Source organism: Talpa europaea, assembly GCF_964194135.1.
Source record: "Talpa europaea genome assembly, chromosome: 12".
Classification (NCBI taxonomy): Eukaryota; Metazoa; Chordata; class Mammalia; order Eulipotyphla; family Talpidae; genus Talpa; species Talpa europaea.
Genome location: NC_140079.1, coordinates 71,901,760 through 72,478,475, shown reverse-complemented (window position 1 = coordinate 72,478,475; position 576,716 = coordinate 71,901,760). Strand labels below are relative to the sequence as shown.

The 576,716-nt window shown below is 48.1% G+C and overlaps 5 protein-coding genes across 5 annotated transcripts; 2 read left to right on the top strand and 3 right to left on the bottom strand.

Moving 5' to 3' along the window:
* Positions 1 to 115,021: 115,021 nt before the first annotated feature.
* Positions 115,022 to 117,490, top strand: ELFN1 (extracellular leucine rich repeat and fibronectin type III domain containing 1; the record flags this gene model as incomplete). The annotated part of the gene is made up of 1 exon (XM_084251529.1): positions 115,022 to 117,490. The coding sequence occupies one exon, from the start codon at positions 115,022 to 115,024 to the stop codon at positions 117,488 to 117,490; it is 2,469 nt and encodes an 822-aa protein (XP_084107655.1).
* Positions 117,491 to 155,492: 38,002 nt separating this feature from the next.
* On the bottom strand, positions 155,493 to 505,198 carry MAD1L1 (mitotic arrest deficient 1 like 1; the record flags this gene model as incomplete). Its single annotated transcript, XM_084250129.1, has 17 exons — positions 155,493 to 155,651; positions 209,786 to 209,976; positions 242,467 to 242,674; positions 263,083 to 263,173; positions 280,817 to 280,905; positions 303,475 to 303,531; positions 314,806 to 314,946; positions 361,230 to 361,374; positions 441,474 to 441,560; positions 490,379 to 490,440; positions 492,786 to 492,900; positions 492,993 to 493,123; positions 494,844 to 494,925; positions 495,817 to 495,941; positions 498,818 to 498,997; positions 501,855 to 501,995; positions 505,049 to 505,198. 17 exons carry the CDS (start codon positions 505,196 to 505,198, stop codon positions 155,493 to 155,495), a joined length of 2,154 nt encoding a protein of 717 aa, XP_084106255.1.
* A 3,374-nt stretch (positions 505,199 to 508,572) lies between these two features.
* On the bottom strand, positions 508,573 to 513,627 carry MRM2 (mitochondrial rRNA methyltransferase 2; the record flags this gene model as incomplete). Its single annotated transcript, XM_084250128.1, has 3 exons — positions 508,573 to 509,015; positions 511,494 to 511,783; positions 513,620 to 513,627. The coding sequence occupies 3 exons, from the start codon at positions 513,625 to 513,627 to the stop codon at positions 508,573 to 508,575; spliced, it is 741 nt and encodes a 246-aa protein (XP_084106254.1).
* A 1,534-nt stretch (positions 513,628 to 515,161) lies between these two features.
* Positions 515,162 to 522,744, top strand: NUDT1 (nudix hydrolase 1; the record flags this gene model as incomplete). The annotated part of the gene is made up of 3 exons (XM_084250617.1): positions 515,162 to 515,313; positions 521,994 to 522,139; positions 522,564 to 522,744. The coding sequence occupies 3 exons, from the start codon at positions 515,162 to 515,164 to the stop codon at positions 522,734 to 522,736; spliced, it is 471 nt and encodes a 156-aa protein (XP_084106743.1). The 3' UTR covers positions 522,737 to 522,744.
* A 2,902-nt stretch (positions 522,745 to 525,646) lies between these two features.
* Positions 525,647 to 568,535, bottom strand: SNX8 (sorting nexin 8; the record flags this gene model as incomplete). The annotated part of the gene is made up of 11 exons (XM_084249607.1): positions 525,647 to 525,757; positions 527,896 to 528,045; positions 528,491 to 528,640; positions 529,774 to 529,842; positions 533,458 to 533,590; positions 534,376 to 534,536; positions 535,873 to 535,953; positions 537,572 to 537,693; positions 540,270 to 540,387; positions 542,774 to 542,964; positions 568,442 to 568,535. The coding sequence occupies 11 exons, from the start codon at positions 568,533 to 568,535 to the stop codon at positions 525,647 to 525,649; spliced, it is 1,380 nt and encodes a 459-aa protein (XP_084105733.1).
* Positions 568,536 to 576,716: the final 8,181 nt, after the last annotated feature.

Below are 576,716 nucleotides of genomic sequence, written 5' to 3'. Positions count from 1 at the left end.
AGGTTTGTTTTTATTTTTATAATTTTAAAAAATGGAGGTGTTTTTTACATGCACTTGTATGAATTTTGACAAACGTCATGGTCCTATAACCAGACTACAGAACAGCATCACCATCCCTCCAGTTCCCTGCTGATGCCTCGTTGTGGTCACTCCTTTCCCCAGCCCCTTCCCCCGAACTCTTTATCTGCTCTGTCTCCTTAGTTTTGCCTTTTCTAGAAGGTCATCTGAATGAAGCTGATACCATAATTTCAGGTTTTCAGGCCTAGTCTCCGAGCCAGGAACGGATCCCTGGCTGCAGCGGCAGCGCTGAGTCCTGGCCACTGGACCCCCATGGGCTGGTGTCTCACGAAGCCACAGCCGGAGCTTGCAGACGCTCAGGCAAGCAAGCGAGAAGAGGCAGATTTGTTGCCAGAGAGAAAAAGTTTATTGAGAGAAAAGGAACAGAAATAATGTGGGACTAGTAGGCCGTGGAACCAGGCCAGGGAGGAGCAAGGAAGCCACGGTGGAGTCGTACCCAGGGAGTATAGACCTTCTTTCCCTGATTGTGCCAAAGCTCCACCAGGCTCTCTCTGATCGGTCAGTTCTCGGTGGTCTCACTCACTGCCTAAATGTCTCTGTGTGCCCAGAGCTAAGTCTCTGTGTCCCAGCCCTTATCTTAGCAGACTTCTCTTTATCATCCTTGTTCCAGAATGTCCTGTTGCCCCTAGTCCTGGGGTGTTGGATTAGTTCCCTTTGGAATTTATTGCCCTTATCTCTGGCGCCTTCCTTAACTCTCCTGAAGTTCCTGCCTGCGCTGTCCCTGATGCTGCCTAATTATCCCTCACTTGCCCTGGGACTCAAAACCACACGGTGTGTGCTGGCAGGGCTTTTGAGGAAGGTGAACTATGCATGTGTGTGCATGCACATGCATGTATTTTGTGTGCACATGCATATGCCTTACATGTTCTGCGCACACATGTATGTGTGTGCATGTTGGTTATGGAGTCAGAGGACACAAAGACGGTTGTGTTTGGTGGTTGTGTTCTACCTCTCCTGTCCCCCTTGCAGTATAGTCACTTCAGGTACCTCCTCCCCACCCCTGCCCTCTGCATCTCCTCCAAGAGTCCTCCTCCCCTCAGCCAGTGATCCTGACACCCACCACTGACCTGTAACAAAATTTTCTGTTTCAAAGTGTACAGTTCAAGTCATTAAGTACATTCTCATTGTGCAGACACTACCACCACCCACCCACACAACTTTTCTGTCTTCCCAAATTGAAACTCTGTCCCCATTAAATAACTTTCTTCTCCAGTCCCCCCCACCACGTGTTCCCCAACCCCTGTCCTGGCAGCACCCACCATCTACTTTCCATCTTGTGGATTTGATTTTTCTGGGAATCTCATATTCAGATTCATCCATTCAGCAAACATTTATGGAGTGTACCCTTCTGGAGGGAGATCTGGATGCACAGGAGATCATCCACAGAGGCAGGAGCCTGGCCAGTGATGTGTAGACAGGCTTGCATTTCTTTTCTGCCTCAGGGCCCCATCCATGCCTGGAGACCTTTCCTGGTCCCTCTTGAGCTGCCTCCTCTGGGAAGCCTTCCCAGCCTGGCTCTCCATGGGCAGTTTGGCTGCTTATCATGTGGCCTGTGACACAGCCCATTCTGAAGAACACTATATTTTGTTTTTACTTTTCTCTGCCCAATAGTGGCCTCTTTCAGTTCCAGCCCAATAGTGGCCTCTTATATTCAGGGATAAGGTGGGGAACATCCCCACATGACCTTGGCACCAGAGTCTGGTGCCTATCAGGTACCTCAAGGGCCCATGAGGTACCTCAAGGGTTTTTTGCTCCATCTCAGGCCCATCTATATCTGCTGGTGACCATGTCCTGCGCTCCATCCATCTTCATCTGACTCACCACCAGCATTAGGGACCAGTGCCCTTGGGAATCATCAAAGGGGGTCAGTCATCAGCTGCTGCTCTGTGAACTCCCCTTTGTCTTCAGGTGGCCCCCTACAACTACCAGAGGTAGCTCCACACCACTCCATACCACTCCCAGGGTGCTGCTGGGCACTTTTCAAAGACTCATGGAGTGACGCCTGGATTTTGTACCAGAGTGACCTTCGCTCTCTGCACTCGAGAGTCAGCTTTTCCCAGGTTAGATGCTGGCATGGTCCGGCGGTGAGCAGAGCGGCACCTCGACCTCCTCCCTGCACTTGGCATGCAGAATGTCATCTCGAGTCTGCGGCACACGTACATCAGACCAGCTAGAAAGCATTCTTTGGCCACCAGCTGATTGGCTGGCATACAGTATGGTCTTGTAAATTCAGCAGCCCTCCTGGCCATTCTACCTCTTCGAGTAAATTCCCCCAAGGCAGCATGGAAAGTACTTGTGTCTCCGTGGGAAGAACCCTGCACAGATGCCTGGGGAGGCCAGTCCCTTAAGTGTCTCAGGGCTGAGCCCAGGAAGCACTGTTTTCGAGTCCTCTTCTTTGAACCAGTTCCAGGGCAGCAATTCAATTAGACTAAAGGCTTCAGAGCACATGGATGAGCTGCCCTCTCTTGCTGCCTGGAGGGTTCCTTTTGCTGGAAGAAGGAAGGAGCTGGCCATAGACCCTGGCAGAGGGGCAGCGCCTTTAGGCACCACAGACAAGCTGTCAGTGCTGCTCTCTGCAGAGGCCAGGGTGTGTTGGTGGCATTTCAGCTGAGGAAGGAGAAAGGCCAGTGCCCTTTCCTGCTTTGACATGGCAGACAGCCTCCAAGTGTTTGTTCTGAAACTGCTGTTGAGGTGGCTGTGGTATGCATCTGGGGAGAGAGCATTCCCCCCCAAGCATGGGCAGGAGACTCTGGTGAGGGGACTGAGGGATGGTCTCTCCATTTGTTGTTATAATAATTGTAACCCTGGGCCTTGCACCAATGCTCCCACCAAGGGGGCTTCTTTGTCTACCACTTGTCTGGAGGATCCTCTAGCGCCCCTCTATATGTGGGAGAGACGTTTCCCTGGGACTTGGCCTTGCAGAGCAGGTCCGCCTGGGCTCTGCTGAAGTCTATATGCAGGTGGGTGGGTGTGAGGTGGTGCTGTTGGGGTCAGTGTGGGGTGTCAGTGCCAGCACTAGCTGGTTGCCTTGGAATCAGGCTTGACTCAGTCACTAGAAACAGCCTGTCAGCAGCCTCTTATATCCTCTCTCCTACCCCGGAAGGCGGGGCCCCTGCTCCCAGATGTGTGTCTGGTTTCCTTCTGTAGCCCCCCAGGGGCCATGCCCCCGAAAGGCCGCACTCTGGGAGCAGAGTGGCCTGAAACCAGAGAAGGAACACCAGGGGATTTGCTTAAACTCGTTAAACCCAATGAACCCTCCCGCTGAATGATCCCAGTCTGCGCCGGGCCTTTTAATCTCGTTCGGGCCTCAGGATAATTTGTTTAACTGTGCTGATCAGTTGAAGGTTAATTCAATTGGACTTGGGTTATTTATTTGTGCCCGGATTTGCTAAGTGTCATTGGAGGTACATGAGGTCTTCATTATGGCGGCACGATGGCTTCATTAGGTGACGGCCACTCCTGCAGACCAGACCCTCCACCTCTGTTCTCCAAGGGTCTGGGTCCCCTCCTGCTCTCCTGCCCATTGGGAGGCAGAGCTCAGTCACCCCGGTCCCTCCATGCAGCCTGACTGGGGATGCATGGACACCATAATGATGACAGCTGTGGGTTCCATTCTTGGCTCTGAGGCTGACTGCCTGCCATTCTACCCGTCAAATTGCAATCTGAAATGAGTTTGGGCGAGCTGTTTTCCTGACTCATCCCCTTGGGAGGACCCTTAGGCAGCCATCTCCTCAGCCTGTTCTCATCCACAAACTAGGGATGGATCTTCCCTCTTGCTTCTCCCTTGTAGCCTTCCCCCTCCAAGCCCTGGAGTGGGCTATGTGGACTGCCTTAACTTATGAGCATGCAGCCCCTATTCCAGGCCATGTGCAGATGGGTGCCAAGGTCACAGGAGGGTAGGACAGGATCAGCAGGCTGGCAGGCTCACTGCCCAGAGCTAGGGTCTCTCTCTCTGGGCAGCTGTGAGGATGGAGGATGCTTTAGTGCCCACCCAGGAGGAGTAGGACCTAGCAGTGTGTCAATTCCCCGCCCTTCGATCAGACACTGATCATGACTCAGGAGTTGAACTCCCAGACATCAACTGGCCCTGGGGGCCACTTCTTACTATCCCTTTTCACGGGTGAGGACATGGTGGCTCAGACAGGCTGAGTGACTTGTCTGAGACTGCACAGCTGCTCTGTCATAGAACCAACACGAGAACCTGAGTCCTTACCCACAGTACTGACTGTGCCTACCTACCTGACAGGCATTGAGGTCATTCTCCACAAGACCCAGGAGCAGCTGGCATCAGCTCTCTTAGACTGTGTCCCCAAGATAGACCCTGAGAGGAGGACCTGAGAAGGAGCGCTGTGTTCAGAAAGCGAATTCTGGAAACTCCAGTGGGTCGGGGGGAGGAGGTGGGGGAGGGAGGCAGGTTTTAGGGTGTGTCTCAGTGCGGGTGGCCTCAAGGACAGCCCGCCTGCTGTGGGGCTCTGGGAGACATAGCCATGCCTCAGCCGCCACTGCAAGTTTTGAAAGCTGTTTATGCCCACCTTCATCAGGCATCGGTGACTATCCATGATCTGGACCATGCTGCCTCTCTCTTGTGATGTCACCTGGTCCTCTTTCCACAGTTGAGAAACTGAAGCCTAGAAAGTTTGATCAGCATACCTCCTAGGAGGTCTAATGGGGTTTTCTCCACCTGGGTCAAGGGCCCCTCACCTGGACTCCCTGCATTTCTACCATTGTTGCCCTAATGGACAATGTTATGTGATAATTGCTTGTGACCTATGGTTCCCACCAGGCTGTGAGCCCACAGGGCAGGACATGCTTCTGATCCCTCCGAATGTCCCCAGTTCCCAGCATGCTCTGTAGACATGTCAGCTATGTTGGCTCTGGGCCACAAGCTCCACTCAGGGCCTCTGCCTGCAGAAGATTGAACCAGCTTCTTCATGTGGCTATTTCAGGGCAAAGGCAGAAGCTGCCGGACTTCTTGAAGTCACAATTGGGAATGTAGCATCTCCCCCACTGCGTTCCCCTGGTGAAAGAGCATCTTGAGCCAGATCAGACCTAAGGGGGGAAGAGACTGCCTTGGGGTGGGGACAGGGGAGGGACAGCTGCTGTGGCCATTGAAGGCAACTTGCTACCCAGAGTGCTGGCCAGCCAGGGCTTGAGGGAAGGCTGGGTAGGAGGCTGTAATCCTGGGAGCAGGGAGGGAGCAGAGGCAGGAGCAGCTCACTTTGCATGTGGTGGGGCCTTGACCTCCAGACTGCTGGTCTGAGAAAACCAGAGAGAGCTGAAGGCACTTACAGAGGGGAGGCTCCACGGGGAGTCACCAGGAGCATTCAGTGATGCTCAGTGCAAGCTCCCTGCAGGACCCTGTGAAGTCCTGCTGGGGCCTGGGCAGGTCTGAGTCCCTGCCTCTGCCCACGCCCTGCCCCCCCCCCCCCGGGGCCCTGTCCAGCCGTCCCTGGGCCAGCGCTGCAGTGGACAGCCGCAGCACCTGTGAGGGTGTGTGACCTCCCCCTGGCATGTGGCTCCCACTCACATCCGCTTCAGGCCGAGCTTCCCTGTCTTCCACCTCCTCTCCCTGCAGGGGCCTCCGCTTCAGCCTGCCTTTTCCTTGCACGTCAGCCAAAAGCTGATTCCCCCAAGACTGCCTCATCAAAGATTCTTTCTTTCTCATCACCATAATTTTTCATTTGTAGGTTAAGCTGCACCTGGGGTTCTGAGAAATCTGCTCACTTTCTGCAACTTGCGGAACTTCTCAAATATCTCGTTCCTCCCCACCCCCTAGGAAGCAGTGGGTGTGGAGAAAGGGTGGCAGGGAAGGGGCCCAAGAACACCCTCCCTGACCATGTGTGGGTGGGTGAGTTTAAGTGTGGGGTATGTAAGGGGTGTGTGTGATGTGTGTGAGTGTGTGTGAGTATGGGGTTGGGTGATGGTGCTCTGTGTGTGTGTGGTGTGTATGTGCTTTGTGAGCGTGTGCAGTATGCGTGAGTGAGTGGGTATGTGTGCTATGTGGGTAAAGGAACTCAGCTTCTCAGTGCAATCTTTAGGACTGATTCTTTCCTACGCTGGAAAAAGCAGTGTGATCTGCCATCTGTCCGTCTGTCTGTCTGTTCATCTGATGTTGTGTCTGTCCTTTCTGGGCTTTGTGAACTAGGTAGGTCAGTCAGATTCAGAGAGTGTCCTTTCAGAAGAAGAAAGCAGCCAAGATTTTCCAGTACCTTCCACAGGCCTCAGTGACATCTCACTGAACGCTGACAATCACCTCTTGGTCCTCCCTTGTGCCCAGAACACCAGGGCTCAGGCAGGCACATGACTGGCCCAGTTACTGGGACAACGATGAGCAGAGGGGCTAGAGCCCCAGCTGGGGTTCCAGTTTGGTTTGGAAGAGAAGGCATGGGACAGGCAGCCAGAGCACAAGGAGGAAATGTCAAGTCTCGTGACTCAGCTCCGGAGACGCGCTGTGCAGGTTCAGAGGAGAGAGACAACTTGCCTGGCGCCAGAGTGGGTTGTGCCATACCTGCTGCGGGCACAGCACAGGCAACGGCAGGAGGGAGGGAAGCCAGTGGAGATGGAGTCCACAGATGTCCAGATGAAGGGGAGCAGCGATGGGCGCAGGGCTGGACTGGGCTTTATGCAGCCAGGCAAGGGTGATGAGAGATTAGGAGCCTGATGAGGAAGCCCTCAGCAGACTGGGGCAAAACCCCAGCCCAGCCCAGACATGGGGGGCCTTGGGAAGCTGATTCCCAGGCAGGGGTGGCAGGAAGCCCCCCGGGGGAAAAGCCTTATCAGCCCGAGATCTCAAGCCCACAAGCAGCTGTTGGTATTCCCCAAGATTCCTGCCTCTTGGAGACAGGTCCTCAGGCTCCCAGCCAGCAAGAGGGCCAGAACCCCAGAGCAGGGTGCTGTTGTTCCCTTCTGTCCTCCTGTCCCTCCTCCCCCCTTCTTCTTCCTCCCTTCTCCCTCCCTCCCTTCCCTCCCTCCCTCCCTCCCTTCCTTCCCTCCTTTCCTTGCATGCTCCCTCCCTCCCTCCTGGGTCTCTTCCCAGGTGGTCCTTGCCTGTCGGGACAGGTAGGTGCTGTCTTGGGCATTAAGGACCCAGTGGTAAACCAGGTGAGGAAGGGCCCTGCCTTCACAGAGCTCACTGCTCAGTGGGAGAGAACACACAGGAAGCAAGATGCTCATGTGCGCCCTGGTGCTGAGCATTGAGAGAACAGGGTCACTGACTTGGGGCTCTGGCTGGTAGTCTCTGGTGAGGAGACACGCAGTCTGGGACTGAAGTGGGAGTGAAGCAGCAGGCTGGGCTGGAGCGGAGGGGCTGAGCCCAGGCCGTGCTTTCAGCAGCTTTCCTTGGCACACAGGTGGAGCTGATGTGGGAGCAGAGGGTGGGCAGGCGGCAGTGTTTATGGTGAGGGCCCCACCCAGCTCTTCATCCAGGCAGGGGTGGGTGGTGGTAGCGGAGGGCACCCATGAAGATAAAGCCAAGCCTCTCCCCAGGTGCTCATCACTCCCCTCACACCCTCACCTCATCACCCCTCTGCAGGAAGCCCTTGTCATTGTACCAGCAGACCCTTAGGGGTAGGCTCTCCCTGAGCACTTTTTAACCCATTATACAGATGAGTGTTCATTAGTGAAGTCACACAGTGGGACCACGGGACTTTCATTTATAAAAGGCCTTGCAAACATAGATCACCAAGAATTAATTAAAGCATTTTAATCTCCAAATGCCTCCAGGCTGCAATATTCCCTTCTGTGTCAGCCTAGAGAAAAACAGCCTTGCTTATGGGAAAGTTCCTGGTGATGTGGGGAGAGGCCAAGTCTCAGATCATATCTCTTGTGCTTTGCATGCGGGGACCAGTCACAATGCACTGTGACAGAGAGCAGATATTTGGGGAGAAGGGGCAATGGTCTGGGATGAGTGGGGATTCAGTGTGTTCCAGGCACCCTGTTCCATCCCCCTGGACTCAGGCAGGAGAGGAGCTGGGAGCCTAATGCATTTATCAGCTTCCTGGGGACTTCAAATCCAATAGTCTCTCTATGCTGTCACAAGGGAGGGGAGGACGAGAAAAGCAAGTGATGGACGTAGGCGGGACACATGACTCCCAGGTGTGGAAGCTGCTGTGTGCCGCAAAGCCCATAGACTGTTTCCTCAAGGGCCTTTAGCTTCGTGTCCTTAATCCACACTTGTTTATGGAGCACAAGATACTGGGCACTGTTAGGCTGTGGGTTCCCTAGGGGGTCAGAGGATGGTAATGTGCCTTCCTTGAAGGGCTTGGATGGTAGTGGGGCAGATGAACGATAAGAATCATTGATAAACTGGCCCATTTTAGATGGCGATCAAGCAGGTGATAGTGTTGAAGATGGTCCAGGGAAGTGGTGACATTTCAGGTGAGACGTCAAACAGAAGTCATTCAGGTGCAGCAGGAACAGCTTTCTGGCAGAGGGAACAGCATGTGCAAATTTCAGAGGCAGGAAAGAATGCTAAATGTTTAAGGAACATGAAGAAGGACAGTGGGTCAATGTCTTAAGATCTGCTGTAACAAGTGATCATAAACTTGGCCTAAAGCAACAGGTATTTGTTGTCTCCAAGTTTTGGGAGTCCAGAAGTCTGAGATCAAGGTTGGTTTTTCAGGAGACTCAGAGGGTTTGTTCTCAGCCCTTCTCCCAATGTCTGGTGGTGCTGGCATCCAGGTGGTGGCCCGATCACTCCCATTGGGCTTCAGTCTTCATGTGGTCATCTTCCCTCTGTGCCTCTATGACTACCTCTTTCCTTATAAAGACACCTGTCATTAGAGTTAGGGCCACTTAAATCCAGGACAACTTTATGTCCAGATGCTTCACTTAATTACATTTGCAAAAACCCTTTTCTGAACAAGATCCCACTCACAGGTTCTGGGGGTCAGGACTTTTGCGGGACACTGTTGATCCCCACAGGCAATGTGTGTAAGGAGATTGACAATACCAGATGGAGGATTGGGGAGGGCAGTGAGGCTTGTGGGCCCAGATGCAGGGTGGATTCATTCATGTACATTGGTGGTCATTGTAAGGACTGGCGAGAGACTCCTTAGAAGAACTGACCTGGCTGCACGGGAGGGGCAGTCTGCAGGGGCTGGAGCAGCAGGGGGCCAGGATGAGGCTAGAGACCTGGGGCAGGGTGACACAGCTCACCAGATTGGGGCTGTAGGGACAAGTGACAGGATTCCAGACTCGGCTTTGTTGTAAAACAGGACAGATTTGCCAAGGCAGAGGATATGATCTAGGGAGAAGGAGGATCGGTTGGCTCTTAAGGCTCCCACAGAGAGTGTGGACAACCAGGGCCTCTTCCCAGCTTATTGATGGGAGAATGGAAGAACCAGACTCCTGTGGTGAGGAAATAGAGCTGTACTGAGAGAAAAGAATGTGCCCTGAGGAGCTGTGAGAAACACAGACTCCATGACCAGATAAGTCACCTTCAGGGGTAACCAGTGAAGACCTCTTCTCATCCATCACCTGGTCTCCAGGACTCCTTCCCACCCTCACACTGCATGATTTTCCCCAAATCCAAGAGAAGCTTCCAGCTTTCTATTGCCTTGCCAGGTTGCTCTCTGGTGTAAACTCTGCTTCAGCTAAAAGGTTGAGCTAATAATGAAGCTTCTCTGGATTCATTATGATCTTGGGTTTCTCTCCTGGTGGGAGGTATTGATAAAGCAGGGCAGAGGGGCCACAAGCCTTCCTCAGGGCTGGCCAGGCAGGCTCAGTGGGTGTTGGATGCAAATAGAGGGTGTATTGGGGAGACACAGGGGCCTCCTGGCTGGGGTCCACATGCATGGTGTGTGTGTGTGTGTGTGTGTGTGTGTGCAGGGGTGGGGTACGGCTACCCCCATCTAAGATCCAGAAATCCAACATTATTTAGGCTTCTAGGGCCAGGAACTGGCGTACACTGACCACATGCCCAAAACACAGGGGTGCAGCCTAGAAGGACTCCTCCCTAAGTTACAGGAAAAGAAGCAATGCTTGGAGCAACTTGAAGGGCATTTCAGTTTTGTGTACACAGGTTGAAGAGAGCCCTTGTGGCCAAGGCTGATTGATCAGAGAGCAGGAAGAAGGGGCTGCTGGGGTGGGAGGTCTGGGAACATTCAGTCAGGCTTCACATTGGCCCAACCTCTGAGTTGGTGGGCCATACAGGAGTTGATTTGTGGTGAGCTGAGGATCGCCTGTGGGAGACCAGGGCAGACTGCTGATTGAAAACTTGGAGATGGATTCTGAGAATGGCCCCACCCTCCAGTAACCAGTTGTTGTTTGTCACAGGAGGTGCTAGTTTGAAAGTTGTGGGTAGGGGGCAGGTGTGAAAGTTGTGGGTAGGGGGCGTGGGTTTCTGGAGAAGGGAGGAAAAGCCCATGGGAAACCAGATCCCAGTAAAAAGAATGCTTGGGAGCTGGTATTCAGAGACACGGTCAGGGCTGCAGTCCAGGCTGAGGATATCCTGGCCTTCAACCTGGCATGGCCTCTAAGGGCTGTGCAACCTTAGCAGATCATTCACCATCTCTGACACCAGTTTCCTTGTTGCCAAGCGCCGTACTCTGGGGGTGCTCTAAGAGTTAGAGTCCTGTGGGTAAAATACCAGCCCAGGGTCTGCCTGGCCTAGGCAGCATTGCAGCCAGTTGGGGAAGCTAGAGTCTAATCGCTGGCATGTTTGTTTGTGTGTACACTGGTCCAGATCCTCTCTTGGGGTTGGGGAACACGAAGTCATCTTCAGGAGCTTGCCACCTAGTTGGAGGGACAGACACTCCAACAAGTAGCTCTATCTTAGTACTCGCTGCTGTGACAGGGAAAGATGGACCAGGACGGGGCTCTCGGGGAAAGCTCCATGAAAGCTCCGTACTTAGAACTAATGATGGGCCAGTTGGGGTCCTGGCCAGCACTTGGGAGGTCTTCAGTGCATTCGGAGGTCCCAAGAGAGCCCTGCAGGAGAACAGAAGCCCTGAGAGGCTGGCTGCTCAGCAGAACTGGACTTTCAGGAGTGAAGAGACCACCGCCTAGGAGGATGTTGTGACCTGGGCAAGTGGCCTTGAGAGAGGGCGATGTGGAACTGTCCTCGTGAATGTGGCAGCAAGGTGGCCGCCAACCCTCCCCGCTGATGTCCCTGCAGAACTTGATAACGCTCATGAGCTTGGCACGCAGCTCCTGGCTTTTAATTTGTGGGAGAAGCGACCTTTTATATTTCAGATCACATGAAGTTAATTTGCACTCCAAGTTCAAGAGAGCTCCTGAGAAGGTACAAATGTGATTTCTTAACAGCTGTTACTGTAGGACTCAACATGACAGAAATGATGAGAAGCAAGGATTCATTTTTAGACAGAAAGAAACACATGCTCTCTCCCTAGAGCCCGCCCAGGATGGCAGCAATCAGAAGGGAGGAGCCGAGGGAGCCTGAGGACCAACCGTTCACCTTGTACCATGTCCCTGGCCACAGCTGTCCTCATTCTGCTTGCATACCACCAGCAACAGAGAGCTCACTACCTCGGGAATAGTCCAATCTAATGCTTTCCAGGCTAGGTAAAACCTGCTTTTGTTGATTCTGTTCTGTCCTCCAAAGACACACAAAATCACCCCTCTTCCTTCTCCTGATATTTGAAGGAGACTAGCTCATCTACCTCTTCTGCTGACCACATCTGGGTCCCACCCTTTCTTGTTCCAGGATTTGCCAATGTCCTTGGGGCCCTTCTCAATTTTGTAGAGTAATCCAAGCCCACCCCAAAGGCCCCAGCCAATTGAGTTCTGCCTTCTCACTGCCTTGGTGGGGTAGGTCACAGGCCAATGAGGACCTGACAGCCCACAGCTAGGGCATCTGTCCATGTTGTTTCTGTGCCCTTCCTAATTTGTTTTCAGCTGCTCCTTGGGGATGCTTATTGGCCCTGTAATTGCCTAGGTGTGAAGCTGGCCAGGTGGGGCCCAGTGATCTCGAATCAGGGGATGAGGGCCCAGCTGCAGCAGCGTGATTAACCTTGGACAGCATGGCTAGAGCCTGTGTAGGTTCAGTCCTGCCTGTGCCCTTCACCAGCCTGAGTGGATGGCCTGCCTATCTCAGCTTCCCTCTGTCCTCTGAAGGATGATGATGGTTGCAATCTACCTCACAAGCCTGCTGTGAATGTTCCAGGAGCAGTGTAGGTAGAGTGCTGAGCACTTGAGTCCCATGGAAGGTACTTGCCAGTGTGTGGGGGTGCCTTTTAATATGGCCTCTCAGATGGCTGAATTGGGGCTGGCTATTGATTTGGAGCTCAGCTGGGGCCTCTGTTGCTCTCCATGGGGCCTCGGCTTCCTCACACATGACCCCTGGGCACCAACAGTTAGCATACCACCTTTTATGACCCTAGTCTTGGAAGTCAGCATCCATTATGGGTTGAAGTGTATACCTTCCAAATTCACATGTTGCAGCTTAAACTCCCGGCACCTCAAAATGTAACTATAATTGGAGATGGGGTCTTTACAGAGGCGATTTAGGTAAAATGAGGTCATTAGAGTGGACCCTAATCCAGCATGACTAGTGTCCTAATAAGAGTTGTTTAGGTCACTGACACACTGAGGACAGCCATGTGAGAACACAAGGAGAAAACCAAGTCTACTCACCAAGGAGACCTCAGGAGAGGCCTCAAGGAGAGCCTCAGCCCTGTGACACCTTACTCCAACCTTCAGAACTGTGAGAAAACAAATGCCTGTGGTTTAAGCCAGCCAGTGCCTTTTTTTCCCCCCAGCAGCTTGAGCTGCCTAATGGATCATGAATCCATTCATTAAGGTGACCACAAAAACCCATTCAGGGTAACAGAGGAACACAGAGACTCCCCTCTCCTGATGGAGAAGATTCCAGAGGAGCATGTAGCATTGGGAACTTTGTGGTGGCCATTTGTGAGAAAGCCCATCTGCTCCTTGGCTGCACAGAGTTGGTGTGGACTCGGGCAGAGGTGGATGGGAACAGGCGACTGGGCTGAGAAGATGGTCCCTGGATGGCGGATAGGGTGGAAAGCCAGAGTGGGGGGCGTGGAGCCTGCTGGTGGTCTAGGCTTCCCAGGCATGACTGCATGGAATTATTAACAAGGTGGTGGCTTTGGGTCAGGGTTGTAACACTTTACAACATGCAATTCTGAGGCCTCTGATGCAGAAGGCACATCCCAGAAGGGCGAAAAGACTGCAGATCCAGCCCCAGAAATGGAAAACAGCCTCCCCATCCCCACCTCTAGGCCACGGTGGACTCCACCAGCTGCTCTCTCCTGATTGACCCTAGGAATAGGAACCCCCACCAGTCACCTGTTCTTCTACTCTGACGTCTTGGTCTCCCTGCAAAGACCCTCTATGCTTCAGCTTCAGGACTGTGTGTTTCTTGGCCCCATCCCAATGAGTTTTATTCTTCTTGTTGTTTTATTTAACAAGCTGTTAGTGCCATCTCAGATGGAGACAACATTTTGGGGAGATGTTAGGAGAGAGACTGGAAGAGAATACCTAAGTGGTGAAGGCAGGAATTCTGAGCTGGGTGTCTCAGAGTGAAGGCCCTGATGTGGGAAAAATGGTTGTCAGAAGGTTCCCTCCTTTGGGGTCCTTATCAGGACTCACTTTCTGGTTGGCTTTAAGACCATAAAAACCAGAACTTCTCTTTTCTCTTTTCTGTGACCTCTTCTTCCAGATCCTTGGGCTCACCTCATTCATTTGTTCATGAAAGGTCCTTTAGGACCAGAGGACATAGAAATGAATTTTTAAAAAGTCCTACAGACATGGTCTGTGCCCTAGGTACTTGCCTTTTGTTTCCTTTCATTTATCTTCAAAATAGATTCCTTTTAAAACTGTCTGGGGTTCAAATGGTTAAACACAGAGTTAGCACGTGACCCAGCAATTCCACTCCTTGGTATATACCCCAGAGAAATAGAAAGATGTTCTCATAAATATCTGCACGTGACTGTGCATAGTAGCATTATGCAATGACCAAAAGATGGAAACAGCCCACATGTCCATTGGCAGATGAATGGATAATAATAGGTGGTTTACCCATCCAGTGGAATGTTACCCAGAATGAAAAAGGACTGAAGTTTTGATTTATTCTTCAGCATGGATGAATCCTGAAAACATGGTGCTCAGCAAAAAGAAGCTTTTGTGACCACAAAAGCCCACAGAGTGTAGGACTCCATTTATGTGCCGTGTTTGGAAGAGGCAGGTCCATAGAGACTGGAAGTGGGGAGGGAGAAGGAAATAGGGGTGACAGCTCAGGGATGCAAGGTTTCTTTGGGGGTGATGAAAATATTTTAAAATGGATTGTCGGTGATGGATGCACATCTCTGAAAAGGTACAAAAAGCCATTGAATTTTGCACTTTAAGTGGGTGAATTATATTGTATGTGAATTATATCTCAATAAAGCTGCTGAAAAAATTACAGTCCCGACTTTCACAGGGTGGTTAAGAGCATTCGTTCTTTTCCATAAAATATTTAACATAGTGCCTGGCACATGCTAAATGCTCAATAAATGTTAACTATTAAAACTAGTATAAAGTCCTTTCAAGCACTTGAAGCCCTGCTCCCCCAAGACGCCTGCTAGGCCTGGATAGTCAGGGCCTCCATGGGCACTGGGGCAAACGCCCGGCCACAGCTGTCTAGTCCACCTTGCCATGCACCTGTTGTTTCTCCTAACATCTGGATTTCAGCCTCTGGCTGTAGTTTGAGCCGTCATCTTGAAGGGGTCCCAAGATTAGCCTCCTTCCCCTCCTCCTCCTTCCCTCCCCCTCTCCTCCTTTCTCTCCCTCTCGTCTCCCTCTTTCCTCTTCCTGCTCTTCCCTCTTTCCTGTCTCCTCTCCTCCCACCTCACTGCCCCACATTCTGGTTGGGAGAGCTCTTTGGAGAATTGCCCCTTCTTACTTCTCCACACTAGCTTATCTCATCCCCCAGCTCCCTTGCTGCCCCCTACTCTTCTAATCCAGGTGAGTCCAGCAGTTAATTGCACACACACACACGTATGCACGCATGCACAACACACTTGAGCACTCCCTGCCGCTCCCCCCTTCCTCCCACGCCCAGCCGTCCTTGCTCCATTAAGAGGTAACTTGGAACAGACATCCTCAGTGGTGACGTTCTGTCCTCAGGGCTGCAGCTGTTGAGCCCTGGGGTCCTGGCTGGGGGCTGCCTCAATGAAGTGAGTTGATTTCTGACCTGGAGGAGAGACTGGCAAATCCATCCACGAACATTTGCAGATACCATTAAACTGACAGAATGGTTAATAATTTAGATGATATTAAAGCTATCCAACTTTGAGTAAATTAGAAGAATAAAATGAGATTTATTAAGGGCAAAGCTAGAGCAACTCAACAAAAGACAAAAACTCAGATAGAGAAAAGGAAGAAATTTGAAACAATGACCACACGGAGAAGGGCTGGGACGTGGTCTCTGGTGAGAAATTCCAGTTCATTGTGAGAACAGGCCTGCCTGGGAGCCTGGAGCAACTTGCAGGCCTTAGCTCAGTCTTCCTGCCTGCTTTTTGGCCCGCATGGCTGTTGGTGGCATGGACTGGCTTGGGGCTTGACGGGAACCTGGTCCAGGTCATAAGAGAGACCCAATCAAATAAGGATGCCCCTGGAAGTGGCACCAGCAGCATCTTCACATTTATTGAGCACCTATTATATGCCAAGCACATTGTTGAGCACTGGGTACCTTCAAGGCATCATCTCAGTAAGTGCTGCAAACGATCTCTGAATCAGCTGTTGACTCCTAAATGAAGAGTGAGTAGCCAGGCTCAGAGAAGTTCAGCAACTTGCCCAAGGTCACACAGTCAGGAACTGGCAGAACCAGGGTTCAGGCCCAGAAGTCTGAATTCTTCTGACTGTTCACCTGTTCTGACTGTTAAGAGCCCACTAGCAAGGGGAGCAGAGTTTATGGATGATTTCTGCCCCCAGTGGAACAGACCTAACAGAGGAAATAAACCAACAGGTGGCCATGCTACAGTGTATAGAACCCTCTGAGGGGCTCTCCAGGGTCCATGAGCCTGCATGGAAGGTGCTTATAACCTACCTTGTGCTGGGCAGTCAAGAACGAATGCCAGTAGTTGGCAGTGCCATGGCATGTGATAGGGTAGAGGTGTTCCAAGCTGACAGAATGGCAAGTTCAAAGGCCAGGAGTCCTTGGAGGGCTGTTAGGATTCCTTCAAGCCTCTGGCTTGAGGCGAGCAGTGGGCAGATGTGGTTGGAGGGGTAGGCAGAGAGAAGGCTGTAAGCCATGCTGGGGAGTTTGGATTATGCCTTGAAGACATTGGGAGCTGGGGAGGAGAGGTCACAGGCAGGATGAGAGGATCAGATTTATGCTTTAGAGGAATCTGGTACCACACAGCTAGAGACCAGACTAAAGGGTTATTTCTTGACCGGGAGGTGAGTCAGGAGGCTGTGACACTTGAAAAGGACTTGAAAGCCCAGAGTCTAGTGGCAAAGGGAATCTAGTAGTCACCCAGCTGGAAATCCAGGACACCGGATGTGCCTTGGCACACCCAAGGGCAGCCTCTGTCTTTCCCTCCCTCTCGAGGTCCTTCTCTCCCTGAGGATGAGTTTCCTCCTTGTGGCTGTGACAATGGCCACCAGAAGATTCCACTTCACATCCTTCAGGCATCATGACCTGACAGGCAAGAGTGAACTTTGTCTCTGGAAGAGAAATCTTAGAAAAGATGGAGTCATGTGCCAGGCTGAAGTGTCACTGTGACAGGAGAACAGACTCTTCAGTGGACAGAGTGGTCACTTGCTGAGGAAGGCCTGAACACCATGAATGAGCCCACATGACCACATGGTTTGGCGGGGGGACTGGAGCCCCAAGAACATGCCAACACCCAATTTATCCTGGCCAAGTTGAAATGGCAGTGGGGTGAAAGGGCAGTGGCATCCAGAGACAGACAGAAATTCAAATTGTCAGGATTTAGTAGGATTGGCAGTGGTAGGAAGAAGATGGGCTCTAGGAATGATTTTTAGGGTTCTGGTTTGATGAACCAATTAGATGGCTCACTGAAGGAGAAGATCAAGTGAGGGGACGTTTTCAGGGAAAGGCGGGGAGTTCCATTCCAGGCATGTGAGTCTGAGGGGCCTACAGGAGGTCTGGGGGAGCTGGTAACCAAATGATCCACAGACCACCCCCCCCCTTTGGGGATCATCTAAAGCTGGAGGTTATTAGAGCTGAGGTCAAGGTGGACTCCCTAGTGACGGAGAACACAGAAGGGTGAGAGGACCTGGGAGTGGGTGCCGAAAGTTCTAGGACTTGCCGGCCAGGTCCTGGGGGTAAAAGAAGGGAGGAGAAGTATGTGTTGATGTCTGATCAACACATGATGTTGTCCCAGAGGTGCTGATGTCCCAGAATCAAGAAGTTTTCCTGATGGCAGAAAATGTTCAATTAGCTGTCTCAGATGTCATGGTAACTTCGTCCCTGGGCTGCGGCCCTTTGCCCACTCATGCCTTCCTGGAAGGGATTGGTGAGAGAAGCAGGCCATGGATCCCTAGAAATAGAGAGGGCCCTGGATTGAGGTGGGCCCCATGTCCAGCAAAACCAGTTGGGTCAGAGCAGGGCTACTGGGCAGGCTTGGAGAACCCCAGTCTGGCATCTGCTGCATGGTGCATGGATCCTATGTTGGAATCAGCTGGACAGTGCTGGTTGCTTTCCCTGGGCTCCCAGCATGCCTTGCATTCCTGTTCTTGGCATATGATCCTGTCAGACAAAGCCTTGTATTTCTTCATGGGGGCTTCATTCCCTCAAGCTGGGCTGTTCCTGGACTCTGGCTGCCCTGGTTGGTCATGGAAGCTTGCTGTGCCTGCCTGGCCAATCTGGACATGAGGCCATGACAGGGCCCAGATCCTCACACACTTCTTTATCTTTATCTTTCTGTGACCCTGGCCAAGCAGTGACTGTTGTTTCCTTCGAGCCCCTGGGGGAAAGACTGAACCAGCGATCTCATTCCCACTTTGTATATGAGGAAACTGAGGTGCAGAAAAGCTTCAGGAGCTGTGCACTGGAAGAACTTAGAAGGGGAAGATGCAGCATCTTGGATGAAGGTGGTGCTGTTGGAGCTCTGCTTGGTTTTCCTCCTTGCCCCGCCCTCCTCCAACACTTAATGGAGCCCCCTTCAGAATAACTGAGCTCACCAGCAAGGCAAACGCTATAATGAGGAAGGTGAGACCCCTCAGCACTGAAGAATTTGACCAGCCTGCAGGGTGAGGGGCAGGCCCGGATCCCCTTCGAACCCAGAAAGAGGCCCAGCTGGTGGAGAAAAGACTGGGGAGGTGGGTGGAGCCAGTCTGCTGGACAATGATGGCTCTGGGCAGGGTAGGGCAGCCCCCAAAGCGGAGTGCTCCCTGAGGCATGCTAATGATGGCTCCGTATCAGAGCCACCCCTGGTTCGCCTACTCGGGCATCTCCAGCGGCCCCATGCCAATTAAAGATGAGTTGAGCATATTGTTAGTTTCCAAATCGTCAGGAATCCAATTAGGGGCATCTTAGATCCACTTGAGCGGCTCTGCCAATTGTCCGTGCTGGAGGAGTTGGGCTGGGTTGGGGGTGCTGTGTGGTGACAAGCTGTAATAGGGCTTTGCCAGGCAGGTGGCTGGATTAAATTGCATGACGACGAAGGCGGGTTTGGAGCAAGGTGGTGTGGAGGGCCTCGTCTCCTGCCGGATCAGAGTATATCACGCTCGTTTTTCCTCTTGGGGGTGGGGGTAACACACCAGACTGATTGAAGTTCAGCAGGGAAGCAATTCCAACTCCTAATTTCCATCAGACTTGGCCCGGAGGGGCCATCTGGTCAACCCCTGAATTTTACAGCGGCGGAAAAGGAGGCCCCTCAAGGCTGACTCCAGAGGACCTAATCCAAATCTTCAAGCAGATTGGAATTCCTTCTATATCATCTTCACCAAGTGGCCATTTATTTTGGGCCCCTTTATGACAGAGGGTGCCTCTCCTCACATGGTAAAGGCAATCCATCCATGTCATCAGGGTTCTTGATTTGCACATAACAGAAACCTGACTCACATTTGAAAGAGACCAGAAAGGAATTTGCTGGAAGGCAGGATTCTGGGATTTTGCACTTAAAAGGAAGGCATGGATGCCACCAGGACTCTGTCGCATCCCTGCTGCTCTCAGAAACTCTGTCTCATTCTGAACAGCCTCTTCTACCTAGGGGTGGGTGGGTGATTGGAGGAACTTGAAAGCCCCAGAGCTTTCCATCTGCCACCAGAAAGGATCTGCCTGTCTTTCTCAGGCTCTAGTTGGAAAAAATCTCAGGGAAGAACTATAACTACTCCAGTTTAGTCAGATGCTAATCGTGAACCAATCATCTGCGTCCCATTGTTGTGGCCAAATTCATGTGTCAGAGCCTCCATGACCACGACCTCAGAATATGACTGCATCTGCAAATAGGGCATTTACAGAGGTGATTAGTTAAAATGAGGCTGTTAGAAATGTGGCCCTGATTCAGTTGGACTGGTGGGTGACTGAGACTTTTATTCTTGCAGAGTTCAGGCTATTAGTGGTCCTGCCCTGTGACTACCTGTGGTGTGAGGTTGTAGGAAGGTGACAGTTTTCCCTAAAACTTTACCATTGGAGTTCATTCATTTGTTTATCAGCATTCACTGAGTCTGTGCTCTGTGCCAGGCATTGTTGTATACCAGTTGGGAGAGACAGGCAATAACCAAAGGAACCAATAACACAGATAGTTCCAGTGATGGGTGCTCTGAAGATGATCCAGAACATTGCAGATAGGAGGTGACTTTAGCGGGATGGTCAGAGTTGGCTTCTTGAAGCCCAAGTATACATGTGAAGGAAGAAGTTTCCAGGCTTAAGAAACAGCAAGTGCAAAGGTCCTGGGGTGGAAACAAATTCAGGTGACTAGTGTGACCACTAGAGGGAGATGACTGAGGTTGGGGAGGAAGAAAGAGTAAGACTTGGAGGTGCCTTATGGGCCAGGCAGTGGAGATCTGAGAAGTGCCAGAGTTTAAGCTGAGGAGTGACATGGCCTAGGTTATCAAAGTCAAGGGGACTTCCCACTGGAGAGTGAAGGCAGGGAAAGGAGTTCAGGCAGGAAGATCTATAAGAGTGACCTGGAGGGGGGAGGGCAGCAGTTACTGGGGGAGGGGGGGCGGGGTCGGACAGGATAAGGGCTACTTTGGAGGTGGAAGCTATTGGTTTTGCTCCTGGATTGGAGAGAGAAGGTTGGGAAGAAGGAACAATCAAAGGGTCTTGGACTGAACCACTGGTGAGTTGGCACTGCTAAGATGGAGAGAACATTGGCTTCTGTCTAGGACACAGTTTGTGTAGATAGAAAGAATGGGCAGTTGATCTGAGAGGCTGGAGAACCAGGAGTTGGGAGAGTGCTGGGGGCACTTGCCCAGGTGCTGGGAGGGTGGGAGGCAGTGGAGAGAACAGAGTGCCAGGTTTGGACCCGAGCTCAGTCCCACACACACACCCCTCAAATGAGCCCGCACCCTCACAGGGTTTCAGTGACCTACTGCCCTGCAGCACTGTGGCAAACAACTGCATCCCGACTTCCATGACGACTGAGTTTCCCATGCCCAGCCTCTGTGGCTCCCCCTGTCTGTAGGTGGCACTGTGGGGCAGATGCCAGAAACTACCTCCCCACTACAAACTCCCAAGTCCCAAATGCACATGTGGGTGCCGTATAGTCTCCCTCTTGTGGACTTGTATTCCTGCTCCTGGCTCAGATGAGCCCTGGATTGTGGCTCCAGCGGCTGTGCTGACATCCAACTCCCCCATTTTGCAGGGACCAACTCCCTGTTTACTGTCTTGAAGGTGACCCTTCTCATTTGACTTACTTTGGGTGAGGTAGGTCTGGGGCTGACCCTGGGCTGGGGCTGCCCTGGTTGGTCATGGGAGCTTGCTCTGCCTGGCTGGCCAGTCTGGACATGAGGCCATGGCAGGGTCCAGGGTCTAGTTGTCTTGAAACAATCAAGAACACTCTGAAGCAGGCTAAGAAGCACAATAACTAGATACCATCACCTAGACTGCACAGATGAAATATTCTAATCACTTCCTTTCAAATTTTGTCTCCATGTGTATCAGCCCCACTCACTTTTCTCCCCACAGTGTTTTCATGTATTTACAACATATGCTTATATCCAAACAACTCACAGCATTCATTTTTTAGCTCTATCTAAGTGGTCTGTGGCTGCCCGTGACATTCAGCAACTAGCCGTTTTGCTCAATATTAACCTTCTGAGATGCCTCCATGTTGAAGAGGGAAGTGGTATCCCATGACTGTGTATTTATGGGGTTTAGTGTTCAGCACACACACGTTCATCATTTCCCTTGAAATGCACTGGATGCTCTTTCCTTTTTTCACTCTCATGGACCACGCAGCACTGAGCTCTCATTAGCTTTCTCCAAGATACATGTGCCAGGGTTTCCTTAGGTGGATGGGCAGGAGTGCAGTTGCTGGGCTCCGGGGAGGCATGTATGTAACTGTGGAAGAAACTGCCAGACAGCTTTCCAGAATGATTGCCCCAATTTGCTCTCCATCAGTGGGAGAGTTCCTGTTGCTTCAGACCCTCACCAATACTCCACTCTATCAGACTTTTTCCCATCTGGCAGTGGTGAAATGGCATCTCAACGAGTTTTTCATTTGCATTTTGCCCATTATGACCTGGTAGAGAGCTCTTCTTATGAGCCACCGCGCTTCCTCTCCCGGGACAAGCTGTTTCTACCCATTGCCAGGGCGCTGATTGTTTATCTTTTTTATTGACTTGCAGGAGTCCTCCACATATTCTGAGTATTAATCCTTCTTTGGTTATGTGGGTTGCAAATATCTTTTCCTGTCTGTGACCCGTCTTATTGCTTTGTTTATGTTGTGCTTTGTCTTACAGCGCTTTCTAATTTTGCGCGAGTTGGATTTATCAATCTCTCCCTTCGTGTTTTGTGCCTTTTGTGTTTGGTTAAGAAATCTTTCTGAGTCCAGAGATCATTAAAAAGTTTGCTTTTCAAATTCAGGTCTCTAACCCATCTGGGATGAATTTGGTAACGCTACAAGGGAGGGATCTCATTTAGTGTTTCCTTCTCGTTTGCTGATCCCCCAGGCCCACTAATGCCACATTCATCTTCCCCCTCTGCTTAGTACTTCCACCCCCCTCCGGATCTTGGTCTGCTCAGCACCTACTGGTCATAAACAGGGAAATCTGAATTTGGGGAAGCCCTTGGGGAGGATGCTGGAGGGAGCAAGGAGCACATATAACTGGAGGTGGCGGGAATGTCTGGTGGGGGTGAGAGGTTGGGGGCAGGATTAGTGGAATACCACACTATTCAAGGCAAAAGGAGACTTTCAGGAGGGCTGAGCAATATTCAGATTCTGTTGTGAGTTCTGCAGAACAAGCTTCCTTCGCCCCACAAACCTTCTCATGACTCTACTATGTTTGCAAAGCCCTCGTTTGAGGAGTGGGCCTTTGGGGAGGGGGAAACAGGCAGAGCAGAGGGCCCCAAATCAGAAGGCCAGTTGCCCTGCCAGCTCAGCCTGCTCTGTCCTTGTGACCTGGGCCTGCATTTTGGCCTCCCTAATTCCTCTCCTAAAAAGTGAGATGGGGGTGGAAACAGCCTTGAAGTCCACCTATAGGGCAAGGGCTGCCCAGCAAGGGGCCACCAAGGGCCTGGGACTCAAAGCCACATGGGAGCTAGAAGAATGAGAACCTGCTTCAGATTGAGCAACCAGTGGGGTCCCTGGAAGGACAATCACCCCAGCACAAGGGGGGGGGGACACTCAGAAACATCCTAAGATACTGTCTCTGGAGTCCCCTCCAGCCCTCACACCATGGGGGTGTGGGACACAGACAAGGTAACCAGTGGGTTGTCCCAGCAGGTTAGATAGAGAATTCTTGGAGCTCTGGGATGGGGGTTGGGGGATGAGTCCTTAGCTCCTGAGGCTGCCTTAACAAAGCACCACCAACCAGGTGACTTACATAAGAGATTTAGTCTGTCACAGTCTGTGTGCTAGCGTGTGACCAAGCAGTACCCTAGGATCCTCATACTTGCACTCTCTAAAAGGGGTGCAGCCATTGGTGCACACAAAGGTAAAGACACACTCTTAGTGTGGAAGATCTTTAATAGGATTAGTGTGTATACAGAGAGAAGAAAGGATACTAGTTTCCCAATAAAATACCCCAAATTACCCATCCCCTTGTGGGTAAATATCCAGCCAACAGGATTGGCCCGAGCGGGGCCCTTGATGCTTGAAAGTTTGCCACAAGTCTAAGGCACCTTATGATTGGAGGCCCATAGGAAAGGGGTTCTGAAGCAGGTCCCAGAAAGCTGGAACAAAGGGAGATACCACATCAAGATCAGGGCTGCCATCATCAGCCTCCCCACGGGTCTCTCAACCACATCTCCTCCAAGTGTCTCTGCAAGTCTCTCCTCCACGAGACTTGGAGGGAGCAAGGAGCCCCATTGTTTTCTTAGTGTTGAATATTTGGAATTCTTTGTATATTCTAGATGTAAATCCTTTACCAGATATATAGTTTACAAACAATTTTTCCTAATCTGTGAGTCCTTTCATTCGCTTTGTAGAGCAGGAAGTTTTTTAGTTTTGATGATGTCTGGTTTATTATGTTTTATGGATCATGTTTCTGATGTCATATTCTTACCTAAGAAAAGGTCACGAAGATCTCCTGTTTTCTTCTAGAAGTTTATAATTCTAGGCTTTATATTTAAATTAATGATCCATTTCAAATTAAATTGTGGAGTGTAGGGGCCTCCCTGATTGTGCAAGGGGTTAAGCACTGCACTATGAAGCAATCCGCAGCCTCTGCAGCATGAGTTTGATCCCTGGCTGGCCAGGGAGCAACCTACATGGTGAGGCAGACCTCTCCTGTCTCGCCCACTGCTCCCCTCAGCATTGTGTTTCAGTCATTCAACCTGTTCTGTTCCCCACTCTGTCTCTGGTGAATCCTCACACCCACCGCATCTCTGGCCTGTGCCCCAGCTCTTGTATGCATAAATAAATAAATAAATCTTTAAATTTTGGAGTGTAAAGTATAGACCAAAGAGCCTTTTTTTTTTACACACATAGATATCCAAATGTTCCATTGAGGGAAAAGACTATCTTTCTCCACTAAATTGCCTTTGTCTCTTCATCAAAAATCACTGTTTGTATATGTATGTGTGCCTCTATTGCTGAACCCTGTTCTCTTCCTTTGTACCGATACCAAAATGTTTGGACCACTTTAGTTTTATAATCTGTCTTGAAACCAAGTTGTTAGTGCTCCAACTTTGGTCTTTTTTCAGCCTTTTTGGCTCTTCTGGGTCCTTTGCATTCCATATGAATTTTAAAAATGACTTGTCAATTTCTAAAATAAAACAAAACCTGGCACAGGCTTGCATTGATCTTTGATAGTTGGCTGTTGTGGTTTATATTCCTTTCTCTCCTGCAGGCTGATCTTTCTAGGAGCTTCTGATTTTCCTGATGTGGTTCCTTCACCACCATGTCCACTCTCTGAATCTACCCACACATTTGTCATTCCTCATACAGAAACATCAGGCCCCTCACATTGCCCGCTGAATGCGTTGTGTCAGGAATCATCACTTTTTCTCTGTAGTTTACAAAGAGTTCAATGGGGTTGTTTCACAGACAGGTTTTCCCTAAGGCTAGTAGGGACGTCTAATGCTGTGAGTTCTCACCCACCCAACCATAGATTTATGCATCCATACATCCATCCTTCCGATCCATCTAGTCACCCATCCATCCACCCATCCCTGCGTCCACCCATGTATCGTGCATCCACCAGTCACTCATCCTTCCACCCACCCTTCACCTAGTCATCTATCCATCAATTTATCCATTCTTTACCCACATGCTTCCATCTTCTACCCATCTTGCCACTACCCAGAGGGGGCAGGACAGGGGCCTCGGGGACCCTCAGCTTCTCTTACCCTAGGGTGGGGTCCAAGCCGACAGTGTCTGAAGTCTTGGAGCTGCTATCATTGCAGTGTGGGATTTGGGAGCCCTGCTCTGACCTCCCTGTCAGTGCTCGGTGCCTACTTCTCCCATGACACCTGTGCACGCCAAGGGCTGTGTCCCTGGCCAGGCTGGATTGGCGGGGCTGCCATCCCAGAGAGTGGCCTCCAGGGTGAGGAGGTGCTGTTGGGGCAGCTGACCCTTTTCCTGTCTGTGCAGGCTCCACCACCACCACCACTACCACCACCACAATTCCTGGGGTTTGCCTTGGTCCCCAAACAGCCTGGGTCTGGTTGTGACACCAGAGAGTTTGGAGTTAATAACAGAGGTTTTTATCTTTTCCACAGCTTTCTTGTTGCTCTGTGGCCTCTGCCCATTAAATTGGGGCCCTGGCTGCCTCAGGGGGAGGGAGACACAGCTAAGGACAAAGAAATCAATTGACTTTCTGGATGAATTTTTAAAAACTCGCAGCAGAGGCAATAAGATTCTGAAAGCGTAGAGGATTTCTTTTGCAAGAGCAGGGCTTTTTGAAAGAGAAAGGATTTGTGAGTGAGAACATAGACTTTATTCGGATAAGCCAGTAAAGGGGGAAACTGCAGGAGGGCCTTTTTCCTGCCTGAAAGGGGGCAATAATTGGGCTGCGGGGGAGGCAGAGTGGGGGCATCTGAGCCCCTCATCTGGCCCCTGCCTGGGTGAAGCTTCATGGAAGTGGCTGATGGAAAGCCCAGCTAAGTTTGGGGAATATCAGTGCACAAAACATATACTTGTTCCTCCTCTTCATAGGAGCTCCCCACCCCCTCCTCTGTGGCCCCCAGAGGAGAGGAGCTCCTAACTAGACAGCTCCTGCTAAGATACTTTATTATTTTATTTTGGTTCAAAAAGTAAATGGTCTCATTGTTTATGGCTTTGTTATAAATTGCCCCCAAGTATAATGAAAAACCAACATATCTCATCTCACATAATTCAGGGGTGAATAGTTTGGATGTGGCTTTGCTGGATGTGGCTTTGCTGGAGGCCCTGGCTCAGGGTCTTGCGCGGCTGCAATTGGGAGTGGGCAGGGTTGGATCATCATAAGGCATGCCTGGGGCAGGCAGGGAACCTGAGATGCAACAAGAAGGGTCATGGAGGGTCTGGGCACTCTGCTGAGATACTTGTCATTGGAATCTGCATCTCCATTGTGCCCTGCTTTTTCCCCCAGCACCTAGCCCAAGGCTCAGCCCCCAGAGGGCACATGCAGTCAGGGGCCATCCAGGTTTGGGCATGTGGGGGCAGGGGTGGGACTGTGGCCAGTCCCTATGGGGAGGCTGGAGGCAGGGAGGCCTATTGGAGGCTGAAACCCTGAGGGTCAGGTGTGCGTGGACCTGAGAAGCCCCCTAGCACTGTGGGTGATGATGGTTTTAGGTTACCTTGATCAAAAACCCCTTGAGGAGGGGGCCTCTTACCTCAGGCCATTCATGGACCAGGGCAGATGATTCCTGAGGGTCTGACTCCCTGTGTCCCAGTCTAACCTTGGTGCTGAGGCAAAAGCCTGTTGACATCCTATGAGGGGCTTGGTGAGTAGCCCTCCATTCTGGTCCCAAAGGTGTGCCAGACGGCTTGTTTCTGGCCAGAGCCCTCTCCTGAGGCTTCTACCTGCTGCTTCATGGGCTGTGCCCCCTCCCTTCTCTTGCTTTCCTGGGATCTCCACCCCCAAGCCTCTGATGTGGGGCCTGGGTGCATACTCACTTTCCAAGCCTCAGAGCCTCCCTGGGCACAGCACCCTGCAGGTGTGTGTCATTGGGCCACTGCGTGGCCTCCCACCTTTCAGCAGCCAATGGGGGCTGATAATCTGATTTGAATCAGCTGCCTTGATGCCAAGAGCTGAGCAGGGAGAGGGAGACACCTGCATAGAATTATCCAGGAGTCATCCAGGAAAAACAAGATGCTTCAGCCCTGAGTCTCACTATTCCTATCTTTCAAATGGCCACAGCAGTGTCTTTTGAAGGGCAAGCATTTAAAAATTTTAAAAGCATTTTAAATTTTGATAAAGTCTACTTTATGGAATTTTCTTTTATAATTTATGCTTTGACAAACTTCAAAAAATGCTTGCCAAACTTAAGGCAAGTCACAGATGGGGAGAAATTACTTGTACAACACATATCTGACAAAGGACTTATATTCAGGTCATGGAGAGGTCTTTTGTAACTTTACAATGAGAGGATGAAGGAACCTGATTTTTAACATGGGCCATACGTTTAAACAGGCACTTCACTAAAGGAGATACGGGCAATTAGCAGACAAAAAGATGATAAGGAAAATGCAAATTAAAACCACAAAGACCACATTTTATCTATTACAATGGCCGCAGTAGAAGGCTGAACGCAGTGAGTGTCGGCGAGGACACAGATCCTGTCTGAGACACACGTCTGCCCTAAGACCCAATGCCCACTCTTAGCTCCTCACCCAAGACAGGTGAGAGGCTGGCCGCATGCAGCCTCATGCCTGACGCTCCCAGCTGCTATTTGTGGACAGGCAGAACTGGGGTCTGCCTCTCTGAGTGTCGGGATGATTCATTTCACCCGTGGATGCCACCTCCATGGGGAACCCCGAATAATTGGCATTTCTGCAATTATGCCCCCTTGTGTTGCCTTCAGTTCACCCAGTCGCTTCAGTGTGCTGATGGGGAAACTGAGGCTGAGGGGGCCAAGTGCTGACAGGGGTAGGCTGCGGGTCAGTGTCACAAGTGGATCCAGTGGCTCAGCTGCTGACTACTGTGGGCACCAAGTCGCCTTTCCCCCTCGCTCTGGGTGGGGTCACATCCTGCTGCTGAGCTTTCGTCTTAGGGGACTGGGGTTGTACCCAAGTTCCTTCTTGGCTGGTAAGGGCAGCATTGCCGGGCAGACTGGCAGCGAATACCCCTCCCTGCACCGCCCAGCCAACAAGCTCACCATTAACCGGTCACTAGGAACACCCGCCTAAGAACCCATGCTGGCTTGGGCTAAATTAATCCAAAAAGAGTCATCTGATGTTGAGGCTACTCTTTTCTGGGCGGCCTGGACAGTGCTGAGGAGAGGAAGAGGAGGAAGGCGGGAGAAAGGGAGGGAGAAAGGAAGGGGGGTTATCTGAAAATTGGATCCCTCAGTTCCGGTGAGGACAGGAACTCCCCCTGGCTTTGAGTAAAGGAGCCTAGTCTCCCTTATCCCCAAGCCACCCAGGCCTGGGGCTGGGACAGAGGGCGGGGCGGGGGTGGAGTGGGGTGCTGGAGCAGAGCTTGTGAGCCAAGCTCCGTCCTGTTCAAAAAGTTTTCCCATTGCTCCACTTGTCTGTTGCTAACAACATACCCAAACTTGGTGGCTTCAAACAACAATCATTTCTTCTACTCTTGAATGTACACCTTGAGAAGTGATGGCCTGGGTCTGGACTGTCTGCTTCCTGAGGCTTTTTCTGGGGCAGCTTATTGGGGCTGAAGGGGCTCCCTCCAGATGGTGCACTCAAGTTGGGCCTGACTCTGCGCCTCTCCATGTGTCCTGGGCTTCTGCAGACTAGGGGGTCTGGGTTCCCAGGTGTCCCCAAGGGAGCCAAGTGGCAGTCATATTGCCACTTGTCACCTAGCTGCAGAAGTCCTCTGGCATCACATCACTAATCCACATGGACAGAGACCTCCAAGGCTGGCCCTCGGCTGCCCCTCTTGACCTGGACATGGCAGCTTCTAGATGGGTATGTGGCACAGGAAAAATGTGTCTCAGCCATTTTTGGAATTGTAGTCTGCTCAGGCATTGACCCCAACCACCACAAGCAGGAAGGACCCTGATTTAGCCTGCATCCAACCAAGCATGCTGGGCTAGATCTGTGGTCTGGTCCAGGGGCCTCTGAGGGTGAAAGTGTTTGAGGACCACTGTATTGGTTTTCCCTGTTCTGGCATGGCCAAGAGCTTGTTCATTTGGAAAGTGTGCAGGGGGAGGAGAAGGGCTGGGGCCTAGGGGAAGTGGTCTGTGGTCCTGAGAGGGCTTTGTCCATTTTTATTAGAGGCTGCAGCACATTTCTGAAAGGAAAACCCTTTTCTTGATCTTCGGTTTCCCCTTTCATTAACAGACTCTCTCCCTCCCTCCCTCCTTCCATGCCTGTCCAATCCCCAGAGGCCTGGGCTGAGAAATGGAATAACATGGGCCATAACCAAGTGATTACTCTTCAAGCAGAGCCACTAATGCTGTGAGTTGGACTAGCCAGGGTGTCCCCATACCTGGGCTTTCCGATAACACCAGGGTCTCCTGGGACCCTGCCTCTTTCAGATATGAGACTGGAAGTGGAAACTGTCTTGCCCGTGCACTCAGCAGTAACTGCAGGGAACAGGGCCCCAAAACACCTCTGTCACCTTTGTCCAGCAGTTTTCCCTGTTGTTACAAACATGAAGCCTTGCTAAAGGAACAAATCTGGGCCTGGGCCTCAGGTAGGAGTCTTGCTAATTGTAATGGGCAGGAAGGGACAGCGCAGGATCTCTATGATCCGAGCAGATGGGTGAAGGAGGAGTCCTGGAGCCCTCGGTGGCTTTTCAGGCTTTTATTGGGATTTTACTGGGTACACAGCAGGCAGGGGTGCTGGGGGGCCGGGAGCCTGGCAGGCCTCCCAGCCCCCAGCAAGTCTTCACCCTATCTGGGCTCTCCGGCGTTCTCTGGTGGTCTCTGCTTCTCTCTCTGGCTCTTCCGTTCGTTCTCCTGGTGTCCCCGTGATGCTGCCCTTAAAAGCACAGCCTTAGCCCAGGTGAATCCCATCTACATACGCCCACAGCCTACTCCAGGTGCCCGCCATCAGGCATGCATTGAGGACCACAAGGATCCATCATCCGTCATCTGTCCTGATGGCGGGAGGGCAGAAAAGCCTGATACTTTTTCACTTACCCTACACTAATCATGTGAGCACTCGGGGGGATCATAGCCTTGCAAAGTCCCAGTGGAGTGTCTGAATGTTCCTGTGGGCTATGGGGAGAGGAGTGGCCCCTGGGCAGAGCAGGAAGGGGTAGGCACAGCCTGATGGACCTGAGGGCAAAACCCCAAATCAGCCTCTGGCCAGAGGGTCAGCTCCAGGCTGGGATCCCCTCGAGGACAGCACTCTCCCGTGGGGCTGGGACAAGGAGTTGCTCCTCTTACTTTCATCCTATAGAAAGGGCATGCCAGAGACCCTGCATCCCGCGGGTGAGAAGATGACAACACCCCCCACAAGCTGGGGTGCAGACCCTGGGTCATCTTCCAGGGGATGAGAGTGGCCCAGCCCCTCTGCATGAGTCTCTAAGTTAACAAGTTCGGGCCTGATGATTAACTAGATTCACAAAGTTGATGAAAAAATCGGGATATAAATAAATATTCCTGGAGATATTCCACCCCCTGCAGGCATGAACTTTGAATAATTGGAGAGAATTATGCTGAGGACTAATCAAAACTTTTTTTCTTTCACTAATTACCTCTGGGTTCATCAGTGTCAGAGTCTAATCAACTCCAGACATCTTAATTGGCCCTCGGGAAATGTTAGGGATGGGGAGGGCTCTGGTGTCACATCGAAGGGGGACAGGAACAGGGGGAGCTAGCTGGGAGGCTGGGGATCCTGAATCCAGAACTATCCTGGTCTGGTGGGGGGGGTAAAGGTTGGGGGAGAAGCTGCTAGGGAAGGAGGGTGAGAGGACCTGATTTTGGGGCTGTCTATGCCTGCCTAGATCTCTGAGCAAGATAACAAAGCCCTTCCCGGTCTCAGGCCAAATTTCCTCCTCCATCCCTATTACTACCTTGGCTCACTGGGGCTTATCTGGGTAGATGAATGAGGGCCAGGCTAGGGACTGGCTAGGGGATTCTGGATTCTGGGCTCGGGTCCTGGGCATCTCCAGGTTTAAAGAGACTGTGCTCCCCCTCTGAATTGCATCTGATGAGAAATTCCTGCAGAAGAACAGGGCTCCAGTGCTTGGGATGAGAGGCCCAGGCCTCCCATAGCTAATGGCTTGATCATAATATTTTGTTGTCAGCAAGGGACTCCCTGGAGCCCCGGCATCCGGGCTTTGTGGCCCTCATAGGTGGCTGCCCCTGGATTCTTTTACTGGTGCTACTGGTCCCTGCGACTGGCTCTGATGTTCTCCCTCCTCCCATTGGCTGTCCCTGAGCCCAGGAAAGCCTTTGACCAGTTTCAGAGGAAAACTCATCCCTGTGGAACCCACCCCAACATTCTCTGTTCAAGAAACCAAAACCCCCACTCAGACTCTCAGCTAGCCACGTGCCCTTTTTCCTGCTCCCCTTCCTTGCAAAACACCTGGGAGATGTACTGGGATAGTCAGGGTCCCAACTCCCCTTTCATCAGGACCAACAGGCTCCTCCCTCCAGGTTCTGTGCTCCCAGTAGCCTCAGACCCTACAGAGTGAAGATTATGGAGCTTCGTGAATACCCGAGCCCCCTTAGGAGCCTGAATTTGGAGTCCCACAACCTGACTGGGGTTGGTGGGGGTTGGGGAGCTGCCCTGCAGCCTTCTTGTCTCCCCAGTCCTGCCCTCACCTATCCAGTTGGAGAGGCACCTCTTTTTGGAAAGGGCCATACCTGCCCAGGACAATTCAAGTGGGAGTGCCTTCTCTGGGGGTGGGGATCCAGATGAGCACAGCTTCCCCCTGCAAGGGAATCTGAGACCAGGGCTCAGCAGGCAGTTCCATCATGTCCTTGTGACCCCCTGAGAAGCTGGTTCTGTTCTCCATTTTCCCAGCAGAGATCCAAGCTGTGGCTCTGGTGAAGCTGTCAGCCAGGCTCCTGCACCTGCCCTTCCACCTTAGCAGGACCCTGGCCCACGCCCTCTTTCCACTGCTGCCATGCAGGGAACCCATAGTGGGGCATCACGCATGCATGCACCCAGGCACACACACATGAAAGTCCAGCCACAGCAGTTTCCCTCCTGTTTGGAGAGCAGCAGGAGCTGCTCCTTGCCCACCATCCCTGCCCCCAGGGACATCAGGGTTCCACCCTCATGCCCAAACTGGCTTGCTGTGTGACTTTGGGGGCCAACTCTATCCTCTCTGGGCCTCAGTTTCCCTTCTGGGATCCTTAGCAGATTCCATGAGCCCCAAAACCTTTTTGGCACAGACACTGAATGACTCCCAGGCCAGCCCCTGCCTCCAGGCGGAGCAGCCCACCCAGCCTTATGGGAAGCAGGCTCCCACTCCGCCTGGCCCGGGCCGCCCGGCCTCCTTGGCTGCAGCAGGAACATCTATCATGGTTCCCTGATAGATTATCTGTCCCTCTTCCTGCCACTGCTCTTGCTATTTCGGTTGCAGAATAATGTTTATCACTTCACACAACAGTGACACCTCCCTCCCTCCTCCCGCTCCCTCCCTCCCGTGGGACTGCGGACTCCCAGCAGATACCACACACCATGGGCCACTTTCATGATTCGAAATTCCCATTCCCCATCCCCTCTTCCCTCTTATTACATTTTGGGCTCTTTTTGGGCTGCTGGAATGAGCATACATTTTCCCAGTGATATATTTTTTAATAAAAGCCATCATTTATGATTATTTTTCTACCTCACTAACTGTCAGCCTTCTCATTTGATTTCTTATCAGGGCAGTTTCTGTCTGCTTTGTCACCCACACAGGCCCTGGGCTTCATCTCAGATTTGCTCCAGGACCACAGGCTCCCTCTGGCCTCCGGACCCTGCTGTCTCTTCCCTGCCCCGCTCAACCCAGCCCTGCCACCCTCAGTTCGCAACCTCTGGTCTTTGGAGCTTTTCTGTTTTCTCCTCAGGTGAGTATCACCTGCACACCTGCTCTCAGAGTAGAGGGGATGGCCAGCCAGACCCCACCCCAGGCCTATGAGGACTGCCGGGCTCCTAATGAGCCCTCGGAATCCCGAACAGACGTTTCCTGACTCCACTAAGATCCCTTTCTAACCTGCAGGCATTAGCAACAAAAGCCACATGCTCAGTTCTGCGACTCAGTTTTTCCACCTTTAAATAGACAAAGATGCGTTGTGGATCATTCATTCATTCAACAAATACTAGCAGAGGACCTATTACCGGGAATTGTCACACCCCTGTCCTAGGGTAGAAACTAGCTCAGCTGTGGTTGCCTTCTTGAGGACCAGAGCCCCTGCCCACATTCACACACACACTGGAGCCCTGGCTTCCCCATGGACAAGCCACTGACCTTCTCTGAGCCTCCTTAGCTTTCATTTTCTGGGCTTCCTCTCACCCTGGCTGAACATTATCTCTACTACAGGGATCTTATTTCTAGCACTGGCAGCTTCTCCCCAGCAAGTCTGAAGTTGCCTGCCTATGACCAGGGAAGCCAGACCCATCTTGAGGCATCCATGAACAGCCAGACTCTGGACCCCTATCCATTGCAGAAAGGGTCTGTCTGTCCCCCTCACCTCTGCCTGTCTTCACTAGCCCCTGCTCACTGGCGATCTGCAGGGGACCCTGCTGGGACCCAGGATCACTATCACAGGGTCTGATCTGAGGTAGGCCCAGGGGTCAGTGACTAGTTCTCTTGCACGGCCCAGCTCCTCTCTTATCAGAGAAAGAGATTGCTATGAATATTCATAGTGCTTCATGAATATTCATGGAAATGACAGCACCTTCTCCCTATCCCCTTGCCCTTGGGTACCTCCATAGTCTTCAAACTCCCTACACCCGCTTCTCTTGGTGACCCCTGTCTGCTGTGGCTTCCCCTCCATTCACTCTCCTGGCTGCCCTTCAGAGTCCCTCTGCTCAAGGAGACCCCCAGATGGGAAAGTTCCCAGGCCAGGGGTTCAGGAAGTCCAGGCTGCCATCTCAGCTCGGGTTCCACTCCCTAAGGGCTAGACCTTCTCTGGGCCTTAGACTGCTTTCTGACCTTTTGGCCAGAGAGGGTTCAGCCAGGCTGATTGGGCCCCAGGAACACACAAACCCTCTCTGATTCCTCTTTCTGACTGTTCCATTGTGCTGGGACAAAGCAGGGCAGCTCAGGTTTCTGAGGGTGCGCCAGGCCAGATTTCAACTACTTAGGATGAGTAACCAGAGAAGCCTAGGGTTAGGTGTCCATATGCCCTCTGGGCCTGTGACCAGGGACTGCTCAGACAGTGGCTCTGGAGACCAGTTAGTTGGAGAGCGGCCCAGGGCACAAACAGGAGGGGGTACAGGGCTTCGGGCACAATGGAAGGAATATTTGGACTTGGAAAGCTCTGTGAAGAGGGACATGGGAAGACCTTGGTCTGTGGGGTCAGGGTGAACTGGGACTGCCAGGGGGAATCAGGCTCCTGTGCTCATGGAAGCCATGACCTTGGGTAGCTGGCTCAGCTCTGAGCCTCAGTGTCCCTCTGTGCTGGCCTTCTCCAGGCACAGGAAGTCCCATTCTGAAAGTATTTGGCTATTATATTGCTGGGACCCAGCTTGGTCACAGTGACACAAATGCTGAGCTTGGTTTTCCAAGATCCCAGGAGGTGAAACCCTGCGCTCCCTTTCCCCAGGCCCCTGTCCACATCCCTAGTGTTCAAGAGAAGCCCTCAATTGGTTCACGGCTGCTGTGGCTGTTCCTCTGCCCTGGGCACTGCTTGTGCAGGACGCCAACTTCTTTGATCCTCCTTTAGTTCATCTGACTCACTGATCTGCAAGCTGTGGGAATTCTGGGCCCCTACCATTTTCCAGGGGTTCACCTCCCACCAGGTGAACCCACCTTTGGGGTAGCCCTGAACCTGCAATCCTTGTGAGGAAGGGTGCCCACTAGGAGCATATGGATTGGCTAGAATCATCAAGGATAAGCTTGAGCTTGCCCAGGACCTTCTGGAGAGTTTCAATGCACTGGGCTTCCCTCGGCAGGCCCCTCCCTCCTGAGTCTTGCTGTCCAGCTGACAGTGCCCTGGGAGCTTTGCCTGGCCCTCCCACTCCAGGGGTTCTATAAGGAGTCACCTCCCTGCTACCTGAGTTCTAGCAGGTGAGCAAAGGAAAGGTCCTGGGTGTCTGACTTCCTCATGCCTACACTCCCAGACTCATACTCTGTCCTTGGGGCTCTGCCCTGGCCACATAGGGGTGTGGGAGTAGAGGCGCAGAGGCTGTTCAGCGCCTGCCCAAGGTCACACAGGGAGCAAGTGAGGGCCAGTCCCATCTTGCTCACAGCCTATGCCAGGTCACCTTCCCATGTGGAGGACAGGCAGAGGTCTCTTGTGTGGTGAGTCTTGCTCTGGCTGACCCCACATGAGCCCCTTAGCTCAGACCCAGCCTGATCCATGCTATTTGCCTAAATTTGTTCAACCCTGTCTTCCCATGGGACCCACATGGCCACCGCCAACATCTGTGGGGACACGGCAGAGGAATGCCTAATGAGGGCTCGGCATGGCCCCACCACGGAACACAGGCTGGGACAGATGGTCTATCATTACCTATTTTTATTAATGACTGGCTCTGCATACTGTGATTGGCTCCCAAGCCTCAGGCTTGTTGGACCAACCTTGGTCCCAGCTATTCTGGAAGGAAGAAGCAGCCCTTCATTTAGCCCAATGTGCCTTTCTTCCTGGCTTCCTTGGAGGCCACAGACATTTCTGGCTCAGTTGGTCCCTGCAGTGCTGGGCTAGGCAAGTGTACAGCTGCCACCTGCCCAAGGAGACTGGGCAGAGGGACTAGGGCAGGGACAGACTTAGAGGGCCTGTCCTGGTTATAAGCAGGCAGCAAGACACCAGGACTCAGTTCAGGACTGAGGCTACTCAGAAGCCCCTCTTGAGTCCCCATGTCTGCTGCCCTCAAGCCTGGGCTCAATCATGTCTTCCTTGTCCAGCCCACAGACCCAGGCCTTTGGCCTTGGAAGGGCCTTGGGTGTCTTCCTTGGGGTACTGTGGCAAGTTGATGCTCATGGGTGATATTCTGTATTGAGGTGCACAGCCTTCTTCATTCACATTTGTAGGTGTTCAGGAAACTTGCTTGATCTGGTGGGGGCTCATGGAGGTTCTGGGGTCCTACAGACCTGGTCCCAGGTCCAGCACTGCCTTCAACTTGCAAGGATGCTGGGTGAGTCTCTTTTTGTCTCTGGGCTTCATAGTTCCATCTGTTAAATGGACTATAAAGTGCCTTGTCACCCAGTGCCTGTGTGGCTTATATGAGCTGCTACCTGGTGGATGACCCAAGAGCATCCCTGCTGCTGTCCCTAGTTGGGCTTTTGTCAAGTCCCTGGGTAGCTGTGGCCTCTGTGAAGTGCCATCATATCTGTAGGACCTCTAACAAGAAGAGAAGAGAAAATGCATGGTGGTGATAGGGACCCACCGAGTCAGACAGGTTCCAGGCGGGGGCACTGATGAGCTGGGAGGCCCCCAGGCTGCATCGTCCCAGAGACCTGGGGATGGGACAGGCTGGTTGAGCTGCTACGTCCCCTGCAGGCCAGGACACTGAGTTCTCTCAACTTTGTGGTGTGCAACGTGTTAGCCAGGGAGATAATGGGACATGAAGCACAAGATTTCTAGTCAATAAAAAGGCGCCTTGGAGGCTTTTTATATCTGGCTTCTGTCACACTGGGTAGGTGGTTTATCTGCTGCCCACTTGACAGTCTGTCATAAAGCTGGGTCCCCGCCCTGCTGGAGTCCATCATAGCCTGTCTGGGGCTGCTGCCTGTGGAACCCAGACACCCGAGAACTCAGCTCCAATAGTGGTGCTCGCTGCTGCATGACCAGGAGAGTGGGGGGACTTTGCAGAGATCCAGGTCAGGCAATGAGGTTGGTGGTAGGAACCATGGGTGTGGGCAGCACTGGGACAAAGACCAAGCATCCCCGCCAGGAGGCCTCAGAGGTGGACTCATCATAGGTTGCCCTGAGACTTGCCAAGGACCAAGAGGGGCTGGCCCGAGGAGACCCCTGTCTGAGGCAGGAAGCAGTTACCCAGACCCTCAGAGCCTGCTGGGACCTGGCAGGGTGCATAAAGTCAGCAGCTTCCATGATTGGACAGTAGTGAGCTCCCTAATTTTGGATGAAATCAGAGTGTCCCGATGCCCCACTGGATGAGGTATGAGTGGCAGAAGTGGGAGGCTAGCACCACAAGGGGGTTAGTTTTGCCAAAAATTATTGGGGATATACAATGTCCTAGAAGGAAATAGTGGAGGAGATGACCTTTGAGGTCTTAGGATGGGCCCCCTACCAGCTGTCCCACCTCCCATACTAATTGGTGTCTTAACTGAGCCCAGGAGACTGGAGAACCTCTGCATTCTGGGGGTGGGGGTGGGGTGGGCTCAAGTCCACAAGCAGCCCCATCGAAGTAATTTCTCTGGACACCCTTGATCTTCCCTCCAAGACTCTGAGGTCTGAACCTTCCCCTTGAGACATTAAAGCCCACCAGAGGAAGTTCCTAGACCAGTGTGCTGGGAGCCAGTGTGGGGGTCAGGGTGACTGTGAATAGAGGCCACAGCCTGACTTACTCCTGTGCATCTGAACCGCAGGATCTGGCCAAATGGAGGGAGCCCAGCCAGAGAGAAGGGAGGCACTGGCCTCCTTCCCGGAGGAAACCCGATCAATTGCTCCCTGCAGCAGAGCCGCCTGGCCCGGATCTCCTACTTATGCTTGCTTCTCCGTCATGATGGAGGGGGTGTTCCATCAGGAGGCAGGGGAGGAGCACGCTGACAGCAAAAGCAGGAGGTGGGACAGTCCAGTTGGTATAGACGTGTTGGCAGCTTGACATTTCTGAATGTCCTTTAGAAAACAGGACCGAAAGATTGAGTTCAGTGCAGCTGAAGTAACCAGGATGGGAATTGTTGTGACTGAATTGTAATCCCTTGCAAAGATATATTGGAGTTCCAACCCCCAGCATCTCAGAACATGACCTTATTTGCAGAGATCAAATGAAAATAAGGTCATTAGGGTGGGTCCTAATCCAATGAGCCTGTGTCCTCATAAAAAGGAGAAGTGTCGAGGGTCCAGCAAGATGACGGCCGAGTGATGATGCCAGGCGTGCTTCCACCATATATTCACTAGATTGCAATAGAACAAAGCCAAAACCCGCAGCAGGAAAAAGCGATGACCACAGCACACACTAAGGGCAAGGGTTGTGGGGGGAGGGGGTAGGAAAAGCTACGTGAACTGTGTTTATAATGACACTGGGTCAGTACAACTCACAGGGGAAGCGGTGGGGGCTGGCAGGGCCCCCACATTTGCTGGCTTACTCAGCACACAGCAGTATCAGGGACGCTTCAGACCCGGCACTGAGCTGGATAAGGGGGCGTATAGACTCAGTGCCCAGGAAGAGGGTGTGCTGTTGGAGAGCTACAGGGGTGCAGAGTGAGGATTACTGGTTTGAACCTGAGGCTGTCAATATAGAACAGCTGGAGCCTGAATCAGCAAGTAGAAACTGCTCAGATCACCTGTGTCTCCTGACAGATGAGGCTGTGACTTGAAGATGAGGCTAGGATATTCGGTAGAAACATTGCAAGTACAAGGGGATCAGGAGGAGATGCTTAAAGTACCTAAAAATCTTGCAGCCACGAAGGGGGAATGTGGACACAGAAAGGCACAGGGGGCAGAGAAATTGCCGAGACATGGGGGCAGACACCATTTGACTGGAGTGACACATCTAAAAGTCACGCATGCCAAGAAGTGCCAGCACCCCTGGGGAGCTGAGAGACCAGGAAGGACCATCCCTTAAGCTACCAAAGGGAGGGTGGCCCTACTGATGCCCTAGTTTCAGAATCTGGTCTCCAGAACTGCAAAAACAACAAGTTTTTATTGTAGGGACTTCACCCCCCTCACCCCACCACCCCAGTCTGTGGCACGTTCATACAGGGACAGATGTGGGTTGGTTGGGGAAACACTCGGAGGCTCTGAGCGCCTGGGGGGTATCACACCAGGATTCCCGCTTGCATCTACCCCCACGGGCCTTGTGTGCCTGGATGTAGTCAAGTGTGGCTCCCGTCACCCCTGCAGCCCACAGCTGGTCTATATTGTTCTAGCTGTTCTGTATTGAAAGCCTCAGGTTCAAACCAGTAATCCTTGCTCTGCACCCCTACAGCTCTCCAACAGTGCACCCTCCCCCTGGGCACCGAGTCTACACAACCCCTTATCCAGTTCAGTGCCAGGTCTCAGGAGTCCTTGATACTGCCATGTGCTGAGGGAGTGCGGGGTAAGTGAAATGGACAGGCTTTTGTGCTGCTGGCCTCTGTGGCTATTACCGCAGCCTTGGTTGTGCTGGTGCAGGGGGTGCTTGGGAGCGTGGGCTTGGCATTTGCATACCTGATTGTGGGCACCTCAAGCATGGTGTGGGCATGTGTGAATGTGTACATATGCGCCTGGAGGCAGAGGCTATAAGGGCAGCCTCACTCAGAGACATGGAGGATGGCTATGGCAGAACAGCTGCAAAAGGAGGGTCATGAGAAAACACCAGAGAAAGCCTAATGAAAGAGTAAAGATTCGCTGGGGGCTGGGAGGCCTACCAGCCTCCTGGCCCCCTACCCCGTCCAGCCTCCCTGACTTGCCAGCCTGGGAGTGGGGACATGCCCCACAACAAAGGCATAGAAAGAGATTAAAGCCTAAAAAGGCACTGAGGGCTCTGGGACTTTCCTTTACCCGTCTGCCCAAATTGATAGAGAACCTGCCCTGCACTTGCTGGCACTACAGACAGCAGCTGTAGGGACCCTGAGGGACAATCCAGGGTTTGCAAGGGCCCTGGAAGAACCCACATGATCTGGGAGCACATGTGGGTGCAAACAGGTGATGGTGGGATGAGATACTGCACTTGTAGACAAGTGTGCTCACATGTACACATACACGTGCCAGAGCACATGTGCACTTGTACACGTATTCCTGGATATGGGCCCTGGTTAGCACCATAGTAGGCCTGGGGTGCCAGTCCCCACCAGACCCACTCCCTGCCCACCTGGCCTCCTGGAGCAGCAGGCCCCTCTGCTCGCTGCAGTGACTCACCTTGGAGGATCCTGGAGCCTCAAGAGAGGGTCCCCACCATGGCGGGCAGAAGGGCCATTTACTGAGGAGGTACCTTTGTGGAAGGGATGTCCAGGGCTCATTTCAAAGCACCTGTGGTAGGCACCTACTATGTGCAAAGGTGACACTGGTGATCAGATCCATCCTGACCCCTGAGGGATCACAGGGATAAGTTGGGGAAAGAGCATGTTGTGCTGTAGCTTCTCTTGTGGCGGCAGAAGGGGTGCACACACAAGTTCATGAACACTTGTGGCCTTTAACTGCCTCCTCCGTCTCAGAGCCTCTGGAGGGACCTGGGGACACCAGGAGCCATAAGGCAGAAAGCTCTCTATCATGTCCTACCACCCCGGGACATCCTTGATCTTTCCCTCCAAGTAGGAAATCCTGGTGGTTAAAATTATTTTTAAGAAATAAAACACTTCTGGGCACAATACACTTAAAAGCTTGCAAAATGTCATTTTTGTTATTTCCTAATTAAGGCCTGTTTTAATTCTTCATTTAGTAGGATGAGTCACAGGAGGGAGCCTGAGGAATGGGGCCTGGATTCTGGGTCACTGGCCTTTAACACCACAGGAAATCAACCCAGCCTTCAAAACTCAAAGGGGTGTGAGCCCCCTTTTGGTCAGTTTTCCCAAACCTGCCCTACCCACTCCACCTCTGCCTTCTAGGGAAAGGTGGCTTCGGGAACCCGAGACTCAATTAGCCAACACAGATGGGAGGGCCTGTCTGTCGGTCCCTCTTGCCTTCATTCAGACTGCAGACATTAGTTGGTCATTGACAGAGGCCCTGTGCCAGGTCTCAGGAGTCTGTCAGGGACACAGACCTGACAACTTGGGATGTCTGAGGGCAGGTGCCCTCAGAGGAAGGTCCCATGCTCAACTGCTCTCTTCAGTGCACCATGTCACCCCACCCTCATAATGCATACTCCTAATAGTAACTTGGACAATTCAGAAAAATAAAAGAAAGCAAAAAATACACATAGCTTGGCCATTTCTTTCTTATACACACCTATGCATTTTTTTTCTTTACAAAACTGAGCTTAGATTATGCTATGCTCTATCCAACACTAACTCACGTGGCTTATCTCAGATATGAATGCCACCAAAGGTGTGCATTACTTCAACCATTGGCTTCCAAGGAGGCAACATCACCTCCACTTTCCTCTGATCATTGTGCAGCTGAAAAGACAGCCTTGAGGTGGGGATCCGGGTACAAAGAGAGGCAAATCCACTTTCGAGGGGTCACACAGGTGAGCACGGCCAGAGCTGGGACCACTGGGAAGCAACATGAGTGTCCAAAGCCTTTAAAAATAGTCTCTCCCTGCTTTGCTCAGCCTGAGAAATCATGTGGTGGGTGGTGCAGTGTGGGATTCTAGATGCCTACCCCCAGAAGGAGAAGCAGGTGCCCAAATATGTCAGAGCACTGCTCAGCAAAGCAGCAACACACAGATACAACACTATGCATACAGCTCGGAAACACCTGGGATCCAGTGTTTGCAAAATTCCAGAACAGATTTAACTAACCTATGGTGGAAAAGTGTCAGAATCAGGGGGCAGTGGCACATGGGGACTTTTGGGGGTGATGACCTGTGTCTCATAGGGGTTTCAGCTGCAGAGAAGTATATATTAGTCAGGACATCCATTGGTCCCTTGAGATTTATACATTTCCTTGTATGTTGCTAAAAAGATTTTAAAAATTGATAACAAATATTGAAGTCTAGTTCATGCCTCGCATGCTGCCTATTTAGAGGTAAGTGTACTGACTATACTGTAACTGGAAAGTGATTGATTTACGCATGGAGAGAAAGGTGATAAAGCAAGTGTCATAAAATGTTAATTGTGGAATGTATGTGATGGGTATTTGGGTTTTGGGTTTTTTTTAAAGATTTATTTATTTATTTATACAAGCACTGGGTACAGTCAGAAGCGCGGGAGGGTGAGAGAATTCACCAGAGCCAGAGCAGAGAGCAGAACAGGCAGACTGACAAAGTACACTGCTGAGGGGAGCAGCGGGTGGCAGGAGAGGTCTGTGTGCCATGTGGGACCCATCGAACTGGTGCTGCAGAGGCTGCGGGCAGCTCCGCAACCCAGCGCTTAACCGCTGCGGCGCTGGGGAGGCCCTATTTGGGTGTTCTTTATGAAATTATTTCAACTTCTCTGTATGTTTGAGAATGTCAAAATGAAATGTGAAAAATAATTAAAAAGAGTCCAAACGCTATAGATAAACAGTTTAAAAGGGTCCCAGCTCCTCAGACAAACTGCTGGAAAGTGGCAGCTGTTTGCTAACCATGTTCTCTGGATGTATTTTTCAGCCTCCTGGTGCCTCAGAGTCCTCATTGTAAAGTGGGGATGGTGATGCCATTGACTCCCATCGCAAGACAGACTTAATGTATGTAAAGTGCTTTTGCACAGTAAGTACTAGCACACAGCAGGTGCTAATGGGTATGCATTTTGTTGGTAGAATTCCTCAGCCCTTGAGTTTTCAGGGGTGCCACATACACAGCAGCTGCTCAAGGAGGCTGAGGGGCAAACCAGGGCTGCATGGGCCCTGGTAGAGCCCACATGATCTTGAAAAAGAACAATTCAGAGGACTGACACAGGGGGCTATCAAAACTTCCAACTGTAATTAAGACAGAGTTGTATGGGCAGAGAGGTAGACATAAAATCAGTAGGGTACCAAGAAAGTGAGTGGAATTTCAACTAATGTACTAGGACAACTGAATAGCCACATGCAAAATAATAGAATTGGACCCCTACCTCATATCATCTTAAAAAATTAACTTAAAAATAGATCATAGAGGGCCTCTCTGGTGGCGCAAGAGGTTAAGACGCAACCTATGAAGCTGTCCGCAGCCACTGCAGTACGAGTTCAATCCCCAGCCAGGGAGCTACCCACATGGTGCAGCAGATCTCTCCTGTCTCGCCTGCTGCTCCCCTCAGCAGTGTATTTCAGTCAATCTGCCTATTGTGTTCCCCACTCTGTCTCTGGTGAATCCTCTCATCCCCCACACCTCTGGCCTGTACCCCAGTTCTTAAAAAAAAATTGATCAAAGACCTAAATATAAGAGCTAAAACTATAGAGCTCTTAGAAGAAAACATAGGCATAAATCTTCATTTTAGGCAAAGATTTTTTATAAATGTGACATCCAAAGTACAAGCAATACAAGAAAAAATTTGGACTTCATCAAAATTAGAAACTTGTGCTGCAAATAATTCCAGAAGAGGGTAAAATAAATCCACAGAAAGGGGGAAATGTTTGCAAATTATATACATAATTAGGGACTTGTTGTCTGGAAAATATATCTCAATAGTCAACAAACCAATTTAAAAATGGGCAAAAGATCCAAAAAGACAATTCTCCAAAAAAGATGCACAAATGGCCAAGAACCACATGAAAAGGCGCACAATATCATTAGCCACCAGAGAAATGCAAATCAAACCACAATGCAATACGACGTCACATTTTAATCAGAAAGACATAATAAAGTTGGAGAGGATGTAGAGAAATTGAAACTCTCATACAGTGCTGGTGGGAATGTGAAATGTTACACCCACTTTGGCAAAGAGTTTGGGATTGCTTGGAAATGTTAAACAGTTACCATGTGACCCAACAATTCCACTCCTATTTATATATCAGAGAGTAATGAAAATATGAAAAAACTTGTTTTTTTTTATAGCAGCATTATAGTTACAATATCCCCAAAGTAGAAATAACCCAACTATCCAACAACTGATGAATGGATAATAAAATGTGGTATATCCATACAATGGGAAATTATTAAGCAATAAAAGGAACATAATGTGATACATGCTACAATGTACATGAATCTCAAAAACATAGTGCTAACTGAAATAAGCCAATCACGAAATACCACATATTGTATGATTCCTTTGACATGTAATATCCAGAATGATCAAATCCACAGAGACAGAAAGTAGATTAGTGGTTGTCTAGGGTTGGGGATGGTTGTAGGGGATGAGGAGTGATGGCTAATGGGCACAGGGGGGTTACTTTTAGGGTGAAAATGTTCCAAGATTAGATTATGGTGATGAGGCCACAACTCTGTGAATATATTAAAAATGATTGAGTTGTACATTTTAAGTGGGAAGATTATATGGTATGTAAATTATACCTCAATAAAACTTTTTTTTTTTAATATAAGTATGGCCTTGGGTCCTGACCTGCCCCTGGGGGACTCATCTGTCAAGACTCTTTCACCCCACGAAGTTCAGTCTTACCCCTGTAGGATGGGGCAGAAAGGTCTGCTTCCCGGGGTTATTGTGAGGATCAGATGAGATGACAGACAAGAAACAGTTTTTTATTTCAGCCTTGTATTTAAATTTATTACAAAAGGAAACATAGGCAACACTACAAAATTCAAATGGCAGGCATGGGTACAGAGTGAAAAAATCTCATTTTGGAGGGTGATGGAAATGTTTAACCTCTTGATTGGGGTGGGGATCACAGGGATGTATGTTTGTCAGAGTTCATAGAATTGTGCCTTTGGGAACTGTGGATTTCACTGTTAATCAAGAATACCTTAAAAATTATTTTTCAGTAAATCCCTATCCCCCCACCCTCCAACCCCCAGCACCTCCATTTCCCTGCAGGAGAGAGTGTTATTTCTAGTTTCAGTTCTCTTCTCAGTTCTGGCAATGCACACACAAGCAAATAAAAGGTTGTGTTTTTTTTTGTTGTTGTTGTTGTTATGCCCTTTTTGTACACAAAAACAAAAAATAAAAAAGGACTATATACACTGTTTGTCCCTTGTTCCTTCTCTCCCCAAGTACTTATCTTGGAGACGGACTTACACCAACATTTATATGGCTGCAAGCATATCAGCATGGATATGCATCTAACTCCTCCACCATCAGTGGGCATTTAAGATGTTTCCAACCTGCTGCTCTTACAAAATGTGCTTCGGTGAATAACCTTGTACACAGTAATATATCATTTTTCACATTTCTGAGCAGTAACTGGAGGACAGGTTTTAAGAAGTAAATCCTGGACCAAAGGATATAGGTATTTGGAATTTTGACATTTTTCAGAGGCTTCTAGATTGTCTGCTTCCCCACACTATTGCAACAGGTTGTGTCATTAAACTTTTCATCTCTGCCCATCTGATGTCTCAGAATAGTTTTAATTTGCATGTCTGCTGTTAAGCATGAGACTGGAAGCTTTTTCATATGTTTAAGCATTCTTTTTCTGTTCATGATCTCTTACCAAATTTTTCCTCTTGGGTATTTTTCTTATTGATTTGTAAGAGCTCTTTATATATGGGGAAATTGGCCCTTTGCTACAGATGTAAGTTGGACATTTTGTTTACTTATGTTCCTCCTCCTCTTTCCATGCACACCGTCAGTTACTCCCAACCAGGTGATCCTTAGAGGGGAGAGGAGCAATTGCAGGGATGCAGAGACATGTAGAAAGTCCTCATTTACTCTGAAACTGTGACATCCTCTGTGGTGGTAGTTCTGGGGCACTGGGACATGGGGATGAAGTACTGTCCTGCTCTCCTGAGCTCAGAGCCTGGTAGAAGACCCACTGTGATGAGAACTTGGCCAGAGAATACCAAGGCATAGAGAGGGACTCCAATGATGCAGGGAAGGAAGGCAGCAGTCAATAGCTCCAGGTTGCCTCTTCCCAAAGAGCACTGGGTGGGTGGTTTGTTTTTAATAAGGAGGACAGTCTTGCTGACCCAGTTCCTTTGGAATCTTAGACTTGTCATGAAATGGGAGGTGCTGCTAGTACTCCTAGAGTGGTTATGAGGACTACCTGAATTGATGATGCAAATTGCACAGGAGGCGAATTTCATATTTCCATACAGCATGCATGGGTGTGAGTTGCAAGGTTTAGGTCTTGGGATATATTTGATTTGGGGGTGTATGAGCAGAATGCCATACAAGTGCACACACCAACTACATTTTAAGCTGCACTTCTGTGAGGGTGGGGTGATGTTGGGGTGTTCTGTGAGGGGATGAATGTGAGGGGCAAGATGAGGGCTGTTTGTAGACATGCAGTGTGTGGGTACAATGTGTGTGCACAACAGAGCTGGCGTTTGGGTACATGTGGTTGTGGGGGAGGGTTCAGGAGGATGTGAGTAGTGTCTGGGGGAGAGAGAGAGAATGTCACAATAGACACCTCCAGAAGGGAGGGAGGGCTCCAGCTGCCTTGCCTCCCTACCACTGCTTTTAGATCTGCCCTGAGTCTTCCCATTCCCACCTTGAGGGGTGTCAGGCCTTTTGGGGGGGGGGTGCTAGAAATTTGGATCTGCCTTCTCAGAGAAAATAAGGACCTATTTCAAGATCTCAAAGGGCTGCAGAAGGAATTATGGGGTGAAAGGCAGGAAGGGGGTCCACAGGAGAACTCCTCTCTGATCTATGGAACCAGGTGAGGGATTTTCAAGATCCTGGCACGTTGGAGAGAAAAGGAACTGCATGCTGTCTGGGCTACAGTAGAGGGGGCAATTCTCTTCCACTAGGGACATAGGAAGGGAGATCCCCAAGGCCAATCACTACCAGCCATCTTTCCCAGGAGGTCTGAGCACCGGGTGCATGGACCATGGGGCTCAAGGACTGGATGGCCTGCAGATAGTGGCTCTGTCCTTTACCGTTATCCTCAGGTCCAAGGGTTTAGGGGAAAGAGGATGGCATCTACTCCCACCCCACCCTCCTTTGGGGTTTCCTTGCCTCCCTTTCCTGCAGGGTCTTGGAATTTGGAGGCCGCAAGGACTTAGGAGAAATGCACAGGGCACCAGGCTGCAGGCTGAATTCATGGGCTGCAGAGGCTGCTGACCAGACCCTGAGCTGGAGCCCCGCCCACCCATCCTCGGCCCTACCAGCCGTAGGTGGGTCTGACTACAGCCTCACACTCCTGTCCCACGCCTGACAGAGGTTTCCTTCCACAGTGGCATCACAAGGAGAACTCCCTCACCCTCCAGCAGCCCCCTCCCCTTTGCCGCGCGCCCTCCAAGGCAGGCAACCTGACCCCGCCGTCTCTGCCTCCGTAAGTTCCACGTGGACAGGACAACCGGGCAGGACAACCGGACAGGGGTGCATGGGGAGCAGCATCTGGAGGGTCGTACCGGGCGGGGGCCTCCCTCCCAGTCCCGCGGCGGGGAACCTTACGACTCGCTAAGTCACGCGCAGGCCGTGGCCGGGCGGGGGCGCTCTTGAGCCTGGTTTGGAATTTTTACCCGCGCCGAGAGCCGCAGGCTGGGGTCGGGGCGGTGGGCGGTGAGAGTTACCCCGGGAAGCGGTGCAGCAGTTCAGCGTGGGCTCGGGGCGACTTGGGTTCTATGGAATTAGAGCTCGGTTTAGAGCCCGGCCGAGAGATTCCGGATCCCAGGGAATTCGGGAGGCGAATGAAGAAGGGGGAAGGGGCCGGATGGAAGGAAAATCCGCTTAAACGAATCTTCCGGGAATCCGAAGGGGCTCGGCTGAGCCCGCGCCCCTGCCTTACACCCAATCCACAGGGGGCCGGGGGCGGGGGCACCTAGCAATGGGGGGGGGGGGTGGGGGTGGGGTCAGCCCTCTCGGCAGGGCCGGTCCGCCAGGGCTAGCCTGTTCTCTCGCCTTTGCCCACACGTGCCCAGCCCTCCTCCTGCCCGACACGCGCGCCCTTGCTGCCTGCGCCTTTGCACTCGCGGACGCGCGCGCCCAGGGGCCGACTTCGGGTCAACTTTCACGCAGTTCCTCGGGCGTGTGTGCACACGCGTGTGCATGTCCGCGCGCCGGCACAGCTCCTCCCCGGGAGTCCCACCTCGCGCCGCCACCCCTTGGTCTGGAGTCCTAAACCTTCGGGGGTTTCTGCCCCCAATAGCGGCCCGGGCGGGAGCAGGGGGCGCGCGGGGCGGGCCCGGAGGAGAGGGCATGGCTACTTCTGGGCTCCCCACGCCGCCCCACCGCGCGCTGTGACTTCTCCTCCCGTGTCACCCGCCGGGCCTCGCCCCTCCCCGTCCACCGACGTGCTGGCCGCCCCTCGGGCCGCCCCCACGCGCGTCCCCCGCCCCTCTCCAGCCCTCCCCGCTCGGGCTGCCACACGAAGCCCTCGATCACGCTCAGAAAGAATGTGCTACAACCTCGGCGCTGCCGCGGCCGCCGCCACCGAGCCCGCGCCGGAGCCGGAGCCGGAGCCGGAGCCGCCCCGCACCGCGGCGTCGCCCGCGCGGCTGCTCCCCCGCCGGCCCCGCCGGCCCCGGGCTCCGGGCGCGCGGTCCCCGCCGCCGCCCCGCGCTCGCCCCGCGCTTGACGCAGTGAGCACCGCATCCCGGCTCCCGCCGGCGCCGCTCGGCTCGCGGGCGCAGGCCGGGCCCCGCCGCGAGGGCGCGGGGAGGGCGGGCGGGGCGCGAGGGGGAGGAGAGTGTCTGGAGCCGGCGAGCCCGGAGGAAGCGGAGCTGGAAGCAGGGGAAGCCGCCGCCGCCGCCCGCCGAGGACCTGGACGCGCGCGCTCTGCCCGCCCGCGGCGGCGCCGCCAGCCCCCGCCCGCGCCCCGGCCCAGGTAGGAGGCGGCTCGCGGGAGGAGGGGGCTGCGCGGGGGCCGCGGCGGGCGGGGGTCCCCCGAGCCGCCGCTGCTAGGCCACGGGGTCCCCGCCCCTGTGGGAGGCGGGCAAGAGGCTCGCCCGCGGCGGCGCTGGGGGCGGGCGCCGGGTCCCCGGAGACTCGCAACCCCGGCCGCCCCGGCCCCGGCCGTCTGCGCTGGGCGTCCGCGCCGGGGCCGGGAACCCCCGGTCCGCGAGGTTTCGGCTACTGTGCGTCGGCCCGCGGTTCCCTGGCGCCCCCCACACCCACCGGGTTCAGAGGCGGGCGCACCTGAAGTTAACGGTGGTGGAGCCCCAGCCGGACAAACTTCCTTCTCTGAAGCCGTGGCCCGAAGAGCTGGGGAGCCGGACCCTTCCGGCTATAAGGTGCCGCGGGGACCCCGAAACTTTCCTGAGCTCTCTAAGAGCGAAAGGCTGGCTGGGCAGGAAGTGGGGGAAGGCGATGGGCTCGGGTGTCAGCGCACGGTGATAGCCACGGCGCCCCAAGTTGACCTGGAGACTTCCCTCCCAATCTGGAACCCCATCTTGTAGTGGAGGGCGGTCAGGGAGTGGACGATGGGCACCCAACCTTCGCTCGGCCGGCGCGGGGTGGGGGTGGGGTGGAGGAAGCAGAGCTTGCCCCGCGCCGCGGGAGGCCTTGGAATGGGTGTTGTAGGAACCCCCCTCCACCACACACACACACACACACACACACACACACACGCACGCACACACACGCACACACACCATCTCCAGGCTCTGCCCGCTCTCGGGAAGGACCCGGCCACCGGCTATTAATAGGCGCCTGTGATCCCAACCTCTCCCCCCAGGGAGGCCGGGAAACTGGGCTTGGCTTTGGGGTGGAGCAGGACCCCGGGTCCAGAACTGACCCCTTCCCCTGTTCTCGTGATCCCTCCCGCTTCTGTTGCTCTTTCCTCCACATTCCCTGCACTCTCGATTCCTCTCGGTTCTCGGGGGTGTCACCCCCCAACTTTTTCTCTTTCCAAACTGCACAGGGCGGCCTGTGGCCACTCTGTCAGTCAGGCGTCCGGTCAGACGGGCCGAATTTGAGCACAGTCCCCAACTGAATACTCCTCCTGTATGGCTGCGGGGGTCCCTGCGACCGGACGGTCCATGGATGAGCGGAATTTCCTTCCATGAGCTTCTCTTCCTCCCAATCTACACATGGACGCTACATAGTCACCTGCCCCTGCGTCCGCCCCATCCCGTCAGAGGGGGCAGTGGGGAACCGGTGGTCGCTGCAGGCAGCTGAGGGAGCTGTGGAGAGCAGAGGGCTCCCCAGAGGGCTTTGGAGTGTAGCCACAGCTGCAAGTGCAGAGAGGAGGCAGTGTTCTGGAGGCCCCCTTCCACCGGCGTTCCTGCACCGGGAAGGCCCCGGAGGATTGCGTTTCCTCCCTCACCCCACCCCACCCCACCCCAACATTCAGATCCGAGCCCGAGTAGATTTGAGAATTTGAGAGTTGGAGGATTGGGGTACTTCTTCCTGTCTCCTCTGCAGAGCCCCGCCCCTAAACAGCTTGGGGGTCTACGTCCCCGGAGCTGACCTCCGGCCCCGCCCCCTCTCGGTTCACTCCGGGACCCCAAGCTCCTCAGCTAGCAGCGCTGGAACAGTCTCCGAGCTTTGGAGGGCGAGGTGTCGCCTCCTTTCCCCTGCTCAGGGTCTGGGGGTGGAGTAGGGGGCGTGGAGCTAGGCACTGGGTGCCTGACAGATGTCCTCGCGGCGGCGCCGATTCTCAATAACAGAATTAATGACTTACGCGCAGGCCGCCAAGCGGCGCGGCCACGGGGGAGGGGCGAGGCTCGGGGGAGGTCGCAGGCTGCTCCCGCAGCCTCTGCTTTGGGTTGGGGTGCAATCAGTAGGACCCCTGTGCTCAGACGCTCCATCCAGCTTCCAATTCCCTGTGCCCCAACTCTCCTAGGTCCCCCTTCGCCTCCCCCCACCCCTCAAACACACACACCTTTTTTCTCAAGGATCCCTCAGTTGCTGGGACCCTTTTGGCTGGAATATTTACTGCATCCCTCCAGGGACCTCTAAGCCCCTCCTCAGAACCCTGACCCTGAGCGCCAACAAACTTCACTGTGCCTGGGGCAGTGCATGTCATCCGGCTCTAAGACAGTCAGCCAGCCAGCCTCGGCTTGCACACCACAGAAGTGGGCTCATAGCCCTGTGCCAGGGGAGTAGCCAGGAGGTGGGTGATGCAATCATAGGCAGCCACATCGCTCAGCCCCTGATACACCAGACGCCAATCAAAGGCCAATCTAGACATTCCAGAGGCTGAGCTGCTCTTGGCCAACATGGAGGGGGGCAGTTGGGAAGGGGAAGTTTGTCACCTCTGGTAGGGGCTTGCCTAGGAAAGGCTGCGCTGGGGTGCCAGTCTCTCCTGTTCATACCCATACAGGCCAGATAAGGCCAGAGGGTGGAAGGTTTTCTTGGATCTTCCAAGATTGAGAGGGACATGGGGGAGGGCTAGTTTCTCCCAGCTAGAGCCCAGTTGGGGAGGCCTTTCATCCAGCAGGAGCCCTCTTGCCACCCCCTCTGCCCTGGCCTGGTGCATGGGCAGCTTACAGTATTTATCTGGCAGATAAACAAGGGCCAGCCCTGGCCTGCAGCCTGCTGTGACAGGGGTCCAGGAAGGGGAAGCTCGAGGTGAAGGCTGCAACTCAGATAGCCCAATGGCCCAACTGAGGCTTCCCTGAACCTCACCTGCTCCTGGAGCTGTGAGAGGTGTCTGGGCATACTGCCCCAGAACTTGTGCACGACCTAGAAGGCAGGAGGGGGGCCACAAAGCACTCACTTCCTAAATTCCAGCCAGACAGGGTGAAGACAGCTCATGCCCATAGTGCCCATGTGCCCTCCTCCGATCCCCCTCCTTCTGAGCCCAGGCCTTGCTGGGGTGTGGGGGCCTTGCCAGACCATATAGGAGTCGCTTGTGCTGTGGGCGTTCATTCACATTCCCTCTCCGGTCCCACACACTATAGGATTTATCTTGATTTGCTGCCTTTGAATTGAGTCAACTCTTTTGTATGCTCGGTGAATTGCCCAGCTGCTGGCGGGGAGCGCAGAGCGTGCCGGGGGTGCTGAGGCCGGGAATCGCAGGCGGGCGGGGGACAGGAAGCAGGGAGGGCTGCGCGGGGACACTAGCGGCACCGAGGCGCGGCCCGAACCCGAACCTGAGCTGGTTAGGGCACTGCCGGCGGGTCCCAAGGGAGGAGTCCAGAGCGCTCCGTCCTGGGGGTAGGGGTTGCGGTTCGGGCTTCCCTCTGGACGGGCTGTGTGGTGTGGGGCAAGTCTCTGGGGCCTGTCTTGACTCAGTTTCCTCACTTGTAACTCAGGAAAGGGACGCTTCCCCGCACGCAGGTTGTGAGCATCACACTGAGCGGGAGTGTCCCCCCCCACCCCCGCCCCGCCTCGCGCTCTCACCCCGGGCGTCCAGAGACAGAAGGAAGTGGGGGGTCCGATCTGGGGAGAGGGGTGCCCGCAGTGCTAGTCCAATCTCCTTCCCTCGCGTTCTCGGCCCCAGGCCCCTGCCCCGCCCCTGCGGGCGCCCTGCCTGGCTCACCAGGGTCTGAGGACCACGGGACGCCTTGGCTTTGCTTAATGTGGTGGGGGTCGCGGGTGCCAAGAGCTGTGGCCACTCTCCACCCACCTAAGTGCCCCCGGGGCTCCCCCCGTTACTTAGAGGGGGTAGAAGTGGCCGGGGAGTATAGTTCGCGAGGAACTCCCCCCCACACCGGCGCTTTCTAGTGTCCCCCCTTCTTTCTGCCCCTACACCCCCCCCCCCCGCCCCCTTAGTGCCCCAGCCCCGCGGCGGTGGAGGAGCGGGGCGCGAGGCGCCGGGGCCGGAGAGCTGAGGGGCCTCGCGGGGAGGAGGGGCGAGCGCGAGAGACGCGAAGCCGGACCCGAGCTGGGCGTGGAGCGGGAGGGCGGGCGCGGAGGGCGGGCGCCCGCGGGCGCGCGAGGGGAGGGCGGGCGGGCGGGCGGGCACGAGCTCCCCAGCCCGCGAGGCGAGGGGCGGGGCCGCGCGCGCGGATCGATGGGCGAAGCTGGGGAGGAATTTCAATCCCTGAAGCGAAGTTAGAGCTTGAAGGACGGCGGCGGCGGCCGGCGCAGCCCGGGAACCGCAGCCGGGCGGCCAGGTAAGCGCGGGGCTCGCGGCCCCCAGTCCCAGCGGGGCTGGCGCCCGGGGCGTGGGACCCGCTGGCCCGAGGCAGCCGCGGGGCTCCCGCCACCTCCGCCCCGGCGCGCGCTCGCTGCGCCCCCAGCCCTAGAGCGCCCGGAGCCGGCACGCCGGGGAGCGCAGCGGGCAAAGTTGGAGGAACTTGGCGGCGGGGCGGGCGCCAGGCCCCGCGGGGCCGGGCCGGGAGGTGGGGCGGGGTTCTGGGTCGGGGTCCTGCGGCCGCCCCCGGGGCTCTGCTGCACGTCGCACAACTGCTCCTGTTTTGGACCCTCCCCTGCCTCAGCACCTCTTCGCCGTCGCACCCCCCACCCCAGAGCTGCTACTCCTGCGCCGGACCCTCCGCAAACCTTTGCCCTTCCCGGAAACGGGGCGCTCCTCTGACCCCTCAGCCCAAAGCCCGTGACCCGCATCGGTGCGGGCAGCACCGTCCCTGCCCTGTGTGCCCCCCCTTCTCACGATGCGCGTCTCCTCCCTGGGCACCCGGATTGCCCAGCCACGCATGGGGGAGAGGCTGCCTTCAGACTGGAATCAAATCTTGGGCACCCCTCCGGGCGCTTGGAGGCCCTTGCTCTGAACTTAGTGGATGTTGCCTGCCCCTCCCCCTGCCTTGGACCGGGTCTCGTCGTCATCTCTTTGGGGGGCTGGGCGCGGTCTGCCCAACCTCCTTACCTCAACTTGCCTTTGAAGACAGGCGTCCCCCTAGTATCCTTTAAAACCCACAGGTCGCCTGCTTGCTGCCTAGGGTGGGGCCCCGCTTCAAGTTTGCCCCCTCCCACACAGACTAACAGCCAGGGACATCAAAATCAGACTCTTCCAGGCGTCTGCTGTGTGACCTTGGGGCCAGTGACCTCCCACAGCCTCAGTTTCCACATCTGTAAAAGGGGGGTATAACGATAACGTGTGCTTTATGGAAGGGACGCCACAGCGAAGTCTTAGCAGAGCTGGGGCCATTGGTGTCCTCTCCTCCCGGACCAAGCCAGGTGTGCGCCTCCCGGCAAAGCCTCAGGTGTTAGGTATTGTCTTCCTGCGTGTGCTTTGCTTAGATGCAGCTGTGTCTGTCTTACATTTTCTGTATTGGGATGGGGGTGGGGGCTATGCAAAAAGTATTCCCAGGATCTGGGAGCTTTGGGGACCAGAGCTTTCAAGGGTGCAGAGGTAGGGGAGATTTAAACAAACACCTCCTTACTGTCTCTCTCAGGGGCTACCTCCAAAGAGCCCCCGTCTCTGCCCAGCCCTGAGAGGAAACAGTGAATAGGACTTGCCACACACTTCATCTTTCCCACCTGGCTAGCTTTCTGGCCTCCTCTGCCTTAGGTCCTTGCAGCTTTCAACTTTTAATTGAGCAACATTGGGGTTGGGGAGGAGAGATTCATAAGCCTTATCCCAGGTTTGTGGCCCATTTCATCATAAGAGGAGAACACCCAGAGATACTGCAACTAAATCCAGCCAGACAGTCTGCACATTAAGGGGAAGACCCACCTTACTATGGATTTAGGGGGTTGGAGCTGGGCCAGGACCCCAGCACTTTGGTCTCTCATTCCTGGGTGTATGGGGAGAGAGGTCTGAATACCCTTTAGTGGGTGGAAGACCTCGGGTACCTGGGTCAGAAAGCTTGGGAGCTCTGCCCGTCTCATCTGCTAGACCCCCTCTTACAGGCAGCCTTGCAGCCCCCAGCCGTGGCAGAAGCTGCTGCCTGTGCTCCATTCAGGATGATACAGCAGGCTGAGAGCAGGCAGTGCCCGACTCTGGGAAAGCCGTGACCTGGCAAATTGGGGTGCAGGGAGGCAAGGAATGTGGTGGGTGACCACACCTGGGGCAGAGGAGGGACTCATCCCTTCCCTTACCCCCACAGGACTCCCTCTGGAAAGCTCAGCAATTCTTCCAAATGCCTTTGGAAGCAGGGGCGAGGGAGGGAGGTATAAGGACAGGGAGAGGCTGCTCCACCCCCTCCCTACCCACCTCCCAAAGAAACAGGTACCCAGGGCCTCCAGGAGAGCCTAGGACCAGAGACCCTCTCTTAGACCTTGGGATTTGCATCTTTCGACCCTAAATGTCTCCTTGTCAGCATTGTCTTCTCCAAGAGAGGAAAATCAGTGGGACTAAAATTATGACAGTGACTTGGATACTAGGGTAAAATGGGCATGTCTGCCTGAGTCCCTCATCTGGGTGTCTCTAGCAGTGCACATACATGTGCACATAGGCAGACACATGTGCACACATACACATAGCAACTCCTCCATATAGATATGCACACATGTGGGCACATACACCTAGCCACACACACATGCTCTAGATTTCAAGGGAATTTTTGAAAAACTCAGGTAATCCTCTCAGAGCCCCCTCAGAAGGGCCAGAGCCTCACCTCCACCAGGCAGTCCCTAGCCTCTTAGGGCCCAGTCCCCACTAGCTGAGGACCCTATTTCTGAGGACACTGTAGCAGCAGGAGAAATTTATGAGCAGAGGTGCTTGGACTTGGGGTGTCCATATATCTTTGCAGGAGACAAACTGGCAGACCCCATAGGTGCTGGGGCGGTGGTGTGTTGCGCATACGGAGGAAGGCGGCAGGATGGAAAATGCCTGTGAGTGACAGGAGGAGATGGATCTCCAGGGCTAGGTGACGGGGCCATAAATTTCCAGGCGTGAACCTGAAGTGGATGGTGGCATTGCCGTGGACATTGGATACATTTGTCATCTCTCCAGTGTTGCCCCCCCACCACCACCCACATCGCCTTTTCCTTTTTGCTTTCTGTCGTGGATCCAATTTCTTCCAACAAAAGCTCCGGTGTCGACTGGCCTTGGGTGGGTCTCTGTCGAGGTAACTGATGCAGCTGATGTGGGGGCCGGGAGCCCTGATGTGAAAGGGACCTCTGTCATTCGTGTCGGCATCCACTGTAAAGATGGGGAGATTGAGGCCCAGAAGGAGCAGGGGTTGTTGGAAGCGGCACAGTGAGTGGGCAGAGGGTGGTGAAAGGCGGACCTGTGCCCGTGTTGATTCAGGTCTGGTGCTTTGAGCCAGGCAGGGACAGCCTCGGCTGCTGGGGGACTCTTGCTCCCTGTGCTCCCCCACCCCATGCATCACATGCCAGCCAGTGGACCTGAGGTGAGCTGGAATTGGATGCCCAGTCCCCCTCTCTCTGCCTGCATGCGAGGCTCTGGGGTGGGGTTGAGGGTGGTAGAGATTACCCTGGAACCCAAAGGCCATTTGGGGGCAGGAACAGAGACTCCTGGTCACTCAAGCTAGACGTGTCCCTGAAGGTTCACTTAGCAGACATTTACCGGGGACCTACTGTGCATTGTCTGGAACCTGGGCATAAGATCGTGACAGGGCTCTGGCCTGTATGGAGTCTGTGTCTGGGGTGGGGAGACAGACCACAAACACAAATGCACAGACGCACGTACCCGGTCCTTACCAGCGGAGGTCAGCCTGCTGGCCCTGTCTTCCAGGTGATCACACAGTCATGGAGCCACTGCTGGAATCCCCCTGGGAGGCAGGACAGACCTACCCCCTCCACTGAGGACTACCCGGGGGCCTTGGGGTGGGGGACAAAACTGGAATAGGGACCTGATAATCTTCTTAGGAGGGTCAAAGAATGAGCCCCACCTTCGCCCCCTGCTTCAGGACCTGAGGGATGAGGAGCAGTGGGGAAACTGAGTCACTCAGATCCAGATCTGAGCCCTGGGGCTGCATCTGCACCCAAACTCTCAGTGGCAACTCCGCTTCCACCCATTTCCCCCAGGCTGTTCCAGTTAGGGGAGCTGAGTCTGTCACCACCTTTTCTGCCTCAATAAAGGGCCTCAGTTCTTCAGGGTTTATGGCCAGTCTCACCCTCAGGGGTTCCCTCCCCAGTGAGGGGGCCCTTGGGCTGCTATGCCTTAAGCGTGGCAGCTCCAGAAGAGGTCTGGCTGACCTTTAGGGGTTGGACAGCATTTAGATGACTCAGAGGAGGGGTATTTCCAGTCTGGGAGCTGGCGGTGAGGGAGGGGTCCTTTGGGGACAGCAAGAGGGGGAGGTTTTTGTTCTAGGCCCCAGCTTCTAGGATGTTTGACCCATGGGACTTGACCTCCTTGTCTATAATACCTCAGAATCCCAAATCAGGGCTGTAGGGAGAACTATTCCAGGTATCCCTGGGAAGGATCAACACAGGGAGTGGGCATAGCTGGGGAGATAGCCAACAGCCTCTGTCGGCTGTCAGTGAGAGCCTGTTAAACTTGATAGAGCCGGTGATTCAGCCCCTCCATTGAACAGATAGGGAAACTGAGGCCCAGACAGGGCAGGGGCAGCTGGCCAGCATCAGAGCCAGCAGCAGCGTCTAGGTTGAGCCTGGCTCCCTTGCTCTGTCCCTTGTCCCAAACCTGTTGCCCCACCTTGGAGGTAACAGAAGGTCTTCAGACCCCGACCCCTTACAGAGCTCTCCCCACAGCTTCCATGTAGGACGGACAGGCCAGGATCTGAGAGTCATAATCTGAGGTGTCCCTGTCCACCTCCCCCTGCCACCCCAAAGCACAGCTCTCTGCCATTTGCCCCTCTAATGGCTGCTTCCATAAAAGGACCAACAAGATAATAATAAGCATTTAGGAAATACTGGCCGTGTTGAGAGCTGTCCACCGGTGCTAGCGACGTGGGTGGTGAGAGAGAGGCCCCATGAGGTGTGTGAAGAGCCCAGGCCCTCATTGTACCCCAGCAGCACTGCCTCTAACTTGGGGCCAGTCCAGCCAAAGTCCTCCCTCAGGGCGGAATCTCAGGAGGTGACTGGCAGCCCGAGTTCCCTCTTGTTTACCCACAGAGCCGAGTTTTATTTTGAGCAGGATCAAACTCAGGCACCTCTTAGTCATTAGCTCCCTTTAGTTTAATAAACACAGAGACACAAACACAGGCAGCCATGTGCCTGCCCCACACACAGGCATGAGGACAGTGCCAGCTGTCTCAGGAGAACCCTTGGTGGCACACAGTAGGCCCTGCAGAGAGGTCTTGCAGAGCACACAATGAGGAGTCCTCAGCAACTGGAGGCTAGAATCCCAGTGTTGGACCTGCTCAGTGCTGGCAGGACAGTCTGGAGGTGCTCCTGAGTTAGGGGCGCCCACTGCACAGACACCCAGTCCTCTGGTCCTCTGCCAAGACCTTGCCAACATCCCAACCTTTGACCACCACCCTGGGGGCCCAAGGGACCAGGACCCTCAGGATGTGTTTCCTGAGCCTACGTCAGGTCTCTGGCAGCCCCATTGAGGGCTCTCCCCTACCTTTGGTAGTCCTACACTGGCAGGACAGACCTACCCCCTCTACTGAGGACTACCCGGGGGCCTTGGGGTGGGGGACAACACTGGAATAGGGACCTGATAATCTTCTTAGGAGGGTCAAAGAATGAGCCCCACCTTCGCCCCCTGCTTCAGGACCTGAGGGATGAGGAGCAGTGGGGAAGGGCCCACAGTTTCTGGAAGGGCCCAACTGCAGGTCAAGGGGTGATCAACCCAGTGTCTGCTCTGCCTCTAGCTGGCGGGCTGAGCTGTGGGAAGACCACCTGCCCCTCATGCCTTGGTCTTTCAAAATGGATCTAAAGCTGCAACCCTTTCCCAGGTGGGGGCTGGGAACAGAGTGGGGACTGGGGCACCAAGATCCTGGGTCAGAGGCCCAGGATGTGGGGTCAATGGGTCCCTTCACCTCCCTGAACTTGGGGACCTGGGGTCGATGGCCAGCCTGGCGAGTTTGAGTTGTTGATAGAAGTTCTGTCAGAGGCAAGATGCAGCTGCTGAATTTGGGGCTTTTGATATTGCCCCGTGGGCCCAAGCCCTGGTTTCCTCTGGTGCCACAACTCTGCACCCTGCTGTGCAAAGAGGCAGGAGAGACAGTGCTGGGGCAGGAACAGCAAGTGCAAAGCCCTTTGATAGACACAGCTGGTGTGTCAGGGGAAGTGCAAAGTCACGTGGCTGACCTCCAAGGGTAAGGGGCCAGTGGGAAAGACTGCAAGGACTCTGGCTTCAGAGGTGCCAGAGTTGGATCTATTTGCCTTGGGAAGCTTTTGGGGAATTCGAGCAGATAAAAGATGAGGTTGACTCAAATGTTTAAAAGATCCCTCTGGCTGAGGTGAAGAAAGGAGTTTTAGGGGCTCAAACTGGAATGAGGCGCACTTTATGAGTCCCTGCTGATGTGTGGGAGTCAGGGTACCAGCACCGGGCTGACGCTGCTGATGGAGAGACAGGGAGGCATGGGACGTCTATTTTGACAATTGCTTAAAAAAAATTGGAGTTGTGTTCCTATAGAGAAAAATATTCTGTAAAGCAAAACCCATTTTCCCATTTATATCCACTCTGGAATGAGGATGCATTCCTGCAGAGAATAGGATGGTGTCAGGCGAGCCCTGTTTTCCCTTTGACATCCATTACCATTTCAGAGATGTCTTTCTGGTGGGGCGGGGAGCTCATCCCCCTGAAAACTGATGGGTATGAAGCAGTGGGTCCATGGGTGCTGCACCCCAGGGGGTGCCGGGTGAGTGGAGCTGGGGCTACCTCCACAGGCAGCTTGCTCATGATTCCAGATCTTTGCATGCATGCTTGTAGGAGCATGTGCTATGCGTGCATGGGTGTGTGTGCATGTGTTCACAGATGTGTGTGTGCATACCCTGCCCCTTCTGCCTCTTGGCTATCAGAGTGGACAGCTACATAGGTCGGGAACTACGTAGCCTGAAAGGGTACCTTCTTGCCTCAGATTCCTCAGCCTGGGAACTTAGGTTCTATAAAATCAATTTGTTGTCTGCTTTTTAAAATATTTGCATATTTGCTCCAGTGAACCCAGGTTCTAAGGTAAAGGTTCGGGTAGTACACTGGTGCTCCAAGTAGCAGGAAGAGGGTGGGGGCTGGAGAGAGGCCACCACAGGAAAGAGATGCAGGCCTCAGGGACATTTGCCGTCTGACAGACATCCGGGCTTATTTTGGTCTCCTCATTATGGTGTCCCCACAGAGCAAGAACATGCTAGATCTGAGGGATGTGCTTCACCAGAGATGGCTTTTTAGAAAAACAACTCACTGGAAATCCAGAGTTGCCACCCAAGTATAATTTCTACAAGTCAGGGATGAGGGGCTGCCCCAGCCCAGAGGGCCATCTCCCCAGGCTCTCATAGGCATGTGCATACATACACTCTACCATGAGGGGTCTTGTGCGCACACAGCCCATCCTGGCCCACACACATGCAAGTGCAGCTCACACCATACATGTGCACACACCGCATAATCTTTTGGGGCTCTATGCAAATAGGCTGGCTGGCATTCGCTTGGCACAGTTATGTCCAGTATACTCTGCCATGACGTACTCCTCACACATGGGCATACACCCTGATGCTCTCTTGTAGAGAGATGTGTGCCGTCATGCACTATGTAATCTGGAGGGCACATATGTGTCATTAAACACAGTGTCTGCACTTTGACGCCTCCCCTGTGTTCACCCTGCTCTGGCAGTGTGTGCCCCTTCAAGGGGTGACACACAGGCAGTGAGGGACTCCCAGAGGCCCACCTGCTTCCCCTCCAACTGAACTGAGGGGCTTCATGGTGGGTTCACCTTCCATGTGCCAGGAGCTGCTCAGAGCCTGGGGCCAAGGCTCCTGGCTGTGCCTGTGTGGGGCCTTGGGAGGCCTGGCGGTGTAGAGCTCACGCCGCCCTTCCTGGGCACAGCTGGACAGGTGGGGCGTTGTGGCAGGCTGAGGCCCAGGTGTTCCATCCATGGATGGAGTAAGAGTCCAGATGGTGGAACTGATGCTGCGGGGCAGGGATTGTAGCCAGACATTGGGGGCACCTCACAGAGGGCCTGGGGTGTCCTCTGTGTTTACTATTGCAGCAGGGAGTGGACTTGGGGAAGCCCAGACCCTTGGTGATGTCTGGGCTGCCCCAAAGTTACAGAGCCAGGAGGTGGATTCAATTCAGGTCCTTGACAACCAGAACTACTGCCCCTTCCTCTTGGGGAAAAAATGTCTGAGAATTTTAGTGTTCTTAGGCAGACAACATGGGTCCTTGGGAGGAAGGAGGAAACTGGGCAGAACTTCCAAATCAGAGCTATAGGGTTAGGGTGCCCCAGCTCCCTCTTTCCAAAAGGGGATACTGGTGCTTGGACTCTCGGCCCTGGTTCTCTGGCTTCCTGAGCCTGGAGGGGAAGGCAAAGAGTCACCGGTAGCACAGTCGTCCTCCCACCCACCAACCACACTCTCCCCCAGGAGGATGCCTGGCACCCACTTGGATAATCTATACCCTGTGTGTAGGGCCCAGCACCATGGGGGAGTCCTTATACTGCAGGGAGAGAGGTACCCTGAGCCTGCTTCACAGATGGGGAGACTGAGGCATAGCAGGTGAAGGAGTTGGCCCAGGCACACAAGTGCCAGTGCTCACATCTACTCTTCCTGATCCCTTGGCCCTGCTGTTCTCCCCACTCCATTAGAAAGCCCCATTCTCTGCTTATACCTAGAATCCCCTGCATTCCTGTGGCCCTACTATCCCCAGCACCCTTCTCCTGCCTCTCTTGTCCTTTCCCCTTACTCCTTGGGCAAGAGCCAGGAAGAAGACAACCGCTGGGTGCTCTCCAACATGCCTGGCTTCATTTCTGCTCATCACAATGCTCCCCTTCCTGTCTCAGACAGGTGACATCTGACATTCCCCATGTCATGTTTCCTTCCTCCCCCACCTCGCCCTCTCCTCCGCTGCTTGGAGTAAGTGTCCTCTGTCCTTGTGTCTTCTGATCCTGTCAGGCCAGTGGTATCACATCCCTTGCATTACTGTGGCCCTACTATCCCCAGCTCTCCACACTGGGTTCCAGCCCCCACACGCTGCTCCCCAATGGTGTTAGACCCTGTCCCTTCAACCTTGAACTGATCTTATGTTTCCTCTGCTCAAACACCTCTCTTTATTCCCAAACTTAAGGAGACCCCTAGCTGCCCCCAGCTGTCTCTAATCTCTTCTTCCTGCCCCAATCTGGGGCCTCAGCCCCTCCCTGACTGTCCTCTATTGGGTGCTGGTCATGTGCCCTCAGTCTGCTGTCCTGCAAAATCCCCTGGGATGTCTGGTCAGCCGTGGGTGCACACACACCAGGGCATGTCCCTCTCTGTCTTGGCAAGCGAGTGGGTGAGGGGGTAGCTGCTCCACAGGGAGCAGCTGTGGAGTAAGATTGTACTCCAGAGTCCTTGGGAGGGTCCTCATGTTTCCGGTGAAATCCTGAATGGGACAGGGTGGCAAAGATGCCTTGGAGGCTTGTAAGTTTGTTTTTTTTAAAATTTATTTATTTATGCATACAAGAGCTAGGATACAGGCCAGAGGTGTGTGTGTGTGTGGGGGGGTGTGTGTGAGAGAGGATTCACCAGAGACATAGTGGGGAACAGAACAGGCAGATTGACTGAAGTGCATTGCTGAGGGGAGCAGATGGTGAGCCAGGAGAGGTCTGCTGTGCCATATGGGTAGCTCCCTGGCCGGCCGGGGGATCGAACTCGTACTGCAGAGGCTGTGGAAGCTTCATAGGTTGTGTCTTAACCCCCTGAGCCACCAGGGAGGCCCATAAGTTTTTTTGAGGCCATTCCCATCACTGGCACAGGACTTGTCTTTTAGGAAGGCAGCTCCCGTGGAGATGCCAAGATGTGTGTGTGTGTGCGCAAAATACACTTGCACACTTATCCCTTCTTAACAGCTTTATGGTGGTACGATTTACACACCATGACACTATGTGTGTTCCTATTGCTCTCTTACGTACTGTGGTGAAGGTGCCATCCAGTGGTTTTGTACATTTGTAGAATTACACACCAGTTTTAAAACATTCCCAACACTCTTCATGTCTGCTTGTAGTCAGTTCCATGCCTACCCTTAGCTCTAATCTGTGGTCTGTCTCTGTGGACTCCCCTTTTGTGGACATTCATCATTGAATTTTACTAGAAGCAGTTTTCTGTATCTGGCTTCTTTCACTTAGTGTAATGTTTTTGAGGCTCATTCATCTTGAGGCAGGTGCCTCTGGCTTGTCTTTTATGTGGCTGAATAGTATTCCATATTTTGCTGTGCCTACTTTCATTTATCCATCTACCAATTATGGGCATTTGGGTGGCTTCCCCTTTGGGGCTATATGAATAGTGCTGCTACGAGGTTAGTGTGGAAGTCTTTATGTGGACACGTGTTTTCATTTCTTTTGGGTAGATTTCTCAGACTGGAATTACTGAGTCATATAATAAGTTCATGTACAAATTTTTAACAAAGTGCCAGTTTTCCAAAGAGGCTGTCCCATTTTACATTCCCACCAGTAACACACGAGGGTTCCAGTTCCTGACGATAAAATTTGTTTTATAAAATTTGTTTTCCTTTGAAGGGTTTACTTCTGGACTCAGCTCTACTGCAATGAAGTGTTTATTCTTATACCAGAACCACACTCTCTTGATTACTGTAGCTTTGTATGTTTTAAGTTTCCAGAGTCAGAAGTGTTAGTCCTTCAAGTTTATCTTACTTCTTAAAATTGCTTTGGTTATTCTAAATCCTTCACATTTCCACTTCAATTTTAGCATCAGCTTGTCAGTTTCTTAAAAAAAAAAAAAAGCCTGCTGGAATTTTGATGGGCTTATGTTTAATTTATAGATCAATTTGGGACTATTAAGTCTTCCCATCCATGAACATGGGAATGTCTCTACATGAATTTAGATGTTTAATCTCTCTTATCAATTGTTGGTCATTAATTTTTTCAGATTTCTTGGGGCTAGTACATAGATATAAAATTAATTTTATATATCAGCCTTTTATCCTATGACTTTGCTAAATTTAATTTTTACCTAGTTCTATTAAGCTTTTGGGATTTCTTAGAATTTTCTACAAACAAGATCATGTTACCTGTAAACAAGGAGAATTTTACATCTTCCTTTTCAAACTGAATGCATTTTATTTATTTTTCTTGCTTTATCGCACTGACTATAATCTCCAGAAAAATGCCAAATGAGAAAGGTGCTTATTTCTTATCTTAGAGGAAAAGCATTCAGCCTTTCACCATTAAGTTAGCTGTGGGTTTTCATAAATGGTTTTTATCAGGTTGAGAAGTTCCCTTGCATTTCTTGTTTGTGAGAGTTAATATCATGAATGGGTGTTGGATTTGGTCAAATACTTTCCTCTTCTACTGAGAAGATTATGTGATTTTTGTCCTTTTATCTGGTAGCATGGTGTATAATATTAGTTGATTTTCTCATTACTAAACTAACTTTGTATTCCTGGGAAAATGCCAGGAAAATGATTATTCTTTCTGTGGCTGGATTTGGTTTGCTAATATTTTGTTATGGATTTTTGCATCTAGTTCATGAGGTATACTGTTTTGCTATATTATCTTATGATATCTTTATCTCATTATGGTCTCATAGAAGAGTGGAGATGTTTTTCTCTTTTTAATTTCTATAGAATTGATAGTAAAGTTTCCTCCTTAGTAACTGATTTCGGTAACTTGTGGTTTTTTTTGCCAGTTTAGCTAAAGCTTTGTCAATTTTATTGATGTCAAATAACTAAATTTTTATTTCATTGATTTTTCTCTTTGTTTTTTATTTCATCAATCTCAATTCTGCTCTTTATTACTTTCTTTATTCTATTCTGGGTTTAGTTTTCTCTAGTTTCTTAAGGTAGAGTCTCAGGTTATTGATTTTTTCTTATTTTTTCTGATGTGAAATGAAAGCTATAAATTCCAATCTAAGTCCTGCTTTAGCTGCATCACAGAGATTTTGATGTATTGTATTTTATTTTTAATTAAAGACATTTTCTAATTGATTTGTGATTTCTTTGACTCATGGCTATGTGAATCTCTGTTTACTTCCCAAATATTTGGGGATTTCTCAAATTTATTTCTTTTGTTGATTTCTAATTCAATTTCACTATGAAATTGAATAGAAAGTAAATAAGCTTTCTATGATTTAACTCATTTTTAATTTATTGAGATTTGCTTTATTGCTTAGCATATGGTCTGTGCTAGAGAATGTATCATATATGTTTGAAAAGAATGTTCTGGGTGGAATGCTTGTTCAATACATGTCAGTTAGGTCAAGTTGGTGATGGTGTTTAAGACTTCTGTAGCTTGCTAATTTTCTGTCTAGTTGTTCTGTATGAGAGTGGTGCATTGAAATATCCAAGTATTGTTGAATTATCTATTCTTTCATATATATTACGTTTTTATGTCATATATATTACATTTTTGCTTAATGTATTTCAAGGCTTTTTTGTTTTGTTTTGGGCATCTTCATGTATAATTGTCTTATATTCCTGAGTTACTGATCTGTTTATCATTATGAAATGTCTCTGTGCCTAAGATAATGTTTCTTACTTTATATCTTTACCTTACAAAATATTTCCATTTGTCTGACTTTTAGTTACCCACTCCCAACTGTGTTGTGATTACTGTTTGCATGTATTTTCCCATTCTTTCAGCATAGTTGTACTTTTGAACCTAACATATGTCATTTTTAGACAATGTATATTTGAATCTATTTCTTTTAATCCAGTATGACAGGCCTCCCCAGTGTGCAGCGGGTTGAGTGCAGCGTTGTGAAGCTGTCAGCAGCCTCTGCAGCGCTGGTTCGATCCTGCCAGCCGGTGAGGATCCCACATGGCACAGCAGACCTCTCCTGTCTTGCCTACTGCTCCCCTCAGCAGTATTTTCCAGTCTGTCTGCCTGTTCTGCTCCCTGCTCTGTCTCTGGTGAATCCTCTTACCCTCCCGCACCTCTGACCTGTACCCCAGTTCTTCTCAGCATATATAAATAAATCTTTAAAAAAAAACCAGTAAGACAGTCTAACTTTTGATTGGACTGTTAATCCATTTACATTAATGTAATTTTTTTATGTGGCTGCCATTTTTATAGTTGTTTTCAACATCTCATATTTTTCTCCCTTTATTTTTCTTTTGCTGTTAGGTAAATACTTCTAGTAACCATTTTTAATGGTATGCTCCATCTTTAATTCCTGTTTTTTAAGCTGTAATTTCTTTGCATTACTTTCTTAGTTGGTTGCTTTGGGGATTATAATAAGCACTTTAACTTACTTCAAGCGATTTCAGATTAACAGTAACTTTATTGTGGTAATATATGGAAACTTTACTCCAATATAGCCCCATTTTCTCTTCTCCCCTTTGTGCTATTATAGACATATATTACATCAATATATGCTAAAATCCTGACAATATAGTGTTAAAATATTACCTTATATCTGCTTATTTTTAAAAATAATTTAAAGGAAGGAAAGTGAAAATAATGCAGTTATAGATTTCTTTATATTGATCCACATATTTATCATTTCTGGTGCTCTTGGTTTCTTTCTGTGGATTTGAATAACCATCAGACATTGTTTCCTTTCAAAATGTAGAACATCCCTTAGTATATCTTCTAAAACAGGTCTGTTAGCACCACATTATTTCTGTCTTTGTGAATGTCTTCAGGTTTACCTTCCTTTTTTTAAAGATCGTATCATGGGCTATGGAATTCTTGGTTGACAGTTTTTCTCAAAGCACTTTGAATATGCTGTTCCACTGTCTTCTCATCTCTAGAGTTGCTGATAAGAAATGAGCCATTGATCACGTTGCCATTACCCCAAGTATGATGACTCACTTTTTTCTTGCTATTTTCTTTCTTTCATCAATTTGACTATGATATGTCTAGATGTGATGTTTTTGTTTTCATCCCTTTTGGGGTTTATTGATCATGTATCTACTAGATTAATGTTTTTCATCAAATATGGGGAGTTTGCAGCCATTTTCTCAAATGGTTTTCCTGCCTCTCTGCTCCTCCTGGGACTTTGGTCACATGTACTTTGGTATGCTAGATATAGTCCTATAGACACAAAAATGTTTCATTTTTTTCCTTTCTGTTCTTTAGTAGATTGGATAATTTCTTTTGCTCTGTCTTCAGGTTCACCCATTCTTTCTTCTGTCATCTCAAATCTAGTGTTGAACACTTCTAATAAATTTTTCACTTCAGTTCTTGTACTTTTGAAATCTGAAACTTCCATTAAAAATAATTTCTATCTCTTCATTGAGGTTTTCTCTTTTTTGAGTCATTGTCATCATACTTTTCTTTAGTTCTTTAAAGTGATTGCCTTTTGTTTTCACAGATTTATGATCACTGTTTTGAAGTCTTTGCTATATGTAACATCTGGTGATATTCAGTGACAATTTTTATTAATTGCTTTTTATTCTGAGTTCCCGTTCCCATTTCTTTGCATGTCTTATACTTTCTATTGAAAATGGACATTTTGTGTAAGACACCCTATATAATATGCTATACATTTTATGTAATATGCCACATTAGGTAATATACCATTTTATATAATATGCCATACAATTTTATATACTATACCATGGGACATTTTGTATAAAATGCCAATATGTATAGTGTACAATATACCCCTCTGACATCTGAATTTCCCCTGGGTATTGTTATTGTTACTTGTTTTGTTTGTATTGAGTAAATTGCCTTCACTAAAACTTTAAAATCCAGTCTTCCCTGATGTGTGACCCTTGATATCTCTGCTTTGTTTTCAATCCATTTTTAATTCTGGTTCTCTAGGCATCATGTCTGTGTCTGCTTAGCATAGTACTTAGTGGTTGTTCAGAGGTTGTAGAAACATACCTCAAGCCAATCAAGTTTCTGCTTTCTGCTGATGGATCTACAGGTGGTTTTTAGGAGTACATTCAAAGACCAGGCAGTTTAAAGTCTGCCTTGGAGTTTACTTTCGGCCTTACCCTTACATGTTTAGGTCCATAGACTCTTTAGTAGGTCTGGGTTATTAAATGTTTTGGGCCCTCTCTGTTTTCCCCTATGCATGTGTGCTGCCTGTTTGTGGGGTGGATGTGGAGAGTTTGTTGTGCCTGTCACATTCCATGTGTCTCTGTCAAATTTCCAGCTTATCCACTGATCTGCTGCTGCCCCAACTGGGATCATAGTCTCAGCCTGGTAGAATTGCTGGCTGTCCCCATTCACTTGCCATTGAGATTGCTGCTTATTATTGACAGTACTGCTGAACTCTGTGCCCTCTGCTCTAAATCAAATCAGCCTCTGGAGGTGAAGCTTCTAGTTTCCAGGCTTGCCCTGTGCTGTTCTGCTAAGATGACCACACTACCTGAGCTACAGTGGGAAAATGGGAGCAGTTAAAACCATAGGTTTTCCCTGTTTTATTAAAATTCTGTAGTGTTTCCATGAATAAATGCCTTTCATCAATTTCTAGGATGCAGAAAATTTTTTAAATGTAAGTCTGACTACTGTAGTAGTCGTTTTAGAGAAAGGATTTGGCAACCATGCTGGAAGTCTCACATCTATGGTACAATCTCCTAAAAACAAAACTTTTTAGAGCTTAACATATACAACTCTGTAAATGATCATGAAGTGAAATTCACCTAAGAAACATCTAGGTCAAGAAATAAACCAATGCCTGCATTGCAGAAGCCCTTTAAGACACCCCCCACCCCGACAGCTAACCATCTTTTCTTCCCAAAACACTTTTTAAAAAGTTTTATATATATATATATATATATATATATATATATATAAAAAACATCATTGTTCATTTTTTGTACAATGTTGATTTCCCCTCTTGGGTGTAATCCCCTTAAAATTACCACCACCAAGTTACCCTTGAGCCGTTCCCTAGTCTCTTGTGCTCTTCCTCCCCTGTTTTGCTCCCTCTCCCTCTCCCGCTGAATGTCTCTGATTTATAGTTTGCCTGCTAGTTTTGTCTTTTTTTTCTGATCCCTTGTATGGTTTTTCTATGTTCCTCCTATAAGTGAAACTGCCTGGTATTTTTCTTTTTTGTTCTGACTTATTTCACTGAGCATAATCCTTCTAGATCCATCCATGTTGCTGTAAATCATATGAGTTTATCTTTTTTGATTGCTGAATAGTATCCCACTATGTGTGTGTATATCTTACATCTATATATATCTCTCTCTATATATAAATATATATATCTGTGTCTATATAGATCTGTATACACACACACACACATCTTTTTGATCCAGTCGTCTGGTTTTGGGCATTTAGATTGTTTCCATATCTTAGCTATTATAAGTAGTGTTGCAGTGACCATAGGAGTGCAATTTTCCTTTAAAATTAATGTTTTTGTGACCTTTGGGTAGATTCCTAGGAGTGGAATTGCTGGGTCATAAGGTAGCTCCATTTTTATTAGTTTGAGGGTTCTCCGTACAGTTCTCCATAGTGATTGGACCATTTTGCATCCCCATCAGCAGTGTAAGAGAGTTTCTTCTCCACATCCTTGCCAGTGTTTGTTGTTGCCAGTTTTTCTTTTAATATGTGCCATTCTCAGGTTAAATGTGAGGTGGTATCTCATTGTGGTTTTGATTTGTGTTTCCCTGATTATAAGTGATGTTGAACATTTTTTCATATACCTGTTGGCCATTTGCATTTTTTCTTTGGAGAAGTGTCTTTTCAGCTCTTCTGCCCATTAGTGAAGTAGCTGTTGAAAGTGTTCACCCTTTTTTTTATTGAGATTTTTTTCTATTGAGATGTCTTTGTTTGTAGAAATTCTTTACATGCATGTAAACTTTCCCTCTTGATTTCCATAAGTTGCATATATATTCTCCCACACCATGCTTGAATTTCACTCTTCCAATTGTGTCCTTTAATGAGAAGTTCTTCATTTAAATGTAATTCAAATTATGCTTTATGTTTAGTGCTTTTTGTTAGTTTGTAACAAAATCTTTTCTTACCTCAAGTTCTTGAAGTTGCTCTTCTGTGTCATCTTGTGAAAGCTTTACTTTTTTTACATTTGATAGTTAGACATTCAATGTATCTGCTACTAAATTTTTTACCCATGATGTGTGATAGGCTGCAAGTTTCAGTTCTGCCCATATAAATTAATCTAGTTGATTTTATACCTTTTATTAAAAATACCATCCATTTTCAATGCCTTTAATTTATCAAAATTAAATTTTGAAATTTGAGATTATTATAGAGTCCCATGCAGTTGTGAGAAAAAATTCAGAGAAATCCCATGTACCCTTTATCCAATTCCCCACTAATGGTGCCATCTTTCAAGCTGTACAATATGGCAACTAGGATTTTAACAATAATAAAGTCCAGATACAGACCACGTCCATATACAAAAAATCTGTTTTTTTCCAGATACAAAACCCTTCTTGTTGCCCCTTTATAGCTACAAGCTGCACCCTACTTGTCCTTTTCCCAACCCCATCTCTGACCTCTAGCAATCACTAATCTTTCCTCTGCTTCTACACGTCTGTCTTTTAAAATACGCTATATAAATTGAATCGCATAGCATATAACGTCTTAGGATTGGATTTGTTTTCATGTAGTAATATTCTTTGGACACCCAACCAAGTTGTTGTGTTTGTCAATAGTTCATTTTTTTTTAAATAACTGAGTAGTGACTTTATTTCTTAACCTGTTTCTACCACATGGCACACTGTATGCATTATTATGCATTGCATGTACACATATGCGCATGCATATGTGCTTATGAGTATGTAAGTACAATTTCAGGGTTGTTTAGCATCCTAGTCACTCTCTAGCCATATAATATATCTGGGGACTGACAGTGCAGATGGACAAGTGAGAGAGCCATAGGATGGGGGGACACATGGGAAAGAGCACAGATTCCCAACTCAGTCCCCACAGTTATAGCTAAGGAACCACAAATATTTCTGAGTGTTTGGTATAATTTGGGATTGAAAATTGATCCTGTTGCCCTGGGTTCTGCAGAGGGTTCATCTCAGTTTGTGTCTGACATCTGGTGTACCCTTGAAAGCTGTGGAATTGGTGGCAAGGACAAAACATCCTGTACCATTATTTTTAATCCCTTAACTATATTGTCCATTATGGTCCTGCCAAGTTCCCGGATTTGAACCAGTTTGAAGCCTCTGTAATCATGTGCCAATATTAGATGGCGAGTTTTAAGATTCTAGACCGGGTTCGAATAATCCTGAAGCAGGTTGCCTGGGAAGGGGCGCTTCTCTATTCCCTTAGCTTTGGTTGTCTTCGTGGTACCTGGCATGGGAAATAGGAACTCTTCCCTGAGCAGGCAGGGATCACAGCTTGTTCCAGTGACAGAATGGACATTCTTGAGCTGTTAAAGTACCTGAAATCCTGGAAAGTGTACCAGATCAGGATTTGAGGACCTCTGCTCCTGGCCATGACTGGCATATTGCGTTCTTGAGATATGCTTCACAAATGAATGCATGGGTAGATGGGTGAAGTGGTGGGTATGTAAATGGATGGAGAGATAAGATGGAGAGCTGCAAGTTGGTGGATGTAAATGATGGGTGAAGGGATGATAGATATCCTACAGGCCCCGGAAAAAGGCAATGTCAGTATGGACAGGGACTTGGAAGAAGTGGAAGTGTGGACAGCCTCCGGCTCAAGAGACTAATGTCCTCAAATGACAGATGGAGACACAGAGCGAGGTCGCAGAAGTGAGGCTTGCACCCAACTTTGCCTGAGTCTGAATTCGGGCTTCCTCCAACCTGTCACACACAGAGAGCAGGGTCTAAACTAGCAGTTAAGTCATCTTACACAAAAGCCAACAGTTGTTCCAGCAGATTGGAGGTCACTGAGGCCTCCAGGGCCAATGTATTAGATCTAGGAGTTTGGGGTCTGGAGCTTCCCATCTCCATGGGGTTGCCTTGGGTAAGATACTCTGGCAGCAAACACTTATTGAGCACCTGCTTGGTGCCTGACGCTGAGCTAGATCCTGAGGGCCCCAGAGTTGGGGAAGACCCTGTGGTCCCTGGCACAGTTTCCCAGGGGCCCTCCCTCAGTTTTCTCATCCATAAAATGTGTGTGTGTGTGTTGGGGTGGGGGTAGGGGTAGGATCAACAACCTGAAGACTATACTGGGCTGGGATTGCTAGCTGGGAACCTGCTCCACCCAGCTCTCCATCCACAAGTTGGCCCACTACGGTGGGTTTTCCATTGGCATCTAGCAGGCAGTGAGAACTGAGGGCGTTGTGGGAAACTAAATCGGCACAGGCCTCCTCAAGTGACTATTTGGGCCCCATACCCAGACTATAACTAGGCTACATCCAAAGGCTGGGCCAGGGAGCCCGGGAAATGTTTAACTTTGAAAAATGGACCTTCACAGCTCATTAGGCCTCAGCGGCGCGGCCCAGCGCCTCAGGCAGCTGGGGAAGAGGGAGATGCCACGGCATGAAATCGCCGAAGTACTTAAAGGCCAATTCTGCATTCCTGACCAGTGCTGTCTGCCTGCCAAGCCTGGCAGTACTGGGCCCCAGGCTGGGCTGGCTGGCTCATGGGTACCCACCACTCCCCGGATGGCTGCGGGGCGGGTGGGGTGGTGCTGGCACCAGGCACTCCTGCCATTTGGCTGTGTGCCATGACCCAGTCCTGGGCAAGTACTCCTGGTGTCTGCAGGTTCCTGGCTGTGTGACCTTGGACAAGCCACTTCTGACTCTGGGCCTCAGTTTCTCCATTTGTATCATGACTCGTGTGTCAAATGGAAGATAGCATGGACATGGAAGCTGGCTTTAAAGTGCCTGAGAGGGGTGTCAAGGGGCAGTAGTGTGGGAGCCTTTCTTATGGAGTGAGGTGGGGGCTGCCAACACCACCTCCCTCATGCTGCAACCACACCCCAAACTCCAGGACTGGCCCTTAGGGCTGAATTGCTTCCTTCAGCCTGTCCAGCCAAAACTGGGCTCTCAAAAGACCGTGGTAGCACTATTGGTGGCTGTGATGACTGACCAGTCTGCTGTGCTGACGTGGGCTGAGGCCCCTCCCTCTGGCTTGGTATCCACACACTACCCCTTTGGATCTGTACTTTTCTCTTAGCCTCTGGCAGGGGGAGGGCCCTGTGGCATGGGAGACAGGACAGAGAGTATGGCTGGAAACTGGGGACAGGGAGCTGGGGTGGAGGTGCATCTGAGTGGACTGGGGAAGAGGCAGCCAAAGAGAAAAATGGGAGCTAACCAGCAATGCGGCCACTGCCATAACACTTTAAACATGGAAAATTGCATTGCATTAGCTTCTGCTCCTCGCTGTATATATTAGATGCAGAGTCATAGACAGGAAGTGTGGGGGCCAATGGCCCACACGCTACAGCTGCCTCTGGCCGAGTGGAGGGTGAGGGACTGGGCAAGGAAGTTTTCTAGATTCAGGAGGTCTTCGGTCCTTACCAGCTCTGGGACTTTCTGAGGGCTCCGTGATCTTGGGCAAGTTACCTCCTTTCTCTGAACCTGTACTTTTTAAATTGGAAACTGGGGAAACTTTCTGAGTTCTACTACACAGAGATACGGAATTAAAGAAGAGAAAGTAAAGAAGGTGCCCACTTCCATCGACATGCCCGTAGCGACAGTGGTCAGGCCTGTCTGGACCACACGTGCCTTGGACAGATGTGTAATCACCACAGCCTGCATGTACATGTCCTGACATGAGGACACACACTGTGTGTGAACAGGCAGCTGCATGTGCAAGCATGCCCGTGTGGATGTGGACTCACGCCTGCCTGTGTGCACTGCTGGTGTGGATGCCTCAGCATTGCCCACGCTCCATGTGAACAGACAGGTATGCCCACACTCGCCATTCGGCTCATCCCCATGGCAACCCCTAGGCATAGAGCAGGTGTCTGGGAGACCCGAATTGGTGCTGACAGGGGGGTGCATGTGATGGGGCTCTCCAGAGGCATCCAGCCCAACCGGGGCCACTGAACCGAGGCTGTAGGAAGCTGTGAAAGTCCTGCCCTCTCCCAGGCAGATGCCTCATGCTCTGTGATGCAGGGTTATGTGGGAACTTTCCAGAGACCCCCATTTAGCTGAGAGTTGGGTAGAATGAGCAGTATGCCCCTCCTGTGCCAGGTATTTGTCAAGTGACCCCATCTGGGCCTGGGCACATGCCTTCCATTTAGAGCTGAATAGCTCCCTGGGGGTGACATGCAGCCAGAAGCCCCCACTTTGTGTTCTTAATCCTACTTTTTGGAAAGGGAAACTGAGGCTTGAGTCAGCTTCAGCTGTGGGCCCTGCAGCCAGCCCCTGCCCACATCTATCTAGGAGTGGGACTCAGCTCACACCCACTTCCCATTCTCAGACTTGGAATGCCACTGCCTTAAATCCGCGTTCTGCCTCTCTGCCAAGTGGCTTCCCTGCTTCCTTTGCCATTTGGCTAATTATCTAAGACCTTTGCTGCAAGACCAGGCGAGCCCAGCTCTTCTCCATCAGCCCCTGAAGTCATCGGCTCAGCTGGCAGCGTTCCCATGGCAACAGCAGCTACGTCAGAAACGGCTGAGGAGGATGACTGGAGGGAGGGGTGGGTGAGGGGATTCCTGGTTTCTCCATTGCCCATGAGTATTAGTCCTGAGTCTCTCCCTTCACCCCCACTCTGAGAACAGGAAACCATGTCCTTGAAGGAGGTGTTCCCCAACCGCCAGATACCCACCTGCCCAGGTGCAGAAACCATTAGAGGAGCGAGGACATGAGATGGGATTCTGGGACCTGAGATGTCACGGTCACCATGCCTGGCTGGCCCAACTGCCCTTTGCCAAAATTAGACTGGCTTTGAGGGTTACTGCTGGCCACACACCTCCCCTGGGTGAGACTACCCTGGCAGCTTTGGGGCTGGGGCACTGGAACCAGAACTTGAGTTTCTTGGTCTAATTGGAACTAGACTGATTCATTCCAGAGAAAAGTCTGCCCTCAGGTAGAGGGTTGTGATGCTGCCCATGGTGTGATTACCCAGGGGCTGGCGCCTCCTGCCTGGTGGGGACAATACAGCCTCCTTGTTCCTACTCCACAGGGACAGAATCCACTCACGTGCCGTGGAAGGGTATTCTGCATCTGTGCCCCTTGCTCGTCCTGCGTCATGAGACAGTTACAGACACACATGCTGTTAAGTCCTTCAGGGTCCTACGTATACACTGGAGATTGGTAGGGAGGGCTTGGCTTCATGCCTTTAGACCTCATGGCAGCCAGGCCAGGGCCGTGATGGTCCTCTCCAGCTCACAAAATCCATGCAGACGCTCCTGCTGGGACTTGCTTCCTTGCTGCCTGGAAGGTAGCAGGGCCTGATGCAATATGTTGAGAACCCCACCTGCCCTGTCCCCCTCCCATTCCCCCAGCACCAGTCTACATCACCTTTCCCTTGGGCTGAACCTTCAGGTCAGGTAGAAGTGGAGGGCAGGAGCAGGACACTGACATAGGTCTAGGCCAGATCCCACCCAGAGGCGGAGGGGTCAATACAGTCCTCCAGTCACTGCCCCTACTCTTAAAAGCTGGCTGGTTTGGTTTAAATGATTCCCATTCATTTGTTCATTCATTCAGCTTTTCCAGTTGGGTTTACACTGTGCTCTGGAGCTGTAAGATCTGGGGTTGCCCTTGTGAAGTGTGTGTTTATTAAATGTCCTCTGTGGGCTAAGCCTTGTGCTGGCGTGGACACTGCTGTGGAGATAGACATAGAATTGACAGTATGATGGAGGGATAGGAACAAGCAAAGAAGTTAGAAAAATGCTGGCATGAGTGGGCTCTCTGGAAACGGTCATGGGCAATCCACTGATAGACTGGAAGCTCCTCTAGGTGGTACAGGCTTGGGAGACTTCTCAGAGGAGATGGTGGCATTGAGCTGACTCATCCAGGTGGGGTCCAAGACCCTGTCCCTTGCCCCTCACTCTGAGGCCTTGAGAAGCCATTGCCCACTCTGATCTGGCCCTCCCTGAGGGGATGGAAACAGCCCAAGAAGTGTTATTGGAGAGTTTGCTGTGGGTGGAGGGGTAGGAGCTGTTCTCCTGAGAAGAGGGGCTGATTCAGCCTCGAGGGCACAGGGGAGGTTCTCATGCCACATTCCTGCTGGTTCCAGCAGGGCAGTCCTAGGATGGCTGCCTCCTCTCTACTTTGGGAGGTGGCATCTGGGCTGCTGGGGTGTGCATCCTCCACTGCCCCTTCTATAAGATGGAAATGAACACCCGGGGGCTGGCCCACCTGCTCCGAGACAGGCCTGGGAATGAAGGAGGTTTAGGGCCCAGCTGCTCTCCCACTGGCCTTGGGCCTCTGAGACTGTTTTCTCAGCCATTCAAGGATGTGTCTCTCCTCCCCTGCCCCCCAACCCCATCCTTCTGGGAATATGTCTTTTTTCCCTTTTATCAGTTTTGGCTGCCTGTGAACACAGTGAGGTATTTATCATTTAGCAAACTCACGACTGGAACAGGGCCCAGAGAGACCACATGGGCCTTCCTGCACGTACCATGGTCCTGCAGGGAAGCTGCCTGCCAGCTGATAAATGAGAACTGTAGCAAATTGTTCCCTGCTGTGCCTCGGTTTCCTCCCCTGTAGAATGGGTGTGAAGGCAGGCTGTACCTCAGCAGGTTGGAGTGAAGATAAATGGAAAATAAGGCCTGACATGTAGACAGTGCCCACAACACTCCTTGCCATTCCCATCCTCCTCCTCATCACTATCACCATCATTGTAGTCACCATCATCACCCCCATTGCCATGGCCAGCAGCATCATCACCATCAGTAGCCGCACCATTAGCAGCAGCAGCAGCAGCAGTGTTAGCAGCACTAGAATAGAGGTCAGCTCCGATGTGGGAAGAGAGGAAAGAGACAAGTACTCAGGATGGTTAAAGTTGGGCTGGGGTCCAGGCTTCCTGGAAACTCTGGAATGGGCGATATTAAGAGAGGAGCAGATTCCTGTTCCTCTGGATAAATGGAGGTGAGTGTGACGGTTCATTCCTGTGTCTACGAGTATTTTCAGACTTGCCTGACACAACTGTTAACAGGCTCTTTTGGATATTTCACATTTGTCAAGATGTCTTTTTTTATGTTGTGTCTACATTGGAACATCTCACCAAATTTTTAGCCAATTAGAGTCCAAGGGAACCTCAAATTTCATTTCAGGCAAACAAGCAAATTTTCTCTCATTTTCATATTTTTAATAAGCACTTATGAAATTTATGATTCTTACATCCAACTCGTCAGGTTAATGCCTTCTGAATATTTCTGCCTCCCTATTGCTGCAATTTTCTTTGCCTGTGTTCCACCCTCTGAGCTCTCCATGAGTTTGCTCAGCAAATTAGCACATTAGCTTCCTGGGGTGGGGAATGACTGGGCTCAGGGGTCCACGCCTTTGTTAGCTTCAGCCGTGAGTTTTCACACAACACGAAAGCATCAGACCATCCTGGATCGCAGAACGCTAATTAGCACAAACACTTTTTATTTGGCTTGACATTTAGAGAGAGATATATAATCACACATTATCCCTTTTTTAATTTCAAAAGATATATATATATATATATATATTTTATTTTTCCCCCCTTAGGAAAATGGTTTAAGGAGGGGAGATAAACTATGGTTCCATCATCCAAAGATGAGTAAGTCAGCACTTCAGAGAATTATCTTTCTGGTCTCTTTTTGAGGATGAGGGTTTATTACCAAATTGGTATCCCCTTTTTTAAAAAAAACTTAGAAAAAAACTGAAGTATAACTTACATGCAGAAAAATTCACAAGTCCTAAGTTGCTGTTTAGTGACTTTTTCACAGAGTGTAGCCAGCACCTAAGTGAAGAGACCAAACAAAACCACTCCTCAAAGCCGCCTCCTGGTCTTTTGGGACATGCCCCTCCCAAGGACAGCCCTAATTTTGCTTTCTGGCAGCACATTTATACCTATTTTTTGCACATTGTGTAAATGCATCTTACAGCCTTTTTGTTTCTGGCTTTTGCTGGTTTCATTTGTCAGATTCACTGGCCCTTGTTATTGGGTATGATGGCAGATCTAATCCTCCATCTTCATCACTATATAGTATTCCAGGTGTGGACATAATTCCAATCTCTCTGTTCCTTCTCCCATTGGACAGATAGGTCATTTCCAGTCTGGGCTGCTCTGAATAGCATTCCTAAGAACACTCTGTACATATGTTTTTGGGGATATATGTTTGTTTCTCTGTCCATCTGGGAATAGAATTGTTTGGTTTGCTCATTCACTAATCTTGAGCAGTTTCCAAGCTGTAAAATATTCATCAGTGTTATTAAAATGATGATGCAATATTCAATACACATGTATGGCAATTGATTTAGTTATTCTCCTGTTATTGAACACTTAGTTGTTTCCATTTTTTTTTTTCTTTTTTGTGTTAAGTAGCAATGGAAGTCTTTGGCCAAACATTTTTTTTCTCCCTTTGGAATTACTTGCTTATGGTAGGTTCTCAGAAGGTTGGCCATTTGCTCCCACACTCTTATGATTTTTTTTTTAATCATGAGATGATATATAGAAAAGTGGAAAAACCATAAATGAAGAATGGAAAGAATAATAACCGTGTGGACATCTGAATAACCACTGTGAAGGGTAAAACATAGAGCATCACAAGCTCTGGCAGCCCACCCGAGTGTCCACCCTGATCACAGCCCTCCTCTCTCTCGTTCCCCAATGCAGTGACCACCATACTCAAACTGTATACTCTAGATTGGTCTGTTTTTGAACTTTACATAAACGAAATTGCAGATGTAGGTCTCTTCTGATCTCATTCCATTATTTGGAGATGTATCCATTCTTTATGGGTGTTGGTGCTAACTCAGTGCCATTGCTGGATTATGGGTTGATCATGGACTTGGGGGTGTGATGAACTTTATTGCATGTCTTCTCTTGCACGTGTGTGAGTCTGAGGTTTGCCATCCTCAGAATGCTGCCCCAACCTCACAGTTTCCCAGTGTGATGGTAAAGTCTTGTGCCCCCAGAGCAAAGGGTTGGAGCTATCTTCTTCATACCTTCTCCAACATGAGATGTCATTCAACTGGAAGCTTGCCTATCTGGGGGCTGTGCACTGGCATTTCATCAGAATTTCCCTAGTAAATTAAACTGAGCATCTTTTCTGGTTTGTGTTTTTCTGACCATTTGGATGGCCTTGCTGGTGATGCCTCTTCAAGACCTCATCCCACTTGATCACTAAAGTATGTTTTTTTCATTAGTTTATTGGTGGTGTTCACAGAGTCTGAATGAGCTAACATTCCCTCAGAATAGATAGAAAATAGCTTTCTCCTTACATCTGTGGCTTGTGCTTTTTTTTTTTTTTTACTTTATAGTATATTGTTAAGAGCAGAAATTCTTCATTTTTCTGTAGTAAAGTTTATCAATATGCTCTTGTATGGGTAGATGTATGGGAAGAAATCCTTTCCTATCCACAGGTCATCAATATATGTTTTCCATATTCTGAAAAGACATAGTTCTTCTTTTCCCACTTAGGTTTGTAATCAACTTGGTTTTATTTATTTATTTTTATTTGTTGTTTTTGGGATCTGTAATCAAATTGGAATTGATTTTACATGTGTGAGGTAGTGGGTTTGATTTAATTTTTCTCCCATATAGACATCTCATTTATTGAAAAGTCCCCCCTTTCACCATTCATTTACCAAATGACTGACTCTTAGGGCCAGCTTCTGAGTTTTCTGTTTTCATCCATGGACTTGTTTGTCTAACATTGTGCCAAGAACACACTATTTCCATTAAATTAATATATAACAAAATACAACTGTCTGATAGAATAAAACCCTCCACACCCAGTCTTCTTACTGAGGGCCATTCTTGATCCTTTTCTTCATATATATTTCAGAGTCAGCTTGTCAAGTTCCACAAAAAGAAGAAAATCTGTTGGGATTTCAGTTGCATTGAATCTAAAGATCAAGTTGGAGTGTTAAAAATGTTTATTTTCTATGTACTGCAGATGTGTAGAAATCCAGTCTGCATTTGTATTTGGATTTTCTATCCAATATCCTCTTAAACTTTCTCTTATCCAATACTGTCATTTATACTTTCTTTGGGATTTTATGTACACAATCTATCACCTGTGAATGGAGTTTTGTTTCTCCCTCTGGAGTGGTGTCATTTCTTTTTCTTGTCTTACTGAAGTGACTAAGATCACTAGTACAATGTTGTGTAGAGGTGATGTTAACAGGCATTCTGGTGGTGTTCTTGTTCCCAAAGGAAAAATTTTGTTCTCACCATTGTCTGCTATAAGCTATCCACAATTTAAGAGCTTTTGAAATGTATTGCTCAATGGCTTTCCAAAAGAATTGTGCCCATTTCACCAAAGCCTTGCCAGGGCTGGGTATTTGTGTTTGTTATTATTTGTTGTTGCTATGTTGTTTTTAGATCACCACTTGTTTGATGAGCCCAAATGGTATCTAATGGTATTTTAAAAAATTTGCATTTCCCTGAGTCTGCGGTTCAGCACTGTTCTACATCATTGTTAACCACCTGTATTTTCTCTTTTGTGTCTCTTCCTTTATTCATTTGTTTATATATTGCTGGCATTTCCCTAATCAATTTGAATGAGTTCTTTACATAATAAAGATATCATTTCTCTGTCACATTTGCCACAAATATTTTTCCTTGTGTGTTGTATATCTTTTACTTTTTGCTATTTTTTTATGTTCCTACTTTATAGTTTTATATGGTCAAACCTGCCTCTCTCTTCTTTTACAATTTATTCTGTTCCTCTGGAGCTTGGAAAGCCTGTCTCCCTCCTGAGGACTGATAAGTATTGAATTCTGTTTTCATCCAGCTTTTTTTTTATGGCTTAATATTTCATATTTAACTGTTTACTCCATCTGGAATTTGTGGGGCTGTGGGGTGTGAAGCGAGGAGTTAATTGCTGCTAGGGTTTATCAGAGGAAGGGGCCTCATTTGCACTTCCAAGTCTCAGGGCTCTGCTCCCCACGTCTAGGCTGAGTGGGAAGAGATTAAAGGAAGGAGGAGATGGTATTGTGTGCAACCAGCTGGGATCTAGGGGTTGTAATTACCATCCCATAGGGACAGTCCCATGCTGTTCTGCCTGACTTTAAGTCAAAAGCAAAGAGCTGTTGGCAGGTTGGCAATAGCCTGTATGTTCTTGGGCAAGTTCCTTAGTGTGTTTGGGACTCAGTTTCTTCATCTGCCGAATGGGGGTACTATGATATCTGCCCTGTTACCAGGGGAAAACATGTGTTGTGGAGTTCACATCCTGGGAAAGGCAAGGGCTCAGCAAATCCTGGCAAATCCTGGTTCATCTGTGTGACCTTGGGCCAGTGATACCATTTGTCTGAGCCTCAGTTTCTCCATCTGGAAACCCAGGATAATAACACAGTAGTTTCTGCCTCATGGGCTTTGGGGAAGAGTATGTGGTGTTTAGGGAGGTGCGGGGTGCATCTCTGTGAATAGGGGTTCCCTATTCGGTGTCTGGGTAGGGCCCTGGCCCAGGTGTGGCGGGGAGGGGGCAAGGGAGTGGTAGGATAGTCTGTGAGGCTCCCACAGGATGGGGAGACTTGTCCCTTCCCCGCCTCACCCCAGACTGCACTGCACTCGTCTCTTGGCTCCTGACTTGGACAAAAGGACCAGCTTTGGCCCAGAGACCTCTGCCACACACACACACACTCCCACACACAGCTTTGTACATGAGTACACAGACATGCATGTGCGCACTCGCAGACATGAACTCTAATGTGCAGTCAACAGAGACATGGAGACAGTAGGCCCACCGCACAAACCATACGCATTCACACTCACACACACCCTCACATACCACACATACACACCACATATACTCCTACACACCACACACTCACACACCACAGGCACTCTCACCACACACCCCCATACACCACACATATGCTACACACACCACATGTGCTCAAACACCACATACACTGACACCACCCTTGCTCATACACCATCCACATACCACACCACACATACTCATTCATACTGCACACATGCCATGTGCACTCACACCACATGGGCGCAAACCACACACACACCCCCCCCCACATATGCTCACATGCCACACAAGCCACTCACACCCCACACTCACTCACGCACACCACACATTACACACACCACACACTCTCACACAGTGTGCACACAGAGCTCTGCCCAGCCACAGCTGGGTTTCAGCTCGCCCACCCCCAGGGGTCTCAGCTCACCCTGGCAACCCTCACGTTTGTCCTTTGTTGGAGCCAGGCCCAGGAGCAGTGGAGGAGGGGCTGGCTCCGTACCACGGCTACCTACCGGAGTGGTGGTGAGCCCATCCGGCCTGCACACAGGGGTCAGCACTTGCCTACCTGTGTCATCCAGGCCTGGGATATGGGACCTGTCCCCTGGGCTGAACCCCCATGGGTGATAAGGGCCCACCTGGAGCCTTCCGGGCCGGGGGAGGAAGGTCTGTCAGCTCTAGTGTGTTGCTCATGCCCGTCACCCCCTCTCACCCCTGTGTGCGGAGGAGTTAAGTGGGACTCTAGAGGGATGAAAACTTTCCACCCAGAGGCCCAGGTGAGCTCAAAAGCCAGTATGGGTCTCCCTGACCCCCAGAAGGCTCCACCTACTGTAATATCAGGGGAAGGGTCCTTTTGAGATTCCAGGCAGTGACGTGGGTGAGCTGGGCACAGGCTAGCCCTCCTGCCCTTCCACCCATTCCCATCCCACTCTACCTACAGTTCCCCTCTGAGCTGGAGGACACCCCTACCAAATCAGCAGGTGTAGGGGGTGCAACTCCCCAGTGCTCACTGAGGTGGAGTGGGAGGGGCACCTACCAAAGTCAGTGCAGGGACCCTGCAGCCTCCCCAACCCTCCAGTGCACAGTAGGTGTAGGCAAATACTGCCTAATGAAAGGCAGGGGACATGAGTGGGAGCACCTCCATTTGTTGAGGGCCCATTGTATGCCATGTAGTGGCTTGTGAGGGTCAGCCCTACCCACCAGGGCTCAAGGCCAACTTGGGCCTGGCAGAGTCCTGGGTCCTGGACCCAGACCAAGTTCATCAGAATGATCAGTAGGGGACGTTGGTACTGGACCTGAATGATGAGAAAGTCAGCAGTGGTAGCTCTGGAAGGAAGCCTTCTAGGACAGGGGTGGGAGGGTGGGGGTGGTATACAGGCAGGTGCAAAGGTCCCGTGGTGACCACATGTTGGGGGGAGGGAAGGGATGTGTTGGAAGATGAGAAAGGATAGGGGGGTGGGGGAGCCAAGATCCAACCCAGAGGAGCCAGTGGCCCAGCCTGAGGTTGGCAGGTCGGGAGTATATCTGAATCACCCGCTTCACAAATTGGTGGGCTAACATTTCATAGGGTGAGGCCAGGCCCGGGTAGTGGGGTATCATCCAGAGAGGAGGCAGACACCTTCTAGCTCCTGGGGTCCCCCTCCACCCCTGGCCTAGGCTGGTGGTGCAGCTGTGTGGGGAGGCTGGGCTGCTGGCATCAGCAGGGGCCCCTCCTCCCCACCTATCTAAACAATCATTGCACAAAATATGCAAATGGTATAATTACTGTTATTTGTTTTGCTGATATAAGTGTTTGAAATGCAAATGTCAACTTTGGGCGCTTTCATTTTCCCACCCCTTTCACCCGGACTTTTGCAAGTTGATGAATTGTTCCCTCCGGGAAGGGAGAGGAAGAGTTGGGTGCCCCTCCCACCTCCACCTCAAAGACCGGGGAGTTGCACCCCCTATACCTGCTGCCTTCCCTTGCCTGAGGCACCTGGAAAGGCTGGGGTGGCATAAGGGTGATGGGATGGAGATGGTGGGGTGAATGGGGTGAATGTGGGTGGAATGAGGGTGGGGTATAGAGCCCCCTTCCGACTATGCACGCAGTGGGTATGTTAGAAGGGGGGCTTCACATCTCCCCACCCCCAGTGATCTGGTCCAGTTTCTTGCCTCTTGGAGTCTCTTTATACCTGTCTTATGATGGAACCCCAGTGTTAGCTGACCCTGTGACATTCCATTGATGTCATTGGACCTCAGTTTCCCATCTTTGAAATTCCTATGTGTTCCATCTGTAAAATGTCCACAAATTCTGTGGGTGGTCTTTGGGGGTCCTGATGATCCCCAAATATCAACAATTAACCGTGTGTGTGCATTTTCCAGGGTAGGGCCTTTTAAGCCTTCCAGGCGCTCAGGTGTCTGGGTTCAGACAAGCCTGGCGGTCACCGTCTCGTTCTATGCAGCGTGAACCTGAGGCATGGCATTCCTGCGTTTATCGAGGTCACACCAGTGAGCTCCTGGTGCCTTGCTGCACCCCTGGGCAGAATAGGACATACCTTGCTTTCAAAGTCTCCTGCCTACCAGTCCTACTGGAGCTGCTCAGCCAAAGCTCATGATCTGTCTGCACCATGCTGCCTCCAGGGCAAGGGGTCCCCATGTTTCACCATGTCTGTGTCACTGGAACACTGTTCCCCACAGATCCGTGAATTCACGGTGAGCCTGGCAGTTCAGATCCATGGATTTCCAGCAGCAGTTCAAGTGTCATCCTACAGTTACTTGATCAGGTTGATTCCTATAAGAAGCACAGCCCAGAGAGGCTCCCCCAGGACCTGTGGGTCAGTGGGGCTGGTGACTTACCAGGTGGCTCCTAAGTGGTGCTCTGGGGAAAGAAAAAGGTATTATCCAGAGGCAGATGGGTCAGAGTGGGCCTCAAACCCCAGGGCTGCATACCATCTGGTAGCCCCTCTGTGGTTGTTACAGGGCAGGGAAAGGGATACCCTAAAAATCCCAAACCTGTCTCTAAATAGGTTCTGCCATCTGCTGCATCAAGACAAAACATATAGACCTTTAATGGAAAGGAACTTTAATACAATTAGTGTGTAATACAGAAAAGACAAAAAATATATAGTTTCCAAGTCAGGCACCCAAAGTTACCCGTCCCCTCATGGGTAAAAATCCACCCAAGCAGGGTTGGCCCAAAGTAAGGCCCAAAAGCCTGTCACAAGTCTAAAGCACCTTCCAGTGGGGACCCACAGAAAAGGGTCAGAAACAGCCAGACAAGTCTGGAAAGAAAACAGCAAAATCAAAATCAAAGCTGCCATTGTTAATCTCCCCACGGGTCTCTCACCCACATCTGTTACAACCAGAACAAGACCAAGAAGCCAGCGCAGCTTCTTCACATGTCTCTCTGCTCCATGTACCTCCTCCAGGTCTCTTCTGGCTCTCCATCCTGCTTCCTTCCTTCCCCAGTATCCTCTCCAGCTTCTTTTCTTCCCTGCTCAGCTCCACCCTGCCTTGGGTGGGCCAGGGAACCTGGAATGTCCCCTTTTTCTGGGGACCACCCTATTACATGATCAGCTGCTCAGGGACAGACACTGTGCTGTGTTCAAGCTCTGATTGGCTGGGGGCAGGCAGGATGTCCATGTCCAATGGGCCTGCGTGGAGGGCAGTGTGTGTCCTTGTGTATGTGGGTGGCTTGCATGCATGTGTTCATCTGTGTTTGTTTCGTGCCTATGTGTGGGCACCTGTGGCTCTTTGTGTGCACATGTATGTGAGTGTATTATGTACTTGTGCACATGCACATTTTGCAGGTCATGCTCGCGGAGAGTGAAAAACTCCGCATTGGGTTCTGTGTCCTTGGTGTGAGAACATAGGCCCTGCTTGCAGCCCCAGAGGGACCACAGAGCTCCCTGGCTTCTGCTCACATGTGTGGTGGCACAGAGCTCGTTTTGGCACTGGACTGCTTTGCTAGAAAGTCTGAGAGCGACTAAACCCCTGTGTGCTGGCTGAGACCACAGCGGGTGGCGCGTGGTCCCGAGCTCTGTTTCCCCATCTGGAACTCTTGGCAAGGCTGGGTGGGTGTGCAGTGGGCACTCAACAAGCGTGAAGTCCCGCTCTCTTCTGGAACTTGGGTAGGAGAAGCATCTGTCCTTGGCTCAGACGGCCTCCTTCCTGACCCAGGCAGCAAGGCTGAAAGGGTTACCAGAAGGGCACCTGGAGCTGGACAGTGAGGGGGAGACAGCACTGACTGGGCAGTGGTGGGGGTGTGGCAATGGCCTGGGGGTGGCAAAGGGTTTGGCTTCCTGGTCCCTAGGCTGCGACTCAGTCCCAAAGCCTCCTTAGGGCCAGACTTGGGAGGGAGCCTCTGAGCTCCCAAGTACCTTTTCATTCCAAGTACCTTTTCTAAGACTGGTTCGGCTTCATTCGCATATTCAAATACAGTCCATTATTATTTCAATTAGCTGTTAAGTAATTAGCTCTAATTGATGAGCATTCCCCCCACTTTCCCACATATTTTTTGGTTATTTACATCCGCTTCTAACCAACAATTTTAGGTAATTACATGCCACTCACTCATCTATTTGCACACACACATACTTCCGTGCACGACAGGTTCCTTTCAATTTCCTCTCCAGGCCTGGTGCCGGGCGGGGGGAAGGGGGCATGCTGTTCAGACAGGGCACAGGCAGCCAGATGGGCGACCCTTCCTGCCACCTACCCAGGCCTCCTGAGAACCACTGCTTGGTCTCCAGGGGTACAAGGTGTACCAGAGAACCTTTCCTCTCCCAGTCTTGCTTCTGGAACTCCTGTAGATCCAGAGACAGGCTCCCCCACACTGAGACACTGCTGCTGCCCTGGGTTGTGGACTGTGACCCTTCAGCCACAGCAGAGGGAGGTGGCTTCATGGTGCCAGGCTTTGTCCAAACATGTCTTAGTTCTGCAGCTCCGCTGTGTGCGCCCTGTTCAGTTTCCTATCTGCAAATTGGGGGTCAAGTGCCTGCTTGCAGTGAATGGGGTGATGGGAGAGGATGATGCATGGACTATCCTTAGCACAGACCCAGTGCCAGGGTTTCTGGGGTAGATCCAGTGAATGAAAGAATGAGTGAATGAATGAATGATAGATTGAACCCTGTGGGCAGATAAGACTTGAGTTGTAAATTGACTTGCCCAAGGTCACACACTCATTACATCAGATCTGTCCTTCCTGATGTGATTTCTGCATGGTCTGGAGTCTTGGCGGGAGGAGAGTACCTGCAGGGAGAAAGCCCTGGCTGGGGGGAACTGCTCTGGTTAACTTGCCCAGGGTCTTGCTTAGCCAGCTGTGCGTGTTTGCTCTGCCTCTCACTGAGGTCCAGGGAACAGAGGGGATGTGGATGCACGGTGCCCTGAATGTTCCCCCCATATGCCTATCCCAGAACTCTGGGGCCCCCACCCTGGGTCACGGCAGAGTGGCTTGAGCTGGACTCGGCAGCAGTGACCATCAGCCCTCCAGGCTCTGCACTTCCGTTGCTGTCCTGCCTCTGCCAGCTCCTGTGCCTGGCTTTGTCCTCACTGCCCACGCTGCCACGTGGATGGAAGACAGGCTCCTCCGGAAGCTGAGACGCACCGCTGCGTGGCCCCAGGCGCCTCACCACCTCCCCTCTCTGTCTCCATGCAGTGGCAGCTGCCTTGGTGTCCGTCTGTCCTACACTCCATCTGGACCTGTGCTCTTCCTCTGTGTCTGGAAGGGAGAGATGTCCATGACCCCTGCGGGGAGGAGCCCACTGGCCTGTGTTTCTCAGATGCGCCCAGTCATCGGCAGACCCTGACCCAAGGTAAGGGGTGCTGTTGCTCATTGGGCTCACTGCTTCATAGCCACTGGCAGGAAGGTGTGCTGGGGTCCCAGGACAGGCTGGGAAGAAGACAAGTCTGATTCAGCTATCCTGCAGAAACAGAAGTCCCATCTGACAGAGTGGGCAAAGGCTGAAGGATCTGAGAAGAGGAACTTGGGGGCCTGGGGACTCAGGGCCTATCCAATATGCTCCCCTGATGAGTCAGGGGCAGCCTTGTGGGTGAAAATGGTTTCATCACCACTTCATGGGAATAGAGCCATCCTGTATATTAGCATGTAAAGCCATCGTATGTATGATGTGGCATGTTAATAGTCATTCACAATATATATATATTTGAAAACAGGAAAAATGATCTAAAATGCTGACTGGAGCGCCTGGGGGGACCAAAGGGTGGAGGTTGCCATCCCAGTGGCATCGGTGTTCCAGTGACCCAGCTGTGCTGTGCTGCCGGGAGCCTCGCCTCCAGCTGATCAGTATCTGTAGCTGGACCAGTTGCTTCCTTCAGCACTTTGAGAAGTTGCAGTTATGCCTCTTTTGTCAACTGTGCCATGGATTTCTCCAGGCCTTTGGTCTTGCACCCAGTTCTGGGGCTCTGAGTCAGCACGCTTAGCTTGACCAGATGCTATTGTCTAGGAGTTTCCTTGTCTCCAGAGCTGGGTTGTAATGTCTCCCGACTTGCAGGAAGTGCTATTGGTCTAATGAATGTCATTCAGAAAGCCTGGATTTTTAGGGTTTGGGTTTTCGCGGTGAAGTACTTGCCAGCTCTGTTCAGGCCTTAGAGAATCTATGTTTTAGATTGTGTTTATCTAAGGGGGCATGCTTATGCTCTGCCAGGTCTGATGGGCTATGAGAGTGAAGCATGTGGGAATTTGTGAGGTGCTTTTCATCACATGGCGGAGAAGCCCCCCCCAGAACATCCAAAGGCCTGTTTTTTCCGTTGGTGACATGGTGCCTCAGCTTCCCCTGGGTGGTGCAGTGGAGGGGAGGCCTGAGGATGGAGAAGAGCCCCATGAGGAAGTGAGGAAGCAAGGGCTCTGGGCAGAGGGACAGCAAGAGCAGAAACCCTGAGGTGGGCAGGCGCACACGTGTCACTGGAATAGCGAGGTGGAACTCGCCTGTGTGATAAGGAAAGCAGGCCGTGGAGCTGGCGCTAGTGGGGGGAAGGATATCTCAGAGGTCTTGGTGGAGCGTGGACTATTGGACATGGCTGGGCTGATTCAGCGGTGATGACCATGGCCATGAGCTTGCAGGGCAGTGCAGGAAAGCTGGACTCGTGGCGACAGCCCTAGGCTGTTCCACCTCTGTGCCATTGCTCACTGTGGCTCCTTTGCCTGGAACCCTCTCTTCTAAGTCCATCTGTCTTTGGAGTGACTTTGGTGTTGGACAGATCATGCTCTGCTGAATTTTGGATGTGAGACACTGGAAAAGTCACCGTGTCTGACCTGACTTTTTATCTGTCAAGTGGAGATAGTAACCTGGGCCTACAGCAGCGCTCAAGAAATTGTGAAGGGTTGGCCCCCCTCTGAGCATGAAGCAAGTGCTTGCAGAGTCTCTGGTACTTTGCTGTTAGATTGGTGTTAGTTCTTCCCTTCCTTCTAGACATTCGTGTCCTGCCCAGCCAATGTTAGGTTCAGGCTCACCTGAGCTTGTCCAGGGTCGCGGCAGCCTAGGGGGTACTCTCTTTGCCCCCATGCCCATCCTGCCTCCAGCTCTCATGTGGCCCATGCAATTTGATTCTTCTCTCTTACTCAATCAAGCCCAGGCTGCGTGTTCCACTCTGACAGCCTCCTGAACCTGACAGGTGACAGATGCTGAATGAAGGTTTGTTGAATGAATGCATGGGATGCTTCCCAGCCCAGGCCTACCTAAGAAGGCAGGTGGCATAGCAGATGGCTCCCACAGGGTCTGGTGCTGGAGCATGTACATTGCAGTAAGCCTTCTTTAGGAACTTGGGGGTTGGGTGCATTGTTTTCAAGATTCCTTCCAAATAGAACATTTTGTCTGTGAGTTGAACTTTATTCACTTCTGTTCCTGCTTCCCTCCTCCTCCTCCTTTTCCTGTTCCTGAGGTCTTGTCCCTAGAAGTTCTTTTGCTGAAGCAATGACTAAGAGTTCAGAGGAGGCTTCTATGTATTTCTATGACCCCAGGTGACCTGCTGGAACAGTCCTTGGCCACAGTGTGTTCAGCACCAGGGACAGAGTCACAGACACCTGACCTGTGGGTGCCATGGGAGGTGTGTTGGATAGAGGCCTGGGAGTTGGCAACCCCAATCTGAGGCTCTTTTAATGGAATTAGAAGCACTATATATAAAATCCAACCCATCCCACATCTGTAAGACCACTCTGCCCCCCACGCCTTAGTTTCTTTCTCTAAGAAACAGGGATGTCACTCTTCCTGGCAGAGTTGGCTTGGCATGCTGCTGACTTGCCCAAGGCCACCCAGTATACCTTCTCAGCGCACCTTTCCCACCCTCAGCTTGCCCAGGCACCCCTCCCCTACCTCTCCAAGGAGCTGGGTTATTTATCTGCTGATGGTGACAGGCTGTGGCTGCAGTTAGAGCTGCTGTCCAGAGATCAGCTGGCGGCTACAGAACCAACAGCCTGAGCTAATTAGCAAAAGGTCACACTGGCTCCTGGAGCCCCCACTTTTGAAGTTGGGCCTCACACAGGCTGGAAGGAACCTGGGACTTTGAGTTAGTGGCTTGGTTACTAGCACAGCTTCAAACCCCTGCCCACAGCTCATTGCTGATTGCTCAGCCCACGACTTTGAGGCCTCACCTTCCAGGAATTTCCAGCACAGGATTCCAGCCATCCACACCATTGCTCTAGGCTAGACAGGTGAGGGAGGCTCAGGTCCCAGTGTGCATGGAAGGCTGGCCTTAATCTCCCAGACCTACCCCCGCCCCCAACCTCCACGCCCAGGGCAGACTACCTAGCAGTAGAAGCGCAGGGTTGGGGCAGTAGCCACCCACATACCCCCACTTTCCCTCTCACTGTGTTCTTATTGTTTTTCCTCTAAGTAAATTCACTAAAAAAACACCTTAAATACATTTATTTAAAAGGGAAGTTTTATGGCACTATTACAAATGGAAAACAAGCCTCCTTTGCCATAAATAGAATTCATAATCATAAAAATAAATTCACTGGAAACAAAGCAATGTTATTAAATTCTAGTTGGATGCTGTAGCCCAGGGGAGATTCGGAGCCCAAGGCCTCTATTGCTTTATTAAAAAGGGAGAACAGCAAGTATAGAGGTGTTCAAGACTTACCAGCCCCGATCTAAGACTTTTGATATAATAAGAAGCACAGAAAAGAATTAAATTGAGAGTAACTTTCTAATAAAATTATTCAGCGTTATTTTATGCTATGTCAGCTAGGGATTGAATTTGGCTGCACAAGCCAGCAACCTGATTACTGTGTGATTGAACCCACATGGGGTAGCAGTGGGAGTGATGGAGGCCCAAGTAAATTGTCAGTGAACCAGCTTTCATATAACTTCAGCTCTGTCATGCTTAGTGTTTGTCCTCATGACCTCAAAATGGCTGCTGTACCTCCAGCCATTGTATCTGCATCTTGGGCAGGAAAATAGGGGTGTGAAGAGAAAGGTTTATGCTGACTGAATCTGTTCCTTGTAATTGGGAAGATAACAATAGGCACCTGACCCTGTTCTCTTGCATGTGGTCTACTACTGCCTCCTGGTTGGTTTCTATATGTCACCTATTTACTTGGTACCTACTGATTTTTCAGGCAGCAGACCCCTGCCCTTGTGGTGTTCACAAACAAGGTCACAGGCTGGCATTTATGAGATGAGTCATGGCCTGGACCCTGGCCATTCTCCAGGAATTCCCTTCCCCTAGCCTGGGTCTACCCCTTTTCCTTCCTCTACTATACACCTGGCTCTTGCTGCCCACAGTGGCCAACTCAGGGTGGCCCCTGCCCCATACCCCCTTTTCTCTCCCCACAGACCCAGGTTGCCCTCTTGCCCTATAGGAGTATCTAAATTCAAGTGCCCAGCTCAGCCAGAACAAAGCTGCCCACTTCTGGGCTCCCCTGGATGGGGAGCAGCCCCTTCTTTCCCCCATAGTCCTCTCTAGACCCCTAGGTCCCGTTCTCCTGTGAATCCCCCCAAATCCCTCCTGGACATTTTTGTCCAGGCAGGATAGCTAGGGCAGTTGCAGGGGTCTTGTTGTAGCTCTGTGGTCTCAATTTGACTTTCCATTTTCTCATGGAATGTGTACCTAGATTAATTAGCAGGGGGATCAGGACCTTGGGGGACCTACTTCCTCTGGCACCTCTCTCCAGCCGGGCAGGCCCTGGGGACCCTTCTCCTTCAGACTAGGGCTCCTGTATTGAGCTTCATGCCTTATTGCATCCATCCTGCCACAGGCTTGACCTGTCAGCCTGACTCCCTCTTAACTCCTCCCCTCATAGACCATCCCCTGCTCCCATCTCTGACATTTGACATCCTTGGCACCTTGGAACCCACCACAGGTCCCAGCATTAAATATGGCTCCATGGCTGATCAGCTGTGCAATTGCTGATCCCTTGACTCTTATGTTCTTCATCAATATGATGGGGTGATGGAAGCTGCTTTGGGATGCTCTGATGAAGAGAATAAGAGGCAGGAAGAGAGCACCCCACTTGTACCTCCTTCCTCCCTCCCTCCCCTCTCCTGCTTCATGGAGCCCAGGTTCATACGTGTGCATAAACACGTATGTCTGTGTGAGCCTGGGGGGTTATATGCATCTCATTGCCCTCCGCTCTGTTTTCTCAGCCCTGCTGACTCCAAGCCAAGGCTGCGGCCCCAGTCTCCAACCCCACTCCGTGAACTGTGAATCCACCAGCCACGTGGGTCAGGAGTCAGGGGAGCAAGGGTCGGGGGAGGGGCACCCATGCCAAGGCTGTGTCCATGGCAGCTGTGGGGGGATGGGATGAAGTAAAGGGGCAACTGGGAGCAAGAGTGGGATTAGAGTAGCAGGAAACATGGGGCTCGGGGCTAGAGGGGGGCCTAGCAGACAGGTTGTTGTTGTGTAGTGATGATTTGATGTGACGGGATGCGGCCCAAAGCTTGGAGCCGCTTCTCTGCCAGGACATTTGGGAGGGAATAGAGGAAGGGCGAGGACAAGTTCTCTGAGCACCCACTGCATGGAGGCCTGGGCTTGTCTGCAGGATGCCCCTGAGTGATGGGATTCACCCATAGGACTGCCGCTGGAAACGGAGGGGGAGGCAGGTTGGGTGCCACACCTAGAGGATCCAACTCACACTTGCCCATTTTGTGGCCTTGGTCTCTGGGTGGTGAGCAGATGTTGGGTACTCCCAGCCACGCATGGAGGTTCCGGCTGCTCCAGGCAGGTCCTCACCCTGAACACGTGAATATCTCCAGCCTGGCTGCCTACAGTTTGGCACTGAAGTTCTGTGCACTCATCAGTGGGTCACGATGTCAGGCCGGCTAGCTGACACTGACACCCCTGGGGAGGCACGGGTGCAGGTAGTATGTGTGTGCTGGGCTCCTTCTGTTACTCCCGGCCGAGCACTGTCCAGGGGAGCTGGGGCCCTGCCCCTCTCCCTGCACTCGCCGAAGGGAGTCCATGCCTGCCTGGGATATGGCTCTGCATGCCCCAGCTGCCCCAGACAGGAACCGGGGGTCTATTTAGAGCTCAGAGGAGGCGGCACAGGTCAGAGCAGCCCTCCCAGGGGGAAGGGTAGCCAGGACTTCTAGATGTAAGTAATGAAAAGAACAGTGGCACAGCCAGGGGCAAGTGCATCGGAAGCACCTGGGGTTGACACTATGGTGAGGGGGAAGGAGGTGAGGGGCATGGCAGGGGTAAGCTTGTGGGGGTGCAGCATCCTCAGATCTTGCTGAGCTCCCTCTCCAGTAGTCTCTCCTGAGTGAGAAGGCCCTTATCTGAATGACTGATGGCAAATGGTTGGAACAAAGCCCTCCCAAAATATGGTAGTCTAAATAAGATACAGGTTATTTGTTCACAAAAAGTCCAGTGGTCAGTGACCCCGGACAGGTCAACTCTGTCATCCTTACCTTTGATTTCTGTGTCTGGGACCAGAGCAGCTGCTCTTGCTCCCACCAGCACGTCTGTTTCCCAACTGGGCAAGAAGCATGCGTGCCTGTTCTTTGGGAGCGAGTGACTCAGCAGAGTGCACTTCAGTTCCACTCGTAGCCCACTGGCTAGAGCTTGGTCGTAAGCCAGAGCCTGGGGTCTTCACATGGCTCCAACGGAGGCGTCGGGGGTTAGGCAGTAAAGGAGGAAGAGGAGAATACGCCCTGGGGAGCAGTAGGCGATCTCGGCATGCATCCTCTTGGGCGTCCTGGGGTCTCAGGCTCTTGTGGGAAGACGGGGGTCTGGGGACGAGCTCAGCCAGCCTGATGGGTGGATGGGAAGTGGAGCCGGGGGCCACTCATGCACTCCCAGGATCTCCCTTGGGTCTGCGCAGAAAGCCTGCTCTTGCTCAAAGCTCGGAAGCAAGAGGAAATCATCCCATTTTGAATGGAAGGGGCCCCTGGAGAGAGGGTGGCTGTACAATTTAGTGTCCAAACCAGAACAGCTTTCAGAGGAAATGAGGTGGTACGAAGAATCACTCTCACACGCGGCGCGATCCTACCTCAGGATCCCCTTGTCCAATTTCGGGTTGGAGACACGGAGGCCCCAGGCCTCATAAAAATTAATGGCACCATCACACCCTTGATAGCACGATCTTGAACTTCTCCTAATTTCTCCTCCTGAGGCCACGGCTTTTGTGAGCTTGGGTTCGGTGGGTCTGAGCACGGGATGTCCCAGGTCCTGGTGCGTGGGCTGCCCCATCTTTGCTTCTAAGAGCACTGACTGCAAGCCTAGGGCTGTCCAGGGTGCTGACCGCCTGCAAAGTCAGTGCTGAAAGCTGCCCCTCCCTCCTCTCCACCAACAGGTCAGGCCAGGCAGCCTGACCTGGTCTAGTGTTCCCGTCCTCATGCAGGGGCCAGTCTGGACACTCCATGACGATGGCCATCACCCAGAGTTGGCTCCCTTCCCCAACCCTGTCAGCTTCTGCTCTGAGCGTTCTGAGCCCATGGCATGAGCACCTGGATGTTCTGCAATGCTTGTCTTGACCCTCCCCACCCCACCCTTATCTGGTGTATTCTGTGCCTCCAAAGTCCAGACCAAGCATCTACGACACTTTCTAGTACAGTGGATCCTCATCTGATACACACTGAGACGACCTCTTTCCCAGGTGCTGTGAATAAGTCAGCGAGGGGTGCAGTGTTGAAGCCCAATCATCTATAAAACCATCTATAAAATAGGGACCACAATGATTCCAGCTCCTCTTATTCCATAGACTTCCCGTGAACCTGGACTCATGACCTGGATCACGCCTGTGTGGAAACTACCCTTCTCTGCTCTTGGTACTGACTGCCTCCATCTGCCTCTGTGCCCGTTGCTTGCTGGGTGTGAGCCACATCTTCCTGCAAGCAGTGCCCAGCCCTCTCCACTGAGTGCAGAGCTCTGCAGCCAGGGGGATCTCCCCGAGTCCTCTGTCCTCCACGCTGAAACTTGGCATGACTCTGGCTGCACAGCTTCTCACTCCCACCACCTTTGGGGTCTCCAAACCTATTTCTGGGCTGTTCCCGTACTTTAGCCCTTTGATTGTTCATCAGTGTTTACTCCTTTCTCTTCCCCATCATCCAGTGTATCACCAGCTTACACTGATCCGATCTCTTTTCTCTCTCCTTTCTGACTCTTCGGCTGGAGTACATCACAGACAGAGAAGTGTACGTACAAATATCTTTAGCTCAACCTGGACATACCCTTGCCTCCAGCAGAAGAAACGGAGCACCACTACTGCCCAAGGGCAGCCCCACACACGCCCCTCGGTCACTGCCCCAAGAGCAGCCACCCGCCTTCCTCTAACCAGAGTTTAACCCACAGTGGAACATTGCGTAAATGGTGTGATCAGCGTTGTGCTCGTGACATTCACCCTATTGTTGCATCACTGCATTCGGCTCAGTGTAACCGTACGCCAAGGTCTTCCTTGCACGGCTTTTCCATAGTGTATTATTGTTGCTGGGCCATTTGGAGCTGTTAGAATCGTGCTGCCCTGAACATTCTAGTCCTTCTGTGTGCATTTGCCTGCATTTCATTGGGTCCATACTATGTCTCTTGGCGTCACCCGTCTCTCTCCCTTTCCTGCCACAACTGGTTCTAGCACAGGGCATCCTCATCCAGTCCAGAATATCCTCATCTCTCCTTCAGTCACTTCAGTGCCTTCATCTCCGTTGTCCTGGAAGATTTCATTCTCCATCAGCCATCAGGGTGATCACACCCCCTCCCTCCTAAACTTTCAGTGACTCCCCATTGCCCTTGAGGTGAGATCCCAAGTTCCCAGGGGGGCCTTTGACAAAGGCTTCCAGCAGGCCCGGCCAGTCCAGGTTCCTTTACCTCCAAAAGCTCCCCCGCCCCCGGTTCTGGTCTCTGGGTCTCCTTAGCTCTCCCACACTCTGTTCTCCCCCTCTCCTCTGCCCCCCCAGCTGCCTGTGTATGGTCACGTTCTCTCCTTTAAGTCCTGGTAGAAATGTTGCCAGGCCGTAGTCAGGATGGCTAATGGTGACCCCTAGACCAAAGGGCATCCCTGGAAGTATGAAGTATGGGGAGGATTTTGGCAAATGTAAGTCAAAAAGAAAGTATGTTATCAGACGGGCCCCTCTAAAGTTGCCAGGAAAACAGAGGAAGAGGCAGATGAGGAGGCAAAAAGAGGAGGATGAATTAAAAAACTGTCAAAAAAGCAATGTGATCCCTTTCGGAAGCCCTCCGGTACCCACCAGAGGAGGTTAAACGCCTGCTTTCCCTCCCTGGCAATCTCTCTTCCCTAACCTCGCACACCCGAGCCAGTTGAAGTGCTGTCTCCCCCTCGCCCCCACCAGCACTGATAAAAGAGGGCCGGGGTCACCCTGTCTTGCCCTCCTCAGTCTCCGCAGTGAGCCAGCACCCAGCGCATGGCAGGGATGCCAACGCCGTTTGTTGGAAGCGAGCAGGCAGGGTGGGAGTTACAACCCTCATTTTGCAGGTGAGAATCAGGTGCTCAGAGAGTGAGGTGTTCAAAGTCACCCTGCAGGCGTGCTGGGGCGGCGCGCGTGGGGCTGGGCGGCTGACGCAGTCTGCAAGGACGCGGTCCTTCCCGGCAGCCCCAGGACGGCCACGCTCCTGGAGACGCACACAGCAGGGCCAGAGGCTCATCGCAGCCGGGGGCCCAGGATTGGCCCCGAATCACCTGTAAAGTCAGGACCACCAGCACTGTGGTCAGGCAAAGCTTAGCCAACCCCTGGGGAGGTGGGGGCTCCTGTGTCCTTGTCCCCCACATGCTCTGGGCCCCTGACTCTTAGCCAGTGGCAGCATCCTGAGCCTGAAGCTGTCCCCAGCAGAACCTCTCCCTCACCTGTCCCCCACCCATTCGCCTCAGCTTGCCCGGACAGCATCGAGGATCTCTACCCGGTGGGGTAGAAGGTGGGATCTCTACTCTGTGGGGAAGAAGGTGGGAGCAGCCAGGGGCAGGGCACCTAGTCTTCAGCTGGGGCCATGGACTTCCTCTGCCACCTTGATTTCCTCCTAATGCTGTGGGCAGGGACCAAGCACTTGGGTTTGTGGCGTGTGGAAAGGAGAAGGCACCTTCTCAGTAGCCAACGCCACCTAGGAGGACGGGCATGGGCCACGCACCATGGCAGGTCGGGGCTCTACCCGAGACCCTGAAAGCCAGCTCTGCCTTCAGCGTCTCATGAGGCTTCATCTCCCATGGGGCCCTTTGCAGGTGCCAGGTAGTGCCTGCCATGCTTAGCCCATCAGGTGTCTCCTCTGTGCCTGTTTGAAGCCCAGGCCTGAGCAGGGCAAGCGCAGGGAGGGACTGCCCCCAGGCCCTGTTGTTCGCCCCATGGCTTGTCCACCAAGAGCTGTGAAGCCTGTGGCATAGGGAAGGCCTGCAAAGGAGATGACCAGGCTCCAGTTCCCCCTCAATCCTGGACTCCCCTGAGTTCTCAGACCGCTCTCTGCTCCCTCCACAGTTCTCGGTGTTTCTGTCTGTGCAGGGGCTTTGTGTCTCACGGTCAGATGTGTGACCTGCACGTAGCTGCAGGGCTCACTTGTGGAGCTGGCAGACATCACCCTTTTCTCAGTGGTAGGAAACCCACAGCCTTATGCCCCCAATCCTGGGCCTGATCCACAGGCCAGAGAAAACCAGGCATAGAGCAAAACGGTGCCCAACGAGGGCAGTGGGCATTTAAACACACGTTGTACCCCCACCCTTGGCTGGCGAGACTAGAGCTGGGTCCTGGACCTGTGAAAGGCTCACCAGTGAGTGGGATGGTTTTCCCGGGTTAGGCACCGCTGCGGTCCACCGCCCACCTCTCTTTGCACACCTCTGGTGACAGGGAGCTCAGCCTTACACGGCAGCCTCTTCCTTTTCAAAACATTTTAAAATTTATTATAAAATATTTAAGGCATCTCAAATATTTAAGAAATCTCTAATAAATATTTCACTAATTATAAATTATTGAATACAGCCAAAGGTACGAAGAATAATACCATGAATACCTGAATGCTCCCCCTGCCAACTTAAAACTAGTCCCAGCCCCCAGCCCGTGCTGTCGGCAGCCCTAGAGAGGCAGTCTTGGGTTCAAGTCTCCCCATCTGAAGCTTCTATGCACCCCTCTAGGGTCCCAGCCCTCCTTTCTTTTTGAATTTTTAATAGTGTAAAAGGACTTCACACAACTCTGAGCATCTTCCTCACACTTAAGTGTGCACTGCAGTAGCGTGCAATACAGTCACATTGTCAACATGTTTCCAGAACTTCCTCGTGCTCCCCTGCCCTCAAGGTTAGTTCTCCCCTAAAGTTTGTGATGGCGATTCTCGCACCTTCTTTCACACTTCCATTGTGTCTGCAGGGACTCCTGTAGCACAGTCTGGCGTGTGTTGAAGCCATAGGTGCAGGCAGGGCATTGGGCGTCTCGCTGTAGTGTCGGCAGCGTGTCTGGAGCACTGGCGGCCTGGTGCTGCAGGGGCCCGCTCAGCCCTGCCCGCCAGTGCCTTCATCTGCTCTCGGCGGCCGTCTCACATCCAGCCATGTGCTTCCTCCAGGCCTCGCCACAGCCCTGGGGGTACTGCTTCCCTTCACCAGATGTTGCCTTTTGTTCCCTAGCAAGGTTGTGCTGGCTTGAACTCTCATTAGTGGACTCTGAGAATTCGCTGGTAAGATGAAGGGGGTTGGCAGGGGTGTCCTTCCAGGGCCTGTGGGAGTCTGGCCTGCCCTTCTGCCATGTGCAAGTACCCAAAGTCCCTTCCCTTGACTGAACACCCCATTCCCTCCAGCCTTTCCTCAGATGACCTGGCCTCATGCAAACACATCCATGCCCACGCATGTGGTCATATGGCATGTGGCTGTACATGGGGGGCTCTGGGGCCAAAGTGCCTAGGTTTGAACTCTGCCCCACCACTAAGCAGAGGTGGAGACTCGGCCACATTTTTAACCTCTCTGTGACTTGTGTAAAATGGATAATAGTACTGGGCCTCCCCTGGTGGCGCAGCGGTTGAGCGCTGGGCTGCGGGGCAACCCACAGCCTCTGCAGCTCCAGTTCGTTCCCCAGCTGCTGGCGAGGGTCCCACAAAAAAAAAAAGATAATAGTACTGACTTCACAGGATCCATGTAATTATAGAATATCTCAATAGATGTAAAACCTGGAGCAGAGCACCTAGTGCATAGTAGGTGCTATGTGAGTGTAAGCTTTAGCATCTGCCTTGAGGTCTGGAACCAAATCCTTGGCTGTGGGCTGAGTAGTGCTGGACAGAGTGGCTTATCACCTCCCATATTCTGCCTGGTAAAACATCTCTATCAAGACGGCCTAAGTCACCTTCCCATTTTTGCCTGTTAAATCTGCTCTTGCCTCTTTCTTTTTCCTGTGGGTGATGTGAATCCAGGCTTCTTTGATGACCCCTCCTGATATGGCTTTGCCCTGTGTAATTCATTGAGATGGATTTAACTATTATTCCAGCTGGAGGAAGTCCTTGGATCCTGGTTCAGACCTTTGGCATCTGCCCCCTTCCTGCAGGCCCTTAGAATTTGTTCAAGCTGCCGCTCACAGGTGAGGAATGAGCCTGTAGGCGCTTGGCCTCTGAGCAGCCTGTTTATGTCTGCGTGGTGCCAGGTCTTGCATGTGCTTGATAAGCCCAGGCTACAGGCTGTCCCCTGGAGCCACGTCCAAGAGGACAGGCACTCCAGCCTGCTTTTCCTTGGTGGACTCTCCAGCTCACAGTATTATTCCCTGAGGTCAGGGTCAAACCTGCAGCCTCCTGCACCTTAAATTCACCTCCCTACCTGCCCCTCAGCACCCTAGGGCCAGTGTTGGTCTCGTTACATATTCTGACAGGTGTCACCATCACCGCCTGCCCTCATCCCCTCTCCTCACACCTGGACAGCGCCCTGTGCTGGCATTTGGCCTGTCCCCTCCCATCCATAGCCAGACGTGACCCAGCTGAGTCCCCCTCTATGAACCACTCAGCCCCAGGAGGCAGAACCACCTGCTAAATGGCAGGGGGCCATCCTGGTGCTGAGGGCAGATTGGGATGGGAGATCTGTAAGAGATCTTGGAGTTCCCTAGAAGGGGGTAGAGGCCAGGATTGGGGGCAGGTTTCCCTGGCACCCCAACACCTACAGGCAGCAGAGCTGCCACTATGCTCAGGGCAAGAATGAGCCCAGGGTACAGACCGTGACCTGAGGCCCTCAGAAACTCTCTAGACCACAAGGGAACTGCCCCTCCTGAGGTCCCCCCCTACCCAGGGCCTTGCAGTGGTGGGACCTGGCCCTGAGGTGTGGTGAGCAGAGCAAGAAGAGGCAGCCCCCACGCCACAGTGACAGGCGTGTTATCTATGAGCCTTGCATCCCACAGACGATAGACAGACGGACAGACGGAGCTGGCATGGGGGAGGAGTGGTGTGAACACAACACAAAACGCCCTTCCGTTCATTTACTCAGCCGGGAGGAGCACCATGAAAGAGAGCGCGTCCTCACACCCCACTTGGGTGGCTTCCAGCGTTGTCAATTACACCGAAATTGAATGTCCTCCAGCTGCTCCGGCTGTCGGCTCCTGCTGCCGAGAAACAATAATTAGACACTTGTGTGCAACGCGTGCGCACGCGTGTGTGTGTGCACACATGTCCAGGATGAAGGAGATGGGCAGGTGGAGACCTCTGGTCCAGGGGTCTGAGTCTGGGAACACTCACACATTTACACAGTCACACACACTCATAGACACTCACAGGTAGTCACACACACATACAGCTGCACCCCCCCACACACACACTCACACAGTCACACATACTCACACCCTTCCCCCAGCAGACCCCAGCCTGTTCAGTGTTGGCTCCCAAGCCCACCCAGACCTGACTCCCTTCCAGCTCTGCAGCCCTCACCTGAAAATGGTTCTGCTCACAGCCTGGGGGTCGAGACCCAGGGCACCATGGCCTCTGGTGAAGCCCCCCCTCTCAATCAGAGGGTGCCTGGCCCCTCCCTCTCTAGCTTTACTCACCTTGGCCCTTTGCAGCCTGAATGAGGAGACCTATTTATAGCAGCCGGCATATGGACCTGCTGAATTCTCACTCAGACATATGCTGGAAAGCTTGGCACAGCCACACGCAGCTCCAGGCCCGCCCAGCCCTGCGCCACACCAGGGGTCTCTAGGACCCTGAATCTTGGGGATTTAGGTGGGGGCTGCTGCAGAAGGAACCCCAGCATTGCCGAGTCAGTCACTTCTGGCCCCCAGGGCTGCCTGGGAAGGTCCCTCAAGCGCCCTCTTCACCCACCTGCTCCTGAAAACAGACCAGTGGGTGGCTGGAGGAGGAGCTTGCTGGGAACCCAGCCCAGGCCCCAGACCAGAGAGGGCAGGCCTGCTGGTCCAGGCTCAGGTGAGGTAGGGGCCCATCCCTGGGAGCAGCTCTGGGGCCTCAGAGCCACTAGAATGCCCCTGACTCGGAGGGCCCTTTGACCCCTGGACGAGGCCTGTGTTTTGACATCTTGTGTCTTCTGGGGACGCCACACATTTGCTGAGTCAGGAACTGTAATTGGTTCTTTCCATGAGCCGTGCACTTCGTTCTCCCAGGGTCATGTTACAGACGGCCAGTGACAGAATCAAGGTACAGATAAGGCTCCTGTGACCCCAGAGTGAGCCCTTGACCTCATCCTCTTCCAACAGGGGAGAGAATAAATAGTGAGAGAATGAAGGCGTGAGAGAATGCAGGGGCCAGTGACCAGGGACAAGGGCTGTGGCCACAGGTTTTTGGGCCAGGGTGGGGGGTGCGAGACTCTGGAGCTGCCTCTGCCTCCCTGACATCTGAATGCCAGAGCAGGCAGCCTGGTCTCCTTCCCAGGGCTAGCTGGAAATAAATGACGGACAAGGCCTTACGCTGGGGGGAAGAGGGGGACCCGAGGGAGTGGGGGCTGCCTCCTTAGGATCTGACTTCCCAAAGACCCCAGAAGTGGGGCTGAATCCTCCCTTTGCTCTTTTCCATTGTGGGGTCAGGGAGAAAACTTCTAGGATGATCCTGGGTGGCCCCCGGCTGGCTCTGCAGCCTCTAACCAGGCCTCTTTCCTCCTGACTCTTATTCAACTCCTGACTCTGATCTCTGCCTGACTCTGGGTCTCACCTGGGTGGAGGCTCCAGCTGTGGCCCCCAGCATGCATTCGTACCCCCTTGGGCTTGGGAGCACTGTGGGTGGGGCTTGTGGGGGGAGGCTATGAAAGGGGCTCAGTGCCTGGTGTCTGGCTGAGTCTCCTCTTCCATGACTGTGATCTTCAGGAGGAAGTACCACCCCCTCAAATGCTCCTTTTTGGGCCTCAGAACTAATGAGAGGCCAGCCCAGATCCCAGGTGCCTCCCCACAACTTCACTTCCTGCCTTCCCCGCCCCCGTGTTGGGAGACAGGCTCACCCTTGGAGCCCCAAGCAGGCATGGAAATAGAAAACCCCAGGACTCCCACATCCAGTTGTCTTCATGGTGTCTGCACCCCTGTCACCATTCCAGCCCCTCCCACCCCCACCCAAAGCATCTCAGTGACTAACAGGAGAGTAGCCTCTTCCAGATCAATCCATTCTTGGCCTTTCGCTATAATTAATGTTTGCTGTGTTATTAGATTGATTTTTTATGGACTCTGAGTGCCAGGGAGGATTTACAGAGCTGGCCAAGTGAGCAGGGGGCAGTGCAGGGGTGGGGGCGGGAGGGCGTGCCGTACTCAAGCCCTCCTAAGTCTAGGTTTAGCTCACAGCCCCTTTGAGAACGATGCCACCCCAATTTTAAGGCTCCCCCAGGTCTGGTCCCACTTCCTGGACTTTGCTTAAAGCCTCCCCCACCTCTGGATCTTAGGACATGGAGAGGCACACACGGCCCTTATTGAGCTGCCACATGGCATTTGTTTTCTCATGGGGGCCCCTCAGTGAGGCTGCAAGAGAAGATGCTCCCATTTTTCAGAAGAGATTGATTTGCCAGTGCTGGGAACCTAACCTAAGTCCAGGATCTGATCCCATCCCGATGCCACCGCCTGTGGGGGAAGTGCTAGTCAGGGCTCCCCACTACCCTATGTGTCCACAAACGCCGTGTTCCTTTCTGTAAGCTGTTAGTGGGTATCACAAGGCCCATCAGTCAAAGCACCTGCCTGGGGCACAGCAGGGCCCAAGCCACATGCAGCTCCAGACCACTGCCCTGTGAGAGAGTGTTGACCCGCCTTCCCTGACCCCAGAACCACAGGCACCCCTTCTCAACTTCCAGCTTTGCTGCAGCATCTCTCAGATCCTGCCCTTGGGGTGGATCCTCTGGACAGGGGCCCTCCCCACCGTCTAGTTCTGCTTGCTCAATGACACTTAATATCCTGTTATCTGTTGCTGGATAATACAAGCCCCCATGGTTTGCTCCCGGTTCTGTGGGGTGGGCTTTGAGATGGGACTCAGTAAGCAGACATCTGTGTGGCCGGGGGCCCCTGGCTGTGGCCCCTTCACTCCCAAGCCAGACAGCTCTTTCTGGATGGAAAATTCCCCCTTGTGGCTTGAGATTCTTCCTACACAGCTTTGCACAGCATGTCTGCTGTGGAGGGCCTGCTCCTCATAAACCAGGAGGTCTCCATCAAAAGTGCTCCTTGTCTGAGTGGTTGCCTCTGCCAGGACAGATCACCCTGGTAGAAGTGAGAATGACCCCAAACCAGCAAAGCCAGCACAGGAAATGAAATGCCAGTGGATTGCACCCAGGAATACAGGATCGAAATTCCTCAATAATACACAAATCCAATTCCACAGAATATTAGAGATAATCTACTATGATTATGTAGGATTTATCCAAAGAATTCAAAGATGGCTTAATATTAGAAAAATCTATTAATATAATACATAGTATCAGCAGGTCAGCCGCAATGCCACATTAATAAATGACGAACAGCATGTGATAAAAGCCAATGCCAGTTTCTGATTTTAAAGTAACTGCTAAAAATAGAACTGGAAAGGCATTTTTCTATCACAAAAATCTGTCTCACTTCAACAGCCAGAATCATTCTAAATAGTGAGATTTTTAATGATTCTGATTCAAAAACTTTATTAAAAAAAAACCCAACAGTGCCCCTTATCATTGTCCAGAACCTCTAGACATAGCAATAAGACACGAAACAGAATTAAATGGGATGACTACAGGAAAAAAAAATTGTAATTATTTGCAGACAATATGATTTGAGACCTTAGAGGCCCAGGAGAACCAACTGAAAAAATAATTTAATATGAGAACTGAGTGAAGGTCGGGGGCTGGATAGAAAACAAACCTCCACAAATCAATAATTTTCATCTGTACCAGCAACTACTAGTTGGAAAACATAATGAAATAAATGGTCCCCACTCACAATGACAACAAAACCCCCCACAGAATACCCAGGAATAAATTTACAAGAAAAATTTAGGATCATTATGAAAAACTCCATAAAGTTTTCCTGAGAGAGAGAAAACAAGAACAGTGATATGGGTTGTGAAGAAATATTACAAAACTGAAAGTTCTGAAATTAATTTGTAGGTTGAATGCAATTCCATCCATACCTGGGTGGTGAGTTTTGAAGATACATAGTCACTCTAAACTGGGAGACTATTCAAACAAAAAGATGGAAGAAATCTGGAAAAAGGAATGACACAGGATGCTTCCACTGGATGTGGAAGCTAATTAGAGAGTTATGAGGGCTTTCAGGGTGCTGCTTTTAGCCTCAGAAGTCAGGGAATGGACTCTCAATGGAGAGTCCAGAGACCACCCACAGGGCCATCGGGTACATAATCACCCAACTTGGGGCACTGCTCATGAAAGGGGAGCTAGTGGCAGTTCTACCTGGACAGCGGCGGGTATAGCCATGCTGCACAGTGCAGCAGTGATTACAGGTGACTGTGGATGGGATATTTTCACCAGTTCAGCCTGCAGACATTTCCTGTTGCTTCCCCTGGATGCAAGTGTGAGACCCAGCTCTGTTTGCCAAGAGCTTTCGTACTGGAATCTGACTGTGATGGAGACAGATGGGGAGTCAAATCTTTGGGGTCACAGTGGGGCAAGCCCGGCAGGTTGGGGTAACAGACATCCCACCCTGTCAGGAGTCTGAACCAACTAGAACACTTGCAGGGGGGTGGCTGAGGAGGTGCAGGGGTTAGTGTTACAGGCAGAGGAAACAGCATCATAGAGAAAACGTAAGAAATGCAGGTTGATTGCTGCCTTATAGGATAAAATGAGGGATGGTGAGGGACAGGAAAGGACCATCATCAAGGCCTGGTTGGCCCTTTGAAGACATGTGGATGCTGGAGGGCCCTGGGGAGGCATGTGAAGTTGCAGGGAGAGGTGAGGGAGAGGCCTGACCAGACCTGCTCTTTGGAAAGCATTCTCCAGGAGGGGCAGGAGATGGAGCCTCACAAATCAACCTGAGGGAACAGATTATTCAATAGACAGTGTCAGGACAATTTGTAGCCTATTTGGGGGAGGGGGATCAATTTTGATCCTTCTTTACACCAGCAAAATACAATACTTTCCAGGAGCACCGAAAGTTAAATGTGAGAATTCAAACCATAAAGACGCTAGCAGATAGAGGTGGATGACTGGTCTCAGGCTGGCTCAGGGTTCCCCAAGCCGCAAAGAAGCGGAAGCCATGTCAGGGGAAAATAAATCTATTGATTTGATGACACACAAATTACAAATGAGATGGCTGGGCCCAGGTCTGGCTGGGGTGATGGCTTCCCTTCCAGAAGCCTCTTTCCTGAGGGGTGAGCTTGAGGCTGTGGTGGAACAGGTACAGAAGGGCAGGGGTGTGTGGTGAGGTCACGCATTGCTGTGCTTTTGTTTCCAGGTGTGGGGGGATTGGTGTACGAGGAGGCTGGTGATGGAGGGGGAGCTTGTGTGGGGGTCAGGGCCTCTTGAGGTCTGAGGGAATCAATTCCTATAGGATGTAGGAATAACAAACCCTCTGGAATGTCTAGAAATGTTAGGACCCTAGGCAGGCAGAGGCAGTCCCCTGGCAGTGTTTTGTCAAATCCCCAGTGTCACAACAGAACCCTCTAGTAACACGAGAAAGGGCCCCATTTCTGATGTGGAAATACCTAGTTGTCCAGGGGCCCATGCTGGGCTGTTTCCCACCCCGTCTTTGAGTCCCCCTCCCCCCAAGCAGTACTGTTTCCCTGCACAGCGGCCACGGGTCCACACCCCAGTCACATTCCCTGCAGACGTGTCCTGACTCCGTCCTAGCCCATTTGGCATTGCTGGCACTCCTTCAACTGGACTTTGCTTTGTATTTTATTTCTCTTATTAATTTAACATTTGAGGGCTAATTGCTAATTTATAACTGTCACTCGAAAACCATGCCCAAAATCTTTAGTACAATTAATAGCAGCCAGGAAATACGCTCTGATTAAATAATCCTAGCAACGATGATGTGAGGCAGGGCCTGCTCAGCAGAGGCCTGACCGGGTGGACCCTGAGTCTGTGTAACAAAGCCTGGGAGGTGGGGTGCAGAAGGAGGGAGCTGCGCCGTGAAGGCCCCTTCCAGCAACCTGACAAGGTCCTGCCCTCTCACAGGCTGGGATTGGCGGTCAGAACAGACAGCTGCCCAGGCTTCAGGGTCATCTAAAGGGGAGTCCCAGAGTTTGGGGTCTCTTGGAGGTCAAAGTTCTATTAGAAAGAGCAGAACCAGCAAATCGCCAGCTTCAGTCTCAAACCAGTCATTCCTCAAACAATTGGAGAGATTCAGGTCAGACTAAAGATAGAACTTTCTGGCTGCCAGGGTTATTAAGGTGGATGGGGACACTGCCAGGGCTCCTAGACCCTTGCCTGGCTTCAGTGACATGCTTCCTAATGGCAGAGGCTGAACCGGTGTTTCTGGAGCGGGTCACGTAGCATCCCTTATTCCCAGAGGCCAGCCACCCACCCTTATCCCCACGTCCCTGCCAGCGCCTGAGCAGCAAACCATTGCAAAGTGATTTCTCCCTCCAACGATGCCATACATCATGTTTTTTAATTTAAAAAGATGCCCAGTGGAAGCATAACAGACCATTAAATGTTTGGGTCCCTAATTAACTCCAGAGCAGCCTGGAGCCTCAGGGCCAGGAGGGAGGCGGGCTGGAGCGTGCCGGCGTCATCCCAGGAGGCAGGACTTCAGCCCTGCCCAGAGCCCTTCCAGCTGTGTTTGCAGGCACCCCCTGCCTCCTGTCCAGGGCCAGACCTTTGAAGGTGCTAGGAGTCTGCCCCAGAGAGCCTTGGGTTCTAGCTTCCTCAGGATATTCAGGGGTGGGTCTGAAACTCGCCTCTGAAGGGCAGGGTGGTGGATGCGATGGTCTTATGACTTGCTTTCTGTGCAAAGCCTTTCCCTGTTTGTTTCCCTGTCCATCTGACTGGGTGACACTGCCTCCTGCTTTCTGGATGTTGGAGACGAGGCTCTGTATATAGTAGGCCCTCGATATGTGGGGGTTCTTGGAGGAATGAGAGGTTACCTCTGCTCACACACTTCCTGCTTGGTCAGCCTCTGGATAGGCAGGCACTCAGCATCCTTCCCAGGTGCCCACCCTTTTTACCTTTCCAGCACCTGCTGAAGCCCTGTGTCAGGCCACGGTCAGGGCCAGCAGAGAGTGGGGCTTGCCAGACCTGACCCTGTGGCCAAGTCCCAAGAAGCCAGCTCTGCTGAGTCAGCATGGCTGGGCCACCTGCCCCAAGAGCCAGTCAACCTCCTTGGATAATCAAGAGGGAAAGGAAGGGGGAGGGCACATTCTAGGTGGCAGTGAGCCCGGGGACAGCCCTTACTCAGCTCCCCTCTGTGGGCACCAGGGCAGGCAGCTAGGCTGAAGCAAAACCCACAAATTGCATTCAGCAGGTCTGCTCAGTCCACCTTAAACTATGTACCCTTTCCCCACCCACACCAAGGGGCAGCTGGAACAGAAAGATGTTTACAGAGCACCCTGTACCAGGCTGCATGCTAGAAAGCTGGTTGCCCACGAGGGAGCAACCAGTTATCTACATTTAACAGAGGAAAAACAGAGCGGTCAAGTGATTTGCACAAAGTCACACAGCCAGAGCAGGGCAGAGCCAACGTTCCCATTCTGGCCCAGCAACCTAAAGCCTATGATGGCTCTGTGCCTCTTGACACAGGCAGAGGGGTAGGCCTGCCCCACACCTGCCCTGGCTGGTCCGTGTTGTGCTGGCCACCCCGACGTGCCCATCACGGCTCCTTGGGCTCTGCGGCAGAGCCACGCTGCAGAGGCAGGCAAACATTAGCAGTAAACATGATCTATCAGCCAAACATTGGAATGGTAAGAAGTTATCGATCTCTTAACTTTCCACTCATCTCCTGTCTGCCCCGTATGCTTGGCCCAAGTTTCCCTCTGGAGGTGGAGCTTCCACTCCATCAGCAAAATCCTCAGATGGGCCCTGGCCTGGCCCCAGACTGGCCCTTGCCACTTTGTCTGGGCTAAGTGATCGAGGAGGGGAACAGTATTTTTAGACAGATGCCCTCCCGTCCCAGCATGGCCGCAGTGATTATGCAAATCCGGTCATAAGAAGTTTAAAAGTCTGGAACCACCATATTTCTTTATTTCATTAGTGGCGACACAGGCTGCAGAGTGATGTGACAGAATGAACTGGGTGCCAGCCCCACGCACACCGTCCCCCTTCCTTCCCTGGGCAACAGACAATGCAGGGAGGAGCAAGAGTACGCATGTGAGCGCTCACTGAGGGCTCTGGCTAGGGAGACCCCACGCTGGACCACTCAGCATCGGGAGAGCCCTGGGAGGCACCTCACTCAGCCCTTTGATGTTACTGGTGGGAAGGCCGAGGCCTGGAGGCAGGAAGTGGGGGGACCCAGAGCTCCACTCGTCTCCTCTGGCTCAGGCCCCGATCGCTCACCCTCTCCCGCTGTCGCCTATTCTGCACACAAGCCCAGAATGAGGTGGGAGGAGGCGCTCTCCCAGGCAAGCAGTCCCTCAGGACAAGGTCACCCCTGCTCCTTCAGCCTCGGGAGCAGGGAGGTCTAGGCAGGGGAAGTGAACCGGATCAAAGACCAGCCTCCTAGCACAGCTCAGACCTCCCTCTTGCCCCACTGGTCTCCCCACTTCCTAGAGCACCACAGGGGCCTCACTGTTCCTAAAGACCCAGCGCCTGGTGTATCTACCTGCTGTGGAAGGAACAAGTACATGGATTAGGGCATGAACACAAAGGGCTCTCCTGCCGCCCTGCCTTAAAAAGCAAGGCAGGTGGTAGACCAGATGGCCCTTTGACTCTATCTCATAAGAAATTCCACCTTGTGTCTAAGTATTTTCTGCAGCTTGTGGGATTTTGTCCCCACTTTCAGGTGCTAAAGACTCGCCCTTGACCTACCCGGGGTGGGGTGGGGGTGGGGAGGGCTGCTTCTTTAGGAAAGTTAAATTTGTTCTGTACCCAGGGTGCTTGGAAATGTTCCCTCCCTCCTGCCCATGAGCCATGTTTAAGTGGTCAGCTGCTTCCTTCTGGGGCACTGCTGCTGCTAATCCATCTCTACGGTGGGGGGCCCACCGTAGCCCCCCACCCCAGCCTGCTAGGGTGCTGCTGGTGGGGAGCTGGCTCACCTCCTCAAGCCCCCCACCAGGAGTCAGCACCTGGGAGCCTGGAGTGCTTCGCTCCAGCACCAGTGACATTTCTGCTCCAGTTTCCACCCTCCTGACAGGGAATCTGGCCTCTAAAACTGACCCTTTCTCTGCTGTGGGGGTTCCACTTCTGCCCCCAGGCCCACATCCCCAGTGATCCGGGCATGCTGTCGCCCCTCCAGTCACCACTACACCCGTTCCTTGAGAGGGAGATTGTCTTGAAATGAGGGCCGCTGAGAGAGTGCACCCTTCCCTGGAGGCTGGGCCAGACACCCCCAGGCTGCCAGGGTGTTCACGTGACTGCTCCTGCCCAGGCACCTAATAGCAGCTCATTGCTGGGCACAGGGCAGACCCTCATCAGGCCGCTGTTGGCTGAGCAAGGCGTGATGGGCCCATCCCCTTGACCAGCTGTGGGACCTGGCCAGTTCTCCTTCACCCGGCCTGGGCCATGCAGGGCATGGTGGCTATCCCAGTCCCTCTCTCTTGCAGACTGTGGTGAGGCTAGATGACGTGGTAGCTGGGAATATAGCCCACCATTCAGGGTCCCCCAGGTCCCCAGTGGCTTCAGGCTAGCCCTTTTGGCCCATGGCACAAAGGCACTTCAGGCCCACACATGCTCGAACAAGCACACACCTTCACACACCAGTGAGTGTACAGACACGCGCACCCGGGCACACACGAACACCAGGCTGGCCAGGTGCAGACACTCCCCAGCCACTTACAGCCCACCTAGATCAAGGGGCTTCTGGTCTATGTTGGGGTACCCTTTTCCTGGCTGCACCCTGCGGTGGCCCTGGCTTACACCAATGCAGGGCAAAGGTGGGGTAGGCAAGGATTAGGCCCTTAGTCCAACCTCCAGGTAGATTAGGAGACCAAGGAGACATGAAGCTAGTTTCTGTCAAGCCAGGGAATCGAACCCAGGACTTTCCTGTGCTGTGACCGGGCAGGGCCCGCCTCAGTTTCTTCCTCTAAGTGAGGTTGTTCTGTGATCCGGCACCGGCGGATCACTGGGTTTCGAGGGTTTGAAGGCCTGGCCTTTCCTGACCAGGCTGTGAGCTGCCGGCTTGGCTGCCCAGGACTGTGTGCTCTGCGGCAACTCTCTGTCTGGGGGCGGAGGTGCGTGGGGAGTGTAAGCCCTAGGCTTTCAAGGTGTGTCTTGCCGAGTGAGGACACAGTCACGCACTTCCAGTCTAGTCACTGTGTTTATGGGTGGAGGAGGCTTGGGGGAGATGTGCTGGTGCTGCGGGGGCATTTTTATCCCGAGGGTGGTGACCCCCATTTTACAGATGAGAAAACAGCTGAACCCTAGTGTGGGCTGCATCAGAACCCAACTCCTGTCTACCCGCCCCCCAGTGCTCGTGTGCGCTGCTTGGGTGGGCTCTCCCCGCAGGGAGCAATACGGGGCTCCTGCAGTATATCCCCGCAGGGAGCGGACAGCACCGGTGCATGGGAAAAAAACAAAGAAATGAGAAAAACATTAGGAAGGTAAATGCAAGCAAGGCTGACAGTGGGGTGATGGCCCGAGAGTGCTGATTCAGATTGGGGGAGCGGGGAAGACACTTGGGGGTAAAGTTGTTGGCTCTAGAATTTGAATAAGATGGAGGAGCTGGCTTTGTTCTGATGTAGACATCAGGTACAGTGTTGGGGCTGGAGGGAACAGTGGAGTGAGGGCAGGTGGCGGACCCCATCTGGCAGGGCCTGGAGGGCCTGTGTGGAGCTGGCTTCCACTCCACTTGTGGAAGAATGGATGCCATCAGGGTAGAAGTAGGGAGGGCAGGGTGCCATGGAAGGTCTCCAGGGCACTTTGCTATGGAGGGGAGAATGGTTTGGGGGTACTGGGAGACAAGGTGGGAGCCTCTGGTAAAGGTGGTGATTTTCATGAGGTGGGAAGTGATGACTCTTGTGCAGTGGCGCTGATGCTAGTGCCATGGGACTGGGAGGTGGGCACTAAGGAGGGCACATTGATCTTTGGCTTGAGGGTGTGGTGGGAGGCAGCCTTATCCGTGCGCCTGAGGCCTGGCAGAGAGAGCATTGAGTCTGCAGGAGTTGCTGTGAGGAGGAGGGCCAAGCCAGAGCCACATGGACGTTTAGAGGTCAGGGTGAGGTAGTGGGTGCAGCCGAGTGATCGGGCAGTGGCCTGAGGAGACAGGAGAAGGTAGTGACTTGGGACCCAAAACAAAGTGCTTCTGGAAGAATGGGCCATTACCTGGGCCAAATGCTGCTGTGAGGCCAAGAACGATAAAAATAGGAGCGTGCCCTTTGGAGCTGGCAAGCAAGAGGTCGCTGGTGACCTTGCTGGGAGCTGGCCCAGAGGCCATAGGGGGGACACCACACTGGGGGGCTGAGCAAAATCGATAAAGGAGGCGGCAGCTCCTCCAAGAAAATGTGCCCTGAAGGGGTGGGGCAGGGACTGGAGGGGATTCAGGATCAGTCGGGGCTGGCGGTGTTTCTGAAAGGTTCTAGAACTACACTGTCCTGTACGAGGACCACCAGCCACACTGCTCAGTAGCCTTGTGACTGCTGGCTGCTCCGACTACCGCAGAAAGTTCCATGGTGCCATCTGCTGGGAGGGGGCCAGGTTTATGACGTAACGGGTGCAGCGGAGGGACTCCAGGGCTGCAGAGGACTGGGGCACATTTGTCGGTGGTGCAGCCTCTGCAGGATAAGGGGGAGCAGCACCCCATGCCTCCTCCACCTGAGACAGCTCTTGAGTGGGATGGCGGGTGGGTGGCCAGTGTCAGCAGGTCTGTGCCCCCTTCCCGGGTGCTGCTCAGGGACAGTGTGTGTGTGAGCACTGGAATAAATGAGGGGTGTTCAGGTGGGGATTACAGGATGAGAGTGAGGTGAGCAAGCACATGAGCCCTGGGAGGAAAGGACGGTCCTGGGGACAGTCCACGGTCCCCTTAGAGCCTCTCGAGGTGATTCTGCCAGTTGCCTGGGCACCTGGGATCTTGGCTGTGCCAGACCTCATGGGGTTTCTGGAACTGTGAGGCCACATCCTGTCCCCCCACCCTGGGACTTAACTCTGATGCAGCCTGCAGTGGCACCAAGGTGAGGGGCAACAGGGCTTCCAGGGGCGAGAAGGCACCCTCTGAAACAGCCACCCAGCACCCACCCGACAGGGAGAGGGGCTCATTCCCTGGGTCACCATTGACAAGGTCTTCTCTCCAGCCTCAGTTTCTCATCTGTAAAGTGAGGTGGTGCAATCAGAGCTTTGGGGTCCCTCCAAGGTTGAGGTTGTGGAGGCTGTAGAGGGGCAGAGGCAGCTCTTCCTGGGGTGCCAACCACAAGGGGCACTCCCAGAAGATCCCTCCATTGGAAGGATTCCTCTCCCCTGCTCAACCCAGAGGGAGCCCCAGGGTGGGGCAAGCCTCATCCCCTGGGCCACACCACAGCCCCGCCTCTCTCATTGCACAGCCAGGCTCAGCCGACTGAGGAGGTTCCAGAGCATGCATGTGGAGCTCAGGGGAGGTAAGACCAGGTCTGGGCACCAGACCACCCAGCCCTCACAAGGTGCCATGCTGGAAGCTTGCATTCCTAGAGTGTCTCACTGGGGGGAGGGCGGTGCCCATGGTGGCAACAGAAAAGGGCAGCACAGGAGCCCGGGCCTCCCAGGTGCCAGCACACCCTCAGGAAGTGCGCACCCACGCTCGGGGCAAATGTAGGTCTCACTAAATGTGTTGAGAATGTAGTCACCCCTATAACCTGGCCTGTGCCCTCGTGCAGACCGACCTGTGTGTTCCCATGGCAGAGTCCAGCACGTGTACGCGTGAGCCCTGTGTGGGCGAGCACATATGCACAAGGCCTCATGTGTGTGCTGCTCTCCAGCCCCAGGCGCCAGTCAGCTCAGCAGACACCTCAGTGCCCAGGGGCCCGGGAGCCCTGTCCCTCCTGCCAGCTCCTGCCCGCGATAAGGGTTCTTTAGGCCCTGTAATCCTCCTTAACTTGACTTTGGGTTATTTTGAGCAAGAGATTAAAGGTGATTACAATCAGCAGGGCCGAGGTGCCACACTCGCTGCAGGGGCCTGCTCCATGCGCCCCCTTCCGGAGGCTCTAGTCGCTCGCCCCTCCCCCACAACACTGGCCTCTGGTAGGGCACCTTGCACATCGGAAGAAAGGCCACCCCCAGCTTGGCCCCTCCAGCCAAGGACTCTCGGCTTCTCAGGAGCCTCAGTGACAGGAATCATGGCTTCCTGCAAGGATGTGCAGACGGGGAGGGAGCCCCCGAGCTCCCCCACCCCCCAGGTGTAGGTGCTGGAGATGAAGACAGTGACAGAGATAAACTTCATATAATAGCCCCACAATTGTAGATTGTATCTCACAAGTCAGGCCCACGCACTCCCCGCCCCACCCTGCAGTCACTTCTGCTTGGGCCGAGAGAGACCCAGTGCTGTGCGGGCGTCACACGGCAGCTCTGAGCCACGGGGGCCCATGCAGCTGGGTGGTGGCCTGGCCCCCAGGCCCTCTCCCCACGCCATCTGATTTCTCCCATCTTGGTAAATCAGAAATAGGCTCTTCCCAGGAACCAGATCAAAAACCATTCTTTATGAAGTTTCCAAAGGGGGAAAAATCCATTTCACATCATTATATATTTTTCTCCTAATTTAAGCCGCTTCAGTGCAGACGAGTTGCAAATGTCAATATCAGTGAAATACACTCTGCTGGCCACCCGCCAGGCCACAGAGCTGTACAGAGGCCGCTGTAAATCCAAATATTAACAAGCAAACACACACCCATTCCTCTGTCCTGCTGGAGAAATATGAGGACCCAGGGGTGAGCCCAGAAGACCAGCAGTCCTGCTGGGAAGGGTGGCTGCGAAGAGCAGAACCCAGTGGTGTGTCCAGCCACATCTGCCCCGATGAGCCCCCATTCCTGTCTGTAGTCCCACACCCCACCCTCCCAGGTCAACAGTCAGAACCTTGATATAAGTGCCAGCACGAGGGGACAGGGGCACAGCCCTGTGCCAGAGAAGTGCATGGTCTGCCAGGGAGGAGCCAAGCAGGTGCTCTGGTGCCTCATATCACAGGGAGGAGGTAGAGTGAGGGATGGGGCAGGCAGAGGTGGGAGGGCTCAGGTGCTCCCAGGGGCTTGTTCCAGAGCCAGGTAGAATGCCACCTAGCGGGCTCATTGGGGAAACTGAGGACCCGAGGGAGCATGATGTGCCCAGGCCATGTAGTAGGAGAGCTCAGGTCCAGAACCCAGCTGTCCTGGGTACCCTTGAGAGAAGCTGAGGACCCTCGTCCAGGGGCTCAGAGTTCTCCCTCTGGGTGCCTGCAAGTGCTGACTGACCCTGCTGGGACAGAAGGCTGCAGTGTCCGACCGACACAGGAGCATCTCTAGCCAGAGCCAGCGGATGAGCACAGCTCCATGCAACACTGGTCTGGCTGGTCTCTGCGCCTCAGTATTCTCATCTGACTAATGGGTCACTGATGAGGTGGCACCTGCTGGCCAGGCAAGGTTTTTGCTTCTCTATAGGCCACCACTCCTATAGGCTTGGCTGAGCAGCTGCTGTTATTTCCACTCTGCAGAGAGGGCACAGGCAACCAGGAGATCAGAGTAGGGCCAGGGCCACCCTCCAGATATGAGCGTAACATGCTAACATACCCACGCATTCCCGTGCCCTTCCTTCTCCTGGGGCCCTTGAACGCACCTCCACTTTCTGCCAGGCAGCCTGGCTGAGCTGGACTCGGCTGTACTTGACCACTTGACCTGGGGGCAGGCCGGCCATCTCCTAACCTGCTCTCTCCTTTTTTGTCTTGCAGCAGGACCGGCTGAGCCGGAAGCACTGGGTGGAACATACAGGACACCCAGGTCAATGGGGAAGGAGGCCTCCGCGGCAGGACGTGGGTGGAAGACTCGAGGCGGCTGGCAGTGAGGGGGCGCTCTGGCACTGTGCACCATGCAGTTTGGGACAGGACACCCCTGAGCAAACAGGCCCCCTTCCCTCCTGCCCCTCTGTCCCTTCGGGGGGGTCTCCGCCCATCTCTCACCGCAGTTCCCGTGGGCAGGCTCCTAGGCAAGGGCCTCTTGCCAGGACTGTCCCAATGGCCAGCTGCCGGTGGGGTGTGCTGTGGGCGTGTGTGGCGGCCACCCTGCTGCACGCGGGCGGGCTGGCCCGCGGCGACTGCTGGCTGATCGAGGGCGACAAGGGCTTCGTGTGGCTGGCCATCTGCAGCCAGAACCAGCCGCCGTACGAGGCCATCCCACAGCAGATCAACAACACCATCGTGGACCTGCGGCTTAATGAGAACCGCATCCGCAGCGTGCAGTACGCCTCTCTCAGCCGCTTCGGGAACCTCACGTACCTCAACCTCACCAAGAACGAGATCGGCTACATCGAGGATGGAGCCTTCTCAGGTCAGTTCAACCTGCAGGTGCTGCAGCTGGGCTACAACCGGCTGCGGAACCTGACGGAGGGCGTGCTGCGCGGCCTGAGCAAGCTCGAGTACCTGTACCTGCAGGCCAACCTCATCGAGGTGGTCACGCCCAGCGCCTTCTGGGAGTGCCCCAACATCCTCAACATCGATCTGTCCATGAACCGCATCCAGCGGCTGCACAGCTCCACCTTCGCCGGCCTGTCCAAGCTCTCCGTGTGTGAGCTCTACAGCAACCCCTTCTACTGCTCCTGCGAGCTGCTGGGCTTCCTGCGCTGGCTGGCAGCCTTCACCAATGCCACACAGACCTACGACCGCATGCAGTGTGAGTCACCGCCGCTCTACTCCGGCTACTTCCTCCTGGGCCAGGGTCGCCACGGCCACCGCAGCATCCTCAGCAAGCTGCAGTCTGTCTGCACAGATGGCTCCTACGTGGCTGAGCCCCACCCAGTGCCGGGGCACTCATCCCCCGGGCGCTCACCGCCACCCCCTGTGCCCCCAGAGCCCAGCGAGGTGCCCTGTGCTGACGAGGAGTGCTTCTCGGGCGATGGCACCACGCCGCTCGTGGCCTTGCCCACGCAGGCCACCCAGGCTGAGGCCCGTCCACTCATTAAGGTCAAGCAGCTGACCCAGAACTCGGCCACCATCACGGTCCAGCTGCCCAGCCCGTTCAACCGCATGTACACGCTGGAGCATTTCAACAACAGCAAGTCGTCCACTGTGTCCAGGCTGACCAAGGCCCAAGAGGAGATCCGCCTGACCAACCTCTACACGCTCACCAACTACACCTACTGCGTGGTGTCCACCAGCTCCGGGCTGCACCACAACCACACGTGCCTCACCATCTACCTGCCCAAGCCGCCCAGCCCGCCCGGCCCCGTGCCCAGCCCCTCCACAGCCACCCACTACATCATGACCATCCTGGGCTGTCTCTTCGGCATGGTGCTGGTGCTGGGCGCCGTCTACTACTGTCTGCGCAAGCGCAGGCGTCAGGAGGAGAAGCACAAGAAGGCGGCCTCGGCGGCGGCGGCCGGCAGCCTCAAGAAGACCATCATCGAGCTCAAGTACGGGCCCGAGATGGAGGCGCCCGGCCTGGCCCCTCTGTCCCAGGGCCCGCTGCTGGGCCCTGAGGCTGTGACCCGCATCCCCTACCTGCCGGCAGCCACTGGCGAGGTAGAGCAGTACAAGCTGGTGGACAGCGGGGAGACGCCCAAGGCCAGCAAGGGCAACTACATGGAGGTGCGCACCGGGGAGCAGACGGAGCGCAGGGACTGTGAACTGGGCCGGCCGGGCCCCGACAGCCAGAGCTCGGTGGCCGAGATCTCCACCATTGCCAAGGAAGTGGACAAGGTCAACCAGATCATCAACAACTGTATTGACGCGCTCAAGTCCGAGTCCACCGCCTTCCAGGGCGGCAAGTCCGGGGCCGTGTCCACAGCTGAGCCGCAGCTCATGCTGCTGTCCGAGCCGCTGGCCGCCAAGCACGGCTTCCTGTCCCCCGTGTACAAGGACGCCTTTGGCCACGGCCTGCAGCGGCACCACAGCGTGGAGGCGGCCGGGCCCGCCCGCACCAGCACCTCGTCGGGCAGCTCCGTGCGCAGCCCGCGGGCTTTCCGCGCCGAGGCCGCCGGCATGCACAAGGCTGCGGCCGCCGAGGCCAAGTACATCGAGAAGGGCTCACCTGCCGCCGACGCCATCCTCACTGTGACACCTGCCGCCGCGGTGCTGCGGGCCGAGGCCGAGAAGGGCCGCCCGTACGGCGAGCACCGGCACTCCTACCCCGGCTCCCACCCGGCCCAGCCGCCCGTGCCGCCCTTGCCCCCGCCCCACGACAGCCTGGGGGGCCGCAAGGCATCCATCCTGGAGCCCCTGACCCGGCCCCGCCCCCGAGACCTGGCCTACTCGCAGCTGTCCCCGCAGTACCACAACCTGAGCTACTCCTCCAGCCCCGAGTACGCCTGCCGGGCCTCCCAGAGCATCTGGGGGCGCTTCAGACTGAGCCGCCGGCGGCACAAGGACGACGAGGAGTTCATGGCGGCCGGCCATGCCCTGCGCAAAAAGGTTCAGTTCGCCAAAGATGAGGATCTGCACGACATCCTGGACTACTGGAAGGGTGTGTCGGCCCAGCACAAGTCCTGAGCCCCAGGCCAGGCGCCCGGTGCCCGCGCCCCCTCCCGCGCTCACCCCGAAACTCGTGACGCCCACTGGACCAAAAAGGACACAAATCCACTGCAGCTATTTGTAACCCAGAGACTCTTACCATGAAATGAAACCACATGCACACCCCACACCCCCACACACCCCCCCACACGCACACACGCACCAGGTGCAGCACTGCTGAAGCCTGGGGCCCGCAGAGAAAGCAGGGCGGGGGGTGCTGACAGTCATGAGAATGAACCCTGAGCTGTGCGTGACCTGCCACGACATTCCCCCCAGTGAGCGGGCTGTCCACACGCTGTTCACGCACACACACGCACACACACACGCACACATGCACACGCGCGCACACACACGAGGGACTTCGGAAAACTGTGTCTTAGGGACGGGGGTGGGGGTGGGGAATTTTTTTTTTTCATTATCTTTCCACTTGATTCTTCTTCTCTGCCTTCTTTTCCTCTCTCTACTTTATTCCTTTTTGAAAAAAATAATTAAAGTTCTCTTAAAATGACAAACACCAGACCTGGGGGCGCGGCCACCTCGCTCTCGCGGGACCTCCCCGCCTGTGGTTTTCCGTGCACTGTCCAGCCGTGTCTTCGTTGCCCCTGAGGTCACCGGAGCGGGCAGGGCGAGGGCCGGCGTGGCCTCTGAGACTGCAGGGAGGGACTGGGCCTGTGGATGGGTGGGGGTGCGGCTGGGAGCGGGTGCTCCCCCACCCACCACACTGTAGTCGTTCTATTGTACAGAAAAAATATTTCTATATTTGCAATGTTTGCTGTAAAATGAGAAAGAAAAAAAGACTATGTCTACTAAAAAAAATTCTGCAAAGGAAAAAAACCCAAATACCTGTTTGTACTGGGCTTTTACTGTGTGATTTAGGGAGAGGTTTGGGGTTTTTTAAATGTTGGTTTAGGGGTGGGACTGGGGGCCCAGGTGGGGCAGCACTGAGCTCTCTTCCCAGGTCAGCAGGTAACCCCGGGGTGGGGGGGAGCAGGAGAGCTGCAGGAACAGGGGCTGCCGAAACAGCGGGGTGAGGCCTGGGGTGTGAATGGGTGTGTGGGGGGTTCCTGTGGCCAAGTGTGTCTGATGTGCGTGTGACCAGGTGTCTGCACCGACACTGAGTGGGTGTAAGTGGGCAGCTGGAGGTGATGGGTGAGTTTTGGATGGGGAGAGTTTGAGTGTGAGTGGGGCGAGCTCACAAGGGGTGGAGGGTGTGTCCTGCAAAGGCCAGGTCCCTGCCTAAAGGGAAGGCGCCCTCAGACCCCAGTACAGCAGGCCCCCAGGGATACAGAGCCCTGGGCCACTCATTGAGATCTGCCTCTTCCACAGGCGTCTTGCCCAATCCCCCTACCTACCCTGGTGTGGCCCCAAATTTGGAGCAGTTTGAGTGCATGTTGAACAGCACTAGCTTGTTCAAGATTTCCAGAGAAGACTGGGTTCTGATGCCCCACCCAGAGGACTTGTTGCTGCCAAGACACAAGTGCCCCCCTTCTGGCCCTGTGGGACCAGGGAAAAGCTTTGCGGGAGAGAGGCCACCTCTAGGCCCTTGTGCCCACCTGCCAGCAGAGTGAGGGCCCTGTGCCCACTCCAGCCCTTAGTCCTGAAGAGGAGGGCCATGCTGGGGGTATCCCTGGGAAGGGGAGCCAGGACTCTGCAGGGAAAGGGCTCCCTCCCACAACAGCCCTGGGCCTCCTGCCAGTGCTAGTCTTCCTACCACACTCTCTGCCAGGCTGGGCAGCCCCATCCCTCTCCTTCCTAAGAGCCTCCACCCCCTCCATTTACCCACTCCCAGTCTAAATGTCTAACAGGGGCTCAGTAAGGTAGGAGCGGGTGGGGAAGGAGGCTGGACCTGGGGCCTGGACGTATCTGGGGTATCTGGGGGGTGCTAGAGAAGACAGCAGAGGTAGATGCAAGTTCTTGGGACCTGGTGGGTCACCACAAAGGGTCATGAGATGGATGGCAGCCAAATCAGCAGGGGCCACGGAGGGTGGGAGGAATGGGTAGGGCTTGAAGCAGCCTGAGATCGGCAGCCTCTGCCTGCACACCCCCAGGGACAGGAAGCTCACCTCTTTCCTCAGCAGCTGTCTCCACCTTTAGGTACTTTCTGAGACTTGAGTGGAAACCAATGGTTTTTCACAGGTCCCAGCCTGAACCCTGGTCCTCCAATGGCCATACAGGGCCAGGCATCCCAGTCCTGGCCTCTGCACCCTGGTGACCCCTGTAAGGTCCCATTTCTGAGGCCTCTGCATGGGCACAAGATGTGTTGGCTACAGCTGGCCCCCAAGTGAGCCCCTCCAAAGTGGGTCAATTCTGAGGACACCACACACTGACTGTTTGACCCAACAGCCTCCAGGCCCACAGCTCTACACAGCTCCTTGCCTTCTGCCATGGAGTCCCTGAAGGACAATGCAGGGGACCCCAAGAGAAAGAGTGGGCTGAAGACACCAAGGTCAGGCTCAGGGCAGTGTGTGCAGTGAGGGGAGCGGGGCCAGCACTGGTGGCTGCAGCCCAGAGGGGGCCTGCCTCACCTAAGGTCACAGCACCTGAGGAGAGTCCAGGGCACAGAAGTCACAGGGCCTCCTCAGCCTGCTGCTCCCTGTCACCAAGGAGATAAAAATTGGCTATTTATAGGGAATCAAAAGGTGATGGATACAAGGTCAGGTGTGGAGGGACACATAACTGCAGAGCTTGCTGACACCAAGCAGGGGCCTCGGGAGACAGATCTGCTAAGTGCACGGGAGAAGGACCACCAGCCAAAACACCCATCCAGGAGCTTGGGCGCCCAGGACACCCAGGCTCGGACAGAGGCAGCACTAACAGTACAAATCCAGGGCCAGTCCTGGGCACTCAGGCCCACAGGTGTCTTGGCTTGAGGGAGGTCACAGGGGAGTTTGACAGGAGTCGAAACTCACAGAAGACATGCACACTTACTAAGCACCTCTGTGTGCTGGATCCCCAGAGAAGGATCCAGCCCCGCCTCCAGCCTCACACAGCCCCCAGGCCAACAGGGTTCTCACATGGAGGCAGGTGCCCCAGCTCAGGGTGGCACAGAGCCCAGGAAGCCCAGGGAAGCATGGAAACGCCTGTCTGGAAAGCGCCTGGAAGGTTTCCCGAAAGAGGTAGTGTTTGGTCTGGATAGGGGAAACCACATGGAGGAAGAGAGGTTGGCAGCCTGTGGGTTCAGAGGCTGAGCTGTGTGTAGGTTGGAGATGGAGGGGGAGCTGTGATGGAGTCTACCTTCCCAGGGCAGGCCCAGAAGCGGCTCGTTGGCCTATGAGGTGGTGGGTATGGAAGCCAAATGCCTGGGCTCAAACCCAGGCTCTGCTTCTCACCACCGTGAGACCAGCAAGTCACTGACCTTGCTGCATCTCACCAGGGATGCAGGCACCTGGCCCTCCTCCAGAGCCCTGGGCACGGGGTCAAATTTCACACGGAACTGGAGGCTGCATGCCAGTTACCTGTTGGAACGGTAACGCTGCACATCGAACAGCCACACACACGTTATCTCAGGGGGGACGGGGCTGGTGGGGACTGAGAGGTGAGAGGACTGAGCTTTGTGCCACACGCCTCTTGGCTTCCAGCCAGCCAGCCCAGGCATGCCTCCATGGGAGGCCTGGAGAGCAGGCCCTGGAGGCACTTCTGCAAAGGTTTCACCAGCCAGACTGAGCTCCAAGTTGAGGTGGGGGACAGGTCACCCCATCAACACTGGATGAGCAAAGGGCACAGACACGGGGTGGCGTGCAATTAGGACCATCAGAGAACAGAGGTCAAATGCACAACTGAGCTCATCAGTCTCTCTCACCAGGCTGACCATAGAGTCTAAAGTACAGAAAATCTAAGACAGATGGTCATCCACCCATCCATCCATCCATCCATCCACCCAACATAAAACCGGAGCACCGCTGTGTAGAAGACACACTGGAGACATCAGTAAACTGCCCCCTCCCCCACACCTTGAGCGCATACCAGTTAGTCCCAATGGAATAATTCAAGGGATTTTGCCTGCAAGGGACCATGTCCAGAGAGAGGGTGTCAGGCACCCAAGTGGATGGCAGCAGTGAAGCTGGCACACACCCACCAGGGAGGAGGAGCCTGGTGGGAGGCAGGAGAGAGATTGTGCAGAAAACCCACCGGGGCCCTGGGGAGGGGATTTCAGTAGAGGTATGTGGTTTGTGGGGGGGGTGTGCCCCATCCTCTTCCCAGCTCGTATAGGCCTCCCCCTTGACTGTGGGACCAGAAAGCCAGGAGGCAGAGGCCCAGTGAGCCCAAACTGTAAGGAGAAAGTGGGGTGAGAAGGATGCACAACTGATGCCGAGAGGCAAGTGGAGAGGCCCAGCCCGGGGCATTTAAGAGCAGCCTCTGACCTGATAATGCAGCATGCATGGGCCAGCACTGGGGGGCCCCCAGGGGGCCATCTTTCCTTACGGAGTACGACTTCTTGAGGCAGTGATTGTTTAAGACCTTGGGGGACACACAAGAACTGGCATGGTAGAGGTGGGAGAAGGCAAGGGATTTCCACCTCTCAAGGAAACCTAGGTCACCCCACCCACCCCTAGCCAGAGAGGCAGGCAGCACAGCTGGCAGATGGATGCCGGGACAGTGGGGAGACCGGGCTGCTGGGGCCGGGCTGGGTGGCCTGCCTTGCGAGCAGAAGAGTTAAACTGTGAGCAGTGGAGAGTCACTAAAGGAGTTTATAAAATAATGACTTCTGATTTTTCTCATCTCAAAACCAATCCTTTCATTACATACACCTTAGAAAACAGTTCAACATATAGAAGAAAACAGAAGTCACTCAAGCTTACCACCCCACGATAACCACGGTTAATATTTTTGATAATCTGTCTTTCTAGCCTTTCTTGCTATAAATGTATCAAGCTTGGAATTTATCCTTTACAACCAGATGTGCAAAGCAGCATCTCTTTCTGTGAAGCACATCTTAGTATGAGCCTCTATTTCCTTCGATGGGCACTGGCTGTTGTGCAGAGATGGAAGTCATGATAATGTGCTTGAGCATTCAGTAAAGAAGACTGTAACGATGCCGGAGAGGGAGAGAGAAGGAGAGAGTGGAACAGAGATGGGGGGAGAGGGAGAAAGGGAAGCAGGAGGGAGGGAGAAGGGAGGTGAGCACAAGAGCAGAAGAGGAGGCGTACCCAGGAGTTTGTTTAAGGAAGGATGAGGTTTGCTGCTCAATGGACCAGGCCTGGCTAGGACCATGGACAGTTCACCCATAATCCAGGAAGAAAACAATATACTGGGCGCTGAGTTGGGTGCTGGGGAGAGTACAATCTTCTCACTCCACTGAGTTACTCTTTGTTCTACTTTCTGGGAGGGTTAAAAAATTTTTTTAATTTGAAGTAATTATAGAGTCACAGGAAGTCACAAAAATAGTACACCGAGTCTCCCATCTTCCTCCATGGTAACATCTTATATAACTGTAGTTCAACATCAAAGCCAGGAGGTTGTTTTGTCCATTGGCACAATTATGTCAACTAGGAAACAGGGCATATTTAGTTTTCATCAGCTTATACTTGCGTGTGTGTGTGTGTGTGTGTGTGTTTGCATATTTATCCAACATGTAGATGTGTGTAATCACCACCATCAAGATACAGAAGCGCTACACCACCACAAAGATCTCCCTCATGCTGCCCCTTTATAGCCAGATCCTGCCCCCTGCTCCACCCCTGCCCCCTGCTCCACCCCTGCCCCCTGCTCCATCCCTGTCCCCTGGCAACACTAATCTGCTCTCCATCTCTATCATTTTAAGAATGTTATAAATGGAATGACAAGCTATGTAACCTTTTGATATTGACTTTTTTCACTAAGCATAACTCCCTTGAAACCCATCCAAGTTGTTACATGTACTGATAGTTTGTTCCTTCTTATTGCTGAATGATAATCCTTTGTGTCTATGGTATAACAGAGTTTGTCTGACCATTCCCTGTTGAAGGACCTTTGGGTTGTTTCCAGTTGGGGGACATTACAAATAAAGCTGCTATGAAAATCCACATACAGGTTTTTGTGTGAATTTAAGTTTCCACTGATCTGGTATAAATGCTCAGGTAAGCGCATAGTTCAAATTGTAAGGAAACTTAACTGTTTTCCAGAACAACTGAGTCATTTTACATTCCCAACAGCCATGGATATGGAGATTTAATTTCCCTGCACCGTCACCAACATTTGGCATTATCACTATTTTTTTCTTTGGTTGTTCTATTAGTACGTAGTGATATTTAATTGTGGTTTTAATTTCTATGTCCCTACTGTCTAATGTTGAAATCTTTCCATGTGCTTACTGGCCATCAGTATCTTGTCAAAGATGAAATGCATCTTTATCTTTAGCCCATTTTCTGAATGTATTGTTTTTACTGTTGGGTTTTGAGAGTCTTTACATTTTCTAGTTGGAAGACCTTTGTCAGATATGTGGCTTGCAAACTTATCCCCCAGTCCATAGTCTGTCTTTTCAGCTTCTTGACAGGGTCTTTCATAATGCAAACGTTTTAGATTTTCTTGAACTCTAGCTTTATATTTTTATTTATAAACTAGGCATTTGGTATCATATTTAAGAATTCTTTGGCCCTCCTGCCTGAAGATATTCTGCTTCATTTTTTTCTAGAAGATTTATAGGTTTACCTTTAAAACTATAGCTAATTTTGAATTAATTTTTGTTTAAGATGTTGTATAGGTCAAAGTTTTTTTTTCTGTTTTGTCTGTCTATGGCTGTGCAATTGCTCTAAAACTATGTGTTGAAAATATCCACCACTGAATGACTTTTGCTCTTTTGTAAAGATTCATGCAGGAGTATTTGTGCAGTTTTCATCCTGGGCCCTGTATTCTATCCCCTTGATCTATGTGTTTGTCCTCCCCACCCCGCTGTCTTGATTACTCAGCTATATAGTAAAGCCCACCATGTCCATGTTAACTACTCTACTTACTTTATAAGCTTTAGAATAAGCTTGTCTATTTCTACAAAACATCTTATTGGGATTTTAATAGGAATTCAGGGAGAAGTAACTACTATGTGTATCTTCCAATCCATGAACATGGTTGTCTCTCCAGTTATTTGAATATACTTTTATTTTTTATCAGCATTTTTTAATTTTCAGGATTTCATAATTTTCAGCTCTATCTGTCTTGTTAGTCATACCTTTTTTCAGGCATTGTGAATGGTGCTATATTTTAAATTTCAGTTTCCATATGATCATTGCCATATAGAAATGTGACTGATTTTTGTGTGTTGATCTTATTCATTCCTAACTTTACGAATACATTTATCTCTTTGTGTCTGATAATTTTTTCTGTGAAGTGTAAATTATCTGTCACTAATATATCCATGCTGACTTAAAAAAATTAGTTTCATGGTATATCTTTTATCATTTACTTTCAACCTACCTATATAGTTACATTTGATATAAATTCCCTATAGGCAGTGTATAGCTGGGTAACGTGGTTATTTTTAAAACACTGGCAATCTCTATATTTTAATTGCTATATTTAGGCTATATTTATATTTAAAGAAATTGATATACTAGGTATATCAATACAATAGGCTGATGCTTTATTGTTTTGTTTGTTCTCCCTGTGTCTTATTCCTGTTTCCTGTTTCATGCCTTCCTATGAATTATTTGAACATTTTTTGTAAATCCATTTTGGTTGTTTTTAAATATATCACATTTATAGTGCTGTTTATAGATATTACAATCTACATATGAAATTTGCCATAGTTACATTTGTATCACCATTTTATCACTTTAAGATTAATTCTCTTACTTCCATTTAGCTCCTTTCTTTCCTTCTTTAAAAATATAATTGTCTTTTTTTGGGCATTTGGGGTGTTTCCAGGTTTTACCTATTGTAAATAGTGCTGCAATAAACATAGGGGTACAGGTGGTCTTTTGAATCAATGTTTTTGTGTCCTTTGGGTAGATCCCTAGGAGTGGAATTGCCGGGTCATATAGTAGCTCCATTTTTAGTAGACTGAGGAAGCTCCAGACAGCTTTCCATAGTGGTTGAACCAGTTTGCACTCCCACCAGCAATGCAGGAGAGTTCCTTGATCAAGAAGATGTGGCATATATACACAATGGAATATTATTCATTAATCAAAAAAGATAAACTCATGCCATTCACAGCAATGTGGATGGAGCTAGAAGGAGTTATGCTCAGTGAAATAAGGCAGAAGGAAAAAGAAAAATATTGGATGGTTTCACTTATAGCAGGAATATAGGAGAACCAAATAAGACATCAGTGTAAAAAAAATAATAACAGTACAAAGCACAACAAAGCAAAAACAGACAATTATAAATCAGAGACATCCTGCAGGGGAGGAGGAGGGAGAGGAATCGGAGGGAGGAGCACAGAGGACTGAGGTGACGGTGCACAGGTGCATTGGTGAAGGAAACTCTATGGGGACTACACCTGCAGGAGTGCAGGGAAACAAATGTTGTTTAAAAATGAACAATGTAAAAAAATTATTAAAAAAAAGAAAGTCATGAAGATGAGAGAAAAAGATAAATAATTGTCTTCCAAATATTTCCTCTATATACATTGAGCACTATATCAGAAGATGGTTATAATTTTTGTATTAACCATGAAACAATTTTAAAAAACACAGTGAAAATATTTACCTCCACTTTTACCCATTCCATTGTTCTTTCTTCCATTCTGAAGTTACAAACCTCCTTCTGTTATAAATTTTGTTCTCTTTTGAGAACTTCCCTTTAGCAACTATTAAAAAGGTAACTCTGTTGGTGATAAATTCTCTTAGTTTTCCTGTATCTAAGAGTGTCTTTATTTCCTCAACTCCTAAAGGATTATTTTTTCTGGACATAGAATTCAAAGTTGACACATTTTCGTTCAACATTTGGAAAACTGCTACCTTCTGTCCTCCCTGGTTTCTGATTAGAAATCTATTATTCAAAGCATTGTTCCTCTGTAGGTAACGTGTCATTTCACTCTAACTGCTTTCAAGATTTGTGACTAGGCTTAGTTTTCAGAAGTTTAATTATGATAGGTCTCAGCATAATTTTTTTCTATTTAGAATTTCTTAGTTTCTTGAATATGTAGGTTTAGTTCTTTCACTAAATTTGGGTATTTATAACCATTTTCAAGCCACTAAAAATAAAGTAGGCTGTTTGGACAATCACAAAGATTTGAGAGGCAACCAAGAACTAAGGTAGGTTGAATAAGAAGGTGACTCCTTCAACAAAATCCAAATTTCATAGAAGAAAATAACCAGATCAAAGTGGAAATACATGAAATAAATGAAATACACACTATGAAAAGACCAATAAAACTAAGAGCTTGTTTTTAAAAAGATAAAGAAAATTGACTAACTTTTAGGTAGACTCTCCAAGAAAAAGAGAGATGACTCAAATAAATAATCTGAAAGAGGAAACATTATGACCAATACTACAGAAATGCAAAAGATCATGAGACTACTATGAAAAATTATACACTGACAAATTGGACAACCTAGAAGATATGAACAGATTCTTAGAAACATATAATTTACCCAGATCAAATTTTGAAGAACTAGAAAAATCTGAACAGACTGCTTACTAGTAAGGAGACTAAGGCAACAAATTGGACAACCTAGAAGATATGAACAGATTCTTAAAAACATATAATCTACCCAGATCGAATTTTGAAGAACTAGAAAAATCTGAACAGACTGCTTACTAGTAAGGAGACTAAGGTAGTAATCAAAAACCACCAAGAAACAAAAGCCCAGACCAGTTTCACTGGTGAATCCTACCAAACACTTAAAGAAGAAAGAGTACCAATCCTTTTCAAATTCTTCCCAAAAATAAAAGAGAAAGAAATACTTCTAAATTCATTTTAACTCAGACCTATATTACCCTAACACCAAAACCAGGCATGGACACAAGAACAGCACAAGTCAGTAACCTCGACTCACAGAGATTCAAAAACCCTCAACAAATAGCCAACTGAGTTGAACAACACATTAAAAGGATCACATTGATGATGAAGTGAGACTTACTCCAGAGATTCAAAGGATGGTTGAAAATCTGTAAATAAATCAATGTGATACACAACAAAATGAAGCATAAAAATGCGATGATCATCTCAATGGATGCAGAAAAATCATTGACATCTTCTTAGGAGAAAAACTTCTCAACAAAGTATGTATATATCTTAACATACATGAATATATCTCAACATAATAAAGGTTATATATGACAAGTCCACATTTGTTGTCTTACTCCATGATGCAAAACTGAAACCTTTCCTGCTAAGATGAGGAACAAGACAAGTGTGCCCACTCTCGCTACTTTTATTCAACATAATATTGGTAGTTCTAGCCAGAGAAGTTAGGCAAGAAAAGTGAATAAAAGCATCTAAATCAGAAAGGAAGAACCAAAGCTCTTATTTGCAGATGACATTATATATAGAAAACCCTAAAGATTCCACCAAAAAAACTGTTAGAATGAAGAAACCTGGAAAAGTTGCAGGATGCAAAGTCAACATATAAAAATCTGTTGCATGAATATATACTAATAATAAATTATCAGAAAGAGAAAAGAAAACAATTCCTTTATAATTGCAACCCCAGGGCCCAGGAAGGAACAGATGAATTGAACAAACCAAGCACAAACATGGAAACTGAAACAGCAATAAAATATCTTTCCAACAAAACAAAAGACAAGAACAAGGTGGGCTTGAAAGAACCAATGCTCATCTTGCTCAAATTCTTTTTAAAAATGCACAGGAAGGGAATGCTCCTCTATTCAATTTAGGATGCCAGCATTACCCTAATACGGAAACCAGATAAAGACAGCACAAGAAAGTTACAGGCCAATATCCCTGATGAACATCCATGCAAAAATCTTCAACAGAATACTAGTAAATTGAATTAAAGAGTCTGTCACAAGGATTACACACCATGATCAAGTGGGATGTATCCCACGGTGGCAAGGATAATTGAATATACAGAAATCAATGTGATACATCATATCAACAGAAGTTAAAAATCATAGGATAATATCAATAGATGCAGAGAAAGCATTTGGTAAGATTCAGCACTCACTTATGATAAAAACTCTGAACAAGATGGGGATAGAAAGAAACTACCTCAATATAATAAAGTCGATACATCACAAACGAACAGCCATTATAATGCTTAATGGTAGAAAACTGAAAGCTTTCCCTGTTAGATCAGGAGCAAGACAAGGATGCCAAAGTCATCACTTCAGTTTAACTCAGCGTTAGAGACTTTGGCCTGAATGATCAGATAAAAACAGGAAAAAGGAGACTCCAAGTTGGAAAAAAGTTGCTGACAGGCTATAGATATAGAAAATCCTAAAGACTCCACCAAAATGTTGGTAGAAGCAATAGATGAATACGGTAAAACTATAGGTTATGAAATCAGTGTACAAAAATTCATAGCCCTTTTATATAAAAACAATGAATACGAAGCAAAAGAATTTAGTAACTCCATTTATAGGGGCTTCCCTGGTGGCACAAGGGGTTGAGCACAGCACTATGAAGCAATCTGCAGTCTCTGCAGCACGAGTTCGACCCCCGGCCGGCCAGGGAGCAACCCACATGGTGCAGCAGACCTCTCCTGTCTCGTCTGCTGCTGCCCTCAGCAGTGTATTTCAGTAGATCTGCCTGTTCTGCTCCCCGCTCTGTATCTGGTGGATCCTCTGAGTGCCCGTAGGTTCAAAGGGAACCTGAAGGTTCAACACTTCCAAGTACTTCTACACAGACATTCCTGCTCCAAGGGGTCTCACTGCATCCCTATCAGAGCTCTGACTTTCATGCGACCCAGGATAAGGCTACAAATGGGAGCTCCTTGATTCTTTCTCCATGTCCTCTACCTGCTCCTCACAAGTCGCCCTCCGGCTTCTCCATGGCCTTATAATCATGTTCCTGTTCTTATCAAACACCAGCGCCATTGCCCTCTGTATTCCACCTGCCTCAGCACACGTGGAAGGTGGCCTCAGCAGCTGCACTTCCACCGCATTCTGCAGAGAACCAGTATTCCACCTGTTTCCAGGGAGGAGTCCTCTCTGTCATCAGCTGGGGATGATCTAGAGTCACATCCCTAGAGTCTGCAGGGCCATTTCTAGTAATCAGTTTCAGGTCAGATTCTGCAGAAGTAGAGCCCGAAACAGGAATTCCTGGTGAGCAATTAGGAGTGTTTCTGGGAGAAGCTTAAGGGCAGCAGGAGAGGAAAGTGGAGGGACCTAGACTAGGGTGTGGTTTCACCCAATGCACAACCTCAGCCTGACCCCACGGGGAGCTCTGAGGTAGAAACTGCATCGTGGGGCTTGTCCTGCCTTATGGCAAAGGAGCAGGAAATTTGAACCCAGAGACAGTCGGGAATCAGCTCTGAGTCACTCTGGGGGTGGGGAGGGTAACTCCCACGGCCTCAGGTGCCTGAGGACACTCCTCCAGAGACAGCTGCAGGTGTGGGCTCCAGCACCAGCACCTGCAGCAGCCTTGGGCCTGCACAGAAGACAGGGAAAGGCACTCTTGGAGATCCTGGGCTGGGGGCACACGTACATCTGCCCAACTCCCGCCAGAAAGCTGCACCAATTTACATGACCATGTCATCGTGTTTATTTTGACTTAAAGGTTTGCATGCTTATTTAGCGATCTATACCCATTATTTTTACAAGAATGTTCACAACAGCCCAAAGTTGGAAACAACCCAAATGTCCATCAAAAAGGGAAGAAAGTGTGATATTATCATAGAACCAAATACTGCTCAGCAAGAAAGAGGAACAGGCCAGCACACAGAGCAGCACAAGTGAAGCTCATAATCACCCGGACAGAAAGCAACCACAAAAGAATACACTCTAGATGATTCCCAGGACTCTATTTTTAATATGCTAAGAATCCTAGCCACCCCCTTAATATAAAACAATATATCCTTTAGTTTTTAATATAACTTTTTATCTTAAATATTTAATTCACTGGAATTTCACTCTGGCCTATGAAGTAGGGATCTTGGAAAATTTCTTCCGAATGGTTGACCATATGTTCAACACTGTTACTGAACAATCCATCCTGTGTCCACTGACTGGAAATACCGCCCCTCCATACACTAAATCCTCATCTCGCTCATGTCTGTTTCAGGACCCTGAGTTCTCCCTCATTGATCTGTCTATTTCTTTCCAGATTTATGCTTTTTTAGTTAGCTTAGCGAGTGATGCATTTTAATATCTGATAGGGTAAGCCCCCTTCATTCTTTTATACTTGCAAATTTTTCTTGGCTATTCTCACACATATATTTCCAGATGAACACCAGAATCACTATATCATGTTCCAGAAGTCGTGCTGGGCTTTTGTATGGAATTGCTTTAAATTTATAGACTAACTTGGAGGAAAATTATATCTTTACAATACAAAGTCTTCCAGTGCAGTGGATTCAGACCTTTTATTCCAAGTCTTTTTATGTCCTGGTGTACGGTGGGGGTGGGGGGGTGGGGGGCGGAGTGTTGGGGTGTGTTTCTGCCCAGCACCCATTTCTCATTCCCTTTCTTCTGGTCTGAGGGCCTGTCTTTCCTGGGAGATTCCCAGTAGGACCATCTCCATCAAAGGGTGGGGTTTGTGAACTAATCTGAACCAGTGAGAAAATACCCCAGGGAAGTGTGCGTGGTTCAGCTCAAGCAAGATCCCTTGTTTCCTCCAGTTCTGCTGCGTGCTGGGAGGAGAGTTTCCTTTTCTCTGGAATTACCAGCTGTCAGGATGAGCAGTGTCTGGGGGAATCTGTCTGAGTGGGAAAGGCAACAAAATAACACTCACCGAGCACCTCTCTTGTGTCAGGTACTGTTCTCTGAGTTTTACATAACTGACAAATGGAAATTCACAGAAACTCTTGGGTGATGGGGGTGATATTCAAGACCTTTTGTTAAAGGACAGGGAGAGAGGCAGCCCAAACCCCGCAAACCTGCCTATTCTTAATGGGTTCTGCCATCCGCCGCATCAACACAAAACATGAGACTTTAATGGGAAGGAACTTTAATAAAACTAGGAAACAATACAGGTAAGGCAAAGAGTCTAGTTTCTAAATGAAGCACCCAAAGTTACCCGTCCCCTCGTGGGTAAAAGTCCATCCATATGGGATTGGCCCAGAACAAGGCCCCAAAGCCTGCCACAAGTCTAAAGCATCTTCCAGTGGGGACCCACAGCAAAGGGTCACAAACAACCAGACAATCCCAGAAGGAAAAGAGCAAAATCAAAATCCAGACAAAAACTGCCATTGTCACCTCCCCACGGGTCTCACCCACATCTGTGTCACCCAGTCCACGACCACAAGACAAGCGCAGTTTCTTCACGTGTCTCTAGGCTCCATGCGCCTCCTCCAGGTCTCCTGGCTCCATCCTGCTTCCTTCCTCAGTCTCTTCTGCAGCTTCTCCTCTTCCTGCTCAGCTCCACCCTCCCTTGGTGGGGCAGGGAACCTCCCCCTTTCCTGGGGACCACCCTGTTACACTTTAAGAACTGGTAGAACCCCAGAGCTGAAAAATCAAACTGGAAGCCCCAAACGGTGTGTACCAGCTGCATTTCAGCTCTGAAAGCAAGAACCATCACCTCCATTTTACACACAAGGAAACTAAAGTACCTTGCAAGTTTCCTTACTTGCCCGAGATCATACAAATGGTCTGTGGTGGAGCCTGGATTCCCCTCCAGTGGGGAGTTACCTCCAAATCTATAGAACAGCGTGAGAGTGGGGAGTTACAGAGGACTGGCCCTGAACACAACCAGCCCCACGAGCAGCTGGGAAGACAGAGATCCTCATCCTGCTAGCAAGGTGGGTGTTCTGTCCCCACTGCCATAGGGACCCATCACATGCCTCGAGAGCCCAGAGTGCAGGGTGGAAAACGTTCTGCCTTTGGAGCAGGGGGCGTGCTGTCCTGGGAAAGACCAGTCTGCTTTCCCAGGCTGCTCTGTCCACCTTTCCAGCTCCGGTGCAGAGACCAAGATGCAAACAGGAGGGGGGTTAGGCGTTGCACAGGGTTGGGGAAGAACAGGGCCAAGGCTCCTTGATGAAAGCAGAAAATGCAAGATGAGATTCCAACTTGCTCTCCCTCCCAGGGGCACGGCACCACCAGGAATGATGCGAAACCCAGATGACCAAGAGAAAATGGCTGGCGATGGGGCCGGAGAGGAATTCTCCTGGTGCTCTGGCGTGGACACAGGCATGTTACTTACCACCAAGGGGGCTTCAGAGGTCGGGCTGAGAGCCAAGGGGGCGTGTCCAGAGCACACAGAGGAAATCACTGACGGTGACCTTCTGGTCTCTCCCTGGTTACTTCTCTTTTGAAATGCCCCTGGTGTTTCAGGAGGCACCAACCAAGGCCTGACCAGCCAGAGCATTCCATCCCTCGGGCAGGGGTATATACCCAGCTTAAATAACACCTGAAAGATCGTTTCAATCTCCCCACCCCTTGGTAACCATGAAATGAAATGAATAGTAATAATGGCAAGGAAAAAAATACAGCTGTGAACTTTTGGGTGTTGTGCTTCATATAGTCACAGGTATAAAAAAAATAATTGAATTCTATAAAGCCAAAATATCTCCAAAAGGTATGATTCAGACACTTCTTTTTTTGACCCATTCTTTAATTTTAAAACAGAAATTAGTCATTAAAAAAAGAATTTTAATTTTAAAAATTGGTTACATTCAATAAAATGGCTCATATATGAAGTAAAGTCTGCATGTTCCAAGCCAAACTACTATACGATTCACACTCTGTGACACTTTTAAATACACAAGTGGTCACAGGAAATGTAGGATGAAGTCACTTGGCCTTTTCTGGCTTTTACAATGAGTACATGCGGTGGACAGAATAACATCCCCTAAAGATGGTCATGTCTTTAGGCCTGGGGCCGGTGACATGTTCCCTCCCATGGCAAATAGGACTTTGCAGATGTACAAGGGGGGAGATTGTTCTGGATTATCCAGGTGGACCCAAGATGATCTTGTGGATCATTCAAGTGAGAACCCTTTCCTGGGTGTGCTCAGGCAAAGAGATGTGACTACCGAAGCAGGGCCAGCCACCTGTAACCAAGGGACCTGGCCCGCAGCTGCTGGCTCTGAAGGTGGAGGGGCCACCAGCCAAGGAATGTGGGTACCTCTTGCAGCTGGAAAAGGTGAGGAAACAAATTCTCTCCTGGACCTCCAGAAGGAATCAGTCCTGCCAACCCATTGACTGTAGCCCAGGAGACTCCATTCAGTCTCTGACTCTATAACAAATCTGTGCTATTTGGAGTCACTCAGTCTGTGGTGACTTGTTACAGCAGCAAAAAATATGAATACACGGGGCTACTATTGCTTATTTTGAATCCATTATTTCAAGAGAGGAAAAAAAATATGAACTGTGAGTCCCAGCGATTCCAAACTTTTATGAACTTGCTCTCAAAGTAAATACCTGTTGTTACATTTGGGTGTGTTGGGGCTGAGAGTTTCCAAAATGACTTACTGGGAGCCAGTTTCCAAAATGACTTCAGGGAGAATAATGTTTATTAAAGTATAAAGAATGAAAATGTGTTCATTGGAATCTTACATGCCGTATTGGTTTGCTTGGATTTCTGTACAAAGTCCTGCACACAGGGAGCCTCTCAGTTCTGGAGCTGAAGTTCAAGTTTGAGGTGTTGGCAAGGCTGGAGGCTCTGGGGGAGCGTCTGCTCCAGGACCCTCTCCAGCTTCTGCTAGTGTGAAGTCAATCTGTTGTAGCTGCATCGCCCCCACTCCCTCCATCTTTCCATGGGGGGCTAACTGTGTATGTCCAAAGTCCTCTTTTTATAAGGACGCTGGTCATATTGGACTAGGGTTCACCCAACGGCCGCATCTTAATACTCTTGCAAAGACCCTTTTTCTGAATCAGGTCACATTCACAAGCTCCGCACAGACACGCACATGCATAAACATAACCGAAATTCAGTAGTGATGGCAGTGACTATTAGACCATGGACCGCCAAAAAGACTTTCTGGGAAGGAGCATGAATCACTGGTGCTGTTAGGAATTGCCAGTGCACAGCGACAAGAGACACAGATGAACCTTAATTAGCTTTATTATTGGTGTTTAAAACGCCACTGATTGCACCTCCCCCACCCCACTGCTGCCCCTGGCACGCCTCTTCCAGCCACAGTGATTGGAACTAGGATGAGCCAGAAGGGCCAGCCGCTTCCTGAGATGTTCTGGGGGAGGAGAGTGCCTACCCTGGCAGCGCCTGGGGCTTGGTGGGGAGCGTAGAGCTAACAGGACACAGCCCCCAAGTGGCAGAGACCAGCCTTGCATCCAGCCCCACCCTGAACCGCCAGCTTGTCTGTTCTTACTGTTGCTACTCTGGTCAAGAACACCAAAAACTCCATCACCACAGACCATTAACTGGGTGGTAGATGCACTAAGTGCATCCGGGCCCTTAAGTGGGTGGTAATGATACCTAATGGGGATACCCCTATGTTACCTCAGTAAAAGTAACACCCATGGGCCTCCCTGGTGGTGTAGGGGATAGTCTCAGTGCTGTTACTGCTGAGGTCTGAGTTCGATCCCCAGCCAGGGAGATGACCCACATGGCGCAGCAGACCTCTCCTGTTTCGTCCGCTGCTCCCCTCAGCAGTGTGTTTCACCTGCTCTGCTCCCTACTCTGTCTCTGGTGAATCCTCTCACCCCCTGCACCTCTGGCCTTATAAGGCCCCAGTTCTTATATGCATAAATAAAAAAATTAATCTTTTTAAAAAACACAAACACCCAAAACAAGTACTCATGAATATTTACTTTCAAGTGGTATATTTATATATATGTATATATGCTTGATATAATATGTATATCAAGTGGTATAAGTTCTAAGACCTTATGCATTTCTACTTTTGGGTCATTATTCTGAATGGGCTCTTCTCCTACATTGTTCTTATGGTCATTGCTAATACCAGAAAAGTGATACATTTTGGCATACAATTTTTCTCGTTCAAACTTATGCTTCAGTTTGTATACAGTATAATTCTGTTTCTCTGGTGTACAGGTCTATGATTTGGCAAATGCATAGTTATGTAACCACCATCAAAATCAAGATATGGTTCCATCCTCTTGGAAATAGCTCTCTGAAATAATATTTTGTAATTTTTGCTGCCCCCTGTAGCAAACCTTCCTCTCCCCTCAAGCCCTGGCTCCACACTGCCCCTGTTCCTAAAGGTAAGTATTGAACATAATGCCCACTTCCCACCCCGAAGGGATAACCCGTTGACCCACTAGCATTTATCGACCTAACCATTTCCCCCAGTGATTTCCAGAAAAGCTTTGCCACGTGTCACGTTTATACAGACATGTGCCTGTGCTTTGCTCACTCTGGACCCTGTTCCTTTGGTCTAATGCTATCTCCCTACATCAGCGCATCACTGTTGATTTATAATGTGTCTTACTAATTGGGAAGCTAAGCACCCAGTTCTTCTGCAAGACGACTGGCTCTTTTTGACCCTTTGCTTTTACACACAAGTTCTAGAATTAGTTAGCCAGGTTCTTTTGTCTATTGAGATTTGATTTATCATAAACGTGTAGGTAACTTTATAAAAAGACAAAAGAATTGGTAGCATAGAAAGAACATTCTTTGAGCACAGCACAAGTAGATTAGAAGCCTTAAACTCTAAAAATCTTAATTTGGAAATATAAAAACATACTTCTAATAACTCATGGGTAAAAAAAAAAGTCTCATAATGGAAATTTTAAAATACGAAGACTAAGTAATAAAAATAACAAAATAATTTTGTGATACTCTGGTTTTTAGAAGGTGATTCATAACCATGAATGCATATATTGGGTTACATCTCTAACGTAAAAGTTAGAAAAAGAACAAAATAAGGTCAAAGCAAATGGAGGAAAATAACGATAAAATCTGAAATTAATGAAACAGAAAATACAGACACGGGGAGCACGGGAGGAATAGCAAAGGTGCTTTTTTGAAAACACTCATATAATTGACAAATCTCTAGCAAGACCGATCGATTGTTCAAAAGGTAGAAAACACAAATAAGGCCATTTGAATTGAATTATTACTGCAGATGACAGCAGAGATGTAAGAGTTAATAAGCGAATATTATGAACCAATAAATTTGGCCAGCAAATTAAAAATGTAGAGGGAATGGATGATTTCCCAGGAAAATATTAAAACACATTCAAAGCTATGACCTGAACGGCATCAGAAAAACAAAAATTTAATCAGTATTTTAGAAATCTTCCCACAGCATGAAAACCAGGCTGAACCTATTTTGTAGGCAAATTCTAGCAAAACATTCAAGGCCCAGGTGAACCCAATCTCATTCAGTTTTCTGGAAAAAGGTGAGAATCTTTCTGGCTAGGTCATTGAGGATTAGAACATCGTTATGCTTAAACTACCTAATTAGGTCTGTTTTCTCACTCATTAATTTTCTAATGCTTTGTTTTTATCCATTATTTAAGCTTGCCAACGATTTAAGTTTTTTCATGATTATATTTGTTCCATTTTGTTCTTTCATTAGTCAGTTTTTAACAGTCTCCACTTAGGCTTTAATTTCCTTATTTTGCATCTTAAAACATACTAAATAAGTTTGTTTTATCCCTGCTTTTTCTAAGTCCAATATCCAAAGTCTTTATGGACCTAGTTCTGTTTGTAATTTGGGGAAATATATGCTGCCTTGCTCTTTTTTATGTTTTGGGATTAAAAATACATATATTTTGTATAAACATACACATCAAGATGCATTTGACCTCGATGATGGAAATTCTATGAGGCCTAGGTTAAGGTGTGTTTCTCCAGGACAAAAAAGACTCGTTTGCTTCAGCAGTTCCCTGGACATGACAGTTTCACTTCAAATCATAATAATTATCTTACCATTTGGGGGATTATGCAAAGAATATAAAATTTAGATTCCAAACCTACATTGTGACCAGTGTCACAAATTCCCATGGGATTTAAAAAAAAATAAACATTTTCCAGGACTAGGACTGAAAAAATTTCCTTGATGGTTAAGGATGTGGATGTCTTCTACTCACTCCTTCCTGGGTCCTGGCTTTAGGCTGGGAGGGCGGGGGTGTCTCTGATCCATACCCACCTGTGTCCCAGAATTGGTTTCCAAACCCCAGGGAAATAGAACAGCTATGTGGGAGCCACATCTTGCCCTAGGTATTTACAGTTCAGCACCTACCCTACCTCTTGGGTTTGTGCTCCTGTTTGGTTTGCCCCAAACTCCCAGAATTGCCCACTCACTTGTAGGTTCTGGCTTCCCAGTTTAGTTTGCAGAAAGTAATCCCAAGATCTCTGTTCTGGCACTTCTCACACTTCCGCTTATACCACCGTCTCCTGGTGGGTTTCTCATACAGGATTCTTGCTGCTCCCCACCCCCCAAATCCTCTCCTGGAGTTTCTGGTTCATTCTGGGGTGCCGCCCCCCAAACTGACATCTCTAGCGAGTTCTTAGGGTAGCCCTTTCTGCTTATGCGGTTACACACTTTGTACTGTTCAGAATACCCGAAGGGCACAGCACTCTCCTGTGTGGATGGGGTTGGGAAACGCTTGCCAACTACACCAGGGGTTTCCAATTAAGCCCACATACTTGCCTTAAAAGGTGCTCCAGGGTGATTTGCAAACAAACGAGGTAGTTTACTCAAATGCATTACACTTGACACCAATGTGTCAATCTGGTTTCAAAGAATCAGCTTTAGAGTTTTCATATTTCACTAACAATGTTTTGAATATACATCCCATTTTTCATTTATTACTTCACCCTGTTTCTGTTTGTGTATTTTTATCTTTAAGGTCTTGGCTTTCGTCATTTCTTGTTAAATAATGAAACATTTAATCCTATACATTTTTTCTTTCCTCGGTCTCAGGGAAATCCCAACCCCATGAGTTTAAATCTCTAACATTCTTTTCTCAGAGTCTAGGCACAATATTTTATGGAGTCCACTTTTGACTCAGGACTTATTTAGGGGACTGCTTTTAAATTAAATTATAAAATACTAATTACACATTACATTGTATTGCAGTTTGAGAGTACAGTTCACATGGTACATATTGATATTTTTCATTGTTTCAAAATATTGTCAATCTTTCTAAATGTTACATGAGACTCAAAAGATGTATTTTCTGCTTGAGTGAGAAATAATTAGAACATATTTATCTTTGAAATAAATCCTATTAATTAGTGTTCAGTTTTCTCTAGCTTGTCTGTTTTGCCTCCTTGAGTGAGTGCTGATTCCCAGCTTACTGCCCCGAGAGTTCCAGACCCACCACAGACAGGACCGCCAGGCTGAAACTGAACAACTTCTGGGTGAGGAAGCTTCTGGCACAGCAGGGTGCGCTCATGGATGCCTCCAACCCCCAGTTCTGGCAGAGCCTGTGTGGGTGTCCAGACCCTCCCTGCTGACTCACTCTGCCTGCCTCCACCTGAAGCCCACCCCATCCCTGCAGCTCTAGGCTTCCTTTCCAGGCACCTGCTACTGCAACTCATTTGCACCAGCTCCCCAAATCCAGCAAAGCATCCAGCGGCCAAAATCACAGCTTCAGAGAACCCCTTTCCGAGTCTGCCACCCGCCTGAGCCTTACATAACCTTGAGACCTCTTTCCATCTTCTTAGATATTTTTCCATCCTAACTTAATGATTTTTATATTCTTTATATTAAACCTCCCCTGCTTAAATGGCTGTTTGATTTCTGTCTGATTGGATCCAGGTCAAAACTTGAAAAATAAGAGGAAAGTAACTCCAAAGCAGGCAGCAGGAAGAAAAACACAAAAAGGAGCAGAAATGAGTGATATTGAAAAGAATAGAAATCAATGAAACCAAAACCCGATTCTTTGAAATGGTCAATAAAATTAATAAATCTTTAGCCAGACGGAAGGAGGAGGAGAAATAATAAATTGCCAATATTATAAATGAAAAAGGGAACATTGTTATGGTGCCTGGAGACATGTAAGGGGTTATCACAGCTGACTGTGCTCATAAATTCTATGACTTTGAAGACCATATTCCTTGAAAGACACAAACCACCAAAGCTCACTTAGGAAAAAAGTATAAACTGGATAGTCCTGCATGTATTTTTAAAAATTCATACTTAAAAATATTAAGCAAAAATAAAATTCCAGGCCCAGATGACTTATCTGGAAAATTCTACCAATATTTAAGGAAGAAATAACACCAAATCTCCACAACTCTCTAAGAGGACATATCAATCCACGCTCATTTTATGAGGCCCCATCACTCTGACGCCAATATCAGACACATACAAAAGAATTTAAGAACATGGCTTATTAATAAAGACCCCCAAATCCTTAAAAAATGAAAAAACCTAGCAAATTAAAGACAGTAATGTCTGAAAATAATCGTGATCAAGTAGGGTTTATCTCAGGAACGAAGGTTGGTTTGGTGTTTAAAAATCAATGTAATTCACCACATCAATCAAGCAGAAAAACAAAATGACGACCTCAATAGATGCAGAAGCGCTTATACTAACCTACCACAACTGTTCATGATAACAACTCCCTGAAAGCCACGAGAACAACAACCTGAAGCCAAGCAAGGACATCAAGATTATTTCCAGCTGGTATCCCACCAATGGCAACACATCACCCCCTGTTTGTGCACAAACACCGACAACCCCCACTTGCACGTGGCCTGATGCTGGGGATCCAAGCCACACCATAAGGTAAGGCAAAGAGAAAACGGTAAACACCAGATTTGAGGAAGTAAAGCGTCTCTGCTTGCAGAAAACAATTACCAAGCATAATCAGTCCAAATGCATCTACAACTACTAGGTATAATAATGAAGTCAGCAAGATTTACTAGATACCTTACTTCAAGACAAAACACAATTGCATTACTTAAAAAGTGTGGATTTGGTTAGCAGTGGACAGAACATAGTGCCTAGAAACAGACCACACAGACAGCATCTGGTTTATGACACAGCTGACCTTCTGGTAAGAAGGAGGCTCTGTAATTGGATATTCATAAGAAACAAAATTTGAGATGAATCCTATATCTAAGCATAAAAGCTAAATGATAAAGCTTCTAGAAGAAAACAGGAATACTTCATGTTCTTGGGCTAGACAGAGATGTCTTAAATAATATACAAAAAGCACTAACCATTAAAAAGTGATAAATTGGGCTTAATTAAAATTAGAAACTTTTGTTCATTAAGAGACATTATTAAGAAAATTAATAGGCAAGTCCACAATCCGGGAGGTTATTTGTAATGCACACGTCAGGCAAAGAATTCATACAAATCAGTAAGAACAAGGAAAACAACCTAATTTAAAAATGCACACAGAGATGACTTCCAGCTCCTGGCCAGGCCTGGAAAGCGCTCAGCGGCGGCATCTCGCTGCCCTAACAACAGGTAAAAAGCTGACCAAACCAAAACCAACAGCTCTTGGATCCACCAGAGAAGCGAGGTCATAGAACAAACCACTGCCGCCAAAGCTGAAACCAAGCAGAAAAAAACAGAAAACCACAACTTACCTGGGCAGAAATCCAGGAGCAGATGCTTCCAAGGACCCCGAGGGGCAGGAAAAGCCGACCAGTTATTGAAAAATTGCTGGAGGCTCGCGCGGACCCAACACTACAGGAGCGCAGGCCCCACACTCATGAGCTCTACCTCCAGAGGCCTACCAGGTTCTCAGAGGGGAGCTGCGAGCTTCCTGCAGGGGGCGGAGCCTCCCTGAAAGCCCGCGGGCCTTGCCCCAGCAGGGCCTGGCGCAGGTGAGCCTTGTCAGAGCAGCCTGGCCTGGCTGGCTGGAGGGGTGGTCTCTGAGCCTCCTGACCAAGGAGAAGAGGCCAAAGATGTAAAGAGCAGTGACTAAAAGCGGAACCCAAATGGTCCACATACCAATGTCAGCCTTTTACTCACCTGGAAGGCGCACATGGAAACCACACCAGGCGCAGTCACTGGAAGGCTGAGATGAAAAGGGAGAGAAATACCAGGGTTGGGGGTGCTGGGGAGCAACCCGGTTTTGCCTTGGGGAAGAGGAGTTAGCTCACAGCTTAGACAGCTGTGTCTCTGGAAGTGGTACCCACCGGTCCCTCCTGGGCACACAGCCCACAGAAGTGCTACTTATATGTTCTCCAGAGGCACAAAGGAGAATGCTTTCAGGGTCCGCTTCTGAACCCCACCTTTAGAAGTGGCCAAATGTCCAACAAGTAGGCTGTTCACACAGTGACAATCCAGAGAGCAGTGACAATGGCTGAAAACACTCATCTCTCAGATGTTCTCACCAGAACAACGATGATGACCGAAGGGTACCTATGAGAACCGAGAGCTGTGCTAGCTTCCCTGATTGTGGTCATCATTTCAGGTGTGTACACCCTAAAGTGACACAATCTTATATGTGAATTATACTCAACGAAGTTGGAAAACACCCAGAAGAGCTGTGCGTCTTGAGATTGACTTAGAAGAGGATCGGGGGAACATTCTGGAGTGTTCTGTGTGATGTGGGGCTTGCGTGATGTACACACAAATGCATACACTTGTCACTTGGAATTTGTAGTTTTCACTCATAGATTTTAATTTAAAAAACAAGAACATCACCCAGTAATGAATCTGCCATAGGCTGAGGTGTCAGGCAAGAAGGGTTTCGATGTCTGTAATGTACTTTGACACACATGACAGAAGGATGGATGAATGTGTGATAAACCAAATCTAGTAAAATATTACTATAGCAGTGAGGTGCTGAGTATACCTGTTTACTGTAAAATTCTTTCATCATTGCTAAGTGTTTTCTGTAACGACAAGCTGGGGGAAAATAACTCCTTGAAGCAATGTGGTTGAATGTCACAACATGAGTGCAAGAAGTTAGACACAGCAGACTGCATGCTGTCTGATTTTGTTTCTATAAAGTTCTAGAAGTGGACAAATGTCCCTCGCTGTGAGAGGTCAGCCCTCAGTGGGCGCTGCGATGAGAAGGGACACGTTCTGATAATAATTTGTGTTGGCTGCTGAGAAACTAGAAAAGCTATTGAGTCGCACTTTCTGATCTGGGCAGCTTTATCATAGTTGTCAGACTGTCATTAGGTTCACATTATGAAAACTCTTAGCAAAGTGGGGATAGATCAGCACTTTTTTACCCTAAACAAAGGTTTTCCCATTGTCCCCTTAATAGCCTAGTGAGATATTTGACATATTCGCTTTTAAGAAAAACACCATTGCAAGAAGCTAGAAGCTCTGCATGTCCCCTCCCAGCTGCTGCCTTTGCTGTGTGTAGTTGGGTAATTAAGATCGTTTGGCATCAATACTGGGATAGACTTAGTGACCACGGAAAGGAATAAAAGACCTGTTCCTTCATGGAAACCTGATTTATGACAGTGCTGGCGGAGGGGACCACTGGGGAAGAGGAGACTCTTTAACAAATGCTGCTGAGACAATTAGCTATTCATGTGGAAAAAATGAAATTGGATTTCTGTCTCACACCATAAATAAAAATCACTTGGAGACGACAATGTGGGAGATTATCTTTATGACCTCACTGTGGTGGGAAGGCTTGCTTAAACAAGACGCAGTGCCGAGCGTAAAACAAGATGGATAAATTTAATGACATTAACATTAAGAATTTTGTTTTTCACAAAAAAAATCACATAATCAAAAAGCAAGTCACAGAGTCGGAGAAGATACTGCTACACATGAGCCGAAGGTAAAGGATTAGTAGCAGAGTATATAAAGAACTCAGGAAAACGCCTATAAGAAGACTCACCACCTATAGAAAAGTGGATAACAGAGAGGGATGGGCATCTCACCAGAGGGAAAGCTGGCAGAGGAGCCTTCCTTGGTGTTCAAGCAAATGCAGGGGAAGACCTGGAGAGTCACTCTCTGTGCCCACGAGATGGCCAGGCCTGGAGAGTCGCTGTCTGTGCCCACGAGATGGCCAGGCCTGGAGAGGCAGACAGCCCAGCGTTGCGGGGAGGCGGGTGCCACGTAGGTGATGATATAAATGGTTCTGGGCACTTTGGAAATACTTAGGCTTGATCTTGCAGACCGTGACGGAGCAATCCTGTCCCTCCTTAAATCCTAAAGAATCCTGTTCCTCATGATCCTGGGCATCTTGCCCTGGGATGGCTGCAGTGCACTGGTTTTAGTAGAAAACACTGGAAACCATCCAAATGTTTGTCTGAGGGGGACGGGTCGATGCAGTTTTGGTAAATTCACGTAATGGAATTTTACGCAGAGGTGACAACGAATGACGACTGTGCAGAACCACCAGGGACAAACCTGGAGGCATCACCATTCAAAAGGCAAATTGTGCGGTTGCATCCATCAAATTCAAAGCAAGCAAAGGGTTGTGTGTGTGACGACCGTGAACAAAGGGACAGGTCTGAGACACACAACTCTGAGTGTGGCTAACTTTGGGGTGGAGGGGGCAGGATGGGATGGAAAGAGGCTCCAGCTGAGTGTGAGGATGGTGGGACAGGCAGCAGCGGGTCCCCCTCGCCATGTCCCGTGGGCACAGCAGATGACAACTCTCCTGTGGGCCACCTATCACAAGGTCGGATCTATTAAAAACAGGAAGGCAATGTTCACGTGCTCACACGTCAGGGAACAATGTGTGCCTGATGCGCATGTTTCCTCTCTCAAGGGTAATGATTAGTGTTTCATCCAGTTTAATAGACAGGTTTATAAAAATATTTAGACTGAATTCTATTTAAGCCTACTCCAGTGCTTAGCACAGAGCTCATTCATTCTGAGTTCCCAATTTTATTCCACCTGTCAGTCAGCAGACAGGCTGCAGGCGGTGCCTTCCCTGAGCTCCTGTCTACCTGCGAGTCTCTCTTCTCACAGGAAGTGCAGCTTATCCGAGGAGGAAGTCCTGGCACTAACTGTCCTCCCATCAAATCTGGTTCTGGCTTAGTGGCGGTGGGCACCGAGCTATGAGGGTAGAACCAGCCCCACCCCCTTTCCTCTGTAGGGTCCTCTTGATGCTCAAGAGATGCTGCTTGGGCTCTGTAGGGTAAAGAAAATGTCAGGCTTTTCTGCCCTTCCGCCATCAGGATAGATGATGGATCCTTGTCCTGAATGCATGCCTGATGGCGGGCACCTGGAATAGGGTGTGGGCATAGGTAGATGGGATTCAGCTGAGTTAAGACTGTGCTTTTAAGGGCGGCGTCACGGGGGGGACGCCAGCAGCCCCAGCCAGCAGCAGCAGCACCAGTAGCAGCAGTAGAAGCCGAAGCAGAAGCCGAGAAGCAGCAGAACGAACGCCAGAGAGTCCAGATAGAGTGAAGACTTGCTGGGGGCTGGGAGGCCTGCCAACCTCCCAGCCCCCCAGCCAGCACCCCTGCCTGCCCTATGCCTGGTGAGCCCCAAATAAAAAACCTGCAAAACTACTGAGGACTCTGACTCCTCCTTTACCCGGTCTGCATGGGATCAGAAAACCTGCACTGTGCCCAGTCCTGCCCTTACAGGCTCCTCCAGGGCGCAGCGGCCCTTCCAAAACACACAGGCTCTCCTCCACTCTGGAAGGTGCCTCTGCCTCTCTCTGTTGTCCTCTTCACCCTCTGGGACGTTCTGGGTGATCCACCTTTTGTCCACTGGCCAGCTGGGATGACAGTAGCACGCTGGTTTTAGTAGAAAATGCTGGAAATCCTCCAAATGTCATGCCTGTTACCGTGTCCTCTGCTTTGGAGAGCACCCCCACCTCTGCCTCCAGACACAGTCTCCCCTGTGGCTGCCTCTGTGCTGCATCTGCTGCCTCCACCAGGCATCGCTATTCTGCGCTTGCCTTTTCATTTCCTGAAATCTGGGCCTCAGCTCCCATTTTCCATCTCATCATGTTTTCTTGGAATAAAGACCTTTGAATGAGATTCCTTGGGATGACCTAGCATTTTCCTTGACCTCTAGTCACCTGACTAGGTGCGAGCCTCCAGGAGCTGCTAGCAGGGCGGGGGGAGTGCTTGGAGGCGCTTGTCTGTGGGTCTGTGTCCTGCCCCTCAGTGCTGGGCCGGGGATGAAGTTGATGTTGGTTGTGGCTCCCCTGGCACCCAAGTCACACTGGGGGGCAGGTTCTTAGGTCCTGTCTATCTGTGTCTCCACACAGCTTCAGAGCAGGAAATCCTGGCTCTGCCTCCCATCACAACTGTGTTTTTGGCTGCTGGCTCCACCGCCACTCCCCCCCCACCCCCGTGAGTCATCTGGACAAGCAGCCCACTCTTTTTGGGGGACCCTTCGTCTCTGAAGTCTCTTATGCATGGAGAGGAGTCTCACTGTTCTTTGAGTAACATCTCATGATCAATTCCCTGATCTAACCCATCTATTAAGCATATTTCCCTAAATATTTAAACACATTTGCACAATTAATGAATCCCAACTAAAAAATTAGCCAATAAAATTTCCTATTGATTATCAGCTTTAATCAAGTGCTTCTAAATGTTTAATTAAAACCACAAGCTAAGTATATCAGATTTGCTTAAATTGCTTCAAATACCTTTACAATTGGGTAAAACACACATGGAATGGGCTGAATGTTTATGTCCCCCAAATTAATATGTTGAAGCCCTAAACCCCACGTGACTATACTTGGAGGTGGCCCTTGCGGGTAGGAGGTGATAAAGCTTAAATGAGGTATTAAGGGGAGACCCTGGCCTGATAGGCCTTAACCTTGAGAGGAGGGACCCTAGATCTCTCCGCCCTGTGAGGACACTGAGCCAGGCAGTCCTCGCCAGAGTACAAACTTGAGCCACCTTAACCTTGGACTTCAGCCTCCAGAATTGTGTTGTCTGGGGTACTTGTTATAGCAGCCTGATTTGACTGGGACACCTCATAAATTACCACAAGGACTTAAAAACAGGGCTTGGGGGGCTAGGGTAGATGGGGTAGTACATGCTTATATGCTTTTGTCACAATATGCTGAACTGTGCTAACAAGAGTGAGCTGTGCTGTCTCTACATTGTACCTCAACCAAACAGAAACCCTGCAGTTTGCTTACATGGAAGCCAGTCACGGATGTGAAGCCACAGCCCCTACATGGTTCATTTCCTTTCTAGTACTTTCCAGGGTTGTTGCCATCTTCCAGAAACAGAGGAGTGAGGATGGGGTCACTCCTAGCCTGTGGGGTCTCTTCCAGCTCTCTCCCATGTGACTGATGTGCCCTGGGGTCAAGCCCTCCTTGCTGGGAAGGAGCTTCCTCCACATCTAGGAACCACTGACCGCCAGGTGCTCTGTGTGGACTTGGGCCGTGAACCCCACAGGGATAGCGCTGGTGCTGACTCTCAGCTGCTCGTAATTATTGTGCACAGGGAAATTGTTTCAGGGGAGCTGACAAGTGTGGCCCTGGTAGGTGCTACTGTGTGGGAGTCTGGCTCATCCATCTCCTGCACCCACAGTGTGGGTCCATCTTCACATGGTTATGCGGGCACTGACTTACGTGGCTAGGTGGGTGAAGCCTGCACACACCTAGAACACCTTTCTCACTGCTTCTAAGCTATGTGTGCTGCTAGCTGTTCTTGCGCTCATGATCCTTGCTGGTGCCACCCACACCTGGCTCAGAGCCCCTTTCCAACCTACACAGGCAGGGCCACCCACCGCAGACCCATCAGAGGATCCATGGTGTGTCCCCCAGTCCTGAAATCTGCTGGCGCAGTGACCGGAGCCTCTGCTGGCCACCGAGGCTTTGATGACAGTGCTCACCTCTTCCTCAGGGTCTTCATGGAGCTGTGGCTTTTCACAGACGAAGTGGTTAAGTCAGTCCCTGTGTCTGGTACCTGAGTGTGTTTGGCAAGAGTCACATCTGGGCACCAGAAGCCCCCTGCAGCTGGCTGCTAGGTCCTGTTGGCACATCCCCAACTCCCCCAAAGCCTCTTGGCCTCTGGAGACATCAGAATCTCAGAATGGCGAGGAGCCAGGAATTCTCTGGACTCCAGACAACCATTAGTGGAGGCCCAGGTGGGGAGGTGACAGTGCATCGCGTCATGCCCGAGACCTCCTGGCCTGATTCCAGGGCTGCTAAAGCCGCGCTGTTTCGTCCTAGCGTAGATACATTCAAAACACCTGCAGGCCCTTTATTCCCTAACTGCAGGCTGTCTCCTTCCTGTCATAACCCTGCCGTCTTGCTGACCCCATGTAGAGGTCATTTTTGGCACCTCACTTGTAGAGTGGGGCGATGCCCTAAGGAGAGCCAACTGGCGAGGGGTCTTTGGGCGCAAGGGCCTCTGAACATCCATGCTCTTTGATCCCAAGATATCCCCAGGGGCACACACCGGTGTGGCTTGGACCCTCACGGCAGCGTTCTTGGTGACTGGTGAAAAATAACCATAGTGAATGGGAAACTGATTCTCTGACAAAAGAGACCCGCGTAATAAAGCACCCAGTGAGAATTCTCAGTAGTTGGCGTCACACTGCTGACTCGACGCCGTGACGCAAGAAGGTGCTGGGTGGAGACTGTTAGTGAGTGAAGTAAGTGACAGCACAGTGGATGCTTAAAGCCATGCGAGAGCTGCAGGTCTGGGTGAGGAGGTGCATGCGAACACACAACACGTGTGACAATAGACACACAATACAAACAACACACAATTTAAATACATGAACACACAATACACAACAGAGACAGCACATACATGGCGCACATGTTACATGCCACACTATAAGCAGCACACTGCACACGACAACACACAATACACTACACATAGCACACACAGCATACAGACACGACAGACACAACACATACTTACGTGCACAATACAGACAACATTACAATATCACATACACACTGGTGCATACAAGCACATACGTGTACAACACACATTTGTGGGCAAAATTCCGGACGCCCCGATAGCCAAGTACATAGTGCTTACCTGGGTGAAGGGGTAACAAGTGATTCTCATTTTCTTCTTAAGATTTCGCTACATTTTCCAAATATTGTATGATGACCCCGGGAAGAATGTTATAAGAAAACAAGTCCAGCTGTGTTTGATTTGAAAGTAAAACAATGCCTCCCTCATCTCTCATCAGGGTTGCTGGGGGAGCAGACCTGAACGCTGTGTGGCAGCGGGAATCCTGGGCTCAGGGGGGCTCCGGCCTGCAGGCGAGGCCAGCAGGAAGGGGAACAGGAGTTGGGGCCCCCACCCACGGCCCTGGGCTGTATTGAGCTCTTCTCTGCTCTGGGCGTCATCCCAGCCTCCGGTCAGCTCAGAAGGGGTTAAGAAGCCCCACCAATGCTGATTAGATTTAATTAATCCTTTTCATCAGTTGCAAATATACCTTCTGAACCCTATTAAAAACATGAATATGCAAATGCAGACCTTTTTTAATTCTCATTTTCAAGGACTTGGTGTTGGGGTTTGATTAGTGAATTCCGTTAACAGCCTGTAAACCTGGTGCAAAATTTAATTTCCATATTAAGTTTGAAAAAAAAAAGGAAAGAGAAAAGGCATGAAGGCTGTTGGTAATTGAGCTAATTATAGTGTTACACTAAGGAGGCACCATGCAGCCAGCAGGTGGAGGTGGCAGAGGCCTGGGCTGAATGAGGTGCCCTCCCGGGGGTGTCTTCTGGGGTTTCAGTGCTCCTGAGACCTCCCAGCAGGTTGTGCTGTCAGCCCTCTTTCTGGATGTGGAGACTGAGGCTCGGGTGGAGACTTGCCTAAGAGCAAATGCTGGCAGGGCAGAGCCAGCAGTGACCCAGGCTACTCGGTGTCCTGGCTGCCAGACAGGGGGGGGTCCCTTGAGCCTCCTGGCTTCGGCGTCCAGGTGACTTCTGGGACAGCCACTTCTCTCTCAGGTCCAATTTTCCTAGTCAAACAGGGAGGTGATAATAGTGTCTTTAAAATTGTACCATGGACGCCCCCATACTTATGCTCCAGAGTGAGCCAGGCACTGCCAGGTGCAGCACCCCATGGTGGACAAGGCTGTCCTGTCCCAGATGGGGGCCTGCGACCACACGCGGCTACTGAGTACCTGAACTGAGGTTGGTCCAAACCAACATAGGCAGTAAGTGTAAAACAAGACGTTGGACCTCTAGACTTCAGAGGCAGGAAAGATGGTAAGGTGAATGTCTCATCAGTTTTTTTTTTAAAACAATTTCTTTTTTTTTAAAGATTTATTTATTTATACAAGCACTGGGTACAGTCAGAAGCACAGGAGGGTGAGAGAATTCACCAGCGCCAGAGCGGGGAACAGAACAGGCAGACTGACGAAATACACTGCTGAGGGGAGCAGCGGGCGGCAGGAGAGGTCTGTGCGCCATGTGGGACCCTCGCCCGGTGGCCGGGAATAGAACTGGTGCTGCAGAGGCTGCGGGCAGCTTCGCAGCCCAGCGCTCAACAGCTGCGCCCCCGGAGGCCCTCATTAGTTTTTATATTGATAACATGTCAAAATAAATTTGGGATCTACTGGATTAAATAAATTTACTAAAATTAATTTCACTTTTTCTTTACTTTTTAAATTTGGCTACCAAAAGTATCAATTACGTATGTTATTCACATATTTCTATTGGACGGTGCTGTTCTACGGGTTCTTGACACCAAACTGATGAAAAAAAATGTGCATTATATATACACCAACTATATGTGCATTATAAATAAAATATGCATAAAAAAATGCCAGGTGGTGGAAGGTGCCATAAGGGAGAAAAAGCCAGGTGGTGAGGGGGCGACACACATGTGAGGACGTTCAGGCGGCCATCTCCAGGTACCACAGATAGGGGCTTGTTAAACGCGGGGATTTCTCACGGTTCTGGAGGCGGGAAGTCAACGATGAAGGTGTCAGCAGGACTGGTTCCTCCTGAGGCCTCTCTCCTTGGCTTGCAGATGTCACCTCCCTGGGTGCTCACACAGTCTCGGGATGCTCTCTTCTTGTGAGGGCTCCAGTCACACGGGCTCAGGCTTCCTTTTACTTTAATCACCTCATCATCACTTACAGGCCCCTCCTCCAACTAGTCACATTCCCAGGTGCTGGGAGTGTGAATTTGGGGGGTACACAATTTTGATCCATCATGGAGGATGAGCCAGGTAAGATCTGGGGGAACAGTGAGCTGGCGCAGGGTGGCACGAGTTCAAGGTGACGGAGAAGTGGTTGTCAGAACTACTGACCCACTGAAAACCAAGCCCAAACTCACCCTCATTCTTGCCAGGGCACGTGAGGACGGGGCCAGAACCATACGCAGAGGCTCATCCGCAAGTCTCCGTTCATTGGAATCTGGAACTTCGATCCATGTTTGTTTGGTCTTGGTTTGGCTTTTGTTTGTTTTTTAAAGTAATGACCAAAATTGCTGAGAACTATGGACGTTCTGAAAGATGCTGTCAATTTTTACTCGAAAATGAGAATCTGGTGTTTCTGCAGGTTATTGTTTTCAATAAAACTTCTTGAGTAGTTTGGAAATAACAACAACAAACCCAGTGAAATGCATCAGTAGATGCTTTTATGGAAAATTTCCAAGACAATTGTTCAATGAGAAAAACCAAGCTGCAGAACAACTCAGTTATTTTAAAAACCATACACACAACCAAGTGAAATCAAACAATGGCTTTTTGTGTGTCCACGTTAGGTGGGTGAACCCAGCTGCAGATGGAAAAGGCTGGGATGGACCCAAACAGAACTTCCTTTTACTCCACATTTCTATTGACATTTTTCTTTTCACACTGATGCCGTATTAAAAGTGTGCAGTTAAAGATAAAGAAAATGTAAACAATGAGGCAGGCAGTAGGCTGGGCGAGATGATGTCTGTACGGCCCTGCTTCCCATCCTTGACTTTCTCTTGCTGTGTGACTTTGGAGAGGGCCTTGTGCCTCTCTGGGCCTGAAGCAACTATTACACCAGTTTGATAAAGTGCTTGTCCTCATTATGCATGCATGCACGTACACTTATGGCAGTTGTGCACACACACAAGACATGTGTGTGCAAATGTAAACAGTGCACATACAGAACACACACACAGCCATGAAGCCACACACACAAAGTCCTGCATGTATACACAGGTGTACACTCCTACACATCGCAGACACAATTTGTCATGCAGACACACTACATGTGGTCCGGAATCCTATGTCCTGGGATAGAGGCCGTCAGCCTCTCTAGGTCCTGGCATCCTGATAACCTTTAGCAACAAGGGAAATGGGTCAAGTTTGCCTCAGAGGCTGAGCCGTGAGTCTGCATCAGGAAGGCTGGGTTTGGGTGCGCGTGACCTGAGGCGCATCCCTGTCCTTTCTGAGCTTCAGTCTTGTCCCCAGCAAGACTCAACTTGCAGGGTCATTATGGAACGGGGAGCTCTGTAAATTGGGGTAGTTCTTTCAAGCAAAAGCTTTACTGGCTTGAACGTGCCTATGACTGCCTGGAGGTCAAGTCTCATGCAGATTCTGATTCACAGGGTTGGCAGGGACCTGAGAACCTGCATTTCTCACAAGTCCCAGGGCTGCGGCTGCTGGGCATGAGGAGCTAGAGAAAACCTGGGCACTTACTCATTCCCAGAACATGAGGCAGAAGTGCGCAGAGGGAGAGAAGCAATAACAACGATGGCAAACCGTGTGCTGGCAGACACAGAGGGAGGTTGGGGTGCCCGGGTGGGAGGTGGGGGTCCTGAGAAGACCCCAGCAGGTGGCACTGTCCCCCCTGGAGCCACCGGGAAGCTGGAAGGAGCCCTGTCACACACCAAATCCTGTTACATTCTGGCAATTATAGTTTATCGCTGCGGCACTAATCCCTTAAAATTAGTCATTAGCGGCTTAAGAACCATTTACCATCAGGCGTTCACTAATGAGCTGGAGGAAGTGGGATCTGCCAGAACCAGAACTTTCTGTGGCTTGCCCACCAGGAGCTGGGTGGGACCCCTGATCCCTGTGAGAAGTCATTTTAATCCCCCCTGGCAGCGCTGGGAAGAGACGTAAGTCAGGCCTGGTGGGGAGGATGTTAGCTGGGCCTTTGCTCCCCTCTCCTAACCCAGACACCTCAGAGAGCGGGTGGCGCCTGCCGCCTCTGTTCAGGAAAGGAAAATTCCATCTTCAAAACATAGGAACCAGTGACCCTCGGGCTGTGTGTCAGCGCTGGGTAGGTGGTTAGGCCTGAGGTGGCTTTCCAGTGAGAAGGCGCCTCTCACTGCAGTGGGAGGGAGGTGGGAGACTGGTGCTGGGATGAGGCTCAAGTTCAATGTTCCTTTGGGATAGAGGCCCTTGTCTGTTGGCCGTTAGCTATCCCAAACTATCTCACAGAAGCGGGGTGTAGGCTCAACCAATCAGAAATCTTGCCAGGCGCTGTGACTCTTAAAAGTGACACTGGGTCCTGGGCAGTTAAGGGATCATGAGGGGGTGTCCTGGTGGAAGCCTGTGGCAGAGAGACCCCAGGGCATGTGTTGGGTGAAGGGGGAGAGAACCTGCAATGAGACCACGTGTCCACCGGTGGGAGACAGTGCTGTGGCACAATGGGGACCACAGTTTTCTGAATCTGGCTGCTCAGCCCTACCCAAGCCCTTCTGGCACATTCCTTTTCTGCCTGGGTTGGCTGGAGTCCAGTTCTGGCCTTGCAATCCAGATACCATTTTTGGTATCTCCTGCCTGGGGATGTAGGCCAGCGGTGACTGGTCCCCTCTGGTGCACACTGGGCAGATGTCAAGGGCTTCTGTCCAGGTCCAAGTTACAGGACAGCCGGCCTTCTGGTTTGTGTGACCCTTTGATGTTTCTCAAGGCCGCATCTGCCACTGAGGCCCAGGTAGAACCCTGACCTCTGCCATCTCAGCAGAACATGCCCTGCTCCCACCTCTCCCAAGGGTATACACACCCGCACACCTGCATACACGGTTACCTGCACATGTACATACTCCCACACACTCATACACACACACACACACACACACACACACACACACACACGGGCTGCTCAGTGCATTTCATGGGCTAAAGACTTTGTGTTGAGTTATGACCTCAGCTAGTCTTACTCTTGGCAGGGTCTGTCTCAGCCTACCCACACACAAGAGGCAGCTGAGCCCAGGCCTGGGGTCCCTGGACACTCACCCGCAGCTGGGCATGCAGCTGTTCCATGGGGCATGTGAGGTGGCTTGGGGCCACATTGGAGCCCCAAGCACGGCTGTGGGGACATTTCCTCCCACAAAGGTGAGATAACTATTGCTGCAGCTTTGGAACTCCTGAGTGGAGACCGCAGACCCCAGCATACACGGGACAAACAGATCCAAAGTCCCGAGCACCTGCCGCTCTGCCCGGGGGTTTCAGGAGGCTCAGAACAAGTTCATACGGATTTTGCTCTGCGCTGGTGGCCCCATCTTCTGGAATGTGACGGGAGCTTCCGCACAGGCACAGCTTTGGGGTGAGTGCTACTGCATCCCACTGACAGCGAAGATGAAGCATGATAAAGGGGCATCCATTCTCCACACTGGCATTGGGGCCCCCAAGCACATGGGACAAGAGAACTGGGGCTCATCTGAGGGGTGAAGGGTGAAGAAAGTCCCAAGGTTGGGCTGCAGTCCCAGTTCTCAAGGGCTCATGGCCCCAGACTGGGGCTCAGTGGCCCTGACCCAGACACATGAGTCTCAAGGCTTCAGCTTTTCTGGGAGGGTAGATGAGGATGGGGTGGGGGTGCAGCCCCAGCCTCCCAGGGCAGTACCTGGAGGTGACACTCAGGGCTCGCTCAGGCCACACTCCCCAGGGCTCTGGCTCTGGGGAGCAGGTGGACGCAGTCCTGTCCCCATGCCGCCTTCCTCCTCTGGCGGTGACCTTGGGCAGTTGTGCCACAGAGCTGCCTGGCAAGACTCTGCCCTGTGGCTGCTCTCACGGCCTCTGTTGGGCTCAGATAGCGGCTTGCTGTGCACACTGCGCTGATGACCAAGCTCGCGGGGAGCTGCCGGCCGTGTACCCGCACGCAGGCAGCTGACGTCACGCCACATTTTCCCCATGACTGGCGACGGCAGAGTGCGAGCTGCATGTGAATGAGGCAGCGCTTTATCTCCATCCCCAGGTAGCAACGGCAGGACCACCAGCCCAGGCCCCTTGAGATTCCCCAGCCCCTGGCCGGCAGCCCTTCATGACCCTCATGTCCGAGCTGACCCATGAGCCTCACCCTCAGCACAAGATGCTGGGGGTGGAGGGGACGAGCTCCTAGGACCCTGAAGCCCACACTCCATACTGTGAAGACAACAGTGGTCCTGAGGTGACAGAACAAAGGAAAAGATGTGATTGTGGAAGCAATGGTTGGGGTTTCAGAAGACCCCCACCACGATGAGGGGCCAGTCAGTGACTTGCTGTCACCCAAGCAGAGGACTTGGAGCCGCCCGCCCAGCCAGCACCTGAGGCTGTTAGGGTGTCTCCTTCCCTCTGCGCAGAGCTGCCCCGGGCCCTCTAGGTGGGTGTGCAGGGAGCATCTTGACCAGCTGCTGGTGCTGCTCCTAGGCTGCCTAGCCCATATTCTCGGTGTCCAGGAGCTGCCCTGGGCTAGACTGAGCATAAGCAGAGGGAGCCTGTCTGCGTGGGGCTCAGACACACACAGCGAGTTGGGTGGTGTGGCTGACGAGGAACCTTTATTTCATAAGGAGCCACAGACCTTGGCTGCCAGTCCTTGGCTGCCAGTCTGGCCAGGCTTCTGGGTACAACTGGGTTTGACTGGCATGTGGGTAGAGATACCTCGGGGAGGGAGCAGGAATAGGGCCCGCAGAGTACTGCCCACAGGGCCACCTGGCCAGTTTTCCAGGATGAAGGGTGAAGAGGCTGGAGGCCCTTTGCTGCAGGGCAGGAGTGAACGCAGGGTCTGGGGGATGAGGGAGCATCATGCCAGGATGTCCCAGAGCAGCTTAACCCCTGCTGACCAGAGGTATGTCCAGAGGTTCTGTGCATGGGGTGCTGCTGCCCAGGCAGGTTGATGGGGTGGAGCTCATGGGTCCCAATCACATAAAGACACTGCCCATTCCGGGCAAGTGGTGGCATGTGGGCAGAGGAGGCTGGGGTGTCCTGCAAATGGGCAGGGTAGGAGGTGCAGGTGGGGCTGGGACGTGTGGGGAAAACCCCAACCTCCTGCCCATGCCTGCTCCCACCTGCAGAAGCTGAGGGCTGGCGATGGTCAGGGACAGTGGCTGCAGGCTAGGTCACAGTCTGGCGGCTGAAGAGGTCAAGGGTGAGAGCACTGAGGAAGGCAGGGATGCTGTCCTGGTGCAAGAGATGCAGCTCGATGAGCTCCTGCACGGTGCGCGAGAACTCTGTCTCCAGCAGCTGCATCTTGGCACTGGAGGGTCCCGCGGCCTGCAGCAAGAGACATGGGAGGGCGGTGTTAGTTCGGTAGGGAGTTTCTGGATGAGCTCTCCACTCCCTTCCCCACTGGCCTCTCGAGCAACAGAACAGTAAGGAGCAGGAGACCTAGGGGCCCAGGAGGGCTGTCCTGGTGGGGGCCTAGGTTCTGCTGTCTCAGTTTCCCTCATCTAGTCAGAGGGACGGGCCTGTCCCTGACCCCCAGCAAGGCTTGCCAACTGCTCGAGGCCAGGTATCTTCCAGCAGGTAATGTCATTTCTTGGGTGTCCTGTGTGTGGCAAGGCCAGTTCCAGTGGGTGGGGGTCTCCCCACGCTCTGGAATCCTGGAAGATGGGACCGGGCGGGTAGATTCCCATTCACAGATTAGCCTACCCAGCCAGTCCCCTCTGTCTAAGCCAATGAAGACCATGGTCTGAACACACCCACAACTCTATCACTCAGGGTATAAAGGGACAAACAACTCAGTGAAAAAGTAGGTAAAGGATGTGAATGGGCTTTCTCTAAGGAAGACATTTCGATGGCCATGGTGCACATGGAAAGATGCGCAACACAAATCAGGCCCACGCTGAGATGCCAGCTCCCAGCTGCGGCCACAGCCATAGTTAGACAGAACCAAGGGCCAGTGAGGATGTGGCGAAGGGACACTTGTGCAGGCTGCTGGGGTGTAAAATGTGCAGCATGGGGGACAAGTCTGGTGACTCCTCAAAAAACTGAACACATGACCCAGCTGTTCCACTCCTAGTGCCCAGGAGAAACATAATGCCTGCCCACACTCAAGTCCTACATGGACACCCACGGCAACAATGTTCACAGTCCAAAAGGAAACAGTCACCACGGGATAGACGGACAAATGGAATGTGCCCCTCCATCAATGGAATCTTTTTCCAGCCTGAAAAAGGAAGTTCAGACAATGCTACGACGTGGATGAATCCCCAAAACATATGCCAAAGACGGCACCTGCGTGATTCCACTTAACAGGAAGTGTCCAGAAGGACAGACGAGTCCATGTAGAGAGAAAGCAGGTGAGTGGTCATTAGGGTCTGGGAGTTCGGGAGGGATTGAGGAGTGACTGCCAGGGGGTAGGGGTCTCTTTGTGGGGTGATGAAAACATTCTAAATTAGGTGGCTACATGGCTCTGAAACTGCTAGAAAGAACTGGGTTGTACACACCAGTGGGTGAATTGCATGATATGTGAGTTATAGCTCAGTACAGCTGTTAAAAAAAAGCTCTCTTCTGTCCAGCAGGCTGGTGGGTGCTACCTGCTCCCCCAAGAGCTGCAGGGTACTGCTGTGCCCCAGCACAGGACTGGCAGTTCACTCTGCCTGTATGCCTGGCTCGCCCTGTACTGGAGTGGCCTGGCCTGGGTGTAGACCCCACAGCTGGCAGCATGCCCCACACAGCCTCTCCCGCACGGACAGGGGCCTAGGAGCCCTACACAGCCAGGTCCCATGTGCCCTCAGGGGTCCTCTCAGAATCCAGGAATGCAGTTCCACATCCACCTTCCCTCTGACTCCTGACCCCAGACCTGCCGCGTGGCCTTTAGAGCCTAGTGCTCGGGCATCTAACCCACTGAGCTGCCACCGATCTTGTTTGCTGCCTCACTTGGCCGGCCCTGCCTCTGAGCAGCCTGTTCCCCTGCCTGTTAATACATTTAGCCTTGTCATAGTTCAAGACAAACCATTTTTAAACAAAAATAAGAGAAACCATTCTGACCTTTTACCAAGAAAATTCTTTCATTTCTGCCTCTGTTCTTGATTCTGATTCCTCCCCCCGCCCCCCTTAAATGTCAGAGGGGCTGATTCTTCTACAGCTGTGGGAAGGGGGGTGAAGTAGATAGTGGGGTCCAGCACTAGCTGGGGGTGGCAGCACAGCAGATCCAAGGCTTATTTTCTTGGCTCAGCGGATCTGGGCTAGCCTGTGCCCCGTCTTCCTCCTTCCAGGCTGCATGGAGCCCAGGTCCTCCTGGCCAGGTCTCCTCTGCTCACCTAAGGGTAGTCTTCAGCCAGTTCTCACTTAAACACAGTGGTTCCCTGATGCCTGAAGGCTGTAGGGCCTTAACCATTGTTGATGTGAATCAGTCTTACTCTCCATGAACTCCAACTGACCCAAAGCCCATCTTTGGCTCCCTCAGCCCACCACCCAGCACTCATAAGGGGCCTACTTGGTGCTTGCTCCATGCTGTGCAGTTCTGGGAACTAAGACCACAAAGACACGCAGGGGCTGGGGGGGCTGGGTGGGAGCAGTGTGCATGTGAGGGGACCAGGGTGACTTTCTCACCCAAATCAAGGTGAGTCCAAGTGTCTGCACATGCCAGCTTCTGCTGCCCAGCTTGAGGAGCCCTGCTGTCCCTCCCCCAGGGTACCTGCTCCCTCCTCTTGGCCACACTTCCCATTGTCTGCTGGGGTGTGTGTCAAGGGGCATCTCTGCGCAGACTCAGCCCAGCAGCTGTGTTATCAGAATGTGCCACTGGATTATGCCGCACCATCCATCTCTGCTCAGTCCTCTGCCATGTTCAAATGCCACCCAGTCCCTAGGTACCTTGTAAATCACTCTAATTAGGGGCTGTTCACTTAAAATTAGACCACAATTTTTTAAAAAGCAAATTGCCTAGTAAGACATGTTGACTGTGGCTGGAAATATTTACGGGACTGACTGCGCTGTCTGTCTCTGCTCCCGCCCGACATCTGGGAGTGACAGGCAGCAGTGTGGCCTGCAGGCGCCCTGTGGGAAGTGAGACTTGCAGCCACAATGAAGACCTCTGCTGCCATAGAGCCCAGCCCAGCTCACCTCAGCTTCCTCCCACCTGAGACAGCAGAGCAGCAAAGCCAAAGTTGGCCATCACAGTCGTGTCCATGTAGCAGCAGTGGGGGAGCATGGACATGTGAGGGGCACTGGGGTATCACATATGGGGAGCAGCACTGATTTCAGGGTCAGGTTGGCTCCTCTCCCAGTTCTGCCTCTGCAGTCAGTCTGAAAAGCACTGCTTGAGATAGCCGCTGGGCTCACATAGGCTCCAAAGGGGTTTATTACTGCAGTCTTAGTACCCCTCAAACTTCTCAGGGTCTCAACCAGCAGAACGGCATGAAGTGATGCTCCTTCAGCAGCAGTGCCCTAAGCAGGGAGCCACTCTAGCCAAGGAAGGGCCCAAGGAGAAGAGATAAGACATGCCTCTCCTTGAGGCGGTTTCTCCTTCCGTGACCCCCAACTGCAGGGGGTGGCTTGCAGACAAGGTGTCAAGTGAGAACAAACTCCTGGTATGTACAAGACTGCCTTTTCCTGAGGGCACTGAAGAAAATTTCAGAAATGAGGAAACAATGAAGGAAGACAGAGATCAAACCCACGTCAAGGTAGGAAACCCCAAACCTGATTCAAAGAAACCCCAAATCTCAAATCCTGATTCAAAGAAACAACACAAGTAATATAATAAAATGATTAAGCAATCAGATAGTATAAATGCTGGTCTCCTAAGACACTGAGTGCTATCTGAATGTTGTTTAATGACGTGGTGGTGCTGTGACCACGTCATCACGTCCCTGCAGCTTCCTGAGGAGTGGCTGTCGCTAGAGTCCAAGCACAGAGATTCTTGTGCTGGCTGAGAGTAAAGAAGAGGTCAAAAAAACAAAAGGTTAGGGTACCTCAGAGGACACAGGAGCCAGAACTCAAGGAGAGGACAACAGGAAAATCATGAAATGTGGAAATTAAACAGCACACTTATCAAAAGAGGGCGTCTCAATGGAAACGAAAACACAGAACTGAGTGAAATGAAACCACACAGAGTCCCAGAGGGTCCACCTGGGATGGGGCAGAAAGGGGTGGTACTGGGCGCCCATGTTTGAACCCAGGGGGACCTCAGGCCAGCGAGCTATGCTCCAGCTCAAGAAATGAGAGAAAAGCAAAAAAAACCTAAAGCACACGGAAGGAAGAAGTGGTGAAGATTAGAGCGGGAATAAAAACTGAAAACAAAGAGAATTATCACAACAAAAGTCTGGTCCTTTGAAAAATAGCAATAGAATTGGCAAACCTCTAGCAAAACTAACATAGATAAAAGAGAAAAGATAGAAGTTACTAATGTCAGAAATGAAATGGGGGAATATTACAATAGATCCTGGAGGTATTAGAAGAATATCAAGAAAATATTAACCAAACCCCTTGATGCTCATACATTTGAAAACTCAGAAGAGCTGGACCAATTGCTTGCAAATCACAAAGTACCAAAACTTAGCTAAGATGAAATAGATAACATGAATAGCCCTATAACCATTAAAGAAATTGAATTTATAATTCAAAAATTCTGCAAAAAGAAATCTCTCTAGTACCAGATGGCCTCTCTGGACAATTTTATCAAACAGTTAAACGAGAATTAATTACTAATTTTACACAATTCCCCCCAGAAAGCAAAATATAAGGAATACTTCCCCCACTAAGTATTAACTTGATTCTTGAAATTATGGAGAAAAAAAGCAAAACCCAGACCAGCATCTCTCATGAACTTCAATCCAAAAAAATCTTCAACAATTATTAGCAAATTTACTCCAGGAATATATGAGAAACATGCACACATATCTTTTAGGTGAAAACCACACCATGAGAGCTTCTAGGTGACGAGTCAAGCAATCACATGGAAAATCAAGGTAATTCAACCTATCAAGAGGCTAAAGAAAAGTCATATGATCCATCAATTGTTGCAGAAAGAGCTTTGGACAAAATTTAACACCCATCTGTGATTAAAAACCTCAGCAAACCAGGACCAGAGCACATGAGGCCACCTCGTGGTACGGATGGTGCGGTACAAGTACTGGCCAACGCCCAGTCACAGATCCATGGAACAGGCTAGAGAACCTCAGCGCCTCGGAGGACACTAAAACACACCCAACTGCAGCCTTTTCCAAAAAAGGTGCTGCAGCAGGTTGATGTCCACATTAAAAAAGAAAAAGATTTCTGGTGGTGCAACGGGTTAAGCACAGTACTATGAAGCAGCCTCTGCGGCACGAGTTCAATCCCCGGCCAGCCAGGGAGCAACCCACATGGCGAAACAGACCTCTCCTGTCTCGCCCGTTGCTCCCCTCAGCAGTGTATTTTGGTCAGTCAGTCTGTCTGTTCTGTTCCCCACTCTGTCTCCGGTGAATCCTCTCACCACCCCGCATCTCTGGCCTGTACCCCAGCTCTTGTATGCATAAATAAATAAATCTTTTTTTTAAAAAAAGGAAAAAGAAAAAGAATTCTGACTTAAATCTGACACCTTATACAAATTTAAGTCAAAAAGTATCATGGATTTAAATGTAAAATACAAAACTTAAACACAGAAGAAAAATTTCAGAGCCTAGGAACAGGTAAAGAATTTAGACTCGACACAATAGCATAACCCATAAAATAAAATGAAAATAGGGCCTCCCCGGTGGTGCAGCAGGTTGAGCGCAGCGCTGTGAAGCTCTCTGAAGCCTCTTCAGTGCAGGTTCGATTCCCGGCCAGCCAGAGATACCCACATGGTGTGGCAGACCTCTCCTGTCTCGCCCACTGTTCCCCTCAGCAGTGTTTTCGGTCTGTCTGCCTGTTCTGCTCCCCACTCTGTCTCTGGTGAATCCTCTCACCCTCCCGCGCCTCTGGCCTATACCCCAGTTATTGTATAAATAAAATAAATCTTAAAAATAAAATGAAAATGGATAACTTGGACCTTGTCAAATGAGCGATATTTGTACTGTGAAAGACCCTTTTATGAGGACAAGACAGCAATAGGCTGGGAGAAAATATCTGCAAGTCACACATCTGAGAGAGGACTGAGGTCTACAAGTCCGGTGCTATCTTCTAGAATTGAGGTCCACAGGTCTGCTGTGTCCATGACTATGTTCCGGCACTTAGAACAGGGTGCAGCACATGGGAGGCTCCACAGACAGAGCTGCCCACAGCCTCCCCTTCACACACTTCCATGAGGCACATCCCACTCACTTCTGGGATTCTCTAATTGCTCTTTATCCCCAACTAGCGCCTTCTCTAGGACAGGACCCTGTCTGCTTGTCTCTGCTCTGTTCTCAGGACAGACCTGCATTCACCGTGGCCACAGGGAGGAGGGAAATGCACACAGAAGCTATGATCAGGACAGAACAGCTAGTGAGTGTGACCTGGCCTGTTTTCTGCACGCTCCCTGGCTTTCCTGAGACGTTCCCTCAGGCTGCTGTGAGGCCTGGGGGAGCCAGGATGACTGGTGATTGTTTTCGCAGTGGCATGAAAATTTCATGTTCAGATCTGTGGCAACAGACACCTAATTGGACACAGCTCCAGGTGGCCCTGTTTCCTGTAAAGCCCAAACATCCTGACTTGGTCTTCTCCAAGGCCCTTTCCTTCCAGGGTGACAAACAGATACACCGAGTGTGGCAAGGAGGGGCTGGGAGGACAGGAGCCCTAGGAGGTTGTCTGGTACCACTTCAGAATAGGATGGGGCAGTGGCCTCAGCACCTTGGAGGACACCAAAGCACAACCAACTGCAGCCTTTTCCAAAAATGGTGCTGTAGCTGGTGGATGTCCCCAGTTAAAGAAAAAGAATTCTAACTTAAATCTGACACCTTATACAAAATTTAAATCAAAATGTATCATGGATTTAAATGTAAAACATAAAACTTAAACACAGAAGAAAAATTTCAGAGTCTAGGAACAGATAAGGAATTTAGACATGACCCCAACAGTGTATCCCACAAAATAAAATGAAAGTGTATAACTCGGGCCTCATCAAATGAGTGATGTTTGCACCATGAAAGTCCCTTTTATGAGGACAAGACAGCCACAGGCTGGGGCCAGCCAGGCCCACTCACCTCTTTGCTCAAGGAGGGGCCGGGGAGCAGAAATGCAGGACCATCAGTACTTGCCAGCCCACACCTTGGCCTGCTGTGTTCCTGGCCTCTGTGAGTCCACAGGCCCTCTGGGGTAAACAGAGTCATCATCATACTTAACCCACCTACCCAATAACTTCTCCTGTTCCCCCATCTAGGCAGGCAGGCAGGCCCCTTGCTGCTGACATAGCAACATCCTGGGATTTGAAGTCAATGAGATCTAGCTGACCCTGGTTTGACACCTAGAAGCTGTGTGACCTGGGCACACCGATGAAGTTGTCTGGGTTGAGGCTGAGGAGACTACATCGAGTCCGTAAAGGCACCTGGCCACAGGAACTGTGCAATAGGTGAGCAAGATTAGCGTCCTCTAGGAAGCAAGGGGTCCAGCCTCAGGCTCTCCTGCTGCACAGGGACTGGTCTTCACCATGACTGAGCAGAGACGGGCCTCATTCTCCCAAGGGACCCCGGGCCTGTGTGACCTGGGATGTGTGCTGACACCACTCTCAGAGTTCAGGGAAGGAGAATCTGTCTTGATTAGGCAGTAAAAAAATCAAAGTGCTTCCATCTTCAAACGACTTGTCTAGGTTTCTCAAGCTGAGAATCTGACACATTCCAAGTGCTTTCATGCGCTCACAGGCTGATCTGGGGAGAGCGGCTTAGCCACGTCAGTCAGGAAATCGCCTTGAACTTTTGTGCTGGAGAAAGCCCTGCGAATATGCACTGTGGTTGTACATACTCACATACTCGCCTACACATTCAATCTACCACACACTCACACTTTTACATACAGAGGAAAAGAAAAGACCACTAGAATATTCATTGTGATGGTAACAGCAGTGAGAGAACAAAAATTAAAAGTGGTTCATTATGAATGTCTGCATTTTCCAGATTTTTTTACTATGACTGCATATTACATTTCTAGTCAGAAGAAGTTACATCTATGTAATCTGTGGTGGCTCCCCTGCCTGGGGCGGCACGTACTGCCTTGCTGGAGCTGACACACAAGAGGGAGAGAGGACTGGGACCATGGCTGGTGTGGGTCTCTTGGTAGACTGGCAGGGGAAGTGACCTCCTGCCCGCTTTGTCTCAAGGGTCTCAGGGTCAATGGGGCACAGCTAGAACTCAGCCTGACTGGAGTCTGATGGGAGTGAAAACTTGTGCTTGGATATTTTCTCTGGTGTTGTCATCTCTGGAAACAAAATTCCAGAGGGGGCGATGGCACTCAGGTCAGGGGGATGATGACACTTCATGAGGTGGAGGTGGGGCTCAGGCTGAGGGGCATGATGGGGCTCAGGCTGTGTGTTTGCTCCTCAGTTAACTGTAAGCCTCTTGAGGGCAGGGTGAGGCCCTTTCCTTGATGCATAGGGCCTAGCCTGAGCCTCCAGGTCACACTGGTCAGGTGATGGGGGGGTGCCTGGCTATGGTCCCTGTCAGCTGGAAGGCTGACTTTTAAAAATTTTCTTGTTTTTTGAAAACTTTTTATTTTAAAATAATTATGAACTCACAGGAAGGTGCAAAAACAGTATAGAGTACTAATATACCCTTCTCCCAGCTTCCCCCGAGTATAGAATTTCAGATACTTAGTATAACATCAAAATGAGAAAATGACAGGGGTCACTGCTGCCCACTAGACGCAGTTTTCACAGGCACTGGTATGAGTGTATGTGCAAGTGCACAAATGTAAGCACTCTGGCATGTACATGTGAACAGCCTATGCAGTTTGCCTGAGCACGCAGCTCTGAGTAACCACCTCCCCAGTCAGCACATAGGTGACCCCACTGCATGAACCCGCTCCTGCAGCCCCTTGGAGCTGCTGTCTCGGGGGCTGTCTTTTCAGTCCTAAAAAATCTCAAAGGCTTAACCATAGAGAAGGGACTCCTCAGGCTGTTTTGTTAGAGTTTGCAGAGAAATGTCAGGGTGACAAGTACCTTAACCCTGACAGATGCTGCCTGGGGTTAGAGGACATGAGTCCAATGACCAGGGGTGATGATGGCTGAGGTGGTACTCTGCAAACTGAGTGCAGGTCTGGGTTTTCCACATGGGCTATACCACCAGTCAGACCACAGTGCTCCAGAGAACACTTTCACTTTCACCAAGCCCTTGAGGCTTTTAGTTCACATCCGGGTGCTACACAGCTCTCCTAAGAGCCTGTGAGATCAACCACTGCACATGCTGAAGGGCTGTGAGGGGAAGGGCACAGGGACAGTGGCCACCACAAGTCCTGAGCACCATGTGAAGTGTCTGTCTAGGGTTCTTCGAGAACTGGCCATGGATTCACTCGCTGCCTTCACAGCCCACACTGGCTGCTCTCTACCAAGCTTGGCCCCATTGGTTCCTGTCATCTTGATGACCTTGTCCCAGGCCACACTGACCACCCAGCACTGCTGTGCCCATCCAGCTCATCCTGGCCACCTCCAGAGGTTGGTCATTTCTGCTCCACAGTCTGTCCCATAGGCCCAGGTGGGATGTGGCTCTCATGAAGCCCTTCCTGATGCCACACTCTGAGGGCCTTTCCAAGGCACCTGCATGTCTCTTGCCAAAGTATTACTCTGTCCATGACCAGTAGCTTTTATTGCTCACCCACTCCTTTTACTCTTTTCTCTGGGTCCTTGGTGCCTAGCACAGGTGAACCCAAAAGAGGGCTAGGCTGCAAGAGAACAGTGGGACATGGTAGCAAGTGGGTCAGGACAACTTGGACAGAAGGCTGAGAACAAATGTCCCGGCATGAAGTTCCAAAGAACGGAAGCTGGCAAAAAAGCATGTCCAGCATGGGGGGAAAATAGCTCACCCAATTATCCCCCGCTTAATTGTACTGAGAAACATCTAAATACTGCATGTTCTAATTATACCAGCATTATTGGAATTTACCGTCCCCGCTAGGGGTGACCTTTTCCCTCACGAGTGATTTGTGGGGAAGGCAAGGCCAGGCCCCTAACAGTTGCAGATAAATCTCAAACCCACAATTATTATTATTATTCTATTTATACAGCTCTCCATCTCTTCTACGGGCGCTCCATTTTAGATCCACACACAGCTGCTCCTATGGCCTCACTAGAGAGGGGAGGAGGGCTCACGTGGGGCGGTGAGGATCAGAGCGGTCACTTCCAGTGATCTCACCCTTCACAGGTGGGTGCTTGAGCCCAACAGCTCACCTGCCAGGGCTTGGCCCAGTTATACCACAGGCTGAGAGGTCCTGGGGAGGGAAAGGAGGCCAGGGGAGGCTGAGAAGGGATGGCATCTAGGATGGGGAAGGCCCTGAGGGCAGTAAACACCAGAGTCCCAGGGACAGAGGATCAGGGAGGAAGATGGGCAAGGCAAGTGGGGTTGGTCAAGAGTCCAGTGGGAGGCTGCTGCTGGGCAGGGCTGCCTCACATCCATACTTATTGGGGGGGGGGTAGAGTGTTAACTGTAAAGACTCACAAAAAGAACTCGAAGGCCCCATTCCTCCTGTGACCCTGGCACCAGTGACCAGGCAAGCCTAAGCTGTCTCATCTGTCACATGGGCCAGTGACTTTTCCCTGCCCAGCCCTCATGTGCAATGACAAGAGAGTAAAAGACACGTAAAGGAAACCTCTTCCCTCCTATCACCCCAACCAGACAACTCACACCATCTTGGAGTGATCTGAGAGCAGAGTGGTTGGTGCAGGGAATGGCAGTCACCAGAGTCATGAGACCTGGGTTCAAAGTCTGGTCCCTTATTCATGTTATGAACATTATACCCTTCCGCTCTGAGCTGAAGTTTCCTTAAGGTAAAGTGGGGACAAGGTGTGTGTTCCCACCACAGATAACAACACATGTCAAATGTTGCGCAGGCGTTCCAACCAAGATGTACTTACAGGGATAGATTTCTCTACCTATCCAAAACAACCAGAAAAAGTAGCTGCAAGAGATGAAATAGGGGTTCCCAGACAGGACATGTGAGGATTAAGGGTAGTGGTATCTGAGAGGGGAAACATGACTTGTGATGGACCATTTATTCTCTTGAGAGATTTTCTGAGGGAGGGGGATCCTGGAAAAGCTGAGAGTTTGGGGAAACCACAGTGGTAGAGGGTACAGGAAGGGAGCCCTAAGAGCCACATATAGAGAAGGCTGAGCAAAGTGCTGATCAGCACATAAGTGTTAACAAACCACCCATGACAGGAGACAACACCTGCTAGGATTAGAAAAAACATCTTCACAGTATGTGAGATTCATATAGAGGTTGAAACAGTCCATGTTACCACCAGCCACATCAGAAATACTTTGTCATGGGGCATGGGACAGAGCACTCAGATGGTCTCACTTCAGGAGCCAGGCAAAAGGATCCCTCAATAGCATGTTGCTCTAGCCCTGCCACAAATCTTCAACCAAGATCTGAAAGGACTGAACTGTTCCCAAGTAACTTCTCCCTGAACAAAGCTTAAAACTAGACACAGGAAAACAAAAATTCCCAGCACCCAACAGAGTAAATTTTACAATGTTTGGCATCCATGAATGATGACTCAGTGTGCAAAAAATCAGGAAAATATGAAGTGAAAAGAAAAATCATAGTGAAGCGAAGAATCAATCAATTGAAACAAATCTAGTACTGATACTGATATTAGAATTAGCACATTGTCTAAAGAGTACAACTTTTTTTCTAACACAAATATGGCAAATATGACAGGGTGCTATTTTGATGTTTCATCACAATATACTGACTTCTTTCTTGCTTGGGCTCTCTGGTTCTTAGAGCACCTGTGGAGCAAGTGACCACACTGTGAACTGATCACAAGGCCAGGAAGTGAACAGGGCCTCTTACCCACTACCCATGAAAAGCTGATGCCACCCCAACCATGTGAGTGAGCATGAGCAGATTCTTTCCCCACCAAACCTGAGATAACTGGAGCTGCAGCTGACAAACTGAAGAGAGGACTTGCGTAAGTCATATCAAATTTCAGGGCTTCAGAAAATGTGAATCACTAATTTTGAGGTAACTGCTTATTTAGTGATGGATAACAGGACAGAAAAAACATAATTGGAAAAAAATGACTTAAAGCTTTTGAAAATTAATGAAAACTATAAACTGACAGATCCAGGAAGTTCAATGAACCCCAAGCACAAAAAATACATGAAGAGAATTACATGAAAACACATCAAAATCAATTACTTAAAGCCAGTAACAACAACAATAATCTTAAAAGCAGTGAGATAAAAACAGACACATTAGCACAATGTAAGAAGACAGGAAGACAGCAGATTTCTTACTGGAAACATTGAAAGTCAGTTGACAATGGAACAACACCTGTAAAGTACTGGAACAACAACATAGATAACTGTTGCCAGTGAAAATATCATTTTAAAAAACAAAGGTTTCTTCAGACATGCAAGGGCTTAAAGAATTCATTACAAGCTGACTGGTACTATAAGAATAGTTGAAGGAAGTTCTTCAGACAGAAGAAAGTTGAAGATGGAAATATGGGCTTCCACAAATGAATGAAGAATTCCTCATTCTTTCAATGAGAGATGAAGAGGCAGCTGCATGAACAGATAGGTGAAATTTTCAGTTATTTTTTGAATATCTGAAAAGAAATATACAATTTAAACAAAAAAATAGTAACAGGTATTATGGGGTTTATTATACGTGCATAAATAAGATGTATAATAAGAACAGGACTAAGGAAGGAAGGAGAGAACTGGGAGGCAGTGTAAGATTTATAGATGGTGCTATATAATCTGAAGGCTGTCTGTGATAAGATGTATACTAAAAGCAATCTGTAAAACAATAAGGCAGAGTTATAGCTAATAAGAAAAAAAAGGGAGATATATGAGTTTATTAAAAAAAATCAATCAGTCCAAAAGAAGAAAAAAAAAAAGAACAAAGGACAAATAGAAAACAAATGATGAGATGAGAAGTTTAAATGTCATCAAAGTTTTGAGCAACTTAAATGTAAATGGTCTGAAGACCCCAGTAAAAAGGTAGATTATTAGATGAGATACAAAAGCAAGGCTCAGCTATGTATTACTTGCAAGAACACATTTTAAATATGAAGACACAAGTAGATTAAAAGATGAAAGATGAAAAGATAAAAAAGTTCAATACTACTAACAAAGCCAAAAGCTGGAATGACTATGTTAATATCAGACAAAGTAGATTTCAGAACACAGAATATTACCAGGGATAAAGGCCATTTCATAATAATAAAGGCATTAATGTATACATGAAATAAAAATCAGTACAGATACAAGAAAGATGAAATAAACTCACAAAGCCAATATTTCAATAACTGTCTCTTCTTAATTGATAGAAAAGATAAAATATCTGCAAAATTTGACAACACTATTAGAAAACTTGACCTAGTTGACACTGAAGCAGAATAAATATTTTCAAGCACACACAGAACATTTACCAAGATAGGCAAGCTTCTGCAGCTGAAAGAAATTTCAATGACTTGAAAAGAATCATGTCATACAAAGTATGTTCTCTGACCACAATGAAATTAAATCAGAAACTAATGACAGAAAGACATCTGGAAAATTTAAAAATATTTGGAGACTAAATAACACACTTCTAAAAAGCCTATAGATCAAAGAAGAAATCAAAAGGGAAATAAGTAATTTTAATTGAAGAGATAAAAACAAAACATCAGAATTTGTAGAATACCACCAAAGCAGAACTGTGCGGAAAATGTATAGCATTTAACATGTGCATTAGAAAAGAAAAAATGTCTTAAATTCAATGACCACAGTTGCTACCTTAAGAAGCCAAAATAAAAAGAACAACCTAGACTCCAAATAATCAGAAGGAAGTAATCAAAGCAAAAATGAGTGAAATAAAAAACCAGAAAAGTAAAAGCAAAAAACCAAACAAACACCAAAACAAATCCAAGCTGTTTCTTTCAAAAGGTTAATAAAATTGATACACCTCTGATTAAGAATAAAAGAGAGAAGACACAAAGTACTAGTATCAGGAATGGAGAGGGAACATCACTACATATTTTACAGATGTTGAAAGGGTAATCAGTTAATACTACGAACAACTTTATGCCAACGTATTTGACAATTTAGATAAAAAGAACAAATTCTTTGAAAGACACAAACTAGTAAACTCACCATGAGAGAAAAAGATAGTATGAGCATCCTCTATAAAGAAATGGAATTTGTAGGGCCTCCCTGGTGGCGCAGCGGTTGAACACTAGGCTGCAAAGCTGCCTGCAGCCTCTACAGCACCAGTTCGATCCCCAGCCACCGGTGAGGGTCCCACATGGCGCACAGACCTCTCCTGCCATGCCCGCTGCTCCCCTCAGCAGTGTACTTCGTCAAGTCTGCCTGTTCTGCTCCCTGCTCTGGCTCTGGTGAATTCTCTTACCCTCCCGCGCTTCTGACTGTACCCAGTGCTTGTATAAATAAATAAATCTTAAAAAAAAAAAAAAGAAATGTAATTTGTAAGGAAAACCTCACAAAGAAATCTTCAAGGCTAGATGACCCCCTTGGTGAATTCTACTATATACCTAAGAAAGAAATAATATCAACTCAACATCAACTCTAAGAGAACTGAATGAGAGGCATACTTTCAAGTCATTCTATTAGACCAATATTACATGTTAACAAAAGAAGACAATAAAATTGTGAGGAAAAACCAAACTACAGAAAATAAACCTAAGAAACAAAGATACAATCATTCTAAACAAAATGGTAAGCCATGTATGCCCAAAATACAAGAAAGATAACACATTATGACCAAGTGGGGTCTACCCTAGGAATGCAAGGCTGGTTTGACATTCAAAAATCAGCCACAGTAATCACATGTCAGCATGTTAACAAAGTATAGAAAAACCACACAATCATCTCAGTAGATGCAGTAAAAGCATCTGACCAAAGCCAGTGTGCACCTCCCCTCTCCCCTCCCCCTAGTTCTGAACAAATTAGGGTTAGAAGAGCAATTCTTCCAATTGAAGGGCATCTGAGGTTAAGGTGAACTCCACTCAGGTCAGAAACAAGAGGATTCTGTGCTCACCATTTCTACTCAACTTTACTCTAGCCAGGAAAGAAAAGTATCACTATATCGAAAAGAAAACAGCAAATTAAGCAGTTACTAGAATTAACGCATAGTGTTAACAAGGTTGCAAAATAAGAACTCAATATATAAAAATGAACTGTTTTTATATACTAGCTAGGAAGAGATTAAAAATAAAATGTACCCTTTTAATGGCATCAAAATATGAAATACTTATAAATTTGACAGAAAATCAAGATACCTATGCCCTGAAGCCAGAGCCAAGAGGAAGTATTCATGTCTGGAAGACTCGATGCTGTTAAAGTGGCAACTCCCTTGAGTGACCTATAGGCTCAGTGTAAGCCATACCAAATCCTAGCAGGCTTTTATTGTAGAAGTTAATAAGCTGAGCCCAAAATTGATATGGATATACAAAAAGTCTAGACAACCAAACAACCTTGTAAAAGAACAAACTGGAGCACTAATACTATCTGATTCAGGACAGTATGGAGACAGTGTGTTACGGGGGTTCCAGAGAGCCTGCCCTCCGTCCCTACCCCATCTTCTACTCCTGGAACTAGCTGCTCACATTCCTCTCATTCCCTGCATGTCTGTGTCCTGAGTATGTCACATTGTCCTGCTGTTGGAAATGCTCTCCTCTCACCCTGTGATCCCCAGCTCTAAGCCACCTCTGGGGAGCCTCCTGTGCCTTGTGGGAGACATCTGCACACGGTCCACATCAGGTTGAACATGCACCTGTTTCTCTGAGCAGCAGCACCACACATCTCCAATAGGGTAACTCAGCAGCCGAGCGCTCCGCAGGCCCAAGGACCTTAAACATGCAGTCTTATTTCTCTGATAAAACCACCTGGGTGGGGGAGCAAGGAAGCCTCTCCCTGCCTGACCCAAGCTGCTTCCTCTGCCACCACTACTGGACAGGATTCCAAGTGCTGTGCTAGATCTGGGTACAGAGACAGCTGTGACCCAGGCCTGGAAGCACAAGTGCAGTGTCTACCGCATGCCAAAGCTAGGTGAGGGGGCTGACAGGGGGAGCCAGGAGGTCTGATGATGTGTTGCAGACTGGTTTGAATCACTGACATAAACCTCTGGCCCATGTGGCAGCCTCTGGCCCTCACCAGCAGCTCTGATGACAGGGATAGACGTTGTAGGTCACTCCCAGACACCTAGCTGCCTGGCTGCCACACTTCACAGGTAGCAGGTGTGATGTGACCAGTGGTCCAAGTGCCTGTCTGCTACTGAAAATGCCACCTGCCAAGTGGATTTTGCCAACGGTGGGTTAAAAGGTATCCCGTGACTGACGCACATCTCTACAAAGTTCAGTTTTGGTGGATGGGCTCTGGTCTGGGCCTGGTACTTCTGAGCAAAATCACCTGAAGTCATGCCCAGCTTGGTATTTGCAGCCACAAGAGTTTACTGTCTAGTGCCCATTTCTTCTTGGGCACATGTGAAGAGCAGTCCGTGCCATCTTGTCTCACCCTCACTCAAAGCACTGAAGAGTAAAGTAGGCTCGTACCACATGACATGAATCCCTTTTTCTCCCATTACCAACTCAATTGCTTGATGGTTGCTTGATTTCTGTCTGTTTCTAGATTCGATCAACAGGTTGGGGTTGTGAGAAATAAGGAGGCTCAGCCTAGGCCATCTACATGGCCCGTCACCTGCAGGTGCACCTCCGAGATGGAGTCCAGGGTGGGGAAGCCCCTGGGTCCAGAGAGACATGTAGATTGGAAGCTAGTGCCCACACAGAAAGTGATTTGATGCCTTGAGTGTTTGGGGAGTGGGTTCTACACCACTCCGTTTCCTTGGGGACCTCCATTTGTATCACCCGCTGCCCCTGTGAGCTGATTCCATCAAGTCAGGATTCTGGGATTTGGGGACTGAAGGTATTCCGGGCTGAAGTCTGATGAAATTCCCACAGTCCCCCATCCTCACATTTCTGCCACCATCTTGGTGCCAACTTCCCCACTCACCCCTTTGGTGCTGGTATCATCTGCAAATTGCCTTGTTTTTCATCTTTGGCAGGACTGAAAATCTGATCATGAAAGGGAATTTTCTTTCTTCTTTTTTAATTAGTACTTGGTAATATCACCAAGCTGTGAGTTTATGGCTTTGTAGATCTTGTATTTTTGACACTAATTACTCACAAAGGCTTTTTAGGCTGCATTTCAAATCTGCAAACTGCCATGCCGGTAATTAAGCAAAAAAGGAAGTGGTAACAGATTTCACATGTCACCTCGGCCTTGACCACCTGTGCCCTGGAGCTCTGTGTGGCCTTGCCCCCCCAGGTCCCCGCTAGCTCCCATGGCTCTGGTCCTGGAGACCTGAGGTAGATTGTCCAGGATTTCAGCCTTGGCCATCTGGGCTCAGGTCTGCTCTCACTCAGAAGCTAAATTATTGACTCTTAACAGTGGGGATGGAGCTAGAAGTGGAGGTTTCACCTGGGAATCCCAATGCTTTGTACTAGAGTGTCTCCTGGAGCCACCGGGAGGGTCTGGCCCTCCTGCCTAGGACACACCTGCCATGCCTCCGGGGTCTCACTTTCCCACTTGGAAATGTGAATGTGAAACAAACAACTGTTTATTGCACATTTGCTGACTCGCCTCCCCTGCCCCCTCCCTCTACAAAAACAGAAGCTGAGAGTCAGGTCACTGGTGAGCAGGTGACTGAATGGCAGAAGGCTGTGTCCATGTTTGCTGACTGGCAGGGATGAGTTTGACCTCTGGGCAGGAAGTCTGGCCTGGCCTCTGCTTTGCTAGGAAATCTGAGTGCAGCTTATGAATTGGCATCTGGGCTTTCCCATCACCCATGGCCCCTGGAGCCTGCTGCAGGGTGGGGGGTTGGAAGGGCAGGTTGGTGCCTCTCAGCATCTCTAACGACACAGAGCAGCATCCCCTGCAGTGAGGGGCCAGCGACCTGTCAGTTGCCTGAGGTCCTTCTGGAGCAGCTGGCTTCACTTTGAACCATGTAGGACAGAGCCCTGGTGGTTCCCTCTGTCTTCCTGGTAGAAGCAAGAGGTTCTCAGGCAATAAATCAACCTAATCGAGTACCAACCTTATTCCTTGTTTTGAAGACCCAGGCAGACCTGCCCTGTACAGCAGGGCTCAACTTGGAAGCTCTCTGGGAGGGCAGGTGGGGCCAGGCATTCTCACCAAGCTCCGGCCAGGAGTAGGCAGATGCTCTCAGCTTGTCCATCCCTGGCTATGCTAAGGGCTTCCTTAAATACAATTGGTTAGTCACAGTTTAATGTTCTTTATTGCAAGTCTATTTTAAGATGCAATTAAAACGTCTCATTGCCAGAGCGCACAGTTCTTACTGGAAGCTTTCACCCAATATGAAGGAGTCAAAAACAAAGAAAGGGGAGGAGATGTGGGCTTGAGATTCATCTCTGAAATGGCAGGTTTTTTCATGGATTGGTCTTCCTGGAGAGAAGGAGGCCAAGGAGACCCCATTTTAGGAGGAAGTCTCTCCTGGGTGAGCCATGGGAAGCTGCTGAGCCATTTCCTGCCCTGAGCAGGCCAGGTTGGCAGACAAGCTTTGACCAAAGCTGACTTTCGTGAAGGGAAAGCTTCCTCTAGCCTGTAAGTTCAGCCACTGCCTCCTACTGCCATAGCAGGGAAGGGACACCGGGAAGTTTGGTTTTCTGTGAGGGGACTGAGCACATGCATCCAGTGGGAATGAGGCACCGCGACAGCAGTCAGCGGACTTGCTGCTGGAATATTCATGCAAATCAGTGCAATTCCACTGTGATTGAAAAGGCAATTAAAAAAAAAATGCTGGCAATTTCGGATGCATCTCGGCTGCTATGGCTGAGTCTGGCGCACACTGCCCCGATCAAGTTCACATCCTGTCTTGGAACTGTGTATCATGTTAGGGGTAGGTAGGCAGTTGGAGCTTGGGGCTGGCAGGCTGGCATGGGGGAGGTGCCCACTAAGGCTGCCTCATAGGGATCTCCCTAAGCCAGGGACACTAGTCTTGCTGGAGCTGATACTGCCTTTCCCCTTAAGCAGAGGGGAGTGTCTGTGTGACATGAGAACCTAGGTTAGGAACAAGTGGTGTGTGCACAAGTGGGCCTGGCTCTCTGAGTGGCAGTCCCTTCTTTGTAAACTGGGTAAGACAATCGCTGCCCTCCAGCTGCTGTCAGGATGCATAGTCAGTAAACTGAGTGAGCAGAGGGCCTCCATCACTGCCACCTTCAAGGAAAGCAAGTGTAGTGGGACAACAGCAGGGCAGGGCCCATGTTGATGCACTGGGCATGGCTGATGCCATGATGGGCACTGCCCAGGTCAAGCCTTGGGGACTGGGTGCAGGGAGATAGTGCAATGGCAGGGGCCCACCCCCCATCAGCCCTCATGTGGCTTCACTGGCTGTTATCCACCTCCTGGGCACTGTGTGCTGGGCTGGGGGTGGGGTGGAAGAGAGGCCCCACTATTTATTCCCTGCAGTCTATAGCTTTTCTGACACCAAGGCAGGGACTTGCGCTCCAAAGTGCAACTGATTCCGCATGGCAATGCACAGAATACTAATTCAAGAGAGGCACTCGGCTATGACCTTGGTCAATTAGACAGCCCTCACCAAGTCCTGCAGTAGTCAACAAACCAAACACAATGGCCCAGAAACCACTGAGCCTATAAGGAGCAGGTCCTGTCTTTTATCTCTGTGTTCTCAAGTTCCTGGTGTTTAGAAAACAGAAAATGAATTCAGGAGATTAGACACCCACCAGATATGAGGAAAGGCTTCCAGAGCCTCAGGCAGATGAGGTTTCAGGTGGTCTGATGATGGAGACCTGTGACCTCAGATATGCACTCAGCCTCCCTGCCAAAGTGATGGGCAGCAAGCCTCTCACTGTGGCTGAACTCAGGAATATATTCTAGAAATCCCTTTCCAGGATGTGGGAGGAGACTAGATAGGGTGTAGTCACAGTGAAGGGAAAGGATAGAGGAGATGGGCACTATACCTTCTGCAGCTTGGAAGGCCCAATGCACTCTGGAACCTTCTCAGAGCAGGTATGTTCTCTGCCACACCTTCCCATGGAACTCACAGCCTCTAAGTGGGCAGCACAAGCCCTCTGGCTGTTGTAGTCAAGACATCTCTTGGTGCTGCCCTGGGCCTCATGCTGCCCCTCCCCCTCCACCAGCACAGACTCAACATGCCTCAGCAAATATAAGCAAAAACAGTCCTTAGCTGAAGGGGCTGCTCAGAATCTGGGGGTGATCCGGTGTCACAGTGTCCAGCACACAAAGAGGATGTAGCCCAGGACATGGCTGCCTAGATCTGGGGTGCTGTCTGAATGAATGGCTCTCCCCCAACAAGGAATTGGCTGGAAGCAAAGGATCCCGGGCTTGCTTGGTCACATGCTCGGCCTTGGGAAGGAGAGGCTGTGTGTGTAGTTCATTACTCAGTGACCTGCAGACCCCCTCACTCACAAGCTCTCTAGAGGGAAGGCAGAGGTGCTAGGAGTGCTTCCCTGCCTCCAAGCCCCCACCCTCAGACAATAAAAGCAAAGGGAGGAAGTGCTTCATTCTTTGCAAAAAATACTCCGACTGATGCAATTTGCGTGTGCAAAATGTGTGAAGTGCATTTTCCATTTCATCAGCACCTCAACCTGTATGAAGCTGCTATTTGCTTTCAGACCCGTTTCATGGGGCTTGAATTATATTATGGGATTTTCCTCATCTTGCAATAGGAGATTTCATGTCCTGCTGATAACTCTGCATTTTCACTGACCACATTCATTTAAAAAAGGAATTTCAAAACATATTCTGTAGTTGATTTGCTCCTTGCCCCAAGAATGGAATACAAATAATCTCCGCACATCCGGCAGGTCTCTTTCTATGATTTAATTTAGAAATGATTTTTTTAAAGGACTCTGATGTTCCTATCTGTCCTAGGAAGGGGAAATGACTCTTCTCTTTTGGGGGTGTTAGAAGACCACATATCTTTCCCAATTTAATCTATGCTTTTCCATTGAGTAAGCACCAATTTCCTTTCAGGACACATTCAAATGTGCTGGAACTGCAGGAGTCATTTTATTGACAGCGCAGCAAACCAGGCATCTGATTGGCAGTGCAGCAGAGGGCGTGCAGTGGGCCAGAGGGCAAGCAAAGTCTGGGATCACCCCATAGGACTAGCAGTTTAGGAAGATCTGGAGAACCCAGCACCTCTACCAGTGACAGGTAGAGACCTGTTGTCATCTGTCCCATGGGACTCAGCAGAGTGGCTGCCACGCTCAGTGCAGCTGAAGTTTCCAGGAGGTTCGCTGATGCTTCCACTCAGGGGCTGTGCTCAGTTTTCCCAGCAGCATTATCATGCCCCATCCCCAAGAGTAGGAGGCCTTGGTTTTAGAATCACCTGCCAGCCCCTTGCCTTTCAGGGCTGCGGTTCCTCTGCCTATACATGAAGGAGAGCAGGGGTCACATATGATCCTTGTGTAAGCCTGGTGCTAGGAACAGGATGTGCACTCCTTAAGGGTTTTTCAAGCAAACGGGTCTATGTGCTCTCCTGGTGACGAGCTTGGTGACTTCCCTGCCCTGATGACGCAGACCTGCCTCTCCTGCTGCGTCAGCAGTCAGGCCGGTCTAGTGTGAACGCAGCCCAGGAAAGGGGCAGGCTGGGGTCTCCACTTTCCTGCAGGCAGCTGACTGTCTCCCAACTGCCAGGGCTGATCCGCTTCCCCAGGATTATCAGTTTAGCCACACACTAACTGGCCCTTCCTAATAAACACTCAGGCAGTCTGGGCCCTGACAGCATTGGCTCTTCTTGGGAGCAGCTGCTCTATATGAGCAGAAAAGGGGTCAGGTGTCCTGGTCTGGGAGGGTGGATGGCTCTTGAGTCATGTTCCCTAAAGACAAAGGGACCCTAGGAGTAACCCCAAACATGAGGGAGGGGTTCCTATAGGCTGTCTCTGTGCTAAAGGACTAGCTAGTGCCCCCTTCAAGGCCACTGTGGCAGATTGCAGTGATCATGACTCCCGTCATGACTTCACTCACACCTGCTATAGCCTGAGTGACGCTTAAGGTAAGTGTGTGAAGGGCTCGTAAATGCAACGAGCAAGTGATTGGTTGACATGGCAGGTGTAAACAGAGAGCTGGGGCCTCAGACTGGTAGCTCGTGGGCTGAACCTTGATCCACGTGTTTTGTTTGACGTTGTTTAAAAACATAAGCCATTGTTTTAAATCAGGGTAATTCACATAAAAATTGGGTGTTTCCAGCTACTTTGAACCCTGATCCCACAGGTCCCTGCTTCCTGCCTCCCAGCCACAGGCTGGCCATTCGTGAGGTCTCTTATGGGTGAGGAAGGTTTCCTCAGGGTGGAGAGCTGGCTGCGTGAGGCACAGGGTGCACGCACATCCTGCTGCACCCGTGCTACAAGCTCTGGGAGACAGCCTGGTCTAGGGAAGGAAGACAATTTCACTTAATTCTTGGTCAAACAAGGACAAGTCCAGGGGCTTGGAGATGACCATACTGCCCAGAGCAGCCGGGAGATGCCCAGGGTAACCACGGGACTGTCTGCTGGCCGGGGCAAGGGATAAGAAAGCACCCTCTTCTCCCCACGCGCCTCAGGGGACAGCTGACTGCTTATACTTATCTTATAACACAAAATAACACTTCTCTTTATAGATAATTTGTCACTCTAGTAAACCACTAAGATGAAAGCAACAATCATCTGTCATCCAATCACTCAGAATCATACCATGACGGCAAGAGCTTAACGGCGCCTGTTCTCCCTCCTATTTACAAGTGCGCAGTGTATGTGTGTACACACGCCTGTGCACACGTGGCACGAGACAGTGTTTACTCAAATAGTAGCATATGTGGGCAAATGTTGCCTTCCAAGAGAGTGAACAAGCACCACCAGTCACTGTGGTGTAAGGGGCACTGCCCTTGTGGCCTGGGATCAGGGGCCTAGACATCACCATGGCCTGGAGGGAGACGGTGAGGGGGAAGCAATCCAGCAGCTATCTCAGGCCACCCAGAGGCCTCAGAGTCAAGGTCCTGTCTGAAAGGTACAGGGTCACAGCTCTTGGTCCCCAAGTTATGGTAAGTGAGCACGGCCCAGAGGCATCAGAGGTTGACAATAGGGTCGTGGTGCGGCCCATCTCTGCCAGGGTTGGAGGGCCTGAGTAGCAGGTGGCCCCATCACATACTTCCCAGTTGTCTACCTAAAGACACCTTGGTTCTAGGCAACACCAGTCAGCCTGCTCTGGAACATCTATGGAGAATGAACCCCTGCCCCTTTACCTCCCAGGACCAGGGCAGCCCCCTGGTGGCTGAAGGCAAATGCCAGGATGTCTAATGCCTGTGTCTGAGTCCAATGCTTGCAATTTTCCATGGAATGCCCAGTGCCCAGGGTGCTCTTTGGAGGCATGCACCCCAGCTCTCTGTTCACTGGCAGGGAGAACATGGACTGGGAGCCTAATTTTCCCTGTGCCTACCTCTAGGCATAAGGGCTGGTGCCTAGCACACACAACTAAACCCCAGCTCTACCGCTGCCTCCAGACCAGACAACTATGCAAGCAAGCGAGCAGGGGACGCTGCCCAAGGGCTCCACCCAGGAACGTGATTTGAAATGTGGAGGAAACAGATGATTTTCTGGCAAATCACAAATTACCAATTGACTTGATCAGTTACAGGGCAGAGACTAAAAAAATGGGCGGAGACCTACAATGAGAAAGGCACTAGAATGCTACCCTGCAATGTAAACGTCCTCCCTTTGAGAACACATGCCACTTCCAGGGTTATCACACTTTGCCCACATCCCAGAAAATAACATAGATGGGGTCTTTTATGCAATTTCAATGCCTATGAGACAGACAGGGCGAGGTCACGCTGCGGGCATGTGGGAACCTCCAAGTTGCTTGGGAAATGGGCTGATGTCACTAGATTTATTCTGGAAAATCTCTCTGGCAGCCATACAGAATGTGACCTAGAGGCTGAGTCTCTGGGGGCGAATTCCACCCCCTCATCTGCCTTTTTGTCCCTCACTCCCTCAAGGGCTGTGGCTGGGCTCTGGCTGGTGTTGAGGGAAATCCTGAGGAGACAGAGAGAAGGCCGGTGCTCCTCCCTTCCCTGTGCTAAGGCCTGGATGTGGCAGGCACTGTGTCCAGGTACCCTGACATCACAATGAACCTGTGATAGCACCTTTCCAGCTGCTTTCTCAGGGGTGGAGACACCCAGGCTCCTACAGTAAGAAGGTGTCCTGGGGTATACCTGGCTGCCAAATAGGGTATGACCACTGGCCTGGGGATGCTGAACACCCAGGCCAAACAAAAACTGCAGAAGGGCTAGCAGGAGAGCCCCACTTGGGGATTCAACTCTCAGGATCCTGGGGCGGAGGCCTGCGGTCCTATAAAGTTTCCTGGGCAGAGACGTGGGGGCAACACAGCAGGCCTCCCCCAGCCTGGTGCAGAGAGCGACATTTGAGAGCAGTCTGGGTGACATTATGTGATTTAAAAGTTAATTAAACTGAGTGGTATAAAGTATAACAGCCCCAGGTGTTTATTTCCAAAGAGCATTTGGAAGGAAAAGGGGGGAAATCTAATAAAAAGCTTTGTGAGGTATTGCATTAAGAAGTAATCATGTCGCTAAATCACCCGGAGTTGGCAGCGGGCCTCTTAATGGCTCCCGACCGTCACCCACCCAACTCTCCTTGCGGGTCCCAGGCTGTCTGGGTAAGGACCAGTGACAAGTGGAGTTGCTGGAGTGGATGGGCTACTAGGGCCACAGGTGTCCAGCTGCTCAGAGTGGTGGTGACCTCCAGGTCGCGCATGCACTCACTCCTTCATTCACGCTCTCACTCACCCACTCACTCATTCTTGAAATTGCTCCTTCAACTCACAACATTGAATACTAAGTACCAGCCAGACCACAGTGTAAGGCAGAGGCAGACAAGCACAGTGATGCAGTGTTGGGTAGGATCAGCCAACAAGGAGACCCGGGTCCTGGGAAAACGGCATAACTAAAACTCCAAGGATGCAAAGCATTAGCTGGGCAAATGGGTGGAGGAAATCCAGGTACTTGCAGGTCCCAAAGCAGAAGGTACCTCAGATGTCATCTTATTCAGACCCCACTAAGCACTGCCTTGAGGGGGAGCCCATCATCTTGTAGGTAGCCTTTGGGTGTCATGAAAACTCCAACAACAAAGTTCTGCTAACTGAGCTGAAGCCCGCCTCTCTACCAACACAGTACAGCGACGGTGGGGTGGTGGACAACTGTGGGCAGTCCTGGGGTTCTGGTGTACAGGCCTGGTGACAATAGTGGGGGACATTCATTCAACAAAGGTCTCCTGCTCTAAGCACGGGGGAAGGCTCCCTTAGGGTGCAGTGGGGGAAAGCCCTGTAGGTGCTCAGTCCTCTGTAGGTGCCCACTGTAGGTGCCCAGTCCTCCCCTGACACACGACAGCCCTTCAGCCTAGGGAAACAGGAAGCTCATCTTCTTTCCCAAGTCAGCCACAGGCAGTTCATTGTCTGTGAACTGGAATTTAGGGTTGCAGAGAGCCTCCAAGTGGCCTTTCACCTGTGTGAGGGAAAGGCATCCCCAGCACTCAGCTCAGCCCCCAGGAAGCTCTGCTATGAGCTGCCCAGAGTCTTCTCCGTAATTTATCTGGTAACAAATGACTTTTCCCCAGGCAGCCCTCCTCACCCGGGCTCCATGCAGTGTGCTAAGGTGCCAGGCACGATTAATGGTGCTCACTGTGAAGTATAATTACCACTCGATCACAGAGCGCTGGGCACATTCAGGCACTCCATCCAGGGAATGCTGGCGCCATGTCACTCACCCATGGGTTGCCTAGCGGGAGGCAGGCACCTTCGTGGGCCCGACACTTCTGAGCTCCTCTTGCAGACAGCAGTGTCCCTTGTGTCCCCCTCCATGTTAGGTTATGAACTCACAGGGTGAGAAGAGGATAGCAGTGCCCACCATACTGCTGCCTCTGATGCACCCCAGAGCTCTCCCTGGCACCTCTACCCTTTATCCCCAGCGGCAAGCCTATGGTACCGAGGGGTGTGGGCCTGCTGCAGGGCCACCATGCCCCGCCCCCCAGAGGATGGTCGGGGCTTCCCTGCAGGGTCCTAGAGGAGCTCCTGTGGCTGCTGCCATTTCCAGAGGCGTCCAGGGGGCACAAGCACGGAGGGTGGGAGAGCACAGCTGAGCCCTGAGGGCATGTCTGGTCCCCATTCCTGGACCCAGGCCCATCACTATGGGGGTGCATCTGGGCTGACTCTGTCACTGGGGGGCCATCCTTAGGGACCAGCTTCTCTGGGGTAAGGGTGGGGGGTATCTCTTGTGTGAGGGGATAGCATTTTCCTGTAAGCCCAGTGTCATCTGCCCAAGTAATTTGTTAATTGCTGGGCAGAAATTTTATTTTGTTGTGGGAAGAGAACAGCATTACTGATCAGGAGGAGTCAAGCCAACACCTAGCTCTCAGGGGACACACAGCACCCACAAGGGTGGAACCCACCAATGGGAGCCCTGTTGACAGAATCACCTCATCAGTCCTTAAGGAAGGTTAATTGTACAACCCTGGGGAGCACAGGGACCACAGGGCAAGCCCCATACCTCCCCTGTACCTGCAAGATGCCTTGGTGGAGTGTGATTCCCATCAGCTTGGATGGATGACTAGAGGCCACCTAGGAGGCTCGCAGTCTGGGAGGGATGGGGATGTCACCTCCCAGCCCCCGGCTCACCTTCCTCTCTGTCTCAAATCTCCTGTCAAATCTCTAGGGTGGCAGGTAGATGGGTGAACACAGTCTTCTGCCACTCAGATGTCCTGACCCTGTGTCTGGCATGTCCTCTGACCACCCTCCATGGTGCACACTTGTCTCCAATGAACACAACAAGGGGGGCACCCTACAAAGATCTGCACTCCCTCGCCCTATGGGGCAGGTGGAAGAGCAGACCTTCTGGGAGGAGGCCCAGTCCCTGGATTCTGAACCCCTGGGCTCCACGATGCCCCAAGCTGCCTCTTCTCTCACAATGGTCTCAGCAGCTCTGCTCAACCCATGTCATTCACAACAGCCATCTCCATTCCCAGAAGAGGGAAACTAAGGCAGGAAGTTCAACTACAAGTTACTCAGCACTCAGTGCTCCTGATTCCTTCTGGTTTGCTGTTCCCTGTGACGGTTCCAAAGGGGGCAGCCCTTTCAGAGAGAGCAGCCCAGGATGGCAGGCACCATGCCCTGAGGGTGTTGGAGTGTCCCTTGCTGCCCCTTGACCAGGGGACACGGCTCTAGTACTAGTGCAACTGATTTTCTAAGTGTAGAGCATCTCTGCCTCCCTGTGGGCTGGTCAGCTGTCTAGGTGGTGCTTGCACACCTGGCCTCAAATCTCTGGCCCAGGGCCCTGCCAGGGAAAGACAGAGAGGGCCAACCCCACCATGGGCTGCTGACTGGGTTGGATCTGGTGGGTTCTGTGACTTCCTAGTCAGCCCTATCTCCCATGCAGTCAGCCTAGAAATGCTGAATCTCCACGTCTGAGGTCAGAGGAGGACCTGGGGCTGGGCTCCAGTCCTGGCCACGCAGACCGTAGTAAGACTCCCTCCTGCTGTTCCGCACCTGCCCAGGGTCAGCCGTCACGGGGTCTGCACTAGCTGGGTTCCCTGTGGAGCCCAAACTTTCTTTGCTGCATATATTAATTATGGCACAGCAAACAACAATGTTTTGAAAAATGCATGTTTCTATGTGATTGCTTTTTTTAATTGGTTGGTTTAACATTTGAAATTTGATTTAATTTCAACTTGATTTTCCTCACCACAGGGTCAGGCTGAGAGCCGGGGAAATCATTACCGGAGCTCCCATCATTAACGGTAGGGAACCTGGAGCACGAGAGGCTCCCCGGGCACCACAGCCGGTGTGTCGGGGCAGCACCTTGGCCCGGTGCCACCCTGGGCAGGAGGGGAGCAGGAGGATGTGGCATGGGCGTCTGGCCTGAAGTTTGCCCTATTCCCTAGAACCAGGCTAGGGGGAAATGGGAGGTGGGCAGATGCAACCACAGGCCATCCCCACATGCTGGCCTGAAGGGGACTCAGCTCAGCCACCTGCTGGCATTGAGCAACCTGGGGCAGGTCTGTTTCCAAGAACTCATCACAGACAGACAGGTGATGTCCAGAGGAGCCAGACTCTTGGGATGTGAGGATGGCATGTGTGAGGTGTCTACCCCTAGAGGTAATACAGAGGACTGGATGGGCGATGACCGAGAGCAGGAAGGTAAAGTGAGCAGTGCCACTAACCCGTTACCCAGGTGAGTGATCCCCCTGTCTGTCCCCTCATCTGCAGAACAGGGATAGCATCCGGCTCAGAGCCCACCAGAACAGAATAAAAGCCTAGCACTCAACTAGTTGGGTATTTGTGCTCAATGCCAAGTTCTGAAACCTCTCTCCACCAGCAACAAGGAGCCCTACTGTCCTCTCTGCAGATTCAAAAGTCCTAGGCCTGGGCCAAAGCCATGTCCTATACCCCAGTCAATACTCCCTAAGTGCACTCCCTACTTTCCTGCTTCTCTTTGTGTGTGCTTGCTCATCTGCCCACATAACCTGCCTCCCACTAAGATTCTTTTCATCCTTGAAAGTTCACCTTGAAAGCTGTTCCTTCTGTGGAGTTTCCTAGAGCTTTCAGATAGAATGAATGGGAGTGATCCTTTCATTTATTCACCTATCCATCATCCATTCATTTTATCCATCTACCTATCTGTCATCTACTCCACTCACCATTCATTCATTCACCCATCCATCCATTTTATAGACCCCCCATCCACCCATCCATCCATCTGCCCTCCCTCCTACCTGCCCGTCGTCTACTCATTTTATCCACCATCCACCTGTCCATTCACCACCACCATTCATCCACCATACCTATCTATCTATCCACCATCCATCCACCTGTCCACTGCCCATTTTGAGAGGAAAGGAAAGCAAAGCTCAGGATGTACTTCCCCTCGCCCCTATACAGGGGTTTTAATGGGACTCCTATCCACCAGAGTCAGGAGGCTGAAGTTTTGCTCCCAATCCTCTGGATTTGCAATAGTACAGGCCCTAGGCTCACTCTGGTTTTGCCACTCACTAACTGAGAGAGTTTCTTAACCTTTCTGAAAGTCAGAAATCTTACCTGATAATATAAATAATGTGGCCTTTGTGCCAAGAGTAAATCAGCAAATCCACATCCATTTTCTAAGCGGTAGTTGTCTGTGTTACCGTTTGCCTGCTGGGTCTGCTAACTACCTAATATGTTTCTTTAGATCAATTAGCCTTATTAACTTAAATAAACTTAGTTTAAAGGGAAACTTTACATCACTATCATAAAGCAAAAACAAACACTGCTTGCTATAAATAGAGTAACTGTGAAGATGAATCCAGTAAAAAAAAAAATACTGACTTGTCCCACGTGCATGGGACAGACCTCTAAAATTTACTTCAGATCTGCAGAGACCAGCAAGGGAGGGTAGGGGAGTGGCCATGCTGAGGGACACGGGAAGAGCAGTGCGGGATACCTCGTGCATGATTCACTGGGGGGCAAAGCCCTGAGTATATGCCATGGGCCCGAGAAGCGCTGTGGCTGCTGTGGTGCTGAGGGGCAGCACTGCCTGGGGGCGTCACCTGGAACTGCCTGGACCTCTAGGCCCTCTCACCACGGCCCCTGCCTGGGCTCCGCCATTTGCTTGATGAGCAGCGACATAAAGGGAGGTATGTGCCCTCCGTAGAGTTCAGCAGGCCCAAATCACCATCTGAGGCAGAGCCAGAGCATGCATCCCTACAGTGGGATAGTTGGCACCAAGCAGTGCCCGGGGCCCTCCCAAACTCTCTGTGGGGGTTCTCCTTGGGGACAAGCAGTGACAGATGGGACCTCTTCCAGGTACCCTTAAAGGGTCCTGGGACACAGGGTTCTGCCAAGCCTCCTGCCCTTTGTATGGAAGCTGATCCCACTATCTGCCGGGGCAGCTGATACCCCCAAGGACAAACCAGAGCCCCATGGCCAACCCCTGAAGCTGTGTGCTGGCAATGGGTCTCAGGGCACTGTCTGCTCACCCCTGTGCTCCCGTCACTTTGGAAAAAAATTGCTTTAATATTATTTACAACAGCGGCACATCAGAGGAGGGGCCAGACAGAATGATGAGTCTTTTAACAACACAGGGAGGAATTGAAAACCTGAGAAGGGGATATTCAATATTAATATCATCACCGTGGTGAGGAATCTGGTCCTCTTGGTAACCAGAGGCTGTTCACACAAGCTCCCCGGAGGAAGGCCTTCCACAAACTTTGATGTGAACTAATTAAGTTTGCACAGTTAATCAGGACTGGCTGCCTTGGAGACTTGGAATCCAGACCCTAAGACCGACTGTGTGGTAATACGTGAAGCGATCGCATGCTCGCTCTCACGTCAGTCCCCTGACTATGCCACCCCCTCTGGCTCCTGCTGAGGTGCTGAGGCCTGGGCCCATGGCAAGAGAAGAAGTCCTGTACCTGGGGCCTTGGTGGCTCCACGAGCTAGAAAATGGCCCCTAGTGGTCTTCTAGGGCCTCAGGATCATGGCCCAGCTCAGCCTGTAACAGGAACCAGGGTGCCCTCAGATGTGGCACTTGAAACAGACATAATAGCTAGATAGCAGGTCCCCAGAGATCCCACCTTCCAAGAGACACCTGCCAGATGGCGACTTCCTTTCAGGACCCACACACAGACTCTTAGCTGATTCTATGATCTTTCCAAGCGCCACTACTTGCCAATCCCTGGACCACACTCTACAAATAGCAGAATGAGGAATGTGAACAGGTACTACCATACTACCACCCAGAAGCTTCTGCTCTGGAAGAGAGGCCTGTGCTAGAGGAGGGTATGCATGCAAGGGGCTGGGGCGGGGGAAGAGTTGTGTCAAGAAGGTAGGGAGGACACAGGTGGCCAGAGAGCTCTGTAGGCCCATCCCAGAACAGCCCAGCTGAGCCAGGGGTGTGAGTGAAAGGCAGGGGACAGCAGGCTGTGAGAATCAAGCGCATCCTGCCCCTGGGGCAGTCCTTGACGGACTGAGCAACAGTGAGAGGAGAGGTAAAGGTGCTGACCTGCTGGGAGCCCAAGGGCTGGGTCCAGGGCCAGGCAGGAACAAGCTGGGAAGAAAAGGGCTCCAGGAAAAGGGGTACACCATCCACGTGGACCCAGGACTGTGCGGCAGCGAGCAGCATTAGATCCCCATAGCAGCAGCCCTGAAGCAGGTGTTGTTGCCATCTGCCAGGAGGACACATGACTGTAGGAGGCAGGAGAGGAGATCAGGGGCAAGCTGGGGTTCACTGCAGGCCTGGGGCCCAGAGTGGGGGTGTGTGTGATGTGAGATGACCACAGTGGTGGAAGAAGGAACCCTGGGCAGGATGCCAGGGCTGGGTGCAGCTGCAGCAGGGCTAAGAGTCACTAGGAGACGCGGAAGGAAGAGGTTCCAGAGACAGGTCTGTGTCAGAGCTGGGGGAAGAGCAAGGCAAGAGGGACTGAGATTCAGTCTCTGGACTCCATGGGAGCTGGGGTCTCTTGGGGCTTAGGTGGGACACCTGAACTGAAGGAGGACCCTGGGGGTTGGCCTCCATTCTGACCCTGGCACTGGAGCACCTTCAGAAGGGGCCCTGGTTGCCATTCCACCTGTGCTCCGGGATGTTCTCATTCCAGGCTCTTCCCTGGAAGGAAGGGGAAGTGAAGGACAGTGGGGGAAGGGCCCCTCATCAGAAGGAGAGGGGTTGAGCATGGACACTAACCAGAGCTGAGAGAGTTCCAATAACTTATTAAAAATAGATCACAATGCATGTGAGAGACTGCCCAGATAAGAATCACATAATTAAAACACTGTCTCCGCGGGCTTCTTCCCCACCTCCTGTAATGAAGAGCGACACCCAGCTCTCAGGAATCCTCTGCGTCCCCATCCTTCATGCGGGGCCCTGTTCTGTTGGGTAGGATGGAGGGCCCTTCTTCAGGTCTTGCAAGTCAGGGTTGATGCTGAGCCGGGCTCAGGCAGGGGCCATAGCCACCTGCTCCGCAGCCCACATTCAAGGTAAGCACTTGACTCCCCAGTAGCCCCAAGGGGGTGGACAGCTTGCTCAAGATCACACAGTGGCAAAAATAAGAACTGAATTATTCAGAATTTTCTGGATCTGTGTGGAATCATCTCTTAGGCTTTCAAGTTGCTCAGTTCTCAACTCTGGCTCTTCTGAGGGCAGCCTAGACTCTGCTAGTCTCTGCTGACTACCCAGCAGGCCAGGCCACCTCCCTCCGTGGGAAGAAGGAGAAGCAGAAGTGAGCCCAGCCATCAGTCATGTCCCCTGCATGTGCTGTGACCATCTGAAGGTGATTCTCCAGGGAGGTGCCCCTTGTATGGTCCCCCAGGGAATCTGAGAATGCACTGCAGAGGGGCCTCCTCTCCAAAACTGTGCAGCATTTCCAGATGCCTGCACTTTGAGAATGCTGAGTGCTGTATTGCAGGAACATAGAGCTTAACTGGCACTTTACAATTTAAGCAGAAGATGCAAGATCGGGCCTGTCATGTGGTGTTCTTGTAACATCCAAGACAGCACCCACCAGCGTACACACTCAGCTTTTCCTGCCCCTCCACCCTAGCTTCTCAGGGTGGGACTCCCATCCGGGTTCCTCAGGCAGGACTAGCATGTGGTGATGGCCACACAGCTCAGGCTACACTTAGTTTCAAACATCCCTCCTGCTCTCCCACCTTCCTCATCCCAGGGACTTAAAGCTGTGACGAGACCAAATGTAGCCATGTTCAAATCTAGGCTGTGCCGAAAATCTTCCAGCAACTGATGTTAATCCCATTAGAGTGAGTTAGAAATGAGCTATAATCATCAGTCTGCACCATTGCAGCTTCCGTGAACTGAAAGGCCAGGACCAGCATCGTCCCATGGGTGATGCCAGGCCCCAGCAGTGAATAACCAAAGAGGGTACTATGCCCCTACATTCCACTCTCTAGGCCATGACATCCCGTGTGCCACATGGCAGTACCTGAGTGCACTTGGCACCCACATGTGGATGGTGAAGAGTTGGAGGCCCAGCTGCTGCCCCCCATGCCACATGTTCAACAGAGCAGAGATGCTTTCCCAGTGTTGCCTCAAATATCAAGCAGCCATCAGACTTGAGCAGGCAGGGCCAGGCCTCGGTTACCTGGCCCAGATGGCACTCAGGGAAGTCCACATCTTCCTCCTTGACCCAGAAACCTGGAGCTTGGCTATCAGGGTCATGGGCTCACCTGGACCTGGCTCCAAGATCCCACCAGGAGGAAACCAGGGACCGCTTGGCCATTTGGCTCAGGGGTTTGTATCGATGCTGCGTGTCTCTCACTGAAACCCCAGAGCCACAAGTGACGATATGCTATGGGTTGTGGGGTGCACCTGCCCCCAACCCAAGGCTGGAACTGGGCAGACTTGCAGGCAGGAGGTTGCTTTTAGGGGCTAACAGCTCCCTGCCCCCAGCCAGTCTGAAAGTGAGGCCAATCGGGCTCCATGACTCACTGTGGAAAGTGGCCCTGGGCCTGGCTGTGGGACGCCTTCATGCAGCTGTGCACATGTGGTCTCTGCTGTGAGGGACTTCTGTCTCCTTGTGTCTCCACAAATCCATCAATGTCACCCAGACTCTCTGAGCCCTAGTGCTCCTTGTCTGGGATTACACAGAGCCTGGAATTTGGAGGAGGGCAGGGCAGATGTGGACTCAGAAAATAATCAAGTTTACTTGTCACCTACCTGGGACTGGCAGTTCCTTTAAGGGGATTGTAATAACCTGTCTGCTTCTGAATTGCTAGCATCTGGCAGGAGGAGGTTGGGGACATATAGACACATAGAGACTGTCGCTTGGGTGCAGACAGCCAGCGTGCAGTCTCTAATCAGTGTCCTGGAGCCAGCACATAGAGTACTGGTAGTTTACCTGGAAGTGCCAGGTGTCAAGTGCTAGAAGATACAGGGAGTCATCGGGGGTGGACATCTCAGGATGCCAGGGCCACTCTGTTCTTTTGGGAAAATCTGAGGCTTCCATCCCTACCAAAAGCCACCTGCTTAGCATTTATGAAAACTCTGTGAGGAAGCACCAGGGGGTTCCCTGTGGCAAGGGTGGAAGCGAAGAGCCCATCCTAGTAATGGGATGGATGTCTCTGGTCAGGCCCCATGAGGGTGGTTTTTAATGGGAGAGACTCCAAGAAAGTGGCATGCAGAGTTTGTTTTGAATTTTCTGATGTTCTTAGGAAATCATTCCTGGAGAGGCTAGTAAGGAAACCAGGAGCAGCTTAGGGAAGGGGCAGTGCCTTTCATGCTCCTGGGGTGGCTCCTGCATGGGCATTTCAAAAATGACAGAGAAAACAGAGGTTCAATAGCCTCGCATTCCAGGGCAGAATAATCTATGTTGCTGGGAAAAGGCTGATGGCCGTGAGTGCAAACGTGTGCGGGGCAGTGCCCAGATGAGCCCAGCACAGACTGGCGAGGGCAGCTGGGTGGGAAGTGCCTCAGCCCCAAGTGTGAACTCTTCTACCACCTAGTGGCAGTGCAGTGGGTGAGCTCCAACACCTGCCCTCTGTGAAACCACCACCGCCCACTGCTCACCACCAGGGCCCAGGAGAGGTGAGGAAGACAGGACATGGGGTCCAGCATGGGGCAGGCACACTGTAACTCTTTCTGGAAAGTGTGGGGTTAGCCAGGTTGGGGGCTTCAGGATCTTAAGCAAAAGATGTGGGTACAGAGTGGGTTGGCATTTCCTTCATGGCTGTCCCAGCACTGGTCACCCCCTCGGTGCTCCCCAACTTTCTTCTCTGTAAAATTAGGTGACATGCTTTAGCTAGAGCTCACTCTGGTTCCAGAGTGGACTGCATGAGAAAGAGTAAGAAAGTTCTTTGTAAACTGCCAAGAGTAAACTGCCATATGTTAGAGAAAAAAACTTAGCGACACTGTGGCAGAACCCTCAGCAGGAGCCACATTTGGACTGCATCCAGAGTGCCCAGACTCTCTCGAGTCTAGAAATGCTATATGCCCTAACTAACCACCTGCTCTGCATGTGGTGGACACATACCCTGGCCTCCCAGGAATCCCACAGGCTAGCCCATTCCAGAGATATGCAGTGGGTTCTGAAGTCCTGCTAGCGGCACGGACTACAGCTCAAAGCTGCCTGTGCAAGTATAAGCATGACGTGTGGAGGCCGTGCGGCCCACTCTGAGTGTGAGGTGTGCTCATGTTTGCCACTAGTGGCCACTGCATAGGGTCCCCATCAAATGGCCCTGCTCAGACAGGCTGGGGACTTAGCACTGTCCCCACTGACTGACAGGCTTAGCTATGCCTTGCCTCCTCCAGTCTGTGGGCTGGCAGATCAGGTCCCTGGGACCTGCCACAGGACCACCTGCCCCCAGTTTCACCTCTTCTCTTCTAGCTAAGACCTGTGTCCCCACCCACAAACCAAAGCTCAGGTAAATCTTGTTCCCATTCATCTTATGTCCTGCCTTTCTCCTCTGTACCAGCCGTGCCAAGCACACATATGGCTTCAATAAGTGCTTTTTGAAGAATAAACAAACAGCATGATCAACAAACCAGCTCCAAAGCTTCCTCCCACCCAGATCTGGCCCTGTGGTAAGGGCCATCCTACTCATTAAGAGAGGACACTTGTGATGAATTCAATAAAATGTCAAAGCTTGCAGTAAATTCCACCACCCAGGGATAGGGTTTGAATCACATGGAATGAAAACCAGCATCCGTCAGGAGCTGATGCAGCAACTCGCCTTGGGACTTTCTCCCCAGATCAGGGTGCAGAGAAGAAAGGCCCCACCACGGAGATGACGTGTCTCAGTAAAAAAACAGGAAAGGGTAAGACATGAGAAGTGAACTGAAATCAGGTGCCTTCAGTCTGGGCTATACTGCCTCCTGCTGGGTGCCTTAATCACCCTTGTATGACAACCCACCTTACACAGTGTCGAGGACAGCCCCACTTTGGCAAGGGGAACACTTCAGACTTCCCAGGGTGGGAATCTAGCTCCTGTCTCTGGCCCATGTCCAATGTCCAGCTTTGCTGTCATGGGGGGAACACTCAGCACCCCGGGCTGGCTGATTTGGGCCCATCACCCAACAAGGGAAGACACAGCCGGTTAGCAGACAGGGCTGGGTGCTGGGGTCACACAGTGTTCATCACTGTACAAAGATGAGTGAGATCTGAAGCCTCCAGAGCTCTCAGCCTGGAGGGTTGGGGTACACAGCAACCACATGATCGTGGCCAGAACAATGGCCTCTGTGCGCAGGACGACAGGACATGCAGGGGATCTACTTGTCCTGGGATGGGCAGGGGTTTGAGGAAGCAGACTTTATAGCTTGCTCCCTGGGCCAAAGGGAACGAAGGCATATTAGGGGTACTGGAAGCCCCCATGCTAGACCTAAGTTCTCTGGAGTTGGCACAGCCTGCTAGGGGAGGGAGAAGCAGAGGTGGTGGAGGAGGCATAATGTCACAGCACTTGAGCATGGGAGGTTGAGTGTGGCTTCCTTAAGCCCAGAGGGGCGCTGAGCTACTGCCCAATCAGCCTGGTGGAGATAAAGATGGAGAGTAGTTCCTCGATTGCCCAGCAGGCTCAGACGTTGACCTGGGAAGGGAAAACATCTCTTAAAAACCACATGCTCCTGCAAGCAGGCAGGGTGGGCTGGGCACAAGGAGGAGGAGAAGGACTCCCGGCAGCTAAGAGAAAGGCCTGTGTTGGGGCAGGGGAGGGGGAAAAAACTGGGGGAGAGGATGGGAATACTCTGACCCCTCTGTCACTGGTGAGATCCATGAAACCCCAGCCAAGCAGCTTGTGTCCTACCAGGGGTTGCTGGGGGACCCAGGGCACCTACACACAGTAGGCAGGCCACGGCCTGGTCTAGGATGCTCTGCAGAGGCTGGAGCAGAGGCTGTCTGAGGAAATCCTGGGCTTCCTTCTCTGCCGAGATGTAGGCACAAGTACTCCAGTTCCCTCGTGTCCGTTCCCTCGTGTCCGGTGACCCAGGCCCCTGTCTGGGGAAGGTCCCTCTTCCTTCCCAGTCAAGATTGCTTAGGAGCGGTCCCCAACCACCCTATGGGAGTAGGACCCTTCCTGCCTCTCCCTCCCTTGCCTGCCATGCCAGCCAGAGCAACTCAGGGAGGCTGGCCTTAGTGGTGAATCAGGACCTGCACTGAAGACCCAGCTCACAGGGAGCAGGAGCTGAGGACCAAGGAGAAAACAACCCTCTGCCTGGATGAAAGCCTGCTCTTCTCTAGGCTGGAAATGCCACTGAGAACTCCAGGTTTCAGGGTGTCTGTGGCTTCAGGCAGATGGGCACAAGGAACGGAATACACAGGTCCACAACTGGTGCCTCCATGGCTAGGGGCGGATAGGAGAAGGTTGCGCAAGTAGAAGAGACTGTTCTAATCTCTCAGGTGTAACAGGATCCTACTGATACACAATCGCACATGTTCTGTTGTGTAGTTCATACACATGCGGGTGTGGAGGAGTATCTGATGCTAGGTGAAAGAGCAAGCTGCAAGTTGTATGAACTGGGTTGTGTTCCCCAAAATTCATGTTGAAGTCTTGCTCAACATGAGGTCATAAGGATGGAGGCTGATCACATAGGACATTCTTTGCAGGACGGAGTTCTGCAGAGGATGGTGCTAAGCAGGGAGAGTGCCATCTGCACAGAGGGTCTGTACCAGGCTCAGCAAAGACAATAGAGCTGCCAGGAGAATACTCCTAAAGCTCCTCTGAGAGTGGGAACCATGAGTTCTAGCAGCCACAGTGTTTGGTGAGCATCCATGGCATTTACTAGAAACCCCAGATAGGTTACATGTTTGTAGGTGAGTTTACCGAGCCCTAGAATAAGCAAATCTAGATAAGCCCTGCAAAGCTTAAAGCTAGTCCTGAAGAGCTCCATCTTACCATAAATAACTTAATCACCTACCAGAAAAAGCCAGCACTCTTCAAAGGAAGAGAATAAAATTCAGACATTCAACATCATCATATTCACAGTGTTCACTATACAACAGAAAATTACTAAGCACACAAAAAGGGAAAACATGACCTATAAACCAAGAGAAAAATCAAGCAACAGAAATAGGTTCAGAAATGATGGAATTAGCAGCCATGGACTTCAAAACAGCAATTATAAATGTGCCCAAGGATTTAAAAGAAAACATGAGCATAATGAGGTGTATGATAGCTTCCAACAATTGGCCTCCTGGTAGTCACATCTGTGGGCAGTCTTCTCCTATAGTATATGGGGTTGGTTTGTATGCTCATTACAAGACAGCAGTAGTAACAGCAGTCACTCACAAGATAAGGTTGTACAAAATAGAGATGATTTTGTCTCCAGCTGGATCTCTCAACACTCACCAGATGTTTTCTTAGGAGGACACTCAAGCAGCCCTATGGAGAGATCCACATGGGGAAGAAGTAGAACTTTCTTCCAGGAGCCACACCAATGAATATGAAAGAACATCCTCTGACCTCATCAAGCCTTCAGAAGACACAACCAGGCCAGCAGTTGAACTGTATCCCGTGGAGAGACCCTGAACCAGAACCACCAGCTGAACTGCTCCGACATTCCTAGCTTTCAACACTGAGATAACACAATGGAGAAGGCAGCAGCGTAAGTGTGCATAACAACCACGCCACTCTGGTTTACTGTGACTTTTCTGATCATCTCCCTAAAATGGTCTTCCCCTTCCTCCCAAATTCCTATGCTTTTAGCTTAAGATACTATTTAAGGAGACTTTGGCCATTTGTGGAGTTACTCAACCTTGCAAGGTTTCTCCCACATATAAAATAGGTATACTGAATACTAAACTTTTATTTGTTTTCTCCTGCTAATCTGTCTTTTATTATGGGGCATCTCTTAGCCAAGAACTTAGAAGGGAAGAGGGATAACTGCTTTGCCTCCCTTACAGTAGCAGAGTATTATTTAAATATAAACTCCCCTTGCCACTCCCCAAAGTATGGGTCTGACCTGTAAAGAAGAGGATTGGCATAATGTCAAAGTTTTTAACATTCATTTATCACATGAGTTTCTCTATATATGTTAATCTCTTAACAATATTATTGTTTACTAGACTTATTTTATCATATGGCACTTATAAATAAAATCAGCAAAATCACAGAGCAGATTTAAAAATAAGGTCCATAATCTTTCTAACTATAATAAATAGGGCAGCAAATATATTGTACAAGAGCATGATGGGAAAATGTGCTACAGTGTCTCCATAAATCAAATTTAGCACTTTGGTAGTTATTTCAGCACATTATTTCAGTAAATTAGAACCAGATACTTTAAAATAGAAACTTGTATAACTTTATGGCTCTGTAAAAGTCAGTATTCATGAAGTTGGCTGCTACTGTAATAGGTATTTAAAAAAGTGAGGGTAGCATCTGGGTACTATTCATCTTTGTTGTTCCCATGGTGCCAGCATTCTGTTGGGCAATTAGTAAATATTGGGGGATGGATGAGTGAAATCTCAGCAGGGATTAACAAGTACAAGTTAATTGGCAAGGAAATGTAATATGAATATTTATATTAACTACAGATAGACAAAGCCCTGCTAGCCCATACTTAGAAGTAAAACTATGCCTTGCCTTTTCTTTTAACTGTTAAATCTATGTATCTAAAATCAATAAATTTGAAGTAAAAAATATAGATCTAAAAAAAACTGTGATGACTAATATTTGTCATTTTTATGATACTAAGTTTTGAAGTAATCTGTTACACACCAACAAATAACTAAAATGGGGGGGGAATTAAGATATATAAAAAGAAGCAAATGGACCTTTTAGATATGAATAACACCTGAAATGAAAAATGTACTGTATGAGGTTAATAGCAGGTAGATACACCAGAAGAAAAGTTAGTGAACTTCAAGATAAAACAACAAAAGCTATCCAAATAAAGCACAGAAAAGATTTTCTCTCTCTGTCCTAGAAAAAAGGGGAGGGGTACAGAAACAATACTTAATGCATGACAGCTTGAAAATTCCAAATTTGATTAACTATAAATTTATAAATCCAAGAAGCATGATGAATGAACTACAAGCAGAATAAACCAATGAATATCTTAAAATCAGCCTAAGGAAAAAGATATTACATACAAATAAACAAAGGTTAAGATTGCTAGGAGACTTTTCCTCAGAACTCAAGAAAGCCAGAAAACAACAAAACAATTATTTTTAGATTGTGAAAGGAAAAAGAGACTGTCAACATACAATTCTGAATCCCATGAAACTATCCTTTAAAAATAAAGGGGGAATAAAGACATTTTTCAGAGAAAGAAAAGCTGAGAAAATGATTTGGTGACAGACTTAAAATACAATATTCACTAAGGAAGTAATTCCCACAAAAGAAAAATGATGGAAATTTGGATTAACACAAAGAAGGGATGAGAGCTAAAAGAGCACTTTTATAAGCATTTTTGATTTATTTTCATTTAAATTATAATACTCTCTAAAATAAAAATAACAACATAAAAGTATAACAACTGCACAAAAAATGTGAAAAATGGAACAATGCTGCTGTCATTGCATTATGCTAAGTAGAATAATAGTTGAAGGTGTACCATGATGCTACTGGCACCTGCTGCGAGCCCTAGAGCAGAGGCTGCCACCACCATGAAGTGACCAACCAGTTCTGCTCACTGTCTGCTTTTGAGAATAAAGGTTCACTGGAATACAGTCCAGCTTTTTTGTTTATGTGATATTGATGGGCTCCTTTTGCCTTATAACAGTACAGAGAGCTAGTATAGTATCCAAAGTCTAAAATATTTGCTATCTGTTTTGTTATAGACAAAGTTTGCTGATTATAGAGAACCAAAAAAACCTAAACAGAAGAAAACAAAACAAGAGGTATATTTAATACACCATGTTGGAGAAAACATGGAGTTCTAAAAATACCCAGTCTAAGCAGCTCTCCTCCTGACTGCCTGTGACTATGCAGGTGTTTCTTTTCACAAACCTTTTCCCTTTGCAAAGCAGCAGTGGCAGCTCTCCTGCCCACCTGTGACTATGCAGGTGCCTTTTTCCCCCTCATTTTACTAACAAACCTATCCTTTTAAAATATAAGAAAAAAAAACCAAAAAAAAAAATCAGTCGAAAAGAACATAGGAAAATGGAAAAAAGATACACAAATGTATGACACAAAAAGGAAAAAAACAAGTCAGAGCAGAGTTAAACCCAAGCATATAAATTATATTGAATATAAGTGGTAGAGATTATCAGGGTGGTATAAAAAAAAAGGATTCAGCTATATCTTATCTACAAAAACACCCATTCAAAGTATAAAGACACATAGGTTAAAAGTAAAAACTGGAACTCAATCAATCAATCTATAGGGTACACAATGAATTGTAAAAAAATTGTAAAAAAGCTGGAGTGGCTCTATTAATGTTATTTAAGCCAGACTTCAGTACAAGAAAATTATTAGAGTAGAAGACATTCATAATTATAATTGCAATTCATGAAAACATAACAATTCTATTGACATATGTATCTAAAGACAGAATTTTAAAATATGGAAAGAAAAAACTGATGGAACTGAAAGGATAGAAAACCCCAACTTAGGGGATTTTAATAAATTAATAGGATGAGTAGTCAGAAAATCTGTAAGGATATAGAAAACCTGAACACTATCAAATAATCTGACCCAATCAACATGGATCAAAAAAAAAAAAATCACAGGGAAATCAGAAAACATTTTAAACTGAATAAAAAAATCACAATGATATATAAAAAATAGTGGGATGCATTTAAAACAGCGTTTAGGGGCTAATATACAGTATTAAGTGCTTATAATAGGAAAGGAAAAAGGTCCCAAATCTGTGATCTATGTTTCCACCTTAAGAAGCTAGAAAAGATAACTCCAAAGTAAGTAGAAATAAAAGATTAATGCAGGAGATAGAAAATGGAACAAGTATTAGAGAAAAATCAACGAACCCTACAGCTGGTACTCTTAAAGATTAACAAGACCGGAGAGTTGGTGGACAGTGGGTGAGGCATGAAGTAGTGCTCCCCAAGTTATATAGGTATGTGAACTAATGGCAAATGAATAAAATCTGAGAAAAAAATCAATATAATTGATAAACTGAGCAAGAAAAAGACAGTGATGAAAACTCAATATTATGAATGAAAGCGGTAAATTACATATTTGTCATATACAAAAAAGAAAAACAGAATATTATGAGCAACTGTATACCAATAAACTCAATGGTATCGATGAATTATATCCCCTCCTCCCACCAAGTCACAAATTACCAAAATTGACTCAACTAGAAATAGGACTTCTGAGCAGTACTATTGCCTATTAAATAATTAAACACATAACTTTAAATACTTCCCCCACACAAAAGAATTTCAGGCCCAGATGACCTGACTTGTGAATTTTATTGGATATTTAAGGAAGAAATAATACCGATCTCACACGAATTCTTCAGAAAGTAGAAAAGGGAACACTTCCCAATTCATATTGAAGCAAGCCTTGCCGTCATACAAAGTCAAACAAAGCATTAACGTGAGAACAACAAAACTACAGACTACTTTTTGCAGATGACATTTTTGCCTGTGTAGAAAATTCTAAAGAAGCTACAAAAAGTTCCCAGAATTAAGGTCACAGTTACGGTCAATATCTAGAAATCAGTTATTTCTATGTATTTGGAATAAAAAAATTGAAAATAAAAATATGAGACCATTTTCAATAGCATAAAAATATGGAATTGAAATAAATATAATAAAATATAGATAAGACTTGTACTTGAAAAAGAAACACTGTTGAGAGAAATTAAAGATGCAATAAGTGAAGAAATTTACCATCCCATGGATTATAAGTTTCAACATTGTTAAAGTGTCAATTGTTTCCAACTGATCAACAGATTAAATGTACGCTCAATTAAAATCCCAGCAGGACTGATATAGAACCTGATTTTAAAAGGCATATGGAACTACATTAAAACAATTTTGGTAAAGAAAAAACAAAACAAGAGGACTCACCTTCCCTGACTTCAAGACCTGCTGTAAAGCTACAGGACCTCAGGACCAGCACATAAAGACACACAGATCCACTGAAGAGCAGACAGTACAGAAACAGAACCACATCAAGCAGGAAAGGATGCTCTTTTAAACAAATGTTGCTGGAACAACTGGACATCTAATTGGAAAATAAAAAAGAACTTTGACCCTGCCCTCATATTATAAGCAAATATTAGCTCGAAATAGACTATGGACATGAATATAAAAGCTGAAACTATTAAGCATCTGGAAGAAAACATAGATAAAAGCTCTTTGACACCTTGGGTAGGCAAAGATTTTTGAGATTAAGAGACACAAAAAGCATGACTCATAAATTTTAAACACTGACAAATTGAATTTCATCAGAATAAAAAAACCTTCTCTTTGTAACACACCATAAAAAAGGTAAGACTCCTTTGTAATAATACTCAAAATTCATCTATTTGACAAAGGACTTTTATTCAGATATACAAAGTACTCTTAAAAATGTTAATAGTAAGACAAACAACCCACTGGAAAACGGGTGGGGACTGTGGTGGCGTTAAACTTGAACAGACACTTCACAAAGGAAGATTCGCAAATGGGAAAAAAGCACAAGGCACTCAACATTGTTATCCAGAAAATGTAAGTGAAACCACATGCAATGCCCTGAACACCTATAAGTGGTCACATTAATGGACACACCACCAATTGCTGAAGGGGATGGATGGACTGAGGTCTTCTTACATGGGGTGGAAAATAGGAAACCACTTTTGAAAACCATTCGGCCGTTTTAAGGAAGTTCAGCATCCACTTTTCATATAACCCTACAATTCCACTCCAAGAAAAAAGAAAGCCAATGTCTACCCAAAGACTTTGCAGTATTGTATTCATTTGCTTTGAACCTGGGAGCAGGCCAAGTGTCCATAACAGGTGAATGGAGAAAGAAACCAGTCCATCCACATGGAGGACACCACTCATCAATAAACAGAACAAACCACACAGAGCCAGAGTCTATTTAAATGAAATTTTAGGAAAGGCAAACCCACAGTGACAGGGAGTGGATGATTGGTTGCCTAAGGTGAGGGGTGAGGAACAGACTGTAAAGTCTGTCGGAATTGCTCTATTGCTGTTCCTGCGTTAATTTAAAGAAGTGACATTTTCAAGACTGGCCCACTGAGAGCTTACTGTGCTGCCCCAACATCTGGGTCACTCAGCCCCAGCCCTCCCTGCTCCTTGTCTCTTCTCCCGCATGCCCAATTTCAGGCACGTAGAGGTCCCCTCTCCCACAGTTAGCCATCTCTCTTCCACCTCTGAGCCAGTGTGCATGTCACCCGGTTTCCACATGTGTGCTCCCTAGGAGCTTGCTATTCTCCAGCTCCATGTGTGCTCTTGTCCCTGGGTGCCTGATGGTCTCTCTAGCCCTCTCTTTAGCCAACCATGGCCAAGGGCAGCCAGGGACCTATGAGATTTGGCTTCCAGGAGGCCAAGGGTTTTCCATGGAAGAGGCAGAGAAGCACGCATTGCTCACACACCGAATGCTGGGAGAGCTTCAGCTAGACTGGCTGGTCCTCAGCCATCCTGAACCATCTCTAGCAGGCTTGGCCCCTGCCCTTGGCCCCCTGGTGCTTCCAGCTGCACTGGCCCCTTGCTTGGGCTCCTGACAGGAGTGGTTGTGGGGAAGGAGCAATGTGCAGGCTGTGGCAAAGGGAGAAAGCTATTTCTCTGGGGAGACTGAGCTGAGAATTGGTGCAGGGGGTGAGTAGACAAGTGTCAGGCCATCTTTCCCCCAGGAAACATGAACCAGTGTGTCCAGGGCCTGGCAGGAGCCACAGCGTGTCTACCTGTTGGACTTCAGGCCACAGTCTGCTGATCTGTAAGACAGGGTGACAGGAACTGCCCACTGCATCACTATGCAATCTGATTAGGATTGTTAATCATAAAGTCAGAGTACTCTAAAGCCCCCCCGCAGACCATAGTATTAGTGTTCCTACTGGATGAGCCAAACTTCATGCCCTGAAGTCTACTTACTGCTTACTGTTCCAAACAAATAAAATATAAGCTTGGAAAAGGTCACACCCCTAAACTAATAATCTAATTGGATTAACTCATAATCCATTAGGAACCTCATCTAGAGAAATAATCGGCGATGAAGAAAAAGATTTGTGTGAATGGGCAAGCGGTGTGATGCTCTTTTATTACAGCAAGTAACTAAATAAAATAAAGGAACTAGGCTGAATGTCCAACCACAAGGAAATATTTGAAATAAATTATGGCACAACCACAAAACAGCACATTATGCAACCATTAAACATCATCACTGTGAGGAGTATTTAATTGAGTGTAAAATGCTCATGATATAGTGTTAAATGAATGATGCAGGAAACAAAACTATATATTATGGTTCCTACTTTACCAGGATATATAAACATCAACATAGAACCTAAGTAGAGAACACAGAAAGGGAACAGACAGGCCACTTTCCTGTCTTCAGGTGATGGATTAAGAGCGACTTAAATATTATTCCATACATTTTCTTATATATTGATAGACCTTCTATACTATAATTACTTTTATAATTAGGAAGCCACAGGTATTAATGAATCTGTGTTTGATTGGCAGCCAGGGAGGTGACTTGAGTACCAGGTCTGCTTTTTCCTTAGGCACCACTGCAGGGCCTCTGCCTATGCCTGGCACTGGGAGACTCCCCAAGGGCCCTGCTGACTTTGACTCCTCACCAGCTTTCCCTGACCCTGTTCTCCTCCTGAATCCCATGGGGTGTGGCCCACAGCCCTGAATTCTGAGGCCTTGATCATGGCATCTTTTCACAGCCCCGGAGTTGAAAATAACTCTTTCCATTGCACTGTGTTGCCTGACACTGGTGGGAGACATTGACGGCTGAAAGGAGATGGTTCATTTTCATAGGAAGAAGCTGTCATCTATTCCAACCCTCATTTCATTCTTATTACTGCCAAGAAGTCACCAGCCTCTTCCTGAGCACCTCCAGTGACTAGAATGCAGCTCTCACTATTCATCAAGTCAGCCAGTTCTGTACGCATCTCTGCAAATTTCCAAGCCCAGGTCGGCAAGCATTTCCTTATCCTGAGCTAGGGGCTATGTCTCACTGCTGTGCAAGCCTAGCTCCAGGACCCAGAACAGCCAAGTCCTCCTCCACAGAATGGCCTAGCAAACACCGAGAAGTGGCAGCTTTGCCTGGAGCCCTCCAGATAAACAAGCTCAGGCCCCTAGTACCTCGTCACTGTGCCAGCATGTTTGGGCAGATGGGCTAGGGCCCACACTTTCTACGTGACCAACAAAGCTTCCGAATCATTCAAATTCCAGGCGGGCTCAGTCTGGCCTCCTCAGTTAAAGAAATGAGAGAGGTTTTGAAGTCAGCATGCATTAAAAGCAACTCCATTTGAAATTCAGGGACCCAAAAAAGGCAAATTCAAATTAAAGTGTCTATCTAGATCTCATTGTTGCAGGAGGAGATTGGAATGCTCCACAAGTCGTCCTTCCACAGCCGCCTGGTGAATGGTCCTGATTGCCTGTCAGGGGAGGACGTGGAGAGAGTGGTGAGTTTGCCCTCCCTGGACTTTGCAGGTGGGAGTCGATCAGTTCTCACTTCCTGCAAGGCTGCTCATGTATGCACAGGCTCACATGTCACCATTCCTCAGCCAGGCCTTGAGACCGAGACCACACGGCTGGGCACAAACAGCAAATATCCCTGCAGAAGAGGGATAAGGCCTCCTCCCAACCCTGGGTGTCAGACCCAGGCCCATCAATGGTGGATGAGCAGTTCTCTTGAAGTCTTGCTGCCAGGCCTGGCAGCCCTGGATTTGGGTCCTGGGTCAGAGTGGAGGTGAGGGGTCACCGGCTGCCTTGTCTGCCTGGGGACCCAGCAGCTGGCATCACACATGGCTAGGTTATGTACTTCCTCCAAAGGAGCCTGTATGCTGATGCCTGGGGATACGGGTTGGGGGCAGAGGGGAACAGCTCTCCAGGTCAACGGAAGCTGGGAACTAGCTCAGCAGCTCCCTGGCTGGCAGCCTGAGGGCCAACCCAGGCAGGGCCTGCTCTCCAGCCCTACCTCCTGGCCCATCAAAGCTCTCTGGGCGAAGTCTCTTGTGGGTCGGGCAAGAAAGGGTGTGACAAGTCAGGTCACAGCTAGGTCTCATTTATAGACAGGCTGAGGCCAGGCTCATGCAGAGAAGACCGAGGAGCCCTCAGGCCAGTATTTCTTCTGCTTTAAAAGCAATAGAAAATGAAGCAAAATCCTTTCTGTGACTCAGACAACTTGAAAACAGACACACTCCAACTTGGGTTCTAGGAATTGACTCAAACGCCTGGACCCCCCTGCATGAACTGATTAGATGTTACTGTCCTCCTGGTCCATAAACTAAGGTGTGAGCTCAGATGAAGACTCGGTGTCCTGGGGTCTCAATTATTCTGTGAAAATCGAGACAGAACCATGGTGTGCGGGGGAGGGTGAAAGGCTCATGGTTTGCTCCGACTTTTAGGTCTGAGCTTGGGGCTTGGGCTGGGAGGTCTGCTGCTTACTTGGCTGGCAAGATGGCACCCACCGGGGCAGTATCAGCCAAAGAGCCGGCAGCTGAGTGTCTTGTACCTGTACTGTTATGGTCTAGCCAGTATGAATCTACATTGTCACAACTGCCCAGTGGGGTAAGAGGCTCTCCTGAGGGTGCTTGGCTAACAAGAGGTAGCACAGGGTTTGTTTAAACTAATCTTGGCCAGACCCTGTGGTCCAGCTACACTTGGGGTGAGCCAGGGGACAAATGGAATTTCTCTACCACCTCCAAGACTCACCTTCAGTGCCGGGAGAAGGTACCCTCTCTCCCCCATATGCTTGATCCCTAGTAGGTAAGTTCTTAGGAGCACCTGCCAGACTTCAGTGCCATTTCCCCTCCTCCCCCACAAACATCTACCTTAGAGGCACAGGGAGGCACACAGGGTTATGGGCCCTGTTAGCACCACAGCCCTGGTAGGGGGCTGGTAAGTCATCTAGCTGGGTGTTCCCAGGTCCACATTTGCATTTCATTTGTAATTCTCACTTTAATCACACAGGGACTTTAATTCCAAAACATCACCAGATCTAAAAGCACAGGAAAGTGGCTGGCACAGCACTGGCACAGGGAATGTCTCAAGTGAGGGGGCAGACAGAGGAGGAAGGGTCACGAGTCTGGCACAGGAGGACTGACGCAGGTGCTGGAGTGGCAGTGGCCCTGTAAGAACAGGACCTTGGGGGCTCCGTGGCTCGCTCTCCCACCGTTTCTGTGAACCCACTCCTCATTTAACCCTTTGTAACCTTGGGTTGTCTCGGTATTAGGATCGGGGGTTACCACACATGGAGACAACAAAGTACAAAACTACCTGGATCAATCACACGTCCATAGCAAACTCCATTAGACCATCACACCAACCATGAGGGTCTTGAAACAGGTGATGGAGTGGGAAGCCCCTCCTGCTGCCTAGCCAGGGTGGTGTTCCTGACATGGGGCCCTAGACTGCGGATAAAGCCCAGACCATGTGTCATCCCACTTCGCCACCTGGAAGTCATGGGCGTACCTTAAAATTCCTCCCTGATGCCCCTCTGTCCCAACTCATGGAGATGAGAAAGAGCTTAATGGGGTCTGAAGTTCAAGCCGTGGCAGAGTGCCAGGTGAAGGAGACCACAGCACATTAGTGTCACTGAGGTCTTGTGTCTTGGGACCCATGGGGCTGGTTTCAGGTCATCTGACAAGGAGAGCTGTCGCATGGAGACAACTCCTGCTTCCAGAATTTGTGGGTTGGAGCTGGGGTTTCAAGATGCCATGAGCGGGTGAGGGGTTCCAGCACAGGGCAGGGCTAGGTCTTCCCGGTCCCTAATTCCTTCCTCCTCTAGCTAAAGCAGTTGCCATGGTAACCTGTGCTGTTTCAGGCTTCGCTGCCCAGCTCTAGTCCAGTGCCACTGGGGATGCTGGGGCTGTAGCTCAAGTGTCTCTTCTCTCAACCTGTCCAAGTCCTTCTCCCAGGTGACTCTGTGCCAGGTGCTGTCCAGTGGAGGTGTGAGAAAGAGGAAAAGAGCATTGGGGTAGCAGAGGACTCCCAGGAGGCCCTCCCCTCCTTGATGGTGGACCCCTTCTGCCTCTGCTGCCCTTGTGGGCTGCCTCCTTGCCTCCTGCCCCATTCAGTGTGCTGCAGGGGTCTGCGGCCTGGACAGCCATCAGACCAGCAGTACCGAGGCGGTTTACCCCAGGTGCTGTGCTGGGGCAGTGAGGGAGGCACGGAAAGGTGCCTGCTCTGAGCATGATGAGCACCCGAGGGTGGTGGGGAAACCTGCTTGTTTATATCCTGTGTTAAGAGAAAAGAATAGGCAGCTCGAAGGTCACACCACACCCACAGAAAGCAAATGGAACACTTCTTCAGGGAGCAATACACCCTGCACAGATCTCAACCTGTGCCAACATGCCCCAGCTGGCCGCCAGGTCCCTGGTTCATGAGTCTATGGTCCTTGGCTGGAGTCACGCTATGTTAGGGGACAGGGCTCTGAGGAAGAGTGGGAAGACCACATCCTGTCAAACACAGACAGGAGAGCCTGTCTGGAAAGCTTTCCAGGGTGAGCAGGCCACTGGCAAGCCTGATATACCTGAAGGGCCTTGGTCTGGGGCTCTATCCCCCTAATACCAAACAACCTTGGGTCAGACCCTGTTCTGCTCATCCCCAGCGCCCAACAACCAGGGGTCATTTGGAAGAGGCAATGAAGGGGCCGGTGGTTTGTTAAAGGACCCTGAGAAAAGCCAGGACAGGGAGGAAAGGGGTACCCACAAAACTGCAGCTGTGTCCCAGGTACCTCAGCCGGTGATTTATCCCCTGTGAGGCCCTGGCCTTGTGTTAAACTACACACTCATACCGCCAGGTCTGCTCTTCCTGTCACAGGGAACTTTCTGCCCTGGGAACTTTAGGATGGAGGAACACCCTTGAGGACCAGAGAAAGAGAAGGGCTTGGAGGAGAGACAGGGCCATGAACATGATCCTGCCCACACGGAGTTTCTAAACCCACCCACCTCCACAGGTTCCCTCACGTGGACCAGGGCAGTATAGACCCTTTCCAAGAACACTCTGGGGGCTGTGAGGAGCATTTCTTGCCTGGGGAGGGATGGGAAGGCGGTAGGCCCTGCTGGGGTGCTGGCTGAGAGCTCCCGCTTCTCCCGAGCAGGCTGGGCCGGCAGCTCTCCACCCCCGCAGCCAGGCCGCCCGTCTCCTCTCCAGTGGAGCTGTGTGGGGCAGCGCAAAACCCTCAATTATCCCCACGCACATCTGCAGCGCCTACCCGACTGGAAGAGCACTTAGCTATTTCTAACTGCCTTCAGCCCCCTTCCTGCCTGAAAATCTTCTTGGGGAAACTAAAGTGGCCAGGAGGTTGTCATTTCATGCAATCCTTCCCAGCCTGATTCACTTGCCCTGTGCTGATCTGTGGTGCAGCCCCCAAGCGCAGTGCCCTGAGGCAGCCCTGGAAATGGCAGGGTGGGCTTGGCAGGTCATTTGGCCCTGCACCCCCTGGGCTGGTCTCTGTTCCTGCAGAATCTCATCAGGGCCACAGTACGCATTAAGAACCTTCCTTGTGGCCCTAATGAAAACTGGGCTGGCTGGGAAGCTGCTGTGAACCCAGAAGGCAGGGTGAGAAGGATCCAGAGCTTCTGGAACAAGCTCCCAATACAGGTGGGGAGAGTGAGCCCCACAAGAGTGCAGTGACCAACCAAGGGCACTCACTTGGGGCCAGGAAACGCAGAGAAGAGAAAGATGCTTAATGGATGGGCAGGCTGGGCCCATGGGAGCTGCCTGGAGCTCTGCCCTGCTATCCCATGAGGAGTTCTGCTGCCAGGGAGAGTTCCTCACTGTCAGGGAGCCTGCAAGCAGCCCTGGAGAGAAGGCAAAACACTAATTCCCTAGAGGGGATTACATAGGAGGGGTGCCAGGCAGGGACAGGCCTTAGCACACATGTGCACACATGGACTCCCAGGCTCTCCGAGTTTAGAAGAAAGCAACAAGGGCCACTCAGTCTGGCTCCCTTGATGGCCTCTTATGCCCTCAGGGCTGAGTTAGTCTCCCTTCTCCTTGTCTTCTCTCCCACAGACACACTGGGGATTGGTGTGACATCTGATTCACTAAAGCCTTGGAGGATTGAGTTTGCTGAAGACAGGAAATCATGACTTTTGCTTTGCCCAACAGTGGTGCCAGCTGTGGCCAGAGCAGGTCCTCTGCCATGTGCCAGGACATTATGGGGAAGTTCCTAGGGAGTATGCCCCCAGGCCAAGAGGACCTGGACTGCCTCTCCTACCTCCCCACTTAAGGTCTCTGTACTCTTTGGAGGCCAGTGAAGCCTAATGACACAGAACTCCCCTTTCAGGCCTTTTACTCACAGTCCTGTCTGTTCCATGGGCAAAAGAGATGGTCTAGAGACCCTAAGGGCAATGGGAGAGGAATAGCATTGGGTTGAGGCTTGCCCAAAATTCCTCCCCTGTTCTCCCCAGGACTTTGTGGTCTCCTGTCAGAGGCTCTGTCTCGGCATCTGATACTGGCAAATAGTTCCTGAGGCAAGCTCTGGTGGAGGACAGGGGGGCCTGAGGCCTGGCCAGGTTCTGGGTTTGAGGGGATGGGGTTCCTATTCCCTTGTTCACATCCATACAAGCACTGAAGGTCTCACTTAGGCAAAGGTGCAAGGCTGGGCCTGCTGAGGACCCAAAGACATGGCGTGGCTCCTGCCCTCCGAGCACACCAAAACTAGCAGAAAAAAGGCCACCCACAAAACCATCAACCAAATGGAAAGTGACCTGTGTCCTGAGAGGGGTTTTAATGGAAGATGGGGTCCCATCACTTGGGCACATAGGACATCTTCCTGGAGAAGGTGTGTGGGACCAGATCTGTGCCTTGCTGTTGGGCTGGTACAAACTCACCAGGGCCCAACTGTAGGATGTACAGAGCGACTCAAGTCAGGGGAGACAGAAATGGGGATCCCATGGGACAAATATGGGTATAGATGAGCTGCTTCTGTCTGCTGAGGGTTCACTTCTCACAAACAAAAGCCCAGAAGATCCCAAAACTCAGCATGGACGCACTTGGGGCATGCCTTGTGTCAGGCATTGTGGTGGGTACTGTACAGACTTGAACTCCTGCTACCCTAACTCACAGATGAAGAGACTGAGGGGAAGGGCAGTGCGAGGGCACTGATCCTCATACTTCAACTCTAAGTTTTATGCCTTTCCTTGGCATCACTATGGCTCCTGGTCCTGGGGCAATGAGACACCCAGGCCCACCAACTGGCTGCCTTTACCAGGTCCAGGAAGGAGCTTTTGGTCCTGCCTCCAAATTGGCAGTTCTTCATGGCCTCATTTAATGACCCCCATAACCCAGTGAGGCCTGAGGGGTGAAAATGCAGCCTGGGGTGCAACGCACCACTCTGCATTGCACATCAGAGTGTGGGGCCAGGAGCACACTTTGCGTCACTGAGCGCCCTGCTGTGTGAGCCACTTCTCCGAGGGGGTCAGCTCTGCCCCTTCACTCCCCATCCCAGGGACTCTCTTCTCTTTTGGAGGCAGGGGGTGGAGGTGGGCACAAAGACTCAAAGGTGGAGGATGAGCAGGTATTCCTGCTAAGCTTGGGGTACTAGAGGGCCACACTGGGATGGCACCCCAGTCTGTTCAACAACATCCTGCCATGCCCGAGCCAAGGGCAGTTAAGAAGCTAGGAGGCTACTGTGTGGTTAGGGCCAGAGATTAAGGTGTTGGAAGTAGCAGTGCCAAGGTCCCTGTGTGGGGAAAGGACTAAAAGTCCAGCTGATCTGAGACTTGTAGGCAGAAAAGGACACACAGCTGGATGGACAGAGTGCATCATGGGTAAAGACAGACAGCAACAAGGCCCCTGCAGACATCATTTTAAAAAGACATGCAATAGCATATAGAGTGGAACCCACGGTCCTGGTTTTGGACACTGAACATACCCGCAACCATACCTTCATGAGCGAGACACGGTGGGAAACACATCGCAAAGGCAGCAGTGGTGGGCTCTTGGTGGTGGGATTATGAATGAGTTGTGTTCTACTTTTGGATATTCACTACTTTCAACTACCTATAGATATTAAATACTTTGGAATGTTATCCTTTGAATAAGATTAATTACTTCCAGAAAAAACTCTTCTCATAACTTATAACGTTGGCTATGAGGAGCAATATGTTAAACAGTGACCATTCATAAAAACTGTACATTCTGCTTATTTACGTAATCTTGGCAAGAAAAAAAAAAAAACATGGGATTTCTGCAACGTGTTAAATTAACACCCACAAGTAACCCTGAATTATTCAAGATGATACAGAATTATCTAAAGTGAAGAAGTATATTTCTGGCAGTTTATTTACTTTAGAGCCTTTGAATGTATGAATATATTACTCATTTGAAAGTTTAAGAGTTTCACAAAGTGTAAGAATGGATGAACATGACCTAAGAAGACCAAGTAATCAAAAAGAAATGCTGTGATCTTTAGGTGTGTGCGGTCCCCCAGCTGAGACACAGCTCTGACTCAAGATGGAGAGACACGGGCTGGAGAAGGTAGGTTGATGACCGGACAGTTGGCACCAGAGCCAGATGAGCACCCTCAGGATCCTGCACCATCCTGAAGCAGCCACCCCATGGTGGTGCCAGGTGTCTCTTCACCCTGATCTCATGTGACATCCAGTGGGACAGCCTCCCCCTTACCCTCCTGCCTGACACTAAAAATCCAGTTCTGCTCTGGAGCCCAGCTCACCGCATGACTGTCCTAGCCCAGAAGCCTGGAAGCCACCGTAGGCCTTGACTCAATGTACAGTTCCACCAGGTTGAGCTTCTTCCAACTCAGAGGGTTCCGCTTGGGGAGCCCACCTCACCCCCACAGGTGTCACACCCTCCTGTCTATCTGTGGTTCAGCCTGACCTCTCCTGTAAATTTGAAGGGCATTCACGCCATTGCTCCTGGTGTACCTGAGAGCCAGGGCTTTTCTCCTCACCCCATGTGCCCAGTGTCACACTGACCATCCCTCTGGCCATGGTCTAACTGCACACTGAGGCAGCCCCGTGGCCTAACAATGATTTCAATGATTTCATCCAAAGACTTCATCCCTCTTGGGGGCACTGCACACACTGTATATCATCAGCCACCTCCACCCATTCCAGGAATGTTGACACCTAGAAGTCAAGACACGAAGACATGGGGACCGAACACCCAGCATGAGACCCCAGCTGCAGGGAGAAGCTGGAGGTGGCCAAGGGTCAGCAGTCAACTTCTGAAATGTGTGCCTTCATCAGGAGGGAAGGGCTTGACTTCCTCCCTGACCAGAGAGAGGGCAGGATCCTACCTTGAAGATGAGACAGTCATTCTTGTGCTCGGCGTACATGGAGGTGAGCCGGTACTGGCTCTCTGTGGTGATATCGATCTGGTAGCCCGTGAGTGTGTAGCAGACCTTGCGGAACTCCTGGATCTTGGTCTGGAAGACCTCCTTAAGTCGCTGGTTTTTCAGTTCAGCGCTTTCCACTTGCTTCTTCAGCTCTGAGGGAGGAGGAAAAAGAGGAGGTGAAATTGCCAGCCTGGCTAGAGATGAAGGGGCAGCTCTGGGGCCAGAAGCCTAAGGAAGGGGCAGCATACAGAAAAGCAGGTTGCAGGGTGGGGCGGACAAGGCCCTAAGGTGACAGCTGCTGGGGACGGGAAGGCTGCACTACACCAACTGGGCTATGCTCCCCGTTACCAAAGGAAAAGAACAAGCTGTAAGCAGCCTGACCTTTGGGTGGTACTAATGGTGACACTATTACATTAAAAGTAGGAACTCCACAGAAAAGTGACTCAAAGAAGATATTGAACAGACATTGAACAGAGAGCCCCGGCTCTGGGCTCCAAATTTTACACCTCACAAGTGGGCTCTCGAGGCAGAAGGATGTCAGGCAACAGTGACAGTCATGAGAGTGGGCTGGTAATGGAGGGCATTTGTTCACTGCCTTGCTCATCAGCAGCGTTCAGGCAAGAATGTTCTGGGGGGGGGGGCACTGACATCATATCATATCATATCATATCATATCATATCATATCATATCACATCACAATGTCTTAGGGGTTCCTCTGCTGGCCCCCTGGAGACATACCACTTCTAGTTTACAAAGCACCAGGAGAAACCGGCTGCGTGCGGCTATCAGGAGGAAATAGCAATTACCATGAATCCTTCACCCAAGGTGCCTTCTGAGTAATTAAACCTCGATTATCCCCCACTAATCTGCAAGACTGGCTCCACTAAAGGTGCATGGGGTTGTCTCCCAGGCCAGGCACTACTTGGCCGGTCTGTCTGAAGCAGACCATGGGACACCCTCTAGGGTCTGGGGCTGTCCCGGGTGGGACAGGAGCTCAGCTGAACGAGGGGGATTGTGGAGAATACCCAGGCCTCAGCGCTGGTCAGCTGGGGTATGAACCCTGCTCTCCTGTAGGCTATGAACCCCAGGAGCCCCAACTATGTCAGAGACAATAGTTCCAGCTCCTCAAGCTACACACAGGAATCAGGCAAGGCTGGCCTGAATTAGAGACTAGAATGAAAACCACAGGGTCACACTCAATAGGCACCCAAAGGTGCTCCCCAGGGGAGGAGTGTGGGAAAAAAGGCTTTCAGGCCAAGTTCTTACGGACAGACACAAGGACAGGAGCAGGAAAGGCGGGTGCAGTCCTTGGTTAGTATGAGTATGTGCACTGTAGGGGCCAGCTGAAGATGCAAGATAGTGTCTCTCCTGGGGGAGGAGGGGGTCAGGACACATGGGAGCCTGTATTCCAGGGGAGAAGGCCAGTGGAGACCAGGGGACATGAGGCCCTGAGAGAGCACTGTTTGGCCATACATAAGTAGCAGAAGCAGGACTATCCAATGCAAGGACCAAACTCTCAACAACATCCCCGTCTCACATGCTCTGGAACAAGCCAGCGTCTGCTTGCATCCTCTGTCTTGTCTACGCAGCCTGCAGCTCTGCAGACAGCTTGATGGGGCTATGTCCTGGTTCTGAATAAGGCATCCTAATCTAGGGCTCAGCTCTCCAGGCTCTCCACTGTCCATGCACTTGGCAAACGTCTTGCCCTCGCCTGCCCCCCATTAATCACTAGCTTTAAGGCCCCGGAGGACATTGTTATTCTGGAGCTGAGAGTCTCTCCATCAGGACGCAGGCTTGGAGACCTTGATTAATCGAGTAATCAGACTATGAAATCAAAAGGGTAGTCGGAGGCTCTGACCCCAAAGCTCTTCCGTGTCCCTCAGCCACCGCACCTAAGATGGATCTACAAGCAGGAGGAAAACCCACTTTACAGAGAAAGTCTCTGGCCATACTGCCCAGGTGATATTTTACCATCACAGACTGAATTGCCTTAATGGATCTCAGATGTCCATTGGGAAAAATTAAATTTTGGTAATAAACTCAGCCTGACCTTGGAGAAGTTACAGAAATGCCGATTATTATGCAGTTCAGATTCCCCATGAGCAGAGAGCTTAGCTGATGAGGCCAGACCTGTGCTGGTCAGTGTGAGGATCCCAGGCAAGCAAGGCGGTGAGCAGGGGGAGTGGTGAGGCATGTTGGCCGCCAGAGCTCACCTGCCACCATGCTTACTGGGCACCTGCTATGAGCCAAGTGCCAGGCACCCAGGGAAGCCATTTCCCACACCGTGCCTGGCACAGAAGGCAGGTCTTCTGTTGTCTGTGATGGGCAGAACATGGGGCTGGTGAGGAGAATGGCTTCCTCAAGCTCTCACGACCTCTCAGAGGTGGAAGGCTCTGACCCCAGCCTGCCTGGTCCAGGAGGAACACAAGGGATCCAACTTTCAGGAGAAGCATACCTGCACACCTGCACACTTCATGTAGGGGGCTGGGGCGGGGAACTGAACTCTCGCTTTGATTTGGGGCACAGAGGAGTCAATGTTTTGACCTCCCCACTATTCTTGTAGTTCAACTACTTACATAAATGTGAATGAATTATTCACATGACGGTCAGATTAAATAAATAAAAGATGTGCCTTCTGCCTTAGAAACATCACTCTCATGCAGACTCTTCCCAGAGGGAGAACAGGTTTCCGGGGGCGAGGGAGGGGGCAGACCTGTGCTGGTCAGTGTGAGGATCCCAGGCAAGCGAGGTGGTGAGCAGGGGGAGTGGTGAGATGTGTTGGCCGCCAGAGCTCACCTGCCACCAAGAGACAAGCTCAGTTGGGTCTGATGGTGCTGTCTGTCCTGTAAGATATAGCTCAGTGAAGGGCTGGCAAGCTCTGAGCTGACGTGTATGCAATTACCCAGCACAGGGCCGTCCAGCTCCCTCAGTGTGCGGTGCCCTTAGCCCAGAGTCCAACTGGCCACAGCCCAGTGGGCCCATGGGAAAAGAGGGAATACCATGTAAGTGGTATTCAGATGTGTCTCTGGGGCCCAGAGATCAGAGCTCCAGAGGTTAAAACCCCTGTAGACCTGGCTTGCACCCACCTTTAGGCCCAAGGGGACAGTTGCCTCATCAAAACCCAGCAGCCATTGTCAGGCCTGACCTGCTGGTGATGACCAGAGTAGGCAGAGCTAGTGGAGTGGAAAGGGCCCTGTTAGGATTGCTGAGAGCTCCAGGGCCTCCCTGGCTGGGGTAAACTGCCCATAAACTCTAGGGCCCAAACACCTCACCTCCCACGTGCTGTACTCTTACTCCTAACACCTCCCCAGCCCTTTACACAGCTGTGACACAGGCCTAGCAGAGGGCTCTCATTGTCTTGGTGAGGCATGAGGGAGAGAAAAGGGAGGATGGTGGGCACATGGGTGTCAAAGGAGAGAGGACATGACTTCTGAGCCCAGGTGAGGAGGGTGGGCAGAGGCTTCGGGATGGTCACTGAGGTCAAGGGCAGCTGAGCCCAGTCGGAGCAATGCCTTCTGCTCTTGGGCCTGTGGGGTGGAGCAAGCCCAGGCTTACTGACTGTCGCCAGTCACGTCCACAGGACATGCTATGTCCACTTAACCACGTCAACCCTCCACTCCCCCTCCACCATCTCAGCCAACACCTGACTCCAGCAGGAATCACCAAGGCAGCTGTGAAAGTTTTGTGGGAAGGGCACAGAATAAAAATAAATTGCATGCTATTATGTAAAGGCTGGCAGGAGAGAGTGGCTTTGCCCCCGAGAGTGCAGATGTCAGGATAAAGGAGCGTTTGCAGGCATATTTCTCTGGAGAGCCCGTTCACAGTCTGAAGTGTGGAGAAGTTTTTTCCTGGGGGTGGGCAGAGCAGGTGAGAAGCAGGCAGAGGTTGGCTGGGTCTCTGCAGGATATCCAGTCAAGGGTTTGGGGGTCCAGCAGAACCCAGTATTGCCTCTATTCCATGGAAAGTGCAAGTATCATGGCAATTCCAGTCCCTTCATAGCACTTTGCAGGCAAAAGGGCAGGAAGACGGGTAGTGGCAGTGGCAAGGGTCTATCCTACCCAGTCACTAGCAGCTCCACTAGCTCCAGATCAGACCCAACCTGCTGCCCCACGGTCAGGGCAAGGCTTTTAGAGGAGGAAGCCCCCAACATCCATCACTCCACCTTTCACTCCTTGGTGCATGGTGGCACAAGTAGACAGGAGGGAGCAGGGATGCTTTTAAAGCTGCAAATTGTTCTTAGGAGAGCAGCCTTCGGGGCTGCTTGTCTATTTCCCTCTTTTCCCGTGGGCCTACTGGGCTGTGGCCAGTTGGACTCTGGGCTAAGGGCACCGCACACTGAGGGAGCTGGAGGGGCCCTGTGCTGGGTAACTGCATACATGTCAGCTCGGAGCTTGCCAGCCCTTCACTGAACTATATCTTACAGGACAGACAGCACCATCAGACCCAACTGAGCTTGTCTCTTGCTTCCATCCCAGGACCTCTCAAGGCACAGCTCCATGTGCCTTGGGCTGGCCAGACCCACTTCTGAGTCTAGAATGATTCTAACTATAAACCTCACTGCTATCTGCAGGCGTGGTTCGGCTCAGCTAATGTGGGGAAGCTAGCACCTTTAGTGTAGACAACTCGTGTGGGAGAGCTGAAGTCCACACTAGAGCTGGGGCTGGAAACCAAGGTCGCTGGATCCCAAAACCAAGCTGCTGCTTTTGAAGTGCTTGCTGTGTGGCCTTCTACTAGGTCACTGAGCTCTGAGCAGCTTCTGCCTGGGCCAGGGTGCAGTCAGGGTAGGTCCTCTGTTGTCTGGACTCATATTCTTCCCTTCTGCATATCCAGTCCCAACCAGGGGTCGTTTGGATAGATTTCTAAGAGAAGATGTGTAGATATCAGCAGAGGAAGCTGGTTCGCCACTCCCCAGTTCTAGCTGCACTGGTATTATTTCATGTCATGTCCCAAAGGCACTGCTCTCCTTCCTACCTCAGGACATTTGCACATGTCTGGAGCAGCCACTCCCACCTCATAGTCCCCGCTTGCACATTCCAGCTTTAAAATCACTTTGTCTTGTTCTTTGTTCTCAGGATGCATCATTTTTTCCTGCACAGTGTTTATTAGCACATGGAGCACATGCTTCTTGCTCGTTTCCTGCTTTAGACTAGGAGCTTAGCAGAGATGAAACCCAGGCCTTTTGTCATTACTGTGACCCCAGAGCATTTCAAGGACCTGGAGTATAGAAAGTGCTTCTGCCATTTCTCCTTAAGCTCTAAATTATAACCCTGGAAAAGCTTTGCAGGTGTAAAAGCTTTGTAGGTGTAAATGAAAGTAAACACCTTTGCACAAGGAACATACCCTTGAATGTTTGTCTATGCAGCTCCCAACAGGACAGTGAGAGGGGAATGCAATGCCAACAGCAGACAAGGGGAATGGATGACATTTTGGGAGATGAAAAGCAGATGGATGAGAGGACAGTGACTTTGAAGGCAGGGATAGGGATTGGGGAGCAGGACTTCACGGTCCCTGGGTCAGCAGGGAGACCAGTAGGGACACAACTGTGACTGTGGCTGAGGACCTGGGGACACTGGTTCAGAGTTGTATAAGAGGCATCACCATTCTCTTGTGGCCCTAGGTGACAGCATGGCCCCTCCCTGAGAGGAGGCTTGAGTTCCCACTGCAGGGACATCAGGGACACTGAGGTCACAGGATGGGACATGAGGATGAGCTGCAGGAAGGGATAAATGGGAAGACAGCTAAGTGCCCCAACCACAAGGAAGAGGATGCAAGGCTCCTATGAGTTGGGGCACTGGCTGGAGCAACTGCCCCACTCAGCAGCTTGCTCTTCGAGAGGCCAACCTGTAAGATATTTACTTGGATAAACAACTCTTCTGAAGGGAAGGGGGCGGGTCTAGGGTCTCTGCAGGAAGAAGTCAAACTGCACCTCCAGCCCAGCTGACCCAGTGGGGTGTGCCCTGCGTGGGCAGCACTCTTCTGTTTCATCACTGACAGGCCTGTCCCAGGAGGGAATGATGTTATGGGGTAGCTCTACACCCTGGGCAGGTCCTGGGGGGCTAGCAGCTGAGCTCCTGCTGATCCACCCTGCAGCTCAACAGTAGTTCTTCCTGGAAGGGGACTTGGGGTACAGAGCTCTGTGTATAGCAGAACTGCCTGAGAGGTGAGGCCCACACAAACAACATCCAGGAATTCCCAGGGAAAGGCCCACTTGCAAACCACCCCTACCCAGAGAATGGCTAAGCAGAGGCTGGGGCAGATCCTAGAAAGAAACAAGCTCAAGGGGCCATCAGATCCTGGAAGAAGTTCCTAATATAAACACAGGAACAGTGAAGGGGAAAAATAAACCACTAAAAGGAAAAGAAACACAACATCAGTAACAACTTATAAGCTTGTTGGAAGGACAGAACAAAGTCTATCCAAAAGATGAAAAAGGACACTGGAGATTGAAAATGTTATCACAGCCAAACATCCAGTGGAAGGGTTAAAAGATAAAAGCAAAGAAATCATCCAGAAATTGCCCTATTCAAACAAAATCAGAGATGGAGAATAGCAAAGAAAAGATAAATGGAGAGATTCTGGGAGCCCCAATGTCCAAGTAATAGAAATCTTACATAAAGAGATTATAGAAAGTGGGAAGAGAGAAATTACCACGGAAATCACACAAGAATGTCTAGAAGTCAAGGAGGCACACTTCCAGGCGGGACAGCCCCCAAGTACCCAGCATGAGGGTGTGGAGTCAGGGTGGTGGTCAGGCCACTGCACGATGGCAGTCAGGACACTGCAGAGAGAAACCCAAAACCACCAGAGGAAACCCACAGGATCCCAAAGAGCAGGGAAGCCAAATGGGTGCACTCGCAGTGGGAAGCAGATCTCTCAATGGAGGGCTGCTTGCAGAACCAGAGGAACCCCAGGACCCAAGCAAGCACCATCAGCGAGAGTAAATGGCTTAATCACAGCCCCTGGAGGTCATGCCACCCTCCAAAACAAATGTGAGTAGAGAAGGAGCAGGAACCCAGGAAGTGGAACCCCAGCGGGAGACTAGTAGCAATAGCTGTGGAGGGCGAGAGATGTTGGGTGATGCTGGACAGGCTATGGTGGGGGCAGTGGTAAGGCCAGAGCTAACGGCTAGGCTTTTGAGCCTCAAAGGGTTGGGGAGAGTGTGCAGTTCTGCTGAGGATTCACAGGGATCAGACATGTCTAGCAGAAAGCAGAGGCGTGAAAGGAGAAGGGCAGGCATGTACGTGTCCAGGTACATCACAGCCCTGCTGACAGGAATTGTAGCTGTGTACCCACAGGACACCATGGCTCCAGCTCTAAAAAATACATACCCAGAATACTGATTTAGCCAAAGATGTGATGGCCATGCAGGGAGCTGGGGCAGGAAGACATGTAGGCATGAGCATGCTCACTGGCATCACAAAGCTGCTGTTGTACTTCACTCCCCCAGGAGCTCCTCTCAGCACAGCCATGACCTTTGTCATAGGCACACATGACCCTCCAGGCCCACATCTCAGGAGAAGCTACCTTGTGGCCGGGGGGGAGGGGATGGGGTGGGAAGCCCTCAGCATCAAGCAAGATAGGAGGCTGTCCTCTGTTCCTGTGCTACACACCATTCTCACTGTGCTGATGAAGGGTGTGGGGCATGTGTGGCCAGCCGGCTACAGCTGGGCTCTCGCCCCTCAGATGGTGGGGAAGAGGCCACAGTAGACTGGAGGTCCCAGGGTAGGTGACTGGAATTGTTACCAAGAGCAGCTGGTTGCTGACAGACCAGGCCCCGCCCCTCTGAGGTGGGTAAATGCCATGGTGGGGGTGCTGGGAAGAGGGGTGAAGAGACAGACCAGGTGGTGGGCATGAGAGGAGTCTGGAGTGGCAGGGGTCGAGCTCCTGAAGCCACTATCTGGGAACTGGAAACAGTGTTTGAAATTTTCCTTTGGGGACAGAGTCATTTTTCTTCCAGAACAGTGAATAAAACACACTTAGCCAATGCTGGGATTTTCTGGCTTTAAAGAAACAACAAAAAGAACTAATATTTCACCATTGGAAAGAATGGCCCTCTGAGCTCTGGTTGAGTCAGGTAGTTATTTCAAAGTGGTGCTGCTGGGCCACTCCAAGGACGCTCATGTGCCAGGCCAGGAGGGAGCTGCAGGATGGGGTCCCAGGTGCCAGGGGGGCTGGAGCATTTCTCACTCCCTGAAGAGCCCAGACAGCTGGTGACCAGCTCTGCTTGGTCCAGGAAGGCAGTCTAAGCACCTTGCACTGCAACCTCTGCCACATCTGCAGGTGACACTGGCTCCTGTGTCATCCTGGGCACCACACCTCTGCAGCCTGGGGGTCTGGGCTCAACCAGGGCTCAACCCTGGGGGTCCGGGCTCAACTCAAACAAAGCAGGTCCACACAAAGGGGTACACGGAAGTGGGATGGCAACAGTAGTAGAAGCCACTGCACACCTCCTTTGATGCTCACAACGCTCATTCTATGTGGTCTGATTTCTCAGCATGTATGCAAGGAGGCTGGACAGGACCCTGTTCCTAGGAGGGGACATCGAGGCTCTGGAGAGGAATGGCTGGCTTCTCCTCCCTCCCCCCAATGGCTACAAGTACTCAGACCAAGGCTGGTCTGTCTCTGCAGGAGCTCAAGGGTCAGGGAAGATGGTGTGGCTCCCCCAGGACATCAGTGCCTATAGCTCCAATAACAGCCTCTTGGCTGTTGAAGACAAGAAGGTCTCTTGTCTTCCCCAGGTCTAGGAGGGCAAAATCAGAACCAAGCCTAAGATTTGGACATGCAGATAAGAGTGAAAGCAAGGGTGGCTGTAGGCTGGGCACCTAAGGGACATGTAGTTTTCTGTCATGGACAGGCCCTGGGGCACAGCAGATGTGGGGATCAAGGTCCTGAGTTGGGTCCTATCCTCCTTGATTGGGTTTGAGGTGCCTGTGACAGACCAATTGAAGTGCCTGTTTGGCTGTACAGAGGGCCCTGAGGAAGGACACACAGTGGGGTCATTGATCACATAGCTAGGACTCAAGCCAAGGGGCCACAGAGCAGGCACTTAACATGGGTCTGAACAAGACTGGGCGGGGGGGGGGGACACACAGAATCTTCCCCAGATCTAAAGGGCAGTGGGGACTGAGAGCAGATGTGTTCTGAGTTGGTTCCTGCAGCTGAACAAAGACCAGGGAGGAGATATGGCTCTGCAAGGGGCGTGTTCCCAGGGGTGGCTGGGTGATGCAAAGGCCCAGCCTCAGATGGAAGAAGGCCAGGCAGCCCAGGCACCAGGCTAAGGTGGCGCTGCAAGCGCCTTGGCCCCCTCCTCCACACAAATGAGTCCAGGTCAGGCAGCTGAGGGCCTGGCGGGTGCATGTGTCCCCATGGGAAGCGCTCCAGCACCCCCGGCAGGCGATAGGGAGTGGCGGCTTTGCTCTGGTCCAAAGCTGGGCCCTACTTCTAGGATGAATTATTCATGTCTAGTAACTTCTAAACTATTTCAGTTTTACATTTTTAAATATTTAATAATTAGGCATAAAATATTTATGCAATTTTATTAGCAACTGTGGGAGCGGCACTGCAGGATTGTGGCTGTGGCTTATGTCCTAGTCCTGGCTGCCATTTGGAGGTAGGAGGAGATGAGCTGTGGCTGGACTGATGCCCCAGGCAGCCTCATGTGAGCGCCAAGCCTCTGGGACATCACGCACAGTAGAGCAGAGCCGCCCAGAGGCCGCCTTCCTGTCCCAAATCCAAATTCCAGGAGAGGAGCCTGGGTGGCTGACAGGTTCTGAGGGGGAAGCGGCTGGTCCGCCAGGAATCATGTGTGCCCGAACTAGTCAGTGACTTCACAGTCCCACAACTCCCCGCTCTCCACTCAGCACTCAGGCAGGGAGGTCATTCTAAGGAGGGGTGTATCAGGGTGCCATGGTCTCCACTACCAGCTCCAGTAATAGGCAGACAGGACCCCACTGTCCACTAGGCAGCCTACTAGCCCCTGTGGGGATGGCTTCACTTGAACTGCCTGAAGTCAGAGGGTCTCGGGGACACAGTCTCCATTATGAGCCTATGTTCCCCTGCTGGGCCGGAAATTGCACGTTTTACACAAGAGAGAAGACACTCGCCCTGGAATTATATGTAGATGAGCAGCGCATGTGCCCAGCGCCAGGCTGCCTGGCAGACGCCCGCCCTGGTAAGCGCAATGCCGGCTTTCAAACAGGGGCATCTCTGTGTGATTAACGGCTCACTCTGGCAAGCAGCTTGTCACCTTGCACAAAAATGATCTGAAAAGACACCAGCAATTACAGCCCACCAGATTATGGGGTGGGAGAGTCCCAGGGTGACAGGCGGGCGCTGACATGATATCATATTCTCAAGAAGACTCCCTCCCCCATTGAGAACAGAGCAGCTGAAGCCCCAGAGGATGGCCCATTCCCCAGCTTAACTGGGCACCAGGCTCTCGGTCTGGTGATCCTTTGGGAGCCAAGGACCAGATGAACTTTGCTAGAAGGCCCCAGTCTGCCCCTCACTGGGGCAGTTTACCATCTAACAGATGTCATACAGGCCCAGAGAAGGTCAACATCTGTCCAACACCACTCAGCCAGGGAGCAGCGGCCTTCAAGGTAAGACAGGTCACCCAAAGGACACCTGAGCAACTCCAGCACTGCTGTGAGGAACCACAGTCACCTGTCAGGTGCCAGGCCTCTGCAGAGCTGGTGTCCACCTTGGTGGGAAAGGATGTTCTCAGCAGGCCACTTCTGAACACCTACCAAAAGGTGGAGGAAGCCCTGTATTTGGTACTTTCATGGAGTTGCTACTCAGACTTTATTTACTTCTTTATCTAGTTGGTGGCTTACCACCCATTTCTTCTAATTAAAGCAAACCCCCACACCAGGCAGGGACCTGGGCTCACTGCTTAAGGCTCATCTGTGTGCTGGTTCCAGAGAGTGCTTGTCTTCAGCTCAGCAACTACCATGAGTATCACGCATTTATTTCCATATCACTGATGGAGAAAACGACAGACAGTCAAGCAAACTGCCTGAGGCATGATCTCACATGCATACACAAATGTATGCTCAAATGCCCCCACACATATACTCATATATGCACACACTCACTCTCACACACATGTGTGCGTGCATATATATGCACACACGTTATCATACATGCTCACACGTGCACAGTGCATTCATGCTTTTAGACATGCACACACAATGTTCTCAAACACATGCACACACACTGACATGCACAAAGAAGGCACTCATACATTTACATACATGCATGCTTCCATGCACACATGGTCTCCCACACATGCACTCATGCATGCATACTCTTACATACACACTCACTCTCACAATGCATTCAAACATGCACACTCAGTACTTTTACATGCATATTCACACACACACACCAACTTATACACTCATACATGCTGTGCTTACATATACCCGCTAGAGCCAGAAACTGCCTAGGAGAGAAACACGCAATAGCTATATCACATCAAAATCCCCTTGAGATGCAAAGCAGAAAACACCACTGCTTAACCAAGTTTTCGGCAACTTCTCCGCTGCACACTCCTGCAGAGGGTCTGTTGAGCTGCCTGGGTAGAGGAGGAGGAGGCCTCTGGTCACTGGGCAGGACAGAGATTTCTGATGGAAGAATAACATGGGGCACCTGGCTCAGGGATAGGAGAACCCTGATGGTGACGAGATGATGCAGCTGGGTCACAGCTACTCTGAGGGGTGTCTAGGGCAGGCTATGGGCCTGCCCTACATCCCATACGGGATGTCAGCACCTGCCTGTCATCCTGTGTCTATGTATAATTAATTTCTGACCGTGCCTTACAGAAACCCAATTCCTTAGAAGGTGAACTCCCATTCAGAAGAGGAAAGCCTTTTTAGAGCTCATCTTTTATTGACTGAGTCATTTTCAAGTCAATCTGTCTGCTTTTGGCAAGACAAGAGTTTTAAATCTTCTTTCTCTTTGCCTCCTTTTGAGATGTGGCAGTCTATTAAAGTCTGCTAATGTATGCAGCAAGGTCTAAGGTTTGAAATGTAATGACTTCTTCAGATAGCGGTACATTAAGGAAGAGGACTATAGAATTGGTTCAGCAGTAGGAGCAGTCCACAGAGAGAAGGCTCTGGAAGGAGGGAAGGCCAAGGAATGACAGAGGTGGGGTGTGTGGCAAGTTAGCTTTTTGGGGGACAAGGAAGACAGCCTGAGAGATCCAGAGCTTCCTAGGCAGAGTCAGGCTGGGAGAGTCTCCCTGGAAGAGGGTTCAAAGTTGAGGAAGGAGTTAATAAAAAGCAGTCTGGCTCGGCTTGTAAGAAGGAATGTACCAAACACATACACACCCAGCCTGGAGAGCTGTGGAAGGACTTCACCTTTATGGACAAATAGCAGTGTCATCCTCTGGCCTGGGAAGCCTCAGTGTTCTAAAGGCCAGCATCTTGGGGCTGCTAATCAGAGCACCAGCAACGCTGTTTCTAACTTTCAATTGCCCAGCGTGGCAGGCAAAGCAGGCTCTGTGACAGCCTCTGATAAGAGGACGAAGTTGGGGTTTAGAGGGGTAAAGTAACTTGGACGAAACTGGGGTTCAGACGGGTGAAGTAACTTATCTGAGGACACATACTGGGTGATGGGAGAAGCAAGGCTTAGAATCCAGGTCCTATGAATTCTACTTATGGAGCAGGGAGTAGGGCTCCCTGACAACCAAAGACGTGCACAGCCTATGGCCCCCAGCTCAGATGTCAGAAGGAAATGGCACTGATGCGCTGGGCCCGCTTCATCTCAAGTGTGGTCATAGGAACTCCCTGCCCCATCCACCAGTCTGTACAGCATTCATGCGCCATAGCATGAGCCACCACCTTGCAAATGTGGAGGCAGGTCAGAAGAGGAGGAAGAAATGGCCCACCATTTCCTGGCAGGCATTCCGAGGTCCATCAGAGCCCTCTGTGTGCTGCTACCCACTGCCTATCTAGGGATGCATCTTTTTCCCAGAGTTAGGTGACATGGGCTTTGCCTGACTATTCCAAGGGCAGCTGCTGCTTCCCCTTCCCCAAGTCCTAATGACCTGGTGTAAACCATAGGAAGGAGGTTATTAGACAATTAATAGAAGAGTGACCTAGACACAGACCAGGGAGTGGTGTCCACCTCTGATGCCCAGAATCGTGGATACTTCCTTACAGCAAAAGGACTTTGTGGATGTGAGAATGAAAGAGTTTGAAATGATCCAAGTGAGATGAATAGCCCCAGGGCTGGGGACTTCAGAAACACTGGTCGTCCATTTATTCACACAACAAATATGTGTTGAGAGCGTCCTGTGTGCCAGCAATCATTCTGAGCTTGGAGAACCCAGTGTAGACAAACAAAACTTCCAGCCCCAATAGAAACAGTATCTGACTAGGGAATACTGACAAATGAAATAAATAAGATTTGTATTCCAGGTAAGTCCATGGACAAGAAAGCAGGGTAAGGGTGCGTAGTGAGGGTGGGGCAAGGAGAAGCCCTAAAAATACGGAGAGGTCCTGCTGAGGTGAAGCCTCAGCAGACTCCTGGGAAGTGAGGGAATCAGTGACTACCAAGGAAAAGCACACTGCAGGCAGGAAACAGTGAGTGCAAAGGTCCTAGGGTGGGTACATCCTTGGACTGCTTAAGAAAACTCAAGGAAGAGACTGGCAAGCCAATACAGGAGTACATATGGTAAAGCAATCTCTAGAAGAATAGGGTGGAGGACTCAAGTTGTTATGACTGTAGGATACAGGGTCCTCCCTGGTGGGGCAAATGGTTAAGACTATGAAGCTATCCATAGCCACTACAGCATGAGTTTGATTCCCAGCCAGGAAGGAGACCCACATGGTGCAGCAGACCTCTCCTGTCTTGTCCACTGCTCCCCTCAGCAGCGTATTTTCAGTCAATTGACCTGTTCTGTTCCCTACTCAGTCTCTGGTGAATCCTCTCACCACCCCCCCCACACCTCTGGCCTGTACTCCAGTTCTTATATGCATAAATAAATAAATCTTTAAAAAATTTTTTTAAAAATTTAAAAAAGACTGTAGGATGCAGACACAGGAAAACAGATCAAAGAATAGAAAAAACCCACACCATCAATGGATTTTCCAAAAAATGAGTGAAAGCAATTCAATGAGGGAAAATCTTTTCAGCAAACAGTACTGAACAACTGGATATCCAAGTAGCAACAAATGAATCTTGACTTCTTCTTTATAGCACATACAAAAACTAATTTGATATGAAGCATAGGTCTACATGTAAATGCTTCTAGAAGAAACAGAAGATTGCAATGTTGGGACAAGCAAAGATTTCTTAGGACAAGGCACTAAACATAGAAGAAAAAATAGATTAGACTTCATCAAAATTAAAAACTTTAACTTAGCTAAAGATACCATTAAGAAAATGACTAGAGAAAAACAATCCAATTTAAAAATGGGTAAAAGATTTGTGTAGATGTTTCACCAAGAAGATGCATGAATGGCAAATAATCACATGGAAATGTGCTCAGCATCGTTAGTCATTAAAGAAATGCCGCCACAGTGAGATGTCACTTCACACCCACCAGCATAGCTCTCATCAAAGCGCCCGAGAATAACAATGCCAGGAAGGACATGCTGCAGCAGCAGCAAGCCTCACATGGGGGGATTAGGGGGGTGTAAACTGGTGCAGCCATTTTGGAAAACAACTTGGCAGTTTTTAAAAAATTAAAATATAAATTTACAAATTTACCATCCAACCCAGCAGTTCTACTCCTGCCAAAAAGATATGTAAACCTATGTCCACATAGACTTTCATTCATTCAAATGTTCAGAGAGCACCAGTCACAGCAGCCCAAAGTGGAAACAACCCAACTGTACATCAACTGAGGAAGGGACAGACAACATGTGGTCTACCCACACAAGGGGGTGTTATTCAGTCATACAAAGAAATGAAGTTCTGACACAAGCTACAATACAGATGGACTAATGAACACATACATTAAGTGGAAGTGAGTCACATGGGCCCACGTGGTCTGTGATCCCATCTATATGTAATGTCCAAAAAAGACAAGTCAACAGCACACAGATGAGAGGTCACTGTGAGTGGAAACAGACATGGACTGTAAATGGGCAGCAGGATTCACTTGGGATGATGGAAATGTTCTAAAATTAGATTGCAGTGATGGCTGCATAACATTGTAGATCTACTGAAAATCACAGTACATCTAAGAAGATGGAGAGCTGTTTTTTTTTTTTGTTTGTTTTGTTTTGTTTTTAAACTATTTGAGCAGTTTTAGCTTACAGCAGAACAGAGCTGAAGGAGCAGAGGACTTCCATATACTCCTTGCCCCGACACAGGCATAGCCTCCCCCATGGTCAACATCCACAGTCAGAGTAGGACATTTGATACCACAGATGAACCCACACTGGCACGTCATCACCACCCAGAGCCCACAGGTCACTCTTGGTGTTGTACATTCTACAGATTCGGACAAATGTATGACATGTACATAAATAGCATCATACTGAGTAATTTCACTGCTCTGAAAATTCTCTGAGCTCTGTTTATTCCTCTCCCCATCACCCCCTGTCGCTTGATCATCTGGCCCCCGAATTTCGCCTTTTCTAGAATGTCATATAGTTGGAATCCTTTTTAGATTGGCATTTTTCACATAGTAAAATGCACTTAAGGTTTCTTCATGTCTTTTTATGACTTGATGGCTCATTTCTTTGTAGTACTGAATAATATTCCATTGTCTGGATGGACTAGTTTATCCATTCATCTACTTAAGGGCATCTCAGCAGCTTCCAAGTTCTAGCAATTATGAATCAAGCTGCTATAAACATCTGTGTGCAGGTTTCTGAGTGGACATACATTTTCAGTTCCTTTGGGTTGCTGGATCCCAAGGGTTTGAGTTCACCCACACCTGGTGTCTGCTTGGTGCAAGGCAGGTCAGATCTATACCCACACATCCACTTTCCCACCACTCTTATTAGTCTGTTGGTTTCCAAATGTGCGTTAGAGACCAGTTCTGGAATCTTCTCCTTGGAAAGCATTCCTTCAATTCCCACCTCCATGCTCCATGAGCATTTTTCAATAATCTACAAAAATCACACCTCACAGCAGATGGTAACTTGGGGTCTGTCTCCCCCAGGGGTCTGAGAGTCCTAGGGCAGGGATTTGACTAAATCCACAGGCCCAGACCTCGGTGTTGCAGAGCACAGGGACAGAGAGGGCCACCTGAAGAAGGTATTTACATGGAGCAGGCCTGGCAGAGCCAGGACTCTGGCAGTTGGGAGAATGAGGGGGAGGCAACCCCTTCCTCTGCCTCATCTGCCTGCAAACCCTGTGATTAAATTACATGACTTCTTTACAACTCCAATTAAACACCTAATTGATGGTGTTGCCCTTTATTACCTGACACTAAGAATAAACAAACAGTGTGGAGAGAGAACAGCCTGGGACACACAGTAATTAAAGTGCCAACCAGTTTCCAACAAAGGCGCCTGTCTGGAGGCAGCGGGTGGTAGGCCTGGGATTCTCCTCACCTGGATGGCACCTGGGCCTGGCCTTTAAAACCTGTCAGGGAGAGCATGTGCTGGAGAACCAGCCTTCTTTTCCCCATATTGTTTCCTCCCTATGTACTTCAGGGACACAGTGAGCTCAGAGGTGGCCTCAAGGACAGAGTAGGCTGACAACACAGGTACAAGTGCTCCTGACCTGGGCATCCCAGACTTTGCAGAAGGTGTAGCTGACGAGGGTACTCCCTCATGTTAATGTGCCCACACTCAGAATCTCCAGCCAGCAAGGACTGTGACCAGAAGCACAGGACCCTGTCCAGAAGTATGGCATGTGCACCCCCAGGAATAGGACCACCCACCTACACTTCTCTTTCCCCACCTTGATGCTCTGGGCCCTCTTGCTATCAAGGAGTGGTTGACCCTCATCATGGGGAAGCTGGGTGATGTATACCTGCCAACCAGGAAGAAGGACAGGCAGATCATCCTTGGGGAGAAGAAGTGGGGGTGATCAAGATACCCAGAGAGACCAAGAGGTCTCTTTATAGTAGGACCCTAGGCCCCATAGCAAAGCTAATAGCAGAGTATTTAACAGCTTGTAAAAAGTAGACTCATGGGGATTCTGGTTTGGACAGAGGGTCTAAATGCTTTTCCTCTCCAAACACCACTCTGAAACCTGGAAATAATACCAGAGCAGTCATTGGGGGCTCTGGGAAGTGGGAAGAAGTGGCAAAGCTTGGCACTGGGCACTGGGGTATAGCATGGCAGCAGGGTAACTCTGACCTCACCAACAGGCAAGGTGATAAGCTGGTTCCTGGCCCACCACCTGCAGCAGGCCCCTCCCAGGCCCCCATGAAGGCTGTGCCTCTTGGAATCAGCACCTGCAGAGGGAGCTTCAGTGGCCAGGCAATGTTCTTTTCCTGCAGTTGAGAAGGTGGGTCTCGCACACAAGTCTGTGCCTGGGACCTCACCTTGTGCCCCAGGCCTGGCACTATTCCCCCTTCCTCAGAAGCAGTGAAGCTGAAAATTCACCTACCAAAGTAATTTGTATCTTTAATGCAATTTCAATAAAAAACAAAATCTCAATGGCTTTTTCTTGAACTTGACAAAGTAATTCTAAAATTCATTTAGAATAATAAACAGGTAAAATAATCTTTATGTGAAGGAAAAAAAAAGCAATGCCTTGCTCTATGCCAGATATTAAAACATATTTTAAAGTTATAATTACTAAGCACATGGTACAGGAAGATGAAATAAAGAAACAGAACATATGAATATAGATCCTATTATGTATAAGAATTTAATAAAGATAAGGACACATGATAAATCCAGAGCAAGATAAGGTTATCTGATAAATGGTACTGGGCAACTGTTTAGTGATCTGGGAAAAGATCAATTTAGATCTTGACCTTACACCACATACCAAAATAAGCTCCTAGTAGATTACATCTCTAAATATAAAAACAAGCCAAAAGTCACAGGAGAAAATAAAGTTATTTACCAAAGTTCCAAAGAACTTACTAAGTATAAAATAATGAAATTAGATGAGAGTCCCCCACAAAGTCAGCTTTCTATACAAAATAACCATAAAGAAAAAACAAAAGTTAAGCTTCCATACAAACTTAACTTTGAGAGAGAGAGAGAGAGAGAGAGAGAGAGAGAGAGAGAGAGAGAGAGAGAGAGAGAGAGAGAGAGAGAGAAAGAGAGAGAGAGAAAGAGAAAGAGAAAGAGAAAGAGAAAGAGAGAGGACAGCACTGGCCATAACAAGACCAATTCCTCAAAACTTGCAAGCTAGGCCTCCCTGGTGGTGCAAGGGGTTGGGACATAGCCTATGAAGCTATCCACAGCCACTGCAGCACGAATTCAATCCCCGGCCAGGGAGGAGCCCACATGGCGCAGCAGACCTCTCCTGGCTCCTTTGCTGCTCCCCTCAGCAGTGCATTTCCACCAATCTGCCTTTTCTGTTCCCCACTCTGTCTCTGGTGAATCCTCTAACTACCCCCCACGCCCCAGCCCCGCGCCTCTGGCCTGTGCCCCAGTTCTTGTATGCATGGATGGATAAATCTTTAAAAAAAAAATTGCAAGCTGTTAAGTCACCCAAGATAAAATATTGTAAATAACCTGATATTTACACCTGGGCTGCTGTAGTAGAATACCACAGCCTAGTTCTGGAGGCTGGAAGTCTAAGATCAAGGCATCAACAGAACCAGTGTTTGGTGAGGACCTGCTCCCTGGTTCAGAGACAGCTGTCTTTTTTCCTGTGTCCTTAGATAGCAGAAGACTAAAGGGAGCTCCGTGGGGTCCCTCTTACAAGGGACTAATCCCAATCATGAGGCAATACCCTCATCACCTAATGATGTCCCAAAGGCCCCTCCTCTCCTCACACCACCACAGTAGGCATTAGGCTTTGATGTATGAATAGAAGGGACACAGACATTTAGTTCATAGCGTTGATGGCTGCTGAAAACCTTCCACAACTGAAATCTACAGCCCAGATGGTTGCATCAGGGAATTCTAGAAAATATTTAAAGAATAACACCATTTTCACATAATAACCTCTGGAAAATAAAAGTGGATGGAACACTTTCCTACTCAGCTCATTTATTATGCTGACTCCTAAATCAGTCAGGCACAGTACAAGAAAACTATAGGCCAATATGAACAACACAGAAATACTGATAAAAGGTTAGCAAGTTCAATTCAGCAATGTATAGAAAGGAGAATATGCCATAATCAAGGGAGATTTATTCCAGGAATACAAGATTGGTTCAATATTGAAAAATTTCACAAATAATCTACTACATTGATAGCCTAAGGAAGAAAATGCACATGTTTATATCTATTGATGCAGAAACAGCACTTTGACAAAATTCAACATCCGACATGATTAACCCTAAGAATAAAGGCGAAACAAAGAGTAGAAGGGAGCTTCCTCATTTGATAAAGGGCATCTATAAATAATCTATAGTGAACACCATACTGAATGATAAAAGACTGAACACACTTCCCTGAGATCAGGAATAGGCCAGGATGCCCTCTCCTATCACTCCTGTTCAACAGCATACTGGCATCTTAGCCTTAGCAAAGAAAATGAAACACAGGCATCAGATTCTAAAGGAATTTTTTTTAAAAAACTCTCTATTTACAAATGACATGATTTCAAAGAATAAAAAACAAAAATAGAACAGCAAATCCCATCCAAGACTAATAAGTGAGTTTAGTGAGGTCACAGGATAGAAGGCCTACATGAAAACTGGTTATTTTTCTAGACACAAGCAATGAACAAATGGAAATAGTAAATAAACACTTAAAATGATTCAAAATAAAAATTAAAAAAAAGCAAAACACTTAGGTATATTTCTAAAAAAACATGTATTTGGTGTATATGTGCTAAAAATCACGAAACAGTAATGGAAGAAACCAAAGAAAACCTCCATCAGTGGAGAGGCACACTGCATTTTAGACTGGAAAGAGCCATCACACTGAAGATGTGGAGTCTCCCCAAACTGATCTGTGGATTTAATGGGCAGCCCATAAAAATCTCAGCAGGATTTTTGTAGACAGACAAGCTGAATTTAAAATTATATATAAAAAGGCAATAGAACTAGAATAGCCAAAATGATCTTTAAAAAGCAGCTTAGAGTTGGATGGATGATGCTATCAATTTTAAGACTTATTACCAAGCTCCAGCATGAAGACAGTGCAGTATCAGCGAAGGGCCAGACTCTGAAATCAATGGAACACAAGGGGCGTGTGTGCACAAACAGCCACACAATGGATCATTGATTTGACAAAGGTGCAAAGGAGAATTTTTTTGGCGGGGTTAGTTTCCTCAACAAATGATGTTAGAACAATTCATATGAAAAGAAATACACGAAAACAAAAAACCCTCAATCTAAGTCTTACATTTTATCAAAAATAAACTCAAAATGGATCACAGATGTAACATAAAACTAACATTAGGCAAAGTTCTTAGATCTGAGCTCTATAAAAGAAAAATTGATTATGAGAGTGCATCAAAATTATGAATGTTTGTAAATGCGTTATCAACTGATGACGGGTAACTACAATGTATTATATTTATAAATGGAAGACTATTCCACAATAAAAAAAAAAATCATATGAATGAAACTCAACAACATTATGTGAAATGAAAGAAGCAGAGGAAAAGACTGTACATTGTGTCATTCTATTTATATGAAATATCTAGTGAAAGGAAATTTATAGACAGAAAGCACAGAGTAGTTGTTGCCTGGGGCAAGATTGGGATTTGATTCCAATGAGGCGTGAGTGATCCTTCTGGACTGATGAAAAGATAGTAGAATTGGATTGTAGTGATGGCTGCAGTCCTCTGTATATTTTCTAAAAATCACTGAACTAACTTATGTGAACTTTATGGTGTGTAAATTATATCTCAATAAAGCTAGTAAGTAAAGTGGTGTAGGGTAAGAGAAAAGGTATCAGGCTTTTCTGCCCTCCGGCCATTAGGATAGATGAGGGAACCCTGTGGTCCTGAATGCATGCCTGATGGCAGATACCTGAAGTGGGTACACCTGGGTTGAGAGACTGGGCGGCATCACGGGGATGCCAGAAGCAGCAGAAGCCGAGAAAGAAGCAGAGGAGCAGCAGAAGCCAAGAAGTAGCAGAACAAACAGAAGAGCAGAGAAGCAGAGAGAATGCCAGACAGCCCAGATAGAGTGAGGATTTGCTGGGGGCTGGGAGGACTGGCATCCAGCACCCCAGCCTGCCATGTACCCGGTAAATTTCAATAAAGGACTTCAAAAGCCAAAAAAAAAAAAAAAAAAAAAAAAAATTATGAATGTTTGTTCTGAGAAAGACAGTTAGAAATGAAAGACCCAGTCACAGAGCAGGAGAAAGTGCCAGTTAGAAATCTGACAGAGGACTTAAATTCAGGATGTATCCTGAACTTCTATGGGGCCTCCCTGGTGGTCTAGGGGTTGTCTCAGTGCTATTACTGCTGCAGCCTGAGTTCAATTCCTGGCCAGGGAGCTAACCCACATGGCCCAGCAGACATCTGTCTCTCCCACTGCTCCCCTCAGCAGTGTATCTCAGTCAATCTACCTGTTCTGTTCCCCACTCTGACTCTGGTGAATCCTCTCACCCCCTGTACCTCTGGCCTATACTCCAGTTCTTGTATGCGTAAGTAAATAAAAATAAATCTTTGGAGAAAAAAAATTTGATAACTCCATGCTAAGAAAACTATTCAATCAAAAATCATGGAAAAACTTGGACACTTCGCCAAGTGGACGTGGGATAGCGAATATGCAACAAAAATGTGCTCGCCATTATCAGACACCAGGGAAATGCAATGAAAATGTGATGAAATAGCATGCGTGTGTGCACACACACACCCCCACCCTCCCTCAGAATGACTAAAATACAAAACAATACAGAACGCTTAAGGACGTGAATCACCTGGACGCACACCTTGCTGGCGGGAACACAGAGGTTGGCAGTCACTCGGAAGAGTGCAGCAGGTTCTTCTACCCTTAACTGCATGCTACCACATGGCCCAGTAACCTCACTCTCAGGTACTTAAAGAAATGCACATAATGCTTAAAAACCTGTATAATCAAAGCCTGTACAATCCTTTCTGTCTTCAGTGGTCAGCAGTGTGATAATGGCGTGTCTGACTTGCCCACTGGCTCGGTCCTGAAGCCTCTGCAGTACTTTGCAGATCTGTCCTACGTGTGCGTCATTCAGTTTCCCTCTGGGCCCACGTCCTGCCTGCGACAGTCTGGCCACTTGATCTTTGTGCCTCCTCTGGCTGCCACCATCTTAAATCTTCCAGAAGCTGTTCTCCCCTCTTCCTTCTGGGAAAGAGACACTGGTGCCCAAACCACCAAAGCCAGCATCTGGGTGCTAGGCCCACCAGGGACAGGTGGTGGCACATGCTGGCTGAGTGAAGGGCTTTGCGGTTCCATGGCTGAGTGGCCTGGACTCCAGACAACAGCTTCTGACTCATGGCACCTCCCTCCGTTACAGAGCTGGCAGGCCAGTGTAGGGAGCACCGAGAAGTCCTACCTCCCCAAACAGGAGGCCTCAGTGCAAACCGTTCTTTCTCTGTGCAGCTGCTGAATGAAAGAATCTCTGCCTTAGTGTACAACCAGCCATCCTTGGCACCCAATTTCTAATCAAAGCTGCTCTGTGATACTTAGGGCTGCTCAGTTGGGGTGGGAGCAGCAGATGGCTTCCCACTACCCCAGCTGGGGGCATTTGCAGAGCTTGGGAACCAAGCGGGCAGACTGTACAACTGAACAATCTCAGTGCTTCACAGACCCAAGGGTGCCCTTCCCCCCAGGTCATTAAGGGCTGATTCTGGACGGCCACTGCTCACGGTGACCTCCCGGTTCCCTCCAGCTCTACAATCCTAGAGCACAGACAAATGCTCAGTCTCCAGGCAAATGAAAAGCAGCCAGCTGGGCCCCAAGGCCCTGCTGGTAACCTATCTGGTTACCTTGGCCCCTAGTCCACCTCTCTTCTCTATCTTGCACTGATATGCTGGCTGACCGCATTGTCCTGGGCATCTTGATCTTCTCTCCCTACCTGGATGTTATGTTCCTTGCTGCCCGGACTTGGGGGAGCACAGCCTGGAAAGGGGTTTAGGCATACGTGGGGGGATCAAACTTATTCAACCCCCACCTGGAATACCAGTCCTACTCCACTCCTACTCACCTACAAAAAGCTCATGAAGCTCCTGACCTGGCTTCCTCCCATGCGCTCGTGCTCTTTGCACACTCACTGCATACCCAGGGGCTGCTCTGATTCCTGTGGCTCTCCCTTGCTGAGGTCTGAAGCACAGGGGACACGTTCTGCTGACAGGCCTGGGTCCAGGGCTGCTGATGTGCTCTGCGATCCACACCAGCCCGCTCATCACCTCACATAGGACTAGTCAGAGGCCTCTTTGGGCTGTGAACCCCCTTGGAACACATGGCGATCTACCTGACGCCAGGACCCCAAAGAGGGGCCAGGCCCACTGCTGTGTCCAGCCCTGATTGAGTGCACTGGCTCTGTGCTGCACACTCTGGGCAATGGCCTGTGCCTGCCAGTGTCACCACTAATTCCTGCAACATCAGGGGCTAGGGTGCTCACAGCACAACTGCCACTCCTGCCACTGCAGACTAGAGCCAGCACTCATGAGGTCAATGTACTGCCACCTTACTCATTCTCAATGCCTTCACTGTGCCTCATTTACACAGCAGCAAATGGAGGCCTGGGGTGGCTGCGATGCTGGGGGCCTGGGGGGGACATCAGTGACTCAGTCTGTGGCAGGCAAAACCTATGTGAGGATTTCCACCACCCAGTGACCTACACCGAGAGAGCCCAGCTGGCCCAACAGGCGGCTTCTGGTGCTTGGCCTGCAGTTCGGGAAATGTGCCATCAGGTCGCGCTCTGGTTTACAACCTGAGGCCCTTCTCTCTGGCCCCTACCAAATGACGCTGGTTGAGGTGAGGAGGTGTCTCCTCCTGGAGACACGCCTGGAGAGGTGGCATGGAGCAGAGAGAAAAGTGGAAATACAAGAGGAAGAGCAGAGGTACTCTTGGGAAGCCAAGCACCCCAGACTTTACTGATCTCAGGTCCCTGGAGTGTTGTCCTCCCCTGGGCAGAGCAGATGGGCTCCAGAGAGGGACCTCAGGACCACACATTCTCCCTTCCTCCTCCAGAGACACCTCAGGATCAGCTGCACCCACACAGTCAGAGAGAGACATTTGATCACCATAAAGCATTGCCCTGACAAGATTAGATTATTTTAATATTAATGCATTACCTAATTAAACTGCAATTAATAATCTCTCTGGCCCAGCCTGGTATGGCAGAGGGGTGATTTGAGTTGAATGAGCTAAAGGAGGCTGAGGTTTTAGGATCTAGCCCGGGGCCCATGCTGTTGGTATGCGTACTGAGCTATTCCTCAGACAGGATTCAAAAAACCCATGTGACATCTCCTGGCCCACCATCAGGGTGTAACCACTGTGTTGGATGATCCCACAAACTATTCAGCACCGAGCAGCTCTCAGGTGTGTTGACACTGATCTGGTATGTCCTTCTGTTTAGCAAGGTGATTTCCTGGGAGCCAGGGGACACCTGTGCTGGTGAGTTAGCCTCTATCTTAGCCACCCTGCCTAGCTTTGTGCCTGCCACCATGCAGCTGCTCCAGTGACAGGTCTCGCTCACCCACAGCCACCCCTAGGTCATTCCACAAGCCCAGCAGACAGGAAAGCCTGTCTGCACTACCACATCTTACATGGTCCAGTGCTACGTTTTGACTCCACATGCCTGAGGGCAGAAGTTGCCATTTGCCATCTCTGTTTTGTCCCTGTTCTTTGACCTGGGTCCCAGACCAGAGCAGGCCCAGGAGGCTCAGAGTAAGCCCAAGAGGCTCTGGCAAAAACAAAGGGGGTATGATCAGCAAGCTGCCTGAGTCAGAGGGCAGGTCTGCATCCTGACCTTCTATTTCACCATCTTCCCTGTCCTTCAGGCTCTCTGTTCTCCAGAGACAGGAGCCTCAGGCTGTCTCAGGTCACCTGGATCTTCATGGTTAGTGCCAAGTCTGTCATAGCCTACCCGATGGCTCCTGACCAAAGACAAACATTGTTTCAAGTGGCCTCAGGCAACCAGAGCTCTCTGCTCAGAGACCCCATGGGATGGCCCCTTTCAGGGACTGAGGGGGCAGACCCACCAGTCACATGAACAGAGGATGAACACCATGGCAGCTAAGGCCAGAGTCAAATCTCTCCCAGTGCCTGTTGGGATGCAGTTCCCATGCAGAGAAGAGTTGCTCCCTCTACCTCCTAGAGTCAGCGAGTAACCTAGAGAAGGGAAGTGGCATACAGCCTGGCCTAGAGGTTCTAGGAGCCTATATGGTGCTTGGCAGTCATGGAGTGGCTGTGGAAAGCCCTCTTGGGTTCGCTTCAAAGTCCTCTAGAACTAAAGCTGTGACTACAATAGCAAAGAGTAGGTGCCTAATAAATGACCAAGAAGGTAAACAAACAGAAATCCTTGCCAAGACAGTCACCCACATAACTGGGAGCCCCACACCTACATGGCTTCCTTTCACCCTGTCCTTCAGCTAAGGCCATATAGAAATGCCACCTCCTTCAGGAAGGCTACCCTGCTTGCCACACAACTGGCTCTCTTTCCTGCCATTTCTTTCTGTGTTAGCCTGTGGGCTGACCCTCAAGAAGTTCAATACGTCCTCAGTGATCAACCCTGACAGAGATGTACACACAGTGCTGGGCACAGAAGCTGGGATGCTGGGTGCTCTTTCTTGGCTTAGTAAGTGAGGAACAGAGCAGGCTGGCCCTACCTTCCTCATACTGTTTTGGCTTTGCTAGCCTGTGACTGTGGACCAGACACTTGGGCTTCCAGAGTCCCTGAGAATCAGGCAGAACCCAGGGATAAGTGTGCAGAGAGGGGTGTTAAAAGTGAGCTGGAGGTGGCAAGGGGCCATGGGAGACCAAGGAAGGATAAAGTTACTTCCAAGGTCACAAAAGCAGAGAGGACTTCCTGAAAGAGAAGACCCTTGACAGCTCCTGAAAGAAGGGGTGGAGGTAGGAGAGGAAGTGCTTTGGGCAGGGGACACTAGGCTGGCAACCATGGTTGTCAGGCACCGTGGTGTGGAACACTAAACAGAACAGGGCGCAGGGCTCTCTTTGAGAAGGACCGGAGTCGGGGAGGGTAATGGCTGGGAGAGAGCAGGCGGTGAGGAAGGAAACACTGAGGGCCAGAAACAAGGAGCCAGTGGGATAGACGGGCTGTTCCCACAGAGACACAAGCTCTTGGCTTTAAGGACTAGAGCTCCTGGGACAAGATGCTCCCCACCTTCCTGTTCTGGTTTTTGGCTCTAGATCTCAGCTGTCAGCAGGCGGGCAGCAGAGGCTGGAAAGCGGACATAGTACCGCAGGGCACAGGCTAGCCGGTTCTGTCCAGGGAATTCCAAGTCCAGCTTTACCTCTCTGCTTAATACAGTCCCGCTGAGTACCGGCCAGGACTGTGGCAAAAATGGCCTTCTCTGCCTTCATCTCTATGTGCTTACAGCTGGACAGCCACCACGGCCTGAGAGTTGGGCTGGCTGCTCTCAGTCATACTTGCCTTCACATTTAGGGCCAGGCAGGAGGAGAGCTACCCATTAGAGGTATAGGGCAGCTGGTCTTTGAGATCAAGCAGAGGTGGGCAGTGTCTGAGGGGTGGGCATCTATCTGTGGCTAAAAGGCCCAAAGCCCTCACCTTCAGGATGTGTCTTTGGATACTCCTAGTCAAGTGCCTAGTGCAACTGGGGAGGTCACAGGTCACACAGCTGCCTGGTCTCAGCTGCAGGCACAGAACCCTAGGCACTGAAGACAGCAGAGGAGCTGCAGAGGAAGGAAGGTTTGCTGAGTCATGACTGTGCTGACAACTCTGAGCCGTGCAAGGCAAAAATAAACAAACACGGCCTCCGCAGTGGCAGGCACCTAATCACTGTGCTCAGTCTGTAAGCCAGTGGTCCATTCAGCAAGGCAGCACGGCTGCCATCTGTCTTTCTACCTGGGGCTTAAGAGCATCAGCAAGACATCTAGCTGTTGTAACACGTTCCCTCTAGGGGTGGGGCTGCTGTCTGGCAGAGGGAGTGACCTTGGTGCCAGTGGGCAGCACAGGGTACCTAAGGGGATGGCCAGGTCAACTGGCCTCCTTTCCTTCAGTTTGCTTCATGTACAATGGAACAAGCATGGAGAGGGCCTAATGGAAGGAATGCATAGATTTTCTGGAATGAGAGGTTGGGGGTGAGTATAGGCTACAAAGCCAGGGGGCTTCTCAGAGCTCCCTCGCAACACAGCACAGTTGTGCTGCAGTTTCCAACTGGGCTGTACCCCCTGGGGGTCAAAGAGAGCTGACCCCACCCCAGCTATTCTGCATATTCCTGACCTCCCTTCTGAATCCCCACCTCGACATGGCAATGCCTGGTACTCGGTGCTTCAGGGAGGGAACTGGGGAACCCAACTCCTTTCCTACCCATTACGTTTGGCCAGCAACCAGGTGCGGAGCCTAGCCCAGCACATGCCAGCCTCGGAAGGCCCTTCCATTCACTGGCCAATTTAGCCCATGTGCCTTCTGAACAATACCCACCTCTGTTGTTCTCGTCCTTCCGCATGAGCCCTCCCTGGGTGCCCCCCAGCTTGAACACCTAAGTGGAGAAAGTCTGGTCAGGGAGGATAGAGTCTCTCATGCTCAGGCCCTTTCCTCTGCGGGAACAAAGATATCAACTCTTAGTCAGTTATCTTGGTCTGAATTAGTTTCTCCCGGAGACAGGTCTGCACTGCCACTTCTGAATGTGAGGCCTGTGGCCCCCCCCCCTTAACACACACATCTCCCCATTGCATCCTCCAGATGGCTCATGCTAGAATTCTGCTCACATCCAGACCCAGCCCTGTATGACGGCAGAAATGCTCACCAGAGTAGGCTGCGTGGCAGACTATCGTTACTTCTTACCCAACTTCCTGTTTTCTCTGGAGCTAATAGCTGTCGTGTGTTTGCATTTGCTTCATTTTCTAAGTGCTCATTACTAACTCAGCCGTACTCTTTGTTCCTTGTCTCTGTCAGAGCACCCAAACTTCTCTGTGGGGCAGCAGATACAACATGAGACATGACTTGGACACACAGAACAGGGAGGCTCTGGTGCCAAGCCTCTACAGCGCCGCGCGTGGCATGCAGACACAGAAAGCTTTGGTTACACAGCATTGTAATAATTTCTCCTGGTCTGGAGAAGCCCTAGACTGGCCAGGTCCAGCTGTGTGCTGCTCTTAGCTGCACCTTGGTGCTCCCTGCCCCCACCCCCCCACGCCAGGTGGCAACCCTGCTGTATTCTATGGCTTCTTTCCTGGCTTTCTCCCTTGTTTCACTGGACCACATCCTCAACCAGCTATAGGAGAAAGGAGATACGGTGGCAAGAAGACCTGAACCTGGGAACCGAACCCACTTCCTCCTGCACATGTGATTTAGTCCCAGTGCCACAGGCTGGGCCACAGGTTCCTTGAGAGAGATGGAGGTTGACCCATGGCTCCACTTCCGGCTGCTGCTGAGAAGAATAAGCTCATATGACAGCAGATCTTTTGACAAAGAAAGAGAAATGATCTATTTCTTTACTCTCTGGAAATTTACAGGGTCTTGTTTTTGTCCCCAGGCTCTGAATTTTCAAGGTAGACAGGGGTGTGGGTCCACGGTCACCCACTGACGGGACCTGGGTGTCCACCACAACCTGGAACACCCCTCTGCCCCATTCCATGAGGTGCCGCCTTCATTCCCTTCTGGAGCCCAGAGTATCAGATGCCGGACCTCCGGGCCATTCCTCTTCTCTTCCTCCTGTTCCCCATCTTATGGTCTGTTTGCTCTACTTTCAGATAAACTTTCTCAATTTTATCTCATACAACTTCTATTTAAACACTAACTTGTGATGTTTTTAACTTCCAAAAGTTTCCTTTTTTTTCTGACAGAATTTTTACAATGTCTTGTTCTTGTTTTGTTTGTTAAGATGTCCTTCCTTCTCCCTCTCCACGGTACAACTTTTTGGAGGCTTTCTTCACTCCAATGGTCTGTTCCATCCAAACTGCAGTTTTCTTTTACATGTTTCCTTTACTCCATCTTCCAGCTATCACATGGTCCTGTTCTCACATTATAACCGGAGTGGGTTCCACAAGGCATGAGGAATCTCTGTGAAGGACAAGTCTGTCAACTGTGGGCTCCACCATGGAGTTACTTGGGTGAGCCGTCTAGCAGGCGATCTCCAATACCAGCACTTTTAGGTCTTCCAGGATTTGTCAGTTGCCCAACAGACTGCCTGTCACTGGCCAGGAGGTCACACCCGACTGTGTGTCTTAGAGATGAATGGAAAGGCGGGGGTCGGGGGTGGTTCTCGGCATCTGTCCACTTCATCCTTCCAACTGTTCAGAGTCCTTGTCCTGAGCTGTGTCCTGTCCAGAGTTCTTCCCCACACCGTTTCCAGAGCAGGGGTTCACAAACACAGCGGGCCCCTCGGACTTCTGACCCAGTGGGTCTAAGATGGAGCCTACGAATGTGCATTTCTAATAAGTTCTGCTGCCAGGCCAGAACCATCCTTTGGGGATCACTGCTCCAAGAAAATGCGATTTTATCTCCCATTTAAAATTTTCACTGATGAGATGTAATCACTCTCTGTACAGTTAGCTGGGCGAGGTGTGCCAACACTCTCTGGTGGATATCGGTGACCTCTTCATCCAGCTCCTCTCCATCCCCAGTACTACTTGCTGCCAAGTCTGGGCTTTGGGGAGCTCTGTGGCATGACTCACATAAGTTCTGTTCTGGGCTCTCCTTGCTGCTAGGTTGGAGTTCTGTTTCCTGAGTCTGCTCACCATTTAACTACACTTCCACCAACTTTCCAGATTTCAAAGTTTGCTGGTGTGTTTTCTCTTTGTGTGCTTAATCCTTAAGAAAGACTGAAACAAAGGCCCACACCACTCTTCCTATGATTTTAGGGGGTCTCAGGGAGGAGGCAGAGTAGATGTCTGTGTCCACTGGGCCATGTTTGTAGATGCCATGGCCATGGTCTTCTCCTTGACATCCTTACCTCCAACCAAGGCAGTTGGCCAAGTGGCCATCCCTCCCTCACAGTGAGACCATCGGGCCTGGGCCTATGTTCATGCTTACCTTCCCTGTCCTCCAGGCAGCCTGGAGGCCTGACTTGTTCTCCAAGGTCCCTTTGGAAGCCTCTCAGTGCGCCTTCTCCCTGGGTGTATGGCCCCGGGTGCAGATGTCTTGGGCAGCTGTCACTGTGCCAATTCAGAACACAGCCTATCAGACAGGTGGTGCTCACTGGAAATGACTGACATGTCAGATGAAGGTAAGGGACCCTCTATGAATCCTTTCACAAAATAAAGGTCATTTACAAACATCGCAGCTTTGTATTTTTAGCTTTTAAATTTTGTTGAGGACTTGTAGGTAGATCAGCGCCAGAGCCGGCGGGATGGATAAGTGGGAAGAGCAAGAATTCGGATCTTTGGATCACAGCACTGGAACCAACGTGCAAGAGGCTTTCCTCTCCTGCTCCCTAGAGGAGGGGAGCACACTGGCTGCTTGGCCACAACATCTCCCCCAGATGTAGGGACAGCCCGAGTGGCACTCTCTGTGACAATGTGGGTTTGGCTTCGGAACCCCAGATGTACTTAGTAACTGACACAGCTGTTTGATGGGCACAGGATCTCTCTTCGCTGCCCCCAGAGTGAATGCTCTGGGAAGGCCTGAGTGTGACACTGAGCAGGCCTGAGCAAACACTGTCTGCTTCCAGGATCTTCTCTCTGTACTTGGCTGCTACCCAGCTCCTGCTGAGAAGCGAAAAGTGAGGGGGTAGAGAGAACATGGAGGGGCAAGAGCTCTCTGATTGGTCAGGAGAGCTATTCGGTCCCTGAAGGGCAGGGAGGGAAGGGGCCCCATGCTGTGGCAGCAATGCTCTCTGCTCCACCCCAGGAAAGAGGGTGAGACAGTTCTGTTCAGGCACCACTGATCACACTTCTCATTGTGTCGTGATGCTCTGATTTGTACAACATGGGACAGAATTTAATAATAGTCACAAAGAATCCCGCTTTTGAAAACCTCAGGCAGGCAAGGCTGGGCACGAGGAAAGAAAGGCTATGTGTGCATACATGTACATGATGGCATGCTCATTGTCCACAAGCCCACATGAGATCTTGGGAAAAGCAACCATTTTAGTGATATCAACTACACAAAATATCAAGAGTTCAGGAGAGGCTGGCCAAATCCCACTAACGTCACAGCCCAGAAACCACTGCATGCTCATGGTCATGGGACCCTGTGTCAAGACTGAGAACAATAAAAAGGACCAATGGTGAGCAGTTCTTGTGTGCCTGGTATGTGCCTCTGCTCAAGCCCATGTCCCTAGCAGCATCATCTGTTTTACATTTGCTATCCTGCAGTTTTGAGATGTGAGAGGCACAAAGTTGGGCCCACAACAGGTATAGCTGACCCAGAGTTCCCAACCTCAGACCAGGCCAGCCCAGCACCCTGGGCATGCAGGCACTGAGCTGAGGGTCTTATGCCACCATTCCACCACTGGGGTGGCCATAGTCATTGGGAGCTTTGAGAAAGACTCATTCACATGAGGATAATGGTGAAAGAAGCAGGAAGGGAGGTGCCTGCATCTGAAATGCCCAACAAAGAACAGCAGAGAACCACCTGTCCTGGCTTGGGCCTAGCCAAGGATGAGAAAATGACAGCAGCTACATGTTCCTTCCAGCTCGAATGCTAGCAGGCAAGAGTGTAGCCTTCACAGGGATGAGACAAGTACATGTAGGAGGCAGAAAAGGGCCCCAAATGAATGGCAATGGGAAATGCAAGAAAACAGTAACTTAACCCCCAAATCTTCTAATTCACCAAAGGGAGCGGCAAACAGTCCTCACTAGACAAGAGCTGGGGACACTGGTGCTGTGCTCCAGGATGCTGAGGAAGGACCAGAAGGGGGCCTTTCCTCCAGGCCCCTGGTCCTGAATGGGCAGCTGAGGGATGCCACAGGCATCCCTCTGATCCAGCCTCTGTGGGGCCCCACTGTGTGGTGACTCTGAGAAAAGTAGGTCCAAAAAAGGGTCCCTCTCCTCTGTGTTGAGGGTCACAAGCAGAGTGCATATTCCTAGGCAGGACTAGGTAATTGTAGAACTCTCTAGTGTAGAGTAAATAGACTCCAATGGCCCCTTGGCTACACAGGAGGTAAGAGGCACACATGCCAGGGACCCACAGAGCTGCATTGTGGGTGGAGTATATGGAAAAGGCAGCTCCCAGGACCTCACTCCTCCAGAAGGCCAGATTCCTCAAGTACTCAGGCCAGTGATAGATGGTCCTGTTCTCCTGGAGCGCAGGGTTTACGCAAGATTAATAGGGAATACACACGCTGATAAATGATATTCATTTGCTTCAGGGGTTGGAGAGTATTTCAGCTACTGTCCCTTCTGCTGCTCCTTGCAGGCCAGCTACTAATCCAGCACAGCCCATGGGGATGCTTGGTCCCAGGCTCTACCAAGGCCCTGCTGTCTGCAGAGTATTGAGGGTGGGATGGTTGAGTTGCCCGGCAGCTGTTGGGCTGGCCTGACACCAGATGTCAAGGACAAGAGTAGACCTACCTGCCACCTCCTTGGACGATGACAGCCCTGCAGCAGCCTCCAGGTCGGTGGGCACGGGGCCGCCTCTCTCCAGGGCGCGCACCAGATCCCGCAGTCGCTCACACTCCTCCTGCAGCCGCGCCCGGTCCTCACTGAGCCGCTGCTTCGCCGTGCTGGTTGGGTTCATGCTCAGGTGCAGTACCTTGGTCCTGCTCCGGTCGTAGTCACCCTGCAGGACCACACAGCAGGTCAGCCCTGGGCTTCCATGACTAAGAGGTGTCAGCCTTGACGCTGAAGACCATGCCCAAGGAAGGATGGAGAAAACTTGGTGCCAGGAGTCATCCAGGATGACTCGGTCCTCCTCTCCCAGGTTGGGGCAGGGCCAGCACACCCTCTAAGCTTCTGTCCCTTCTCAACATGGCGCCAGGCTGCTAGACTTACAGGGAAGGAGTAGCATGTGAAAGCAAAGAACCACCCATTCCCAAAACCTCTGTAGGTACTCAATATACATGCATCCCTCAGGCTCCTGAACATCAAGAGTAAAGCAGATTATGATGAACACCTTTTGAAAGTGCTTCATTTTTAGATTCTAGCAACTCTGGACTCTGCTACCCTGAAATGCAGCCCTTGGCAGGCCTTTTACCAACCTGTCTGTCTCGAGGTCTTTACAAGGAACGCTGCAGATTTTTAAAAATCAACCTTACAGAAAAATTGTGGTGACAGTGCAGGGTTCTCACACTCCCACATCCAGTTCCTATTATTAGGGAACACCTTTTAGCAGGGCTTCAACCCATCCTCTCAGGCTAGTGAAAGGAAGCAGCACCTCAGTGTCCAACCCCAAGTCAGTGCCCTATGGGGATCTGCCAAGAAGCTATGAAATGGAGCAGCAGCTCCATACATAGGCAACACCAGCCTCAAGCATATGAACAAGCAGAGGAGTGAAGGGCTCCCCAGCTAGGCCAGTCCTGCAGGCTCAGGTGTGACTTGTGAGTCTAAAGGTAGAATCTACATCATCTATCAACTCAGCTCTGCTTCTACCTGAGGACTGGCATTGGTTTTAGAGCTCTATTTCCAGACCCAACCCAAGATATGGTGAAAATGCTGCCCAGGAAAAAATTACTTGCTCTCCCTGTACTGGGGCAGCATGAAGGGCAGAGGACAAAGTAGCCCTGTGAGAAAAACTGAGCTGAGGCTCAGCTGCAACAGAAATGTTTTAAACCACAGCTTCAGCCCATTTGGGGAGCTGCCTGCATCCACTGCCCCAGAATCTGCCCCAAAGTGCCCCCACGCTGCTCTAGGTTGGTGCGGTGCATGTGGGGTCTGAGCACCGTACACCAGGTTTCCCTTATGAGATGTGCCGAAATGGCCCACCCAGAAGCCTCCCTGGAAGCAAGGCCACAGGGAGAGAGACTGGTTCTTCCAGCCACCTCTTCCCCTAGGCAGAGTTCTGCTCAGCCAGTCCCTGCTCAGAGTCCAGGCTAGAATCACTCCCTGCCCCACCAGGGAGGGGGATGGCTGCTTTAAATCATTAAGTCAACCGTGTATCTATAAAGAAAGTAGTAGTAACTGATACAGTCCCTTGAGTAGGTTACAAAAGACACAGGATGATAATCCAAGCCTGAGGTCACCAAGAGGACCCTGGTTCCAACTAAGTAGATGGCAGGCTCTTGGGGTGGCCCCAGGCCACTGTCTCTGACATTCTCAAAGGTCAGAAGAGGCTCCCACGTGCTCCTAATGGTAACAGGACCACATTGGGGAACTTCATCTTCTCTTTGTCCTGTTTATGGCTGGGGTAAGAGGTAGATGCCTTCCCATGGATGGGCAGTCCAGGTGCTGCCTGCTGCTGTAGGGGTTGGGGGGATCACCAGGAATAAGGCTCAGAAAGCCCAGGTTTTGGGGCATGCCCTGTTCCAGCACTGACACTTGCCTACACTTGATCCCTAATATAAAAACCTTGTTTAGATGCAATACATTGCAAGGATCAGGGAACACTGGTTTGGGGCCCCAAACCTACGACAAGCAGGCTGGCTCAGTATCTCTGCAACCTCCCTTCCCCCAGGTCACTTGGAGACAAGCAGGCAAAGCCAGACTCCTGTTTTCTGGAGATGGCTAAAGATGGGCCAGCAATCCTTTGCTATAAGTAGATAGAGAGTAAATATTTAGACTTTGTAGACCACAGTCTCTGTAGCAATTAGTCATCTCTGCCATTGTGATGTGGGAACAGCCACAGATAGTACGTAAATGAGTGAGCATTTCTCTGTTCCAACAAAGCTTTATTCACTAGAATAAGCAGCAGGCTGGGTTTGGGCTGGTGGCCCTAGTTTGCTGACTTCTGATGAAAAGAATGAGCAGAAAATAACTGGAAGGAGAATCAAGGTCTCCCTGTTGGGATGGGCTGTGGGGGCAGAGCGGACACCCAGGCAGGCAGAGAGACCAGTTCCGGGGAACTCCAAGAGCCAGAGAAAAAGGAGAAATGGCCTGCATCCCATAGGCAGACAGCCATTCCCGGCCACAGCCTGAGAGTCAAACCAAAGCATACTTCAAAACAAAGGCAGCAAAACATCGCTGAAGAAAACCAAAGACCAAAATAATCAGTAAAACACCCAGCACTTGTGGATTGGAATCTGTATACTGTTACATCACTCCCAAACTCATCCTTGCATTCAATTCAAGCCCATCCAAATCCCAGAGACTTCCTTGTGGAAATGGACAAACTGCTTCTAAAATCTACAATTCACTTGTGGAAGCAGAAGGGGCTCTAAAGAGACAAAATGACTTTGGAAAGGAGAGCAAAGCAGGAGTTCACACCTCTAAACCCCAGAACTTGCTATGAAGCCATGTGGTCAAGGCTCTGTGGTGCTGGCCCAGGCACAGAGCCCCAGGGCACAGAGCCGAGCCCAGAGACCCATGTGTCTATGGTTTCCTTGGTCCAACAAGGGTGCTCAGGAAAACCTAGTCTTGTTTTAAACAAATGGTGCTGAGAGAACTAGACGTCCACAAACAAACGGAGGAAGCTGAATTATTCCCTCAGATCATATACAAACACGAACTCAAAATGGATCACAGGCCCTAAATGTAAAAGCTTTTCAAAACTACAAAACTCTTATGGAGGTATACCTCATGACACTGGATTTGGCCATGGAGTTGAGGATATGACATTAAAAGCTAGGAACAAAAGAAGAAAGAGACAAATTGAATTCTTCAAATGAAAAACCTTGTACTTCAAAGGATACCACTGAGAAAGAGGAAAGACACCCTCCAGAATGGGAGAAGGTGTTTGCACATCACATATCTGGCAAGGAACTTACAACCAGGATACATGATGAACTCTCACAACTCAATAATAAAAAGTAAATAACCTAATTAAACAAAGGAGAAAGGATCTGAGTTAGTATTTCTCTAAGGAAGACAACTATTTCTCCATGGTCAATAAGCTCATGAAAAGATGCTCAATGTCATCAGGGAAAAGGAAATCAAAATCACAGTGAGATAGCACTTTACTCCCACCAGGATGGCTGGAGTGAAAAAGTCAGACAATAACAAGTGCTGGCGAGGTCGAGCTCTGGAGGGGTGGGGGCACAGAGTCGGGTGGCCTCTGTGGATCACTGACTCATGGCTCCTCAGATGATTCAACTCCTATCTCCCGAGATGGCATTTGTCTGAGAGAAACCAAACATGTCCACACAGAAATCATACACAAGTGTCTGCCAATGGATGACTGGGAAACAGTCTTGAAAAGGGGGCTTCCCCTGGTGCCGCAGCGGTTGAGTGCTGGGTTTGCGAGGCTGCCTGCAGCCTCTGCAGTGCCAGTTCGATCTCCGGCCACCGGCGAGGGTCCCACAAAAAAAAAAAAAAAAAAACAACAACAACAAAAAAAATCTTGAAAAGGAACGAAACACCCAGAGGTGCTACAACATGATGAACCCTGAATCCAAGAAGCTCGTTGAAAGGAGTGTCACAGAGGACACTGCAATTCCCTTCACGCAGAACACCCACAACTGGTAGAGTTAGAGTGAGAGAGAAATTAGTTGCTGCTTATGGCCAGAGAGGTGGGGGGACAGCTAAAGGGGACAGGATTTCTTTGAGGTGATACAAACATTCTATTCTAAAACTGAGTATAGTGAGTATACACTAAAAACCACTGAATTAAATACTTCAAATGAGTGGGTTACATGACATGTGAATTACATCGCAATTAAGCTGTTTTTGAAAAAGGAGCAAGGAAAGGAACAAAGGGCAAAACAAATAAAAGGGTTTGTTTGCAGTGTGTGGAGTTGCTCCGAGGCTGGTGCCAGGTGAGCTAAGACCACCCCCTTCTTAATGCACACCATGGCAACTGCCGGTGGACTTTGAAGAATGAGGGGGCTGAGGGAGGTGGGACCTGGAGGAAGCTCTGGATAAAAGCAAAGTGCTGGGGTGAGGGGGCTAGTCTGGAGGAGAGTGCAGAGAGGGAATCACAGGCCTCCAGGATGTGCCAGCTCCCTCCTGTCCTGCCACTGGGATGCTGCTTCCTGACCCCTGTCTAGAACTCCACCTAGGCCTGTCAGTCATCCTACAGTTTCTGCTGCCCAGGACTCACAGTTAAGTCTGGACCCTGGTGGTAATAAGCAGCAGAAGGCTGGCACAGTCTCTATACTCAGGAGTGTGCCCACCTAGCCTGGACAGGCTAAGTTCACTTGAGTCTGAGGTCACCCTTGACCTTATGCACTGCTACCCTTCCCCCTGTGACACTCCCTAAAATTGCCCACCACAGTTTACCCCACTCAGGTTTATTTCACACTGAGCTTTCAAACCAGACCTGAGACTGCAGGGTATAGGCACAGTCCCGTCCAGTGGCCAGCCACACCAGTTCCTCTGGGCAGTGCCTCTGGATGCCTGCCTGGGCAGGCCCTGGAGGGGTCAGAGCAAGGCCCCTCTGCAGGACATACATGGGCAGAAGTGCCTGGGATTATGTTATAGCTATTGAGGCCCCTGTGGGCCTGGGTTTGCCATAGGTGCCTGTCACAAGAACCTTCCGCCCTGTGCTCAGCAAGCCCACTGAAATATCATTTTGGTGAGGCAAGAACTCCCAACAGGAGGAATTAAGGGGAAAATAGGCCAGAAGAGGTAACTCCCAGGACCAGGAATCTGACCTGGCCCAGCAGTAAGCGCAGAGCACACAGCCAGATGCTGCCTTGCCCGGTGCAGGAGGAGACTGGCCCCACGTTCGGCCTCCTTGGGCCCACCTGGACATGGGAAGCAAGGGAGCTCTGCCTTCCACTCTCACACATGCCCAGTGAAGCTGTCACAGGTCAGCAGTGGTTGACGCATGTGCCAGGGCTATGGAGCTAGGCGGTGCGAGGGTCTTGCTTGGGGTTCACAATTCTCTGGGGCCCTGCGATTCTCTTCCCCAACCCCTGTCCACTCCTCAGCAAAGAGGCTGGTCCTTCTCTGTGTGAGCAGCAGGTGACACCAAAGGAGGCAAAGAGAGGAAGGACACACAAAGGTCCATAGTCAGCTTGCTGGGGTGTCTGACTTCCTGGAGTGGGGGTTCCGCAGATGCTTTCAGAAGGGTGAAAGCATCGCCCCATCATGCCAGTCTCGTGAAGGGACACAGCAGCCTGGTGCCGAGCCACAGGTGGGTGCTCCACGAGGACGTTCCGAGGAGCTAGGGAGGATGCAGCAGCAGCAGCAGCAGACCACTGTGTCTCCCTCTCCCCAAACCATTTACCTTTATCTTTAGTCCTCATCATTTTGTAACATCATGTCACCAGCTTCCTCCCCCCACCCAATGGCACAGGACTGCTGTCCATCAGGTTCCCTGTGGCACTGCCAGGATTGTGCCTGGCTCAAAGTACAAGTTGAATAAGCATTTCTTGGATGAATGGATAATAATTACTAATGTTGACTAATCCAGGATTTGTCCGATGGCTTAGAAATCAGAGCACCCAAATGGCTAAGAGAATGTGAGATCTCAGAGCCCGAGGTCCTGAGGCAGGGACCTCCCAAGACCTGAAGAGGCCCAGCTACCACACAGCCTCCCTGCCCCAAAGCATACGCACAAGGACTCCTGCCGGCCGGCAGCATGGGCATAGGGTATGTTCATGCCACTGTGAAGGAGCCCCGTCCAGGGGACTGGCGCCACTGAAGATGAGCAGATGGGAGAGATGGAACAACTTTGCTGAAATCTGCTGCTAGATGACAGCTTTGAGGAAAAAAGGGGAAAAATGGCTATAATCTTCTGCTAAAATTTTGTTGCCTTGTTTGATTCACAGCTGAGAAAACTGTTGAGACACTGACAAGAATCTCAAAAGGAAAAGTTCTGAACCTTCCTCTGATGTGCCGGCGCAATCATGGACCAAACAAACATTTCACTTGCTGAGGGAGGGGGCCAGCTGACGTCTGCTAAGGACCACAGTTGGGCGGGGGTGCTGGCTGCACAGAAACAGGATCAAGCAGGGGCTCCTGGCTGTCCAGAGTGCCCCCAGCCTGTCCTGACCGGGGCTCCGGCAGGGGAGTCACTGAGTACACATGGTCACCACGTGTTCTGCCAGAGCGAGAGGGCTGAGCTCAGGAAGCATCATCCACGTGTTCCTGAGAGGTGGGTGGGGTCTGAAGTCCAGAGACCGTGAGGGGCTCCTTGGGACCACCAGCAAACCCAGGCAGGGCGGAGTCTGTATGCCTGTCTCAGGCTCCCCTAAGCTCCTCTCTGAAGCCTGGAGCTCTTTCTCTTGCCAGGTTCTGTGCACACTCGAGGAATGGCTATGTCCCTCCCCGTCCGGGATGACAATGTTGCCTCCTGAATCTTTCGGGAAGTGCACGGCGGTAAGCAGCATCTCCCTCTCTTCTGTTTGCATTGGAGGGCCTGCCCGAATCTGCTGCTGGCCCTGAGCGGGAGTCTTGTCCTCCTGGGACTTGGTTTCCCATCTGTGGAAGAGTGAGGCTGCTGGACTTGATCTTAAAGGACCTTCTGGGTCTAATGCTCAAAAGATCTGGACAGGGGATGAAACCCCACGACCCCCTGCCTGATCTGTGGATGGGCCCACTGCCCCCAGGGAGGGAGGGCACCTGCTACCCTGGGCCTGATATGCATACTAAGAGACCCTGCTGGAAGAGGCAGCGACGCGAGGAGAATTAAAAAGCACAGTTAAATAACCGCCGATCCTCATGCATATTTATAAATCACCCGGCCTCAAAACTAAATCAATATCTCTCTGGCTGAAGGAAGCACAGCTCAGGGTGGAAAAGCAGGGAGCTCTGAGTATGTCCGCTGGATGTGAAGGGCAGGCTGGATAGCACCGCACTACTAAATGTGGGAGCCCAGTCCTTCCGGGCCCCACTGTGATGACAATGGTTCCACCACACACCCCAACCTGCAAAGCCATCTCAGGACTGTGTGACCTTGGGCCATGTCCCTTGGGGGCCACACTACACTTGTTCCCTGGCTGGGGTGAGCTTGCTGGTTCATTGGGCACTTGGTGGGCATCATGAGATAGGCACTGCCTCCAGCATCCAGATCTCCAATAGCAGTTGGCCACCTCCTTATTCTCCCAGACCAAGAGCCTGCGGCTCAGAGGGGACAAGAGGACCATGAAGTACGCATGACCAGCCACTGGGAGAGATTAGGAAAGGTCCAGGGCTTGAGGCAGGAGTGCAGGGCCCCCTAAAAAGGAGGGAGAACAAGGTTGCTGGGGACAGTCCTTTCACCAGACATTTGAGGCAGGTCCCTTGGGGGCCACATCAGCACATGTGGGAAGAGAGCTTCTCATGCCCCCCCCCCACCTCCTCCCTCAGATGACCATCTTTGCTGACTTCCTGGGTGCCAGAGGAAGTGGCAGGGTCCATTTACCCACCACCAGTCACAAGTCTAAGCACTGTGTGGGCCCAAGCACAATGGTGAGCAAGGCAGGTTTTGTCCTTGGCTGGCGCCAGCCATTCCAGAAAAAGACCACAGTATGTGCGTGGGGGTGTCTAAAGGGAAGTTGGGGGAAGGGGCTCACTCAGGCAGGCCTACTGTTGGTGCTTCCCTTGCCAGCAGACTCTTCAGACAGAATAATTCTGAGGCAGGCCATCCCAGTGTGAATCTCAGTCTGTCCCAGCTGATGCCATTGTGAGGCCCTGACTTGGCTGCTCTGTCAGGTGTGGCATACTAAAGAGGGAGGGCAGAGACAGCAAGGAAGGAAAGGGCTGGTGGCCCTGAGTAGCTGGAGGAGCCTGCCTTCACAGCCCCAAGTAAACTGGGAGGGACAGGGCCAGTCTAGCACACACCAAGACTGGAACAGCTTTAGGCTAACCTCAGAGCCCTAGGTGGTCACTGGAGACAGGAGACAGTTGGCAGCACCCCCAGCTAACCCTCCCCACCTCCATGGCCACAGCAGAGCCCAGTGAGAGTGGGCATCCCTTTACTGCTCCCTACCTCCCTTAGGGTCTGGACAAAGCAAAGAGCTATCATCCCAACATGGTAGGTGGGGCCACTGAGGGCCAGGGCTCAGAAGCCAAAAGAACATCAGAACTGGCAAAGCTTATGGGGTCCTTTCAGAGGCAACATCCTTGACTCTTGCATGGCACTGCATAAGGGCTAAGAACTGGGCTGGGACAGCATTACCTGTCCTGGGGGGCCTAGGTCTGTAGGAGGCTGCCTACCGTGTCAATGTTGGTCAGTAGGGGCAGAACCAGGGGCCCCATCAGACAATTCTGCTTCTTCTCTGGTGCCCTTTCTTCTCTGCCACCATTGTTCACGTGGAAGCAAACTCCAAGAAAACCAAAGTGCCTTCTGGCATCTCCTGCCCAAGTCACCCACGGGCTCAGACAGTCCCCAAGGTGGCAGAGGGACAGCTTGACAGAAGATAGAGTTCTCTGGTAGCTGGTTATCCGATGCCTCTCTATTTGGGGAGGGGCCAGCACAGACTGTTGGGTGAGTTCTACAAGGACATAACAAAGTCCTCACCAGGTAGACATGTACCCTGGAGCTGGACACTGGGCAATACCAGGCCATTGGGCAGGTCAACTCCAGGGCCACCAGCTTGAGTTGGATTTGGCTCTGCCTGCCACAGCTGGGAGATCCTGAGTGGCTCCTCAGACACTGCCCCCGGCAGGCGGGAGACGGGGCGGCGGAGCACAAAGCAGAGCCCTGAGACGGTTCCTGTCTGTCTCCACTCCAGACGAGGTGAAGCTGGAAACCTCATCGCCTCAATTTCTACGCTGCCTCACTGGCCTGTGTGTTCTCATTAACGCTCCCCTGACCTCAGCTCTAATCAGCACTGTGCTTCACACAGCCCAGGAGAGGGCATACCACTGACTTCCACCCAGATTCCCTCAGAGTTGCTGAGAGAGGTGGTAAACAGTGTGATGGGAGGAAAGACAATTCTAGCAGTTAGGAAGGGTAGGATGGTGGTCATTCAGGCAGATGACAGTGGTGGTCTTGGTCCAGGCCCCTACCAGTGCCACTGGTCATTGTCTTCGCTGAGACTGTGACCTATGAAGCCTACCAGCTATCTCCATTGGGCTGCCCACCAGAGCCCTGGTGGTACCTTCAGCAAAACTCCAGACTGGGGATGGCAGATGTAGGTGAGAGGGACAGGTGACCATGGACAACTGGAGACAAACCCTGGCACAGCTGCCCACACTCCTCACCGGCTGACAAGCACAACTACTGCTCTCTCCATAGGCTGGGCCTCTCATGAGGCCCCCATTGCCTCAGGGCAATGTGTGGTGAGAGCCCACGAGGCACCAGCTGCTCATTTGGGCACTGAAAGCCACTTTTATGACTAAAAGTCATGAAAGAGGGGACCTGCTTGCCTGGCCACAGTCTGAAGGGTGTTATTTCTGGAACCTTCCCCTATCCCCATGGCCATTCCACAACAGTCACGGGACTGCTAACTGAGTGAACCCTATCACTGCTTGGCCGGGCGGATGAGCAGAAGCTCTTGAAATTAGGTGGCCTCGGCTGTCATGATCTCCCTATTATAGAGAGCAAACATTCCCCTGAAGCCTAAATCCATCTTTGCTAAGCCGGTATGAGTTGGCACAAAGCCTGAGGTGAAGGATCAGCAGGCAGAAAACAGGTCTGAGCAGTGGCCACCCTGCCACTCACCATAGGCAGAGGGACCATGCTTCTCTTCTCAGGCCAGTCTCACCAGAAGCTGCTCAACACAGTTGCTTAAAAAATTCTTTCATGGAATTGTGGTAAAATATATAACACTTTACATTTACCATTTTAACAAAGGTTAAATGTCCGGTTCAGTGACATGAAGCACCTTCCCACTGTTGTGCGACCATCACCACCCTCCATCCACTGAACTCTCCAATCTTCCCAACATGAAAATAACTCTATCCCCAGTAAATATTAACTCCCCAACCCCCAAAACCCAGCCCCTGGGCCCCACCATCTATTCCCTGTCTCTAAGAGTCTGACTCCTCCAGGGATCTCATGTAAGTGGAATCCACAGTGTTTGTCCTTCTGTGTCTGGCTTATTTCATTCAGCATTAAGTCCTCTGGGCTCACCCACACATCAAAACTCCATTCTTTTTTAAGGCTGAATAACATTCCACTGTCTGGATGGAATACATGTTGTTTATCAGTTCATCTGTGGATGACACTCGGGCTGTTTCCACCTCTTGGCTGCTGTGGATAATGCTGCTGTAAACATGGTGCACAAGTATCTCTTTCAGACCCCGCTTACAGTTCCTTTGGGTGTAGATATAGGGCAGATTAGCAGAGTCGTGTAGCTGAACAAAGGTGCCCTTAACAGCAGTGACGGAACCCGTGGTGGAGCATCAGAGAGCCCCATGAGATGGTTCTTTTAGAATTTAGTGTCTTGTCCATGAAACCTCCTTTCTGTAAGAGGAACTGCGTAATTGATGAGAATTTCCTTTCTTGCTGGGAAACTTCCTTCTGCCAGGAAGCTCAAATTAAAACAGGAGCTCATTTTCACCAAGGTATTGGTCCTCACAGGTAGAACATCTAGGATTTGTTTCTCGTGAACATCATGGCAGTAGTGGCTGGTACTTTTTTGTGGAACAGTGGTTCTTGTCTCAAAGAAGACGATACGATCATGGGAAACAGTCAAATGATACATTCCCTGGGCAGCCTGGGAACACACTCAAGCCCTCTGGGTAACTTCTGCCTACCCTTCCTCAGCCATGGAGGAGACCAAGCATGTCTCCTCATGAGGCTGCTCCCATGGGGCTGCTTCCTGTGGACCCTGACAACTCTTACCACCTCCTTTTCTCTGTCTCTGTCTCTCAGGATAAGACCAAACTCCACAGCAAGGCAGAAGTGCCATGGATAACTATACTCAGCTGAGCCTGTGTTTGCCTCCATGGTCTCAAGGCTGGAGCAGAAGAAACCCCAGAACAGGAGGGCGATGGCCCACCAGCCAGGCTGACACCCAGTGTGTCTGCACAAAGGACTATGAGTGACAACTTTCAGAAGAAATCAGGCAAAGCTAGCAGGAACAGGAGAGTGGCCATTCTCCCACAACAGAGGGGAGCCATGGCAGTCCTCAGATGCCCCATCCAGCGGGCTAAGGCAATACCCTGGCCAGGTCTCAGGAAACAGAAGCAGGCTGATCCACACAAAGGGAGGCTGGAGAGAGAGGAGAGCTGTGCAAGGGCAGATCCAGGGTGCTGGCTTCATGGGAAGGGGAGCCGCCACCCCCCCCCCCCATGGACTGAATTCTAGGCATGAGGTTAGTTAAGTACTAAGATCATCTCTGAGGAATAAGAATCCCAGGGCTCCCTCAGCTGGTTTTATTTCTGCCAATCTCAAGTTTTCTGGTCTTGGAAATTCAATGGTTTGAACAGAAGATGTAGAATAGCTGGGTACAGCAGAAGATCCTGGACCCCAGGATGGGAACAGGTATGTTCCCAGAGGCTTAGGGCATCTGTTCCCAGCGTGAACACAAGCGCTCTGCCAAGGGGTGCCCTGCTGGACTGACTGGACTGTTCTGCTGGACACCTTAGCTTGCACCTGACTGGGGGTTCCCAGTGTGCTGTGCTGTTTCTGAGGATGGACTCTGTGCACTGGACCCACCTCTGCCCTCCCTGCTTCTGTGCTGACTGGCTCAGTGGCTAAGGCATGAGTCTAAGACACATGTTAGTGAGGGCATGTAGCACCCCATGCCTCCTCTCTCCGTGGCTGTAACATTCCATGATCTGCCATAAGAAAAAAAACAAGTTGCTTAAAAGTGACAATTAGATATTACTTTTTAACCATGCTTATTTTCTAGGTTTGTAGAGTGCTGGGTCTCCTACTTTTCCATTTAAAAACCACAAGGACCACATGGAGAGAAAGAAATCACAGTACACAGTTCCAGAAGGTCAAGGTGGAAGCCACTCAGCACTGAGTGCCAGTGTGGACACTGACACCAAGATGCACAGACACCTGTGGCTAGCGATGGCACTGCTTACTGTGTTGGGGACCTTGTGGGTCCAGTGTGTGGCCAGTGGCAGAGAAAGGTCGGACCAGTTTTAAGGATCACAAGGTGAAAAGAGCCTCAGCCAGTCACTCAATAGGATCCTGGGGGGCGTCCTGCAGTCTCATCCCTCATGATGAGGGGTCTGATAATATGCCCACTGGCACCAGCTCCCAGCAAGAAGGTGGGAAGCTGGGGCCCCTGAGGGCTGGCAGACCCAAAGGCCCATGGGGAGATAAGGGCCTTAATATTCAGGATGTGTCATCCTTATCAGAAAAAAAATGAAAAGAAATCAGCGCCTGTGGAAATTTCTCCACACAAATGCACATCAGCGAGCTGGCTTTTTTTAGTCCTGTGTTAATAAACATGAGCAGCCTGCGTGCCACCTAAGTGGGGGTTGGAGCTTTCCCCCCCTTCATTTTGTATTTTGTTTTACATAGAACATTCAAGAAGGCGTGCCTGAGGTAGGAAGGACTGGGGACCAGATGATGAGCCCCAGGCCAGGGAAGCCCGCACAATGCTTACTTCCTCCAAGTATGAAAAAGCAGATAGCCACCAGAAACTAGGTGACAGACCCCACAGGGGGAACCGAGAGTCTGTATCTATGAACGGCAGCAGTGAAGGCAAGGAAAGGAAGGCTCAGTGACAATAAGACAAACACACAATGCAGAGAAGTGAATCCAGTAAGAATTGTATGAGATAAACACATAGTTCCAACATGTTCCAATGGGCTATGGGAGAGGACCCCAGCTAACAAAGACACAAGCAACAAGCTTGTGATCTGTTTCTAGAAGTTCATTTTCATGTTTTACAAAATCCAGTAAAATTCTAAACTGATTAGTAGAGAAGGAGTAAACATACTTATTCTAAAGTCCCAAACAAGAGTCGCTGAGAAGATCCTGATGAAGAAGAGTCACAGAGGGAGCACAAGAAACATCAGATACTGAAATGCTGAACAATAATTAGAACAACCCAGAATTGGCTCTTGATCTCAGTCAAGGACTTAGAAAAACAGACAGACAAGAACAGACTTAAAGACATATGGGAACACAACACACAGGGAGGTGGCATCACAAACCAGAAAGGAAAAGACAGACTTTACAAGGAGTGATTTTGGGGCTACTAGAAACGTTTTTTTTTTTTTAAAGGTTGACATTAGGGCCTCCCTGATGGCACAGCGGGTTGAGGGCAGTGCTATGAAGCTATCTGCAGCCTCTGCAGTGCAGGCTCGATTATCGGCTGGCCAGGGAGACACCCACATGGCCCAGCAGACCTCACCTGTCTCGCCCACTGCTACCCTCAGCAGTGTCTTCGGTCCGTCTGCCTGGTCTACTCCCCACTCTGTCTCTGGTGAATCCTCTCACACTCCCTTGCCTCTGGCCTGTACCCCAGTTCTTGTATAAATAAAAATAAATCTTTAAAATAAAAAGGTTGACATTAAACTCAGATCTTATAAAAAACCAAATGCAAATTCTAAATTTATCAGTTTTAAATATAAAAATTAAGCTATCAGAATTATCAAAAGAAACCATAGAGAATTCTTTTCTAACCTTCACATGAGAAAGGAAATAAAATAAACCAAAACCCAGAGACTAAAAACCAAAAAGGCAGATATATACCTTATATACACAAAAACTGAAATATTAAAAATTCTGCCTGGTTTTGGGAAAAAAAAAAAAAAAAAAAAAAAAAACCTCAAGGGCCTCCCCAGTGGCGTAGTGGGTTGAGCGCAGCGCTGTGAAGCTGTGGACAGCCTTGCAGCCCAGGTTCGATTCCTGGCCGGCCAGGGAGATTCCCACATGGCATGGCAGACCTCTCCTGTCGTGCCTGCTTCTTTTTTTTTTTTTTTTAATTTTTTTTTTTTTAATAGAGGCATGTTTTTATTTGTTTGTTTGTTTGTTTGCTTTGTTTATACATACACTGGGTACAGTCAGAAGCACGGGAGGGTGAGAGAATTCACCAGAGCCACAGCGGGGAACAGAGCAGGCAGAGGGACCGAAGTACACTGCTGAGGGGAGCAGCGGGCAGCAGGAGAGGTCTGCACGCCATGTGGGACCCTCCTCAGGTGGCCGGGGAGCAGCCGGGGATCGAACCTGCGCCGCGGAGGCTGCAGACAGCTTCGCAACCCAGCGCTCAACCTCTGCGCCACCGGGGAGGCCCTGTGCCTGCTTCTTCCCTCAGCAGTGTATTTCGGTTGTCTGCCTGTTCAGCTCCCCACTCTGTCTCTGGTGAATCCCCTCACCCTCCTGCGTCTCTGGCCTGTACCCCAGCTCTTCTTTGAAAATAAATAAATCTTAAAAAACAAAAAACAAAAAACCTCAAGCAAACTCCTTAATACACAAAGAGCTCCAAGAAATAAATAAGAAAATGATCAACATTTCATTAGGAAAATGAACCAAAGATATTAATACTAAAAACATCTTAAAAAATCCTCACTCTCGGGCCTCCCCGGTGGTGCAGCGGTTGAGCGCTGGGTTGAGAAGCTGCCCACAGCCTCTGTAGCACCAGTTCAATCCCCAGCCACCGGGCGAGGGTCCCACATGGCGCGCAGACCTCTCCTGCCGCCCGCTGCTCCCCTCAGCAGTGTATTTCCTCGGTCTGCCTGTTCTGTTCCCCACTCTGTCTCTGGTGAATCCTCTCACACCTCAAACCTTTGGCGAGTACCCCAGCTCTTGTATACATAAATAAATAAATCTTTAAAAAAAAAAAAAAGACAACAAACTATTCCTTCTCACTTTTCACACCAGAAAAATCTAAAAGCCTGATGGGACATTGTTGATGAAGCTATGCAGAAACCAGCACTCTCACAGGATGCTGATATAACACTGTCCTACACCATTACAGTGTATGTTAACAAAACCCAGTGAAGAACTATGTGGTGGCATCTGTCAAAAATATATGCAGGTACCCCTTAATCCATCCTCTCTCTTCTGAAAATTTATTCTACATAGTGACTTAGACACACTGGAAATCCCATATACAGGACACCCTCCACAGCCCTGTTCATGGTGATAGAAAAGGGAAGACTAGTTACATTTCCAGTACTAGCCGAGAGGTTATAAATTACGGCACATATGTGAAATAGCATTGGTTGTGTAAAAATAAACAAGACACCACATACTAAAGGGAGAGATCTCCCAAATGCATTAAGTAGAAAAACCAAGGTGCAGAATAGTTTGCACTTTGAGTGAAAAATGAAAGACAGGAAGAAAAGAATAACTAGCAGTTCAAAGAAGTTTCTCTGAGAGGAGCTACACGAATGCTTTATATGCACAATTTGCTTAATCCTCACAGTTACCCAAGGAAGCAGGCCCTTCATCCTCACTTTTCAAATGAACGGTGGAACTAGGAGGTCAAGTGGCTCACTTGGGATCAAGCTTCCATGCAGTGCCAGACAGAGTGCATACCTAGACCTGCTGCCCCAGAGCCCCCCAGAGCAGTCTATTCTGTTGCCTGCACTGCCCCATGGTGACCTCACAGGTTCATAGCCAGTGAACACTGACTGGTGCTGTCCAGGTGATCCAGGCAAGGTCTCTGCCCTCAGAGCTTATATCCAGTGTAAAGGGCTGACCCACAAGTAGATCCCAGGGTGTGGGCACCACACAGGTCAGCCAAGGCTCAGAGGAAGGGATGGGAGCCCAGAGGGTGCTAGGTGAGATGTGGGAGGGGCAGGGAAGGAAAGGCTGGACTAAAGGTAGCATGCGTTGGCTGTCCTGAAAACTCAACCTGAGCTCCTGTAGCTCTTCCTGCTCCCACAGTGGTGGGTGGAGTGAGGGAAGCAGTGGACTGGGTCTTCTCACAGACATTCCAGGCTTTCAGGGCAAAAATGGAAGCTGAGCAGGGCAGGGATGGGCCTTTACCTCTATCAGGAATGTTGGAGGGGTGGTTGTCACCCTGTTCCCCATACGGCAGCGCATCCTACAGCTTCATTGCACCACTTCCTCAGTGCCTTAAGAGTCAACGAAAACTCCCGGCAGGGTAATTCCTGGATGGTACTTCCACTGGTCTTCCAGTGAGGGGTCGGTATGTGTGTAGTAGAGGTGGGTGCCCCCAGCCAGCGCCATCCTACAGTGCAGCAATGGCCAATGCTACCTTCACCCAGCACCCTGCACTTTGGTAGGTATGCTGACACTGAGCATGCGACCTTCAGAGTGACATCAGGCCTTGAGGGTACCAGACTTCTTTACCTGGGGGACATAACCTATCCAACATGGAACAATCTCTGGCCTCACCCCAAGTCCAGGTATCTCTAGCAGGAAGCAATGCCCAGAGGACATTCCAGAAGTATGAGGAGTAGATGATCAAGAAGAAATCTAACCAGTCAGGGGTGGGACATGCCCAATGAGCTGAGCAGCAGCCAGAGTCCTCACATGCACAACTGAGACAAGAGGAGTCTGTGGAGAGGTCAGGCCTACTCTGGATTCTGGACTCCCTGCTCAGTGTGACCGGGTGGGAATAGTGGGAACAGGGACAGAGGATGCTGCAGGTCCCCAGGGTAACAGGCTGGCAGGACCCTGCAGAGGAGGGAGCCAGTAGGGCTTCAAATGGGGTCTGCCATGTGGAAAGTAGACCAGGGATCTGGGGGTGTCACCACATTGAAAATGAGAGGGCAACGAGGTATGAGACACAGCGAAGGTCCATCCCTGCCCCCTGTATTTGGAAAAAGGAAGCAGGCGGAGGCCGGGGAGTCTATGATTAGACAGCGCTATGAGCCTGGTGACGCAGGGCCGGGAGTGGGGACAGTCTCCACGGACACCGTGAGCTTTCCGCTCACAGGGAACCCAGCAATTTTCTACCCACTCCATTTCCAAAAAAGATACACTTATTTTAAATGTCACTGGGCTGCTAGTCTGGTCGCTTTCCTGAGCAGCAGTGCAGGCTGGCTGTGGGGCAGTCCCACCCTGCCAAGGATGGGGAAGCAGATGGGGCCAGGCCTGGCTCCGGAAGCCCCGAGGGGACTTCTCCAAGTAAGGGGCTCTACCCCCCCAACACCAACCTGCCTGAATGAATAAGCACTGTGATTAGGCAATGCTGAGGGCCAAAGATAAATTCTGCTTAATCATTTTTGAGCTGAAAATAAAATGAATTGCTGACTGGAAGAGGGATGGACAGAGACGTCATCAAGCAACCATAGTAAACGTCGGTGGCAGGATATGGGTGGGAGATACATGGATGTTCACTTAAAATTCTTTCAACTTTCCTATATGTTTAAGAATGTTCATCAAAATGTTGGCAAAACCCAGAAGGGCTGGGTTTGCATGTTGGCATCACCTCTGAGAAGTGGGCTGGGCCCAGGACAAGGGCACAAAGCATGAGAGCTTGACCAGGCTGTGCTTCCTCACCAGAGGAGTGGCTGTCACACTGGCGGTGGCCAGCCCAGGTGAGGGTGTCTGACAGAGAAGCTCTCTAGGCCCCGTACCTCAGGGGTTCATCAGAAACACAGATGTGGAAAACCACATATGCATCCGTGTACATGGGTAGTGGTGGTGTTATTCATTATAATAATGGCAGCAGCAGTGACTATATGCACTAGATGTGTGATGGCTGGGAACCACCCTATAGGGAAGTGGCATCAGTTCCATGTCCCAGATGAGCAGACTGTGTCCTGGGACTCGGCTGGTGAGGGATAAGCCAAGGCACGCCCACCTGCTTGGGTAAAAAGCCATTGGAGATTGGTCAGAACAAATGACATATGGTCCCTTAACCACTGTCTTCCTTTTGGAAAACCTAGGTGGGATGGGGTAAGCCTGAGAGAGTCCAAGGGTAGGAAGAAAGTGAAAGACTATTGGACTTGGGCAGGGGCACTGGGAAAAGCTGGGGAGCCCATGGTTACAGGCCTGGGAATCGGAGGTGTTTCCCACTTGTCCACTAGGGGTCTGGGTTCTGAGCCCTGACTCCTACAGCAATAGCAGGTACCAAGAACTTCCCCTGTTCTTGGCCCAGGCATCCCATGAGTTTGCTCAATTCAGTCTTTACTAAGAACATGGTGACATGTTAACCCCCATTCTGCCTCTAAAACATGGTGTGTCTGCATTCGCCATGCAAGTGCTGGCTACGTAGTCTTGGCCTCCTATCAGAAACTGGGGGCCTATGTGACATGAAAGCAGTTGTAGCTCTAAGCACCGACTTCCTGACAGCTGGCGTGCAGTCCCACGGGCGCTATATGAGAAATAACAGGTCACCCTGCTGAGCCTGGGAAGAGCAAGGACCCCCTCAAGCAGACATGCCAAACACCATGGGGGAGGTGGCACGGGGTCTTGCTCACAGGCCTGCCCCCCAGTCCAGCGCTGAAGGGGCATACACCCAGCTCTTGCACATTAACTGGGGTTTGTTTCCTTGCCGACCAGCTGTGAACTAATTACAAAAAGTTCTAACTAGTCAAGCGCCCTCTCCAAGCATATGTTCCCAATTAAGTCAAACTGCAGCTGATTTTAATCAATCTTCCTTGAAGCAGTCCAACTTGAAGACTCCTCCAGAGGGAAGGAGGCGAGCAGGAGAAGGTGTCTGTCCACGGAGCACTCCAGCAGTCTGCTCCATCAAGGCACGCGGTGGTGCTGGATTCTAAGGGAGCCCTCTTCAGTCTAGGCCAATCTGGATACAGTTCTGAGGTCCATACAGAGAAAGTGCACTGGACAGGGGTGGGAAGGATAATGAGCCATATACTGTTTCCACTAAGGCCTAGGGCCAGGATACCAGAAGCCATCATGGACTCTCCTGCTGCTTCCTGAGACCAGTAGATCCAGATACACAGGTGAAGGGGAGGAGGGTGCAACAGCAAGTGACATGAGCATTCAGGGGGCATCAACTGTGAGCCAGTGTCCTCACCTGACCCCTGACCCCTACCCAAAGTGTGGCTCCAGACTATCTACCTCCAGGAGCAAAAGGAGCAACATGGCTATCGAGATGCCCCTATTCTTCTGTGTCTCCCATTTTTGATGTGGAAACTTAAGAACACCAGGATCTGCTCCACCAGTAGGAAAGAAAGCAGATCCCACATGCAGTGCCCTCTTAGCCACATGTGGGCACTTGCTCACACACACAAAGCTTGAAGGAAAACTTTGGGCTACATGCAGCTGGTGTCAGCTGGTTCCCCACTCCTCATACACACAGTGGATAGGAGACTTGGATGCTGAGAGCAAAGTCACACAGACAAGGACCTGAACCTTCTCCAGGCAACCCCCTTTGGCAGAAGCAAGCTCCAGTACCACACAGGGTCTCCCACTGTGCTCAAGGCCCACTTTGAGCATAGAAATCCAGTCAACATCACTCATGCCACTAGGGATGCAGGCCAGGCTAGGCACTGCCCACCCCATTCCTTACACAGTAATACCTGAGATAGTAACAGCCGCTGGACATAGCACTCACCTAGCACCCTCAACACCCCTCAACACCCTGGCCAGGAGTCACCGCTGGACTCCTTTGAAAGGTCTTAAAGCCCAGAAATAGGGGGAAAAAGGAAGTGAGCCAAGTCATGCAGCCACGATCTCAGACTGTGCTGGGCTAAATCGCCGGGAAGACATTCCCAAGCCCACTTTAACACGGGCATCAGGACTCACCTGCCAGCAGCCCAGCTCTCTATCCAAGAACAACAGTCCAATTAAACCTCACAAGATGACAGGTCCTGAGTTGTGCACAGTCCAGAGTAGCTCACGGCACCACATTTTATCAAAGTTGTCACTTCTCCCATCTCCAGGCATTGGTAATAAAAGAGAGATTTGATTTGCCTCTAATAGGTGTCAAGATAAAATCAATGGTCTGTCCAAAGTTTGGGTAATGGTAAGCCTGCCAGTTTCTTGCCATGGAACAATTTAGACAGGAGGAGATAAACAAATACAAAGCAAAATATAAACAGTGGTCCAACATCAGGACCACAGGTAGGAAGAATTGGGTTTGAACACCTAGACCAGACATAGGTCTCCTTGGGCACCCCACATTCCATACATTCCCATCACATCAGCCCCTGCAAGAGAGATACAAGATGGATAGTGGGCATGTGGCCAGCAGCGGAAGAGGGAACGACACCCATGGATGAAGATGACGACAAGCCTATGGTAGGGCATCCTCTCTGCTGGGCTCTGGGACACTTTCAACAGCCAGGGGTGAGAGAGATTTAGTGTAGTCAGATGAGTCAGAAAACTGGCTATTTATGGGTTGAGGAACCATTTACATTCAAATCAACGAAGAAAACAGGAGGTTGGGGTATGTCTGGTGTGAAACACCAGCACTGCCTGCTAGTGCTCACCTGCAGGGTGAACCTCTCAAGCTGTGCTTCCAGAACCTTCTTCTCTTCTTCCAAACGACTCCTCTCCCCTTCAAGTTCTTCAATCTTCATCCTACAAGGAGAGTAAGACTGTGATAGGGCATCAACAAGAGCCAACAATGGAACTGTCCTACTTTCTGGGTGAAGAAAAGGTGAAAGGTTACAATAAATTGTGTTAACTATGCTGCTGGGAATGACATTAAGAAAAGGCCATAAAAATATGCAAGCACAGGATGCACGCACAAGCAGCATCTGTTCAGATGAAGAAGGTTCTGCCTATCATCCATGCTCAAAGGAAGTATGGAGAATTACCCAGATCCCTCTAGATACATGTGGGACCTGTGTGTGTCCTGTGCCTTTTGTCTACTCTCAGAAGGCAACATATTGTACAGGTATACTGTACAGCCTGAAGCAACCCTAAAATAACAAAACAGAGTTACAGCTAAAAAGCAAAAAAAAAAAAAAGATGGAATCATAAAAAATTATGATCAATTAAATTAATAAGGCAGAAAATCAAGAAGGGAATGAAGAAGAGCTGCAACAAGTAGAAAATATAAGATGATAAGATCAAACATAGTAACATCAGAATCATATTAAATGTAAATGATCTAAACACCCTCAATTAAAAGGTAGAGACACTATAAAAATGAATTAAAAAGCAACTCAATTACATACTGCCAACAGAAAAGGACTTTGTATTAGAAGGCACAGACATAACATGAGAACACTAAGAACAGACAGACCAGATGGAAGAATCTGCTAATTTCAGGGCAAAGAGCAGCATTCAGAACATTTCATAACAAGAGGTCAGATAATTGAGAGAACAGTCCCACACATTTACACAGTAAAAGAGGGACTATAAAAGAGATGAAGCCAAATCTAGAAACAGTTACAGAGATTTCAACGTCACGCGTTCAATAATTGACATAATTAGAAGAAAACCAGAAGGAGAAAGTAGACTTAAACACTAACAACCCACTTGGCTAACTGATGTCTATAAGCATCAGTCCCACTACAATAGCAGAACACACAGGTTTCTAGTGGACACATTATTCACAAAGACAGACCTCACGCATGGCCAAAGGATACTCTATATACTGAAAAGGATTTTAGCAATTCAAAATATGTTCTGTGACCATAATGAAATTAAACTGGAAATCAGTAACAAAGTATCTGGAGGGCCTCCCTTGTGGCATAGGGGTTAGGTCTCAGCGTTATTGCTGCTATGGCATGAATTTGATCACTGGCCAGGGAGCTAAGCCACATATGGCACAGCTCGCCCACTGCTCCCCTTCACAGTGTATTTCAGTAAATCCACCTGCTCTGCTTTCCACTCTGTCTCTGGTGAATCTCTCCCCCTGTACCTCTGGTCTATACTCCAGTTCTTCTATGCATAAATAAATACATAAATTGTTATTTTAAAAAAGTACCTGGAACACATCACTTATAGCAGCACCCAAAACCATGACATCTGTAGTGATAACACTAGGACAGCCACTAAAGGCCTGCAGACTGGTAATGGCAAGGTTGTCAGGTAAGCTGACAGAAATCAAAGGCAAGCTAAATATATGGAGAAATTTATTTGTTTATGGGTGAAAGACTTGATGTTAGGATTTCACTGCTCCCCAAACTATTCTGTAGAATCAAAGCAATCCTAGTGAAAAATCCCACAAGTTTCTTTGTACAAATTGACAAGTGATACCCAACACTGCATACTGCCCTCCTCAGGGTGTCAGCAAGCACCCCCCCCCCCCACTCTTGAGAGTATCCTGCCACTGCCTGATGCGGGTGTTTCTGCAACAATGCAACAAGCTGCCTTTTACAGGGCAGCTCCCTGCACTGCCCTGGGTGACTCCATCTCTCACAAGGCAAAGACTAGCCCTGAGCTGCCAGTTGGGGGAGGTCTGCCATGCATTGTGGGAAGACTGACTGCCAGAAAAGGGATTCTAGTACCCAGTGCAAGCTGACTGTCCTACAGATTACATCCAATCCACTAGAGAAGCATTCCTACACTTATTCTTAAAAGGGGGAAACTGAGGCTTGCAGAGGGTAAATGACAGCTGGAAGGTGGCCTATAGATCCATGCAGTCAGGTTCCAGTGCTGATACAACTCGAGATGCTTGGAGGGAGGGATATGTGGCCACCTCCATGAACCCACCTTATTCGAAAGGTTTTTTGCACCTTATGGAAATACTGGATAGAAGCCTTGCAAGACCCCTTTTAAAACGAAGTATTACAGATTCTGGAGAATTATAAGCACAATGTTCTCGAAGGGTAAATTAAAATAAGTGTATGTGTGCAGCTACAGCCACATTAATAAAATGGCCTCTATAATCCATCCTGGCTGTCAGGGAATAAACCCATAAATAACAGTTGTTTATGCATTTTTAAAACATGATATTTTCCTTTTTTCTCCTCCCCTGCTTTTAAGGTAAACTGTTACCTTTCTAAGAGAAAGGGGAAAAGAGAGAATGAATAAGTATGTGCATGTGTTTGATTAAAAATGCAAAAAATTGTTCAAGAATGCTGATTTGCCTTCAGATGGTTCAATGCAATCAGCTATGGCATAGGGTTTTTTTTTTTTTTTAAACATTGAGGATATACACAGATAGTAAGCTAGATGTTAGATAAGACAGACATACAGGTAGACAGATATGTGGCTAGATGGATAGGTTAATAGATGCATATAAAGATAGATGAGAGACATAGATGGATGGATAAGTAGTTAGATGGACGGATAGATGATAAATAGATGGAGGGATAGCTGATGGACAGACAGACAAGAGATGACGGGTGAATGGACGAACAGATGGGCAGACAGAGAGATGGCAGATAATTAGATGATGATGATAGACAGACAGACAGATAAAGTTGGGCTGATATCTCAGATCATTTACTTGAGAGGACTAAGGCAAAAAAAAGCAGGAGTGCATGTGTATGTCAGGAAAAATCAACCAGAAAGGGGGAGTTGTTATCTACCCTCAAGCATTTATAATAAATATATTACACACTCTGAGAAACTTTTGCAAGAATAATGCACTAGAAAGCAGGGAAATTGAGCAGACTAAGATCTCATAATGATCTGGAGCAAGGACAGCCAATGGAACTGGAGGCACACTGGGAGAAGAGCACCCTGTCTATGATGCCACTTGCCAGGTTGATGCCTTCTGGCCTGAGTCCCCAGCTTTGTCTTGCTGGCCTCATTCTCTGGCAACCCTGACCTCTGTTCAAGGCTATGGTATCATGTCATCACTTTGGTTTCTCCAGACCATTCATCAGACAGGCTGCTTTGTTTCAGAGCTGAGCAGGGCATCTGGTTCACTGTAGGCATGGATGAGCATGTCCCCAAACAAGGAAGTTGGGGTCCTGCAGGGGAGCCTGGTGCATAAAGCGGCTGACAGCATCAGATATGGCATTATTCAAACAAGGAGGTGAATCCTGCTAGGGACTGAATGCTTGTGCCCCCCAAATTTCATATGTTGAAGTTCTATGTAATGGTATTTGCAGGTGGGGCCTTAAAGGATAGGAGGGTTAGCTGAAGTTTAGGGGTTGGGGCCCCATGATGGAATAAGTGCCTTTGTAGGAGAGACACTGGAGCACTTGCTTGTCTCTCACTTCATCATGTTAGGACACAATGAAAAGGTGGCCTTCTGCAAGGCAGAAAGAGGGCCCTTCCTAGAAACCAACGTTCTATTGATTTTAGACTTTTAGCATCCAGAAATATAAAAAAGCACATTTCTGTTTTTATTATTTTTAAAGATTTTATTTATTTTTGTGTTGAAGAACTGGGGTGTAGGCCAGGCGTAGGTGGGGGGGGGTAGTGAGAGGATTCACCAGAGACAGAGTGGAAAGCAGAACAGGCAGATCAACTGAAATACGCTGCTGAGGGGAGCAGTGGGCAAGACAGGAGGGGTCTGCTACGCCATATGTGGGCTAGCTCCCTGGCTAGGGATCAAATTCAGGCTGCTGCAGTGGGCCATCACAGTGATTGCACTGAAACTTAACCCCTAGGCCACCAGGGAGGCCCCACATTTCTGTTTTTAATCACCTAATCAATGGCATTTTGTTATAGAATCCTAAGCAGACTAAAACAGGCCCAGCTCAGCCAGATAACTGCTGTGTGTCTTTAGGCTAATCACTCACTTTCACATACTGTTTTCTCACAAGGAGCATGTGCATTAAAAAGCCTCTCTGGGGGCCTCCTTGGTGGCACAGGAGTTAAAATCTCAGTGCTATCAAGCTACTGACAGCCACTGCAGCATGAGTTTGATTCACAGCTGGGGAGCTAACCCACATGACGCAGCAGACCTCTCCTGTCTCGCCTGCTACTCCCCTCAGCAGTGTATTTCAGTAGATCTGTTTGTTCTGCTCCCCACTCTGTCTCTGGTGACTGTTCTCACCCCCCGCACCTCTGGCCTATACCCCAGTTCATATATACATAAATAAAATCTTAAAAAAAAAAGCCTCTCTGGGGTTCTAGTGGGATGCAGTACACAAGGTACCCTTTCTTTCCCACCAACAGAAAATGTAGACAGCATGTGCATGAGGCATACCCAGCAAAGGTGGATAAGGGGCAGCGCCTGAATTATGGGGAGCTGCTGTTCTCTCCTCCTGCATTCCCTGAGCTTCACACAATGGAAACTAGGCAGCTTGATCATGAAGCACATCAGCCTAATGCTGACTGGCCACATTCTATAGGCCACCTGGCCAGCACTGTTGATCATAAAAACAAAGACTGAGAAACTATCACAGGCCAGAGGAGGCAGGGGAGATAAGACAGCTATGATCAATGAGGTCCCTGGATTGGACATTAAATAGGCAAACTGATGAATTCGAATAAAAGTTGGAGAGTAATTAACAGTAACATACTAATGACAAATGCACTGTGGTAATAAAAGATGTTAATCATGAGACGAAAAAAAGATGAGTAGTATACGGGAACTCTCTGTAGCTTTTTCGTAAATTAAAAATTATTCTTAAATGAATAGCTATCTGTAGAGGAAGAAAGGTAGGAAAGCAGGAAGTAAAGAAGGCAGAAAGAGAAGAAAGGAAGGAGTGGGGAAGGGAGAGAGGAAGGAAAGCTGCACTGGCCACATTACTATCAAATAATTACATTACTATCAAATAATTACTTCAGACAATTAACACAAGACATATGACATAAATGTAAAAGGGTTAATTCAGCAATAAGACACAAAAACCCTAAATATATGTACTTCTAAAGAAGAGTCTCAGAATACATGAAGCAAAAAATGACGGAACTGTGAGGAGAAATAGACAAACCCACAGTATATCTAGAGACGTCAAAGCTCCTTTGTAACTAGCAAATTTTAGACCAAAGATGAGCAAGGCTACAGAAGATACCATCAGCCAATTAGATCTAATTGAAATTTATAGAATATACACCCAATTACTACACAATACACCTTCTTTTAAGTATAGAGAATGTACTCATTAAGATAAACAAATCTTAACGAATTTAATGGAACTGAAATTATATAAACACATTTGCAGACCATAATGGAATTAAACCAGGTATCAATAACAAAAAGGCATCAGGAAAATCTACAAACATTAGAAATGTAACAACACACATCAAAATAACACATTACTTAAAAAATACTAATGTAATTAGAAAGTATTTTTAACTGAATGAAAATGAGAATATATTATCAAAATCTGTGAGATGCAAATGAAGAAGAGCTTAGAGAAAAATCTGTAGCCTTAAATGCTGAGATTAGAAAACAAGACCTTAAATCAATAATCTAAATTTCAACCCTAAGAAACTAAGAAGGATAGAATAAAGAATAGCATTTGATGGAATTGAAAGCAGAAAAACAATAAGGAAAAATCAAAGAAAACACATTCTTTAAAGACCAATTAAATCCTAAACCTCCAGCAAGGCTGACCCCCAAAAGAAACACAAGACACAAAGTAACAGTATCAGGGATGCGCTTTCCTCTGTAGTCGCAACCAAGCCAAAAAGATGTATCTGACAACTTCACAAATACACCTGACAAGTCAGAAAGAAAGCGCAAGTCTATAGAATCTACAATCTACCCATAATCATACAAGGTAAAATGCATAACCTGAATCTTTCCTGACTATTAAAGAAATTGTTAAAAACCTTCCACAGCAGAAATATCCAGAGCTAGATGGTTTACTGGGAACAAAGAAGAAGTAATGCCAATTCCACAATATCTCTTCCAGAAAACAGAAGGAAAAGGAACATTTCCCAACTCATTTTATAAGGTTAGCATTATGCTGCTAGAAAGCCAAAAAAGGACAGTAAAGAAATAAAAACTACAGACCAATATCCACCAGGGATATGAATACAGAAAACATTCCGTTCAGTAGTACATAACAAGAACAATACATTACGCAACCAAGGAGGATTTATCTTGTGATGTCAGGCTGGTTTAAAAATGAAAATCAAATCAATGTAATCTCCCATATTGATAGTCTGAAGAAGAAAAACACATAGTCATATCAATTAACTCAAGGAAAAAAGAATTTGACAAAAGTCAACACCTATTTATGATACGGAAATAACAAGAAGGGAACTTCTATATCCCGATAAAAGACAACTACAAAAAGCCTACAGCTGGAATCATTTAGAATGCAGAAAGCCTGGGTGCTTTCCCTCCAGATGCTCACCCTTGCTGCTCCATTTCAACATCACGCTGAAGTTTTAACCGGTGCAAAACACGAATAAAGGTGACCAAGGCAAACAGCTTGCAGAACATTTAAAATTCACCAAGACTATTACCAACATATTACCTATGCAGAAAATCCCAAGAAATCAATAAAAAATAAGACCAAAACCTAAACAAAAACATGGAATTAGAATTGACAAGAAATTCAGTGAGGTTGCAGGATGCAAGATGAACAATTCAAAAGTCAATCTTCTTTCTAAATAATAGTAATGTAAGTAGTAAACCAAAATAAGACAAAATTTACAACTGATATAAAGAGACACTGAGATATAAATCTATAAAACATACGCACAATCTGTATGCAAGAAAGTACAAAATGCTGATGAAATAAATCAAAGACCTAACTAGAGACATATAACATGGCTCATGGAATAAAAGATCCAAAAATAGTGAAAAAGTCAGTTCTCCCCAAATTGAAGTAAAGATTTAACACAATACAACTCAAAAGTCCAACAGGACTTTTTTTTGTAGATACAAACTGATTGTAAAATTTGGAAATTCAAAAGAACTAGAACAGCTAAAACAATTTTGGAGAAGAATGAAATTAGAGGAATCACATTATTAGATGTTAAGACTTACCATAAGGTTTCAGGATGAAGACAGAGGGGGAAGGCATAAATACAGAATGATACAGAAAAAGCAGAGTCCAGACATAGAAACAGAGAAATATGCCCAACTGACTTCTGATAAAAGCATAAAAGCAATTCAATGAAGGAGGGCAGCCTTTACCATAAATGGTACTTTCAACTCAAAATCTGTAGGGAAAAACATATGTAGATATAAACAACTTAAATATAAAAATAAAATGAACCTTGATCTCAACCTCACTTCTTAGACAAAATTTAACTCAATATGTACCAGAGACTTAAATATTAAATGTGAAACTATAAAAACTTGTAGAGAACAACATAGGAGAACATCTTTGATGGTTAGGGTTAGAAGAAGAGTTTCCAGATGCAACATCAAAAAAGAAGCGCCATAAAAGGAAAAACTGCTAAATTGGATTTTATGAAAATTGAAAACTTCTGTTTTGTTAAAGACATTGGCAAGAGAATGAAAAGACAAGCTACAAACTAAGACAAAATGTTTACAAATCATGTATTTTACAAGTATATATCCCAAATACATACACATATGTATACAAAACACATGTGTTTCGGATAGCAATTTTGAATTGCAAAATTCAACAATAAGTCAACAAAAATTTGAATAAAAGATTTGAACAGACACTTAAGGAGGATGTACAGATGACAATTAAACACATGAAAAGATACTCAACATCAGTAATCATTTGGGAAATACAAGAGATACACTCTATACCTAGGAGAAGCAATAACTGAAAAAGAGAGCACACCCAAATTATTAAATCAGAAATGAGAGGACATTAACTAGTGATTATACAAAATTTTAAAAGGTGCTATGTGAATATTACAAAATACCATACACAAATTAGAAAATGTAGATGAAATGGACAAATTCTTAAGAAACCTACAAATTACCAAAACTGACTCAAGAAGAAACAGAAAGTCTTGAAAAGACCAATAATGAATAATGTCCAGTTTTGCTGTTTATTATTTGGGTTGTTTTTTCTATTGTTGAATTCTGTAAGTTTTTAAATCTATGTTAAAATGTTAACCCCTTATTGGTTATGATATGTGTAAATATCTTCTCATATTCATTAAGATTTTTAGAAATTTACTTCCTACATTTTCATTTGCTGTGTAAAAATTTTTTAATTTGAGAAAATCCCAATTATTTTTGCCTTTCTCTTGTTGTAGGGATCAATTCTCCAAAGATGTCTTTTATCACTGATGTCACAAAACATGTATCACCAGTATTTTCTTCTATATATTTTATTATTGCAGCTCACCTATCTAGATCTTTAATCCATTTGGAATTCATATTTCTGCATGGAGTGAGTGAGAATCCAGCTTCACTCTTTTACATGTGGCCTTCCAGTTTTCCCAGAACCACTCATTAGAGAACCTCCTTTTCCCATTGTACAGCTGTGGGTGTTTTATCATAAATTAACTATTGATATTTATAGATTTCTGGGCTTTCTATTCTGTCCCATTAATCTTTGTGCCTATTTTAATGCTGATACCATATTATTTTTAGTACTGCTGCTGTACAATGTAGTTTAAAGTCAGATAACATGACACCTTTGTTTCTCTCCTTTTCTGTTGGGGTTTCTTTTGCAACTAGAGGCCTTTTGTGGTTCTGTAAAATTTCACTGTTGTTTGTTCAGTTTCTTTGAAAAACATTGGTGGGGTTTTGATGAGGATTGTGTTTAAACTGTGTATCATTTTAGATAGGACAGTCAGTTTGATTACATTGATTCTTCCCATCCCTGAGCTATCTAAGTCTTTTAGTAACCTACTGTAGTTCTTATTGTATAAGTCTCTTCCTTTCTTAGGTTGATTCCAAGGTATTTAATTATTTTTGAAGTAATTATAGAATTATTCTCTTTTCCTTTGTGTTCATTGCTTGTATATAAAATGATCTGGATTTTGTAAACTGCCAGTGAATTCTAAGGACTCAGAATTTGTTTGGAAAACTATCCGACCCTCAGATTTTTGGTTTTGGGGAAAAATTTTTTATTGCTATTCAATTTCTATGTTTGTGATATATTTATTCAACTTGTTTCTTTTTAGCTTAGTCTTTGCCAACTATATTGATCTAAAAATTTGTTAATGTCTTCAAGGGCATGTAATTGTTCATAGTAATCCTTTGTATTTTTATGCCATCTATGGTGATTTCTCTTCTTATATTTCTGATTATGTTTATTAATGTCTGCTCCCTTTCTTTGTTAGCCTAGCTAGTGGTTAATCTTTCTCATTATCTTCTTGAAAAACCAGGGAAATGCAAATCAAAACCATAATGCGATACCCACCTTATACCAGTGAGATTGGCACGTATTAAAAAAACTAGCAACAACAAATGTTGGCAAGGATGTGGAGAAAAAGGAACTCTACTACACTGCTGGTGGGAATGCAAATTGGTCCAACCACCATGGAAAGCTGTGTGGAAGTTCCTCAAACTACTAAAAATGGAGCTTCCATATGATCCAGCAATTCCACTCCTAAGAATCTACCCAAAGGAGGACACAAAAACATTAATTCAAAAGGGCACCTGCAGCCCTATGTTTATTGCATTTTTTACAATAGGTAAGCTATGGAAGCAACCCAAATGCCCAAAAATAGATGACTGGATCAAGAAGATGTGGTATATATGCACAATGGAATATTATTCAGCAATCAAAAAAGATAAACTCATGCCATTTGCAGCAACATGAATGGAGCTGGAAGGGGTTATGCTCAGTGAAATAAGCCAGAAAGGTAAAGAAAAATATAGGATGGTTTTACTTATAGAGGAATGTAGAGGAAACAAATAAGGGATCAGGGGAAAAAATCATACATAATAAACTAAAAATCAAAATCAACAGGCAACTATAAATCAGAGCTATTCTACAGGGGAGGAGGAGGGTGAAGGATCAAAACAGGGGTGAGAGAGCACAAGGGACTATGGTGATGGAACATGGGTGAATTGGTGGTGGGAATTCCACAGGGACTACACCTGAGAGGAGAAAGCACACACATTATACAAGAACGATGTAATACACACACACACACACACACACACACATATATATATTCATATCTGGAAAAAAAGTCCAATTCTTACTTGCACTGATCTTTTGGAGAGTCTTTTGGCTTTCTATGACATTTATTTCCACTCTTATTTTTATTATTTCTTTCCTTTCACTAACTTTGGGTATTGTTTGTTCTTTTTCAATTATTTTAGGGGTAGTATAAAATTGTTTATTTGGTATTTCTCTTGTTTCTTAATGTGGGCCTATATTGCAATTATCTGTCTCAAGACTGTTTGTTCTGCATCTCATAGCTTCTGATAAATTGTATCCACTTTATGTTTTGTTTCATTTCCATTCCCATTATATTACATGTTACTTCCACTCATTTCTCATTGAAGGTTATGCTATGTTAGTATATGAAGGACTATTTGTGTAGCTCATTGGAAAAGTCTCATCCCAAATGCATCCTGCTGGGCCACATTGTTACTCTCCTTCTCTCTCTCTGTATTATATTTGAGGTATCTATTACTTCTACATTTGTTGTTTTTGTTGTTCTATACAGTAATCACTTTAGCACTTCATTCATGGGCACTGTGGTACTGATAAAATCTTTTAGTTTATTTTTTATTTTCAGTGATGCTCCTTACCTTTCATCTTGAGTGTTAATCTGGAAGGATGAAGGATTCTGGGCTAGAAAACTTTTCTTTGATATCTGCCATTCTCTTCTTAATTGTAAGCTTTCTACTGAAAAGTCCACAGTCTAATTGTTCCCTCACAGGGCACCGTTTTTTTCCCCCTCTTTGGTATTTTCAGCATTCTATTCTTGTCATGGGTTTTCAACATAATGTGTCTTGGAGTTGACTGCCTGTTTTTTTTTGTTGTTGTTGTTTGTTTGGTTTTGATTTTGGAACTCTTTGGGTCTCTTGGATCAAGATATCTGGTTCGTTCCCCCAACTGAGATGGTTCTCAGCAATTATTTCCTTAAATAATTTTTCTATGACTTTGTATTTCTTATCTCCTCCTGGAAACCCCACAGTGCAGATGTGATTTATCTTTAGGTTATCCCAAAGGGCTCTTATACTCTTTTCATTTTTTAAATTCCTTTTTCCTTTGTTGTAAAAAACAAAGAGATATTGTGTTCTGACACTGTGTTTTTGAGTTTACTTATTCTATTATTTATGCTTGTCAGTTGCTGAGATCCTCTATCAAATGGTCACCTCCAGTGAACATCAGATATTTAAGCTTCCTACATTGCTACGGGTAACAGAACTGTGTGGTAGGTATTCACAGTAATCCCCTCCTCTACCCCAACTCTTCAGCCTAAATTCCAGGTATAGGCTTGTGTGGCCTAAACCTCTAGGCTATGTATGTTTGAGTACTAGATGCAATGCCACAATTCTCAGGGTCACATGCTGAGAATTGTTCGCTTTGCTTTTGCAGTGCAGCATCATCTCCTGAGGTGCCTTCTCCTGATGTTAAAATCCAGGATTTAGGGCCTCCCTGGTGGTGCAAGGGTTAAAGCCAGTCACTGCAGCATGAGGGCAATCCCCAGCCAGGGAGCTAACCCACATGGCATAGCAGACCTCTCCTGTCTTGCCCACTGCTGATTTCAGTAGATCTACCTGTTCTGCTCCCCACTCTGTCTCTGGTGAATCCGTTCTCTCACCTCACATCTCTGTCCTACACCCAGTTCTTACATGCATCAATAAATAAAAATAAATCTTAAAAAAAAAAATCCAGGAGTTTAAACTCTTGCTTAGTAACAGCATTAGTTTGTTGAGGTTGTTGTCTTGGTTTTGGACTTGGTGGGGAGTGGCAGGTGTTTCAAATACCACAGTCTCAGGTTGCAAATATCCTCATCTATCAGGAGACACAGGTATCCGACCTGGCTTGTCCTGTCAGCTTAGGCTTCAGATATTCTATATTGGGAGCCTTAGGCTCAAGCCAGCTACCATCACTCTCCATCCTGGCTCCTATAGTTCTCCAATAGTGCACCCTCTGTTCTGAACACCAACTCTATCCACCCCCTTATCCAGCACAGAGCCAGGTCTCCAAAGTCCCCAATAGAAGCATGTGCCTCAGTCTACAGCTGTGGAGTGGCTCCCAGCAGCAGCCATGCCTCCGGCTCATGAGCTGTACTGTCCTAGTATACAAATAAATACTGTTCAGTTAGTGTTCCTTCTCCTTTCCATTGAACCATGGCCCCTGCTGTATGCTAGAGTCATCTGTTTATTTTTCAGGAGTTATTAACTTTGTTCTACAGCAGTTCAGCTGTGACTATACGGAAAAGGCAAGCCCAGCATCTTCACTCTGCAGCCATCTTGCTGGATTCTAACCATCTTTATCTTTTAGTTGGTGCATTTAGATCGTTTACATTGTAATTATTGATTTACTAGTGCTTAAATTTACCATTTTATTGTTTGCTCTGTTTCTAAGTTGTTTCTCTTTTGTTGCCTGCTAATGGGTTACTTGAACATTTTTTTTAAATTCCAGTTTATTTATGATTTTGAGTACACTGCATTTTATAGTCTTCTTAGTGGCAGCTTTAGTTACTAAAAAATACAAAGGTAACTAGTGGTCCTGACACTTTACCCACTTCAGTGACAAGTGGGAAAGTTGCTGCCATGTGGCTCCATTTCCCTCCTCCCCTTAATGTTGGACTTGGCAAAGTGTCTCCTCCAGTCCACCAAGCATGTCATCACACCAGGATGCAGCTGTTCATGGCGGGGGTGCGGGGGGTGTAGTTGTGTGTTCTTTACTGCTGGACATGCCAAGCCTCCTCCCATTAGCAAGTCCTTTTATTTGGGAGTTTCATTAACCATTCTTTAAGAGGAAGTCTGTGAGAAACAAATTCTCTTACTTTTATAATGTCTGAGAAATATCTTGATTCTCCTTTCATCCTGACTGATATTTTCACTGGCTGACAGTTCTTTTCTCTCAGAACTTGAAAAATGTTGTGTGCTTCGTTCTGGCTTCTGGTTTCAGATGAGAAATTTGCTGTCACTCAAATCAGTGTTCCCTGTGGATAATATAGTTTCTCTCTAGATTCTTTCAACATTTTACCTTTGCCTTCAATTTTCAGAAGACTAATTAGCATGTGTCATGATGTGAATTTCTCTGGTTTCATACTTTGTGGGGTTCACTCAGCTTCTTAAATCTGTCAGTGTATGGTCTTCACCATTTTTGAGAACTTTTCAGTCATTACTTCTTCAGGTATTTTCCTAGCCCCACATCTTTCTCTTCCCATTCTGGGACTCCAACTAACTGAACACTGTGTCTTGCCTGACTGTGCTGCTGACCCTGAGGTCATTCTTGTTGTTTTCAGTCTATTGTTTGGTTTGGGTGATTTCCACTAACCTCTCAGATTTCAAACCTCTCATCTACAATCTGATGAGCCATTCCAGTGAGGTTTTTATTCAAGTTCTGTATTTTTCAGGTCTATAATTCCCATTTGGTTCTTTTTTTTTTTTTCCAAATAAAACTTTTGTTTGCTGAAGTTTACCATTTCTTTCCTTTGTTTAAAGATTGGTAACCGTTGAATGTTTTAATTACGGTTGCTTTAAACTCCATGTTCAATCATTCTACCATCTGAGTCACCATGTGCTGAAGGCTGTCTTTTTTATTCATGACTGACTGCCCTGATTGTGGATATGATGAGAGGTCTTGCAATCTGCATTCCGGACATTTTGAGCACTACACTTATTAAATATGCATCCCATTTAATCTTCCTTCAGCAGGCTGAAGGAATCCTGTGTAGGTGTAGTGCCAGGTGTCAGGTGGAAATTCTGCTACCCCTTGGGCTCTTCTGACCCAATCCTAGCAAAAGAGCACCCCTCTGCTGCATTCCACTGACATAACAGAAAGGTCACACTGAATGTGAGCCACCTTGCACTGTCTCACTGCTACAGGGTAGAGAAGGAGGCCTTTTTCTGAGCCTTCTGACCTGTGCCAGTGGGAAGAGTGGGGTACCCAGTCTCTCCCATCTTGCTCTGTTTTTTTTGATACCACAAAGTGGGTGTGGGGGTTTAGCTCCACAATTACCCCAAGATCTGTGGCAGGGAAATCAGAGCCTTGCCTATTTTTTGGCTAAGCAGAGATGGAGGCCTGTCTCCCATCCAGCCCTGCCAATATACCTGGTCATGGACATTGGGGTACTGCTTACTTGAAGGCTGAGATGAATGCCAAGTCCATTTGACTGAGGTGACACCACTGGATGGGACAGGAAGTATTGCTGCTTGCTGCCAGGAAGTAGGGGCCAGGAATGGGACAGGATTTTCCTTGACATTTAGCTGAAATAGGGCAGGTATTGTCAGAAAGGAGTTCCAGTCTGTCAGATACCCTATTCCCCTTTGGCGGGGGGACAGGCTTTCCTTGGACCTTTCTGTGTGCATGTGTGTTTAGGCCTCTGTGTGCATGTGTTCACTGGTTCAGATTAGTGCTTTATGTGGTTCCTTTCCCAGATTCATGTGTGGCAGTGAGAAACTGGGGAACTCACCACCACACCTTCTTCAAGTCCTAGGTCCCGTGCACCCCATCCTCCAGGATTTCTCTGCTACGGTATCATGTTCAGAGTTTTGAGTAGTAAGGAGAAGGGCTTGGGAAGAATGCAGCTACTTTGTTTGATCAGAAGTTCAAGTTGAAGATCCTTTTAAAAATAAGCATCTCTACACCCCTTCTTATTATATGCTCTCTCCAAGGATTTTGGGAAGAATGACACTGAGCCTCTATGATCCTGTCCCAAACTCAGCTTCCGGGAGCTGGTGGCACCATACCCTCCATTTGGGAGGGGTCCAAAGATATGAGTCATCCAGAGGAAAGACCAAGACACCAATTTTGCACTCCCAGTCAAACAGCCCAGTCATGTTCAACTACTGATAAGCTACAGAGCAGAGTTCACCCAGGCATACCTGTGTCCAAGGAGCTGCTGTCCCCCACAATTAACATCAGCACACAGACTGTTCAGCATACAAGGGCCAAACAAGCTGACCGAAAGAAAGCAACTTAGAGCAGACAGGAGAAAACTTCAGAATATAATATCATTACCAAGAAGACACTAAATATATTGTATTTCTAAAATATCAACAAAAATTTATGTGTGTGTGTATATATACATAGATACATAAACACATATATATATACCTACATACATGTATATATACACACACACATCCATATATATATAAAAGAACATTCACAGACCACCACCCAAATCTCAGGAAACAAACTGTGTGAGTAGAAATAAAATAAAGTCAGGTTGATACATTTCAGAAAATTTTATAGAAAGTTGAACAAAAAGATTGAAAATAGGATCAAAAAACTTTTTAAACAGAGAACTACATCAGGAAGTTCAACAATCAAGTTATAATAGTTTTAGAAAGACGAAATGAAGAAGAGAGAGAAGAAATAACCAATGAACAATTCACGAGAAGCTGAAGAACTGAAGGAGAGACAGTGCATTAAAGGTCTGAGCTATCAACACATGCAAATGCAGGCCCACGCCACGTCCTTAAGTTCTAGAATCCAGGGAACGGAAGAAGACTCTTTAGTCCCTGGGAGGAAGGAACACAGGCATATAGGAAGGTCTTAGTCCTTTGGTCTGGGATGTGGGGGCCTTTCTCCCGGCACAAGTCCTGGCAAAGAGCAGGTGGAGATATGGTAATTCCACCTGTGCACCATGTCTTCTGCATGGTCACCAGCTCCCAGTTACCAGCAGTTGGGTAGCAGGTTGAAGAAATGCCCAATGCTCTTTACTACTAGGTCTTGCTGACCTTAGGCTTTCCTGCTAAAGCCTCTTGTTGCTGATGGGAAGGGCTGTGAGGCTGAAAGTCTCCTGAAGGGTCGCCCTAGTCCCCATTTAAGCCTGAAGACGCCCGTCCTGGTCAGGAGGCTCATGGCAGACACCTGAAAGTGGCCTCAAGTCCAGAGCATCAAGGATCAAGGGTACCTCATCCTGGCTGTGACAGCCTTCGAGGTGGATCACAGACCAGGCGCACAGACCCAGGCCCAGACAGAGGCTATGCTCAACAGAGGGGGAAGCAGAGGAAGGCTAGCTCCCTTTCCAAGGCCTGGCTTCCAGTGGTGATTCTGCAGCCTTGCCCTCCCCAGGTACGCCCATATCCAAGATCCACCAATGGCTGAGGGGCAAAGGGCCCAGTCTTCCTGACTGCAGATTCACAGGAGACAGAAAGTAGGGGGCATCTGAGAAGTGTTCACTTAAAAGAACAGTAGGAACCTCAAAACCTTGTAGTCTGGAAAGGGCATGGATGGGGACGATGCACACTGCCATCCTCAATGAGGAATGCTGCAAATGTCTCAACAGTCCCCAAAACGCCCTACACCAGGGGTCTCAAGGTGGCAGGAAACGGGCCTTCATGAACATGTTAGCAGGACACAGATGGCAGGGTGTGTGCGCCAGAGGGGACAGGCAGGTATTGGCACAGGCATATGAGTATCTGGAAGGACTGAGAGTCTGTCCAGTTGCTAAATCCACAGACAACATCTAGGATTTGCTGGAGCTGCTATTTGACAGCAGAAAAGAAAGAACCCAGATTTGTTCCAGCTGAAAGGGTTCTTCAGCTGTTGCCACTTAAATCTTTACTGAAGCTTTCCTCATTAAAAGAGCTATGTTTTATAACTGTGGGTATGTGTGTGTATATATCACATACATATTTAGCACATATCATTTACACACAACAAATCTGTGCATGAACGACAAGGGCAGAGCTTCCCCACTGACCGCTGTGTTCACAAGGAAGGGCAGCAGGCGGGGCCATGCGGGGTGATGACTGGCAGGCTATCTGCCGTTCTCTGAACAGACCACTTCAGAAAAGATTTTCTGGAAAAGCATTTTGTGCTCCAGGGAAGCCTATCAAGAAGTGCTGGGGTGTCACAGGGATTGGGAGGAATGGAGAAAATGTTCCCTGGGAAATGCGAATCGTGTTCCCAGCCCTGTCTGAAACACAGACTGAAGGTGGTGTGGTCACACATTGGTGCGGCGGTTGCTTTGGGAGCAATTAGCTTCTGAAATGGGCTTGGTTCTGCATCACCTCTGAACAAACCCATGCTCTCAGACCCCCTGGCAGTCCCCAGAGCACTTGGGGTGTGGGGGCAGAGGGGCTACTCCTATTTGTTTCCTTAATGCTGGCAACAAACACAGGTCCCACCAGAGAGCACCGTGACAGTCTTCTGCTCTCTTTGAGTGCAGGGGACATGAGAGCCCCAGCTGTCAATACCGGTCTGAGAAACAATGCTGAAAAAGCACTCAAGCCATCTGAGGCATGCCTCTACAGATAGGAAGCCAAGGGGATGGAATGTGATGGAAAAAGGAAATAGCTTCCAGGGAGGTGACAGAGAGAAAAGTGACAGAGCACCAGGTGCTGATGGGGAGAGAGGCTGCAGGAACACCTACCTGAGTGAGCTCACTTCCTCCCTGGAGAACAGGAATCCCTGCTCAGCAGAGCTTGATTGAGATTTCAGCATCTTTAGCTCCATTTCCAGCTACAAGAAACACAGAATGAGGGTCTACTAGGTGACTGCTGGAGGTGGCTGCTGAAGCCACCTCTCCCTGGGCCCCAGACATCCAAAAGGCAGCATCCATTGGTCCTGGGAAGGTGAGGGCAGGATCCCACCCCGTGCAGGAAGCGGGTGGGGAGAGACCATATCCTCCTTGCCTCATCTCCTGGGAATCACAGATGCCTGAAGCTACCAGACTTTAAAGCATTCCTGCTTCTCTAGACCGACTTTCTCTTTCTTAGCGCTTGATTCCAGAAGGGGAACACAGTCATTTGAAGTATGATGAGGGGGACACAGCAGTTGGAAAGAACATTGTAAATTTTCCAATACTTTGACCTGTTTTAAAGGCTCTGTTTTTTTTTTTTTTTTTTAGATTTATTTATTTATGCATACAAGATCTGGGGTACAGGCCAGAGGTGTGGAGGGTGAGAGGATTCACCAGAGACAGAGTGGGGAACAGAACAGGCAGACTGACGGAAGTACACTGCTGAGGGGAGCAGCGGACGAGCAAGGAGAGGTCTGCTGCGCCGTATGGGCTGCTCCTTGGCGGGCTGGGGATCGAACTCATGCTGCAGAGGCTGCAGACAGCTTCATAGGTTGCGTCCCAACCCCCTGCGCCACCAGGGAACCTCCCCTGGTATTTTAATTATTTTCTACTTCAAATTCATCTACAGGATGACAGGCAGTGCACAAACAGCAGGTAAGTGAACATGGATTTCAACCTGCTCTATCACACCTGGGACTATGGTGCAGAGGCCAGGAGCCCAAAGGTATTCAAGGCTGAAGACAGTGCAGGGAGTAGATTTCACTTCTGATCTCAGGCTCATGAGGGGCAGAGCAATCAGTGGGATTCCCCCCAGAAGGATCTTCCCAGGAGTGAGCCCTGGCTCAACCAAAGTATGGCCTGGTTGTTCTGGGCTTCAATGGCCCCTCTAAGCAGACATAGATTCCCTAAGGAGACTGGGCAACCTGCTGGCCTCTCATCACTGCCAGCAGCACAGAGGTTCATATTCAAGCCCCATCAGCCTACTGCTAGCTCATCATCACTGTCCCCAGGCTGGGTTTTGACCATTCTTCAGCTCAGTCCTCAGAGGCTTCCCCTCCATGACAGTTTAGTCCCATGGCAAGTTAATCAGTAAGGAGAGAGCAAGGCCAAAAGACCCAGCTCTGCCACTTCCTCGCCTGCACCTATGGCTTTTGAGTACTGCCCCACTGCCAGCATCTGGGTAACTCTTGCTTTTACTGCTGCTCTTGGTAAAATGCTGCCCCCTTCCCTTACCCCAGTTTCCCTCAGGAATGCCCCTGCTGCCAGTGCTGTGTGTCAGGGCACTGTCAGGCGGGTTTGGGCCTTTATCTAATCATGATTTGTCTGCGTGACCAGCTCTTATTTAGGAAACAAGAATCCCTGGGTGTGAACAGGCAGCATTCCCCTGGGTGGAGATGCAGGAATACAGGCCCAGAGGGCAGCCCCCGGCTTGGTCCTCCATGTGCCCAGCGCCCACTCACACACATCCCTCATGGCCTACAGTGATGTCCCACTTGATTCAAGCACAAAGTGACAGAGCACCAGGGCAAGATGGGCATGATGGCTCCAGGACAGGTGATACTGTGTGGTATATGCTACACTTTGAAGATTTATCTAGTGGAATTTTCAAATGAAACATTTTCAGTTTTTTTCTTTTCCCCGGGGTGGGGAGGAGTGGTTAATTTGTGACAACTTTATAATAATTGGTCTGTTTAAAACTCCTATCTCTTCAAGATTCAGTGTTGATAATTTTCCTATGCAACTATTTCATTCAGATGTTTAAACTTATTTAAGTAGAGGTGTGATATAATTCTTCTTTTCATAGAGTTCGTGCAGAACTCATTTTTAGATTTTTATTTTCTTCACTACTGAGGAAAAGCACAGTTAAGCGTGAGGGTACATGAAGTGTGTGGCCCGGGGACTCTGCAATATCCCACACCTGCGGTTGTGATCCAGATCAAGACCCAGAATCCTCAGCATCCCAGAAAGCTCTCCTGGCCCCTCCCGGTCAATAACTCCAAGGTAATGACTCTTGTTCCTTACGTTGGGTGGCGACACTTTCCACGTATAATTCATGTTTTACTGACTATTTAAAAACGCAGGCATTTGGATATATTTGTTATATCTACCACTTTTCACTTTCTTATTAACTTCTGCTTTGATCTTTACAAATTCTTACCTTTTGCTTTACTAAGGTTTATTTTGTTTCCTTTTCTAATTTCTTGAGCTGGATGGTTAAACCATGTATATTCATTCATTCTTGCTCAATAATATAAATATTTAAACCTGTGATTTTTTTCTTCTGAGCAATGTTCTAGCTATTTCCCACAGGCTCTGGTGAGAAGTGTTTTCATGATGATTATTTTCTAGATTTTATGCACTTTTGAACTCTTTTTTATTTATTTATTTATTTTTTAAAACTCAAGCATTGCTTACGATAGTTTCTTGGGCCTCCCTGGTGGTGCAAAGAGGGTAAAACACAGCACTGTGAAGCTGTCCGCAGCCTCTGCAGCACGATTTCAATCCCCAGCCAGGGAGATAACCCTCTTGGCGCAGCAGACTTCTGTCTCGCCCACTGCTCCCCTCAGCAATGTATTTCAGTGGATCTACTGTTCTGCTCTCCTCTCTGTCTAGTGAATCCTCTCACCACCACTCACCCACACCTCTGGTCTGTACCCCAGTTCTTGTATGCATAAATAAAAAATCTTTAAAAAAAAGAAAGTAAGAGTTTCTGTTTCTTTGTTTCCTTTTAAATTTCCAAGGGTTAAGAGTTTTTGCTTATTTTGGATTTATTTTTAATTTCAAATTTCAGCACATGGTGATCAGAAAAAGTTGTATTAGTTCTACCTAGTTAAATTTATATAGGTTTTATTATCAAATATATGGTTAATTTTGATGAATGGCTCCTATGAATGCTTTTTAAAAAGTGTTCTTTTAGTTTGGGGGTTAGAAGTTTAATCTATACATATTAAACAGAACTATTATCTTTTTTATTACTTATTCTTGGCCCATTTGATATATCATGGATTAAAAAGTAAAATAAATGTTTCTACTATAGTTCCTTGATAATTTCCCTCATTTCTGCTTTTGGTTTTTTTTTTTTTTTTTAATATTGACGATATGTTAGTTAACAAAGAGATGTTCACCTGCATCTTTATTGTTGAAAGTACCGATCTTGCAATTCTGTAATGCTCTTTGGTTTGAAATCAAATTTATTTGCAATCAATACTCAATGTTTACAACCGCCTACATTGCCTTTGCAGCCTCCTTTTCCCAGCATTTTATGGTTTTACTTTGTAATCCAATCAGAAAGGTTTTTCCTTTTACTAGGACAATATAGCTGGTTTATATTTTGACATACCAATGTTTGGATTTATTTTTGTACTGTTACTATGTTTTCTGTTTTATAACTTTTAAAACTATTTAATTCTGTTACTTTTTGTGTGTGAAATTTTCTTGATACTTAAAAAGGTTTGTATTTTTGTTCTAGCGGTTGCTGTTATAATGCCTAATTTTATAGTATACCTGTCCTTTTCTATTTCAACAGTTCCTGTTAATTTCCTGCATATAGTACCTGGCTAGTCATAGTCAAATACATCAGCCTTAATGTTTACTTTCTACAGTGAGATATACTTTTCACTACTTGATGCTACATTTACATGGTATGTTTAAGTTTTCTTTCATTAACAATAAGAAAACCAACATTCTTATGGTTTTCCCAAAGCATTTCTATGAAAATTCTAAATACTGGAAAATCAGATACAGCATTTACAGTCTTTGTTACTGACTTACCCATTGGCCTAATCTTGCAATGAGATGAACTCTGCTAGGGTCCATCCCTGTCCTCACTGCCCTGCTGTCCAGCCCTCGCTCTCCCATCGGCTGTGAGCACTCGTATCTTGTTTCAGTAGGGGAGTCTACCTGATTGCTAAGTTTTATTTCTTGACAAAAGATCCAGATACAGTTTTTATCTGCTCACTAACAATATTTTTTTCTGTGATTTTTTTGTTATTTGTTTTTCTCTTACACAATTGTGTGATGTTGCCTTTATTACTTATCATTTATTAAGTTAATTTTGTCTTTCTGGTTGTTGGTGCTTTGGGGTGATTTCCAGGACAGAAGGCAGACATGTTGACTTATGCCAAAGTGTTCAAAGATCAACCCTTTCATTTCAACTTCTAATCCTAGATTCACAACTAATATACTTTCCACTTTGTTCTCCTCCCACTCTGAGCCTCTACCCTACTTGTGCTAACTAAGCCTGCCCTCATTCTGCTCTGCAGACCCCACGTCCTGCAAAGGTACAAAGGGTGCCAAGATACCCTCTGCATCCTCTTTTTTGAGGCCCTGGCTCTTTCACTTCTTGCTTCCTCCATACACACCTCTGCCTAGAACAGCACTTGATTACATCAATTTCCATTTGCACCCCAACTCCCATACACCTTTTATACCCCTCAAATGCCACTGCCCCCATCACACATGGAAGGATCACTCTAGCGCTTGTTCAACTCGGTAATATGAGGTTTATGGACATGACTTTTCTTCCCCACTGGGACACCTGGGAGGCAGATATGGCTATGACTAACTTTCCAGTCCATTCCCAACTCAGAACAGGGCACACAGACCAGGAACAGGGGAACGTGGCAACAGATATGTGGGATGTCTGACACTTTACTGGTGTGTGCTGTACCACCCATGGGGCAGGGTGAAAGCCAGGCCTTTGAGAAAGCGCAGCTGAGCTTCTAAAAGGCTCACATAAATATGCAGGGAATTAAGTGGATCCAGAGAAAAAATAAAAGATCTAGAATGTTTACCTATTATTGACCTAATTTTAGAAATGATTTCAACATACCAATATACAAAAGGAGGAAAGCCCAGCCAGACTTAGGATATGCTAAGTGTGATTCCTACAGGAACCTTGGGGCACAGCTGAGGCTCTGAACCCACAGCCCTCTCCCTGCCTCCCACCGACCCACCACATAGCCACAGCCAGCTAAGGAGGCTTCTGAACTGCTATAATGTCACCTTTCCATAGTTCCTCAATAATAAGTCTGAGGGTGGGAGGACAGGGGACCCCCAATTTAAACATTAGTGAGAAAGTGCTGATACCATGCAGTCAGGAGGACTCTGGGGTCATTCACATGCTGACTGCCCCTCCACTTTCACAGATGAGACCACTGTCCTTGAGGTGTGAGTGTATAGTGAGAAACCTGTATTAAAACTCCTGTCTACATGGCAGAGCCTTGCAGTAAAGACTGGGTTCTCTACCCCTTCCACCATGACCTGCACCCCAATGCACACACTCAGGTACACAGACACACTTACACTCATACACTCACACACAGTTACCCCACATTCACCACACATATTCGGGTACCTTCACATACTTGCTGAGTATACTTGAACCCATCTGTTCCCCTCATGAGGGGAGCTGGGCAGGGTGCCCGGGGAATTTCCTTTCTTTATCCCCTCAGGGTTGGTTAGGGACCTGGTTCAGAGTTAGAGGCACAGGTATTTGTTACCAGCTCCCTGTGGTCAATACAAGCTAATTCTTGTTGCTTTTAGTTTGCACAGAGAGAAGTATAGAAAACATTGGGAATGCATTAATATTGTAGTCTGCAACTACCTATTTCATACTTCACTGAGAAAAATCTGTATTTAGAGTTGGTTAAAAAAAAGAAGAAGAACACAAGGACTAATTGAATTGCACCTTCTGAGAGACCCTGCTAAATGACTTAAAACCATGAAGGTCCCATTCTTCGATCCATTCTCAAAGATATTCACTCTTAGCAAAAAGGATTCTAGAGAAAAGCATTTTCTTAGAAGGCCTTTTGCAACTGAACATGCTGGGCCCAAGGCACATGTGCGGGAACAGGCACACAAACGAGTCCCTGGGGTCTCAGCATGTTCTGAGGTGGGGGCCCCTGCCTGCTGCTGCTTCTGAACAGAGCAATTTTTCAAAGTTACCCTCCCTGTTTCATTTCCACATTTAATCTCCTAGGAAGGGTTTGTTCTGCCCCTTTCCAATATCTGAAGTTAATACGCAAATTTATATTCCTTTCTCTGGCTCGCTCTCCTAAATTAACAGGCATAATTACCGGTACTGCCTGCTCCAAGCAAATCAAGCACCCAAGAAACAGGGCGACAGCTCATGTCGCCCTGGCAGAGCCACCAGACTGTGGGGCCCTGAGTCACTAGCAGGCTGCGCTCACACACTCAGGATGAAGACCTGGGCTTCCTGAGTCCCTTAGGTGCCATACAAGTTAATCCTGCTGCTACTAAAGGCCCTGGTTCAGGAGGAGCTCAAGGTTCTGGGGTGGCCTGGTTTGTCTTCATGGCCTTTCTGAGGTCCCTGCTCCTCATTCGACCATGAGAAAGCTGAGGTCTAGAAAAAATCTTCCAAAGTGAAATGCACACCCTGGGCACCCCCCCGCCCCCAAGGTTTAGCATTCACAGCTCCTCCCAATCAGCTCATCAAGCAAGCTATGGACACCAGTCTTGGTCACAACAGACCTGACCACAGGTCTCACCCACCCCCACTTGTGTGGGATGGAGCAGATCCTGCCCTGGGGGATGAGGGACCCATGCCCATCTTGCTCTGATGGACACAGAAAGGGAGCCAGGAGCTCAGGCTCCTGAGTCAGAGGGAGATGATGGACTCCAGACCACATCACCATGTAAGCACATGACCTGGTGTGCTATGAGCTTCCATGCCCTGACTCTGAAATAGGGGTAGTGCTATCGCCATCACAAGCCCACAGGAAGAAGTTAGATGGCACATTAATGAGCCCGGCAAACAGTCTGCCTATCTGTATGAGAAATCAGCAGCATCAGTACCTCCAGGAGATAAAATTGGTGGCAGAAGTGGCTCATTTGTACTAGTTTGCCTCTTTTTCTGATGATCTTCACTTTGTACCATGTACATATGTCACTTACTCAAATGGCAAGAGAACACTGAAAATAAACCAGCCCAGAGCTAGCCAGTTACTACCAGATGGTGGCCCTCAGTTCAGCCTTCCCTTTACAAAGATGGCTTGTCACATCCCCCACACTCCTGCCCACCACCCCCAGGTCCTTTCCCCCTTTGCAGCACTAATTGCACATTTACTATTCCCTTTGTCTGCCCCATTCATAGCAGCTCAGAAGAGGCGACAGGTCCCAGGCTACCTCCAGGCTCCACTGGACTGATAACCAATTCATACTTGCTCAACTGCTGAGTGAAAGTGGATGTTGTCACTGTTCTGCTCTGTCCTCCTTGTTGGCATCTCCTGGCAGAGCACAGCTCTTGGCCTCCCTCCCACCCTGGGCCCTGCCTCTAGATCACATGAGGGCGCTGTGTGAGGGGACGCCAGGATGCCATCAGCCTGGACTTCTGCTCCAAGGAACGGGACAGGTCTCCCCACCTGGGCAAGGCTGACTCAGCTGTTGCAGATGTGGGGGGACAGCAGGAAGCGGCACAGAACATTGCCCTTCAGGTCCACTGGATGACCCACAATAAGGAGATGGGGGTGCCTAGGCTCCTGGAAAAATCTACTTCCCTCCCAGGGAACTGTCTCCCAGGGCCTAGGCAAGCCTATACCCAAAGGGGGACTGGATCACTAAGAAATCACTCCACCACTGTGGATACAGCTGAGCAGTGGGGCACAGAATGTCTCCCTGCAGAGGGGTAGGTTTAAGGAGGGGTGAGAAGGGCTACAGAGTGAGGGACTGAAAAGGGAGCTGCCAGTCAGAAAAGAAGCACCCCACAGCCAGAACAGAACAGGTAAAAGGACAGAAGGATCTGAGAATCCCAGGAAGAGACTGTGGGAGACAAAAGGAAGAGTCCCTGTGCCAGTCCCAAAGTCCTGGGCCTCAAAGACACTCCTCCAGCTGAAAGCAGGTGAGGCAGGCACTCGGAAGGCTGTGGCTACCCCACTGTCTCTATCTAGAAGCTCTGCAGTTAAGACTCCTCACTGTCACCTGGCTACCAATTCCCATCAGAAGCCAGTGTGGGAGGAAAGGAAGAAACAGGTGGGTCACTGTAGATGGGAAGGGGGAGCAGAGGGTCCCACCAGGAGCCCCTGGTGCACCGCAGACCAGGAGGTAGCACTGCTACTAAAAGTCACTGTTCTCAGTACTGCCGTCTGCAGAGTCAATGGAATTTTTATAAAGAAGTGAAATTCCCTCAACAAACCAGAGACTAATAAGACAAAGGTCAGCCAGCCTCCCAAAAGGGAGGAGAAAACCTACTGATTATTTACCCAACAGCCACAGAACAAGACTCAATCCCAAACACTTGAGGGAAAGTGTTGTCCAGGCTGCCTCGGGCAGAGGACACTCCAGTGAGTCCTTATCCTCACCCAGGCAGGGATCACAGACCAATGGTATGGTCAGTGCAAAAGGCAGCCAGAAAGAAGCCTGGGGCCACAGGCAGGAGAAGGAAGTCCATCAGCACATCAACCTCCCTGGCCAGGCCTGGGAGATGGGGCTATTATCAGGCTACAGCCTACCATAGGCCACCCAAAGTCTCTGGCATCAAGCAAGCACCCAGTGTATGAAATTCAGTTTCATTTATTTGTTCTTGCAAATATGTGTGTAATGGGTGACTTTCAAGCAACAACATACTCCTGACCTTCTGGACTAAATGCCCAAATGCCCAGTGCTCAAGTGCATAATAGGTCTGGAAGAAAAGCAAGGCCAAACCTTTCTGGAAGGGCATGGAAAATGAAAAGGATTCCAAGAGGCTGTGGCTGCCTACCTGTGCCTGAGTGCACGCTCTGGCCAGGCCTGCACCAAGCCTACCTCTGGGGAGCCCTCCTCTCTGCCTAGGTCCCTCGCCTATCATTCACTGGGCACAGGAGACAAATCTGTGCATCTGGCACTGCATCCTTCCTGTGAGGCAATGGCAGCCCTTCGCAAGACAACAGTGATGCCCAGTGTTTGTGCCCTCTCACACCACAGTAAGGCAATGATGAGGAACTAGGATGGGACTGAACCCCCTGTGTGAAACAAGTAAAAATATGTAAGACGATGCTTTCCCAGACACTGGACAGCAGGCAACAAAGAACAGACACCCTGGAAAGATAGGGTAGTGGGCCTGAAAACCACATGCCTCAGCCTCTTGAGAATCCCAGGACAGCACAAGCCAGGAGAACGGGAGACTGAGGCAGCCGCAAATCAGTGAAGGTGGAGATGCAGGGGGCCCCCTCAAGCACACAATTCTGAGTGACATATATGAGAAAGGGAGGTTTCCTAGGCTGCTACTGAACCATGAGACAGGAGGAGAGAGAGGGTGATTGTCCCTCAGTCAAACAGGAAGCCTCCCATTCATGGGGCACTGGCAGAACACTCAGGAAGGCCTGGGCGGGGAAGTGCAACCCTTGGCCCTGGAATAAGCACCACTCCAGGGCAACACAGCATGTCATAAAATGCTATCCGCAAAGAATCAAACCATTTCCAAGTCACTTCACTGCATCCCTGAATGAAGCTGAGGAATCTTTATAGGACGATTCCAACATCCAACAAGGGAAAACCCAAATTGTCTGGCATCAAATCAAAGTACAAGGAGAACAAAAATGAAACAGTCAAAAAAAAAAAAAAAACCCGACCAATTAACCAAAACTAACTTAGAACCAACACACATTAGAATTCGCACAACTTTACAACAGTCAATAAAACTTAATTCTTTATTTTCAAGAGAGATGTAGAAACACTGGGGAAGGGTGGAAGGGACCAAAATCAAATTTACAGAGCTGAAATCTATAATACCTAACATAAAAAAAAAAAAAATACATGGATCACCAAATGGCAAATTAGATATTAGCAAAAGAAAAAAAATCAGGGAATTGAAGATATAGCAGTAGAAATGGTTTAAAATAAAAAACACAGAAAAAGATTTTTTTAAAATGGAAGTGTGTAAGAGAGGCTTGTGACACATCCATGCAATCTACGTGTGGCCAGTTACAGAGCCTTGAAGGAGAGCTCTCTAGAAGGGTGAAAACAGTAAATGTCAGGGGTAAGAAACACACGAAAACCCAAACACATGAAGCATGAAGAAAAACACAAGACACATCACCATCAAATTGCTCAAAATCAGTGGTAAAGGAAACATCTCAAAAGCTATTAAAGCAAACAGACACGCCACGCAGAAGCACCAAGGTACTGACAGCAGCAGATTTGCTGCTATAAATGGCTCAAATAAGAAGAGGAGCACTGTTCAGGTCTCGAAAGGAAAAAAAAAAAGCCATCAGCCACAAAGTGAGGACTCAAGAGAGTGACAGACCTTTCTCCAGACCAACTAAGGAAAAAAAAGAGCAAGTTACTAATGTAAGAAAAGAGAGGGGGGATATTACAACAACCTGCAAGAAATAAAAAGGATAGAAAGAGACTAAGATGAACAACGGCACACGTACAAGGTAAGTTAGACGAGAGGGACAAATTCCTAGACAAAACAAACCACCAAACCTTAATCAAGAAGAAAGAGAAAGTCTGAACAAACTTGTAACAACTAAGGACACAAAACCAACAATTGAAAATCTGCCAACAAATATACAACCAGGACCAGATGGCTACACAGGGGAATTTTACAGAATATTTAAAGAATTAATATGATTTTTACTAATCTTTCCCAGAATTTAGAAAGGGGGGAACACATCATAACTTGTTCTATGAGGTTAGCATTACCCTGTTACAAAAGCCAGATAAGACAAAGGTTAAAGGGCCTCCCCGGTGGCGCAGCGGTTGAGCGCTGGGTTGCGAAGCTGCCCGCAGCCTCTGTGGTGCCGGTTCGATCCCCGGCTGCTCCCCGGCCACAGGAGGAGGGTCCCACATGGCGCGCAGACCTCTCCTGCTGCCCGCTACTCCCCTCAGCAGTGTACTTCGGTCTTTCTGCCTGCTCTGCTCCCCGCTCTGGCTCTGGTGAATTCTCTCACCCTCCCGCGCTTCTGACTGTACCCAGTGCATGTATAAACAAAACAAACAAACAAACAAATAAATAAAATAAAACATGCCTCTATTAAAAAAAATTAAAAAAGAAAAGACAAAGGTTAAAAGGTTAAAAACTAAGATCATATACCTTACGAACATAAGATGTAAAAATCCTCAACAAAGACAAGAGCAGAACATTAGAGGGATAACACACCATGGCCAAGGGAGACTGATACAGGAATGCAAAGAGAGTTCAACACAAGAAAATCAATTAATGTAATACAGCAAATTAACAGAACTAAAGGAAAAACTTCACATGATCATCTCAATGGAGGCAGAAAAAGCACTTGGCAAAAATCCAATGTCCTTTCATGATGAAAAATGTTCAATAACTAAAAATAGAATAGAAGGGAACTTTCACAACATAATAAAGGGCTTTCATGACAAACCCATAACTAACATCATACTCAGTGGCAAAGACTGAGGCTTCCCCTCAGGTCAGGAATAAGACAAGGATGCCTTTTCACACTACTGCTATTTAAACAACAGTGCTAGGAAAGTTCTATTCAGGGCAATTAGGTAAGAATAAGAAGTAAAAGACAGCAAGATTGGAAAGGAAAAACTAAAGCTATCTCTGTTTGCATGATCTCAAGAGTAGAAAATCCTAAAGAAGTAAAAAAAGATTAGAGTTAACAAATGAATTCAGCAAAGCTGCAGTATGTAAGATCAACCCACAAAAATGAGTGGCATGACCATGCACTAGAAATGAACAATGAAAAAGAAAATTAAGAAAATTCCATTTATAATAACATCAAAGAGATAAAATATTTATGAATAAGTTTAACCAAGGAGTTAAGCACTCTTCACTGAAAACCATACACAATGGAAAAAAACGAAGACCCAAATAAATGGAAAAAATACTGTGTTCATGGGTTGGAAGACTTGATATTGTGAAGATGGCAATAATCCTCAAAGCAGACTCAGCCCAACAGATTCAATGCAATTCCTGTCAAATCTCAAGTCTTCTTTTTGCAAAATGGAAAAGCTGATCCTAACATTCATATGGAATTGCAAAGGATTTTGAATAGCCAAGATAATATACAAAAGAAGAAAGCTGGGGGAATCACACTTAGTTACCAGTTTCAAAACTTACTACCATGCTATAGCAATCAAAACAATGTAGTACTGGCATACAAAGGTATAGAGGATACAGAGCAGTAGAACAGAAATAGAATCCAGAAATAAACCCTCATATCTGATTACTGACAAAGGATCAAGACCATTCACTGAGGAAAGAAGTCTCTTCAACAAATGGTACCAAGACAACTGGATAGCCCATGCAGAAGAAGGAGGTTGGATACTGTCCTCATAACTTACTCAAAAATTAACTCAAAAGGGACATAAACCTAGATGTAAGAAGCTAAAGCTATAAAACTTTCAGATGGAAACAGCGTAAATCTTCTTGGCCTTGTATTTGGCAAAGTATTCTTCCATACGGCACGAAAAGCACAAATGTCAAAAGAAAAAAAAATAGGTACCACAACAAGATACCATTTCATACCCACTAAGACAATTCTAATTAAAAACAAAACAGAAAATTACAAGTGTTATTGTCATCTTCCTCATTTTCAATATTGGTAATCTGTGAAATCACAGAAGTCTGTGATTTCTGATTAGTATGGCTAGAGGCTGATTAATTTTATTGATCTCAAAGAAATGGAATTTGATCTCATTTTTAGAGCTCAAGTATATAAGTGTGACTGACATGAAACAACTTAATTTCCATTAGAGACAACAAGGATGTACCTTGGAAAGGAGTAAGAAGCAGACCATGATGGTTCTGAGACCCTGGGGTGGGGTGAGGTGCGGTAGCCCAACACAAAAGAAGGAGCTCTCAAAGCAGCTCATGGATAGAGTAGAAATCCAAACTGGAATAAGACACAGAAGATGTGGCTCCCTGGGGAGCTGCCCCAGAACTGAGCAGGCCCCCTTGGCAATAGCACCAGGCTTGGCATGGACCAGTTTTCTGAAACCACCCTGTGTCCCTCTAGGGCCAAGGTCCCTCTCTCTTCTTGAGGAGACCCAACCTGCCACATTTACTCACAGCACCAGAGTTGTGAAACTTTAATGCTAATGGCACTAGAGGCTAACTGACTGGTACAGCATAACCTTTAAATAGAAAGCACGTAGTTCAGTCTAATTTAAGAGGATACATGGTTGATCCCAGGGGCCTCCCCAACTCTACAAAGGAATCGCCCCAGGAGGAATGGGCACCCTGCCATCCCTCCTCATGGTGACTCTAATGAGCTCGAGAGAGAGCGCACACACAACAACCCTGTCATCATTCACCCACTCAACACAGTGTCCAGTCTGCGCCAGGAGCGACAGGGGGAGGCCAGGATCTACATGCAAGGGATTCAGGCCATGACCTTCTCTCCAGACCCAGTCTGGGCAAGCGTCTCAGAGAAGAGACAGCCCTGAGCTCAGAGGTGGGACTCCTCCTCTGTTCATCACTGGACCGATGAGGCAGCCAAGAAATCTCCACAGTGGTGGAGGGGCGATTCCAGTCTGGAAGTGGACAGTACATGCAACAAGCCAAGGGCAACCATCAGTGACTCATCCAGACACTTCCTGCTGCCACAGCTGGTCACTGAGCTGCAACACACCTGCACCTCAGAGAAAAGGAGTCCCACTGGAGTATATGTGCAGCTGAATCTTCATCCTGGAAGACCAGCTTATTATTTCTTATATTGTCACATTTTCCAAGAAAGAGAACTTTAGCAAAACTCTCAGTTTGTTGATCCCAGGGAAGGGGCCATGGGAGAGTTCTGGGGACATTATCCCCAGGGCTGGAGTGATGGAGCCCAATGGCAGGTGACAGGCATCTAGTGAGCAAGACATACCTTAGTACTAAGACAGCGGAGGGCAGGGAGGCCCCAACTGGCAGACTTATGGAACTCCAGTGTTTCAATAAAAAAGAAGTAAAGCTGAAAGTTGTCCAGATCTGAGAGCAACACAGGCAGCTCATGTCCACCTGGGTACCTGGAAGGGCACCAACCCCAGTCACGGTTTCTGTTGCCCTGAACCCGGCTGTGCAGAGTCAAAGCCCATACCCACTCACGCATGAAAGCAGGTGCGCCTGGGTCCGGAGGGGAGCTGTCTGTGTGCATGTTTCCAGCAGGATCTGCAGGTTGAACCAAATCAATGAGGCCACCGCCTCTAGCAGAACATTTGTTAACATGGGGGAGGGGTGTTGGAAATCTTTCGGAAATCCAATGAAAGCTGAAAACGCTTCTCCAAAAACAGAAGCACACAACAGAAATTTCTCTGCAATTCCAAGGGCGTTCTGGATCCCTTCATTTCTCCATGAATGCTGGTTAGAGACTTCTGCTTAAGCAGTAATGACTATATTGAAAGGTCTCACAAGGAAATAGCCCTCCTCTCCACATTACTGGAGAGAGCTGAAGGTCACTGAAGAACTCAGGTGAAATCTGTCAGGCAGGGCTTGATGAACATTCATTTATTTCCATGTTGCAGTCACAGGCACAAGAAGAGTTCCTATACAAAAGGAAGAGGAAGCTCCAGAGAGCCAGCTAAAGTGGTGAGCAGAAGTCAGATCACACCCAGTCAGCTCCACAATAACACACTGGCTGGGTACAGGCCAATATAGGAAGAGGAATGTCCAAGGAGGCCAGTGAAGAGGCTGCAAGTTTACTAAAGCCGTAAGTAGCAAAATCACTTCATGTAGACACAATAAGGAACAGGAAGCTGAGACAGAGCTATGCCAGAGAGGGTGACAGCAGACACAGGAGGAGACTACATGACGTGCAAACTCACAGGTCAGGGGCGAGGGTGAGGATGTCTGTTAACATAGGAAGTAACCCTTTATGGAATTACTCTCAGAGTTTTTAAGGGTAAGTTGACCAATTTCTGTTTTGTGTTTGTTACACACTAACTCTCACTTTCTATCAGATTTGTGAGATTTCACTTTCCAAGTCTAGAGTGGCCCTTTCTCCTTATATCAATCCCTGACCCCAAAAAGTGGGCTCAGGCCCAGCGGTGAATGTGGAGAGAGCAGCTAGATAGAAAAGCAATGTGCGAGTCTCTAGTTAACTGATAAGGGACTGATCACAAAGATATACAAAGAACTCACAGGACTCAACAAAAACAAAATGAACAATCCAGTCAAGAAATGGGCAGAAGAACTTAAAAGACATTTCTCCAAAGAGGAAATGTAAATGGCAAACAGGCATATGAAAAAATGTTCAACATCCCTTATCATCAGAGAAATGCACATCAAAACCACACTGAGATACCACCTTACACCAGTAAGAATGGCACATATCAAAAAAACAAGCAACAACAAATGTTGGCGAGGATGTGGTGAAAAAGGAACTCTCCTACATTGCTGGTGGGAGTGCAAACTGGTCCAACCCCTATGGAAAGCTGTCTGGAGGTTCCTCGGTCTCCTAAAAATGGAGCTACCATATGACCCGGCAATTCCACTACTAGGTATCTACCCAAAGGACACAAAAACAGTGATTCAAAAGACCACCTGCACACCTATGTTTACTGCAGCACTATTTACAATAGGTAACACCTGGAAACAACCCCAATGCCCCAAAACAGATGACTGGATCAAGAAGATGTGGCATATATACACAATGGAATATTATTCAGCAATCAAAAAAGATAAACTCATGCCATTCATAGCAATGTGGATGGATCTAGAGGGAATAATGCTCAGTGAAATAAGGCAGAAGGAAACAGAAAAATATTGGATGGTTTCACTTATAGCGGGAATATAGGGGAACCAAATAAGACATCAGTGTAAAAAAATTAATAACAGTACAAAACACAACAAAGCAAAAATGGACAATTATAAATCAGAGACACACTGCAGGGGAGGAGGAGGGAGAGGGATCAGAGGGAGGGAGGGAGAAGCACAGGGGACTGAGGTGATGGTGCACACGTGCACTGGTGAAGGAAACTCTATGGGGACTACACCTGAGGGGGTGGGGGGAAGCAAATATTGTTTAAAAATGAACAATGTAAAAAATAAAAAAAATTAATATTAAAAAAAGAATGTCCCCATACCAAAAAAAAAAAAAAAAAAAAGCAATGTGCAAGTCACTCAAATTAGAAAACACTCAGGAGTAAACCTAACAAGAAATGTGCAAGATTTGCTAGAAGAAAATGGCCAAACTTAAGCGCAGGATGTAAGAAAAGACAAACTGTAGAGAGCACCCACACTACGAATGGGAGACTCAACACTGCAAAGTCCCCTTTCCACATTGATCTATATATGCCAGGCAATTCCACTAGAATTTCTACATAAAACATGAGAAGCTAATTCCAAAATTTACCCTGGAGAGAGAATAAAAGAATATCTAAGAAGATTCTGAAAAAGGAAGTCATAAAAAGGCCATGCCATATCAGATATCAAACACATTATGAGGCAATGGTAACTTTTACTATGCTGCAGTAGTACAGAAAAAAGACAAACATAAGTGTTCTCGGAAGGGAATCCAAATATCTTCTGCAATCAAGGTGCCAGAAGTTACAGCCTTAGAAATTCTTTTTCTGGACTAAGAAACCACCTACTCAGGCTACTGTTTCTAAAAATGCAGATGGATCCTTACAAGGTACCAAATTAAATCACTAGCATATTATTATTAGATCTTTGCAAAATGGGTAAAACTAAAGAGACTGGGTGTACAGATTGGGAAAGGGGCCAGTCATTAAAATCTCCACCTGAGGCCTAACACGATGAAGGCCACGGTTACCTCAGACACAGAGGCATCTGAAGCTGCCCCGTCCAGTCTGTGACTCCACACTCCCTGGGAAGGAGTCCCATCCTCAGATATGGGCACTTGCTGGTGGAAGCCCAGGGAGACCACCAGCATCCACTGCAGAGAAACAGCAGGCTGGAGGTCCTGTTCCCCCCATGCTCTGCTGACACTGTGGATCTTCTCAAACACATGAGCACATTCTGTCCTGCAAGGCTTCTGAGAAATTAGTGTTTCTCTCCTCAAGGAGGAGGGACTCAAATGTGAGGGCTTTGCCTATCCAGGATGGAAGAGCTGGAACAGAGGCTCAGAGGTGGAGAGGCCAGGGGAGATGAGACCGTTTTTCAGACTCTGGAGACAGTCATGATCAGGACCCCCACACATGGGCTCAGAGCACAGATATGTGAGTCTCTTAGTGCCCAATTTTCTAGGGCAAAGGGCTGGAAACCAGCTCCACAACCCCTAGCCAGTCAGTCCTCTGTCCTGAAGCAATTCTGGGGACTCAATTTGCTCTCTGAGGCAGCAATTCCAGTTGGGCCAATTTCCTGGCCCAATCCACCCCAGGTAAACGTAACAGTAAGTTCCAAATATGCCTCATTAAACCATTCTCCCTACATCCCTAAAAATGGCTTCTTAGCTGTAGCTGAGCTGCCTCCAGGCACTGGTCTTGCGGGGCCAGCACTCCACAGGGGCTCTGGGCAGCCAAGAAAAGGGCAGGAGGACCAAGACTGTCAGGTTCGAGCTCTGACAGTAGCCTCTCCAGGGACTCGCTGACTCTCCTTGCAGCCTGGAGTCCTCATCTGTAAAGAAGTTCACAGGAGAGTTTTAACACAGTAACAGACAGAGAGGAGAGACCCACACATTCCAGCATCCTGGAGACTCAGGAAGAGTTGTGTGGTGGTGACAGCAAAGTGGCTGGAGCTAGAATTCACTGGAATCCCAGCTGTGACTTTGGGTGCACACCTGGTAGGGTGGCAGATGTCTGCATGGCTTAACGAAGAGCACCGCTGGGAGCCAACGGGGTTTGTGCGTGTTGAACAAACTAGCACATCATCATCATCACCTGGGGCACTTGGCAGCCAAGCCAGCCCACAGAGGGCTGTGCGGAAAGTAATGTTCCTGCTTTGTTCATTCATTTCAGTTCAGGGCCAGGAACTGGACACCTCAAGGTGACCAGGATACATGTGTTGATCTAGATGAGCCATCACAGCCATCTAGCCCAGCCAACCAAGCCGTGGACTGTTCTGTATAAAGGTTAGTCTCCTCCCGGGGCTGCCTCTGAGGAAGCAGGCGGACAGGCTGCAGATGCCATGAGACTACTGGGTAGCACTTAAATATGGAAGAGTGGCCAGGGCAGGGAGGTGGGCAGAAAGAGGTCTAAGATGCACATAGGATGGACCACACCAACTCAATAGGCCTCAGAGGAGAAAACCAGCAAGCATGGGAGAGAAAGCTAAAGATACTGCCTCCTCAAGAGGCAAAGACCCCCAAATCCAGTGCAAACCAAGCCCCATAACACCCTGTTGGGCCACATATGCCCCCACAACCCAACCATTCTGCAATAGTTCCAAGGGGCCTCGCCTGGCTGCCCCCTCTGGTGTCAGGGGTAGAGAACAAGGCACTGAGAACCTGCCTGGCACTCTGGGCCCTGTTGGCCTTCTTGGATCATGATGGCTGCTACACTGAGAAACAGAGTCAGACACTGTACTGTGTGGGCTGCGGGACATATAAGTGAACATGGTGACCACTATCTAAAACTGCCACCATCCTCTGAGGAAGCCACTCCTGTGAATGTGAGGGTTACCTCTTTCTAGGAGTCTGACCAACAAACCCACCAAGGTCCAAGTTCTTCAGTGGTTGGGGCCTTCCAGTCCAGTGCCTAATGCTGGCCAGATGGGTCAGAATACACTAAGAGTTGCAGAACTAGACATTCCTTTAATAATTTGCTGGAAAGCAGCTGGCCACACTGGCAGCCTGTGATAAGAACAGAACACAGGCAGGGGACGCAGATGGATGAGGACCACAGTCCTGAACAAGGAGAGCTCATGACTCTGATGAGTTCCTGGCCCTCAACTCTGCACTAGGAATGGCAGAAATTAGCGTAGCCCCTTGCAGAGTTCACAACTGGCTTTCGCCAGTATCTTGGGATCCACTGCCCACTGAGCCACACCAAGGCTGGGGCCTCCAAATGTGAGAGGCCAGAGGAGGGCCAGGGCCTGCACATTCCAAGAGATTGGCCTCCAGAACTCGTCCTTCTGGGGCAGAACAGGGGACCCTGCTGCATAGTTGAAAGGCAGGCGAGTCAATCTCTGAAGCACTGTCACTGGGCGGCACAAAGCACTGCCTTCCACTCTTGGCTGGTTTCACAGCCCTGTGCCACAGATCCCCACAGACCAGGACAGAAGTAGCAGGAACTCTAAAGGGAAGGTGGGACTCAAGGAAGACCATAGTTTAATTACAGAGTCATGAGGGGTGCAATTCATCTTAAATCAGAAAGTAAGATGTCTCCCTCTCTGAAGCACATAAAATATTAGAGGATTTTTACAGTTATAATAATAATTAAAAAAAAAACCTCCTTCCTCCAGTCACTGCTGGCCATATCTAATTAGGGTGAGGTATGTTAATAATAGAACTATGGCCTGGGACATCTTTCCTTGTGATAGTAATTGCAGTTAAAGAAAAAAATAATGAACTGTACTTATGCTTACTAATTAGAATGGCTTTGCTAATTAATAACATAAAGTCAAACTGTCTTTGTCTTGTCATCTGCAATTAGCTAAAGATGTTTAAATTTCTCTCTCTCCTTTCCTAAACAGTGAGCTAACTTTGGGACAGCAAACAGCAGGAGAGGCAGCTGCAGCTGGGAGCGATGGCCCACGGGCTAGACAGGGAGTTGGGCAGAACCAGGATTGGGATACACTCAGGAGCCAGCTGCCCCATGCTTTGCAGAGGGAGAGGGTCCAGTTCAGGTTGGAAGAGAAAGCCACCCAGTGCCCCTAGATTTCTAGGGCTAGAGGGAGCCACCAAAATGGGTAGGAGGACCACAGAGCCAGACCTGCAGCTGTCAGCAGCACTGCCAGCTCTGGTCCCTCTCTTCCCCCTCAGTCCTCCACCAGTGCGGGTTCACAGCAGAGCAGAAACGACATTTCACCAGCAACCCCAGCGAGAAGGTGAGAAGGAGGGAGTCCACTTCCCTCTGGGCCCTCCTGGGCCATGTCTCCTTGGGATGTAGCACCCCCAGAACTCAAGGAGCATTGGGCGGGGGGAAACCGATTCACTGGCTCTTAACAGAGCCTGGGGCACTGCCACTTCTCACTTCCCCTTTACCTGGGAAGGAGAAGAAAGAAGGGAAATATGCTAATAATTAAACAACCAAAGGCAGAAAGTAAAACTTGTGTGAGACAACTGGAACCAGAACCAGAAATCAGAACCAGAAATCACCTGGAACCAGAAAAAGGTCTGAAGAAGCTTCCACAGCACCCTACCCTGTTTGTGTGCAACCGGGCCATCACTACTGTGGTGGCTGCCGAGAGCCACTCCCTCTGCTCCTACCTGTTTCGTGGGGTCAGTTCCACAGGGATAGCGTACACCACACCCAGAGCTCCATGTGCTCAGGAGTGATGGCCCTGCAACCTCAGAATGGCCTGGGGAACAATGAAACAATACCAGGCCTAGTCCCCAGAATCTAACTGAACTGGTATAGAGGAGGGACCAGCATCAATATCCTGAAATTTCTGGTGCTCCACACAGGAGCAGAATGACAAGGGCCAAACAAGAAAGAACAAAGGTCAACCTTCCTACACTCCTCTCTAAGACAGGGGTTGGCCTCTGCAACCTTAATCAGAGAATTCTGGGGTCTCAGTGCTCCCAAAAAGGCCTAGATTAGCAGTCTCTTCTTTCCACAACCCCCAGGGGCAAGGTGGAGGCTTAGTTCCCCTGCTTCCTGGCTCCCAGGGCCAAAGTGCAGAGTGCGGCTTGGGAAGGCTGCAGGCAGTGTGCATCCCACTCACCTCTAGGGTTGTAGGTTAGGCATGCTCAGCACAATCTCATCTCTAATTCTTCCTGTCTGTGTACATTATGGAAATAAGGCCCTTGGGCATGTTTCAATTCAGGCCAATGCGGAGGAAGTGATGCGTGTTGACACACAGAACATCGGGGTACTCCCAGGGTGTCTTCAGATGAATGCACCAGTTTTCTAAGAAAACCCCAGCCCACTTTGGCTCCTCCAAAGTCAACAAGCAGTATGCCCCTTGTTTTAAAGAGTCTGGACAGCTCAGAAGCAAGACACTCTGTGTCAGGAAGCATTGACACTCTGTGGGTCTGGAAATAGCAGGTAAGCTTGACTGCTGCTCCAGACGGTTGCAGACTAAAGTGATGGCTCCTCACTGCCATGGCATATGTGAGTGCCAGACTTCAAAGCTGACAGAGCTCTTCCAGGTGCATGGGCTCCTGGGCATAGGCATACTACATCTGAGTCTCTCCCTGGAGTACTCCAAACTCTCTGGGCAAGGGCAGAAGGCTCTACTGAGTCTCAGGTGCCCGGTAAACAACATAAAGGTGATCCCACTGGGCAGTAATCAATAATCCAGGGAACTTAGCCCCTTGGGAGAGACACCCACTGGTTGCCCCACATTATATGGCTAGTATACCAGGCACAAACATGAAAACAGTTCGTACTGCACTCACCCCTGGCCTGCTCCCCCTTGCCTCTGGCAAAGTAGCCTGGAACTTACAGGCCCTTCTCTAGCCCAATTAACCACCTGTTCTGTACCCACAGCAGGCATCTGGGCACTGCAGACACAAATTACTGACTAGCTGTGCCTTTAGTTCACAACCATGAACCTCAGTTGGGCACTTGGACAGCACCAGATAACCACCAGCCCCCAGAAGATCCACTTCCTACTATTAAAAAACAAGGTCAAAATAGGAGTCATTCACGCTAAGTTTTGTGTCGCCAAACAGAGACTCTAACTTATTTACTTGAAGTTCTCCCAGAAATGTAACCTTAAAGCGTTCAATGAGGAACCACCTGATCAGCAACAGATAACCCCAGGGTCCCCTAAGGAAGTAAACTTGTAAGAACTGATCTGTCTTTCTGTCTAGTATAACTTTCTTGTTCCCACTCCCTTCTGCCTATAAAAATAGTCTTTCATTCTGTGCAAATCCTCACAGCTCTTTCCTATCTGCTAGATTGGATGTTGCCTGATTTGAAGGGATTTTTGCTCAAATGACTCTCTAAACTGTTCATGTGCCTCAGTTTATCTTTAAAGGTTCTCTCCAGGCTGTAGAACAAACCCTATTCTCTCTCCAGCCCCCAGCCTGCCTGTGTAGTCTCACTCTCCAGCCCCCGTCTCTGTCCAGAAGTGCCCCCTCCAGCAACCATCAGATCCTTCCAATACCACCACTGTTCCTGTCTTTACTGGAACATTCCAGAAGCATAAAAACAAGGTATACATCACTATATGCTTATCACTATGAGGATCACTATGAGCAAAGGCCACTTCTCTGGGTGCCAACCTCTAGCAAAGCAGCCTGGAACTTACAGGCCCTAACACTACCATATAAAATACCTCCCTCTCTGGACTCAGCCAGGACTTTGCTCCCTGGAAAACCACACTCACTGGTGTCCTCTGTGGGCTTAGGAGGTCCCTTTCTATTTCCAACTGCATTTCTGACTGGAAGGACCATGACAATCAAGGGACCTGCACGTTCCCAGCTACAGGGTAAGTCCTTGTCCTGGTGGAGACTAGAACTTCTGCCAGCTGCCCAGAGCTAAGGCATCCCAAATGCTGGCTTCCCTTCATCTGTAAAGGCCACAAAGCCACAGGAACTTACCATGTCCGCTCTTTGCTTCTGTCCTCCCAACTCCTCCAAGGCCTGTGACAGTTGAACCTTTAAGACAAGACAGAAAGCTTGTCAGTGGGTCTTCTCCCTTGGGACCTAAAGGACCATGCCTAGCCCTGCCACTCCACTCCCGCTGAGCAGGGGTCCCTGGGATCTGGAAAGCAGGAGCTGGCAGGGTGAGAGCCCCAGCATCTGCCTGTGGGAAAGGAATCCATCTTTCCACAGTCTGGAGGTACTGAGGGGCAGCCAAAAACAACAGAATGCAAAGTCCCACCCCCAAACCCACCTCTTGGAAGCAACTGTGGAGTTAGGTATAAAGACAGAGAATCAGGGTAGGTTTTAGTGCCCCATATGGGTGATGGTGGCAGAGAAGCAACTGCTGTTAATTCATCACACCTGCACTCTCAGTGTGTCTGTGTGTGTCTGTGTGTGTGTGTGTTATACTGCAATGAAAATGTAGGATACACACACACTCTCTAGTATTCTGGAGGGCAAATTAGGGAGAGACATTTCTGCTACATAAAAGGAAGTTCCTAAGATCTAGAAGCCAACCATCATTGAAAATGATGCACCTGTCACATCGCCCCTAGCAGGAAGTGCAGATGGAAGGTCCATGACAGCCCTCAGGGTCTGAGATAGAGTATAAGAGGGTCCTGGATGGGAAGTCGAAGCCAGCAAGCAAAGTGGGTGGGGTTCCTGGGGGATGTGAACATGACAGGAGAGGAGACAGGAAAAAGGCAGAGGTCTTCTTCATGGGATTCAGGGCGAACCCACACCCCACCCCGCTGCCCAGGCCTGGAAAGGGAAGAACTCAGAGCTACCGAGACCAGGAAGGAAGGACACCTAGAGAACACAGACACGTCTCCTCTCACCTACCCTTCACAACAGACACCAGGGTCAAAAGACACAGGAACACACCTCTACAGCAAAGACACGCCGGGACGCCAGGGCCCTGAGCAGCTCAGGCAATGGTTCCCTAGAGAATTCATCAAGCTCCTACACTTGGAGGGGCATAGGGGCTCCCAGCGGGGCACTGGGGGAGCCTCTCAAGGGAGGAATTCCTGTGAGTCTAGAAACAATCGAACATCTGCTTTTGGACAAGACAGAGCAACAGGCTCATTGCAAGCTGAGGGATTTTACTGTGTATAAATCATATTTCAATAAAGTTGATCATAAAAAATTTATATTTACAGATAAGGAAGAACAAAGCTCTGAGAATGGGCCCTAGCCTCTTCCCATCAACAAAGTAACACCAGGAGAGGTCAGTTCTGTGCCAAGAGGCAGGGGCCTTGATGTCTGTGCCTGGGGTGCAGGTACTATGGCTGGGGGGGTGAGATTGGCTCACTTCAAAGTTAGGACAAAGTGAAATCTCACACACTCACTCTCTCTCTCTCTCTCTCTCTCTCTCTCTCTCTCTCTCTCTCTCTCTCTCTCAGTAAGTTGGGAAAAACAACCAATCTACTTGCCCAAATGCTTCAAATGACCCTCCTATGCCAAAGCTGAAGGCCTGTATGGACTTCAGTTTTTTCAAATATAAAATCAAATATTCTTCATTTTTTTAATCAAGTGAGAATTCTTCCTTGAGAATTTGTGAAAGTTATATAATTTCTACCCAGAAAAATATCCACAGTAGGAAACTGGGCCCACGACTGAGGCAGAGGCTGGTGGGGTTCACGTGTTAATGTGGGGGGTTGATGCATGTTGCAGCTCAGGTCCTAGGCACTATCACTATTCTGCTACTTCTTACCACACTCACTAACAGCACTGCGACTATCACCCCATCTAGACACTGAGCAAAGCCAGATTCACCACAGCAAGGAGCCCTGTTCTGGCTTCTAGAGAGGACTGGGATGTCCCCAAGGGGTCTGGCTTTTGGTTTGTAAGGAATTCTAACTGTAAAGGAATTTGAGTGGGAAACCTGGCTTGCTCAGACTCATGTCACTAGTAATATCATCAAAGGTCAAGGACCCAGACGCCCCCACACAACCGGATCTCTTAGAGTTCATTTAGACCACTTAGGCCCACTGGGACGGCACACAGAACTTGGGGATAAAGAAAAGCAGCAGTCAGAAGATGGTCAGACTGGAGAACCACCCCACAACACCATGTGCGGGCCACACCCACAGCAAGACAGGCGGCAGCACCAGCCAGCGGCTATTTCCAGAACTCTGGCCCATTGTTTTGTTCTTTGCATAGGAACCTTATGCTAGAAGCCAAGCCCCCACTCTGAGCACATTTCTAAACCTTGCCAGACCAGAAAGTGATGGGACAAGATTCCTCGCTACAGAGTGAGGCTCCGTCCAGTCACAGCAGACCTCCTCTACTGCTTTCCCTGACATGACTCTGACCACCAGGGAATCATACCTTCTTCCCTGGATGGGCTGGGTTGAACTGTGTCCCCTAAAGACAGGTGATCTTAATTCCAGAACCTATGAAGGGGACCGTGTTTGGTAATGGGTTCTTTGTAGATGTAATCAAGAATCTCAAGATGGTCTCATCCTGGATTTATACTGGCCCTTCAATTCAATAACAAGTATCCTTATAAGAGACAGGCCAAGGGAAATCTGAGACAGAGACCCAAGGAAAAGGTCATGTGACGACAGAAGCAGGATGGGAGAGCTACAGCCACTAGCCCAGGAATGCCCAGAACTGCTGTGGTGACCAGATACTACCAGGACACCAGGAATAGCCCCCCTCACAGCCTCAGAAGGAAGCTGCACCCTAACCTCACATTTCTGGCCTCCAGAACTTACAGCAAATTTTTGTTGTTCAAATGCCCCTGACTTGTGGTCATTTGTTACAGCAGCCCTAGGAAGCTAATATGCCCTCCAGTTCTGGCTTACCAGGCATGAGAGCTATACAAGGTGCAGGGTCTGTGGACAAGAAGGCATTGCAGAGGATTTCCCAGAGTGCAGTGGTGGGAAGGAAGACCCCATAGCAGCACTAGAATTCCATGCCTTCTGTCACAAAACTAAGGAAAAGGGCAGCACAGAACCCTGCCCACAGGACCAGTCACCTTCATTTGGGTTCATCCAGACATGGCTAGCCACATCCCCACCCATCAAGAAGCACAAGATTGAAGGAGACCTGGGAAAGGAAAGAGCAGACTGGCAGGTCTGTGATCCCACAGGGGCCACATGGGGATAGCAGCAGGGTTCCCATGTTAAAAGGGAGGGAGACATGCACTCCTGTCAGAGCAGTTGGGCTTTCACAGAGGACAGAGACGGAAGAGGAAGGGAGCCACTTTTCCGAAACCCCATGTCCAGTTCAGAGCTAAGCTGGCAGCAATTGCAGTGAAAAGCTGAGCAGTGAAAACCACCAGTGAAAGCTGAGCAGCACAAGCCAGCAATCGCAAACCAGAGCAAGCAGCTCACCTCACTGGGAGTTACTGTAACCAAAAAAACAAGCATGATGCCATTCCACCCACCTGGTCACTGGAGGAAACATCTGGTACACAGCAGATGCCCAAGAAGTTCCCTCCCAAAGGAAACACATTTCATTGATTTCTACCAACTGCAGACAGATGCCCCTTGAGGGCAGTGACCAGAAACAACAAGCCCAAGGGCCATGGGCTGTCAAGGACTCTCATGATTACATCTCAGCCTGGCTGGTCCCTTCAGGGATCTAGACAGGTGGATAAGGGTGGAGCTGACTGGGAAGCGACTCACGGAGGAGACACAAGAGAGAATAGTGGGCCTGTTCCAAAGGGTCTGAAACACAGGGCAAGTGTTCCAGAAAAGGCAGCATGTTCAACACATGAGGGAAACGAGATGTGGAGAGTTGTCACCATCACACAGCCCAGAAAACCTCCACCTGAAAGGAGGACACAGAGTCCAGGTGAAGATGAGAGGAGAGGGTGAAGACCCACAGAGTCCCTGGTGAGGACACACAGTAGACAGCAAAGACATAGTCTTAGATGCAGAGCCCCCAGTGAGTGACCCCAGAGCCCATGGAAAGGAAAAGAGTCCACAATAAGGTCAAGGAGTTGCTGCAGCCACAGAGCAAAACCTCAGCTCTTCTGTCCCAGGTATGCTTGTTTTCCAGCCAGGTCCCTGGGAGGCCCCGTGTGCGCAGACACGAGCCCCGGGCCCATGTGCTATCTTTATCTTTGCAAGATAGAAGCTGCAATGAGACCTCAGTGGGGCTATTTTTATCTTGAAGAAGCTGCTGCCAAAGATCTAGCCCTGAGCCATTGCAGGACTGGCCTGCAGACAGGAACTACTCACAGGGACTCCCCATGTGCCCTACAGTGGAAAGGCTGGAGCCCATGCAAGGACCCTCACCCCCACCAGGGTCTCTGGTCCCTTGCCTCTCTGCTCGCTTTACACGTGGGTTTGTGACAAAGTGTAAAGGAGGAAGCGACATTGCTGGTCAGTCATCTCACAGGCCCTTCCACATGGCAGAAGCAGACCCACTCATGCCTCCTGTCAGCAGTGGCCTGAGGGACAGAGAAGAGCCCTAGCCAGCATGAGCCATTCTTGTCATGGCTACAGAGCACACATGCAGGCAGGCAGCCCACATGGCCAGGCAGCCAACCCAGTATTGGGGGCACTGATAGGCTATCAGGACAAAAGCTCCCACCCACTGATGCAACTGAAGCAGGTGGTACCTCTCCCAGACGAAGTTGCTCAGAGGGCCACAGTGGAGCATCCCGCAGTGGAGATCTGTGCAAGGTAGCGGTCCATCCTACTTGGCAGCCCTGGAATCTGTGGGCAGTGGATCTCAAAGTGTGTGCCTGGCAGCAAGAGCTGCAGCCCTGTCTAAGAACTTGTTGATAGTATACTGTTTGGGGCACTGTCCCTCTCCCTCACCAAGGAGACAGAACTTCTGGAGGAGGGTCCTATAAGATGTGTTTTTCCAAGTGCTCTAAGTGGTTTGGTGTGCACTAGAGTTTGAGACCCATCATTGCAGTGGTTTAATTTGAAACCAGAAAAGCAGATACTAATCCCAAATTTTCCGTATGAGTGACCTAAATGGTGGTGAGCAGGAGCTCTCAGGTTTCATGCCCCCGTAGAACACTGACTTAGACAACCACCCACAGGTGAAAATAGCAAATATCCATGAAAGTAAGAGCTAGGTTTGTTTGTTTGTTTTTTTTTTTTGAAACATAAACAAAATTGACAAACCTCTAGCTAGACTAAGAAAAAAAAGAGATGACTCAAATAAAATCAGAAACGAAAGAGGAGAAATTAGAGCTGACACCACAGAAATAGAAAGGCTCAGAAGAGACTATTATGAACAATTATACACTAACAAACTGGATGACCCAGAAGAAATGGAAAAAATCCTAAATACAACACAACAAGTGAATTACAAAGAAACAAACTCTGAACACACAAAAATAATGATTAAGGAGATTGAAAGTGTAATCAAAAATATCCCAATGGAAAAAAATAACCAGGGTCAGATAGTTTTAAGGATGATTTTTACTAAACACTTAAAGAAGAATTAATTCCAATCCTTTTTAAGCTCGCCAAAAAATTGCAGGGAAGAGAACATTTGCAAAACTCATTTTATGAGGCCAAAGTTTCCCTGATACCAAAGCCAAATAAGGACACTACAGAAAAGAAAGTTACAGGCCAATATCCTTGATGAATACAGATGCAAAAAATCCTCAGCAGAAGGCTAGATGGACTGTTAAAGATGGACTTTAACAGCATGTTAAAAGGATCATACTCCATGACCCAGTGGGACTAATCCATGGGATGCAGGGATGGTTCAACATATGCAAATCAATCAATATGATAGACCACGTTAACAGACTAGAGGATAAAAATACGATCATCTCAATAGATGCAGAAATAACATTTAACAAAATTCAAGATCCCTTCACAAACACTTTCAACAATTAAGTGCCGAAGGAATGTACTTCAACATACTAAGGGCCATATGTGACAAGCCTACAGCTCACATCAGATTAAACAGTGAGAAGCTGAAAGTGCTCCTCTAAGGTCAGGAATAAGACAAAGATGTCCACTTTCACTGTGTTTCTTCAGCATGGTATTACAGTACTAACCAAAACAATTAGGCAAGAAAAAGAAATAAAAGGCATGCAAATCAGAAAGAAGTAAAACTGTCACTATTTGTTGATGACATGATTTGTATATTAGAAAATCCTAAAGACTGCCAAAAAACCATAAAAACGAATCAATGAATTCAGTGAAGTTGCAGAATAGAAATCAACACACAAATATAAGCTGTATTTCTATACACTAAGAGTGAAATAATCTTAAAAAATAGAACTATCATGTGATACAGTAGTTCCACTTCTAGGGGAATCCAAAAGAAATAAAATCGCTAACTTGGAGATAGCTGTGCCCCTATGTTCACTCCACATTATTCATGTTAGCCAAGATATGCAAACAACCTAAGTGACTGTCAATGGATTAAACTGATAAAGGAAGCATTTAGACACAATGAAGACTGGGCCTAAAAAAAAATCAGACCCTGTCATTTGTGACAATATGGATGAACCTGGAAGACATGCTACCTGAAATAGGCCAGACACAGAAAGACAAGTAACATATGGTCTCACTTACGTGTAGACTCTAGTCTCTTAGATCTCAACTCTCTGTTTCAAGACTCTTCACTTTGCTTTTATCTTTTTTTCTTACAGGAATCTAAGAAGTAAAAATCACAGACCAAAAAGTAGAATGGTAGTTATCACAGGGGCTGGGGGTGGGTGGAAATGGAGAGATGTTGGTCAAAGGGCATAAACTTCCAGTTAGAAAGTGAATAGAACGTGGACACCTAAAGCACAGCATGGGGACTGTAGTTAATGACGTATTTTATACTTGAAATCTGCTAAGAGCAGATTTTGTGTTCTCACCAAAATGAATGTTAACTATGTGAGGTGATGTCTGTGTTAATTAGCTGGATTGTGATAATGATTTCACTATGTATACATGTATCAAATCATCACATTGTGTACCTTAAATGTATACAATTTTGTGTTTGTCAATCACACTTCAGTAGGTTGTATCTCTACAAGCTTAATTATTGCACCTTTGAGGCATCATTTACCATCTGTAAAATGGGAATGTCATTCCCACCTCCCAGTGATGTTATGAGAATTAAACAAAATATTGTAAGAGTTGGCACAGCACTACAGCTCAACAGACACCACTGTGGTATGCTGAAAGGCGCCTCTGTCTGGAGTAGAGGTGGGACCACACAGAAGGGCCTCTCTCATGGCTGTCAGCCCTGAGCTCTGGAGCAGGGCTCCCACTGATGCCGAGCAGGTTCTTGCTGCACCCCCTTTGCTCACGCCTGCACACTCAGACGTCATGCTCTTATACAGGGGCCTCCACGTGTCTAGGTTTCTGGTATTTTCTCCCCCTCCTCTCTAACACATTGCTGATCTTTTAACTCTGTTTCAAGACTTCTCACTTTGTTTTATCAGGCTTTTTATAGGAGCATCACCTAGTTCTTCCAATAAAAGCAACAAATAGATACATTTGTAAGAAAAATACCCTGGACTGACTGGTGAACACCCAGGGTTCAAGGCTGCTCCTCCTAAAGCCAAGTCACCCACGCAAGGAAAGGACACTGAAAGTTCTGTTCTGCGTCCCCACAGAAGCCACAGGGGGAAAGTGAGGGTGGAAGCATTAGATCGTCCATCTTTCCCTAAACTGGAAGTCAAAAATTATTTCGGATTCACTGCAATCTGAAATTGGGATTTTCCACAAACCTCCACGCAGCCAGCAGCACCATAATCTGTTTTAATTAAATAAATTGGAAAAACAAATCAGGCTGATATGTTGAATCAAGGTGGCATGTGCTGCATATTTATAGCTCCATCGACAAGAGGATTCATGACATATGCTACCAACTTCTGCAGCCGCTTTATTAACTGGAATAAATAAAATCCAAGCAAAATGGTACTAACTTCACCAGAGAAGGGCTACTGGGATTCTCCCAATCTCAATGCTTCCAGTTTATTTTACTGAAATGTTTTTGCCGGAATCAAAACGTGTTCCACATTAGAAACAACCGATTAAGCTAAATGGGTGAAATGCAAGGACTCTGGAAAGAAGTGAGGAGTTTTTAAATTCCCTGTGTCCTCACTGTGTGCCTCACACTCCCACCCCACCCCTGCCCATCCAGTGAACCAGGGAACAGGTAGGTCCAGTGGAGAGTAGTGTCCCTGCACCCGGAGAGAATGTCTGCCACGTGGTGGCCAAATGCAGGACGTAGGACACTCTTGCCTGAGGTTAAGACTAGGCCCTGGGCAGGCCTGAAGTTTCTCCATTCAGCAGCAGGGTGCTAGGGGTCCTGGGAAGAGGAGCTAGAACAGGGGACTGAAAACTACAACCATACCTAACCTAGCCTTGCCATCTGCTTTTGCAAGTAACACTTTCCTGTGTCCATGGCTGCAGAGCTGAGGAGTTGGGACTAAGTCAGTGTGGCCACACTGTCTCCAGGATTTACTACCTGTCCCTTCAGAGGCAAGTCTGCAAACCCCCCTGAATTTGAAGAAGAGCTGAGGGGTGAGAACTGGGGTGGAATGATGGATCAAAGACTAGAGAGAGGCAGAGACAGGTAAGTGAGAGCAGAGGAGTGAAGACAAGACAGAACAGATAAGACATATAGACAGGCCATAAGGAAAACAAGAAAGAAGGGGAGGCAAGACTGGAAATGAAAGGGGGAATATGTGTAGAGACAGGGAAAGAGGCAGAGAGGAAAGCAAATATTCCACAACCACTAGACCACCCCGAATTCCAACATGCTAATGACAGCTCCTCCCTCCGATCTCCCCTGGGCCTTCCTTTCAGGCCAGATACACTAGTTCAGCAGGCAGGGAAACACTGTTATCTGAGAGCTACTGGCTACACAGTCAACCAGGTGGGCTGCAAGGTGTTTTCCCAGCATGCACAGTGCTCTGTGGCTCTTTAAGACAAACAAGAAGAGTAACTTTGGGAGCTCATCATTAAGTGAGCGGTTCTCGGCTGCTCATCGTGAGCCGCCACAAGCCCCCCAGTCAGTGCTTGCAACTCGGCGAGTGACAGATGAGCTGTCTGGGAGGCACTAAGGAACCATTAGCAAACAAGCTCTATAAAGTTACGTAACTTCTAGTGTGTGTCAATATGTGATGCTCAACTAATAAACTTCTGACAGACAGCTTGAAGCAGCTTATAAAGCTGCTCTCCAAGTAGTTTTCAGAGCTTCTAATATATACAATGCTACTGCTTTACAAAACAGAAGTAGGAAGGCCTGCAGCTTCAGCATTAAGCCACTCTCTCTTGGAAGGTGAGGTCAAGCAGGGAGGACCCCTGGCTGTTCCCTTCCCTGGGGTGGCACAGAGGTCTACTTCTGCCAAACCCCTGCAGGCCCAAAGGATACAGGCCTTCTCCGAAAGTTGCTTGCAGGAGAGCCAAGGCTGGGAGGGTAGAACTGGGAAGGTAGAACTGAGGCCACAGATCCTGGCTGAGCTTAATAGGGCCAAGCAGCAGCAACTAAGGGGGAGGGTATGCCCCCATATCCTGGGCAAGAAGGGGGCCTGGGGCTCCTCTCTGAAATGCAACCCCACAGCTGAGACTGACACCCTTAAACTTTGGGACTGCCTGGAGAGAGCACATGTAAGGAGCAGGGCTGTGCCACAGTAAAGCCAATTCACAGTAGGGCCTGGTGTAGATCATGGCAGTGGACAACCGGGGGAGTAGGGGATGAGGAGGTGCAGGAGAGGATAGAGGGCAGCAGGAGGGAGGGATGCTATCCTTTTCCCAGCATAGGTTCCAAGAGAGGGTGCTGAAGGAGACAAGAGGGGGGTCTGAGAAAGACCCATAAGAAAGAACTAAGCGAGAAGTGGGGGGCTTACTGGGCACTGTCCCCATCCCATCCATCAGGAGCAGTTTGTCTGCTGCCACCTGGTGGAGGCTAGGAGGCACACAGTTCTCTTAAGGGAGTGGACTCAAGCCCTTACTGCAGAACTGGGAAGAAGACCAGGCATGACCCCCAGGGCACTGAAGGCCCAATTTCTACCCCCATTTCCCAAAGGGGAGGAGTTGCTGATTTCCTACACTAGGAGGCACTTAGCCCCTCTTCACCTGACTCCAAAGACTCCAAAAAGGCAGTCTGGCAGGCCTGGCTCAGGAACACCCTAGAGCCAGCCCCTCTGATCTTTGATCCTGCCCTCAGCCCCAAAAGAAGTTCAGGTCCAGGGGAGCTCTATGGAAGTAAAGGGGGTCTATTATGCAGGACATGGGTGTCGACACACAGGGCATGTCCATATAGCCAGAACCACAGTTTCGAAGACCCCAGGCAAGAAAGAGCCACAGCTCCCAGCCCCTTTGGCTCCCCTGGGATGGCCTTGCAGGAAGGGCAGGCCTCAGCTCCAGCAGTAGTGCCAGCATCCAGAGCATAGAGGCTGGGTTCCGGGGTTGCCTCAAGATGGGGGAATCTAGGGAATAGGAGCATGTGGGGGTCTCCAACCAAATACAAATCTAGGGTCAGTAGGACCTGGGTGAGTGGGAGGAAGCCAGCAATGGGCTGGTCTGCTTCTGGAGAGGCCCATCAGCACACATATCCAAGAAACAGTGGGGCAGTGGTGAAAGCCAGGACTGACAGAGCAGCCCTGTCACCCTCCTCTGCCAATGCCTCTCATCTGGAGAGGAAGCTGGTGGTGGACTGCCAAGGTGACTATCATGACAGAGGACAGAAGTCACTGAGCCTATGCTGTTCCCCACCTCTCTTAATTCTCCCCTAACTCCAACAGGTGGACAGGAAAGTCAAGTGACAGCTGCCACCTGCTGACCGCAGAAAGGAGAGAAGGGAGCCGGGGCAGTCCCCGGCACACCGGGCTGATTATCCCCGTGCAGGCAGGCCTCAAGGGGAGGATAAGGAAATGAGAAGAAACGGCTCCTACAGAGGAGGTCATGCTTCAAGCCTCAAGGCTGTGGGCCAGACCTGCAGGCCTTCTAGGTAAAATAGGGTGACACACTAGTCCGTGAGTTTTGAGGTCACCAACAGCTCCTTATCACCCTGACATACAAAACACCAGAACATATGGCACTGGAGTTGCCCAAACTGCCAGCCTCGTAACGAACTGATTAGAGTGCATATGGCACGCAGACAGGAGAGATCTCTCAACGTAAAAAATGCTGGGGACGACGGAAGGTGTCAGAGTCTTCCCTGCAAATCGCTCTTCATTAATGTTTCATACAGAGCCAAATGTGTTATAATAAAATGGCTATTAATGCACTTATATTTATGATGATTTCGCTCAGTGGAGTTGGAGTTAACCTTGCAGGGCAGGACTGCAGGTCCCATACGGCAGCACGAGGCCAGCATGGCTCAGGTCACAGCCCCATCCCGCACACTCACCTCCATCTCCGAGCTGTGGGCGTGCACCTTCTGCACCATGTCCTCGGCCTCACGCATGCGGCGAGTCAGCTGAGGTGAGTATTCTGCTGGGGTCAGCTCGCTGTCGTAGGACCCCAGGATGGCACGCATACCATCCCGCTCCTGTGGGCACAGAGGGCAACGTGATCAGCCTGGGTGGGCAAGGGTGGTGATGTGATGCTGAGGGAACATGTGTGCCATTAAATGTTCTACCACTGAGTGGTACCCACCTGAGAAACACGTAACAGAAGAGATCACACAGAGATAGGAGCAGGAATCAGGATCAAGTTTGGGGGACAGGCCTTCATATGGGCTCTCAAAGAGCCCAAGTGGAACACTCAGCAGTGTTTGGATTCACAGTGGCCTGATAGACTCCTCTGACTCTGTCCAGCAGTCCAAGACTGGGCCTTCTAGCAGCCCAAGCATGGCCTATTCCCAGTGATTTGGGGAGTTCACTCTGACTTCCCAGCATGAGCTGCAGGGGTGCAGACCTGCAGAGCTCAGAGACCCACAGACCAGCAGTGACTGCATGGTCTGCAGTGCATGGGTGTGGGCACCCTTCCCAAAGCTGCTGTATCCCTTAGCTCAGCATAAGATTTCTACACCATTCCAGCCCATGTCCCAGGTCAGTATGACTTTCTGAGACCCATCAATCGGGCCCAGGGAAATAAAAGTGGAAGGGTAATACACCAAGAAGCAGGTTCAAATCCCCATCTTCCCATGATTTCTGACCCGGCCTTTGACCTAGCAGCACTCAGAGCAAGTTTCCCAGCAGCAGATTCAGCAAGTGAGGAGAGATGCCTCTAAGCAAGGAGGTGGCAGACATCCCACGGTACTAAGATGCCAAATGCTTTGACATCTGCCTGGAGTTCTCTACAGGGCCTGGAATCCCCATGAGCTTGTCCTTCTCTCAGGGAGTCCCGCCATGCTCATGGATGCCTGAGGCCACGACCCCAGGCCACAGGCTTGTCACAAAGCACCAGCCCGCCAGCAATCCTCAGTTTCTAAGGCAAAGGATGGGTTCACATAAAGAGGCAGCTTGGGTTGTAGGGACTGACATCAGAATGAACCCCTGGAGCTATACTGAAGTGCCCACTCAGTGTGCCTGCCAGAAATGGTCATTAAGGCCAACAGCCAGGAAGTCAGGGCCCTAGGAAAGACAGGAGACTTCTCTTAAGACACTCAAGAGGCCAGCAGGAAGGTCAGTGGAGGCCAAGGGAGCCCTGAGTTCAGAAACTGAGCTGCTCTGACAGGACTGTGTAAAGGAAGCACATATCCCAGGACAATGGTACACAGTCCCCTGTGGGCTGCCCACTGCCATCTCTCCTTCCTAACTCTGAGGCGGAAACCACAAGGATTAGTTTCTTTTGGCTCTAAATCTCAAGTTTGGATAAAGAAGACCTCGTCCCCAACAGCTCAAGGCACAGCTGAGGGCCAGCGCCCACCCTCCTGATCCCCCTATCACCCACCTCTACCTGCTGTCACCACAGACACTCACAATGGGCTACACAGAGAAAGTCAGAAAGCTGTCTTCAGAAAGCTTATAAGGCACTACTCTTCAAACCTTCCATACTGTATATGTCCTGGGGCTCTGTGACACATCTGCTCAGATTCAGCAGGCCTGGGGTGGGTACTCAGAGATGTTGATGCTGCTGGTGCAGAGGATACACGGGGAAGCAAGATAAAGGGTAGGTCCCATGAACTCAGTTCCCAGGAAGGTTTCTCTGAGACCCAGATGTAAAGCCCAGTCCTGTCCTCCTCAAGTTCGGTAAGCTGATGCCTGTGTCCTGTCCCTTTCTCATGAGCTGGACAGTCAGCCCATTGCAAAGGACAGCTGCGATGATCAATTCCACCAGATGAAAGAGCCAGCGCACCACCCTGTAATGAGATCCACAATGGCAGCAGATGATTTTATCCGTTTTGGCAAAGAGACCTCTACACATTCACGGATCCCAGCAGATATTGGGACAGCTGCTGGAGACAGGCCAGTTCACCTTGGCACTGCCCTGCTCTGTGCACTGGACAGATAGCTCCCTCCCAACCAAGGCAGAGGTGTTTAGGGGAGCTGTAGGGACACCCTCACCAGCCCTGGTTCAAAAGCAAATTCACAGACCTGGGGAGCAAGACCTTGGGGTGAGACCTGGCAAGTAAGACCTGAGCCACCTCCAAGCAGGATCCAATGCCCCCTCCACTGAGCAGTCTCTCCCTGGTGCTTTCCAAGGACCCAGAGCCCAGGGAGAGACTCACCACTGCTCAGCCCCGACCCCTGCCCAAGCCCTACCATCGAGGAGGATGCTGGGGCTGACAGGAGCCCCCGAGTTTTCTCTCAAAAGTTAGCGCTCTCTTGTGCTCACGAGATCAGATATGGTCATCGCCTCAGCAAGGACTTCATAATTAGTTGATGACAAAAAATTCAATAAGTAAGAAATTAAAGTTACAAATCCAACTGGAACTGGTCACATACACATGGAAAATTTGTTTCCACAGGAAAGTTTATCGAGTGTCATAATTTTATTGAAATCCTATATCTTCCCATTGACTTTTATGGTTTGGAGCTGGTTACCAGAGTTATCATTACCAGAACATCGACATCATGCGAGGCGCGGGCAGGGGGATTTCCTTTCATAAACAAGCTGTAATTGTCTCCTTTATTGACCAATAAATCTTCAAAATGCTGCCTTTCACTAGGCTGCTCTTCTATTACACTTCCAGGCTAGCAATAGCTGGCAGAGAGGAAAATATAAAATTGAAAGTTTGTTGTTTGTACCTTTTAAAGAAATTGTTTTGTCATTAGTAGTAAAAGAGCAAGAACTGTTGCTGGTTTGCTTTGATAATGACTTTTTAATGAAGTTGCTTCATTTCCACCTGAGCAAATGCTGGTGATTAATCGCTGAGCAAATAGGCACCCAGTCTGTGCAGAAGGCGCCTCCACAATGCTCAGAGAGGGTCACTGCACAGCACTGTTTCCACTGAGCACCCCCCAAACAGTCCTGTTCTTAAGCAACCACATCGGCTTGTCACGTGACTAACCCAGCTCAGGGTGCAGTAACAGAGAGGACCACATGTGGAGATGGAACTGAGAGGTGGGGCTGGTTATGGAAGGAGTCCTGACCACAGGCCAAGGGGAATAGGGGTACAGGACTCGTCAAGGCCCAAGCCCTGCTGAGATCCTGCTCAGTCTTCACCATCCCAGCCAGTTCTCCAGCCTGCCACAGAGAAGGTTGGACCCCACAGCAAGAGTTTGGGGTACTACTTGTCAGCCCCACTGCAGCCTCAAGGAGAGGGACCGGACTTGCGGGTCTTGCCTTACAGGCAGAGGCTCCCATGTGGGGCCACACAGGACTGGTTGGGCGGAAGGTCTGCACACATCCTGTGAGCCAGTGGCAGGTGTACCCATCACTCCTGGTCTCCAGGTCACCAGCTATAGCCAGGGAGTGCCAGCCAATGCCTAACTTAGCATGAGATGGGGCCATTCACTGAAAGAGGCAGCCGAGATCAAGCCTTGGTCACCTCTGGACTGACCAAAAGGGATGTTGGGAGAGACAGCTGGAGGTCCTCTCTCTGACTATACCCATGTAGGACAACAAAGAGGGCTGGGTAGGGGGGAAAAGAAGCACATTTTGAACCAGGCCACCACAGCCCTAGAGCCCCTACTAGGCTCTGTGAGGCAAAGACCTGCCTGTCTATGCCTCAAAGATGCTGAATCCACCCTCACTTCAAGTCCTTGGCTTTACTGATCTCCAGGCCTGGAAAGTTCTTTCTCCTGAAATACATCTGGCCTCTCTCCTTCAGGTCATAGCTTTCCTCCCACCCCCAGCCACACAATCTAGTGCATTATCATATTATCTCTCCAACACTGCTCAGCTCAGCTCTGATATTATCTGTGGTATTGGTGATACGATCATCTTCTACAACTCAAGCTTCAGAAGGAGGAACCCTGAGCGGCATTCTCACTCCTGTCTCCCAGGGCCAGCAAATTCAGGGTTGATGGGGAGGTTCAAGGGAGGGAGGGTATGATTCCTGCATCAGGTAGAAGTTCTGAAAGACAGCACAGTGACCTACTAGCAGGAGAGATGTTTTCTGCACACTTAGTTTGATGTCAGGCCTTTAACTCCAAGATCCTTGGCTGTGGATGAACAGACAAAGATGTGGGCATGGAGAACAATGTTCTAGAACTACAAGGAAAATAAGAAAATCCCAGACAAGTGATAGAACTGAGTCACAGGCAAGAACACAGAAAGGTAGAGTTGTCTGCTAAGAGGATGTGTGCATGTATGAAATACATGTGTGCCTGCGTAATAAATGATCACTAGGTCACATCTTCTATGTTCCTGCCCCCTGGAATGTGGCAGATGGGGGTCACATTTCTCAGTGCTTCTGAGGCAACAGGCTGGGTTCTACTGCCACAAAGAGCCCCTCTGGCAGCCCCTGTTGGGCGTGGGCCTCCCAGGAAAGGTCAGTGCATCAAGGACTGCCAGAGAGCTCCAGCTACTCTGGAAATCTGCTTCGTTCATTCATTTGTTACTTCATATGCTCACTGAAGCTTTACCCAAACCTGGGTATGAGCATGAAGTCAACCCCAGGCTAAGCTAGGAGGGAGCCAGGGGCCCAAGGATAAAGCCTGTAGCTTCCTATGGGCTGGAGAGATCATGACAGGTACCAGAAATTCTGGAGCGAAGACACAGAGACCTCAGGTGCCAGAAGGCTCCATACCCTATAGGTCCTGGAGGTTTTGGGAAGAGGCTGGGCATCCTGGACAAGCATCACTGGAGTGCGGCAGTGGGGCATTCGAATCACACTAGGCATTGTAAGCACCTAGCCACCCTCGTCAGAGGCAACAGTGGTGATTATCTTCGCATCAGCAGGCCCTCCAAAGAGAGGCAACTAATTGCACTCTGAAGCACCCTCCCAAAGACACTGATGAACCCTATGGGACTAGTCAGAAGGCACCCCAGGCAGAGGCCTAGGAGACACGTGGGGTGGGGAAGATGCTCTCTGGCAATGGGCTGTTTCTGCACATACACTAGGACACCATGAAGACAGGACTGGTCTATTCAATGACAAACAGCGCCCTGAGCAAGTCTGCCCTCCTGTAGGGTCACTGCAGGACACTCTATGAGAGCACAGAGGCTTCCTTCAGCAAAATCCAGAGCTCCAAGCCTTGGGTTTGAGCATGGGATAGGAAGAGCAGAGAAGAGCTGGGGAGTCATGAAGACAGGGATACAGGCCACAGTCCTGAAGGTCAGGATCAGGACTGGTTGGGCCACACCACACCCAGAGAGGGTGAGAAGCCTACCACAAGTGTCCAACTGAGAATTCAGACTTGGAGGGAGACCAGCATTTCCAAAGGGGAGGAGACCTGGCTAGGCCCAAATGCTGGCTTAACACTGATAGCTGTGTGTCTGGGTAATTGGCCTCTTTGAGCCTCAGGATGCTCATGTGTGCAATGGAGAGAGCCAACTACATTAAAAAAAATGTGCAACTATCATAATTTGCAAATGGTATGATACTATATATAGAAAGCCCTAGGACTCAATCAAAAACCTACTAGAGAAAATAAATAGAGGCAGGTCACACTCAAAAAGTGCTGCATTTTTAGATATAAATAATGAACAAGAAGAAATAATTCCATTTATAATCATATCAAAAAAGAATTAATTACATAGGAATTAAGCAAGGAGGTAGAGAATATATACAATGAAAACTATGAGACACCATTAAAAGATATTAAAAGAACAAAACTCTTTAAAGAGACAGAAAGATGTGCATGTTTATGGATAGGGAAAATCAATATAGCTCAAAATGACTATTTACCCAAAGCAATATGTAGATTTAATGCAATTCCCACTAAAATTCCAATGATATTCTTCAAGCTAAATTTATACGGAAGCACAGAAAACCTCAAATAGTTAGAAAAAAGAAGAAAACCGAAGCATCACAGTACCTGGTTTTAAATATTATAAAACAACACTCATCAAAATAATGTAGTATTGAAATAAAAGACATATAAATCAATATAACAGAATCAAAAGCCCAGAAATAAATCTACGCATATACCAATGCCCAATCTGTGACAAAGGGGCCACAACCACATAATGAAGAAAGATTCTCTTTAACAAATGGTGCTGGGAAAATTGGACAGACACGTGGAGAAGAATGGACTTAGATCACTCTAACTCAATACACACAAAAACTCAAAAGGGATGAAATAATTAGATATAAGAGCCACAACAATAAAATACATAGAAGTACAGGGATATGTCTCATGGGATCAATGATAGAGATGTTTTCAGGGATTCCACCCCTACAGCTAGGGAAATAAAACAAAAATAAACAACTGGGGCTACCTCAAATTAAAAAGCTTTTACACAGTGAAAGAAAATAATAGCAGATTAGAAGACATCCTACTGAATGGGAAAAGATATTCACTCACATGTCACATAAACTACCACAGGATTAATATCCAAGGTACACAAAGAACTCATTCAATGCCAGTAACAGCAACAACAAAAGCCCAAACAACTTAATTGAAAAATAGGCAGCAGATCTGAACAGACAATATTCCAAAGAGGATATGCAGAAGGTCAACAGACACATGAAAAAAAATGCTCATCATCACTTCAAATAAGGGAAATGCAAATCAAAATTATAATGAGGTATTATCTCACACCTGTGAGAATGGCATATATCAAAAAGAATCCCATCAAAAATGTTGGTGAAGATTTGGACAAAGAGGAACTCTTAATACACTATTGATGGGAATGTAAATTGAAGTCATTTTTGAAAGCAGTCTAGACTTAAACAATTAAAAATGGAAATACATACAATCAGCAATCCCATTTTGCATATGTATCCAAACAACATGAAATGACCACTGTGAAAAACTGTATGTTCCACAATGTTTACTGCAACATTATTTACAGTAGCTAAGATATGGAAGCAACCTAAGAGTAGATGAAGAAGATGTGGTATATATACACAATGGAGTACTATTCATCTATAAGGAAAGATCAAATAGTACCATTACAGGGAAATGGAACCTGAGGGGATTATACAAAGTAAAGTAAGCCAGAGATAAAGATGAATATTGGACAATTTCACATGTATGAGAAAGGAGACAAAGCAGATGAACTGGAAAAGCAAAATTGTTATAAAAGCAGAAATTTCAATGTTTGCAAGCTTATGAGGGAGGAAGGAGGTAAAAAATATCAAAGACCCTAAACAAACTATGCTAATAAACACTTTAAATGTAAATGAACTTATGCCAATTAAAAGAGACTGTCAAATTGAATTTAAAAATGATCCAATTACATGTTGTCTATAAGAAACCCTCTTTAAATATAGAAACACAGATAAAATTAAAAGTTAAGGAATGGAGAGAGAAATGATATTCTAACCTCAATCAAAAGGAAACAAGGGTCATTTTATTAATTCAGGCAAAGCAGACTTCAGGACAAAGAAAGCTACCAGGGATAAAAAGGGACATTACATAACAATAAAGGGCTCAATACTTCCAGGAAGACATTACAATTCTTAACCTGTATGTACCTAACAATAGAAGATCAAAATGTCTGAAGCAAAACCAATAGTACTATAAAGAGAAACAAGTGTATCACCTAGTACAGTTGGTGACTCCCACACCTCTCTATGAGTAATTGACAGATCCAACAAGCAGAAAATCAGTATGAACAGTTGAACCAAAGAGTATCATCAATCAACTGGATCTAATAGACACTGATAAAATACCTCATCCAACAGCAGCTGGACTCACATTCCCCTCAAGCTCACACTGAACATTTATCCAAAAGACCACATTCCAGACCATATAAAATACCTGAACACATTTAAGAGAACATGAAACATACAAAATGAGCTCTCAGGGCACACTGGAATTACTGGAAATTATATTTAAAAAATAGCTGCAAAATCTCCACATTTGAGGGGACTTTTGAATAACCCATGGATCACAAAAGAAGTCAAGAGAAATTTGGAAAGGTTTTAACAGGATGAAGATGAAAGAACGGGTGAGGGAAGGAATGAAAGCACAATTTGCCAAAATTTGTGGATGTACCACAAGCAGAGCTATAACACTGAATTCAGTTTTAGAAAAGAGGATCTAAAATCAGTGATCTAAGTAAATTTCCATCTTAGGAAACTAAAGAAAGAAGAGTAATACATGTCTAAGAGAGAAGAAAACACAATAAAACTGGTTCTTGGAAAAGCTCAATAAAATAGATAAACCTACAGCAAGTTAACCAAAAAGAGAAGAGAACATACAACTCTAAATAAACAGAGGACAACTAATAGAAGAAATGAGAGAGGGGCCATTACTACTAATCTCTAGAATGTAAAAAAAAATATATATATATATATAAATAACTTTATACCTAGACATTTGATAACTTAGATGAAAAGGATCAATTCCTGGGCCTCCCCGGTGGCGCAGTGGTTGAGCACTGGGTTGCGAAGCTGCCCGCAGCCTCTGCGGCACCGGTTCAATCCCCGGCTGCTCCTCGGCCACAGGAGGAGGGTCCCGCATGGCGCGCAGACCTCTCCTGCCGCCCGCTGCTCCCCTCAGCAGTGTACTTCGGTCCTTCTGCCTGCTCTGCTCCCCGCTCTGGCTCTGGTGAATTCTCTCACCCTCCCGCGCTTCTGACTGTACCCAGTGCATGTATAAACAAACAAACAAACAAATAAATAAATAAATAAATGAAAATACATGCCTCTTTAAAAAAAAAAAAAGAAAAGGATCAATTCCTTAAAAGACACAAGCTATGAAAATTCACAAGAGGAGAAGGAGAAAACCTGACTAGGCCTATATTTTTGAAAGAAATTGAATTAATAATTAATAACCTTCCTAAAAAGAAAGTACCAGACTCAGATGGTTTCACTGGTAAATTCTATCAAATATTTAAGCAGGAAATGATACCCATTCTCTATAATCTCTTCCAGGAAATGCAAGAGTCAAATTATTTCTGTATGTTGCTGTATTACTGGATACAAGACATTATGTATTTCTCAAAACCCATAAAACTAAATAATGCAAAGAGTGAGCCATAATGTAAACAATGGACTTTAAGTAGTGATAATGTAGTAACAACAATTATTACAAATATACCAAACTAATGCAAGACATTAGTGTTAGGCAAAACTGTGGGGTGATTAAATAACATGGGATCTCTATACTGTCTTCTAAACTAAAAACTGTTCCAAAAACAAAACTTAAGCATTAAAAAATAATTTCATATATAAAAGACATTTATATAATCCTCCTCCAAACAAAACAACAACAAAGAAATAGAAAGAACTGGAGGAGAAGAGTGGGAAGAAGAGGAATTAACTTCAAAAATTCCAGAGTAAGACTGACAACTCTTTTTTTTTTTTTAACAGACTCAACAGAAGTCAAAAGACAATAGACTGATAAACTCAAAGATTGTAAGTAGGAAACCAACAGTCCAGAATTCTATACCCAGCAAAAACAGTCTTAAAAAATAAAAACTTAGGGCCTCCACGGTGGCGCAGAGGTTGAGCGCTGGGCTGCAAAGCTGTCCGCAGCCTCTGCAGCGCCGCTTCCATCCCTGGCCGCCAGCGAGGGTCCCACAAGGCGTGCAGATCTCTCCTGCTGCGCCCGCTGCTCCCCTCAGCAGTGTACTTCATCAGTCTGCCTGTTCTGTTCCCCGCTCTGGCTCTGGTGAATTCTCTCACCCTCACATACTTCTGACTGTACCCAGTGCTTGTATAAATAAATAAATAAATCTTTAAAAAATAAAATAAAATAAAATAAAATAAAAGCTTAATAAGTACACTTCACATTAAGACAATTCCTCTGCGGCAGAGCTACAACAAAGTTAATACTGACTTACATTCTGCAAACAGAAGAAAAATGATCACAGGTGGGTGTTTAGATTTCGGGTGGTAATGAAGAGCAATGACAAGGGTAACAAATATATGCAAATATAAATAAACATGAAAGCAACAGTAATAATAATATCTCTTCAATATAAAGATGAATGTGTAAATAAAAATAGCCTCTGAGAGCAAAAGGGCAAAGAAAAGGGCAATGTTTCAAGGCCCTTTAATTATCTAGAAGAAATAGAAGTATTAACTTTTGCTAGACTTTGATAAAGAGTTTATGTTATAATTACCAAAATAGCTACTGAAAGTTACATTAAAACATGCATACCTACAAGATAATGAGGAAGGGAAAATGTTTTATTCTACAACTAAGTATAAAAAGAAAGAACAAAAACAGGTGAAAGGCAAATAGTGAGATGTTTAATTTAAATGTCAACTTAACACTAAATGCACAAAACACAACTATATTAAATGCATGAAGATGCTCAGAGTGAACTGAAAAAATAAAACCCATTTCTAAGCTGTACTTAAGAGCCACAGCTCCAGCAATAAGGTTCAAAGTGAAAGGCAAAAAAGTAAAAGGTGCAAATGCTTATCTATAGTAATATCACACAAAGGGGATATACAGATCAAAAGAATCCACAGAGATGAAGAATATTCACAATAATAAAAGGCTAAATTGAGCAGGAAGACTATAATTTCCAATTTAAATGACCTAATAAAGTGGTCAAAGATAAACTGCAACAAATTGACAAAATTAAAAGGAGAAATAGAAAAGTCTACAATCAAACTGGGAAATTTCAGTACAACTCTCTCAAGAACTCGGAGGAAAGAGAGAAACACCACTACGAATACACAGCCAGTGGACAGTACAACTAACAACACATACAAAGACTGAGACAAAATCCTGTCCAACAACTGCAGAGTACCTGCTACTTCAAGCATGCACAGCCCTTGTACAAAATCAGACTTTCCACGGGGTCAGCAAATTTCAAAGGACTGATGTCATTCAGAGGACAGTCTCTGAACACAATGAAATTGAGCTAGAAATCAGTAATTTGACTAAAAATTGTGAAATGTTTGGAAATTTATCTCTGAATAATCTATTGGTAAAAAATTATAATGGAAATCAATATTTTCAACTGAATGGGAAAAATATATCAAATCTACAGTATGTATCTAATTTTATAGCCTTAAATGCATAGAGGAGAGGGGCCCACCCCCCAAATCACCTAAACCCCTACAACTTGAAAAATGAGAACAAGAACATCAAATCAAATCTAAAGAAGGAAGGAAATAGTAAGTGCAAAAATAGATGTTAATAAAATAAAATACATAAGGTACTGCATCAATAATGGCCAAAGGTGGTTCTAATATAATTGATAAATTTTTGATGAGAGAGATCAAGAAAGGGGGTAAATAAATAACCAAGTAACAATATTGAAAAAGATACACTAGATCATAAAAATAATAAACATAACAGGATAGATATCCTGAATAACTAAACAAATTTAAAAGTTTAGATAACATAGTCTTTAAAAAACAAAGCTTATTATACATAACTGAATGGAAAAGAAAATCTGTATAGTTTCAAAACTATTGATTAATATCAAACCCCTAATTTAAAATCTCCCAACATGAAAACTACTAATGCCTCAATCAGTGAATTCTACCAAATCTTTGCCAAAGATATATTACCAGTTTACACAAACTATTACAGAATAAAAGAAAAAGAGAACTTCCGAACATTTTATTAAGCGAGAAAAACTGTGGTACCAAAACCTGGTAAGGACCTTATAAGAAATGAAAATTACTAGCCAAAGTCACTCTTAAAAATAGATGCAAAATCTCTAAACTACATGTTAGCAACCCCCAAAAAGTGTTACTTACAACAGAGAATCCACAGACAAGTTTGTTTATTCTTGAAATGCAAATTTTGTTTAACATTTGAAAATCAATTGATTTAACTCTCCACATTAACAGAATAAAGAAGAAAAAAAATCATAAGACTATCTCAATATATGCAGAAAAGCATTTGATTAAAATTCAACCTCTACTCATGATTAAAACAATAAAACAGAAAAACCCTTTTATAAATAAGGAATAGGAAGGGAACTTTTGTAATGTGATAAAGATTTTCTTATTTTGTTGTCTTTCTATTATCTTTAACAGTGAAATGTTAAAGATTGAGAAGGAAACAAATACCAGCCATCAATACTACCAATAAACCCTATTGAAATTCTGCCCCAAAAAGTATTGGAGATCCTAATAAGCAGAATAAGGCCAAGGGGAAAAAAAACACATAAAAGTATACCAATTGGGCAGAAACTATTATTAGCAAGTGACACAGCTTTAAATATAGAAAATCTAATCTACAAATAAATTGCTAAAATAATTAAGTTTATAATGTTGCTGAATCAGTCAATAATTAAAGTTCAATTCTATTTCTAAATACCAGCAATACTAGCTAAAATAGAAATTTTGGGGGAAAAAAACAAGATTTCTACTCAGTAAACTTTACAAAACATTATTGAGAGAAAATAATCTAACCCACAGAGGCATGTACCATGTTTGTGGATTAGATTTTAAATTATAAAGATGTTATTGTATTCCCAGTAAGAATCTCAGCGGGGTTACTGGTGGAAATCAATAGACTGAGTTGAAACCTGATATGCAAATACAAAGGGTAGTGATCACCCATGGCAACACTGAAGAGGATGAAGGGGTGCATCCTCTGTCAGGTAACAGCGTTCAGAAACAAATCAATAAGTAGAGGGACAATTAGTTTTAGGATGTGTGCAGTACCTCGGGGCAGTGGGAGAGGACAATTTTTTCATCTGGACATCCACTAGGTAAAAACTGAAGCTTACCACAACACAACAAAGCTTCCCGTTGTGAAGTTAAATGTGAAAAAGCAAAACAATAAAGAAGATAATACTGAATAATACATCAGTGACCTTGGGTAGGTGAAGGTTTCTCAAACAGGATACAAAAGGTAACAGCCATAAAGGAATTTTTAAATGGATGAATTAGATCTCAGTAGAATGAAGAACTTTGATTTAAAGAGAGTGAAAAACAGCGACATTGAGGTAGAAAATACTGGCAATATAAATAGCTAACAAATGGCCCAAATCCAGAATACATAAGGAATTCTTACAAACCAGAAAGAAAAAGACAGAGGAAAGAAAAGTAGGCAGTGATTTGATAGGAGCTTCACCAAAGTGAATCTCCAAATGGCCAATAAAGACATGAAGAGCTGTTCAACCTCACTAGTACTCTGGGAACACACCAAGAGGTAGGATCCACCCACCCCGAACAACACAAAGTTAAACAAAGACATTGAATAAGGATTTGACCCAACAGGCACACTCCCAGTAGGTGTGTAGACTGTCACAAGCACAAGTTGCTGGACACCAAACTATAAGGGTGACACATGACAGATTATGATCCCACAGAATTCCCAGGTGCAGACAGAAATTCATATCATGTGCACTGAAAGACAAGTGAAAAAATGTTCATGGCAACATTACTCACAATCTCCAGAAATAAACTCTTACACAGTCAACAGTGAACAATACAATATGGTATACTCATAAAACAGAAATGAAGTAACTGTGTGGAGCAAGTGTTACTAAGCCAAAAACCACATGCAAAAGATTACATAATGTAGCATTCCATTTATTCAAAGTTCAAAACAGGTAAAACTACAGTGTTAGAACCTTTTAGGTGTTAGAACCTAAAAGGCATTCTATGGGGGCGAATATGGAGAAGAACTTGAGGCGGGCTCTCTGGGCACATGGTCACAGCCCTTGGCCGGTGAGGTGATTATGCCACAGAGTGATATTACAACTCCCTGACTTGCGCTCTTAGCACAGAGTGCTTTCTCTGTGCACGCTATACTCGAAAGATATCCTGTGACTGTTGTGACTGTAAAGTCACACAAACAGCTCATCAGAAAAAAACATTCTGAGCAGAGATCAGCTAACTGTCTACCAATCATGGATCCAATCATGGATCTATGGAAGATCCAATCATGGATCTCCAAGCCCAGAAGCCAGACAGGAATGGACTAGGAGAGGCAGAAGATGTTGGACAGCGACAGGCAGCAGCAAAGCCGGAGGGAGGACTGCGGTTAACCTTAGCTTTCAGCACTTAGATTCAACTGAGCCCCATCACTTAGTAAAAAAGTGGTAGGGGTTCGACTCAGGGAGTGCTGAATGTCATGCTACACAGTCTGGAAAAATGGGGAGCCCTGGATATTTCTGGGCAAGGAGTGATGCACATAGTGATACTAGATTATCTGGGAGTTGTGTTAACAATGAAATCAGACACTGGAAAGGAAGAAGATAGAGCAGAAAAAAATTTTTAAACCCATGGGCAAAAACAAGATCAAGATTATCCCCACAGGTAAGCCCTGGGAAATGATTTTTTACCCAAAGCCCCCAGTTCTTCCTGAGAAAATGCAGTGTCATAGGCCTGGGGTCTTCCAGACAGTTTACCCCAAATTCTCCCCAGAAGCAAACAAATCTCACAAGTGATTCACATGGCTCACTGGAGTGGCCACCGCATGAACCCATCTTACTTCTCCAGGGAACTCTGGCCAGAAGAGAGGGACTGAGAAATGGAGTAAAGTGGAAAGAAACAGCCCATGAGTCATCCTTCACCCTACGTTCTATTAGCAAAAGATACACATTTGAAGAGAAGGGGGAAAGGCTCCCAGATATTGAAGTTTAAACCCAGGTTTGAGGGAAAAAAAGGTTCTATGACAGAAGTTTTCAGAGTAGTCAAAACTCATTAACTCCAGTTAATCAGGTAAAAAGGCCAGTTCAATTGATGAGGAATGAATTAGAGGATAATTTTACCAGAATGCATTTCTATTAGCTCGCATACAGTAATTGGAATCAAGTGTTACCGAGTGCATTCCTTGCTTCGCCCCCTTACTAAGAGGAGGCTAATTTAGAACAGACTTGCCACTTGTCTGCAGCAGTCAGCTGCTTGTTGAACATAGTCCCCCAGGATAGTCTCGGTGCCACAGCTTGGGAGGGGTGGAGCTTCAAGGAAAAGGCAGTGTGACTTTTTAAAAAGTGATGGAAACTATTCATCTGCCTAAAAATGTTTCCATAACAAACCAGACAGGCTCTGGTCAGAGCAAACTGAGGACAAGGAGAAATGTTAACTCTATCTCACAAGCTGGGTCATGGTAACAGGCATTAATGCTCCTGTTGGAACGTGGGTGCCAAGGGACGGGGGGGGGGGGGTGTACAGCTGCCATGAAATGTCCATATTGTCTTCTACTCTCCACCACCTTATCTGGGGCCTCCTGTGCTGCTGGGTGCCTGCTCACCGGGCCTGCCAGCAACATACGATGACGTGGCTTTCCGCCTGAATCTGATTTTCCTTCCTCTTCATTTTCTCAATTTCCACCACCCTCCTTACTAGATAATATTTTCTGACTAACAAAGCAAGTCTACTGTTTGCTGAGCTCTGCTTCTGCTGGATCACCAGACTCAAAAAGACCTGTAAAAGACAGAGCCATAGCCCCAGAAGAGGGTAGGGATGCTGACCCAAAAAGGATCATCTGTCCAGGAAGCAGGAACCCAAGGGCCAGGCCTCAAAATGGTTCCTATTTCAGGGCCTCCCTGGTGGCACAGCGGGTTGAGCGCAGCGCTGCGAAGCTGTCCGCAGCCTCTGCAGTGCTGATTTGATCCCCGCTGGTAGGGGAGATACACACATGGCACGGCAGACCTCTCCTGTCTCTCCTGCCGCTCCCCTCAGCAGTGTATTTCAGTCAATCTGCCTGTTCTGTTCCCCACTCTATCTCTGGAGAATCCTCTCAGGATTCATCCTCTCAGGGTACATCTGGCCTGTACCCTTGTTCTTGTATGCATGAATAAATAAATCTTTAAAAAAAAAATGGTTCCTATTTCATTCACCTGCCCTATACCCACAACACACACCCAAGGGCCGAGGACAGGCCTGTGCCCTCCCTCACAGGACAGCTGTCTTAGCACTGCCTCTGACTCCACGTCACTCCCCCTCTTCCACTTTGCCGTGGAGGAGAACATATTACCTCCTGCTCCTCAGACAGGGGGAGACCATGTCACCCCCACCACCTCACTGTGGGGGCAGGAGGGATGAGCAAGCTGCTCTGTGCTTCGCACCAGCAAGCCATGTTCTTGCAATTTCAACCTCCTGATAAAAAAGCTCTACAACACCTATTGTAGGAAGGAGTGGGAATCAATTGAGATTTCCCGAAGCAATTTCACTTAGACTTCACACTGCTCTATTACAAATTCCATTTCATTTATGTGAGCTGTATAATGCGCTCCCAGCCTCCCATCTAGCCGGCACTGAGCATCCTGACACAGTGCCTCCTCACACTTGCACTGCCAGCGTGGTGCCACCTTAGAGAGCAAGAAGGTGCCAGGACTGCCAGCAATTATCCTCTCTGAAGATGGCCATGTAGTGTGTAGATGCCACACAGGTCTGGAGGGGCCAGAGGCCAGTGCAGCATGGCTCTATGGTGAGAGGAAGAGGAACAGTAGCATAGGGACAGACAGCTAAAAGCGGTCAAGCTGCTCTCCAGTCAGCTGGCCTAGCCCCTCGCTCAGCATCCATTTCCTTGTCTGTAAACCAGAGGTTGAATCAATGGACTTGGTGCAGCATGGTTCACAAACATTGCAATATTGGACAGTCTGATGGCTTCACTGAACCATGATTCAAAGGCAGGTCACATCCCATGTGTAAGGTGTCCGCACCCTGCACAGGACCTACACTAACAACATTCGGTAAATACTTGTTCAGCTGAAAATGAATAAATGAAACACTTAACCTATCAGTCCTCAGAACTACATGTGCGGCAGGCACTGGAGCGTGTGCCTTCCCTCTCTCTCCTTGCCTCCATGCTCTCTCATTCTCTCCTCCTCATTCTCCCTCGCTTGTTCTCTGATGAGAAAATGGAAGATGAGAGGCAGCCTAAGAGCTGAACCCAGGTCTGTGGGCACAAGTGTGAGAAATCAATTGCTGCACCAGCAGGCAGGCTGGACACTCAGAAGGAAAGGCGCTGTATGAAGCTAGGCTCAAGCACGACCATCAGCTCAAGTGCCCACTGGACAGGATGGCAGAAAGAGAACAGGCAGCAGTGGTCAAAGTCTTCAACACTCAAAGATTTAGAGTTCTCCAGACTCCAAATCTCAGGGAATGCATGGCAGGACCCAAGCAGCACTAACTAATTTGAAAGGTGACTCCTCGAATTAGAAGGTCAAGTGCCAGAGGGAGTTCTGTCACCCTCCTACCCCCAGGGAGCTGACCAGAGGTCAGCAGGTGGACTTCCTTTGCCAGGGCCTCCTTCCAAGAATCAAATTGCCGACCAGGCCAGAGATTCACAGGAGGAGGTCTCGAAGCATGACAAGTAACAACTGGGAAGATCTCCCATGCAGCCTGTGCTGCCTCGAGTCACAGGCCAGAGTCCAGCACACCACTTTCAGCTGCAGCCCAGGATCAAAGCCGCCTGTCCTGGATTAGGCTGGATTAGACACTCAAGGAGAGGTCCTGCTCTGTAGGGTCTGTCAATGCATCCTGTGTTCCACTTTCAGGCCAAGCAGCTCTCATTCTTGAGGTGACAACTGGGGCCCAGGATTCTTTATGAGGCACCCATAGCACCTAGAGGACAGGGAGCCCAGGTGCCAGCCATCACCCCCCCCCCACATGCTGCTTCTACCCGCCTGAGCTGAGACTTGAGGAACTTGAGGAACAGAACTACCCCAAACAGAGAAGTGGTGGAAGGACAGAGAAGGCTACTCACATGAGAAGCAAAGGCACTCCAGCTGAACTGATTACACAAGCACATGGTGGAATCGCCAAGTCAGGGAGTAGAGGAGGAAGGAGAGGCTGCCCAAGTTGGCCCTGGTCTCCTGTGTGGAGCATCCATGAAGATGCATCCCATGAAGATGCTGCCACATGGGACAGGGAAGAGGCCCCAGGTCATCCTCATCTTGTACAGCAGATAGGAGATATCGTAGGGCAGTATCCCCCAAGCTCAAGGACCCTCCCTCCTCAATTCTCTCCCGCTATGAAGACAGGCAGCAGGGCAGGTGTGCAATGGGAGGCTGGCCAGGATACAGGCATGGTCTAGGGTGTGCTGCTTTGGAGATCTGACTGAAGGCTCCTTGAGACTACTTCCTCCTACAAGGACAGAACACAGAAGACAAACAGACGCACAGGCCTCCCACACAGGCAGCAGACCACATGGAGGTGAATATACAAAACTTCCGCTAATACCAACTATAATAAATGCAGACTGGGGTGCTGCTGTTCGAGGTGGTACATTGAGTCTGAGTCTGCTCACATAGTGAAGAGCAACCACAAGGGGTCCACTGTGCAAAGTGACTTTGCTAGTACTCTAACTGCCCAACCTGGGGGAAGCTGACCTTCCCTCTTTACATTTTTCCTCCCCTTTGCAGAGGGTCTGGACTCTGGAGTGTAGATCTGGTTCTAGTCTGGCAAGATTTCATGGGCAAGTCACTGAATCCTGGGAACTTCTTCCTTCTTTTTAGGAGCACATTTTCTGAGAAGAGAATGTAGTCAGTGAATGCAAAGAATCTCTGGGCCACACCAACTGCTGTGGGAGTGCCACTGTGACCCACAGTAGCTACATTCACAGAGAGGACTGAGGACTTTTCCAGCAACCACCCAGGAAGTCATGATGAAAGGCAATAGCAAGAATCACACTCACCTCCTCAAAATGCCTCTCCTGCCCTTAACACAAAGGTGGCGCTGAGCCCACTTCAGTGTTAGCTGTTGAAGCTGCTGCCAATCCCATGTGAGAACGGGCCACAGCAAAGCAGCCACTGCAAAAATAGCCCTTGTCAAACACAGCCATCTGTCACAGGTCAGCAAGAGAGGACAAGGAGGGAGGAAGTCTGCATAGGACCAGGACTGCTGGTAAAGTCATAGGAAGGTGCAGTCTTTCCCACACACCAGCTAGCAGGAGAGGCAGGCAACAAGGGCTCCGCATGCAGAGCAGCATCCTGAGAGAGAATACCGTTATGAAGACCCCATGTGCATTTCTCAGAGGGGAGCTCACCTACTCCCCATAACCCCAGAGGCAGGGATGATCACCACCTCGTTTTACAGAAAAGAGGACAGATTCAGGTAGTGAATCACACCAAGAGTGCAGAGTGAGCAAGAGCAGGATGCAAGCCCAGGCGGGAGGAGTTACCAGAGGGAAAGAAAACACAGATACTGTTCTGTGGCTCTCAGGTCAAAAAAGACTTGAAGCACAGAAGCAGCGGAGGAATAAGAGGGAAAGAGCTGCGTACCCTGCCATGCGAAACACATGGCCATGTCCTGGAACAGCACTGGTTAAATCAAGGTGAGAAAAATGGGAAAAGATACATCACTGACAGATAAAAATTTTTACCCATCAGTAAGAAAAATACTAACACCCAAATAGGAAACTGGGCAAAATAAGCACACCACCCACAGAAGAAACGTAACCAACAAATATAGGGAAAATATAAGATTCAATTCTCACCCAAAGCAGCAAGAAATAAAATGCTACTGCTAGGAAGATTCGTGGAGATCCACATGTACATATTGGGGATGCAAGACAGGGACCCTGTCCCTGAATCCAGAAATTATAGGTTCTAAGAAAAGAGTGAGATGTGGTAAAAGGGCCACAGCAAAGGAGTTAGTCACATTGGCAAAACTAATGAAAAATTAGAAGCAGTCTAAATTTCCAATAAACAGTTTAATTTCAGTGCATCTGTACAAAAGAAAAACATAGTCACTAAGGACTTTATCTTCAAAGACTGCTTTAAAATGTTGTTTATGACAGCCACTTGTCATAATAAATGTTAAATGGCAAGTTGAATGACAAACACGGAACACAGACGGGTCTCGTGTACTGTCTTCCTCACACTTCCCACAGCTACTGGGACCTGGCTGGCCTGGCTCATGTGGCCTTCAGCAATAGTTACTTAATGAACCAACGAATGAGTGAACAAATGAATGAGGGAAAAGGAAGAAATGAAAGAAAGATACAAACATGTTTAAGAGCAATCTCTAGATGAAAGGATCAAGGTCTTTTTAAACATCTTCTTTCTATTTTTCAGTGGTTTCCAAACTGATTATAACTATGTTACAATCAAGGAAAGAAAGAAACACTGAATATTTTAAAGGAATCAAAAGACCAAAGAACAAACATTGATTGGAAGAACCTTAGAACACAGAAGTCAACTCTGCCCGTCACTCTGCAGACACCAAACACAGAGGGGTCTTTCCTGACTCCCTTCTCCACAATGCCCAAGGGCCTAGCACTCAGGACAGGGAGAAAGACCACAGGCAAGCCAGCAACCTGTGCCAAGTTTGAGGGTGGAAGTGCACAGGGCCCGTGGGGAAGAGAACACAGCAGACCACCTGGAGGAGGTGGCAGAGGTCAGCTGGCTCCAATCAATTCCGACCCAATGGCTGCACATAGTGTCAGCCCACACAGGGGGGACAGCCAAGTTCTCCCCAGGTTTTGGTCATTCCTTGGATAGCTGCAAGGAGCCATCTTCACAGGTTTTTGTGTGGATGTGTTTTATTTCTTCAGGAATAAATGCCCAGAGAGTAACTGCTAGGTCATATGATCTGTTCAGTTTTTAACACACTATCCTCTTTTCTAGAGGGCTGTGCCATTTCTCACTCAGAGCAGCAGTGCATGAGATCCTGTTTCTCTGCATCCTCGCCAACATGTGGCATTGTTACTATTGTCTCAGTTTATCCTGATAGATGTGTAGTGATGTCTCACTGGGACTTTACAGGCATGTCCCAACTGCTAGTGGCACTGAACAGCTCTCCATGTGTTTATCCGCCATCTGGGCATGCTCTCTGTACATGCTTTTGCCCATTCCCTAAATAGGGTTTTCTACTACTGAATGTTGAGCATTCTTTACTTATTCCAGATAACAGTCTTTTGTCAGGTATGTGGCTTACAGAAATACTCTCAGTCTGTACCTTGTCTTTTCATTTCTTAACAGGATCATTTGCAAAACAAAAGTTTTTAGTTCTTATAAAACCAATCTATCAAATTTGCCTTTTATGTACCTTACTTTCAGTGTCATGACTAAGAACTCATTTCTTATATCCTGTAGATTTTCTCCTACTTTTTAATGAAAGTTTTACATTTTTATGTTCAACATTTAAGTTTATGATAATTTTTGAGGCAATTTTTTTGAGTAAGTATGAGATTTAGATCAAGCCTTATCCTTTTGCCTAGGGATGTGCTTTTTACTCGAGTGTAATTTATTGGAAAGATTGTCTTTTCTTCCATTAAACTGTTTTTGCTTCTTTCTCAAATAAGGTTGACCCAAAGGGAACAAAAGAAGACTATAATAAAAAGTCAAGCAGAAAAAAAAAACAAAAAACAATAGAGAAAATCAGCTAAGCCACAGGTTCTTTGAAAAGATCAATAAAATCAATAAATCTTTGTCTAGGCTGACTGACCAAGGGGAAAAAAAAAGAAGAAATTCATATTACTGAAATGAGGAATGAAACAGGAGACAGTATTACCAAACTTACAGAAATAAAAGAGATTATAAAGAAGTATAATCAACAGTTGTATGCCAACAAATAACCTAGGTGAAATGAACAAATTCCTACCAAAATTGACTCAAGAAGAAATAAAGAGCCTGAACAGATCTATCATAAGTAAGGAGGCTGAGTTGGCCACCAGCCTTCCTTTTATCACTAGGATGCCTTCTCAGTCCCCAAGCCTCCAGAGACCACTAAGGGGTCCCAGATACTGTCATACTTGTAACAGTGTTTTCTCTTTGTGTTGCTCAGACTGGGTCATTTCTATTGTTCCATCTTCAAGTTTACCAATTCCTTCCAGTTCCCCCCAAACCACTGGAGTTCATGCATTACATTTTCATTTCAGTTACTGTATTTTCAGTTATTACCTACAATATTTTTTCTAGGACATGGTTACCCTGTCCTTCAGCTGCAGGGAGTTGTTTTTCACTAACCATGCCCTCTGGCATTTCTGGGTTTCCAAAGTCTTCAGCTCCAAGTCTGGAATAAAAACAGGGGATAAAAAAAGCCCAGGGATTCACCACTATAATGTTCCTAGGGTCCTGGTGTCCCTAGTCTCCACCCTTGAGTCTTTTAATGTTTATTTTACACATAATGGCCAGGGGGATTAGTTGTTCTTGGCAAAAGGAATAGGGAAAAATATGTCTACTCCATCGTCCTAGAAACAGAAGTCTTAGTTGCTCTTTAAATCACTCATTCAGCAGTAACTAACACCGTCGAGGTGCTGGCCACTTATTGATATATAGTTGTTATCCTGAAACACTTGGTTTGGTAACTCAACTAGAGGCCAGCACTGTGGCAGGCTTATAGGTGACACTCAGAGTCTGTTGAAATAACCAGATGAGGCAGAGCTTTTTTAGCAACTGAGTCTCCTAAATCCAAGGAAAGTAGGACTCCATCAAAAATGCTGTAACTTCTAAGTTGCAAAATGCCAGCTATCAGCAAGGCAGCCCAGGGTGGGAAGACAGTGAAGAAGAAACTCACTCTGGTACCTACTCTGCCACCAAAGACCCCATGTACATCCAGCACCCAATAACAGCAAAGGTCTGAGAAAACAAGCACTAGGAAAAGTTGAGAGGGGATGCGTCTATTTCTGAGAAAGACACACATACATACATAACCCCCTATCTAATACCCACTACCCATCTTTTCACGCTTCAAGCACCCCAAATGACTTCTGGATCACTGCAGCTAAAGTAGATCCTGTGATCATGTTAACAGTTACCCCTTATTTATTCGATAAACATTAAGTCCCAGTGTATGCACTATGCTTTTTCTTCCAGACAGTACTATTAAGAGCCAGAAGACAGGCACCAGCTGACCCTCTGAGCTGAAAGTGACCTTCACCAAGAAGACAGGCTTCTGGGGAAGACAGCCCTATAGGTGGGAGGTTTGGGCCCCACCTTTTGCATTCTCCTTATTTATAAAGGTGCTTATGCAAAGATATTGCCATGCATAATGCATTCAATTATGCAGTGTAAGATGTAGCCTTAATGGAGAAAATTCAAGTCAGCCACATAGACACTTCGGGAAATATTAAAAAAAACAAAACCAAAAAACAGCCCATACCACTGACTTTCAAATGTGTTTGAATCTGCACACCTCTCACTATCCATAGGGACACAATATAAATATATAAAATAGTGCTCATCTCATTTCCCCACTGTTTCCTTGCATGATAATATGCCTAGAGCTGACACCTTCCTCACTCTCAGTGGCAGGGCTGCATTAGCATGTAAATAGCTGGCAGATACAAGGAAATGAAAGCAAGGAAGAGCTCTTTAATTAACTTTAATCCCCTGAAAATCCAAGCAGCAATCTGCTCTGACAGTTCTCTCAGGTCCTCACAAGGCGGCCTTGTTCAGCAAAGACCTGCCAAGCCAGTACCAGAAGGTGGCTGGAAAGGGCCCACTTAGGGAAGACACATTGGTGACTTGGCCTACAAAATGCTGGGCTATGCCTGTTATGTGGAATTTCGGGATGTCCCACTGAAGTCCAGCCTGGGAGGAGGCATAAGAAGGTATGCCCACTGGGGGAGGGGGCGAAGGGGACTAGGTGCTGGCTGTGTTCACACTGGCTGAGAGCCATCCTCAGCACAGCTTATCCTCCCAAACAGCCTGCAGATAGGTCCTACCTTCTCCCTGAAGGGGAGAGTCAGCACTGCCCAGGCTGTTGGATGCTCCAGGGCCCACTGTGCAGCACTGCCCACACACAAAAGGTGCTGTGCCCAGACACTGTTGAACTAGGGCAGGTGCTGTGCCCAGACACTGTTGAACTAGGGCAGGAACTAGCCAGGAGGATCTGGCTACTGAAGACAGCGCACACCTCAATCCATAGGCAACAGGAGCTGACAGAGGCTCTGGGGCTAAGCAGGGACTTGAGTACAGACAGGTTGTCATCCATCATAGCACAGGGATTTCAGGGGTGACCCCCAACACCAGTCCCTAAGCAGCAGCAGGGAGGGGAGGAGCCATGCAGGACAGCAGTGTGGGAAGAGGAGGCAACAAAGCCAGCCAGTATGATGGGCCAAGCAGGAAGGTCAAGTGGGAACAAGTTTGAGAAGGCACAGGTCCAGCTTTCACTCACAGACCAGCTACTCTGACTGCCCACAGTGTCCTCAGTGCTCACCTTAACTCAGCTAAGCCCACCGGCGCCCCTACAAAGAGGTGCCATCACCAACACTGTTCCCTCCCAGGATGACAGGGTCGCCAGGCTGGGATTGGGATTTGAATTTATACATTCTGGCTCTGAAGGGACCCTCTAAACACTGTAGGACTTAGGGTTCAGTCACATGGATTTGAGGTACCAAAAAGAAGGATTTGGGGCATAGGCAGGAAGGAGAAGTGGGCATAAAAACACTGGCAAATGGCACTTTACAAATATAAGCACCGAATCTTAGAAGAGACTGCTGCACATGTGGGTTACCACTCACAGTAATGTACAAATACCGTGGAGCAGTGAAAACAGCCTGGGCAGGTAGGCGAGAAGTGTGGGGGCTTGGGTCCCTGGCATGGTGCTACCTCACTAGGTGATGTGGACAAGCTTCCTCCTCTGCTCTGTGCCTCAAATGTCCTCCCTGTACAACCAGGGTTCTAAGTGGTGCCAGGGTTCTAAGTGCTGCTTGACCATATTGGATTCTATCCAAAGAAAAAGGCAGAGCAGTGACTGAAGTGCCTGCCTCAACTAAACAGAAAGTGTCAGGAAACTGCAAGCATTGTCTCTGGCCCCCGTACCCAGGATACTGAGGATAAAACTGAAGGGAATGAATGGCCGTGAACATGCATCAGCGTCCTCCCTAGAGTGGGCACATCGTGGGGCCAGGGCCTTGTTGTCCCTGCATCCAGTGGAGAAGGCAGATCTCTGAGGGAAAGTCAGCTGGAAGAATGTGGACCTAGGTATCTCTGACTGTACACCAGCCCTACCCCCTACTCTACCAGCACCAGCCACCACAGGGAGAGCTGCTCAGCCATGACTAGGCACTCTGCACTACTGTCCAGGCACCGAGCACGCACCCTGGCATGCCTCTGCTATCTGAGAGGGACGGCACTGTCTGCCCATCAGCAGGAATCACAGGAGTCACAGCTGCTGGCAGCCTCGTGCACAGCTAGGTGCTCCTAATAAGTGACACTAGGACATGGTTCCAGCCCACTGGCACTTCATGCACAGGGGAAAAGACCCGTACAATGCCAGATTCATTGCCCTTCTTACCACCAGCATCCTCATATCTGCTCCCCCTCACTAGTCCAGCACGCCGCAGTTACTCAGCTCCAGACCTCTCGGGACTCACAGGTGGCTATGTGAGGAAGGTTTATACAGGAATAAATCACACTTCTGTAACCAGCAATATTTCTTTACTGGAGGTTAATAAAAATCACTGGCGAAGGCTAACCAGTGGATCTAATTTATTTAGAGACTTTCATAAAACTATAGATAAAGCCCTTTATAAAAGCTTATTAGAGAGCCCTGAGGAAACCCCAGAAAAGAAAGTGGCACATACTGGATTCAGAGGCCCCAGTGCAAAGCGAAAGTCTAACAGAACCCTCCAAGGAAGGGGGAGAGTGAAGCAGGGTCAATCTGTCACCTATATCACTCAATCCTTAGCCAGATGATGCTTAGTGGTCTTTCCTGAATGCCTAGATGCTGCTCTGCCCAAGACCTGTCCCAAGGCCCCAATCTCCCAGCTTGGGGAACATACAACGGACACAATGAAATTAAATCCAAACTTTTTCCCCAGGAGTCAAAAAGGAGGCCAAACCACAACTCCTACAAGGGAGAGCACACTTGTCTATAATCCCCTTTCAAACACATGGGGTCGGTGTCCCCGCATCACAGGAAGGAGCTGAGACCCCTCTAGGGAAGGAAGTTTTCAGGAGTGTCCGTTAGCTGGGGCTGGACCTGCTGCCTCCAATGAGCAGTCCCCAAAGCCCAGGCTCCAGCTCTAGACTGTGTCTCTGGACCACTGGCACTGGGAAGTCATCAGCAGACATTTTCTTGCTGACAGCCCTGCCCAGAACAGGTGCTTCCAGACTGGACCAGAGAGCTCACCTTCCACTGGCACAAAAATATTACACAGCCCGCCCCTCGTGGACCAGCCTCTAGGGACATTGGGCCAAGGCTTGCCAGGAAGCCAAGTAAAACAACCACACTTCCTCTCTTCCTCAGAGGCACCATCAAAGCAGACACTACGGACATCTGAGGGCAGCGAGCAGAGATACACTCTAAACACATTCACACTTACTTGAAAAACGTAATCTAGATGAATTAAAAGAACTTTGGGAGGGCAAATTCAGGAACTGCCCAATTTGTACATTTTTTTAGAATCTAGGCTATGCTTGGAGTGCCTTTCAGAGCTCACATCCCCTCAAGAGGACTGCAGCAGAAATGACTCCAGATCCTGCCTTACACATCTGCCTGACACTGAACTCTGAGTTCTTAAGAAGTCATGTTATAATACCTTGGTCAGATGAAAAGCAGGCACTGCTGACCTGTGACCAAGAGGCTGACTTCAAACCAGACCAAAGAAAGATGGAACCCCTTTTGGCACCTTCTGTCGCCCACTCACAAATTCCATAAGTGCCCTCAGAAGAGAGGCAGGAAAGTGCTGCTCTCGTCCGAAGCTGAAACAAGAGGCCCTATTCATCTAAAGGACAGAATACTGCCTAGTCCCACCTCAATCACCTGGGAGGTCCAGCATCTCTGGGAACTACCCATGGTCACAGCTGCTACCTGCCATCATCCTCAGCAACCCAGGTGAAGGAACCCATTGTACAGATGGAGAAGGCGACACTTGATGTTCTACAGACCCCAGGGGTTTCCTCCCAGCCTTTTTCACTGCATCAAGCTCCTGGATGGACAGCCTGTAGTCAGTCCTCTCCCATCACATGCCCCCAGGTTCTGCAGACAAACATCATTTTTATGCTCTTCCCTGTTGTCCAGACACAGTGCAAAGCTGAAAATGACCTGTGGCAAAAGCAAGCAGCCACAATTCTGGAAAAGGTTCCCAAAGACACCTCCTGCTCTGGCCCACAGCCACAGCACAAAGTGCAGCACTGACAGCCCTGCAATGATGCAGGAAACCTACAGAGAACAGGAACAGTGCAGGTCCAATTCCAAGAGTGGGCCGTGACTGCTTTGGTCTGAAAGGATTTCCTCTCTACCTCCTTTTACCGGGTGCAGTTTGGATCTTTATGGGCAAAGTAAACCCAAAGAATATTGACTCCAAACCACACTCCCTGCACTTGACTGTTTTCCTTTTGATGATGGATGACATTTAATACCTTCCAGTCGGAGCTCACTCTAGGTCTGTAAATACAGATCCCTTTTATTGCTATTTAATAACTATTACAATGGCTAGGGCTAGTCCTCTTCTACTGGGCCTAATGTTCCATGAGGGTCTCAGGGGAAAAATAGCCAAACTCCATAAAACAGCTGACTTTCCAGATGAAAGCATGCACACACACACACAGTCTCACATATGCATGTGCATGCTCACATGCATGCAGGCTTGCATAAGCACACATGTACATACACTCACACACGTAGATAGTCATACATTCTCATGCAGATTCACATATGTCCACATGTTTTACATGTGGACTCACACCCACACATGCATACACATGCACATATTAACATTCTATGCACTCACACGTGAACATATGCACTTACAAAATGCATACACCCTCATGTATACATGCACACACTCACACTCATCACTCTCTGATGCCCCCCTCCTGGACCATGTTGCTGGTCACTTCCTACCTTTTCTTTTAGCACACTCCTCACTCCTTCCCTAGGAACAGACTACTCTTCATTAAATGACATTATTGGAAAAATGCTAATAAAAGTAAATTAATGTGATGGCTGTTAGCAGTCACTACTCTTTATTAAGGTCTACTTGTTCGGGGTCCCATACCAGGTATATGACATACACTTACTAGAAAATAAATTGTGTTAATGACAAGTGCTACCTAAGGCCTAGCATGGAGTATGCAGGGAGTAATCAGTAAGTCAGCTTTGCCGTATATCCTTTTGGAAATGTGAATTTGTTCCAAACTACTGATAAATTATGAGGGTCGTTGAGTAAGGTCAAAGTCATACCTAAGTCAGGAACCACCACTTAATGAGCAGAGTCAACTGCACCGGGCCTGGTAGAGCCAGTGGATACACACAATCCACACACATCTCTGATACCTCTCAGCTCAGCACTATGTAGCGTGATGGAAATGTGTCCCTATACATCTGGGTCACAACTTCCCTCTGGGTTCAGGGAACCCACCCTCCCTCCACAATGATTCGTAAGTTGTACTCTTTCCAATGCCCCTCCCCACTACTTCCCCCTGCCAGTCAAGTCTTGTCAAGGTAAAGTAATATATTTTTGTACCTGTGTACTTCTTAACCAGTGAATGCATGTAGAACTGTGCTACCATTTATATTAGGTTCCTACCTTATTTTTAATGTGTTAGAGATGAAGTTTTGAGTGATCTGGCAAAGCAGGGTTACACATGCTGCATTATGGCAGAATTGATTGTAAACATTTGCTGAACTAACTACCCCATCTATGTGAATAGTTTATAATTTTAAAATATTTTCAAAATCCTCACTTCTAGATTTAGTCTTTGATGGGCCTGGCTGGGGCAAGGCATATCTACTTTCTTTCCTGGCAAGGAAGCAAAGGTTGGGAGAGGTGAGGAGTCTGAATTTGAGGTTTAGAATAGAAAATAATAGTTCTGATTCCAACTCAGGGTTTCTGGAAGGGTTCAGACTCCTCTTTCCCAGATCAGAGAGAGCTGAGAGAGCTAGAGAGAGCTGCCTCAAGGAAACCACCTACCCCGCTCCCAGCCCACCAGCCAACTCCTGTCCTTGCACAGTGAAGCCAGCAAATCCCTTTGGTGCCAACCCCTGAGGGCCCACAAAAGATCCAGAGTCTCTCATGACCAGGAGGCCTCTAAGCGCTCAGGAAGTGAATGGGAAACTGGATGTCCAGAGAGTGACCAGGGCCACTCATGCATCAATGTCACCATCTCTTGAAGGACCTGCCAACCACTATACCTCGCCAAATACCTTACCTTACTACTACCTTTGATTTCATAGCTCTCAGTGAGCTGAGTAAGTCAGGAATGACCCCACACAGGAAGTGAATCTGAGGAGCACTAAGGGGCAGGAGGCAAGGAACTCTCACTCCTTGGCCACCTCAGACATGTTTTTATACACAACAGAAAGGGAGACTACAGAGCTGAGGAAGGCAAACCCCAATACTTCTGGGATCCTGGTAAGTTGGCTTGACCTCTATAAGCATCGACCTGGTCCCTCGGAATAAGAGGCAACTCGAACAGCAACTTCAATTGACCTCAGGCCACCACATGGCTGCCAGCATTACACGAAGTATACTCAATAGTGCCCCACCCCACTTCATCCCTTGCAGAGGGGCGACATGTCTTTTGACTCAGGGTTGAAGTCCTCCCACAGAACGAGGGTTGGGAAACTTTGAGAATTCATTCTTTGGGCAGTAAAAACAAGGACAACTCAATGGGGGCAGAGCCCACTGAGAGAGTCGCCCATTAACAGTGAAAATGCTGATTTAGCCATCAACAGGGCTATGAGGCCATGCCACCCCAGGCCAAGGGCAGACACACCTGAGCCAGCAACAACCAGAGGAGGCTGGTGGCATCTTTAATATCTTTGAAATAATCACCAGGAGAGACTTGGAGACAATTCAAACAACAACAGCAAGACGCTGAGGCTATTTTTAGCAGTAACACTCAAGAGGCTGCCTGGCGGGGAACCATGTCTTTGAGCGTGACCATCAATTTTCACCTGCAGCCAACTTCCTTTCCTTTCAGGATGAAGGTTATTCAAAGATTTGGATTTCTTCGAAATTGAGTTAAAAAGAGAACAGGTCTCCACAAAGATGAGAGGGGATTTTAAAGCATAAACAAGGACACTCGTCTGCTAATGCAGTCCAGGGCATGGGTCATTCTAGCATCTTATGGATGACTCTTCCAACACCCCATAACTCCCAATCCCATGTGTCCACCTGCTGGCAGATAAAGACCAACTGTGCAGGAGTGGGCATGCTTATGCAGGTGCTGGAGGCCGCTTCCCACACACCCTTGGCAAGGTCCTACTCCTCCCCATGTCTCAGTCTCTCATCTGTAAAGGCAGAGGTCCTCTCTTTATTGAGGGGCTCCAAGGGCCCCCCCCCTCCTCCCAAAGTCATGCTCCTACTGTAGCTGTTCAGGCTGCAGGAACTCTGGAGCCAGGGGTTTGCCTTGGCCCAATATAAGTGAGGAGGGACTTACATGCCTTAAGATCAACATTTAAGATTGTGTCAAATGGACAAAATTCTAATGCAGCATTTTGGAAATTCAAAATTAATGCCCCCCCAATGAACAAAATATTAAAATTGTAAATGAAGACAAGATCCACCAAGGACCTACACAATTCACTGCACACAGCTCCAAACCACGGGGGTCTTGTGGGGATTTCTCAGAACTGGGAATAAGTTAACTTGTACTACGACCCACCTCATTATAGTATTTGGGGTTTCACAAACATCACTAAAGATACCCTTCTAGAGGTTCCCAAAGGACTAGCAACCTCTGGGAATATTCTCCAGGGGCTGTCGTTTTACAAGCCAGCATAGACGCCATCTAAGAAAGTAAGCCAAAGGAGGTAAACAGGTGGATCTGACACTGAGCACGCCCACATGCACTGGCTAGAACAGGCGCCCCCAGGCTGTGACCTCACTCCACACAGGGCTATCCCACTCAGTGACAGAAGAGCCAAAGTGGGTGAACAAGGATGCAAGCCCCTTCAAGGACAGTCCAAGAAGATGCCCACAGGCTCTGCCCCTCTGCACCCCTACCCTATGAGCAGCACTGAAGCCTACCTGATTACCCTAACCAACTCCTTCACCAACAGAGAGCTGGAGACCCAGGAAGGCGTGGAGAAAAAAAGTGCAATTCCTATTTTTACATATAATTTTTTTCATACAAAATAAATGTACTCATATATGATTATGAAATATTTAATATTGACCATGAACTACTGGCATGCTTTTAAAATGGATATGCACATAGGGGTGCAAGTGGTAAATGTTTTACATACAAAGGAAGCACAATCAACAAAGTCTGGAGAAGACTACTAGGAAGAGTGGGGACAGCCTTGGGTGGCGCAACACCTTCAGGCTGTGGAGTAAGGAGCAGCCTGCAAAGTTCAGGTTCAGGCCGACCCTGCTCACCTTCCTGCCTTTCTGCAATCAGAAGCTGAATGCTCTTAACTTTCATTGTTGGGGAGAAAAGGCAATAAACATCATCGTCCCACTTGCTAATTTTAAGTCACAATGTCAAAAATAGACACATCTGTATCCATTATCTTGCCACAAGCATTTTTGATGTTCCCAAACACCCACTATGGCAGGCAGAGAGACAGCAGCAGGGCTACCTGATTCGGCAGCCATGTGCAGTGACCCCTTCACATGTACCAGCAAGGAAGGCAGTCCCTCTGCACTGGGAACTCCAGACTAGTTACCCTACTGTTCTGGGTCTCCTCCCCTGTCAAGTGAAGTTCAAGACTGAACATTTTCTACTATATGCAAAGTGCTGGTGAACGGAACAGAAAAGGCTCAACCTACTCAGGTGAGTCAAGATGACAGGTGAGCCAGAAGTTATGGAGGGCTGGAGTGGGAAGGAGCCAGGACAGCAGAGACACATGCCAAGGCCCAGAGGTATGCTGATGAACAGCAAGCAGTATGGGTTGGGGGATAAGAGATGGGGCCATCTTCTTCATCCCCGCCCGCTCACCTACTACAGCATTTCCAGTTGGAACACTAGAGGAGAAGATTCTGGTGGTACACCTGGAGGACCAAGTATAGGGCCAGGCAGTCCCAGGGTGTTAGGAAGTGTCTGCCAGCTCCAACAGTGGAACAAGCCAAGGAACTGGTGGTGGAGTCCTCATGCCACAGGTATGAGTCAGTGAGCGCCTACAAACAAGCCAGGCTTGGCCAACTCCGGCCTTTTCAAGTTACTTGGATTTCATTCACCATATCAAATGGGGACAGGGTCACCATTCCCCACAAAGAAAACAGACCCAATTTTCTAACAGTGCCTCAAAGGGTGACCCGCAATCAGATCATCTAGTGCCAAGACACATGCAGTGTGCCACCACCCCAAGTTCATGGTCCGCTATCACTCCTCCCCAGCACATCCCTGGGGCTGTGGAGCCCAGGAAGCCCTAGCACAGACAGACAGGGGCTGCAGTCTCTTCTGAGATGGACAGAATTTAGAGCAGCATAAAGGCAGCTTATCTGAATCCAGGAAGCTATAGTTTCGAACACCACCCACACTGTGGACTGAAGAGGGAGATCTGTGAGGGGCACAGGGAAGCCCTTCAGGTGCCAGCCCACCTGCAGAGCCAGGATGAGAGGCAGAGGACAGCTCAGTTCAGTGAGTAGAATGACACATGGGCCAGCACAGACACCTCTCCTCCCTGTCCCTTTGATCTGTCCCTCCCACCCTCAGCAGGGCAGAGGTGCCCAAGGCACCTCCCTTCTTCATGCCCACAAGCCCTATCTTAATAAACACCTAAAAACTGGAAGGGATAAAAGGCATTATGTTTTGATTTCATTATATTTCCTAAAATTGCTTTTCTCCCAGGAATTTTTTTCTGCCATGACCCAATTCCAGTTGCCCCCTCCATGGGATAATGCAATACTGGTGACAAGATTGGCTTTCTAATAACTTTGCAAAATGGCATTTTCACATAACAAAACAGGTGGGCTTTTTTACTTAAATGGATATAATAGAAATGTCAGCCTAGAAAGGACAATATATTAACACCTGAAAATTAAATTTTAAAGCCGAGAGGATCCTGCTTATCTGTGGAAGGAGGAGGGCCAATGCACTAAGCAGAGCAAATGTTAAATTAGAAAACACACACTGATGATGTCTCACTAGCCTCACCACCACCACTGCACCTCCCCCTCTCAACTCTTCTCTAGTATCAAGCAAAAGTGGAGGCACATATTTCATTTTATTTTATATAGTTTTTACATCATTTTTCATTTTTGCACAATGCATGCATTTTCATCTTGGTTATATTCCCCATACAATTCTCACCCCCTCCCCACCATTTTGACTCTAATCACTCCTCCCCCACCCCACCCCCGCCCTGGTAGTGTGTCTCTGGTTTATAGTTGCTTGTTGATTTTGATTTTTCACTTTATTATAATTAGTCTTTTTCCTGGTCTCTTATTTAAGTTTTCTAGATTCCTGCTATGAGTGAGACCATCCGGTATTTTTCTTTTTCTTTCTGACGTATTTCACCGAGCATGATCCCTTCCAGCTCTATCCATGTTGCTGCAAATTGCATGAGTTTATCTTTTTTTATTGCTGAGTAATATTCCATGGTGTATATGTACCACATCTTCTTGATCTAGGGCATTTGGGTTGTTTCCATAGCTTAGCTATTTTAATAGTGCTACTATAAACATAGGGGTGCAGGTGCCCTTTTGAATTAATGTTTCTGTGTCCTTTGGGTAAATACCTACGAGTGGAATTGCTGGATCATATGGAAGCTACATGAAATACATCTCAGCAACATCTTTAAAGAATCATCACCCAAAGCAGTGATAGCGAAGGCAAAGATAAACAGCTGGGACTACATCAAATTAAAGAGCTTCTGCACAGTAAAAGAGACAGTAACCAAAACAAAGAGAAACCCCACCGACTGGGAGAAAATTTTTGCACACAACACTAATGATAAAGGACTGATCACATAATCAAAGAGCTGAAGAGACTCAACAAAAACAAAGTAAATAATCCAGTCAAAAAATGGGCAGAAGAGCTAAAAAGGAACTTCTCCAAAGAGGAAATGTGAATGGCCAACAGGCATATGAAAAAATGTTCAGCATCACTTGTAATCAGGGAAATGCAAATCAAAACTACAATGAGATACCATCTCACACCAGTGAGAATGACACATATTAAAAAAACTAGCAACAACAAATGTTGGCAAGGATGTGGAGAAATAGGAACTCTCCTGCACTGCTGGTGGGAGTACAAACTGGTCCAGCCACTATGGAAAGCAAACAGTGTGGAGATCTCTCAACCTGCTAAGATGGAGGCACATATTTTCAATAAGAAAGAAGCAGGGCCTGAATACGAACTGAGTTTAGAGAAAGCAAATACCATTGGTCCTGCCCTCCTTGTGGCAGGAGAGCGTGAACACCAGGTGGCCTGGAGGGCAGGCCATCCTGAGAGATGTCCAGGAGCTCCTCCAGGGACATGGAAGTCCGATCAGGATGGGACCCTGGAGGATTCTTGCCCTGAGAGATCTCCAAGGGCTCCTCTGGGGCCGTGAGTCAGATCCAGAGGGGTTCTGGATTAATCACTGTTTGCAGGTGACTATACCTCTCTGGTCTACAGTTTTCTGGTTTCCAATATGGAGAAGGAAGAGAGAGGAAGCACATCCCTGACCACACGGTGTGTCTCAAACACTGGTTCTGATCTTATTTCCACTCCTGCCTCACTGAGGACTGGCCTCTGGGTCCTCTGCAAAGCATGACCCAAGATGCTAACTCACAACAAAGCTCCGAGCTCCGGGGACCTGGCAGAAGGTTATCTGAAGCCCTTCCCGAGCCATCTTTTCTCCCCAGGCTGTAGGGAAAGACAGCCTGGCATCAGGACAGATGGAAGAAGAGCAGGGGAAGCCAAGCCCTCCCCGCAACGAGACTGGGTCTCAGGAGTCAGCAGAACAGCACGTGCCTGGTCACCCTTAGTCCTGTGATGAGATAAGCTGGAGGAAGCTCAGTCCATCTCAAGAAATAGGGATCGAGGGTAGTGGCTAAGTTCACCTCAGCACACCTTGCCATGGTCCCCTGGGACATCACAAAGAGACCATAATAATTTGGGTCTCCGAATAGAAGAGTCATGTGACAGCATTGTGCACCAGCATCAGATATGGTGCTGTGATTTCAAGAGCTGCTTCAACCAACAAGGACATCCAGAGTTCCCCAGGGCAGGAAGACTGAGAGACAATCCCTGCTCTCAACATCAAATACCTACACAAACCAGGTCCATCCAGGCCCTCTTCCAACGATATCAAACAGGAAAGTTTTCAAACTGAAACATATTTATAAGGAAAAAAAGAAGGAGAAATTGCTGTGCAGAGTAACCCACTTAAGGGGATAGTTTCAGGTTTGGGGTAGGAGGACATGCTGCTCAAGAAAAGATAAAAAGAAAAACCCCAGCACATGTCCTGCTCCATCCTCAGTAGCTGTATGGCTCAAGCCAATTCCAAGCCACCTCAGGCTGCTGAGCAGGAAGCAGGGCCACAGAGCCCAACCTCCACAGCTCTGTGGATGCCAAAGGGCACTGTGACAGAAGACGGGATGGGAATGAGTATTAAGTAATTCCTTCCATGCTACCTCAGTCCAAGACTTTTCAGCATTAAAAAAGAAGACACACAAGAAAAATCCTTTTAATAAGATTAGGAATCTTCTAGACTCTAAAGGATGTAAGAAGCGGATGAAGGTGGGTGATCAAAGGCAGCTGGTGGCCTTTGTGTTCTTTTGCAAGAGAAACAGACATAATCTGCTTTTCTCCAAGGGAAAGGAAGTTGAGGTCCTGGTTTGCACACATGCCAGTGTCTTGGGCCCTAAGGAGGGAAGAGAACATGCCTGGTCCAGGTGCACAGGGGAGAGGGCAGGCTGTGGGAGGCATGGGAGGGCTAGGGGGAGAGAGGTCTCTCCTCAGGAGGACCAGGCCTGGGGGGCTGCACAAAGGGCTTCACAGTGCCCTTTGGCATCCACAGAGCCGTGGAGGTTGGGCTCTGTGGCCCTGCTTCCTGCTCAGCAGCCTGAGGTGGCTTGGAATTGGCTTGAGCCACACAGCTACTGAGGATGGAGCAGGACATGTGCTGGGTTTTTTTTTATCTTTTCTTGAGCAGCAGGCGAAGGAGCGCAGGAGCAGCAGAAGAGCTGCTGCTGAGAAGACAGAGACCGCAAGGCATTGTGAGCCAGGAAACACCAGTAAGTTGGGGAACTGCTTATTCAGAACCTGTTTGAACCACAAAGCCCCTTCAAGCACTGACCCCTCCAGACATGAAGCCCCACTCTGCACAGGAGTGAGCTCCCCTCAGGGCCCTCCCCTGATTTTCAGTGTCTCTTCACTTAATACTCAGTCACTTGGAAAAGCAGACCTGTTCCCCTGAATGCTACATCCAGGCTCTGAGAAAGTCATGAAGTGAAATGAAAACAAAAAGCAGAGACCTTTGAGATACTGATACTGAGATACTGATAGTGAGGAAGACCTGAGGGTGCAGGTGGTACTAGCAGGAGACCTGGAAGAACAGAACCCACTTATCCAGGCCCCAACTTCAATATCACTCTTCCCTGTTGTTTGTGTCTCAGAGTCCTCCTCAGTAAGACAGAAATACCTCCCTTTCATGAAAAGGAAAGAAAACACCGTGTGTGAAAAGCTTCATAAAGTAGACAGGAACAGGGACATGCTGGTGTTACAAGCATTCAAAGCTAAACACTCCCACCACACCCTAAGATATTTGAGTTGAAATTTCATGTCATCACAAAACCCTGCACACAGATGTTTATTTATAGCAGCTGTATTCATAACAGCCACAACTTGGAAGCAACCAAGATGTCCTTCAAGTAGGTGAATGAATAAACTGGTCCATCCAGACAATGGAGTATTATTCTGCCCAGACAGCAATGAGCCAACAAATCTCGACAAAACAGGGAGGAACCTTAAATGCATATTACTAAGTGAAAGAAGCCCATCTAAAAAGTCTACAAACCATGATTCATTCAATCATATGAATTCTAGAATAGACAAAACTACGGAGGCAATAAAGGGATCCGTTGCCAAGGGCCGGGAGAAGGAGGGCTGAGGAGGAAGAAACCAGAGGACTTCAGGGCAGTGAAAGTATTCAGTGAGACACTGTAATGTGGACACATGACATTATTTGAGCAAACCCTAGAATGTAGAATACAAGCTCACAGAGAGTGAACCATAAGGTAAACTACGGGCTTTAGTTAATACAATATTGGTTCATCGATTGTAAGAAACATAACGCTCCAGTGCAGGATGTTAACAACAGGGAAATTGGGGGCAGGAGGAGAAGGATATGGGAACTCTTTACTTGCTGTCTTTTTTGTAAAACTAAAACTGCTCTAAAAATGAAAGTATTCATTTAAAAATATTTTACATTGTTAAATATGTTAACATTCTACTAACATATTTTTTAACATCACATAGTACATGATTCCATTTATACAATATTCTTGAAACACCAAAATTGCCAGAAACTGAGAACAGATTTGGGGTAAGGGGTGGGCATGGCTCCAGGGACAGCAGAGGGTTCCAGAGAGTAGATGGTCCATTCTCCTAGCATCATGGGTAGGCAACAAAGTCAGACACTCTGAGTGCCGGTGGCTCTGGGATGAAGGGGCTCAGCACGGCAGCGAAAGGATGTGCTAGGCCCTTGACCTCCCTGTTTTGAGACGTTGACCCAAGATGTGGGCAATGAGTCAACGGAACAACACAGAGAGAACAATGGATGGAGAGCCCCACCTTCACAGTTTCTACATAATTACAGTTTTTAAAGGCTGCCAAGAGAATGCAAGGAATATAAAGCACTGTATTTATTCAAAATAAATAATACAGATACCCACATCCAACCAGAGGCTCTCTGCCAAAAAAGGAGGTGGAGACTCAGAGCAATACCACAGGAAGAAAAAGTACCCCTGGGGAAGGAAGGAGGTGCTAGCAGAGTCGCTGAGTTCACACATGCCTCCTCCAGCCCAGGTCCCTGGAAAAGGCTCTAGAAGGTACAGGAAAATGCTAATGAGGAACTGTGAGAGCCAGACTTGGCTGGAGGGAGGACTATGGATTGTGACAAATGAGGTGGGGAGCATCTTATTCCAGGACAACCCCCACCGGCTGAGGCAGGAGGAGCATGCCAGTCCTCCGAGAGACCGCCTGCCTCATCTCCCAAAAGAGCCTTCCAACCACGTGCAAGATGGTTTCTTAAGTAGCAGCAGCCACTTCTGCTGATGGTCTCTCTGCCCTTGAGCGCTCCTCCAGGATCTATATTTATCTATACTGGGCCTTGCAGAGAAGGCTGCCGTGTCCTGTGCCGCTGCATCGTCTCCAAGAGTGTCCTGTCCACGCTTGCCTGCGTAAATCAGGCAAAGCAGCAGTGTCCACTTCTAAGCACTGCTGAGCAGGAATCTGTATGCTGGGGAGATCTCATGCTTGTACGGGGTGTCTGATTCACAACGGGTCTCACAGGTGTGAGTATATGTGATCCTTCTGGAGAAGGGACTGTAGATGTTAAGTGCTGTATAACAGAGCTACTAGTTCCTGTAATTCCAGCACCCCAGAACTCAGAATCTGGATCTCCTTCCAAACCTCTGGAGTATGCCACCTCTGGTCTCCCCATGCAGGGTAGCCAACAAGATGACGTCACCACTGGCAAAGCACATGCTCCAACTTCAAGTTGAGAAAGACACCTGTGCCCTCCTCCCAAGACCACGCCAGTCTGGGTTTTGGGGGAGGGGAGAGCAGCAAGGAAGGAAGGCATAAACGAGAAGGTTTACTTTCATTTAAAGAGAAAAAAAAAAGGTCTTGCTAAAAAAAGTTAGTTTTTACAGCTTAAGGTCTATAAATAACAAAATTCTGTAACCATATTGTAGAATATTAGGGGCACACTGGAAATAGCTCTCATTTCAAATAGGAAAATGGTTTGTGTTCACCCAGTTCTGGAAGCCAATTTTCAACTGCTTAAAATAGTCATGGTATTTTACCAAGGTAATTATACTCGTAGCTATCAGTAACAATTAAACCCTTAGACTGGAGCACTTAATAAGGTCTCAAAATAAAATTGCACCTTCTGAGCACTGTACATGGAAATGTCAAGCACACAAATAGGACCCTCTGAGGGGACACAGGGGCCAAGAGCCCAGCTCAATCGGCAGATCTGCCAGGGCCTGGCCCAGAGCCACAGGGAAGGGGGCAGCTCTCACACACCACACCCTACCCGAAGAAGACACACTGGGGGTTCCAGAGGGGTGGGGGTTCTCTTCATAGCAACTACAAGGAAAGATTAGTCACCAAACAACCTGAGGTCCAACAACTGCCAGCTGGGGGTGCCTCAGAAAGGAACACCCCTCAGCCACAGGCCAGTGGGCACTCGTGGGACTCACCACAAAGAAGCAGGCTCACACCCCTCCACAGAGCACGGTGATGAACAGATTCGTCATGCCAGCTGGCAAGATGGATCCCCACATGCCAGACCCGGCTGCGTGGGCGGCCAGTATCGACCCATCGCAAACATGCCTCAGAGCGACAGTAAGTATAAATAATCAGTCAGTGCCAGGCAATCAATCCCCACTCTCTCCCTAACTCAGAGCAGTCATGAGCACAGCGGGTCAGAGCAGGACTTCAATGAACCAGAAAGCACCACCAGCTTCTAACCTGTTGAGCAGCAGGGAGAAAAGAGCAGAAACGTCCTACCTTGGGCATCAGGGAGTAGACTTCAAGAACAAGGACACAAGTGTCCAGAAGGAAGCCAGGACAAAGCTTTACTAGAGCTGGGGGACACACCTGGGCAAGGAGGGCACAGACCCCAAGGGTGATAGAGATCACCATCTGGCTCTGCCCAGGAGTCATGCCCCAATTTGAAAGGATTTCTACCAAATTGGGGTATCTGAATGGCCATGAGAACTGATGTGATGGTCACAAAACAGTAAAGGTGACAACCCAAATCCAGCCCACAAAGCCCTTCATCTGGTGTTTGCTGTATATTGCACCTGCTAAATTTGGAGTGGGGGTGAGGCTGTGTGGTCCTGTACAAGAACAACACACAAAGTGATGGTGCACCCTAAGTTTTCTGATACCTGCTGATAGTCAAAGCGTCTCTGGCCAAATCTCCCCAAAGATGCTTACTCATTGTAAATATAAGCATAAACTTGAACTGCCCAAGTTCCAACATCTGTTCTTTGGGGTCTGATACTTGAGTAAACAAAATTATTGCTATCACCAAAAGAAAAAAATTAGAATACGTTGTTTAACCAACATGGTAATTTGCAAACAGGAACACTTCATATAAATATCCAAATTGCTGACTTCTCGTAAAACTGAGAAGATTGCTCTGGGACTCTGATTCTCCATCATGCTGCAGCAGGAACATCCCCTATTCATGCCACCAGCATGGCCTTGCAGACATCTAAGTTTTCAAATCTTGCCCATCTACATACTGCCCATCCTTGACACAGGGGTGGTAAGCTGGTAATGTCACTAAGCTACCTGACAAAGCAAAAGAGACTTCTGCAGATAAAATTAAGGTCTGGACCGTAAAATAAGAAGGATTTCCTGGATTGCCTGGGTAGGCCAATCTAATCACACAAGGTTTCAAAAGCAGAGAACTTTCTCCAGTGCAATCAGAGAGATATGAAAGCAAGAAAAGTGGGAGTGATCTGAAGTATGGAGGTCTTGACCCAGTGTTGCTGGAGGGGGCCGCGTGGAAAGCTGAGAAAGAGCATGAGCAGATTCTAGGAGCAAGAAGAGCCAGCTACCAGCTACAACGCAAGTCCTATGACCTCAGGAACTGAATTCTGCAACTATACAAATGAGCTTGGAAGCAAACTCTCCCTTGAGAGCTCAGGATAATAATCCCACATTCTTCCAAGGTTTGAGCTAGCACCTGGAACCCCAGAACCAGCCTGGTCCATCTGATGTCTGACCCACAGAAGTGGAAGATAATACACTTGCTTTGTCTCCTGCTGTCACACCAACCACAGAGACCAAGGTATGCAGGGCCTCAAGACATATCATGCTCCTGTGGCTTCTAGCCCTGCTCCCCCAGGCAGACTTCCCTGAGGCCCCATCACAGCTCAGCCTAACGAGGAGGAACATGACCCTGCGGACAAAGGCCAAGTCCCCCTGACTTCCCAAGAAGCTCCCCCAACTCCAGGCGACCACCACAAAGGCAGGCCGCCAGTAATCCAGCTCAAAAAGTCACCACCTGATTGCCAACAAGCACTCCTGGGCATTTATCCAGAGAAATAAACTCTTGTCCAACAGAAAACCTGTGCACCAGTGCTCAGATCAGCTTTGTTTGCAATAGTCAAACCCAGAAACAATGAAAATGTCCAACAACGGGTGTAGGATTACACTAGTCACGCTCTGCCTGCACACAGAACACACAGCAGCAAGAGGAATGGACTGCTGGCATGCAGCATCTGGGTAGACAGGGCATCTGGGGAGTGGAAAAAACTAGTCTGCAAATGCCACTTTTCAGCACAAATCATTTATTTAACACTCTTGAAATGACAAAACTTTAGAAAGAGAAAACAGATTAGTGACTGCCATGCTAGGGCTGTTGGGGGGAAGGGGAGGGTGTGATTAGAAAGGGGACACCGGGAGATGACTGCATTGTGATGACGGCAACACTTCTAAAACCTAAAAGTGCGGAAACATCTACACAAGAGAGAACACAACAGAACCACACACGCTGCACCAACACCAGGTTATCATACTTTAATTATGTAAAGTGTGACCATTATGAGACTGGATGAAGGCTCGAGGGGCCGTCTGTACTATCTTTACAACTTGCTGTGATCAACAATTATTTCAAAATGAAAGGTTTAAAAAAAACCATCTCCTAGGTTAACAATTCTGATCCTGTAATGCATTGATATAAAGAAGCTGGTAGATGGCGGCTTCTCAGTGTTAGAGTGGAAGGGCAGATAAGCAAGGAGAGGAGTCTGGAATGACCCTTGAGGGGAGGGATTAGGGTTCAGATGTATATGAACTCATAGTTAGTATAATAGAGACCTGTAGGCTACATCTCCAAGTATTCACAGATAGGTGTATAAGTGAGTTAGTTCCAACATCCATTTTCATATACAAGTATTTATAGCAAGTGTGTACATGAGTTAATACACACACAAACATTTTCCCACACAGAAGTATTTATAGATAAAAGTAGACACAAGTTAGTATGTGCACATACATTTCCGGGCTCTGACAACTGAGAGAGCCAAGGAGCAACAATAGCAACAGATATACCTGACACTCAGATCTTGGTTTCCAACACCATTTAGGACCAGGGATCCTGGAGCAATGGCAGACTTTAGGATGGGGGCAGGGAATATATAGGATAAGCCTAGAGAGTTTTGCAGCACCAGACAGCAAGAAGCAAAGAGTCCTCAAACACACACAAACAGCTGCTGGGGACCTGTCAAAGGGACACAGGAGCCAACAACCAAAAGACCTCCCAGTGGCTCAAGCTACAAAATAAAGTAGTATTGGATTAAAACCAGTCAAAAATAAAGATCCATGAGTCCTTCTGGCAGTCATCCATGATTTCAACTAATGACTGGATAAACAGATAAATGGGGAAAGAGTCAAATCTCCCTGAGAAAAATCCCAAGGAGTTGCTAGTCTGGGGAGCTTTTCCTACACTCATAGGCATGAGCCTCAAAACAGTGACTACTTTGCAAAGGGGACAGTGGAAGGGGAGGGATGTACCTTCTGGTGGAGATACCCGACAGACTCCTCAGTCAGGTGACCAAGTCACCCTGACAGCAGGCACACATGGCAGGATGTGATGAGAAGGACTCTTGACATCCAGGGTCTTCCTCCCCAAAACCCTTGATCCAGGTTATTCTGAGAAAAGGTCCTGACACATGTGAGTGCAGGGATATCTATAAAACACCTGGGCAGCACTGTTCACCCCTGTATGGTCATCCAAAATGAGGAAAGTCTGAGCAACTGTCAGAGTCCAGGAAGACAAAAAGTCATGTGGGAACCAGAACAGAAAAGGGCACAGGGGAAAAAGTAAAGGAATGTGAAGACACTGTGGGCTTTAGTTAATGACAGTCTATCAGTTTGGGCTCATTAATTGTCACCCAAGTGTTACACTAATGTAAAATGTTAATAGTGGGAACCAGATGTAGGTATGTGGGAACTCTGCACTGTCTCCACAACTTTTCTGTAAACCTAAAACTATTCTGAAGGCTAAATAAAAAGTCAGTAATTGTTTGAAACCAAACAAGGACTTGCCTGTGAGCTCCACCAGGGACAGCAGTCACCCTGAGCTGATGGGAGCCATCACCAGCCAGATGTCAACCAGGACGAGCCTCAGGCAGAACTAAGGAATTGAGAGCCCTGGGCTGCCTGGAATGTGGCAGCTAGAGAGGTCCGTGAGCGCACCAAGGCCAGCTGCTCAGCCCCCCTCCCCCCGCCCCCCAACAGCCAGTAGCTCTCAGGCCATGAGTCCCATTCAGCTGGACAGTGACAACCCTAGAGACTCAGTGCTCTGGGAGTCTGGACAAAGAAGGGGATATCCCATGTGGAGATCAGTGAAGAGAACAGTAACAAGGGGGTACTTTCCAGACAGATGAGGAGAGACAGGAGGACTGAGCACACACAAGTCCACAAAGAACACACAGAGCACCAGCTGCACCCCAGGCAGAGTTCTAAGAACACCTGTAACTAACACACATCTATGACTGAGATGCCAGCAGAAAGGTGGCTCATCAGGGCCTAGGCTGTGCCAGGGAGCTGGAGTTTTGTGCCGCAGGTAAGGCCATTAGTGGCATATCATTCACCACTGAGAACTGGGAGGAGGACAAATAGATCCCACCAGCCTCCAAACCATCTACCATTGTGACCTGTCACCTGCTAATCAGCTTCACAGACTCCACAGACTTTCCCAAAATCACGAGGTCACCACTCCTCACCTCAAAGGCACTCTTGCAGCATCTGTGATGTCCTCATGGCCAGAGGGCTGGACTGGTCTGGGTCATGGAAGCTGTGAACCCTGGCGTGGAGCTCCCCAGAGTCTCCCAAGGGAGGGGGAACCAAACCACGTCTTCCGTGGTTTGCATTTTTTCTTTGTCAATTTATCTTGTAACTTTTTCATCACCTCCATGCATTTCTCCCTGACCCTGGCAACCACCAATCTGTTCTCTATCAATGAGGTCAGTTTTCGTAGATTCCACATAAGGAGATAGTGTATATATTTGTCTTTCTCTGTCTGACTTATCTTACTTAGCATAATACCCCTACGTAATGCTACATCCATGTTTTAGCTAAATTTCAGTGGCTGAATAATATTCCACCGTCCACATTTTCTTAATCCATTTATATGTTAATCAACACTTAGGTGGTTTCCATGCCTTGGTTATTGTAAATAATGCTGCCAAGACTAGGAGATGCCGCTCATCTGAGATTTCATTTCCTTCAGCTATGTACCCAGAGTGCACTGCTGGATCATCTGGCAATTCTATTTTAAGTTTTTAGGACCCTCTATCCTGTTTTCCTCTTCTGGATTTTTCACAATGCCTCATGAGCAGTGTCCAAGTGAGAATCCATAAGGCTGATGACTAAGCCACTTCAGCATGAAATGCCACTGGCACACTCAGAACAGACTCTGTCTGGGTCATCTAGCCTGAGCTGTTTTTTCTGTAGGGGGGAAATCTGTAGAGAATGATGGACTTTTCTGAGATCACAAAGAAAGGGTTTCCTACTCATTATCCCAGGAAAGCTCTATGCTTCCCACATCAGGGACCACAGCACTCCCTCTGCTGCTTGCCTTTGTCAACTCCAAACATCCCTCCACCTGAGCCCCACAGCTTTGCCCCATCTTATCCCCTGGCCCTGAGCAACTCTGTCCATCTGTCCATCCACTGTGGAAGTCTTCTCACCAGCCTGAGCACCCAGAGGCAGACAGACCCATACATTCTGCATGTCTGGACCTGGTGCTGGGAACTGCCATATGACCCAGCAGTACACTTCTGGGTACATAACTGAAGGAAATGAAATGACAGACGTGTGGCACCCCCTAGTCATGGCAGCATTATTTACAATAGCCAATACACTGTTAGTACCTCCCCGCCTGGCCTAGTCATGGGCTCTCTAATGACAAGGCCACCTTCTTCCCATATCTTTCATAAACAGAACCCTCAGGTCTCAGTTTAACCATCAGCTCCTCTAGCAATTCCTTTCCTGTCATGATGCTCTGTGTATTTTTCAGGGCTGGCAAAGATGTGTCTGTTGGTTGTTTCTGCCTGTCTAGCCCACCAGATTATCAATCCTCGAGGGCCATGTCTACGAGGCCATCACAAAGCTGATGCACAGGAAGCTGATGCATGATCAGTGTTTGGGGAAGAAGGGAAGGTGGAGCAAACTTGTGGGAAGTCAGTTCAGTGGAAGCAACCATAATCTACCACACAAAAGTACTGAGCCAGAACACAGCTGAGAACTCCATGAGGACACATTTGCAATGTCTCCCCTGTGGGGGTCACCTGAAGAGCCACCCTATACCTATGTGGAGAGGTTGGCTAAGACCCACCCAGGAAGTACCAGGATCTTAATTGATGCCAAAACACACATGAGGGCCTCCTCATAGAGATGGTAGGGCATGACCAAGGAATAGGCTAGAAAAGCCAGAACACAGCAGGCATTTAGCAGTTGAGATACGACTTGTTTTCTCAAAGCTTCATAACCAGGAGGTTTCAGTGGTAAGGAGCCTAGGTTTTCATGAAACATGATCAAGAACAGGCAAACATTTGTTAGACACAACTCTGATATTTCCCAGGTGAACCATCTTTCCGCATTCAACACTAGCTGCAGGGCAGCCAAGAGGAGTCCTTGCTGAAAGCCGGACACCCCTCCCTTGCCTAGAGAGCATTTGGGGACAGATTCAGGCTTTTTCCTCACTCATCTTGTGAATTTTCAGCATCCAAGGCAACATTTTAAATAACACTCTCACACAAAAACCTCAATTCACGCTTCAGCGAACTCTGCTTCGAGGACCAGACATCAGAAGCTCTTCAAGCACAGAGCAATTAGAGAGAATCGAGTCTCCATGGAGGAGGCTGAGAACAGGAACAGATTCCGCCCGGCGCATCTGGACACAGATGACAGCTTTCACCAGGCCCTGGGTCAAAGACCCACTGCAATTTACCCTGCATTTCTGGAACTAACAGAGGAAAAGGCAAAGGGCTGACACTGGGAAATACATGAAGCCCCCAGGATCTGCCCTCACTGGGAGGGGACACTAAGATACTTGGAGAGGTCTCCAGAAAGGTAGGGTCCACACCAGTTCCCTTTGAGTCCCAACAGCCAATACTGGGGCTTGGCGAACTCCTTCTTGCATTTCGATAATCCTGACAACCCAGGATAAAAAGCCACAGCATGACTAAACTGCCACAACTCTCCTCTGGGGAGAAGAGCGCTCACATTGACCTGAGCTGTGACACACAGGAGGTTCCACGCAAGTAAGACCACGCAGAGTGAGGGTCTAAAATACTATGGCAAAAGTGCACCAGGTCTGATAGATCCAGACAAACATAGGTGCCTGGAGAGACTCAGCGTGGACATGGCAGGGAAACGAGCTAGGAGCTTCTGACCTGGAGAGCAAGCCCCCACAAGGAGGCTCAACTCCCATACCTTTGTCAGCAGCAGGACCCGCTTCTGCAGCCTCCGGGCCAGGGCCTCCTGTGTCTCCCGCTTCTTCCTCTCTTCCAACAGCTGAGTGCTGACCTCACGGACCTCGTCCTGAAGCTGCTGCCGGACCTTTTCCAGCTCCCGGGCACTGCAGAGAAAGGGCAAAAGGACAGAGAAATGAGCCAGGCCCACAGGACAGCTCCCCAGGACAGCCCCCCAAGACGAGGATGGTTCGTTACTCATCCCAAAATAGAGCTGCACGTGCAACCAGCTCACTGTCATTTCCTCACTTTTGAATAGCTACTTAGAGCCTTTCAGGAGTTTCTGGATTTCAAATAGACACCCAGGGTGATCCCAGAACGTGGCAGGCAGCGGGGGAGGGGAAGCACCAACTCCACACACAATGGGAAAAATTGTCAGCAAGGCAGCTCTTTGGGGAGACGGCTCTTCTGAATGAGCTAAATTACCAGAGCCAGCACTTCCATCTGAATCAGTCGGCCACAGATGTGCAGGTTGGTGGGGGGCAGTCCAACAGCAGCACAGTGGGGAAGCAGTTCCCCCACACAATCTCCCAGGCCCACACCAGCACGGTGGGGAGCAGTTCCCCCACACAAACTTCCAGGTCTACACCAGCACCGTGGGGGAGCAGTTCCCCCACACAATCTCCCAGGCCCACACCAGCATGGTGGGGAAGCAGTTCCCCTACACACAGTCCCAGGTCCCTCTAGAGGCCAGGTCAAGGAAGCTATGGGGCCAGCTGGCATTTCCTGTCAATTCCTTAGTAAGCACCTCCTATCTCCATGCTCCCCAACTTCTACCTCAATTCTCACATTTGCCCCAATTTACCACATTACTACAACAGCCTTTCTCTTGGGCCAGCCTCCTTCACTACCAAGTCATCTCCTCTGACCACGGGTAAGGACAGGGCCTCTGATACAGAGGCATCTCCAGCTCCCAGCCCCCAAGGCTAGCAGCCATCCTCCTTGGTATGCCAGTGATGCAACTTCAGTGCGATCCTGGCCGCTCCTTGTCTGAAACACCATCCACCCTCAGCACCTGCTTCTGGCCATCTGCACCTGTTTGTCCACACATTCTTCAGAGCCAGCCCAGGAGCCGTGCCCAGTGGCAGCCAGGTCCCAAATGATGGCCAGAGTTGTGATTCTATGTGCCCCACAACAGCTCCCAGAGGGATCTCCCAAGAGAGGGAAGAGGTTGGCTGGTGGAGAAGTCAGCCTACAGAGATGGTATGGGCAAGGCACACATGCCAGGTGGGCAGAAAACACAACATTCATGCTATTACTTCAAGTACCTCTTCCCAGAGGAAAACCTTAAAATCTCCAAAAAAAAAAAAAAAATCATTAGGATTATGTTATAAGGTGACATTTACAACATTTACCTGAGGTAATGATCAATGAAGACAATGAGACCACCAGGAAAATACAGAAATTTGAGGCTAAGAGCTACAATGACACCTGCAGTCTTACATTACTCTGGGCATCCAATTATTCCTTTTTTGCTTTGATAACATGATTTCAAAAAAAACCAGGTTCACAGGGGTGTAGACAATGCTTTCTTTGGAGGTGGTCTCCACTTCGGTGATGCTAATTTTTTCTCTTTCACATCTGAGGATTACAGGGGTTCTTTAAAATTATAATTTAGTGTAATTCTTTAAACAGCTAAGTATAACTTTAAAGTTCAGTGTGAATTGCACATTTACAGAACTTTAGGAGAAATGCGATAGAAAACCCTGGTCTGGGCCCATCGGAGACTGACTCCAAGCACAGGTCTCAGAGTCCTAGAAGCAACATCCTAGCGCGCAAGGGCCTGGCATTTTGCTTCAACTTAGCCATCTTTGAAAGTCTATACCAACATCTAATTCAAATGTACAATTGGCCCACTGCACCTGCCACCTCTAGGTGCTTTATAGCCAAAGCCATAAAATAAAAAACAAGCACAAATATTCATTTGAAACAGATGTATTAAGAGGCTATTTTGAGTTCCAGTTCAATTTAAAACTATTCATAGGACAATTTAATAATCAAGGACTGTGAAATCGACTCTGGAATCATTCAATTCAGGTGGGGAAGTTCACAAGTGCCCTAAATCACTCTGAATCGGGTAATTTAATTAGAAGAACACATTCCCCTTGCTTGTTCACACATGCAAAGGCAAGAAAGCGGCCAAAGCCATCCTTTGAGAGGCAGAGGCACAGCACGGACGCAGGCCAGGCTCAGGGCTAAGGCACTGCTCTGACCAACTCCCCTAAACACAGTAATAGGGGGCCTCCCCGGTGGCGCAGCGGTTGAGCACCGGGTTGCAAAGCTGCCCGCAGCCTCTGCAGTGTCGGTTAGATACCCAGCTGCTCCCTGCCCACTGGAGGAGGGTCCCGCATGGCGCGCAGACCTCTCCTGCCACCCGCTGCTCCCCTCAGCAGTGTGCCTCGGTCCTTCTGCCTGCTCTGCTCCCCGCTCTGGCCCTGGTGAATTCTCTCACCCTCCCGCACTTCTGACTGTACCCAGTGCTTGTATGTATGTATGTATGTATAAATAAATAAACAAACAAACACACACACACACACACACACAAACACAGAGTAGTGTGGAACAGTCTTGCAGGAGACTGACAAACCCAAGCCCTGCAGTTTGGGGAGCATGATGTCCTTGTATTCATGTGAGAGTCATACTGGAGACCTCTCTCACCAAGAGCAGGTGCAAAGAAACACAGAGTCACTGGTAACTGCTACCCATCAGTCAAGAGCCCGAGAGTCCACTTCTAGCTGTGGGACGTGAACCCAGTGTAGTGAAGCCGGGAGCAAGCAGGACAACAGCATACTAGTTGCTAAGCCCCAACTCACTGTGTAGGCCCTTCACATGCAGTGGAGCCTCAGCCCCTTGGAGAAGTAGAGGCCAGGCACTGTAAACCCAGCCCACTTGTCAAGCCAAAGGATCTGTCAGCTGCAGGAAGAACACAGTCACTTGTCCCACAGAAGCCATAGGAAGGGGATAGTCTCTCAGCATTGTACATCAGGGCCAGGTTGGCAAAACTCCTTTGCCAGGTTAAAACGAAAACCTCTCTCTCCCAGGGGTAAACCATTTTTCATGAAGTAAGGGTGAGATCAGAAAATGCCCAAGGACACAGGATCCCAAAGGAGACCCAGTGCCTACAGGGCCAGTCCTGGGTAGGGCCCTAGTACAGTCAAGCCAAACATCTCATCATCCCATTGGCTCATGGCACACAATGGGCTCCCTCCTCTGGTTGTTGGCCCAGCTCATCCCTGAGCTCCCAATGCCCCCACTAGGCTTGACATTGGAACTCAACTGCTTTAAACACCCAGCTCCAATGTATCACAGATGATGCTCTGGGCTCTCAACCAAACCTTGTCAGGACTGTCGGCAGCTCAGGTCCGATTCACTTACTTACTCCCTGTTTGAGTCCAGCTAAAAACTCCTCTGGGCCCTGAAGAAACCACCACAAGCCTGATATCACAGGGCTCTCCCTCTACTGGGGTACACACATAGGCAAAGAAATCATAGGTACTCTGAACAGAGAGAAGTGAATATGAAGAAACATCAACTAGGTAACTGACATGAAGAGGTAGCAGCTGCAGGAAGCAGTTATGATTTCTTGGGCTGTGGGAACCAAGAAACCTTGAGAATCAGAACTTAGACCTTTGGGGAGAGGCCCTTCTGGTGTCTGACCCAGATCTCCAGAGACAGCACCTACCCTGAGCTCTGGGAGCACCGCAAACTGGTTGAGCTGTTGCTGAGTCGCTTCAGTGCCAGGGAAAGACAGGCATCCCCTTGATCCTCACCAGCCTCAAACTGCACACCCCCAAACCCTGCTGGAAGGGCCCCTTCTTCCTCACCAGTCTCACAGTCCCCCCACCCCCAATCCCACTGACCACAAAGGTGCCAGCTGGCAAAACTGAGCATGGAAGAGGAAGACTGGAACAGCACAGGTGAGAGGGAAACAGTAGCTGGAACAGTAACTGGTGAGAGGGAAAAGATGCACAACAAGCAGATAAAAAGATCCAGGCACTGCCCAGTGCCCAGGACATGGGCACTGCCTTCAGATAGCCCACAGGGGCTCTCTGACAGGCGGCTCTAGGCACAGTGCTGGAGAAGAGTGGGGCAAGTCCTTACGGCGCAGGGACAAGGGAGAACAAGGGTAAAATCTTCCCACCACAGAAGGGCTGGCCTTCCAAGGAGCACAGTTTTCGGATGCTTCCATAAACCCACTCCAAAGCACTCCAAATTAGTCTGTCAATCATCTGCCGGCAGACAGGCACACATGCCTCGCCCCGCCCGCCCCTGCCATCTGTAGCTGCATGTCAACAGGGAAGCTCCAGACCTGGGCCAGAAGGGGGTTTCTGTAGTTCTGCCCTCGACCCTCCTCTTGCTCCCCACAGGCAGTACCATACAGGTGGCAACACCCACCAGCAGCACCCCAGACTACTGAGGCTTCTCTGCTGAAGATGTTCTCCCTGTTCCATCTCAGTCTTTCTTGTGAAGTAAAGAGAAAACCTCATAAAAAATTAAACTTCTAGTTCCATGCTGAAGTTGAACTCTGGGGTCACTGGCATTTTTGTGAACCTTTGTGAGTTCAAAATGAAGTTCTTAGTTCTTAAAGGAGAAGCTGGGCATGTTTATCGATCAAGGCCTTTTTGAGCTAGCCTCGGCCGAAGGAAACAAGATCTGAGCTTTAGAGAATCCATCTCTGAATGGTGACGAGCTGCAGTTCACTTTAATGTAATCTTCATCAGAAAGCACCTAGCCTAAGAATATCTACTTCAAGGAATAATGAAAGGACACCACTCACTCTGAAGCAGCAGGAATCATTTTAATGACCTTCTTCAAGATACCACTGATTCTAGCTCTTTCCTCACACGACCCATGTGGTCCCACTTCTCTTGTCTATCTTCTTCCCACTCTAGCCCACCACCTTGGGCAGGTCCGGAAGCCCAGAAAAGAGCTTCGGTACAAACAGCTGACTCTCCAGGAAAGCGGGAGGCCTGGCGTAGAGGCCCCAAGGCCAACCATCCGCCCAAGAGACTAGGCTGACACTGGGGCACCTGCCATGCCTCAGGGAAGACCAGGGAAGACCAGGAAAGGGTGTGCAATAGGGGCTTTAAGCTAAGTCACCAGGCAACTCAATGCCAATGGTGAAAACACGCCTGATAGTCATGGCCAGACCCAAATGCAAAACAACAACAACCCTGGGCCATGGAAGCCTGCTCAGGCAGAATACTTGGACAAGATGTTCACACACATGCGGGATAAGGTAGGGAGCTGTATTTATGACGATGACCCAGAAGTATCAACATGACAGCATAACTGACTGAGTGGGGGCCTCCTAGACATGATACAATTGCATGAGTGCATTGCCTTTTAGTAATTATATTCCTGTGTGAAACTAGGAAAACATTAATAAAACTGTATCACACTTTCACAAAACTCTTAAGGCATCTTTACTCTTATGCTCTTGAAGGAGGCTGAGGAACATTGGGGAAACCCACTCACACATGATCTTCAGGCTCCTCTAAATCAGGCCTTGGTGACCGAGTCACTCATGCGAGGCCAACCTAGTCCAGCCGGGACACTGAAACCGGAGCACCAGTTAGGCCAAGTGAGGCCACCATCAACCAGTGACTCATTATCTGTCCCTGTCTCAGGCAGAGAAGAGTCATGTGAGGAAGGAAAGGGCACACACAGACCCAGTCCCAGGTCTCTGCTCAGATATTACCTCCCAACTGCCCTCCCCTAACTACAAATCCGCTTGTCAAATAAATGGAATGGGAGAGAAGGAAAGGGGAAGAGTAGGGTGAAGATGAGGTGCAAGAGCAGGTGGCAAATAAAAGCTGGCTGATGGGGAAGAATCACTGGTGCAGAGCAGGTCCTGGATCCTGGGCCCAGGACACTTGGCCCATGTGCCATCAGGTCTGGGGTGCATGACTGACTCCAGCAGGTACCAGAAGAATGTCAGAGTTTCGTCTGGCAGCAAGATAACCAGCAACTTGATGGCAAGGGTTGCCACGATGCTCTGGGGCGGCATCCTGCCACCTGTGCAATGGAGTTGGGGGGCCGAGGTTCAGGCTTTCCAGTGCCTAAAAAGAACTGGTTAAGAGTTACTTCATGAGGTACTTCATGAAGCGTCCCATGGACTAAAGCAGAAAGAGGTGAGCAGCCAGGAGCTCTGTAAAACCTGAACTCCAAGATTAACAGCTGCAGGTGGATGCAGCACATGTGAGAGCTTTGTGCTTTAAGAACACTCTTATGTACCTGATCTGGCTTAACAGCCACAGAAGTCTGAGAGGAAAGTGTATAATCACCATCATGTTGCTATTTCCATGATGAGGAAACTGCCCAGGAAGGCAGCAGGGACCCAATTCAGATCTGGAGTTCCATGCACACAGGACTGCTGTCTACACGGAAGACTGTCTACATGTGTGGGAGACCCATTTACTAGAGCTCCGTCTACACTAGACTCCCAGTGACACGCGCTACTGCGCCATCTATATGGAAGCCTTATCCACTTGTGTGGGAGCCCCATCTACACCAGTCTTGTCTAAAAAAAGACTGGTGCAGTAGCCCTGTCTGCACTGAAGCTCCATCTACACGTGTAGGAGCTGCATCTATATCAAAGTCCTTGTTCACCAGAGCCCTGTACACATATATGGGAGCGCTGTCTACATGAGGGGGAACCCTGTACTCACCAGAATCTTGTTCACATGCATGGGTACCCTCCCACTATGTGGTCAACCTTGACCAAAACAGCTGAGAATAAATCACAGTGCAGCCATGAGAGCATGGGCTCCAGTCTTGCCAAGTGGCAGATTTGCCCTATATGGCAGGGAGGAACACAGGGAGGGGGTCCTGCTCAGGCTCAAACGGGGGGTGCCTTGGAGAGGAAGCAGTGAGCCTCACCCCAGGGCCCCATGATGCCTGGACTCTCAGTGGCATGCAGCTGTCTTTATTTACACCATCTAATTCCAATCTTTAATGCCTCCAAGTGCCATTACATGTTTCTCTGAAAAAAATATATATAAAAAAACAAAAATTCAAACAGTGGAAACAAAACCAGAGAATGAGAAAAGCAAAGACTGAAATAATTACCAATCAAAGCAATGGCCGAGGGAGCAGGCAACAAAGCTACAGTCTGGCCTCCCGGTCATTTCTCTCGCTGCTTCCTCTGATGAGCTTTCCATTCCTAACATCTCATCAATTCGAATCACCAAATTCAATTTACATTCCCAGATAAACAGAGGCCACACAGTAAATACTCTCATCTGACCTTGAAATGTGAGAAGGAAAATTACCCTTTGCAATTTCAATTCAATCCCAACCATAATGAATAATCCAATTTAGTTGATCAGTCACCAACCTGTAATCGCATGGGTGGGGCTGTCTCCCAATTTCAGGGGTGGGGAACCCAGAGAGACTGACTCAGCCTACCCCAATGTTGAAGTGCCAAGTATATAGTAAAATGAGCTCATCACCTACCCCCCAACGCCATGGAGACCCAGGAAATGATATGGCAGAGAATTCAGGATCTTTCAGCCCAAAAGTCTTATAGGGCAACAACCATACCCCCAGGGGTCCTGCTTTCTGGAGCAGGCAATGCCAAAGCAGACAGATAACAAGGTAACCCTGTCCCTAACCTCTCAGATGGGAAGAGGGTTTTCCTGAGGATTGTCTGGTTGTAGCCTCACACAGCCCTGATGGTATGGACCTGTGCACACTGGAGCATCTCCCAGCAGTGAGGACTGAGACCTGGGTCACACAACTGGCAGCAAGGCATGTTGGGAGGCCAGGGAAAGGTGCCGTGCCCCTTTTCCTACCCATGGTCAGAATACAACCTATGCCTACTCTCGTGAACACTTTCACTGGAACACATTTGTATCCTCTGTGGCTGCTTTCCCATGACAGACAGTAGGCCTGAAAAGGCAAAGATATTTACTACTTGGCCCAATATTTACTATTTGGTCTGCCAGTCACTGACCTCTACCACAGTTCCTGACTTACCATTTTGAAAGGCAAACAGAGGTAAATGAAATAAAGTCAGAATTCCACCCAGTTGACACTCCACCCCATCCCCATAGGCGCTAACAACCATGGAAAGTTTCTGCTGGTCTGGCCAGACCAGAAGGCACTCAAACTCCTGGATTCCTCACCAAAGGGTTGGCCCCTGCTACATTCACTGTCACCCCACAACTAGGCACCTGGCTCATTCACATCCACACCTTTTTATTTTTTTTAAAGATTTATTTATTTATACAAGCACTGGGGTACAGGCCAGAGGCGTGGGAGGGTGAGAGAATTCACCAGAGACAGAACAGGGAGCAGAACAGGCAGAAGGGTCGAAAACACTGCTGAGTTGAGGGTAGCAGTGGGTGAGGCAGGAGAAGTCTGCCGCACAATGTGGGTATCTCCCTGGCCAGCCGGGAATTGAACCAGCACTGCAGAGGCTGCAGACAGCTTCACAGTGCTGCGCTCAACCCGCTGTGCCACAGGGGGAAGCCCACATCCACACCTTCTTATAAAACCCCACAAGATTCCAGAGAACCTACCACTTCTAGTCTGAACAGGACTTGAAGAGTCGTCCCTAGTCACATGCTGCCCCTCTATGTCCCACGGGGGACAGGCCTAGGGGAGTTCTGCAGTCAGGCTCACAGAGGGGCAGACTGGGCAGCTCTTTTCCATTTTCTCAGTGACCCTTGTCTGACTCCAGGGGGTCCCTGGCTTCCGTTTTCAGCTGAGGACCCTACATTCAGGAGTACAGGTTTCCTTAGGCTCCAGTGCACCAAGAAAGCATTCCAGGACATAAACCCACATCCAGTGGTGCTGTTAGGTTGCCTGCCATACATGTCTACCTCCTTTCTAAAGTCCAGATCCCATGTTTCCTTCCTGCACTACAAAGACCAAAAGGCAGAGCCACACTGGCTCCAGACAGATGGAGCACTGGTACAGACAGGCTGGAAAGGACACTGGGAACATACATGTATGCTCTTCTTGAGGGGTAATAGAGGGGGAGAAAGAAGCCCAGAGAGAGGAGGTTGGGAGGCAAATTTAAAAAAATAAACAAGCTCTAGACACTCAGAGCAGCCCCATGAAAGGTGACCTGGGAAAATGCATGTTTAGAACAGTGCTGGAAGGATGCTTCAATGCCCTGTGCAAGCAGCATTACTGAGCATCAAGCCCCAAGGACAGAGTGCCAAGTTCCAGGGACTGGGCCCTGAACCTCAGGTTCTAAACATGAAGCCAAAATGTGGTCTTTGCTCCAAGGTGGAGAGGGGAAAAGACAACAGGGTAGGGAGTTTAGGGCCTATAGAACCATTCGCTTTTAGACAACCTTCGTGAGATGATCTTGATAAGAAAGCAAGCCATGGAAAAGCAGCAGACTGGACAGTGACAAAACATCAGTCTCAGGCCCAATTCTCAGAGCTCTGTCCCTAGGGACCTCAACTTCCATGAGTATGAAGTGCAGACACCCCATGAGAGATGTGCTAGGAGACACATCTCTAAGAACACAGGCATTCAAGCCTGGCATTATCACACCGGTCTTGCTGTGATCCACTCTAAGGTTCTGACAGCCTCGCCTTCTGAGCTCCAGCTGTGCCAGTATAAGGTGGGACAACAGGATCTTCCGAATAAGCTGCTCCCTGATACAGATGGAAAGTGTCTGACCCATCACTTTGGGTGCCAACAAAAGGCACTGTTTATGTGGGATGGGGGCGCATACAATGGCCAGGGTTAACAGAGTGAGGCCCACCTCAGGACATGCCTGTGACTTCTGCTGGGCCCAGCTCTAGATTAGGTCCAGAGTCAAGACCTTCCATCATCCCATTTCCCCAAGAGACCACAGCAAGAGTATTATGCTATTGGGAGCAGATGAGGGAAGCAGCCCCAACAGCCCATGGAGGCACCCAGTCAGGGGAGCAGCAGGCCCGCATTGTATGGGCACAATGCTGGCAAGCACATGCCCCATGGAGGTTCTCAGTAAATGCTGACGCCTTACCACGTACTTACTGAAACACTCCACCTCCTCCCAGTGGCACAGAACTGAACATCAAACTCAAATGAGGCTATTAAACAGACATGGAATTATCATCAGAAAATAAGACACTATGGGATAAGAAAAACAAACAAGTTGAGATAGCCAGAGGCGTTCAAGAGTTGATGCAAGGTGTGTCTGCACAGAACTGGGCCCAACCTGGGGCCATGCTTAGGGTACAAAACAGGGAGAAGCTGATCAGAGGGACCAGGCCCAAGAGGGAAGCTTGGATGATGTGTGAGGAGTGAGACTGAAGTGAAATCAGACCAGTGGGTAAAAGATGAGACTGCATAATCCTACCCACGTCTGTCTCGGGACTCACCCAATAGCCCAATTAGCAATTCTGATGGTGGGGTGCCCAACAGGCCCTACAATCGATAGCAGCACATCGGCAAGCAAGGCAAGATTGCCTGCATGCCACGCAGTCTTCGATCGACACCTGTGTTCCATTTAGTCCTCCCAGCTGCTGTGGTGGTGCCTGATTAATAAAGCCCATTCTGCCTGTTTATTTTCCCATCGATTTTGCTGTCCTCGACCCAAAGTACAAGAAGTTAATATCCAGTTAGGTGTGGCACCTTCAAGGGATGCTGATGTCAACTCCCTCCCATTACTGCTATTGCCCCCTGCGTGAGGAGCCATCAGGTATCACAACATGGGGGGGGGGGGGCGACCCGAGGGGCTCCCCTGGGAGAAAAGCTCTCCCTCTATGTACAAGACACCCTGGGAACCAGGGCCAACAAGCCTCCCAGGCACTGTCACTCCACTAATAAACATCTCCAAAGTGTTTCCCGAGCTGGAGTAACAAAAATGAAAGGAGAAAATGAGATTTTAAAAAATTATTAGTTTCTCTTTTATTATTTTTTAGTGAGAGCTGAGAGTAAAGGAAACATCTGCTCACCCAACACTATGTCAACTCACTTATTAATCTCGCCTCCTCCTCGCCCCAGGCTCGGGGGCTTGGAGAGTTGACACTTGACTTGAGAAATGCCAGCTCGAAGCAGTTTATTTCCTCTTGAACTTTAAGAACTGACTAAGACAGAAATGACCTTTAAAAGGCAGGGTTAGTGCTTGTCGGAACTGCTGGAGTACTTCCCTGCTTACACAACAGTAGGAGGGGCTGGGTAAACGTCCACGCTCATGAGAGTCCGGGGAGGCTGTGGGGCTCCCGGCCACACCTCTGCAGGTGACATCAGGCTGCAGAGGAAAAACGCTTCCAGGATGGGCCTGGTGGTGGAGGCCAGCAGGGGGCAAGCTGCCAGGAGACACCAAATATAACAAGACAATCTGCGTTGGGTTCCCTGCGGCCACGGTGAAAGATGCCGTGGCGTTCCCGGACGGACCTGGTTCGCGCGGGCCTCCAGCACTTACTAGCGGCGGGAGCGTGAATCAAAGAAACTAACATTGACTTCTCAAGATCCCTGAGAGAAAAGCACTTATAAAGAAATCATAGGTTTCCTGTCATGGCAAGTGCTCCTTTCCCAATCTTGCAAGTAATTTTTGTGGATCATCTTTCAAGTGTCTACGGGGACCTTCTTGTGGACTGGCCACCAGGTGATCTGATGACATAAAGAGGACCAGGAAATCTCTGCCCTGAGGAACTCTGCAGTTCAGTGACAAGGCGAGTCTGTGACCCCAGGAGCCAAGAAAAGACATCAGTCTTGGGAAAGGCTCCCTGGAAGATGTGTACTCAGGGGTCCAGGCTAAGCACTGTGGGTAGGCATCATGTCTGAAACATGGGCAAGGTGGTGGCACTGAGCAGAGCAGACCTCAGGTTAAGATGGATCATTTATGGTGCAGAGCAAGACTGCTGAGGGTGTAACAAAAGGTAAGGGAAACATTTGTGAAAGACTTCCACTTGGCGCAAAACCCAGTGGCAACAATGTGGAAAGATGAACTCATGCATGCACAGGCCAGGCAGGTGACATACACAGGGACCATCCATGCACAGGAGAACTGGACCCAGGCAAGAGCCAACTCGTTAGCAGCCTAGTGACTCAATACAGACTCTCTACTAAGGACCCAGTTTTGGAAAAGAAGACAGATATCCATGCAGTAACTCTACTTCTCACTGGAAGTTAATAAAATGGCCTCTCATCTGTGGTGAAGGGCAGGATGGGAGGGCAGTAAAGTGATGGTTACAGGTATTCAACTACTTTGGATACAAATTAAGCAAGTATCTGAAGAGTGTAGAAAAATCAAGGTCTGGTGTGATTGTGAATGTTCATGTCGTCTTCTGAAATCCTGGGGGAGAGGAGCCTGATCAACTGTGGCGAGAACCACAGCAGTGCCACGAGTGTCATGTGCCCCACCACCAGGTAAGGGGGAGAAGGAGGTGGCCTTCCTGGGCGTGAACCCCATACAAGTTAGCACAGTGACTAGGGAGCAGGGAGGCGACCAGAGAGATCTTGAGTATTGAATGTGTCAGGGAATCCTCTCTCCAGCAAACTTGGCCCAGATGTGCTTGTGGCAGCTGCCACAATCCTGAGATAGTCATCTGCTGAAGTACAGATCAGGAAACAGGAAATGCAGTGCGGAGGCAGAACTCTTCCGTCATTGTGGTGGAAACCTAAAGCTGTTCCCCTTGCCTTTCAGTGGGAAGTGCACCCCAACTTAACCACTTTCTGAGAAAAATGACACCCAAATTTACCTCACACCTTGGAATATGTGCACCTTGTAGTTCCTGCCACCAGCCATGGAACAGAAAGAGGAAGGAGCCTTACACACAGGACAAGAGGAGCACCTTCCTGAGGTGGCCAAGCAGAGGAACACGCCAACACCCTGGACCAGCATGCCCATTGCTCGGTAACACTGGCACTATATTTCACACATCCACCCGGCCAAGCTGGGTCCTGCCAACATTGTGCTGGAGACAGGAGGCCCGGGTGCAGAAGAGTCGGGTAGGCAGCAAGAGTCCACACTCTGGGCTGAGTCCTGAGCCCACAGCCATCATGCCCACTAGCTCACTCACAGAGCCAGGATTCACTGTTCACACGGTCACTATGTCAACACAAAGTGAGCACCCGTCATGTGTCTGGCACCATTCCAAGCAAAGGAAACACATAGGTGAAGACAAACATCCTGGGACTTGTATGCATGTGTGAGCGCCAGGGTCTTCTTGCCTCACAGCTGTGCTTAAATCCCCACCGCCTGTGTGCTCTGCCTCGCCAACTCCACAGCAGTCCTGAGCAAGTTGCCACAGAAGTGGGGTTCTTCAGGGGCCATTCACTGACTTCTAAGCAGCTGGAATTCTGATTTGCAGGGCTCAGTCCACACAGCACAGATCACAGTGGGTCACATTTGCTGCCTGGATATTACAGAGCTGCTGGGGAAAACCAACAACTCGAATCCACAGCAGGGAAGGAAAACAAGACGGCACTGGGTGTGGAGAGAGAAATCTTACCCGCAGAAGCTAAGGGCACAGCAAAAGATTTTAAATTCCTTAAAACTGCTCAAAAGGGGCCTCCCTGGTTGTGCAGGGGCTTGAGACGCAGCCTGTGGGGCTGTCTGCAGCCACTGCAGCATGAGCTCGATCCCCAGCGGGGAGGCTGCCCACATAGTGTAGCAGACCTCTCCTGACTCGCCCGCTCCTCCCCTAAGCAGTGTGTTTCAGTCGATCTGTCTGTTCTGTTCCCCACTCAGTCTCTGGTGAATCCTCTCACCCCTCCACACTCTGGCCTGTACCCCAGTTCTTATATGCATAAATAAATCTTTAAAAACAAAACTGCTCAAAAGTCTGGTCTTGGTATTTGCACACAGGTATTAAGACTCCAGCAACAACCTAAAGACAGCCCACTACCCAAGAACAGAGCCCAATAACCCAACAACGATACCTACATTTGCTCCCTCGGTGGCCCCGAGATCATCTTTGTCATGACCTCACAGCTCAGATACTAAAACCTGTGACTGAAAGACTATTTCCTCTAAGGAAAATAATGTATCTGGGAAGTTGAAGAGAGAAGTGAGAATGGAGAATGCCCGCACAATGCCCTGTTCTCCTCACCAAGGTGCTCTTGGCTTGGAGATCAGTTCATGGACGTACCAAAACTTCTCTTCTTCATTCCACTCCCGTGCCAAGTCTCCACCAGGAAGACCCTCTGCACGCTGCCAGCAGTCCCCAAACAGCAAGGGCCGGATAACCTGCCACACGCTAAGATGCTGCCCACAGAGAAAGAAATGAGGGTTCTCCGGGAGGACATCTTCTCAATGAGCCTCTCTCGGTTCTCAGGCACTAACACTACAAATCATTTTTTGGATAATTTACTCTTTTTAAATTGAGTTGAAATTTACACAAAATAAAACTTCACCATTTTAAGTGCACAAAATTGAGTGGTTTTTAGCATATTCATAATGCTATCCAAATATCAACACTATCTAATTCAAGAAGATTTCATCACCCCAAAGAAGATTTCATCACCCACTTTGGACATTTCATAGTGATAGAATCACACACTGTGTGGCAGTCTGTGCCCAGCTTCTTTCACTGGGCATCATGTTTTCTAACTTCATCCATGTTACACCACATGCCCCATTTCTTTTATGGAGAACAGCATTCTGTTGGCTGCACAGAACACATTTTGTTGATCTATCCATGGGCTGATGAGCATTTAGGTTCTTTCCATCTTTTGTCTAGTGTGAATAGTGCTGCTGTGAACACGTTTTCAATTCTCTTGTGTATGTAACTAAGAATGGAATTGCTTGATCATATGGTAATTCTGTGTTTAACCTTTTAAGGAACTGCCAAGCTGTTTTTATAGTGAGCGCAGCCCTTTATATCCCTACCAGTGATATGTGAGGGTTTTCAAGTATCCTCCCCAAGACTCATTCTTTGTCATTTTTAAATTATCATAAAAATTATTATATAATTTATATAAACATATACGTACCTTTATTATCACGTATGACAATTATAAACATGATAACAACCTAGCCATCCCATTGGGTGACATGTAGTATCTCATTGTAGTCTTAATGCTTTTCCTGTACTTGTTGGCCATTTGTAAGTCCTTACCCCTCTTATTTTTTTGGTGGTAAAATACAACATAAAATTTTTAACTATTTCCAAATATACAATTAAGAAACATTAAGCACATTCACATAATTGTGCAATCGTCACCACCATCCATCTGCACAACTTTCTCATCTTCCCCAAATCAAACTCTGCCCCATTAAATACTAACTCCCTCCTCCTACTCCTGGCACACACCTTTCTACTTTCTGTCTCTATAAGTCTGACAACTCGGGTACCTCATGTAAGTGGAATCATACAATATTGTGGTTTTCGGTCTGGTTCATTTCACTCAACATAATGTCATCAAGGTTCATCCATGCTGTAGAATGTGTCAGAATTTCCTTCATTGTAAAGGCTAAATAATACTCCATTGTATGGGCCTTCCTGATGGCAAGGGGTTAAAGTCTCAGCACTATCAAGCTATCGCCAGCTACTGCGGCTTGAGTTCAATCCCCGGCCAGGGAGCTAACCCACATGGTGAAGCAGAGCTCTCCTGTCTCGCCCACTGCTCCCCTCAGCATGTGTTTCAGTAGATCCACCTGTTCTGCTCCCCACCCCATTTCTGGTGAATCTCTCACACACCCTTGCACCGCTGGCCTACACCCCAGTTCTTGTATGCATAGATAAATAAAAATAAATCTTAAAAAATATATTCCATTGTATGGGCATATCATATTTATCCATTCATCATCGAAGGACAGTAAGACTACTTCCATGGACAGATGGACTACCTCCATCCTTTGGTTATTGTGAATAGTGTTGCTATGAACGAAGGTTTACAAGTCATACTATTTCCTGTAGCACTTACACCACTACATTGTATCACATTCCACTAGCAATGCACAAGGGTTGCAATTTCTCCAGCTCTTTACTGACATTTGTTATTTTCTTGGCTTTGTTACGATTTTTTGATAGTAGGCATCCCAGTGAGTATGAGGTAATATCTTATTGTGGTTGCGATCCCCACTTCCCTAATGATTATGAGGTTGTATATCTTTTCATATGCTTACTGGTGATCTGTATGTCTTCTTTGGATAAATGTCTAGTCAAGCCCTTTATTTTTAAATTGGTTTGTTTATCTTCTTAATGTTGGATTATAAGAACTCTTTATATATTCTAGACATCAGATTCTTAGCAGATATATGCTAAATTTGCAAATATTTTCTCCTACAGATTGGTTTTATAATTTCTTTTTTTAATTTTTGTTTTTTTTTTAATTTTTTACATAATTGTTCATTTTTAAATATTTGCTTCCCCCACTCCCTCAGGTGTAGTCCCCATAGCACTTCCTTCACCAAGGCACCCGTGCACCATCACCTCAGTCCCCTGTGCTCCTCCCTCCCTCCCTCTCATCCCTCTCCCTCCTCCTCCCCTGCAGGATGTCTTTGACTTATAATTGTCTGTTTTTGCTTTGTTGTGTTTGGTTTTATAATTCCTTGATACAAGAAAGTTATTAATTTCAGTGAAGCCCATTTTATTTTTCTTTTCTTGCTAATGACTTTGGTATATTTTTAAAATCATTATCTAATCCAAGGTCACAAAGATTTACACCAATGTTTATTTTAACAGTTATAGTTTCAGTCCTTGGATTTAGGTCTTTGATCCATTTGAGTTACTTTTTGCACATAGTGTGAGACAGAGGTCCAAATTCAATCTTCTGAAGTTGTATTTGGGTCCATCAAATGAATTAGAAAATGATTCCTCTTCTTCTAAATTTTGGAACATTTTGAAAAATATTGGTATTAATTCCTTCTTTAACTAGGTAGAATTCACCAGTAAAGTCATCCAATCCAGAATTTTTCTTTATTGAAAGTATTTGGTTGAAAAGTTCTATTTAAATTTTCTATTTTTTTTGAGTCTGTTTTGCTGCTTTGTATATTTCTAAGAATTTGTCAATTTCTTCTAGGTTATCTAATTTATTGGCATACAGTAGTTCGTGGTCTTCTCTTATAACCCTCTATATTTCTGTAAGGTCAATAAAAAGGCATCCATTTCATTCTGATGTTATTGGTATGAGACTTCTCTTATCTTTACTTGGTCAGTCAAGCGAAACATTTTTTCAACTTTAGTCATCTTTTCAAAGAACAGGCTTGTTTATTGCTTTCTCTATTGTTTTTTCTATTGCTTTCTTCATCTGTAATCGTTATTTCTTTATTTTTGCTTGATTTAGGTTCAGTTTGTCCCGCATATTCTAGCTTAGGTATAAAGTTATTCATTTAATTTATCTTTAATCAAGACATTTTCAACTATACACTTTTCTCTGAGCACTACTTTACTGAATCCTGTAGGTCTTAGTTTGTTGTGATTTCAGACTTGTTCATCACAAAGTATTTTGTAACATCCCTCTTATTTCTTCTTAGACTAATTGGTTATTAATGGAGAATATGTTTGATTTCTACCTATTTTTTACTTTTCCAATTTTTTTTTAGTTACTAATTTCTTAATTTCATTCCATTCTGATAGAATACATTTTGTGAAATTTGAATCTTTTTAAAAATTTACTGAGACATGGGCCTCCCCTGGTGGCACAGGCAGTTGAGCACGGCACTGTGAAGCTGTCTGCAGTCTCTGTAGCGCCGGTTCAATCCCAGCCAGCCCACAAGGATCCCACATCTCTCCTGTCCCACCAGCTGCTCCCCTCAACAGTGTATTTCGTCAGTCTGCCTGTTCTGTTCCCTGCTCTGTCTCTGGTGAATCCTCTCACCCTCCCGCACATCTGACCTGTATCCCGGTTCTTGTATAAATAAATAAATAATCTTAAAAAAAATTTACTGAGACATGTTTGTGGTTTGACATCTGGTCTACCCTGGACATTGTTCTGTGTGCCATGGAGAAGAACATGTATTGTACTGTACAACAGCTCTGCTGTTCTAATTTAGGTTCAATGCCTAAATTTCTCATCTACAATGGAGATAAAAATCCCTGCCTCATTAGCATCTTACACAAAATCAAAGAGAAGAGGTACTCTAGCAGTGTCCAGTGTATCCTGTCTCCACCATAGGTGAATTGGAACCCACACCTGTGGGCCTGGCAGAAACAAGGCAGCATTCACAGTAAACCCACAAGGTATCAGTCAGAGCTCTTCCTAATCTCATGTGGAGGTGTCACTGAAAAAAACATCCACTATGCTGATGCCAAGGGTTACACTTCGATTTACTGGGAAATTCTGAACAAAAAGCAGACTGACCTTAGTGGTAAGTGGGAAGCAAAAAGCCAGAAATGCAATCACATGCTGTGGTCGAAGTGCACATGTGCCCTCAGAGACAGGGCAGAGGTGCAGACCCCACAATCAGGTAATTCTGGGGTGCTGCTACTGGGAGCCTTCCTTGCTGTCCTGTGGGCATCTGTAAACATTGTGCTGAAAGCTGTGAACTTATCTCAATGAATCACCCTCCTTCCCAAAGGCCCTTTCCTGTGTACACATCACCACTGCCTTTCGGAAGCCCCCGCCCAGCAAGTCCAGAAGCATACAGCAGTCAGCAATAGGAGAAAACAGGCGGATGACAAAGAAAAGTGCTTCTCTTTACACAAATTCTTCATAGGAAGTGGATTTCAAAGTGGCCATCTGTGGATGCGATTAGCATCCCAAAGCTACACAACCACACAAGCAAGAAGCCTGGCTCTGGCTTAGCCCAACTTCATCACAGGAGTAGGAGTCCCATTTAGATGGTAATGATGTGAAGTGCTTCGGAAGCATTTTATATAAAGAAGATCCCAAGTGCACCTCAAGCTTTCCGCAGAGCAATGACTAACCACAGCATCCGTGCGTGGACAACACCTGCTCCTGTCTCTCCAAGTCCAGGGCACACTGCTGTAAAGGTGTGCTGGAGGCCTGGGGCAATGAGCAGGGCTCGCTGAGGCACAGTCACCAAGCGGCCACTCCCTAGGATTGAGCCAAGGTTCTGCCTCCAGCAGAAGGGCACTGACCCTTCCAGGGTCTCTCCTGTCCACCACAGCTCATTTAGAGCCTCTCTTCTTCCCCAGTGGTCCCTACTTTCCCTTCAGGTTTTCTCTTAGAGAAACCACATCACCCTGCGGCTCCCCTGTCCAGATAGCCCACAGGACCTCCTCTTCCTTCTATCACAGCATATACCTGGCCATGCCAAACATTCTCCAAGCCTGCAAGGCCATGTGCTGCCTTGGACATGAGTCCTGCAAGGTTGCACAGAGCACCCAACACCCAAGACCAAAAACCATTTTCAATGAGGGAACACACACACACACACAGAGGGGAGATAATTCACCTCTCCTTTTCCTCAGGATGGAGGACAAGAGGACATGACTTGCATCAAGAAGCTTGGGTGCCTGCCAGCCTCTGCCAACAAGGCCCAGGACCCCATGGAGTCACCACAGTCAAGGAGGGACCCCGCCTCATAACACTTTTGTCTCTGTAGGCTCTTGTAACAGGGACTCTTGGCACTGGATAAAGGGACACAACTTAGAACACATGCGAGAAGCACTGGCCATGGCCACAAGGAGAGCTCCTGCAGGAAGAGTGAGCTCCTGGAGGGTAGGCCTCCCACAGGGAGACTCCTTAAATGGGGGCACTTAAGAGGAGGGCTGTTGGAGAAGGGGCTCCAGGAGAAAGAGGGCTCCTAGAAAGCAGGTTCCTAATGGCCACAAGGAGAGCCCTGCAGGAAGAGTGAGCTCCTGGAGGGTAGGCCTCCCACAGGGGGACTCCTTAAATGGGGGCACTTAAGAGGAGGGCTGTTGGAGAAGGGGTTCCAGGAGAAAGAGGGCTCCTAGAAAGCAGGTTCCTAAAGGGAGCTCCTGAAAGCGGGTGTTTAAGAGAGAGGGCTCCTAAAGGGTAGGGCTCCTGGAGGGTTTTTTTTTTTCTTTTGTGGGGGGTGGGGAGGGTTAGTCCTGGAGGGTAGATGCTGAAGGAGGTGGCTTGCAGAGGGGCTGGGCTCCTGGAAACTGAAGGCTCCTGGAAGAGGAGGCGCTGAGTGCTCCCAGGAAGATGCTCCCCATCCAATGAGCTCATGAAGCACTGCTGACCCTGGCCCAAAACCTGTGTCATACGAACAGTGTCCATGCACATATGCCCTTGTCCCTGGAGCATCCACTGAGAGAACAAATTTACTCAATGACTCACCTCTAGCACTCAGCAGCACCAGCAATAGCCACTGCTCCTCATCCCCAACACAGAGACCATGATACAGATGTATGAGAAACAAATGGCAAAGCCACTGTGCATGAACATTGAGGAGTTTTTGGAAAAGGAGTTCCTATTCTTTCATGTCATGGAGTCCAGAGAAAAGAAGGGGAGCCAGCTGCCCAGTGCTGCAGATAAGCAGGACTCATCCCTCATCTGAGAGAAGGCAGCTCCTAGGGCTCACCTGCTAATCAGAGTGAGCACTGTCCAGTGCCAGGCTCTTAACGAAAGAGCCTGAATGGAATGGAAGTACCTCTGGAGCACAGGGGAAAGCCAGGCAGTACTGTCACCTTTACAGAAGTAAGCACCACACTACCCAGAGCTCTGGAGCACAGGACAAAGCCGGGCAGTACTGTCACCTTCACAAAAGTAAGCACCACACTACCCAGAGACACAAAGGAAGCAGGACTCAAGCAGGCAAGAATGAAGGGCCCTAAACCATTTAAGGTCTGGAAGGGCAGTTCTGCAGGGAGACGAGAGACAGGCACTGGCACAGATGAAGCACCACAAGCAGAGGCTCCAGTGTGAGAAAGCCAAACAACTCAGGAAGAAGCAAATGCAGCTGAAGGCAAGGACTGGACACAAAGAGCAGTTATCATGAAGTGGTCATTTGGTTTGGAATTGTAAAGTGTTAGTAAGCCACTGTGATGAAGGTGGTGGTGGTGGTGAGGACAGCACATTAGTCATGAGCACTGGCAGTGTGCCAGGCCCCCCACTAAAGATGCCACTGATCCCGGAAAATCACAGCATGGAAAACCCTATGATCACAGAACTAGTAGCTCTTCATTTTAAAAATAAAGGAACTGGGGGTTAGGAAGACAAAGAAAGTAGACTCAATAAGAACCTTACAAGGATCAGAAACTGGATTGGACCCCAGAGTCCATACTCTTAATCATGACATTGGAATGGAGTGATGTTCCTGTTTCAGGGATTGTGTTGTACCAAATGTCAATGTTAAAAGATATAATGGAAGACTCCAATAAAATCAACAACAAAAAAGATAAAAATAAAAATAGTGCAAAGTCTATATGATAATCATTCTAAATACAAAACAATCCAAGAGAAACCAAACACACAGGTAATAGCCAAAAGTCAGTATTATAAAGATACCAATTCTACACTAATTAGCCCATATATTTAATAATGTCAATCAAAACTCCATTTATGTGGAAGTAGACAAAATGAACTTAAAGTCTGCGTGAAAAAATAAGCAAGAGGTTAGGAAATATTTTAAACATAAAGGACCTGGCCCCTGAGTATTTAAGACAAAACATATAGCTACAAAAACTAAAGCAAAATGGTTTCATTATATGTCAAGACAAGGAAACAAAATTGAAAATACTAATGTATACTCATTTATATAAAAAATCAACATAGAAAACTGGTTAGTCACAACATCAAGTTACAACAACTGGGAATTTCCCTGGCAAAAAAAAAAAAATGAAGTGAAATCTCTACTGCACAGATTCTATCAAAAGGCAATCTCAGGGGATCAAAGATTTAAGACACAAAACATAAAATCATGAAAGAAGAAAATATGGGAGTAATTTTTAATGACTCCACATCCATACCAAAACCAGGAATCTGCCCAAATAGGAAATGGCAGAAGAATGGGCAAGCAAGCTGTGACCAAGTTGCATCTGAATGCAGTTCAGAATGAAAAAAGCATGCCAGAGTCCAAGACAGCAGATGGGGGTCTTTTCTGTTTGGCATCTTTGTCATTATGTTTGTAAGGCTTGTCTGTGTTGTTTCAAGGCCAGCAGTCTGTCCCTCTTTTGTTTTTAATGGCATGAATATGTTCAGAATACGCAAAACTTCTCTAGTGTAAAAGAGGTCCAAAAAGTGGCTGCCTCTGTATGGATTGAGCACTGGTTTGGAGGGGCCACAAAGGAACTAAGTTTTTGGAGACAGGTATCTTAACTTCAGTAAAGTGTCAATGATTTATACATTAAGGTTTCTGCATTTTACAACACATAAATTATACCTCAATAAGTTTTTTTTTTTTTTTTGATTGCTGATGTACCACTTTTACCTAACAGAATCTCCAAAACGTTAGATTGCTCGGGCAGCACAAGTGGCACAGACATGACAGAGGCAGTAGTGGCAGTGCCTGGATCACACAGGTAGCACAGAGGTGGTGGCAGCTCTCTGAGACAGTAAAGTGAAATGGAAATCACGATGATGGTGACAGAGGAGGTTCCTGTTTTCACTATAAAAAAATAATATACAACACTTAACCAGAAGTCCACTACACTGAGAACCCCATAGCTAGGTCTGGGACTTGAGAAACCCCTGGACATGGGAGATCAGTGCAGACTTGAACAGCTAAATACACATTCTTTTCATGTGCACATGGAACATTATAGAGGACAGAATATATGCTGAGTCTCAAGACAGGTGTCAATAAATTCACGAAGCCTGAAATTACATAAAGTATCTTCTCTAACCACAATGGTACCAACCTAGAAAGCAATAATAAAAAGAAAGCAGGAAAGACCTTTAATATGTGGAGACTGAACAATTTCCTATTAAATGGTTATTGAGTTAAGGAAATCAAAGTTGAAATTAAAAAATGCCTGGAGACAAATGAAAATGAAGACACAAGCTACCAGAACTTGTGGAACACAGCAAAAGCAGTATTAAGAGGAATGTATTTAGCAATACAGGCCCACAGCAAGATACAAGAAAGATCTGCAATGTCCTAACCTTCTTATATCTTATAGAACTGAAAAAGAGTAAACAAAACCAAAAGTCTACAGAATGAAGGATAAAATAAAAATTAGAGTAGACCAGATTACCCCAGAACATACCAAGTAAGATGGTGGCAACTGACTATGACATTGTGGGTGCAGGACCTAAGGGATATGCTAGGTCCCTGGCTCAGTGTAGCACCATCTACTGCAAGAGAGATGTACTTTATGATGAGTACATTCTTGCCCCCTGCCTTACTGTAGAATACCAGACCAGATGAAGTGATATCTAGAAGTAGCACATGATTACCCCCTTCAAGATTGCTTAAAGCCAGATCTTGAAAATATTCACAGGGAAGATAGTGGGCATACGCATACCATCCACAATGACTTCAAAGTTTCACCCCAAGTCACTCCGCCATGACACCTCCCATATTCCCCCTATACCAACTGTAAAATGTCAACTACCCAAAAGATACCACCATGTCTCTGAAATGTCTCACCAAGAAGTTGCTTAAATGGGACATCTAGGTAGTGAAAAGTGGACATTCCTCTGCGGAAGAAACTCAGGCAACCACAGAACTGTATAAGTTGACTGAAATAGAGTGTGAACAGCACCTGGCCCAGAACTCCCCCCAAAGACTAGTGACAGTGGGGATGCTGGTGATATGAGGAGGCAAGGCAGTGCCCAAGAGAAAAAGCGCATTGCCCAAGAGAAACAGACCAATGGAGTGTTCAACCAGCTCTACACACTGGAAGCAGAAGTTGTTGTGGAGAGAGGCTCCATTCCAGACTTAACATCCACTGAAATGTTACCTCAGGTACTGTGCTCTTTGGTTAAGTGTCCCATGGAAGGAGAAGCCTCCAAGTCAGAACTCAGCCCTCTACTGCTGACCTCTTAACTGGTGCTAATCAAGGTTTGTTTTGCTAAAATCGAGGTTTTTGACTTTCAAGGAAGAGATGTGGTTTCCAAAATGCCTTATGACTAGGATGATTCTATTTTATGTCTTTTGTTCTGAAGTAACTAGCAGTGCCCTCACTTTTACTCTCAAAAGTATCCTGACTGGACAATAAATTATATGATCATATTACACACTGCAGACTGCTTTTGCTCAAAGTCTATATCTAGGCTGTGAGGATATCATCTGATCCTCTCTACCTTGTCTTTCAGAGGATCCATCCTTAGGGTAATGGTGCAATGAAGGTAAGAGTGTGATCTGGAAATTAACTTTTTTGATTTTAGGAAAGCAGTCTCTTTCCTAAAGTAATACAGAAGTTATTTAATATACATCATATTTGGTCTTTTAAAAAAGAATTTAAAGTGTTTTATGGTTTTTAGCCTTTTACTTTTCCAAACCAAGTCTTAAAAACTCAAATTATTTCCTAAAATAAATTTTTACTAAAAAAAAATAAACAAAAATAGAGCAGAAGTAAAGTAGAAATCACAAAGTACAAAAGATCAATGAAATCTAAACCTGGTTCTTAGAAAAAGTAAACAAAATAAACAAATCTCTCACTGGGTTCACTCCAAAAAAGGGGAGAAAATTTTAATAAATAGAATCAAAAAGAATTAAATACCTAGCAATAAGCTTACACAGGAGGTGAAAGACCTGTACAACGAAAACTATACAACATTATTAAAAAAAATAGAAGACAGAAAGAAGTGGAAAGACATTCCTTGTTCACAGATTGGAAGAATTAACACTGCTATAATGGCCATCTTATCCAATACAGAGATTCAATGCAATGTCCATGAGAGTTTCAAAGACATTCTTCAAATAAGTAAGGCAAACATTATCAAAACTGACATGGAATCATAAAAGACCCATAACAGCCAAAGCAATCCTGACAAAAAAGAAGACAAGAGTGGTATCACACACCCACACATCAAATTATATTGCAAAGCTGTAATAATTAAAATAGTATGGTATTAGAATAAAATAAACACATAATGGGTAAGACCTGGGAGTCTAGAAATAAATCGATACATGAATGTATAATTTACAGCAAACAGCCCAAGAGTATTCAATGGAGAAAGGAAAGTCTTTTTAACAAATGATGCTGGGAAAAACTTGTGACCCACATGCAAAGGAATGAAACTAGATCATTCTCTCACATCATACACAAAAATTAACTCAAATGGAACCTAGATAGAAGACAGGAAACCATAACATACATAGATGAAAACATAGGCAAAACACTCCATGACATTGCCTTCATGATTCTTTGGGGACTCATCTCCAACAGCAAGGGCAACGAAGGCAAAAATAAACAAATGGGGCTATATCAAACATGAGGCTTCGACACAGCAAAAGAAACTATCAGTAAAACCAAAGAACCATACTGAATGGGAGAAAATATTTGCATAACATACATCTGACAAGTGGCTAATAACCAAGATCCACAAAGAAGTCATACAACTCAACAAAATGAAAACAAATAACCCAATCATAAAGCAGCAGCAGAACTAAATAGACACTTCTCCAAAGACTTAGAGATGGCCAGCAGGCATATGAAAAAATGCTTATCATCACTTATCATCAAGGATATGCAAATCAAAACCACAATGAAATACAATCTCACACACCCCTAAATCACATACAGTGTTGAAAACCAATGTTACCTCAGTAAAAATGATAGAATTTTTTAAAAAAGATACATCACATAAAAAGGGGGGAAAAAGTCAGGTTGCTTTGACCAGGCTGTAAGGAAACAGGCATCCTCATAAAACAGTTAAGAGCTTCTTCCCTAAAGCTCTACAGAATATTAGGGAACTTATTCTTGAACAGGATCAAATCCCTGCCCAGGAGAGCATTCCAGGACTAAGAAGTTGGCAAGGCCCACTGCCTGCCTCCTTCAGATCCTCTTCCCAGGAGTGTGGCAAATAAACTTATGAAGATTAGTGCCACAGGACTGTGTCCAGTCAAGATACCAAAAAGGGAGGCCCCTGAAATGCACTAAATCCAAAAGCAAGACAAGGGTAAGTAGTCCCTGGTAAAGCATCAGAGGAAGTACTGAAAGAGCCTTACCAGGCCAAAGCCACAACACAGCAAAGCCCCAATGGCTTGGTAATTGAAAACATCAGCTGTCAGGGCCTCTCTAATAATTACAGACTCCAGACAAACTGCTCAGGCAGTGACAAGGAGCACAACAAAGACCAAACAAACAAGGGAACACTGGAAACAAGTCCACACAACTGCTCGCAAATGCCTGCACCTCCTTCTGCAGAGTCCTTTGGAAATGCTGCATCTGGTGGGATGGATTTAACTCCCCTTAACTTCTTTAACCTTCTCAGACTGACAGGAAAGGCAGCAGAGGAACAGTGTTCCCAAAAGACACAGGAAGGTGCAGCGTCTTCTCTGAGGCTATGTCACCATCCCTGCTCTCACCTGCCAGTGGCCATGGGTGTTTACTCTCTCAGCTGTGATGGTGCCCCATGGAGACTGGTCACTGGCTCTGAGGTCTCATCCTGCCCTGACTGACTACTTCCTTGTACCTCTCCTCCTTTCTGCCCAGTCCATGACCACCTCAGGTCCTTTGTACCTTGCTGTTCCTTCTCATATTCCAGTCCAGCTCAACCCTCACTTGCGCAGTGAGGCCTTCTCTATCAGCCTACTTCCATCACTTACTGTGACAATTCTAGGATGTCAGTTACATATCTGCATTCCCTTCTCGTTATTAGGTTTGTAAGGCACAGAACAGTATAACAAAGTGTCAAGTCATTGTCTGTACTCCACTTGGGGATTTACACAGGGCAGGTGCTCACCAAATGCACCCATGTCGAAAAAATGAGCAGAAGGATGCTGAATGAATGACAGATAGAAAGGAAGGAGGAAGGGATGGACAGATGGAGGGAAGGAAGGAAAATTGATGTATGGGTAGATAGATGCGAGAATAGATGGATAGATGGGTAGAGGGATTGATACTATTTCTATTTTATTCCAAGGGCATCTGAACTTGTTGAAGAAAAGTAAACGGATAGAGTTTACCTGAATTATAACCAGTAAGACCTCAACGCTAGCCTTCCTTGCACCCCCAAAATACACACACACACTTGCAGTACAATTAAGTTCCCCAAGGCAGAGCACACAAGACTTGTGGAGGATTACAGTTTGGTTGAAGGTCACCTTCTATCAAGCCCTTCATGCTTCTTATATCATAGCTGGACCAAATTATGGGGTATGTGTGCCCATCGTGTCCAAGGCAGGGAGGACAGACTTTTCAATCATTTTGCTCCATTCCACTGCCCATTCTGCTGGCTTCTCCAGCATATAGTCAGGGCCACAGCCACAAAAAGCAGTAGGGCCCCTAACAGCTATCCCAGGACCCCACTTCACACATCCACTCCACAAGAGAAGTTTACCTTCTTTTGATTAAGATTTGAAGTATATACCTTCCAATTTAACAGATTTCAAAAACAAATTGTTAAAAAATAATGACACTATAGCATCTATTTCAGAAATCTAGTTCAACTCTAGGCTGATGCACGGCTGCCACAAACTCCAAACTTTAATAGGCTTTACTTTGCCCCAACATATCTAAAGCTAGCTTGTGGAGAACGCTGGCCTGGACCAGTGACCATCTTAAAGGGGCAGGTAAAATGACACCTAGTTATCTCTGTGTTCTCACAGGTCATAGAGAAGGAAATGAGTGACATTTAGTAGCAATAGGTTATTTCTATCTTTAAGGACAGCACATGGTTTTATTTTAGTTTCTAGCAAGGAAGCCATGGATAACTGGTTACGCTTGTTCAATATACCCAAGCGGTCACCAAGGTCTCCGTGATTGCTGACATCACAGAGGGTCCTTTCCATAGCACTTCTAAAGGGGAAGTGACGCACAGGATAAACAATGGAGGAGACAAGAGGGCCAGACTGCAAGTGCACTCTGGCCACTCTGCAGACAGATATGGTCTATCAGCTATAGGCTGGAGAGGTCAGTGAGTGTCTTGATGTTTTACAACTCTCCACACCCTCATCTAAAAAGTGACAGCCATGATCTCAACTTCAGAGGTCTTTTCTTTAAAACGAACTTTTATTTTGGAGTCATTTTAGATTTGCAGAAAAGCTACAACAGTGCAGGAAGTTCCCGTGCACCTTCCACTGGGCTTCACGTAACACTAATATCAACTTGGCCAAGACCTGTATGTCCAGATGAGACGACGCTGGCACTTCACTACTAAGTAAGCCCTGGCCTGTACCTGGTCTCCACCAGCTTCCCTGTGGGTGCAAATACGCTGTTCCAGGTCCCATCTAGGAACGCATGGGCCCTCACATCTCATTACTCTCTTCCACTCCATCTTTTCTTGTTTTCTCACAACCTCAACAGTTTTGAGGAGCATTGGCCACTAGATTGTCCTTCAGTTGACATCTGCCTTGGTGCAGATCTTTTCACAAATAGACTAGAACTATGGGTTCTAGAAAGAACCACTGAGGTGAAATTCCCTGCCATCACATCAAACCTGGGCACATGCTATCAACATGCCTCTAAGACAACCTACCATCCTGGATGAGGGTGGGTTTTGCCAGGTATCCCCACCATCAGCTCACTGTCCTTCTCAGCACTCTACTCTGGAAACAAGGCACTAAATCCAGCCCACCCTCAAGGAGGGGGAAACCAAGTTCCACTACTTGAGGGAAGAGGACCATAAATATTATATGGGATTCTTCTGCAAGGGAGAAATGTATGTTCATCTACAATGTGACCTAGTGTATGTTTATTTTATACTTTAAAAATCAATGCTACTTTATTTTGTTGCTCAAGTTGTTCTAACCCTGGCTGTTAGGATCCTTCCATTGAATGCTCTGTCCCTTTGACATGCCCCATCCTTTTGTTCTTTCAGCGCCTCCTTACTTTCTGGTACTAGAAAACACTTTAGGCTTATTCTGTGTATTTCCTGCCCTACCTCTAGAATCAGCCATTGCCCCAGGGGCCCTGATTCCTTTGATTGGGGACTGTTAGAATCCAAGATCTGGGCACTAGGTGGGCTCAGTGCATCTAGGTCATATCAGCAGACAGATCTAATAGCCTACAAGCATGTATACACACATGCACACTAACACTACATAGGTAGCTACATTAAGCCAAATGTAACCTCCCTCACTTGCTTATTCTAATTCCATCTCCTTCCTTTTCCATCACACCATGTTCAGTAATTCGCTCAACCCACATGCGCACACAGCAATTTCCAACTGTCCACCTGTCCAGTGAGAAACAGAGCAGTGTGATCCTTTTGTTGTCAGCCTACTGTTTTCTCCAACAGTGGCTCCTCAAGTGACAATTCAGCTCCCCACTTCAGTATGATAGTGGCAATGTATATAGAGACTCTACGTCATAATCTACTCTATCCTGGGATGTCTTGACATCCCGAGTCAATTCTTTTCTCTCTTTGCCCACTTACATTAAATGCCTCACCCTGTGGTGCACAGGTCTATGGGTCTTGACAAATGCTCTGAGTCTCATAGCCACCATACCAGAGCCATGAGGAGTGGTTCCACCATGCATCTCCTCTTTAGCTATGCCCCCTACACCCATGCTGGGAACCATTTGCCTGTTTTCCATTCCTACATGTTTTATCTTTTCCCAAATGTCACATATGGAATCATATAACGAGTAGTTTTCTGAGTCTGGCCCCTTTTACTTCATAAAATACATTCAAGATTCATCTGTTATTATGTGGATGCATAGCTAGATCTGTTTTATCAAGAGCAATCCATTGCATGGAAAGACCGGCTTGTTTATCCATTCCTGTTGAAGGACACTCTGACTGCTTCGGCTTTTAGTGATTATAATAAAAATGTTAAGAACATTCACATTCAGGTTTCCATGTAGACAGTTTTCAATACACTGGGGAGAAACCTCGAAGTGCACCTGCTAGGTCGTATGTATATTAAGACTACATTGAGTTTGTACAAAACTGCCAAAATGCTTTCCATATTGACTGCTCCATTTTGGATCCACCAGCAAGGAATGAAAGTTCTCGTTACACAACTTCATGGGCATCCTTTGCTGTCAGGATTTGAGGCATGTGGTGGCAGCTCACTGCTGTTTTAAGCCCCTCAGGATGGATGATGTCAGCACCCTTTCTCATTCGTATCTGACCTCTGTTTATCTCCTTCAGTGAAGTGTCCATTCAGACCTTTTACTTATTTTTTAATTAGGTTGTTACTTATTGTTGAGTTTTAAGAATTCATCACATATTAATACGAGTTTTTTAATCAAATTTGTGATCTGCAAATATTTTCTCCCATTCTGTCTTATCTTTTCATTCTCTTTCACAGTGCAAGTTTTTTAATTTTAATGAAGGCAAATTTATGAATTTTCTACTTTTATGGCTTGCATTTTTGGTGTTATAGCTAAAAATTCATTGTCAAACCCAAGTTCATGCAGTTTTTCTTCTGGAAGATCAGTGGGCATTTTTTTTAAGATTTATTTATGTATGCATACAAGAGCTGGGGTACAGGCCAGAGGTTTGGGGTTAGGGGGTGAGAGGATTCACCAGAGACAGAGTGAGGAACTAAACAGGCAGAGTGACCGAAAAACACTACTGAGGGAAGCAGCAGGTGAAACAGGAGAGGTCTGCTGCGCCATGTCAGTTGCTCCCTGGCCTCATGCTGGCCTCATGCTGCAGAGGCTGCGGATAGCTTCATAGGTTGCATATTAACCTCTTGCACCACCAGGGAGGCCTCAGTGGGGTATTTTGAACATTAAAACAAGACAATGCATATGTAAAAGTGCTTGGTCCAAATTAAGTGTTCAAAAATTGATTTCTTTGAAAAGAAATGTGGGGCCTCCCTGGTGGCGCAGGCAGTTGAGCGCCATGCCATGCTGTGAAGCTGTCTGCAGCCTCTGCAGCATGGGTTCGATCCCAGCCTGCTGGCAAGAATCCCACATGGCACGGTAGGTCTCTCCTGTCTCGCCCACTGCTCCCCTCAGCAGTGTATTTTAGTCAGTCTGCCTGTTCTGCTCCCTGCTCCATCTCTGGTGAATCTTCTCACCCTCCCATGCATCTGGCCTATACCCCAGCTCTTGTATAAATTAAAAAAAATCTTTAAAAAAAAAAAAAAAGAAATGTGCTTGGTTTTTTTGTTTTGTTTTGTTTTGTCTTGTTTTTTTTTTTTTTGAAATGTGCTTGTTTTTTGAACAAAAATTCTATTTCTTCCAAGCATTTCTCCTAAGGAAATTATCACTATTGAAAAAAAAAATTAGAGCACATGTATATTAGCCAGATTATTATTTAGAACACTGTAAAAAAAAAAAGCAACTAATTACCTAACAATAAGAGTTCAGATAAAGTATTTGCAAAGAAAGTAGCTTATAGCCAAAAAGTTATATTTTAAGTGAATACTTAATGACGTAGAAAATCTTCACAAAGGATTAAACAAAGTAGGACTCAAACCAAATAGTGCACGTGGTTTTACATTTGCTCCTACACAAACAGAAATGTGTGTGAGGAATCTCATGCACGGAACCCTTATTTAAATGAGGTCCCCAGGTTGGAAGAGTCTCAGGCTCACTGCACACTAGAGACCCAGGGGAACGCTGCCGGAATTAAGGCCACTTTGCTGCCCAGTGGGAGCGAGGAGGTTCAGTCAGGGAGAGAATGACCTCCCGACATGGGAAAGAGCTTTTCCTTCTTTGTTGTGGGTTAGTGTGAGGGTTTTGCTGTGAGACCGCATTCCTAACAGCTTTTTGTTGTTTCCAATAAATCATTTTGCTGGTGAAATAACTCACTGCTTGTTTGTTTGAGGTCAACACCAGGAAGAATTATGCCAACACATTCACAGCAGTCTCATTGGGCGGAAGGATTGTGGGAAACCTTTGTTCTCATGTGTTGTTTGTTTTTTCCTATATTGTCAAATGTTCTAAATGAAAATATATTCCTTTTGTAATCAGAATTTTAAAAAAGTTATTCAAATAAAATGCTGACACTTCCTTCATCTCCCTCCTTCCTTCCAGGTGTGGCATATTAGTGCCAGGAGAGGGAGGAAGCAGACACAGCAGGTCTGAAGGAAGACGAGGACTCCTTAGGTCAGCTCCTCTGCAGTCTTCACCCTCACAATCAGGGACCGTCCTCACCTCTCAACCGGAGCCGCAGCCCTGCGTGGCCGAAAACAGGGACTGGCTCTTTCCTGGCTAATCAAAAGAAACAGAATGTGACTGTCAAGAGAAACTCAAGAATATGCTGACCAACTCGTACTGAGGCCGGGGGTGGGGGCACTCCAGGAGCGCTCAACCAACTAGAATGGAAATGTCAGGTCACCTGAAGATGAAAACAATTTGGAGAGACAAACTCATTACAAACGGAACCATGAAGGAAATAATGATCTCCAAAGGGCTGGGGTTTAGGGAAGTCTAACAGCAGGAAGACAGTGCTGGGCAGGAGTCAGAGACATAGTCAGGAGCAAATTCATGGTCACTTGCTGGTCACTGTACTGAGCTGTGTGAGCACAGTGCTGGCTCATATGGCCAGCACCTTGGCATGAACCAGAGTCAGGGAGGTGAAGAGCCATCCTCAAGGGCCCAAGGACCCCACCCTAAGGTGGGATCAGTAACTCTCACTTATGGTAATAGCTAATGACAGGTGAGCAGGGGAGACTGGTAGAGGACAGGAGGGAAGTCACAGGTTGGGGGAACAATATGGATCCCTAAGCAAAATAAGGTGGCTTCTTTTTCTCTTGGCTAGAAAGCCAGTTGAGGGATTTCAGTAAGTGAGTCCATGACTTGACTGAGGGCTCAGTGCCATGAGGAATGGTGCAGAGGAAGAAGGCACCTAACCCAAGACCCCAAATGAAAGGTCAATAAACAACAAAAGCAAGTGGTTTGTGGCTTGCTCCAAGGTGACAGTGGTGACAGCAGGAAAAAAAGAGGCCCAGTACTAGATAATGTTGAGAACCAACAAGATTTGGCCCAATTCCCTATAATTTTAGCTGGTTCATGCCATTCCTCACAGCACACCCACTTTACTAATCTGAATGGTCATAGAGAGAACCCTAATACTTGCCTCTTCAGCCCCAACACTACTCCCTTCCCGGTGTCTGAGCCCAGCTGTGACCCCAACCAGTGACCGTCCTTCCCATCCTTCTAGCCCACTCAGTCTTGCAACCTACAGACCTCTGTCTACTTGGCCCTCTATGCTCCCTATTCTCCTCTCCCTCTTTATCCAGTGGCAACTTCCAGGAACAGATAATCAATCACTCCTCGGTACACAGCTATACTTCTGTTCTCCCTGTACCTCTCAACCTCACTGTAATCAGTTGACAATGCCCAGGGCTGGTTAACTCAAATCTTCTCCACCATCCAGACCTACACAAGCACAAAAATCATGAAAGAAAAACCCATCCCACTGGGTTAGCTGGCCCAGCCACCCAAAAATCAAAACAAGTGCCCACATGGCAATCTCACTCCATGCTTGGTCCTCATCTCTCCAACAGCCACCTCATGTTGTAGTCTTTACTGCCCTCACCCTTAGCTGTGTGTTTCATGGAGAAAAGAGAAGAGACCTTCTTTAAGTGCCAGCCATTTCTTCTTCTAAGTGCCCACCTCCCTTCCTCTGTGCCCATGTTCTGTGCCCTTCCTACTGTCCTGGAGACTGTCCACAATCTGAGTGACGGCACATTCTGGATTTGCTCTTCTCTCACTGACAATGACATATGTCAGGCAACTGTCCCATCTTCCCTAGGTTATTCCCACAGCATCTCCACCCACAAATAGAACCCACAGTCTGCATTTTTTTTTCCAGATACCATCCCATCTCTCATTTTGCATGACAAACCCACCACCTACCTCGCCATCCCTCTAGCCTACCCTCTCAGACACATCCTAGTACGACCTTCCCTGAAGCACTCCACAACCCACTTACTTATTTTCTATACTTCTGTGTTTCAACCTTTCCCACATATCAAATGAATAGAGTCATATGACAGGGGCCTTCTGTGTCAGGGCCATAGCTGCTAGCTCCCACCTCAAGGAAACACCCTTAAGTTTATGCCTTCCAGAACAGCCCACAGTTCTGCTTTCCTTCCTTTTCTCCAAACACACCGTCTCAGTCTCACTTGCTCATCCCTCTTCATTTCACAACCTCAGAAGCTGAAGCACGGCAGGGCTCACCCTTCCAAACTCTTTCCTCATCAAAAGGAAATGAGGACTTAAAAACAGACTGATAAAGTCTAAGGAAGCAGAAAAGAGAATCAGTCCTACACATGCATACTTGAATGGTCACATAAAAGCCAGTGGGAAAGGCAGTCTTTCCAAGGTCACCTTGCTTTCCCTCTGGGAAAGTATACTCTTGAACCCTATGCTTCACACTACACCACAAACCTCAAATGCATGGTGGACCTAAATATGAAAACAAAACAATAAAGCTTTTTGAAAACAGATCATTTTTCTGATCTAAATAACCAATCTGTATTAAAGAGGACACAAACAGAGGTAACCATAAAAGAAAAATGAAACTCAAAATTAAGAGTTCATCAAAAGATACATACCAATGAGTATATTAAAAAGTCACATATAAAAGACCTTCAAATTATGTCATTTCTTTGTTATGTTGATGACATAAAGAATCCTGGCCTACTCTGAAAGTGAGTTTTTCAAGAACCTGTTCTCTCATGTCATGTCCCCTAAAGTTGCAGTTTCCAAGTAACTACTGCCTATGATGTTAAGTGAGGACTAATGTACAGAGAAAAGACATTTGAAATGTCTGCGTAGATAGATATATACACACACGCCTATAAACTAGTAAATATAAAATAAACAACCAACCCAATAGAAAAATGGACCAAAGACTTGGTGGTGCACATCACAAAAGACATCCAAATGGCCAACAAACATACACAAAAGGGCTACGCTGCCTCAGTCACAGAGCAGTGACCCCAGCACAGAATGGGGCCGAGTCCCATGGGAGAATGCCACTGTGTGAGAGTGCACATGTATGCGTGTGTTTGTACATTACCTGTGTGCATGTATACATGTATATGCCTGTGTGTGCAATGCAGATGTCCTGTGCATGTCCATGTCCATATATACGTCCACATTTCTGAGCGTGTGCACATCTAGTCTTGCACAGTTGACAAGTTGGGGAAGTTTTTAGGTACAGGACCTTAAAACAAGGCACAAATTGTGCTACCTTGCAACTCCCATGTGTCCAGCATGGCTTCAGGCACTGGGAACCAAGCATCAAGGAGCTTCCCTTTCAGGAAGGAGACAGTCAGCAATCCCATGCTACCTTACCAAGTGCTACATAGGCAATGAAGAGAGCACAGGAAGAGAGGAGTTCACTACCCAGTGGGAGGGAAGAGAGAGTAAAAACAAACAGGTGAGGTGCACTGCCTTGAGCAGGTCCCTGCCTGCATACCAGTCACCTGGGCCCAGTGTCCTGGTATCACCCCAAAGGACCAAAAAAAAGGGGTCTGCAAGTTATCTTTTGGGCACTAAGGAGTCATTGTGTTTCGAAGGATGTTCACACATGCCCAGTGGGACTCATAAGCACCAGCCACACACTTTTCAAGGAGATTTCAAAGACAATAGCAAGGTCACCTTCCTTCTAAGACTGCCCTGCACTTCACCTCCCAGCACCTGCCCAACACGTGGGGACGCCAGCCAGGTTCTCATTTAGTTCTCGAACAAGAGCAATCATCCCCATGGTGGTTTGTGTTACCTTTTGCTTCATCAGTATTCAACAGCAATTTATCCCTCTCTCTTTTGCCTTCTTTTGTGCTATAGAGATAAGTAACATGTCTAATCTCTGCTATCTTCCAGCTGCAAATGCTCAAGCATTTTTCTTTATTAAAAAAATAAAATCTCATTTTAGATTTGCAAAAGAGACAGCTACTCATCTTTATTGTACTAACAATCCGCCACCCAGAGGCCAGGCAGAAGTTACAGATGGGAGCGAACACATCGGGCTGGGAGAAATCAAAACTTCAGAAACATACTAGGAGATGCACCTCTCTTCAAAAACCCACCACACATGGCTCAGAAGAGGCCTCCTGCTCTCACCTCCTATAGAGTCCTGAGGCACAAGCTGTGGGTTCTGCAGGGGATGGCCTTTGACATATTGGCCAAATGCCCACCCAGCAGAACCAGCTACTAATTTCAAGGAACGCCCACAATATGAGAGGCAGGACACAGATGGTCCTGGGGTCTCTTGAAGTAAAAGAGGGTTAACTTTCTCCATGTCTTTGCCTCCCAACCAGCTACAGGCTTCCTGAAGGGAGAAGCTCTCACATTTCAGTCACTGGGTACCCAGAGCAGTTCTGGGCACTTGGTGATCAATAACCACCTGCTGACAGATCAGGAGGAAAAGTAAAGCAATGTAACCCTGAGGTTTCAGATAGAGACCATGCTTCATGGGGCCAGAGCAATGAACACAGAGTGCCTTCTGATTAAGAACAGCAGAGGATACAGAACAGAGCCAAGGCCAGGGACCACCTGTGAATTTGCTTTTCCTTCTGCTCCTAGAGGGGTCTTCATGGACCCTGGGGCCAGCATCCACTCTGGCCCCCTCCTCTGAATGTTCATACAATCCTCCCACTGGTTTCTTACTGCTGCACCTGAGCACGTCCACAGTCCTCACGCACCAGGCCAGTCCTTAGAGAGTGCAGATCATCACAGCACACAGGGAGCAAGTAAGAGATGAAGCAAATAAGTGCTGTTTGCCTGTGTCTCAGGTCCTGGCTGCACATCATAACTACATCTGGCAACTCGTTCTGTTTTTATTGTCATTTTCAAATAATTATTCTGGCCCTAAAGGGGTTTGGAGGGTGAGATATGAATGGCTCACGGCCCACAGCAAAGGCCCAATGATTCATGAAGGGGCCGAGGGAGGAGGGGGTGTAACAGCCAAACCACCTGTCTGGGCTGAGGGTGCAGAAGCCCGCAGTGTCTCTCCCTCAAGCTCACCTTCATTCTCCAGACATGCCTGACAAGTTGACATTGGTGTTAAAATTTTATCATTTATGTAACAGCTCAGTTATTAACAGTCTCATTTGCACGTGTCAGAGGAAGAGAAAAATCACCTAATTAACCACTTTCCCATCAGCAAAAGGAAGGGGGTTGTGCTGCCAATTTGTCTCCAACTCCATCTTTCCTACCCGCTGAAATCTGCTCCCCTTTAATCAGAAAAGATTTATAATCTTTTGTCATAAGGGACTGGAAAAATTCTTCCAATTATGGGAATTTTAAACAGACCAACTCAAATATTGTCCTTTTCACTACAGGAGCCTGCCACCAAGGGAGACCCCAAATCTACTACGTTCAGGCTTGAGATAGACAGCTCTGCTCCCTCCATCCTGGAGGATGTTCAGAAGCAAAATAGCATGAGCCACTAAAAGTCTAGAAAGTACAAAGATACTCTTTCCCATCAACTTACCACAGAGCCTTCCTGAGCCTGTCCAGTAAGTTATATGCTCTGTGCAAACAGGCACACTTGTAGCCCCCAAGCCAGCAAAGTGCCTGACACATACTCGATAAATATTTATTAAAGGAAAGAGGGGACAGGCGACCTGACATAGCAAAAAATCAGAGTCAGGAAGGCCGAGCCTGGCATCAGCCAGGTGTGAGGTTAGATCAAGCCCCTCTCTCAGCCTGAACCCTTTTGAGGCATGGGAGTAAGGGTACAGCCACCAGAAAAGCCTGCAATGAAAGACAAGAGAGTACCACTAAGTCTCAGCAGTGGTCAGCCCTCCCAAATTCTCAGTACAGAGCAAGCTCAACTGTTGCCCTCCTGATCCCAAATCTACCATCCAAGGATGGGATTTTCCCTTCTCTCAAAGAAAGGTAGGCCAAGCACTGCAAACAGGCTCTGGCACTATCGCTTTTCAAGACATCAGCTCTTTGACCTAATGGAGAAACTCCGTTTCCATTAAGGTTTCAGCACCCTGGGGTCAGGCCTAGATCCCATGTGTGCAGTCACCCAAAACCTATGACACATGCCTGCCCCTGGTATGCCACATCCTCTCCTGCCAGTGCTCCCACAACCTGAGACTCCACAAATGGATAACTCCCACTCAGGCCAATGCCCCTCTATTCCAGGAGAGGCCGACCCTGACAACACCCATACCAATTGACTAGGGCCCAGTGCAGCCTGTGTCACATCTGGTCTTGTCCTCGCCCACTCAGATCCAGTGTGGTTCCTTGGTAGACTGGGGCTCAGCGAGGACACAGCCGCGTCGGTTGTTTCCGAGCAGACAGCATATGGTGCACAGTAATGCTTAATGAACACTGTCCTATTGGAAAGAATAAGCAGAAGAGGAAACAAGAAGAGGGAGGGAATGAAGAAAAGCAACGTAAAAATATCACCTTACTGGGGTACTCTGACAAAAGTGGGGGCACAACTGCCTGGTCTCTCAGCATGTCAGACAACAGAAGCCAGAGGGGCAATCAGGTAGAGCCCATCACCCAGGGAATCTACAAAGCCTAATCTGAGTTCAGTGGCTCCAGCATCCTCTCAGGAACTGTAAACCACAAGCAGACTAGGCCCCCAAAGGGACTAGTGAGAGGTGGGAAGGAAGAGGGTGGGAGGGAGGCAGAGTACATAAGAGAGGATACTAGTCCAGAGCACCCCACAGAACGGCACCGCAGACTGAAACACTGAACAAGGACCTGTTTGGCATCCCCAGGCAGAATGACAGTCACAGATGGTACCTCGTGCTCTGGGTATACAGTGGGACCACCACGCAGTCCTGAGTCCTGATCACAAGTTGTAAACTCCCTGATGTATGGGAGAAAGAACCCCCCTGATAAGTGAGCAGAATTAAATATGCAGCCAGCAGCATCTGAAAACCACTGATGAAGATAAGAAGTGTGTTCTTCAGCTGCCTTGAGAAAAAGCGTCTCCTGTCAGATAAGTAATGATCAGAGCTCTCAGCCCCACTGCTCAACACTCAGTATCTGTTATTCAAGGCACTGTGGTTTGATTACCAAGGCCCGGCCTGAATCCAAGGCAGGCCTGTACAGGCAGAGCAGGTGACAGAAGCTCCCCGCAGGGGCACACAGGTTGAGCCCTGCCTGGCACTCTCTAAAGCATAGTCCATCTCCCCAGAACAGACCAGGGGGTCCACAGAGGCCTGTTGCTTTAGATTCTGGATCCGAGTGTCAGTCACATCACTGCCTGTGGAGGCGGCCCGCTGGGCTATAGCCACTCAGCAAGCGCGCTCTCTCCCAAGAGGGGCTGGAGTCTGCATGAGGAAGAATGAATGTCAGCAGCAAGGAGAGTCACACAACGTGTTTTTATGAAGTTCCCCTTAAGCCAGCAATTTGGTTTAAGTGAATTTACTCCTCATTAAATTCTTAACCTGAAAACATAACTGTTTTATAAATACATGCCTCATTCTGACATCCCCAATGCCTCGCCTGTGAAAGACGGTGCTGCCAAATCCCACTTTAATTACTGGAGCACAGGTGAGCCCTATTTGCTCTGGGCCCATAAATCACCTCAGTTCCCACTCTGGCCTTGCTAGTCTGCCCTGTGGCTGCCTCCTCTTTCAACATGTGGTGCAAGTAAGAAGACTAATCCCCGCCCCTGGAAACCCCCAAGTCCTGGTGGCCATGTAGTCGACAATTCTAAGCCGGACACTTCCTGGAGCCTGTACAGGGAAGGGGACCACTGACCTTCCAAATACTGAAACAATAATGAAAATTAAACGCAGTCTGTTTCTGGACCAAGACAGGCCTGCCTCCCTAGACACTGGAGCAAATCACTTTTTTTTTTTTAAAGATTTATTTATTTATACAAGCACTGGGTACAGTCAGAAGCACGGGAGGGTGAGAGAATTCACCAGAGCCAGAGTGGGGAGCAGAAGGACTGAGATACACTGCTGAGGGGAGCAGCGGGCAGCAGGAGAGGTCTGCGTGCCTTGTGGGACCCTCGCACGGCGGCCGAGGATCGAACAGGCACTGCAGAGGCTGCGGGAAGCTTTGCAACCCAGCGTTCAACCGCTGCGCCATTGGGGAGGCCCAGCAAATCACTTTTTCAAAGGTTGTCTGGCCCTAAGGACCTCACCCTACCATTACTGCCTGAATGGCCTCCCAGCCCCTGAGACTATCATGCAGGCACCACTCCCTTGGAGTGTGTTGCGAAGAAAGATTTTTGACATAGCACAACCCTAAGAATTTAAAGGTCACTCAGGAGGTCTTCACTGCTCCATCACCCCCTACCGGAATCAACCAATAGCTCCTCATGGTAACCACATCCTCTCATGGCAATAAGCTTTTTGCTTCCCCATGCCAAAAACTTTCCACAGGTTGATCTTAACATGTAAATTAAACCAAGTGACTCTGCATGCAAAATCTTTAAGTGGTTGACCACTGTAACTGAGCCACAATCCCAATCCTTCAACTCTTGGTTAACAATTCTCTGGCCAATATCCTCAAGGTTCTGATGTCGCCACCCAGCCTCGCTCTCCCTCTGACCCTGGTCTTGGCATCGACTTCATTCACAGGGTGCTCCTCCCAGGTTTCAGGCCTTTGCTTAAACACTGCTCGCTTTGAGAGGTACTTCCCTGGCCATACCGTTCGGGGTCCTGTGCACCCTACTGCTTTTAACTCACATGGTGTCCCATTCCAAATATCCTCAAGGGCTCACATGTCTTCATACTCTCACTGGAAAGTCTGCCTTGTGCACTGATCCAGCCACGGCGCTTGCACAGTCCCTGTCCCTCAATAGCTCCATCTAAAATGATTATAACACCAAGCAACTCTATCCTCAGTAAGAATTTAAACAGTTCTAGCTTGGATCTGAACTCAGGGGTGGGACAGAGGGGAGGAAGGCCTCACAAGGTCCAGATTCCACTTAGAAAGTGCATTAACATCCTGGGTCCCCTTTATTCTCAAAACCACCAAAGAAGGTACCACCATCCATGTTCCACAGATGAGGAAACTGAGGTAGAGAGTTACCAAACTGCTCATCCCAGGACACTGAGTAGCTGGTGTCCAGCAGAACCATACCAGTATTCTTCCCTTGCAGGGTTCTAGCCCCATGGGTGCATCAAAGTGGCCTGTTGGGCAGGGCTGGTAAATGGATGGCAAGGGGTTGATTAAACAGACCATTTTCTCAGCTGTCTCCCAGACCTGGAGCCAGTGTCCTGGGGAGGAATCTGGGCACCATCGCTGGTGACATCCAGAGCCCTGCACTGCCAACAGCAAGCAGGGGACACCAGCAAGCATTCTGAGCAGCCCATCAGACTCACCTGGCTCAAGCAACGAACACCCATCCAGGGGCTGAAAGGATCCCTATTTTAAAACCTGCTGACTAAGAACCCCAAAATGGATCATTTTAAATAAAAGTGAACACTGGTGAGTTTCATTCTGTATGATAACATTTCTATTAAAACAGAACAAACTTAAGGGGTTATATCAAACCAGTTCCGGTGGGATTTGTGTCTGCTCTAATCCACTATTCAGGCTCCATCTCATTAACATAGCAGGCTTAATTGGCATTTCATGCCTGCATTGTGTCTCAGAAATGAGCAAGGTGTAATTATGGTAAAAAGAGCACTCCAACGGTTTTAGTTTAATTCATGTCATTCATCGCGTCAGAATAAGCACAGATGTTCCATTGGAAGACAGAGAGGAAGATGAGCAGCTTTCAAATGACACTTTTTTAGTTTAAAACTTTATTTAAAATAAAAAGTTATTTAAGTGAAATTTACTACACAGTGTTTTTCTCCCTTTGTTTTACTTGCTATAGGGCATTAACTTTCAAAGGCTGGTTCCGCTTAATTTGATTTTTCATTTTCAAATGAACATCTGTGTTTAGGTCTAAAAAGCTCTTTGTTTAAACATACAGAGTCCCAGAAAGGGTCTGAACAAAGCTCTCCTCTGTAAACACTTGATTACCAGGAAGGCCTGCTTTTCAGGGGATCCATGGGCAGTAGGTTGGGGGAGGTGTGCTCTGCCTTCTCTCCTTTGAGTTGGTGAGAAACTTTCCTCTCTTTTCAGAGTGCTAACAACAGAAGCGCCACCATGGGTAACTGCGGAGAGGAGCTGCAGCGCTTCCTCTGGGGTGAAGCCAGAAGCAGTAGAGGCAGAAGGGGAGCCCATGGTCTCCTGGAAGACAGCCCAATCAAATTCCATCCTTCTTTTTGAGTGGCAGCTCTGCTAAGGCTCCCTCCCCAGGCTGCCCCTCAGCTCCTGGGTCCCAGGGGAGGACAAGTCCACCACCGGGCCCCTCACATTCCCCTGACGTGGAACTCCAGAGGTGGTACCCAAGCTCTTGGCCCTGAAATGAAGCAGGGCTTTAAAGGTCAAACAGGGCATCCCCAGTGGCAGAGCGGGTTGAGCGCAGTGCTTTGAAGCTGACCGCAGCTTCTGCAGCACAGGTTCGACTCCCGGCTGGCCAGGGAGATTCCCACATGGTGCGGCAGACCTCTCCTGTTGTGCCCGCGGCTCCCCTCGTCAGTGTATTTCGGTTGTCTGCCTGTTCTGCTCCCTGCTCTGTCTCTGGTGAATCCTCTCACCTTCCCATACCTCTGGCCTGTACCCCAGCTCTTGTATTAAAAAAAAATAATAAATCTTTAAAAAATAAAAAAAAAAAGGTCAAACAAATGGACCCATATGGCTGGACCTGTTTTTGGCCTCGTCAGTATGGATAACATCAGAGGGCTGACCAGCCCACAGAGCTACCGCAGGCACATCATTGGGTACAGAAAACTGATGTTAGGAGCACGTAACACCAACCAAACATGAATTCAGCCCCACCCTGAGTGCCACGTCGGTCAATCCCAGCAAGGAAGCTGAATGTGAATGTGCATGGTGTGTGGGCAGTGGGAGGCTCAGTGTCTAAACTCTTGAGCCTCAGAGGCATGGGAGCCAGGGACCATGGGGACAGACAGCAGGCTTCAACTGTTCTTTTCTTGTTGTCTGTTCATAGGAATAATCCATCTTCTTTACCATCATCCTCCTGGTTAGCATGGGAAGATTAACCCAGCTCACTGGTGCGTGGGTCTAAACAGTCTGAAACACTTCTTTGTTTTCATAACACTATATTTAGAAACCTCTAAATAACTCCCCTCCCCCAGTGTTGCAATAATATACATTTTTTAAACTCACTAATTGAATGTTGCCATTACGAGAGCTATTTTGGACCATCTGCTAAATATGTAATTTAGGAATTAAGATTCATATCTTACAGGATAGGCTAATTATTCCCTTGAATCCATTTGGATACTTTCTGAACATTCACACCAAGTCCTGCAGTTAGCAACAATGACCGCCTTCTGTTTGGTAGCAGGGAGGTTGGGAACATACAAAGGGGACAAAGGGGCCGCAACATGGCAGGAAGCCATCAAAGCCCAGGCATAGGACAGTGAGCTCACGAGGCCACACCTTGCCAGTCCAGAGGTGCCCATTCTGGGCTTAAAAGTGACAGGGATTTCTGTGTGCTAAACCAAAGCCTGTCTTCTAAAGCTTCCACTCATTCAATTTATCCATGTCAAACCCTCCCTCACCCAGAAAATTGTGTCCCAAATATTCTTTAAACCTCCTCCAGCTGCCACACTGACAGTTGGTGACCAAGCTAGAGCCTCGTGCCTAGGTACCTAGAGGGCACACTTATGACAACCAACTATGACTTGTTCCTATCCCTTGGCCTCATGTCCCTAATCAGGAGCCACATCCCTCATGTTAGGCGAACTACACAGGGACTTTCTGAGTCAGAATAGCAGCACTCCCACCTCCTTTCATGTAGGCACTCTGCCTCCAGTAACATGGCCCCAAAGACTTTCCTTCTGATTCTACAACACAATAGTGGTTCTCTCTGACAACACAGATTGTGATATCCATCTCAAGAGCTACTCAGACATGCAGCAATGAAGTGCCTCTTCTCCATCTTCATGTCAGCAGTGGTTTTGTCTCAAATGTCTCTCTTTTATTCTACATAAAATCCCTCTTGCTGAAGGACCCATCATTTCAGACTATTAAGATGCTTTAGGATATCTCCATAGGTTGCACCAATCAATAAATTCTGTTTCTGTCCCGTGACTCACCACCTGTCTGACGCCAGCCTTGGGCAATGAGTCCAGGATCCACACACAGAATAATGCTTCCTGCATTTCAGAGCATTTCCTCAGCAGAACAAGTAAACACTTTTTATCCAAACAAAGCTCATTATGTCCTTGAGTTTCTTTTCTTTCTCCCCATTCCCTAGTGTCCTGTATACAACTGAAAAGACGAAAAACTGATCAGGAAACAGTGCAATATAAGAGAGAGGAATTTCAATATGAATTCACAGGCTGCCTTGAGGTAAACCCTTGGAGGAAAAGAAATTAAAAACAGGAGAGTAGGAAGAAACACAAAGGGAAGACCCTCACTCAAGTATCTACCCCTGTTCCCCTCCCCCAATCTGTACTGCACCCCTTACTCCACATGTACTGTTACCTCTCACCAGAGTATCCACTGAACCCTGTACCCCATATGCACCACAACCCTCACCCAAGCATCATGGGGTGGAGTACCTCCACAGTGAAGGGGGAGTGATCACCCTAAAGTTTAGACACTGGGCAGTGCTCCAGATGACTGGTCAGAGTCAGGCAGATGAAGCGCGGCAGATCTAGACTCCACATGCTCCCTTCTCCACCCCACTGCACTTGTCCTGTCTCAGACCCAAAGCTGGGAGACCAAGTTTCTCAGGGGTTAGTACTGCTCCCACTAGAGGTCACCCCAGAAGTGACATGGAAAAGATGAAACAGCAGAGTGAAGGAGCAAAAATGATAAATGACCTCAGGGTTCCTTAAGAGTATCAAAGAGCAAACAAGACCAAGGGCGCTAAAACTGGAAGATAAAATTCAATGATGGGAGGGATAAGGAAACAGACTCTGTGAGGGCAAGTGAGGACATGAGCATGAAATACACTTCACTGTCCCATTAGTCTACAGTGAGGCACTGCAACCTGTGGTTACGGGCCCAGGCTGGCCTATGAGAAGCCAAGACCCCATTGTTGAGGACAAGAAACAGACCAGTGAGAATAGCACACTCCATAGGAAGTACACCAGGTCAAGAAAGGAAATGTAGCAGGTCCAACACTAGGCAAAGCACCATTGGATATGGGAACACCTGGACAAAGGAGGAGAAACATTTAGGGAAGCAGGGGCTCCCCACTGCAAGATCACGCCTTCCGGCCACCCACTATCAGCTGAAGAGAGACGGTCATGCTGCAGAGATAGCAAGGTGGCACCTCCTGGGACCAGACGAGCTTTGTTCCTGGCCCTACAGCCTGCCTCTTAACCCAAATGTTCCTGCTTCTCCACATGTAGAGTAAGATTTGCAGTAACCACAGGAAAAGCTTAATAGAATATTAATAGAACGGCTGACATTCAGATGTTAGCTGCTGCTAACACACTCTCCCCAACCCGCCACGACCTCTAGACAAATTCGCTTCTTGGCCTCTTTCCTGCCAACATTCAAGATAGGCTGAGGAGGAGATGAGTGTTGTGAATGAAACAAATGAGTAGGTGGCTCCATTTAAATCAAATGCTAAAGGATGAGCAAGACTCAAGCTTGATTCATCTTTGTTTCCTGAAGCACCTAAAATGCACCACACAGAGCAGGTGTTTAACAAATGTTTCCTAATTGAGAGTGACAAGGAGCCTCTGTCCTTGAAGAGGTGAGAATCTCCCAGGAAGATGACTAACCACAGCAAGTATGGGCAAGCACCTGGGGGTTCTTTGTGAGGGCAGAGATGCCAGGAGGACTCAGAGGAAAGGGATAGGCGGGGCACATTGAGAAGGGGGGGGGGAGGCTATGTGTGAGGAGACCACACCACCTGACACCAGGGCTCTGAGAGGCTCCCTGACCTCTGTCCTATCTGCGCTCGCAGCACACACCCACTAAGGAGCATTCTGTTCCTGAGCACCAGTCCCAGGCCTGCTGCCCTTGCTCTAGGATGAAGTAGACCTTGCCCGAGAGGACAGGAGCAGCTGCAGCTCTCTCTGGGGTGCCTGCCCAGAACCTGACCCACACCCAAGATGCAGGGCACACTCCCACCCCCCGACTGACTGCATGCAGCAGAGGCCAGCCCTCTTTCTCCTGACAAGCACAGCTTCTCATTCACTGCACAAAAAGTAGACTATCAGCCCCAAGCACCGTGTGCAACAGTCACAGGAGCCCAAGACATACATGTGCATGAACATGCACTCATACATACATGCATGGACACAGCTGGATTAATCTGGAGTCGAGGGCTAGAGGCACAGCTCTCAACAATTTACTGTTATTTTCTCCCAACCCAGCACTATGGAAAATGTCGCTGATGACAGAAGTCAAAGTCCAGGCTTCATGGAACAAGTGACAAGGTACAATGATATGCAAGAAGCTTCCCTCTCAGGCCCGCTCACACTTGTGCTCCTCAAAAGGTTTGTGCTGAGTCGTTCTGGAAGGTGCACCCAGTCACTTCTACTGCTTTCCAGCCTCTATCATTTGCTTCCCAGTGAATCTTTGGGAGGCAGACTCTGCCCAGAACCTTCCTTTCAGAGGTAGCATTGTCATAGGCAAGAATTTCCCTTCCAAAATCACTATCAGGCTTAATGAAGATATGCCTGGCATTTGACTGTCATGTGGAATGCAACTGAGTCTTAGAAGAGAAAGTTCCATCTCTTTCCTCTACCCTCTGTGCAAATCATGGTGAAAAATCCCTGGTGAAGACCTTGAACTCCTGGTGTGCTCACTTTAGCAACCAGCCCCAGGAAATGCCATTAGCATAGAGGGCTGCTTTACAAACTCCTGCACCAACAACCAAGAGGTCAGAAAGGAAAAGTCCCATATCTGTGGGGTCTCAAGTGAAATTCACATTACTCTTGGCCTCTGGTGTTTCCACACTGGAAGAAAGTCACACTGGGCAGTTCAAATCCAAATTCCTCTTGTCCAAGCCTCCTCCTTTCCTCCATTCTCCCGCTTTTAAAAAAAAAGCAAATCAAGCACCTTCTCTTCCTGCTTTTTGGAAAGACCGTCTGCCATTAAATGCTGGGGCTTCACCTCCCTTCCTTCCTGACAAAAAGTTCCAGTGGAGGCTGGCATGGCGTGAGTGTCTTCTTCCACCCGTGTGGACACTGCAAAGCAGGGTTGTCTCAGAGCACACACACGTTTTAATTGGGACAAAGTTGGAAGATGATAACCAAAAAAATGATTCTTTGATCGCCAACCCTGGACCTGGTCCAAGTTGCCCAGCTGCAGTGCCCTGGGGGCTCTCTGGCCTTGGGGAAGTGCAAAATTCAAGCTCAGGCCATACACACAAGTCAGAGGTACCCCAGCTCATATTGGCAATAGAAGAGCAAGGGCTGGAGATGTGGGAGGTGATCTGGACTGACTGAGCTACAAGGTACCCTAAAATTCAGAGTGCTACTCAGGGAGGAGAGTCCTATGCCAGCCACCAGAGACATGGCCACTTTGTTCCAGCTCATTCTCCTCACTGACATCCCTAACTTACTGCTATGCTCGTACCTTCCTATTAGGTAGCCCCCTATCTCCCCCAAGAGTGCCATGCTCAGCATTCCTCTCCTCATTCCATTTCCTCCCACGATACCTTGATACATAGGTGTCCCCACCAATGCCTGAGCAGAGAAGCCTGGAATCACTCTCCATCTGAAGGTCTGCTGCCAACCTGAATCTCTCCATGCACCATAGAGGCACATCAACTTTCCACATATCCAAAATAAGCCCATAGCTTTACATTCCTATCCCTCCTCCCAAATTGTCCCGATTAAAGGTAACTCTAACCACACAGGTTTGAAAGTCAGACACCCAAGAGTCCTTCCTGTTCTGTCCTCTCCCTCCAGAAGCTGCCACTTCCAGCCCAACCCCATCACCAGACCTCCAAGATGATTTCCTTACAGCCAGTCCATCTGGTCCCAAACAAGCACCTCTTTCCTACTAATCTCCCCAATGGCTTACACGCACCCCAATAACTTGCCCTATATGTTATATCAAATAATACCATGTAATAAAATAGCATTCTGATGACATCACAACCACTCCTCTCTCCCACCCCCCGCCAAGACATACTCCATGCCTTCCTCCTAGGCTGAAATAAAGTCAAGAACTCTAGTGGGCAGCCCTCCCTTCCCTAGCCACAAACGATCTTCACAAGTAACGTCCTCTGAAAGAGGATGACACTGGTCCCCACAGCATGCATCCATACACCACACGAGGCACCAGGGGATGGCACCAGGGGATAGCACTGCGCTGGCCTCATCCCTGAGACTTGGACAGGCTGCTTACAGAGCCCTGATGCCTCCAAGTCCCAGAGCACAGCAGGGCTTGCAGACACCAAGCTGTCCTCCCTCGATCCTTGCATTTTGGAGCTGCCTCCTCCCCAGTGTTCCCCTTCACCTAGGTCCGGGTTTCTGTGCCATTTATGAGCCTGGTTCCCTATGCAGCCCTCTGCCTCAGAAGCCACATTGAAGCCAGGCGCTGTGCCTTCCATCGCTATTTCCCCAACACACAAAGTCAAGGTTTTTCAAATTAAAGACACAGTAATTATCTTAGAACATCAATACCAGAGAGATCTGTAAATAGGATCACATGCTAGGAAAGCGGGGTGGGGGGGCGGATGGACACAGGTGGAGCACATGCCTCTGCCTGCCAGCAGTAAAGGGAGCAATGTGGCTCTCAGAGGAGCTGCCCTGAGCCCCTCCAGGGCTGAAGTGTGGAAAAGGATCCCCCAGTTTGTGTGGCCTCTCAGGAAAGACCAAGAAAGGGACTTCCTCCATACACCAAATACCACAGCACACCTGCTATGGTCCCACACAGAGACGGGCACAGAGGCTTGGCAAAAAGAAAAGAAGGGCACAAGCCACAGAGCTTGGTCAAGGAGAAAGATGGCGATGAAGCGGAGTCCCCACTGGGATACATCATAAGAACCGTGCAGCCACACTCTGTGGTACTGAGATGGGTGATTACTCCACCTCAGGAGGGCCCCAGGGGACAGACAAGTGGTGACCACAGGACTCCTGCAAGACACCACACCACAGCCCTCAGGTGTTATTACAGACTGCAGGCTCACTGAAGGCAGTGACCATGCACTGCATTTAGGGCCCATACCTAGACCAGATGCTCTTAGGGTCCCTCTGGCTCTGAGACTGCGTGGCACCTTTATCCCCTACTAGCAGATCAGTAACCTTATTTACATGTTAAATGGAGGTGCCGGGAAAGCTAAGAGGATGAGCTCCCAGCAGGTAGAGGAGCCCCGATGCACAGTTAACAGTGCCCGCTTCTCAGCAGAGATGCGAGGTCCCACTGGCAGCTCTGAGTGGGGCCAGCAGGGACAAGAGGCAGTGGCAAACAGCATGCACACCATTTAGTCCAGCAGAGCCAAGGAGCACTTTCCTCCTGCCTGGCACTCCTGATGCAGGGTTGGCACAGCTTCACAGAACCACGCGGGAAGCTCGTTAGCAGATTCATTTATCTTCTTGCTTTTCAGGGTAAGCATCTCTGAGTGCGACATGGAGGGACCAGGCCAAGGATTATGCTGCAAATTAGGGCAATCCCGAAACTGTGGCCTGGGGGAACACTGGGCACTGGGGACCAGAGAGAGGTTCTGGTAGGGAAGAAGTTATTTCCACCTTGCCCCCTCACTGGCCTGTGAATCTAGGAAGGCAGGGCCCTTGTGTCATGTTCTAAGCACAGCATCACACCCACTACCTGCCGGCGGCCAGTGCCCAAGGGCAGTGGATTTGTGCAGACAGGAAGAGATGGGGCAGAGAAGCTCAGAGAGAGTCACAGATCGACACATAGATTAAAAACCGAGGGAAAAGCTGGGGGATGGGGGAACCCAATATGTTAAAAGCCCTAGTGGGCAAGTCTAGAGGGAGAGGACTTACATACCCCAGCCCTGTTCATGTCACACACAATGCGGGTGATGAGGAATAACTTCTCCTGTTGTGAGAAACAGACAAGAAATATACAAACAGGGCTTCCCCTGGTGGTGCAGCAGTTGAGTGCTGGGCTACAAAGCTGCCTGCAGCCTCTGCAGCACCAGTTCGATCCCCTTCTGCTGGTGAGGGTCCCACATGGCACGCAGACCTCTCCTGCTACGTCCACTGCTCCCCTCAGCAGTGTATTTCGGCATTCTGCCTGTTCTGCTCCCCGCTCTGGTGAATTCTCTCACCCTCCTGCGCTTCTGATTGTACCCAGTGCTTGTGTAAATAACTAAACAAATCTTAAAAAAAAAAAAAAAAAAATATATATATATATATATATATATATATATATATATACACACACACACACACACACACAAACATTTCATTGTAACTGGACAGTCTTGGTTCCAGCAGAATGAAGCTCTGAAGGACCCAATCTCCTGTGACCATGGGCAGACAGCTTCACCCGGGACCTTGGGCTATCATGCTCTGAGATGGCAAGATGGGGTTTTTGCCCACTCTGCTTCATGCACTAGAGAGTAATCTCCAAGAGAAGGAAAACAGTGTCATCTCTGCACATGGCAGATGCACAGAGCTAAAAATGGCCCAAATCTTGATGAGGTACAGTTACATATGTGCACACGGAAGTGAAGACTCAGAGCTGTCCGCGTCAGACATACTCACTTTATGCACCCCACTGTGTCTCATGCCTCAACACTTAAAAGTAGTATTTTCTAGTTATTTGATAATTGTCACTTAAAAAATTTAATCACTGAGTCAAGGAACCACAAACCAGGGCACTGACATACCTACTCCAGCCAGGCCGGAGCTTACAATTATGATACAGCCCCGGAACGGCAGAGGCCAGCTTCCGAGGAGGGAGGTACCTCCTATGGCACTGAGAGTGGCAAGAGGAAACCAGCTAGGCATCCTGAGCCCAATTCACACAGAACAAGCAGCAAAATGGCTCACCAGTTATAGTGTCATGACAGGGGCAAAACACACGCAGACTCCAAAGCCACACAGCCATCGCCCACACCACAGACACTGTGGTCTCTCCCTCATGTCTGACAGGGACTGGCCATTGCTGATCCCAAGGGTTCCCATGGGACTGTCTGTCCACCAGGCCCCAGTCCCAGCGGCAAGCACGGGAAACAAGAAGGATGTTTATGATGCTCCATCATCTGCTGACACTAGCCCAAAAGGCAGCATACATACTCTCCCAGCTCTGGGATGGAAATGAAATGTAGTAACAAACCCCAGGACAGAAGCTCTGGGTCACCAGCAGTCAAATGGCCACTTGCAGAAAAATACTTGACAGCAAGTAAAATCAGGCAGTGGGGCGGATGGAGAGGCAGAGGGGGCTGGTTGTCCCTGCTTGTCTCTGTGACTAAGGCCAACACCAGATTTCCTAGCCACGAGCAGAGGTGACATATTCTGTGTTTGCTTAAGTTGGTGACAGTGGGATTTTCTCTGACAACCAGAAGAGTGCTACCTGACCCACCTGGCAGTCCTACAGGCTTTCTGGGCCCGGGATGAGGCAGCGGCCAGCAGGAGCCTGGCACCTTGAAGGACACACACTGGGGAGAGACTTCAGTCCCACTGGGAGGCAGCAGCCTGAGCTGAGCGACAACTCCAAGTGAAGATTTATGGGGACACTTGGTGCTAGGAAGCCAGTCTTGAGGCAATTAAGCCTATTTCAGAGTGGGTTTGGCAGGAGGTGCCAAATCGATAGATTCCCTCCAGTTGTGCGTCCCTGCAGGTAAGGAATCAATCAGGCAAATGCTCCCAATCTGTTCCTGCTGAGCCAAGAATCAAAGCTGTTTACCACTCATGCCCAGAAATAAATAAATAAAGCCACCAATTAGTCAGCACCCTTTGTTTCTCTGGCAAAAGCTTTTTAGTTACTTCAAGAAAGCCAGCGCCCCTGCATGGCCCTCCATTAAGGCACAGGTGGGGGCAGAGAGCCCAAATGCTGTAGGGGTTGCAGCCTGGCAAACTCGTTGGCCTTGAATCCAGGGGACCTCAATACAGCCAGGCTGGCAGTATCTTTTCAGCTTCCTGAAAAGAGTAAGTGGGAGCCCTGAGTGGAAGACAAGCAGGAGCATGCCCAGGGCCTACAGAGGCCAGGACCCAGGTCAGTCAACCAGACCAGATGCCTGAGAGGGGAAGGCAGAACAGAAGAGTTCTGGCAGAGACAAAGTCACAAAAATTCCTACCTCACCTGCTCTACAATGGTTTGGGGCCTCTGTATCTGCCCCGAGGGTTGGAAGAACTGGCTGGAGTTCATCCAGACCCTTGCTTGGGAAGTAGGAAGGGAGTTGGCTGGCACAGCATTACAGATGCACATCAACAGTCCTGCCCCTCTGTACACTCAGGAATCCCTTACTCAGGGTGCTGTGGAAGAACGAAGGGGCAGCATTTCAGAATCTGGGAATTATGGTCTGGGGAGATGTAGCCTTCCTTGCTCCTACAGTGACAGTGAACAACAGAGGGGTCTCCCCGTGGGTAGTGACACAAAGACTCTGCCTTGGGGACACGAAGGGATGGGGGGTGTGTGGCATTTAAGCTGAAACCTGAAGAAGGAGAAGGTGTTGGAGCTTGCTTGAGAAAGAAAAGAGAAGCATTTTTCATTTTTGCACAATGTATGCATTTTCATCTTGGTTATAGTCCCCATACAATTCCCACACACCCACCCCTTGTTTTGATCCTACTCCACTCCCTTTTCCCACCCTGTAGTGTGTCTCTGGTTTATAGTTGCTTGTTGACTTTGATTTTTACTTTATTATAATTAGTCTTTTTCCTGGTCCCTTATTTAGGTTTTCTAAATTCCTGCTATGACTGAGACCATCTGGTATTGATGTAAAAAATACATAAAATTAAAAAAATAATAATAAAAAAGAAATAAAAAGAAATCTTTGCATGACAAAAAAAAAAAAAAGAGAGAGAGAGAAGCAGAGGCAGAAGCCAAAGCTCACACAGCTGCTACCAGCATGGCTGAGGAACAGAAGCAACGCCTGCCCAGACCACAGAATAAAACTGCAAGGGCAAGGTTGGCAACCAAGTAGACTGAGACTACAGAGGACTCAGCAGAGAACTGGGACAGGGGTGGTGACCAGAATGAAGCAAGTCAGACACCCTGCCAAGCACTCCACATCTGCTAACAATGAGCCTTCTCCACACCCCTGAGCAGTACTGGTGATATGCACCCTCGGGCAAGGCACCGACACAGAAGGTGAAGTCCACATCAAGGTTTCAAGATGAGTAGATGACAAAGTCAGCTACAGATCCTGGCCTCTGACCCCAGAGGCTTTTTGCCTTTTGACGGTCAGCCCAGGTCGGCAGAAGCAAACCCCACCTCCAGAAATCATAGGCAAGTAGAGGCCTGAACATGGGCTGCAGGGCATGATGACAGGAGAGACAGCAGGGCTAGAGGAACCAGAAGAAGACTGGAAGCTGTGCCCCAGAGAACAGGCCTCAGGGTCACCACACAGTGGTCTCAGAGCCCCTCTGTGGCACACAAGCCCCATGACATGAAACCCTCAAGGGAGGTCAGGAGAGACAGTGACAGCCATAATGGGCGGGGCACGCCTCAGTGACTCTCCCAGAGAACAAGGCAGATCCCAGGTGGGAGAGGGCCAATACCAGCCACAGCCGGGCTGAGCCTGTGAGTGACAGCCACTGCCATGCCACCTGGCTGCATGCACGCTGTCTGCTCGCCCAGGTGTCCATGGGTGACATTTCAGAAAACCAGGCAACAATACCTTCCCTTGTCCTATACTTTCAGGACAAGATTTCTGACATAGAGTTTAAAAGATCCTCTGCATATTTATGAGAGTTCTCATCCATCCGGGTGAATGGGACTGATCTACCTAATTCAGCTCAGTGACAGGTTCCCCCCACCCCCACCCAAGATAAGAGGCTGCTAACTGGCAAGGAGATGGACTAAGGTTGCTGAACATTTCCTCACAGAAAATACTGATTAACTGCTAACCTTCTTAACCTGACGGGAGAGAAGCCAGCACTCTGAGCAACGTAAGTCCTCCAGAAAGGGTTTTAAGACTGGGTCAAGTCTCTGCTTTGGTTTCTATCCAACAGCTTCCTAGTCCTTTTACTGACTGTTCTTAAAATAAACTAAGACGATAACATCAAGAAAGAGTCCTGACATTTGTCCAGCCTTAAAATCGCAGGAAAACAGGCTACCTGAAAAGTCATCTCAAAGCATCTATTTAAAAGAGGACCAGCACTCAGTTCTCAGAAGCGGCCAATTAGCACCCAGTCTGCTGTCCCTCTGCTGCTGACATTTGTGGTTCTAGAGATGAGAGAAGCCAGTGGGGTCAGCCAGTCCCTTAGAAAAGGGATGATGCACCATGTTCTCTCCTGCTCGGGGGCCATAGGTAAGCCACACGCTCAGGCTTTCATCCATGACATAAGGGGACAGCACCCCCCTTGACATGGCCCACAGTGACTGTGAAGACCTAGAAGATAATTAAAGTAAGGTGGTCTGTTGTCCAAAAACTGCAATGAAAAGCAACTCACTAAGGCACCCTGTTCCCTAATCCAAATTAGACCCAAAAGAGGACCACACAAAAAGAGCAGCTTCAAATTTCATGTTTGAATAAATGATAGTCCAAGCATACAGAGGAACTTACAAAGGGCCAAAGAGACAGACTTGTCAGGTACACATTGCACACAATTGGTGCAGGAGCCCAGACTCACTGAGCACCGGAGGATGCGGGGGTCTCCTGGGACAGTCCATGAAATGCCCCTCACAAGGCCGCATGGGGACTGGGTGAAAGGCGGATCAGACAGAAGGCCTCAGTGAGGATACTCTGAACAGTCATTCAAGTCAAGACAGCAGCCACTTTGGCCACTCCAAGCAGGTGGGCCTGTCCAGGCTCTGTGACGTGACACAAAACCCAGTCACAACTGCCCAGGATCTGGTCTGAGGATTGACTGTATTGTGACACAGTTTTCAAACCTGTGACACAGTTATCTCTGCAAGGAAATGGTGAAATAACCTGGAGGGTGTGTGAGAGCCCGATGCCAGCCCACCCCACCTCTCCCCTTGGGAGTGCAGGCAGGTACTCAGCCACTACACAATCCTGCTGATGTGGGCTTCATTAGAAACAAACCTCAAAACAAGTAACCCCAGCCTCACACTGCCAGGAGAACCAGCTGATAGATTGTGTTACTGTGCATCTAATAGGGCATTTCAAACAAATGGTGAATTAAAACTGAGACTCAGTAATAAAGCAGTCAATTTGAGTAATGATGTAGGGTACACCAAGGCATGCCTGAGGGCCTCTTTCCACCAGGGAAGAATAGAAATGGGATGAGGACCTGCGAATCCCTGCTTCAGGGTCTCTCACCCACCCTCTCTTGGGAACAAGCGCTACTTGTGCGCCTGAACAGTCAAGCGTGGCCAGGCTGACGCATTCCTTCAGGCAGATACTTGCTCAGTGCTAACATGAGTGGGGCCTGGCCCTAGGTCGGCTGTAGCAGTGCCCTGAAGGAGACATTCCCTACCTCTGTGGGCTGACAATGGAGTGGGGGGGGTGACAGACACGGCAATGTGGTTTCTGAAGGCAGAACATGCCAAGGGAGTTCTGAGCATGGGTGGGGGGGAACCAGTGTTGTCAGCTACAGGGAGACAAGGAAAACTGCATGGACAGAGAAAGGCCTGAACACTCAGTGGTGCATAGCCAGGGCAAGGATATCAGACCTTAGACAGGTCTCTCCAGCTAACGTGGAAGCAAACAGCTCATGCAGGGAGAGACAGGCAGCAGGACCAGGGTGGGCACACAGAAGAGACGAGCAGGCAGAGAGAAAAAAGGCCTAGAGGTGACAAAAAAAAGGCCCAGAGGGGGTCATCCGGAGGGTAAGGTATGGCAGCAACTCTGCCTCCAGAGAGGAACTTGGAAGGGAGAATGAGGTAACAGTCTGGAAGAAGCACTTTGCAGCCCTCAATTTCTGAAGGGTCAGCCAACACCCCCATCCCCACTTCTCCCCTCCCCCCAGTGAGATATCTAGATAACAGGCCAGGAATTGTGAGTCTCCTAACAAATTCTCATGGAGCTGGGCCAAGAAAAAGGTCCACTGGGGATAAAGAGGTCTGGATGGTGCTGGGTCCCAAAGAACTCACTGTCCCCACAGACACAGTTGGCACCAGGAGCAGTAGGTCTAGACATCAGGACACGGTGAGAATGGACAGACTCAGAGCCGGTCTGAATAGGTTGTGAGTGGTGGCTGTGTGACCTTGAGCAGGAGCCAGCAGCACTCTACCCTCACCTAAGGAACAAGGAAGGCTCTGCCTCCACCTGCAGAACAGGCGCCATGGACCACCCCCACACACACAGTTAGGATCACTACAACTAACACATATCAAGTTCCTGACATATACCAGCCACTCAATAAAGTGCACTTTTTATGGTACTCATCAGTTACAAGAATGTACTGAAGCTACTTCAATTCACAATAAATTGATATCTGGTTGGGCAAAGAGCTGGCCTGGTTCACCTACTGCTATGTGCTTCAGCAGCTGCTGAGCATTTCCCCAAATTATTTCCAAATCAGTTTGGTATTCCTGCAGCCAGATGATTATTCCACTCTGCATATATTCCTTATAGTTCTCTGGTCCCAGACTAATTCATGTTTCTGTAACTAAAAGCATTTGTCATCTGCAGCTCAACTGCTTCCTGGAACCAACATCCCTGCCCATTTCACCAAATGACTCTGCAGAGACATCAGCTGTCGAGTCACAGGGCCAGGCTTCCATCTGGAATGTGACACTGGTCACTCTCAGGACCAGTGGCTGGGGGAGGCCCATCATCTAGAGCACAGCAGACAGCACTCTGAAACAATCCACTCATCAGGAAAGGATTCACAAAAGGCCAATTTGTGAGAGCTATTTGAGAAAATTCTGTTTAAAAGCACTCTGGATGACCTGCTCTGGTGTTACAGAGACTTCTGTGATGGGAGCCATTTAATCAAGAGGTCCTTAACAGAGCACTGCATGGAGGCCTCCTCGGGGTGAGTTGGCCATGCAGACTAGCTAGAAACAATCAGACTCAATTAACCTCTGTCAGAGATAGGGCTGAGGCTTTGGCCAGGAGCTGCAGCCATTACAGGGGTCTGTGGACAACGGGAGTCCCAGGGTGGTCTCTCCAGTCCTCGCCCTATGCCACCCGCTGAGCTGCCTGTCTGGCACTAAAACCCTCTTGTTCCCTAAATTCCAGGGAGCAGCATAGGCAGCTGCTGAATCAGCCCCCAACCAGCTCTACCTGGACTCCCCACTGCCCTTAAGTCCCCATCTGGCCACATCTCGCTGTCTCTGGTTCCAGAGGACAATCCATGCTGCTCCACTCTCCAGTGTGCAGAAACCTACCATCCACAGTGGGTGCCAACCTTGGACCACTCAGGGATAAGTTTATAAATCAAGCAAATTTAGGAACCAAGGAGGGAAACAAGGGGATGCCAGCAGGAGGGGTGACAAGCAGACCTGTGGCCTCATCTCTTAAGACATGTCTCTCAGAGGTATCTGAGGGCACCAGGGAGAGAGAGAAGTGTTGCTGGGCACTGAAGGACTGACCCTCCCTGGCAGCTTTTAGGGGAGGCCCTTGCAGAGGGTGAAATTGGATTTGTAGGCAGGCAGCGCTGTGATCTTCTTTCTAGGCCCAGAGCCAGTGGGAAGGCAGCTTGACAACTGATGAGAGCTCAGCAACATCATCTCCATGGCAGGCCTGGCAGGGGCCCTTGGCAGACTCAGTGAGAGGGTGGAGACTCAATGCACTTCAGAGCTGGGCTGGGCAGCTAAGGATGCAAACATGCTCAGGTGTACAGGCCCTGTGCAGGCAGGCAGGTAGGAGGCCCTAAGGGGGTGGTCACAGTCATGAGAGAAGGGCCAGATTGGAATCTAAGGAAGCCTGAATGTGCCTTATGAAAAATAAAAGATTCATTTCTGTAACTCCCCTCACAAAGGGGTCCATGGGGATCCCCACTGATAGTCACTCCCATCTGGCAACATTCATTTGATGCTTGCTTCCCCAGGTCAAGTTGCTAACAAAACTTCAGAGCATGAAACCCCAGGTATTTCCTCTCACAAAAGGAGGAAACCTCCATGCGATGCTGTGCCCCAAGAGGCCACCTGTCTGCACACAGCACACAGGCAGACACTCTCCCTGACAGAGGAAGACGAACGAGCAGAGGATCCTGCCACCATTCTGCCTGCAATTGAGAAACAAATGGAGTTATTTCTCCGCACAAAGCAGAGGCAGTGCACAAAAAGGTTACAGTGCAAAAGGGGGAGCATATGTGTCACCCCCAGCCTGGGCCGACAGTCTCCCCCAGAGTCCTGTCTGCAGCCACCACATCAGAGGGACAGACAGGCAGGTGCAGAGGGGCCCCAGTGCTCCCGAGTCTCCCCACTAACCTGTCCAGGAGGTGGGCCCAGCAGAAAACCCTTTACCACAGGAGGGTGTAATCGGGGCTATCTGACAGAACAGGTGCCCCCCAGATGGAAGACTATACCTCACAGTGCCCTCTCTCTCTCACCATGGACCTCCACTGGCCACAACAGACTCTCTGCCCAAGGCCTGGGGGCAGCACGTCAGTCCTGCTAACAATCTCTCCCAGCACTGTGCAGCATCCAAGGCTCAGCTCAGCGCCCTACAGGTGAGACCCCACAGTGAGCCCCCAGGCCAGCTGAGTAGACATGATAACCCTCTCCTGATCTTCAGCTATTGCCAGAAGCTCGGATCCTCTTCCAACATCAGGCATCTGAGTACATCGGACTAACTGCAACATTGGGAGCCCAGGGCTCAGACCAGTGGGGATGTCAATGATGTCATGAATACAACTCATTGGTGTCTACATAGCCAGAAGAATCCATCACACAAGGGTGCACAGTAGAACCACAATTTCACTACGTATCAGGGACCACCACCCTGTCTGCTTCCTGAATTCAGGACTCCCAGCTCTGCCTGCAGAGCCCAGGCCCTCCACAGACCAGGAGTGTGGATGTAAGATGGGGAAGTGAGCTGCCAGGACAGGAGACCAAGGAAACCAAAATACCAGCAAGAAGGACCCATCAGGCGGCCTGACCACTGTGCCTTCAGGGTACCACAGGGGGCACAATCCTGCAGAGCCATGTTACTTGCCAGAAACTAATTTTTCATATCCTTTCATAATTAACATTAAGATATATGATGGAATAAAATACCAAAAGTCATGGATATTTAAGAAAAATCACAAAACTACCATAAAACATCCATGTTAAAGATAGTGATCCCGAGGCCCAGCCCAGCCCTCTGGGGCAGGAACCATGGGTGCAAACAAATTGCTCACCCAAGAGTCTAGAGCCCCTAAATGGTGGCTCTGCAGGCAGCACCCAGGTGCTGCTCCCCTTCTGGGACCAGAAAGAGTTGGTAAAATACATCAGGGCAATCTCTGAGTTCTTTATTCTCTCTCCAGCCTCGCGGAGGAGCAGCATCTGAGGAACGCTCTGGTCAAACCAGGGGCATCTGACACTAAGAAGCAATCCCAAGGCCAAAATCGACACTCTGCCCATGAAAGGGATATCTGGGAAGGAAACTGGAAATCCCATGACCTTGGGGCCACAAGGTGTGACCCTGAGCAAGCCAAGTCTGCCCCAGGACTTCACTTTTTTCCAAATGTAAACTTGTCCTGCTGTGCTGTGAGCTTCTGAAAGGGTAAAACAGGTCACAGGCTTCCGTTGGGTCTCCCATAGCCCATCGAGTGTACAGTCACCTTGGGGCTGCAGGTGAGGGCATTTCAGAAAGACACCACTGGCAGCCTAGTTCTAAACACTTAAATTGGAAAGGACAAGTATTCTGAGGTCTGGCAAAGCAGAATCCCCACCATTTCTCTGGCTTTTTATGAGAGGCTATATTAAAAAAATGGTTTAAACATAATAAAATCTGTTACATTTATGGCAAGAAAATATGGAACGACAATAAAATTAGCAGAGCATAGAAATGAGAGAACACTAAACATCCTTGGCTCTCCTACAGAAACAGACAAGGAAGAGTCGAGACTGTTAAATTGAAAGGAATTTAAACCAATTTCAAATTCAGAGTCGCATTCCCTGTTGAGCGCCGTCCCAAGGGACACTGGGCACAGCACCAATGACAGTGCTGAGAGCCTCCAGCTGCTTCTCACCAACACTGGCCTGGAATCTTCCTGACTGCACGCAGGAACCTCAGGTTTTGATGAACCACATAGTCCAGGGATGTCACCTCCATACACCTCACTCATCCTGAATAACATCTTCCTTCCAACTCCTTACTTCCTACTTCCCTACCCAGACTCCGAGAGCTGCCGCAACACAGGGCTGGGGAGCATCACAAAACCATACAGTTGTTCTCACCTTGGGTCCCTCTGGTCAAGAAGTAGATGTGCTTCTGCTGAAAGGGTAACTAGCAGAGGAATGAAGGCCTAGAACTGCTGAGGGGCCAGGCAGTACACAGCTGGAAGCCCACCTAAAAGGAAGACTCATGATTTGGGAGCAAATCAAGTATTTTGAATGGAGGCTGGTGAAAGGCTGTGCTTAGACAACACAGAGCTGCATTCACAGCAGAGCCTCCAGCCTGAGGCATCCTCTCCTCGGGCTCTATGCTGCCAGGGAAATCTGACTGGGGTGAAGGACAAATCATTTGCATTAGTCTCAAGATTCTGACTGCTGGGAGAGCTCTCTTTTTCCGCTACCCACCTCCCACCCCCATCTCACCTGATTTCTATTCTTTGTTTAAAGTAATGGAAATTGTTTTTAGAGCAGTTTTTGGTTTACAGAAAACCTAGCAGCAGTTACAGAGTTCCCATACATACCCCACACATTCTCCCCTATTAACATTCTGTATCAGTGGCACATTCATTATAACTGATAGACCATACAACACATAAACTGAAATCCATAATTTATGTTACGGTTCACATTTTATGCTCATGTTCTATGGGTTTTGACAAATGTATCGTGTTATCTACCATGACTATATCATACAGAATAGGTTCGCTGTCCTAAAAATCTCTGTGCTCTCTACCTTTTCATCCTTCCTGCCTCCCTCACTGCTGGTAACCATCTCTCTCTCTACTTTCTTTGTTTTTGGCCTTTTCCAGAATGTCATATAGTTGGAATCATACAGTATGTATCTTTTAGATTGGTTGTCACTTAGCAACAGCATTCAAGACTCCTCCAAGTCTTTTCTTCTTTTTAGCACTGATAGTATGTCATTGTCTGGATGGGCCACAGTTTATCCACTCACCTTACTGAAGGACATCTTGGTTGCTTCCAAGTTTGGGCAATTGTGACTAAAGCTGCTATAAACATCCATATGCAGATTTTTACATGGACAGAAGTTTTCTCGCTCCAATGGGTAAATACTAAGGAGTGCAAATGCTGGATCATATGGCAATAGTAAACATACTATTAGTTTTCTAAGAAACGACCATACTATCTTTGAAAGTAGCTGTACCATTTGGTATTCCTATTCTATGAGTTCCTGTTGCTCTACATCCTCACCAACATTTGGTGTTGTCAATTTTCTGGGTTTTGACAATTCTAATAGGCACAGAATGGTCATCTCATTGTTCTGACTTGTTTTTCCCTCATGATACATGATATGGAACAACTTTTTATATGCATATTTGCCATCTGTACATCTTTCTGCCAGGTATTTTGCTGCCTTTTTTTTTTTTTAATGGGTTGTTCTCTTACTGTTGAGTTGTAAAAACTCTTTGCATATTTTGGATACCAGTCCTTTATCAGATGTGTTACACATATATTTTCTCCCAGACAATGGCTTACCTTTACATTCTCTTAAACAGTATCTTTCACAGCACCAAATTTTATAATTTTAATGAAATACAGTTTATCAACTTTTTCTTCATTGATTATTGCTTTTAGTGTTGTGTCTAAAAAGTCACTGCCAAGCCAAAGGTCAGGTAGATCTGCTCCTGTTATCTTCTATGACTTTTATAGTTGTAGATCTCTGACCCATTTTGAATTAATTTTTATGCTAAGTGTAAGGTCTGCATGTCTAGACTCATTTTTTTAATTTTTTTTAAAGATTTCTTTTTTTTTTTATTTATACAAGCACTGGGTACAGTCAGAAGCGCGGGAGAGTGAGAGAATTCACCAGAGCCAGAGTGGGGAGCAGAGCAAGCAGACTGAAGTACACTGCTGAGGGGAGCAGCGGGCGGCAGGAGAGGTCTGCACGCCATGTGGGACCCTCCTCCTGTGACCAGGGAGCAGCCGGGGATCGAACCGGCGCTGCAGAGGCTGCGGGCAGCTTCACAACCCAGCGCTTAACCGCTGCGCCACCGGGGAGGCCCTAGATTCATTTTTTTTTTAAGCATACAGATGTGTAATTGTTCCAGCACCATAGCTGAAAAGACTTTCTATGCTCCATTCCATTACACTTCCTTCTCTGTCAAAGGTGAGTTGACTATATCTATGTAGTCTATTCCGGGCTCTCTATTCTGGACTCTATTTCTGGGCTCTCTATTCTGTTCTACTGATCTATTTGTCTATTCTTTTTTTTTTTAATAACTTTTTTGGTTTTTTAAGATTCATTTATTTATACAAGCACTGGGGCATGGGCCAGAGGCACGGGAGGGTGAGAGGATTCACCAGAGACAGAGCAGGGAGCAGAATAGGCAGAAGGACCCAAGTACACTGCTGAAGGGAGCAGCGGGTGAGATAGGAGAGGTCTGCCTCACCATGTGCAAATCTCCCTGGCCGGCCAGAAATTGAACCAGCACTACAGAGGCTGCAGACAGCTTCACAGCACTGTGCTCAACCTGCTGTGCCACCGGGGAGGCCCCTATGTGTCTATTCTTTTTGCCACACCAATGTCCTGGTCATTGTAGCTTTACAGGAAACATGAAATTGGGTAGTGTCTATTCTGCAACTCAGTTCTTCTCCTTCAATACTGTGTTGACTATCCTAGGTCTCTTGACTCATAAATTTTAGAATTAGTTTTTCCATATGATGAAATAACTTGCTGGAATTGGACTGAATCTGTAAGTTAAGGAGAGCTGATACATTGACATTATTGGGTCTTTATGAAAATGAACATAGAACGTCTCTATATTAGTTTTATTTAGTTCACTCATCTTTTTATGTTTTTGGGATTTTCTGCATAGTCCTTGTACATATTTTTAAGATTTATACCTAGGTATTTCTTTTTGTGTGTATGTGTGCGCACACATGCGTGTTTGCTACTAAATGACTTTGTTTTTAATTTGAAATTCCAGTTGTTCACTGTTGGCATATCAGAAATTGATTGACTTTGATATATTAAGCTTGGAACCTGTAAAGTGCATAATTACTGATTTGATCCAACAGATTTTTTTGTTGAGTCTCTGCAACTTTTCTACATAAACAGTCATATCATTTTTGAACAAAGAGTTTCTCTTCCTTTCCATACTACACACATCGTATTTCCTTTATGTCACCACTTTTGCTAGGACTTCCAGTACAAAGATGAATTGGACATCCTTGATTTGTTCCCGATCTTGGCAGGAAAACATCTAGTTTCTTACTTGAACGAAAGATGGAAATATTTGACAAGAAGAAATCAGCTTCTCTACCACAACAAAGAGGAAAAAATCTACCCATTTAAATAATACCAGTCACCACAGAGTCCACACAAGTTGAGCCTGATCTCCTGTCAGTGAGAACTACTCTTGGACTTCAGGAACATGACATTCTTGGTGTACATGGTGGCCCCACTGCATTCCAGAGGGATCTGAAGGCTGCCCCAGTAATCTGGTAGGAAGCAACCATGTACCGTGTACTGTGACCTCCAGCACAGATCATCTAAAACACCTGGAACATCTAGAACATCTGGAAGGAAAGTCAACTCTGCTGCTGAAAAACAGAGATCCTCCTTCAACCATCCCCAATGTATGGCACCGAAGAACAGCCCTTTTCTCTGCAACATGAATGACACTTTCCTAGATTGGTATTCCTGAATTTCTAATGAAGGAACGTTACAAAATGTGTCTCTATATTCAAATCAGTATTTTGAAGAACCGTCACACAGAAAGGTGATAGTTGTGGAAAGTGTCAAGGAACAATCAATACTCCTCCCCCCCAACCCTCTGTCTATCTGAAGAGTAGTACTGGCCACCAACTGAGTTGTGAGCTGCAGGTGCAAAAAAAGTTCCTTTTGGGGATTTGCCAGGACCTCCTTCTTCCAACTATCACTCTATGAGAGACCAAATTTTCTTCATAAACTTCAACCAGTTACATCACAATTGACTAAAGGCAGGGCCTCCCCAGTGGCACAGCAGGTTGAGCGCAGCGCTGTGAAGCTGTCTACAGCCTCCGCGGCACTGGTTCGATTCCCGCCCGGCCCAGGGAGATTCCCACATGGTGCTACAGACCTCTCCTGTCTCGCCTGCTGCTCCCCTCAGCAGTGTATTTCAGTCCTTCTGCCTGTTCTGCTCCCTGCTCTTTCTCTGGTGGATTCTCTCACCCTCCCATGCCTCTGGCCTGTACCCCAGTGCTTGTATAAATAAATAAATCTTTAAAAAAAATTTTTGACCAAATGCAGAAGAACAGAATAAGCCAACTATATTCTATTTAACCAGACAACGGAGTTGCAAAAATGTAAAACAATGGCATTCTTCTCACTAAATATTGTTTTAGAAAACATCTTTTTCATAATAATATTTTATGTTAAGGAGGTGTTTTAATGAAATTATAATAAGTATAACTTAAGTAAATGTTTTAATTTTGTTTAATTTCAAAATATTATAATTACTAAACATGACCCCTATGAACAAAAGCTTTTTTTATTTTTTTACTCCCAATAAATTTTGAGTGCAAAGTGGTCCTGAGGCTGAAAAGCAGGAGGAATGGTGGCCTAGGGGGATGAGGATGTTTAACATGAACAGGTAGCTAAAGGTCCAGTCTCTGGAAGACAATGCGCTGAATTCCTACCCATCAACTCATGTGACACACTCTGTTTATTATGAACACGAGGAAAAGGTGTACTTATAAAGAAGTAAAATGTATTTAGTAAAGAATCCTAAAGTTGATACACTTCAGGATATTTTTCTCAATGTAAGTTTTAAGCAGCCAGCCACAAAAAGTGTGACAGGGTCAGGAAGAGGGGTCTCCATATCCCACGAAGCAATCTGTGGTTTAAAAGCACAAAAGCACTTGCGAAAAGAGTGGCAACACCACAAAGAGGATGCAGTTTGGGGAGACAGGTCAGAGGTCATACTGAGACTGAAATCTGAAGTAACCACGTGACCTGGGGAAATGCTATGAAGTGAGCACAGTTTCTAGTAGGCAGACTGTGCAAGGACCAAGGGGGATAATGTACACAGGTACATTCACAAATATATGCATTTTTGTTTCTATTTGATGGAGAAACACATCAAAAGCAATACCCAGTCCTGTGTGACGAACGATGCCTCCTCTAGGTCCGTCCTCAAGCAAGATGACCTGAGCTGAATGCCACTGACACTAAAGCTGCTGGCTGTGCCCCTCAGAGAAGAGGTGCTTCGGCTCCACCTCATCCTCACCATTACCCTGCATCTCCTCTGGGCTTCAGCATGAGGGACTGAGGCGTGAGGCAGAGAGGACAGACTGTTTCAATGCTTTGCCAAGCAAGGAAGGAGAGTACTTAGATCACCCAAAACATTAGAGACGCTGTCCTACACTTTACATCGAGAATCAATATGGGTGTTTTCCTGGGCTTGTTCATTAAATGAGCCCGCTACGCTGGTCTTCATGGATGAGTGGGAAGTTCGTTAACTCAAGGCTTATAGGGTCAAGCACATTCAGCAGGCTGGGGTGCAGACTCCTGCACAGGCTATCAGGGAACTTGAGAGAAGCATCTGTGCTCCGGAGACTGGAGCCCTCGGGTATGTGGGCCCACTTGCACTCTCACACTGAGATCAAGGAGCCCCAACCATCTGCCCTGGCTCTTACTGCAAGCAGGAAGCCTGCTTTCTTCAGGCTGGGCCTCCACGAGTCCCTTCAAAACAGTTAAGGAAGCAGAAGATTTTAATATTTACAGACCAACCAGAGGAGTCATTCACCGCCTCTTCCACCCAACAATAAACATTCAGATACTATGCACCTGTTTTTGTCCAAATGTTTGAAGAAATCTAGATTCCTATACTACCTTTTGAGGAGCCAATAGGAAGATTTTACAAGCTGTCACAGGATGGAGATGACCCAGGCACCCGCTTCAACCTAAGTGGCTCTCCAGATGGTATTTCTTTATTTGGGGTGCTAAGATTGGGCATACTCTGTTCTTATAAAATATCACAAAGGAAACTAAATATTTATCGAATTCCATAAACTTCCTTTTCCTTCCCTTTTTGCAATCTATACAAATCACTTCTTGCCCTGCCAAACTCCAGAAACCAATGACATTGGATTAATACCCTGTCTTCTCCAGGTAGACTTGCAACATGGTGGCATGGTGATGTCTGAGCCCTCATTCAGGAAAAGAGCAGTCACTGTGTCACCTCTGACATGACTTCGTGGCTCTGACACACAAGCTAACCCCCAGCCCCTGCAGCCTGATACGGCGAGTTCCTCTGTTGGGGTTCTCTCAGGCCAGTACCACCCAAACTGTGCTCCATCAGCCCCTGCATTCATTCCACAGGCGGGAAGCCAGGAGGCATGGGGCTGGAGCGTGGTACAGTTTAATGGAGACACAGTCAGGGCAGGGCAGCAGCTGTCCTTCCTCAATCCTGCCCTCCAGCCACTTATTCCTAGTCTACAGTCACGCACAGAGATCAGGGCAGGGTGCGCAGTCCATACCCCCATGCTGCGCTCCGACCCCTGCACCGCACTGCCTCCTGCAGCAGCTCAGCTGTGACCTATGGAACATAAGACGTAATGGGGGGGTGGGAGGAAAACATGCCACAGAATAATGTTTGTAAAAAACACTGCCACGGAGGGACAGAGGGTTGAGAGCATGTGGAATAGTTTCACACCAATTCCAAAGGGAAGAAAAGGGAATGGGAATACATTACCGTCTCCTCCAAATGGGGGACACTCCCTTGTCTCACACACTAGTCACCAACACTACCGCTCACTGTCTGTCCACACCACCCTCACTGCTCTGCCGCAGCACACTCAGCAGGCTGGGGTGCAGACTCCTGCACAGGCGCACTCTCGGCCTAATGAAGTGTGGCGGGTGCTGCAACCAAGTGGCCGGGGGAGATAAGTACTTCGGCACAGAGAGGTCAAAAATAAAAATATTTTATTGACAAAACTGAAGGAAAACTACAATGAGAGGTAGGGATCTGAGGCATGAATACGAAAGTCACATTTCCATTTTGTTAAGAGAAAGCCAAGTTGGCAGTGAGGAAGCAAAGGACGAGCTTACAGGGTCACCTCTGTCTGTCCCATGGCTGCAATCACCCGAGCCCCTGGAGGCTGGGGCAGACTTGTAGTGGTGAGGACAACACACTACTGACTCAGCAGCCCTACATACGAGCTGCACCTGACCTCCAAAGACGCCCTGGAAAGGCCGGAATTAAAACTGTGCTCTAGGTAAGTGAATGGGGACCCAGGGACCACCAATCCCCCTACCCAGATAACAGCAGCTGCTGTCCACTGGCACCGACATGGTGGCAGCGCTTCCACCACCTTCAGTTCTCCAGAATCTAGCAAAGCAGGTAGCATTAGTCTGACTTTCCAGAGGGAAAAGCAGAAGATTCAAGAACCCACAGAGACAGAAGCACCTGTAATTGCAGGTTTGACATTCAGTACAGGGCCCACAGCTGACTGAGACAAGACAAACAGGCCCTCTTTCAGCATGGTGCTCCTGCCTCAGTCTTGTCTCCTTACATACATTGTCCAACCACCACCAAAAGGGCAAAGGCTGGGGAAGAGGGCCTCTGAAAGGACCAGCTGATCCAATAGCCCAGCGCCTGAGGGAAAGAGCCACAGCACTGGGAGAAGCTGTCACCGGGACAGGCCCAGCACTGGGCTGGGGCAAAGGACACCGCCTGAGAATCCCTGCCAGTCACATGAAGAAAGCAGATGAGGTCTCAAGGCTATGATGGGAAGAGGCCTTGTGACAACCCCAACCCAAGGACATGCCATGTAAATGAGCATGAGGTCTCCATACAAAGATAACAGACTCTATGTTTTGGGAGTCGGGGGTGGGGGGCGCACAATTCTGCCTGTCTGTGACATCCTGCTACCTGCAGAAGGCCAGTGCTCCATGTGGCCACCAACCGTTCCTGCCGGCGTGACTCCCTTCTAGTGATACCAGGAAGTGACTCAGTCAGAAAAGTGACTCAAATGGAGGAGTCCTCATTTGAGCCACCTCCAAGAAGCAAAGCAGAGCAGGCCAGGCCCAGAAACTTGTCATATGCTTAGAGCTCATGGTTACCCATTCAGAAATATTTAAAAACTACTTAAAAAACAAACTTTGCTATTTGTTTTGTGACTTTGTTAAGGTGTTTACTGCCACGTAAATTTTCAAAATGTTGTATGATGAAATTCTTCAATGGCTTTTAAGGATTTTGTGTGCTACTTAGAAAGTCCTATGATAATACATTTCAAATTTAAGAAATACAAAATTAAAAACATAAGGACTGGAGATGTAGAAACTGCACCCGAGGTTCAACTCCATTAGGGACTCAGAGTGCAGTTAAGAACAAAGCTCTTGTCTTCTCTGGCCTGGGTGTCCCCGAGTTAGTACTTTATTTGGAATCTATTATAGAAAGCCCTTGATCCACTCCTTTGCAGCACACAAAACCAACGCCAAGCCATCGGGGTCACATGTCTGCAGGTTCCAAAGCCCTCTGCCCCACAGAGTCCTTGAGCTATGCCTGGCTTAACACAGACCCACATTAGACCCCAAGACTTGCAGGCAACCTAAAGATGCCCCTCCAAATGCCTCCCATTCTGTCAGTCCTCCTCAGAGCATCTACTCATCTACCTACCACCCAGAAGCAAAAGATGGTGCCCAACCATAAAGAAATAAGAATACCAGTAGCTGTCCAAGCAGCTCAGGTCAGTACCTCACATGTCCTTAAAAATGACCTGGTAATAACCCTGCAGGAAGAGGGCGGGCACCTCGCCCTCCACACAGGAGGAGAATACATGAAGTGGGTGACCAGTTCTGTCCATAGCCAACCTGGACAGCAGAGCCAGGAGATGCCACTATTTCACATGGGGCTGGGTTCTTTTATAAGACCAAGTTGCCTCAAAGGGAAGGCCAAAGGTGGTGCAGAAAAACCATGACGTGGGTGCATCTGACACTGGTAAATGAGGAAGGGTGGGAAGAGTCTAAATCACTCTTGGGCAGAGTCTGATTTGCCCCCAGCAGGCCATGTGATAGACTCAGGAAGACTCAGTCACTTCCAAAACAAGAGTCTTGTCAGCTTTATATTCTTCCTCCAAAAGGAAAATGGGTAACAGCCATCCCCAGCTCACAGGGGAAGGCAAGGTGCAACACAGGAGAAACTCAGAAGGTGACCATCCCTGATAGTGACTGCAAACTGAGAAAACAGCCCCTGGGCCTATCTGTCCCAGTCAGCACACCCGGAGGCTGGCCACATGAGCCCTGGGCACACTGGCTTCCAGGGCAATTTTCCTACAGCTACTGCTACAGAACAAACCACTCAGAAATTTATTTCATTTAAGGATGAAAATTTTTCCAGTGCTTGAATAAAAGGGGGAGTTTCACATTTTAACCACTTCCACATCCTTTAACAATAAAAACTTATTTAAAAGGTCATGAATATGTAAATGCCATTTTAAATATGGAAATGCAAAACATGCAAGAAAACAGTCTGGGTGTGAAATATTAATGGCATCTCATCTTGCTGAAGAGAGACAACACAAGCTGCCTGAAGTGCAGGTGGAGGAACCCCCCGTCAGAAAGCTCAGATCAGATGAAGGCCAGACCCTGCTCAGTCAAGGGGAGTGGTGTCCACGCTGTCCTGGGAGGGAGCACTGATGATCTTGCCCCACCCCAGATTACATCCTGCCTTGGCTCCATGAAGGTTGGCCCAGATTGGCTCTGCCACCACAGTTCTACTACCACACCCTGTAACCCCTAGCCTACACTCTATTGCCACCAGCTCTCGGTCTTCTCTGCTCAGTTTTCTCCCCTCCAGAGGTGCGGACAACAAATCTAGTGTCCTTGCTGCTGCAGCCCCAGGAAACACAAGCTCTGCCAGCATGGATCGTGCCACTTGTTTGTTCCTGGGTAGAGTTTAGGGCAGGGGCCTGAAGTGCAAAGGGATTCTGTGCCCCAAGTGACAGAGCAGATAAGCCTCCTAGACTCCAGAGCAGGAACTCAGGATAACCTCCCAAAGCAGAAGGAGGGGCTGGACCAGTATTCACTGGGCCAGGAACTCACCCACAGTCCCACTGGAGACTCAGAGCCTTTAGGTCTGTACACAGAGCAAAGGGCCCAGAGGTTGGCCAAAGAACACAGCTGGCAGGGCCTACAGCAAGCTACCCATGCTACCTCCAGGGAACACACACCTGAGCAGACGCACTGGGAGGGAAGGCCCTAAAAGTATGAGGCTGATGGCCCCCCACAACAAAGTCAGTTTTCTTACAGAAATTCTGCTATCCTCACCCAAGGGAGATCATAGTACATGAGGGACCTACTTGCAATGTTCTGATCAGGAATGGAGTTTTCCAGGCCTTTCTGCATTCAACAGCACAAAGAAACCAAGACCTACAGAGTGGTTAAGTTCTACTCAAACTGTGGTCCCAGGACCTATGGCATCAGGATCACCCAGATGCTTATTAGAAGTACAGAAGCTCAGTCCCTAATCCAGACCCGCCTACTCAGAATGCTGGGCTTCCTCACTCTAACTGAACAGAAGACGTCCTGGCTGAGAGACAATCCCAGAGAAGTCATGCCACAAAGAGACGACAAAATCACAAACTACTCCACCATGGAAGCCAGCTCAAATGTTACACCTCTGGGAAATTAAAAACACCTAAGTACCGACAGTAACAATGGACTTCCGATGCATCCAATGTATTCTTAACGCGAGCCTCTTGCTTCAAAGAGCAGACTAATGGTGCAGCGTGCTAAAGTCTTAGTCTCGACAGGCCCATCCCAGACCTCTAACGTAGGCTCTGCCCCCACTTGCAACTGCAAACCAGCCCCTCTGGGTTCATGGAAGAGCTGGTGGTGGGAATTTTATGGGGAATACATCTGAAAGTAGAAAGCATACACGCATACATGGTACAAAAATGAACAATGATGTAAAATATATATCTAAATAAAATAAATAAATAAAACAACTCTTTCCCAGCAGCTGCAAAGGGCCCCTGCCAGGTAGTCACCCTGTGCTAGGCTGGCACGGGCAGAAACCCTAGCAAATTTTGCCACTAACCCACAACAGTGAACCTCTGAACCCACTCTCTCCTCAGGGTGACGGGAACTTGGTTTCAAGAACAAAAACGGGGATAGCAGGAAAATGAGAGTGACTCAGTTATGTCCCAGAGCCCCAGTGAAGAGATCTTCAAGGGCTGATGGTCTGTGCCCTAAGGTATATGGAATGGGCTCTCTGCTTAATGTGCCTACTGCAGATTTCACTAGGTCCAATCAGGAAACCCCAGGGCACCCAGAGACCCACCTCCAGAGAGGAAAGTGGAAACTCACCCCCCAGAGCATAGGAAAGACATCCATTCACCTTAGTTCTCTCAGGCACTTCTCCCCACTCCCCTCCACCCAACTCCACTCTAATTGGCCAAGAAATTTATGGGCCTGGTAACAGCACTCCTGCTGTTCTGAGGAGAGAAAAGAGCGGAGCAAGTAAGTGCTGCAGGCACCACCTCATGTCCAAATTCAGGCACTGCAGTGGCTGTGCACCAGGCAGGCCCAATAAGGCCAGGAGGCCCAGTATCCCTCCATTCAGCCAGAGAATGTTCCAGATGTTGCTGGGCTCTCTTTTTCCTACCCAAATCCCAAGTAAGAGAGAGGAGGTTTGAGAACTATAGTGACCAAAAGACTTGAGCAGAAGGCCAGGAGTCAGCTGGTGCTAACCAGGAGATAGGTAAGGAAGGCACGTGCAAAGGCAGGAAGGGCATGGGTGTCAGAGTTGAAGACTGAACAAGGAGAGGGTGAAAGGAGAGGGGGCTGAAGAAGCCAGCAGGGACTGGATCCCTAGGGCTTTGTAGCTCTCCACATTAGGAGTCTGCACTTAGTCCCAGGAGAAAAAGGATCTCACAGGGATGAGGAAGGGAGCATGTGGTCTGATCTACAGTCTAAAATTCCCTCAAGCAGCTTAGCAGAAGTGGGTGGGTGGGAGAGAGTGCAAGAGTGAACACAGACACAAACTCATCATCTAAAGGAAAAAGTGGGAGGTGATGGAACAGAGGTACAGGAACACATAGGGAGCAAAAGGCTACAGAGATTCCAGAGGGAGGTGCACAATGTCCCTCAGGCTGGGTGCCAGAGCGGTTCACATCTGCGGCACAGAACCAGGGGTGCTCTGGCAGCACTCATCGGCAGCTGGACAGTCACAGGCCTCCTACCACTCACAGTCCGGATAAGAAGAGGAGGTAGAAGAATACAGGGGCCAAGGGAGAAGAGCAGCCTAAGCCGGAAGAACCTGCTCTTCCCCAGACTCAGGGGAGCTGGTGGGCTTCCCTTAAGTGGCTTCCTTTTAACTCTAGCCAGAGTGGTCCAACACTGTCACCCTCTCTCCACAGAAGAAAAAACTGGAAAAAAGACCCTGAGAGGCCTGGGGACTCAAAAGCAGGCGCAGTTCAGGGAACAGAAAGCCAACCAGCTTGTCTCCACACCCACAAGGCTGACGGGGTTCTCTCTCCAAGAAGGGTACAAACCTTGCACAACAGGGTGGGGGTCAGGGTGACAAACTGGAAATGGGGTCAAAGCCTACAGGCAGCCCCCCAATATCCCAACAGTGCAAAAGAGAAGAAGCGATGACCCAGACCCAGAACTACCATGTCCTGCACAGACTAGACAGGAGAGGGAAGTCCACACATCGTGATGTTCTTCCCATGGACAGGACAGAGAAGTCACACTGGACCCCAGGGTCACACAGGTGTGAGCTAAGGGAACTCAGTCTAGTCTAAAGGGATGGCTTCCTGACTGAACGACCAAGCTCAGAGCCAGCATGCCCCTCTGTTCCTCCGGACAGTGGTGCGGGCCACCCTTGAGGAATACATGAAGACAACCCATTAGACACGGGCCGGCTCCAAGTCTTCTTCTGAAGCCTGACAGGTGAGGCCTCAGTCTTCGTCACTGAAAATCCCCAGCCGCTCCTGTGGAGACAGTAACTGGCTGAGACCAACATGAGCACAGCCCAGTCAGGCTGCCCGGGTGATGGTGGAGCTCAGAGCCAGGCAGATGGATGAGGCAGAGGGAGCTGCCCAGCGCCAGCCCAGCAGGTGGCAGGTCAAAGAGTGCACACCCAGGCCTTTCAGCAAGCCTGTTCACAGCCTGACAGGGCTTCTGTTTAACTGACTTTCAGCTGTTGCTCCAGCATTTCCAAGCTGGGGGCCCTGTGGGGGCCCTGTGGGGGCCCTGTGGGGACCAGAGCAGCACAGGCAGTCACCCACATAGGGTCTCTTAAGTCTACCTGGCACAGTCACTATGCTTATTCAACCAGGTCATTGACTTGTCCATTCAACGCTCCCTCACTGAGCAGCTCACTGGACCAGGCCCTCTTCCAGGTCCCAAAGCCATGAAAAAAACTCAGCCCTGTACAGGAGTTTACATCACAGTGAGTGGGGAGAGAGGCAACAAGGAACACAGAAGCCATCTCAGACTGACCAGGAAAAATCTGCACACAAACCCCAAGGAGGGAGGAGCAGGTCACACGGGCACACCTGGGAGAAGAGAGTTCCAGACAAGAAAAACAGATGCCAAAGTTCTCAGGGCAGAACTAGAGCCAGCTCGAGCCCCCATTAACCCCAAAGCAACTGGTGTCAAAGTCATCAAGGACTTCTACTCTGTTAGCCCAGGTGGTGGGCAGAGCGTGCAGACTCCTGCTTCAGCTATGGCCTGGAAGGAGCCATCTCTAGTCTGCATCTCTTAACAGGCTTCTTAATATTGTCATGTCCTAGGGCCTCTCTGGTGATGCAGGCAGTTGAGCGCAGCGCTGAGAAGCTGTCCGCAGCCTCTGCAGTGCTGGTTCGATCCCCATTGGCCTTGGAACAACCGACATGGTGAGCAGATCTCTCCTGTCTCGCCCACTGCTCCCCTCAGCAGTGTGTTTTGTCAGTCTGCCTGTTCTGTTCCCCGCTCTGTCTCCTGTGAATCCTCACACCCTTCTGCACATCTGGCCTGTACCCTGGTTCTTATATAAATAAAACAAATCTTTAAAAAAATATATATATAGAGAGAGAGAGAGTGTCATGTCCTCAACCACAGCCATGCTCCCCTCTGCCCACACCTGCCCTTCTGCATGGCCGCATCCATTTAAGTCCACTGTTTCATGTGCTCACACCAAAACCCTCACCATGGGGTGGGGGTCTGTCTCTCTTGCTCACTCGCTCTCTTGCTGCCACATCCAATCCCCAGCACACCCCATCACTCTACCTTTCAAACATGCACAATTCAACCCTTCTGGGCTTCATAGCTGGCCACTAGTGAGCCTACTGGAAACTCCCCACTGCTGTGCCCTGAGCTCCCCCAGAAGTCACGGTTGCCAGTTATCTCAAAAAACGATGAAGTGACAACAATGATGAGGGCAATTCCTAGCTACCATATGCTTACTATGCCAGACACCAAGCTTCGCAGAGGCTACTCTACTAAGCTCTCACCACAATCCTAGCAGAGTCACTGCCATCAGCATCATCTCAATGGGCAAGACAGAGAAAGGCTATGAAAATGTCTAAGGACCCAGAGCTACTCCACGGAGGAGCAAATATTTGAACATAGGCAACCTGTGCTTCCAGCCGGGAGAGCTCCCGACCTCACCTGCCGGTGTGTCCGGCGGAATGTAAAACCCACCCAGATGCAGAGAAATGGTCCCCAGCCGTCATCAATCTTCTGCACCCATCACTGGTCTTGTGGCCTCTGGACAGCTTGAGAACGCCATAACTCACACAGACACAGGGTGACAAAGGGAACATGGCCTAATTGCATTCTAAGACAGTTTAAGAGGACAGCCTAAATGCTTTGGACAAATAGCAGGAAAAGAGGCACATTAAGAATCATTGACTGTTATGTTGACCTTAACTCACCTTTGGGAGGTGACAGAAAAACCCATCAACCTGGCAGATGCTAGGAAAACCAACCCAGGGCACCACCTTCTCTAGGCAGTGTGGGCACTGACAGCTCATGCTTAGTTGTTTATTCTTCACTAAATAACTGCCACTTCCAGTTGTCACCCTGAGCCCCAGGCATCCGAGGAAGGCAGCACCCCATCAGAGACCCAGGACCAAGCACCAGGAAGCTGGCAGGGGGTCTGGGAAAGATCAGCTGACATTCTAAAGCAAGACGATGACTCTAGGCTCTTCAGAGCTTGTCAACCTCTGCAACTGAGGCCAAGGGCTCTTCTGAGATATCTACAGCCCGAAGGGGGAAGAATGTGATCTTTAAAGCAAATTGCAGTGATTAGAGCAGCCCAGAGCTAGAGTGTGCTTCTGGGTGTGAACAGGCACCACTTGAAGGCTGATTGTACAAAGGGAATCATCAGCCCAGAAGAGCAGCCCAGCTGGCAGGAAAGCAAGGTGCACAGCAGCTTTGAGGCAGAGACGAAAGAGCTCTACCTACGTCTGTGCTGGTCAGTGGCCTTTCTTCAATTACTTCTATATGAGGTTCTACTCCTCTTCCACAGCAAGGAGGGCAGCCTGTGGCTTCAAGCAGATGGGCCGGCCCAGAGCCAGACAGATGACCCTAGAACAGCATCTGCACCAGAAAGAGAGACAGAGGCCCCTCTACAACAGGCAGGTCCTTCACAGACATGTGGGTCCATCTTCAAAAAAAAACATGGAATTCTGAAGATGCACAGGCTGTCAGTCAAATCCATTTCTACTAATTTATTGTTTAACAGGGGCTTGGGGGTGGGGCACTCAGGATTCTCTGCTGTGAAACAAACTAGCAGCATCTACCTCAAAGTTCTCAGGTGAGGTGCTACAGAAGCACACAGCGCAGTCCTTGGCATGGAAATGTGCTCAAGAAATTTCATCACTCTCACCATCACTGCTGTCACCATGCTCACAGGTTAGGAGCTGATGTTGGGGCCCTGAGAGAATCCAGAGAAGCACCACTCCACCACCCATTCTCCACAGTGAGCCGTTTTTTTTTCCAGCAAGGCAGGTATACCCAGAATATCCTAGCCCTCCGTGCACAAACTTCCCAATCCATGTTCTTCAACATTTGCTCAAAGCCTGTCAGCCCATCACTTATCAGCCTGAAAAATCATGGTGTGGCCATGATGTGAGCTATGAAGAAAGACCTGGCTCACAGGACCCACTGGCTCTATCAGCAATGCTGGGAGCAGCACATGGTTGTGTAGTGAGGAACCCAGAATACTCACAAGGGCTCAGCAAAGGCCAAGGAGGCTACAAGTAGTAGTGACCTGGGCATGCTGTGTGGGACACACCCAGATCTGCCCACACAAATCCTGAGTACTCCCCGGGCATCAGGAGGTATAAGAGCAGCCTTCAAGAACCACAGCAAAGCAAGGGCCACAAGGAGAGAAAGGCAAGGCTCCCTGTGCTGTGATAAACTCCTGTCCAAAAGCACCACAGACCCATTCATATTAGTGATCAATGGCACCTCCTGAGCTGTCCAATGATGGCCATGAAAGGCAAAGCCTGACCAAAAGGCCACCCGTTTAACAGAAAGACACGCCAACACTCAGCTCTTCCTAGAGGACGCCCTACTGACGCCCTACCAGCAGCCAACCAGAATGCTGCCCCAACTAGGGGCTCTAGTCACCCGGAGGATGCGTCCTATCTTACCTCCTTGTCCTCCGGGTTCCCAGGTACCTTGTCACCACCTCACTCCGAGCTCAAAACAGTGCTACCTAGAGAAGCTAGCCCTGTTCTGACATAAGGAAATTAAAGCTCAGAACTTAAGTAAATACATGTAGCACTAACAGCAAAACTCATCACTACCCATTGAAAGTGCCCTTTCCTGCAAGCTGGAGGGCCAACAAGTCCTAGCCCCAGTATCAGGATGAGCCCCCCACCAGGCTTCCAGTCTCATCTGAAGGCAAAAACATTAAACAACGTAAAAGTCTTAGGAATACTTAGTCAAGTTTGGAGCCATGACTCACCAGCAGTAACAAGGGGTCAAAAGCCTTAATTCACGGTACTGAAGGGCTATTTTCCACTCCAGGCTGGTTGGTAGCCTGGCATGTGGCTCAGAGGTACAATGTCATCTTACCCTCCCCCAAGAGGCAGGTGATGGCTTTTCCACTCAGCACCTCTGTGCATGGAACACTGTTCCTTCACTTGTTTCACATAGTTTGGTCCAGCCCTTCCCTAGCTTCACTCACTTGCTCAGTAAAGGGAACAGGAGAGAGTCAGAGTCTCCCCTGAACTATATGAAATGCTCTGACCATGATTACGAAGACGGGCTGGTGCAAACCTAAGCCAAGGCGGCAGCAGGAAGCATTCAGCAGAGGCAACAGCTACCTGGAAAAAATGCTTGGGAGAGAAAACCCACAAGCATCTCTGACCAGCTTCAGCTTTATGGGCTCCAAATGAACACTTGCTTACTTTCTGTTCCTTAAGGAGGAATGGAGTACCTAGTGAACCCCTCCAGCCTAACTCCTGTGTAACCCCTGAACACCTCGTTCTCGTCATCTTGCCAAACTGTCTCCTTCCCAGTTAACCTGAATTTCTGTTCAACAGTCAGCTGCCCCCCCTTACCAGGTTCCTTCTACATGGACAACACGAGGGCAACATGGTTGTGCTGAGAATGCAGTGTCCAGTCCCCTACATGTCCAGCCAGCATGACCACGCCACACGTGCCCCATCTTGGCCTAGTCAGTGTGGGTCAGAGCACGAGGCATCCTGGCTCCTCCAGCCCCCCAGGGGGACTGCACTGGGCATGACACCTGGACATGGTGTGCATAACACATGGTCACGCCAGCAGGATCCTGCCCGTGGGCAGTATGTACTGTGACAGGCATGGAGTCCTCCTAGGTCTTACCACTCCATCTCACCCCTGAGCCCTCGGAAGATGAAGAGGAGGTGAAGAGCAGAGCTCCTTGGTGGGATGCCTGCCCAGCTCACCCTTGCTCCCCGGGACGACCGCTCTCAGATGAAAGCCAGGAGTCACAACGACCCCCACCCTCCACAGAGAATTGCTCTCCGAGGCAGAGGGTCCATTCCTAAACCAGTCCCAAACAAGAGACAGATGGCTGAATCCACATCCAAGTCCAGCAGCGATGGGGCTGTCCAGGACACCTGCAGGTGAGAAGCGGCCCTTCTCATGGTTCTGCGGATGCAGAGGCAAATCTTTCTCTACTGGTCAAAGCAGATAATTCTACAAAGTACCTCACAGTTTGGCGGGAGAAAAATGCTGACAAGTTTTCCTTTTCCCTAATAGTTCATTCTGTTTCAAATTCAAAGTAAAATGAAGAGGATTGCCTAGAAAAATGTTAAAGCTTTAATTTCAGACCACTTTTAATACCCGTTTCATCTGACAGTAGCTTTGAAAGCAAAAGGCAATCTTTATCATTCAAGGTTTTTAAACTAAATTGATGTGATTATGTCCAAAGTACCAGATGCTTCTAAAAGCCAATTTCAAAGTGACATCAGCCCCCAAAATAAGAAAATCTTCCTTCTGGCTACAAATAAATTATTAAAATGCTATCCGCACATGGGGATGGAGCTGTGGCAGGGAACCAATGGCAGGCAGGCTGGTTCCTCACAAACCAGTCTGTCAGGACTGCAGGTTGCCCAGGGGTTCCTGATGTGGCCATCTGCCTTACAGCCTGTCCCTGGTACCCCTTCCTTCCTCACTGGAGGAGCCTGAACTCCTCAGCTACACACCACTGCTCAAGTGACTGAAGTAGAACTAGTTTAATCTCATCACAGCAATTCCATCCCCTGAGGGTAACTGGTCTGGGGCAAGCCAAGAAGCGTGAGGGACTCTGCTGACAGTGGGGCCCTAGGAGAGGTTTCCTTGTTCTAGAAAAGAGACCCAAGAAACAGCATTTGATCTGCCCCTGGATGTGACACCTAGAACCAAATAGTCATGCTCTCGTGAAACACCAATCTGAGTTCAGAGCAGGTTTAATAAGCACACAGCTCCTTAAACCCTTGGATTCTTGGTTATTCATAACAAGGCTCTGTCAACTACACCAGAGCTTATGCTGATGAGGTGACTCTGAAAGGGGGCAGGCAGTGACCTAGACAGCTCCAAGATAATGCTGACCCCAGAGGAAGCTGGAACTTTCAGCATGGAACTTTCAGCTGGAACTTTCAGCGCCATCCCCAGCCTCCAAAGAGGGGAAAGGGGCTGGAGGTTGAGTCATTCACCAACAGTCAATGATCTAATCGAGCATAACTATGTAATACAAACGCCATTTTTTAAAAAAACCCAAACAAAGGCATTTGGAGAGGTTCCAGGCTGGTAAGCACATGTGAGTGCTGGGAAGGTGGTGTACCCAGAGAGAGCATGGGACTTCTACTACCCCCATACCCCCATATTTTGCATGCTGTAGCACTTCCATCTGGCTGCTCCTGAGCTGTACCCTCGTAATAAACGGTAAGAGAATATAAGCACTTTCCTCAGCTCTGTGAGTTGTTCTAGTTAATCATCCAATCTAAGTGGTGGTGGGGTCAGATCAAGGCAGTTGACCTGACCAGGCAGTTGACAGCCCTGATGCGGGAGTGTCTTGTGGAGTCTGCAAGGCAGTTGGTGTTGGGACTTAAGTAGATTCTAGAACAACAGTGGTGGCAGAGAGCTGAAGAACTGGTGTTGGAAAAAACACCATGTATTTGGTGTCAGGAGGAAAAGCACTAACACCAGGCCTAAATGAGGTCACGGCTGCCTGCTTCTGGACTTCCTGCTAGGCAAGGAAACAAATTTTTCACTGCTAAAGCCAGGGGTGAGATTTTTCTGTTATTTGCAGCCAAAGGTGTCCTGCCTATTCTGTTACTCTCTGTGGACATTCCTTGCAAGCACAAATCCACACATACACACACACACACACACACACACACACACACAGAGGTTTTTAACTTAGGGTGCAATTTCTACACCATCAAGTGCCATGCAGTAGAGCCACTATAAAGATATAAATGACCCTGACCAAGCACACAGCCTTTCTTAGAGCTGCCCACCCTGCAGGGATCCCACAGTGATCTCTGTCTTTGGGATGACAGCATCCTGCTGCTTTGACGAGTCTCAATGCAACAGGACAGACATGTGGGGCAACTTGTACCCTCCAGCCCCTTCCTTTCTGCCAAGGCAGATTAAAGAGGAAGCACAGCAGTTCCCGAGCAGGGGGTACACACAAACTGGGCCCGAGCTTTCCCAAGCAAGAGGCATCCCCATGATATCTGGGTACCAGGCCTACCTGCTGGTGATGGAGCTGTTCCTGTCCTTCAGGGCAAGCTCTCTCTGCTGCAGCTCGACAACAAACCTGGACAGGTCTTCCGGCGTCCTGCGGGATCAAGAATACACACTCAGCACCGCTGTTCTCTATAGTAGTTCTACTCACGAAATGGAGGCCAAAACCCTGTCAGCAGCTGATGACTCACAGACCAGGGATGAGTTGAGTCCCGGGCACCATGCCCAGGGTAGTGTGGTAGAGTACCACCACCATCTGGGATCAAACCACAACCCACCACTGTCTCCACCACATCAGGGAGCTTCTTTCTATAAGCCTTGATTTATTCCACCTGTAAAAACAGGGTTGATTCTAACAACTAGTATCAGTACAGTGAAGTAATGAAATGGTTTAAAAGAATATGCAAAAAGAAAAATAAGTAAAATAACAGCAAAGCACCAACCAAAGACCCAGGAAATAGGAGGAGCTCAGCACATGACAGTTTTCTTTCCAGGTTTCTCCTTCAAAACCCACATGGAACAGCAGCAGCAATAAGGAGAACAGCAGATGCCCATGTGTCATGCTTTATAATTTTCAAAACTACTCCAGATTAACTATTACAGTTAAGGCTCAGAGCAACCTGTTTTAGTCATTTCCATTTTACAAACAAGGGTATTAAAAAGAAGTTAAATACTGGTGCACAGTCCATTCTGCTAATGAGCAGTGCTGAACCTCCGTCTAAGCCCCTTCTTCTTTTAGTCCAAGAGACTTCAAAGAACACCCAATAGTGTGTCCACATTCCCAGAACACAGCACAGGCCCCAGGCTGAAGAGCTCCCCAACATGCAGTGACCAAGTGGTATGCAAGCACAGAGCCCATGACCACGCACAGGATTACACAGGGGCAATGCTTTGTGAGGGGCCCCACAGCCTCACCTACTCCCATTGAGGGAAGAACCCAAGCAACAATCAAAGGTCCACCGTCCTCCCAACACCAAAGGCTATGACCAAAGCTATTCCTCAAGACAGCCCCTGTGGTATAGGAGCCCCAAACACAACTACAAAGAGAATGACTACTGGTTACTAGGTACCCATGAGAACTCTTCCTGGCCTCCAGAACCAGTAAGGTACCCAGCCTCAGGAGAACCTCATGAGTCCCTTCCTACTGAAGTCGTCAGTGCCTGCTGTAACCAAGGATACCTCAGAGAAACTTGCCTAAAACCAAACCCAAAGTCCATGTTCTGTGACTCCTACATGACTGGGCTTCCCATTGGCCTTTCCTCTGCCACTTGAATGTGTCAGGTCTTCCACCCCAAAAACCTGTATTAGCTAACACTGTGCTTGGGAAGCTCTTCCCTGTCTTCCCAGGACTAGCTCTTCTCAAAACACAGGCTTCAGGGAAAATGTCACTTCTTCCAAGAGGATTTCTCCATCAGGCCCCCAGGTCACTCCCCACCCATCTTGGTTCAGCACACCACCAGCCTACTGTGGTTGTTGCAGAATCTCTCGAGTGCCTGCCACCATGGAACAAGAGCTCAGACTGGTCAGCTCTGCTGCTGGTAGCCCGGCACAGAACGGGACCTCTGTGGGCAACGATTTTCCAGGAACAGTGCCAGAGCACCTCAGAGAGGTCCTTTCCTGCCCTCTTGATGAAAAGTTCCCTTACTGAATATTTTGAGGACATAGTCTCAGCGCATAAGGAATCTCTAGGCCTGGAGTAGAGATTTCTAGCCCCAGTCCTCTCTAATACAAGCCAGTCTTCACATGATCAAATATTTTCATTGAAAAGAAGTTTATCAGCACAAGACCTTTGAGAAATTCAAGTGTGTACAGGGGGCGGGGTGGGGCTAAAGGGATAGGGGACTGAACCAACCCTGAAAGCCAATTGTCATTCTTTTTCTGAGCTTCCTAAAATTTTCTACCCTCTGATGACTGGATCAAGAAGATGTGGTACATATACACAATGGAATATTACTCAGCGATCAAAAAGGATAAACACATGACATTTGCAGCAACATGGATGGAGCTGGAAGGGATCATGCTCAGTGAAAATAAGCCAGAAAGAGGAAAAAAAAAATCGGATGGTCTCACTCATCGCAGGAATTTAGAAAACTTAAATAAGGGACCAGAAAAAAGACTAATTATAATAAAGAAAAATCAAAATCAACAGCAACTATAAACCAGAGACACACTAACGGGGAGGGTGGTGGGGAGAGGAGGGATCAGCGCCAAAATAAGGGGGGTGGGAATTGTATGGGGAATATAACCAAAATGAAAATGCATACACTGTGCAAAAATGAAAAATGATGTAAGAATTATATAAAATAAAATATTAAAAAAATAGGAAAATAACTAAAATAAGTAAATCCTTTCAAAAGAAGAGATATTTTTTTCTGAAACATTTGAAAGAGATATTTAAGTTGTTTTGTATTTTTTGTTACTTAGTCAAAGAGGCATGTAAACTACTGCTAAATCACTGGAAAGCATGTATCTCAAACAAAACATGCATGTCCACATCCGCTCAGCTCCCCAGACCCTTCAGGCCCCATACCAGCCAATGCTGCTTGGGAGAAACAGAGGGACACCACAGAGGGTGGCACACCCCCTCAGGCCGAGGCCATGTCCTCTCAGACCTGAAGAGTGGGAACACCCCATGGAGAGGCAACTGTCATACAGACTTACAGTCTCTCAGGGGTGCTCACGAACTGCGATGCAGCTGCGATGCAGTTCTCTCACCAAGGGCAAGTTGCCTGCAATACCCTCCAAGTAGATGCCTTCCTGGAATCCGGACAGTAATCGCCATCGGGCGCACTCAATACCAATTTAGAAACACAATTCTTGCCCTGAGGTACAAATTAGCCCCACAAAGCTGGGAGCTAGAGCAATACAGTGGAGAGCCAGGCTCACTGTTAAGCAGAGCCCTTCAATTTCCTTTGAAGTAAAGATAATTAGAAATGTAACAATTTAATAATGAGGGAGAAAATTGGGAACAGTTCAAATGAAGAGAAAAATGAACTTAATAAGTTGTCCTTCTGAAAGGCTCTACTCCCACTGATGGTCATCTGTGTCTCCTAGTGACACCCACAAGGCCAATGCAAACATCAGGCTGCAGCAGTGGCCCCACATCATATGGGGTCTCACCAGGAAGGTCCAAGTCTCACACACCCTTCAATTTGATGCTTCACAGAAGGCCAGCAGACACCCAAGAACTCAGGCACTTCCGAGTAGCGATTTCAAGGCATCAAGGGGACTCTGGCTTCACGTTCAAATAAAGTAAGCAGAAAACTGGCTTTCCTTTACCCGCATTTTACTTCTCCCCTCACTAAGTGAAGCCCAGCCATGTATATCATGTGTCCTGTGGGGTGGGAACTCTGTGCCAAGTGTCATCTGTGCATGCACTCCCCTCAAACAGAGGGCAGAGGACTTTCACGGCAGGAAAAGGGAGTGGTGATGGTGCCACACAAAACGCAGTCCACATGCCTTTCCACAGCCATGGCAGCTCTGGCTCACATGCTACCAAAGAAGGACACTCAGGCCAGCGTACCTAGACCATACCCCCAGCCCGCCAATGACACGTACCATCATTCAGGTATGCCGTCCTCTCCCCACAGGAAGGACTTAGAGCTGTAGAGTTTGAACTCCCACATGCCCAGTTTCAGAAGACTGAAGGGCACAGGCAGATGCCCACATCCTGCTCTTACTTGGATGGTGCCCCAGAAGCTGCCAGAGAATGCAGAGCAACTGTACCACCTTGCCTGCATGACCTCTCAGGTTGACAAACCCACTCTGGTTGAATGAAGTGGGTTAGTCACCAGGTTAGTCACCAGGTTTCAACTTTTCTCTCTTTTTTTTTTAAAAGATTTATTTATTTATGCATGAAAGAACTGGGTATAGGCCAGAGTCATAGGAGGTAAGAGGATTCACCAGAGACAGAGTGGGGAACAGAACAGGCAGACTGACCGAAGTATACTGCTGAGGGGAACAGCAGGCAAGTCAGGAGAGGTCTGCTGCGCCATGTAGGTTGCTCCCTGGCCGGCGGGAGATAGAACTCATGTTGCAGAGGCTGTGGACTGCTTCATAGGTTACATCTTAACCCCTTGCGCCACCAGGGAGGCCCAGGTTTCAACTTCTCTTAAGGAACACAATGCACAGTGGACTAGGTGACAACACTCAAGAATTTCACATTAGAGGCACTCAGAGACAGAGGACAGGCAGGGCTATCTTTTTTTTTTTTTTAAAGATTTATTTATTTATTTATACAAGCACTGGGTACAGTTAGAAGAGCAGGAGAGTGATAGAATTCACCAGAGCCAGAGCAGGGAACAGAACAGACAGACCGACGAAATACACTGCTGAGGGGAGCAGCGGGCATGGCAGGAAAGGTCTACACACCATGTCGGACACTCACCCAGTGGCCGGGGATCGAACCGGGGCTGCAGAGGCTGTGGACAACTTTGCAGCCCAGCGTTCAACCGCTGCGCCACCAGGGGAGGCCCAGGGCTATCTTTAAAAGAAAAAGAGATGAGTCTGTCACAGAAAAGCCTGGATGCAGCCATGACGCAAACAACCCCAGCAATTCAGCAGCGCAGTAGGGCCCTCTCAGGCAGGTCACAGTGCCGTGCCCCACAGCCTCACATGCCTTCACTGCCCGGAACAACAGACAGAAGGAACCTACAACCTTACTGACCATACACAGTTCAACCCCATTTTAACACTAAGGACCAAACACTGGTGTCAGGGAGAGTGATGTATAATACATCATCATGTAAATGAGAAACACACCTTTCAATTAAAAGTAATTACTAAACAATACGCTAAAAGCAGACTGCTTATTTTGCAACCATCCCAGGCCAGGTATGTTCACCGTCCATTTGGGCAGCTTAGAGCCCGTGGCATCATCCCCACAGGTTACTTTAAGAATACACAGGGAGCGAGCAGACCTCTCCTGTCTCGCCCGCTGCTCCCCTCAGCAGTGTATTTCATCAGTCTGCCTGTTCTGTTCCTCGCTGTCTCTGGTGAGTCCTCTTACCCTCCCGCACATCTGGCCTGTACCCTAGTACTTGTATAAATAAATAAATCTTTAAAAAAATTTAAAAAAAAAATAGAATACACAGGGGCTTGGGCTTCCGCTGGTGGCATAGGGAGTTGAGCGCCGCACTGTGAAGCTGTCTGCAGCCCCTGCAGCGCGGGTTCAATCCCGGCCAGCCAGCGAGGGTCCCACATGGCATGGCGGACCTCTCCTGTCTCGCCTGCTGCTCCCCTCAGCAGTGTATTTTGGTCCATCTGCCTGTTCTGTTCCCTGCTCTGTCTCTGGTGAATCCTCTCACCCTCCCATGCATCTGGACTGTACCCCAGTTCTTGTATAAATAAATTTAAAAAAAATACACAGGGGCTCTTTAATTTGATGTCCCAGCTGTTCATCTTTGCCTTCACTATCACTGCTTTGGGTGATGTGTCTGTAAAGATGTTTTTGATGTGCATGTCATGTCACCTATAATTTCCTTCTATATATTTTATGGTTTCAGGTCTTATGTCTAGTTCTTTAATTCACTATTTACAATAGCTAAGCTATGGAAACAACCCAAATGCCCAAAAATAGATGACTGGATTAAGAAGATGTGGTATGTATACACAATGGAATATTACTCAGCAATCAAAAAAGAGAAACTCTTGCAATTTGCAGCAACATGGATGGAGCTAGAAGGGAACATACTCAGCAAAATAAGCCAGAAAGAAAAAGAAAAATACCAGATGGCCTCACTCATAGCAAGAATTTAGAAAACCTAAATAAGGGACCAGGAAAAATACTAATCATAATAAAGAAAAAGTCAAAATCAACAAGTGTAGAAGCAGGATGGACCACTGAGGTTTTCTGATCCAGCAGACTGGGTAAAGGAGGAGTCCTGGAGCCCTCAGTGGCTTTTGCAGGCTTTTATTGGGATTTACTGGGTATACAGCAGGCAAGGGTGCTGGGGGGCCAGGCCGGGAGGCTGGCAGGCCTCCCAACCCCCAGCAAGTCTTCACTCTGGGCTCTCTGGCCTTCTCGCACGTTCTCTCTGCTCTTCCATTCACTCTACTTCTCTCAGCTTCTGCTGGTATCCCCGTGATGCCGCCATTAAAAGCCCAGTCTTAGCCCAGGTGAATCCTATCTACATATGCCCCACACCCTAGGTGCCCGCCATCAGGCATGCATTCGGGACCACAGGGTTCCGTCATCTATCCTAATGGCGGGAGGGCAGAAAAGCCTAATGCTTTTACCTTACCCTACAACAAGCAACTGTAGACCAGAGACACACTGGGCCGGGGGGGGGGGGGGGGAGGAGTAGGGATCAGGGCCAAAATAAGGGGGGGTGGGAATTGTATGGGGAATATAACCAAAATGAAAATGCATACATTGTGCAAAAATGAAAAATGATGTAAGAATTACATAAAATAAAATTTAAAAAAAAAGAATACACAGGGGAAACAAGGCAGCAGGGAGACAGTAACTTGGGCCCCCTGCGAATCTCTGTATGCTCTTTCCTCTGGGCTTTCTCTAGCATTCTCTTGTGGTCTCTTCCTCTCACAGCCATCGCTTGTCCTCTTGTAGCCCTTCCACCATAGCTGTCTTCCATAGACATCTTTCTGTTGGAGTGATGCCACCCTTATAGCCTCATCCTCCAGGCTCAGGTGTGCACACCACGCATGCCCATACTCCAGGTGTCCACAGTCAGGCACACATGTCCCATGCCCACTGTAGGGGCAGGAAGAGACGGAGCAGGATTTCTATGGCCCAAGCAGACGAGGTAAAGGAGAGTCCTGGAGCCCTCGGTGGCTTTTTCAGGGTTTTATTGGGATTTACCAGGTACATGGCAGGCAGGGGTGCTGGGGCACCCCTGGCCCCCAGGGCACCCCTGGGGCACCTCCTGGCCCCCAGAAAATCTTCGATCTTTTCTGGGCTCTCTAACGTACTCTCATGGCCTCTGCTTCTCTGCCGGTTCTCTTTCACGCCACTGGCGACCCCGTGACACTGCCCTTATAAGCCAGTCTCTCAGCCCAGGTGTACCCACTTACACATGCCCATACCCTACTTCAGGTGCCCGCCATCAGGCATGCATTCAGGACTGCAGGGTTCTATCATCAATCCTAATGGCGGGAGAGCAGAAAAGCCTGATACTTTACTTACTCTTCACCCACACTCCAAGCCCTTCTGCATTCAAGGCCACAGGTAATAGTCACAGGGCTAGCGGCATAACGCCTGACCATCTTCATTTTCCCTATACTCCTACACAGCCTTAGTTCTGCAGTGCTGATTGCAAAGGAACATGTGATGGATGAACGATGTGTGTACTTTAGGGAGAATCAGAGTGTGCTCAAGGCAGTGGCTTCAGGACATTGACCTTTGTAAAGGAAAAGACAATGAGGTGGGTTTGGAATGTGTGGACATTCTTGAGGCCACAGGAGTGAGCCGAAAGAAGGGTGGGTTTTGATCAGAAAGTTGGGAACAGAGTAGGGAGATGCCCTGGCTGTGCGAAGACTATGCCTCCCCAGGGCCTGAGGCTTACGTTAACAGCAGTACTATGAAAACACACCCTAGAGACGGAAGCAGGCAATGATGAAGGGTTCACTCCAGTTTAAGCAGGTTCCCTGGGGCACAGATGAGGAGGCAAATGGGCAATAAAGAATGTGCTCATGGGTGAATCATGCCATCCCTCAAGTCTCAGGAGATGAGAATGCTTATCCATCTAGGCAGGAGATCCTGTGACAAGCCAAGTGTAGGGTAAACGAATTAATCAGGCTTTTTACACCACTAGCCAAGATGCTTGGGAGCGTGGGCACGGGGCATGTGTGCCTGACTGTGGACATCTGGAGCATGGGTGTGCATGCATGTGTACATGTGCACACCTGAGCCTAGAGGCTGGGATAAAAGCATCGGCAGCTGAGACAAACAAGGATGAGCTGCGTGACTACAGAAGAGAGGCCACCAGACAACACACGAGAGAGAATGCCAGAAAGGGCCCAGAGAAAGAGCATAAAGATTCTTGGGAGGCTGGGAGGCTCGGTTGCCTGCCTACCTCCCAGCCCCCCTGCCAGGCCCGTGCCTGACTCCTTGCATGCCAACCTCCCTGCTTGGTGCGCCTGTGTACCTGGGAGAGCATTAAAGCCTGAAAAATCCACTGAGGACTCCGGCACTCTCCTTTATCCATCTGCCCAAACTGGTAGTAAACCTGTCCTGTGCTTGCTGGCACAACACCAAGTTACGGCCAGGGCTATTCTCCTGCCTCCACTGTCCAGAAAAAGACAGGGCTGTGAAGGAGCACAAGGTGAGCAAAAAAAAAAAAAAAAAAAGGGTAGTTGACACCCTTCAACCCAGCAGCTGCACTTCCACAAGCACATAAGAAAGCAGCCACAGATGTGCACCACATACGGTTAAGTAGGCATGTGGCACTGTCTTTCTAAAGGTAGTTTAAAAAAATACATAACATAAAATTTACCATCTTCATCATTTTTAGGTATACAATTCAGAAGCACTAAGTGCATTCACAATGTGTTGCAGCCATCACCAGCACCCATCCACAGAGCTCTTTTCATCTTGTAAAATTAAAACTGTCCTCATTAAACACTAATTTCTATTTCCCTTCCCCAAACCCTAACAACCAATATCTACTTTTAGTTTCTATGAATCTGACTATTCCAGAAACCTCATATAAGTGGAATCATACAGTATTTGTCTTTTTATGGTTGTCTTCTTTCACCTAATATATGTGGCACCACCCAAATCCTCTTTTCCGGAAGCACTCCCTCCACTCCCTGAAAAGGGAGGTAAATCGGGTCATCACACAGGTACACAGGGGAGGAGTTCAAGTACAAAGGGTCTGATTGATTCCATTTACAAAATAGACTGCAGTTATAACTTCTAGGTACCAAGAAAATAACAACATGTGACTCTAGAAAGAGTCACCCTAAATTGACCCTAAAGGGTACCTGAAGTCAAAGCTAAGTAATGCAGACTGTCAAGGGGATTTGTAACTTCATGTGCATTACTGGCATTCTTTGATGAGAATTTATACACCACATCCACACATGAAAACTAAGAGTAAATTAGAACATCCCTTCTTCAGACACAGCACACAGAGTGCCAGCAGTATGAAATGCTGCTGGAATGCCCCACGAAGGAAAAGAAACGCAAAGAGAAAATAAGTCCTTCCTGTGTTTTCCCAGCACAGTGTTAAATGGCACATGGGACACAGGCCGGGGCATCTGAGAAAGGAGGAGGGGACAAAACAGGAGGAGATCTGGAACTCAGGAATCAGGACCTCATTGTGTGGGAACAGAGCCATACACTGTCCAGCTGGCCGTGAATTCCAAGAGAGAACAGAGAAAAGTTCTTGAAGAGCTGCTGAATCATGAAGGATTATTAAACAATTGTAGCCTTCACCACACATCAAATCAAAGACCAGTAACCCAAGTGCCTCCAGCCGGCAGGAAGAATGTTTATTTCTCAGAACCCTCCTGACCTGTTATGTGGTTAGAGCTGCTCTGAGATGCTCCCCAAGGGTGCTCTGGAGATTAGCTAAATGCTTGTAACTAGAAGGAGCCGTGCCAAGTATCATTATAGCCTAAAAATAACACAGGAGCACTCCGACAGGAAGATCAATCCGTTCTAGAACTTCCGCTCCACAAACTCAAAAGTGGAAAAGATTCAGAGGGTCTGAGACTCTGCCACCTCAGAGTTGACAAGAAAGTGACAGTTCCAACTGCAGCCCAAGCTGCGACATCTCGGTTTCGAACTCTGGCTTCAGCTGTGAAGCCTTTTAACTCTAACTGGGGAGTTTGCAAGGGGGAAAGAAGTCTTTTTGTTCAATCTGCAGCTGAATTTTGACTCAAATTCAGCTGTGTACAGAATAGTGGAGGCTTGGGTAGTCAAGCCACTGATTTATTTTCGAGGTAAAAGCAGTTCAGCCTCAGCAGCAGCTATTTTGAGGCCCTAATAGCAGATGCCACGGCTCCTGTTGACACCCAAAGTGCCAGTTTCAATGAGTCTCTTAGACATGAGGTACAGAGGACTCCAATTTTTAAAATGAATGAAATAGCAACAGCCACAAAACTAATTAACAAACAAGAAAACCTCAAGTTCTGTTAAGGAGTTATTTTTGTGAAGAACAGAAGCTGACAAGGTCAAGAACAAGTGCCAGGTGAGTTTTAGCCAGAGGGCTCTTGGGAAAAGAGGTACAACCCAGGCCAGGTGGACCCCCTTGAAAGGCTTGTTTCTACAAAAGTATGCAAAACCAGGGACAGAAAGCAAAGTTGGTGCAAACACCAAAAGGGACAGCAGAATTTCACACTGCAAAGTCACAGGGTCACAGGTTTTCTTGATAATGTGACACAGCTGCATGGGAGGGCTGAGCCGGAGTTGGGGTGGAGGGGAGGGCGGGGGGGAATCATGTCCACAAGGACTGACTGTTGACTTGACATGAAGTCTAGAGAGTGTCCCAGTGGCTGTGCCTGACACATCCAGTTCTGAGACCACTAAATGGGAATCTGATTTCAGAGAAAGAAAAGCTTGTGACCACTGACTGGTCCTGAGACCAGAGTTTCAGGAGACTTAAAAGGTTATCAGTTCCATCTGGTCAGCCATGCCCGGGACCACTCTATGGCATCTGGGCCACACAACAGACAGCAGCCGTTCACGCATTTTCTAAAGCTGCACACTTTCCAGATGGACAGAGAACAAGTCACTTTTCCCTTGGAAAGGCAGTCAGCAGAGGACCCTACTCAGGCACAGGCCCCACACCACTCCCCAGCTCCAAGTACACAGCTCCCCACAGCAATAATGAGAATTCAGAGAGCAGCAAGGGTGCATCTTCCCACCACAGTTAGTACCTGACAAGAGAGACACTCGAATTCATGGTCACAGAAAGGTGAATTACTGCACATCAGTGGGCCTTCCCTTTATACTGAGATACAGTCTGCTAGTTCCCCCTATGTCCCCATCAAGGGGGCTTCACAGGCACATTCATGCTGCCCACTGCTCTAGACAATCCCCCCGGAACAAGCAACTACCTCCCTCCCCAGATCTCATCCACCAACAACATTCCTTGAAAAAGCTATTTACAATCAGTGTCCAATTCTACTCCCATCCCTCAAAACCCTCTCCAATCAGAATCAGGCTCTTGACCTCCATGGAAATCACTGGTGAAGATCAACTCTGCGAACCCCACCAGCCCAATCTTGGCCCTGATGGGCCTCCTGGTAGCATCTGACAGAGTGAAGACCACTCCTTCTGCATCATGGTCCAGGGTCTTCCCCAGGACATTGGCCTGTCCTGGCTCTCTATCACGCCACTGTCACTTTCCCCACTCTCTTCAAACCCCTGCACCATCCTCTCAATACTGGAGTGCATCTGGTCTCCGTCCTTAGCCCTTGACCTCTCTGCCCCACATGTCTCCTGGGCTACACTGGAAACCATGAACATCCATGGCTTTTAAACAGTCAGCATGCCAGAATCTGAGTTTGAGTCTTCCATGGCCTATGGTGTATCTAAGGAGTGTGCCCCAGCCACATTTCTGACCTGCCTCCTTTCCCAAACCTGCTCCTCCTAGATCTCCTCCACCTCAGAAACTGCAATTGCTCTTGTCCTGCCAGTTACACAGATCAAAAACTGTGACACTTAAGTTTTCTCCACACCCACTTCTGATCCTTCAATAAATCCATCAAATATATTTCAAAATATAACCAAGCTGACTATATATATATATCCAAACACAACCACCATAACCCAGGATCCCTACCTTTAAACCAAAACCCCCACAATGGCTTGCAACCAGCCCCCTTGATTTCATACTTGCCCTTCCACTTCTGTTTGCCACATGGCAACCACAACAATAAGTTCCAATGTAAATTAGAGCACATGCCTCTGCAGTCCAAACTCCTGACTGCACCCCACCACAATGCCAAGTCAAGGTCATTCCCAGAGCCTATGAAGCTCGAGGTTCAGACGACAACCACCTCACTGAATCCAATCACATCCCCAACTCAGGGCCTTTGTACATTCCACTTCTAGAAGAGTCTTCCCTAGATAAGTCTACATGATTTGCTCCTTCATAACTCTTTGCATATCTGCTCAACTGTCACCTGACTTCTCATTTGGGATTGTCCCAACCAACCAATTCAAAACTTTAAACCCCCCTCTTTTCCTCACCTAAACCCTCTACCACTCTATTTTCCTTCATAAATGTGTCACCCTCTTAAGATGCCATATGTTTTACCTAGTAATTTGACTTTCTCTTTCAATTACAATGCAAGATCCATTTTTTAAAAATGTACTTTTTTTTTTTTTATTTTGTTCTGTTTTTCACTGGTCATGAAGCTAGAATAAGTCCTGGCACAATAGGAGACTTTCAATAAATACATCCATGTTATCACTTAACCAAGGGGATATGTTCTGAGACATGAATCATTAGGCGAGTTCCTTGTGCAAATGTCAGAGTGGAATTACGCATACCTAGGTAGATAGCCTACTACATAATAGGTTACAGGGTATAGTCCCTTGGGACCACTGTTGTATATGTGGTCCATTGTTAAGCAATGAATGACTACATTGCTACCAGTATGCTACCATTCCAGAACAAAAACTATCCAACTAAATTCTACCAAAGTTTCATCTCAGACCACTGGATTACATTTCATATGTGTGTGCACTTTTCTGCCTACTATCTACAAGTTATACAGATCTGAGGGCCAAGCACGAAGGAAAGGTTAGACTACCCACCAAAAGTTTTATAATTAGTCAAATAAATTAGTCTATCTATGCAATTAAATTTGTTAAAAATAAAGCTAAAGCAATGACTCTTTTATATGTATCATTATATATCTTTTAAAAAGTTTTAATATTTGTAACAAGAAAATATAATACCTATTCAGAAAACAGTTTTTTAAAGTTTAGCATTGTGAACTTATACTATGGAATTAGATAATCATACAAAATTATTTTTTAAAAGGAAACAATTATTCCATGATGAATTAATACACAAAAATCGAATTAAAACTATTTATAATGAAACAACTATACATCATTCCTAACTTGATATATATTAATAAAAATATTTGCACTCTAAGTCAACAGTGTATAAAAGGTTTCCTATCTAAAGTAACCAAAGACTGATAATTAATCCCAAAAGTCTCCAAAAGTGGGGATGAAATGATTGGTGGACAGATCTCAAACATTTAACTTAAAATATTACAAACAAAAGTTCCAAACTTTTCCTTTAAATATGGATTCACTAATTTGAGTCTCCTCTTAAATTTTTTGCAAAAACAACACATAACACACAATTCTAGGGCCTCCCCGGTGGCGCAGCGGTTGAGCGCTGGGTTGCGAGGCTGCCCGCGGCCTCTGCGGCGCCGGTTCGATCCCCGGCTGCTCCCCGGCCACCGGAGGAGGGTCCCACATGGCGCGCAGACCTCTCCTGCCGCCCTCTGCTCCCCTCAGCAGTGTACTTCGGTCCTTCTGCCTGTTCTGCTCCCCGCTCTGGCTCTGGTGAATTCTCTCACCCTCCCGCGCTTCTGACTGTACCCAGTGCATGTATAGACAAAACAAACAAACCAGCAGGCAGATAAATAAAGCATGCCTCTATTAAAAAAAAAAAAAAAAAAAAAAAAGATTTATGAAAAAAAAAAAAAAACACACAATTCTAGCATTATTACTTTAGAAGAGACACCAGCAATCATCCTAAATTTTACAACTTTTTCTTAATCTTTTACAGTCAATTGGCTTTATTCAAGAGCAAATTTTTTGCAATTTTCCTTTGAGACTTTCCAAAACATTCTACTGTTTTCACAGAAACACTGCTTTCTTCACACATTTATTTTTCATCAGTTTCCATAATATTTAATTAAATTATATTGTTACACTAACATGTGCAACTGGCAGAAACAGACATGTTTCAGATGGACCAACACCAACTCCCAGGCGCGAGAAATAATGAACAAAACACTCACAACTGTTAGCAAGTTCTGGAATGGTTCACATCAACATACAGGAGTTTGGTTTTGGAGGTGAGAGGAATAAAGGGACAGAATGGGGAGGGCCCACAAGTTTTCAAATGAACTGTTCTTTTCCTTAACTTAATGATGGGTATAGAGGGGGTCATATTTTAGAGACATTCTTCTTTAAACGTTTAAATTTAAACATTTAAACATTTAAATTCTATAATTTTATGTATAATACATAAAATTTAGAAACTTAAGAATAGCCTAGATCCCAAGCATCTGTGTGATGCAAGAATCTATCAGTATATTTTGAAGGAAGAATGAGGAGCATTGGCCAAACCAGAGAAGCAAGTAGGTGGACACCCACTTGTAGCAGCACTTCTCTTAAGAATCAGACACACAGCATTCCATTAATCCACACAGCAGGAAAAACAGAATGAGGAGCAGGGAAGTGATTTGCAAAAAGCAGGCTCTGCAAACTCTCAGAAACACAAAGAGGAGACAGCAGGCAGTTAACATTTTAGATCTGTAGTCAGAGTACTCAATTCTAACTCCATTCAATACTAGCTATAACAGCCCTGAGAATCAGTTAACCTCTGCAAACTTCAATTCCCTCATCAGGAAAATAGATGTACTAATAGTCTTCACAATGCAGGTCATCATGAGAATGCTGCATAAAAAGGACCTATCAAATAAGTGGTAAATAAGTGATACCATTATCACTGTAATGGTATACTATTATTATGACTTACAGGCAATATTATAGCCAAGCGGTATCTGTGTGCAATTAGGAAACAAAGTGGCAGTTACTAGTTACCAGCATGAATTTACTAACAATGAGATTTATATTAACATTTCCATTTTTGATTCAGTTATTTGGACAATGGATTGCTATATAAATATATGGTATATTATGAGAAATAAAAATTGTCTATCCTCTGCAATCATCTTCCATCGGAGATGTGAGGTGATTCCAAATATATTCAGGCACTGTACCAAAACATGCCAATTAACAGAAGGTGACCAGAGGAGCCGAGAACAGGACATAACAGAGACTGCTCTGGAGTCTGCCAGCTTCAAGTCCCATCCCAGCACTAAGTCACTCCTGCTGTGTGAACCAGATAGAAGAGCATACCTAACTACAGAGTTACAGCACTGAGGACACCACAATTATCTGGGAACACTTGCTACATGCTGGACTCTCCAGGACAAAGCCTGATGCCACGACCCTAACCAAACACTTGGCCAACCATTGGGCATCAGTGTATGCAAGCCTTTTTCTAGGTAAGAAGGCAAATATGTTAAATGATAGAATAGCAGGGAGGGGTGGGTTACAGGAACAACATAAACCCTTTAGAGTTGAACCAAAAAAAATCAGCTGCACAGTACATGGGGGAAGGGAGAAGCTGCTACACCGCAGGACCTGTAGAAAGACATAAGGAGTCCCATCTGGGGCAGTGCTGATTCATTCAAGAATCTTAATAAATGCCTACTATATGCCAGACCTGCTCCAGACTAGGAGGAGAAAAGATGAAGCCCTTGAGTTCCTAGGTCTTAACCATGTGTTGGGAAAGAGTGTCACTCACAACAAAACCTAATACATGTGTTACCAGGAGAAGATAAGCCAATAAAGACAAATGAGACAGGATGAAGAGATAGAGGGTGAGATAAATGAGGCTGAGAGAAAAGGGTGAACATCTTAGGTTGGTGAAGGGCAGGGAGGAAGAGAGGGAAGGGGAGCAGGGAGTGGGAGAAGCAAGAGGAATGAGACACCCCGCTGGGTAATGAACCCCTATCCATGCTGGAAAAGGGAAACAGCTTGTGGGCCCAGCTACCAGGTGTCTCCAGTTAGGTTAGGACCTTTAGCAGCAGGGCCACAGCCAGCGGCATCCGCGGTACCAACTCAGGGAAACCTGTACAGTAGCGGGAACTCTGTGTCTCTGTGGAAAGGGAAGCCCTGGGGTCCACACCATGACTCCCTCGGTCAGGACTGCTGGGGTCATGAGGTCGCTCCCTAAGTGATTTTGGCACACCACCACAAGCTTCCTCACCTAGCTGTCCATCCAGATGTCACCTAGATGGCCACACCAGTAAGCAGTCCTGGCTGAGGTCAACAGCATGGGCCACCCCAACCATGCCATTCAAGCACCCGGATCTTGCAGCCCTAACTCAAGCCATGATTTGTGGCTCCTTCACCAGAAACTGACCTCCCACTTCAGCCTAATGAAGTCCACACCTCACCCAGGTGACCATAAGCCAGCAATGAGGCTTAACTGCTTCAGGGAAATGAATACATGGGTCCCAAGACACATGTAAATAAAATGAAGAAATTTCAAATGTATAGTTACTGCCTTCAAATTCTTTCTCCCAGCTCAGGAAGGATTAAAAGGACTTCAAAGCAGCCTGGGTTCCAATTAAGCCAGTGTGACCACCCCAGGGATGCTAGAATATTCCTCTGATTAACAAGAGGCGCTCTTTGAACTGTTTGAGCTAAAAAAAGCTCTCAGAACCTTTCAAACAAATGCCATAATTTTCTCTCCCTGTTCCCTCACTCTTTGGAAAAGTTGATCTTTTGAATGCTTTAAACATTCAGAAAGGTGGCTAGATAATGGCTCCAAACACTTCAGCCAGGAGCTCAGAACAGAGGCAGTGAAGAGAGGGCTTCGGATGCAACTGGACACCAGCCAGCTGGCTTCCAGTGGGTGAGGGGGCACTGCAAGCCTGAGTCTACAACAGGGGCACGCCCACAGAGAAGTGATACCAAGGCAGCTGAACTGGGAGATTAGTCTGGGCAGAATAACACTGGCAGCAGCTGAGGGGCCTTCTGCCAGCTTCACACGTCCATCATTGAGCCCCAGGTGGCTCAGCAATGAGGACCCTGATGCAAAGCATACCCCCCCACCCCCTACTCCCCACAGATCTGCTGGCCCCCAAGAAAGTCAGCATTTCGCACACTGAAACAGTCACATCCCTCACAGTGCACCTGTCCTGAAATTGGCCTGGGACTGTGGGAGACTGAGCTGGGCCAGCAGGGCAGAAGATGCCCCCATATGACCAAGGGAGCAGTTGCAGCTCACCGGCCAAAGTGGCCCAGGAAGACCTCTGGTGCTCAGAACATAAAACCACCCCTCTATGGGAACATGGAACCCAAGTACAGAAGGTAGAAAGTCAACAAGGAGCCAATACAGGTGTGCCTGACCTTGGGCAACAGGTGTGTGGGAACTGGGCATGAACCGATGGGGAAAGCAAGTCTCCTTTCCCCACAATCTCCACTGTGCCTTCAGAGATGCTAGATGATCACTTCTGACTGGTCTGTTCTTGGCCATGACTATTAATGTTCAAGAATTAGAAAATCCTCCCCTAATAAATTTAGCATTCTTCTATTGTCTCCCCTAATGCGCTTCCCCGCCCCCCAGCTTATCTATGAGGATTTCTTTTAGGAGAAAATAGAGCAAAGAACAGCGAATTAAAAATCAAGCCAGTAGGCTTCTAGAGAAATAATCAAAGACAATGTAGGAACACAGACCTGTTTGGATGCAGCAGCTCAGAAAAGACAGGCATCACTAATGAGCTGCTCTCTGAACTTGTTGAGCAACATGGGGAAAAGACCTCAGAACTCTGACAAGGCATGTTGTAGCTCTGTGCTGCGGTTCCAGGTGGGGCCCCAGCTAGCTGGGTAGCCCTGGGCAGGTTATCTGATCTTCTGAACTTCAGTTTATCCATCCTTAAATAAGGGGAAGTAACCAGAGGAACAGAAGCTCCCCTCCTGATTTAGAATCCTGTCTCCAAAAACAATCTTCTAAGACTCTGTTCCCTGGAATGGTATAAACAGAGTAGGCCCAGTTGGTGAGGCAAATGGGACTGGCTGCAGGCTCTCATCACCCACACTCCTGACCGTATGCAAAACAGACAAGTTAGGCCTTCACAAGATTACGAATGGCAGTTTTGGGGGGCCCCTAAAACACACTAACTCCATCCTTCTTGCCTTCTTCCTATGCTCTGCAGCTTGGCCAGTTCAGAGACTGGATGTTCCAGGGGGACCCCTGCTGTCTCCTCAAGATGAAGAAGTAAAAAAAGCTCTGCAAGGTATTTTTACAACTTCATTTACTGAGCCGTCTCCTCATGCCGGGTACCAGGTGTTCTGAAGCATTATCATTTATAATCCTGCAGCCTGGGATAGAGGTTCTGTGCTGCCAACGATGTGGCAATTGAGCTTTGCTGAGAGCAAAAACCTCATCGTTGGAAATCACAGCTCACTCTGACTCTGGGGCCAGACTGGACCAAGCAAGCAATCTTGGTTTGAATCCTGCTGCAGTAACTCACCAGCTGGGTGACCTCGAGGTAGCTGTTACCCTCTCCCCTTCCCTATCTTCATTTCCACACTCACAAAGTGTGTTTGACAAGTGTCCAGCACCTCAAAGACTGTAAGGCCAAAGGAGTTAATACACATAAAGTGTTTCCAATGGCAACTAGCACATGCAGGGTTCAGGAAGAGTGACTGCTGTCCCCACTGACCTCACGACCCCAGGCCATGATGGATCCCAACTAACAGCTAAGCAAGTGAAGCCTCGGGGCAGTGATACAGCCCATCCAAAGTCATCCCACTAGGAAGTCACAGCTGAACTCTGGTGGCAAACTCAGATTAATATTCCTCCATCTGGCCTGGTGACTCTGTAAACCGCCTCAGGGGCTAGTCTCCTGAAAACACCCGCACCCTTAGGGAAAAGAATTTCTCTGGGAAGAGCCACAAACACTGCCTGAATCATGTGCTTCCCAAAATAGAAAATGAGAGGACCCTCCCACTCCCCCCAACAGGAAGGCTGTTCACAGCTGTGGGCACAGCGCCAAGCAGCTGCTGCCCACCTCGGCTCACGCTCCCAGCAACATCCAGGACAGCAATGAGCAGCCTGCACCCAGCAGCCTAGCAGGCGGCACCAAGATTCTAAGGAGTCAAGAAGTTACTTGGCTAATGCCCCATAAATATTTCCTGAGGCAAATTAGAGGAGGGGGGGCCAGAAGTCAGCCAAATGCAAGGATACCCTACTAGATACTGGTCTGTGTGCATGGACACCCTAGCGCTGCAGGCACCTCTGTGAGCTGGACCTGCACACACACCTCTGGCTAAAACTATAGCACTGCCAGCACACCAAGGACATTCTCATAGCATCTCCTTCACCCTGATTTTAAAACACTTTTTCAAAATGATTAAAAAGTGTGAACAGGCAATGCTACAATGTTTACTACAGAGAACACAGCCCTCTGCCCTTTCTACACTGTCTTTGCCCAGGAGCAAACACTCTAATTATTTGAGCCAATTTGAAATGTACTCTCATCTCTCTAGATAACATGATTACACTGTTATTTTTCTTGAATTCTTCCATTTGTGGCATCATCTGGACTTCCCACAAGGAACAAGAAGATTCAGGGTTTGCTTCTGCTGCCCTTTGCTCCAACCCTGCACGCTCTCTCCCCATGGCTCCAGCTGCCAGTACAACTGACTCCTAACTCCAGTCCCATCAACATTCAGCAGGTACAGTGCATGACTATTAAACCCCACTCCTGTGGGCATTGAGGAAACCACTGCAGCACTTCCTACACTATTTGTGCTTTCCCTAAGGCTATGATGGAAGAGAGCTTGCATTTGTTTCCAACAAACTTGCTACTAATTCCACCCTGAACTCTTCAAACCCTCCAGATCTCTACTCAAGGAGTTCAAACACATCAAGCTGCCTATCTTTCCCAGAGCCTGCCTCTCTGCTCCAAGGACTCAAGACTCTCTGCCCTGGCACACAGCCCACCATCTCAATAGCCCTGTTTCCTAGATTCATGTTCTTCTTCTTTCCTCTGCTTTTGTTATTTTGAAACAGAACACATCCTCCAACCGCCTTCTAGAAAAGGATATGAGGGAGATACATTTTGGAGACTTCGAAAATCCCAAAATACCTTTAGTCTGCTCTCCCACTGGACTGTTGGTTTGAGTACATAAAGAATTCTGGTTGGAAATTTTCCTCCAAACTCTGGAATGCATGCTCACCGCTAGGTTCCAGCCCCACTGAAGAGGTACAAAGCTATTCTGATCCCCAACTTGTATGAAATCTGTTTTCTGGATGCTTATAGGATCAGCTAGCATTCTCCAATGTCACAGCAAGGTGCCTGAGTAAGGGCACACTGTAATCCACTTGTCAGTCACTTGGTGGGTACTTTCTGCTAGAATGGCATATCTTCAGTTCTAAGAAAATGTCTTTCAATTATTTCATTATAATCTTCCCTCCATTTTTCAGTTTGGTTTCTTTTTTTTACCATTCTTTATTTTTGAACATGGCCCACATGGACTAATCCTCTGATTTTATTGTATTTTTTGTTGTTCTCTTTGTTTCTTTACTCACTGTTCTGGGAGTTTTCTTCAACTTTACCGATCCTTACATTTACTTTGTTTTTCCATATCCACACACATAGTTCTGCTGGTTCACTGCATATTCTTCTCTTACAGAACTCTTGCCTTGTTTCAGGTTAAAATACGTACTCCTCCTCACCCCCTCCCCCTGTTAGAAAGGATAACCTCAAGAGGTAAAAATTCTGGCAAGGATGTGGAGAAAGGGGACACTATGCACTGCTGCTGGGATTGTAAACTGGCACAGTCGCTGTGGAAAACAGTATATAGGCTCCCCACAAAATAAAAACAGAACGACCATACCATACCATTAGCCAAAGGAAATGAAAATACTAAGTTGAAAAGATGTCTGTGCCCCCATGTTCGCAGCACCATTATATTTACAATAGCTACGACCTGGAAACAACCAGAGTGCCCATTAGTAGGAATGGATAAAGTAGATGTGGTAAATATATATAATGAAATATTATTCAGTCATATAAAAAGATGAAATCCCGCCATTTGCAACAACATGGATGGGTCTTGAGGGCATTTTGGTCAGTGAAATAAGTCAGACAGAGAACACTAAGTACCATAAGAGCTCACATATGTGGAATCTAAAAATAAACAAAATCTTGAACTCATAGACACAGAGACTGGATTAGTGTTCACAGCAGGGAGAGAGACTGGAAGAAGGTGGACAAAAGGTACAAACTTCCAGTGATGAGGTTAATAACTACGAGGGATGCAATGGACTACACACAATGACTATCATTAACAATGTCTTATGGTATATTTGAAAGTTACAGAAAAAGCCTAAGAGTTCTCATCACAGGAAAAAAAACTTTCTCTTTTTTCTTTCTTGTATCCATATGAGATGATGGATGTTAACTCACATGGCAATAATTTTGCAATATATATATAAATAAAACCATTATGCTGTATACCTCAAACTTATACAGTATCATATACCAATTACACTGCAATACAGGGAAACAGTTTTGAGAAAAAAAATGAAATACCTATTCTTAGCTTTCTGCTGATGTTTATGAGACGCTTCTTCCCTGAAGGTTTATCCCTATGTACATTGTATTTCCTCTACTCTGCTTTGATCCATTTGTTTTGGTCTCTATCTCTGATGATGGAGATTTTCCTGGACATCTAGTGACTCTGAAGGAACAACTGAAAGCCAGTCCAAAGTAATCTCCCTAGTGGGAGAGCTTGGAAACTGATCTGGGTGTCTTTGCCTGTCTTTCTGATCTGGTTAGACCTTGAAGGAGGCTGTCTAATCTTTAGCTTAGTGGATGATGGTCAGACTGCCAAACTCATAGAACCAAGTAGCAGAGAAAGATCAGTAATCTCAGCATCAATTATATGTAAATTCAGGCAGTCACTATTTTCTGTAAAGTACCCCACCTTCAAAAGCAGACCATGTGCTGTTGAGGGCAGGGCAGGCCACCCAGTCACACTCAGTGTGACAGGACCTATACTTTGCCAGCATTTAGAACCAACCTCCCATTCTCCTGCTCCTCATGTTGCCATTCTGGGTGTATGACACCACAATATCTGTGCTTTCTGAAAGCTCTGAGGCATAAATTGAGTTGGCTCCTGGCTTTTACCTGTCCCCAATTAGCACTCAGTTTTCTCACATCAGCTAAGCCCACCAGCAGCTCTTCAAAAGATGTTCCATTTTTCAAGTGCAATGCTGCTGTTCGTCCTTTCACTTTCTCCCCATTCACAGAAGCATTTGCTTTCAAAACCTATCTTCACTGCTGATTTGGTCTCAGGAAGAAAGAGAACTAGCTGTATGTACTAGATCCTCCATCTGTAACTTTACCTATTATTATTTATAACAATCTCATCAGACATTTCATACTGGAAATGAAAGTAGTAATAAACTAACCAAAGCCATTAAGTCTCTATCATCCATGGATGGTTTTGTTTCATTCCAATATCTTTCTTGAAGCTATGCATGAACTATAGGTCAGAATTTGTGCTTCAACAGAGTAGGACAGTCCCCAGGTACATAAGAACTACACCAGGCCTCACCAACTACTGCATCTGCTACACAATCAGACTCCTTGGGTCCCATAACTCAGATGACATTCAGTGGCATCAGCCAATGAGTCTCATTCTTTTTAATCAAGGTGCAAACAAGCTCAGACGTCTAACCCAAGAACTCATAGGGCAAGAATCAATTACAACTAAGTCATGAACTAAAGAGAGACATTTTACTGAAAATGTTTATGAATGTTGGTTTTAAGCTCTATTTACTAGATACTTAAGAAAGTTATTACTTTTTCTTCATAAGCTATCTAGCCTACTATAATTTAGTCAACTTGGCAACCAGGAAACAAAAGATTACCTAAAGCACAGAAATCATTAACCATACAAGGAAAACCTAATAAACTAGATTTTATTAAATCAAAAACACCACTAAGACATCAGAGAATTAATGACTATGGTTAACTTATTGCTGATAATTTTCAAATGTGAAATCCTCATCAGGATTCATAATAACGATGCAACTGTCAAGGCACTCTGCTTGTTTCTGCAGCATCTTAAAGATATAAAGGCAATTAAAAAAATGAGACAAAGTATCTTTAAGGATAATCATTGTTATTAGATTGCTCATAGCAAGTGTAAATAAATACAAGTGATTTTTCACCAATCGTATACTTGCAACTCTGCTAAACACGTGTATTCACTCTGGTAATTGTGTGTGTGTGTGTGTGTGTGTGTGTGTGTCCTCATTCGTTTTTCCTATGTACAAAATCTTGTTATCTGCAGACAAAGCTTTAATTCTTCCTTTCAAATCCGGATGTCTTCCACTTCCGTTCTGTACTTTACTATACTTTCAAATATAAAACTTCCATTAAGTTTTTTAAAAATAATTTTTACTGATATTATTTCTAGTGATTGGTTTTAGACTTTGTGTATAAATTGTATTTTCTTGTTTCTTTGAATGTCTTGTAATTTTTGTTGAAAACTAGATATTGCAAATAATAATGTGGCAACACTGGAAACTAGAATCTGCACCGTCCCTATAGTTTGTTGTTATTGTTAGTTGTAGTGGATATTGCTTATTTAGTGACTTTTCTGAACAAATTCTATCATGTCAGTGTTTTTGTTTTGTGCAGTTACTGAATTATACTCAATTAGATTAGCTGTAAGAAACATAAATTTAAATTGCATTGAGATATTACTTCACTCCCACTAATATGGGCATAATCCAAAGAGTAGTAATGACTGTGGAGGAGACTGAAGAAACTTGAAACCGCATACTTGTAAAGTGGTTCAGCGACTGGGGAAAAAACAGTTTGGCAACTCCTCATAAAGTTAGATACCCAAGAGAATTGAAAACATGTCCACACAACAATACAAAACACCAATGATAGAAAACGCTGTATATAAATGTTCATAGCAGCATTATTCATAATAGCCAAAACTTAGGGAAAATTCAAGTCCATCAACAGACAAAGTAAGGAAAATGTAGCCTATCCATCCAATGGACTATTACTCGCCCATAAAAAGGAATAAACTACAGAGACACATTACACCATGGCTGAACCTTGAAAAGATTATGATAAATAATGTCAGTCATACATAAAGGCCACATCTGGTGTGATTCTATTTGCATGAAATGTCCAGAACAGACAAATTCATATAAATAGAAAGTAGAGTTTGCAGACACTGGAGAGAAAGAAGAACAGGGGAAATCTGCTAGCAGGTACAGGGTTTCTTCAGGCAGCAGGGAGGGGATGTTATGAAAATGTTCTAAAATCAGATAGCAGTGACACAGCTGTAAAATGTTGGGAATATATTTAGAACCACAAAACTACACACTTTTAAAATGCCCATTTTATGGAATGTGAATTATATGTCAACAATTTTAAAACTTTTTAAGAAAATGAAAAGCCAAGATACAGACTGGGCAAAAATGTTGGAAAGATACTTGATAAAGGACTTGCATCCAGAATATATAAAGGACTTACAAAAGTCAGTAACAAAAAGAAAACAATTCAATACAACTCTACACGATATTTAGAACAGGGCCTCCCCTGGTGGCACAGCGGTTGAGCGCTGGGCTGCGAAGCTGCCCACAGCCTCTGCAGTGCAGGTTCATTCCCCAGCTGCCAGCAAGGGTCCCACATGGCGCGCAGACCTATCCCGCTGCCCGCTGCTCCCCTCAGCAGTTTATTTCGTCGGTCTGCCTGTTCTGTTCCCCACTCTGGCTCTGGTGAATTCTCTTACCCTCCCGCGCTTCTGACTGTACCCAATGCTTATATAAATTAATTAAAAAAAATACTTAGACACTTGCCAAAAAAACATATACAAAGACAATAAGCACATGCAAAAGGTCAACATAGTCACTAAGGATATGTGCATTAAAACCACAGTAGATACCATTTCACACAAACTATAATAATTTTCTTTTAAGGAGCCATATCAGATTTTGGTGAGGATATGGTGCAACTGCAACTCCCATACATTGCAGGTAGGAGAATAAAATTACAGTCACATTAGAAAACAGTCACATTGACAACTGCACTCCTAGTTATGGACCCAAGAAAATAAAAATACAATTACATATAAGATGGGTCACAGTAGCTGTATTCATGATAACTAGCAACCAGAAACACTCAAGTGTCCAAACAGGAGGACAGATTAACAAACAGATATATTCATACAATGGACGACTGCCCAATGATTAATAAAAAAAAAAAAAAAACTACTGATAAATTCAAAAACAGGGGAAAAGCAGGAACAGAAATAGGTAAAAAAGAGTGAAGCAAGACAGATGCCAGAGTACAAACTTTAAGGACGTGCTCACTCTGAGAATCAGGTGCCCATCGCTCCATCCTATCCTAACCTCAGCCCTGGGCAAGAGAAGAGAGCAATTACAGAGTAAACATGCAGTACAATTCCATTTATTTACAATCCAAGAACAGACAAAACTAATCTATGGCAATAGAAAGTGGAACAGTGTTGTCTCCCGGGGGTAGGAATTGATTAGAAGAGACAAGAGGGAAGGTTTTGAGGAAATGGAAACTTTCTACAACTTAACTGAGATGGAGATGAGCTGATTGTACATTTTCAGAACTATCCATTTCACTGTATGCAATCATTACCTCAATTAAAAACTTTAAAAGGAGTTTAAAAGTTTTTTTTTAAAAAAACCACACTGAATGCTAGTGTTAAAGCAAATGAACCAAATCTAGCATCACAAAAACATTCTACAAAGTCATCGGCATGCTACTGGATTTCTGTAATAGAATTGTTTAGCAAAGAGATGACCTTAAGTCCAAGGAAGCTAGTGGGTCTAGGGATTCATGCCCTGAACTTGATAATAAGAATGTATCTTCTACCTTCACACTGGGATTTCCATTTCCTCCCAAGTCCCCAGGTATGCCTTCAGAGCCTCCCCCACGCCACCTCAGTGGGAGTCCCTGCTACACAGTTCCATGAGTCCTTGGACCAGCTGGGAAGCATTTTTAGAGCCCCAGATCCCAGTGTGGGAGGGGTGACTGAGAGCCTGAAAGCTACCATGGGACCTAGAAATATGGGAAGACAAAAAGCACTGGCATCTGAACTTGCCTGTCCTCAAGAACACCATAATTTATGAATACAGAAGCTTACTTTTCTTTTTGAGTGCACAGGGCAAAAATTAAAAACACTGATAATATCAGTGGACTGGAAATAACTGAAGTGTACATTAATAGCAAAGACATTAAATATGTGTATTCCTATGATAGAAAAACATAACTTAAAAAGTTATATAGGGGGGCCTCCCCGGTGGTGAAGCGGTTGAGCGCTGGGTTGCAAGGCTGCCCGCAGCCTCTGCAGCGCCGGTTCGATCCCCGGCTGCTCCCCGGCCACCGGAGGAGGGTCCCACATGGCGCGCAGACCTCTCCTGCCGCCCGTTGCTCCCCTCATCGGTGTACTTCGGTCCTTCTGCCTGCTCTGCTCCCCACTCTGGCTCTGGTGAATTCTCTCACCCTCCTGCGCTTCTGACTGTACCCAGTGCTTGTATAAATAAATAAATAAATCTTTAAAAAAAAAAAGTTATATAGGTCAATTCAGAGGAAAATACATTCTTTAACAATACAGATTGTATAATGCCATTTGTTATACCTGTGAAATGTCCATACATAAAGGAATTCTCTAAAAAGTCTTATACCAAACTGTTACTATTAATTAATTCTGGGCGTGAGTAAAATTTGAAAAAGCAAAATGATGGGGAACTTTCACTTTGATTCTGTTTGAATTTTCTTTTTTACAGTGAAGATGTTTTTGTATTACATGTACACATTTTTGAAAAGCGCGCCACAGGAGTGTATGACCACGTGAGTTTAGATTGCCTTTCTGAGATTTCTCTGTAGAGCGATGAAGGACTAACTGCTTGGGCACTGCCTCCCCATGTGTTCTGCAGAAGCCCAAGGCTTAGAAGTCAAGTCTTATAACATCAAAACTAACTTCATAGTAAAACTAAGCTGTTATTTGCCTTTTTGTTTCTTTAACCATGCTGATATTTGACTGAAGATACAAACGCAAAATCAACTATACTATAATTATCTTATTCTTTATGGCCACCCACTAGAAATTCAAAAATAATAAATATCACTTAAGAATGTCCTGGAGGGGCCTCCCTGGTGGTGCAAGGGGATAAGTCTCAGCACTATGAAGCTATCCACAGCCACCGCAGCACAAGTTTGATCCCTGGCCTGGGAGTTACCCACATGGCACAGGAGACCTCTCCTGTCTCACCCATTGCTCCCCTCAGCAGTGTATTTCAGTAGATCTGCCTCTGCTCCCCACTCTTGTCTCTGGTGAATCCTCTCACCCCCCGCACCTCTGGCCTACACCCCAGTTCTTCTACGCAAAATAAAAAATAAAAGAAACTACATGCATAGAAAACTTAATGCTACCCGAAACAACCCACAGATTCAACACAATCCGTATCAAATAAGGTGAACAACTCCTGAGAAATAAATTGATGACTATTACATGCATTAGGAGCACACAGCAGAGGACAGAAAAGCTATAAATAGAGCGATGCTGGGACAGTACAACCCCCGAGAGGGGTGGCTGCTGCAAGAGTCCCTCTGCTGCTATTCAGTCAACAGCACAAGCCCACATCCAGGACTGGAAAAGCCAGGCACTTACCCTGGAGATGGAGGTGCACAGGACAGAGGGTGTACCACTTGACAACTATAGGAATAATAATCAAGAGATGGTTACTGGCTTGAGACTGAGGCTCCCAAACTAGAACAGCTGGAGCCCTAACTAGTGGGGAAAGCCAGATGGGATCACCTGTGTCTCCTCATAAAAAGAGGCTATTTATCTGCAGCCCCTGGCTGTGATATGCAAAACACCTGTCTGTGTATCCTTCACCCTGCCCTCCCCCTGACCCCTGCCAGCCTCCTTCTTAAAGGTAAGCACTTGGAACACAGGGGAACAAATCAAGAATTCACATGCATGCTCAGAAAAGTCATCATCACCTAAACTGGCAGAGCAGCAAACAACAAATGAAAATGAGACTAAGCTCAGATGCTTTGGGAACTGATTCTCCAGGGAATCAAGTTTTTTGTTTTTTGGGTTTTTTTTTAATTCTTTCTAAGGAAGGTGTGGAGAAAGTAGCTTTTCCCTGCCACCTCTCTGCTCTTAAAGTAACATCATGCCCCAAGGAAATGACAGAAAAGGATGCCATTAATAAATTTATTTCAACTTTCTTTTCAATGGTGCTGAAAAGTCTATGCAAATCCATCCGTAATTAGGTTTAAAAATTCCATTTCATGGAATAATCAGACTTCAAAAAACTCAATTTTAGTTTTAATCAGATTTTAACAAGGATATTAAGTCCATTTCGTTAAGAAAAGGGAAAAACTGTGAATTTAACACAAAATGTATTCAAGCTTAGCCCTGGGAGATAATTAAATAAAATTAATTTGGCAAGGGTTGTCAGTAAATGGAAGCACTCCAAACTGTGGTTCATGTTTTTGATGGAAACAAAAGCAACTCCCCACGGTACACACAGACATAGGCATTCGTTGGGTGGGAGAGTTAGTTTGTCAACAGTGGAGGGAACCCAGACTCCTACTCAACTCTCAGAGTCAGAATATCAAGTAAGCTGGGAGAAGAGACAGCAGGAAGCAATCTAGGAGAGCCCTGGAGACTACCAGGATACTAGAACAGAGGCTGACAGGAGTCACAGAGGACAGCCGGGGGTCTGTCTGTGTCCCCCCTCTTCCAATAGCCAGGTCCCTCCCCAACTCATCACCCATCCAGCCATCGAGAGGATAAGGCAAAGTGGCCAAGCCAAGCACTGGGAGCCCGCCACCAGAGAACACCATCCATCCCAGCGGGCACCTGCGGAACAGGTGAGGCCCTCCTGCTCTAGGCAGCACCCAAACAGAACTACACTCAGCTCGTTGTCAGTGCAGGGAACCATGATTATCTCATTCTCTGTGGCATCTCCAACTCGGCCTCTGCCATGCTGTAATCACTCACCAGATACCTGCAGATGGAACAGATACGGTTACAACACCTGTTCCTGGGGACACTCAGCTACCAGAACAAAGGCAAGACAGAAACAAGCATTTGTGACACCAGACTAGAGTTATGAGGGCTTTATTGTTCAAAATGCTTAATTGAAAGATACTCTCATGCTGCAGGAGGCCTTGTTGCTCCAGCCAGATAGGATACTGACAAGCAGCTAAGAGAAAGGGTCTCACACCGTGGGGCTGAAGATCTGACATCCCTTTGCTTTTTGTTCATGGACATAGAGAAAAATTTATCACAAAGTATATTAGGCAATAAATTATATGTATCAGCAAACTGTAAGTAAATAGCATGGAAAATTGTCTGTTTAGAAATTAGTTGTTGGGCAGTTTGGCCCACTTGACAATGGGAGACAAGTTATTGAACATGCCTGACAAGCATTACAATACAATAATTATAATAGGTCCTTCTATTTTGTTTTCTCTTGAAGTTTCTTGGGAAAGTTTTTAATATGAAGCTATTTGAGTTAAGGAATTTCTAGGTAGAAAAAGTTCTGATAGCTGAACTGCAGCTGGTCTCCGGCTGAAGGTCATGTGAATAGAATAGTCCTTTGATGCTTAGGCTTTAGCTGATAGGGATGCACTGGCGGTTATTCACTGTTTTTAATAATTGTCTAAATGAAAAAATAAGTAGCTTTAATGTTAGGTTTGGTTTATTATCTGTTAACCTTGAGAGCTGCTGTCTAGCTGAGACCTATAGGGGCCAGTAGTCTATGGGAAACATAATACACTAATTGTTTATGCTTTACACTTGATAATGTATTTTCTTATTATTATTACTAATAATGAATAAATAAAGACCTGCTGAGTCTCTCGGCAGAAGATACTAGCACCTCACCAAGTGTCAGTGTCTCCTCATTCTACCTCATCCCCTTCCCCTCAGCCCTTAAGTTTTCAGTTCTTTCGTTTTCGCCTAGGCCGTCTCATCCTTTCAGGAACCCCTGGCAAGACGTTTTGTCGGATGCTGGTCCCCGGCACTCTCACTCCCTCAATGAGACCTCGCTGTATAGTGTCAACACCTGCCAGGCAGGCGCTGAACCTGTGACTTCAGTGCCCAATCCCAAACTGGGTTCACTTCCAGTAACCATCTCAAACAATAAACAAGGTAATACCGTTGACCAGATTCTCCCACATCAGAGAAAAGAGAAAATGAGCAAAAAGCTGGGTGGAAACAAGTTATAGGGAAGAGAAAGGGCGTTGCTTTTTGTAAGCTGTTTCTTCCCAGCGGCCAGCCTTGTACCTTAAAGGCAGGGTCAGAGCATGCTGGGGGCTTGGGGACCCCTCCTATTTTAAAAAACAGTTTTCCTGAAACATGACCCTAGTCATTCACCCGCATTGCTTTCCCACCAGACAACCAATGGTCCTGGTTTTGTACGGTATTATCCCACATCTCAGGTCATCCAATTCCATGCTACAGAGGCAGAACTGAGTATCTGCAACACAGAACTTCTGGGCCACAAACCCCCTAAATATTTACTATTTGGTCCTTTATAGAAAAAACTTGCCAGCCTCTGCCCTATATCCATCCTATCATAAGCAGGCACAGTTTAGTTACAAAAACTCAAAAATAAAACTTAGTATATACTAAATGGATGAAACAAGAGAAAAGGCATTTTTCTATTATGGAAAGTCTTTGTATCCAAAGAACCAAGCCTAGGATAGATAACTTAGTAGCAACCCCTCCTGGGATGGCGACAACATCTTAGCTAAACAGGAGTACACAATAAAAATGCCCAAACCCAAAGAAATCCCCGCCTTAGTTAACTCAGTCTGCTATAAAACCACATCTAATTTTTTTATGAGACATTATTTTAAAATGTGCTTTGATTTAGAGGAGCCTTCTCTTAAACGTGCCTGCTATAACTGGCCCATCTGAGAAAATGAGTGATACCTGCACTTTGTAATTGAAATCCAAATAAAATGCAAATAGCTCCCAGGAACTAATTGCAGCAAACTCTAGAATGCAGGAAAAGGAGAAGCCAGATTAAAAAGGGGGGGAATACAGAAAACTGTGTCAAAATGTCCTCCACATACACTCATAAACAATTCCTATCAGTTCAAAAGCAGACAAACAGCAGTGCTCTGACAAATGGAATGAGGTGGAAGCCAGCCCTCCCTGCTGTGGGAGGACTATTTGGTTCCACAAAACTGAAGAGTAGTTTGCGCATAATAAAAAATTAATTGCTAATCTTCTAACTCAGACGCCTCTGCGAACAAGATAGTATTGTGTTGCCGCCTCAGAAGTTAAGGCTTCCTCTCCCAAGTAATTACCGCTCTTACTCCACCTCCTAGAGCCTCCTCCCACTGAAGAGCCAACCCTGGAGCCCGCCAGAAGGTGCTTAGCCCCAAGCACAGGCAGGGAGGTCAGCCCTCCAGCAGGCTGGCAGGCCCTTTTGCCAAGTTTGGCTGGATGCCATCAGGTCTAAAAGAGCTGCCATCAGCTGACAGGCTTCGTGCCCACGCGTGCAGAGAGCTGCTCAGGCTAAATGGATGGGCAGCTTCCCAACAGGAGCCAGTAAGTGCCAGCAGCAGGCTGATCGGCTCACAAAGACACAGGACCCAGCTGCACGACACCATGTGGCCAGCCAGATGGAGGGCGGTTATTGAGGACAGCGCCCACCATGCGCCATGACAGCCAAACAACCCAACAAGGGCACCACAAACTCGCTGGACGACCTTTCCAAGTGAACTCCGTTCAGAACCTCTATTCCTCCTCTCCAAGAAGAGGCAACAGGCAGTCCCATCTTATCCCGAGTTCAGGGAAGAGCGATGAGATAGGGAAGAGCAAAGCACAGGCTTGCTGTGTCAGCAAGACCCTAGCCTGTCAGCCACTGGACCTCTGAGAATAGGGGTTGTCTAAACAAACATACTCCTTGTAAGCTGACTATTACAGACCAGAGAAAACATTTGGTCTTCTTCCAACATTACTCAAATCCAGCAAAGATACAACAAAGGTTTGTCTCTCCGCTAAGTTAGACTCCTCCCACAAGCTGCTTCTGGAACATCTCCCATGGACCAAGCTAAAGAGGCTCCCCCTTGGACTTTCATTGTTTAAAACCTCCTGCCTACTGTGAGGACAGAAACTGTAGTACTCCAGTGCAAAGAATGAATAAATGAATGACTTTTCCCCCCACATCACAGTTACAGCAACGAAAGACATGGTTAGAAGGGAACAGGCATTTCCTGGGGGCAGGGTAACCAGACCAGGAAAGAATCTGACCTTGAAAACAAGACACAGACCAAAGGCTTCTAGGCAAAGAGCCACCACATCAACTCTCATTGTCACTGCAACCCAACGACCACCCACTCAACCTTTGCTCCTGGGTAAATATCCCACCAACCCACAGAAAATACCTTCCCATGCTCTAGGGTTAGAAACCTGCAGGGCCTCCCCGGTGGCACAGCGGTTGAGCGCTGGGTTGCGAAGCTGCCCGGCCTCTGCAGCGCCCGTTCGATCCCCGGCTGCTCCCCGGCCACCGGAGGAGGGTCCCACATGGCGCGCAGACCTCTCCTGCCGCCCGCTGCTCCCCTCAGCAGTGTACTTCGTTTCTTCTGCCTGCTCTGCTCCCCGCTCTGGTGAATTCTCTCACCCTCCCGCGCTTCTGACTGTACCCAGTGCATGTATAAACAAAACAAACAAACAAACAAATAAATAAATAAATAACATGCCTCTATAAAAAAAAAAAAGAAAGAAACCTGCAGCAAGTGAGTCACTAAACAGTCTTCCACCAGGCAGGGCTAGGCAGCGCCTACCATGCACCATGACAGCCAAGCAACCCAGCAAGGGCACCACAGGGCCCTCTCTCTGGGAACTCAGAGGAAGAAGGAGCACAAGGAGAGGACATGCTCTTCACCACGTGTCCCCTGTAGGGTTAAGTCCAAACTCCTCAGCATGACCCAAAACACCTTCAAAAGCTGACCACTGCAACATCTTGTTTCTGCTAACCCCACCACCAGCCTTGCACTCTGGCTAGAACTTTCTGGACCTGTGTGATACTTCCTAAGCACAGGTCTCTGGCATTTATACAAGCTGCTCCCCCTGCCTGGGGAAGCATTCCCAGCCTCTGTCCAAGGTCAGACGTGGGAGCCATGCAAACCCATCTGTGTATTTGCTTGAAAGGATCTGAGTTCTCAAAAGCACCTCTCTAACCTGGAACTGAGCCTGCCAGCCCCCAACCAGCTCGGCCACATTATAACATTCCCATGGACCGAAGACGGAAAATCAGTGAGAGGCAGCAGAAGTCAGTGGGGAAGACAGTCCTTGCTGTCCCCCTGCACTCAAACCCTCTGTCACTCTGAAGAGAGAGCAGCGTCTCCACCTCTCGTCCCATCTTTCCTAGCAGGAAGGTCCAGGGCTTCAACTGAACAGAGTTCACAAGTGCCAGCTCACGTCAGGCAGGCAGCACTGAAAAAGAGACACTCCCTCTCCCTGTAGTGGGAGCAACAGACACTCACGGTGATCATTAGTACTTTCTGGTTAAACTGAGCGACAACCCCACCACCCAGACTCCTTGCTGAGTGTAGCACAACTCCCACACCACGGGGGACAGAGTCTGCAGCGCAATGGATTCTGCTCTCTGTATTTCAAAGCCTCACAGAAAAAAAAAATTTACAATCACCTGTCCTGCTCACTTCAGGGGCCCAAAGAATGGCAATGGCTCCCCCACCCTCACTGCTCCACCCCCCCCCAAGGTTGTTCCTAGGCTCAGAGGAGGGCAGACAATAGGTCCAAGGGGCCCTCAGTTGTGTGTGTGGGGTGGGAGGGCAAGAAGAGGAGGGGAAGGGGAGGAAACGGTCATCTCAATGTGCAAAGCTGACCTGTCCTGGCCAGCAAAACCACCCCTGGGTCCACATGGGCCGCACTCAGCTGACCACCCTGTGCCTGTGTCTCAGGCTGCCCAGGCAGACTGTCCTGTTCCTTTCTTTTTTATTTTTTTAAAAGATTTATTTATGTATTTATACAAGCACTGGGTACAGTCAAAAGCGCGGGAGGGTGAGAGAATTCACCAGAGCCAGAGCGGGGAGCAGAGCAGGCAGAAGGACCGAAGTACACTGCTGAGGGGAGCAGCGGGTGGCAGGAGAGGTCTGCGCGCCATATGGGACCCTCGTCGGTGGCCGGGGATCGAACCAGCACTGTAGAGGCTGCGGGCAGCCTCGCAGCCCAGCGCTCAACCGCTGCGCCACCGGGGAGGCCCCTGTCCTCTTTCTTATCTCTTGATCCTCTGCACCTTTGCCTAAAGCCCCCCTCACCACTAATCATGCCCAACATCATTAATGCTACCCTTCAGATTTCAGTCCTGTGCTCAAGGATCCCATGCTTCAAGCCATAGCACCCCTCCTGGGACCAGGTGGGCCCCCAGGGCACCAGATAACACTGTCATGGCCTGGCTGCCCTCCCTGCTTTCTGTTTGATGCTTTCAAGAGTGTGTTCCTCCCACGGGGGCAAGGACTATGTGCCCAGCACACCCACTGTTGAGGCTCCCAGGCCCACCATGTACTTTGCACACAGGCTCTCCAAGACAAGTGTGATGCAACAGACACTAGGGACCCTCAGCAGGGACAACCTGTGGCCTAGAAGTCCCTCCACCATCAATACAGACTATCTGATACAAGAGTGTAACTTCCAGCAAAAGCCCTTCCTTGGGCATGAGATTAAGAAAGCATGCTGCCAATAAAGCAAATGGAATTATTGATCAATAAAAAACAGACTTCCTGAGAAAAGGTCTCCATCCATCGGTGTTAATGAGCTAGTCATTAAAACAAGCTGGCCGGAACAAGGTTTACTTCCTCAGAAGTGGAGCTGATTGTACTAAATTAAGGATGGGGAATAAGACAATTTGTCCAATCATCCCACCTGAGTTTGCTCTGTTCAAAGTTCAATGCAATTATTTCCTTCTCTGTAATAATCCTAACTATGAGTGCAAAGCCTTCAGGAAGCTCTGGGAGCCCTTCCAGAGGTACACTGAGCTTAAGTATGGTCTGGGGAACCCCACACTCAGATGTTAGGGCAATGCACAGCCCTAACTCCATATTATCCATACAATGATATATTAAGTCCTTTAAACTAATGGCTTTCTGTGCATGCTAAGGAAAGTGTCAGAGCCAGAGAAGCAGAAAGAACGAGCTGTGCAACATCACACTGGATGCAAGGACTTTTATAGTAGCTTATAACTGCACAGAGTACTTGTGGAAAAATGCACCAGAAACTAGCAATGATAGGGGGAAAGTGACTGGGGGGTGGGACAAGAGAAGACTTTCCTCTGCCACTTCTCATGCCCTTCCAATGCTGAGGCAGAAGCACATACTACCTGTTCAAGGTACTCCAGTCCCTTGCAACCTGATTCAACAGGATTCTCCAGGTCTGTCTTGCAAAGGTCAGAGAAACAATACAGGATGACACCCAATCACCCTCCTGACCCCAAGACTTGCCAACATGCATGTCATTGGCGCAGGTGACTATAACACCAGTGCCCTCGAATTAAGTCCCACTCGTGGCAGGTGAAGTTCTGGACACAACCTTCAGGGACACAACCTTCAGAAATAAAATGAAAATGAATGAGAAAAATTAACCAGCCACTGCATTAATCTGATACCATCTCCCACCGAGCATGACAGCTGGAGAAATCACAAGTCAGTGCTGGCTTCTCACTGCCGGCTCAACTAAATCTATGTGAGATTCGTGCCCTCCCAGAATCCCCTCCACAGAGTCCAGTCCCATCGACTGTTTCAGACACAGCTATACATATACACACACAAACACACACACACACACACACGGCATGGCTCTTGCTGTAGTCCCACCCAAGAAGACCACCAATCACTCACCAACATCCCACCTTCCCTCAACATCTCCTCACCTCTTCCACACAACCTCTTGCACACAACCTCTTGCACACAACCTCCATCCCACCCACCCAAGCCAGGCAGTCCCTGGCCATCTCCCAGCTGGGCTGCCTGGGCCTTGTCCTTCCTGCCTCACCTGAGGCTAAGCCTAACGTGCTCTCCTCTCAGACAGGCTCAGCTTCATTATCGCCAGTACCACTCAACCTCAAAAAGAATCTCACCCAAAGCAAACTCTAGAATGACCAGGGCCAACTCTCTGTCACCCAAATTGTCAGGTACTAGCATGTAGAGACTCTGGTAGTGTCAAAATCAAGAAATTGGGAATAAGATCCACTCATACCATTTTTGGCTCAGCTACTTTAATGCTAAGGGTATGGAAGAATTTGTTCTTTAAAAAAAAGAATACTCAGCTATTTCTAAAAGCTATTTTTTAACTTGCTACAGAGCTGTTCAATTAATAAAAAGAATAGGAAGTTTTAATAACTCTAATCTGTGCCATTATTGATCATCTTTTTAAAGTACCCATTAACTGAAAAAGTTTCGCCAACTCTCCCATGCCCACTTAAGCTTAAAATTCTGCAACACCAAAAGTTGGAGATATTAAAATATATGCCAAGTTCTTTCACACTAACAAAAATTAAGACGGCACAATGTGCTACGTAGACAGTTAAACCTCCTCATCTTTCATGAAAGCAAGAAATCAGCCTCTCCCTTTGTCAACCAGCTGTGGGAAGAGGAGAAAGGGGACCCCCCTCCACCTCCTGCAGCGGTCAGGCTGGCGCTGCACGGGAGCATGCTTCCAGCTAGCTTTGGAGATGGTCGTGAACATCCAAGGCACGGCACTCCGTGAAGCCCCTGCCCACAGATGCTCTATCTGAACTGGGTAACCCAGGAGGCGGTCCAGTGAGCCCCCTCAGTGAGCCAGGCTGCAAATGCATGTGAGCTGTCCTAACAAGGAGCAGGGATGCGACCCAGAGCCAAGGGGTAGTGGCTCTGGCCCGCAGTCTCCTAATGAGTTGAAGACAGATGCCTCTCTGGCAGGTCCTGGGCACTGAAGTTCCCCTGAACTCTCCCCCAGGGAAAGTCACAGAGTCGGCTTTCCACCCAAGGCAACCCACAAAAAGCAGCCTGAAAATGCCTTCTAGTGAGAAGCAGCAGCTCCTTCCAACCACCACCCCATCCCCACACTCTCTTCCCCAGCACATCTTTAGCTCGAAGACTTGAGGAAGAGGCCACCAAAGCAAATAGCAGCTTAGGGCAACCGCTCCTGAAGGAAGCCTGCAGCTACCAGAACATAGGCCAACCCGCCAGCGACTCCACACACTAGGTCCCTGAGGTGGTAGGGCCTGCCTAAGTGGCCAAGATGGGGGTGGCTAATAGGATTGGGGCTACAAACTGGGGACTGGAAGCACAGCACCCTTGAGACACTGAGAAATAACCAGAAGGAGAAAGGAAGAAGTTGGGGACAATTATTATTTAAATTTTTATTAGAGAAAATTCCAAACATATACAGAGTAAACATTAACAGTATGATGAACTTCCTGTGCCTACATAGATTCGAAATTATCAAGATTCTGTCATTTTTGTGTCACCTAATCCTCCACCCACTCTCTATCCCCTACTATATTTTTTTACTTACCTTGTAATGTAAATTTGACCTTAAAAAATTGTACCTAACATCTTTGTCATATGACACTGTCAAGTGGATACACATGGGCCTGCATCCCTAAGCAGACCATCTCCACCTCCCTGGAGTCCTGCATAATCAATTCTTCCGCACAAACTTCAGGTAGCCAGTATGCTGAAGATTGGTTGGGAGTGGGGGGGGTGGGGAAGGCTGTTATCCAAGATTGGTTTGGCCTGTTCTAAAGCTTTTCAAAATTTCAGCTACTCTCTTTCTCCCATTTGTCTTTGATTTATGCACATCTTAAATGAAATACTATTTATAGAACATTGTCTGAAGGTAAACCTTGCCATTTACTTAATTCGGACCATCATCCCCAATCCTGAGGTCTACTTCCAAGCAGCACCCCAAGCCCACACAGCAGGGACCCAGAAACATAGTGTTATCACAGCCCCGTGAGGCCAGCAGTCACAACACGGGGCTCCCACGGTGATAACCCACAAGGGGAAATAAGAACATCCCTGTCTCAGGGCCAATAAGAGTCATGGCCCTGAGTCACAGATGGCTCACGTCCTCCAGACCCTGGATGGTGTAAGACCTGGGTTTCTCTCTTTCCGTGGACACCTAGGAGGCTCCAGGCCAAATATGCAGTCACCTGGGCAGCCCACAGCAGGAATTCCTGTGCATGCCTGATGTGTGGCTCCTCTCAAATGTGCCCCGCCCTTATTTCCCTTGCCCACTCCCTCTGTACACACACCGAGTGCATGCACAAGCACACAGGCTCGTCCCTGTGCCTCGAGTAAGCCAGCCTGCACTCTTTTCTGAATTAGAAAAGGAAACAAGGAATTTGGAGCAATGAAATGCTCTCCAGGTAGTTTTCTCCACAAAGGAAGTGAGAAGGGGAATAATTTGCTGAGCTTTTATCCAACCTCCTCTGCTTTCTGAGTCAGGGTGGAGAAAGAACAGGAAGGAAACCTGCTAGGAACATCTGCACCCGGTTCTCCCACACATCCCCTGCCAGGGGTGTGCCATGGGTGTGTGTGCCAAAGAGCCACCAGGAGCTGGCAACCCTTGGAGAAAGTCCCTGATCTCTTCTCCCAAGAGCAAAAGTCCCTTCTTCTGCCTACCAGGTCAGTGAGCAGCAGGTTAGGGTCAACACCACCAGCCCCCAAGAGCAACTGGCCTGCTCTCAAGCCCCTAGGCTGTCCAGAACCCCTAGTATCACCTTCCCACTGGGCCACCAAAGTCCCTGCAATCTGGAGCACAGGGTCTTCAAAAGGGCAAGTATTCTGTGAGGGCATGGACTGCAGACCACATCTCCCAGGCCACAAGCTGATGACCGTCATAGATAAGCACGCCCATGCCTCCTTCGCCTCACAACTCACTGCAAAGCACAGGGCACTTGTTCTCAGCAGCCCACTGGGTTCTAGAACAATCAGTGAGACAGGCCACAGATGGCACAAAAACCAAGCTCCTGCCCTTCAGGGGCAGCAGCCCAAAGCTACACAACAGGTATTCCAAGGTCCTGTTCTTCCAGCCACTTGGAGGAAACTTGCCCACAACTGCAGACACAAGCCGAGGGACAAAAGGTATCCCCTCACCGTCCCCAGCAGGGAGGGAGGGCTTCAGCTCACTAGCCTTAAAGTGCTCAAATGCAGACTGTGCCTGTGGTGACAGGGGTCAGAACTTTGCACCAGAAAAACAGCAGGAACATCACCAAAGAAAAGCTGGAATAAAGCAAGATCATCTGACTCCACAGGTAGCCACCCAGACAGCTCCATGCTATTGGCCTGTTACTTAAATGACAATTTCACTTCACTTACATTACAAACCTGTCCTCCTTGATGTAGTTCTGCAAAAAAAGACTCTGCTTCAAAGACTGCCTGCTTATGGGCACGGGAGCTCCTCACTCTGAGTCACCTCATGCTGATAAAGGCCAGTCTACCCTTCTAGCTCCTACCACTGGCCACCTGTTTGTCTCGGGGAGTCAGAGCCCACATTCCTGGGCCACAGCCACCAGTGAGAAGAGGTACAGGGGTTTGGAGGAGCAGGCTGAGAGCAATGATCCTGGACTCTAGAAAATTCAAAAATGATGGGGTACTTGCTCCACTGGAGAGAATCAAGCGGGACAGGATGAAGACCTCTAGCTTGTGACATAACTGACAGTGGCCATAAGATAGGACACCACCACCAGTAGCTCAGTAAAGGTAACCCCCAATGGTGCGGGGTAACCCTGGTCAGAGCACACCTTCTGGCCTCAAAGCTGACATTTAAGCCTGTCAGGTAGGAAAGTACCTCCCAAGGGCTCCCCGGAACCTGCCTGGGTTACTTATTGGTCCTCACAAGGCCATGGCAGTTGTTGGAGACACCACACAGGCAGGGCGGGCTCTCGTTGGGCCACTTCAGAGAAGCCTGTGCTGTCCCGCTCACATGGGCTCACCTCAACTGTCACACAGTGACCCCAGCCCTTCCTCCCTTTTAATCATAACTCAGGACTCTCCCCACTCCTGGGGGACTAGGGAGCCTGGGTAGAGACACAGAAGAGGCCTGGATCTCCCACCTCCCCAGGCACCAGCTAGATACAGGACTTCAAAATGCTTCTGCCAAATTGGAATCTGTAGGGAGGAAGGAACACCAGAGATGCCTCCTCGCTCTGTGAAATAATCCTCTGGGAATCCAGCACAGCCTAATATCTCTAAATCCTTTAACTAGCTGGCTTTAGAGTTTTTTTTTAATCCACTTAGAAAGAGGCACAAAAGTAGAAGAGTCATAGCTACAAAATTTGGAGATAAAGCCCCAAAAAGTGCTTCCAGAGCCAAGTGAGAAGCACAGAACTACAGATATACTTACATCCGGGGATCTGCTCACTGTGCACCACATTGTCTGCTTAGTCCAGACCAGCACTCGCAGGGGACACAGCCCCTGAGGAGTCTGCTAGAGGTTTTTTTTTGGAAAGCTTTTCTCTTTTATGTTCCCCACAATGTCATAAAGCCCACAACCACACGTCCTGCTCTCAGCACAGCAGAATCAGAGGAGATGGGACTATGCCCAGACTGGTTCTCCCTCAGAGCTTGCCAACCTGCCCAAACCCACCTGGAACAAAGCAGCATTGCCTTCTCCACTCTGGCAGTCACAGCAGGGTCTGGGAGGGGCGGCAAGCTTGGAAGGGTGCTCCTCCCTCCACACATCGCTGCACAAATCCACATCTGCCTGCAGGCAGAGGCCAGTCACACTACCGCAAACTCCCTTCAGAAGCCTCACCAGGGAGTGAGGCACAGAGAAGGGCTTCCATGAGGCAGAGACTCCCCTGAGTCTGACAAGGCAAGAATGACAGTGGGCAGGAAGTTCTCTGCTACACGTGTTTTATACAACAGCACGAAAAACACAGGGTCCTCATCCCAGTAGCCAATCAAGACAGAGGCCTGCCCATAAGTCACAACTAACCACAGACACAACCACACACAAAAAAAATCCTAACACCCTCTCTCAGTCACCAAACATTTATTAAATGCCTGCTGGATGCCAGGCACAGAGATGCTAAAGACAAATGGTCATAATATTGAGGGTTATCAGTAAAGAAAGCAAGCACACTTTCAAGGTAGAAGCTGGGACCTGACAACCAAGAGCTAGAGCTACTACAACTTAACGATAAGAGCAGGCTCACAAGAAAAACCACTTCTGTGGGCCTCCATGAGGCAGTCCAGAGTTATGATGCATCCAGAAGTCCCAGTCTCTGGCTGCACACCTTTCTTGGGGAGGACACACCTGGTTCTGGGGCTACAGCTGTGCAGGCCTGAAGGAGGCAAATGGAATTGAAGCCCCTCTCCAAACCCTAGGCTCCACGAGAACAGCTGTGGTAAATGAATGAATTTTAAAAAGACAGACAGCATAAGCATGACCACTGAAACATTAACACGCATGACCAGAGCAAAGGGCCCAGAAGGTAAAACATTTCCCCTTCCTCCTCTCATGCTTCCAAAGAAAACCTAGCCAAGGCCAATACAAATGGACCATGACACTTGACAGTTCACCCCTCTTCCCATATACCAGCAGCACTTCTTGTATTGATCAATCCAATACCTAGGTAATTAGAAATCAGAATGCAGTAACTAGGATAATAAAAGAGTCTAGGTGGTCAATAAGATCCTTTCTTAGAGGAAAATGATGCACTCTCCCCCCTCACTGCCCTCCTAATTGGCTTCACACATTAGGGGGAACTAGTCTCCAAGACTGTCATCTGGCCAGCCTGTGACTGTTTTTGGGAAATGTCCAGGTCAGCACTTGCAGGTTCCCAACTTCCACTCAGGTGATAGGTCAGCAATTTCAAGAGAGTAAAGCTGCCAGGCTTCAGGGCCAGCAAAGTCTGGCCCTGCCTTTTAGTCTCCCCAGGGCTACTTCTTCAGCAAGCCCTTCACTCCCACCAAACCTGCACGCACACTAACAGGTATTATACCCTCCCAGCCTGATCTGAAACAAGGCCAGATGCAGGCACAAAGGGGTAGGGAAGGAGCCAAAGCACAGAGGCATCCTTGCCATGAGCAAGCTATTTCCTCTATAAAATTAGAAGCTTGACTGCAGAGGAACTCAACACGCATTCCATGCCTATTCAATAAGGTCCCCCTGCAATATGAACTAAGTAAACTTTTTAAAAGGCAAACCACTGGAGATCCTCCGCCTCACTGTAGCATGACTTCACTTTGAAACACCACTTAAAAACCTCTGACAGGGTCTGCCCAAAAAAAAACGATAACGCTCAAATGCTATGACAGAAATTAAAGATGTACGAAGCTTCTGGAAGGCATCTTGGCAACACCAATTTCAAACACATGTATCTTTTAAGATAAAAAGTCTACTTCTAAGAATTTATCCAACCAATACAGCACTGGTCACTGAAGGAAGAAAGCTCAAAGGACACAACCTACATGTCCATCCACAGGGACCACTAAAGCACATCAGTGTTCACCCATACCACAGAACACTGTGCAGCTCTTGAAGATAATTCAGTAGCGCTCTCTGAATTACTGTTGCGAAATACTGTTGGAAATTAAGCAAAAAAAGTTCAGCACATAGCGACAGTACAGAACGAACACCTCTGGGATTGCGGGGAAGAACACGTATATGCACACAACACTCAATCGACAGTGCCTGCAAAAGATGGCTTGTGGGTGAGAACAGCAGCGCCCGGCTGCCCACCTCCGGAGCAACGCTCAGTCCCATTCCGCAATGACAACTCCTGGGCACAAGGAGCACACAACATGAGGGGTGCGGGGAGGTATGACACAGGGGGCCAGGTGAGGTCACCTGGATGAGGTGACATGGGGAGAAAGACTCCTTTCACTTTCCACCTCCTCCCCTTCCATCAACTTTGGGTTTGCCAAGAGCTTGTTTTACTGTTTTCATCTGCCAAGTGAAATTACCTGACTTTCTGTCACCCTCACCCAGACTCACCTGGTGGGCATTCCCCACAGTGCCTGCCCCAAGTCTTGAATATGCAGGCAAACTAACAGTCTGGGTTGGGGCATCACAGCCAGAGGTCTAGCTGCCCGTGAGCCTTTGACAAGCAGGGAATGGAACCCCCCACCCCCGCCCCACCAAAGTGAGGGCATTGAAAAGCACCCCCATCCACTCCCAACTTTAGTCCAAGTCACCTCGAGGCCCTTTCCTGCTCTCACAGCCAATCCCTCCTGATGACTACTCATTGTTCTCGGACCAGTATGACTGAGGTGTGACTTATACAGGGGGTGTGTATCTGGCTAGTCCTCACCATGTCTGAGTCCCAGACAATTTCGAACATCTCACTGGGATCCCTTATGCCCCAATCATATCCCAACCTTGTTTTCACATCCTATCATGCCCCAACACCTGCCTTTGTCACTATAGATCAGTTTTGCCTTTTTCTAAATTTCAAGTAAATGTTATTTATCACATAGTAGGATCTCACTGAGTTTGTCTTCTTTCACTGAAGGAGAGTCCCTGGGTCTCTATGTGTCTCCAGATGCTGAACCAAACTCCACTGTGGGCCATGCCTCATCCGCCTATCCACTCACCTATTGGCAGACATTGCTGTTGCTTCCATGTTGTGGCTATTGTGAATAAAGCCACCTTGGCCAGGTCTTCATTTCTGTTGGGTAAACATCTAGAAGAATTGCTGGGTCATACCATAAATGCTCAGAAAAGTGCCAGACTGTTTCCATGGTAGCTGAACCATTTTCCACCCACACCAGCAGTGTCTCAGAGTTCCTGCCGCTCCACAGCTTCACCAACAGCTGGCCTGTCACTTTAATCTGGGTCATTCTACTAGGCATAGCAGCATTTCACTGGGGCCTTAACTTGTATTCCCCTAGTGACAGGGGAATGTCAAATAGCTTTCCTGTCTCGCCTTCCATTTTTATAGTTTCTCTTCAGAAATTATCAGCTCAACGTCTCTTGCCCTTTTTTTTTTTTAATCTGGTCATTTTATTGATTTGGAAGAATTCTTCATATATTCTGGATATAAGCCCTCAGTCTTCTATGTACTGCAAATATTTTCTCCTAGTCAAAGTTTGTCTTTTTTCTTTTTAATTGTGTCTTTTGAGAGCAAAAGTTTTTGATTTATCTAACTTACCCATTTTTTTCATTTGTGGTTTATGCCTTTTGTGTTCTAAGAACTCTGCCAAATACAAGCTCCCAGAGGTTTTCATTTTTACACTGAGATGCATGCTCCATTGAGTTATAGTCCGTGCGCAAGAGGAGGTTTCTGTATCATCCATACAGATGACCCACTGTTTTAGTACCACACCACTTACTGAATACACTCGCTGACATTGAATTATCCTGTCACCTTGGCAAAAATCAACTGTCTCAATATTCTTGGATTATTCCTGAACTTTTGCCTATTTACATTTCAATCCTTAACATTAATACACTGTCTTGGTTCATGCAGTTTATAGTGTGTCTGGGAATCAGTCAACAACTTAACTGACTCAGTTTCAAAACAGCTAACCTAGGTCCTTTTCACTTCTATAGGAATTTTAGAATCAGTTTGTTGATTACTACTAAAAAAAAAAAAAAAGAGTCTGCAAGGACTCTGGTATTACATTGACATGGAATAATTTTTATCAAACTGACATCTCAACAATATGGAGTCTTCCAATCCATGAACACAGCATACCTCTCCACTTATTTGTATTAGGTTATCCTTAATTTGTCTCAGCAATGTTTTGTAGTTTTTGGTATACAGATCTCGCACAGTAGCATCAAAAAATATCAAATAGATATGTAAGTGCTAGTCCTTCCCATGGCTCCTTGCTAGTATACAAAAACCCACTTGAGTCCTATGGACCTGTTAGACTCGCTTATTAGTTCCCCTAGCTTTTTACAGACTCCTTGGGAATTTTCTCAAAGATAGCTACATTATTGGGCCTCCCCTGGTGGCGCAGTGGTTGAGCACTAGGCTGCGAGGCTGCCCACAGCCTCTGCAGCGCCGGTTCATTCCCTGGCCGCCGGTGAGGGTCCCACAAAAAAAAAAAAAAAAAAAAAAAAAAAAAAGATGGCTACATTATCTTAAAATATAGTATTCTTCCTTCCCAGTGTGGATAACTTTTATTTTCTTATTTATTGTACAACAGGACCTCCAGCACTATGTGGACCATGCTGGTGAGCTAAGAGCTTCTAATTATGAATGGGTGTTGAATTTTAACAAATGCTTTTTCTGCCTCTATTGAGGTGATGTTTTTTCCCTTTATTCTGTTAAAGTAGTTAATTCCATTTATTCACTTCCTGAAATCAAGCATCCCTGTGCTCCTGAGAGGAATTCACTTCCACTCCAGTTGTTATTCTTTCTTCACTGCCACAGGCATCCTGCCTAGGTTGACACAGATCGCTCAAAGGGTGCCTCCTGGTGTCCACCTTACTCCAACTTGCAAATAAGGATGTGCAAATACCAGACTCGCCCATTCTCCCCACAATACCATTATTGGCCATGAGTACCCAAAGTCCCCACACCGGCCCATGCCTTACATCCCTGGCACGACCTTCCCCATCCCCCCCAACCCGGGGACTCATGAAGTCATGAAGCCCCCCCTGCCTGCAATTTGCAAGCACCCATGTGCTGGAGACAAGGAGTCAGGCAATATCAAGAGTGGACAAGCTTGCCGGGCAGAGAAGGAAACTTGGCCCTAAAGAGCTTCCCTATAGGTTTACACACGTTGACCCACCCAGGCAACTTGCCCACCGCATTCTCCTAATATCTCTGGAATCCTCAGGAGACAAGAAACCCCAAAACTGGAAGAGGGTGTACACTACCACACCATGTGATTCTTCGGGCATTTTGACCTCTCCAGATATTAGACCAGACCTCTACTCCTACCCTTTGCTAGATCACAGATACCTCTGAGAATTGGAGAAGCCACAGTCCCTTCACTCATGCAGAGAATATTTGGGCTAAAATATCAAAAGCTCAAAGACTCTAGGGATTTGAGGATGATCGAAAATGGTAGGTATGGGAGAGCTGGCCACCCAAAGGCAGACATTCCTCATAACCCTTTCTCAGCCAAACACTGGTTTTAGACAAGGAAGCACTTGGTGGAACAAACAGCAATGGGCAAAGAAGAACTGTGAGCAGCATGCCTAAAACCAGAAATCCAGTGGACCCTGGTGCAGCACCACAGAACCCAGCAGCTCCCAAGGTCATGGGAGCAAAGCTACCAAGGAGGCGTGGGTGCCACCTAGTGGCAGCAGCTCTTGGAAACCCAGGAGACTAGGGACACAGGTCAGATCCTGGGTCATGACATACCCCACAGTCCCAAGATTATGGCAATTTCAAGTCCACCAAACCAGGCCAAAACATCCTTCCTTTGAACTTCAGCTTCCAAGGCGTCTATTAGACTTCAACTTCACTTGAGTCAAACCTGGCTGATCAAGCTTCAGAGGAGAGGGGTGACTGAATGAAAGTGCAAAACTATCTATGTATATCCACTCAAAAAAGTGCATTTTCATGGAAGGAAAGTCGATTTCATCAGACTCTCAGTGACCTCCATGACCCCATGGTAAAAAAACCAATATTCTACAAGTCCTTCCAATTTACAGATGTGAAAACTGAAGCATGAAAGAAACCCCACAATAGGCCAGGCTGGGGCCAGTACAAAGTCTTGCCCTAGCTGAACAGAGTCTGAGACAGCCCCATACTCACACAGGTTGCACTGTCACCAAAGTTGATAAAGGGTATCCATTCTAGACTGTTCTGGCAGACTCCAACCTCCACCTCCCAGACAGCTGCTCTCTGGCAGCATCACCTCAGAGGCTTCTTGTCTACCAACTTCCACCTCCCATTTCTCTGTCTCACACCCTCCTACAGACCCCTACCTCATTCCTGTGTCCTACATTCCTTTGCTCATCTCCCATCATCCTGCAATTTCATGAGGCAGATTTCACCAAGTTACCCTCCCTGCTCAGAAATCGCTAATATACCCAAAATCTGGCCAAAAAAGATAGACAAGTTCCTCACAATAGTCAAGGTCATGCAAAATTACAAGTGTAACTCTTGGAGAGGATACCTACTGACAGGCCACACAGGACACATGTACCTATAAGTGGGGCCTGAGCCCTAAAGTGAAGGCCTACCCAAATGCTCAAGTAGGGCTGATGAAGAGCTGAGATTTCCAAGGTGCCCCCAGAAGTGGTCCAGACACAGCAGACCCCAAGCACATGAAAGAAAATCTGCCCTTGTAAAGCAGCCCCTCACCAAGGGCACCCAGGAGACCAAGGTGACCAGGATGCTTTACTTGCCTCTCTAGAAGTCAGCCTCTGGCTATTCAGAAAGGACACCACCAGTTTCAAGGCACTTCTTCAGAGGACAACCAAATGTAATTCCCACAAGCCTGAGGAAAGCAGCGTATTCCTTCCCAGAGCAAGAAAATGGGCCCAGGTCATGTGGCAGCCAGAAGACGGTAGTACAGGTCAGTGGGAAAGCAGACAAGGCGACCACCACTGCTGTCCCATTCATTTTCCCACCACAAGGCCCTCCCTACCAATCCTAAGCTGGTAGAGAACACAGGCAGGTTCCCCCACCTGCCAGCCCTCTGGATACCTGCTTCCTGCCCCTCACTCGGGATCTGGGATTAAGAGGCAGTTACATGAACACACACACACACACACAAGCAACAGACCACCTGAGATCCAAAGGCAGGTGCCCCAGTTGGCTGACAGTCACCTGCAAAACTTTGTTTGCTCACAAACTGGCTGTGCTTATGGTATGGTCCTCAAATTTTCCAGGACACCAGAGTAGGGTCAAGGGGCAGGTGCTGGCCTGACTGATGCTGCATGCCTTGTGCACATGCTGGGCACACTAACACCCCAGCAGGCTAGTCTGATCAACATCCACAGCCATCTCATCTCCCACAGAAGAAAGAAGTCACAGAGGTTTCTTTTCTGATGAGTATCTCCCTGGGAGCAAGAGAGAGGTTTTCCGGTTAGTTAATAAGCGCAGAGAACAGAAGGAAGCACAAAGTATTTAGGGCCCTGCTGCGGACAGCCCTACATGAATCTGGGTCCTGCAGGTGGAGTTCAAGAGGAAACAGCAGACTCTGTGACTCTGTGAGGCAGAAAGAAAATGAGGAGGCATTCTCAGGTAAAAGCCAACTGGAGTCCATAGCCGATCAGAACAGCCTAGGCTCCCAAACCAGCAATCGGAGGGTAATTACAGGACCACTCTTACTGAAGGGTCTCAACCACAGCCTAGTTTCCAAGAGCAGCAGGAAAGAAAATAGTCTTAAAGTCACACAAGCAGCTATGACAAAGACCCCTTAAACATCTGGCCTCTCCAAGCTGCAAGGACTAATCTGCAATGATCAGTCTCCCAAACCCCAGAGAGGAATAATGGGGCACAACACAGGGAGGGTAGTTCATCAAAGCTGCTCGGTAAGTCAGTCTGTAGGGGTCTTGGGGAGTCTAGGGGGGTGAGGGGCAGACGATGGCAAAGCAAGGCTGGAAAAAGAGCAGTAGAAATCCCAGAGGACAAGCTGTGGAAGAGACAGGAGTGGTGGAGAGATGACTATGGTCTGCCCTTTACTTCAGAAAGCAAGATGGCCAGCCCAGCTCTCAGGCCTGCACTGGCGGCTATCCAGCAGCTCCACCAACAGACCAACTGAGAGGCTGCTATGGGGCCTAAATGGGTCCACAATTCTCTGTTACTGTGATCTCCTTTTTCACCCCAGAAACAGTTCATCTCCACGCCCTACAGCCACCCAAAATGAATATCACTCCCCTAAAGCAATTATTTCCTCAGAGTATATACAAGAGTCCTTTAGCAAAGCCCAACGATGTAGGGCAGTGAAATCCCTGCCATCACTTTGCTGCAAATGTTCCAACTTTAAATGAAGATGGTATTAAGACGTTGGCAGGGAGAGTGACATAGCTCCATTTCCCTCTCACTATGGAAGGACCACGCGAAAACTAAGCATCGTATGGTAAAGGCTTCCGGAGCCACTCCCGGCAGTCTCTGCTGGAGGACCCTGGGGAGGTAGGGCCCAATTTACAGAAGTGAACTGCAGAAGATGAGACACATAGGCACAAGCACTCTTGCCTACCTGATGCTCAAGCCAGTGGTCTGGTCCAGTTTCTCCCAGCTCTGCAGCTTTGCCAGCAGCCTCTGGAACAAAGATAGATCATTAGACCACCAGGCCCTGTCATCTCTTGTCCAAGGACAACAGGACCCTCCCGCTGTCCTTTCATACCAAGTCACCATCTAACTCTCTCACTCACAGTGCAGTCACCCTAGACCAAATGCACCAGGTAGAACCAATAGTGACAAAAGGATGTTATGTCTCCCTGACCCCTTTCTCTCAGGTGAAATGCACAAAATCTCCCAGTGTGCTCCACAGCAGATAGGTCACATCCTGGTTGATGAAGTTAAACTGCATATATAATTCATTCCCTGTACCCTAGTTGCAGTAAAGATCCCATCAGGGAAAGGAAGTGGGTAGGATGGGGAAGAAGAACAGAAGCTGGGCATTAGGACCACCAGGACTTGCTGCTCCTCATCTCCAGGTGCTCCCCAGAGTGTCCAGCCCTAGGGCGGAGGAAACCCCCCTCCAACACAGCAGCCCAGACACATGGCCCCAGAGATCCAGGGACAGTCCTGAAGAATGGAAGGTGGTGCATCTCCACCCAGCACTACAAGAAGACGACTGCCCCTGTAGTCCTCACATCTGCTCCACACTGACCTGTATTCCACAAAGCCCTGCAGTCCCAACTCCCCTTCTAGATTAAGGTAAGCAATGTGAGGACAAGGCCTCTACACCTTTGTCTGGCCCACATCATCTTGCCCCAGGGCTAGGCATAGTGCTATCCTCATGCATTCCTCCAGCTATTCCTGAGCCCATCTTGTGATTTTATCATTATTATAGGCCATCTTAATGAATACTTATTACATGCCTAGCACTGCTTAAGCACGTCACTTTAATTCATCTAAGCTCACAACCCTAAGAGGCAGACACTGTTATTCCCCATTATACAGATGATAGAGAGGGTGAATAACTTGCCCAGGGTCACACAGCCAGCAGGCATCCCCAGCAAGATCTGAAACTACTCAGTGTGATTAAAGAGACAAAATACTAACCAAATTCAAATATACTATGTTCAAAGAAAACACTGCAAAGCCCAAGTTGCCTTTCAGGAAAGAGCCCACCTAGGTCAACACACACAAAAGGAGCCCTGCTCTCACCCCACGTGCTCAGGTTGGCAGAAAAACTTCCTCTTGGGGCCTCCCTGGTGGCGCAGCAGTTGAGCGCTGGGTTGCGAAGCTGCCCGCAGCCTCTGCAGCGCCGGCTCAATCCCCGGCTGCTCCCCGGCCACCAGAGGAGGGTCCCACATGGCACGCAGACCTCTCCTGCCGCCCGCTGCTCCCCTCAGCAGTGTACTTTGGTCCTTCTGCCTGCTCTGCTCCCCGCTCTGGCTCTGGTGAATTCTCTCACCCTCTCATGCTTCTGACTGTACCCACTGCTTGTATAAATAAATAAAAATAAATCTAATAAATAAATAAATAAATAAATAAATAAATCTTTAAAAAAAAAAAAATTTCCTCTTGGGCTAAGCTCACTGCAGAGTCTCAGCCACGGAAAGGCTCGAAGACCTGCCCAGACCTTAATGGCACAGAGCTAACACCAGTTAACTCTCACACTCCCCACACACAGAAGCCGGGGCAGTGGAGACTGGTAGGCAGAGAGGGGCAGCCGTGCACAAGACAGATGCTGGGCTGGGAGCCGGGAGGAACCAATTCTGACCCCCACCATGCAAACTGAGCAAGAGAGAATGCTCTGAACCAGATATGCTCCAGTCTGCCAGAGACGACAGTAGGATGCTTTCTGCCTGATGACATCTCCCCACAAAGTATCACCTGTGAGTCCCAACAACAGACACAGGTGTCCCTTTACATCCGTGGGTGGGAACTATCCCAGGCGGTTCGCTCTCTGACTCACCCTCTGTGTCGGTTTTCTTGTCACTAATGAGAGGCTGCCAACCACATAAATTTGCCATCTCACAGCTCTGGAGGTCGCAAATCCAGCAAGGATCTCATTCAGCAGACCTGGCTACTCTGAAGGTTCCAGGAGAGAATCTATTTCCTGGCCCTATCCAGATTCTAGAGCTGTCCACAGGTCATGGCTCAGCCCCTCCTCCCTCAGCAGTGCCACAATCCCATACACCCTGATACCTCCTCCCTGCTTTGTACATGTAAGGACCATGGCCCCCCAGAACAGCCTGTCTGGATAATTAGGGGTCTCCCTACCACAAGCCAGCTGATCAGCACCCCTAATTCCGCTCTTCCACATCAGGTGGGAGAGCCAGTTCTGAGGATGAGGACTGCCATTTCCAGGTCACTGTTCTGCCAACATAGCCACACAGAGGCTACCACAGTCCAGGCGAGAAGCTGGACTAAAACATGCAGGCCTTCGACACAGAGGTCAGCCCCACAGGAAAGAGCCATCTCAGCCTCACCTCCTTCTCCAGCTCCAGGTCAACCAGATTCTCCTGCATCTTCTCCTGACGCCCCAGCCTCCGCTGCAGGCCCTCAAGTTCCTCGCGGAGCAGCCCGTTGGTCTCTCGAGTCTCCCTGAAGGACCACAAACAGTCACTCAAACGGCCACACGTCCTGGGGCTGTGTCCAGGAGTGAGAAGTGAAGCCACCTGCCCACCCCAGCTCACCGCAGGTAGGAGTTCTCCTCCCTCAGCTGCTTCAGCTCCCGCTCCATCTTGGGCAGCCGCACGAGCTCAGACTTCATGTTCCTCACAATGGCCGCATCCTGCTCCTGCAGGGACAGCTTCTGCTCCAAATCCTGCGTGAGGAAGGAAAGAGAAGAAAGTCACCGACAACAAAGTTCTCTGAGGCAAGTCACTCTCCCAGGTCCTCTGCGACCCTGGCCCCACATGCCCTCTTCCAGGAAGCCTGCACTGGTTGCACCAGTGTGTCTCTGTGCTGTGTCCTCAGCTTACACTGCCAGGGCATGCCCCAGCGGCCAGTGGCACCTCTCACTGTCATACTGTGCTGTCCTCAGGACAGAGACCTAGCACACATCTGACCAAGGTCAATCAGCAAAGGCTCCCTGAACAGTGAAAACATCCCACTCCTCCAGTGCCAGATGTGCTCTCAGCCCTAACAACACCTAACAACTGTCTTCTCCATGGTGAGGACTTCTTTGCAGTATCTAGTCCCCTTGGGCTACAATGGGAGACACCTGTCAGAGAACAGGCTTAGCGTATGAAACCAGGGCCAGATCAGCCAGTCAATGAGCAACACTAACGACCCTTCTCTGTGCAAAGGACTGGGTCAAGTAGCAGGGACAGAGTGACGAGGAAAATAGATGGGGTCTCAACAGGGAGGAACTAGGAGTCTGTGGGAAAAGAGATAGGAATTTGGGCACACAAATAAATCCTGAGAAGTGAGCCTAGGCCTAAGGCTAGAGGGAAGAGGGTAGGGAGCGCCAGGGAGAACAGAGAGATGAAGCAGGGTACTCCAATTTGAGGCATCCAGCACGAGAATGGGCGAGAGAGGGGTCAAAAAAAGGCAGGGAAGAGCCTAAAGGACTATGGTGATGGATCACAGGGGCTATGGTGGCAGAACTATGGGGACTACACCTAAAGGGAGAAATCAAATATTGCACAAAAAGAACAATGATGTAAGAAAATAATTTAAAAAATAAGCACAGGTACTTGAGACTCCACAAGGCCACACAGCCAGAGAGAAAATAAGATGTGATGAGGTGATAACATGGGCCAGTGTGCAAAGCTGGGCCCAGAGGCTGGATGCCACTCTAAAGGCCCCAAAAGGGGCTTCCCTGGTGGCACTAGGGGTTAACTCTCAGCACTATGAAGCTATTGGCTGCATGAGTTCCATCCCCAGCCAGGGAGCTGACCCACATGACACAGCAGACCTCTCCAGTCTCACTTGCTGCTCCCCTCAACAGTGTATTTCAGTCAATCCACCTATTCTGCTCCCCACTCAGTCTCTGGTGAATCCTCTCACTCCCCACACCTTTGGCCTACACCCCAGTTCTTATATGTAAAAATAAATAAATCTTTAAAAGAATAATAAAAAAATAAAGGCCCCAAAAGCCTGCATCCTGCATCCTCTGTCCCTGGCAGGGAGTCATTCCCTCCTGCTACCCCAGCACAGCCCAGCAGGCCTGCATACCCAACTTGGCAGGCACCAGCTATACAGAGGACAGGGTTCAGCCTTCATAAGCTACTCTGTCCTCTCTCAACACTCCTCTGTACTTGGGACTAGCATGTTTACTCTCTTCGTTACACGTCTGTTGTCTTCATCCACTAGAACATGAGCTTCCTTGGAGAGGATGTCTCTTACTCAGTGTGCATCCCTAGCCCCTGGCACACGGCCTGGAGCATGGAGGAAATGGTTGATCAGTGTCAGTGAGCTGTAGAGGGAACAGGCAGCTCACTGTCCCCAAATACCACTGAGCACGCCCCCAGCTCAGGCAGGAAAGTTAAGCCCACCACTGTGATGTCTTCAAGACAAGACCAGGGACTAGAGCAACTCACCTTAATCCTCAATTCCTGGTCTGCCTTCACTTCTTGGCTGGTCTGGAGTTCCTGAATCTTCTGATTGGCTTCCTGCCATTTTCTATCAAGAGAAAAGCACATCATGTGCAGGATGTGGTGAAAACAATATCCCCTTCACCCTGAGGGCTCTCCAGTGTGGATACACACCCAGACACTAGCCCTACTAGCGGTTCTGTGGCCTCAGCTCCTCATCTGGAAAGGACAGGGGGAAGTCAAGAACACAGCAGCCCTTGGTCTCCCCTATCTCCATGCTGGTCATACGACAGCTTCCACTAGCTCTGGTACCATCTAGTCGAAGATGCACTGGTGACTTCCCCACTCCACCTAGAGGCCGACACTCACCCTAAGACAATGTGTGCTAAGGTAAAGGCCAAATTCTTCAGGAACGTATTCAATCTCCATACCTCATCTCCAGCAAATTCTCTCACACTCTGGACCTTTGCTTAGAATGTTCCTTCTGCCTGGAACATCCTTGCCCAACCACATAGCACCCCAGGGATGTCCTACACAGTCTTTAAAATCTAGCTCAAACATAGACCCTTTCCTGAAGCTCTCTCTAAGAAGACATCCCCACCCTGGGCAGAGAAGAAAAGATGGCTCCCTCTTGTCTCAGAACACTTGCAGCATCGCCTCTTATTCTGGCTTGTCACGCCAGCTCCAGAGGCCTCAGCGTTTGTCCCCTAACAGCCTGTGGATGAGGACAGCACTTAGCCTCAATGCACACGACACTTGGCTGCTGGGGGTCATGAAGGGGAAAGTGTTCAGACTCAGAAGGCGCAGGAAGACAACCTGGACTTCCTGTATGGCATATTCTGCATGGCTGGCAACGTGTACTCAGTTCCGCCGTGCCCTGAGCAGGTTTCAGGCTGACTACACCCAGGGCAACAGGTGGTCAAGATGACCGGGCCAAGTGGTGGGGACTGTGTGCCATGGCCCCACCCACCCCACTCACGTGTTCTGCAAGTCCAGCTGCTCCTTCAGCTCCTGCTTCTCAGACTCCAGGCGCTTCACTTGCATCTCCTGGTTCATCACATTCCACTGCAGTTCTGAGAGCTTCCCCTTCAGTGCACTGATGGTCTGAAAGCACATGGGGCAGACGAGTTACTTGCTGAGGTCAGCCTTGGCGACTTCTGGCCCATGAAGGGAAGTGAGCACACAGACCAGACAAATGCCCTCATGAAAGCCTGTCCACTCCCCAGGGCAGGGACAGAGTAGAGTCATCTGCTCTCTCAGAACACAGGAACCAGGACAGACAAGATATTGCTCCTCAATCCAACTCCTGCCACACATTTCCCAGAAGCTGATGGGAAGAGACTGGGTCATGGTGACGGGCTACCAGCCAAGATGGATCCAGACCTCATACTAGGCATCTGGAAGCCTCCATGCCCAGTGACCTGGTGATAGCCCTTCCCCATCCCCCACTTCCCTGATGTGCTCTGCATGGTTCTCCCTGGACACCCCATTCTTTTGTCTCTCAGTCCTGACTGCCTTCCCTAACCCCACACAGCACACAACTCTACCAGCTACGTACTGAAGATGCTGCCTAGGAACCCAGCCAGATACCCACCAAGAAGCACGAAATAGGGGACTGAATTTCTCAGAATGATGCCATGAAAGCCACATGGGATGTCAGGGGCTATAAGCATGCTGTGTAGACTGAAGAGCAACCAGCCCACAGCAGTCAGAAAGGGGGTGACAGGGGTTGTCTGAGAGCAAAACCTCCATGACAAGACCACTGGACATCCAGGAGCAGAATCACCACCCCCAGCTCAGACTATACCCTCACTGGGCAACTTGCTGGTAATCTCACTCCCTAAGGCTTTTCTGGGAAGAACATGCCACACAGGCCACAAGAGAACCAACCCACTCAGAAGCACCATTGTAGATTAACAATTGGAAACACTGCCACATCAGCCTCTGAACCAGATGCCAACCAGAGTGGGAGGGCAAGAAATAGACAGCAGACACCACCACAGGGATGACACGTGGGGACACCCTCTGCAAACACAGTGCTCATTCACCTGTCTATGAATACCTGCACCAACCCAGGGCCCACTTAAACGTGTCAGCACCAGGCCTCCCTGTTGGCACAAGGGGTTAAGTCTCAGCACTATGAAGCTTTCCCCAGCCACTGCAGCACGAGTTCAATCCCTGGCCTGGGAGGTAACCCACATGGCACAGCAGATCTCTCTTGTCTTGCCTACTGCTCTCCTCAGCAGTGTATTTCAGTAGATCCGCCGGTTCTGCTCCCCACTGTCTCTGGTGAATCCTCTCACCCAGACCTGTCCCCACCTCTGGCCTATACCCCAGCTCTTGTATGCATTAATAAATAAAAATAAATCTTTTTAAAAAATCAATCAATAAATAAATAAACATCAGCACCATGACCCCACGCCCACCTGAGGAGACCAACACTGGGCTTCCACATCCCACACCACCCGTCTATACAGTTTGTTTTATTACAGCAGTGAGTATCAATCTGGCAATCAAAAAAGATTAAAGGTGCAAAAAACATATTTAACAATGAACATATCTTTTGAGAAGTTCTATAGCATTCAAAAATGCAGTGGGCGCTAAGCACTGTGCTAGACACAGGGGACAATGGCCAGTCCCATCGAGGACAAGCATGTGGAGAAGACAGGCTATCAACAGGTCAAGATGACCACAGTGATGAGGTACAAGCCAGGGGACTGAGATAATGGACAGGGAGGGATGTTGTGGCATTAGACTGAGTGACCAGGGACAGTCTCTTGGAGGAGGCAAAAAAATAAGCAAGACTCATGGTCCTCATCCTCCTGGCCTAGACCTTTTTGCAGACGAGGCCCCACTCAGCAGACTGTTTACAATTTCTGTGGTAAGGGTCTCACTCTTCACTGAAGAGAGTGCAGACTGCCCTCCCGCTGGACATTGCACCTGCTTCCCACAGTCCCCATGGGCCAGGAAGGAAGCTCAGGCAAACAGAGACCAAAAGGGGCCTCTGTCTTGAGGCTGATCATGGCTCTTCTCCTGCCAACATCCACATCAGAAGACAGATGTCAGAACAGCCTTAACATGCTCTCCAGTGCTGCCAAGGCAAAAATATCCTGGAGCCTGCTTCCGAAGATCCATCAAATAGAGAAAGCCACACAGAGAGAGAATACCAATGATCCCACGCTCCCTGCTCCCTCCCTGGCAGTTTTCATCTTCCCTCTCAGCACTTGTGATTTTGAGCAACACAGGAAAGAGACAGGCAAGGTCAGAGGGGTCCAGTTTCCCCAGCATCAACGCCTGGGCTATTTCTAAAATGCATGTACCTTTAACTAGCAGAAAAAGTAAGACTACAGGCTCTGATTCTGGAGATGCTCTCAACAGCCAACAGACCGTGCTAATAATCAAAAATATGCAAATCGAGGCACCTACTTACATCTGCTGAAAAGAAAGAACACAAGTACTTCCAAAAATACCACTATCCCTGACAGGTCAGGCTGCAGTGAGCCCAGAGAGCCCGACGTGACTGCCAGCATATCACGGCAGCCAGCACAAAGCCATCAAGTCACACCTGGGACCTTACACCCCACTCCTGGGCCTGTCCACCAGAACAATCCAACAGAAACAGAAAGGCCATCACATCTGTATGCATGCATATGGGGCGGGGGTTGGGGGGGGTGGGGGCAAGGGAATGAAAAACTAAAACAATTGAAAACAACAAGAAATGGACTAGTAAACCATTAAAAATCATAATTACGAAGACTACAAATGTATTTAACCTATTAAGTGAAAACTAGAAAATGGAAAATTAGTACTTTTGCTATTATTGCAATTATGCAAAGCCTGCAGGGGCCCACAGGGAGGCAGCACTGCCGCGGGGGAATCTAGATGGCCTGTCTCTCTTCCCAGGACAAATGGCCCAGGGAGAGAGAGGGAGGGTGGGCAGGCAGCCCCCAGGGCCCAGAGTTTAAGGTTGGTCCCCTCACCTCGCTGGCTTCGGCCAGGCCATCCTCCTTCTCCCGCAGCTTCTTGCTGGTGGCATCCAGACTCTGCTTACACAACCTGTGGCGCTCTTGTTGCTCCTTCATCTTCTCCTCCACCTCGGCCTCCCGCTCCTGCAGCTGCCGAATGCGGGAGAGGAGCTCCTGGTTGCGGTCAACCTCACGCTGCCAAGACAGAAGGACTTTGTGGGAGAGAGTAGGAGACCTGCCCTGTGCTCCTCCCGGAGGAAAGGATCCAGACCCAGAGAAGAGCCAGCAGAGCTGTCAAAGGCAGGAGAGCCAGAGGCTGGGACCCCGCCCCAAGGCGAGTCCTCTGGCCACAGCAGCACCACACCCCACACAGGGAGCCTGAGCGACCCAGGAAGACGCTCAGCACAGATCACACCACGCCGTCATTAGCCGTCTGCGCAGGGTGACCATCGGTATAGGAGGTGAGGCGTGGAAATCTCAAATCCAGACCTGACCTTGGAGAGACACCTCTGAGCATCTGCAGCAGCAGCGGATTCTGTAGGCGCGCACTGGGGCTGTCGTTAACATGAGTCGGAATTCTGCACCTCCGCTCCCCCACCCACATAAGCAGTCAACCGATTGGGGACAGGTGGCGTGGACATGCGTCTGCACACAGGAACAGTTGATCCCAGGGCCCCAGTCTGCCATGTGGGCACATTAATTTCCTGCAAACCTTGGGAGTCAGTCTGTCTCTGTGCCTCAGGGAAATGAGTGACTTGTGCGGGTAAGGAATGGACAGAACTTAGACTCTTCACTCTGATGATCCTGGGTTCCTAAATGTCAACTCTTGGTCACCGAGGTTACCCTGAGCCCATGGAGCCCAGGGGCCACAAAGTGGGAGCTTGAGTCATGGGGCAAGGGCGCCGAGACCTGCTGACATGAGCCTGACGCTGCTGAGCCTTCACCAGCCTCTTCGGAAAGCTGAGCTGCAGAAGCTTCTTCCCAGGACAGCCAGGTACTCCCAGGGCCTGTCTTACTCAGACAAGCGCTTGTAACAGGACCCTTCCACTCAGCTTAGTAATAGCTGAGGCGGGGTAGCAGCCTCCTGGGACCCTGAGTTGGGACCCGAAGGGATAAGGAGCTGCAATTATAACCTCCAAACAGCCACGAAGTCCTGCACCTGGGACCCTTCCATGCTATAGGAACAAGGTTGTAGGGTGAGTCAGTGCAGTGCCCTGGTCAGCAGGTCAGAGCAGGAAGAGGCATCTCTACCAAGGCTGCCAGTCCCAAAAGCAGGTGAGGCAGTCCATACAGGGTCCCAGACACCAGTCCCATTATTTAATCAGTACTTGTAGGTGGGAGGGGCCAAAATCACAACCCAGCAGTCCTCCCCATCCAATGAAAAATGCCAGTCCCTAAAAAACCATTACAAATGTCCAATACACAAAGGAACAATTTGAAAATCACTGCTTCAGATGGTTCTAGGTCAGCCAGTTGTCAGTGAGCAGGGAGGGCAAGGCCTCACCCAGACTGGCCTAAGCTCAATGAGGGATCCAAGGATTAAGCTTGGGCAGCCCCATATCTCTGGACTCCTCAAAACAAGACTTTCAGAGCTCCTGCAACAACCCCTTGCTTGTTCAAACATTTTCTGGGTCCCTCATAAGGTGCCACAGCCTTTGCCGGACACTGGAGTTGGAACCAGCCCTTACCAATAGTTCCATACCATGTCTCCTACCTACGAGCCAGGGCAGTGCCACAACACCTCAATTCCTATAGTGGGATGACCCCTGCTATAGGAACCCTAATGAAGGGCACTTCAATAGCTGTAACCTTCCCATGGTCTCTTCCTGCCTCCTGCCCCAGAACTGCCTCTCCTAGAAGGCTCAGAACATATGGAAAATGCTGCCCCCAGGAAAACAGCATTGGGAGCACCGCCAGGGTCAAGGCAGCAGCACGCTGCCTGCAGATCATGCCTCTGGGCTTACTGAGCCCGCACAGCACACCATACCCAGGAGCCTGCACGCCAGGTTCAAATACATCCAATTAGCAGCACATCATCTAAGACATTAGCTATTTTTACAGGGACTAGGAAAGCATGCAAATATGCCACATAAGGCAAGAACGAGGCCACTCATTCATCCTCAGGGAAAGCACAGAGGCTAGAGACTTTCTGGTCCAACGCTCCGCTTGCCACTTGGCAGCATTTCCACAACTCATGAGCACTTATTAAGAAATCTGGCAAAGTGGCGTCCCTGGTGGCGCAAGGGGTTAAGCACCGCACTATGAAGCAATCCACAGCCTCTGCAGCACGAGTTCAATCCCCGGCCGGCCAGGGAGCAACTCACATGGTGCAGGAGACCTCTCCTGTCTCGCCCGCTGCTCCCCTCAGCAGTGTATTTCAGTTGGGCTGCCTGTTCTGTTCCCCCACTCTGTCTCTGGTGAATCCACTCACCCCCCCCCACCCCCACATCTCTAGCCTGTTCCCCAGCTCTTGTATGCATAAATAAATAAATCTGTAAAAAGAAAAAAAAAAAGAAAGAAATCTGGCAAAGTGCTGTTCATCAAAGCAAAGAAGGCAAAGGAAAAACCTAGCACCATCTCTGGGTAGCAGGGTGCTAATGCTTTCCCAGCCTGCCCTGCATAAGACAGGAACGTCAAGCAACTCCAAAACTGGAGTTCTCTGCTCTGAAATCCCACAATCATTTCAGCAACACCCAGCCTGGATCTGAGACCCTTAGGTAACCTAGCAACATCCCACGCCTATGATTCCCCTATTATCTGGCACTGAACCCTAATTCTGCTAGATCTGCACCCTAATTCTTCCAGAGGGAGGAGGAAACTAGGAAACCCAGAAAAGAGGTAGGCCTGCCAGCACCAGCACCTCACTGGGCAGTCATCCCCTCCATACTGCCCTCAAGGATGCTGAGCACAGTCAAGATCTGTGGCCTGAGAGGCAGACCCTGGCAACCCACGGGTAAAGTTCGTAGGCTCCAAGTCAGCAGGCTCTTATTTGTGTGGTCTGCAGGTACCATACAAAGCCCCTGGTTCCAGGGGGCTGCTTGACTGAACCCACCTCATAGCTCCTGGCACTGGTGCTGGCTGCCCGCTCCAGCTCCACACGGGCCCTCTTGTGGCTCAGCTCCATTTGCATCTTCTCCCGCTCCACCTGGATGAGGTGAGACTTGGAACGGATCTGCTCTGCTCGCTCCTCCAGCTGACCAGGCCATACCCAAAAGAAAGAGAACTCTCAGTAGCTGCACCTAACAGGAAAATGGTTCATTCAACACTCACTCGCTGAGCAGCTGTCCCAATAAGGCCTGTACTCAGCCTCAGGGTGGATGCAACACTGGGCCCCCAGCTGGGAAATGGGTGTGGGGAGGCAGCAAGCAAAGAAAGGAAGGTAAAAAGTGAAAAAAGAAGGGTATAATTTAGGATGATAGTGTCTACATTTGTTTTGGAGAAGAGGGTGTTAGTTTCCTAACACTGTGTAACAAATCACAACAAACTTGGTAGCTTAAAAGATCCACATATCCGCTGAGATTCCTGTAGGTCAGAAGTCAGCCACACATGGTTGCACTCTCTGGTCAGGGTCGCATAGGTTAAAATCGCCATTGTCAGCCAGCTGTGTTCACATCTGGAGCTCGGAATCCTCCCCACACTTGCATGGTTGTAAGAACAAGGCCCATTTCCTTGTCATCCTTGTCATCTGAGAGCTGTCAGCTCTCAGAAGCTGCCCTCATTCCTTGCCTTATGGCCCTCTCCACCCCTAGAATGACCAGGGAGAATCCCCCACCTGAGGACCCCTCTCTGTTCAGCATCTCTGACTCTGAATGCTGACGTGACAGAACCCACCAGGCACTCTACCCAATCTTAAGGTGGACTGATTGAGAACTTAATTATATCTTCAAAGTCCTGCAAGATAATGATACAGACCAAAAGAGCCAAGGATAAGAAATCCGAGGTCATAGAAAAGGCATCTTCTCTGTACCACTCGCCCCATTTTTGGGGGTCTATGTTCTTTACCCCTGTGATATTTTCTCTCTTTCTTAATTCTCACCTGTTGACATTTGGAGGGGGTAATTTCTAAGTCTGGTCTCCATCAAACTCACTACCCTTCGTAGTCTCACCTCTGGGTTGGCAGTAGGTCCCAGCTTTTCCAAAGGACAGCAGGACCCCACCTCCAGGTGCCACTGCACAGAGATCAGGAGTCCCAGAGACAGGGTCCATGGACCACATCTTCCTGGAACAATGACTGTATTTGGAAGTAACTGGAACATTACTTTTACATTTCAAACACCGATGCATAGTAGAGCAGGCTATAAACGCTTCCTAACAAGACCCTTAAAAAAATGTGGGACAGGGAGACTAGTGGGAAAGACATAGCAACCTCTGCTCTAGACCCCCAAATGTGCATATTCTCTGTGCCCTCACCTGTCATTTTGGGGGCAGTTCAGGAAAGAGAAATAATCCCAGACTGAGTTCCTGGACAGGACAGAGTCAGGGTTCGAGGCCAACCTTGCAACTACACGACTAACCAGCTTGCTCAGCTACACTGCTCACTGACTGACCCCAACAAGGGAGCCTTTATAGCACCAGCTGAAAGAACTGAAGACCTCCAGAGTTCTAGATTCTATAGTTCTCACAGGTAAGCTAAAGTTTCTATTTGCATCAATAAAATAATAAAAGCTTAGACCAATGTTGCCAATCTTATTTTGCCAATGAATAAGAATCAAAACCAGGAAATTTTATGACCATCATCTTTTCAAAAAAAAAAAAAAATTTAAGGCCAAAACCAAAATAAACATAAAAGACCTAATTTCAGGGGCCTCCCCAGTGGTGCAGCGGGTTGAGCACAGCACTATGAAGATGTCTGCAGCCTCTGTAGCGTGGGTTCGATTCCCGGCCAGCCAGGGAGAAACCCACATGGCGCAGCAGGCCTCTCTTGTCTCACCCGCTGCTCCCCTCAGCAGTGCTTTTGGCCCATCTGCCTGTTCTGTTGCCCGTTCTCTCTCTGGTGAATCCTCTCACCCTCCCACGCCTCTGGCCTGTACCCCAGCTCTTGTATAAATAAATTAAAAAATCTTAAAAAAAAAAAAAGACCTAATTTCAGAAAGAACAATCCTTGCCTCCTCCCCTCCCTGCCAAAAAAAAAGAAGCAGTAAGCAACTCAGATTACTAATATATTAATTCAATTGCTCAGCAAATGAATGCTTTACCAAACACTGTACAGGCCTCAACAGGGCTCCCAGAGCAACCAGAAAGCCCTGGCCCCTCTAACACAGGACCCTGTCATGGAATGGCTCCAGCAGCACGTGAAGGATGACAGGACAAGAAGAATTGGGCAGAGAAGCCAGGAAGGGATCAGATGCTGGTGCAGAGAGGCAGAAACCTGAGCAAGGCTGCAGACACCACACTCCCATCCTGTGTGGACCCAGTGATGCCTGCCACAAGTGGGACTGACCCAACAACTCTTTAAAGCCTTAAGTTACTCAAGAGACCAGATCCCTTCACAATTATGTCTACATTAAGCATTGCCTAGAGCTTGAAATAAAGTAAAATGAAACCATAATCAGAGTAAAACTGTAAAAATCACCCCATGACAGACTGACTCAAGATCAGCAAATGGCCCCTGATAGTCTAAGACCCTCACATACCCAATCCTTTGTCACCACCCCAGCTTTCTTACTTGGCTGAATGAGACCCATTGTCTACAACACTGCCTTCACATGTGTTACACTTCAAGGAGAGAGCATTAGCTGGAATATTCCAGTGGTCATGCTCCCAGGCATGATTTTGTCCTTAATTAAAAGACTACACTGATTTTCCTGGCCTATCACCAATATCGGAGTTCATTCGTGTGAGTACAATGCTGAGCACCAGACCCACCTCAGATATGCTAACAAATCAGGTTTTTAAGTCAGTACAGTTCAGATTCGGACCACTGCCTCCAGCCTCTTCCCAAAGTTATGAACGCCTACCCTGGAGATCTGGGGGACAGCTGGCTGGCCTTCAAGGCTGAAATAACACTGACATGACTCAACTATCTGGAGTGCAAAACAGTCCTAAATAAGGGGAGATGTCTTCATTCAAAGGGCCCTAGCTCAACACATGGACCACCAGAACTATCTGGAACTTGAACAGGCCCCTCCTAAGGAGAGGTGTCTTTCCTTAAAGGCTCTATCCCACCAGAAGGCATTTACACAAGCAGGCCCTACCTAAGGGCACTTATCCTCACCCAGAAGTCCATTTCCCAACACCAGCACTCACCTGAATGCTCTGCTGGTACTGCATCTGTAAAGAGCCTTGGGCAGAGGTAGAAACATCCAGTCCAGATCCTCCTTCCACTCGCTGAGAAATGAAGTTGTTCAAAGATCTCAGGGTTGATAGGACGGTGGTGTTTTCCCCTAAGTCTTCCATGGCATCTGCCCTTCTGGAAGAAGACAAGGGAGGGATCAGAGCAAGCTTTTCATGTGCCACCAGTTCTGACAATGTCCAGTCATGGGGTGCCTCTGAGGAGCATCTCAATGTTAACTATAATTATGTGGCAACAATAACATTAATAAATGTACTACTATTTTCAACCAGGTAGCAAAAAGATAGCTTTGAGAAGTTAATTGAGTACCAGGACTGAATCTGCGCACCCTCATGTGTCAACTGAGGATCATGAAACCCACTTTGCAAAGTTGCTGAGGAGTCCAGTGTCCATAAGAAGTCTTCAAACACAGATGGCGCAACTGTTACACAGTTTATCACTCTGCTTGTACTTTTACAAAGGACATCTCAATCTTCACCTCAGGCATATGAATTAGGTCTTTTCAGAAATATTTTAGAGATGATGAGAATGAAGCTCCAAAAAGTCAGAGTTGAAATTAGAACATGGGTCTGTGAGTATGCCCCACAAACCACCAAATGGAAGGGCTAAGGACAAGCGGTAGCAAAGAATATACGGCACCAAACCTGTGCTTATTTTGACTGGAATGGGATGGAGTATCCGCGGCCTGTGCAAGCAGAGCCTTATCTTCTGTGGGCCACAATTTAGCTGCCCCTCCCCCTTCATACTCTAAATGAAAAAAGGATAGGAAGAGTGATCAGATGGAGCACTCTACACGAATGTGGCTAGCAGACACAGGCCTGCATGGCAGGAGGTAGCAGAGTTCTGCTCCAGAAAGCAAATCCTTTCATCTGCCAAGAAGTAGACAAGGCCATACTCTCCATCCCATGATGGGAAATTTAGCCAATATATCCGCTTCTCGAGATGCCATCCCTGACAAGAATTGAAATGCTGGATACAATAGAGCGAAAAGAACACAAAGACACAAAGGAACTAAGCTGCCCCATAAGGGATGGGATATGGTGGCAATTCAAACTCCATCCTCTTTACCCAAGAAACTCAAAACTTCCGGCAGCTTAAGCACTGAATCCCAACTGCTCTCAACAGAACCCCTAAACTGGAAGTCCAGAGCACACTGCCTCTCAACAGCACTTCTCATCGTTGTCAAAATGTTGAAACCTGCAGAAACTACAGGGTAACCATCACCCAGCAACACAACTGCACAACGCCATGGCTACCATTAAGTTGACCTCATAAGTTCACGACATGCCTTTTCTGTTTTCTCAAATTCACACTAAGTATGAACGCCAGTCCCCATTCTGCTAAGTACCAGCAAACTGTACGACTCCGGGCAAGTCACTTTGCATCCTTCCCAGATTTCCTGAACTGCAAAATGGAAATGGTAGCAACTTCCACGTTTCTCTCAACTGAAGAAGAGGTCAATGTACGGATCAGCAGCAAAGGGCAGTTCTGGAGAGAACTTCTGTCTCCAAGACTGTCTCAGGGGAGCCACCTGCTTCGCGAGGACCTGTGACATTCTCTGCCCTGGCGCTCTCCTGCCCTCGCGATCACTGACCATTTCCAGCTGCTCCTCTTAGGACAGGAAACCTGGGGAAGCTGGGGTGCAGATGCCGGTTCAGAACAGAGGACAGGGCACTCAGAGGAGGGGCGATCTGACTGAGACCCGCCCATGGTGACAGAGTGGGGACTGCAAGGGGTCTCGGGGATGAAAAAGGGGGAGCGGGGACGCCGGATCAGAGCTTGCAGCGCGGGAATAGGCGAAAGGGGCGGCATCTGGTCCCGGCGGGCAACCCCTGCACATGGGCAACTGCCCCGGCGCCCCGGCCCCAGCTCCCGCCCCACGCCCCGCGCTAACCTCGCCGCCCGCCAGTGCCCGCTCGCCGCCGCCGCTCAGATCTCCCTCCCTGGCCGGCGCCCGCGTATCGCGAGACGTGCGGCTACGGTATCGCGAGATCTGGGTGGATCCGGACGTAAAGCGCCGCACTAGCCCGCTGGCTGGTCCGCAGGGTTCCGCGAGGTTCCGGGAGCTGCCGACCTGGGTGGACCCGCCCGGTGCCGCCTGGGAACCTGAGGCCGGCCGGCGGCATTAACGGGGTGTCCCGGTCTAGCGCGGGACGGGCTTCCAAGGAGGCGGTGGCGTCGCACCGTGTGGTGTAGGGAGCACCGCCCAACGGCGGCCTATCAGGGCCAAACTTTGTGCGCTCTTAACGCTTCCCCCTAGCCGCGCCAGCACCTCCTGGCTCGCCACGTTGTTTTCCTCGGGGCAGTTTCCTGTGCTGGCAGGTTATCTTCCTAGTGCCCGGTGAGCCCGGTTCTCTAGGCCCACAAACAGCGGCTTCCCAGGACGATGCGACCTACTTTCCTCTCCCGAGCTTGTCCGAATTCTCCTCCTCACCTGTGCAGTTCCGCGGGGGATAAGCGCTGAGGGTCAGAACTCCCTTCTTCCAGGGGACACAATGGAACGAAATGGGATGGGGAGAGGGAGAATGCGGTGGAGGTTGAAAGGAGGGGGATACGCTGGCCTTTGTTTTATTGTTGTTTTGTTTTGGGTTTTTTTTTTTTTTTTTTTTTTTGGTCAGCTGAAAATAAAAGGTCTGGCTTGTTCTGGGATCCGGACTAAGACATAAGATCGTGATGGAGATTCCGGGGTATCTGTTCTCCCCCCCCCCCCCTCGCACTGGTCCTTAAGATTTAATCATCATCACAGTCAATGAATACTGAGCCCACCTCCAGGAAATGGCTTTGAAAAAAACAGATTTCCTTCAATTCTACAAATCTTAAGTAATACAATCTGCATTCATAAGTAATATAATCTGTATCTGCCTGGTGTTCTCAAAAGAGTAAAAAATTAAACGAACGCACCACATTGCACTTGCTTTGTCAATTAGCTTTAGGGTCTTGGAGTATTACACCAACAAATTCAGCAAAAGCCCAAGCACACACAACCCAATGCCTTCCCAAATTGCCCTGGGAACTCCCGCTGCTTGAGGAATGAATGCCTTTCCAGATTACTCACCAGAGAGATGGAAATTCATCCCCAGATTGAAATTTCAAATTTTTCTAAGTAATTTGGCCAAAATAACTGGAAAACGTGTTCTTGGTGGAAAGTTGTTCTCTTTAATTGCCAACTGTTTGTAAGCTGGGAAATTTACACAGGGATGTGTGTGTGTCCCTCTCTCCTTCAACATACCTCCATCCTTCTATCTTTGCCTATTTCCCATAACTTCCTCTTCAGTAAATCATATCACAGGCTGTTTCTTATGGTAGATTATGGCCATTGAATATATTTCTGTCATATCTTATCAGTTAAAAAAAAAAAGACTCCCATTTGTTCTGCCTGCTGCATCTCCCAGGTTAAGCTCAGTTCTCCCAGTCTCTTCTGGAAAAGAGCTCAGGCTACATTTGCAATGAAAAGGGACCAATAATGTAGAAGAAACCCTCAGTCCTCCAAAGAACCCTTCACTCCTCGGTACTGTGTGCCCAAGAGGTACACCTCTGAAGATTCTTTCCTGCTGGCCTCAGGTTTTACAATCCTTGTGTTCTGGAAGTCCTCTCTCAGCCTCTTATGCAACAGATGGCTCTGACTCCCAGCCCAGGTTTTACAAAGAAATGTCCCCCCAGGGTGAAGGATGTCTGGAGCTAGGGCCAGGAGAGACATACACAGGCTAATGAGTCTGTCGTGATCAAGGTCACGGATCCCTGTGGCATTGGGTGCCATGTCACTCAGAATCACATCTGCTTTCCCACCAGGAAGCAGCTCTCCAATCCTCTGGAAGGTTCTTGGGTCAGTCACATCAGCAGGGCACAGAAAAGTTGCTCCTTCCAGAGGGAAGATGTGAAGAAGATCGACCCCAAGCACAAAGCCAACAGGAGCCTTGGGATCTAAGAAAGAGTGGATGCATTATTTATTTACACCCTGAATCTTCCCACAAAAATACAATCATAGAAATAAAGTGAAAACTAAAAAAAAAAAAGAGCTCATGTGCAATAAGTGGACATGAGACTTCTCCTACTTTCTGCATATCCTACAAAACAATGTGTGTGTGTGGGGGGGGGTCTTCTGCAGCTGAGGAAACTGAAGCCCACAGAGGAAAAATAACAGTACCAGAGTCACACCTGAGTGATAAGCAGACCAGAGCCACACCAGCACTTGATTCCTACTCTGATTTCATTTCACTCCCTGAGGCTTGCTCTCATGAAAGGGTTCTTATCGCTGAGTAGTCTATGATAAACTAAATAGGAAAATACAAGTGTCTCTGGACTAAGTCAACAGACCCATTCTGCAACTTTATCCAATTTCTTTCCATCAGAAACAAGCCAAGAGATGAGAAAAATGGGCAGATCCAAAATAAGTTACAAAAAGTGATCCTTGCCCATATTTGAAAAAGCTATGAAAAGGTCCTCCCTGGTGGCACAGAGGTTAAAGTCTCAGCTCTATCAAACTATTGCCAGCCACTGCAACATTAGTTCAACCCCAGGCCAGGGAGCTGACCCACATGGCACAGCAGGCCTCTCCTGTCTTGCCTGCTGCTCCCCTCAGCAGTGTATTTCAGTTCATCCGCCTGTTCTGCTCCCCACTCTGTCTCTGGTGAATCCTCTCACCCCCCAAACCTCTGATTTACATCCCAGTTTTTGTATGCATAAATAAAATATATACAAAAAGATATGAAAAGACGTCTGATTAACCTTACTAAAACAAGATGTCCTGCCTACACAAAGCTGTCCCCAGTTCCCACTCCCCTCAAGCTGCAGCTACATTCAAAATCCCTTAAAGCCCCTTTATCACTGGCCCAGGTCTCCCATCTCTGTATCACTTCCCTGTACTGAGGACCTTTGTTCTGATGACAAATGCCAGAGTTGGTAAATTAAGGTGGTAAGTTACAGATCTGCTAAGTAGTTAGATAATACAAAGACTTGGGAGGGAGGGGGCTATTTTATTTTTATCTCAAGAATGGAAGTCCAGGTATGTTGCAGAGTACCTCACTGCAAAGGTGAAAACTCAACCTTCAGCCCTGGAAAATAGGACATCTCAGATTTCTTTTTTTCCTTTAACACCCCAGGCCTTACTACCTCAAAGTGTGCACTAATGGTGTTGGTTGCGTTTTTGCAACTTTTGGGAGGAAAGAAACTAAGTCAGATTATCCACACACAACTTGCTTCTACCACTTCTTGCCTACCAGGTAAACTTGGCCATTTTCTTGCTTGACAGTCCCAAATATATTTATTTATATTTATTCTTTTGGAGAAAAGAGCAATTAGAACATGAACTACTATCAGTTGTGGATATTAGCAAAACTACTAATAATTTCTATAGATAGGCTCAGCAGTGGTTAAGAGGAACTAAAATTCCTGACATAAATTCATTCATTTAGTCAACTAATAGTAATTGAACTAAATAAAAAAAAAAAAAAATCAAGGAAAGTGTTAAAACTGACCTAGAGCCTGTGGAATCCTAAGACCAGCAATGAGGCTGGTGAGTGAACCGAGGGACCAACACTTCTGGCTCTGACTGCTAGCAGGCCACTAAATTCCTATGAACTTCAATTTTCCCATCAAGAAGATGGACACAAATGTCCCCAATCTCGAGAGTTTGGAAGAAATCTTTGTGAACTGTACCATTCTGTTTAAATTAAGTATAACACAGCACTCTCATACTCCTCACAGCACTGTGCACATCTGAAAGCAACCCAGAGTCCAAGACAAAACAGGTTAAACACCCAACAGTACAAAAGCCAACCAGAACAGTAGGCAACTGTTTAGCTAAGTTGGAGAGGTAGCTGGTTTATTATAAGGGAACTTTTAATATAGAAAATCTTTGGCAAAACCCCCAAATAGGAAACAGATAACTTGGGTTGAGAAAGAGTGGAGACCCTGGGGGCTGGGGAGAAGGAAAGTCTAAGTAAGACCCATGAAACCCAGGCATCCAAAAATCAGGACCTGGAAACCTCTGGGGACAACTCAGTGGGAATGTCAAGGAAAAATGTCAGTATCATTATGTGATAGCTCCATAAAAGCTCTAAATTAGCAACAAGTATATGATACAATATAATTTTCTAAAGAGTAAGAAAGTGTACGTATGTACTTATGTGTGCAAAAAACATTCTTTAAGGATGTACACTAACATATTAATGTACATGTATATCACTGTGGTATGATTTGAGGTGACTTTCATTATACTTTTTTTACCTTGTCTTTCATTTGGAAAATATATTTTTATCATCACTACTAAACAACCAACACAGAGGTTGGTGCTTCACAAAGTAGCTCAGCCACTCTGTGTCCTCTGTGGTGGAGGACAGCTGGCATGTGTCTGCAGACTCTTGGTGGTCAGAAGGCCTAAGAGCAGCGTGGAAGCCCCACCTGTGCCTGCAGCATTGACTCGCTGCACAGCCACCTGGCTCCACGCTCCAGGAGCCGCCCCACAGTCCAACACCCGGAAGCCAGGTTGTAGGATTCGGTGCTTCTCATTCACCTCCAGAAGCTTGAAGGCACTTCGACACCGATAACTCTCCACTTTCGCAGCTTTCACAAATGGGTCCTTCAGATGCCTGCTCAGCCACAGGTGCTCCGCGCCGGTCCTACCCCTGTAGTGACTGCTAGTGGTATGGAACCTCTGGCGCAGGAGGGAAGCACATACTAGTTTCAAGAACCTGATGAGAGAAAAAGAAAGCAAACAGGTTGGCATCAACAGATAAGCAGATTGCAAGCTCAGTGGGGTTCTCAGTTCAACCCACACATTTTCAGAGATGGGCCAAGGAGGTCCAAGAGGGTAAGTGATTCTACAAGACCATACAGCCAGGAAGCATATGTTATGATCTGAATTGTATACCCCCAAATCCAGATGTTTAAGTCCTAACTCTCAGTAACTCAAAACATGTCTGGCCTTTAAAGAGGTAATTAAGTTAAAATGAGGTCTTTAGCTTGGGCCCTAATCTGACAGGTGTCCTTATGAGAAGCCATCAAGACAGATACACACTGAGGGAAGACCACATGAGAACAGGGGAGAAGGCAACTGACTATAAGTCAAGGAGAGAAGACTCAGAAGGAACCAGCCCTGCCAAAACCTTGATTTCAGACTTCCAGCCTCCAGCACTCTATGAAATAAATCTCAGTTATTTGAGCACACTGGTTGATGGCACATTATGGCAGTCGAAGCTGACTCAGACAATGGGTATCTATCACTTAGCCAAGAAGCAATTTTTCCCCTGGAAGTTTTCTTTAGAAAGCAAACTTAAACACCAATGATAGCTTGTTCAAATCAACCAAAATTTTCCCAGCACTGATGAAACTAATTAAAATAGATTCTTTCTCATCTAGTGCACATTTCCCCTGGATTGAGAGACTATGAAAACCCCCGAAGTTCAAGTCCTGCCTTGGTTACTTAGTTTCATGGCTTCTGTGGCCAGCACAGACCCTGGTCTGTCATTGTCTTAATAAAATTGACTTCAAGGGGGCTCCCTGGTGGTGCAAGGGGTTAAGTCTCAGCACTGTCAAGCTATCAGCAGTCATTGCAGCATGAGTTCCATCCCCCACCAAGGTAGTAGCCCACATGACCCAGACATCTCCTGTCTCGCCCGCTGCTCCCGTCAGCAGTGTATTTCAGTGTATTTCAGTCAATCTGCCTGTTCTGTTCCCCACTCTGTCTCTGGTGAATCCTCTCACACTCCCGCACATCTGGCCTGTACCCCGGTTCTTGTATGAATGAATAAATAAATATTTAAAAAAATAAACTGACTTCAACCAATGTGAATAGTTGAGAGGCAATTTCTCTGGAAAAGTTTACAGACTGGCCACTATGCCAGGCATCGTAGCAGCTATCCAGACCTCCCTTCATTTTAACTCTCAGAACAATCCTCCAAGTTCCATGTTTTTCTAGTGAGAAAATTAAGTTATCATTATCCCCGTGGCTCCAGGCTTACCACCACAACATGTTGACAAGATTGCAGACAACGACTGGAAGCGCTGTTAAAGGGGCCTCTCGGGAGTAACAGGAAGAGGACAGAGTGGTCCAAGGGGCAGAACTGAGTCCCGGGCTAAGGGGAGGAGTGGAGAGTGGAAAGAGCTGCACACTCCGAGCCCACCTGGTTTGGACAGCTGACCTCTCACACCCGTCCACCTCCTCGAGTCCCCGCATCAGCTTCTGTGCTCAGAGCCGCGTACCTGCAGGCCTGCGGTGCTGCTCTCAAGCTTCACCTCCACGGTCACCTCATGGGTCCCGTCCTCTTCTAACGCCCTCTCCCAGCTGGGTCACCTCACCGCCCTCCGCTTTCTAAAGCCCTTCACGGGCCCCTCGGCAGCTCCCCGGGAGCCCCGCCGACTGCTCATGGTCACCGGGCCTTCAGTATCCCCCGTCAGCCCGCCAAGGCCGCGGCGGGCTCAGCGCTCATTCTCACCAGAAAGTGGGGCGGCGCGGCACCCCCGACTCCCCCCACCCGTGCAGCAGGCGTTCTTCAAACGCCTCAAAGCCCCGGCACCCGCGCACTCACCCGGCCATGGCGGCCCCGCTCAAGCTCCCGCCGCCGGAAGTGCCGGCCGCGCTTCCGGTCCGGCCCCCGCCCCCGGAAGCGGCTCGCGGATTCGGAGGAGCGCGCGGGGCTGCGTACTCGGGTAGACCGAGCGGTGCCGGCTGTGCGGAGGCTGCGGGGACCCGCCGGGGTCTGGTGAGTTGGAGAGCGGAACGGAGAGCGGCGGGGCCGGAGAGAGAGTGAGAGGAGGTGGAAGGAGCTAGTGCCGGACCGGGGCGGGCACACCTGGGGGCACCGGACCCCTGGGTGGGACGGCTGGAGAATTGCATTTTTCGGGAGCCCACGTCTGAAAGGTCCATCCAGGAGCTCTACGTGCCTAGGTCTCTGGTAACAGGCCCCAATTTACAGATGACTGGATTCAGGGGCCACTTGGGTAACCTGTGGGCCTGCTCAGTCCTGTTGCCAGCCTCCCAGCCCCTCGGGTAGACTATGGGACCAAGGCGCCTGCGGAGGGGAGCTGGAGGCTAACTACCCCAAATCCAGTAGATCGAGGCCGGGGTAGACATGGACTTGGGCCTCCAGCATTTCTCCAGACGTCACCCTCAAGAGGTGGTTCTCATCTATTCCAGCAAGAGGACCTGGCGGCAATGGTTCTTCTGAGTGCCAGGTTCTAGAGCAGCAACACTTGTGTACAGTGTATGCACTCCTGTCACAGAGGGAAAAAACTAGCCAGGTCTCACTGGGTGGTCTCACTTTCAGGAGTCATGCATTCCTTGAAAATCTGGAGGTCTGCAGAGAGGCAGAAGCCAGATTCAAAGGCCAGAAGAAGACCCCACTGATGAAAAGGCCAAGGCCAAAGACTGACCCTATAACCACTGGATAAATTGCATGGCTAGGGGGCTTCCTGGTGGCACAAGGGGTTAAGCACAGCACTGTGAAGCTCTCTGTAGCACAAGTTCCATCCCCGGCCATCCAGGGATCTAGCCACATGGCGCAGCAGACCTCTCCTGATTTGCCCGCGGCTCCCCTCAGCAGTGTACTACAGTCAATCTGCCTGTTCTGTTCCCCACTCTGTCTCTGGTGAATTCTCTCACCCCCCACACCTCTAGCCTGTACCCCAGTTCTTGTATGTATAAATTAAAAAATCTTAAAAATAAACTACATGGTTATTTTGGTGCTAGTTGGGCCTGGGGGCTGGTCTGCCCTCCTACTTCTGGACCTTGGCCAAGAAAGTGGAAACACCCCTGTGCTAAGAAGGGGGTAAATGACAGAGTGGCCATCACCAGACCTGCTACATCGGCCTGGCAAAGTGGGCACTAAGGCCTGGTTCTGAAGGCCAGGCCTCTTTCTAGCCCAGAAAATCATCTGTTCCACCTGCTACAAGGCAAGCTATTCATATCTAGGTGGAAAAGACCTTGGCTTTCATCCCTGCCTTTGAGAGCACATTTCCAATCCACCTGGCCTCTGCCACCACTACAGTGCACAGGTTTTCCTCCATACCCCATCCACTCCTGTGCTAAGCTAATCAGCCCTCTTGCCTTCTTCATAGAACTCACTGGGACCATGCGTCCTTCCAGACTGTACACCTTGGTTTTAGTGATACAGCCTTCAAGAGTTCTCCTGGGCATGAAGAAACGAGGCTTCGGGGCTGGCCGGTGGAATGGCTTCGGGGGTAAAGTCGAAGAAGGAGAGACCATCGAAGACGGGGCCAAAAGGTGAGGGAGAGATAGCCTGACCTTGGAACTAGTTTGCACACAGAAGAACCATAGAGCCAACCCTCGATGTCACCACTTAGACCTGTGTGACCTAGAGCATGTGCATGAGCCTCAGTCTCTTCATCTGACAAAATGGGCATAACAGTACCCACCTATAAGGATTATCAGGAAGATTAGAGGAAACAGTGCACATAAAGACCTGGCACAGTGCTGAGTACATGCTGGTGTTGCTGTGTGTGCCGGTGGTTTTTGGGTAGATTTGGGAAGCTGCTGTGCATGTGGCTTGCATTGGGAAGTCCTGACTTCCCCTTTCTAGCTGCAGGACTGGTCAGCCACTCCATGTATTCATTTGCTCAGGAAACTGATGACGAATGTTTGTATCAGAAACCTTTCGCACAGTCTCAATTACTTCTCAAAACAACTAGCTTCACGTTAGGATGGAATGAAGCCCAGAGACAGTGAGCAGCACACCTGAACAGATTCCTTGCCCTTTTCACTCCTTGCAGTCTTGTTGGGATAAAATGGGATTGTGTGTGTGAAAGTCACAAACTACTACATAGACCCTTAGGACCTGCTAACGTTACTCTTATTCTGAAAACAGTTGGCAACTGTAAGGGCAGGACTGGACACAGTGCAGGTTTTCTAGGATCCCATGCAGACCAGGTAAAGGAGGAGTCAGAGTCCTCAGTGGCTTCTGCAGGTCTTTTATTGGGATTACCAGGTACACGCAGGCAGGGGTGCTGGGGGGCCGGGATACTGGCAGGCCTCCCAGCCCCCAGCAAGTCTTCACTCTATCTGGGCTCTCCGGCCTTCTCTTGGCTTCTGCTTCTCTTGCTTCTCTCTCGGCTTCTTGGCTTCTGCTGGCGTCCCCGTGACGCCGCCCTTAAAAGCACAGTCTTAGCCCAGGTGAATCCCATCTACCTCTGCCTACACCCTATTCCAGGTGCCCGCCATCCGGCATGCATTCAGGACCGCAAGGATCCATCATCTATCCTGTTGGCGGGAGGGCAGAAAAGCCTGACATCTCTCCTTACCCTACAGCAACCTTAAGGCCACTTCCTTGGAGAGGAGAACAAATCCCCAAATGCATGTTACCAGTGTATCTGGAAGAGAAGAAAGCTGGGGGTGCCACAACCCTGTGGCTTTCTAGTTTGGGGTCTTTTTATAATCACATGAGCACAGCCCATTATAAGAAATGTTTTATACTCTGATATATTGATACCATTAAGACATGAAAATGCTCCAAAATGATAGTCTCTGTGCCTGTTTTGTTTTTTTTTTAAACTTGCCAGTCACAATATACTCCGTTGAATTCATGGTACATGACAGGGTCACAGCCCTTAATTCAAAAAGCTTTGCATGTCATGTGCCTCACATGCACCTTCCCTCCTTGGCCTGGGACCAGGGCTACTGCCCTGCTGGTGCCTTAGTCATTCCTCCTGGCAACTGCCAGGAACTGCAGCTGGTCCTGCACTGGAAGGACTCACCTGGAGAAAGCCTAGTCTGGTGAGCATCCCCTGCCGCATGAGCCATGCTGGAGGTATACTGGGTGCAGAAGATACAGAAGGGAAATGGACAGAAGCAGGTGGGCGCCAGAGGTCTGCTCTTGCCATTAGAATAGCTGTCCTACCCAGACCATTAGGTTACTGATGTTTGAAACATCCACCACCTAAGCATTGCTCAGTGGCAGACACTGAAAACCTCTTTATTTCTCTGTCGCTTGTGAAGGTAATTTTGTAGGGTACAGAATTCTTGGTTGCCAGGGCAGGGGGTCCTTTCAACACAGTAACTATTTCACTTTATTCTCCATTGCTTGGTTTTTGAGAAGTTGGATGCAATTCGTATCTTTATTTTTTCCCTCTGGCTGCTTTTAGAATCTTTAATTTTCTGTAGTTTGAAGATAACATGCCTGGGAGATGCAGAGAGGGCCTATATCCTACTTACTGCCCTGAGCTTCCAGAACTGTGGGTGTCTGACATTAATATAGGGAGATTCTCAGTAATTATTGTTTCAAATAGTCCTTCTGTTTACTTCTCTTACATCTCTTTCAGTGCTTTTATATTATGTCCTTTTTATATATATGTACATTACATTATTACTCCTTCTTATACAGTGTATGCTTTCTCCTCTCATGTAGACCCCTTAAAATTCCCACCACCCATTCACCCCTGCATCACCTTAGTCCCTTGTGCTCTTCCCTCCTGTTTTCATCCCTCTCTCTCCCCCTGCCCTTTTTTTTTTTTTTCAGTCATTGTTGTCTGTGCTTTTCCATTTTCCTATTGCTGTATCTTCTATCACAGAGATTGCCTGCTCAGCCATGTCCCGTCTACTAATCAGCCCATCAAAGACATTCTTTCTCTTAGTGACTTTTATCTTTAGCATTGGTTCTTAGGACTTCCATCTCTGCTTACACTGCACATCTGTTCTTGCACACACTGAGAGCCCCTAGCATAGTGCTCACACATGTTTTATGTTCTCTGTCTAATAATCCCAGTATCTCTGCCATGTCTGGTTATGATGTTCTCTCTTAAAATTATTTGCCTTTTAGTGTGACTTGTATTTTTTTTTTTTTCCTTGATCTTTGGATAGTCTGGACCAGGTAAAGGAGCTTCTGTAAATGGCCTTTAGTGGTGTGGTGATGAGGTGTGGGGGAGGGAACATCACTAGTGATTGGGTCTCAGTCCTTCAGGGAGCCCTAGACTGTGAATGTCACAGACTTTCTCAGTTTCTTTTTCTCCCCACTTGGGTGGGACAGGCTGGCTGCAGGAGGCTGGAATTGGATGTTTCCCTTCCTGGGGTCTGTTAGGCTCTGATAAAATGGCAGCAGCTTAGGCTCTGGTTAACTGCGCCCTGAAGGCAGGCCTAGTTAGGAAGAGCTGCAGTGTTTCAGAACACTTCCTTCTCCTCCTCCTGCCAGAAGCTCAAGGATTTTTCTCCATTCGTTACTGTGGAACCTGGTCGAGATTTGGGAGGTAAATTTCACACTCTCGTGGGGGCCTCTTGGCAGGATCCCCTGGAGTTTCACAGTCTAGACTCATGCACACAAGCCTCCTGCATGTGCTCCGTCTCTGTTCAGCTTCGCCTCCCAGTGCTGGTTCCCGTGCTGGTTCCCTAGGTGTGTCCATGCCTTCTCTACTCTGCTGAGCTGGCACTGACCCCACTTTCCTGTCTGTCTCTTATCTTGGGGGCAGCATTTACATTCCCTCTCGTGGATCTCACAAGAAATGATGCTTCAGTCTGTTCAACTTTTTACTTGTTAAGATGGAGTGGTGACTCCCAAGCTCTTTCTATGCAGGAGTGGAAAGCAAAGTATCTCACCTTTTAGACATGCTATCAGATACATGTATTGCAGATATCTTCTGTAGCTTGTCTTTTTACTCTAAATGATATTTTGATAAAGTTTAATCATTTCTGTGTGATTCCGTATATAACTTTTTCTTATGGTTATCATTTTTAAGAACTCTTTGGCTGTCCCAAGCTTAAGAAGATCTCCTCCTGGTTTCTTCCCTAAACCTTTCAGAATGGGTTAGATCTTTAATCTCTCTGGAATTGATATGTTTTTTTTTTAATCCCACATAAATATCCAGCTGACCCACCATGGCTTGTTGAAAAAACCATGGTCCCACTGCACTGCAGTGCTACCTTGTCATAAACATATGACATAGTGACAAACCAAAGGGTTTTCTTTTCCACGGTTACCAGGAGTCCAAAGGCATTACATGACTGCATGGGTATAGGAATGAACTGGGCAGAGATGTGCAGTTGCTGTGCTGGGCTTGAACATGGATGGAGGGGACTAGGCCAGCTCTCTAGAACTTGCTATCTATAAGCAGAGGCCCCTGGACCGGCAGCCCCAGCTCCAGGTTCATTCCAGGTTCTGACCTTACCACAGATCCCAAACATCATAAAACCGATGACTTTGATGTTTGATATTCAGAATTATTCATCGCTTTATTATGTTGGTCGCAGTCACCCTCTTCAAGACTCTTGATTGCCCTTTGGAAGCTTCAGGCAATGGCTAGGGCTACAGCTGCTGCAGGGCCAGGTGCAGGCTTGGAGGAGGCTTCCTCCCAAACCACCCAGCTCCTGTTTGATACCTGGGCATCCACCAGGGTACACCCTTCCACAGCAGAACCTCTCGTGTGACCAGAGGGCATCAGTGGTTTCCATGTTCAGAAGCAGTGAGCTAGAGGGTCAGGGTATCGCCCCGCAGACACTCTCCATTCAGGCAGGGCTAGGCCTCACCCTGAGACTGAGGTCAAACAGTCAATATCCAGGGTCCAATTTAGATCAATCGGCCTTGGCCGAGTAGCAGGATGCTGGCTCTGAGGAGTCTCTTGGGAAGCCCATGTCCTCTCCCTAGGGTTATTCAGGTACTAGCTGGGGAGCAGCCAAGGGTCAGGCACTCTCCAACAGGACTGTTCTGCTACAGGTGAGGAGCAGGCGGAGACAGGTCAGTTTCCAGGGTTGTGTGCACTTCTGCACAGAGCTGCCCATAGGCTGCCAGCCCTGGCTGCCACCGCTTCAGAAGTGCAAAAAGGGGCTTCAGAAGCAAGTCTGGCATATCCTTTGTGCACGACCCTTTTGCCCATTGGTGTCACAGTTCAAGAACCAGGTTATTATACCCTCTTTACCCACCTCCTCACTTCAGATGGCCCTGTGCAAATCCCTCGGTGGAGTGTGCGCATCTTTCTGGCCAGCATCCCCGACAGCCCCGGGGTTGGGGAGGACACCGAGTGTTCAAAACTCTGTAAGAGAGGGCAAAGGAGGAACTGCTGAAGGGATCCCTGAGCAGGCCCAGGATGGCAGGGCCCCTCACCCACCTCCCTCCACTCAGCCAGAGGCTGAGCTGCTGTAGCTTTGTTTAATGTGTTACTCATCCTGTTCTCCATCTGCTGTCTAGGGAGCTGAGCATCATGAGACAATCAAACACTTTAGCAAAATCAACAGTGTCATCCTGCCTGTGAAACAAGATTAGCTCTGTCCCCAAGATTACTGATACTCCCTACACTGCCATATGCTCAGGGAAAATTTCAGTCAAAACATTAAATCAGTAGGTGAAGTTTTTTTAAAATCAAATCCACCAGCCTGCTGCCAGAGGGGTAGGGGCTTGCTGAGCGCTTCTATTACATTTAATTGGGGAGCTCTTTGCACCCCACAAATGAAAACACACCTAATTTTTAGGTCAAGTCTAATTGTAATTAACCATCTCCGTGAGTCAATTTTAGCTTTCAAAACCTCCACAGGCCTGCATCTGAAAAGCAGCAGATAGAGGGGGGGCCCGTGGGAAGTCAGAATGGACTCCATACTGGGGAAGGCATCCTTGTAAATAAGACCATTTAACCCAGCATGTGTATGTAAGGAGCAAAGTAGCCTCCTGTCCCTTATTACAGGCATGGAAATTTATTAAGTATGGTGCTCCCAACATAAGAGATCAAAGCTAAAACTATTTTTTTTTTAACATGCAACTATAAACGGTCGGACATAATTAGAACATTTTTATAGAAATGAGTAAATATAGGGTGATGGGGAAGTGAGCCTGACAGGACGAACAGTCTCCTGGCAGCAGCGGCTGCAGGAGTCCCGAGAGTCTGAGCCCAGTCAGTGTTCCAGAACGCGCTTCCGATGACTGAAGCAGCAGCACCATGACTGAGAAATTAGGGGTGTGGGGCGCACATCAAAGGTTCATCATGGGCTTTCTCCATAAATGAGCTTTTTAGTCTATAATACATAACTGCTGAGAAGCCACTTGAGTTCCTTGAGGTGCAGAATGTCACTGCTGTTGTGTGAAATGCACCTGTGCTTGCAGTTTTCTTTCAGGGCTGTACAAAGAAGAAAGATCAAAGGAAAAACATTGAAATGGTAGCAAGGGTTCTCTGGGTGGCCAGTCCATGAGTGTTTGCTAGATCCTCTACAGCGAACATGTAGTTCTGGAAATATCTAGAATGAGGGGCTATACCGGGTGAGTCAGTACTGCATGCTTCCTGTGGCCAGTCAGCCCTCACCCCCACTCCCTCAAGCAGAGCTGGTGGGGACAGGATCCTGAGAATGGGGGGGACAGGGTGCCAGACTGGCCCAAAGCTCTTTTCGCATGTAACCAACTATGGATGAGCTAGGGGGGAGAAGATGGAAGGTGTGTCCATGATGAACAAAATAAAAGAGCTCCTCCTCCAGGACTTAACAGCAGAAACCTGTGGCTTGGCCCCTGAGCTTAGCATGAGGCTGGAATGATACACCTATGGACAGAAAGACCTAGCTTTGGGGCCCAGAGCACATTTGAAGGGGGTGAGGGGTGCCCAGCTCTCCTAACCTCACAGGACACCTCCAAATAACAGCTCAGCCAGGCCTGAGCTGCTGCTACATGGTGCAAGGAGGTGTTGACTAGGTAGACCTATGCTTCCCAGCTAGTGGCTCAGCACACTCCTGACCTAGAATCTCTGAACCAAATCAATTTTCAAAAAAGGTACCCAGATAAATCCAAAGGTCAGCCAGGTGGGGAACTATTGGTGTATTGTAGATGATGTTTCCCCCTCGGGTTCCCAGGTTTCCCTGTGATACCTCGGCCCTTAGGTGTACATGTGCAAACACCCAATCCCCCACCCTCCTTGCACCGTTCTCAGGGCTGTGTGGACATGGGCACGTGCTCTGTCACCTTCTGTTCATCTGTCTCTCCACTCCAGGGAGCTGCAGGAGGAGAGCAGTCTGACCGTGGACACACTGGACAAGATGGGCCACATCGTGTTTGAGTTCGTGGATAAACCTGAGCTGATGGATGTGCACATCTTCTGCACAGACAGTGTCCACGGGACACCTGAGGAGAGCGATGGTGAGTCCTGGGACCTGTGCCTTCTCTCCACCACTGCAGTGAAAGTCGGGTCAGGAAGCCAGCACTGGGCAGCCCTGCCCTGTCACTCCCTCTCCGAGGGCACGGCCTCAACGCACCAGCCCCAGCCTTCTTCCCAGTCTGTAAATGGGCAGTGGTCACAAGAGTTAAGTACCAAGTACTGTTAAGTCCTCACTAAAGTCACCTTTGGGAACTGTGACTAGAAGCAAAACGATGTGTAAGGAAAGCAGGTCCTCGAAAAACATCAGTTTGCCCGGGGTTTCTTTTCCCATCAGTTATAATGAAAGGATGCTGAATAGGATCTGCTGTGTGTCAAGTTCCTTGCAGAGAATCCTGCAGTTAATTCCTCACCAGTCAGTGTAAACCTGGGTTGAATGGGGGTGCTCTTCCTTTCCACCCACTGCAGAGATGCGCCCTCGGTGGTTCCACCTGGACCAGATCCCCTTTAGTGACATGTGGCCTGATAATTGCTACTGGTTCCCCCTCCTGCTTCAGAAGAGGAAGTTCCAGGGATACTTCAGGCTCCAGGATCAGGACACCATCCTGGACTACACGCTTCGCGAGGTGGACTTCGTCTAAAGGAGGGACAAGGCAGGCTTCGGAGCCGAGTTGGGTGTGTTTCTATGTGGTAACTCGACTGGATGAAAGGAAAATAAATGTCTTTTACCTATTAAACGTCCTTCCCTGGGCCCCACCACAGCCAGTCCAGCCCTGACCTCAGGGAGCTGCCAGATGTGCTAGGCTTTGACCCTGGCCACTGCACCATGGGGCAGAAATGGGAGCAGAGAAGACATGTGCCTAAGAGAGGAGGGGTCAGCTTTCTGACTACCCCTAAGGTGAGGAGGGCCTGGCTTCCATCTGCTCAGTGCCCAGGTTAGTGCTGGGGTCACAGGGTAAATCAGGGGGCATGTCCTCCTCTCTCACCCCCTCCCCACTTTGTGATTCGCTCCCTTTTACAGTAAGGGAAACTGAGGCAGGGCCCAGGGTCACCCTGGCTGAGTCACCCCACCCCAAGAGAATGGGCCATTCTCATCCTGATTTCTGACCACCTGGAACAGGGATGAGGGGGTGGGAGGGAGTTAACAGTGACTTATACAAAGAACGCACAGCTGTACCCAACTTTTATAAATATGTTTAATAATTGTTCATGTAAGTTTATTGATAAAAATCTCAGAATATATATCATTTGTAAACAATTCCAGTTTATTGGGTGTGGTAGTAATTAATTCCTGCAGCCTTATAAAGTGCTTCATACAAAAAACCGACTCCCTCAAAGAGGGAAGGCCTTAGATATAGAACCATGCTGATGAGTCACATGTCCCCCGTCACATCTTCCTTTCCTATTCTGTGGTGCCAGCCCAAGGGGCCAGAGCTCATCTGTCACCACTGAGTAGGTGGACACGGGAAGAACAGACTGGACACAGACTGGAAGGCCCTGACCTATGCCAGAGTTCCGAGGCACGCTAAGGCAGTGGCTGGGCTTCACGCCAGTCTTCCTACAACAATGGATTTCTTGGAATGGCAGGACCCTGTCGACGGCACATCCCACTGGGATGTTCTCCATGGATGTGGCATGGCCACAGCGATGTGCACTCTCCTCAGTCTGCAGGGAGAGCTCAGGTAGCAGAAAGGTATAGAGGCGGGTGAGCAGAGACTCTATCACCCCGGGTCCTCCACCTTGGAGCTGAGAGCAGCCTCCCCCAGGTAAATACCAGCAGAAAACACCAGACCCCCAAGCCTGAGGACCCACCAGCAGTAGCCCAGGGTCAGGGCCAACAGCAAGGCTTGGTGGGAAGATGACCCGTGCTATCCTGGCTGAAAAACACAGTGCCCTGACCATCCCTAATTCCTACAGTGCAGGGGCTGGAGGTTGGGGTGAACTAGAAGTGCCCTTCCAGATGGACCTGGTTGGGGGTTAGTGCATTCACTCAACTCCAGTATGCTGTGGTCACTTGTCCTTGACCCCCATGAGCAGGACCCAGGCAGGTAAGCGATGGCAGCTCTGCGGTGCCACCACAGGGTGAGACAGAAGAAGCGTGTGGTCATAATTTCTGGCTTAAGGATACACAGTGCTGGAGGGACCCACCCTGTGGGGCAGCACAGGCCCACTCAAGATGTTTGAGAACTTGTCTCACGCAGATCAAAGAGCAAAGCAGTCCAGAAATGTGGGCACGTGATCCTAACAGCCCCCAATCACGGGACTCTGGGTGACGCTGTCCCTTGCTTCAGCCAGAAGTTACACAGGCACAGAAAGGCCGTTGAGGAGCCTCAGGCTGGGGCAGGGAAGGCGCAGTATCTCCCACCCCCACTCCCATGTAATCCACACGAGCATCCTGGCCTGACACAGCTGTCTGGCCAGATCCAAAAGATCCTCTCCCCTGGACTGTGATATGCATTAGTTTGTTAGGGAAACCAGCCTGCTGGGGGCATGCAGTTACCTGAGAACCCCCTCCTCTGTTTCTGGTGCATGCTGCATAGACACACCAGCAAAAGTGAGACATCCCCATCAGACTGAAAAATAAGGTAGGCAGCTCAGCAACGCCATGGTCAAGTCTGAATCTCACATCTCTTCCCGCCGGTGTGAATAGGGAACTCACAGGCCAAGAAACCAAAAGGGCCAATCTGGCTGCAGGCCTTGGCAGATACTACCCCATGGAGCTCTACAATCACTTCATCCCACACAGGGACAAGTTGTCCCCTCAGTTACCACAGTGAGAAAGGAAGCTGAGAGGTGTGTGCTTGCATATGACGATGACGTGGGGAAATTACTCTAGAGGTAAGACCCAGCCCAAAACCCCTGGGGCACCTCTGGAGCTCATCCCCTGGAAATTAGCACTCTGCACCCAGTGACTCTTAGATCCTCACCTTCTGGCACAGCTGCCAACTCATAGGCACTCATGGCACCACACACACGCATCCAGGGTATCTGCTGGCCTTAATTACCTGTCTGACTCTCACTGCCCAATTACATGTCAAAGGCACAACTTGTGCAACAGCAGAGTGCTGGCTGCAGAGACTATCCTGCCACCATGAGGCCTCAGCTTCCTCTCCCTCACCCTTTTGACTGTTCTAGCACATGTCCCCTTCCTTGCACACGCTCCCAGGCACCATCTGCTGTGTGCAAACCATCATTTCCACTTGCGCTGCGTATCAGGAGAAATCATTTCAGGGAACTGAACACTTCTCAGCACCAAAACGACAGGCCACAGGGCAGGTGTCAGGCCAGAGGGGGTGGGGACACTGCAGCAGACCCTGGGTCTTCAGTGGATGCTGAGAGGCCTTGGGATGCTAGGCTCTGCTCCCCCCGAGGGGACAGCTATGGCCCTACCCTGCCCAGCATCAGCTCTTCTGCTCCAGAGGCCTCAGCCCCAGGCCGGGGAGCACACAGGAGGGGGGCGCAGCGCTGTCTGAGGGAATTAAACAGGGACACACCGTTTGGAAAGACATTTTAGTGAGGACGCCGGAGCTCTCGCCCCGGTCCTCTCGGCACTAGTGAAGAGAGAGGCCATCCTGTGGCGACCTCGGTGGGGTCAGGGAGCTGTTTGGTCCCGCGAAGAGGCAGTTTAGCTTGGGCTTCAGATCATTCCACACTTTGCTCATCTGCAGGAGGACAGGGAGCAGAAGGCTGTGAGCAAGGCTAGCCCCTGACTGACGCACAAGTGTCACCTGGGTGTCCCACTCACCTGGGGGCACCCTAGGGGCCACTGATCCCAGATTTAGATTTATCTCCTTATCCTAGAATCACCTGGGGGTCCCACTAAAAAGAGGTTCCTGAGTTCAGGCCTCCAAAGATTCTGACTTAAGGGTCTTACGTAGGAGCTGTGCCCCACAACTCACATCTTGAAAAAATATTCAAGATGTTTCTGGCACAATCTGTTTTCGACCAAGATTTAAACTGTCCACTGGCTGGGTCAGTAAGAACGGTCTCCCAACAGAAAGGGTAATCTCCATCTTCTATCCTACCCAACCTCCAAGCCATTGCCGCTGACCTTTCTCAACCAGGGATCTGAGTTCATTTTACACTCTGTTCACCAAACAGCCCCTGCACCCACCCCCTTGTGCCCTCCCTGGCTGCACACAGGCTCCATCAGAGCCTGAGAAACCCTCTCTGGGGACCTCCCGGGATCTCCCAATAGCCCGTGTCATTCCTGGTGACAAGGTCAGGTCTAGTGTACCCCCAGCCATAGACCCTGGAACAGAGTGGCTCTCAGGCAGCCCATTACCCACTGAGTCCCCAGGTCGATCTTAGAAGTTTGAGTCATGTTTTATGTCATTTTTCAGAGAGGGACGGCGGGCCACAAAGATGAAATGAGCCAATAAGTCCCTAAGAGGTCACAGAGAGTTGGGATTTGAGGCAGTGTTTGATAAATTCTGTGCCTGAACTCCCCTCACTGTGCCAAGGAGCTGGAGGGGGCCACTGGTAGACTTGCCCCCTCCTCCAAAGGGACTGTGCTCCCAGTGTTAACAAGAGGCCTCGAAGGCACCTAGGACAGAGACTACCAGAAAGCAGGAGTGTGGGAACCACACAGTGGAAGCAGTCTACGGCTGGGGGTACACTAGACCTGACCTTGTCACCAGGAATGACACGGGCTATTGGGAGATCCCGGGAAGTCCCCAGAGAGGGTTTCTCAGGCTCTGATGGAACCTGTGTGCAGCCAGGGAGGGCACAAGGGGGTGGGTGCAGGGGCTGTTTGGTGAATAGAGTGTAAAATGAACTCAGATCCCTGGTTGAGAAAGGTCAGCGGCAATGGCTTGGAGGTTGGGTAGGATAGAAGATGGAGATTACCCTTTTTTTTTTATAGAGGCATGTTTTATTTATTTATTTGCTTGTTTGTTTGTTTATACATGCACTGGGTACAGTCAGAAGCGCGGGAGGGTGAGAGAATTCACCAGAGCCAGAGCAGGGAGCAGAGCAGGCAGAAGGACCGAAGCACACTGCTGAGGGGAGCAGCGGGCGGCAGGAGAGGTCTGCGCGCCATGCGGGACCCTCCTGCAGTGGCTGGGGAGCAGCCGGGGATCGAACCGGCACCGCAGAGGCCATGGGCAGCTTCGCAACCCAGCGCTCAACCGCTGCACCACCAGGGAGGCCCGAGATTACCTTTTCTGTTGGGAGACCGTTCTTACTGACCCAGCTAGTGGACAGTTTCAATCTTGGTCGAAAACAGATTGTGCCAGAAACATCTTGAATTGGGGGTATTCTTGAGATTGGGGGTATTCGGTCCTGGTCAGGCACCATATTCCAGGCTTCTCAGTGATACATATATGCCGTCATTTGAAGAGGTGAGCAAAGCATCAAAGACATGAGTTACATGCCTCTAAACAAGGGGACCAGGCAGCTGTTACATGAGCTTAGAGCATCATGACAAGCACGACATTTCTTTCAAAAAGCACAGGAGATGCCTTGTGGGGGAAGCTGGCAGGGTTTTCAGGAAGACACTTAGCAATGGTATCCCTTAATTCCTCAACCTGATTCCACACCATGTCCTTTCTCAAATTCTTTCAGTTCTCAGGGACCCTACATGCTTTACTTCTGACTTATGAAATCCCTCCAGAAGATACAGAATAGCTCCTTTACAGCCTCAGCTGCTCCTCCCACCACGATGATGGATCACAAGGACAATTTCTCAACCATGGTTCTGGCTCCCTACAAGAGCCTGCTAACTCTCCTAAGTACCTCTCCCAAGAAAGCTGAGAAAGGAGAGCTGCTGGCCCAGGTGGATGGCATGGGTGAGACCTACCTCCTTATGCCCTTGGATCTGAGAGTTGACGAAGGCCCCGAGAATGTGGGAGGTGAGGGGCAGGTAAACGTGCACTAGCTGCGTCTCCTGGTGTAGGCAGTACAGGGAGAAGTAGTTCCGAAGCTCCATGGTCTGGATCGCATTCTCCTGCTGCATAGAAAAGAGCCCATTGGCACCTGGGCCGCAGACACAGGATGGAGGGCCCCACAGCCCACACTGTCATCTTCCAAGTCCCAGGGCTCCAGCCCGTCCTCCTATAAATGCTGAACCAAGTCCTACAAGACATCCTTTTGCCCAGGGCAGAGAGACCACTATGAAGGGGAAGATAAGCTGCTGTGGGCACCCGCATGGGTGGCTTTCCCACACCTGTATCACAGCCCACAAGCTTGTCACACCAGCTGTTACTGTGTTACTTAAAAGTCCTTAGCTCCCAGATTCTGACCTTCTGGAAGTCAACCCAAGGATGTCTGGGAGTACAGCTCCATGATCCCCCAGCTCCATGTTCTCCAAGCACTCTCAGGCTGCCCAGCGTGTCACCCACCCCCAGGAAGCAGACCCAGGCTGCCTCACTCTCCTGTGCCCAAGCTAAGACTACCTCCACAATGCGGGACTCCAGCTGCTCCACAGACTCGGGCTCACGGCTCTGCACAGCGGCGCTCATCATCTGCCTCTTCATCAGGCTGTACTTGTGCAGGGCACGCTGGTGTTTGTGCAGCACACCCTTCTCGTGCCGCTCACACAAGTCCTGTGGGAGGGAGGTGGCACTTGCCCACTTGCCCCAGTACTCTGAGCCATTAGTCCATGAAGTTAGGAATGGATGTGGGCCATCAGGCTCAAGGCCCAGACTCAAAAGTCAGTGCTGGCCCCACCCCAGTGTGAGAAGCCTTTTCTAAGAATGGCTTTCCCTCTTCAGAAACAGCTCACACAAACTCTCCTCACTTCCCATGTGGAAAGAAAGCACAAATCAGTGGTTTGGGTCAGCAGACCGAGGGTTGAACCATGAAGGATGGCAGTGCAAGGCAGCACCACAAACCAGAACCCATGTAAAACAGGCTCCATTTATAGCCCAGAATACTGGGACAGCTCTAGACCTCGGACTCTAATGCTGTCCAATTCCAGAAAGTAGATGTACCTTCAGCAGGAGACCAAATAGTCTCCATAATGAAGATATAATAGCATTTCTCTGGAGGCCCCAAAGTAATCCCAATCACATCTGTGGGACATGGCAGCCATAGGTCAAGTGGCCAGAACTTTCAGGGCCACCTCACTACCTGGCCACCTCACTCAACAGGAATGCCTTCTAGAACATTCCCACAGCACTGGGCCAGCTCTCCTTGAGTCAAGCTCAGCATGAAGTGTTTCTCTGGCTTCACAGGCGATCCATTCTCTCACTGACAGATACCTAACAGAGAGCTGCCCTCCAACTTCTTGGAATCTCTCCCACTGGAAGGGGAGAGTGCCCTCCTTATTGGACCAGCCCCTCATACTCACACTCACACACCTGCACATACACTCATGCACACATGCTCACTCACACACTCCTTCACAATCATACACACATACATGTTCACACCCATACACACTAACACATACATACACTCTCACAGATACCCTCACACTCTCTCTCATACACACTCTTACCCACTCACACACGCACCCTCCAGGTCACACTCCCTCTTTTCTTAGCGAGGAGAAGCCAGTGGTCATCTGTATACCAGCAGGGGTCCAAAGTCAGAGTGCTCAGCAGAGCCTGCCCCGGGGAAAAATAGCAGAAGCCACCTTCCCTAGGAAGCTCTGCCTCTTGACTCTCCACTCCCCTGGAAAATCCTCAGACTCTAAAATAAGCTCTGCCCTCGCCAAGGAGCAGCCAAGACTCACTTTGTAGGATTGCAGCAAGTCCAAGAAGAGGTTCAATTTCTCCACTACATCATTCTCCTCCTGTTTGCCCTAAAAACAAGGGTGAGTTAGCCAACACAGAGCACACACAGGACCTGAGACCCAGCCCAGTGCCACATCCATCCGCAGCCTGGGCTGGCTCCTCCCCAGAACCACCACCAGCTCTGCAGACGAGCCCTCCACATGACAGCCCACCGGAATCCATACCCCAGTCCACCAGCTCAGGTCCCAGTAGTTTGATGAGAACCAAGGTCCTGGCTCCCAGAGCCACCTGCCCACATACTCAACGTATTCAGCACTGCCTGGCCTCCACCCACACTCCAAAACCAAAGTCCCCAGAGAGAACCAGAGAGAACCCACCACAGAACAGCTTTGAAACCAGCATCACAGAAAACTCAAGTTTCCATTTGAAGCTGTTGGATGTGTTGAAAAGGGGAAAGAAATGGGAGAGATGTTGGAGGGTCATCTGAATTTTAATAAAAGGGAAAATAAACAGGTTGGCGGGGAAAGGGTTTGTGAAGGTGCTGGAGAGTCTGCAGCTGCAGAAGTGCTGCACATGAAACACTCAGGTCGGGGTAAGTGAACAAAGCTGTTTCCATGCTTAGGCTGACTGAGGAGAAAAAGCACCTCAGCTCAGGAAGGCCAAGGCCCGGCACAAGGGCAAGGAGAGGGGAGGGTGGGCCACACGGGGCCTCTCTCTTGTGGATCCCATGTATATCTTTGCACAATACAACAGTGTGCTGGAAAGAAACCAGGAGATGCCTGGCAAGCCCCACACAGCACATTCCTGAAACCATAGACGTCGTCAGCCACATAGAGAGGCAACCGTGGTAGTAGCATGGGGTGTCCCTGGTAGTAACAGGGGTAAAGCCCTGCTCCTGAAGCTTCCCAGAACATGGGCCAGTGCCGTTGAGTCAAACATGACCTCACCCCTAGATCACAAACTGTACATCAGACTTGGTGCAGGGAGAGTGCAACCAGAGGCAGCAGGAGACCGAAGATGAAAGAAGGGCAAAGCTGACAGTTATACAAGTTCTAGACTCTGAGTGGGGGCTCCATTCAGGCTCTCAAACCAACTTGGGGAACCCTAAGACCTTTCAAGCCTCAAATTACTGAGCTTGGAGTTTCTCAGTACTCAATCCCACACACACCACCAAGATTCTAACCAATGTGGTTACAGGTTTTCAAAACTCAGACAGGAAACACCAGGTGGCAAGGTGCCTTGTTCCCAGTTTAGTGGGCGAGGGATCAGAAGAATGGAGGTTTCCCCTCTGGAAGCACCAAGGGGCTCGGGAGTCCTTCCTGTTCCGGACTTTAGCTGCCAAGTCCCATTTCCGGTCGGAAGCGGCACAAGACCCTAGACCCACCAACGCATATACCTTTACTAAAGGCACACTTTTGTCACCTTGGAAAAAACAGTAAGATCCTACTTTGAGTCTCACTCATCTTGTTGGCATTAGTTATCTAGGTCTCCTGACAGGTCTGAGAGTATAAAACCAGGATGTAAACAGAGAATTTAGAAAAGTAACCCTCGATGTCTTTACTGGTAGGGCGAGAGTTGGAATGGGACTGCAGCCATTTTCTGTATAAGTCCTGATGGGTTGTTTGTCTGATCCAGTTTCCCATGAAAATGATATTCCTTTCACTGTGGCTTGAAAAACCACCAAGGACAGTGAAGGGTATTCAGGAAACAGCACCTCTTCAGACAGGAAATTTCACGGCGCATTCACAAGCTATCGGAGAATATTGCAGCCGATAAGGACTTCAGACTCCAGACTTCTACCCCTCAGACGCCTGCCTGCCTGCCTGCTCTCCCTCCTCAAGGTGAAAATAGCATCTGATCATCTAGGTGGGTACTTCCACTGCCCTCCACATAACACCAGGGGATTCATGATACCTTCCCCTGCCAGGAGGTGATCTGCTGAAGGAACCGTGTGGGCCAAGAGCCTAGGTTCCTGTAACCATGGATAGCTTCATTATTACATTTTACAGACTGAGCTTTGAGTAAAGGTTCAACAGGTCAAATAAAATTTTTCATGATTTAGTCCAACTCCTTTGTTTTTCATCAATGGGAAAACAGGTCTAGGGACCAAAGTAAGCTGAAAAGTGCCAGCACTATACACTGACTGGGCATAGAGCAGTCCCAGGCTCCTGTCAAACCCTCAACACCATGTTCCTGGTCCTCATGGGCACCTCAGACCTGGAGATGGATCAGGCCCAAGGCCAGTTCTCAGAGATACCAATGCTCTACTACACTCAGGTTCAAAAAAGAATAAATAGGCACCAGCAGTGGGGTGGAGGTGAGGGGGGAGGGGGGGAAATGACAATGGCAGAACGATCCATAGCAGCATTGAGATCAAATACCCTCTCGGAGTAGCAGACCTCTCCTGTTGTGCCCACTGCTCCCCTCAGCAGTGTATTTCAGTCATCTGCCTGTTCTGCTCCCCGCTCTGTCTCTGGTGAATCCTTTCACCCTCCCACACCTCTGGCCTGTACCCCAGCTCTTGTAGAAAAATAAATAAATCTTTAAAAAAAAAAAAGAATTATTAAAATTCCCTCTAAGCACTGAGACACCTAAGACTGGTCACCTAAGTCCCCTCAAGCCTGAAAAGTCCCCAGTTCCACAGTCAGCAGTCACTTGTCACTGTGGCTCTAACTTGATACTAAGGAGTGTCACGTCTCAGACACAGGCAGTAAGGCCTCCACAATCACATCATTTCAATTTCTTTAAAACCATCTATGAGCAGCCTAAAGCCCATTTTCCCCAAGAGCTAGGCAGCAAATGTTTACATTCAAAATTATGTAACTTTTTTATAACAGGAAAGTTCCCAGGTGAACATAAAGATGTTTGATAGTAAACACTGTATCTTCAAATTAATCCCCAGCCAGTATAGCATTCTTTGCAGATTTCTAAAAATAGCACCTGCCAGTACAGCAGAAGCACTTCCTGAAGTTAATTGGGTATCCAGGGTGGAAGGAGGGAGCCTCACAGTGCAGGGAGCTCTGTCGCACTCGTTGACTAGGACAGCAAAAAGGGAACTATCTGGTCTACCCAGAAGTGTGCTCGGAAGTCCAAGATTACATTTCCAAGGACGGATTATATCTTCTAACCTTAGCAAAATGAGCTCACAAGAGATCAGATCCAATTTATTTTTCTCATCAGCAACCCTCCAAAGAGGGTAAATGGCTCAGGAGAAGCCACCCAGAACAGATGGGGACATGCAGGTCTGGACAAGATCAACTCTCCATTCACTCAGGACTTGGAACTTTGAAGCCCATCTCAAAAGACAATCCATGGGCCTCCCCCGTGGCGCAGCAGATTGGGTGCAGTGCTATGAAGCTGTCCACAGCCTCTGCAGCACAGGTTCGATTCCCAGCCGGCCAGGGAGATACCCACATGGCGCGGCAGACCTCTCCTGTCTCACCCGCTGCTCCCCTCAGCAGTGCTTTCTGTCGTCTGCCTGTTCGGCTCCCCGCTCTGTCTCTGGTGAATTCTCTCACCCTCCCATGCCTCTGACCTGTACCCCAGTTCTTGTATAAATAAAAAAAATAAATCTGTAAATAAATCTATAATAAATAAATAAAAATAACATAAAAAGACGATCCCACAAGTCAAGGCATAGAATGTTCTTTGGAACAGGCGCCATGGAGAACAAATTCACTCACCTGCTGTGCAGCCTTGTCAGCGAGCAACGCAAATTCAACAGACAGGCCTTTCAGAGCCTGTTTAAGGGACCCCCAGGTGCTACTGTTCAGAGTGGCCCAGGAAGGGAGCGGGGTTGTGTCAGACCCTAAAGCACTAGAGAAAAGGAAACACAGGAGAGGAGACACTCAGGGCCTGGAAGCTGACCACACAGTCCAACCTGACACCTCCCTTTCCCTAAACCCAGGGTGGCTTGTGTATCTCCTAACCTAGACCCTTGCTGCTCTGACTGGTCCTCAGGGAAATCTGGGAGTCTGTTAGAAAGGCAAAATCTCATACACACCCCCTCTACTGAACCAATTCTGAACAAGCCCCTAGGTGACACGTGTGCACTTGTAGATTTAAGAGTGCAATTCTGGGGGACTTTGGGGCAGGCCAGAGGCCTAGCGAATGTCTCACAACTCTTTCCCATGACCCCAGCAAAGGAAGCATAGGCAGCCATGGGGTCCTTTCCCAAGTCAAATGGATCTTTTTGTAAGTCTAACCCTGACAATGGGAAAAATACCATGTAAGAAACTGCAAACAAGTGTATTTCGTCAGTCTGCCTGTTCTGTTTCCTGCTCTGTCTCTGGTGAATCCTCTTACCCTCCCGCGCATTGGCCTGTACCCTGGGTTTTGTATAAAATAAAAAATATATACATTTAAAAAAAAAGAAAGAAACTGCAAACATCTGTGGAAGTGGAATCCATATTTCTCTGCCTAAATTCTCTACCTTTTTCCTTCTAAATATGAGCCCCTTCCCTCCAGCCCTTTTCCCTCTTTGGAGGGAATCAGGTCAGATCAAGGGTTATGGTAACAAATGCACTTGCTACTCCAAGCCTGCCTCCAAAGTCTAAAGACCCCTCCCCACTGAGCCCCAACAGAACCTAATGGTCACCTGCCTTAACTCCTTCCCGAATATGAGAAGGTCAGCAGCATTGTCAATGGCCCTTGATGCAATTCGCTCGGCCCGATCTCGAAGTTTATAAAAGCTGTTATAGATATTTCGAATCAGCTCCCGGCTAATAGCAAACTGAGCCTGGACGTCAGCTGGGAGGAAGTCCTGACAGGGTGAGGAGAGAGAAGACTATATTAGAGACATGAAATGTCTTCAAGAAAAGACAACCAACAGAGAGAAACAATCTAACAGACTGAATAGGCAGATGAGACAAGACTCCCAGGTCCCAATGCTACAGAGTCTGCACTGGGCCTTTCTTCTTAGAAACAAAAGCACTGTCACTCACACACTACAAGCGCTAAGCTGCATGTCCTGTGGGATTATGAACACAATGTCCACAGCAGTTTGATCAAACTGGAGGTTCTAACAAAAACACACAAATAATCACCTTCAAACTAGAATTGATGAATGTAAAGTGCTGAGGGGAAGGTGTGCTGTATTCTTCATTTATTCCCAAAGAATTAACTTTTCACCAGTGTTAATATCAGCCACATATTAGAGTTTACTAATGTTAATATATTAACTACTATTAACTGCATAATGCTTGAAAGCAGAAAGTTTAGGAAATAAAATGAAGGTAAAAGAGTATGTTTTTGTGTGAAGCAGTTTTGTTTTGTTTTTGAGATGCAGTTTAAGAAGGGGAAAAAAGGGCCTCCCTCGTGGCACAGGCAGTTGAGCACTGCACTGTGAAGCTGTCTGCAGCCTCTGCAACGCGGGTTCGATCCTGGCTAGTCAGCAAGAATCCCACATGAGGAAGCAGACCTCTCCTGTCTCGCCCTCTGCTCCCCTCAGCAGTGTATTTCGTCAGTCTACTGTTCTGTTCCCCTCTCTGTCTCTGGTGAATCCTCTCACCCTCCCATGCATCTGGCCTGTACCCAGTTCTTGTATAAATAAATTAAAAAAAAAGGGGGGGGTGGGCCTCCCCTTGTGGTGCAGCGGTTGAGCGTTGGGTTGCGAGGCTGCCTGCAGCCTCTGCAGCGCCAGTTTGATCCCTGGCCACCAACAAGGGTCCCACAAAAAAAAAAAAAAGGGGGAGGGAGAAAAACTAACAAATTAATCCTTTTTAGGTAATGCAACAACCAATCTCCTGAAATCCTGAGAGTTGGTAACCAAGTCTATGTTCATCTAAGTCACAAAAAACCTCAGGATACTATAAAAGACCTGTTGGGCACTGAGGTCAAACAGAGCTCAGGACAACCAGATCCTGCTGCTTCAAAATTGGGGACCTTGGCACATAACAGCTCTGGGCCAGTTCACTCATCTGTAAAATGAGCATAATGCCTGCTGTTGAAGAGCAACTGGAATGAGGGTTAAATGGGAAAAGCATACAGTGGATCTTAGCAAAATCCCTGGCAAGCAATAGAGGCAAAATAAATATTATTAATTAGTAAGACTGTTATTGCTCTGGTTAAGGGGGGAATAATCAGAATTAGAAAAATACCTTGGCCCGAGTAGCTAGCTTACAATTCATGAATTCGTCTCCAACACACTGAGCTGATTCTTTCAACTTGTTCTGCACATCCTGCAAAAGGAAAAAATAAACAACTTGACCCTCTACTAGCCACAAAAAGAAAAAATCGGTGAGACCAATTAAGAACATAAAAACAAGATGCAGGCCTTCCTAGAGGGAATGTTTCCTTTTACATGAATGTTCCATAATCTCTTTATTGTCTCTTCATTTTTTCCCCATTGACCTTAAACGTTAGGGTGATCTTCCACAGAAAAGACGGCCTGACTTAAGAGCGGCACATGAACCTTCAGCTCTGACAGAGTTTTCTTCACTGAGGGACATCAGTACTTCAGATGGAGGTGGGATTCCCCAGCATCTGTCAGGTCCCATGTGAGGCAACAGACAGGAAAGCTGGGGTCTCCTCCTTCCTGTGAGCAGATCCATGGGACCAGGGCGTGACATCTGGGGTCTGCAGTCTGCCCTCCAAAAGGGGGCCCCATAGCAAAGCCTAGCCTTAAGATATGGTCCCTACAAAGAGCGACAGAAAATAGGCAGAGATTCTAACACAGGACTGCTTATGAATAAAGGGATCTAGAATTTTAGAGATGCCTTAATTATCATCAGTGCCAATGCTCTCATTTTACCAAAAGAGAAAAAAGAGCCCAGGAACGCCCTATCTGTGCAAAGGCAGGGGAACAAAGCAGCTGAATGCCCCAGAACAGGGTATTGCTGACTCTGAGCCTGCAGCACCTCCCCCACTTTCCTTTCCTATCTTGAGCCACACAGCTCCCATGTCCTGCCACATTCCTCTGTTGGCAGTAAATATCCCTGTTCTAAGGGAAGCTACCCCTCACCCCTGGGTCAGCAGACCTACACTTCCAGCTTACCAGCAGACCAAAGGTCTCAACAAGCAACTGCTGAGTGTCTGGCATGGGTCCAATGAAAGGGGCCGCCCTCTCAAGGAGGTCAAGTGTGAGAAGGAAGCAGCCTCACATGGCTTGGTCTTCCTGCATCTTCCTATAGCAGAGATGGGGGGTAGGTAGGTCCCTGCTCCAGAAGGGCTCCTCTAATGGGGGAGATATATCTACTCCACCAGAGTAGCCCCTTGTCAGAGCCCCTCATCGCCCAGACCCACAGTGAGAGGATTTGTTGGGCAAAACCTCTCTTCCTCCAGATAAGCTGGCAGCCCTGGGACAACAGTGCCTGGCAAGGTGGTTCCTTGTTCCCTAAGCAGGAACGAGGCCTTCGCCTCAGCTCTAATCAGGACTACATGGTGCTCTTTGCAGAGAGAAACTGCCTCTCAGTTCCTTAGATCAACTTATATACAGTGACTTCCCAGGACACAGTCTGTCCTGCAGCTCTGCTAGGGACACCCAGCTTTTGTCTCCAAAGGAACTTGGTGAGACCTGACCTATTTAATGTGACCGCTCACATCTCCAATGAGACTGCTCCGAGAACCTGCCACCCTACATGCATACACAAAACCCAGCAAAACCAAAACCTCACCGCCTCTTAAAATAATCTTCAACCTGCTATTTGGGAAGGACAGAAATCTAATTGATGTCAGCTACAGGTAAAATAGATCCCCTTCAGGGGGTGCAAACAAAGGGAATTATAGGAGAGCCCCAAAAGAAAAGCAAACCTAAGATGAATGTCAAGGTTTTGGGAACTTGTCAGGAGATATACTTACGGAGCCACCAAAGGACAGGAATAGCTTGAGGACAGCATCCTCGGAGAAGCGGGGATGCCGGGCCACCAGGTTGATAAAGCGCTTCAGAGCTCTCCTCCGGGCCTCAATGAATTCCTTGTCAGCTAAAGACAGCACAGGGTTACCATGAGCCGGGGGTACTGGCACTCTCAGGGAGAGACCTGACTCTCAGCCCAGTGAGAGGTTCTCGCTAGGAGTACTGCCTGGGGTGTGCCATACAACACACTAGGGCATTGAATGAAACCCTGGGAGGCTGCAGGAGAAACAGCAACAGAATCCCCAACTCTATGTCCTGCCCCCACAAACACATATGAATTCGGAAACCACTGGCGAAAACCAGAGCCTAGTTGTTTTTTTTTAAAAGATTTATTTATTTATGCATATAAAAACTGGGGCACAGGCCAGAGGTGAGGGAGGTGAGAGAATTCACCACAGACAGAGCAGGGAACAGAACAGGCAGATAGACCAAAGTATACTGCTGAGGGGAGCAGCGGGAGAGTCAGGAGAAGTCTGCTGCGCCATGTGGGTAGCTCCCTGGCTGGGGCTCGAACTCGCACTGCAGAGGCTCTGGACAGCTTCACAGTGCTGTGCTTAACCCCTTGCACCACCAGAGAGGCCCAACCTATTTGTTTTTACCAAGAGCACTGGGGTTCAAGCTTGAGCCCCTACTTTGATCATGTAAGTTAGACAGACACATCACAATCCCCCTCTGGAGCTTCTCTAAGACAAATGAGGGCTGCAACACAATTACATTCACTCAACCATTATAACTCACTTGGTAATGGAACCAATTATTATTGCTTGCCATTCAGGTAAAGTATTTTCACTTCAAGGAGGAAAGAGTATAAATTGATGTACTTATTTTTATAAGTTATTGAAAAATTTAGTGGGATCAGGTTCCCTGGCCCTCTCCTGACCACCAAGCAGGCTCCTGTAGAAGGCCACACTTTCATAACTACTGAGACACATGACGAAAAATATGCAGGCAGTTTCTAGGCTTTAAACACTTTCGATACTTTGATTTTGACGCTTGGATTTTAGTAAGCATTCACCTACCCCCAAAACCCTTTCTGATCTCTACTGCCCTTAGCATTCTTTCCCCCTTCAATGTGATGTGAATAATCTGTTCTATGGATTTCACATGGAGCAAGAAGGCAATGGTATCACAGGTTTTGCCCACTAACAAAGTAGAGCGCTCTTGTATTGGCATGATCTGGTAGGTTATTTCTGGAGTCTGGGATCTTTATTACCATTTTTTTTTAAAGATTTATTTATTTATACAAGCACTGGGGTACAGGCCAGAGGCACGGGAGGGTGAGAGAATCTACCCGAGACAGAGCAGGGAGCAGAACAGGCAGAAGGACCGAAATACACTGCTCAGGGGAGCAGCAGGCAACACAGGAGAGGTCTGCCGCGCCATGTGGGAATCTCCCCGGCCGGCCAGGAATCAAAAAGGTGCCGCGAAGGCTGCAGACAGCTTCACAGCGCTTCGCTCAACCCGCTGCGCCACCAGGGAGGCCCTACCATTAATTTAAAATGACAGAATTTGTTGCATTCCCAGATTCAAAAAATAAAGTATCAAATCATACCAAATAGGAAAATTCTACTTTTTGATAGTGGGGGGAACCTGTTATCAGGTTCTGAGCTAGTAAGTGAACATGAGAGGCAGGGTATTCATGTGCAATTTTGAAAGTTTTCAGAATGCTGTAAACTGGATTGCCCTGTTAAATCTCAATTTAGTTCCTCATAGTTACTTCAGAATCATTGGGGAAATTTAGCAGAATATCAACTGGTCAGGGGCCTCCCGGGGGGCACCGGGGGTAAGTCTCAGCCAGCCACCATAGCATGAGTTCAATCCCTGGCCAGGAAGCTACCCACATGGCGCAGCAGATCTCTCCTATCTCGCCCGCTGCTCCCCTCAGCAGTGTGTTTCGTCGGTCTGCCTGTTCTGTTCCCCACTCTGTCTCTGGTAATCCTCTCACCCACCCCCCTCACCACTGGCCTACACCCCCAGTTCATGTATGCATAAACAAAAGTAAATCTTGAAGAAAAAATACAAAAACAGAAAAGCAACTGGTCAGCTTTGTGCACTTATCTATTGACCAAGTTTTATCTGATTTGAGAAAAGGACTGGGGGAGAGAAGTTCCAAGTCCTAATAGAAGGTACCTGCCACCTCTGGCTCTGAAACTTGAGGTGAAGCAGGCCAGTGTACAAGGGGCCTGCCAGGACCTGTGATCTCTCATCTACCTGAGGTAATACAGGTGAAGCAATTAAGATGTGGGCAACATGTGAAGATTTTTATATCCTTGAAGCTGCAGTTCAGACTGCCTACCTTACCTTTAGTCCATCTCTTCCCGAGATCACCTAACAGTCTGATGGAACCATGATCAAGGTTCATGCCACTCTGCAAAAGCAGGCAAAGCAAACTGCCTGCATTACCACAACCAGCACTGTTGGGCCCCACGCCCTCCAGAAAGGGAACTGGGGTGCATTCTTTCACTCTTGCACAAGTGGGGAGCTCCCTACATGACACCTGGCCCTGCTATTTCAGACCTGGGCTCTAAGCCACAGCTGCTGCCTACCATTCCACTAGAGGATGCAGAAGAAGATAGAAGACGGGTCATGACTTGGGACCACAGCACCCTTTCTCACCCCCACCTCTAGCAAATCCAGTTTTACCTCCCAGCATTCTCTTGGGGGGAAGGGCTGGCACCATGCGGTATGGGAACTTCTGCAGCAGCATTTCATGGAAGACCACAAAATCATTGTACCGCCTGTACACAGAGGACTTGAAGCGCTGGAAGAGAAAACACTTAGGGTTCAATGTGATGGCAGCAACTATCACATTTCACGATCTCCCCTAACCTTATCTTTCCATCACTAGATAGAACACATGGAAATACTATTTCTCAATCTCTCATCTTCTCCCACCAGGCCTTTACCAAAAGGAAAATATCCTATTTCCTATAGAAATCCTTAGATTATGGTAATACAACTTCTTAACACTGTATAGCTCTAGCTTCATTTTCAACTACGTTTATGGATCTTCTGAAAGAAACAAGACTCAAGAGCTTTCACCTTCTAAGGTGGGCATCCATCCTGCCCTTGAAAGGTAATACATCAGAGTAATGTATTTCTTCATTTAGGACAGGTCATCAACAAACATCTTCAAATACACATTTCAAATGATGTTGAAACAGTATCACTGCTGCATCCTATTACAGACCTAACTCTCTAAAAGCAGACCAAACGCTGAATACGAAGACTGAACTTAGTGGGGCAGATAGCTGACAGAATGAAATTTCCTGCAAATGCCACTCTAAGACCAATCATTGATAAACCCTCAGGTTCCACCAGGTTATCGTCCTATTCAATCTGAATCTAACATGAAAGCTTACAAGAGAAATCTGCAAGAGCAGGTGAAAAGTAAATATGCTACACTGATTACTAACTCATAGTACTAAGTAAAAGAAGCCAGCCTGAAAGGCTCCATACTCTTTGATTCCAACTTTATGGCATTCTGGAAAAGGCAAGAGTGGGGAGACAATAATAGGATCAGTGGTAGCCAGAGGTTACGAAGAAGGAGGGATGAACAGGTAGAGCTCACAGAATTTTCAGGGCAGTGAAACTACTCAGTATGATGCTATAATAATGGCTCCATGTCATACATTTGTCAACCCCAAAATGTACCACACCAAGAGTGAACCCTAATGGAAGCTAGAACCTTTGGGTGATAATGATGTGTTAATATCATTTCACTGGAGGTAACTAAACATCCTTCTCTGGTGCGAGATGTTGATAGTGGGGAAGGCACAAGTGGGAGGAAGGGGGTAGGTCACAAGTATATGGGAATTATGTGTCCTTTCCACTCAGTTCTGCCGTGAATCTAAAACTACCTCCCAAAATACAAAGTCTATTTAAAAACTTAGCTATACTATATGAAGGAGAAATATGAAGTCAAGTGTGTCCACCTCCATTCTAGACAGTGGACAACATGCCACGTCTGTACTTACTGCAAACACCGCCAGAACGATGCACAGGGCACCAAGAGAAAATGTAGAGCCCAAGAGGCTTCCCCATGTGTGCAAACATTTGTGGGTGTCTCTTTACACACAGTTCAGAAACTGACCTGGCAAAATTAACCTTCTTCTAAAAATGGCCGCTATCAGGCAACTAACTTACATAAGAAATGGGTGTTTCAACGAGATGGGAAAAAGGTCAAGCTGCACTGGTGGAGACAGCAGCTTCTACCACACTCAGCCCTGAGGAAGGAAGCCCAGAAGAAAGACCTGTGCAACTTCACCTCTCCCGCCTGAACTTGCTTCTCACCTCCTGCCAACCGAGGCTCAACAGGCCAGAACCATAGTGACAGAAGACTCCAACACTGTCCTCAAAATTATTCCAAGATTCCTATCCTCTCTGACCTCTGCATTCTCCCTCGGCAATGACACTGATGCACTTAGTCACAGGCTTAGGTCACTGCAGCCTTAAAACATAAAAATTCTGTGATTCTCAAAGAACACACAGCAAACAGGCATACTGGGGGAACAGTTGTTATGTTCTGAAAACAAGGTTTTTTACCTGAATGGTGAATGTTCAGGCTTTCCAGCAAAAGCCCTGGTAATGCTGTCTGCCCCCTGCACAGGCATGTGAATTCCCCACAAACAAGGTGAAGCAAGATAGGGAAATATAAAGCATGAAGGGGCACAGATCAATGCCACTAACGCCACATGGTTCTACACTTCATGGGCCACCCTAGTGCCAGGTGTCTGATTAGCTCTGTGGGGTGTGCCTAATAGGAAGGCAGCACTATTAAAGGGGATTAGACACTTACCGATTCTGCCCACAAATCTTATTGGCCATTTGGAGTCCATATTCTACAAAGTCCACAGTCTAATCCCCAGCGATTTCCCACTGTCATACAGCCACCACCAAGCTGGCCTGGCAGAGTTTATGCTCTGCTTCTTAAGCAGCAGATCCCAGGGCATAAGGATGGGGCAGCAGCTGAGGTGGATGAGGGTGTGGCAGAAGCAAAGCAACATGCAGGGAGCACACACTTTGGAAAAGTTCACTGGGCAACTTGGCGCTCTGCCATCTGGTTTGGGAATCACTTTGAAGCTGAGCACCCTAGCTAGCTCTCTGTCCTCTCAGTCCTTCTGCCCCAGATCCCACCCCTCCCTTACCTGGCTGGAAACCTCATATTCCACATGCTTCAGGAAGAGTCCCTTCTTCTCAGGAATGAGTTCCACCTGCACGGTGTCCCTGGCCAGCAGCTCCTGCAGGGTGTATGAGAGCAGCAGTGGGTTCCCCTGTGGCATCTGCATTCGATTGGGGTCCGGGTTCCTCAACTTGTTGACCTGAGGTGTGAGTACGTCTGGAAAACAGGAGGAGAATGCCCACTAAAAACAACTGCTCAGAAAGTGTAGACTCCTCCAGCCTGGCCTCTCTCTGCTCCGCTAGCTCAGCACAAGGACTCTGGCCAGGTCCCGCAGCCCAATCCCAGACCTGCCAAGTCACACTGCAGTCTTGGAGTCATGTTCAGGGGCACATCCTCTCTGGGCCTGACAATCACCACACTGGGGCCTCCATGCTTTGAACCAGCAAGTATACCCCCCATTTCTAAAACTGTCAAATCTAGCTGTCAACTTGGGGGAAGAAAAAGAAGTTTATGTGCAAAAAGAGTCCTTCTCTCTAGAGTAAAGGGGTTAAAACAAAAGAAATTAGCTGCAAGATTTCCTAGATGTTCCCATGTTTCTCCAGTCAACACATATTACCTACCTTCATCTGCTGATGCCATCATTTTGATCTGCAAACAGTCTACCTGCCTGCTTAGAACTAGGCTTCCTGATCATACAAAGCAAAGAATCAATCCCTAAAACACTGAAGCTTCCTTACAGACAAGAAGCCACCCAGGCAGCATTCAAAGAACAGCAAAAGACAACTCAAAGAGATTTTATGCCTGACAACCTGCAAACAAGCAAGGAAATCATGTGAAAAAGTGAATTTGGTTTTTAGTATAGAGAGGGTTCTACAAAGATGATGTTCTTTCACAGTTAAAAAGTAAAGTATCCCACAGGGGGAAAATCTCATTCCAGTTAACACTTCTATAAATAAGTGCAACAAAACATAATTTTCTTTTTTCTTTTCTCTTTAAATGTTACACAATGTGTTCTACAGTATGACTTATTTCTTAGGGTAAGTCTTCTGGTGCAAGATTCTATTGCATTCTAAAACAAAATTAATGACTAGGTGACTTCACCTGTGAAATTACTCAGCAGTTTCCAATTTAAAATGTAGCTGCCTTTGATTGACCTTAAAGCTCAGGAAAAAAATAAAACTAAGGCCTTAATGCTTACTGGGGAATCCCCACAAAGCCTCATTAAAAACTCCACTCAAAAACCACAACCTGCTCTAACACAGTGAGGTCGCCTTCACCAGGGTATTGGAAGACACTGTGAGCTTTCTATTGTAGGTTTCATCTGTTCCTTTTTAAGTTGACTTTCTTGTATTGTTGATATAATGTCCATAATATGCAGAGCAGCATATGCTACTTATTAAAATGTGTTTAAAAGACATGTATGTGTGTATATGAATGTACACGAGTATGGTGTGCATGAGGTGTGAGTGTATATGTGTGTGAATGTGCATGAGTGTGTGTGTACATTATTGCCCTGGGTCATGAGTTTGTATGCTGAGTATGTGTGTATATGGGGATATTTGTATGTGTGAGTGTTCCTGTACGTGAGTGTGTGTATATGTATGAGTGTGCATACACATGTATTGAGTTGTGTATGTGACTGTATGTGTATGAATATGTGTATATAGGTATATATGAGAGTGTTTGTGCACTAAGAGTTCTCAAATACCTAATGGCAAAAATGTATGAAGACCACAGCAACCAAGTCATCTCAAGAACCCAGCCTCCTGTCTGTATAAAAATATTTTGATAGCCTTAAAACTGTGTTTACTGGGCTTCCCTGGTGGCGCAGGCGGTTGAGCGCAGCACTGTGAAGCTGCCTGCAGCCTCTGCAGTGCCAGTTCGATCCCCGCCAGCCTGGGAGCAATGCACATGGCGAGCAGACCCCTCCTGTATCGCCCGCTGCTCCCATCAGCAGTGTGTTTCATCAGTCTGCCTGTTCTGCTTCTCGCTCTGTCTCTGGTGAATCCTCTCACCCTCCCATGAATCTGGCCTGTACCTCGGTTCTTGTATAAAATAAAATAAATCTTTAAAGAAAAAAAAACTGTGTTTACAATCTCTTTATGGACCACATATATCCTCAATGAGCCAACAGCTGTTAGGTAAAGTACCCTCTCTGGGGAATACCATGAGCTAAGACAGGGTTCGGGCATTAATTCATCTATCCATTCAGCAGACAGTTACTGTCCGTACACCACTGCCGGCACAATCTCTAAGTATCAAAACTCTGGGGACAAAGAGGGTTGTCACAGTACCCTGAGAATTAGAGAATAGAAGCCTCAAGATAGGCCTAGAATGTAAACTCCAAAAGGGGAGGGATTTAAGTGACTATTCTTGACCACATACCAGCTGCTAGAAGTCAGGTAAGCAGCAGAGGCTCAAGATATGCTTGATGAACGAAAATTTACCAATATTTGTTCTATTTTTCAGGAATGAACAACAAAGCATCTCTGGGGGGATGCAAATGCTTATTAACTAGAGCATAAAATAGAAAAACAAAAGTAATAAAATTAAAAGGATATTGGGGAAGAACATTTTTATCAGCAGAAATAATTGAAAATTATATATCTGATAAGGGACTTGTATCTGTAATACATAAAGATGCTTATAACTCAGTAAAAGGCGGGAGAAGGAAAGGATCCAATTTAAGAATAGGCAAAAGATTTGAAAAGACATTTTTCCAAAGAAGAATCATAAACAGCCAGCAAACACATGAAAAGATGTCATTAACTGTCACAGAGCGCAAATTAGGTCACAGAAAGATAGGCAGCATTATTCATAAGAGTCAAAAATCGGAACAACCCAAATAGCCATCAACTGAGGAATGAATTTTAAAAAATTTTAATATTTAAATTTAAATTTTAAAATTTAAATATAATGGAATATTATTCAATCATAAAAAGAAATGGGATGCAATTCATGCTACAACATGATGAACCTTGAAAACATCATGGTAAATAAGAGCATTAAAAAAAAGGCGGGGTGGGCCTCCCTGGTGGCGCAGCGGTTGAACGCTGGGTTGCGAAGCTGCCCGCAGCCTCTGCAGCACCAGCTTGATCCCCGGCTGCTCACCGGCCACCAGAGGAGGGTCCCACAAGGCGCATAGACCTCTCCTGCCGCCCGCTGCTCCCCTCAGCAGTGTGCTTCGGTCCTTTTGCCTGCTCTGCTCCCCACTCTGGCTCTGGTGAATTCTCTCACCCTCCCGCGCTTCTGACTGTACCCCGTGCTTGTACAAATAAATAAAATAAAAATAAATAAATAAATATAAAAAATAAATATTTTTAAAAAATAAAATAAAATAAAAATAAATAAATAAAACGTGGGGTGATTCCAGCCAGGCAAATTTATAGAAGCAGAAAGATGAGTGTTAGCCTAGGGCCAGAGAGGGAATGGGATAGGGAAGGGCTGCAGAGGAATAGGGGTTTGTTTACGGGATTAGAAAATGCTCTAAACTGATTAACATGCACAATTGAATATTATAAAAACCTCTGTATTGTACACATTAAATGAGTGAATTATATGGTATGTAAATGTTATCTCTATAACTTCTTAAATATAAAGGTTAGGTGACATCCTTAAGAATGGCAGAGTAGGCTGCCTGCTCTGCTCCCCGCTCTGGCTCTGGTGAATTCTCTTACCCTCCCGCGCTTCTGACTGTACCCAGTGCTTGTATACATAAATAAATAAAAATAAATCTTAAAAAAAAAAAAGAATGGCAGAGTAGGGACTCCCCGATGGTGCAGCGGGTCGGGCACATTGCTGTGAAGCTGTCCGCAGCCTCTGCAGCGCAGGTATGATTCCCAATCAGCCAGGGAGATACCCACATGGTGCAGCAGACCTCTCCTGTCTCACCCACTGCTCCTCTCAGCAGTGCTTTTGGTCCGTCTGCCTATTCTGCTCCCCACTCTGTCTCTGGTGAATCCTTTCACCTTCCCGTGCCTCTGGCCTGTACCCCAGCTTCTGTATAAATAAATCTTTAAAAAAAAAAAAAAGAATGGCAGAGTAAAGAATTCAAAAATCCTCTCTTCCACAAAAGCAATGAAAACAGTGACCAAAACTGTCAGGTTCAATTTTTCTCAGAACACTAGAAATTGACCAAAATTTTTAACAATCTAGGTATAATTACTTCTGTAATTAGTTAAATTAAAATGAGGTCACACTGGGGTAGGGTGAGCCCTTATGCAGTATGACTGAAGTTCTCAGAAGAGAAGACCACATTAAGACACAGACACACAGGAGAAAGCCAGGTGACACCGGAGGCAGAGACTGAGGTGCTACAAGATCAAACCAAGAACTATTCGTCACCACCAGGAGGTAGAAGCAGCAGGAAAGATTCTCCCTTATATATTTCAGAGGGAGTGTATCCCTGACCATGATGATGGAAACTTAGAGTAGAAAAATTAAGGATGGAAGGTCTCACAAGGACATACACCAGAGGTGGGGGTAGGGATGGTTAATAAATCATAACTTAACCAGTTATAGAAGGTTCCAGGAATCTGAGGTGGGTCAGGAAAGATGATCAGCCAGAGGTGGAGGCAAAGAGGGCTATTGATCTAAGAAAACCAACCCAGTCTGATCCCAAGGTGATAATTTCCATAATAATTCCATCAAGAACATCATAAAAGGATACCCCCTGCCCTGGCAAAATGCAGCTCTTGCCTTTTAAGACTGCCACCTTTGACTAATCAGGTATCTCTGTCCTTGTTCTCCTTTCCTCAATAAACTTGCCGTGTGCAGGTAAATGAGAATGTCTGCTGAATTCTTTCTCAGAGGGACCCAAGAACCCCACACACCAAACCCCATCATCTGAACTCCATTAACCACACCTTGATTTCAGACTTCTGGCTTCCAGAACCGTTAGATTAAATTTCTGTTGTTTCAAGACACCAAATTTGTGGTACTTTTGTTGTAGCAGTCACAGGAAACTCATACATACAAGAGACTTTACAGAAAAAGTTCAGAAAAGTCACTGAATAAACAACAAAGGTAAACAGCAATGCCTGGAGGAGGAAGGAAAATCTGATTTCCAGAGTAGCCACATTAAATATAATTTAAATTGTCCAGTTTGTAAAACATGCAAAGAAACAGGAAAGTATGGCCAAATACAGAGGATAAACTATCAAAATTGTCCCCGAGGAAGCCCAGACATTGAACTTATTAGACAAATGCCTTAAGCCAGTTGTTTTAAATACAAAAGGAAGCCATCTCTAAATAACCATGGAATGAATAATAAATAAGAACTAAGGAAAAGTATGAGAACAGAAAATAATTTTTAGAAGAACCAGATTAAAACTGCAGCTGAACAGTTCAATGACAAATGAGAAATTCACTACAGTGGCATGGCAGCAGATTTGAGTAGGCAGAAGAAAGGATCAGCAAACGAAGACAGGGCAGGTGAGAGCATCCAATATGAGGGACAGAAAGAAAAAAGAATGTACAAAATGAGCAGATCCTCAGAGGCCTGTGGATACTATCAACTGTATCCACAAAACCATAATGAGAGTTCCAAAGGAGAGAGGACTGGAAGGAAAACTTGACTATATAACAGTCAAAATTTCCCCAAATTTGAGTATAAAAATCCAAGAAATTAAAAAATTCCAATGAAGACAAACTCAAAGAGATCCACAGCAAGACAGAAAGTGATTAAACTGCTTGAACTGTCCAAAGACCAAGAGAAAATCCTAAAAGCACCAGGGAGGAGCTGCTCATCAACCACAAAGGAGCCTTATTAAGATGAGCAGCTGACTTCTCAACAGAAACCACAGAGATCAAAGATAGGATGGCCAAGTGCTATAAGAGAGAGTCAGCTAAGAATTTCACATCCAGCAAAGCCATGCTCCAAAAATCAAGGAGAAATCAAGATATTTCACGGCCCCCGCCCAAAGTGAGAAAGTTCAGTTCAATTTAGTAGCTAGACCTTCCCTACAAGAAATGAACCTATATGAAGAAATACACAGCCCTAGTAACAGTAACTACAGTAGTAAATATAAAAGATAGTAAAAATGTGCAATTTTTATATAGCTGATTTAAAAGACAACAATGCACAAAGCAATAATTATAAATTCACTTTGATAGGTAAATAATTTTATAGATGCAATTTTTATGATGCTAACAGCACAGAGGAGGAGTTATATAAGGAATGGCATTATAGATGGAGCAAAGCTTTTCTATACTACTGAAATTAAATTGGTATTAACTCAAACTGATTATTACAGCTAAGATGTTAATTGTACCTCCAAGAACAATCACTAAGAAAATAACAAATAGTAATCAAAACAACAACAGAATTAAAAAGATACACTAGAAATATTTAATGTAAAAGAAGGCAGTAATGGAAGAACAGAAGGAAAATAAAAAGTATGGGGGGGAAGAAATTTGGGGAACACCAACAGCTCTCTATTAAATTTTTAAAATTTCTCTATTAAGCATGTATTAATTTTTTATTTTCCTGATGAATAAAACAATATTCCTAGATGGAACATAAACTCAGTAATGATTACCAAATGACCACATGCTGCTGAAAAATGTGAACTTTGATCACAAGAGAATTTAAAAGACACATTTTATTTTTTTTTTATGTATCTCATCATATGTATTTTTTTTTATTTTTTTTAAATAATAAATTTTATTTTTATATTCCCCCATACAATTGCAAATGCCCCATTCTGACCCCAATCCCTCCCCTCCCGGCCCCCACCCCCCAAAAAGTGTCTCTGGTTCATAGTTTTTTGTTGATTTTGATTTTCACTTTCTTATAGTTATTCATTTTCCTGGTCCCTTATTTAAGTTTTCTAGATTCCTGCTATGAGTGAGACCATCCGGTATTTTTCTTTTTCTTTTTGGCTTATTTTGCTGAGCATGATCCCTTCCAGCGCCATCCATGTTGCTGCAAATTGCATGTGTTTATCTTTTTTGAATGCTGAGTAATATTCCATGGTATATATGTACCACATCTTCTTGATCCAGTCATCTATTTTTGGGCATTTGGGCTGTTTCCAAAGCTTAGCTATTGTAAATAGTGCTGCTATAAACATATGGGGTGCAGGTGTTCTTTGGAATTGATGTTTCTGTGTCCTTTGGGTAAATACCTAGGAGTGTAATTGCTGGATCATATGGAAGCTCTATATTTAGTAGGTCCAGAAATCGCCACACAGCTCTCCATAGTGGTTGGGCCAGTTTGCACTCCCAAAAACACATTTTAAATCAAAGATACCACTCACTTGATCTGTCTCAAATACCTTAAGAATAACCCCTTTGTAGGCACTTCAGTCATAAGAAAGTTACAATTGCAACTATCAATTAACTAAGTTAAGACAGTTATATCTTCAAAAAAAAATTTAGATGACAAGGGAAAAAATGTCAGTCTGGTCACATTGTCACGTGATAGACTGCACACTGAGAAAGGGCAGGAGGAAGATTCTGGTTTTCCATGGGAGTGAAGTGTTAAGTTCACTGACAAGCCTTGAATACTCTTATCAGACACCCTCTTACACCTCAAGTAGCCCATGAGGCTAGTGCCTGAAGAAGCCCTGTGCACCAACCCAGGCTCCACATGGATCAGCAGGTATGTCACTTCCTAACTGCATGGTCCAACGAGTGACCACCTCTGAGCTTACTGTCTATAATCATAAAATTGGTTCAGGATGCCCACACCCAGGACCACCATCCCATCTGCCCGCTAGTAACTGCAACAGCCCTTACAGGTATCTCTAATATCCTACCTCCTGACTCAAACCCTCTGGCACAAAACTGCTCTGCTGTGGGGTTCAGACCCACCTAGAACCTGGAGCTGGAAGCTCTGCTCTTGGCATGTCACTCACTGTCATGCTGAGACAGGAGGCAGCTCTCAGATCTACAGGTGCCCCAGGATAATGTCATAGGAATGGATGCTGTGGGGACTAAGTGAGCGACAGAGCTGAAAATAACTGCAACACAAAACATCCAGTAAATCCCCTTATCTCCCTTCTAGATTTATGATGTTCCAATGCAAAAAGAGCTTTAAATTCAATAAAACAGAATGTGTTCCTCATAACAATGGGCTGGCCAGGGACCAAGGCCAGACAAGTGACAAGGGTAAGGCCACCCTCCACTCCTCTGTGGCTGTCTTGCTGCCCCCAACAAAGATGTGCTGGCTCCGGAATGGCTGCAAGGGCTGGCGGGTGTCACAGAACAGCACACTGATGGTGAGCTGCCTCACTCCCGGGTCAGCCACTATACCCTGTGGGGCCGCAAGCACATGCCTTTGCCTCTGCAATATGCCAAGGGAAACAACAAGCAAAATTTAATGAATATCTGTTCCATTCCAAACTGTGATTCTCTTAAGTTGTTTACCCACAAATCAAGTGATGAAATGCCAAACATACACACACAAAAAAAAACCCAGCTCTCCTTCCCAACACACTTCATCAGAACCTTTAGGCAGTAATCCTGCCACTGGGATGCATCCACATGTTCCATTAAGGGCTAGCTTCTGGGATTCTTACTCACTAGAGTCCAAAGCTTGGAAAAATGGGATCAGTAAAACATGCTCCACACGTACCTACTTTATCTAACAAACCTTAGCAAACACTGACAACTCAAAAGGGGAGACTGCAAGGTCCTCTGCCTCCCAGTGGGCATGGCAGTCACTCCTAGAAGGCTACATCCAGCCTGGCTAATGCCCCCACCACCACCACGAAACATGCTGACCCAAGTTGACTGGCGTCCCACTTACTCCATGCACTCAGCCCATGCACTCAGCTGAGCTTCCCCATGGGTGGAGAGCCCTTCCCAATAAAAAGTGCTTTTGAACCCCAGGGAGTCCTGTTGCTTCCACTGGTAGCCAATGAGGAAGGCTCCTGTGGTCCCTGTGGAATGGTAGGGTGGACTCAAAGGTGTCCTTGGATGGACTCCAAATTCAGTGCTCTACCACCAGCTGAAGTCGCTGTCCTCAGCTACCAGTTCATTAGACAAGGACACAGAGAGGTGGTACAGTGACTGGGCTAGAGTCTCCAAAACAAGTGTGCATCAGAATCACCTGATGGGTTTGTTGAAACACTGACAATCGGGGGAAGTGACAGGGGAAGGGATGGAAATTTTAATTTCTAGTAAGTGCCCAGGTATTGCTGCTCCAGGAGCCAGTTGGAAAACCACTGTCAAAGGGCCAGCAGGGGGAAGGAATTCGGCACCCTGCCTACAACTATACCCAAGAGCTGACAGAAATGTGATGTTCGTGAATGCTGCTGCCTTGCTTGTGTGTTTATTCATCAGAAAGAGGAATGAAAAATGACATTTCAGGGCCTCCCTAGTGATGCAAGGGTTTAAGTCTCAGTACTATGAAGCTATCAGCAGACACTGCAGCATGAGTTAGATCCCTGACCAGGGAGTTAACCCACATGGTGAGACAGACCTCTCCTGTCTCAGCCACTGCTCCCCTCAGCAGTGTATTTCTGTCAATCTGCCTGTTCTGCTCCCCACTCTGTCTCTGGTGAATCCTCTCTTCCCCCAACCCCCCATACCTCTGGCCTATACCCCAGCTCTTGTTTGCATAAATAAATCTTTTTAAAAACTGACATTCTAGACTATAACTTTTCCACCAAATGACATGAAATGGAGCCAGCACATATCCTCAAGTTTCAAAATGAGTGTTCCTTCTCAGGCTCATGGAGCTGCTTCTACCTTTGAATAAAAACTTCTCTAAGCCGGGCTTCCCCGGTGGCACAGGGGTTGAGCGCTGGGCTGCGAAGCTGCCCGCAGCCTCTACCGCGCCAGTTAGATCCCTGGCCACCAGCGAGGGTCCCACATGGCACCCGACCTCCCCTGCCGTGCCCGCTGCTCCCCTCAGCAGTGTACTTCATCAGTCTGCCTGTTCTGCTCCCCGCTCTGGCTCTGGTGAATTCTCTCACTCGCCATGCTTCTGACTGTACCCAGTGCTTGTATAAATAAATAAATAAATCTTTAAAAAAAAAAAAAAAAAGACTTCTCTAAGCCATTCTGTTATTCTGAAATTCAAAAACTGTTCTCAGGAAATGAAGCAGAAGCTTCCTCATCCTTATCACGGCATGGCCTCTCAGAAATGAGGCCATGGCCTCAGAAATGTGAATTCAGCAGCGAGTCAGGAACACTCCCCATGTTGGACACACGGATGCACTCTGCCTCTATCTGTAGGCAGCATTCCTCAAGGTCAATCTTCGGGTTCTCCCTTAACTCAGGAGCTCAACTAAACAGGAACTTTCATGGCCTCAAGTCCATTGACCTGAAGGTTTATTTTTCTTTTAAAAATAACTTATTTTGGCAGTTCTCCTGCCCACTTGTGACTATGCAAGTGCCTCATTTTCTTTCTCCTTTCCTGTCCTTTAAAATGCAAAAATAAATAAAAATAACTTATTTTTTAGCATTACCATATTTTGAAATAAAGAGCACTGCAGAGCTACAGTCATTATATACCCATATTCATTTTTCATATTACTTTCCACAAGTATGGAGTTATAACATGACAAATAGAGAATTCTGTAAAGCTCAAGCATGATTCTACATGCTATTTCTCTTTCAAATGTTCTGTAAGTCCCAAAATTTCTAAATCCCTACCCGCTCAAATAATCACTATTAACACTGTTTTACTTCCATTCAATCTTTCTTCTATGTCTTTTAAATGTGCTTACACTTGTTTCCACTATGAAATATTTCAAACATATATGAAAGTGTGCCAATCTTTTCAAAAACAAATTTTATTTTTATAATTTTAAATATATTTGTGTGTATGTGTGTATTTTACAATATTTTCATTTTTGTACCATGTTTGATTTCTCCTCTCAGGTGTATTCACCATAAAATTCCCACCACCAAGTCACTCATGCCCCATGAACAATCACCATGGACTCTTGTGCTGTTTCTCCCCCAACCCCCCATCTTACCTCGCTCTCTCCCCTGCTGTATGTCTCCAATTTGTCACTAGTAATTACAAGTAAAATGTTACAGATGCATCACCTGCCCCTGCTTTCCTACTCAGAAGTAACCACTCTCCTAGCATGGACTGGACTTCCAGGGAGGTCTGTGCACTTTCTCTATCCAGAGTCCATAAAGTCCATGCAAGTACATCTAATGATATACATTAAACATATAATTATTCCCCTGTTCCTGGTAGGAACCACTTTTTAAATTTTCCACATTGAAAGAGAACATGCATGCATGCAAATTAAAACCACACTGAGATACCACTTCACCCCTGTGAGCCTGGCCCATATAAAAAAAGAATAGAATAACCAAGTGTTTTTGAGGTTGTGGTGGAAAACGTATGCTCATCCACTGTTGGTGGGAATGTAAGTTGGTACAGCCCCTGTGGAAAATGGTATGGCAATTTCTCAAGAAAATTAAAATGGAAATTCCATATGACCCAGCATTATCTACATTGGGTATTTATTCAAATAATATAAAAACTTTAATACAAGAAGATTTATCTACACCTATGTACATAACAGCACTGCCCAGGATCTCCAAATCAAGGAACCAACCCAAATGCCCTTCAACAGATGAATGGATAGAGAAATGATGGAGCACAAACTCAGCAGAATATCACACAGCTGTCAAGAAAGATGAAATAGTAGCATTTGGGAAAAAATGGGTGAACCTCTAGGTGATTATGTTGAGCAAAATCAGTGAAAAAGCAAAAGACAGATATAGGATGGTTTCCCTCATCTATGGAATATAAATACCAAAAAACCCCCACATTTATACACAAAGAATAGAAGGAATAGAACTGGAACTGGGCAAAAAGAAGTCAATGGTTACCAGAGGGAATGGGGAAAGGATGGAGGGGTCAGGGGAGAGAGGCAGATGGGGTATGGGCACAGGTAGTCTGGTGGGAGGGAAAGAAAAGGAGAACATGCATACAGAAAAGCATACATATCAAAACTGTTGAAATAGATGAATTTTCAAACTGAATACACCAGAGTAACAACACTGGGGCAAAGAAATGCACAGGACACCCCAGCCAAGCTCCCTTCGGTCATTGCCTCCCCAAAGAGAACTGCTGACCACTCCACTATGGGTTACTCGTGCCTGTTTTTGTTATGTAAGTGGACTCACACAGTAAGTCCCTCTGTTTCTGACTTTTTCCAAGCAACACGTGTGCGTCCCGGCCATGTCACTGCATAGAGCTGCAGGCAGCCCACTCTCATTGCCATGGGTTCCGCTGTGCGATCAGAACACAATCTGTCTATTCATGCTGCCACTGCTGGGCATTTGGGTTGTTGCCAGTGTTTTCCTATTGCACACAGTGCTGCGACGAACACTCCAGCACAAGGCTTTGTGGACATATGTACACATTTCTGTTGGACACATACCTAAGAGTGAAACTGCTGGATCGTGAATTTGCATATGTTCAGCTTAGTAAATATTTCCAGTTTTCCACAGTAACTGTGCCAATGTACCCTCCCATCAGTTCCAGCTGCCTCACACACTGGCCAATTCAGTACTTTCTGTCTGTTTTCCCCTTGCCATTCTGGTGGGCCTACGCCTCCTTTAAGAGAGTTGTGAATACTTCACTGTTATATCTTGCTTTTCTCCCCCTTTCTGTTATAAACAGTGTTCCATATCCCTAACAAGTTATTATGACTATTATCTGTAGTGTTTGCATAGTATCTTAGGTATGAAACTAAAAATTATTAAACCATTCTATTAACTGTTTTCTGCTCTTAAAAAAATAGCGTGAAGAATATCTTCATTCACAAAATTATTTTTGCTGTATTTTTTATTCCAGCCTTAGGATCATTTTATAGAGAATTTTACCTTTTGTCCTATGAGTGGTTCCTTCCCAGGATGACTTTTAATCTCCATGTGAACACCACCACCTCACTAACTGGCACATATCAAATAAGACTCTTCAGAAATGCTCTTCGGAAAGTTCTCTAGTCTTTGGTAATCTGTACTGTATCCTTGTGAAACTACAAAAAGGAAAAACTAAAATTATAGCTTCCTGAAGATCAGAATGGCAATGACTGAAGGAGGTGATCTTAAGGCAAGGTTTCCTCAAATCCACTACCTCCAAAAATATCCTTTATCTTCTGCAGCGGTAAGCACCATTGCTTGTCACCCTCTTCACTATCTGGAGCCACCCACTTCCTCACGGTCCTTTACATAGTACGCACTTGCTGGCCTTCCACTTTCCTCACTGCACCAGAACCCTCTTTCATTTCCTTCAGGTCTTGGCACCAACATCACCTCTGTGACAACTGCATCTTGCCTCCTCACACCCCACAGCACTCCAACTCACACCATTTACTTACTGTGGCTACTGAACCTTGTCCACCTCCCACTTTGAGAACACATCTCCAGGATAGCAGCCCTTCTGTTTATTGTGATCACAATTAGAGTCCCAAGGATTAAGATCAGTGCCGGACACATAAAAAGCGCTCAGTAAATATTGGCTGATGGAAGGGAAGGGGTCTAATTCACACATGCAAGAATGTCACATACAGTGACCAAGGTCGGATATGCTCTCCTGGGCAGGCTAACATCCTTGTGAGCTCTGCAGCACCAAATCTCATTAAGGTGATAGGAACCATGCCCCAGTGAGCTACAACAAGAAACAAAAGCTGCTGATGCAGAGGACGGCTGTCAATAGCTCAGCCAGTACGAGCCCACGCAGTGACATCCTGACACTGGCAGGAGGATGTTGTCAACAGACAAGGCAATGGGGGGCCCTGTGCAGTGACATCCTCATGCAGGCAATGTCTCTTCACCTCCACCATGGCCTCTCTACCAATTTTCAGTTATATCCATTCCCCCCGCCCCAAAAGAATGTAAGGCAGAAACAAAGCTGCAATGTGCCATGTGGATAACCAATCTCCACAGCAAGTTAAGTTTTTCATCTCCCTTCAATGGCTTCAGTGTCTACCTTGGGACAAAGTATAAACAATCTCTTACAGTCCCTCCAAGCCCTCTGGTACTTATTAGTTGGTACTTCTTATTCTATACTGAGAATTTCTGAACTGAATCCTTTCCACTTCCCAAATTCAGCTCAATCACCACTTCAACAGTGAAGCATTTCCTGAGCCCCAGTTAGAGTCTATTGAATCCTTCCTATTCTCTTGATTGGCTTGACTCTCCTTGCAATTAAAGATTACAAGATTGTTGGGCCTCCCTGGTGGCATAGGCAGTTGAGCGCCACAGTGTGAAGCTGTCCACAGCCTCTGCAGCCCGGGTTCGATCCCGGCCGGCCTGCAAGGGTCTCACATGGCGCAGCAGGCCTCTCCTGTCTCACCTGCTGCTCCCCTCAGCAGGGTATTTAGTCAGTCTGCCTGTTGTTCCCCACTCTGTCTCTGGTGGATCCTCTCATCCTCCCGCGCATCTGACCTGTACCCTGGTTCTTGTATAAATAAATAAATCTTTAAAAAAATAATAAAGATTACAAGATTACAGATTCAGAGTCCCTCAGTCTTTTCTCATTCATGGGTTTCTCCCACACTAGAAGTTATACACCATCCAAAGGAGACCTACAGATGACTAACATGCAAAGATGCAATGCGCACACTAGAGTGGATATAATAAAAAAGACAGGGATTACTGCTGATGAGGATATGGAGAAATTGGAATGCTAGCACTGTGCTAGGAAAGCCTTAAAATGTTAAACATAATGACCATATGACCGACCCTACAATCCCACTGGTAGGTGACAAGAGAAATAAAAAACACAAGACCACACAAAAACAATGTAAATAAATGTTCACAGCATCATTGTTTATAAAAGCCAAAACACAGATAGACTCTGTGGGGGGCGGAGAAAGGAGGGCTTGGGGTCAAAATAAGGGGGTTGTAATTGTAAGGGGAATATAAAAATAAAATTTAAATAATTTAAAAAAAAAACACAGATAGAGCCAAAATGTCCATCGACTGATCAATGGATAAATAAAATGTGGGACTCTCATACAACGGAATCTCATTCAGAGAAGGAAATGAAACACTGACCCATGCTATGACATGGATGAACCTTCAATCCACACTTAATCAAAGAGCTAGACACAAGAGGACCGTATATTGTATGGTTCTACTTACAGGAAATGCCCAGAATAAGCAAATCTACAGAGGAAGAAAAAAGATCAGTGGTCACCCAGGCTGGATGGGAGAGATGGGGGAGTGACTGCTAATGGGGAGAGGGTTTCTTTTACAGGATGGGGAGACTGCTATAAAAACAATTGTGTAGGGCCACCCCGGTGGCACAGCGGGTTGAGCTCAGCACTGTGAAGCTGTCCGCAGCCACTGCAGCGTCAGTTCAATTCCTGTCTGGCCAGGGATATACCCACATTGCGCGGCACACCTCTCCTGCCTTGCCCGCTGCTACCCTCAGCAGTGTTTTTGGCCCTTCTGCCTGTTCTGCTCCCTGCCTCTGGTGAATTCTCTCACCCTCCCGCGCCTCTGGCCTGTACTCCAGTGCTTGCATAAATAAATAAATCTTTTAAAAAATCATTCCTTAAAAAAAAAAATTGTGTTGATGGTTGCACAGCTTTGTGGAAACATCAAAAACCATTGAATTGTACACTAGAAACGGGTGAATTATATGGTATTTTAATTACATCTCAATAAAGCTGTTAAAAAAGGGCCTCCCTGGTGGTGCAAGGGGTTAAGCACAGCACTTTGAATCTATCTGCAGCCTCTGCAGCACAAGTTCGATCCCCCCTGCCAGCCAGAGATTATTTCAGTCAGTCTGCCTGTTCTGTTCCCTACTGTCTCTGGTGAGTCCTCTCACCCCCCTGCACCTCTGGCCTGTACCACAGATCTTGTATGCATAAATGAATAAATCTTTTAAAAATAAATAAAATAAAGCTGCTAAAAAAAACTGTATTTTATAAATTCCAGTCCCTCTTTTTTCTACAGTTCTTCTGAGTATATACTAGTTCTTTTTCTACTCCAGCACTGTGCCAGATGGCTCATATTCCTAAATGAAGAGGTCAACTAAGGGAAAATACCATCTACCTGTGAAGTCCTGGGGCTGTTTCAGGCCTAAGTATAGAGTCTAGCTGGTGGCGTCACCTTGCTCAGTCCCCTAGGAATTTCCCTGGGGTCCTTCCCTATGGCTATGAAGTTGCAGGTTGGCGGAACTAAAAGCAGCCACCAAACACCAAGAAACAAGTCAAGTTCCCCTTAATAAAGCACTTTACCCCATTGTTCTTACTCTTCCCATGGAGATGGTCATCAGACAGCTGTGTGCAATAGCAACCACCAATAAATTCAAGAGCCATTTCCAGTGAAAGAGCTGTGTTTGGAACTTTCCTGCATGCTTTCTACAACATCTATTTATTTTTTTTTTAAATGAATCTGTGTTTTTTTTTTTAATATTTATTTATTTATTGATACAAGCACTGGGTACAGTCAGAAGCGCGGGAGGGTGAGAGAATTCACCAGAGCCAGAGCAGGGAGCAGAGCAGGCAGAAGGACCGAAGTACACTGCTGAGGGGAGTAGTGGGTGGCAGGAGAGGTCCGTGCGCCATGTGGGACCCTCCTCCGGTGGCCGGGGAGCAGCTGGGGATGGAACCGGCACTGCAGAGGCTGCGGGCAGCCTCGCAACCCAGCGCCCAGCTGCTGCGCCACCGGGGAGGCCCTACAACATCTCTTTAAACTCAAAAACACTGTATACGTGCTATGACCTCATTTCACAGATGTGAAAATGGAGGCTCCACTGCCCAGGGCCACTGAGCTAGCACAATGACTCATGGGGCTAAAACTTGACAGGTCACCCAATGACTCCAAGCCCTGTGTTCCCTCCCTGACTCATGCAGCCTCATTCAACACTGAAACTCAGGAGAAGTGTGGTGAAAGTAGCAGAGCCAGGGTCAGAGGTCAGGCTGTCAGTCTCAAGACCAGTCCCCAGTGACTGACTCCCCATTGATGGCAGATCAGCAGCTGCTCCCTGCATGCTGTTTTCTCATCTCCAAAACGGAGACCATACCGCCTACATTACTATTTGGTTGTTAGAATTTTTGTTTTAAGAGGATATGTGAGAGTATTGAGCACAATGCCTGAGAGCTTTTCATTTTGAAGGGACTTGTGCCCCAGACATAAAATTCCAGATGCAAGCACAGAGCAGAAACACGGGTAGAAGAGCCAGCACCATCTAGCATGGAAGGCCATCTTGTTCTCATCACCACCCAAAATCACAGTGGTAATCACAGCAGCTCCAGGATCGTCCTGTGGCCTCAGGGATATGTGTATAACACACAACACACACACACAGAGCCTTCTCAAGCTAGAAGGTGTCTATTTCTTTCTGAGGGAGACATGAGAGGCTAGACCACAAAGGAGAAAATAATCACTGGTCTGCTGCCTTACGACATCATAAAACTGAAGTGGCAGGCCGCAAACAGTCACCTATCTGGTGATTTCCTCTTACCCCAATGGAGCAAAAAGAAATGCACAGGCCATCAGGTCTCTACTTCGTAACTCTCATCAAGCATGCTCGTGAGAGGGCCCATGCAAGTTGAGTTTATTCCTCAAAAAAACCCACAGGTCCCTAATTTTGGTATGTTTCTGTGTAGAGAGGCACAATGACTTTTTCCTGAGTCTAAATGGAATACTGTTTTAGCTAATTTGGGGGAATCTACAAATCATCTCTTTAAATTCAATTTGTTTTGGGTTTTTGGTATTTTTTTAAACTCTCCTCTTAGGTCTGGCTGGTTCAATCAGAATGTAACTTGGTTTCTCCAGGATCTTTTGATGCGAATGCGAAAATATTTCAAAATAACTGGCAGGGCTAAGTATGTCTGGATCTGGTAATGCTAAATGGAGAATGTGAGCTGACAACCAAGTTAGATCCCATTAATAAGGTTCTGAGCAGGCATCCAAAATTATAAGCTAAGTGAGACACAATTAAATCCATTTAAACAAACATTTACTGATCTAAGGAAGGAATCACGAGGAATAAGACAAGGTCCCTGCCTCTGGCTGCCTGCAGGGTAGACAAGCGGGAATGTCATTAATCAACCAGGAAACATAACGCCTTGGAAACTGGCATGAGCAAATTAAGAACTGTGAAAAATGTCACAGCAAGAAAAACATTTAGTCAGTTCTTCCCCAGAACTAAACTTACACTGATTTGGAGACCTAGTTTTCCAAGCAAAGTCTAGACTCTCATCTAAGTGTCTGAATACCCCCAAACTCCAAAATACATTAACTAGAATAATCTAAGTATCTTAACTAGATGAGGAAAACTCAGTCTGTGCTTAAAATTTGTGATTTGTTTTTTAAGAGCTGGCAACTCAAGGAGATGTAACATTCAACTCCATTCAATACCCAGTTACCCAGAATGACCTAAACATTTTCAGTAGGTGTGGTGCAGGCTTAAACCCAGACTCAAACTATGCAAGGTTAAAAGAGAGCACAAGGATGGGGTCCTCATCCCATAAGACTAGAGTCCTTTGAAGGAGATATCTGAGCTTGCCCGCTGTCTGAGCATGCAAACAGACCAAGTGACCACATGGCAAGTCCATACAACCCCTGAGCCCAAGGGATATATATCTAGTTACTTTGTATGGAGCCACCCTATGCCTCAGTTTCCCCATCTGTAAAGTAGAGGTGATAAGACTATATCACAGGACTACTAGAGGATTAAATTATGTTTACACAAGACACTAAGCAGAGCGTCTAGTACACAGCAAGTGTTTGAAAGGTTAGCACAGCCCACTCCACGCCTACAATCTGCACAGAATGACCTAAAAAGAAATCTACCCCATGAGGAAAAGGAGATAGGAACTTTCCATTCATGACAGACTATCTTCAGGGGAAATGACCACTAATATACAACATAGCTAAAATTTATCTTATTTATTTTTACATTTTAAAAGGTCAGGTTTACTAGGAAAAGAAAAAAGAGAAGTACCCGCATAGTCACAGGCAGGCAGGAGAGCTGCCGACATGGCTAACTTTTAAACTTATACAGAAACTTTGCTGGAGTCCCCACTTCACTATGTATCACAAGAGGAAAGACTGGGGGTACACAAGCATCCCAAGATAAACAACTGCACATATGCAGGCCTTCCTCAAATTACGAACAGCTGAAAATGCAATTTAAAATCGCCCTTTGGAGCAAAACACCAGCAGTGAGAGGTCAGTTCTTAGAAGGCCAATCACCTCCAGCCCAAGCTAGAATTTCTCAGGCGTTAGGAGGTGAATTTATTATTCTAAAAGTAATTAACTGTACTAAGTCATAAATATCACCTGACTCTCCTTTACAGCAGATGACTTTTGCCCAAGAAATGTTTTTAACAGCAGGTGAGGTTCCCAGACAACCTTCCTGCTGCAATGCAGATACCAGTGGCCTCAAGACCGAAGTTCTCCTTCCTGCTGGCTCCAGGGACCACTGAAACAGTTGGATTCACCAGTCTCTGAGCCAAGGCCAAAAATACACACTCAGAAACAGTAGACCCCAGAGGGGACCTCCTACTGATAAACTGTAGGATACTTCATTAGGAATAGATGTGGATGCAATAAAACACATTTCACTATAAATACATCTCCCTCTAAGTAGGTCCAATATTAGCTAGAGAATGGAGACTAAGGTGTCCAAAACTGCTACAATTTTCAAACAAGATCCCTGGCAACTTTGCTTGCCAAACTGTATTGTTGGTAAGTTGACTTAATGTCTTAGGATCTCAAGCCCCAACATTTATGTACTGTGAGATCTATAGCACACACACACAGGAAGGGGCATAAAATGTCCATGGACAGTTTAGCAAAATTCTATATCAAACACATGTGGACCCACCATCCAAGTTAACAATTAAAAGGCCACCAAGAAGCTCCCTTGTGTATCAGAACCTCTTCTCCTATCAGAAGTGACCACTATTGATGGTCTCACTCATAATAGGAATCTCGAAAACCTAAATAAGGGACCAGAAAAAAGAATAATTATAAGAAAGAAAAAAATCAAAATCAACAAACAACTATGAACCAGAGACACACTTTGGAGGGGGCAGGGAAAGGAGGGATTGAGGTCAAAATCAGGGGGTTACAATTGTATGGGGAATATAAAAATAAAAAAAAAAAGTCTTAATTAAAAAAAAGAGTGACTACTATCTAATTTCAAGGTATTTTCTTTGCTTTTCATCAAAAGTCTAATTTTGCTTGTTTTTGAACTTTATATAAATTGGAGTCACACAATATTTATTTTCTCTGTCTGGGTTCTTTGAACATTCTCACTAAAGGGTAAAGAAACTCAGTTCTTATGTTTGTGACAGGACATCGCAATAGGAAGGACATCGCAAAGGGCATCTAAGGACTTTTCCCAGCTCCAAAAGCCTAAAAATTGAGCTTACTAAAACTTAAATTTAACAAGCACAGCTGATAACAGTAATTACCTCTAGGGTGGGGAACTCGTTCCACAGGAATCATTTTCTGGAAACAAGAGTATCTTTAACTCAAATTTCATGACATTAGCATTTTATAAGCACAAATGTTATATTACTTGAATGCATTTTCATGTAGACATCAAGTAGAAAATTATGAAAACTACTTTCAGCAGTGTAGAAAAATGTGAAAATAACAAGCTACAAAATGTATATACACCAAAAGGATAAATGTGTACAATGCACACACATAGAAAACGGGAAATACACTAAAATGCCGTACTTGTGTTAAAGTGGTGGAATTATGGGTGATTTCCCTATTTATAAAATGGTGGTACTTGTGGTTATAGTACCTGTAAAACAACATTTTCCTGAAAGTGCCAATTCATATACAATAGTAAAATTTTGCTGGTCAGATTACAACTCATTCATAAGACCTTTAGTAAACAACTTTTCCAGCTCAAATCAGTTATGAAAGATTCTTAGAAAATAATGCAAATGTGCTTCTCAGAGATAATTCCCTCAACTTTCTTCAGTCCCTAACAAACTTTCATTGATTAAACAAACACTGTGTTATTTCACTTTACATTTGCTTAACAAACTCCAAATTGGTTAAGAATGTTAAAAGATCCCATCAAAACACCTACTCCACACAAACAGCAAATGTCTTCCCCTGAAACCCAGCCAATGAAAACAGCATGAAGCATGGCCTCGATTGTCCTACAGCTCAACACACAGAACACATACTTTGGGCCTCCCGAATCCACCCGTCTATCCTACTCATATGTGCACAAAAAACATCCACCCCTTAAGTCTAGATATGAGTTCTTGATTAATTCTATAGTAAAAACACACAAAGCGTCTAAGTACCATAGTTCTTCTGAGGATAAGATTATCAGGATTCATATCTTCACATACCTGTAGGGTCAAGGCCTCCTATCTGCATATACAGAGATTTATCACAGGGCTCACTCCTCTTAACAGACACATCTGGTCCCACCAAACTGGACACCGTCAATCCTGCAATCGTCATTCAGTCTCCTCCCACCCACCCCACGCCCCCAAGTCTGGCATACCAGGGGCAAACATCTCCTTTCATGCTACATTTTTCTTAGGAAGGAGAAAATAATACCAAAACAGAATTCCCCCACCCGTAACATCACTTTCTTGCTAACCACAAATTCTGACAAGTCTGTTCTACATAATAGTGATTCAGTTAGTTCCTCTTTCTTTAAACACACAGACACATTTTACCTTGCAAATTGTGTGTGTGTGTGTGTGTGTCTATTTGAGACAGAGCAGTTTAAAGACCAATGAAAAATAATGCATGCAAAGCTACTACTGTCATCACATTAAACTGTAACACTAACCTAAAAAAAACTTACAATAAAAATGTAATTCTGTTCAAATATTTGAACCCTCTCTACAAAGCAGATTTATTCTAGATACAGGGATGCAAAGAAACAAGTTTCTTCCCACCACAAATTTACTACTGAAATGTGTGTAATGGAAGGAGAAAGGACAGGAGGGTTTTTTGCCACAATGCAAACAGTACTTTGAGGTATAATTTAATCATAGCCAAATGCATACATTTTAAGTGACAGTTCAGTGAATTCTGACAAACGTGCACAGCCAGACAAGAATTGGGAAGGGGTAATGTTTAGAGCCAAAAGGACACAGAAGTAGCACATGTACGAGAGGGCAGAGGCTCCCCATGGAGGAACAGAGTTGATGAACGGAGTTTAGACTTGACCCCATAGAAACCTAGGAGGCACCGAGGTTTGGCAGAGACAAATGGCTGGGAGCTTCCTCACTGAGTGGAATTTCTGGAATGCCATCCAGTGAGCCACACAACAGAACTGCCGCTATTCTCCCTCATTCTAAACACTAAATTTAGGTCCCGAGGGCTGTAGGAAAGCAGAGTTTCCACATGCGATGGTAATTTTGTATGTATTTTTATCTGTGTATGATGCAGTGCCAAAAAATCAGGTTAGAAAACCAATCCCATATCACACTCATTTTTTCCCACTCTTATTCTAAGTCACAATCATTGTGCTTTATAACCTCAAAACAGGCCCTGAAATAAACTCTTAGCCTGGAGTCAGGGAACAAAGTGTTCCAGTCAATCAGATATTTTGATAGTTATAATTTCAATACAAAATCCACAAAGACCTTATGTCCAAAATACAAAAAGAACTGCTATAAATCAAATAAGAAAAAAGACAATCCCACAAGAAAACAGGCAAAAGATATGCGCTGTCAGTTCAGAGTGGCCACACAAGGAGAAATTAACACAAGAAACTAAACCTCACTAATAATCAAGGAAATGAAAATTAAAACAAAAATGAAAAACTTTAATTCCTCTAAGCCTGAAGAGAATTTTAAAAATGGTATTCACTGTTGAAGAGGTTATAGGGAAAGAATAATTTAAAAACATTGCTGTTAAAAGCAAAATAATTTGTATCACTTCTCGGCCTTTTGGCTAAAATCAAGAAAAGTAAATAATTTGTTAGTTTCTGTTAAAACAAAAAATGTGCAGACCCTATGACACAGTAATTCCATTTCTTAGGGTGTCTACTTGCGGGTGGGTAGAACAATGCTCCTCTCTCACTGCCCCCTCCCCCAAAGATGTCCACATCCTAACCACTAGAGCCTATGATTCTGTAAGATTACCTAAAAGTTGTAGAGAAATAAGGTTACAGATAAAATTCAGGTTGCTTATCAGCTGACCTTGAAATAGAGTTAAGGCTGTGGGTAGATTACCCAGGTGGGCCCAATGTAATCACAGGGGTCCTTAAAAGTGAAAGTAGCAGGGCCTCCTTGGCACCACAAGGCTTTAAGTCTCAACACTATGACTTTGTTCACAGCCACTGTAGCACGAGTTCGATCCCCGGCCACAGAACTGACCCACATGGCACAGCAGATCTCGCCTGTCTCACCTGCTGCTCCCCTCAGCAGTGTATTTCAGTAGATCCACCTGTTCTTCTTCCCACTGTCTCTTGTGAATCCTCTCAACCCCTGCACCTCTGGCCTGTACCCCAGTTCTTGTATGCATAAATAAATAAATCTTAAAAAAAAAAAAAAGGTGAAAGTAGTAGACAAAAGAGGGAGAACTCAGGAGATGACAGTATAAAATGTGGCCCATTGTTGCGGGAGAGTGGAGACCATCAGCCAAAGAATATAGGCAACATTGGGAGTCCAATAAAGACCAGAACAGATTCTGCCCCCTAGACCTCCAGAAAAAAATGCAGCCCTGCCCACACCTGGAGTTAAGCCTACTGACATCCAAAACACATGATAAATCTGTATTGTTTAATCCACCAAGTTTGGAAATTTGTTACAGCAGCAGCAGCAAACTAAAACACCACCCTAGGGAAACACAGGCACATCAGCTCAAGGAGGCATCTGTTTTCTGAACATATTTATGTGTAAAAAAAAAAAAAAAAAAAACAGAACTGAGAGAATCCAACTCAAACTGATAATAGTCACCGCAGGTAAAGAAGAGGTGACTGCAACTGGGGTGAGACTTTAACTTAATCTATCATATTCTTTTCTTTTTTTTTTTTTAAAGAAAATGTGCTTCTCCACATATTGCATAACTGGAAGTAAAAGTTTTGAGATCATTCACAGCTTAATCTTTAATTTCAAAGAATTAGAATATAATAAGACTTGTCTTAGAATGTAAAAAATATTAGAACACAATAAGTGCTGGAAACTATAATGAATGCAATTTTTTTGTGAGGATTGCAAAGGATCTACAAAGATCAAAACTCATGGTTTCCACAATTAATGCTAACAGTGGGCTCTAGTTGGATGGAGAGAACACCAGAGAAGTGGAAATTCATTGTATATTCACAAGCCACAACTCCTCCAACAAGCCCAAATCGACCCTTGCTAAAGTGTGAGATAGACAAATACTGTCTTTGGACAAAATTCATTCCCAAAGGCTTAGGCTTATTGATTCCCAACGCAATCATAGTCTCCATCACAACACACCCCCTCAACATTGTCCACTTTGGCTCTGCAGTATAGTTTTCCCCTGTAAAAAGTGCTTGATCTACTGCTTCACGTGCCTCATGGAATGGGAAAAAGGTTTTAAGTGGAATGAAATGACAGGCTATGTCCCAACAGTGCCATGGACTCTCTTTGAGACTCACAGGGCTACAGGAATACTGAGAAGTGCTACAGGGTAGAAACCATGAGCACTCCTAATAAAATCACCACACCCCATCTATGGGTAGTCAGAGCGGGCAGTATTAGAAAGCTCCTCTTAACTGTAGTGGCAGCCAGGAGTTGAGTCCTGGGTGGAACATTTATTGCTGTCCCTATAGCTGTAGAGACCCCTGAGACACCCACCACCTTGGCCAGCGAATCTGAACTGCCATAAAACCCCTGTTGGAAGGAGCGTTCGACCCAATCACAACTTCCCATTTCCAAATATGAGGCAGGGCAGGGGGGCCAGTTTGGGGTCTTGAAAATGGGGTCCACTGGCCCACATTGGGTTCAAATCTATAACCTCTCCAACACAATGTTCTAACCAAAAGCAAGAATCATCACATGCGCTCCTTACACCGAACACAAGTGACAGGAAAAACGACTAAAAACCAAAGGGAGGGGAGTAGGGGGCCCATTTGTTGTCCACATGCAGACACGCCCAGGATTTTTATATTACTCAGGTCAACCCAAGGCAATGCCCCCCCCACACACACAGCTTCAGTCACTCCCTCCTTTTTCTCGATAATGAATAAACTGTTCAAAACGCTTCGGAACCCACTCTAAATACGGCCTCCTCCATGACAATTTGCCACTCCCCCCAGGCGGATTCCCCCAAACTTGTGTCCCACCACCGCCGAAAAGACACAAGAACAGACAAGAACATCCTCTACCTTTCAGTTAGAGGCATAGGCGTAGACATTCAAACAGAACCTTTAAAAGTCAAGCCAGTCCACTAACGCAAAAGCACCTCTAAAGAAGCGTGTCTAGGTTACAGATGAGGAGACATAAATCCCTAGCGGCCAAATTACTCGTCCGAGGCCCGCCACGCGGCCGGCAGGCGCGGCTCCGCAGGGAGCCGGGGGCGCGCGGGGACCCCGGGATTTTGGACAGACTTGGAGGACCCAGGGCAGGAGCGCGCCGCCAGGCTCAAACCCGGCCAGACGCTAGAGTTGCACCGCGGTGAGCCCAGGGAGGCCCTCCCGGGCGAAGGGGCTGAGGGGAGTGGGATGTGAGACCCCGGAGGACCGCGGGGCGCCGGAGGGCGGGAGGAGAGCCGAAGGCCCTCGCGGTAACCCGCGAGCTCGGGGCCAGAGCCGCGAGAGGGGCAGGTGGGCCGCCAGCCTCACCTGCCGCCGGGGGATCCGCCTCCTCGTCAGCCTCCGCTTCAGGAGCCGCCGCGACTGCCGCCGCGGGCAGCGAGTCCATAGCGCCGCCAGTCATGTGAGTGCGCGCCACGTGACTTCCTCCCGCGCCCGCCCCGGGCCCGCCCACCCCGCCCTGCGCGCCTCACCCCGCCCACTCCCGGAATCGCTCCGCCCCAATTCGGGCCAGCCCCGCCCACTAGCTACCCGCCAAGTCCCCAGCCTCGCTCCGCCACGCCCAGGCCCGGGCTCGCCACGCCCATACCCGGCCTCGCCACGCCCATACCAGGCCTCGCCACGCCCATACCCGGCCTTGCCACGCCCAGGCCCGGCCTCGCCACGCCCACCCCAGTCTCCCCCAGGCCTCGCGGAAGCCGGAGACCCGAGCCTGGCGCGGCTTCCCGCCCGCGGCTCCGCACTGCCCCAACCGGCCCGCTGCCAGCCCCGCGCTCTCGTTCACCCGCTCTGTGCCTCCTTGGTCAGCGGCTCATTCATTGATTGCTCACGCGTTCAGTCAGCGTCCGCCTGAGCCCAGGCGCCCCGGGTTCCGCCCGCGCTTACTCACTCACCCCACCCCCCAACCCGCTCCCTCTCTCATCGCACATTCTCTTCTAACCATTCACCCTCTCCTCGTTCATTCATGCACTCTGACTGACCCCCTTCATTCATTCTTTCATTGCCTCACCCCATTCACTCATTCGCTTACTTACCCCCCCATACATTCTTTTGGCCACTTAGCTCCTCTCATTCATCCATTCACCTCCCTGTCATTCACTCGCCCTCCATTCGTTCATTCATTCATTTTACCGCGCTCTCATTCATTAACTCATACTCCCTAGTCATTCATTCGCTCGCTGGAGGTCAGCACTCTTGGTGGGCACTGAGTATACGGAGACTCATCAGCTGCTTTCCTCCAAGTGAAAGACAGGTGTCAAGGTGGAGTGTCCTGGCTGCTCCAAAACGAGGACGAGGCGGTGGGAGGCCCGCAGAGGAGGGTGGCCCAGCCCTGCCTGGTAAAGAAATCCCCCGGGAAGGATGCTAAAGCTGGATAGTGAGGAGTTAAGCAGGAAGAGGAGGGAGCAGGCACAAAGAATCTGAGGCATCAAGCAGCTGCAAATACTGAGGTCTTTCTGGAACTAAAAGTGTGGAGCGGAAGCCAGAAGCAGAAGCTGGAGAGACACATAGGGTGCCATGTCTCCAGCCCTGTGGTGGGCTTTGTTCCCAAAGTTAGGATCTTGGCCCTCCTAATACTGATACCTCTCACTTGTGTTTGTGTGTGAGGGGTGGGGGGTGTCAGCAATCAAGAGCTCAGACCTCCTGTCAGGGTCCTAGGAAGGGTCCTGGCTCCCCAGCTAGTTAGTTCTCCCTGCAGAGCCATTGGTCCCTACCTGGACACTTAGGACACTGTTCCCTGTGCACCAGCACATCCATGAGCACTGGCACAACCAATGATGCTCTCCCACCATAACGTGAGAGGCACTGCCCCCCCTTCTACAAATGGACACAGAACAGCTTTCCTAAGTCAGTGGGACCCTGTGACACACACCTCCCCCTTCTGATGCTACTTCCTTCTGCCTCCCTGGACTTCCTTCCAGCTGCTGTTGCCATCAGCACTCAGCACTTTCCCTGATTCCATGTCTCTGTCCCCCCCACCACACACACACTCACATCACACACACAATCACCACACACTCCAATGCCGCTCATTGCACATGCACACCAGACACATCCTCATCACACAACTCACACACACTACACTTGGATACTTTGTCCACCAGATTGTAAGATCTTTATTAAATTTTAAGAAATGCATCCCACTTGGAAAACTGTAAAGCATTATACAAGTATAAAAGTAGACATTATTCAAGAATAGTGTATTAAATTTATTACTTTACTTTTATGCCCCTAGCATATGAACACGCAGTGGTTCTGAACTAATCACCAGGGAGTGCTCATGTACGCTCTGACAGGACACCCAGCTTCTGGTTTACATGGTCTAGGGTGTGGCCAGGACTGGAGATTTTTCAGAGCTCCCCAGACAATTCCAAAGTGCAGTCCAGGTGGAAGGTCACTGTTCTAGGTTGTAAAGTTTGTTCTTTGTTCTTATTTCCATGGATGTTTCCTGAGCATTTGCTATAGGTGCCAAATTTAGTGTGGCTGGTGGGAGTGGAGAATGAGGGATACCAGACAAGGTCCTGACCCTGATAGAATTGATAGAGAAGAACACACAGAATCTCACCACAGAGTAAATCAGTGTTAAGTGTGGAAACGTGGAGTTCAGGAAGGAAAGTGAATCTGCCTTTCATTCTAATGTGACTGTGAAATCCTCCAGAAGAGAGAATCCAGTCCTTCCAGTTGTAATCTCTAATGTCAGGTATATTTAATGGGTAGAAAGTTCTTAGGAAATGTGTGTTAAAATATGTTACCATGGCTTCAACAGAGTTTTTTTTTTTTTACTCTATTTTTATTATAATTTTCTCTTGCATTCCCTCTGAATGTTAACTTACTGGGTTCTGGCAGCTGAATATTCAGTAGACTTCTGATTTTAGTAAATCTCACCTGCCTCCAAAACAAAGAAATGAGACAGCCACAGAGATAATATTGCCAACTTTAGCTGTTTATCATCTCTGTCTTAGTACAATTGGCCTGGTTATGCATTAAATATGACCAAAAGCCACCAGCCATTAGAATTTTATAAGAGAATTACCTACTATGTTAGATGCATTTATGTGAGAATTAGTCACTAGTTTTTAATTGCTGAATTCGTGTCTTTCCCAGAAGCTTGACATGAACAGCAGTTATAATGGGGTCATTTTCTCATTGGATATATTAATCTATGTTTTCTTTAAATATTCCTTGCTAGTATTTTATTTAAGTTAGCAGTTTTTTTAAACATGAGCTAGCAATTTCCCCTGCATGCTCTTAGTCAGGAAATCTGGTCAACCCACAGAGCAAACATGTTTTCTAATGCTTAAACTTCAAAATTATTCCCTATAAAATAGGGAAGAAGAAAAAGAGGGCAGGAAATCTGAATCAGATTGGTGAATTGTATCTATATGTCTATATTTATATGTATAATCTTTTGGGTTCCAGTGTTAAGAGGCAATGGATTTCTTTTTTTATTTATTTAAATATTTTATTTTATATAATTCTTACATCTTTTTTCATCTTTGCACAATGTATGCATTTTCATTTTGGTTATATTCCCCATACAATTGCACCTCCCCCCTTATTTTGACTCTAGTCCTTTCTTTCTCCTCCCCTTCCTCTCCCCCTACTCCCCACCCCATAGTGTGTCTCTGGTTTATAGTTGCTTGTTGATTTTGATTATTACTTGGCATTGATTAGTCTTTATCCTGGTCTCTTATTTAGGTTTTCTAAATTCCTGCTATGAGTGAGACCATCCGGTATTTTTCTTTCTCTTTCTGACTTATTTCGCTGAGCATGATCCTTTCTAGCTCCATCCATGTTGCTGCAAACTGCATGTGTTTACCTTTTTTGATTGCTGAGTAATATTCCATGGTGTATATGTACCACATCTTCTTGATCCAGTCATCTGTTTTTGGGCATTTCGGTTGTTTCCAAAGCTTAGTTATTGTGAACAGTGCTGCTATAAACATAGGGATGCAGGTGCCCTTTGGAATTAATGTTTCTGTGTCCTTTGGGTAAATACCTAGGAGTGGAATTGCTGGATCATATGGAAGCTCTATGTTTAGTAGGTCCAGAAATCTCCACACAGCTCTCCATAGTGGTTGGACCAGTTTGCACTCCCACCAGCAGTGCGGGAGAGTTCGTTTTTCTCCACAACCTCACCAACATTTGTTGTTGCTAGTTATTCTAATATGTGCCATTCTCACTGGTGTGAGATGGTATCTCATTGTAGTTTTGATTTGCATTTCTCTGATTACAAGTGATGCTGAACATTTTTTCATATGCCTGTTGGCTATTTTTTTTTTTTTTTAATACAAGCACTGGGTATAGTCAGAAGCGCGGGAGCGTGAGAGAATTCACCAGAAAGAGTGGAGAACAGGAACAGGCAGACTGACGAAATACACTGCTGAGGGGAGCTGCAGAAGCGACAGGAGAGGTCTGCGCGCCATGTGGGACCCTCCCCGGCTGCCGGCAACCAAACCGGTGCTGCAGAGGCTGCGGGCAGCTTCCCAGCCCAGGGCTCAACCACTGAGCCACCAGGGGATGCCCGCCTGTTGGCCATTTGCATTTCTTCTTCAGAGAAGTTTCTTTTTAGCTCTTCTGCCCATTTTTTGACTGGATTATTTTTGTTTTTGTTGAGTCTCATCAGCTCTTTGTAGATTTTTGTGATCAGTCCTTTATCGTTAGTGTTGTGCAAAAAAATTTTCTCCCAGTCGGTGGGGTTTCTCTTTGTTTTGGTTATTGTCTCTTTTGCTGTGCAGAAGCTCTTTAATTTGATGTAGTCCCAGCTGTTTATCTTTGTCTTCACTATCACTGCTTTGGGTGATGTGTCTGTAAAGATGTCTTCGAGGTGCATGTCATGTAGCGTTTCGCCTATATTTCCTTCTATGTATTTTATGGTTTCAGGTCTTATATCTAGTTCTTTAATCCATTTTGAGTTGGTTTTTGTGCATGGTGTGAGGTAGTGGTCAAGCTTCATTCTTTTGCATGTAGCGACCAGTTTTCCCAGCACCATTTATTGAACAAACTTTCCTTGCTCCAGTGCATATTCTTTGCTCCTTTGTCAAATATTAGTTGACCATAAATCTGTGTGTTTATTTCTGGATTTTCTATTCGATTCCATTGGTCTGTGTGTCTGTTCTTGTTCCAACACCATGCAGTTTTGATGATTATGGCTTTGTAGTATAGTCTGAAGTCTGGGAGTGTGATGCTTCCATTCCCTTCTTTTTTTTTTCAGAAGAGCTTTGGCTCTTCAGGGTTTTTGATGATTCCATATGAATTTCATCAATAATTGTTCTATTTCTTTGAAGAATGTCATTGAAATTTTTATTGGAATCGCATTGAATCTGTATATTACTTTTGGTAGGATGGCCATTTTGATGATGTTAATTCTTCAAGTCCATGAGCAGGGGATGTCTTTCCATTTCTTTGTGTCTTCTTCTATTTCTTTTAACAGTGTTTTATAGTTTTCTTTGTATAGGTCCTTTACCTCTTTTGTTAGATTTATTCCCAAGTATTTGATTTTTTTTTTGTTTCGATAATAAAATGGATGGTTTTTTTTTTATTTCTTCTTCTTCAGATTTATTGTTTGTGTATTGGAAGGCTTCTGATTTTTGCATGTTGATTTTGTATCCTGCCACTTTACTAAACTGATTGATAAGTTGAATTAGTTTTTCTGTGGAGTTTTTGGCGTTCTCTATGTATATTATCATATCATCTGCAAATAGTGATAGTTTAACTTCTTCTTTTCCTATTTGGATTCCTTGTATGTCCTTCCCTTGTCTTATTGCTCTTGCTAGGACTTCCAGTATTATATTGAAAAGCAGTGGTGAGAGTGGACATCCTTGTCTTATTCCAGATCTTAATGGAAATGCTTTCAGCTTTTCGCCATTGAGAATGATACTGGCTGTTGGCTTGTCATATATGGCCTTTATGATATTGAGGTATGTTCCTTGTATCCCAAGAGTTTCAAGGGCTTTTATCATGAATGGGTGTTGTACTTTGTCGAAAGCTTTCTCAGCATCTATTGATATTATCATATGGTTTTTATATTTATTTTTGTTGATGTGTTGGATGATGTTAATTGATTTTTGGATGTTGAACCATCCTTGTGTCCCTGGAATGAATCCTACTTGGTTGTGGTGAATTATCTTATGGATACATTGTTGGATTCTGATAGTTAAAATTTTATTGAGGATTTTTGCATCAGTGTTCATTAGAGAGATTGGCCTGTAGTTTTCTTTTTTTCTGTTGTCCTTGTTCGGTTTTGGTATTATTGTAATGTTGGCTTCATAGAACGTGTTTGGTATTATCCCTTCCTTCTCAATTTTTTGGAAGAGTTTGTGAAGGATAGGCACTAATTCCTCTCTGAATGTTTGGTAGAATTCATTTGTAAATCCATCAGGTCCTGGGCTTTTGTTTTTGGGGAGGTTTTTAATTACCATTTCAATTTCACTGCATGTAATTGGTCTGTTTAGGTGTTCTATTTCTTCTTTATCTAGCTTTGGGTGATTGTAGAGTTGTAGGAATTTGTCCATCTCTTCTAGGTTATTGAACTTGTTCCCATATAACTGTTCATAGTAGTCTCTAATTATTCTTTTGATTTCTGCTGTGTCCGTTGTGATTTCTCCTTTTTCATTTGTGATCCTGTTTATTTGTGCTTTCTCCCATTTTTCCTTTGTGAGCCTAGGGGTTTGTCTATTTTATTTATTTTTTCGAAGAACCAGCTTTTGGTTTCATTGATCTTTTGGATTGTTTTTTTAGTTTCTATTTCATTTATTTCTGCTTTGGTTTTCATTCTTTCTTTTCTTCTACTGGTTTTAGGGGTTTTTTTTTTTGTTCTTTTTCTAGTTCTTTGAGCTTTGAGATTAGGTTGTTTCTTCGAGTTCTTTCTTGTTTCTTGATGTGAGCCTCTATTGCTATATATTTTCCTCTTATTACTGCTTTTTCTGCATCCCATACATTTAAGAAATTGGTATCCTCCTTGTCATTCAACTCAAAGAATTTTTTAATTTCTTCTTTGATCTCCTCATTAGTCCAGTGATCTTCCAGTAGTGTGGGTTTCAATCTCCATGAGGTAGTAGAGTTCCTTGCCTTCTTTTTATTGTGTATTTCTAGTTTGATGCCTTCAGTTCAGAGAAGATGGTTGGTATGATTTCGATCTTGTTGTATCTGTTGATGTTTGTCTTGTGTCCCAGTATGTGATTGATCCTGGAGAATGATCCGTGTGCACTTGAGAAAAATGTGTACTCAGATTTTTTTGAGTTTAGTGTTCTGTAGATGTCTGTTAAGCCCAAGCGCTCTAGATCCTTATTTAGAGCTTTAGTGTCTTTACTTATTTTTTGTCTCGTTAATCTATCCATTGTTGATAGTGGTGTGTTGAAGTCTCCTGCCACATATATGTGTTCTCTGATGAAGGGACAATGGATTTCTATAGTACTACCAACTTTGTACAGACCTTGTATCATGAGGCCACTGGCTGAAGCTCAAGTTCAAGCAGGTGAGCAAATGCACTTAGTGCTCTTCTTACCCTTAGAATTTAGACTAGTGATGATGGCACAAGTGATTAAGCACTGCACTATGAAGCAATCCACAGCCTCTGCAACATGAGTTCAATCCCCTGCCTCCCAGGGAGAAATCCACATGGCGGGGCAGACCTCTCCTGTCTCGCCCGCTGCTCCCCTCAGAAGTGTATTTCAGTCAATCTGCCTGTTCTGCTTCCCACTCTGTCTCTGGTGGATCTTCTCACCCCCCACATCCCAGCTCTTGTATGAATAAATAAATAAATTTAAAAAAAATTCACCAGAGACAGAGTGGGGAACAGAACAGGAGGATCGACTGAAATACACTCCTGAGGGGAGTAGCAAGTGAGTCAGGAGAGGTCTGCTGCACCATGTGTGTTACCTCCCTGGCTGGGGATCAAACTTGTGCTGCAGTGGCTGTGAACAGCTTCATAGGTTGTGTCTTAACCCCTTGCACCACCAGGAAGGCCCCCATTCAATGATTTTAATAAGATAGTTTTCTGTTTGTTATAAAGATTTATTTTTATTTATGTATGTATACAAGAAGTGGGTTATAGGCCAGAGGTGCGGGGGGTGGGAGAGGGTGAGAGGGTTCACCAGAGACAGAGTGGGGAGCAGAACAGGCAGACTGAAATATACTGCAGAGGGGAGCAGTGGGAGAGACAGGAGAGGTCTGCTGCGCCATGTAGGTTAGCTCCCTGGCCGGGGATCAAACTCATGTTCCAGTGGCTGGAGGTAGCTTGATAGCATTGACTTTAACCCCCGCACCACCAGGGAGGCCCAGTTTTTCGATTTTATCCATAATTTTAGTTTTCAGTGGAGGAGTTGACCCAAATAACCCATCTAGTTAGTCTCAAACCAGGGAAGCACAGAGAAAACAAGTATTGAAGAAAAACATTGATAATTGTTAAGTACCAGCATGCCAGAATTATATGAGAAAGATACCTTGAGTAAGAAAAGATAAGCCTTTTTGTGATTTATTTTATTGAGATAAAATTCTCATTCAGCACTGTATTCTGAAGCTTTCTATTATGATTGAGGAATTGCTCTCCTTTGAGAGAAAGCCTCCTCCCCACTATAGAAAGTGA